Below are 576,716 nucleotides of genomic sequence, written 5' to 3' on the forward strand. Positions count from 1 at the left end.
TGTTAGGTTTCAGACATGGTCTTAGACTTTCTTGAAATATCTATGGGAAAGCAAAAATCAGGAGAAAAACAGCTCAGTTGTAAAACAGGCATCACCAGGTTATCTCAGTTTTCTCTATCTTAGTGTCTTCTCTATCTCATATTAACTTCCCTTGATTACTTGTTCTGTTCCTGCTTTCCCTAAGCTTCCCAAGGATTGCTTTGAACCTTAAGGAATTACTGTGCAGGCTGGGCACGATCCCGCCCTCGTCGCCATGCGCAGCGGTGAATCTGATCCCATTCTGGCCGCCATGGGCAAGCCGGGGGCAAACTGGGGTCGTACCGGACCCGTCTCCGGTGCATGCGGGCTGTGGCCGTCAGCCCAGGCACGCGGGGTGGGCGAAAACCGTGAAGCGGATTGCGCACGTGAGTTAGAATTAGTCACGGAGGCGTAACGGTTGATTGTTTACTTACACCTAAAGATGGTATTGGTGTAGGCTGGATAAGTTTCCAGGCACAGCTCCTGCTTGAACCCTTGTTGGAGGACTCTGACAAAACGATTGCTCCCACGGAGTTTGCTAGGCTCCGCGGGTCCGGTTAAGTTGGGTTTGAAAAGTTTCCCCGGAGTTATTCAGGCTCCGCGGGTCCGATAAGTTTTCCCCGGAGTTTGTTAGGCTCCGTGGGGTCCAAAATTAAAGGAAAGGGATACATCTAGGATTGCGCTCGGCGACGGGGAGAGGCGAGAAGCGAAAGCTCCGTAGGCTCGGTTCTATTGCCTCTCTTGCCTGCTTAGGGGAGGCGCGTCGGGTCCGCGAGGGTCCACAGTGCTTGGAGATCTTCACACAGAATCTCTCTCTCTCTCCTCCCTCCTCCGGCTTGGGTGGAAACTACCCAAGCCTTTTGTACAGCTAGCAAGCCAATCGCTAGCTGCCACGTGTGCCTAAATTAGGAGTCGGCCAATAACATGGCGCGGACCCTAATACAAATGGCGGGAACTTCTTTACAGTGTGTATCACTACGAAGCAAAAGAGATGCACACTGCAAAGAAGCTGCAATTCAGCGGGAAATCCCCTGTTGCATCAGAGCTCTCTCTGGCAGCAGAGAGCTCTACCGTGCAAAGAAAGCGACAAATTTGGCAGGAAATAATTTAGCAGTGCCGAAGCGCACACACAAACAAAAAATCACAACTTTGGGTTGTGACAATTACAAGGGCATAGGTTCAATGAGTAGAAAGCAATTGTAAAATAAGGTAATCCTTACAGGAAGTGGTAGGTCCAGTTCTCCAGGTTTTCATAGTTCTAACCCAGTGAATTAAAAAAGACAGCCATGGAAAGCATGATGGCATTATTTATCATCACCGTGTGCCCTGGAATCTTCTTGCTTTATCTGAGCAGTATGTAACATGAGCCAGTATTGTATTATTCTACCTACATCTGTTTTCTTCCAAAATTTGCAATGATGTATCATTTTGGTAATACAGTATAAATGCAAATCAGAATAGTCTTTATTTACACTTAGACATACTCTATGTATTGTGGATTTTTTCCTGGGGTCCTGTATGTCACAGATGATGTACCTAATATTTAAGGAATCCTAATTCTATTGCATCGTGCCCCAGGCTTGGAGACTTCACTCAGGCAAAACTGATACTAATTTCACCAAGAGTTTTGCCCAAATGAAGATTGCTGGATCAGACCCATATTTTTGTTGCAGTTATTTATATGTGGTGTGTTTAGCAATTTGGGAAGCAGAGATAGGCCGGAGCCATACAATTTGATTTTAAATCCAAACTGAACCAAATTTAGATTATTTACAAACAAGACTTTGCTCAGGCTAATCCTTGGAGTGAACAAAATTATGCTGTGGAGGTAGGGTGTATTTCAGAGATGCTCAGTACACAAGACAACTTCAGTTCAAGTTGTGGCTGCTAAGCACTTTTGAAAATCTAGTTCATGTTCTTTTAAGTTAGGTCTGTATTTTTAAAAATGTAAGCCCATGTATTTTTTCACTTTTTTAGATGAGAAAACATAAGAAAGTAGCTTTGACAAAGCAAAGTTAACAGCAGTGTAGGTTAGAAACAGGATGGACTTGAGAGTAGTCTCGTCAACAATAGAGTCTTGAATGAGACGGTCTTCAAAATGCTCCTTCCAACAGGCACTGATGACTTCCCTCCCTATCCTCGATCATACCTCCTTCATCCTTAAGTCTCAGTGAGGTTGGTCCTGAGTGCTCGGACTGTAGATGGTTTTGGTGGCATTGAAAAAACTGTGCATATCATGGATATCAGTGAATTTCCTTCACCTTCTCTTCCCATCATCTGTTCTTCATATCACAGGTCCTCCTTTGGACCTCTCAGAGGTCCTTGGTTGGAGATTCAGTTTCTTGGCTGAGAGCCTTGGCTTGCTGGAAATGCAATTTCTTTTGCTTGGAGTTGATGTCATTTTGTACTGCCAAGTACAAATGGCCTCAATCAACTCTTGGATCTCCTGGTCTTTCTCATCAAACCCGTCTTCATGTTTTCTGGGAAAGAATCCAAGTGTCTCGTTGCAGGTGTTGATGATGGTAGGCTTGAAGGCATCCTAAGCACTGCTGACATTCTCTCATTGTTGTTGATTGGAATTTGCCAGCTTTTCATTTGAGGCACTGATGGAACAGGTCATTCTTTGATTAAGTTTTTGAATCCTTCGACGCTGATCTTCCATTGGCATTACTTCTGCTGCAGCCGTTGTTTGGGAGCCAGTTTAAGTGACATAAATAAGTGGATGAGTCAATGATTCATCCAGCTATCATCAGCTCCTAGCACAGCTTGGGTGATGTGGACATTTTTGCAATCCCAGGCACAAAAAATAGTCAATCAGGTGCCAGTGCTTAGATCACGGGTGTTACCATGATGTCTTCTGCCTATTTTTTTGGTGGAACAAGGTGTTGGTGGTGGGGAGTCCATATTATGTGCATTTGGTCAAGAGGAGGATGCTGTTGGACTTGACCTTTTCTACTCCTTCTTTGCCAATGATTCCATTCCAGAGATTCAAGTTCCTTCCAACTCTGGCATTCAAATCACTCAGCAAAATAAATTGGTCTCCCTCTGGAACATCAGAAAGGATTTGGTCAAGGCTGGCATAGAATTCCTCCTTGGTTTCATTGGTGGCATCAAGAATTGGGTCATACATGCTGAAGACAGTGGCTCCCTTCTAGGATTAGCTCCCACCCAATTTAAGACAGAAACCCAGTCAGCAGTTAGACTGGTACTGCAACACCCAGGCAAAGACAATCTCAGAATCCCTCCAACCCTTGATGAGGTGAGGAAAGCCATCAAGCAGATGAAGAATGGCAAGGAACCTGGAGCTGATGGAACCCCTGCTGAAATCTTCAAGCAGGGGAGAAGTGGAGCTTACATCACAGCTCTGTACCCTCATTTTAAGGATTTGGAATGGTGAGGAAATCCCAGATTACCACAGGTTACTATGATTGTGAAAATCTTCAAGAAAGTAGAAAGTCTGACTGTGGAAACTACAGAGGGATTTCCTTGCTATCCACCACAGGAAACATCATTGTGAGAACTCTCCTGAACCATCTCCTTCCATTTGCTGAAGAGCTCCTCCAAAATCTCACTGTGGGTTTAGGTCTTCAAGAGGCACAGCTGATGTGATCTTCATAGCTTATTAGCTGCAGGAAAAATGCCAGGAACATCATAATCCTCTCTATATGGCCTTCTTTGACCTCATGAAAGTCTTCAAGTCTGTAAACTGAGAAGCACTGTGGAGGTTCCTTCTGAAGTTTGGATGCCCAACAAAATTTGTTACCATTCTCTGCTTGCTCCATGATGGTATGTCAGTGGTGGTTCTCAGTGACAGAACTATTACAGATCCCTTTGAGGTTAGATGGAAGTTAAGCAAGGCTGTGTCATTGCTTCAACATTTTTCTTGATGCTCCTTACTGTCACGCTACATATGACTGCCAACAAGTTTCCAACTGGAGTGGAGCTAAGCTACCAAATGGATGGTACACTGTTTAATCTCAACTGACTCTGAGCCAAAAGTAAGACCACCCTGACCTCAGTATTCAAGATCCAGTACACTGATGATGCTGTTGTAGACCTTGGAAGTAGACCTTCAGGCAATTGTTGACGCCTTTACTGAGGCATACAAGAAAATGGGACTGACGCTTAACATTCAGAAGACTAAGGTCCTCCATCAACAAACTCTTAATGAGGAGTCCCCAGATCTGGTAATTCAGATTCACGGTAAAACTCTGGAGAACATTAAGTATTTTCTGTACCTTGGAAGTCATGTCTTGGAGAAGGCTGACATCAATGAAGAAATCTACCATCACCTCACATGTGTTAGTGCAGCCTTCGGACACCTGATGAAACAGGTGTTCAAAGATCGTGACCTTATATCTAAAACCAAGATCATGGTTTAACAAGTAGTTGTAATCCCTACCCTACTGTATGGAGCTGAGACATGGACAATGTACAAAAGACACTTCAAGTCATTCAACACTACCTTTGGAAGATCCTTTGAATCCAGTGGGAAGATAGATGCACCAACATTAGTACCCTCTAGCAAGCAAAAACCCTGAGCATCGAGGTGATGACCATCCAACATCAACTTCACTTTACTGCTATAGGTAAATTATAGATGTACCAGCAAAAATAACAGTTTGGATCACCTTACCAACACATGCTATCTTCTTTTGTCACTACAGTCTACTGCTTTCCTACCAGAGCCATTTTCAGCTGCAAAATGCAACAGCTTATTTATTTTACAAAATTTGAGAGGTTTATTTCAGAATCTGTTTTGTATAATCATCTTAGTGCTTAAACAATATAACATGCACGCACAAGAATGAAAAGAAAACAGCAGTCTGAAATAGAGTTTTATTGTCTAACTTTTACAGATGGGAGCAATACAAGCTTCCCTCACTAGAAATACAAAGCTAGAACTTTACAATGGACAAGTTTTATGTGAGCGAAAGATGCAAGGTCAACATTTATTATTTTTGTTGCCTGCTTTGTTTCTATTCAGATGTTTTATATAATTATATTGTTTCTGTCTTTCAATAATATGTGTTTTACATTTAAAGATTTGATAAAACGAACAGAGAAAATATATTTTAGTGTTTTCTGGTGTGCAGTCATAGACTGGAGAGTGGGATTGTTGTATTCTGAAATTTTAAACATAAGAAAAAAATGTAAGAATATAAGCAGTGACATACTGGGTGTTCAATGGTACATCTAGCCTAGTATCCTGCCTCTGACAATGGCAAAGATAAATGCTTTAGAGGGAGAGCATATAAACACGGTATATCTACAACAATGGTTCTCAACATTTTTTAGACTTGAGGCACACCTGGATACACTCAAAGCACCCCAGGATAGGCTGAAGGCCCTCTTCAGAAAATGCCAGCTCTTAGTTTTCACTTGGTTTTTGACTACAGAAAAATAATAGAGCAATTCTTTGGTTGCAAAGTTCTCAGAAAGACCACAATAGGGCAGAATGTTGTCAACACTATGGATTTCTATTTGAAATCTCTGAGTTTTGCATGTAAATTGTTTGCACACCCAATGGTGCTAACATTACATGGCACCCCACAGCACCCTTGAAAGGATCGCAAAGGATCACAAAGCACACCAGGGTGGTTGAAAATAACTCTAATACTCTCCCTGGCATCCACCATCACTGGTTCAGAGGATACATCCCTGACAGTTCTTTTTCACCAGTGCTGAATAGAGTGGAAGAAGCACTTCCCTTGATTGGCTGGCAACACTCCTACTAATGCTGCCCAGTATGCCATTAGACTTCTTCACAACAAAGGCACATTGCTGTCTTATATTCTGCTTATTTGGGTGGACATGCTGCCTGGAAGCCCCCATTGGAATGCATGGGGTTGACACAGTGCCTGCAAGTTCCCACAGCTTATTGTCAATCGTAATCCCATGGTCCTTTTCTGCAGAGCTGCTGCTTAGCCAGTTGGTCCCCAACCTGTATCAGTGCATGGGATTGTTCTGTCCTAAGTGCAGAACTTTGCACTTCTCCTGATTGAACATTGTGGGTGCATCCAAATGAGTACACATGTATGGTTTGTGGCACCACAGACCCAGCTGCAGTGCTGCAAACTACACACGCCTCACATGCAGGCATTCGCCGGGTCTCCCACAGTCAAAAAAACCCCATGCCAGAAAAAAGTGGGGCAACACATATGGCAGCAGCATGTGCTGCCCCAAACCAGAGCCTGGCTGGCCAGAGTTATGCTCCAGCTGCCAGCTAGCTTCCACGCCAGGCTCCCAAATGCAGGGGCTTGCGCTGGGCAAAAAGTCACAACATGAATTTGTGCCACTGTTTTTCTTCCCCAAGCAATTGGATGGCCCTGCTTGTGGGTATGTGGCCCAGGAGATTTCTTTTGGTCCAATCCTCCAATTTGTTGAGTTCTTTCTGAATTCTAGCCTTCCCTTCCAGTGTATCTAGTATTCCCTCTAGCTTTGCGTCATCTGCAAACTTGGTGAGGGTGCACTCCATCCCATCTTCCAGGATGCTGATTATCATGGCCCTCTCAGACTTTTCCCTTCTGAACTGAAGTGTCCTAGCCTCTTTAGTGTGTCCTGGTATAGCAGATGCTCCATAACCCTGATTATCTTGGATATCCCTCTCTGTACCTTTTCTATTTCTACTACATCCTATTTTAAGATGTGGAAACCAGAATTTCTTCTTTTAATGAGGAGAGTTAATGCTATTTGAACTGGAATAGTTTTTTTGATTTGTCTACTAGGCATGTGATTATCTGTAGTGTAGACTCATTTACTGAAGACATGTGGTGGTCTTGAATGGCCCATAGCAAGGCTTGTTAAAGCCACCTGAAAGACTTTCTTTGACCACAGCAGATCAATTTTCTGTTGATGAAATGTTTTCCCTAAGAAACAAAAAAGTGTTGCTCTTTCGTTATATCTCCTGTCAGATTTGTCTTTACTTTATGTCCAGCTTAAAAAGTCCATGAGAAAAGCTCAGTGTAAGGGATAGAGCAGTTGGAAAATGAAGTGTGCAGGGGGGAGCCCCTTCCATTTTTTAAATTTAATGTTTTAAAAATTCCAACCACCTCTAATGAAAATGACAGTGAACATTAGAAACAGCTGATAATGTCACTGCCTATTATGATTTAGATTGTTTATACTGGTTGGTATGTGGGTTTTTCAAACAATTGTCATGTGTATAACTCAGCAGGAAAGAAGCTTTTTTCCTTTTCAGATTGGTGGGATTGAATTCAAGGGCACTTCTATAACAATAGTCAGCACAAAATGTAGCAAGACATGACTGAGGCAGATGATGGAGATTTTCATTTCTCAGTCATGAAAGTTGTATGCCACAATTTCATAAATTCTTCTGATACATTGCAGGACAATAGATGAGAAAAAGGTATCAAATGATAATGATGACAATGGTAAGTGACTTGTTTTAGATAAGTGCTTCACATATTTAATTGGCTACATCTTTACAGGCACTGTATGCTGCTAATTCTATTCACTTTGTAGCACATTATCTCACTGTCACCTTGTGCTCTGCCTTTTGTCTCTCACCTTATACTTTAGCTAGCATCTTCAAAGCTTTCTGTGTGTGCTTAACCTGACTATTCTCCAGGTGGACAACATGTGCATGAATCTTTGTAGGATTTGACCCTTTGGTCAAAAGTTCTTCAGGGCAGGAGCTGTGGCTTTGCTACACATTTGTGCCCAGCCTAACACAGTGTGGCTGAAGCCTCTCAGTGCTGCCACACTGTTGATAATAATAATAAAAAATAATCAAACAGCTGAGGCCATCACAGTTCTTCCAACTGTGATTTATATGATGGATCTCTTGTGACTTTTTAAAAACATTTCCAAAAGTGAAAAATAATGGTATGTTCATTTTATATTCTTCCTAAGACTTGCTGAAGGACACAGTTTTGATTGAAGTCATACATATAACTGATACAATTTCCTTTCCTTTTCTTGGCCTCCCTTTGAAGCTGGATTCCTGGGCAGGCATGAGAGGAGATATGTGGGACCAAGAAGACAAACACTAGCAGAGGGTGTGGGACTCATCAAAATGGATGCTGCCTTAGAAAATACCAGAGCCTGGGTCCTAGCCTGGGCACTTGCAGCTTCAAAAGGAGGATTACAAAACACCTTCCTTTTGAAGCTGTAAGTGTCCAGGCTAGGATCCAGGTTCTGTGGTCTGAGCACTGTGCTAGTATGTTGTAGGAATACAGGGTTAGGAAACTCTAACACTTGAGTAAATTCCCTAACCTTTCACCTATTGGGATGAAAGCACAAAAGGGTCTTCATCGTCTTTTCAGGACCTACACTCAGGTTTGTGCGTACATATCCTTGTACCTGCCAGGCCAGAGAATAGACAATGAAGTACTCAGTACCTGAGTGGTTGTATGTCCACAGTGCATGGGTACTAAGACTGAAAACTGTGTAACTGCCAAAAATGCACCATGGAAAATTGCCATTTAGGCATGTAAAATGAGATAGAAATCTGACCGAGTTCTCATGTATTTTCAACGGGCATCATGTGTGCCCTCTGAAGCGAATTCTGTTTTGCCTTGCAGAGCCCCCATAGTTCTCCGTTAATTTCAATTAAAAATACTTACACACTTTCAGAGACAAATCTTTGGTTACCTAGGATGCACATGGCCCTACATTCATTTCAGTAAGGATTTTTAACAACTGCTAAAATGAACCTGGTTGGGATTCCACTTCCCCCTGATTATATAAGCAGGGCTCCTACCTAAGCAGCTATGTAGCATCAGGCCACATCACAACTGCACCAGATCACATAAAACAACAACATCTCATTGTCTGTTATGACTAGAGGACTGTTTACCACACTTGTTCCAGTGAGGGGAGACCTGGGTTTTAGGTTCCCTCTTACCCTTAAGGTTTTTTTTGTTTTTTTTTTAACTCATCTCCTATATCCCGGCTGAGTGGTCTAAACACCAGTTTACAGCACTGCGAGCCCTTCCCCTGCTCCCCTGCAGGATAGTTATGAAGGCACACAAACGAGGAAGAATCTCACTTAGTAGGCCAGGAAGTTGACCACTGCCTTGATAGGATGGGGGGCTTGGGGTTCTGGACACTGCTCCCAAGGCTGTTTACACATTTTACCCAGTGATTCCTTAACACCAAATATATCACATAGATTAATATATAGGTCTGGAGTCCTGCCACTATACTACACAGTACTATTTATGACTGCATTTCAGTAGCAAAGGGCAATGGAAATTGCATCAGTGCAAATGGAAGGTGCCTGGCCAAGTGTAAAGGGTGATTTGAAAACAAAAACTGATCACTCATTTTTAGTATGCCCACTCCATCCTCCTGAGCTAGCTGAGCGTGTGATGCAAGGTGTTACAAGAGAAGTGTAATTTCACAAGAGATGTAACAGTGGAGAGAGTCCATGGATTTTCCATTGGGTAGAGCTGGTTGGTGACATAGGAGTGGAGAATGCGGATTATGATACATATGTAAAATTTATTTTTCTGTAAGGAAAGTCAGAGCCTTTGAGGTATGGTCTCATTAATCCATCAGGGTTTTCCTCCCTTCTAACACAGGCACGCACTTCTGCCTAGGAGAGATTCTGAGGCACATTTTTGAAGAATCCTTTCCTGCATGAAGTACTGCAGTAATGACTGCCACTTGAAGGCTATCCAAATACTATGAACTTGAAGGAATTTCAAGTAGGTGTAATACCATGTGAAGACACTTGCTCACTGCTCTCACTACTATTTCTATAGTTTTTATAGTGTTTGTGCATTGCAAAGTTTATAGACAGCAGTGAAAGGAGCACTCATTCCCCCAAGTCCAGGCAGGGTCTACCTCACTAAGTCACAGTAAGAGGTTACCTCTTGCTTGCTTTCTGTGTTTCTATGGTTCTCTCTCTCCCCTTCTCTCCCTATAATGCTCAATAGAAGGATGCGCTCAGTCTTCCTTTGCCTGTGGCCTGGTGGTGTTCTGGGTGCTGTTGTGGGGAGTGGAAAGGTAGGGTTACATACTCTCAGGGAGAGGTGGGTCTTGAAGCAGAGTCTCTTGGGTCCTTGGCAGTTGCCTTAATTATTGGAAAGAAAAGTGGGTGCCCTCGCCACTGTGCTCTCAGTTTAGTATCAAACAGTTGCTAATTTAGGTTTTTTGGCCATTTATAGTTTGCAGGGTATGTGTGTGTTTTTCTCACCACTTCTGTGCTTCCATGGCAAAGCAGAATGGGAAAGGAGTGTAAATGGAGTTAGACATCACTGAGGTAGTATCAAATTGCTTTTGATAGTAGGCCACACTTACTTGTGTGTAGTGTCAATGTATCCTTCTAAGAAAGTTAGATATTTGAACATGATTTGGGTCTTTGCATGGGGTGAAGAATGTCGTTATGAGACTGAGATGTCTAAAAATACATATCCTAGCAGCAAAGTAGAACTTAGCCCTTAGGCTAGGTACAGATAGTCAAAAAGCCTGAGGCTGAATCGATTCAGTCTTTGCATGTTAGTTTAAGATGCACAGATTAAATTGAAACAGAAGTGAACAGGCATTTACCTTTGATTCAGGAAATGCAGCTACATGCCTGCAGTGGCTTAGGCCAGAAGCTGGGTCCACTAGAGCACAGCTCTCTGGCTGTGTGTTCTCTTCCTCTTCCAGCTTCCCCCAAGGTCTCTGGAATTTGCAGTCCAGAATTACAGCAGCAGGACTCTGTAGGGTTACTCATCACTTCCTCTTCCTGCTTCCAGGTGCCTCTGGGATTTGTAGTCCACAGTTGCAGCCAGCAGTAAGTTTGAGCAGGGGGAAAGGGTGGTTGTTAACACCCCCTTCTGGTTCCAGACCCTAGCATTGCCTAACAGCAAAGGTATTAGATTGACAGTCAGAAGATTTGGATTGTATTCCTGATTTTGCTGGTGATCTTTTTGTTTCATTTGTTTGTGTACCTTAGCTTGTTCTCTCGTCCCTTGTGTTGTGTTTTTAGGCTGTAAATTCTCAGATCAGGGGGTTTCTTTTACGTTATGAGTTAGAAGGATAACCTAACGGAACTCATTAAATCTGAGTTCAATTTCTGGCTAAATCATCATCTTTTAATCCAATTTATGCTTCTGTTCTCTACCTCATTATGTTTGTGAGGTTCCTGGATACTATGTAAATGAGTTCAATATTAATAAGCAGCTATATAGAATAACCTATTCTTGTAAACTCTGCTTCAGAGAAATTCTTGGACACCAGATGGACACCAGGAAGCATATCATGCTCCTGATATTTCTATTGAAAGGGATTCCTTCCCATACATGTCTACTCCTTCCTCTATGGAGGGGGACTGTCTATCTATGGTCCCTATCCAAAAAGAGCAAACACTTTAATTAAGATTTTTCTCTATGCTTTAGGATTCTTTAATTGTGTAAAATTCTTTATCTGCTAAGAACCACTTTTAAGGGTGAGTTAAGCTCTAAGCCAAGGAGTCCCTTCCCTCATACTTATTGTAACCAGTAAGAATGTAATTCCTTGGGAAGGGAATTGCAGTGTGTGTGTGTGTGCAAACATTTACATATACATGTGTTTGCATGTTTGACTTTTATTTCCTTGGATGGACATACCAGAAACAATATGTTATTCATTACTAATTTAATTCCTAATCTAATTCCAAAATTCTTCTAGCCAAAATACCTTCAGAATTACATCCTTGCATAAATATGATCCAAACTGGGTATTAATCACATTTTGTTATATCAGCATACAAATGGACAATTGATAGGTGCGCGCGCACACACACACACACACACACACACACACACACACACACACACACACACACACACACGGGGTCCACAGGATGCATTTGTTTCAACCGAGTTGATTCACGTTGATTCAATATTTTAGTTGACTGCTATAGAGAAGGCTGTAAATATACACAAAGGGCTTGCCAGGAAGGAAAATATAGGCATGCTTGTTTTCTAAGGCACTAAAGTATTCTTTATAAAATCTGAGTAATCAAAGTATAAAAACCAATGCCATAAATGTAAAGCCATGTGATTTTATTGCCGTCTTTTTGATGAAAATGCAGCTCCTATGATTTTTTTAAATAAAATATCTGCAAACCACCTGCAATGGCAGCTTCTTCTGCAGACTGAATGCCACTCAGGTTACTATGGCAACAGAAAAAGGGAGTAAAGTAAAATGAAAGAGCTGAATGCCTAAGCTTTACTAGTAATAGGGACTAAAAAAAGAGGCCTCATTTACATTCTGGTGCATAAACCGGCTAAGTGATGTTTCCTGCATAATTTCTGGCTCCTTGAGACTTTAGATTCATCTGAAGTTTATGGGTTTTTATGAGGGAAGAAGCCACTAAAATGTCTCATATCTGATTATCTTTATAAATCTGAGTTGGAGAAAGGGAGAGAGGACTACTGGGATGCACAGTTAATTGCACTCTATGTTCAAAATAAAATATAAGTAGATTTTTAGTTGTTTGTTTGCTAAGGCATGAGCATAAATTGGGAAGTTTTCTTCCATTCATGACCCAAAATATATTGTGATGAGGAAACATCCACCATGGTACGTGACATATCAGAAGCCCATGAAAGATCTTACATTAAACCAAAAAAAAGGAGACAACTTAAGCACATACATACGATATAGGATTGTAAACTCTTTGTGGTCCAGAATGTCTTTTAATATTATTCAGTAATGCTCAATTGAGTCCTGAGAGCCAGATCTGCCAAATTTCTCACAGGTATTCAGTCAGTGGGGTTGGGACCCGTGTCTCTGGATCAGGCTGTGCACACCCAGATCAGTCCTGGATCAGGCTCTGTGTCACTCTGACCCAGCATGCCTGGATCAGCTCCTGTGCTGCCTTAGACCAACCATATGCACCCAGATCAGGCTTTGCTGTCTTGTCCTGGCCCTGCATGTCAGGATCTGGCCATGAGCTGCCCTAACCCCACATGCAGGGCCATGCTATCCAGCCTTTTGAGCTCCCCATGGATCCAAAAATTTGGCACCAGAGGAGCAGCAATTAACAATGTCCCCTTTCCTCCCCACCAAATTTTTGGACCCAGGGGGAGTCTGGTAGGCCAGATGACATTCATAGATTGTAAGGCTGGAAGGGACCTTGGAGGATCATCGGGTCTATACCCTGCACCAAGCAGGAAAGTTAGCTGGGGGTCTGGTGACACCAGCAAGGTGACTGTCTAGTCTCCTCTTGAAGATTTCCAGGGTAGGCAATTGCACCACCTCTGGAGGGAGCTTATTCCACAGTCTGGACACCCTGACTGAAGTTTTTCCTAATGATGAGCCTGAATTGATCTTCCAGGAGTTTGTGGCCATTACTCCTGGTTTTCCCCTTGGGTGCCCTGGTGAACAGTACTCCAGCTGCAGTCTCACCAGTGCGGAGTAGAGCGGAAGAACCACCTCCTTGACTTTGCTGGAGATTTGCATCAATTGATGCCAGAGTGTTATTTGTCCTACTGACTATAGCATCACACTGCCAGCTCATATTCATACTGTGGTCTATTATTATCCTCAGGTCCCTTTTATTTGTGGTGCTAGTCAGTTTGGTGTCGCCAAGCCTGTAGGTGTGTTGGGGGTTGCTCATCCCAAGGTGGAGCACTTTACATTTCTCAACGTTGAACTTCATCAGGTTCCGATCCATCCAACTTGCTAGCCAGTCTAGGTCTGCCTGTAACTGTAGCCTATCTTCAAGTGTGACTATGCTTCCCCATAACTTGGTGTCATCCGTGAACTTGGCCAGTCAGCTCTTCATCCACACATCCCATAATAATTTATTATTTAATAATATTAATTATTATTTCAACATTTAATAAAAATGTTGAAAAGTACTGGACTGAGCACCAACCCCTGTGGGACACCACTCCCCACTTCTCATGAGGATGACATGATCCATTTACTACGACTCTCTGGGTCCTATCCTGCAGCCAGTTTCTTACCCACCTGACTGTCTCGGAGTTAAGCCCCAAATCCTGCAATTTCTTGTGAGGACATCATGGGATACTAGATCAAAGGCCTTTGGAAGTCTAGGTATAAAATGTTAACCTGCTCTCTCATGTCCAAGTGGTGACTTACCTGGTCATAGAAGGAGATGAGGTTGGTAAGACAAGACCTGCCTGCAATGAAGCCATGCTGGCTATCATTCAGAATCTTAGCTCCTGCAAGTTTATTGCAGATAGATTCCTTGATTAACTTTTCTATGATTTTCCCTAGGATGGAAGTTAGGCTGACTGGACTATAGTTACCTGGGTCCTGCCTTCTGCCCTTTTTGTGGATGGGCACAACATTGGCCCTCTTCTATTCCTCAGGGACTACCCTAGAGCACCACGAGTTGTGGAAGAGTTTTGCTGGGGGTTCTGCAATTACTTCAGCCAGCTTCTTCAGCACTCTCAGATGAAGATCATCCAGCCCTGCTGCCTAGTATATGTCTAATTTTATTAATTGGTCATACACCAATTCTACGTCGATAGTAAGAAGGTGATTATTCCTACTGTGTTCATCCTCTACTTTACCTGGCATTTGACCAACCTGACGGTGGGTGGTTGGACCCAGAAAGGTGCTGCGCGAACAGGCCGGGGACGAAAGGGTTACGGGACCATGTTTCTCCTTCTCTTATCTCTCTTCCCGTTGACAGAAAAACAATTAAGGAGGCGGTGTAACAAATAAATGCTTTACTCACACTTTCATATAGGTGGTTTCCTTTACAGCAGTTTCAAGATTAAACTCGCTGGTGACTCGAGAGCTCTAAACACGTTCGAATGATATACTTGGTCGTGATGGGGGTGTCCGGGGGGAAGGGATTTCGTGGACGCAGGATCCTGGAAAGGGTGATCAGGCCTCTCCAAACTGACTCGTGGATCCCCCTTGTGCTTGTGTTCTGCCCCTTCTTATAAGCTACAGAGCCAATCAAAATGCGCCCCGTGTATCTGCTGACTTTTAGGAGGCTGTGACTGCCAGCCGTGCGGTCACGCCCCTCATGTAACGCCTGATTTGCTGAGGCTATTTGATCACGCGTTCATCATGACTCCCTCACACTCCGAGCATAGTTCACCCTCGTGTTTTACATTTGATACCTTTGAGTTCTTAAGTGTGTTCAAGATACAACATCCAACACAAACACAAAGTAAAATACCAACTAAGGGTATTAATAACTGTGGTCATTCAGCAGTTCTATTGTGACAGGGGTACTCAACTCATTTGGTTATGACAGCACTGTTTTCCCCTTGGTCTGGTGAAAGACTGAGGCAAAGTAGTCATTCAGGAGTTCAGCTTTCTCCTGGGTACTGGTAACTAGCTATTCTGAGTTATTGAGCAATGGCCCCACACTCCCACTTGTTTACCTCCTATTCCCTATGTACCTAAAGAAGTACTTCTTGTTGTCCTTGATTCCAACTGCTAATCTAAGTTCGGGCGCCACTTTAGTCTGTCTTATCTGTTCCCTGCAAATGTGGGCCATCGTGGAATAGTCTTCCTTGGTGTTTGCCTCAAGCTTCCATTGTTTATAAGCCTCTTTCTTCTCTCTTATGAGGACCATGATTTCCCTGTTTAGCCAAGAGGGCTTCCCAGCCTTTTCTGTTACCTTTTCTCACATGGGAATGCACTTCCTTTCATAGATTTCATAGACATTAGGGCTGGAAGGGACCTCGGAAGATCATCGAGTCCAGCCCCCTGCCCAAAGGGCAGGACGTCATCTGGGGTCAGAGGATCCCAGCAAGATAAGCATCCAGTTTGCTCTTGAAGGTGTTCAATGTAGGTGCTTGAACCACCTCCAGTGGCAGGCTGTTCCAGACCTTGGGGGCTCGGACAGTAAAGAAATTCTTCCTTATGTCCAGCCTGAAACGGTCTTGTAGTAGTTTATGACTGTTCGACCTAGTCGTCATCCCTTGGGGCGCTCTGGTGAACAAATGTTTCCCCAGATACTGGTGGTCACCCCTGATAAACTTATAGGTGGCCATCAGATCACCCCTGAGCCTGCGCTTTTCCAGGCTAAAGAGCCCCAGGGCTCTCAGCCTGTCATCGTAGGGTCTGCTTCCCTGACCTCTGATCATGTGCGTGGCTCTTCTCTGAACTCTCTCAAGCTTCTCCATATCCTTTTTGAATTGTGGAGCCCAAAACTGGACGCAGTACTCCAGCTGCGGCCTCACTAAGGCCGAGTACAAGGGGAGAATGACGTCCCGGGATTTGCTTGAGAAGCATCTATGGATGCAAGCCAGTGTTTTGGTTGCTTTACTAGCCACAGCATTGCATTGCAGGCTCATGTTCATCTTGTGATCAATGATGACCCCCAAGTCTCTTTCTTCCTTAGTGCTAGCCAACATAGCACTGCCGAGCCTATAAGGATGCTGCGGGTTTTTCTTCCCAAGGTGGAGAACCTTGCATTATTGGCGTTGAACACCATCAGATTCTCATCCACCCACTTGCTGAGCCTGTCCAGGTCAGCCTGGATCACCTGCTTGTCTTCTGGTGTGGATGCTTTGCCCCAAAGTTTGGTGTCATCGGTGAACTTGGCCAGTCCGCTTCTGACTCCAGTGTCCACATCGTTAATGAAGATGTTGAACAGTATGGGTCCAAGGACAGAGCCTTGGGGGACCCCACTGGTCACAGGACACCACGATGAGTGACTTCCATCAATTACTACCCTCTGGGTCCGACCACAGAGACAATTTTCCAGCCAGTGGATCATGGAGGACCCGAGGCGACAATTGGCCAGTTTCTCCAAGAGGTGATCATGGGAAACCAGATCGAAGGCTTTTTTGAAGTCAAGATACATGACATCAATCTCTTCTCCCTTGTGCAGGTGATAGTTCACCTGATCGTAGAAGGGAATGAGATTGGTCAAGCAAGACCTACCCGCAACAAACCCGTGCTGGCTATCCCTTAAGATGTTGGTGTCGGCCAGTCCAATAAGGATGGCCTCTTTAATAAACTTTTCTAAGATCTTCCCCGGGATAGAAGTCAGGCTAATGGCCCTATAGTTAGCCGGATCCACTTTTCTCCCTTTCTTGAAGATAGGCACCACGTTGGCCTTCTTCCAGTCTTCGGGCACTACACCAGAGCGCCAAGTGTTTTCAAAGATCCGCGCTAGAGGCTGGGCTATGATGCTCGCCAGCTCCTTGAGTACCCTGGGGTGAAGATTGTCAGGGCCGGCTGACTTGAAGGTATCCAGCTTCTCAAGATGTTCCTTCACGAAGTCAGCATCAATGGAGGGCAGGAGATCACCCTCACCTGGACTTCCCTGTCCCGTAGCGGGCATGGGCGTCCCATGGGACTGATGAAAGACCGATGCAAAGTACCTATTTAATAGGTTGGCTTTTTCCTTTGTGCTTCAAGGATTGTGTCCTTAAGGAACAACCACTCTTCATGGACGCCTTTTGCCTTCAGTCCCTGGTCCTGCAGCACTTGCCCTACTAGTGACCTAAGTTTGTTGAAATTTACATTTTTGAAGTCCAAGACTTCAATCCTGCTATCCGATTTCTCTGCCTTATGTCAGACAGTGAATATGATGGTTTCATGGTTGCCATCGCCCAGACTTCCCTCTATATTTAAGTTGGTCACCAGGTCATCTCCTTTGGCCAGGACCAAGTCTAGCAAAGTGTCACCTCTGGTTGGCTCATGTACCTCCTGAGTCAGGAAGAGCTCTTCAACACAGGTCAGGAAGGATCGCAACCATTGCAACTTGACCGCGTGTTCCTCTCAGGAGATGTCTGGAAAATTAAAATCACCCGTCATGACCATGTCACGTGCACATGCAGCCTCAGTCAATTCTCAGTTGAACTCCAGATTGGGTTCCTTCTCCTGGTTTGGTGGTCTGTAGTATACACCTACAGTTAGGTCTCTCTCACCACGCCTTCCCCTATCTCCCCACAACTTGACCCAGAGGGTTTCAAGTTGTCCATTTTTGGACCTGATGTCAGCCCCCAAGGAGGTGTACTGCTCTTTCCCATAGAGAGCAATGCCTCTACCTTTCTTCCCCACCTGGTCCCTTCTATGCAGGGTGTAGCCCTCTATAGCTACACTCCAGTCATGTGAGGAGTTCTACCAGATCTCCATAATCCCTACTAGATCATAATGTACACTGGAGAGTAGGAGGGCTTGCTCCTCCTGCTTGTTTCCCATGCTCCTGGAGTTAGTATATAGGCACCTGAGTCCTTCTACTGAGGCCCTTGTCTTCCTGTCCTGCTGATGGAGACATGGTTCTGCTGGCCAGGTATGACCTGAGGGCCAGGGTTTGGGGCCTTGATTCTGAAGCTTCTCAGTGGTACTATGATAGAACTGGAAAAAATGAATACAAATGAACTGCAATGAATACTAATATTATAAAACTTCTTTTCTGAGAGATCCAAAAAAATCTGTTTCTGAAATGATGTGGGGAAGAATTGTGCTTTTATGGTAGGGAAAATATCCTAATATTAAAAGAATTGGTTTTCCTACACCTCTGCTCACTGCAGTGATGAAGACCAGTGGCTGTGCTCAAATTGACAGTCCCCTGGTTGAACTGTGAAGGAGCTTCTGACAGGGCGCTCTTAGCCTTTGGCTCTTGGTTCTGGAGCTCACTTCTTTTTTATAGTAACAGAACCAGAGTCTTCTCAATTCTACCAGAGCACATTTCATGTCCTAGTTTATGATATTAACATTTTTATTTTATTTTGGTCTCATGAAATTCAGTATTTTTCTTAAACCCACATTTCATAAAGTCTTGAGATTTTGTAAGAATATTAACTTTCATTTTTAGACATAATTTTCTAGCCCTCATAGTCTGAAAATATGAAACACATAGGCTCAAAAACACAGGGTGAATTTATAAATCATGATTTTCAAGATACTCTCAGGATTTGGAACCCTGGACTCATCATTTTTGAGTGCTTGGATTTGCTAATCCTGCTTCTCTTTCATCATGCTTGGCCAAAGAGGAGACTTAAAAGGGTGTATCTTCATAGAGTGTTATACACTTTTTAATTAACTGGTTATGGAAGTGTGACTTCTTGGGTAGGAGATTGGGGTGGGGTTATTTATATTCTTTTGTTTTTTTTTATCTAGTCACAACATCTTTTGAATAGGTTCATTTAAAAGATCAGGCTGAATAGATAAATGACTAACGTATTGCTGAATTTAAACCACAGTGATTTATTTGCAAATATATATCCAATCTTAAAAATAGAAACACTCTGATAGATATTTGCTAAAAAGCAAGTGGTTTCACAAAGATATTTAAGGTAACCAAATTTAGTGACAAACGCCTTCCAAGAAAATAGATAATTCATGGCAATCAGAAATGTCTTATTTCAAATAATTTTGGGTGAAGCTATATTCTTGCAAGATCTACAATGTGCAAGATCTACAAGAACAATACAAGCATGAGATTTTTTTTTGGCTGCAAAATTCTGGCATTCCAAAAGCAGACTGGATGATGGCAGAGGCTATCAATCTTTTTAGTTTGCCTTCCTTCAAACAATGCAAAACTCTTGGGCCTCAGTTCACAGTTAGAGACTCACATGCCCAGAATAAACATAACCTTAGGAACCAGAGGAAAATCTAGACTTGGAATTCTTGAAGCAGCTCTCAGAGGCCGTACAGTCTAGGGACGTGGTTGTCATGGGGGACCTAAACTACCCTGACATCTGCTGGGAGAAGCAGTCAGCCAAATCCAACCATTCACGTAGGTTCTTAACCTGCATGCAGGACCTTCATCTAATGGAGGAGGTATATAGTCCCACTAGGGGGAATGCCTTACTGGACTTGGTGTTGGCTATGGGGGAAGACTGGGTAGGGGAGCTGCAGATTCATAGTCACTTTGGGGACAGTGACCACCAATCAATTGAATTCACCATACAGCATAGGGTGGGTAAGATAACGGGTAGGGTGGAAGTGCTTGACTTCAGGAAGGCTAACTTCAGTGTGCTTAGGAGTCTAGTCAATGACGCAATGCAGGAGAATAGTATTGGCAAGATGGGAGTCCAGGAAGGTGGTCGTGACTAAAGGAAGCGATCCTTTGGGCACAGAGGGAGACTATCCCGGTATGAGGGAAAAGGGGGAAAGGAACCAAAAATCTTCCTTGGCTAAAAAGAGAAACCCAGGGGAGCCTAAGGGCAAAAAAGAAGTTATATAGGTGGTGGAAGCAGGGGGAAGCTGCCAAGGAGGAGTATACCTACTTGGCCCACACTTGTAGGGAGGCAGTTAGAAAGGCCAAAGCAACTACAGACCTGAGGCTGGCAACCCAAATTAAAGACAACAAAAAGTCTTTTTTTAGGTATGTAGGGAGTAAAAGGAAGGCCTGCGCCTAGGCAGCATAGGACTCCTACTGAACAAGGAGGAGCAATTAGTGACAGAGAGGGGGGATAAGGCTGAGCTATTCAATGCGTTTTTTACCTCAGTGTTCCTGAACAGGGGTCAAGATAAGTTTCTTAGTGGGTTCTTAGATGGGCATCAGAGGAACAGAAGGAAAATACCCATCCAATTTCCAGAGCAGCATCTTGCTCAGGATTGGCGGAGGGAGGCTGCTTAAAGGTATTTCCGGCCCTGGAGACAGGCAGAGGGGGGTCAGTTCCTTGCAGGCTGCAGGGAGAGAGGAGTGTCTGGGCATCTCGGCAGGCAGAAACTGCAGAACGTGCCTGAGGAACGCTAGGGGAGTGACTCTGAGGCAGGCGGAGGCCTGCAAATAAGCGACTAGTGCTAATCTCCAGAGTGGAACTGCAGCTGAGGATCTGGAGCAAGGGAGTTCACAAGGCCTGAGAGAATCTCCAGACTGGAGTTTTCCAACAGAGGATCTGGAGGAATGCCTGAAGGAAAAAGTTTACAGTCATAGGTAGAGCCTTCCTGCACAGGGAAGAAACTCCAAAGAGACTGTGAACATTCATAGGGGTGCAGGGCAGGCTAGCACACAGCAAAGAATGGACTAAGGGACTGTTTGCCTGAATTATGGTGACTGGGAGGTTGAGCATCTGATCACGAGAAAAGAGGACATTGCCAGAGCCTGAGAAGAAGGCTGAGAAGCAGCCGGGGTTTTCTGTGATTTCTTTTTGCTGTTTATTTTGATTTTTTGAGCACAGGCCAAGCCCGGCCCCAGGAAGGGTATACCCAAAAGAGGCACTAGGACATCCTGAGGTAGGGGCAAATAAGGTTACAACAGGTAGCACTGCAACCTGGCTGTGGAAGAATATCATAAAACACCTTTTAGAGAAGCTAGGCTGGGGTAAAGGGGAGGTTTGGAGCTCCACAGAAGACACAGGGATCAAGACCAGGCAGGATTACCATGGGCATTGCCTCTCGGGAATATATAGGGCATCAAAGTCATGGCAGGAGAGAAAACATAAGCTCCACTTCCTGGCAGACCTGGTGATCCAGAGCCAAGGTCTACCCTGTCACCACCTGTAGGCAGACGAACGCAGGGCAGTACTGGCAAGCCCTATTATATCTATAGACATCACAGTAGGGAACGATTACAGGCAGACCTGGACAGGTTAGAAAAGTGGACAGTACCCAATAGGATGCAGTACAATAAGGAAAAGTGCAGAGTACTGCACCTAGGTTGCAAAAATATCCAGCACACCTACTGACTGGGAAGTGACCCTCTCAGCAGCTTAGACACAGAAAGGGATCTCAGAGTCATAGTGGACTCCAAGATGAACATGAGTCATCAGCGCGATGAAATCATCAGCAAAGCTAACCACACGTTATCATGCACCAGCAGATGCATGACAAATAGAGCCAAGGAGGTGATACTTCCCCTCTATGTGGCATTGGTCAGACCGCAGTTGGAGTACTCTGTCCAGTTCTAGGTGCCGTAGTTCAAGAAAGATGTTGATAGACTTGAGAGGGTCCAGAGGTTGGCCACTTGTATGGTTGAGGGCTTACAGGACAAATCCTATGAGAGACTGAGGGACCTCAGATACCCCCATGGCTCAGCAAGGGCATTCAGGAATGCCTGAGGACTAAAAGGGTGGCATACAATCAGTGAAAGGGAGGGGCTATCACCAAGGAGGAGTACTCCTCCTTGGCCCGGGAGTGTAGGAGGGCTATTAGGAAGGCCAAGACAGAGATGGAACTCAGGCTAGCATCCAGGATTAAGGACAACAAAAAGTCCTTTTTCAAGTACATTGGGAGCAAGAAGAGGGCACCAGGCAATGTAGGGCCCCTGCAAGACTCAGATGGTAACCTTGTGGCTACGCCAGATGAGAAAGCCGATATTTTTAACAGTCTCCTTGCCTCTGTTTTCTTGAACAGGGACTGGGACATCCCTCCTACCAGAGGTAGGGACAATCTCGGGGATAGCTCTGTCAGACCTTGGGTCAGCGCAGATGTAGGTAGGGATCTTCTGGAAGAGCTGGACATTTTTAAATCTGCAGGTCCAGATGCCCTCCACCCAAGGGTGTTGAGGGAGCTGGCAGGGGTCATCGCGAAGCCCTTGGCCCGGCTGTATGAGCATTTGTGGTCATCTGGCCAGGTGCCGGGGGATTGGAAACCGGCCAATGTGGTCCCCATTTTCAAGAAAGGAAGGAAGGAGGACCCAAGTAACGATAGGCCCATAAGCCTTACTTCAGTCCTCGGGAAGATCTTGGAGAAAATCATCAAGGAGCATATCTGTGGGGGGCCAGCAGGGGAGAGCATGCTCAGGGGCAACCAGCATGGGTTCATCAAAGGCAGGTCCTGCCTGACCAACCTGATTGCCTTTTATGACCAAGTAACTAAATCCTTCGATGATGGTGTCACTGTGGATGTAGTCTTTCTAGACTTTGAGAAGGCCTTTGACACTGTCTCTCACCCCATTCTCATTAATAATTTAAGCGACTGTGGCACTGATGCCTGCACAGTTGGATGGGTAAAAAACTGGCTGATGGGGCGCACCCAGAGAGTAGTGGTGGATGGGTCATACTCAACCTGGCGAGGTGTGAGCAGTGGGGTCCCCCAGGGCTCAGTCCTCAGACCCGCACTGTTTAACATCTTCATCAGCGACTTGGATGAGGGGGTTGAAAGCACATTGTCCAAGTTTGCTGATGACACTAAGATGTGGGGTGAGGTGGGCACATGTGAAAGGAGAGTGAAGCTGCAACTAGATTTTAGACAGACTACAAAAGTGGGCAGATGAGAATAGGATGGGGTTCAACGTAGATAAATGCAGGGTGCTGCACCTTGGGAGAATAAATCCACAGCATACATACAGGCTGGGGAGTTCCCTTCTTGAAAGCACAGAGGCGGAAAGGGATCTTGGAGTCATTATTGACTCCAAGATGAACATGAGCCACCAATGCCAGACCGCAACCAGCAAGGCCAGCCATACCTTGTCATGCATCCAAAGATGCATCTCAAGCTGGTCCAGAGAGATGATACTCCCCCTCTATGTGACATTGGTCAGGCCACAATTGGAGTACTGCATCCAGTACTGTGGACCGCACTTTAAAAAGGCCAGCCTGGAGAGCCTGGAGAGAGTTCAGAGGAGGGCCACCCTCTTGGTGAGAGGGCAGCTGGACAGGCCCTATGAGGAGAGACTGAGGGACCTGAACCTGTTCAGCCTCGGCAAGAGGAAGCTGAGCGGGGACCTGGTGGCTGCCTACAAACTCATCAGGGGAGATCATCAGCAAATAGGAAGAGCCCTATTCTCCCCAGCACCACCTGGGGTGACAAGGAACAATGGTAATAAGCTGATGGAGAATAGGTTTAGGTTAGAGATCAGGAGGCAATATTTTACAGTTAGGGTGGTCAGAATCTGGAACCAACTTCCTAGGGAAGTGGTCTTCACCCCTACCTTGAGTAAATTCAAAAAGAGGTTAGATGATTACCTGTCTGGGGTCTTGTGAACCCAGCATTCATTCCTGCCTGTGGCAGGGGGTCAGGCTAGATGATCTGTTCAGGTCCCTCCTGACCCTAGTTACTATGAGACTATGAAACTGTGACCTGGACCTCTTCAGCCTCCGCAAGAGAAGACATTCATTAGGGGGATGCAGCAAGGGATTTGAGATGCTGTGTTCACCATGGCACCTCTTGGGATAACAACGAATAATGGTCACAAACTGACAGAGAGCAGATTTAGGCTAGATATCAGGGAAAACTTTGTCACAGTAGGGGTGGCCAAAATTTGAAATGGGCTTCCAAGGGAGGTGGTGCTCTCCCCTACCTTGGGGGTCTTTAAGAGAAGGCTGGATAGGCATCTGGCTGGGGTCATCTGACCCCAGCACTCTTTCCTGCCTAGGCAGGGGGTCAGACTCAATGACCTGTTGAGGTCCCTTCCAACCCTGGCATGTATGAATCTTACCAGAGACAGATAGTTAGCTGTGTTAGGCTGAAGTCAAGTGCCTGGTGAAGTAGGCTATCTCCTATGAAAGCTCATGCCTCTCAACCATTTAGTTTTTATGGTGTTACCTTGCCCTGCTTCCTGCCTTACTGCAGACAGAAGACAGCTTCCCTACTTTTAACTGTCAGTACTCTTATAAATTACTTTAACAAATCAGACACTAAAGAAGTTATCAACTACCTGAAGGGTGGTTTCAGAGGATAGAGCTGGATTGTTTTCAGTGGTGGCAGATGACAGAACAAGGAGCAATGTTTTCAAATAGCAGTAAGGGAAGTTTAAGTTAGATATTAGATAAAGCTTTCTCACTAGGAGGGTAGTAAAACATTGGAACAGGTTACCCAGAGGGGTTGTGAAGCCTCCATCCTTGGAGGTTTTTAAGACCCAGTTAGACAGTAATAGCTGAGATGATGTAGTTTGGGATAACCAACTTTGAGCAGGGGGTTGGACTAGATGATGTTCTGAGGTCCCTTCTAATGCTAATTTTCTATGATTCTATGATTCATCACCTACACTGTTATTGTGAGTACCATCCTCTATCCAACATTCATTTTGATAGGACACCATGCATACCTTTAGATCTAGCTTCCCTCCCCTATAATTCTACCCAATAGAAATGTGCTCTGTGGGCTACCTTAACAACAGAAACATGGGAAGGAATTCTACTATTCATACAATTTAGTTTCACATGATACACAGTCCCAGCTCACATTCCCTCTTTTTTTCAGGCATGCTTCTCGGGAAAAGTTTCTTACAAAGGGGTTGTGTCTACATGAAACACTGACTGCGCAGTCATTACTGTGCAGTCATTTAGTACTTGTTTTTAATGCAGTGCTAAATTACTGTGTAGTCATTTAGTACTGGTTAAACAAATACTAAATGACTGCACAGTAAATGGAATTACTGCACCAAGGGGCAGCTTTTTCATGATGCTGACTGCAGTTAGTTGTGACTATCATGCTTCCTGCCATGCAATGCTACTGCACAGTAATCATGGGCTACTGCACAGTCAGCATCTCATGTAGACACAGCCAGGGAATAGTCTTTTCCCTAATTGTACCCACTAGAACCAATAACTTCTCCTGAGAGGAAGATGTTTTTGTTTCAGGTACTTTATTTCTCCCTCACAAATATAAATGAAGATCCATGTTGAATATTAGATAGCTATTTGACTTCATTTGCTGTTTAATATTTCATAGATTTCATAGATTTCATAGACATTAGGGCTGGAAGGGACCTCGGAAGATCATCGAGTCCAGCCCCCCGCCCAAAGGGCAGGACGTCAGCTGGGGTCATAGGATCCCAGCAAGATAAGCATCCAGTTTCATCTTGAAGGTGTTCAATGAAGGCGCTTGAACAACCTCCGGCGGCAGGCTGTTCCAGACCTTGGGGGCTTGGACAGTAAAGAAATTCTTCCTTATGTCCAGCCTGAAACGATCTTGTAGTAGTTTGTGACCATTCGTCCTCGTCATCCCTTGGGGCGCTCTGGTGAACAAACGTTCCCGTAGATACTGGTGATCACCCCTGATAAACTTGTAGGTGGCCATCAGATCACCCCTGAGCCTGCGCTTTTCCAGGCTAAAGAGCCCCAGGGCTCTCAGCCTGTCATCGTAGGGTCTGCTTCCCTGACCCCTGATCATGCGCGTGGCTCTTCTCTGGACTCTCTCAAGCTTCTCCACATCCTTTTTGAATTGTGGAGCCCAAAACTGGACGCAGTACTCCAGCTGTGGCCTCACTAAGGCCGAGTACAGGGGGAGAATGACATCCCGGGATTTGCTTGAGAAGCATCTATGGATGCAAGCCAGCGTTTTGGTCGCTTTACTAGCCGCAGCATCGCATTGCAGGCTCATGTTCATCTTGTGGTCAATGATGACCCCCAAGTCTCTTTCTTCCATAGTGCTAACCAACATAGCACTGCCGAGCCTATAAGGATGCTGCGGGTTTTTTTTCCCAAGGTGGAGAACCTTGCATTTATCGGCGTTGAACACCATCAGATTCTCATCCGCCCACTTGCTGAGCCTGTCCAGGTCAGCCTGGATCACCCGCCTGTCTTCTGGCGTGGATGCTTTGCCCCAAAGTTTGGTGTCATCGGCAAACTTGGCCAGTCCGCTTCTGACTCCAGTGTCCACATCGTTAATGAAGATGTTGAACAGTATGGGTCCAAGGACAGAGCCCTGGGGGACCCCACTGGTCATAGGACACCACGATGAGTGACTTCCATCAATTACTACCCTCTGGGTCCGACCCCGGAGCCAATTTTCCAGCCAGTGGATCGTGGGGGACCCAAGGCGACAATTGGCCAGTTTCTCCAAGAGATGATCATGGGACACCAGATCGAAGGCTTTTTTGAAGTCAAGATATATGACATCAATCTCATCTCCCTTGTCCAGGTGATAGGTCACCTGGTCGTAGAAGGAAATGAGATTGGTCAAGCAAGACCTACCCGCAACAAACCCGTGCTGGCTATCCCTTAAGATGTTGGCGTCGGCCAGTCCATTAAGGATGGCCTCCTTAATAAACTTTTCTAAGATCTTCCCCGGGATAGAAGTCAGGCTGATGGGCCTATAGTTAGCCGGATCCACTTTCCCCCCTTTCTTGAAGATAGGCACCACATTGGCCTTCTTCCAGTCTTCGGGCACTACACCAGAGCGCCAAGAGTTTTCAAAGATCCGCGCTAGAGGCTGGGCTATGATGCTCGCCAGCTCCTTGAGTACCCTGGGGTGAAGATTGTCAGGGCCGGCTGACTTGAAGGTATCCAGCTTCTCAAGATGTTCCTTCACAAAGTCAGCATTAATGGAGGGCAGGGGATCACCCTCACCCGGACTTCCCGGCCCTGTAGCAGGCACAGGCATCCCATGGGGCTGATGAAAGACCGACGCAAAGTACCTATTTAATAGGTTGGCTTTTTCCTGGGCGTCAGTTGTCAGTTGCCCCATCTGGTTCAGCAGGGGTCCAACGTTGCCCCTGCTTTTCCTCCGGCTCCCCACATATCTGAAAAAGGACTTTTTATTGTCCTTGATGCTCAAAGCTTGCTGGAGTTCAGTTGCAGCCTTGGCTTTCCTGGTCTGCTCCCTACAGGACCGGACCAGTGCAGAATAATCCTCCTTGGAGGTGACTCCCATCCTCCATCCTTTGTAGGCCTACCTTACTTAGAAGGACATCATTCTTTTGCTAGATCATAGATACTGGTTTGCAACTCTCAACATTAAAAGCATACATTTTTACAGAGATACGTATCTGCTGCAAAAAAGGATTTCTGAGTTTTGTTATTGGTGCTAAACAGTACATGTACCAAGCAGTGCCCTCTGACTTTTCAACAGCACCATGAGTATTTATGTAGATTTTAGCGTCAGTCGTAGGTTAGGTTATGTGAAAGCATAGTGATGTTTTTGTATCTAGATAATAGGCTAGTCAAAGGAAAATTTTACCAGGAGGGTTAAGAATCAATAAACAAACTCCATCTCAGCCACATACTTGGTCTTTGGGTAAACAAAGAAAAATCCATTTTAACATAGAGCCGGACAGTAGAGTTTATTTGAATGAAATGAACCTAGGACAGAAAATTATATTTAGCTCTCAAAAGATTCCAGATCAACTTTTGTTTATTAAACAACTTAATTTGAGTCCCTGAAGATCTGCAGGTCCTCTGGTCATCTGGCATTAAGCACTTAAGGCACTTACAAGTCAGTGGTGACAAATGCAAGACTACTTCAGTGTTTGCATAAATGACTATACCCAGGCAGATATAGTATAGAAATGATTAATTTAATCGGTTAGAATGTATTCCTGTCTTTAGACTGGTGGAAAATCAAAGTAAGTCACCTTTCTTCTCCAATCCAATTAAAAATAAAAGCCACTGACAGTTTATTAGTAGGTAGGGAAATTATGTAGAAGGATATGGGATATGTTAGATGACTTGAGGACACTTGAGCAACACAAGAGCCTTTTCTTCATATCTGTCTTTTAGAACTAAAAGCCATGTAGAAAACATGTGAGTTTTTCCTGCCACTGATTCCAAACCAAACCATATAAATGATAGTCACTGGCAGCAGTATCCTACCTAAATAAGCAAAAGGACACCACTGTATCTGTAGATTTTTCATGGAGGCAAAATCTTCTGCATTTTGGGTATATACCAGGAGATCACAATATCAGTAGAGCACTTTCTGGGATTTCAGAAGCATTGGTTCTCTAGGGATCTTGAATGGGAATGATAAGAATTAGAGATGGAATCTAGTTTCCAGCAGTGAGGGTCACCCCACCATACCTGTTTGCAATTTTCCATGTATGGAATCTAATTATTGGAGGATCACCTTAAATTTGTCCCCTCCACTACTGCAGGCAGTGAGGGGTGAGGTAATGACGGGGACAGTAATGGGGCAGGCAGTGGGGGACAGACTCTTCCCTCCTCCATGCCACTTCTGCTCTCCACAGCCTTGTGTCTCTGCCCCCATCTCCCCTCTCATCTCCCCCTGGAAAGTCTCTATCTCCTTTATGCCCCTCCAACCCCCCATATGTCTGCTTTACGTTAGCAGGGTCCACTTCTGCTGTAGCCTGGGGCACTGAGCATGACTCCATCCTGCCCCACGGCAGCAGGGCAGAGCTGGCTCTGCAGCTTGGGGACCGGGCTGGAGCATGTGCTCTCTTCCATGGACTCCAGGCTGCAGCAAGAACAGAGCCTGCTGGTGCAGTGCAGAGGTAATGGGGAGTGTAGCAGGGGGAGAGATGGGGAGAAGTGGTGTGGCAGGGAGAGACTGGGGGCAGCAAGAGCTTGAGGCTATTGGGAAGGAGTGGCAGGGGCAGCAGGGGCCAGGCAGCAGCTGCAGCTGCAGCTGCAGCTCCATCTCCAACCCAGTTGTATATTCCCTGCCACCTTGTACTAGATTGTCAAGTGAGGTGCTTTCCCCCCATGTTAAACAGGGAAAAAACCCCCTGTCTTCTAATCTAGTAAATAAGGTATTACTCCAGAGAGTTCTAAAAAAATTAAGGAAGAGAAAGCAGCAGTTATTCTAGTAACTCCTTGGTGGACAAAATAGGTTTGTTGCTCACACCTCATACAATTTTCAGCTCTTCATATATTTTTTCTCAGGTTGGACCTCCTTATACAGTAAGTAGCATGAATTTATCACCCCAAGTTTCTATGCCTAATGAGTTATGCAGAAGCGTTACGTTGACTAAAGTTCAGTGAATTTTAAAAAGTAGCAGGAAGGAATTTACAAAGAAACTTATATATCAATTTAGGGAAGATTTCAGAGGGTACATGAATCGAATCATTTTGACTTCTCTTGCAGTTCAATAGGGAAAGCAGCATATTTGCTAACTATTAATTTATTCAACCCTCTAACAAATCAACTGTGCTCTGTTCCTGTACTCAGGCCTCGTCTATATTACAAAGTTCTGTTGGCACAGTTATGTCAGCCACTAGCAGGAAAAGACGGCAAACACCACCACTGGAACTGATATAGCTTTGCCAGCAAACCCCCTAGTGACACAGCATTGCTGGAAGAGCTTCTTCCATTCACGAACTGGAGTAATTGTGGCAACAGAAAAACTCCCTTTGCTGGCAGAGCTGTATCTATTCTAAGAGGCCTGACTATAGAGCTGCTGATATTTAAAAGACTAGCAGCCCTTTAGTCCTAATGAGATTTTTGAAAGGGCCTATGACAGGCTTCCCACCTGATCCCATGAGGTCTCAGTTTAGTTCTCGCAACTGTGATGAAACCTCCATTGTATGATTTGGTCTCCAGTTCATTCTTAGACTTTTGTATGAACGTTGCTGTCCTTACAGACCTGGATAGAATCTCCTAGATTGTCCCCTCATGCATTCCCATCAATGTTGCTACACAAGAGAGTTCTGAGAAAAATCAAGACAGACAAAGTAAAGGTTATGTTAGTAGCTCCTTGGCAGTCTTTACAGTTGATATGCAAAGACCTTAACATCACTGGATATATAGTATAGCGTGCTATTAGTTTTCTAAGATTCCAAGATGACCACACTGATCAGGCTTCCTGCAACTTAGAATCATAGAAAATTAGGGCTGGAAGAGACCTCAGGAGGTTATCTAGTCCAACCCCCTGCTCAAAGCAGGACCAGCCCCAACTAGATCACCCAACCAAGCTGAGGACTAGCCTGGAGACAGGGAAAAAAAGCTTCCCACAGACATGTTCCAATGGATGAAAATATGTTTCCCAGGGAATAATTAAATTATGGATTCTCAAAAGACTTAAGCTAAACTAACTGCCAAAATCTTCCGCTATTATTTTTACATTGACATCTGCAATATGAAATTGTATAAATGTGACTCAGGTGCTAGTAGCCTCAGTTGGTATGGTTCACTGTATGGAGAAGAAGAGAAGCCCAGAAAATAAGATCTCTAGAGGTTCAGTTAGGAGTACTCTTTGTTCAGTGTTTTATATCACAACAGAGTATTTCTGCAGTGTTTCCATGTTTTTCTAGCTTGCTGTTTACTACTCAGAATAGTAAAAGCTCAGCATAAGCTGATCTGCCCCTTTCCTCTTTTACCTGTGAAGGATGCAGCAACCTGTGATAAAAAATAACTTGTGTGTTTCTGACAGTATTCAAGCACCAAATTCATTCCTAATGATGAAACTTCACTAAAACAATGGAATTACACTAGGGATGAATTTGGCCCCCCCAGATTATTGTGTTTCAGTCCTAAGTATTCCTGATATCGCTGTTCACCTCAGGAGGTGAACTAACTTTAGATCAGGTGCACCATTTTCTGGGTGATTTAAGCCCTGTGAACACCTGTACCTTGGTTAGGTTGATCTAAATGCAATGCTTGTACATACCTTCAGAGGGTAAGAGTCTTTCTTTTACACTGTAGTGGTGAAGGAATGTATAAGATGGGATCTTAACCTCAATAAAATCTGTTCACTACTACTCTAACAAGGTAAATAAATAACAACACTGATTTACTCCTACTTTATGTCAGTATGTACATTTAATATAAATATAAAGATATAGTGCCATCCTCAGAGGATTTCTGAGGATTTCTGAAATTACATTTCAGTGTATTACTGAAATATATCCATTAAAAGTAATACCTCCATAAAGGTGTAACATTTCCAATAAGAAGTGGTGGTAGGTGAATAAGACTTTTAAAATGAAGTGTGAATGGTATTTTGAATGCTTGGTGAAATGGGCAGATGAGAACATTCTGGCCAGATGAGAAATTGATTGGTGGATAGGTTATGGATGTGTATGTAATTATGTTGGGAAATAAAGTATTGGAAGAAAAATGGAAGTGTATCTGTTTTCTTCTACACTTGACTACATTATGTAGTATATCTCTTTTTAGCATGTCTCTGTTGGATGAAATATTTTTCCATTTTGGAAGTGGGTGGCTTGGTAACTCGGAACCTGTCAATAGTATACATTGGGTTCCACATGTTTTTGTAATTTAAAACAGCATTTCCTATCATCCAGAAACCATATTCTGCTTCTCATATTGGACACATTCTGCAACTTCCTCCTCATTATGTTGTAATTAATGTTGAGATGATGGATACAATCCCACTTGAATGCCTTTATTTCTAAGCAAAGTGACTACAAGTGACAGTAGATAAAATGCCTAAACAAATATTTAGAAATTAATTGTGAAGACACTGCACTGGAAAAGAGCTTCCTGGAAACAATCTGGTCACCCTGATTAAAGATATTGTTTCAGAACTACAACATAAAGTTAGCTTGTCATATTGTACTGCAAAAGGTCAGTTGGAAACTGCATCACTTGTTTTGGGCTTCAAATATGCAAGCGATGGAGCTCCCTGATTTTCCTGCCAGTTCTCTTACACCACAAAAAATAAAAAGGACGGAGAAAATGTTTTGTTAATAACAGTATTTCCACTGAGAACACTATCAACAGTACTCAGTGCCAACAACTTAGAAGTATAACCTTCCCCTTTCTCTGCCCCTGCACAGAAAGAATGCATTTCTCTCCCACGCTCTGTCCAGATGCTCATTATAACACAACAAGCACTCTACAAGCGTTCATTGTACTTTAATGAGCATCACAAACCTCCTGCAGAGAAAAATGTATCAGATGCAGGAGTAGGAGGACTCTGGATGGCACTGCATCCATGTTTCTTTGTGTTAGGTGCACAGTATAACTTTGGAGGTATTTTACAATATAAAGGAAAAGTTGTTGAACAGCGTGTCTTATATCATGGACTCTTGAACTTCCAAAGCTTGACCTGTTTCATAAGATTATTGAAGGGCCCATATCTGAGAATGTCTTTAGAAGCTGGTGTGGAATGTTATTCAATAAATGGTGGACAGACGGAACATTTGCCTTCTCTACGTGAAAATGTTGGGCTGTATTTTCAGTGAGTTTACTCTTAGCACAGCTGAAGAAAACTATAAGCCCCAGGTTATCTTAGGGCTAAAACATCCGCCAAAATAATTTAGAACAGTTTAATTGCTGCTCTCAACTATTCTAGTTTCAAGAATTCATGTACTTCATCTCACAAGTGAAGGTAAGTTTCATTTAATAACCTTCTTCCTGTAGCAGTCTTCCTTCATGTTACTTTTGTTTGCTTGGCTTTCAGTTTATATTAGCTCTGCTATATGATATGCTGGCCTGGAGGACAGAGAATAAAGGCAAAGATCACTTCCTAAATCCATATTTAGAGAGTTGTGGTGAGTTCTTGGCACCTTTGAAAATGGGATCATTCCTATTTAGATACCTGAACATGAAACTGAGTGCCTCATTACTTGATCCCAGGTAGCCTTGCCCCTTCTATTTGACAGGTTACCATAATTTAAATATATTACATATAAACTATAAGTGTTTTGAGATTAAGAAAGATATTATGGACACAACACTGGAGATAAATCTACCTGAGGTGGCGAGCATGAAGCACTTTATTAGATTATGGAACTTGAAGCTGTGGTTCCTGTTGTCCAGCCCCTGCCATCCCTTTCAAGCTAGGGACAGACATTACACATAAAGTGGTTTAAGTGATCAGAAACTGGTTTTAACCTGTAACAGAACAGATGTTAAGTGCATAGAAACCAGTTTGAAAATGGATGAAACCAGTTTGAGATAAACCTGGTTGAATGTAGTATTACACTTAACTGATTTGGCTCCAACCGGTTTATGCAATGCCTATCCCAGACCCCTTGCTGGTTTAATATAAACCAGACTTTCCCAGCATCCTAGCATGCTCTCTGGGCTGGGCAGGGCTCTCTGCTCCACAGCAGGGCTGGTCCCTCACCTCTGCTCCCTGGCTGCAGCTCTGGCAGAGATTTGCAGGCTGCTCCTCTGCTCCCTCTCACCACTCCCTGCTAAGCAGGAATTCCCCCCTGCCCTCTGCCTTGCTGAGAGGTATCTGTGTATCAGCTAGCTGACTACATGCTGGCTCCGGTCCATGGTGTGACAAAGGCAGAATCACCAGGTAGCTGGTAATGTCCCTCTCTTGTTTTCTTAATGGGGTGATAAACAGTGAGTTAGGGGTGAGAAACACTGTTATTAATTCCCTGCTGAGCTACTCAGAGCATCCTGCCAGGGCCTAGCTACACCCCCCACACCTCAGCTCAGTACTGTGCAAGGGAAGGGAGGGTTGCTCTAGCACCTCCCCCCCAGCTTCTCACCTGAGCCACTGCAGGCATGTGCCTGAATTTCTGTAATGAAAAAGGAATGTCTATCCACCTCCAAATCAGGTCAAGCTTTGCAGGTTAGGCAATTCATACTCAAATATTTTGAATGTCTGTCCCTAGCCTTAGAGGCTAACTCAACATGTCCTCAACAATTAAACCTATTAAACAACAAATCAAACCAAACAAAAAATAAATTAAGCTTTAAACCAAAAAGTACAACATTACTTTAACAATACAAAACTAAACATTCTGGCTTGTTAAAGCCTTGCTTTGACCAATTTAGAAACCAGGAACTCTGCTCAGCGACTAGACAGAAAACATGTTCTAAAGAGCCCAAGATCCCATCAGTAGCTCCTCACATCCACACTTCCTAACCTCCTCCTTCCCCCTTCCTTCTCACCTTTCAGAGAGAAAAAAAAGTTTTGCAGCAACTATAATTAATTCCATTTAGGGTGAAAGGAATATAGAGACAGCAGTTTAACAATGGTTATGGCGGACTTTTCTGGACTTTAAGGCATGACCTGGGATTTATTATTTAATTATTAGTTTTATAAACCACACTTTCCAACAGAGGCTTAGAGTGGCTTAGAGACAGAAACAACATATAAAAGCAAATGGAATAGAATATGAAATTAAATATCCTTATACAGTATCCCAGAAAAATAAAAGCCAAAAGATAGCCTTGATAGAATTCTGCTGCCTGCCTATGTCTGCCAAGATAGCTCACCAGCTTACAGCCTTGTTTCATAGATACTACAACTGTTCTCCTTCCAGAAGACTTCTTTGGCTCTAGAGAGTGAGTAGTAAGTGCTGTTTAATCAGGATATTGGTCTCAGATTTCCCCATTTTCAGGTCTATTTTGTCATCACTAGCCAACATTGGATAAGTATAATGTTAGGCTTGATTAGTTTAAGAGTTATTGATGGATCTATTAGTGTATTGTAAAAAGAGTGCAGAGAGCAATGAATGTACATTATTTTATTGAAGACAAAGGGAAAAAATCTGTCTGAAGAGAAATTCTAAATCACTTACCCAAGGAAAAAAGAGCCTATTCCCCCTCCCCCGAACCAGAACAGTAGCTACTTTGAGTAGTTTCTTCAGGGACTAATGTATAATGAAAATGTATGGAAATGAAAAAGTTAACACTGATGGCATAGGATGTTCTACCTTGTTGAAACAGTACTCATGTGCTTCACTGTCAGCCATAATAGCTGACAGACAGACAATGGGACAGATCTTATTCCACTTATTGGGTGCCTTCATGGACTTAGGCACCTAAGTGTGATTGTATCCCACCCTCCTCACATCCCTGGAACTCATGAATACCTCTTCTGTTGTACCATGCTGTTACCTTACTCTTAAGACTAAGTCACAAATAAGCAGCAAAGAGCATCCCCCTTTTGTTTTACCAGTTTTTCAAGGAATGGATGAGGGTGGAATAGGATCACACTTAGGTGCTGAAGTCTAGCACCTAATGGATGGAACAGAATCTGGCTCAGAGCAGTTGATGCTATTTTGTTGTAAAAGCACTGAAATATGGCAGTGTGTTTACACTCCTGTTTGTGCTTTCTCCTATGGAAAACTCTTTAAGACAAGCACCAATGATGGGCAAATAATAAAAAGAAATCATTTATGTATATTGATTTTAAAATGTATATCAATTTAATTCAGCACTTTTATGTACATTGGCAACAAAAATGCAAGCCTGCAAATTGTACCAGTGGGCATACTTATGGAAAGCAAATTATAAGTATTTGGTGAAAATAAACACCAGGTCTTATATTTCTGATGTGTTCTTTGTTGATGAGTTATGAAGTCCATAGGGCATTGTGTAGTTTAGTGATTAGGGAAATGAGCCTGGTTTTTAACATGTTTCTGCAGCTAAGACAATGGGGATAACCTTGACAGGCCACTTCACTTCATTCCCACATTTATTTGAGATGTAAGCTCTCCAGGGGAGGGAATATGAACTACAATGCAATAGCGGCACATTGCATTTGGGCACCTGAAAGTTAAGTGCTGTAACATAACTTATAGCCACCTGACCCAGGAGTGAAATCTAGAACTCTGTGTGAGGCATCCAGGCTCTTCAGGACGATAAGAGATACCAGTAATATGCATTCTTCCAGACTGAGCAAGGAATTTAATCCAAGGCTCCCATTTCTCTGGGTGAGTGTTCTCTCATTAAGCTGCTGTATTAAAGGTAAATATGTATTAAAGGTAGCCAGTTTTCAGAGAGAAGAGTGAAGGCTACTTAATTTTTTAAACAAAAAAGATGCATGGCCAGAACTCAGATTGTATCCATAAGCATCTAAATTAGACAAACGTAAGCGTCTGCATTTGAAAGAGTGATTTAAATTGGCCCTGTTGCAGCATCCACAGAACTCATTAGGTACCTGAATGCTTTAGGAAGCGCTCCATTTTGGACTGCACATTTCCATAGGTATCTCTGCTAAGCATACTAGTCCTGCATTTTGATCCTCTTACCGCTGAGAGACATGCAAAACACCTCTTAAGTTGTCAGAGAGACCTTTACCTGTAGGTGAAAAGAGCTCAGATGTAACTTGTATCAACAGCCTTGAATTCAGTGGTGCTCACCTTCAGTGGTGCCACACAGAATTATGTTGAGAGTCCTTGTGGGAAATCTGGGTCCTGAGCTTTCCTGATTGTGAGGGGACTTGAATCAATATCTTCCACTTCCTTTCACCCTTTCTCTGCTAGTTGGGCCACTGGATAGCAAGACGGAGTCTAACTATAGCACTTTTCTGGCAGAGTAGAATCCCGCATTCCAGTTTCTACTGGCACGATATTTTTGTTTCTTAACCAATGACAAGGTGCAAAAAACAGTTCAGGAGACAAGACAGAGAGGCCCTGCCTCTGTTGCTTAGGGGAGGGGAGAGAGGGAATAGTGGGCTCTGGTTCCTGCTCCCAGGATTATTTGAGTTTTTCAAGCAGTGACTAATAGAAAATGCATAAAATATAAATGCTGAAACATAAATAATAAATATCACTAATTGAGACTATACAAGCAAAGTTATGTATCCTACATAGCTAGCAGGGCATGACTTGACTAAGTAAATAATCTCCATTCTAATCTAAGAAGAGGGGTAAAACTAAAATAATCCTAATGAAAGACACGACTGAAGCATCGCTTTGCATTAAATGAAATATTTGATAAAAGACAATTTGTTCTGACAATATTTCATTACTCACCATTTTAATGAAGTACATAATCTATCAAATGCTGCTCACTCTCTATGGAAAAGGAAATCTGTAAATGCAGAAATAAGTGGTGTTGTGAATACACACACTGAATGTGAAATGTACAGCCCAGAACTGATCAAATTCCATTGTGAATAATTTGAACTTGTTTGCAAGAGTGTAAGAAGCTTAAAAAAGGTGGTTAAAATATGTATATATATATATATATAAAGATATGCTGATTATATGGATTTAAGATAATTATAGAGAATTGAACAATGAACGCTTAAAAAAAATCTAAAAGGAGAATAGTTGCTAACAATGGAATATTACCTTTGCTCGACCTTCAATCAATTTTTGTTTGTTCCTTAAATTCCCAATCTTTTCAGTAATGGCATAGAAAGATTTTATTCATAACTAGTTACATCTCTTTATTGGTTAAAATATCCCAGGCCTAAAATATTGGTATTTGTACCTGATGAAAACTTGTATGGTAAAATTCTCCTGTAGTGCTTCTACTCAGATGGTAATTAGGCATTAAAATATCAACCCTCACAAAGTATGCAGAGAAAAAAAATCTATGCTTGCTTTACATTAACACTTGATGATAATAATAATATCTGTAGGGTATTTGTTTGTGAGTAGTTAAGAAACCATGGGAAATTATTACAGTGTCATTATTCGATGACTATAATAGTCAGCATGGAAAATTCCCTGTTTGATTCAATAACAATTGAAACACTATAACACATATTTTTTACGCTCCTGATCCCTGGGAGGAGGGCCTGGAAGCTGGTGTTCCTTGCCCACTTTAAAACAGTGCCCTAACCACTTGCTTACAGAGGCAGTCTCCTTTTTTGCTTACTCTCCCCCCAGCCTCCTGCCCTGCACTCCTGGTTTCCCAGTGGCCTAGCAGGGTTGGGGAATGCCTTAACTTAGCTTGTCCTATAGCATGGTGGTTAGATCACTTGCCTGATAGCTGGCAGGTCTTGATTCCAATTCCTTCAGGGTAAAAAATACAGATCTCCCACTTCTTGAATCTTGAATCATTATGTTAATGTCCAAAAGATGGTCATCACTACCATCATTGGTCATGACCTGAATAAACTCCTTGTGAGGTGAGTTAGTCTGCACACTGATATTTATCAATAGCAGGCTCCAAAAATCCTTTGCCATACTTACCTATTAGTGGGAGATTAGGTAACCAAGATGGAAATATCTCTGAGTTTCTCCCCACATTTCCCCTCAGTTCTCACAGAGGGGTTAGAAAGCCTGTTGAATTTGTAAGGCTATATACCCTTTCCATATACAAGGACTTTATACTCCATTCTCTCCTGCTAATATTCCTCCCCAACTCCTTCCCCACAGTGAAAGAGTGAGGGATGGTGCACAAAAGTAATAGCAGCTGAGTGACAATATTTCAAACCCATATGCTTCTGAGCCAGTACAGCACAGGCTACTCCACGTCCAGAAAGATGGCGAAGGCCAGCTGGGTGTCCGTGGGGAGGGGCGGCTGCATGTCAGTGTCCTGCCACTGCAGGTGGGGCTAGAGCTGCTCCAGGAGGTCCCTGCAGGTGGTCTGAATCATGCAGAATGCCTCTAGCCGTCGCTTATCATCCCAGGTCTGCCAGATGATGTGCAGCCATGAGTCCTGGCTGGCCCTGCGGGCCCAGAGGTGGTAGGGCTGGAGGCCTAAGAGGGTGAGGGTGGCCCCAGTGGTGGTGTCCAGCAGCCTGTCGTCAGTGTTCCTGTTGGGGTCTGGCCAGCTGGAAGAGGTCCAGCTGACAGCTGAGTGGCGGCAGTGGCCCTGGGAACTGCGTGCTGTAGCCAGGCAGACAGTCACTGTGTGTGGGGGAGCCAGGAGGGCCCAGACAGCCATGGGCTAGCTGGCAGTCAACCCAGTGGGCCAGCAGGGCCAGTGCAGTGGCCAGTAGGATCCTGGAGCTCTTGTCATTGCTGCCAGGGACAGCCATGGCATGGGATGCCAGAGGCAGTGAAGAGAGAGCTGCTACATGCTGCCCTTGTGCTGTGCATGCTGCTTCTGGCCAGGGAAGTGGCTAGCCAGGGAGTAGAGAGTGGGGCTGGCTTTTCAAAAGGGCTGCTGGCTGCTATCTTTGCAAAATCTTCTCCCACATCTCTGCATGTGTAGACACCTGCCCAGGAGCATTTACTTGCTAGTGGTTTACTCATGAGTAAACTGATCTTGGATCAAATGAATGTGTAGATGTGCCCTTGACACCAGAAATCAATCAACTAAGGGTGGTATTTTTTCCAGGGTTATCTACCTGTCACACCACACTCTGGGTCACAGAGCAAAAAAGAATGAGAGAAAAACTCTAGCTCTTCAGACTTGAGTAGACCATTTCTATACTCAACGGAACTCTCAGGCTGAAGTAAAATCCCCATCAAAAGTAAGACCTTGTTGCCCTTGGCTAAGACTTGCTTGTGCAAGGGGGAGAAGGGGAAGAATCAGAGCTAAATTTTTGCTAGCTTCCAGAGATAAAAATATATATGCATTGTCTTAGCACAGTGTGACGACTCGGAGAACCAGGTGCAGCTCTCCAGTTTGCCCCTTGCTGTAGCACCCACCCCTGTGCAGACAGTACCAGCAGTTCTACTGCCTACCTCTGAAGAGAATGAACCAGAGAGTGGAAACCATTCTCTGCTGGGTCTTCTCTGGTATGGGATGCTTGCAATGATCCTGCTGGCATAGGCAATGCATAGGGAGAGCATGGGGGGGGCATGTGCCCCCCAACAGGGCTGTTGCCACTGGCGGCACCCACAGGGGCTTGCCAGCTCCGCCCCCGCCACTGCCGGCAGCACCTGTGGGTGCTCACCAGCTCCACTGCCACTGCCAGTGCCTGTGGGTTCCCCCCACAGTCAGGAGGCACCATTTGCCCATGCCTGTTGGGACTCAGTTCTGTCCTGGTGTGAGTACTAACTCCCCACCCCAACTCAATCCCAATTCAGTGAAACACACACAAGATTTTAGTCCTTTATTTATTTATTTCCCCCCACTCCTTTCTCTTTACTTCTCCCCTCCTTCCCATCCACTTCAAACAGTTGTTTTTGCATGACTTTTCCCCTTTCACCTGTAACTCTGTCTGGCTCCTGGTGCAGAGGGAGGGAAATAACAGTGTCCATACTGGTTTCTCCACCTCCAAGCTACAAGTCCCCTCTCCCCTCCTTTTCCACCCTAAGGGAGGGATGAAGTCCTGGCTCCTGTTCTTGCCAGGCCCTCTAGTGGCAAGTCATAGTTGTGCATGTCTGAGACAGCATAGCGCCTTAACCTGTGGCTACTCTTAAACTTCTCTAACTTTATAATATTCCACATTGTTGCAGAGCACTTAGGTGCCCTGCTCCTAAGGAGGAGAAACTGCTAGGGAAGGGACCCTAGCAGTGAGGGAATAAGGAGCCCAGCTGTGGGTTGCCGGGGCAACCAGGGAAGGTCAGCTGACCAGAAGGGGCAGGGCCTGATCCTTATAAAGCCCAGGGGCTGAGGCCAGGCTAGCAGTTCCCTGCCAGCAGCCAGAGAAGAAGGAGCTCTCTGCCATGGGAGAGAAGAGAAGCCTGACCCAGGAGCAGTATCTAACTGCTGAGAGATAAAGAGTCTCCAGTAGGAGTGAATGTTGTTATGGCCGGATGGCTTCAGTTTGAGTTATAGCTGGAGGGCTAGTATTTTGTATTGCTGTTCATTTATCACTGGTGGTTTGGGTGAGGCTATTATGGGTTGGAGGAGGCCTCATAGGAGACTCACAGTGGAGTGGGGACCCCAGCACCAGTAAGGGCGCAGCATCCTCATAGGGGACTCACAGTAGAGTGGGGACCTCAGCACCAGTAAGGGCATAGCATCCTCATAGGGGACTCACAGTAGAGTGGGGACCTCAGCACCAGTAAGGGCACAGCATCCTCATAGGGGACTCACAGTGGAGTGTGAGGACCCCAGCGCCAGTGAGGGTGCAGCATTCGGGGTACATAGACCCCAGCCCCAGAGAGGGGCAGCTGAGAAGCTCCAGAGAAGGGGGCATTGCTGAGAAGCCCAGTGCGGGCGTGGTGAGCCCCGGAGAAAGGGGTAGCAGTGTGGTGAGCCCAGGAGAAGGGGGTAGCAGTGCGGTGAGTCCCAGAGAAGCGGGTAGCAGTGCGGTGAGCCCTAGAGAGGGGGTAGCAGTGCGGTGAGCCCTGAGGAAGGAGGTAGCATTGCAGTGAAGAGCCCTGAGAGATGGCGGCATTGTGGAAGAGCCCCAGAGACAGGGCGGCACTGCAGAGAAGGCCCTAAGAGAGGGCGGCACTATAGAAGAGCCCCAGAGGAGGGCAGCGTTCCAGAGAAGAACACCGGAGAGAGGGACAGAATAATGTCCAGTACATCTGCGAGGCTTGGGGCATGGTATTGGGCTGGTAGGAGCCACGCATAGCCCCTAAGGCTAGGGTGCTCCCACAGGCAGAGACCACAATGAGAAGTGACCAAGAGGGCATAAAAGGCAGCCTCCCTAACGTATTTTAACATCAAAGACGTGGCGGGTGAGAAACCAAGGATGCCCTTGGGCCAGCTTGGCACGGGAAGGGGCCTTAAGGAGATCACGGCCCTCCTGTAGGACCCTGCCTGTGACACACATGTTTAAAATGCTCTAAAGATAACCTGTAACAGCATCTTTAATGAATTAAGGAATTGGTATGAGCATTAATCATCACCAACATTGAATGGGAATATTGTCATTGTAGAACATCTGGGAAATAGTTTTTAAGAGCCCACTAATGATTATGAATATACAGAGCCCCTGTTTCACTTTACAGGGGCTTTGTAAGAAGATCTGGGAAGTAGCGAGCCAAAACTATTATAAAACCGTAGCAGGCTTGGGACTAATTCTGTCTGGCCCAGTTACCTAATTAGTTGTTTAGTCATTTGTAATTAAAAGTCTTCCCTGTTATGCAAAAACTCGGGCTATTTAAATATAGCTGTGTCAGTTGCTATTTCTTCTGCCAGTGCTAAATAGCACCACAAAAAAGTTTGTTCTGCAAAAATGAGTTCTGCCTACATTCTCTATACATCTGTTTATTGTAATACTATCTCCAACACAAAGGGTTTGCCATTAGGTGAAGAAATTTATCTATGCCCAGTCTTACTATTGATTTTAGCTTTTAGAAAATTTAATTCCTGTTCTTTCTTGACAATATTTTCCCTACTGAATTCAAGCCTTATTTCTGCCCTTTCTAATTCAACCTAAAGTTTTCAGTACTCTTATTCTCCTTGATTTGCCCAATTTATTGCTTTTGTTTCTTTCTACTATATGTTGTTTAAATTTGATACTTCAGTATAGCTTCAATTTTCTACTACTACAGAATACTTGAATATTTTTTTACAAAAAACCTGAACTCTTGGTTCCAAAATGCTACCTAACATTTTGGAACCAAGAGTTCTAGTTTTTTGTACATCTTTTTGTCTCAGACCAACATGGTACCAAGTACACCCCTGGAAATTTTCTTCAATTTTGTACGCAGCCACACAAAGTTTACCTCTTGTTTTAGGATCAACATTTTCCAGGGAGAGAGGTTCCCATCATTTTGGCGGGAACCATTGGTGAGGCCCATTGTTTTTGTAAAGAAGCATTGGCCATTAAGCTCATTGTTGTCAAGCTTTGATTTATTTCATTGTGCTGAGGAAGTTGCTTTTTTTCTTGATAATAGCATAAGGAAAGGAAAGTGTGTAGCATGGTGGTAGTGGGCTTTTAAAGGTACAACTTCTTTGTGTGAATGGTATATTGAATGCTTGGTGAAATGGGCAGATGAGAACATCCTGACCAGATGAGAAATTGATTGGTGGATAGGCTATGGATGATTCAAATATATTTTCCAGAGACTTAGTTGATCTTTTTAGGGCTTCAATTGAGATCATCATGGCTGATTGTACCAAAGAAGATTTAATTTTTTTCATCTTAGGTGCTTCCTTGGAACTGCCAGTTCTATGATTTTGCTAAACTTGTTTGCTTGAAGATATGCTGGAAAAGGAGGGAGAAAGAGAAGCCATTTCAGGAAATCAACATCTCAGGATTGGGGCCCTAGAATATGTATGTTTTCCTAAAATAGTCACAGTCGATAGAACACATCACAGCATTAATTGCAGGCTTTAATGGACAACAAATACATGTAAAAGTTCAGTATGAACTTAAGTACTTTGCTGGATGGGGGCCAATGTGATCAGAAGCTTGCAGAACTGTGGGTTAAATCTCTAAGACTGATTTATCAGGGTTGACTGTCTGGAGCTAAATTAAAAAAAGAAAGAAAAATAAATATCCTCATCTATGTAGAGTCTGTTTGAGACATTTGTTAGTTAACCAGGTCACTGTACTACATGATACGAGTGAGAAAGAAATCTACTTTTCCACCTGCAGTCCAAATTTAACACTTGAACAACCACTTTTTCAAATGGAGCTGCAGAGAATCACAAAGGTTTATACTTAGAATGGAATAATGCCTTAGCAGGTTTTTTCTAAATTAACAGTGAATATATTCACCATAACAACTAAAAGTTACACTCTGAGCAATGTTATTTGAGGCTTCATGAAGAGCTAATATTGTGTATCACCAGTTACACAAAGTCTACTTCCCTTAAGATCAATATTTCTTCAGCATGTTTCTCAGTGTGCGTACAGTTGCAAACTTCATACATACTGCAGTTGCATTACCACGGTATCCCTTTTTCTAAGTATAATAAACTTTCTGATAACCGGCACCTTATAAGCTGGCACTAGCACCTTATAAGCTGGCATGCTTGAAAAGTGAAATCGGAAGTGCCCACCATGGCCCCCATGGCCCGGGGGCATAACAGGCTGTGTGGGACTGTGCAGGCCCTGCGGGAGGGGTGGCAATGCGGTGCAAGGGGCGGCGATGCAAAGGGAAGGGTGGAGGGACACCCCAGACATGGCCAGATTAGTGGTGGCCTGGTTCCGCTCAATTAACCAGCATATTTTGTTATCCGGCATCCCCCATTCCTGGGAGATGCTGGATAACAGAGCTTTTACTGTATACTGGTAGCTAGATACTACAAACATTTTTTGTTGCTGGATTTTTAATGGCACTCACAGGAAAGATATTTCTAGGGGCATCTACACAAGACACTTACTAAAGAGTCCACTCCTTGGACTGTAACCTTGTTGTGGTGGAGAAGCTTGTGTGTTCCAATGACCCTCAGAGCTATGTTGTCTAAGTCTTGTCCTCCTGGTACTCTGCAACTGTGAAGGCGGATGAGGGTTGCAGCAGAATGGAGATCTTCGGTTGTCTTGCATATCCTTGTCAGTGGCTTCAGGTCTCCTTCCTGTCAAGTTTGTGTGCACCAGCTTCCCCACATTAAAAGATGTCATAGGCAGTCCTCTGTCAGGGACGTTAACATCTCCCATGAATCAAGTCCTGCAGTGACAGATGAATGATGGTGGGGTTAGGAACAGTGATCTCTGGGAGTCCCTAGTCAAAAATCTGCATGTAGGTGGTGGTCATGTGATGGTAGTTTTACTCCCCCTGGGAGACATAATCCTCATATTGAGGGATAGGCAAAGACTATGGAATTGCTTAATTAATTCTTCAGGAAAGCATCACCAGTCTACAAGTGCAGAGTGATTAGACTGGAGTAAACTAATTAAGTTTGCTGTAGGTTAGTACTGCCAGATACAAGTACTATCCTATGGTGGAGTTATATACTCCTCAGTAACCCACATGTACATGCTGATGGAGATGGCTGGGGCATGAAGTTGCTTCAGTGTGGGGCTGCCCGCTGGCTAGTCTGACACTAAAACACCCTTGTACCCCAGCCAGCCCCTCCATAGCATGTTGAGTCAAGTTGGAGCTGCCCCAGGCTGGTAGGCTGACCTCTAGGAACTCCTGCCAGCTGGGGCCATGTCACCCTGGTTCAACATGCTTCAGTCCCAGGTGTACATGTAAATGTTGTGCCTGTGACCATGCTTCATGATCCATGCCAGAGTTTATTGCATTGCATTAATATTCACATGTAGACACACCTAATGTTTCCTCTAAGGTGATCCGTGAGCATGCCGCTTTGGCCCATGAGTGCACCAATTCGGTCTGTCCTGAATTGGTCCCTGAGGAACAGCCATTGGAAGTCTACAGGAAATGTTGCCAATTCTTTCTAATTTTCTATGGTCAACATAGTAAACATAATCATGTACCATATTTGCTTGCATACAACACACCACGGAATAAAATATGCACCTTGCTTTTGAAAGGAAGAGAAAAGAAGAAAAAGATCTTTCCTTGTAGTAAATAACTGAGTGCATCTACATGAGATGCTTACTGCAGTTGCCTGATTAGCTCCACCAGTGGCGATGCATAGTGGGTGCATGTGTACCCCCTGCGAGTGCTGGTGCACCCCCCGACAGCCAGCATTTCCTGCTTAGGTAATAGGCGGGGGGCAGGTGAGAGCACTGGTGCCCCCCTGAGAGTGCCGACTGGGGAGCGAGGGCACCAGGAGAAGCAATCCCTGTGGTCCCCCTGCGGCTGATCACGCTGACTGGGGGAGGGCTGCAGGGGGACCCCTCCCCCTGGTTGGTGGATTGGCCACAGGGGGGCCACCGCAGTTGCTGACTGGCTGCTGGGGGGGCAAGTGCCCCCCCCCCCGACTCAGGAGACACCAGTTGCCCATGAGCTCCACAGTAAAGAGTCACTGTCTACATATCTGCTCCTATTAGGCTGGAGTAAACTAATTAACTCCACTGTAGGATAGTACTGTCTGACACAAGATGTGCTCACTGAGTAGCAGCAGCCATTGAGCAGAGCTGCCCACTGTTCTGTTCCCTAAGTCACATGCAAATTTCACTCCTGCCCCCGTAAGCAGCAGAAACTGTTCTTGCCATAATTCTCAACTTCTAGCAGCAGGCTTTGGGGGGAAAGGGGGTCAAACACATATTGTATGGTGAGGAAATATAGTAATTACAAGTATTGATAACTGATGAAAATAAAACAAGTAAACCTTTTGCTTCAAGGCCAGCATTGTTTTTCAAAGATTCTGCTATTTCCCCACTCACTATTAATTGGGCAGTCCATATCCTGTGTATCTGGTGGTTTCACTAACAATGCTTTTATAGGTGATACAGCTGGAAATGTAGGGGTGTGCAGCAGAAGATAATTTAACAAATCTGGTCATAGCAGCTGCACCATTGGCAGTAGAGGCCCACAGTCTTCATTATCTCTCCTTAAAAAGCTAAAATAGCATAAGAAATTAATCTCTCAAAGTAATGAAATATGTTAAAAATTGAGATTAATAATGTAAATAAGGCCAACAGCATGAAAGCAGAAGGATAGGCATTGTGACCCATGTTAATTGTAAAACTGAAGCTAGCCAAGATGACTCTAGGGTTTAATATGAAAACATTCTGCTCACTAGAAGAGATGATGAATTTTCTTTATTGCTGTAATAACTGGTACTCACAAACATTTAGAACAAAAACACATTTAGTAAGAAGCAGCTTATAAATAGTGAAGGCTGCTATTTTAAAGCTACATTTGAAACTTCTGCACAATGTAGCCAAGTATGTTGCAGCTAGCATTAAGTATTTTGTTCTTTTAATAGATGACTTTTATCATAATCGCATGAGTGATAGTTTAAATGAAAAACCCAACCTATTTGTAGCAGAATGGCATTTTCATATTGAATGTGTGTACCAGACACCTAGTAAATTAACACATTCCATTTCTAGCCTTTGCAACTTTCTTACCTTAAAACATGACAGGACCACTAAAAGAACAAATGGGGTAGACGATGAAATGTCACAGTTTTCTTTAAAATCAGTGCAATTATAAAATTATAATCACATGTTGTACTTGAGGGTTTCACTGCAATGGCAAATGATGCTCCATATCACTCAGAGCATCTCAGAGAAAAAATATCTTTGGTGTTTTCTTGCTCTGCTTATGAATAATATATTTCCCTGTTTAGGTATGTAGTCGTTATAGCCCTACCTGAAAAATGGGCAGATGAATAAATGTTTAGTGGTGACTTATAAACAATGAGCACTAATGCTAAATAAAATAATCTATCTAGAATATTTATAAAAAAGTAAGCTGCTATGTGTATTGAAACTATGAAAAAACTTACTAAGGTGTTACTGAAATATACAGAAAGGAACACTGAGGTCGTAACTTAAAGCATAAAGCATATTTTTAACTTTATTTTAAAGCCTAGTTTCCATTCACATTAATGAAATTTAGGCATATGCCTAAAATTTAGCATGTGTTCAAGTGTTTTGTTGATCTAGTATGGGCTATTGAAAAGGGGCCTTGAGGGATGAAGCTTTATTGTCCTAAATGATCATGTCATTAGCAGGTTTGATTTAGTCTTCTTCCTATTGACTTTTCAGCTGACTCCTTGCAAGGAAGTGGGAATCTGCATTTTTCAGCTAATTAATTGGGAAGTGACTGCTACCAGAGCTAAATTAAAGAAGGCTCCCACTAAAGATCCAGAATACTGCTTGTCCAAGATATAGGCTTAAGAAAGGAAGAGGGAACAAAGGGTGTATCTACACAAGATGCTAAATGCACAGTAGCCTAATAATACTGTGCAGTAGCGTGCCATAGCAGACACAGTGCTAATATGCTACTGCACTGTATTATTAGGCTACTGCATAGTAATGTCACTAAAAACAATTAGGGCTGTGCAAAATTTTGATGGGTGTTTCATTTCAAAGTGGTTTTGATGCCTATCAAGCTTGAAACAGTGAAATTGAAATGAAATGAAAGGCTTCAAAATGAAATGAGGGCACTCAAAACAGTTCAAAAGTTTTGAGTCTCAGAGTTGGGCTTGCTTGCAGCTAAACAAAAACTAAGAAGTGGGAGGGGCGAAGAGTGGGGAAGGACTGCTCTGATATTGACATCTAGCTCCCAGTTTGATTCCCCAGCTCCCCAATCTTTCCCCCACCTCTTCTCAGGGGGCACAGGCCCCTGGATGATGTGGGATGACAGCAGGCTGCCACTTCCAGCTGGGGATGGTGGCAGCTCTGAGCTATTTCCCCAGCTGGCAGTAGCAGCCTGCTGAAACCCCACGTGCAGATCTGGAGGCTGTGCCCCCCTGGAAGAGCTGGGGGAATGATTAGAGAGCTGGAGAATTGAACTGGGAGCTCCAGCTTACAGGTGGATCTGCCCCAGCTCTGGGACAATGCATGGCACCCTGCTGAGCCATGGTGCACCTGCATCATGGGGCAGGTGCCACACAGGTGCCACATGGGGTTGGAGGGGTCCCCACTGCTCTCTGCTGCCCTGCGCTGCACAGGGGCGCTCTGCCACAAGTGCCGAGAGGCCCCAGTCACTGCTGCCAGAGTCGGTGAATGTGGGTTTTTTGTTTTTTTTTAAAGCTCCATACTTGCTGGCTGTGGAGCATGTGGATGACAGTATGCTGCTATTGCTAGCTGGGGCCAGGCCAGCACCAGCACCCGAGTCTGCCTGGTGCACCCCGTGCCAAGCTCCAGGAAGAACCAAATGCTGGTGCTGGCCCCAGCCGTCAGTGGCAGCCTGCTGTCATTCCGCTCAGAGATCCAGAAGCTCATGCCCCACAGGAGGGCTGTGGAGCTGTGCCAGACTCCTCCCAGGGGGAGCGGTTCCCCAGATCTGCATGCAGGATGACAGCAGGCTGCCACTGCCGGCAAGTGATACTGGTTTTGCTTTGAACAGTTTCAGGTACAGTTTCACAAAAACCCCTGCATGTATCTCCTTCAAACTAGACAGATGTCATGCTCTCAGAAGCGGCTACCATCCCTGCAATTTTCATCAGGCAAGAAATGACAAATTTATAGGCATTTTTGTGATTCCCCATTACAGCCTACGGGTGAAATGTCAAAATGCATCAAAACAGTGTTGAAACAGAGAAACAGTGTTGACAAAACGAAACAGAACAGTGCTTTGAAACAGTGAAATGAAACACTGTCTCTTCAAAATGGTGAAACAGAAGTCAAAATTAAATGGTGCTGTTTCCAACAGACCTAAAAACAAGTAGTAAACTTAATGTGCCATAACTATGATGCATTAATTAATGTGTAGGTGTACCCAAGGAATCAGTTTAAAAAATATTTAGGTACCAATCAATGCAAAATACAAGTAGGCATATATCTAGCTCTTCTGAGGCCTACATACTTTCAGAAAACTGTCCATTACATCATATTAGAAAGATTTATTGGATGAGATTGCTCATTACTTTGAGAGATCATCCAGGTGGCAGGCAGATATATTCCAGAAACTAAAAATTAATTCAAACCAAAAGAACATGTCCCATGGTGGAATCTACACAGTAATCAAGGAAGAAAAAGAAATGTTTGCCAATTACCTTAATTTAATTGATCAGATGGAAAGGATGATCCTGTGCAATTCACCTGTACACAGAACCATGAAAGATAGTGCCAATCAAATAATCACTAAGTGAAAAGTAGAACTGGCTAAATTATTGCAAGTAAATTTATTTATTATTAAATTATTGAGGAATGTATTCTTGCTTTTCCTGCTGGTGAAGCATTTGCAAACCAATACTGATTCCCCAAACTGCATTTCTTTTTTATATGTAGTCACCAAATACAATTTATAAAATCATGTCACCCTCTTGTGTTCACCATCTCTTTGTTGTGGTATTTTTTTATTTGTGCTTAAGTATTTATGCTCACATTTGGGGTAGAGGTAGAATAATGAAAATAGCAAAAAATGTAAGGTGCAATCAATTCCTGGGTAGTGCATTACTAGTTATTCACTAGTTACGTGTGTGGATACATGACAATGAAAAAAAGTGACACTGCACCTTGTATTTAATATTCATTGAATAAAAAGAAAAGGGAGCAGCTGGGAGGTTTCTGCACAACTGCAGGCAATGGTTTAGACTAGAACAAGGTCCCCCTCCTTTGTAGGGCAGCAGCCATGTCACTGAGCCGTCACACATTCTCTTACTTGTTGGCTTCCTCTTGGTCCTAAATGGCATTCCTGAAGTGCTGAAGGCCTGAAAGATGTTGAGTGCCCCTTGGGATGTTCTGAAGTCTGTAGAAATTGCAGGTGTTCAAGACCTTCTGGGAAGTCCTTTTGCACTTTACAGATAGAGGTTCAAAATGGTACAGTTTTACATCAGTTGTCTGCTTCTAAGTTATCTCTAACTTTATTTGTCTTAATTGCACTGAACAATCCTTTTATTATTTGAAACATCAGTGGTTCAGACTCCTTCGGTTCTGTGAAGACTATCACTGAGATCAGTGGCCATATTTTTTTCCCCTTAATGCATGAAACAGTTATTTTGGGGAGATTAGAAGGCCTGGTTTATGTCATTGCTAATGGCATTTGGGGATAATGGTATCAGTTTTATACCATATATAGTAAAACCTAGTCTTAGTCACGCACCAACTTTTTGGAGTGGAAAAGAGTAGTTTTGTTCAGGTTGCATACATTGCATTAAATATTTTCACCTTGATTAAATGATCAGCCATCCTTTAAAAGGTACATAAATTGGACTTAAATTGCAAAGGGAATCTGATACATAATTCAAAGGAAAAATATTCTTAGATATGTAACATATATGTGACTATTCATCAAAGAAAAAATATCCAAAAGCATGATGTCTTGAGGTAGGATTTGTTATAACTGCCTTGAAATTGCCTTAAATAATGTCCCTGTGCATTTTATCTTGACTGTTAGGAAAAAAATTGGTTATCACAGAGAGCCAGAAGTCAGATCACACAGAACAGGTGCTAGTGTGAAACTCTGGGAAGAATGCAAGTTATAAAAAGCAGGTTTTGTTAAAGGGAGGCTCAGGCATGGAACAAGGGCATTTTAGGACAGCCCTGAAATTTAATTGCAGTATTACAGGGGAGCAGTTGAAGAGTGACTTATCTTTTGAAAACTACTGCTTCCATTTTCTAACTTTCTTGACCACCAAAATGGTCAAAGTTCCTTCTGTCCTGGGGACAAGGACTGTGCTTTTATCTAGTTTCTTAATGCTGAGACCATTGCTCAGTCCTCTGACCTATAAATAAAAGACATGGGGGGTTTCCCTCCTTTTTTGGGTAAGTTTCAGCATATCCACAGCTGCACAGTCAGTTTTAAAATAAACTAACTTCTTGGTTTAGGAGTGATTTCATCCTTTGTTGTTGTATCTTTAATGCAGTAAATGCTAGCAACCATTCTTAGGTAAGAGAGCAGTTTCCCCTCAGCTGATCACAGGTCCAACTGCAGCAAACTCTTAGCCCTTACACATACGTACAGCTTTTTTGTGGCATGGACACAGGGGGCATTTACAGAAGTGTCCTGTGAAAATTTTACAGTGCTGTAATTTACAGCATTTTTTCTAGCAGTATAAAGTTACAGTGCTCTTAAACATGACAGAAGTGCAGTGTTTGGTGGGGGGAAGGAGGTCTGAGCCCCCTTGAATTTTCCAGGATAGGAGGCACAGGGCACTCCACAGACTCCTGGGGCTTCTTCACTGGTCAGAAATTTGACCAGAGTACAGAAGTTATTTAAAACTTCTGTGCTGTAGGTTGCTAAAGTGCTGTAAAATACAGTGCTTCAAATTTAATTCCTCATTTAACAACGGTTAATTTAGAGTGCTTTACCCATTTTTAAAGTGCTGTAAAGTCAAACACTTCTGTTGTCATAGCAATAAAGCACTTTAAAATGGTGATAAAAAGTAACTTCTGTACATACCCATGGTTCCTTTCAGAGACATGTGAACCATTCCTGGGGTCCTTATTTGGGATTTGTATTTAGTCACAAGTGCACCCATTAATGGGGCACCCCTTTCTTCAGTTGTGTCAAAAATGGTTTGGACCAGCAAGGCATACCTACGCCGTAGTATATGGAGTGAACAGAAGATAAAGTCAGTGTGCCTAAACAACAATAAAACGGTTAATATATTTGTGAAACCTTCTTTATCATATTGGCCATATGAGCAGCTAATTCCATATCCTGTAGCTTCTCTCCTAATGAATGGCAACAACTGTTGTATAGCTGATGATTCAAATCTTTCAGAATCTCAATACCCATCTTTTCATTTTAACTGCAGATGTTTTTTCCAATAAAGTAATCCTTTTATTAATGAAATCTAGCATTATTGCACTATAAAATTGGAACACATACCATTATGTCTCATTCACTGCGATTGCAGTAGTCATTTAAAAAAAATTACACTGAATGATGTGAGTTTCAATTATAAAAGCATTTCACTAAAAATAGAATTTGTGGCTAAATGCAGCTCAGTTAGTGATAGGAAATGAATGTGATTTGAAAATAAAAAAGAATACTTCCTTTGATATATAATTTTTCTGACATTTAAACATGGCTTCAGATAATATTTCATACAATGTGTGAGTTCTTTGTGCCATACGCTCTGTTCTTTTGATCGCTACCAAGGGTGTGCAGTCTTTGCACATGATATGTCTATTTTCTATCATGGGTATTTCCCATGCTTCTGAGATTTGCTGGTTGCTTCTTCTCCCCGCCCTCCCTGGCCTTTTTCTGCTATATGTGTCCGGGGGCACATTAATGCACAGTACTTACTGTGCGTTTATTTTAGTACTTGCTTAATGAGGTACTAACTAAATGTTCAGTAACTAGTTACTGTGCAGTAGCGCTGGTGCATAGTTTTTAGTGATGCTTACTGCACAGTAGTCTAATACTATGGCTCAGTAGTGTATTAGCACGTTTTTTGCCCAGCACACTACTGCACAGTGTTGTTAGGCCACTGTTTATTAACTGTCTAGTATAAACATGCCCAGCGTGTTTTTAAGCCTCCCAGAAGCATTGGGTGTTGGCTACAGCTAAAGTTGGGGACTTACATGGGAGCATGCTGATTCTCTTGTTAGGAGCAAAACTGGAGGTTTCTGGCTAACGGGTCTTGGCCCTCCTGTCAGGGTCAGACTGATTGCCACATTTGGGGTCAGAAAGAAATGTTACCCCATGGTCAGATTGGTACAGACTATGCGGGTTTTTGACTTCCTCTGTAGTGGGGAGTGTGGCCCCTCTAACCGGGACCTCTTGAGCATATATTGACAACATTTTATAGCAGGACATTGGCTGCCATAGTTCCCCTGCTTTACTTGTGGCAGGTTAGGGTGTTAGGTCCATGTTGTGTCAGGATTGAGGGTAATTTTATGTAGAGTTTAAATTATACTTGCATGGCATAGTTTGGCTAGGGATGATTCTGCCTCAGGCAGGGGGTTGGACTAAATGACTTCTGGAGGTCCCTTCCAACCCTGCTTCTCTGTGACTTTCTGACTTCTTTATCTGGCATTAAGATAGTCCTTGGTGTTGTTGCTGCCGGTTCTGCTATGAGTTTCTCTAAACAATGCAGATGAGTTTTTTGGCTATGAGTTTCTCTAAACAACTGAAAGAAAACTATAAAAAGTTAATCAAAGCATTTTTGTAAATCTACAGGCATTTTCAGTATGAATATTGATTTTAAGAAAGCAAAGGAATTTATTAAGCCATGAAATAGGCCGTCTCTTTATGATTATACAGACAGCTGGTGGAAACTAGTGTGCCTTGCTATAGAACCAGAACACCTCCTTGAGCTGTCAGGAACACATGAAAATAACTTGGTTTTTGGGGGAAAGCATCTTATGATCATCTCTGCCGTTGACTAATTTTATTGGCTAGTGTAGGGCATGTAAGATCTGGCCCTTTCTGTCCTTGCCGTGCTATCCAGTACAGTAGAACTAGTATGAACCCTGGGTTCAAGGAATTCAAGAACTTTAAGAGCAGATAAGTTATGTAAGAAGCACAGAGGTCCCACTCAGTGCCCTCCCACACTTGGATGTTGTGTAGGACTCAATTACAGCCTAGCACAGCGTCATCACTATATCAGACTTAAACCCCTACAGTGAAGCTGGTGAATACTTCAGTTAGATAATTCCATTAGACCCGCATTTATTTTTGTTTGCCTACTTTCATATAATTCTTTGTGCTTATGTCTCTTTCCATCATCCTCATTTATTCCTTCTTCCCTTGTATCTGTTCTATCCTGAGGAACGGATTCTGATATCAGTTTAACTCTATGGAATTATTCAAGATTTATACTGGTGCAATGGTGATGCCTCATTGCAGCAAGATTTTCTTTCCTATACCCTTGTATTGTGCACTAATAAATTGTGCTCTGTTTTACACTTCAGCACAGAGCACATTTAACCCCATCTTAAAGCAATATATAGATTTAAAGCATTATTCAGGGCCTATAGGCCAAGTTCTGACAGCAATATACCCCTGTAGACTGTAACTCAGAGCAAGCTTTGGCTCTAAGTACCATCTGTAGATGAGCACAAAAAGTAGATTAAAACCCTAGAGCTCCATCCTTATTCCCTCAAATCTTATCACTTGGCACATCAAGAAATGAGAACAGAAAAGATAAAGTCAAAGATCTGCCTCTCCTTAAAAGCACAACTGATTATTTACAGTTACAACAATAATAATAATGATCTGAAACCACCTTTTGAATAACCTCACTATTCATGGTGTGATTTGGGGTTCTGTTTTTAAGAAAGTAAAAGTAGGGTTATAATAGGGATGGGTTAAAAAGAATATTTTGGACCATGGGACCAATTAAGGATAACTCTGCATCCCTTTCTTTTTTGATCTTTGCACCTCAGTGAAAGAGCATATTGCTTAATTCCTGAAATAGTCTGGATTCAATGAAAAGTGAGCAGAAAAAATATATCTATATCTTGGATAAAAAACAAGTTAGCCACTTATTTTCCAGTTCTATAAAAGGCTGCTTTTCCATCTGCGTCTATTCCAAATTTGCCTTCAAAGATCCAGTAATCAAGGTCTTTAGGGATTGGACAAATTTTACCCCAGATACTTTTCTTTTGGTGTGCTACTGACCTCACTGATTAGATGGTCAAAACTTTTTCGAAAGGTCAAAATGAATAAATAGTAAGCAGTGAATAGCAAATAATGTACTTCTTGTTTCTATAGGAGCTGGACTATGTGTGTGTAAATTCTACTAATATCTGTGTGAAGAAAAATTGTGAACCCAAATGTTTGAAAACAACAAATAAAAAAGGGGACAGCATCATGCCCAAACAACACGGCTGCTCAAATGTCAGTTGAAAGTTTGCTAACACTTTCAACCAGCAGAGTTTCACACAAAAGCATCTGTGGGTTTTCATTATACTCTCATACACTAAATTCTTGTCCCAGATACTGAAGATGTGTCGTTAGTTAGCTGAAGAGAGTGAGTTCATGCCATGTTACTAATGAAGGGAAAGGACGTAAGCAGATGATTCTCTTCGCAAACCTTCTCTGTACATTAAAATGTCCAGATTGTCTTACTGAGACAGATTCTGCTCTTGTTTTCTTCAGATTCCCACCAGTGTGAAAGAAAACAGAATTTGATTTTGAATTTTTAATAAGGGATGATTCTAAAAAATCAGAACTACAAAGTAAGAAACAACGAACTATGGTAATAGTGAGAGAGAGAGTAGATCTGAGAATTGCTGCTGTTCTGTTTTTCCCCAGAACTTTATTAAAAAAAACAAAAAGACCTACTATAGAAATACTCCTTAACTTTGAATACTTATTGAATCAGAAAATGCTTTTCTAACTAATAACCAAATTTTTTGCACATATTTCCAACCCAACCAAAACCAGATTTTTTGGGAAAGCTCACACAAATGTTGGCTTTCCTATTTATAAACCAGAGATTAGAATAAATTCAGATAACTGGTCAGACTTCTGGATGCTTGCCCAGACCATTGAACCTTTTGCCATTTTCACAATGCTAATTAACAGTGATAGTGTGGCTTGCCTACTGGCACAGTTAATCCAAGGAAGCTCTATAAATAATAGTAGGATAAGTGACTTTTCTACTAAAATACTAAAGAAAGGGGAAATTTCCTTAAGAATATGGAAGCTAGCAATATTCCCTGGAGCCCCAGTCTGATACATATATTTTAAACATTTTTAAATCATATTATTTATCTATAATGGACAGCCAAAATATAAACCCTGTTTTAAATTGGGTCCTTCAACACACATTTATTCTCTGAGTGTGTACAGAAGTTAGATTTTTCATGTAATGAGGCCCCTAAAAGCTCTTTGAAGCCATAACACAACAAACATTCATGGCTGCAGAGTGCTTTTAAAATGGCTGATTGTGCAAAAAAGTTAACCCTCATCTGATGTAGTATCAGATTGGGGTGCTGTAGGGCAGAAAGCCTGAGTGGGACAATTTCAGGTGATGCTGCCCATATACCTGGCCCACTGGCCCAGCCCTGACCTTGGGGCTGTCACAGAGGGGAGACAGAAAAACTCTTTCTCTTTTCTGTGTAGCTGGGTAATGGGGGGAAGAGAGCCCTCCACCCCTCACCTCCTATTCATGCCCCCGCAGCTACCTCTGGTGGGGTCTTGGGGGGGAGTTGGGCTGGGCCCGCATGGCAGATGGGAGAATCCCTTCCCCCTTCCCACTGTGTGAGCCTCCTGGGAGGCTGCTGGAGTGTCCCGACCTCCAGGCTGGTGCAGCCAGGCTCCCAGCTCCCCTATTGGGCTTGTCCACCCATGGAAGCACATGCACTTGCAGCAGCTCAAATACAAGCAGTGCAAATTTGAGCCTGGGCTTTTTGCTTCAGCACATGTGCTTGGACATGCACTTTGGTGTGGAGCAAATTGTGCCACTTGGAGCAAAATAACCCTGCCTGGCTCCTTCCGGATCTGCAGCCTGAGGGACCTAGAGCCCGGGGCCAGTACCTGTGCTGTCCCCAGCAGTATAAAAAGCTGCCCTGCCCTGGCCACAGCAGTATAAAAAGCCACCCTGGCAAGTAGCTCAGGGCTACTAGCTCTCAGGAGCTTCTGGGGCCCAGCCAATTGGTACCTGGGGACACTACCCCTTGTGCCAGCCAGACTGGTGAAGCAGCCCTGAGAGTTCCCTGAACCCTCTACCCACTGCAGCAGTCTAGCAGTGGGGGCTGCTGCCTGGCTGTGACCTGCTGCACACCTGCCAGACCTGGATGGGGACTGCAGAGCCAGTAGAGTCATCTGCCCCTCTGGGCCAGCTGCCAGTGGACTGCGATTGCAGGTTTGGCCTCTGTGCGGCACTACTGCCATGTGTGCCCCCTGCCCGGCCACCTGAGCAGCTATTGCCTGGAAGATGTTCCGGGTATGGTGGCCTGCTTTGAACTGTCAAAGCATGTCCTTCTGCCCTCATTTGGCCAGGAGGTCAGCCACAGCCAGCTGGGTGCAAGGTGCCAGCTCTGAGCAGGCAGGGTCCTGCCACTGGCCTCCCTAGCAGGAATTCTGGTGTTCCCTATTGGAAAACTGAAAAATCCCTGATAAAAAAATCCCAAAGTCACTCTGTAAAATACCCCCAAATCCATGTTCCTCCACAAGTAAAACAAAAGACCACTATAAAGAGAGAGAGAGAGTGAGACAGAAACAGCGAGCAGTTGGACAACGGTTTATTGATATATCTTACAGTGTTAAAGCAAGTCTCTTATCATAATAATAAAGTGAACTCTAAATACATTTCATGAATTCATGAATACATATTTTGCTGTCCTCCCACAGGATGATGGCCCTCACACAAGGGGTTTGGCCCCCCAACACAGGGTTCATCCCCCACACAAGGGCACCGTCCAGGACTGTGCCCTGCCCCGCTTTTTTAAACTTCAGTTTTTTTAGGCCCCTGGATATCCAGGGTTCTAATTTTCTCCCTGTGCTGCAAGTTTGCAGTGTGGGGAATGTTTTTTTGTTCCCGCATGTGCCTCTTGCCCCTCCTCAAAGGCATTTGAGGCAGGCCAAGAGGCACATGCACGCTTTTCTGGACGCGCCCCTTGAGTCAGGTTCTATGGTACTCTAACTCATGGTACTTTGTGTAAAGTGTCATGAGTTAAAATGCCTTCCCCCTGAACTTGTGTATACACCCTCAGCTAGGCAGGGCTATACAGACTACGTAGAAAAGAGGAGTATATCAGAAACAATGAAGGACATGCCTTTTGATGTCCACCATAATCTTTGTCTAGTTCTAGTACACATGAAAGAAATAACCATAAAAAAGAAGATTGATGCTAATGTTAAACTAATTAGCATTGCAATTTGTAAGGAATAACTTGGATTTCTTCCAGACCCACATTAAGATAAAAACAAGCACTCAAAGTCAGGCCTCTGTAAACAAAAGAAACCATTCCCAACCATTACCAGCATACTTTACAGAGAAGATTAAATGTGTATGAGCGCTCACACAATCACAGGCTTCAAAGCTAAACAATCATATTGTCATACATGAATTCATCTGCTAATTATGTTATATTGAAGTCAGAAAATGTGCAGATGCCATTACATGAAAACAAATATATACAAGGAATGAATCATTTCAGAAGCAACTCCACTATGTAACTTCTGATTTGTCTAGATATGAAAGCAGTGGGCCTGGTTTCCCTCCAACTTAAAAGTACACCAGTGGCTGTTCACACCAGTGGAGTTGTAACAGTGGAAAATCAGCAGAAATAAGATTAGAATTGGGCTTGATAGGTGGAAAGGAATCAGGGAGGTGTAACTTTCATGGAGTTGAAATTCATTCAGCATGAGTGAACTACGTTCCAGAATGATGTAAATATTGATGGGATTTATCAAAAGGGTTAACTTCTGCTTTCAGTGACATCCATGAAACTCTTTTAAAATGAAGTTTGAATATGATCCACTCTGTTTACATGAAGTATAATGAAAGTTTCAAATTTATTCAGACCCAGCAAAAGCTCTCTGATCATCTCTTGTTATTTCCTCCTTTAGCTTAACCCCTTCCTTATCTAGATAATCCTTAATTAGGTGTCTGGCTGCAGCTTAACTTCTTTGTGTGGACTGAGGCAAAGTAGCTGTTGAGTAACTCTGCCTTCTTTGTATCTTCAGTTAGGAGTTCCCACGGGTTTGTTAATAAAGGACTGACAGCTTCCTTGGTCCTTTCCTGGCCAACATGCTTACAGAACCTCTCTTTGCTGTCCTTAGCCTTCTTTACTAGGTGCAGCTTATCCTCTATCTTTGCCTTCCAGATACTGTCACTGCATGTTCTTGCTATTTCCTGGTATGCTTCCTTGGTGATGTGCCCAATCTTTCATTTCCTGTATGCATTCCTTTTCCATTTGAGGCATTTTAGAAGCATCTTGTGCAGCCATGTTGGTCTCTTGCCATTCTTCTTGTCCTTCCATCATGTCAGGACAGTTTCTTGTTAGGCTTCCGATGCTATGCCCCTTAGAAACTCCCAGCCCCCCTGGGCACCTTTATTCTTCAAAATATCCTCTCATGACACCATGCCTATCAGCTCCTTGAGTTGGATGAAATTTGTCTTTTTGAAATCTAGCATCCTGGGATCCAGTTGAGCCCTGTGGCCCAGACACTTCCTGTTATTGCTCAACAGCTTAAATGGGGGAAATGGGGTAACCCTGACTAAAGGTAGCAGAAGGCTGAGGCTAAGAGTCCTTAGTTTCCCCAAATGCAGGCAGCCTGGGCATGGTCTCTGGGTGGCTATAGCGGATGCAGGGGCACACACAGACAGAGATAAGCAGCCAGAGCCTGCAGGCAGTTGGGGACTTAGCGCAGCCTGGCTGTGTGTGGAGAAGCGCCCAGCTAAGCAAGTAAATGTGTGGACAGGAAAGGGCATGGGGGAGGGAAGGGGCATGGGCAGCAGATCAAGGCTCCCACAGAGGGGGTATGGGTGGGGCCCCCGGGGTGGGTCATGGGATGTTTGCTGCCTGGGCAGCTTGTCCAGGGTTGGAGGGGTAGAGGGGTTCCTGATGCTGCCTGTGCCCCTGGGGCAGACACAGGGGATACATGCCCCCGATCCATGCTGTGTGCAGGGCAGAGGTGGCTGCCACTGTGGGCTGTGCTCTGCACCCTATTGCCAGTGCCCTGGCAGCTGTGATGCCATGTGCCTCCTACTTCTGGGCAGCCACCACAGCAAGCAAATAGTAGTCACATGGCATTATGCAGCTGCCAGAGCATCAGCAGTGGGGTGCAGAGCACAGCCCACAGCAGCAGCCACCTCTGTCCCACACACAGATTGCGGGGGCACATGCCCCCTGTGCCTGACCCGGGGGTACGTGCAGCAGTGGGAGTCGTCCATCCCCCTCACACCCCTGGATGAGCCATGCGGGCTCCACGTGTCCTACAACCCGCCCTGGCCCTGGGGCTCCTTTCACCCCAGCCCCTGACCCTGTTTCTGCCCCTCTCCTTCCTTCATTGTGGGGGGTCTCGATCTGCCCCCCATGCCCCTTCCCCATGACAGACTTACTTGCTGGGGGAGGGTTGTGCACTCAGTCCCACAAATCATATTTTCTTCCTCTGCCTATGACCCTGACTGACATAGTGTAGGTGGAGGACTAGGCCCCGATGGAGGCTTCAGGCCAGCCTTGCCCAGTCTGTCTGGTCAGCTGTCGGAGGGCAGGCTGGGTTAAGCAGCCTTGCTGGTCAGGCCAAGGCTCCAAATTCAAGACCATGTCCTAGCAGCCTACATGGCACCATGTGGTAGGAAGAGCTGAGTTGTGTGTGTTGTGGGGAAGAGAGACAAGCTGCCCGGTCTGCCTGGGCAGTGTGTGCACTGGGAGGAGCTGGGCTCTGTGCAAAACTAGGGGGGCTGCTGCCCTAGCCATACAGTGTTGGGGGGAGCACAGGCAGTCCCCATGATGTGCAGCCTGATGTCTTGCGGCTCATGTGGTCAACACTGCTATAGTATGTGTTTTCTCATGTACTTTGTGCTAGGTAAAAATATCAGAGACTCCTTGTTTCTAAGATTGCAGTGGCTTTTTATTAGAGCTGTTTTCAGAAGTGCTACTACCAAAATTTGTGTTCTATAGCTAAGTCCATGTGGCCTACCTTCCTGTTGCCCCTTTCTCTCCTGCGGCCTGTGTTTTTCTCTCCAAGTTCTATATAGGCAGCTCCACCTTTTCTTTCAACAATTGTTCTTGTTGTATCAGCTCCTATAAACACTAAATCATAGCATCTCTTGTTACATAGGATTTCTTATCAGTTTTTGTACAGGTGGTTACTGTGCCATGTGCACAGTGAATGGTTAGATTTTGCCACTACATTACTGTAGGAGCATGCTATACCTGGGGAGCATGCCACTATGGCGACATAGCTGGTGATCATATGTAGACACATGTGATTGCTGTGTCACTGTATTGTGCCATATGGTGATGTAGTGCATTGCTATGTCACCATAGGACAACATGTAGATGAGCCCTATGTCCCTGTTCACTATCTATACCAGAGGTAGGCAAAGTCAGGTTTGTGGGCTGGCCTAGCCAAATGGCACACTTAATTTCTCAGCAACTCCTGTGGCAGCATCTTCTTCTGGCTGTCATTGCCAGACCTAGCCCTGCTGCCCTGCACCCAAGGTGCACAGCTGGGCACCTGCAATGGGGTCAAGGCTAGAAGCAAGAAGGAGAGCGAGGTTGGAGAGACCCTGGGATCCTGTGGGGGGCTGGGGCTGGGGCTGAGCTGCAATCTGCTGCCTGCATGGCCCTGCAATGAGCACAGGTCCTGTGGTCAGGGGCGCGGAGGGAGCAGATTGCAGCTCTGCTGCAGACCCACGCTATCACCGGCCCAATATTCTGGCACCAGAGTAGCACCCCACCCAGCCATGTGCCCTACCCTTAAAACTTCTGCCAGGACCCGTGCAGGCAGGGGCACCAGATTAGCTCCCCGCTGAGCCACATGCTCTACCCATACAGTTTCTGCCAGGACCATTGCAGGCAGGGGCTTCTGGGAAGTGGGATGTCAGCCAGATCCACCAGGTTGCCCACCCCTTGTCTATACTCTTCTGATTCCGGAGGTAGCTGCCACATTAGGATTAGAGGTGGTTCTTTTCCCCACCCTCTTCACCATTGCCTAGAGGCTGCAATTTTTTCCTTCTGCCCATCAAATTGACTTTCAAGGCATGGGCATTGGACTTACATTCACAGCTGATCTGTCTCTGCCTTGTGTTGTGGGTTTCTTTTACTTTAACTTTTTTCACTTGTTCTGTGCTAGTGACTGTTCTTTTTATCCTTTCTATTCATAATTAAACTAGAAGCTGTCAAAACCTGGTGAAAAACTATATTTTGGGATTATTGCCTTCATTTTATAAAATGGAAGCATTCTTATAGCATGCAAGTCCTATATCATTTACATATTAATTTTCCTAAAATTACAGAAGGTAATCAAATAAGTCATAGTTGATGCTTAGAGACTGATTTTTGAGAAATTTCATATATGGTAGGCCCACTTGATAATTTACTTGATGGATTTTTCCTCTTGTGGCAGGATGAGTTTTTCAATAACTTCATCATTTCCTTCAACCCTGCATTGTGAAGATATCCACTTTACATGGACTGTCCCACAGCTGACTATAAGGTAAATCTTACAGCTGGCTAGGGCTGAGAGTACAGGTACCGTAAAATATACATTTTTCCTACCAATCCCAATTTTGTATATTTGCTCCCATCTAATTTTTTTCTTTTGGAAACCTTTATATTGCCAAACCCCCCATAGAAGGAAAAGCACCTGAAGTATTCACAACCTGAGAAGGATTTCCTAACAGAATGGCTGCATAAGCCACACTGCCAGGGGCCTAAGGTGGTAGGCAAAGGTTTTGGGTTTATGATGTTGGTGTGGAGACCCTGCTTCCAGCTTTTCAATATATCAAACTCACTGCAGCTTAGGAAGAGGAAGAATTGAGAGAATATTATCCTCTGCCTACAGAGGTTTGCCAGTGAATAGACAGCAGGGTTTGCTCCGCAATCATAGTGAACTGCAGTAGTAGGGCAGTCCCAAGTTGAAGTATTATTTGTCAGAGAAAAGATCCAGGAGGTCCCCTAAGCAGAAGTAATATCTGCTGTTGGTGAGAGCTAGAAAATGGGTTCTTTTCTACAACATGTATTGCTTTTTAATAAACATTGAGGTATTGGCTTTATTTGAGATGAATAAAATTATGTACTGTGACAGTAACGTGGAACTGTGGTTAGTTTCTTGCATTATAATTGCAGCTAGGATCATGAAGAAATCAATGGTTTGATGGTTCTTATGTATTGTAATTAAATTGGGTATGTTGGTGACATCAATGGCTATGAATAAGCCTTCAGTAGTTACCATAGAAACAAAATTTCCTTGAGTAGCACTGTAGAGTGGTGTGATGTTGAACTGGGAGTTCTAACATTTCATTTTCAAATTACACTGCAAAGATAACCAGGCAGAAAGGGCGAAGTAGTCAAGTCAGAATGCACTCCAACTTTTCTATAAAGGTTATTACACTGATCCTTCATTTTTCCTTGATATAGATGATACCTGAGTTAGCACCTGATATGCTATGTATCGTGGACTTTCAGCATTTAGATGTTCATAATAAAAAATATTTTACAGTTGAAAAATCTAATTATAAACCCCTCACAAATGCTTGCAATATAGCAATCTGATTCTTTTGTAATAATTTCATAAACTAATTTCACATATTTTAACATGTTGCTTTACAATATAAAATAAATGTTTATTATGTTAACACCTGGGACATTACTAACTGTCAATAAAATATAATATATCATTCACTGTAAAGCATATCGGACAATTTATGTTAAGGAATATGTAATCTGAATGATAATGACTATGAGGAAGATATTTATTTGATTACCATGGTAGCTGTCATTAAAGCACCATTGGTTTTCTAAAATTCTGATATAATAACCATTTTGTAGAATTGTGGCATATTTATTTATTTATTCAAAAAGGCAAGCAAATTAGTGATTACCCTCTCCACTTGTCTGAACCCAAGAATTTCCTGAAAGTGCAAAATAAACATCACTGTGATTTTTTTTCTGTCTGAGTTTAACTGGCAACTCTATGCCCCCTCTAATCAAGTTACTATTGGGTATGGTTAATGCTAGGTCACATTGTGAGGAAACTACAATATAGCATTCACCTCTGCACAAGTTTCTAAATTATGTGTAAAAAAATATTTCTAGCTTCATCATAAAATCCTTGTGGTAAGACTGTCATCGCAGAAGCAACAGAATCAGTCCTGCAATTCTTGAGTAAAGAATGCAGAAGCTATCAATATTTGATCATATGTAAAACTTGAAAATAAATTTGCAATGTACTCTGGAGTAAGCAAACACTGATTTGTGTCTGAAAGAGGATCCTGATTCCACTTTCATTCTTGTGAGAAGTGCCAATTTCTTTCCTGAGGTAGCTTCACTTCTGTTTACAAAAATAGTAGACTTGGGGTTCAGCACCCAGGATATGGACAAATGTACATTTAAGCCACCTTAGGTAGGAAGCTCCAGAAGCTGGTGCTCTGGAGCACACATCAAATCTTACACTTCAAGTTCATAGTACCCAGCAGCCAAAGAAGCAAGCTAAATCACCCTATCTTTAACCCTGAATGAAGCAGGGTTATAGCTGGGATAGCTTTGCTAGACTCGTATCCCTGCAGAATCCTGCAGATGTTACAGTTCCTTTGTTACCGCTTATATCAGTATCCTTTGATCCTCCTCCTTGGATCTTGTGAGAGTATTTTAACAAACTGCTTCCTTTTCTTGTAGTGGCAAGACATTGTCTGTCCCCTTGCCTCCTGGCTTTACCTGTGGCAAGTTAAAGGGTATTTTTTCTGTTTCTGTATTATTCCTGGTAGTAATGTATGAGGGTTGTTCCTGAAATTTTTAATAATAGGCTGGACAACCACTTGTCTAAGATGGTTAGACGGGGATGATCTGGACTTGAATAGGTGATTAACTTCCTGAGATCCTTTCCAGCCCCACTTTTCTATAATATAATTGTGACATCTGTCTATACTCACAGAATAATATAAAATGTTATGCACAGTCATGAAGTCAATGTAAAAACAGGACAAGTTTTTAATTAAATAAAGGTAGTTCTAGCAGCCAAATGGCTTGGCATTTGTGACTCACAAAGCTGGTAAGTCACAAAAAGAGGAACTATTGATTACAGTTTAAAGAAAAAATGAGGTCTGTCATGCAAACATTTACACATGCTCATAGCCCTTTTCACTTCAGTTGTACTCCTAGTAGGTCTATGCATGTGAGTAAGGTTATGCAGGGCTGGACTACTAGAAAAGACACTCTCCCCTGCTGTCATATAAATATGCATTATTTTAATTGAACATTTGCATACATACCAGTAGCTCAGTAGTATAACTGCACAGGAGGAGGAGGAAAGGGGGCATAAATAACTGTCACTGCACCTTGTAGCAAGCTGTACTGCCACCACTGGCAGCACAACAGTCAGCACTGCTCTGTATGCTACCCTTGCCCAGGGCACAGAGCTGCCTTATTATGCCTCTGCAGTAGCTGTACCTGCATCTCTCCCACTGAGGGCAAATAACATTTTCTCCATGCCCCTATTAGATGTTTATACATGGCTGCATATTCACCTGCAGGGCATATTCCCAGAAATGGTGTGTGATGTCAGAAAAAGTCAGACCACTCATGCTGAACTGGACACCTCAGCTCATACATAATCACTCTCTCCATGTAGAAATCACAGAGGAAGCAGCAAGCAGCTGCACACATTGTAATTGTATTGTGGTTACCTGACTTTATGCATGTATCACACAGAGATCTCCCATTGCTCCCTAGAGAATAGGATAAATACCTTAGTTAGTATGTACATAGTACTTCTCATTTTATAAGCACTTTAAAAACATTAGCTAATTAATTATTGCTCAGAACATCTGCATAAGGTAGGCATATTATCCTCACTTAGGTACAAGTAAGTGCAGTGACAATGATGGCAAGTTATTTTTTTCAGTGGGATCTGTGGGTGCCCTGGACTTCTGGGAAGAGCTACATTGGGAGAATCAATATTATAATGCAGGAGTTCTTGACAGTTTGACCCAGATCTCAGAATTATCTCAAGCAAAGCAATGTAAAGCCTTGTCAGGACTAACTTTTTGAAACCATTTATGGGTGTACGTTGTAGCCATGTTGGTCTAAGGACATAGGCAGACAAGGTTCTTTGGGTGATATTTTTTATTAGACCAACTTAAACAGTTGGAAAAAATATTTTTTGAAACCATTTATGTATTTAAGAATAATTTAATAAAGGACTGGGAGCAGGAACAAGACTCCAAGACCCCCTGCTGACCAAGATAAGATAATGGGCTCATTGGGCAATAGTCATGTTCCATTTGACTTATTTTTTCCTGTAGCCGTATGAACCTGGCATACTGGATGCACCATGGCCCGGCTCCCACAGGAGGGGTAGAAAGTGAATTCAGCCTAGTTTAGCTAACAGCCTGGTGCTCAGGACTCTGTCTTGGAAGATAAGAGAAATGGGTTGGAACCTTTCAGGCTGACAAGGGAGTATAATCCAGATATCCTACTCCCTGGCTGAGTCATTTAACCAGTAATAGTTATTATATAAAAGAGGGTTATTATAGCACCTTTTCTTCCTCTCCCGGCTCCATTTTAAAGAGTAAGTCCTGCTTAATTTGTTCAAAGAATATTTCTAGACAGTGACACTCAGAAATAGGTCCTGGATTCTGGATTCTTGGTACATGGAGGCTTTTCCCTTACAGCCTTTATGCCAGGGCAAGGTGGAAATGAGGCACAATGTGGTAGTTAACATTTTCTTAGTTCTAAGAGGTAAAAGGGTGGGATCTGGATCACCATTCTGAGACACCCAATTGTTCTTATCCATTATAGAGGAATCCTAGGCTACTAACCTGCAGCTCTGGAATCCACTCCAGTTATGAGAGGTCCAAATTTAGGTCTTGTGGGCCATGTGTTCTGTGGCACCTCAGAGGCTTTTGAGGAGCTGCAAATTGCACCCTGCATATTTGATTTGGTTTGCTGCACTGCATATATGCAGCATGGAGCCAAATTTAGATACTGGAAAATCTTGGTATCAAAAATGTGTGCAGAAAAAAGAGGCGGTGCATGTGGCCGCAGCATGTGCCACCTGAAACCAGAGCTTGGCTCACTGAAGCCATGCTCTGGCTTCTGGCCAGGTTCCACATGCCTGGATTGCTGCTGCTGAGGAGGCCCCCTGGATCCCTGGTAAGGCTGCTGGGGCCAGGTGCTGGCCCTAGCCTCCTTTACCCCACCTGAAGCATTTTTCCTTGTGCTAACCCCACATGCAGGGGCACAAACATATGCTGCTGTTTTTTTTCCCCATGGCAAGTGCTTGTCCCTGCTCATAGGGATGCAGCTGTGGTGCCTAACTTAGAGGTGCTATGATGTCAAGAGGTTTGAACATGTATCCCAACATTTTTGGCTGTCCATCCAGACAAAACCTCATTATTAGGCACGTCCACACATGCAAGCACGTACGCTTGCAGCAGCTCAAATAGAAGTGGTGCAAATGTGAGCCAGGGCTTTTTGCTTCAGCACACGTGGTTGGACATGAACTTTGGTGTGGAACAAATTGTGCCACTGGGGCCCAGCCAATTGGTACCTGAGGACACTACCCCTTGTGCCAGCTAGACAGCTGAAGCAGCCCTGAGAGTTCCCTGCATCCTCTACCCACTGCAGCAGTCTGACAGTGGGGTCTGCTGCCTGGCTGTGACCTGCTGCACACCTACCAGACCTGGATGGAGACTGCACAGCCAGTAGAGGCATCTGCCCCTCTGGGCCAGCTGCCAGTGGACTACGGTTGCAGGTTTGGCCTCTGCGCGGCACTACTGCCATATATGCCCCCTGCCCGGCCATCTGGGCAGCTATCGCCCAGAACATGTTCTGGGTATGGTGGCCTGCTTTGAAGTGTCAAAGCATGTCCTTCTGGCCTCATTTGGCCAGGAGGTCAGCCACAGCCAGCTGGGTGCAAGGTGCCAGCTCTGAGCAGGCAGGGTCCTGCCACTGGCCTCCCTAGCAGGAATTCTGGTGTTCCCTATAGGAAAACTGAAAAACCCCTGATAAAAAAAATCCCAAAGTCACTCTGTAAAATACCCCCAAATCCATGTTCCTCCACAAGTAAACAAAAGACCGCTATAAAGAGAGAGAGAGAGTGAGACAGAAACAGTGATCAGTTGGACAATGTTTTATTGAGATAATAAAGTGAAGTCTAAATACATGTTTCATGAATACATATTTTGCTGCCCTCCCACAGGGTGATGGCCCCCACACAAGGAGTTTGGCCCCCCAACAGAGGGTTCAGCCCCCACACAAGGGCTATGGCCTCCCAACAGGGGTTTCGTCCCCCACACAGGGGATTCAGTCCCCCAACAGGGGATTCGGCCCCCAGACAAGGGGTACAGCTCCCCAGTGGGGTTCAAATGGCCCCTGCAGGGTCTACCACCCCCCCTGAAAGGCCCACATGCCCCACACCAGCCCCCTGATTGCTGCCCCACCTGGCCCCATCCCCCACCAGCTGCTGCAGTCCCTGCAATAGCTGCCCCTCCCAGCCCCACCCCCCGCTTCCCCAGACCGCCAAATGGATGCCCCACTCAGCCTCACTCCCAGGCCCCCAAGGCTACCCCTACAACCCCAGGCACCATCACTTAAAAAAAGACCCAGAAAAAAACAGAAAGAAAAAGGAAAAAAAAGGCCTCTGCTTACCTGAGAAGCAGGGGTGGGGGGGCTCCAGGGCCTGCTGGCAGAGCCCCTGGGGCAGCACAGGACAGCGGGGTGGGGGCAGGAGGGCCCACTGGGGCTGCTGGGACTGTTACCCTCTTCCACAGTTTGTGGGAGGGGCTCCAGTCAGCCATAGGCAGCTCCAACTGCTGGTAAGTGCCAGGTTTTTTTTTTTGTTTTAGTAAAGTATGGGGTGCGGGGCAGGGATCAGGGGGGCTTGGGGGCATGGGGCTGGCCCCAGCAGGGGTTGAGGACCTTGAGGGGGCTGGTGGGGGGAGGGGCCAGCCCCAGCAGGGGTCAGGAGCCTCAGGGGCGCTGGCGGGGGTCGGAGGGCCGGGGGAGTAGGCAGTGCTGTTGGGGGTCCCTCCCATGGTCCCCTCCCCCCTCCTCTTGCCCCCCCCATCCCTTACTCACCAGCCCTGGAGCCCTGGTGCTGAGACATGTGGCCTGGCTGGCTGCGTGTTTCAGCACTATGGCAAAGGCCAACCATAGAGACGCTCTGGCAGCTCTGTGGAGGACCCAGCCTCCAGTTGCCTCAGGGTACAGTCAGGGACCATGCCCTGCCCGCTTTTTTAAACACCAATTTTTTTTAGACCCCTGGATATCCAGGGGTCTAATTTTCTCCCTGTGCTGCAAGTTTGCAGCATGGGGAACATTTTTTTGTTCCTGCACGTGCCTGTTGCCCTGCCTCCAAGGGGTTTGAGGCAGGGCAAGAGGCATGTGTGCGCTTGTGTGGACACACCCATTGAGATTAAAGTCTTGAGATATCAATAACAATGAAAGATTTAAAGAACGGAGGTAAGGTAGAATTAAGTGGCAGAATACAATGCTACAGCTTTGGAAATAGTGTGAGAACTTAAATTTTTATAAGTCTCTCCAAAAGTTTTAAGAAAAAAAATCTGTTTTGAAGCAAGTTTAACTCTGCTACCTATGGCTACTTCAATGATATTTAAAAGTATTGAAAATCCTGGAACAACTAATTGGGTCTTCTGATCAAGTCTGAAATATAAAAGTATATCAAAGGTATAATAAATCCAGGGAAAACCAACATAAATCTTAGTTCTTGGGCAAGGAACAAAGAATCTAATTTTATTAATGTATCAATAATCCCCATTATGTGCGGCAGCTGTTTAAAATGTCAAGTTTATATGAATGGCTCTCTTTATATCCAGGGGTTCATCTATTTTAATCCTTCAAAATATGCTTAAAACAAGTTTTCAGGACAACAAATAGCTCTTTATTTCTTTACTCTCTGCTACGTTGAATTCTATCATCCTTAATTAAAAGTTTCACTTGATGGTGAAATGCAGGAGTGGTCACTTTCAGTATTAGATTGAAAAAAAATCACTCAGCAGTGTTCTTTCTCTACAAAAGCGCATAAAGTCATTGTCATCTTGATTTCCATTCTTTTAGAGCTGTAGGTGCTGCTATTTGTGTACTGTCTGAATGAAAACTTGCCCTGGTCCTCAAGGTGTGTATTATTTACATGGGGAAACATCGACATTTGTCCTTTTGGCAGCTCCGCCTTAGGCAGATCATCTAAAATTTAGGTGCCTCGTCTCAGAAGAGTTATACAGGGAGATGGGGATGGGTGCCTAGGTTCTCTGGAGAGCAATGATGAAGGATGATTCAGAGACTGAGCAGAGAAATATCTAAAACCAGCCAACAGGAAACATTATTTTTAGGAATGTCTCTGAATTCCTGCCCTTCTCCATGGCATAGACACTTGACTCAGAGCTGTACAGTAGATGCCTCCATCCATTTAGCATCTTAAATGGGTCCTCTTTTGAAGTTGGATGGACTCTAAGGAGGGCTCTTTCTGCAAGAAAAGGAGCTTCTGTATCATGGCCCAGTAATCAAGACACTTCCTCAACACATCTCCCACTTCCAGGAAAGTACCCTAAACACCAGGCTTTTGAATGTTCTGGGTTAGAGCACCTTCCATTTCTTCTGGGGAGACAGAAGGAATTCAAAGGACAGCCAAACTCTGTAGCCCAGTGATGAAGACGTTCCTGCCAGGTTTTTGAGTTCTGGTTCCTGTTTCCAGGGTTATTTCTAGGTTTTTTTTCAATCTAATAACTGTCAAATGTAGAATTCATAGATTGTTTCTGGATCAGGGATTGGAACGCAGAACCCTTTTCTTCTAGAGAGCTGCCTTCATCACTGAGCTACAAAGGCGTCCCCTTTGTCTGGTTCTATGCATCTTGCATTCCTTGTTGTGGAGCACTGGTTCAACAAGAGGATGAAAGGAGTGCTATCACCAACTTTTCTATAGTCTAGTGATCAGGATACTCTCCTGGGATGTGGAAGATGTATATTTGAATCCTCTCAGGCTGAGGAGAGCCTACAACCCAGTTCTCCCACTTCAAATCACTAAACAAAATGTGGGTGGCAGCATCATCTCCTGTTATTGTCTGACGTATCCACAGCTGTTGTACTTCATACTGCAATCAATACTGTCAGCCTGTGTTAAATAAGCTGTGAGCATGTGTAAGATCAAATTTCTCCAAGGATGTAGGTGGCATTTAGGTGCCAGCCTAATGCCCAACAGAGCTGATGAGGGAGCTAGATGCTTGGACAGGGGTGTTTCTGTTTATGCATGTTTCTGTTCATGCATTGAGACAGTAGGATCTTTGCACTCGAAAATTTAGGCACCAAAGGGGGTTTGTGGCTTATGAATCAGAGTTATCCTGGATCTCTTGTGATATAAGCACCTAAATTTTGCACATGTCCCATTTAGTCACTACAATTATCCATCTACATCCATCTGGGCCCATACTTTTTTTTTCTTTCTTTGGTTCTTCATGTTAAATGCCATTCTTATGAGAACAGAAGGAACATTCTCCAGTGTGCCTTGTCTCAACTACGTTCAAATTAAGACAGATACTACTGAGGTAATTTTATTTTTGATAGCTTTTTATCCTGGAATATCATTATATACCTTATGACTACTTTAATTTGGTACTTGGCATATTATAACATCTGTTATTAGTATGCAGATATATCCAATTTGATACAGCGATGACTTGCTCTCTTGTCTTATGTTTAAACATATTGTTTTAAGTGATTTATTTTTGTAAGCAGTATGGAAGAGTATTGTTAAGTTAGTTCTGTAACCCTTATTTATGAGTCCAGTTATTCATAAATTTGAAGCCCTCGTACCTTTAACTGATTAGTAACTATTGCTCTTAAGATCTCATCATATGTTCTCATTTTTAAAAACATATAACCATAATTGAGTATTCATTTGGAGTTTTAAATAAATTCATTTTGATTTTGCACTTGAACCATTTCTGTCCACTTTTCACAAATATTCCAGATAATGAGCTGATTATCATGAATATTATTTGTTAAAGCGATTGTAAAATAAATACTGAGAAACATTAATCGACAGATAGAATTCAAGTAATAAGACTATATGTGATTCTCAGAGCTACAATCTTCAAGCCAGGTACAACTAGTACCATTCAAAATAGCTTTGATAGAAACTTTTGAATAGTAACAATGAAGCTACACACTAAGGATTATTTGCAACATGCATCAGCAAAAATCTTTTAAAAAGTGCACATAATTGGGGTGGGGGGAGGCGGTACCCTGATGACTTTGTGGGCAATTGAAGAAGAATTTAAAGTTATTGTGAATAATTATGAATTATGCAAGAGGCAAGGATTTATTGGGGTGATATCTTTTATTGAACCAACTGTATGGTTGGGATAAAGTTAGGCAAGGTTTCAAATGCAAAGCATTCTTCATCAGTTGGTCCAATAAAAGATGTCACCCCCCCAAAATCCTTGCCTCCCTTGTGATTCTTGGACTATCATAGCTACAACCTCACTCCAACACTACCTGATGATGAATCATTCACTCAGATGTTCTTTTTCACTTTCTGAAATTCTTACCTTTAGTGTTTAATTTTCCATGCTTGCTTTCAGGCCAGAAGTTAATTTTTGAAAGCCAGAACAAGACCAACTGATCAGTTTTGGAAGTATAAAATAATTATAGGCCTCCATACTTCCCTAATTTCTTAGGTTAATCTTGTGAATCCATTTTTTTTCCTCAAAAGCTTTTACCTACTGAGAAAGTGTATACAAGACACACTGGCCGCATCTACATGAGATGCTGACTGTGCAGTGGCTTTTTACTACTGTGCAGTACCGTTGCATAGCACAAAGTGTGATACAATGCTATGGCACAGTAGTAACGAGCTACTGCACAGTCAGCATCACCAAAAAGCCGTTTGGGGATGCTACTGCACAGTCATTTAGTACTCGTATACGCAAGTACTAAATGACTGCGCAGTAACAACTGCGGAGTCAGCATCTCATGTAGATGTGACCACTGAAGCAAAGTGACATTGACATGCCCATGCAAAGGTGCAATGATAAAACATAGTTATTCAATTAAAAGAAGAAATTTGAAATCCAGCAATAATTAAAGAAAAGACAACTAATTAGATATGAGTTTGCAATAAAATATGGTGGCAAACAGCCAGTGCGCCTTTTGGTTATATGCAAAAAAGGTGGGTGCTGTCATGAAACGGGGACATGATTGCTTCTGTTCACATATGACACTGTTCAAATCACACATTTTTGTTTCTGTGTGCCTTCTAACTAAAATATATTTAAGATACTGGACAGAGTCTAGGGTAAAGTAACAAATATGATTAAGAAAAGGGGAAGGTTGGATTGAAACTAAAAGTAGAACTGTGGAAATAGGCCAAGAAAAGGTATTTCTGAGCAAACACCAATCCCACTTATGTCAATGATGCTTAAATTGCTCAGTGCTTTTCAAAATCAAGCACTTTTATTTAAATGTCTAAATAAGGATTTAGACAGCCAGCTTTGAGAAATCTGATGGGTGGTACTATCAGAATTTGCTATTTGTACACTACAGTTGGCTGCTTAAGGTAAAGTCAGTTCTTCCTTGGTTATGTAAGTTGTCATATTTTGGCTGCTACAAGGCATTTTTGGCACTTACATGACCAGGGGAATTCTATATAGTAGCACAGACTGGCAGCAATAAAAAAGGAGGAAGAGAAACACTCCCTTTTTTTCCTTGTAACTGAGTGGTTGGAACACTTATCTAGGAAGCCAGCAGCCCTGGGTTCTAGGCTCCACCCTCATACTCCAAGTGGATTTGAAATTTGGTTTCTCTCATTTCCCAGCAAAGTACCCTAATCACCAATATTCCTTTTGAAGTTGGCTTTCTGGGTATCCATGAGCAGGAGATATAGGGGGCCAGGATGAAGGGAGCAATCAAGGGGACTTAGGGCTCAGCAGGATGGCTGCTGGCCTGGAAGGTAGTGGGGCCTAAGTGCTTGTCCCCAGTGGGGAAAAAGTTTCCCACCTGCACTGCCATTCATCCTTCTTCCCAATGACTGTATTAGTGACTGATTCAAAAGGAGTGCTGTCGAAGGGTATAGTGGTTGACTTGTGGTAGGGTGATTTAAGTGTTGGGTTGGGGAAATTACAGAGGACCTGGTTCAAGTCTGTAGGGGGAGCTAGAACCTGTTTGGCTAGCCACTGAGAAAGGGGGGGAAGAGGGGCACAGGAGGCCATTTCATGTACCTGAGTCCAAATTTAGTACTTGCGTGTTTTGTTTAACTCCACTTTCAGTCATTCAAGGCTCATACATGTCCAAAGGGAAACTATGGCTGCAACTGCTCATAGCTGCACATAACTGTCCATGTACACATGTGGCTACGCATCTAGGAATCAAATTCCCCTGTGTATGTAAGTGCCAAAAGTACCCTGTTGATGACCAAAAAATGTTCACTTAGGTGACCAGGAAAGACTATAACTCATATGTTATTGGTCTGCCTTGTCATTGGATGATTCACGGAGGCATCAAGGAGTACTAAGAGGGTCTTGCTCATAATTCCATTGCAAATATTCATATAAACCTTTATTTGCACAAATATTGCCAACACTTTTGTTCTACCCAAGCTTGTGAACTCCACTTCTCAGGTATGAAGGCTCATGGAAAGTGAATACAAGAGACTGGATGATGGATACTGCTATAGCAAACTTGTGGTTTTTATTCTAAAGAATGTTATTCTAAAGAATGTTTGTAAACATTTTACTTAGTGAATCTGTTAGGATTGAAGGACCTGTAATGGAGCATTGACATATCTGGGTTCTACAGACTAGTTTAGCTGGCTGATTCATTGACTGAATTATCTTTTAATACAACTGTATAGGATACTTACGCGCCAGTTTTAAAGTTATTGTGAACTTTAGCTCTAAAAAAATGAAATCTTTTACCTTTGCAGACCTGTTTGCTATGATTCTATGAGACATAAAATGTTTGTAGTTACAAAGACAGGTATAGTAATTCAATGTGACTGAGATGATTATTAATAGTTCATTAACCAGAGGTCAAAGCATACCAGTTACCTAAACAATGTTAGATATAGATTCATAGATTGTAAGGGGCTGGAAGGGACCTCACAAGATCATCGGGTCTAGGCCCCCTGCACTAGGCAGGAAAGACAACAGAGGTCATGTGACCCCAGCGAGGTGGCCATGCAGTCTCTTGAAGATTTCCACATGGTCTGGACTCCCTAACTGTGAAGAAGTTTTTCCTTGTGTTAAGCCTGAAATGGTCTTCCAGGAGTTTGTGGCCATTTCTCCTGGTTTTCCCCAAGGGTGCCCTGGTAAACAGATGTTTGATGAGCCCTTGATGTATTCCTCTGATGTAGCAGTAAGCTTCTACCAAGTCCCTTCTCAGCCTCCTCTTTTTTTAGACTGAAGAGGCCCAAGTCCCTCAGCTTTTCCTTGTATGGCTTGCCTTGAAAGTCTCTGATCATTTGGGTGGCTCTTCTCTGGACTCTCTCAAGCTTTTCCATGTCCTTGTTGAAGTGCGGCACCCAGAACTGGATGAAGTATTCCAGTTGTGGTCTCACCAATGCTGAGTAAAGTGGAAGAATCATTTCCTTGGTTTTGCTTGAGATGCATCGGTTGATGCATGCCAGAAGATTGTTTGCCCTGCTGGCCACAGCATTGCACTGATGGCTTATGTTCATATTATGGTCCATTATTACCCCCAGGTCCCTTTCAGTCATGGTGCTAGTCAGTTTGGCACCACTAAGCCTGTAAGTATGTTGGGGATTGTTCATCCTCAGATGAAACACTTTACTCTTCTCAATGTTGAGCTTCATCTGGTTCCAATCTGCTCAACTTGCCAGCCTGTCTAGGTCTGCCTGTATCTGCAGCCTATCTTCCAGCATGACCACACTGTCCCATAACTTGGTGTCATCTGTGAACTTGGCCAGTGAGCTCTTTATCCTGACATCCAAATCATTGATAAAGATGTTCAAAAGCACTGGACCAAGCACAGACCCCTGAAGGGTACCACTGGCCACTTCTCATCAGGACGACACAGATCCATTCATTAGAATTCTCTTGGTTCTACCCCACAGCCAACATCCTATCCACCTGACCGTTGAGCAGTTAAGCTCACAATCCTCCAGTTTTCCCATAAGAACATCATGGGATACCAGATCAAAGGCCATTTGGAAGTCTAGGTATACAAAGTTGATCTCCTCTCTCTTATCCAGGTGGTGAGCTACCTGGTAATGAAGGAGATGAGATTGGTAAGAGAATATATGCCTGCAAGGAAGCCATGCTGGCTGTCATTCAGAATCCTACCTTCTGCAAGCGTATCATGCATAGAATCCTTGATTATTTTTTCCAGGATTTTCCCTGGAATAGAAGTTAGGATAATTGGCCTCTAGTTGCCCAGGTCCTCTATCCTCCCCTTCTTGAAGATGGGCACAACATTGGCCATTTTTCAGTCTTCAGCAACCTCCCCTGAGCACCATGAGTTTTGAAAGAGTTTCACCAGAGGTCCTGTGATGACTTCAGCCAGCTTCTTCAGCACTATCGAATGAAGTTCATCCAGTACTGCTGACTTATGAACCTCTAACTTTCCTAACTGATCATGCACCAGCTCAATGTCAACAGGAGGAAGGTGGTCGTTCCCGCCATGCCCATTCTGAACCTTATCCAGTATGATTTTCCCCTTAATCTGGTAAAATACTGAAGCAAAGTAGTCATTCAGGAGTTCAGTTTTCTCTTGAATGTCGGTAACCAGCTGCCCTGAATTGTTAAGCAGTGGCCCCATGCTTCCATTTGTTTTCCTCTTGTCCCCTACATACCTGAAGAAGGACTTTTTATTGTGCTTGATTTCTGTTGCTAGTTTAAATTCAGTAGCCACCTTAGCCTTTCTAATCTGCTCCCTACAAGTGCAGGCCATTGTTGTACAGTCCTCCTTGGGGGCTGTCCCAAGCTTCCATTGTTTGTATGCCACTGTCTTCTTTTTCAAGAGGACCATGGTATCCCTATTAAGTCAAGAGGACTTACCAGCCCTTCTGTTACCTTTTCTCCACATGGAAATGGACTTCTTTTCTGCTTCGAGGATTGTGTCCTTGAGGAGCAACCACTCTTCATGCACTCCTTTCATCTTCGGTCCCTGGTCCCACAGTGCTTCTCCTACTATTGCCCTAAGCCTGTTGAAATTTGCTTTTTGAAGTCCAAAACGTCATCTCTGCTAGCTGATTTGTCTGTCTTGCAATGGACAGTGAAGGTGATGGTTTTGTGGTCACTGTCACCCAGGCTACCCACTATATTCAAGTTGCTCACCAGATCGTCTCCTTTGGCCAAGACCAAGGCTAGGAGAACATTACCTTTGGTTGGCCTGTGTAATTCCTGAATCAGGTAGAGCTCTTCAATACAGGTCAGGAAGCAATGCTACTCCAGATCGAGCTCCTCTGCCTGATTTGGTGGTCTGTAGTATACATTGACAAAAGTCCTAAGACATTTAGTAGGCATCGTGATAGAGATTAGATGTAATGATTAGGGCCGTGTGAATCTTTGTTCGCTGATTCGATTCAGTGGTGATTCGGTCCAATTTGGTGGCTAAATCTCCAAATCCAAATCAAATCAGGAGACCCTTTAATCTCTCCAAATTGAATTGGAACCCCCTGAATTGATTCAGAGAGATTTGAAAAGATTTGGTGACTTGGACACAGACACAGCTTTAAATGTTTTTTCTGCATACCTCAAGATAGCAGGCAGCTCATGAATGTTGAGATGCTGGGGTGAATGGAGCATCCCACAGGAATGTGGGGGGCTCCCCAGTGTGCTCAGCAGTAGACCTGGAAGTGGACCAGAAGCACTTCCAGTCCATTTCTGGGTCTGCCAGGGAGTGGGCAGGGGGTCCCCCCCATTCCTCTCTGGATCAGTGACTTGTGCCTCTTGGGTCTGGGGGGCACCCCAGCACACACCCTGATGGATGTGGAAGTGGACTGGACATACTTCTGGTCCACTTCCAGATCTTCTGCTGAGCATGCTGGGGAGCCTCCCATGCTCCTGTGGGATGCTCCATCTGCCCCAGCATCTCAGCATTCATGACCTGCCTGCTACTAACATCAGAAATCAAGGTCAATAAGAAGTCCTTTTTCAGGTCTATAGGGAACAAGAGGAAAACAAATGGAAGCATGGGGCCATTGCTTAATAACTCAGGACAGCTGGTTACTGACACTCAAGAGAAAACTGAACTGAATGACTACTCTGCTTCGGTATTTCACCAGACTAAGGGGTAAATCATACCAGATAAGGTTTATTGCAGCATTCACAAGCCATGCCTGGTATCTCAAGGTATGTAGAAAAAACATTTAAAACTGTGTCTATGTTCAAATCACTGATTCTCTGAATCAGCATCAAATCTTCATATTTGAATTCAGCCAAATCAAATTGGGAACAGTGATTCGAATCAATTAATTGAATCACTGTCCCTGATTTGGGCTGAATCCAAATCAAATAGGGCCTGTTTTGCACACCCCTAGTAATAATGTATTTGTTGCCCAAGTAGCTTGTGTCAGTTTCTCCAGTACAGAAATACGTGAGCATATTTGCTAATGGAACGTTCTTGTCATTAGCATTTAACGTGTAATAAAATAGTTCCTGATAATCATTACTTCATATTAAAATAAAGAACGAGAAAAATCAGTTCATATTTTCATAGAAGTTGTACATACTAATTGACAATCGCAGCTTAGCCAGTACTTCCAGTTGATCTCTTTAAAGGCATTTTGTGAGAGTGTGTCCTTTCGATATATTTAAAGCCAATGATATTTCTGGTTCTTTGCTCACAACAGAACTGATTTGTCATTACTCTCCGCTGTCTTCATATGACTTCATATGAGCTAGAAACAAGAATCCAAAAATGAAATCATCGTAATGATGACAACAGATGGCAGAGATTGGATAACAGCTCTGAACTGCAGCTGGCATAGAACCCAAAGCAACTAGTCTATTTAATTTTTCATTATAACAGATACATGAAAAAAAATGGCTATAAACTAAAGGATGCCTTAAAAGAATCACTGTGTAACAGCATTGTGAAATTTGACATTGTGACATAAGTTACTGGAAATGTGTGTGGTGGCCAGAACCAGAGGGGTTACTTTCATGAGCAATAAATATATGCTCTTGGAGACATCCAGGCAATTGTTTAGCAGTTAAGATTAGCTAATACAAAGCTTGCAGGTTTGCAACCTGCAAGTGGAATTTGTCTGTCACAACTTAACCAAAGTGTTGAATCTAACTGTTTGCACTGATCATGGGCCCCCAAAATAAGCAAACTACAATATTAGCTGATCTAACAGGTTTTTTAAAGGTCAAGCCATAACAAGATCTGACCACCTAATATAATTAGCACATTCCTAGGAATCCAAGGAATAAAAAACCAAGGTGTTGAGCTTGGGCAGAGTAATGCTAATTTCAAACCTCAAAGTAATGTAGTGTAATTTGCTTATTGGGTGAACCCAAGTTTGGGTGGTAACCTTTCATGTTAATTTCTAACACCTTTTGATCCCATAGGGTAACAGGTATAGGGCAAGATTGTGAGTGGCTCTAAAGCCAACAGATTAGCATAAGATAAGGCATAAAGGAACATGCATGTCAAGTGACCAGTTAGAAGGATGGGACAGAAGGAACACCGCTGTACCAAGCCTGGACCCCGGACTCCCAGTGTGAGTGAGGACTGGATCCTGACCAAGGGATCTTCCCGGTGACCCCTTGGACAGCATTGATCAGGGACGCCTGACTTCGCTGGAAGAACTTGGCGCGCACCTGGCGTAGAGGGACTGCCCATAAGTTGCCAACCCCATGTGGGCACTTTTTGTCATTCTGGCTAACTGTTGTTATCATTCACTATTAGCTCTTTATTACTGTACTATCTGTTTGTCACATTAAACTTTCTGTTAACTGTTGTATGCTAAGCTATAAGTAAATTTGCCTTTACTTCACTCCTGACTCGCCTCCTTGATCCCGAACCCAGCAACCTAATGGCTGGTACACTCAAAGCACCTAGCCAGCCTGTGACAAATGTGATTGCAGGACATTTCTTTTTTCACTAGTCATATGTCATCTAATTTTGAGAATGTGGCAGCTGGACCAGACGTGACTACACTATTATGCATGGACTTCATTATCTCACAGTAATGTTAAGATAGTGTTGCATTATTTCTTTTGAGATATCAATGTAGATATATATACTTTATTTTATATGTTTCTGCATAGCTTTTATGTGACAAAACAGTGTCTGGATCTCCATAGTTTTGTGCAATATAGTCACCAGTCAGCATTCCAAAACAAATGGTAGGAGGCTATCAAACAACTCATCTGAGCCTTCCATCTGTCCACTTGCAGTTAGCAGAACATGCAGATTTTATCCTCAATCATTATAATGTTTCCATATCTGAAAGGTTGATGTTCATTTTCCTAAGTAATGCTGTTGTGTAAGTTTAGTATTATTTTGAGTAGGATAATATTATGTCAGATTTCAACTGGGGGAAAAAGTAAACATGATAAGAAATCTCATTTAAAATTAATGGCAATGATGTACTGTTGATATAAAAATGGTGCTATATAAACAATAACTCTTTGGCATCGATCATTAAAAATGCTTGGATCAAATGCTTTGTAGCCTAAGTTTGATTGGCCTGCATTAAAAAAAAAAATCAAATAAAAGAATCATTTAGCAGTCTTTTCAGAAAAAAAATTCTCATTTTGGGAGAAGTACATTTCAACTGACCACTAACTAGTGATTCAAGATTTGGCATCTGTTACTAAGCCCCCTGCCAGACATGCAGGGAGTAGTGTAATGGAATCTGATGTGTGGTACTTACCATCACTTGAATGATGAATCCATACTTGAATGGCAGGAAGCACGATGGTGTGGATGACACATCAGATCCCATTACACCTTATTGCTGGTGTTGGGGATTAAGATCCCAGGTTCACCCTATGCTGACAAGTAGTAAACTCCCATGATTGGGAGCCCTGCCAGTTGTTTCATGTTCCCAGCCACAGGGGTGTACCATTGAATCACAGAAAATTAAAATTAGGGTTAGAAGGGAATTTAGGAGGTTATCTAGTCCAACCCCTTGGCTCAAAGCAGGACCATTCCCAACTAGATCATCCCAACCATAGCTCTCTCTACTAGAGCTGTGTGAAGCTTCGGTTGCTGATTCAATTTTGAGGACATTCTGCCTGATTCAGTGGCTAAATCTCTGAATCCAAATCAAATTGGGAGACCAATTAAAAGGTTTGAATTGATTTGAAGCCTCCGAATTGATTAGGAAAAGATTCGGAGATTTGGGCAGTTCCCACTTGCCACACAGGGAGCTGGACCCAGGCTCCGTGCTGGTAAGTAGGGGATGGCAGGGGTGGGGGCTGGAGGATGGGGGAGGGAACCATGGGGGGACCCCTGCCAGGACCAATGCCCTGCCTGGTCCTCCATCCCCCCAGAGCACTTCCCAACCCCCTCCTGCTCTCCCAGCTCCCACCTCCATGGCTGCCTCACCTGGCCCCAGCATTCTGGCACTTAAAAAAAAAATGCCTTGCAGTCACTGGCTGCTGCAGCAGCCATTGAGGCCTCTGGGGGTTCAGGACAGAGACTCTGCCAGTCAGTGCAGGCGAGTGGGAGGCAGTGGGGATTGCCCCCCCCCCCCACCTGGCAGGAGCCGGTGAGCATGGGGTTTTATTATTAGTTTTTTTAAGTGCCAGGACACTGGGGCTGGGTGGGGCAACCATTGACAGGACTGGGAGAGTGGGCAGGGGATAAGGTCTGTTCGATTTGGAGGTTGAAGGGATTCAGCAGTGGCCAAATCTCCAAATCAGATTTGACCGAATTGATTCAGAACAGTGATTTGAAACACAGAATCTAATCACTGTCCCCCGAATTGGCTGAATCCAAAGTGAATACTAGCCACTTTCCACAGGCCTAGTCTCTACCCAGGTATGAAAAACCTTCAATGGTGGAGAAACCTCTTTGGACAACCTGTTCTACTGCTTTACTACTTTCCTAGGACTCCTAGTAAGAACCTTCTTCCTAATATCTAACTTAAACTTCTCTTGCTGAAGCTTGAAATGATTACTTGTGGTCCTTTCATCTGCCACCAGTGAGAACAATCTAGGTCCATCCTCTTTGGAACCACCCTCCAGGTAGTTGAAGGCTGCTATTAAAGCCTCCCCCAGTCTTCTTTTCTCCGGACTAAATAAGCCCAGTTCCCTCAGCTGCTCCTCAGAAGTCATGTGCCCCAGACATCTAAAAAAATGTGTTGCCTTCTGTTGGAATCCCTCCAACTTGTCTACATCCTTTCTATAGTGGGGGGCCTAAAACTGGACACAGTACTGCAGGTGTGGCCTCACCGGTGCTGAGTAGAGGGGAAGAATTACTTCCTTTGATCTGCTGGCAGTGTTCCTACTAATGCAGCCCAGTATGCCATTAGACTTCTTCACAATAACAGCACACTGTTGCCTCATATTCTGCATATTGTCTGCTGGAACCTCCCAGTTCCTTTTCTACAGAGCTGCTGCTTAGTCAGTCAGTTCCCAGCCCATACCAGTGCATGGGATTGTTCTATCCTGAATGCAGGACTTTGCACTTGTCCTTATTGAACTTCATGAGTTCTTTTGGTTCAATCCTCACATTTCTCCATGTATCTCTGAATCCTAGCCCTACCCTCCAGCATATCTACTGCTCTCCCCAGCTTGGTGTCATCCAGAAACTTGCTGAGGGTGCACCTCCAGATCATTGATAAAGATATTGAACAAACTGGCTCTAGGACTGGCCCCTGGGGCACTCCACATGATACCAGCTGCCAACTAGACTTCAAGCCATTGATTCCTACCCTCTGAGTCTGATGATTCAGCCAATTTTCTGTCCACCTTCCAGTCCATTCATTTAACTGGTACTTTCTTTGCTTAAGTGAAGGTATATCATGTCCACTGCTCACCCTGCATCCACAGAGTCAGTCGTCTCATCAAAGAAGTCAATCAGGTTGGTCAGGCAATACTTCTCTTTGGTGAATCCATGATGACTGTTGCTAATCACCTTCTCCTCCTCCAAGTGCTTAGGAATGGATTCCTTGAGAGCATGCTTCATGATCTTTCTAGGGACTGTGGTGAAGCTGTTCTGTCTGTAGTTCCCAAGATTCTCCTTCTTCCCTTTTTTAAAGATGGGCACTATGGAAACAGGCAGAAGTGACATTTTTCACATAATCTGGCCTCTGAAATGCTGTAGAGCATGTAATAACACATATGCATGGCTGCAGAGCACTTTTAAAATGGCCAATCTCGCAAAAAGTTACCCTCATTCAATCAGGTAACAAATGAAGGCACTCAAAATTAGAGTGCCTTTGGGAACTTGTATACAATTCCTTCCAAGGGTTACCTGCCATGCCCCTGTTCTGCCACAGGGTTGAGGCAAAGAGTCTCTCCTCCCTGTGCAGCCAGGGAGGGAGGGGACCCAGCCAGCTAGTCATCTGGCTGCCTGCATCTGTTTGGGTAGGGGGGAGGGGGTGATCAAGTTAGCAGTTGGTGTTGGGGGCTCTGGCTGAGTCCCCCCAGTAAGGAAACCCAGACTGCCCCTGCACACACTGACCACTGGCCAGGAACTTCCAGAGCCCTGGTGGGCTTACAAAGCAGGTGACAGCACCCCCTGCCACCTGGCTTCTGTCAATGAGTGGAGGCACTGAGCCCCATCTGGGCACATGTATTTCATTTTAATCAGTGTTCCCTCTAAGCTGCATGTGTGCGTGGCTGCGCACAAGAAAAAATCTTTCCATGCACAAACTTTTTAAGGCTGTGCACCTGCCCGGAAAGGAGTTGGGCGCGGAGTGTGGTGGAGGCACTGGGGCTGGCATGGGACACTTACTGAAGGTAAGCTCCTCACTCCTTATGCAGGGCAAGCAGCGGATCCTCCCTGAGGTGAGGTGGGGGTGGGCACAGGGATGGGGGATGGAGCTGGGGCTGGGGCTAGGACTAGGGCTGGGGGCTGGCGCAGGCTCCGCCGGCTCTGGAGAACTGCTCCGTGGGCTCCAAGGGCTCCGGGGAACTGCTCTGCTCCTCCGCATCACCTTGGGGAGTGAGAAGGCACATGGTGTCAGGGCTGGGGAGTGGAGCAGTTCCCTGAAGCCAGCAGAGCCCACAGAGCAGTTCCCTGGAGCTGGTAGAGCCTCATGTAGGGCAGGCAGCAGTTCCTCCCTGAGGTGAGGCAAGGCAGAAATGATCTCTCCTGGCTCTGGGGAACTGCTCCACTCCCCAGCCCTGATGCCATGAGCCTCCTTACTCCCTGAGGTGATGCCAGGGAACGGAGCAGTTCTCCGTAGCCAGCGGAACCTGTGGAGCAGTTCCCTGGAGCCAGCAGAGCCCGCACCAGCCCCCCATCCCCAGCCTCCAACCCTGCCTTGCCTCACCTTGGGGAGGAGCCGCTGCCTGCCCCATGTGAGGCCCCAGCCCCTGTCCCCATCCCCGTCCCCGTCCCTCTCCCCGTCCCCACCTCTCTTCATCTCGGGGAGGAGCCACTGCCTGCCCTTACCTTCCATAAGCGTGAGGAGTGAGGAGCTGACCTTTGGTAAGTGTCCCACACTGGACCTGGTGCCTCCCTTTCAGTTCTATTTATTGACTGTGTTTGGCCCATGGCTGCCCCACAGCATCCACTGTGCTGCTGCTCTGGGCAGCAGTTAGCGTGGAGAAGGTTGGTGGCCGAACCCTGCCCGCTCCCACCTGGACACTTACTTTGGGACACTTACCGGTGGACCTTGCTGCGCTGAAAGGGGGAGGCAGGACCAAAGCAGTGCACTCATGGACTGAAGTGGTGTGCTCACAGACTGCTACTCCTTAGAGGGAACATTGGTTTCAATGATGCTGTAACTTTAAGCGCTTCATGTAAAGTGTTTAAAATTACAGTGTGATCAATTTCTGTAAGTGTCCTATATTCACTCTTTTCTAGTCATCCAGGACCGCTTCTGATCAGCAAAAACTTTCAAAGATAATGGCCAGTGGCTCTGGAATCTCATTGACCAACCTCCACAGCACCCTTGGGTGTAATGCATCTGGCCCCATGGACTTGTACATGTTCAGCTTCCCTAAATAGTCCCTAACCTGTTCTTTTGCCACTGTTGTCTGTTCACCTCCTCCCCAAACTGTGCTGTCAGGGGCAGTAGTCTGGGAGCTGACCTTGCCTGTGAAGACTGAGGTGAAAAAGGCACTGAGCACTTCAGCCTTTTCCTTATCATCTGTCACTAGGTGTCCCATGCCCTCCAGTCAGAAGGGACCTACACTTTCCCTGACATACTTATTGCTGACATACTTGTAGAAACACTTCTTGTTACCTTTCACGTCCCTTCCTAGCTGCAACTCCAGTTCTGCTTTGGCCTTCCTGATTTCATTCTTGCATGCCCTCTTATACTCCTCCCTAGTTGTTTGTCCAAGTTTCTACTTCTTGTAAGATTTTTTTTTGTGTTTCAGTTCACTGAAGAGTTCTCTGCTAAGCCAAGTTGGTCTGCTATACTTGCTAGTCTTTCTGTGCATCAGGATGGTCGCTTCCTGCACCCTCATTAAGGATTGTTTAAAATACAGCCAGTTCTTCTGAATTCCTTTGCCCCTTAGACTGGTCTCCAGGGGATCCTGCTCATCAGTTCCCTGAGTGAGTTGAAGTCTTCTTTTCTGAAGTCCAGGGTCCTTCCTCTGCTGCTCTCTTTCCTTCCTTTTCTCAGGATCCTGAACTCAATCATCTTGTGGTCACTGTTGCCCAAGTTGCCATCCACTTTTACTTTTCCCACCAATTTATCCCGTTTGTGAGCAGCAGGTCAAGAAGGTTGGCCTTTCCAACACTTGCATCAGGAAGTTGCCCCCAACACTCTCCAAAAACTTTCTGGATTGCCTGTGCACTCCTGTGTTGCCATCCCAGCAGATGTCAGGGTGATTGAAGTCCCCCCATGAGAACCAGGGCCTGTGACTGGGAAACTTCTGCTAGCTGTTTGAAGAAAGTGTCATCCACCTTGCCCTCCTGATCCAGTGGTCTATAGCAGACACCCACCACAACATCACCGTTGTTGCTCTACCCTCTGATACCAACCCAGAGACTTTCAGAAGACCTATCTCCAGATTCTGCTTGTTTCCCAGACTCTGTCCATTCATGTACAAGCATCTGAGGTAACTAGCTGATTGACATCCTTTTTCAGGAAGAATGAGAAAGCTTTCCCTGCTTGTGCTTCCTCCAGGTCACCCACTTCCCCACTTACTTCAGGGATTTGATCTCCATCCCACAGTGAATCTAATTTAAAGTCCTCCTCACTAGCTTAGTATGCCTGTCTGAGAAGGTACTCTTCCCTCTGTTCATCAGGTGGATTCTGTCTCTTCCTAGCAGTCCTTGGAACAACATCCTGTTGTCAAAGACAATAGAGCCCTGCTGGTGACACCATCTGTGCAGTCATGCATTGATCTGCAGGATATATCTACTCATGCCCAGGCCCTTCCTCTTGACCAGAAGGATGAAGGAGAATACCACCTGCTACCCTTCACCCTTGTACCCTTCACCCTGGAGTCACTTTTGATCTTCTCAGCCGTGTCCCTCCCCCGCCCCCCCACCCTCCCAGCAGTATCATTGGTGTGCATATGGATGAGCAGCATGGTGCAATAGTCAGGGGGCTGGATGAGTCCTAGTAATCCTTCTGTGACATCTTGGGTTCAGACTCTGGCAAGCAGCAGACCTCTTAAGACAACAGGTCAGGCTGGCAGAAGGATGCCTCCGACTCCCTCAGAAGGTAGTTTCCAACTGCCACAATGCATTGTTTCCTTTTCATGGCAATGGTCTCAATCCAACCTTGGGAATGCCTGACCTAGCTTTATAGATGATATGTAAATGCTGACAGTGACAGGGGAACAACTTCATGGCGCTACCCCTGCCCCTGCTGCCTGGCCCTGGCTCTGGCTAGGTTTTAGCCCTATGCTCCATCCCCCACCATTGGGAGAGAAATCTGGGGGGACATGTTCCCTCTGTCCACCCCTCATGCATTGCGTATGCCTGGCCACTTCCAACAATGGAACATGCTCCTCCTCTGTTGCTAAGGCTGCATATCTTTTTTCCAAGAAAACTACTGCAGGTAAAGATGAAGACTTCTGCTTGCTGCCAGAGGTCACACACTTCCAGCTTCCACTTTCCTGAGAGTCCCTATCCTCTTCCTTCTCTAGTCCTTCCTTCAGCAGCCCTTTCTGTACAGTCCTGAAGGTCTCCTCTGTCACAACCCAGTGATTTTGGTGCCTCGGCATGGTGGAATTTTCCTGCCACATGAGAGCCTCTTGCAAAGTAAAGGTTTTCTGTTGCAGCAGAAAACCCCCGGTGCAAGAGAGTTCCCGCCATTCGAATGCAAATTTGTGTCCCGCTATTGGCCAGTTCTAAATTATTCCTACGTGGCGGCTGGTAATTGGCTTGCTAGCCGTTTAAAAATTAGTGCGACTTCCGCCCAAGTCGGAGAACTTTGAGCACGCTGCAGAGTGCCTCTGAAGAGATGTGACTCATGGCTGAGCTGATCGATAGACTGATCACCTATTGATTCTTTTCCCTGTCGCCGAGCGCAATCCCAGACGTATCCTTTTCCCTGCTGGCTTGATTTGTGGATGGACGTGCTGGCCTGAGCCCTGCCAGCTGGAACAACTAACGTAGTTGTTCAGATGACCGGACCGTTTTCGTCGCAACCACAAGCGACGTAAGTAAAGTTTTACAACCATAAAGCTTTCTCGGCCTCTCTAGTCACCAGCCCACCCAACGAATGAGCAATTATTAAATCACCTCGAGTCGGCTTTGGCCATCTGAGACATCCTCCAGTATTGAATCAATGAACTCCTCATTATGAAGGATGTGTTGGAGCTTTGCCACCTCCTGCTGTAGCTGTCATTCCTGCTGCCTGAGGGACACCAGGAGGCACTGCTCATATCCCAGGCACTCCTCCACCTGGAAGGAACCAGCAAGTTGAAGTCTCCATAGTGTCAAGCCAGGACCTGGGTGGAAGCCTCAACAGTGAGTGGCCAGGCCTAGACAGATACCTCATAGGTACAAGCAGAGGAAATGCTGGTAGTGGCAGTGGCTCTGGAATTGTGACATCCTCTAGCCATTTCTCTGGGTCTCTTAATCTGCTGCCTCTTTCTTTCTGCCCTTCTTTCCAAACAGACTGTTCCCCTGTAAGCTGGCCCGTTCACTGCTCCTTGGTCTCAAAAGGTTTCTTTTTCCCTGCTAAGCTGGTTCTATTCACCAAGCTTACAGTGAAGGAAGGTGAGAGAGTGTTTCCAGGAAAACTCCCTAGCAAACTCCCCCTCTCTCTGGACTCTAGTTAAATAAGGGGCTTAAGTATTAGCTACTTATGTTGAATATATATAAATGAATTACCCTTAATTAAAGAAAGGGTATTACCTTAAAGGTTCCTCTTTAAAGAGGGAGGAAGCAAACTGATCTGCAAACTGACTTGCAAACTGCCCTGTTTTCTGCCTCCATTTTTTTTCTCCCTTGGAGAGTCTCCTTTTATACCCATCTGGGCCGGGACTGACTCCACCCCCCGTTAAGGTTTTTGTCAGATGCAGGCAACAATCACCCTGCTAGATCAGAGCAGACACCTAAACACACAGTGCACCAAGCAAACATCAGGCAGCTTTGACTCAACTTCCCAGTGCCTGGTGCCTGGCACCTCTTCTCCTTCCTCCTCTTGCTCTTAGTGAACTTCTTGCAAACTTCCCTTTTGCTGCCCCTGTTTGCTCACTCCCTGGTCACTGGGGAGTCCACTTTTATACCTTCTTCCAGATCATTGGTGAAGATACTTAACAAGACTGACCCTTGGAACATTCCACTTGATACCAGCTGTCAACTAGACATTAAGCCATCGATTACTACCCTTTGACCCTGATGATCCAGCTAGTAGGGGTGCACAAAGCAGGCAGTATTTGATTTGGATTCAGCCCAATTCAGGGGACAGTGATTCGATTTGCTGATTCAGATCACTGTCCTGATTCAATTCAGCTGAATCGGAATGTGAAGATTCAATTTTGATTCAGAGAATCCGTGATTCAGCCATAGACACAGCTTTATGCTTTTTCTGCATACCTCAAGGTACCAGGCATGGCTTGTGAAGGCTGAGATGGTGAGGCGGATGGAGCATCTCACAGGAGTATGGCAGGGGAGGGTCCCCTGCATGCTCAGTGGTGGACCCCCCCCCGGTGCCTCCCTGGCTCAACAATTGGCCACAGGGGGACCCTGGGTGCCTTCCCCAGACCTATGAGGCACCAGTCACCAAGCTGGGGGATGGGGAGGGTGTCCCATGCACTCCGTGGCAGATCTGGAAGTGGAACGGAAGTGCTTCTGGTCCCGGATCCACTTCCAGGTCCACCACTGAGCATGCAGGGGACCCACCCTGCACTCCTATCCATCCCACCATCTCATATTCACAAGCTGCACCTGGTACCTTGAGGTACATAGAAAAAACATAAAAAGCTGTATCTATGGCTGAATCACTGAATCTCTCTGAATTGATTCAGAGGCTTCCGATTCAATTCAGAGAGATTAATGGGTCTCCTGATTTGATTCAGATTTGGAGATTCGACCACCGAATTGGGCCAAATCTCCTCTGAATTGAGTCAGTGACCAAAGCTTTTCACAGCCCTACCAGCCAGTTTCCTATCCACCAATCCATTCATCCAAACTGTACTTCCTTATCTTGCTTGAGATTGTTGTGGGAGACTGTGTCAAAAGCCTTGCTAAAATCAAGGTATATTGCATCCTCTGGTCTCCACCCATGCATCATGTGCCTCTGATGCTGGGAGCCTGGATCAGCTGCATGCTCCCCGCATTGGGAATACATGGTGCTCCCTGCTGGCTAGGTGTCCAATCAACTGACAGGGCTTTCAGCCACAGGGGCCACGTGTCCAATTAATGGTGTGATGGGAACCAACCACAAAGTTATTCCATATTTTTGTGGAATGATTTAATGGCTTGTTACTTGTTTTATGAGCAATAATTGCTTTAATTTGTGTCTGGGTCACAACTTAAGACATGATTAGATGGTTAATGACACCTTAAGTTTAACCTGTAGCAGGGGCCTAAAGTAGATGTACAATGTTAGATTTGCCCTACTGAAAAATCAGTAGGTATGTAACTATATTAAAATGGAGTTATGTCAGGGCCCTCTTTGGTATATCTTTTATTTTGTGTGAAGATCACTTTTTTGCCATGAAAAAAAATGATACAAATATTCAATGGATGTTTCAAACACTTCTATTCAATTAGGGTTGGATCTTGACTACGTTGAAGTCAATGAGGAGTTATTTCCTTCTATGGGTCTTGGATTTCATCTGAGAGCTACAAATGTGACTTCTAGCTATAGTCCATGGAAGTGGCAATACTTGAGCAGCTGCTTCTGAATGCACTGTATCTGAAGCAGGTGCAGTATCTCTGATAATTTTATGCCATATCCTTTTGACCAGTATATCATTAACTCTGCTCCAGGCAATTCAAGGGCCACTATAGATGCTAGCCTGGAGAACTGCTGGTGCTCTCTGAGTATGCCCAACCCCTGTGCAGAGTCTCATGGTCGTTTTTGCTCATTTCCTTATCCTTTTGGGGACAAAGGGAGGGCTGGGATAATCTGAACCTGGACCTTCACTTTCATTCCTTCATTTCTCCAACTAATTTTTTATCATGTACTGGCCCAGGCTTTTAGGATTTATACGTACAAAATGAGATCTGTAGCCAGATTTTTTTGAATGTATATAATAATATATTATTATTATTATACTATAAGCTGCTTGGCACAAATCACGTCTCAGCACATAAATGTTTGATCCATGATTGGAGCTCATAGGCACTACTTCAGTACAAATAAGTGAATGAACAATACCATTGCTGTATTATCTTTATGTACAAAGCTACAATGCATGCAACAAATAGTAGTTATTGAAACAAAACATCTCCCACAGAGCATAGACAGGATAACAGAGGACCCAGATGTCTTGATTTTATTCTATAAAAGAATAAGAATAACATTTTCTTTTTCTTTTTTTAATGCCTATGTTTACTTTTGATTGCATTGCATTTATAGAGTGGAAACTCTACAGAGGAAGGGTTTTTCAATTAACCAGCTGTGTGACATTACAAACCTGATGAAGGATGTCTTACATTTGAAATCTTGTCTAACTTTATTCTAACCATGTAGTTAGTCCAATAAAAGATATCTCTCCCCCCAAATCCTTGCCATAGATCATTCCTGATCCATCATGGTTACAACATCACTCTAACACTACCATTTAAAAATAATGCATACAAGTTCTGCAGTCCTTATTCAAGTCTTATTTCTTCTTACATATTATTATAATACAGTCTGATAGAAGGGGATACGTCTCTATACAAATAATTGAGAAATATAACTTCATCATTTCAGTTCATATCAGTGAAGGAAAAATTGTTCATTCAATAGTAAGTTCCCTTATTTAATAAACTGTGCACTCTGAGCTTCTGTACCCCATAGAGGCAGTGTATCATGCACCTGAGATGCCTGACATTCTGTGATAAATATAGAATCCATGGATCCCTTCTAGTTGTCACATATCATCCCATACTGGAACCTATAAGAAATGTTATCAAACAATTTCAGCTTATAATCAAAGGTGATTAGCTCTTGAGAGAAATACTCCCAACAACTCCCCTATTTGTTTTCAAACAATCTCCAAACCTCACCTAACTCATTATTAGCAGCAAACTCCCCACTGATCAACAAACACCAGGTCGTACACAACCCTGCCTTAAAATAGATGCAAAACCTGTCAACACATCTTCACTGGCAACACAATCAACACTTCCCACAAAAAAACAAACAATCAAAAAACCCCAACCTGAATCCACGTGTATCAAGTGGAATGATTCAGGGATCTGTCCTGAGGCCAGTTTTGTTCAATAGCTTCATCAATGCCTTGGAAGATGGGATGGAGTTCACTCTCAGCAAGCTTGCAGGTGACACCAAGCTGGGGAGGAGTACTCGATATGCTAGTGAGTAGGGCTGGGATTCAGAGATACCAAGACAAATTGGAGGATTGGACTAAAAGAAATCTCATGAAGTTCAATAAGAACAAGTGCCGAGCCGTGCACTTAGGATGGAACTATCTCATGTGCTGATATAGGCTGGGGACCGTCTGACTAAGCAGCAGCTCTGCAGAAAAGCACCTGGGGGTTCTAGTAGACAATGATCTGGATATGAATCAACAGTGTGCCTTTGGTGTGAAGAAGGCTAATGGCATACTGGGCTGCATTAGTAGGAGTAGATCAAAGGAGGTGTTTTGTCTCCTCTGCTCAGCATTGGTGAGGCCTCATCTGCAGTACTGTGTCCAGTTTTGGGCCCCTCACAACAGAAAGGATGTGGACAAATTGGAGAGAGCCCAGTGAAGGGCAACAAAAGTGGTTAGCTATCTAGGGCACATGACTTCTGAGGAGAGGCTCAAGGAACTGGGCTTATTTAGTTTGAAGAAGAGAAGACTGAGGGGGTGGGGATTTAATAGCAGCCTTCAATTAGGGAATTGGCTGAGGCCACAAGCTCCCGATGTATGGTTGTCATGGGAGACTTTAACTACCCAGACATCTCGTGGAGGGGTGCTCAGCCAAATCTGAGCAGTCGCAAAGCTTTCTCTCTAGTGTGGATGAACTCTATCTGACGCAGGAAGTCTACGGGCCGACGAGAGGTAAAGTGCTGCTTGATCTTGTACTGGCAACCAGGGATGACCTAATCAGCTACCTCATGATTGAAGGGAAACTGGGTGACAGTAACCATGAGCTAATCACTAATGATCACTAATGATCCTACTAATGCACCTTCACCATCTGCCATAAAGCTGGCAAGTCAGTCAGTTATACAGAAGTGCTTGAGTTCAGGAATGCTGACTTGACATGTTTGGAGGCTTGTCAGAGAGGCCCTAAAGGGCCACAACCCAAAGGAGAGGGGAGTTCAGAATGAGTGGTTGCTCCTCAAGGGAGCAATCCTGGACGCGCAAGCAAAGTCCATCCCACCTTGAGGAAAGGCAACAAAAGGGCACACCGGCCCCTTTGGCTCTGCAGGGAACTGGCAGACCTCCTGCATCTTAAAAGGAAGACTTACAAAGGATGGAGGACTGGAACCACTACCAGGGAGGAATACTCTGCTCTAGTCCGGACCTGCAGAGAGCAAACCAGGAAAGCGAAGGCTGCGATGGAACTCCAGCTAGCTACAAATATCAAGGACAAGAAAATGTCCTTTTTTAGATATGTGGGGAGCCAGAGGAAAAGCAAGGGCAGCATTGGACCCCTGATAAACCAGATGGGGCAACTGACAATGGATGCCCAGGAAAAAGTGAACTTGCTAAATGGGTACTTTGCGTCAGTTTTTCACCAGTCCCACAGGATGCCCCTGCCCACTGTGGGTCAGGGAGGCCCAAGTGAGGGAGATTCCTTGCCCTCCATTGAAGCTGACCTTGTGAAGGAACACCTTGACAGGCTGGACACCTTCAAGTCAGCCAGCCCTGATGGGTTACATCCAAGGGTACTCAAGGAGTTGGCAAGCATCATAGCTTAGCCCCTGGCACAGATCTTTGAGAGCTCTTGGCACTCTGGTGAAGTGCCGGAAGATTGGAAGAGGGGCAATGTCATGCCTATCTTCAAGAAAAGGAGGAAAGTAGATCTGGCAAACTACAGGCCCATCAGCCTGACCTCTATCCTGGGGAAGGTCTTGGAAAAGATTATCAAAGAGGCCATCCTTAACAGACTAGCTGAAGGCAATATCCTGAGCCGGCAGGGTAACTAGGCCATCAACAAGGCCAATCACACCTTGTCGTGCATTAGCAGGTGCATGACTAATAGAACAAAGGAGGTGATGCTCCCCCTCTGTGCAGCACTGGTCAGGCAACAGTTGGAGTACTGTGTCCAGTTTTGGATGCAGCACTTCAAGAGGGACGTGGGGAATCTCGAGAGGGTCCAGAGGAGGGCCGCTTGCATGATTAGTGGCCTTCGTGATAGACCCTATGGGGAGAGGTTGAGAGAGCTGAATCTCTTCAGCCTTCACAAGAGACAGCTGAGGGGAGATCTTGTGGCCACCTATAAATTTATTAGGGGAGGTCAATGGGGAATAGGGGAAGCACTGTTTACTAAGGTGCCCCAGGGAGTGACTAGGAATAATGGGTCTAAACTAGTTGAGAGTGGATTTAGGTTAGATATTAGGAAGACATTTTTCACAGTAAGGGTGGCCAGGATCTGGAATGGGCTTCCAAGAGAGGTGGTGCCATCACCTAGCTTGGAGGTCTTCAAGAGGAGGCTAGATAGTCACCTGGCTGGGGTCATCGGACCTCGGTCCTCTTTCCTGCCAGGGGCAGGGGGTCGGACACAATAATCCATTGTGGTCCCTTCCGACTCTACAATTTATGAATTTATGAATCCTGAGGGATACCCAACATGGGTTTGTTGCGGGTAGGTCTTGCCTGACCAATCTCATTTCCTTTTATGACCAGGTGACCTATTACCTGGACAAGGGGGAAGAGATTAATGTTGTATATCTTGACTTTAAAAAAAGCCTTCGATCTGGTATCCCATGATCACCTCTTGGCTAAACTGGCTAACTGCGGCCTCGACCTCACCATAATCCCCTGGCTGGGGAATTGGCTCCATGGTCGGACTCAGAGGATAGTGGTTGATGGGAGCCAATCATCTTGGTGCATGGTCACCAGTGGGGTCCCTCAAGGATCTATACTATTTAACATCTTCATCAATGATGTGGACATTGGTGTCAGAAGTGGACTGGCCAAGTTTGCCGATGACACCAAACTCTGGGGTAAAACATCCACACCTGAGGGCAGGACGGTGATCCAGGCAGATCTTGACAGGCTCATGAAATGGGTGAATGAGAACATGATGGTGTTCAACACTGAAAAATGCAAGGTTCTCCACCTTGGGAGGAAAAACCTGCAGCATGCTTATAGGCTCAGCAGTGCTATGCTGGCTAGCACCACAGATGAAAGGGACTTGGGGGTCATACTTGACCACAAGATGAACATGAAACTTCAGTGTGATGCTGCGGCTAGTAAAGTGAGCAAAACACTGCCTTTCATCCATAGATGCTTCTCAAGCAAATCCTGGGACGTCATTCTCCCCTTGTACTCGGCCTTGGTGAGGCCGCAGCTGGAGTACTGTGTCTAGTTTTGGGCTGCACAATTCAAAATGGATGTGGAGGAGCTTGAGAGGGTGCAGAGGAGGGCCACGTGCATGATCATAGGTCAGGAAAACAGACCTTATGATGAGAGGCTGAGAGCCATGGGACTCCTCAGACTGGAAAAGCGCAGGCTCAGGGGTGATCTGGTGGCCACCTATAATTTATCAGGGGTGCTCATCAGGATCTGGGGGAATGTCTGTTCACCAGAGCTCCCCAAGGGATGACGAGGTCGAATAGTCACAAACTCTGCTGTGACCGATTCAGGCAAGACATAAGAAAGAACTTCTTCACTGTCTGAGCCCCCAAGGTTTGGTACAGACTGCCACTGGAGGTGGTTCAAGGACACACTTTGAATGCCTTCAAGACACATTTGGATGCTTATCTTGCTGGGATCCTATGATCCCTGCTGACTTCCCGCCCCTGGAGTGGGGGGGTGGACTCGATGATCCTCCAGGGTCCCTTCCAGCCCAAATGTCTATGAAATCTATGAAATTACCCATAGGGTGGTTCCAAAGAGGATGGAGCTAGACTGTTGTCAGTGGTGGCAGATGACAGAGCAAGGAGCAATGGTTTCAAGTTGCAGCAAGGGAAGCTTAAGTTAGATATCAGGAAAAAAATTATCACGAGGCGGGTAGTAAAGCACTGGACCAGGTTACCCAGAGAGGTTGTGGAATCTCCACACTTGGACGATTTTCAGACCTGGGTAGACAAAACCTTGGCTGGGATGATCTAGTTGGGGATGGTCCTACTTTGAGCAGGGGGTTGGACTAAATGACCTCCTGAGGTCCCTTCTAAACCTGTTTTTCTGTGATTCTATATCTTACACCTATTACAGGATGTGATATACCTCATCCAATATTTTCAATGCAATCATGAAAACTGTGTGGGTAAAACTAATTGACCTCTATACTCTAGAGTGAAGAGTTACAGAAAGAAAGATAAAAGATAGAAGCACTCTAACAACTGCAAAGGACACTTTTTACACAACACATCACTCCATTTCTGAGCTCATGGTCCTAATACTCAAGGGAAATTTAGAAAACAACTTCACAAGATAGGCCTGGGGACAAAAAGTACAAAACTTTACTGACGGCTAAAAATCATGGACTAAACATAGACGATAATTTCATGACTCATTATAACTGATGTCTCTTCTAACCTCTTAGTTCTCAGTTCAGTAATACTGATCCTTTCTGAATGAGCCTCTTTTATATAATTAGGCCATCTATTCAACTAAATTTCTCTTGCTTTTAAGCTACTTTGATAACTTCTCTTTGGTTCTATTCTGCAGGCCTCCTCCACTTTCTTAAATGACTGTTTTGTTTTCTGTGGAGTTAACATGAGACATTTGTTTTGTCTGGTATTTAGTAGGGGTGTCAAAGTGGGCCCTAATCGATTCGGATTCAGATTCGGCCCATATCAGGGACAGTGATTCGATTAGTTGATTCAGATCACTGTCCCTGATTCGATTCAGCCAAATCTGAATCTGAAAATTTGATGCCAATTCAGAGAATCAGGAATTCAGACATAGACACAACTTTAAAAGTTTTTTTCTACATACCTCGAGGTATCAGTGTGTTTTGTGAACGATGATATGCTGGGGAAGATGGAGTGTCTCACAGGAGCATGGAGGGCCCTCCATGTGCTCAGCAGCAAGCCCGGAAGTGGACCAGAAGTACTTTTGGTCCACTTCCGGGCCTGTTGCCAAGCGTGATGGGGAGTCCCCCATGCTCCTGTGGGACACTCCATGTGCCTCAGCATTCAGAAACCCCTGCTACCTAGAGGTATGTAAAAAAACATTTAAAGCTGTGTCTATGTCCAAATCTCTGAATCTTTCCAGATCTCTCTGAACAGATTCAGAGGGTTCCAATTTGATTCAGAGAGATTAAAGGGTCCTCTGATTTGATTCAGATTTGGAGATTCAGCCACTGAATTGGTCCGAGTCTCTGCTGAACCGAATCATGAACTGAAGCTTCATACAGCCCTAGTATTTAGCATAGGCAGCACTTGCTTCATTCCTTGAAGAATGGCACTTTGTGCCCAAAAGCTTGTCTAACCTCTCTTCCAGCTATACAGCTGGTCCAATAAAAGATATAACCCTTCCACTCCCATGCAAATAAACACCACCAAGAAACATCATCACCACTACTTGTTTATCTTCTCTGTGCCATCTCCACCATCACCACTGTCCATACTCAAAAGTATGTTTGATCTGCCGTTTATATGTAAGTCAATTAGGTCTCTTCATTCACTCTGTAGGATGCCTAGTTACCTCTCACCTTGTGAACTTGACTTGCACTCCTGAAGCTAGAAGCCTAAATATTAGGCATCATTTCACCTAAGTGTACAAAACTTACAAAGTTAATTTAGATCTGGTCTATATTTGTGATTTTCCTGATAACCTTCATCTGAAAGGCTAGATCTTCATAGATTCCAAATAACATTGCTGCAGGCTTTCTGAATTTAGATCCATTCTAATAGCAAGAGGAATCACTTTGCTTGATACAGTCCACTTCAATTTTGCAGTCACTATGCATAATTACAGTCCACTTCAATTTTTCATTACATATTTTATGACCAGTGTTTTTGATATTCAATACAGTTATAGCTGATGCACAGATTTAGGCTTTATGTTGAATCCATAAAATTTGTAATGAACATAGGCTACTCATGAATAATGCATTCTACATCAAATAAATCAATATAGCAAGCATTGCTTCGGCTTTCTTTCAGTGAGGTTAGATTTTTTGGGGATTTGAAGACTCTTTGTCTTGATCAACATTTCTATAAGAGAAATCATTTAGTGAATTAAGTTACTTAAAAGGAAACATCCATTTCCCATGCAGATCACTTTTTAAGTAATGAACTTAGTGCTTGAGCAAAATCAGGTTTACTTACAGGTGCTTTGAAATAAAATTTTGCAATTGCATTGGAAAAAACAAGTTATATATTGTTACGCCTCAGCTCTGTGTTCTTGGGCAACCCTGGCACAGGATGCAGTCTGTCTGACTCACAAAGGACTCACCCCCCCCCTCCCTCCCTCCTCTCCTCTACCTAAATGAAACTGATTAAGATGCAGTGAGAGACGCACCTAAGACCCTCACCAGATAAGGGTGACAAGAGTGAATCAACTGCCCTAGGTCTCATTTGCATCCGAGATGGAACCAGATGACCATTCATTTACATGAGAGATGGAGAACAGAAAGCCTGAAGCAGAGACTGCAGTGAATTCTGGGACCAGAGAAGCAGGAGAGCACTGCATGATGGAGAATCTGTGCTTCAAATGTTAATCAACCCATGTTCACACACACCCAGCTCAGCATTTATCAGACCAGTTCTAATCTGGATTTGCTAAGGACTTTCCCCCCCGACACACGCACACAGCTCTAAGTTTAATAGGCACCTCGGGCCGTACATTCGCTGGTCCCACTATGGGAGGCCTATTTAAACTTGATTGACTAAAACTCGGTTGCCGGGTTAGGGAATGCTGAGGCAAGAGACCGAGTCAGAGGGGGTATGGGCAACACAATGGTTAAGGGTTCATCACAGCATCCAGCCTGCTGGAGCCCTAATTACAGGTGTTGTCATATCTTTCCCGAGACGACTGGTGGGAGTCCTCTCCACAAAAGTTTATGAGCACCCCAATAATTGCTTTAAGTCTGTTAAAAGACTATAGTAAGATCTGGAAAAGTCATGCTAAGCTGAGGCTTGTGCACAACAAGTAAAAATCCAAAATCCTGATGCTGCAAGCTATCTATTGTTCCTGAAGAAACCATGAGATATCCCATCAGTATATCTGCCATCCATAGGAATTTCAAGCTGGCTCCCAAGTATTTGGGTTACTCCCTAATCTTAAGTGTTTCCTGATTATCAGTCAGTTTCCTGAGATGGTCCAAACCAGATAACCCCTTGTCAATAGAAAAGACAATGATTTACACTACTGAGGGTGCTTCAAAGCAGCTGAACTGAGGGTATAAAAATCTGTAAGTGTGTGTGCTGAAAAAAAGAAGAAGCAGGAGGAAAGAAGGAAAAGGAAAGAAGAAGAAAACTCCTGTGCTGACACCATCCCCTGTCATTCTTGGGATGCTGGAAGAACAGATCATCTCTCTCTTCAAGGATTGTGCTACGGACTATGCCTGTCAGCTTTGCAGCCTGAGTACCGTGGACTCGGTGAGATTCCCAGCGTTCTCTCTCTTCTGTCTAGGCATAAACTTCTGAACCTGAACTGTATCAGTTAAGCTTGAGCTAAGTTTCCCCAAATACTTAGTGAAACCAGGGTAGTATTGTCATTGTTTGTGTTTGTTTTTCTTTTGCATGTCTATTACTACTAGTACTATTATATATTTCATATGCTTAGCAATAAATAACTTTTATAGTCAAACTGGTAGTAATTGGGTATATTTTTCCTTCTCTGCTTCTTTTTCCTCCCATGCTCTGCAGCAATGCTTGTTTTACCTATGCTAAAGATCCCTGTGAAGCCCAAATTATTGTGGGGTCTGCTCATCAAGAGGCCAAAGATTGGGATGTGCTGAGTTTGAAACACATAAGGGGATAAGCTTGTACAGGCTGATTGACCCAGTTTGACTCAGACGTGCCCTTATGAACTGAATGCTGGCCCATGAGGGTGTCAGCTGGACACCCAGCCGGATTCAGAGGGATTCTGTTTACCCGTGTGCTTGTGTTTGACTGCATTTTATTGTTGCTCTAATGAACTGATTCTTGGCATATGAGGGTGTCAGCCTGTCCATGCTGATCAGCCTGGCCAGGTCAGGCGTGTCATGTTAATTTGTGTGTGTTTGTGTGTATGACTGATTTGGTGACTGGAGGAACCCAGTCCCATTGAGATTGAGTCCTGCAAGATAGCTCCACTGGGGGTGAGGGTTTGCAGAAGGGAGAGATACAGCTCCGTATAGTAACACAAGCAGCACATTGACAGAATCACCAAGACCCTAGAAACTATCCTTTAATAAATGAGCACACCCCAAAGTAATGGGCAAAATTGGTAACAATATTGCATATTGATTAACAAATCAATAGGAAAAAATAGATTATATTTTCACTTCATTTTTTTCTCAAAGTGACAGCAGTTCATTTGCAAGATAATATGAAGTTAAAAATGTAAAGAATTGAATTTTTAGAGTTAAACCAGTTCTTATGTAGTCACATAGCTGCCCAGCTAGTGCATAATTTACTGTGTGTTCTTAGTATATATGCACATACTTACATCTTCACACTCAAGCAGTAACAAAATCTCTGTGTTTAACTGTCCCCTGTAGCACTTAAGTGACAGGGTAAGTGACATTTATTTATTTATTAGATGTATATGTTGCTTCCCCATTGCTGTGCCTACTCTTCTGTCCCCTTCCTCCTACCTCTGCCCCCTTGCCTCTTTCCCTTATGCCTGGGCCCTCCAGCCTTTGCTCCATCACGGTTTACTGTTGTGGCTCTGGCCTCATTGTGGCCTGGAGCATGGAACACATGGTAGCTCTGGCCTCAGCCAGGTCACTAGGGCTGTGCAAAGCTTTGGGTGCTGATTTGATTTGGAGGAGATTTGGCCTGATTTAGTAGCCAAATCTCTGAATCCAAATCGATTCGGGAGACCAATAAAAAAGTCCAAATTGATTCAAAGCCTCTGAATTGATTTGGAAAAGAGTTAGAGAAAGATTCAGAGATTCGGTGATTCAGGCAGTCTCCGCTCACCACTGCAGGGAGCTGGACCTGGGCTCCATGCTGGTAAGTAGTGGGTTGGGGCAGAGAGCTGGAGGAGGGTACTATGGGGGGACTTCCACCAGGCCTCATCCTCTGCTTGCTCCCCCAGCCCTCCTGAGTGCCCTCCAACCTCTGCCTGCTCTCCTAGTCCCGTCAATGGCTGCCCCACCTGGCCACAGCATCACAGCTCTTTAAAAAAAAAGACTTGCACTCACCAGCTGCTTCTGTGGCCGTTGGGGCTTCTGGGGGCTTGTGGCAGAGCCCCCCACACAGCGAGGGGAAGTGGGGTGCAGCAGGGATCATCCTGCACTTCCTAGGAACTGGTGAGTGCAGGGCTTTTTTTTTGCTCCCTTAAAGAGCCAGGATGCTGGGGCTGGATGGGGCAGCCAGTGAAAGGGCTGGGAGAGTGGGCAGGGGATGGAGCCTGTTTTATTTGGAGATCCAGCCGATTTGGCAGTGGCCGAATCTCTGAATCAGATTTGGCCGAATCAATTCGGGACAGTGATTTGTATCACTGAATTGAATCACTGTCACACAAATCAGCTGAATCCAAATCCGAAGCAAATACTAGCCACTCAGCACAGGTCTACAGGTCACACACCAGCAATTACAACAGCAACTCTAGCCCCAGGATGCCAAAGCAGCTGCCACAGCTGCTGCTGCTGCTGGATTAAAACACTTGTTTACTTTCTGTTTTCATTCCTTTAGAGAAAGGTAATTGGGCTTCCATGAACCATAGAATCAATAAAAGTAGGCCTGGAAGGGACTTCAGGAGGTCTCCTAGTCAAGGCCCTTGCTCAATCTTTGGTCATACCAGCCCAGCCAAGTGTCAGTTTAACTTGCTATTGAAGATTTTCAAGGATGGTGATTCTATAACCTCTCTAGATACTTAACTAATTGCATGGCAGGAAAGTTCTTCCTAATCTCTAATGTAAATTTCCTGTGCTGTTGTGTCAGATCATTGCTCTGAGCCCTGTCCCCTACAGCAACAGAGAAGATAGCCTATCTTCATTCTCTTTATAAACTTCCTTCAGGTATTTTATAGCTGTTGCCAAATTCCTCCTCAGTCTACTCTTTTCCAGACCAAATAATCCTAGATTTTTTTCAGTCTCATAAATCAGGTTTCCCAGGCCTTTAATCTTGTTTGGTTTTTTTCTCTCTGCTACATTTTTGTTCTCCACCTCTTTCTTGAATACCCAAAACTGTGGTCCCAAACTGGTGGCCCATACTGAAAACAGTACTCCAGGTAAGATCTTATGTAATAGGCTGGCCTTTCAGGGCTGGGTCTCTGTACCGGCTGCCCACTTGTTCATGGCTAAATGCCTGCCTCACTCTCCTGCCACACCTCGATGAAAATAATATGAATGTTATTTCTAAGGTGGGAGGCTGCCCATTGCTTGACCTCCTAATAACAAGGGCCTAAGTACACGCTCTGACCTTCCCTTACATGTGTCCCATGCCTCACAGCTGTTTCTATGTCACATCCAGTATTTCCATATTGTCAGTTCCAGTATTTCTGTCACATCCAGTATTTTCATATTATCCCATCTGATATATCTGTTTCCCCAAGTCAGAGGTTCTGCCTTCACTAGGGTCACTCATCTTTACCACTCTCAACTGGGCCACTCTATACACTTGGCCCCTATGGGCCTTCTGTCCCTCACTGGGGCCACACTCAACCCCTCACTGGGCCTTCACTCTTGCTTGGCCCCTCACTGGGCTGCTTCACACTCCCAGCTCCTCACTAGACCACTTCACACTCCCAGCCCCTCACTGGGCCACTGGGGTCTTTCACCCAGTGGGGCTCAGGTGGCTGCTACTGTGCCTGGCCCCTAACACTGGGGTCTCTCACCCTGTAGACTTAGGTGGCTGCTGCCATGCCTGGCCCCACTACACTGGGCTCAGGTGTCCCACTCTGGGCTTGCCTGGCCCAGGTCTCATCCCTTGTCAGTAACCCCCCATGGGCAGGGGCTGGGGTTTTCAGGTGCCCCTCCTTGCCTTTCACTGAGGTGGTAACTGGCCTGGCATTTCTGGGGGACTGTTCCAGCATGAATAGCTCCACCAGGACACCCATCCCTGACAGGGTGCAGTTTTAGGTCATATCCAGAACCAGGAGCCTCTAAACCATCCCCATAGCTCCTGCCCTTACCTCCAAGATGTTTCAGGAGCAGCTCAGCCTGATATTGTCTCCTGGTCTGCTCAGCTTAGACTGCTGCTTCTCTCTCTGAGGGCCTGGGTTAAAATGGAGGATGCTTCACCCCCTCAACCAGTCCCCAGGTCCTCCTAGGGTCTTGTGCTTGCCTTGATGAGGCTAGCAATCACCTGCTGGCTGCTCCATTGCCAACTAGAAACCTTAAAGTGGCAGGAACTGCATGTACCCTGCCACACCTTACAATTGCAGAAGGATTCATACCCTTGATTTGCAAATGGCATTCTTGTTAATACAACCCAGTATGCTGTTGGCCTTCATTTGGTTGTTTTTTTTTTTCCTAACAAGAGCAAAATATTGGCTCACATTCAGTTTATGGTGCACCATAACCTCCAGATCCTTTTCTGCAGCACAGCCAGTCATCTCACAGTCTATATTTGTGCATGCAATTTTTCTATCTTAAGTACAGAACTTTTCATTTATTTTTGATTGATTAACTTAATACCATTTCTCCAGTTTACCCAGTGCATTCTGGATCCTAGTTCTACCCTCTAGAGTGTCTGCAGCTTTAATGAACTTGATGTCATCCACAAATGTACTAAGTGTGCACTCAATCCCATCCTTCAAATCATTATTGAAGCTATTAAACAATACTGGACCCAGGACAGATCCCCTAGTGAACCTCACTCAATACCTCCGAGAGCCTCGCTAATTAAAAGCACCCGGAGCATCATGTGTATCAGCATCACTGCACTGAAAAATGGCAGCAGGGTGCTTTGAACTAAAGCTCGTTGAATGAGCTTAAGTTTAAAGCACCCTTCTGCCATTTTTCAACGTGGGGATGCTGATACACATGATGCTGGAGGCTGCTGGAGCACATTAATTTCCATGCTCCAGCAGACTTGATTCATCGAGTCTGCTCTGATGCACTGGAATTACTGCACATTGGAGCACGCTCCCTGCACGTGTATAGGAGCCCTAAATGTCTAAAAAATCTAGTTTAAAAGATAAAAAATTATTTCATTCTGATAATGGCAGTTGGAAAACATTAACAAATTGCCATTTTGTATTGCACTATCAGACTCCTCATCTTCCCCCTAAAAGTATGATCCTTATATAGGTCAGTCCAGAAAGCCACAAGATAGAGTATAAGGCCAGAATAAAAGATATACCACAGATACAACCTACACAGAACAAATGGCCTCAATATATTGTGTACCTAATACATTCCTGTGTGAAGGGTTTATCACATTCTTGGTGGGGGCCTAAGAGGTTTTGGCATCCCAGATCGCCCAACCAACCAGTGGCCCAGAGCTCTATTAACTGAGTCTTATACAGATAGAGTTAATATTACCATTTAACACAGTTTGGAAACAGAAGCCCTTTGAGACACCTGACACCAAAAACTTATAGTTCATAAAAGAAGACCAGTGTTTGCACCAGAATGAAGACTTAAATGAGAAAAAGTTATGAAGAGCATCTGGCTCTGTGTTGAATGCTCCAGTTCATGGAGCTTCTGCTGAGTGACTGTGGATGCATTCCATGTCCTGGGCTGTGAAATGTAGTATTTTTCACCATTCATCCCTGCTCACATTTCCCCACAGGTTTCTTACTATAGCATAAATGTTGAAAGTTTTTTATTATTAGTGGTATTTTTAGCATCAACCTTTCCAGACGTTAGATTGTGCCAAGGGTGAATATATCTTGTTATTTTATTGTGTTAGCTCTCTGAAAAGCTTTCAGGTTAATTATTTGCTTATTCATTTCTTTGGAGTTTTTTTCTTGCATAGAAGAATGTGTGGATTGATTCTTAGAGAAATGAGTAAAAATATTCTCCATGGGTCTGGAGCTTTTGGTAACATAAAAAACAATTGCTTTTTGTGTGTGTGTGAGCAAAACTGGATTACTTGGGGTTACAGAACAATAATACAGGCCTTTAATTAACAGATGATTAAAATTATTATGCCCTTAAGATTAGTACAAGTTCTAATTGAATCTCATTCGTAATCTAGTTATTTGGGGAGAAGTTCTGGGGGAACTATAAAAATGAACCTAGTTTTATAGCATCAGTCCTAATATTCCCATTAAATAGTTTTCTCACTTTCAAGTATCCCTCAGCTTTTAACTTGAGAGAGTCAGAAACCCCAATTTAGATTTTAGTTCATAAAAGGGCACACCATCAGCTAATTAACTGAGTAAATTAAATGAAACAATTTAAAAACCAAAAAAAAATAAAATTGAATGTTATCTTTCTGCATTACTGTTGTATTCAGTAGAAGAGACATTTTATCATTGGCTGGTTTAGAAACGTGAACAAATTAATTGTACATAATACTTTGACCATTCCACTGTTACTTACAATTTAAGACTCCAATTTACTGGGTTTTGAACAATGTTTAATATAATAAATTTCTTTCACTCTGGTAGCCAAGATTAACCTGATCAGAGGATTAGATCTATTAAATGACTTTGTGCCTTTTGGGTGTGAGTAAAATATGAAAAGCATCCCTGAAACCACTGCTCAGCTCCCACCTACACTTAGACATACTAACAACATGGGCAGATGTTACATTTCTAGTAAGAAATATGCTCTTGTATGGCTACAAAAAGTACATGTACAGGATCAAGAGGTTTTTCACATTAAAAACATGGAGGTTCCATGTAGAAATGCTAGTTCGTTACAGCAGTTATGTCCTAGCAGTGTGACAATTTCCAGCATTGCATAACATTATATAATTACACAGAACATCACAAGGCTTTCCTAGGTCCTCCAGCATGCTAGGAGGCTGTAGCTCACAGATTACCACATGGTCACACTTTCTTTGTGGACAAGATAAAATCCTTCCTGCCTAAATAACAGCTCAGGAATCCACCTCCCAGATCTTCCATATGAACCAAAAACATTTGATCCTATTGCACCAGCGTCAATGGCATAACCCATAAGACAGGCTGCAGGAGGGCCACTGAGTAGGGCATTATTTGTGCCTGGTTTTCATCCCAAGTCCTTTGTGAGGCACCTATGATAACTGAAATACTACAGAAACCAAAGTTACTATAGAAAATAAAGTAATAAGAAACACATGGGTGGTTGATCTCAAGTTTAGGCCTTTCAAAAGCTGGCTCAAATCTTCTACAAGTGGAAAATAACATGGCTGGGACAAAGGGGAGACTAGTCCCCTGGAGGGGCAGTAGTGTAGGAGGAATGTCCACGTGCAGACTGGCAGCTATAATTTGTAAAGGCTGTGTTTAGAATGAAGTCTAATCCATGAATCCCCACTTCCCCTTAAGTGGAACCAGCACTGGAGACCTCCCTTCACCACTGACCTCTCACATGTTGATGAGGCATGCAGATCACAGTTCCAGTATCCACTCCACTCCATAGCCAGGAACAGCTCTTGCACTTGCTTTCCCACAGTGTGAACTTGTTTGCATTGAACTGGTTGATGGACTGAAGACTGTGTGGCCAGAGCTTCAGTTGGGTCCACATGGTTTTACATGACTCTGTACACCAGCCTGCACAGGTAGTGAAAAGCTCTTTGAAGAAACAGTGTCGGGCTTTGACTCTATGCTCATAGGAATATGGCATGCACTGGACATACTGCACTGGGATTAAAGAAATTCCAGGTATTCTCTGTATTCCTTTCCATGAATTCCCCTTTCCACATGACTTCATTAAGTAGCTCCTTTCATTCATTAATATTTGTGCTTAAAAAAAAAAAAGCCTTAACTATAGACCTACTATATGTGTCCCTCCATGTATATGAAAGTGAATCAACGCATGACCAAAATTATTTTATTGTGTCCTCATGACTTTCCAAAACTAACTAAATAATTTGGATCAGGGTGTGCAGATGGCAAGGATCTATTACAGTCTGGAAATGAATCTGACAAAACTTTTTCAGGAGTGGAAACTTTGAAGAGGTCATATTTATTAAGAGGTCGGAGCACAGTGGTTGTGCACTCCCAGAATGAGGTGGGGGTGGTGAGGCAAGGAAAGATTTGCTTGTGGGTGTGGTTCTTTGAGTTGGCAGCCAATAGATACTTCTCTTTTTACATGGCTGTTTTCAGGAACCTCTGGAGATAGGGCCCTCCCCACAAAGAATGCTGAAATATTTGCATACCAGGTCCCTGTACACAGGGCACCAGTAGTACAGTTCTCACCATGCTCTGAGGCACTCCAGGATATCAGGCACTTGAATGCCCGCATGTGCATTTCTTGCTACATTTCACTGGTTCTCCAGATTTCCTGGAAATTCCTTCTTCCTGGAAATGAACACTTGTCTTTAACCTTAATCTCATTAGGTGAGTTCCTATTTGATGTTAAAGTTCCTCAGGAGCCTAAAATTAGTCCTGTATGGAGCCAGTACTTTCCCAGCTTAAGCAGCTTGGTACTTACCTCCTAGCTAACACCAATAGGGATCGAGGAACTAGGATACAGAAACTAGCTCTCTCCGTAAATCTTATAGGGGGGTGTGATCTGGTTGGCCTTCTCAGAGCATGTTCACCATACATTAGAGAAGGGGTTTTCAACCTTATTTAAAGTTGTAACTTCTGGGTACACTTCTGGCAGAGTGGGGGGCAAGGGTTGGCGGTGATAGGATGTGGGGTGGGAGAGGGTGGCCACAACCGGACTGGAGCAGGGGGGGCTTGTGTGTGGTGGCAGCAGCTGCCACATGCGAACCTCCCCCCCACCTCATGTCCAGGCGGTGCCTGTGTGGGCCACAGAGGGGAGCTGCTTCCCTTGCCCCCTCCAGCCCGGCTCCTGGAAGGTGGCAGTGCGGGGTGGTGGGTGGCAGTGCTCTGTTCCTGCCTGCCTATACATATCCCCAGCCCCTTTCCAAGTACCCCCGGGGGTACCCATACCCCTGGTTGACAGCCCCTGCACAAAGAAATTAGGCTCCCTTACAAAATAAAATAGCAACTGCTTTGTTTTAAGATACAGCCGCTGAAGCTGGTACTGTCACCTGGTTTTATAGAATATTTAAGTGCTTAAGTAGCGGTTCCCAAACATTTCCACTGGATATCCCACTTCTGTTATTCTTTACATCACTTCTGTTATAAAACCTGTTCATAACTGCTCACCCCCCTTTGAGTTGCAATCCCCACTTGTTCAGTCAAATTTCTCTTAGGATCAGAACCTCACTCCTAAGTGCTGTCACTCCACTTGGTGTTAATAGGTTAAAGCACCCAGACAGTGTGAAACTATAGTTCTCTTCCCTTGTAAACTGAAGGGGTTCAAATTTATGTTTTCCCCAGCATAACTATCAGGCTAGCAGATACTTTGGGAGTTACCACCCTTCAGCCTTTCTGTTGAAGCTGGACATCTATGGAACAAAAACATTTTGATAAAATTCATGCAGAATGGTGGGATCATGGACTGGAACCCCAGACTTCTCCCTGGTCCACAAATGAGAATGCATTAAAAACATTGTCTTATAAAGTTATATTCCTTTTTCACTTTTTTTTTCTACTCTAAAGTGGTTTACAGTCTTCCAACTTTTGTCAGGTCTCTTGGTCTGGAGCTTTTTTCAGTATTGTGTTGTTCTTGCTTTCTCCAATGAGAGAAAGGAACCAGAATAATTTGTTTTGCAAATATCAGATCTCTAGACCACTCCATATGTCTATCATTCTGGGTTACATCCCATAGAATGCCTGGGACTGAATCTTGTACATTTTTCTACTCAGTAGATAAATTTCAGTGGGAGGGCTGGAGGGGATTAGGGCACTCTGAGATGCAGGAGTGGTGGTTTTGAATAGCCTCAGGATTAGGAAGGTCTCTTACTTCCATGGTATTTTCTCTTCCCAGTGGACTTTTAACAAAAAATGGATATTGCCACCAGCTATACTCAGGACTGAACAGAGAGGATGTGATGCTTTAACCTGAACTTAATGTAGTTATCACTGGAAATGAGGGGAGCCTTAAGTTCTAGCCCAGGTCCTCACTCTCAGGGGCGAGAAACTACGCACTACTCTCAGTAGCGATCACCAGGTTCAATAAACACATTCATACATGAATGAGAAGAGCTAAACAACAAACTTTAATTGTGGAGCAGTAGGCAATCTCTGCAAACCCTTAGGGGATTTATACATGTGCTCCAAGAGCTGCTCTAATTAAAGCACTTAGAGCTTTAATGGTCTTGTGTTTCAGCATCCCCGTGCTGAAAAATGGCAGTGGGAGCCCTTTAAAGCTTGATGAACATTTTCCAGCTTAGGGATGCTGATAAATAAGGTGCTGGAGTCTGCTGGAGCATGGTAATTACCATGTTCCAGAACACTTGATTAACCAAATCTGCTCCAATGTGTTATAATTACAGCAGCACCTCAGAGCTGCCTTGCTGCTCATGTATATTCCCCTTAGTTATCTAGCTAGCTAGCTAACTGCTTCCTAACTGAGGGACTGTCTCCTATTTCTCAGCTCCTTCAGTCTCCTCTTAGGCAGCACTATAACTTCTACCAATATACTCTCTATCCATTTTATCCAACAAATGTTAAAAACAAGATGCAGTGGCTCACACTCAAGAGGTGGGCTGGAAAATGCCTGATCTATGGCCTGGTGGTTCAAGGCTTGTGCTAGGAAGCTACAGAGGTCAACATTTAAAACCCCTATGGGGAGGGAGGTTCTAGAACCTGGGTTTCCTGCAAGTTCCCTAAGCACTGAACTGTGGTGTTAAAACATTGGAGTGGCCTCTTCCTTTGACACCCACCCCCTGCAAGACATGGTTTCTTGCCTTACTACATTTTCAGGACTCATACACACATAGAGCCACACAGTTGCCTGACCAATGTGCAGCCTACTGTGCACATTCAGTTGTTATATGGATGCTTGTGGAATAAAATTAGAAATTTGTGTAAGTGCCAAAACCAGCAATTAAACTGCTTGGTAACTGCCATGTAGGCTCATAATGTAAACCAAGATTCTCTTTTCACTGCATGCAGCTATCCCCAGATAGTTGCACATCTGCCTACTCCAGCTCCCTGTATAATTTATACTAGTGTACAAAAGGGATGTAAGGTACACTGTTGTTTGAGGGCCAAATAAAACCTACAGAGGAGGTACAGCAATAGTCCCAGGGTGTTTTTCCACTGTCTAGTTTTGCACAGGGAAGATGCATGCTGCACTCTCTCAAAGCACTGTCCCCTTTGGAGTTCTCTTTGGGACAGTGTTTACCAGTAGTTTAAAGCCACAGTGGATCCTTCTGCCTGAAATGAAATACCATGATATAGAAGCTGTGCTTCCCATGGATGAGATCAAACCAAGGCTTTGTGTAAATGTATAGCATTTAATACACATTTTTACAAGTGGCAGATAGAATAAAATGACACTCCCTTTTCCCAGTGTCAGTGAGATTACCTGAACTATTCCCAAGTCAGTCAGAGAATTAATAACCAGGTGAACTGGAAGTAAAATAAAACAATATAGCCCTTCATACTTCTAATTGTACAAGAAAGAGAGAGAGAAAACTTTGCATCATATTCTAGGTCAAGGCTGTGCATTTTCTAAGTGGCAAGGGGCCACACCAGCAGAGGCCATTGGCCATATACCATGTGAACATGCCTTTCCAGCAGCACCACAAATGCAGACACCTTGGCTTCACTCTCAGCTACCCTAGCTTCTGCACCATGGGCATCCTGGTCTGTGGGCTCCCCTGGTACCACAGGCTGTACCACCCTAACCTCCGGATAGACAAGAAGCAGAAACCAGGGGAGGGACAGGGAGTCCAGAGACCCTGGCTGCTACTGCAGATAGATTGATAAGGGAAGTGGTGGCTGGTGGCAGCCTGGGGGCTGCAAATTAACCCCTTGCAGGCCACATGCAGCCCACAGGCCACCAACTGGATGGCTTCATGTGTAACTATCAGCTATTTCCACCCTGCCTTTAGTAGAGTTGAATGTTTATAAATGAGGGCAGAATTGCTGTCTGGTTGGGGATTTGCTTTTGCAGAACATTCTCAGCCTCCTTCAAAAGGCAAAAATATCGATTTTGGGAGGTACTTACAATGGAGTCTAACAGGATGCTGTCTACTAATTGATTTTTGTGTAAAGAAACTGATTGATCTTGTGACAAAATGTATGTAAAATTGAATGAAAACGTAAATTTCTCCCTATGGTTTTACATAGCACATACACCTATGAGACCTAGATCATTGCATATTTTTCTTTTGGGATCTGGTAGGATTATTATCAGAAAGCTTTGCTTTTGAACACACATAAATCGAGGTTTTCTGCTTATGATAATTAGCAGTTTTCAGCATCTACTATACTAACTTATGATCCCCAACTGTTTGAAAAATATATACATATTCATCAGCAAAACTCTTTCAACTCTACTGTAACTTTGAGCTGATTTTCACTCAGTTTGTAGTGGAAATCACCAGATGGAACTTTGCTTTCATTAATTAGCATAAATAGGTATATATCTTTCCAAGATGAGAGGTGTTTTCCTTGTTTATTTGTCAATTAGAAATGCTTGTTTTTTGTTCAATGAATAAACATTTTCAAAATAATGAGATAGATATCCCAGGTTGCTGAAATGTGCTATTCCTTTGCACTCAAAAACTCTCTCTCTCTGTCTCTCTTTCACACACAGACACAATTTACCCAAGCATACAGACACTGTTTTAAATGTTTTGCCAAAAATTACAAATGTTACTGATAAGAATTTTATCAAGCAATTCAACAGCACGTTGCTTTCAAATTATAATTTCTGGAGTACATGGACACAAATAACAAGAATCTCAAACTGTAACCTAATTTGCATTTGTAATTTGCAAACTTTGAAAGAGCAAGGCTTGCAAACATCTAACTCAAGTGGCAAATATGTTAGAGTAATGGTAGACACCAGAAAACCACTATTAGCCTGAATATTAAATTTCTGAAGGTATCCCATGGTTCGCTTCTTTCTATTTTTATAATTAATATGTGTGTGTGCTGTTTTATAGGAATCTGGAGGCAGCAGATGCTATACGAGGTCATAGACTGTATGGGGATTTTCAGAATTTGGAGAGTAATTCATGTGAGCTTCCTGACTTAACTGGTTCACCCAAAGAAAGAAGCACCACAATGTTCATCCAGTATTCTAAACGAACCAAAAGCTTCTCAAACGTTATCTACTTTTAAAGATAAAATGCTTTCCTCAGTTTGGTTCTTTCGCGTAAGTACTAACATTCCACAACTGAATGAGATTTTTATTGCAGCATATTTGGCCGAACCAGAATTGGTTGGTCCTATGAGAAAATCTGATTTTGGAAGTTTTCCAGCTAAACATCAAAAACAAATGGAATCAAAAGAGCATGGGATCAAATATTACATGCTTTCCTGAACAAGACCAAGGTTTTGTTCTAAGTTTGTGCCTTCTGAAATATGTCTGCGCTAGTTTGTATCAGAGACTGAAGCAACTCTCAATTGTTCACCAAAGACTGAGACTTTTTTTTCCCATTCAGAGCTCTGCTGAGTGCAGCTTGGGTGCAGCATAAGACCTCAATCATTAATTGATCAAGGGGCAGATTTACAGGTTATCAGCCACACATCACTTTTTTCTCCCTAAGAGCCTTTCAGAGACTGCTATGGTGACCATATATGGAAGACAGGGTGCACTGGCAATGATATTATTCCAACCAACACTTAGACATGGACAAGAGGCTGTTCCTTATGGTAGGTCTTTCTACTAGCCTACTACGTATGACAGAAATCATAAAACACAAGAGTTCAGACTAGCTCTTCCTTTACCCACATTATCCTGTGTATTTGATACTTATACAAGTAGTTTGGAAGTCCTTTATGTTTCATTTTTTTCATTAGGTCCTTAAAATCACTCAAGGCAGTTTCACATTTACTAAAGTGAACTTCACTCCCGTTGTCCAACTGAATGAAGTGAGAATAGTGGTAATCCATTATTAAGTGGGAATAGTTCTAATGCACTAAAATGCATTTCTATAGTATTTCTGCTCATATTTGCTTAATGACAAAAAGGAATATAACTGTATTGGAGATACAGTCTCCTGTGTGGATCTGTGCTTCTCACTCGTTGTCTGTGATGCGTGTTTCTGTAGTTGCCATCCCCACATTCACCACCACCCTGTGCTTGTGCATACTTTCCACTGGTGTGTACTGTCTGGTGAGTACCAGAATTGTCTTGTAAAAGTGGTAGAAATAGGTCAGGGTGACGGTCAGTACACCTGAGATCTTAGAATGTAGCCCTATTTTTTATGTTGTAAAGTAGGTTCCCTTTAAGCAAATTCAAGTTATGTGCCATTTTCCAGGAACACATGTACTGCTAAAAGTGAGGGAAACCTGTATAAATAAAATGATAATTTAGATTATGGAGACATGATAAATTTAGAAGGATCTTCCTTTTGGTAGAATCTTTGTGCTGACAGAAAGGGAGAAATCTCATATTCTGCTACCTTTGTTTAAACTGCATGCAAGAAACTTCCCTTGCTCTATCAAATTAGATTGCAAGAATGACTACCAAAATGATTTAAATCCTTGTTTGACATATAAGAGCCATACAAAAAGCTTTACTGAGGTTTTTAAAACCCTTCCCCAAACTATAAAGCTGTAATGTATAATTAAGCTGTGCAGTAAAACAGTACATACATTTCTAACTCCTACTGATCTATATAGATGAAATGAAACTGTAAAAACGGGCATGAAAATAAATGATTGATAATAGATCCTTTCCTCTATTTTAGTATGACTTTCAATAGGTATTTCTTCTGATTAGTATCACAGACCTATTGTGCAATATAGTAACTAGGAAGCTGATTATCATTTTGAAAATTCAGTTTAAGAGATATATTTCCATTTTAAGGTCTGTACAGGGTTGTGCAATAGGTTCTTGGTGTAAATGAGATTCAAGCCCTGTGCCTATAGAAAAATTGTTCCATCGGTTCTATGGAGGTGGAGATGCACTGGACGTTTGCCTGAATGGATGAGAAGGGTCCTGGTCCCCATTCCTGAGGCCACTAGGGACAGAGGGCACACCACCACTCCATCTCATCCACCCCACTGGGGGGAGGGGGGAATGTCAGCACCTTCAGGCTGCTGACATCTGACACATAAGAGAGAGCCTCAGAGTGAAAATTGCATCCTGGCCAGATGTACTGTGACTTTGACGACAGCCCTAGGATTTGGTAGATATACAGAATTGCTTGATTCTTGTATTGTTTCTTGTCTGTTATCACTGTGTATCAGTAAAATTGCCTATTATCAAATGGAAGGGTTGTGGTTGCTCTGAAGGGTGGGTCCCCCTAACCCTGGAACAAGGCCTCTGGGTCCTACATCCAGAGCCAACAGGGTGATGTCACTTAATTATAGCTAATTGCCTACCCCATTAAGCAGGAGAGAGGTTCTTAAGAGTATAGCTCAGCTGATTGGCTGTGTTAATTAAAAATATGAGTTCTCTGTAACACCATGACTGACCATAATCGCTGGTTAGGGAGTGTCTGCAAGTCCATGCCCTTTATTCAGCAACTGCTAGCCATCTTTGAGCCTCAAACCCAGGTCACAATTGTGCTGTGTACAGCAGCATGGGCACCCTGCCTAAGCCCCTGCACCAGCCTGGTACCCACAGTGCCATGTCACTGGAGGAGGGCCCCTCAAGCCTGCAGCAGACAGTCCTGCCCAGCCTCCACCAAAAGCTCGGGGAGCCTGGGCCAGTGCCTGCCCGCTTCACAGCATCATCCCCAGCCATGAGGCATGACTGAACACAATACTGATGGCTGCCAGTAGCACCAGCTCTTCCCTGAGCGGGGCCTCCAGCCAGGCACCCACACAAAGCTCCCTGCCTTCCAAGGATACCGCCCAGAGCTGCACACTGTCACTGCTAGCTGGGACTGAGTGGAACTGCCAACCATGCCAGCCCCAGTCATGTGGTAAGCCCCACACTGGGAGAAGGGCCCTCCCCACCCCAGCCCCCCACCCCTGCCTGGCCTCCCCTGGTCTTGGGTTCCACCCCCCACAGCATGCAGGGAGGTGGGAGACAGTGCAAAACTTTATTGAGCAGCCCACACCCCCACAGCTAGGTGGGCACAGGCCTCTCATACATTGAGGAATGTGTCAATGCCAGTGGCGATGTCCTCTTCAACTGCAGGGGGAAAGGATGTGTAGTGCAGCCACAGGTAGCCCTCCAGGTGGTAGCCAAGGTTGTGGGGCAGCCTGGGCTTGGCCCCTGATTTGTCAAAGCTCAGGGTCTCCTGCCAGGAGTGCAGGTGCACCAGGGTGATCAGCAGCAGTAGGGCCTAGTTGGTCGGGCACCCCTCAGTACATGCAAACAGCTCCTTGCACAGCACCTGGGACACATGCAGCAGGGGCACACTTGGGGCACAGCACTAGCTTGCCGGGGGGGTTGGCCCTGGGGTGCCTCCCCAGAGATGCCTCCTGCAGGGAGGGCAGGGGCGTGGGCAGCTCCTTGTCCCAGTCATCTGGAAACCCCATGCCCCGGCCTGAGCCTGGGCACCGTGGGCTTGGCAGCAGCACAGGAGACAGGCTAGCCTGCAGAAAGAGAATGGGAACACCTTGACAAAACACTCATACACAGACAACTACAGTGACCAAGAGACAACACAGAGGAACAACAGTAGAATGCTTAATGGCATTGGCTATTAGTAGATAGGCAAATAGGGAGAATGAAACAAGCCAATAATACTTCTTGTGTCATGCTTTTTTTCTGATTACTTGATTGCATTTAATTTGCTTTGATTTTTAACCTTGCTTAACTTAATTTGTGATGATTGGGTTTACAGTGGTTAGTTATGACTCTGGCTTGCTGTGTTCTTCTTTCTCTGGGTATTTTTTTTTTTTTTAATTTGATAATCTTTTTTTGTGTTCCTCATCTCACTCAGGCTATTGGCAGGTGCTAGAGTATTTGCATGATTGGGATCTGAGGAACTTTATACCGCATTCCCCAAATCGTGCAGCATACATTCCTCAAACCCCAATAGTGTAACTGCCAGCTGCTAGCATGGGTGAAGGAACAGGGGCAGGGGGACAGGGGACAGCAGTGGGAGAGCTGCATCTGCCATCCTCATGGAAGTGGCAGCTGGGGAGCCAGACGCTTACCAATCCCCAGGTGTCACTTCCACAGGCCCTTGGGTATGCAACAAAACGGATATGCATATGAAGTGCCCAGCTGAATGCCTACTTCTTAAAGGTCTGAGGTGCCACAAGCCCAACATCAGGAAACACTGATGTTGGGCGCACAGTGCCTTAGTATTTTAAAAAGCAAGCATGAAACAGCTTCTCTGCTTTTTAAAGTAATTGGGTGCCATAAGCCTGACATCAGGACCAGGGCAGCCCTTGGCCAGGTTCCAGACTTGGAGCTGCCCAGGCCCCAGAGCTGACAATCAGTTGATTGTTGGCATCAGGATGATGGGGCATACTGTATGTTCAATATATTATGCCATATAAACCAGCTGCAAAGTTGTTACACATTTCTGAACAATATCTTTGTGACTTGTTTGCCATTTTATGGCACTATAAAAAAATCAGAGAAGATCTTGTTTGTGGAAAAATTAACACATTAATTGCACTAGAAATAAAACATGTGCCATTGGCCTTAATTGCCCTGAAAAATGTGATATATTTTTAGTAACATGATCTTTGATCTTTTCAATTTGGTGTTTCTCAACTACCATTTTTCTCCATCCAATTTTTTTAAAACAAAAATATTCCAATTCTTGGTGTCTGCTATTTTCATAATACTCAAGAGTTCCTGACACTGTTAGTTTCCTCATTTTAAATATGTAATTTAACTTCATTATATCTAGCTAACTTGGAAAAAAAGAAGGGCATAATCTAATATCAAACTTGCCTGAAGTTTCTAGGTGTTCATAATCAGAATTTTGTTTGGGTTGAAGTTTGATAAACTAATTAATGGACTATTCACACTTATCCGTACATAAATTACAATGAAAAACAGAATAAAGCCTTCAAGATTTCTATTGTCTTCAAGATATTAGAATGCTATTATTACTTATAAATAGTATTTCATTCTCTCATGCAGGAAACCTAAGACAAACTTCCATCTGTAAGCCTGTGGCAATAGCTTTCTCTGTTTTTATCACCACTTTGTGCTAACACTAGAAGAACAGTACGCTGTTGGACAACGATCTGATTTGGTAGCTGTCTGACAGGTATTTGGAAATAGTGCTTTGATACGTGGCCAGAAGGAGAAATTATTTTCCTAAACATTACAAATGGAAAGTGACAGTGTAGTCAAAACTATGATTTAATTTCTTTATAGAAGAAACAAAGTTGGATCCATCACATATTTCCACCTTTTGGCTTTTACCAGAATGGAGGAAAAAGCTGAGCATGAGATTTTGGTTTTTCTATCTTCTTTTGTCAATGAAAGACATGAAATATGCTTTGAGAAGAACCAACACAACAGTAGGAAGTACATCAAATATTTAGAAATCAGAACTACGCTGATGGAATAGCCTTTTTGGGGGGTAGAAAAAGCAGTGCATTTGTCTTTGAAAGAAAATTATTTTTTACAGAGGATGAAGGGCTAGAAGTTCTTTGAAAACAGTTATCTGAAATATCTTGATACTATATTTAAAACTACCTTGAGAAACCTTAAATAGCAAACACCAGAGAGTTTAAAAAAAAAATCTTTTAAATTTTTTTTTTTTAGTGAAGTTTTTCCTGCATCCTTGTTGATGGTTTTATGGGAATTGGAGAGGACGGGGGATGAAAAAACCTCCTTTCACACCATCAGGCCCAGTTCTCCTCCCCCTGTGCACACCCTTGGTCTTTGTACACACCACAAAATTGACACTTACAGTGGCTTAAATGTCCTTTTGCACTGCTTTAATGGCATTGCTGTTTGCACATTCGGCAGCATATTCTGCTTTAACGGCATTGCTGTATGCATGCTTGGTGGCATATTCTGCTTTAAATGACTTTGGTACATAGCAAGATAAAACACCTCTGAGGTGTTTTAGTCTGCTACCTAACAAAGTGCAGCAGTTCATGGGGTGCTGGGAGCCAACATGCTTGGGGCTTGGTGCGCCCCGCACAGCTCACTGGCTGTGGGACCTGGTGGCAGCCTATGCAGACAGTCTCCAGAAGAAAAAAATGTGGTGAGATCAATCTTTTTTTTTCCTCCCTTGAGCCTGCCTGCCTGAGCTGTGTGGGGGCCTGGTGCTTCGCTCCATGGTTGTGAGGTGGGGATGGTGCTTCCCTCCATGTCTGTGGCACGCCCCCAGGACTGCCCAGGCCAGGTGCCAGCAGATGGGTGTTGCCTGGGGGGTTCCCACACAGCTCAGGGAACACTTGGCCCACCAGTAGCTTACTCCACCCCTGCTGCCACAGAGGCAAGTAAAGATCAGGCCCCTACCCTTGTGTACACACCATGGGGATGTAGTTTGGTTTAATTCTCCCTAAATTGAAGCAGTGTTTTTAAAAACCCGCTGTTTCAATTTAAGGCAAACTAAACCAAATTAAACCCTCATGTTGTATACAAGCAGTCCTGACTTCTGCCTTTTCAGTGTAATTTTCTTCCATGCTGTGCTGTATGATAAACACCCTCTTGCAAAACCCTCAGAACAGCTGGGTAAGAGCAACAAAATGGCAAGACCGATTATATGCAAAGCATTGTCAAGTGCAAACAGTAAACAAAATGGAATGCAATAGAAAAAAATATGACGTGCCTAATCTCCTTCAGTTATAGTAGCCTTAGGGGTTAAACTCTAAGCAGATTTACAATTTCAACAAGGAAATGTTATTTTATGATTGAATTGTCCCTTTAAATAAAACCTCTTTAAAAGTCACTTTCACTGTGGCTTGTTGTTTCACAGTGTGAAACTGGCTGACACTGAATTGTTGCATTAGACCTATTGCTTCAGGTCAATTATTGTATCATAATTGATGTGGAATAGCATAACAGGGTTCATTTTCAGCACAGCTTGCAGGGGAATTAGGGAATTTAGATCATTGTTAATGGGAGTTTTGCCCCTAATCCCATCCAGTGTAGGTTGAAAATTTACCCCACTGTCAGGACACATTTGCAGAATTGGCTAGTGCCCTAGAGAAAAGAGCATCAATTGCTGTTGCTCTGTTTTGGGGAAGGATGGGGGGGGGGGGGGGGTAGAAAGAGACCTGTATTTTTAAAGGCCAGTTACATAGTGTTTTTTAACAAGAATTTTGTGTGGATAGCAGACTTCCAAAGGTCTGCATGAATTATTACATTGTTTCCATTGTGGATCAGCCTACCAATTTTTCTTTTTTTGCTTGATGTGTAATTTGGTTTGTGTGCATCTATTGGTTTTATTTTTGAACAGTGGCCTAAATGAACACTTCATGAAGTCACAAGAATCAATTTTACTACAGTAAGTCAGTGTGTGGAATTTAACTCTCTCATGACATAACACACAAATCAGGCTTTGAAAAGAGCCCCATATGTGAGGGGAATTAGGCATACTAAGGTCTAGTGATTAGACAAATGCGGGGGGGGGGGGGGGGAGGAAATCAAACAACTGAAGACACATTGGGAATCAAACAACTGAAGAGGATATAGGATAGAAGTTTTGGAAGAAATATCCATATAAAATTGTAAGAATTACTGTCCCCATAGATAATGGAGCATTCTATGATCCAAAATTGGATGCAATATAAACCATAGCACCATGCTGCAGAAGACTCACCAAAGGAAAAAAAAAAAAAAAGGAGGTAGGTATCTTGCAAGAAGATGAAGAAGGTGCATTTTTCTTTAAATTCTGGGCCAAATTATGCTTGTCATTATTGCCATTCATTTCTACCGAATATCTATGACATTAAAAACCAATGATCAAAGTGATCATGGGTAGACCTAGGATTTGGAAAAGAGAGATATGGTAGATGCCTCTGGCACTGCCCCTCACAACATGGGGAGGGGGCAAGGTGAGGCAGGTCAGCAGGGGACACCAGGGAAAGGTGGGGTGAACAGGGAGCGTAGGCAGGCAAGAGAGACACCTCCACCACCACTGCTGCTGCCATTGCTTTCCCTAGTTGAGCCTGGCACCCATGCAGACACTCCTGCCCTGGTCCAGCTGCAGGCTGGAGCAGGGCACGAGCGTCTCTCGGGGTCCCCCCACGCCCAGGACAGTGAGGGGCAGTGGCAGGCAGATTCACCCTTCCCATGCCTGTTCTCTGCCTGCTGGCCCTCCTGGTTGTCTCCAGCAGCACCTCCAGACTCTGACCTTAGTTACAGAAGGGTTACCTGAAATGACTTGAACTCCTTGCATTCCAGCTGCTGCTTTAGCACCAGGGTGGATTTGAGCTCTGGCTTTGTGACTCAGGGCTGGGAGAGCTCACACCTTGCTTTATACCCCTACTACCACAGCCACAGCAGCTGGAGTTCAGGATACCCCAGCTGTGTCAGGTACTGCTGTGACTGCTGTTGCTCTCAGGTGGTCCACATAATATCCCAGCCAAACCCTTCTCTTCCCAAAGAGCAGAAGTAGCTCTGTATAGACAGTGCTGCATCAAAGAATGCCTTGGGAATCCTGCTAATTCCTGCACAGCCAACCCCTGCTGACTTCCCTGATGAGGGGCTGGGATCCTGCTCCCTACAGTGACAGCAGAAAACAAAGGGGGATGATACTGCATCATGGCACCCCACCTAAATCTTCCCCCAGGAAAGATAGCCTCGTATATAATTGTGCTTTCAATGTACAAAAAGAGAAACAAAGTAGACTCATCTTTTTTTCTTCCTGCTCGTTTTGTTACTTGGATGACTTATCCTGTCTTTTGCAATTCATGCTCTAAACTGGAGAAGTAAATTAAGAAAATGCATCCCATCACCAAGCTGTTTTTTCTCTGTACTGATTATCCATAGCTCCTTTGATTATCATTTCTGCTCCAGTCCCCTGCAAGGACCAGGTGTTGGTATGTGCTCAAGTGGAGGCATTAGATCAAAGAACACATATGGATACAAGAGGTTTATTACTAGAAGGGAGTGTTCATACATTATAACCCCTAGAGAGAAATCAGGCTGTTGTAAGGACAATGATTGTGTTAGTGCATTATGTGGAGGAATTATAATAATGCTGAACATATTTGCAACAGAATGATTAAAGCATCTAATGGTTCCTGGTGGCCTTTATTTTGAAGATTGGCATGGAAGAATCTGATGGTAGAATCTGGTCCATCCATATCACTACGAATCAAACAAGTTTGGTATACCCGGGCCACTAAATGGACCTTACTATGAATCACTGAAATGTAATTTAATTCCATCTTCTGTCTCAGATGGTTATATTAACCATGTAATATAAACAATTGGGAAAATGACATAATTTTCATTTTATCACATAAATGTGTGATGGATAGGTTGTCATCTGTTGATGTCCTTATTGGTTTGGGGATTACCTCACTGAAAACTCTGACCTAAACCCACATAAAATTGGAACAGTTAATCCTTATAATTATTAATTCGCTCCATTGCACTAATTACTTCAGTGGAAGATCAAATATTACTTTGGGATCTTTGTACTCTCCCTGTTGTTTAGTTTGAGAGGTTCTGAAAAATGCAGCAACATCAAATCAAGTAGTCTTTCCACTGCTATGCTTGCATGCCAATGTCACCTTCTTGACTCTGAATTTCCCTCTTGGCATTAAGTCTTTCTTACTCTCCTCCTCCAAGTTTCCAGACTCTTTCCAGAATCCTAGCCAGGACTGATTTAGACCATCAGCTGCTTGTCTAACTCCCTGACAAGTCTTGCTTTTATTCCAGCCTTTCCTGTGATATGAAATGAAGCTACATATATTCCTGCTTCTCACTCAGCAACTAGAAATTAATTCAGTGAATAGTCCATTTCTCAAAAAAAAGAGTTCCAGATACATTATTTTTTCCCCAATTCAAGTCAAATTGGGCACATAGGTTCAATGGAGGGAAGAGCTTGATAATATTGAAACATTACATTATTGCTGTTTTCACAACAAACAATTTTGCTTGGGAAATGTTGAAGACAATCTCAAAATTATATTTTTGGTTAAGTGATGTTTTTTTGTTTAAATTTGACCAAAATTTGAAGAAAAAGAGTTAGCATTGGTTAAACAACAAAAGTTTAGTAACCTAAATGTGAAACAAAGGATTTTGTTTTGGGGGGAACAAAAAAAGCCACCACTTCTTTCGGTTAAGGCAAAAATGCAAATGTTTTATTTTTAGAATATCCCTGACCAAAAGCGTTTCTATTTCATTCCAATTCAAACTCATTTCATTATGTCAGATTTTGACTTAGCCTTTGACATGGAAAATCCATTGTTCCTCAGGCTCTCCCTGCATGGTCTAAACCTCCCATTAGCCCCTGGAACCTGAGCTCTCAAAATCCCACTCATTTACTGCAGAAATCAGAAAGAGGGCTATATACTAGCAGATCGCCTGCCTTAAAAGGCCAGAACATCTGTTAGACAAATTTAACTCTTCCGTCAAATTAAATACTTGAATTGCTTTGAGTTGAGTTCTTATCTGCTTATTGTTTTCAATTTTTTTCTGCAGTCATATTAGGAAAAGTGGCCCCAATTTTGCTGTCAAGTTAAGTTAATGCAACTTGACTGGTTTCTGTGTGGCTGTCCAGGTTTACTAATGGCACTGATTGACCCTCTGCTGGAAAAAATCCTGCATTGTCCTGGGGCACCTGTGCAAGGGAATAAGCTTGTTAGTGGGTCATATGCCTGCCACAGCAGTGCAAGTTGACTCAAACTGGGGCACTACTTTATAATATGGTGCAAACTGACTACTTTAGCGAGCTGCAGCAGTTTGCTTACTATGCCTCCTATTGGCATGTCTGTACTGCTTTGCTGATGATATGAAGTCACTGGCAAGAGATACCCCTAAAACATTTGGGCCCAAGCTAAACTCTGGCTTATGGGTATAGTGCAAACCCCTAGATCCCAATGTGAAGAGTTCAGTCCAAATCAGAACTTTTCCAAAATTGGGGCTAGGACAAAGGTGGCCACAAACTACTAGTTCAGGATCCTGGTTATCATGACAGGTTTTGCTTCATTAGTCATAGAATAAACATAGTACAGGGTGCCAGGAGGCAGGCAGGAGGGCCTAGCTCTGCACGTGCTTTTGCCCCCAGAGTAGAGCTCCTAACTTCCTCAGAGCAAACAGAAGGAAGCACTCCTTATCTCTATGTTCTCCTTGGCCCTCCTTGCTAATGACACATGAATAATACAGAATAAAAGTCTTAGAAACTAGAAACTTTCTACAACAGCATGTCCGATCCATTTTATTGATCATAGAGCAAAAGCTTTAAAAAGCCCAGGGGTGGATCCAGAGAGGGAGAAGTGGCATGGGTGATCCCTGTCAGATTGGACCACGCTGTAGAAGCTTCTGGGGACATTTTCTAAGTCCCCAAAGAAATGATGAGTAAGAATCCCCACCTTCTGGTCTGTGCTTAAAGACATAGCCCTCCCTCACCTATGACTGCTGCTTTCTCCATGGTCTGAGCGTAAGGGAAGCTTCAAAGCTACTCATAGATTTCATAGATGTTAGGGCTGGAAGGGACCTTGGAAGATGTTCGAGTCCAGCCCCCTGCCCCAGGGGCAGGAGTCAGCTGGGGTCATAGGATCCCAGCAAGATAAGCAGCCACATTTCTCTTGAAGGCATTCAAAGTAGGTGCTTGAACCACCTCCAGAGGCAGTCTATTTCAGACCTTGTGAGCTCGGACAGTAAAGAAGTTCTTCCTTATGTCCAGTCTGAATTGGTCATGGACGGGCTTGTGACTGTTTGACCTTGTCATCCTGTGGGGCGCTCTAGTGAACATATTCCCCCAGATCCTGGTGAGCACCCCTTATAAACGTATAGGTAACCACCAGATCACCCCTGAGCCTGCACTTTTCCAGGCTGAAGAGTCCCATAGCTTTCAGCCTCTCATTGTAAGGTCTGTTCTCCTGACCTCTGATCAGGTGTGTGGCTCTCCTCTGGACTCTCTCAAGCTTCTCCACATCTTTTTTGAATTGTGGAGCCCGAAACTGGATGCAGTATTCCAGCTGTGGCCTCACCAAGGCCGAGTACAATGGGAGAATGGCTCATGTTCCTTAGCGCCTCATCAATCATGACCCACAAGTCCCTTTCGTCCATAGTGCTAGCCAGCATAGTTCAGCACTGCTGAGCCTACAAGCATGCTGTAGGTTTTTCTTCCCAAGATGGAGAACTTTGCATTTTTCAGTGTTGAACACCATCAGGTTCTCACCTGCCCATTTGCTGAGCCTGTCCTGGTCAGCCTAGATTGCCCTCCTGTCCTCAGGTGTGGACACTTTACCCCAAAGTTTGGTGTTGTCAACAAACTTGGCCATTTTGCTTCTGACACCAATGTCCACATCATTATGAAGATGTTGAATAGTATAGGCCCAAGGATAGAGCCTTGAGGGACCCCACTGGTCACAGGGCACCATGACAATTGACTTCCAACAGTCACCACCCTCTGGGTCCAACCATGGAGCCAATTCTCCAGCCAGCAGATCGTGGTGAAGCCAAGGCCACAGTTGGCCAGTTTTGCTAGGAGGTGATCATGGGATGCCAGATTGAAGGAGTTTTTAAAGTCAAGATATATGACATCAATCCCCTCTCCCTTGTCCAGGGGATAGGTCACCTGGTCGTAAAAGGAAATAAGATTGATCAAGCAAGACCTACCCGCAACAAACCAGACCACAGCCAGCAAGGCCAGCCATACTTTGTCATTCATCCAAAGGTGCATCTCAAGCTGTTCCAGAGAGGTGATACTCCCCCTCTATGCAACTTTGCTCAGGCCGCAGTTGGATTACTGCATCCAGTACTGGGCGCCGCACTTCAAAAGGGATGTGGCCAGACTGGAGAGGGTTCAGAGGAGGGCCACCTGCTTGGTGAGAGGGCACCAGGACAGGCCCTATGAGGAGAGACTGAAAGACCTGAACCTGTTCAGCCTCAGCAAGAGGAGGCTGAGGGGGGACCTGGTGGCTGCCTACAAGCTCATCAAGGGGGATCAACAGCTAATAGGTAGAGCCCTTTTCTCCCCAGTACCACCTGGAGTGACGAGGAACAATGGACATAAGCTGATGGAGAATAGGTTTAGGATGGAGATCAGAAGGCAATATTTTACAGTTAGGGTGGCCAAAATCTGGAACCAACTTCCCAGGAAAGTGGTCCTCGCCCCTACCTTTGGCATATTCAAGAGGAGGTTGGATAATCACCTGTCTGGGGTCTTGTGAACCCAGCATTCATTCCTGCCTGTGGCAGGGGGTCAGGCTAGATGATCTATTCAGGTCCCTCCTGACCCTAGCTAGTATGAAACTATGAAACTATGAAACCCATGCTGGCTATCCCTCAGGATGTTGCCATCAGCCAGTCTGTTAAGAATGGGCTCTTTGATAATCTTTTCTAAGACCTTCCCCGGGATAGAGGTCAGGCTGATGGGTCTGTAGTTTGCTGGATCCACTTTCCTCCCTTTCTTGAAGATAGGCACCACATTGGCCTTCTTCCAATCTTCAGGCACTTTACCAGAGTGCCAGGAGTACTCGAAGATCCATGCCAGGGGCTGAGCTATGATGCTTGCCAGCTCCTTGAGTACCCGGGGGTGTAAACTGTCAGGAGCAGATGACTTGAAGGTATCCAGCCTCCCAAGGTGTTCCTTCACAAGGTCAGCATTGATGGAGGGTAAGGAATCTTCCTCACCCAGGCCTTCCTGCCCATAATGGGCAGGGATGTTCCTTGGGACTGGTGAAAAACCAATAAAAAGAACCCACTTAGCAAGTTGGCTTTTTTCTGGGCATCAGTTGTCAGTTGTCCCATCTGGTTTAGCCGGGGTCTAATGTTACCCTTGCTTTTCCTCAAGCTCCCCACATATCTAAAAAAGGACTTTTTATTGTCCTTGATACTTGTAGCTAGTTGGAGTTCAGTTGCAGCCTTAGCTTTCCTGGTTTGCTCCCTGTAGGTCCAGACCAGTGCAGAATATTCTTCCTTGGAGGTGGATCCAGTCCTTCATCCTTTGTAGGTCTTTCTTTTTAGATGCAGGAGGTTCACTAGTTCTCTGCAGAGATAAGGGGGCTGCTGTGCCCTTTTGCTGCCTTTCCTCCGAGATGGAATAGACTTTGCTTGTGCATCCAGAATCACTCCATTGAGGAGCAACCATTTGTCCTGAACTCCCCTCCCCTTTGGGTCATGGTCTCTGAGGGCCTCACTGACAAGCCTCCTGAGCTTGTCAAAGTCAGCTTTCCTGAAGTCAAGGACTTCTGTATTACTGACAGACTTGCCAGCTTTATGGTGCATGGTGAAGGTGATCAGCTCATTGTCACTGTCACCCAGCTTCCCTTCAATCATTAGTTCACTGATTAGGTTGTCCCCCATTGCCAGTACCAGGTCAAGCAGCGCTTTACCTGTCATCAGCCTGTAGACTTCCTGAGTCAGCTGGAGCTCATCCACACATGTGAGAAAGCTTTGCAACCATTCAGATTTGGATGAGTGCTCTTCCCATGAGATGTCTGGGTAGTTGAAGTCTCTCAAGACAACTATGCATTGGGAGCATGCAGCCTCAGCCAATTCCATGGCAAACTCCTGGTCAAGCACTTGATCCTGGGTAGGAGGTCTGTAGTAAACTCCCACCATTGTGTCTCCTGTGCCATGCTCCCCAAGGATTTTAACCCAGAGGGTCTCCAGTTCTCCACCCTGGGTGCCAATGTCAGCTTGCAGGGACACGTAGATTTCCTTGACATAGGAAGCTACCACCCCACCCCTTTTGTCCACTTGATCTCTCCTGTACAAGGTATAGCTGTCTATATCTGTGGCCCAGTCATGGGTGGAGTCCCACCAGGTCTCCATTATCCCTATGATATCATAATTATTTGTGTTAAGCAGGAGGACAAGTTCCTCCTGCTTATTCCCCAAGTTCCTGGCATTTGTGTACAGGCACACAGGTATCCCTTTGGGGACACTTGCATTGCCTACAGATTGTTCTAAGGCTGAGGTAGGGGTGGGCTCCCTTAAATGCCTTGGCCTGCTGGCTTTGCAAAGTTTGCTCAGTGGGCCAGCAGTGCCAGTAGTCCCCCTAAGCCCTGGCGGGCTTAGTTTAAAGCCCGGTGGAGCAGGTCAGCCAGTCTGGCTGAGAAGAGCCTCCTCCCTAGTGGAGAGAGGTGGAGGCTGTCCCTTCCCAGCAGCTCACTGCATCTTTCGCCAAAGGGCGGACTGTGGTCATGAAAGCCGAAGCCTTCACAATGACACCAGTGCTGCAGTCTTTGGTTTACTCCTGTCTGCATCAGCCAGGCTGTGTCAGGGCTGGACTCAGCTAGGTTTCCCTCTTCCTGTGCTTCCTCCGGGGGAACCAGGCAGGGTGGGGAACCCAACACCCTGCCCATTGCTGCTGCTGTTCCCAGATGAGCTCACCCTCACAGATTCATAGGTTAACAGAAGTTTAGGGTTGGAAGAGACCATGTGAGATCATCAGATCCAGCCCCTCTGCTTTGTGCAGGAAAGACTGCTGGGGTCAAATAACCCCAACGAGGTGTGCATCCAGTCTCCTTTTGAAGATCTCCAGGGTAGGTGCCTGCACCACCCCCAGTGGGAGTCTATTTCAGAGTCTGGTCACATGAATTGTGAAGAAATTTTTCCTTGTATCCAGTCTGCAACCTTCTTCAAGGAGTTTATGACTCTTGCTCCTGGTTTTCCCCTGTAGCACTTTGGTGAATAGTTGTTCACCTAGCCACTGATGCTCTCCCCTGATATATTTGTAAGCTGCCACCAAATTCCCCCAAATTCTTCTCTTTTCTAGGCCTCCATGGGCAGGAGCAGCTTTGGAACTTCTCCATCTTGGGACAGCAGCAGGCAGAGGACGGCGGAGATGATGCGCCTTTGAGGGGAAGGTAGGGGGATTCTTACATGCTTTGTAAGATGTTCCCAGGGTACCGTCTTTTTGCGCCAGTGGGTGGGTTGGTGGGGCAGTGAAGGAGGCCAGGAATGGGGGACGCAGCCACCCCTATAGCAAAGGTTAGAGTTCCTGCACTCCCCCACTCCTTTGCCAAATCCTGGATCTGCCCCTGAAAGAACCCCAAAGTTAAACAGATTTTAGGGAAAAACTATAAGTAGAGAAAAAATGCCAATACAGAACCTTTTGAACATGAGGAGTTCTTACTCAGTAATTAGAATAGTGGCTATTAAAAAGCATTCATTATACCATTTTCATTGTTATATAGCTAGTGTGCCTATGTATTTGTTGTGTTATCTGCTTAAAACTTATTTTAATTTTTTTAACAAAAGGATATATATATTCTAGACCACTGTGAACAATTGGAAACTCACAGTGTAAACCATGGTCCTTTGATCTGGCCCCAAACACCTATCTAAAGGTACCTGTAATCTTGAGCTGTGTTTATATATTCATTTCGTTTAATTTCTACAATGATAAGAAAGGCTTCTAATCAGAGTGCCAGGCACCTCTGACATAAATTACAAAAGCAAATCAAAATAAAATGGCAGCTTACCCACCAATGCACCAAAGCCTTTTCAAAGCAAAACATGGAATATTTGTTCTACATGTTGATCTAACTCGTTTGTTCTTCTGCTGCAGCGTTGCGTAGCTTTATGCTGTAACATCATGTACTGTATAAGTTAAAACATTGCTGTGATTGAACACTGAGAAGCTGTTACCTACTGGCTGTCTCAGCCCCTGACTAGAGCTCATAGGGTCTACAACAGCAGGAGCAGCAGCAGCAACTACAACAATGATAATAACAAGGATAATTGATAATATCATATTCAGTTTATATCAGTAGCAATTCAATCTCAGAATTTCAGTAAATTAAGACAGTGATGGGATGAATTTTCAACTATTGTGAATCTGTTGCCATACATATCTTGTCCATTAATTCAATAAGCAAATCAGTCTCTTTATGAACTATCCATATGTTGCATGTAATAATATAAAAAGGGGACTTTTAAGGAATGCAAAAAGGCTTGAACTCTGATTTTTTTTCTGTTATCATCTGACTTAAAACTGTCAAGTTTGATTTATTACAAAATGTGTTAAGTTTGCTGTTGGCCTGAGAAATGTTAGCTTTCATAATGTCAGCATAAAAGCTGTTGATAAAATTGGCTTAAACTGATCTAATTTGCAAAATAAGCTTCAGCAAAGAATATTATAGCACACAGTCCACTTTTAAATTCAATAGGCCCTCTTTAGGGAGGTTATGAGCACCACTTAGCATTGGTGTTGTAGTTATTAACAGACGGGGTAGTAATCACTCATACAAATCTTATTAAAATAGGTGTGAAATTTATACAGGCAAAATTACTTGTCATTGTGAACAAAATGCAAAATATTTTAAATAGAGATAATAATACCTGATAAATGCTTTATGACATTCTACATTAAAACATCATAATAATTTAATTCAGTCAAATTAGACTAGAACTGAAAGGTTTCTTTGGCTTATCTGTGTCACTAAATACTGAACATATTATCAGCACAGCTAGGAGCAGCCTTTATGAATAGCAATAATACAGTTCTTGTTATGTTAATGATACAGTTGTCTGACTGCATGAAAAAAGATGGTAATTATGACCCTTTAATTTATTTTCCCTAACTTTGTAAATTTAAAGAGCAGAAGTCAGTGTAATATGAGAACCATCTCAGTACAGTGATATAGTAGTGATGAGAGAATCACTAGTCTTGGCATTTGAACTAAACTTGGATCTTTTGTGAACTGTTTGAAATTCATCCAAATTATCCCTAAGCCATGAAGTGGCAGTAGAGCAACACCACAATCATTACTGTAGTTACTTTATCCTATATGACCACATTGTAAATGTAGTTGTGTTGACTGGAAAATGTATCTGTTCACTAGGTATCTTTACACCTGCTTGGGGGGTGGGAGGGGGGCACTTTAATTAGACCAGCTCTCAGAACCCACACAGCCTGTGTATTCACCATCTTGCATGCACAGCATCTTGCATATTCAGAGTCCCATGCTTCAAAATGGTGGGGAGGGAGGCACTTTAACCAAAGCTCATTCTATGTTAAAGTGCCCCTGCTGCCATATTGAAGCAGAGGGGCACTGAATACATATGCTGCCGAGGATGCTGGAGCACCCTAGTTGACTTGATTAACTGAGTCTGCTCTGACATGGTTTAATTGGAATGAGTTGGAGCAGGCATCAGGCACGTATAGGGGGTGAGACCCAGATCACTCTCATAGAAGTTACTTAGATAGAATATAGGCACTTGAGTCATAAAAGACTGACCCCACTCCAGTGGCCTCAAAACTATGTAAGTGCTTAAAAGCATTGGCTGCCTCCATTTTAGCCCCAAAAGTTCCCCAGGATCCTAGACTTAGCCATGGGTTTATGTTCAGAAGCTATCCAGATGAAACACCTGGGGCAACTCAGTTCTGCTGTGATCTAGATCAGAGCTGGGAAGTATCTAAAGCCCACCTATGTCCTGGACAGTCTAATGCCTGCTTGAGAGCGTTGAGACCGAGAACTGGAAGACAGGTTTCCTCCTCCCAGAAGAGTACTCTCCTCAATAGCCCACAGTCTTGCTACCTTTTGTTTGTGCTACTTCTGGCTCCACAAATATTGCAGTCCTGGTTGCACAGTGGCTCATCTTCAACAGGTGGGGCTTGCTGGTTTAGGGCACTGACACGGGAAATGGCTGATGTGGATTTGATTCCCCCCAGGCTGGGCAGTATTTGAAAAGCAGATTACCCCTTTCCACACCCACCTCTTTCCTGGTTTTCTAACTACTGCGCTATTTTGCAAGTGGTGGGTGCCATCATCAGCCTTGTTCATGAGTGAAAGTCATAGTGCGTTCTGTGTTTCGCACTGTATTGAATGCTGCCGTCAGTGTAAGTTAAGTGCTCCCTTTGGAGAGCTCTGGAATCTGCTGTGACAGAACTGCTTAATTGGGATCCCCGAGTCAGGCATCTTGGCTCCAAGAATGGAGAGGTTCTTGTGCTTAACATTTCCTATCAGCTCCAGTGCACACTAGAAAATGTTGTCAGCTCTCAATGTGTTTTTTCTAAGAATATGAAAGTGAAGAAATGCTGGAAAGCGTTAGAGGGATCTTAGCGACAACCTGTTTCACAATTGGCTTAGGTACCTTAATTATCCTTTATCACCAGCCACATTCTAAAATTAGTGCACAGGGTGGCAACACTGTCCTGCACTTTGACTTCCTAATTCTCCTAGCATAACTGGGATTTGCTGTTTGTCCATTTCCTTTCCCTCATGTCTTCCTATTGGCATATCTGATATCTCTAGAACACTTGCTTCCTTTTCTGTGTTGTCTGCTTTCTCACCCTGCCCTATGCAAGGCTCTTCCCTTTCCACAGTGCCTTTATTGAAGCCCTGTTTCATAACCAGGTGGACAGTGAGTTTCTGCTGAAGACAGGGAAAGGCTTCTATGACATGCGTGTGACATGCCTAGTACATTAGGATATTCATCCCTGATTAGGGCCTCTAGGTGCTACTGCAATACAGATAATAAACATTAATTCCCATGGGATATATCAATTGTTACTGGACTCAATAGTACGTTAGAACATCAGAGAATATATAGTATTGTAGGGAACATATTTGTTGCCATAGGGAAGCAGAAAAAGATCACGTATAATAGATTCATAGATTCTAGAATCAGAAGGGACCCAATGGATCATTGTGTCTGACCCCCGGCCCCTGGTAGGAAAGAGGACCGAGGTCAGACGACCCCAGCCAGGTGATTGTCAAGCCTCCTCTTGAAGACCTCCAAGTTAGGTGACAGCACCACCTCTCTTGGAAGCCCGTTCCAGACTCTGGCCACCCTTACTGTGAAAAATCTCTTCCTACTGTCTAACCTAAATCTACTCTCCGCTAGTTTGCACCCATTATTCCTATTTACTCCCTGGAGCACTCTGGTAAACAGTGCATCCCCAATTCCCTGCTGTCCTCCCCTGATAAATTTATAGGCGACCACAAGGTTACCCCTCAGCTCTCTTTTGTATAGGCTGAAGAGATCCAGATCTCTCAACCTTTCCTCGTAGGGTGTTTCACGGAGACCACTAATCATGCGGGTGGCCCTCCTCTGAACCCTTTCCAGATCCTCCATGTCCCTCTTGAAGTGCAGCGCCCAAAACTGGACACAGTAGTCCAACTGCGACCTGACTAGTGCTGCATAGAGGGGGAGCATCACCTCCCTTGATCTGTTGGTTATGCATCTGCTAATACACAACAAGGTGCAATTGGCTTTGTTGATGGCCTCGTTGCGCTGCTGGCTCGTGTTCATCTTGGAGTCAACTATGACTCCAATATCTCTCTCAGCCTCTGAGCTGCTGAGGAGGACATCCCCCAACCTGTCAGTGTGTTGGGGATTCCTCCTTCCTAGGTGGAGTAACTTACATTATCTTTGTTGAATTGCATCCTATTACGTTCCGTCCATTGATATAACCTGTCCAGGTCAGCCTGTAACTGCTCCCTGCCCTCTGGTGTATTAACTTTGCCCCATAATTTGCTATCATCTGCAAACTTGGAGAGGGTGCTCAACACACCCTCATCCAAATCACTGATGAAGATATTAAATAATCCCAGCCCAAGGACCGAACCCTGTGGGACCCCACTGCCCACCTCCTTCCAGGTTAAAAAGGACCTGTCAACCACCACTCTCTGGGTGCAGTCCCTAAGCCAGTTAGCCACCCACCTGACTGTGTAGGTGTCCACTCCACAGCCCTTTAGCTTCCCTATGAGAATAGGATGTGAAACTGTGTCCAAGGCCTTCCTAAAATCCAAGTAGATGACATCGGCCTCCGCTCCTATGTCAAGGCAGTGTGTGACCTGGTCATAAAAGGCTATAAGGTTTGTCAGGCAGGATCTACCTGCGATGAACCCAGGCTGGTTTCCATTCAGCATCGTTTCCCCTGCTGGGAGCATCGTTTCCATTTTTGTATTAATTTCGGCCATCTCTGTATTTAGAAGGTCCAAAGATGTGGTTCTTACAAGTTCAAATATATAGAGGTTAATGGAAATATATTATAATAATAGCAGCTGCTGTTGTTGTTTGGGGTGATCTTTTGGACTTTTGAAGTAAAATATATGACAGGTAACTGTATTGCCTAATCTCGGGTGGTTACTGTCTTTTCTCCAATAGGGAAATGATGACTGATGAAAAATGAGTTGTTATTTAAGAAGAACCTGATACCTTGTGACTGATTCTGCTACCATTTATGTGAATATATTTATTTGGTAGCTTTGTTAAAGGGTTAACCTCACAAGCATTAATTATTTATAATACCATACCTGTGATGTGGTGAAATATTTTTCTCATTTACGATTAAGGATTTAAGGCACATAGAAATTAAATAACTTGCCCACAGTCACAAAGAAAGTCTATGGCAGCAGAGGGAATGACACTGACAGGCTATCCATCTTCCTTTATGAAAAGTGATAACAGTGAAGAAAACTGAAGAAAACAAGTATAGGTGCAGTATAAGTGAGGGGAAAATTAGGGTCAGAGAATTTTTGGATTTACAGATTCATAGATTATAAACCTGGGAGGGACCATTTAGCTTATTGTGACCTTCTGCAAAGCACTAGCCACAGGCTTTCTTTTAATTGTCTCCTATTTGACTGAGTCCAGGCAAACTCATGGTAAAATGTATTGGTAATACAGAATCTACTACTGTTCTGACAGTTGACTTTTCCCACTGTTAAAAATGTGGTCCTGGTCTGAATTTCCCTAACATCAACTTTCAGACCCAGGATTTTGTTATACCTTTTCCTGCTAAACCAAAGAGCTTTTTTGACCTAAATTTCAATTCCCTATGCTGGTCTTTTTAGGTTGTGATCAAGCCATCACCTTGCTTTTGGTTAACTCTTGGAAATCTCCATCAGTTCATCTTGCTCTCCACTTACAAGCAGAGTTTCAAATGTTACTTAGGGCACTGAAGGTATATCTTGGCCACAGCAGCAATGTGATGATGAGCCATGCCAGGGAGGAAATAAACCCTGCCAACACGCTCCTGCTCTGCCAATGACAACCCTGGAAATGAGGATTCCCTGAAGACACCCCAAGCTACTGCTTGTGAGGACATGAGGAAGTCAGGTTCTGAGTACGGTGATAGAAGCATCTTTCAGTTTGTATTTACCGCTTCAGTTCAGGTGAGCAGAGTAAGACTAGGTGGCAGGGCTTACTTCCTCAGTGGTATGACTTAGCAGTCTGCTTTCTCAGTACAGGCATGCCCTAAATCTTCTATGTTCAGTAGTTAAAACTCAAGTGAGCCTTTTTTACTTTCTCATCCTAACTGTTTGCTGTTGGAAACAGGCAACGGGTCAGCTGAACATCACTTTAAAGATAATTTATTTTATGCAGATAATTATTCTGCAAATATACTTCAGTCACATTATTGTTAACTGAATCCAGTGCCTTGGATCTGTTTCCTTTTCTGAATCGTACTCCGCCTTCTACTTATAAATTTTGAAAAAAAATAAAATTTAGACCTCAAGTATTTTTGTAATTTATTCCCAACATATGTAGTGTCCATTTAAATACACAATATTATTTAGAAATGAATGTAATAGTTTTAATATATTTTAAAATCTGTTTTAAAGGTTATCTCACTTTAGTTATCTGACTTTTTAAGAGCGTGTTTATTTTTTCATACTGAAATTCCAAAAGTTAGCATGTATTTCATCTTGAATGGTTTAGGCTCCATCTGCTCTGCAGCCTTATTGATCTGAATCTGGCTGCAGTTTTGCCAAGAGACCTTGTCTGCGCTGCATAGATGTTAGAGGCTAATTGAAGTTTCACTTAGATTAGAAATTCACATGTGGTGAATTGTAATAATAAAATCAGCAGGGAAGGTTAATAGGTTTCACATTTCCTGCTTGTTGGTGGTTGGGTTAGGGTAATGGTTAGAAAGAGGCACTACAGTATGTCAAAAATATATCAGAGGTTGCATGGCTACTTAAACTGCCTCTTTGGTAGGAGTCATATGTCCTTTTCTGCAGTCTGGAACATATTAAAGAAATAAAAGCAGATATGAAGTCTTTCTTCGACATATGGAAGCATTTTTCTGTAAACCACATTCCAGGGTAGAAGCTGTCAATGTGCACAGCATTTATGTATCTCTTCTTACTACAGGCGCATCTGTCTTTTAACCCCATGGGGTATTAAATAAAAAATCCCCTTTAGTGAAAGGTTAAAGGTGAGCTTTTGTTGTATAAAAGTCAGGAAATTCAGAGTTAAGAGCCTATTGCAACTTTATAATACATTCTTTCATTACAGCTTTAGTTCAGCAAGGTATTTAAGCATGTGCCTATCTTTCATCTTAAAGTTAGACATACTCATAAATACCTTGCTGTACTGAGGCCTGTATGATCAGGGATCAGCTTGGATAGCTCTGAAAAAAAATTCGAAGATAACACTTTGTGGAAAATACACTTAGCAGTGACTTGTTAAACAAAGCCTGTGAACGTGCATTCCTACCAACTGCACATTAAGATCTAGTGAGTATATTAATACCTACTTTGTGAGATATGCAATTACAGTCATAGTCTAGAGGTCTACATTCAGAGGAGCAGTGAGAAGTGACTGAGGAGAAAAGCAGCCAAATAGAAAGCTTGGAGAATAATTTTGTCTTTTGACTAAGCTTACCAACTGTGGATATAAATGGCAAAAACCTTACTGCTAGCATCTAAAAAACCCATTTGAGCCAAAGACAATTAACCTTGAAAAAGACACTGAAGAGCTATACAGCAAAAGTTAGAATAAATACTGCAGTGATGTAAAAAATGATCCCTGTCAGACTCTAAAATGAAACATGACTGGCAGACCACCAAAATAATATCGTGTCACTGTCACCAAGATCATGTCATAAGTCTAGATTTTTCTTTTACTTTGAGGTGACATATTTGATTAATTTTTTTAAAGGAAAAACATTTTGTTTTAGAGAGAAAAATCCCTTTTCTTATTTCTCTTTCTTTTTTCCAATGGAAAAAGCTAAAGAAAAAAAAGTCTTGTTGCTACTGTGGCTAATATGACAGATCTTGGTAAATTGTTTCTTTGAAGGGGACAAAATTGATTATGTAGGCCAGGAATTTCTTTGGTATAATCCCAATTATTTACAAAGATTCTAAGCAAGCTCCTGTTTCCCTAAACACTGTAGGAACAAGCAACAGGATGCAGTTTTCTTGTCCAGAATGAATGAATGGAAAGCAACACGTCTCCTGTGTACCTGTGTATTCATTTCTGGTGGCATCTTAGTGGGGCCTTTGAAACAAATGGGAAAGTTTTGTACTCCTTTAGGATGAAATAGAATTCACCTCTGGAGCAAGGGTGTGCACCAGCTGCTTACAAACTTCCCACTGAAAGTACAGAGCTACACATCTACACAGGTGAGCTAGAATTTATTTCTGATTCTGATAGGACTTTTTATTAGTAGCTATGTATTAAATGGCTAATGGGTAAAAATAGGTTTGAGCTCATCAACACCTCAGTGAATATACAGAATGCCAACATCAAGAAATAGCTATAGATGAAAACACTGTTAAGAGTCTCCCAAAGTACCAGTGCTAGCACTGGTCTTTGGCTTTTATCTATTGTCAGCTAAGCCTTTCATAAACTGGCCTGCACATAATTAAGAGGAAATTACTTCTTTTATTTATATCCATTGTTCTTTTTCCTTTGAACAAAATAATGTGTTCCTGCTCCTTTAGTAAGAAACCATCAAGAGAAATAGGGAGAGAGAGGGAGAAACACAGAAAAGAGAGATGTTATGAACTACTGTCAACATCACCCAAATGACAGGCTACTATACCTCCTTATTGACTGGTGCAACCACTGTCAGAACATAACACAACATCATCTCCTGAATGAAAAGAAGCTGGATCAAGCCTACCTCAGGCAGTTCTAAAGTGATGCAGGACAGCAAAGGGAAAGCCTGTACAAGAATTAGCTGTGATGTTGATCCCTATGCTCCACCTTCCATTTACAGTATATAGTCCTCATTTGTCAAATTGGGGCAACGAGTCTGAGTCCAAATTAAATTAAATGATATTAAAATATCAGATAGCATTAGTAACTGAATAGCTTTCTTTCTCAGCTTGCTGGGGAACTTGAGTCTTCTCCCTGGACCAGAACCTGATCCATGCATTGGTCAGCTCCAGACTAAATTATTGTATCGCATGCTATCTGAAGATGAATGTGAAAACAAAAGAGAGGCTCTAGTTAGTGTAATATGTTGATGCCTGCCTCTTCATTGGTTAGGGTTCATCAGACTCATACTCCAATCCCTTCAGTTCTCTTCCAGGTAATTTCAATTGCAAAATTCAAAGTTTCATTTCTAATCTTTTAATCAACTAATTAGTCAAGTCCCATTAGAGCCCATATTTAAAGTTATACAAAACCTAGGCAGCTACAATCCACTGAGATAATGCAGACCACTGAGCCAGAACAAATGCTTGAGAGCTACTTACAAGGCATTTTCAGCTGATATGATCCAGTTGTACAATGAAATTTCTAAAGAAAAGAGATGAGCCCATGGTCTAACCATTTAGAAAAAAATATTGCACAACCTTTATACAATTTTCCCACCATAAACCAAAAAAAAAAAAAGAAATATATATATGGCTCTCCATCACCATCTTTGTATAGTCTAAAAAAAGAAGAACAACTTGAGTCTATAAAATCTAGCTGGAAATTTTGCTAACCTACCTGGAATATGCTAAAAAGATAATAATGATAGATGAAAATACCAATCCCATGGATAGATAACTTAAATGCAAGTATATGACTATGGTTTACAAGCGCTGTAAATTTAAACCTACACAGAACAAAGGAATAAGAAATCCACCCTGGATTTGAATATTAATTGCTTGTAACTAGATAAAAGAGAAGTGTGGAACTTTAAAAACCTTGGCCAGTTAAGCCAGTACACTTCTCCAGCAGTTTGTCTCAGTAGAATTTATGGATTTTGTAAACTCACTATATTTTATTGTCAGACTACAGACTCTATTTTGTTTGTAAAGCTGGTCTCTGCCTCCCTATTCTCTTTCACTCTACATCTTGGACCAAAATGGTCTTAGGTGCTCTGCCACTTAAATATAATTGTTCTATGTAATTGTTCAGTAAGCTAATTCAATAAGCGATGTCAAGGAAGCCACCTTGACAACAAAGTCAGTTGATTGTGAACATCTAATGAAAATTAGCAGGACTGGAAGATTTGAAAGGTCAGGGTCTGGGACTTTTAGTCTTCTGGCCCATTTTCAGCATCCCGAGGTGAGGAAAACTGCTGTCCCTAGGATCCTGATGCGGCAGAGAAAACACATGATTTTCAAGGGAAAGTAAGGAACCTCTCACTTAGGAAGTTCATGCTTTTATAATGATCTGCAACTTCTGTGATTTATTCTATGGTATGCATATAAACTTTGTGCAAAACTTACTTTGTGGGTGTTTGAGGAGCAACAACTGGACACGAGGACTCCATTTGAATGATGCTTTTCACCTGTTAGAAGGAAATGCCAGACAAAAGATTTCAGGGGTGTACTTGGTAGCCGTGTTGGTCTGAGACAAAAAGACATACAAAAAACTAGAACTCTTGTTTCCAAAATGATACGTTTTATTAGACCAACTGGAAAATGGCAAGAAAATTGTCCTTTTCTGCATGCTTTCAGGATCAAAGTCCCTTCGTCAGGCTCTGGGAAAAGTGTAGCTGGTACAAAATGGTAAAAAGTCCCCATAGGTAGGAAATAAAAGTTTATTTCCTACCTATGGGGACTTTTTACCATCTTCTACCAGTACACTTTTCCCAGAGCCTGACAAAGGGACTTTGATCCTGAAAGCTTGCAGAAAAGGACAATTTTCTTGCCATTTTCCAGTTGGTCTAATAAAAGGTATCATTTTGGAGACAAAAGATTGACATCTCTGGTATCCATTTAAAGGCTCCCAGATTAAAGAGTCTCATCAAGGCTCAGTTTAGACTCTGGGGGCACTTGTACATGTGACAGGGGTTTAGTCCCACAAATTGAAAGGGTGGGTTTTAATTGTGATGATTAAGAACCCACCATTTCAATTTAGGGGCTTCCATCACTGTTATGGTGAGCGGCCTGATTTTTTTTTTTTTTTTTTTGGTGAAGTCTGCCCGTGTCTGCCTGCAGCTCCCCCAGCTCAGAGGCAACTTGGGGTTGAGGAACAGTTGGATCGGGCTGGGGGCTGCCTTCGAGCTGCGGCAGCCCCCAGCTCACTAACTGTCCACTTGGGTGGCCCTGGGGGTACTGCCACTGTGGAGAGAAGGACAAGGGCCCCCTGGAGCTCAGGGCCCACTGTCAGGCTCCATGGGGAAAAAAAAAGGAATGGGCCCCTCGCTGCTTTTTTTTTTCCTCTGGCAGCGCATGCCTGCGCAAGCTGCCAGTGGGTCAAGCGGCCCCTGAGTTGTGGAAGGCCCCAGTCCTTCCCTCCACAGTGGCAGAGCCCCTTGGGTCTACCCAGGTGGGCAGCTAGCAGGCTGGGGGCTGTCTCAGTTCAGAGACAGCTCCTGCCAGATCCTACTCTCCCCCAAGCCCACCAGGGCTTCCGGTGCTGCATGCACTGTCTCTGCCACCTTCCCACAGTCTGGGACTGCCCAGGAATGGGCTGGCTTGCCCCTGGGGCAGCTCAGGGAAGTGGCAGGAGGGCAGCCAGGTGTGTTGGAAGCCCTGGCAGGTCTGGGGAAGAGTTGCATCTGGTGGGTGTTGCCTCTGAGCTGTGGCAGCCCCTGGCCTGCTAGCTGCCCACACGGATGGTCCTGGGGGATACAACCACTGTGGAAGGAAGGACTGGGGACCCCACAGCTCAGAGGCTGCTTGGCCTTCTGGGAGCTTGCATGGGCAGGCTCTGCTGGGAAAAAAAAATAGCAGTGCGGGGGGCAAACCTTTTTTTTTTTTTCCCCCGCAGAGCCTGCCTGCAACCAGGGGGCAAGCTGCCAGTGGGCCCTGAGCTGTGGGGGGCCCCTGTCCTTCCCCCTGAAGTGGTGGCACCCCCCGGGGCTGCCCAAATGGGCTGTTAGTGGGGTAGGGGCAGTCCCAGCTCAGAGGTAGCACCCAATCTGATCCAACTGTTTCCCAAGCTGGAGTTGGAGCCACCCCCCGCCTACTAGCAGCCTGCCTGGGTGGCCCCAGGGGGCGCTGCCACTGTGGAAGGAAGGAACAGGGCCTCCCACAAGCCAGAGGCTGCTCTGCTCACCAGCAGCTCACCCCTCAGCTGTAGGAGATGCAGACAGGCTCCACAGGAAAAAAAAAGGGTTGGACCCCTCAGCACTTCTCCCTTCAGCCCACCTTTCCTACAGCCAGGGATGTAGGTGGTGGGGGTGGGCAAACTGTCAGGTAAGGCTGCAGCATTACAGGTAGCTATGTTGCAAAATAAACTACATGGGGATATGGTTTAGTTTGCAACATGACAAACTCATTTAAATCTAAAAAAAACACAATTAAACCGTATGACACAATTAAACCATAAAAACGGGCTATTTTTGTCACATGTACAAGTACCCCAGAGGGTTAAAACATCTATGGATTGACTAGATGCATAGCTTGACAGCATTCTGGTTAGTAGATCATAGGGGATGTTAAGACAGATGCCACGCATTGCTGTCTAGAGAATATTTGGGTCTAATGAAATATTGATTTTAAAAAAGCTGCTGACCCTTTCCAGCCTCTAGGACTAATGATAAACTTTATTATGAATTTAGTAGAGGAAAACAACAGCTTTGTTTTCTGATAACTGACCTGTCTGAGCTAACAATATGGTGTTTTTAACACTCCAATTTCTGTTTATCACCTTAAAAGGGATTGAGAGCCCCTGAGATGCCTATTGAGATAAACGGAACCCATTTGATTATTACTGAAAGCTGTAGAGTTCATCAAGTACAGGCCAGGAGGATTCATGTGCATCTACCTAAAGAGGTATGGAATTTGTTCTTCATGATTATTTCTAGTAATCTTATTGTAAAAGGAATCTTGCCAACTCAAGTGAAGGATGGACCAAAGGACATTGTTTTGTTTAATTTCCTGATGTTGGAAAAATGTGAATTGTTGCATGACTGAAGAAACTGTGTAGAAGGAATATCTTAGCTTTCCATTTTTTGCCCTAACTTGAGGGTTCAAGGAAGTGATTAATTCCCCTCCCACCACCACCACCACCTCACACTGCTGACTATGAGGAAGAAGAATAGTTTTTTTTTATCATGCACTTCACTAGGAATAAGCCATTATGGCTGTGTGTCGATGAAACGTGGGGCATGTGTACACGACACTTTATAGCAGGCTAAATGCTTTTGCAGTGCTTTAATGGTGTCAATGTTTGCATGCATCGGTAGCATATTATGTATTAATTAGAGCCTTTGTAGGAAATTCGGCAGCATAATGCACCTCAAATGACTTGGGGCACAGCAAACTAAAACTCCTCCAAGGAGTTTTCGTTTTCTACCCCTAGAGCTGTGGAGCAAAGCACTGGACTTCGTGCAGCTCAGGGGCTCTGCAGGAAACCCTACAGGCAGCCTGGCAGCAGCCCAGGAAGGCAGGCTCTGCCCAAGAAAAGTAGATCTATTCTGCCCCCCTCCGGAGCCTGCCTGCATACATGAGCTGCGTGGGGACCCAGTCCTTCCCTCTGAGGCTGCAGTGACCCCCCGGAACTACGTGAGCTGGGTGCCTGTGGGCAGGTACCACTGTGGGGAGGGGGGGACCGCCACTGCCACCAGTGGCAACACATAGGGGGTGCAAAGGGGTGCACCGTCTGAGAGCACCAGTGCACTCCCTGACTGGCTGTGCTTGCTGCTTAGGTAATGGGCAGGGGGGCAAGTGGGAGCACTGGTGCCCCCTCTGCAGGTGCCAGCCAATAGCTGCAGCTGCTCCCAGAAGTGGCTGCAGCCACTCCCAGAAGCAGCTGCAGTGATTGGCCACAGCGATTGACTGTTGCGTGATTGGCCGTGGGGGAAACCCCACCAGGCAGTGAGATCAGCTGCAGGGGACTCTCCCTTTCCCTGGTCTGCAGGATCACCACTGGAGAGGCAGGTAAGTGCAAGGTGTGTGCACGACACAGGGGTTTAAAGAGTCCTAAATTGAAGCGGTGGGTTTAAAAACCCACCGCTTCAATTTAGGGCCCCCGTTTCATCTATATATGCCCTATGAACAGAAGCTTTCTCCGCTGTCCTTAATATTCAGTAGGGGTATCAAGAGCACTAGAAATGTTGCAAACCATTGAACCAGTTTTCATACTTGTGGAGATCTCAGGTTCTGAGAGCAACAAGTGTATTTAATTTAGGTGGCATGTTTATGAGAATGGATTGATTTCTCTTTCATGTTGGGGAATACATTGTAAAATTGAACTTTTTGTTTTCATCCCTCCCACCCCCTGAGTTGCTTTTATGTGAATTTCAATACTTTATTGCCAAAGGTATTATAAAAAAGTTATTTTACGTTCTGCTATATCTTGCCTGCGACTAACCATAGGGAATGAATTAAAGAGGCACAAGTTTTATGAGTGGGTGTTATAGCACTGTCAATCCAGGTTAGCAACAAGGTCTTAAGTTGGGTAGAGCCATAAGATTAGCAATAAAGTGATTTAGAGTGTCTCAAAATCAGCTATGAGGTGACCTAAAATACAAATGTGACATATTATATTGCAAGTTTTGACTTGTGATATCATTTAAGTATAAAGATGACAACCCATAGGAGATTTCTATGTAGGATGGCTCTTGTTCTATTTGCCACTTGGCCACATGGAATATAACCATATTGGGCTTTATCAGCTCTGAATAAAATGGCTTAATATTTCACTGAGTAATGAAAAGCATCGATCTTTTTGTATACTTGCAGTTAAAAAAATGGATGAATCCACTTGATCACTTGGCTTAGGGGATGGGGGTTCCAGTCCTGTTTCTACCCTACTTATTCTCTTTCTGCTTTCATTTCCATCTCGTGGTTTGTGTCTTTTGTCTATTCAGATGTTAAACTAATGTAAGTATGATTTGGGGGTGGAGGGAAGGGGTGATGATTGGGATTCTTTCTTACTTTGCTTGTAAAGCACCTAATGCAACCTGATCTTAGTACCTTTATGTGCCACCATAAAAAAATTATAACCAATAAGAACTTCAACACAAAATTAACTTGATGAAACAACTGTTTCCCAGCTCTACTTTTTGTGTGATCAATATGTATGTTTGTATATATTTACCAGTGAAAAATAACTGTTGATACTGTAAGTGCTTATGGATACGTTGGTCATCTGTTCTCCTTTTTTGCCCCAGAATGGCAATTTTCTATTCAGTACCTAGGTGATTTTGGCCCTGTGGCTATGCTGTGGATGCTTAAGTATGTTTGTGTAGACTAATCATGAACAGTAGGGCTATGAACTGGCCTGATACACACATGGCTATGTACGTAAGTGTAAATCCTGGAAAAATCAATGGGGGCTGAGCCACAGCTCTTTGCATTTAATAGTCATTTTGTAAAGTGGTTGTAGAACAATTCCTGCCCTTTGGGAGCAACAGTCCACACTAGAATCCAGGGACTATTCTCTTCTTCAGCAACATCTGTCTTACTGTGCCACATAACCTCTAGCTTGCTCTTCCCTCTTGGCCCTTGCCCTCTGCCACCATGCCGCATCTGGCCCCATACCCCCTCACCCCCTCTATCTCTTCCTTTCCCCCTCTCTCTCCAGCTTCAAAGGAGCCCTTGACAAGAGACTGGCTAATGCCTAATCTGTGTCATAGTAGTTAGGACACTGTGCTAAGAGGTCAGAAAAATTAAAATGTGGGTAGGGCAGTCTGAAACCTAGGCCTCCAGCTTCCTTGGTAGCAACTCACTTGTTAACTACCTTTCTCATTCTCCACAGTCTAACACTTACTAATTTTGAGTTTCTGACTGGCTATCTTTCCAAGATTTAACATGTTCACATGCATCCAAAAGGGGTGAGAATCTGTGGCTGCGTAGCGATCCTCTATGTTTAGGCAAATTCAGGTAATCTTGAAATATAACTTATTACCAACTTTTGATACAAAATAAAATAAAGATAAGGCTTACAGCAAAGATTTAACTTAGACAGGGGTTTTTAATAACCAACACAAATTTTGTGCTGTGTATGGCTTAAATCCCCTGGCTTCAATAACCAATCCCGCTGTATATTTGTTACCTTCTATAATGTATGGGAATCATTTACTATACGAAAGATTGTATATGATTGTTTGGTGAGGACAAAACAATTTTTACAATGATGTAACTCATTGGAAAAGTTTGATGGTCCTATCAAAATGTACTATATTAAAATATATGACCAAAATTTATTTGTCATTTCAGACCTCTGTCACTCCCTGTTCTGTTCTTTTCCTAAAGGAAACGAAATGGGCTAGTTGACCTAATAGATAGTTTATCTCTCACATTTTAAGTGATGCTTTAGGTTAGAATATAGATTATAGCTGACCACCTCCCCCTAACTGTTATACGTGATAGCAAATAAAATTATTAATTAATTACTGTTATATAGCAGAGAGTTCATAATATTCTGAGTAGCATAGATTCATAGTTGTTAGGGGCTGGAAGGGACCTCGCAGATCATTGGGTCCAGCCCCCCTGCTCTAGGCAGGAAGACAACTGGGGTCAAGTGACTCCAGGGAGGTGACTGTCCAGTCTTCTCCTGAAAACCTCCAGGGTAGGTGATTTCACCACTTCTGGAGGGAGTTTATTCCACAGTCTGAACACCCTGACTGTGAAGGGGTGGATACAGAAGGGTTGCAGTCAAACAGACATATCCTCCTTTCCAGCCACATGGCAGGAGCAGCAACCAGGAACATTTTTACCTCCCCAATAAGGTAAGAATTAACCCTGTCCATTCCTCTCCCCTCATCTCACTGTCCCCTCCACTCTGCCCCTTCTGCCACTGCTGGTGTCCCTGCTGTACCAGGGGCAAAGAATGCCCACGTCCCATTCCTGTTGGGCTATGCAGGGGCTGGGCTCAGCCTGGGACAGAAGCAGTAGTAACAATGGGATCTTCCTCCCTGTACCTGCTGGGAGTGAACACCTTGGGGGGGAACATGAAAAGAGGGAGAACCCACCCACTAATGCTGCTGCTATCCCAGGCTGAGCCCAGCCCCTTTGCAATCTGACTGGTGTGGGAAATGTGTTCCCCTTGGAAGGAGAGGGGAAGGGACAAGCTTCTGAGTGGGGAGCAAAGAGGAGGAAAGTGGAGGGGACAGGACTACACATACTTCTGAGCAGGGAGAGGAAGGAAGAGGAGAATTCACCTGCTTCAGGATTTTAAAAAGTCCTCTGCTACTGCTCCCATGGCACAGTCTACTTGTCTCAGTGTGAGGGGGACAGGGGTGGAGCCTGGGAGTGGGGTGAGTAGCCATCCCTGCAGTGCCAGTCACTGCTTCTGCATCTCCATGTGTAAAATCCTGGATCAGCAATTGTCTCATGTTGCATCTTACAGCAAATACATATCTAGTTACGGGATTTACAAAGTACAGGAAGGTGTTTATAAAACATTAATTTAAAATGTGTTACCACCTATGTGACCAAAAATAAAACAGTTCTGTTTAGGCCTTTGAAGATCTAAAAGGCAAAGTCTTTTAGCCCAGTAGGTGGCTGTTCTTAAACTAGGTACTCCTTTAGTCATGGCATATGAAGTAATGAATGAGCTCCATAAAGGATCAATAATGTACTCAGTGTTGGCCCTAAAATATTGTTCAATACTTCAAAAAGTCTGCAAACTCAGGTTGCCTGTACATGTGCTTGGAGGTGGTGGGCAGAGGGTGTTTTAATTAGAACAGTTCTCAGACAGCCTCTCTAATTAAAACAGCTCACCATCATGTTTTCCAGCTAATGTAATAAACCCCCAGCCCCTCCCCACCCCATTTCAAAATAGCAATGGGGTAGCTTAACTAAAGCTCATTCAACAAGGAATGAGCACATCTATAGGCAGCCTTAGGGTCCCTTTATAGCACTCCACCTTTTACCCAACATAAAAGTGCATATAAAAGATCCATGATCTTACCTTTTGCTGTCTCTGGTTCCTCTGTCCTCTGGGTGAATATCTTTACATTATCTGTAAGGCTCTACATAAGGTGAGGCTACCAATTTGTTTTGATTCCGTCAGTCTCTTCCAAGTGCAAAACAATTTGGCCATATTTTCCCCATTCACTAAACTAGAAAAAATCTGCCTATCTCAGCATTGCATGTTGTCCTCTGTGTTAAGACACATTGTTGATAAAGCCATGGTGGTCTAGGAATGTGAGAGAAACAAGGTTTGTGAGGGAACAATACTTCTTGTGTTGTTGTCGCATGTTGAGTCACCCATTTTTTTTTTTTTTATATTTAAGGTGAAATAAACATCTTCATATCTCACCTCTCTGAAACTTTAAGTCCTGCCTCTAACATCCTATTCTCAGCCCCTAAAATACCTTCTTTAATTTGGCTGATTATTTCTAGCTGGAAAACATGACCGAAATTCTTTATTTTCTGCAAGCTGTGAATATGAAATAACTGACAGGTCAGAGTGATTTCTTAGTCTGTAATTTATTCTATAAAATCTCATGCTGCCACTCATATTGGCCAAATTGCTGAGGTAAATTGCAGCTTTTTATTTAATCAGGAAATAATATATTATTTTCAAAACAATAGTGATTTTACTCGCCTTCTCATGAGACCCTTACCCCTGTGGCTTGCTTGTTTAATGTCGGAGATCTGTTACACATGAGAAAAGTCTGCCATAAATTGACCTCTGTAACAGAGGAAAACATTCATATTTTGTTCGTTTTCCTGTTTAGAATTCTTTGCTTGACTTTGCCCTTTTATTGACAAGAGTATTCCTTTATGCACAATGGTACAACTTTCTCAGTTCTTGAGTTCAGACACTGCATATCCCATAAGGGTGGAGTACTTCTAACTGTAACAATGCAAGGGTGCCTATACTCTTAGGGTCAATATTTTCTTTTTAGACAGATGGTTATTGTAGTTTCCGATATAATGATAGATTTTCTCACTGAACAGTATGCCCTTGATTGCTATAAATGTAATACTAGCACAATACAAAGAAAGAGATGGAATTATCCAAAAAAGGGTGTGTAGGGAGGGGGCGTGGGGGTGGGGGGTATTTACACCTCTCAGAGACGGTGTAACAAAATTGCAAGTTGGCAGAAATTAGAAAGACCAGTCCAGTAAACTGTAGTTTTCACTCTTCAAAAGCTTCAGAGCCTAGAAACACTTGCAAATTGGACACTTATCTGAAATGTATTTAATTTATTCACACCTCTTGAATTTTCACTAGGAAATTTGGGGAAGAGATTACTGGTACTTTCTATGGCAATTAGACAGTACAGTAAAAGTATCACGTAATTCTGCCCGAAAGCTGGAGAAATGTGGAAGAAACATATGTAAACACTTTTTAAATTGATTTTTTTAATTAAAAAAAGCTTCAATTGAGACTTTGCTTGAAAGAATCTCTCTCTCTCCTCTGAACTCCTTCACCCATATTTGCTCTGCATGTAATAAGCAGGAAAGTATATTGAAAAAGAAAAAATAAAATAATTTAATTGAAATGGTCTGTGAAAAAGAAGCAAATCTTCCCAGCAATGTTCTTGAAATCCCTTGCCAAACAACTTCAAGTATTAGTATGTATTTTTTTTAAGTGAATTGGCTAGTGTGTGTATGTGGAATCCTACAATTACTGATTGGAAACAGAGCACATCTGTGCATCTGTGTTGTAGTTGACTCTTGAGAAATACCACTCCTGTGTGGGAGGAGCCTGTGTTTCTGGAATAGAGCTTTGGATTTCTGATCTATTCTGTTGTCACCATGAAATTCCTAGTGGCTACATAAAATGGTGCCATGACTATCAAGATATTCTTTGTGTCCACAGATCTGACAGCAGTACAATGCCAGCTGTAATAGTCTCTTACAAACCACAACAAGGTAATGACCAAGTAGAACATAACTCTGAGATCAATTAAATGTATTTCAACGTTATCATTACAGAGTGTGATACCCTTGTGTGTTCATTATGAACAATGCAGAGGCTTTAAAAGCATATGTCTCATTGCTGCTAAATGATGATGATATATCATGGTAATCATTACTCAGTTGAGCATGTTCCAAGGTTACCTTGAGTAAGCATGAGTAGTAATTACTTAATTCAAATTATATAGAAGCACATGGGAATTAATATTTCCCACCAGTCTTATTTGTCACTTCAAAATAAAATGGCCAGCAGTCCTGTTTTTCCCAGAAGAGTCTTAAGTTGGTCTTTCAGCTTTGTGGAATAAAATATCCCTGTCAGGGCTGCTGGATAGCATTTAATGGGTGTTAAATGGAGCAGATATCTGCTGTGGCTTATATTACTGTGGTAGAAGTTTGCAAATATTTCTTGCAATTGGCTGGGCAATACGAACTCACTTGCTTCCTTTGCAGAGTAGGTGTACTTGTAATTATTAATGAACAAACAGTTCTGGCATGTTTTATGTTAGCCAAGCAACATTCTAAAGGGGAGAAAATAGCACCTCCTACCCACAACTACAGTACAGAGAGAAATTAGGCACAGTAGAGATATTTCACTATTTCAGAAGATTAGGGTGGCTATCTTGGTCATCAGTTCTATGATCAGTCAAGCCTTTGGTGTCTGACACATGAGAGATTCTGTGAAAGATATGGTGGTTGGTCAGTAGAAGTCATGTTCCATTCTTGTGCTCTTTCAGCATGGAGAAAGGAGGAATCCGGAATCAAATTCTCTATTTTTTCAAATGTATGTAAATGTAAAGCCCACTTTTATCTCTAAGACAAAATGGTTGGAGGAAACTGGAAAGTCTCTGCTTATGAGTAAGGAAAAAACAGACAGGCGGATGACAATCCCATGTCCTCCTCGTATGATTACCATGCCCTTCCCAACGGTTAGTAGGATGTCTAACACCTAGGTATCCTTTATCTGTTACAACGAAGGGTTTCACTTGGCCTAGTATATGGTTTGTGTACAATGGTGGATAGGCAAAGTTTAAAATAGGACTCTAGAGCCTTGCAGCTGGAGGACCTGAGCTCTACGTAAAGGGCTGGAGGAGCTAGGTGAATGCAGAGGAAGCATTAGTTTGGACCTTGAACACTGAGCAGGGGTAAGCACTTGTCTGGCCTTCACAAATGTGAATGGGGAGGAATAAAACTGCCTTCCTTCTGTTCAGGGCCCCGAGACTTTTGCTTTGGTAAAACTTAGAATGTGGTTCTGTTCTGAGATCAGTGTTGAAGTCAGTGGATATGGCTGATAGAGTCTTTCTGCCCCCTAGCCATGTCCTACATTAGTCCAAGATAGCCACACCCACAGCCAGGCCATGAAACTTTTTCTTGGGACAGCATGTTCTGCTGCTGGGAGCCCTGGAAGCCTGACTGCAGACATGGAGCACTACAGATGGTGGGAGGAGGGCAGCATTTCTTCTTTGAACTGACTGAAATTACCTTCACTGTTTTGCCAAGAAAATGTAAAAAGCTTTTGCATCCTTGGGTAGTACACATGCAGCTGACATGCAAATTGATGTAATATTTAGAGGAGCTTCTTTGTCCCATTAATATAAAAATGCTAGATAACATGATGGAAGACTGAGTGGTTTGCCAGCACTCTTGGCTCAAACTAAAAGTATCTGCTAGAGTGTATTGAGAATAGAGCTCAGGGAAGGCTTTTCCACCGGGTTCAATTAGTTGATTCCCATCAAATGTTTTATTCCAGCTCTTTCAGAGAAATCACGTATTAGAGCTTTTTAAAAAAATCATTTGATTTTGGCTTAGAATGTGCCATTATCTAACCCAGCGTGCTGTTGAACAGCCCCAGAGCAGCCTGGGATGGAAACTGCTCATTCTGGGAGCCATCATGTCCCTTGCAAGCTCTTCTTTGCTTTCAGAGGAGGAAAGTACTATGATGCTCTGAACCTCATGCAGTATGCATTTCTTAATGTTCCTGTTGTGCTGCTAGGTGCATGTTTAGAGTGGGAGGAAAGCACTCTTCTGTTGTTGGCACCCATGTGCTTGAGGCCGCGTAGCAGAATGTAGCATGCTTGTAGAGCTCCCTGCACCAGAAGGGTGAGACAGTGTCCCAGGGATCAGGGCAGGAAAGGAGGTGTGTGTGTTTGATGTTCTTCTGCAGTCCTGAGATTCTTTGGTCCTTTAACCACAGGTTGTGACATTATGTACTGGATTTGAAGGTTGCTGGAACTGGTATCAAATAATTTTGTTAATAATGCAGAGCTGTTAACATTAGCATATAAAAAAATCATAAGTGTAGAGGCCAATGTATGGCCTTACTACTTAGCCCAAGCATACTGCTTTGAAAAAATAATAGAAGTCATCTGTTGTTTCTCAGAAGTGTACACAATCCAAATCACAGACTGTTTTATCATTTAAGAAGAGATATTGAGAGGGGGAAGGTTAACTACATTCTTTTAAAACTCCCTTCCCCCACAGACCCCTCATCTCACCCCAAGGCATCTCATAATTATTTTGCATTTTATTAAAAAGATATGCAAAATAGGGTGTCATCCACCCTAGCTGCCCAAACTTAGATTATAACCTTACACATTTACTCCACTTTTTGTTTGATACATGCAGTGTCCTGTTTCTAAACTGTTTTTACTGAAAAAATATGTCAAAAGATATCCTACAACTTTTAGCACAATTGAGAAAGAATAGGGAACCCTTTCCACAGGGTTGTAGAAGCAATTAGTGCTTTTTGTGCTGGTCAAAAATATGGCATTCAAATTAGAGTGTAAGGATATACATTTTAAATGAAGCATTGTTTATATGAATTTGGTTTTTTGGATTAAAAATGGTTGACATTGTTAAAATGCTAAATTTTCAGTAAGAAATATTGTGAGAATTATTCTTCTATTTTTGCAATGTTGATGAGACACTTTATCTACAATGTTTTGGAAATGGATACTAAAATATTTTGTTGACAAAACTGGAATGAACAATCTCAATAACCATTTATAAACAAGAATGGATGAATTCTGAATCCTTTGAAATGAAAAGAACTTTGGAATTTAAATTTCCCCCCACCACACTCATTTTTCCTTTTTCAAACAACTCTTTGTTTGATTTTATAAATAGGTGGAAATTCATTTTTTTTCCTACAGCATAAGTTGTCTTGCTATTGTGGATAAGGGAAATGAAGTCTGATTTTCTTATCTGGTATCTTTTTCACATAGCCACAAAGACAATCAAAATGAGTGCCTTGCACTCAGACAGCAAGTGCCCTAACTAATTAGGGAGTGACATTGACAACCTCCTAAAAGCCTCTTTAGTGAAATGGATGGTGGCTTTGACTTTGGTTCCTCAAGAGTCAGAGGTTAAAGCATGGAAAAATGAGATCATCCTTAGGGACATGGATGACACCCCAGGGTAAAGTAAATAGCATAAGCTGTATGTAGGACTTTTGTACATGACCCTTCTTTTTGATAGAGCATTTACTGCATGAAAGACTTCCCCCTCCCCCTTTGTCTCTGTGTACATGGGTTAATTACACTGATTGGAGAGAGCAAATCCCTCATTTCATGTGCACTTCTGGAACCAAACGCTAAGACCTGCAAATTATTTATAGGCAACTGAAAAGATTGCTCAGATGACTGAAGTGCAACAGCCAGCAATTGTCTGATTCACCGGTCAAATATCTTGTGCATAGAAATATTAACAGAAGGAAACTACTAAAGTAATGTTGGAAGAAAGCATTACCTCACTTTCTGTAGTGGACATGTTGGTAAATGTTATTTTAAGGCTCTGGTTTGACTTTATTTTTCATGTGCTAGCTTGCCCATTACTTTGCAACATATGGCTCATATTCCTTTGGAGGAGGTGGGGGGGGGGGGAGGGTGCATAGCATTTGTATATATTTTTCCTTGATCAGACCCTCGGTTGCACATCTATGTTGATTCACACTAGCTAAAGATCACTTGTACATATTTTTAGCAAATATATAGTGTTTCTAGTCCAATGTATCTTAAGGAATTCTGGGGGAAAGTGGAGTTGTTTTGTTTTTTCAGATTTTTTAAACCAATAGGGAAACTGTGACAAAGAGGATAAGGTCATAGGAAACTAGGGCTAGAAGGGACATCACATGCTCAGTAACTTACTGTGCAGGAAATTTAAGCCAGTGTGAATGCACGTGTAGATACACCCTTAGAGTTGCAAAGCTACTTAAGTATATTGTCATCTGCAGTCCCTCATGGCCAGGGATGACTACTGCCACAGGTCAAGTAAAAGGTTGTAAATGAATCCACTGGTATCTAAGAAGGCCAATCCTAGACTTGTAGAGTCTCTGACAGATGCTACAGGTACTGGTTAAAGGGAGGTTGGACCACAGATTTCTTGGTTTTGTTTCCTTTCCTTCCATTTCCATCATTTTTCTGCCTCTAGGGTGAGACAGTTTTCCTTAAAGTAAGATGTACTTTCTTTCACAAGGTGCTGCCATGTAGTCCTGTCCCAGGCTAATTTTTTCAAATTTGTGATGTTAATGTCATGCTTCTTAATGTTTGCTTTGAGGGCGTCCTTGAAATGTTTCCTTTGGCCCCCATGTGTCCTTTGTCCTTGGATGAGTTGGGAGTATGTATACCAAAGCAACTGCTGGTGGCATTAACATTGGTAAGATATTAGCATTTGTGTGATGATCCTCCCACTTTATGCCAGGAGGTAGCACTGGTGAAGGCATTCCAGGCTTTTCAGGTGGTCCCTGTAGGCCAACCAAGCTTCATAGCTATAGAGAAAGGTTGGAATTACCACAGCCTTATATAGTAGGAGCTTTGTTCGTGTCCTGATGTTGTGATCATTGAACATATGAGCTGGCACATTGGATCCTGTACTGGATCTTCTCATTGACGTTTGCCTTCTTTGACAGATGGCTGCCAAGGTATACAGTGTTCAACATTCTCATAGAATCACAGAAAATTAGGGTTGGAAGGGACCTCAGGAGGTCATCTAGTACAACCCCCTGCTCAAAGCAGGACCATCCCTAACTAAATCATTCCACCCAGGGCTTTTTTGAGCCGGCCCTTAGTGAGAAAGTGAGAAAGCTTTTCCTAATATCCAATCTAAAATTCCCTTGCTGCAACATGAGACCACTGCTCCTTGTTCTGTCAACTGCCACCACTGAGAACAGTCAATCTCCATCTTCTTTGGAACCACCCTTCAGATAGTTAAAGGCTTCTATCAAATCCCCCTCGGTCTTCCCTTCTACAGACTAAATTAGCCCAGTTCCCTCAGCCCCTCCTCAAGTCATGTGCTCCAGCCCACTAACCATTTTCATTGTCCTCTGCTGCACTATCTCTAACTTGTCCACATTCTTTCTGTAGTGGGGGGGCAGTACTCTAGAAGAATCACTTCCCTCAATCTGCTGGCAATGCTCCTGCTAATGCTGCCTTAGTGTTTCAGATTTTAGGAAACAGTGTGTGGAGCTTGTTGGTCATAGTCCCCCCCTCCCCCCACCGTAATTTTGAAGACCTCAGCTGGTATACCATCAGGGCTACATGCTTTGTTGTTCTTCATCTGTCTTATAACCTGGTGGACATCTTCAGAGGTTGGTGGACTGGCAAGTGCTTTCTTTACTGGATGCTGCAGGATGAATTTGATGGTTTCATCAGTCACTGTTGATTCTTGGTGCATGAGCTTTTTGTACTGCTCCTTCTAGCAGTTTTTGATGGACTCATCTTTTGAGGAGTGTACTTCTGTCTTCAGATCTAAGAGGGGTTAGGCCACAAGAATTTGGCCTGTATAGAACCTTGCGCTGAAGAAGCTCCATGTCATGATTGTCAACAATTGGCTGGATTTCTTTTGCCTTCTCTTCCTACCATTAGTTCTTGATGTTTTGAATCTTTCTCTGGGCTTCAGCTTTAAACTTTTGAAAAGTTCCCTGCTTTTAAATGATAAAGAATGGTTTTGCCAGTCACAGAAAACTTTTCTTTTTTCATTAAAAAGGGTTTTGATCTCAGCATTGCATTCATCAAACCAGTCCTGATGGCATTGAGTGATAAAGCCAGTTGATTCCATGCAAGCTTCATGGATGGTCTCTTTTAGAGCTTGCCAATCTCCGTCAACCCGAGTGTTACCATTTTCAATCCAAAAAAATTGGCAAGTTTCTTACTGAGATGTGTTTGGAGGGCTTCACAAAGTCTATGCGTTTGAAGGCATTTGATGTTGTACTGTCTTTGGACTAAGTTGTGTTGCTTTTGATGTTTCAACACAACCGTGATGGATGTGACTGATTTCACTGAAGTATATATGGCTCAGCCTAACATCTTATATGTTGTTAAATTTAAAAGAGTGTTGCATCTGACTGAAATACCCTGAGCACTATATTTTGGCAAATCTTCCAACCTAAGCTGGAACTCCCTAGGTTGTGGGACTTAAAACATTTAGAGCAGAATTCTAGTTCTCCTAGTGGATGACCAAAATGAAGATTGAATTAGCAGTGCTCCTACACAATAGTTGGATATCTCAAACTGTGCTTTGGTTATGCACAAGGTGAAGTAGGATTCTGCCCCTAGTTTTCCAAAAACTGTCAAGCTTCATAGCATCTTTATTCACTTTAAGTGGCTAACACTTTGTTTATATACCTATCAAAAGATAGCATCTCCTGAATGCAATGCCCTTAAATTTATGTAGATGCATCTTGCTACATTTGATTTAGAGGAAAGGTTCTTACTTCTTGAATCACCAGAATATTTTGTGCTTAATCCATCCAAGTACGTGTACTTTCATTTGATAAAATCACTGCATTTGCTATTATGAAAAAAGATTTTTTTTTTTAATTAAAAATGCTGGATTTTAAAAAGGAGCAGCCCCATGTTCTATTGAGGCCTGAATTGGACCTGTTGATCAGTCAGAAATACCCATATAAATTGGAACTTCTGAGTGCTTTGTCTTTTAGGAAAGTCAGTACACTTTTTTAGTGTTTAACTTTAGGCAACCATTTTTGAAAACTTTGGTTTAAAATTCATATTTGGGTTCACGTGAAACCAAACTCATCTTTGGTTTCTTCTTACAGCGTGGTTGTTTCAGTGGCTAGATCTTCAAACATCTACTTCTGTGGCTACTCAGGCTGTTGTTCCAGTCCTCCTAGGCTTCACCCTAATTCCTTTGCAATTTCCTAACATAATTTCTATGGAATTTGCTTTGAAAGTATGGTTTGAACTGATTAAAAGCTCATACTTTATGTAAGAACAGCTGAGAGACATGATCTACTGGATTTTCTTGTATAATTTTTATATTTCATGAGATGCATAAAAATCTGACAATAATATCACTCTAAAGGAGAGATGGGCAATTATTTTGCCTGGAGGGCCACATAATGAGTTTTGATGAGCTGTCGAGGGTTCCATGGGTAGCCCTGCCCCTTGATGGGTGCCCTGCCCACTGCTTGGTTGCCATCTGGGGACTGGAAATCCCATCTCTAATCCCTGATCTTGCCACCAGAAGTCCCTCCTGCCTCCCTCCTGTCCTGTCCCATCCCCCTGGAAGTACTCCTTTTGGGAGGAGAGGTTGCCATCTTGGAACTTGAAAAAAACCAAATCATCTACCAAAGTCAAATATGTACTATAACATATTTTAATTTTATTTCATAAAATATTTTTGTCCTGATTTATGTATGTTTGTATATAGAGGTGATTGCATAATAGCTCAAAATAAAGTCTTATTCCTGCATATTGTGTGTTTTGAGGAGTGTATGGGGGAGTGTGTGGGGTGTGGTTCAGTGTGTGTGTGTGTGGGAGGGTGGTGGGGGTGTGATTGTGTGTGGGGGTGTGTGTAGGTTATGCTGAGGGTGTGCGTGTTTGTATATGTTTGGGGTTGAAGTGTGTGTGGGCAGGGTGTGATTGTGGGTGTGTGGTTTGTGGGGTGTGAGGGAGGGTGGGTGGGTGTGGGACCCATATGTTCCCCCATGGTGCACAATCCCCACCACTGGTGTCAGCAGCGGCAGGTGGCAGGCTCTCGGGGTGCTCCTGGCCTGCGCAGCACAGCTGTCCGGCAGCATGCAGATCTAACCTGTTCTGGGAGCTGCACATGGCAGCAAGGAGCAGAGCCCAGCTGGCTTACCTCTATTGTGTGGCAGTCCCCACAGCAAACTTGTAGTTTCTGGGACTTGCATGCCACTGGGAGGAAGCCCTGCATGATGGAGTATGTGGCCTGGCCCCACTCTTTGCCACCATGTGCAGCTCCTGGGACTCCTCTGTGAAGGAGGGAGCAGGGCTCCTTGCCACTTCTGTCAGAGTCCTGGGAGCTGCATGTGGAAGGCAGGGAAGGCAGCTGACTCCAATGCACAGGGCTCCCATCCAGTGATGCATGAGTCCCAGGAGCTGCACGTGAGCTGTAGGGAGCTATGTGTGATGGAACTGAGCTAACCCTAGCTCCATGCTCCAGGTGCTCCCATGGGCATGGGCCCCAGGCCTCAGGCCCCAGGCTCCAACCAGCTCCAGCCCCACACTCTTTGCTTTCACCCAGCTGTGGCTTCCCCTGCCCTCCTCCTCCCCTGCTGCTGCTTCCCTAACTGCTGCCCAGAATGAATGTTGCAGCAGGGGCATGAAGTGGAAGTGCTGGAGGCCAGGGAAGCCAAGCAAGCCTTGGTGGCTGCAGCAGTAGCAGTAGCAGCAGTGGCCCCATCTGGAAGCTGTGCATGCTGGCTGAGGTGGCGCTAGAGCCAGGGTGGGGGTGGAGCTGGGGTGGGGGCTCTCCCATGTGCAAGGGTGGGAGCGAAGTGCATGGTCTTGGTAGGGTACAGTTAGTTGTTGGGCACTCATGGGTCAGATGAAATCACCTGGCAGGCTGAATCTGGACCATGGGTCATATTTTGCCTGACCCTGCTTTAAAGTTTCAGAAACAGAAACCCCGCACCCTGCTAAAAGCAACAGCTATTAGAAGATTTCCTTTATCGAGTTTCAAATAATGGTAGCTATATGGATTGCTGCTTGCCTCAATTATAAACAAATTAACGCTGGCAACTGAGAAACATCTTTGTCTTCTGAACTCTCTTAAGGTCCAATCCTACAACTGACCCTATACAGTACAATAACAAGTCTGGGGACTTATGTAAAGATCCATGTCTTACATTGCTGGACAGCCTATTGTTTCAAAGTTGTTTTCTTATGCAAAAACAAAAAATAAATAAAGAGAGAGATTAAAATTTACCCTATGCAGAGATTTTTAATAGTAAAGAAAATAATTTTGCATCTGCCTTGTATCCTTGCTTCAAACATACATGGCTTCTCATGAAACATGTATTAATGGAATACTTGAACTGGTATATCATAACTCATTTTTTTCAGGGGACAGATTGTCTTTTTATATTTAAAACACAACCTTCCCCCTGACCAACACCCAAGAGGAATGATTTGTATCCCTGATCAGCTAGGAAAAATTATGGTCAACTATGCATTAGATGATGAATTTAGGATGTTTTGAACCAGTTATTTGCAGAGCTATATTTTTGGGCTTTTTACATTCTTTAATTTTGTGATCATATTTTATTGCCACTTACATCCTGTAGTAATATTTTTTTATGGCCCTAATATATTCCTAACTAATTTTTATTTTTTAATAGAAAACTTTTTCTTGCCCATAGACGGAGACTCTAATCTCTCAAATTTCCTTTTCATTGAAGTATTTAAAATGTTCTCTTTTCACATTATTACAACTGGAAGGTAGGATTCCATTGTTTGATAACTCTTGCTGGGCACATCTACACATGAAATAGTGCACAGGAGTTTATTGCTCCTAGACACAGAGTTTAAATCTTTACCTGGGACCTCAATACATTGAGCCAGGACAGCGGAGCCCCAGCTGGCAGAACACCTGGGGATTCAGCATGCCAGCTTGGAGCTGTTCCCCTCCAGCAAAATGTGTTGGAGGGGTGGCTGGCTGGCCCCAGCAAACAGCCCTGCACTGTAGCACCCTTTTGCCTCAGCCAGACTCAGTCACCCTCTACACAATTTGGATCAATCCAAAATACTTTTTGTTTGGTTGGTTGTTTTTTATTTATTTGTACCCCACCAACACAAAACAATCAATCAAGTCATTGTCCCAGTGAAGCAAAACATTTCATTCAAGATGGGTGGGAAAAGTTTTGGTTTTGGGCCATTTCAATTAAAGCCAAAGTGGGCCATGGCACACCCCAGGACTGTGCATCACTGCCTGAGCCTCACGGAGAATAGGCCTAACCTGGCCTGGTCCACCCAGATAGCGTATGCCCTTGGGCAGGAGCCATAGGTCCTGGAGCTGCATGTCCTGGTCCTGTCCAAAGGTGCACTAGCAGGCCATACAATGCTGCGTCGGGCTCGGCCCATTCTTTCTGCAGAGGCATGCTGCAGCAGGAATGGCTCAGCTGGCTGCTGCTGCCAGCACTGGGGGCTGTGTGCCGTATGGGGTGGGGGAGCGGGTGTATGGTTCCCCCCACAAACCTCCCCACAAACCCCACATCCCCCACCCCCCACATAACCCTGCCACTCCCCACACAACCACCCATACACCCCACACCCACAACCCCCCCCCCCTAGAAACCACACAGCCCCCTCACCCCCAGTCCCTGCTTACCTGGGACAGCTCCTGGGGCCAGGTCACACCGCAGTCTTGCCCCACTTCTGTTTGCAGGTATCCATTTTAGAGCCCACATTGCAAATATACAGTGTGGGGAACATTTTTTCATTCTCAGTGTGCCTCTTGTGGCATCTCAAACTGGTTTGAGGTGCTGCAACAGGTACATGCGTGCACATCTGGATGTGCCTATTATGGCCAAAACTAGTTGGTAAAGACTTGCCAGACTAGAGCTGCATGTTTTGATAAATGGTAAGCCAAAATATTTTAGCTTACCAAAACTGCTAATTGAATGATTGATTAGCAGTTGGAGGGTTTATTTTCTTTTACATTTTTCACATTGCTGCACTTCCTGGTGTCATTTAGGACCAGAAGTGAAAATAATAATATAACAATAAAAAAGTAGCTTGTCTGACTTTTCTAACCCTTTAGAAATGCTAATAGAATCGAAGTCTTTGAAAGTACTCAAGGGCAGTAGGGTCAGATTTGATCCACCTATCAAGTTAATTTAGGTGCCTTAGTATGATTCTATTCCATAAAGCTTGAGTCTGTACAAAATGATTAATATATAAAAAAAAGGGGTCTATGTCACTTTGCTGCTTTTCTGTAATCCAGTCTTAGGTTAGGTACAGAGATTCAGGAAGGTTAGGGAGAGGTCAGATTGCATTAAAAATGGTCACCTGATCTAACTTTGTTTGCCCAGGTGTGAGCCTTACACTTAGATCCCTAGTTAGGTTGATCTAAGTGCAAACTGTACAGAAGTTCAGGACAGTTATATCCATCTAAAAATGGCCGGCCTGATCTAAGTTAACTGTAGCTTGGAGGTAGTCTAATTTAGATTGGGTCTGGAGAGACTGATCTAACTGAACTTCTGTACATTTGCCAGTGCAGTCCCAGGATTGGGAAAGCCCAGCTGCCAGCCCTGGTGTCAGGGCTGCACTTTTCCTACACCCTGTAGCAAAGTCCTGGCCCCAAGGGTGGCTGTGATGCCCCCGAGGGCCCAGTGAATCCTCTCTCACCCTGGCTTCTTGGGGTACCCTCCCTTTTTAACCAAAAGTGAGCCCAAGTCCTCAACCAGCCAGTCTTAGTCTTGCCCCTCAGGCCTCAAACCTTTCCAGCTTTGGCCCCATTTCTCTGGCTGCACCCCTATCATCCTAAGTCCATTACCTCAGCTTCTGGGCCCCAGTCTCATTTTACCCTTCTCGGGCTCTGGGCTCCTGGCTTTAGGCCCGTCCTTCTTGGGCACTTCAGTCCCCTGGGGTGCTGGACTTAGGCAAGGCTGCTCTCTTACTTCCTATCCTCCTGGGATCCCTTACTCAAGCAAGACTGTTTATGTAGCACTCAGCTTCCTGGATCCCTGACCCAGGCCTCATGCTGCTCATCCCCCTTACAGTACCTGACCCATACAGGGCTCTATGCAGGTTGTCACTCAGGCAACCTATGATATCCATGACTCCCTTATAGCCATAATCCGTTCCTCTGGTATCAACTTAAACACAATGCAAATATAAGCAGTTGTTTTCAAACAAAAAGGACACCCCCAGTCTGGGTTTATGCCATCCCATAAACCCTACCTCCCTTTGGGCTTCCACCTGCAAGCTCTCATGGGTGACTTGCCAGGCTGTCTCTTTCAGCCCCACTCTCTCTGGAGCTCCACTTCCTGAAGCATGCAGAGCCAAACTGTCTGCCTTGCTTCAGGCCCCAGACATATATGCCTCTAAGCCCCAACCCTTCTGATCATGTGGCTCCCATCACACACACAGGCCAGCCTGTGCTCCTCTGCTGCAGCCCCACAGCCAGCTTGGCATCCTGTACTCTCTACTTAGAGTGACAGGGACCTCTGGCTATTATTAGACCCCTGGCCCCTGCTCCCAGCACCAAATGGACAACTCCCCTCTGCAAACCAACCAGTCCCCAGTCCACCCTGAGCCTGCCACACCCTGCCTGCCCAATCCTCAAGCTGTCCTTGGTGGCAGATTTACTGGCATTTACTGGTGCCAGGAGCCAGTGGAAGTAAGTTGGTGTGGGGGAGAGGTGGGTGGAGTTGGAAATGAGTTGGTTCACTGGGGAGTTGTTTAGCTGGGAGTGGGGTGGGTCATGGAGCTAAAAATAGCCTCTTGCATGGGGTGGGGGGGAGGAGAGAGAGCACCCCATCCTGCCAAAACCCCACCATGGAGCTGCCGGCTCTGCTGATCTGCCCACCTCTCTTCCAACACCAGTGTACTTCAGTCAGGCTCCTGGGACCAGTGAACCAAGTAAAACTGGCCCCAGGAGTGGTTTTTGGGATTGGAGGCAGTTCAGCATCATGACAGTCATAGAATCATAGAAAATTAGGATTGGAAGGGACATCAGGAGATCATTTGGTCCAACTCCCTGCTTAAAGCAGGACCACCCCCAACTAACTCATTGTAGCCAGGGCTTTGTCCAGCCGGGCCTTAAAAACCTTCAAAGATGGAGATTCCATCACCTCTCTAGGGAACTCATTCCAGTGCTTCACCACACTCTTAGTAAGGAAGTTTTTCCTGATATCTAACCTAAACTTCCCTGCTACAACTTGATACCATTGCTCCTTGTTCTGCCATTTGCCACCACAGAGAGTCTAGTTCTATCCTGTTTGGAAACACACTTCAGGTAGTTGAAGACTGCTATTAAATCCCAGGCCTCCCTGATCCCTTCCATGCCTGACCCCACCCCCTGTCTGCCCCTGAGCCCCAGATCCCTTCCCTGCCTGGCCCCATCCCTCCCCTGCCTCCCCAAGTCCCTCTGATCCCTTCCCTGCTTGGCTCCACCCCTTGACTGCCCGCCAGGCTCCCCCATTCCTTCCCTGCCGGCCCCAACCACCACCTCCACCCCCAGCCCCTGATCCCTTCCCTGACTGGCCCCACCCCCTGCCTGCCCCCCAGACCTCCGAATTCCTTCCCTGCCTGGCCCCATCCCCCCCAGCCTCCTGAGGCCCCTGAGACCTGTACCTCCACCCCAGCATCCCGACAACAAAAAAAACCAAACAACCCCCACAGCACTTACTGGCAGTTTCAGCTGCCGTCTGTGTCACTGGGACCCTGCCTGCACAGTGTGGGGCAGGGGGACACTCTATATATTTATATTCAGGGATACTATACTAGTGTAATCCAGGAATGTAACCAGAATCTCTCTCAGGAAGGTGCAAACCATTCTTAGACTTAACAACAACTATCACAGGTGAGGAGAATCAACAGGGATCTGTTATCTGATTTGATTTGTTACTATAAAGTAAATTTCCATGGACTACATGGCAGGCAGTTTATAAATATTTATTTGATTTACACAGTATCTATCATGAGGCATATAAAATTAAGGCTGAAACATGAGGTTCTAATTCCCAAGTGCCCTGCACACTGTAGGTTCTTTTATGCCCATAATGTAATATTTTATACCCCTTTTATACTACTATAAATGTCTAATCAATGTTCAAGATGACAGAGAATCAGGCTCTGAAAATCTAGAAAACAATACAAAGTTCAATGACTGAAAAATGATTGTGTGTTGGGTGCTTTCCATTTGCCTTCTCATACCTGGGGGCTCATTTGGGACATGTTTAGCAAGCTTTACTTGGTAAACAGGACCCCAAGACTTTTAATTCCTTTTAAAATAAAAGACAAGAACCTTAATTCATCAACATCTATTTGCCTCCAGAAATTGGAGCATTAACAAAAACACTGAATATTATATGATTTAAGAATAAAACAATAAGTGTTGGGAAACATGGGAAAGGGCTGGTTAAGAGAGAGAAAAATTTTGACTGAGGAAGTTTTTGTAAGCCTCAGTTTTTACTAGGTTGCATAATCACAGAAGGTTTTTACAGTTCTCTTGTAAATTTAGTCTTGAAGTGTGATGTGGATAACAATTAAATGCATGACATGTAATACAGGTTTCCTTCACTTTATGCAGGTTCTGTATGAGTGAATTCAATCTTATGCAATAACACTTTTTATTTAAAAAATTCGTTATATGAGAGGTAAATTCACTCTTATGTGATTGGTGTGGTAGAAGCCTGGAGTCAGCTGCTTTGTGCAGTGCATTGTGGGAGTGACGCGCACCAAAATATAGGCTCCTGTGTAGATCTGTGCTTCTTGTTCATTGTCTGAAACATGGATTTCTGTAGCTGCCATCCCCAGTATGATAGTGCCCTATGCTTGTGTGTACTGTCTGCTGCCGGTGAGTACCAAAATTGTCTTGTAAAAGTGATAGAAATTGGTCTGGGAATGTATTCCTATTTGTTACATTTTAAAATGGGTTCCCTTCATGCAAATTTGAGTTATGCACCATTTTCCAGAAATACCTGTACAGCATAAAGCAAGGGAAACCTGTACTTGCATTATAATTCAGGATTTAATCATTTGGGTATACATGAGAAAATGTTGTGTGTGAAACTTAGATACATGAGTTAGACTTCTATCAGTTATGGGAGTTGTGTAGGAAGTATTCACTGAAAATTTACCTAAAAAGACTTAAACCCTAAACAGTTTGTGCCCTGCTTCCTCATTAGCTCAAATGTCAAATATTGTATAAACATAGATAACGTACCACTACAAGCTCCATATAGCATTGATAAGTGGACATTTAGAGGTGTTATTGACAGATGTTCTGTTATTTAGCAGCATATCTTTCATAAACAACTTAAATAAAAAAATATTGTGCTAATATATACTGTTGCATTCACAAGCAAACAATATCAGTTCTAAACTTAAAGGTCACATCACATTTACCCTTCGCTAAATATGTAGGCTCTTTTTAATTGAACAGCTGCATTGCTCTCTATAGTCACAATGATTTCTATTGCCAAGAGCCAGCATATTAATGATTGTGTATATGTCTTCAGTAAATAGCACTGGTTTGCAATTTGAATGCCATATGGAAAAGATTCTAAAATATTAACCAAAGTCCTAGTGTCCTTTGATTTGGACACTGTTTGAAATATCAAACACACTTAGGACATCTATTGGGTATTTAAATGGCCTTTGCCTTGGCTCTGTTCAAGTCCCTGAAAATCCATATTAGATCTGCTTTTCTAACACAACATCACGAGACCCTTTAAGGTATGTACAGACATTTGGGGACGTTAGGGGGAGGTTCGATCAGATTAAAAATGGCCACCTGAGCTAAGATAAGGTAAATTGGAATGAGGAGACAGAGATCAGGTTGGGGGCAAGCAGGGTCTGCAGCAGGGGCTGGCAGAATGGAGGGAATTGCAGAGTGTACAGGGGGGTTGGTGGGGTCAGGCTGGATGGGGGTGGGGGGAAGAAGGGCCTGTAGAGCCCTTGTGGGCACTTGTGGGGAGAATCAGGGGAGCTGACAGAATCAGAAAGGCACTCCAATTCCACCAAACACCCCTGCAACCTCCTGCAGATCAATGCATGGCTTCACAGATGGTGTCGCCAGAAGGGCTTTGACTCCATTGACCTCTGGATATTGTTCCAAGAAGAAGGATTGTTAGAAAGAGATGAGATCCACCTGATGAAAAGAGGGAAGATCATCTTCATAGATAGGCTCAGTAGCCTAGTGAAGGAGGGCTTTAAACTAGGGATGGAAACCAAAGCCCTGAGATAAGTGGTGAAGTGGGTGACCTGGAGGAAATACAAGAAAGAGAAGACAACAGGGGAGGCCTTCTCGTGCTTACTGAGAAAGTAGGGCAATTGGCTAGTTACCTTAGGTGTCTGTACATGAATGCACAGAACCTAGGAAACAAGCAGGAAGAATTGGAAGTCCTCACACAGTCACAGAACTATGATGTGATTGGAATAAGAGAGACTTGGTGGGATAGCTCACATGACTGGAGTATTATCATGGATGGGTACAAACTGTTAAGGAAGGACAGGCAGGGCAGAATAGGAGGAGGAGGAGTTGCTCTTTTTGTAAAAGAGCTGCATGATTGCTCAGAGATCCAATACGAAGCTGGAGATAGACCTGTTGAAAGTCTCCAGGTTAGAATCAGAGGGGAGAGCAACAAGAATGATGTTACTGTGGGTGTTTTCTCTAGACCACCAGACTAGGAGGATGAGGTGGATAAGACTTTATTCAGAAAACTAATGGAAGTTCCCAAATCATAGGCCCTGGTTGTCATGGGGGACTTTAATCACATTGACATCTGCTGGAAGGGTAACACAGCAGTGGTCTGAAAATCCAGGACATTTTTGAAGTGTGTTGGGAACAACTGCCTTTTGCAAGCGTTGAAGAAGCCAACTAGGAGCCATGCTCATCTTGATCTGCTGCTCACGAACAGGGAAGACTTGGCAGGGAATGTAGTAGTGGATGGCAACTTGGGCAGCAGTAACCATGATATCATTGACATTAGAAGAGCTATCTATATTTTAAAGAAACCTTACTGAAGGCACAGGAACAAACCATCCTGATATGCAGGAAGACTAGTAAATATGAAAGAAGACCAGCTTGATTTTTCAGGGAACTTGTGAGTGAGCTACAACACAAAAAGGAAGTTTACAAGAAGTGGAAACTTGGACAAACATCGGAGGAGTATAAGAGTACATGCGTATTCTACCTGATCAACACATCAAAGAACTACTCAACACAGCTCACAAAGACACTCTCATGGACCCAGAGGGACAACCTTCCATCTTCAGCTCCCTCTGTGCAAAAATGAAGTTTGTTTCCTATCTATGGGGACTTATTACCATCTTGTACCATCTACACTTTTCCCAGAGGCTGACGGAGGGACTTTGATCCCGAAAGCTTGAAGAAAAGGACAATTTTCTTGCCATTTTCCAGTTGGTCTAATAAAAGGTATCATTTTGGAAACAAGAGTTCTAGTTTTTTGTATGTGTTTTAGAGTATTGCTTGGGCATTCAAGGATGAAATCAGGAGAGCCAATGTGTAACTGGAGTAGCAGCTAGCAAGAGACGTGAAGGGTAACAAAAAGGGCTTAAGGGCAAGTTAGTGACAGATGATGCAGTAAAGGCTCAAGTACTCGAAGTCTTTTTTACCTGTCTTCATAAGCGAGGTCAGCTCCCAGACTACTGCATCTGGCAGCATAGTTTGGGGAGAAGGCAAGCAGCCATCTCTGGTGAAAGAACAGGTTAGGGATTATTTGAAAAAGCTGGGCTTGTATATGTCTATGGGGCTGGATATGATGCACCTGAGGGTGCTGAGGGAGTTGGCTGATATGATTTCAGAGTCACTGACCATTATCTTTGAAAACTCATGGGGATTGAGAGAAGTCCTGGATGACTGAAAAGGGCAAATATAGTGCCCATATTTTAGAAAAAGAAGAAGGAGGATCCAGGGAACTACAGACTGGTTAACCTCAACTCAGTTCCTAGAATAATCATGGAGCCGGTCCTCAAGGAACCCATTTCTAAGTACCTGGTGGTGATAAGGTGGTGACTAGAAACAATCAGCATGGATTCACCAGAGGCAAGTCATGCCTGACCAACCTAATTTCTTTCTATGATGAGATGCCTGGCTTTGTGGATTCAAGGAGAACAGTAGACATGATATATCTTGACTTCAGCAAGGTTTTTGATAGGTCTCCCACAACATTCTCCCAAGCAAGCTAAGGAAGTATGGGTTGAATGAATGAACTGTAAGGTGGGTAGAAAACTGGGGATATATATATAGACAGAGAGTATCCCTCAATATACTCTACTATATATATATGTTTCTGGAATCATCAGTAGTTCTAAAATCTGTTCCAAGTAGGTACAATTTGGCACCTACAATAATGATGTAATAACATTCTCTCTACCATTCTCTCTATGTAATAACATCTTCTGCTTTTTTTCACTGGTACAGGTAGGTCTTTACTTTCTGTCCCAAATTGCGGTATTGTTTGTTGCCAGATGGAGGGCCTCCTCCTCTGTCCCTGTGCTTTGGACAAAACAAAGTTATTCTGAGCAGGGACTAAAAGGCACAGACCTTGCAGTGTGATGGCACCACATAAATAACACCCTGTTTCAGACTCCTTTTTGTAAAAAATAGTGGTGGTAGAACATTTTTACCCCTCAAAGTAGGACTATATCCTCACACCCTCTCTGTTCCTTTTCTTCCTGTCTGAAAGAACAACAGAACAAAGGGTCAGGCAGTCTGAGGTGTGTCCCTTTCATCAGAGGGGTCTTAGGGTACTGTTAGTATAAATGACACCTTACCATGTTTCCTTGTTGCATGCATCTGGGGCATTCTTGCGGGTATCAGTATATCCGTCGCATGTTCTGCCCTCTAGGGATCTTTTGACTGTGTTGCTATCAGTTGGGGTATGTGTAGCTGTTCATTGCAGTCTATGATCATGTGTCTTACTTTAAGTCATGTAATGATAGATTGGGATTGGCATGTACAGACATTTGCCGGCACTGGGAGCCATGTCAACAAACTGATGAAAGTAACTCAAGATGGGGATGGGGTTTGGCAAGATTGTGCGGAGCTAGTTGGTCTGTGGGGTGGGATGTTGGTGGTCTGTGGAAGGGTTGTCCATCTGGGGAGAGATAGTCAGAGTGGGTAAAAATAGCCCATTTGGGGAACGGGGGGTGCAGCTCTGGGGCTGGGGTGAGCAGCTGGGCTTCCCAGCCCTAGGGCTGCACTCCTAACATGCACATGTTCACTAAATCAGGCTAACCCACCAGTGATTCATGTTAGTTCACCTCCTTAGGCAAATTAATTTAGATTGGGTCCATTTTTATTTTTTGCCCGATTTAACTTCCTTGAACATCTGCATAGATCAGCATTCAGATCCACCTGGTTAGGTTGATCTAAAAGTAACATCTGCACATACCCTTGTAATTTGGCTGGTCTAATTAAAAGCAGCCCTAAAGTCCTTTAAATTATGCCAGAGACTTATTCTGGCTTCAGTCAGGCTGAAGATCAGAAAAAAAGAAAAGTGATTTAGATGCATTTTTTTAATTGACAAATACCAATTTGTTGAAATTGAAATTATCTGTGAAAATCTTGTTGGATGGTTTCTCAGATACAGGATGAAATTTCTGGTCTAAACCAGAGAGCGAGCCCTGATTTAACTAGTCCTTTGGTTATTAGAACATTAATTTGAGCCGTGGGGCATCCAGATTTAATCATCTGCTTCAAATTAGGCAGAGTAGGGAAAGAAGAGGTGGTCAGTGCCCTAACCATTGATTTATTGACTATTCTGTGGTTTTAATGTTTTTTTCTCTCTCTCTCTCTTTCTCTCTCTTCCCTCTCCCCTCCACACTTTTTAATGAAAAACAGGGGGTAAAGTCTCTGTTTCATGCCAATGGAGAGAATAACTTTTGATATCCCCAACTTTTTTAAGGGACAGGAACATTCTTTCCCCTTTGTTTCTCCTTCCGGTGCATATTCCTTCTGGCTATCCCAGGGCCTTGATTAAATACAACTCAAATTGACCTAGGAGTCTGACCCATGATCTTCAGTGTGGATGCCAGGAAGTACTTCCCTTTGACCAACTACAAAAGTAAAGGGCTTCAGAGCCTGACTTAATGAGGAGAGAACCCACCTAACTCTGGAGATTTAATGTGAACCTAAATTCCTCCTTTCTGAGGACACAGTAGTTATAGAGTAGAAACTCATTATATTTCACAAGAATGTGGCAAGTAGTCAATCTTTTAAAAATCTTTTATGGATGGTGCACTTTAGAGAACTCTTAACAGTCACTGAAAAGTCCCTAATTGCACTAGAACAGGGGTTGACAAAATGCGGCCTGGGGGCCGGATGCGGCCTGCCATGCCATTCTATCTGGCCCGTGGGGCCCCTAAACAATTTAGAAAATTAGTATTTATCATCCCCTGGCTGCCGGTCATGCAGCCCTCAATGGCTTGCCAAAACTTAGTAAGTGGCCCTCCGCCCAAAATAATTGCCTGCCCCTGCACTAGAACCATTGATGGATGAGAGGAAGGAGAGTTATGAGGATGAACACCTCCAGAAAACAGTCAATTGAATTACACACCAGGATCATTGCATGAATAAAATAGTGAGCTTCAGAGCTTCCTCCCAGATAGGAGACATGTGGAACCTTGAGAAAATTGAGGCAAATATTTCCTTAAGCGAACTAGGTGCTTGCTCAGCCTGGTCATGCTTAAAATGAGATATACATGAGATGCTTACTGCGCATTAGCCTAATAAAACTGCACAGTAGTGTTTCATGGCAAAAACCATGCTAATAGCCTAATGCAGTGTTATTAAGTTAATGCACAGTAAGCATTACTAAATATCCGTGTGCCGGTGATACTTTGCAGTAACTCTACATACTGTACATTTAGTTAATACTTTATTAAGGAAGTACTAAACTAAATGCACAGCATCTAAGGCGCATTAAGGAGCATGTAGATGCACTCACTGGCAATGACTTTAAACTCTGCTTTTCTTTTAAAATATTAAACAGTGGGTATGTTGCTGTAGAGAAAAGGCTGTGACGATAGAAAGCCTGTAGGGTACTATCATTCTTCAGCTAAGATATTTTTTCTCTTCTCCCTTTCCCTTTTCTCCCTCCAGCTCCCTCCACACACACACACACACACACACACACACACACACACAAACATTACAGTAGCTATGAGCAAATGAACCAGAACTAATTTGCATCTGTGATAACAATATGTCAACAAGCCTGAAGAAAAGTACAATGCAATGGCCACGTGGTGGTGTTACAGCTAGAGATTGGTGGAGAAAGGCATATTCTGCAGGAGTTCAACTGGCAAGTGTAAGTGGAGAAGCACACATGTAGGACTGAAAGTGAAGCCAGCAGAAAGGGGAGCTGGAACATAGAGAGCTGTGGCTTATGAACAAATAATAGAAACAATCCATTTACAGATGAGACTAGTCAGGTATCTGGTGCTCTGTATTCTGAGGGCTTTGACAGTGTATCACCATGACTGTTAAGAGTGCTATGTGTTGTCATTTGGGAAGTGACAGGAGTTGTGCTATTAGAGCCTCAAAGTGACTGAGGCATTGTGGTAATAGATACAGATCCCAGCTGTACTCAGGATCAAATAGAAGATAAATGAGCTTCTGTTATGCTTAACCCATTTTCCAGGAAGCATGCTCCGCTCAAGTTTGATCTGCTCTCTTTGATGAAAGGAAAGCTGTGTTTCTTCATCACATTATGCCTGTATGCACCATATGTCTGCCTCTGACTCCCAAGGAGAAGAAAACATCTAATACAAGTCTGCCAGGCAGCCCAGACCTGGTGTCCCCAAGGGGGATTTACAATGTATTAGCTTTGCACTTTCTGAAGGGCTGACAGCAGAGTAATGTCTTCAATAAATATGCTTTATGTGAGCGTGTATAAACAGCCAAATGTGTTGTTAACATTTAATAGCTTGTAAAAAAATTCCATTATTTCTCAGAACCAAATATGACTTGTTAATTTTATAATTAGGGTTGAACAAAGTGTCTAGAGTTGATCTTGTCTTGATCCTCAGCAGGATATTAGTGAGTAACAGGAATAAAAATGCTCTTCAAACAGGGAGACCATTTCTTCATTAACTATCTCTTTTACAATCATATGCCATGTTTGAAATTAGTTCTCTGAGTACTGTGAAATCTTGTCAACAAACAGTTAGCAGGACAGGGCAGATGATTAGATTTTATTTTTATTGTAATATTTGGATTATTCCAAGCAAGATTAATAAAATCTCGAATCCAGGCTTTCAAATCCTATGGTCACATTCCCATAAGCAGGGGTGAGTTGCTGTGGGGAAAAAAGCAGTGGTACAAATTCAGGCTGCTGTTTTTTTTCCCTGGTGTGTGCCACTGAACATAGGGTTAGCATGGGGAAAAATGATCCAGATGGGGTTGGGGAGACTGGGACCAGCACCTGTGCTGGCCCCAGTAGCCTTACCTGGGGTCCTGGGGGCCTCCTGGGGCAGCAGTGGTGGTGAACCAGCAGCCAGAAGCCTGGCTAGAACCTAGAGCATGGCTCCAGCATATGCTCCTGCTACATGCGCCATTTTTTGGGGGGGGAGGGTTAGGCTTTTTTTTTTTGACACTAGGATTTCCCAATGTAAAAAAAAGATGCCATGTTGCAAATTTGCAGCATGGTGAATGGGGGGACGTGCTGTGCGCAGTTTGAGGCACCACAAACTGCACATCCATGCTTGTCTGGGTGTGCCCTATGGCTAGAGACAAACATTCAAAAAGCCAGAGCCTGAATTGATTAAATCTTTGCAGATTAGTCTAACCTGTCTAGATTGAAACAATTTGCAAGTGAATGGACATTCACTTTTAAATCAGAAAATGCAGGCACATGCCTGTAGTGGCTCAGGCCAAAGCTAGGGGGTGCTAGAGTGAGCCCTTGGCTACAGGGAAACTATGCTGGGAGGGGCGGGGGGGCATGGCCAGCCCTAGTAGTAACCTCAAGTACACTGGGGAGGGAGGGGATTTAATTCCCCATTTGCTGTTCCACCACGGACCTGAGCCAGGATCCATCTAGTGCTCCCCTCTCACAGCTGCGGCCAGAGGCTGGCCATCATGGCCCGCTAAGGCAGAGGGGGCAGGGAGGGGATTCATTCCCCGCTCTGCCCCCTGTATCCCTGGGGGACTGTAACTAGGGTCTGCCAGCCCTGATCGCTGCCACTGCTAATCACTCCCTGCATGGGGCAAGCAGCAGAATAAGCTCCCTCCCCGCTCCCTTCACCAGATGCCAGAGGGAGAGGGGAATAACCCCCCTCCCTGCCTCTAACCTAAGGGGTCATGCCAGCCAGTCTCTGCCTGCACCCTCACCCCTGCCACTGGAGTGGTGAAGGGGCAGGGACCATGATGGGGACAGCAGCCCCATATCATGGTTTCCTAGGGATTGCAAGCTTGCACCAAGCGCAGGGGTGGGAGCGGGCTGGGCAAAGCTGCCACAGACAGCATGGGGTGAGTGGCAGCACTGGGGCTTGGAAGGGTGGCCATAGCCCCCCCAAACCTGTGCAGTCTGTGGCAGCTCTGTCCACCTTGCTCCCACCCCCACTCACAGCGCAGCCCCCTCACTGAGAAGAGGCTTGCACTCCCAAGGAAACCATGACAGGGGAGGGTGCCCCCATCAGGGGTTGGGGTGCAGCCAGAGGTGAGCTGGCATGGCCCCCTTAGGCAAGGGGGCAGGGAGCAGAGTTATTTCCTCCCTCTCTCTGCCATCTGGGGAAGGGAGCAGGGAGATAAATTATTCCACTGCTCACCCTGTGCAGGGAATGATTGACAGCAGTGGCGGTGGTGGTCAGGACTGGTGGACCCCGGCTGCAAAAGGGGTGGAGGGGTGAATAAACCCTCTCCCTCCCCCCTCTGCCTCAGGGGGCCATGCCAGCCAGATCTGGCCATGCCCCTAACCCTGCTGCTGCAGAAGCAAGTGGGGAGCTCCAGGATGACCCCAGCTTGGGTCTATGCCGGTGAGACAGGGAGCAGGGTTTGAACACCCTACTTGGCCAGTTCACTTGAGGTTACTGCTGGGGCTGGCCACACTCCCACCACTGGAGCAGTGAGTGGAGAAATGCTTGGAAGGGGTTGCCGCTCCTTGCCTGGCAGACTGACGCTGGGATCCATGATGCTGGGACAGGGGAGGGAGGTGGGGAGTAAACCTTTTCCTTGCCCCCTTCACTTTAAGGGGGATGGTGTCTGGTCACACCTCTGCTCATGCCTGCCCCTGCTCTGGCTATGGAGTAGAGGGGTGGGGCCAGCCCTGCTCCACTGGAGCAGAGAGCACAGCCCATCACAGGGCTGCAGAGCATGCTGGGATGCTGGGGGACTCTGGTTTAACTTAAACCAGGAAGGTATCTGGGACAGAAGTTCAGTTTGAGCTCAATCAGTTAAGTCTGATACTACATTCAACTAGGTTTATCTTAAACCAGTTTTGGCCATTTTGAAACTGGTTTATGTGCACTGAACTTATATTCTGTTACACATTTAAACCAGTTTCTGATCACTTCAAACAATTTATGTGTAACTTCTGTCCCTAGCCTATGAGTCTTATGAGGGTATTACAGTTGATGCTTTCATTAAGACACACTGAAGGAAGTTGTACAAGACCATTTTGAAAGTTTATGTCTCTTTGGCCTACAATAGTACTTAAAAGAGAACTAAAATGATTTCAGGAGTTCAGAATTTCCTTCAGTCTTCCCCAAAGCACAAAATGAATTCCTAAAGGCTGTTAAAAATGAGAAAGGCTTTTGCATGCAGCATACGGGGAAAGTTCAGCTCAAAACTATTATGCATAATTTACATGAATGTTCTCCAGAGCGTGCCTGGGAATGGCAAAGGAAAAAAATAATTAGACACTTTTAATATTCATTGAACTTTTCCTCCCCTGAGTCTGAGTTGTGACTTCAGCATTGTATTTCTAAAGGTTATAGAAAAACAACAACAGGAATGTGCTATCAGAGTTCATGGAAAGCAAAACAGCCCTGCTTCCCTGACATGCCTACCTTTTAGCCTGGATGTTTCACAGAGAGAGGAATGCAGTATGTACCACCTATGTGCCTGTGCAGATGAATCGTATTTGGGATAAATATGGGGGACTCCTTTTGCTTACCAGAGAATAGAGGGAACCTTATTTTTTTGTGAAAGGAAAGCAAAGAACCTGCTATTGCCTTTGCTCCTCTGGAAGTGAAGGCAGGTCCTTGTTGTTATTAGTCCAGGATGAGTGCAGTGATACACTGATGTTTGTAGTGAAAGCCCCAGACAACTTTAATGTAGTCCTCAGCCACCTGAAATAAAACTCTATGTAAAATGGGTATGTTTGGCTCTCTTGTGAAAAAAGATTACCAACCACCACATACAGTGGAATGTGATCTAGGGTAATTTGTAAAGATGTCCTTCACAAGATGGTGTGTGTGTTTCTCCCTGGTGTCTGATTAAACAAGGAAATATATACCATTGTAACCCCCACATCAAATGACTCACTGGAAACATAAGCACTGATATTGCATTCACTAGTACTTTTGCATAGCTTTATATGCATGAATACTCCCAGTGATTTTGATTCTTGAAATTGTAAATGAAGCACAGTATTTGGGGAAAATAAACCTTTTTCAATTTTTTTTTAAGATAAACGTAATATTGCTAAAAGACAATGGGTTAGAGAGGTATGGTGGAAGCATGGCCATGAGCTTAATTTTCCTTTTAGGTGTTGGCTCTACCAGAAGTTCCCTGTGGAAATTTAGGTAAGTTATTTAATCTTTGTGGTCTTCAGTTCTTTATCCTCACTGCCGATACAGCAGTATTTCCTTTCTTCTAAACTTTATCTTGTCTATTAAGACTGAAACTTTTCAAGAGTGAAAGCTTTTAAAGCTTCTTTCTCTGTGCCAGATATTGTCTAATGGCTTTGTGGGAAATGAAGAAGTAAGAACTGGGTTCTGTGCCCCCATTACCCTGTGGGAATTCAAGCCCATATATCCATCCTCCCAGTCTAGTAGAGTGCCTTATCTATCAGGCTAACCCTACAAGGGAAGAAGCTGACCCACTGTGCAGCCAGGAGTACAAGAACTATGAGAGGTAGAGAGAAACAGAGAGCATAAGCAAGAAGGACCTTGAGTTTAATAGTCAGCTTGGGGTTTGCTTTGAGTAACAGATCACAGGAGTTCAGTGGCACTTCCTCATTTTCTGATTTGACAGATCAAATTATGCAAACAAAGTCTTGAATATAAATTGGTAATTCAGAGGATTTTTATATGCATATCTTCAGTTACATTCTAACAGAGCTAGATTCCTTAAATCAGGGCTGACCAAATGGCAAGGTTAACTCACAGCTTCCTAGTTGCAGCACTGCTCTCCCCATTGCTCTCCTATTCTGGACAATGGAGTCTTTGAGTTTCCCCCTCCCTTCTTCAGTTTTTTGTTTTTCCCGGGGACAGGTTAGGGTGGTCCAAGGGATCCAGGAAGCCTATGGCCCACAGGTCCTGTGTGGCATGGGGGTGTCCATGTGGTACAGTGCAGAGCTGCACAGCAGACAGGCCTGCATAGAGGTGGAGTGCCCATGCAGTGCACTGTATTGCTGCACAGCGGGCAAAGGCAACATGTAAGGTGGGGGCGGGGGGCACACACCTGCTAGATTTATGCGCCAACAGTGGGGTACAGGCCTGGGGTTGCAGCCTAGCTTGGAGCCAGCACCTGGCAGCAGTGGGGGCAGTGGTGGTGGCGGCGGTGTGGAGTTGTGGCCCCCACTCTTAATGTATATGAATCGTTTATGACAGCAGGGGTGCACTGTACTGCACGGTGCAGAGTGTGCAATGTAGTGTGTAGCCTAGGGATGTATATGGTCCAAAGGGCATGCAGCCCAGTCATTCAGAAGTTGGGCAGTCCTGTCTTAACTAATGACATTGACCTATGCTAACATATCGGCTTAATACGTTAAAAATGTATTAGACTTATTTATTGAGCCATAACCTTCTGAGCAGAAATTGTGACCTGCAGCAATTAACTTAGTTACTAAGCATTTGCCACACACAATTCACCCAGTAAATTCCCAGCTCTAGTAAATGTGCAACATGTACAGCTCCGGGAAGAAACCCTTGCCTCTTTACAGGCTTATTGCGTGGTAGCCTAATAACACTGTACAGTAGTGTACTGGTCAAAAACCTTGCTAATAAGCTACTGCTCAGTTATTAGGGTACTGCACAGTAACTGTCATTAAAAACTGTGTGCTGGCACTACTGTGCAGTAACTGGAAGTACTAACTAAATGCGCAGTAACTACTGCACATTAATGAACATGTAGATACGCCCTACCTCTACTAGCTGAAATGACTGTCACTCCTAAATGAGCCCTGATTCAGAGGACTGAAGAGTGTGGACGGCTAATCAATGCTTATCTTAATTATACTAAACATTTGGATCCAGGGCACACAATCCTTCAGCTATATTCACGGCGAATATTATTTTTTGCTGATAGCAATAGACAATATCATATCAAGTCTAAAGAAGAACTGTAAAGATTTTTTTCCCCCAGAAGAGTGGAACACTAGTAGATTTAAAGAACAGGTGTGGTAGAGAGATGCATGCAAAAAAATCAGACTCTGTAAGTACTCAAGCTTCTTTGCCTGGAAAAAGAAGTGGAATTCTCTTATAGCATTACTATTTCCTGTTCCCATTTAGTCCAGAGATATCTCAAGAACAGCATTTGAACTTTTTTAGGCACTCGTGTATCTCATAGGAACCAGGAAATAATGTAACAGAAGTTTTGGGAACCTAAAAAGCCCTGAGGTAAACTGAAATTTTAGGGTCTGAAGAAGGGTTGGTGCCTAAGCTGCAATACCTCAAACAGCTCTGAGAGGCATCATGAGTCACAGGCACACTTCAAAGTCACTAGTCCTCCTTAGTTTCCTCCTTGCTTCTTTGGGCAGGCCCTTTACTGCTGGCTTCTGTTAACATGTTCCCTCATCACAGTCTCTTCCATTCAGTTTTAGGCATTCATATGTCAGAGCATTTTTGAGTATTTAACCACATAAGTTTGCCCTTCTCTAATAGACCTTTCTCACATCTCAAATAATTTCCCCCTTGACCTTGCTTACAAGACACAGAAGGAAGGTCAGCAAAGATTAAATATAGCATTTTAGAATGGCATGACAAGCCCAAAAGGAAAAATGACAGATGAATAACATCTAGGATCTATACAACCACTGTGCTGGGTTTTTTTCCCCTCCATGAACTAAAGTAAAAATACCACATTTGAATTGTATTTAAATATAAGTTGTCAACATGTACAGATAGATACTACCAAGAATGCAATAAGCATGATAAATTCAATGCATACAGCTAATATCTCATCAAATAATGTTGCTAGTGGAGGAGACAAAGTGATTCTCTTAGCAAATGATTTAATACACGAGACACACTCTTTGCCAGATGGCAGAGTCACTGGAGCTATTATATCAGCTGAGGATCTGCCCCGCTAAGTCTGAAGTGAGAATACTATTGACATAGCAGACTGAGTAACAGAACTGAAGGAAAAGGAATGGTGTGAAGAAAAGCTGTCAGATGACTTCTCAAAACCCACATCTTCAGGTTTTTGTAGCAGTGTATTCCCCCCGACATTGTGTAAGAAATAGTTTATATAGAAAATGAAAGAAAAAGATTACAGTGGCTGGGACAATCCCCAAAACCTTCTGTGACCTGTGCTATATGGAGTGATAGCAGCTTCAGGTGCATCTGCAATACCTGCTTGAAACACATCGGGGAGTGGGAGACTCCCTAGACTTCTGTTTAAAACCTGTGCATGGATCAGCTTCATGGTTTCTTTCAGGAACATTTTGAGACTGAAATTTGAAACACATACAACTCTCAAATTAGAGGAGCAATGAATAATAGAGCTTTGTGAGTAAGGCATCAAAGACAGAATATCAGGAGATTAGTAAATATGGTAGCTCCAAATGGCATTCAGATCTTGCCAAAAAGACAGATGCTGCCTGAGAGGAAAATGTATGCCTTAAGTTGACAGTTGGGCTTTGTGATTGCCTGTCAAACAAAAAGAGGAGCCATAAGGAAGAGCTGTAAGAAGCACTAGGTGGAATTACAGCTTGAGCATGTGTTTTCCAAAGAGCTATGGAGAAAGATATTTTTTAAAATGGCATCTAAATTAATATTTAGATACCCAAATTAGTGGCCTAATTTTTCAAAAGTGCTGTGCACCCAACAGCTCAGTAGGATGTTTCAGTGCCTAGGACAGTGGCACAATACTGACTGAGACGTTTGAGGAATATCACAATCCAAATGTTTTAGTCCAGGGGCCGACTGCTGACTTGAGTGTGACATGTGGCATGCAGTCTGTGTGTGTGGCATGTCACAGAGTGGGGAGGTGGCAGGCAACATGGTGGCAGGTGGGGTATGGAACAGAAAGCAGAGCGGTAGCTTGGGCAGGGAGCATAGTGCAGGGAGCAAAAAACAGAACAGCAGATCAGGGAGAGAGTACAGGGCAAGGAACAGAAAGCAGAGCAGCATATTGGGCAGGGGTAGGGGACCAGACTGACACCAGGGTATCGAGTGGGGCTTAATTTGTGACATACTTGCCTAAAAGTTTTATCCTCACTGTTTTAGTCAGTGCAGGCAATAACCAACTGTTTTGCCTGGGCTGGCCATTTTTCAGGAAGTGCACCTTTAATGCAGTTTGTCTCTCAGTAATGAAATTTGTTTTTTTCTTTTTAAGAAAGAATCTATATAGTGTCTGATTCTGCATCTTATCTGCCTAATCAACACCAAAGGGAATGATGCTGAATGCTGAGTCCCTGTAAAAGGTTATTCATCTCCAAATATGTTTTTCGATAGTCAGCAGTTGGTATGAAGAAATGGGTAGCTGTGTATTTGTGTTGCTGGTGATCTGTGTGCAAAATTTTCATATGACAAATGTCACAAGTAGTTGACATAGCAATATGCACAGGGAATTAAGATGGAAAGAACCAGTAGTCAATCTAGTCATGATCTGGAGGCATCCATTAGAGTAAATCACTGCAGGAGGTTTAGGGGGAGAGAGGGTAATTCTTATTAATATAAATAGTAAGGAATGAAAAGAAATGCTTTAAGCTATGCAGAATTAATCTCTTGAATTCAGTGATGCAAAATATTAGCTAAGTAGAAATTACTGGGGTTGCCAGTCTTTTATGCTTCAGGGCAAAAGCCGAAAAATAGATGAGAGAAGAAACAAACCTCCCTACGCAACCCACTTGTTCACAATTGCCTATGTGCATTATTGAACGTTGTTGCCTTCCTCTGAGCCAGGCATTATTGGTTCTAGGATACAACATCATAGGATATTAGTTATGTGGTCTTTTGTTCTGTTCTTTTGTGACAGATCTTGTGTTCCTGTACTGCAAATAGGAAACTTTTAATATATTTCTGTTTTTTCCTTTCCTTTCATGCTACATCAGCGGTAGGTACTACAGCTATAGGGCCAAATTCTCCAGTATACTACACTTGAGTAGCACAAAGGGACTATCAATATCCAGGTAGGAATCCCCAGGTCGGAATCTGCAAAGGGAAACACTGATAGCATAAGCCTGCCAAAGACTGCTATTTTGCCAGTTCCTATCTCCCTGGGGATAGAGAGCCTGTCAGAGGCATGGTGGACCAGAACACTGCAATGTAGATCTTCCATTGACACCGGGCCCTTTAGGGATCACTTGTTGGTTATGTGAATTAGAGTCTTCCCTTGGCTGACACAACTGATGCTGGGACCTGGCCAGTGACCTGGCTTCTCAACGCCTCGTGTTTCCCTCCCAGTGCCAGTTCATACTGAGGCAGTGTCCTGGATACAGATAGCAAACTAGGTATTCCATTAATTAGGCACCTGTAATTTCACTCCACTACATATGACAAAGAAAATACCATATAATTATGAATGCCCATGTGTTAATAAAACTGCAGCTCTTCTTGGGTCTTCAAAACATTGAACCATGAGTCTTCCATGTGCTGTATGTAACATTTTCTGTACTTCAATTTTTTTTCTATCCTTACATTTATCTAAACCATAGATTGAGGGTCTCACCCAGAGCCAGTCTTGAAAATACACACATTTTAGTACTTAGATACTCAGCTGGTAGTAGTCAGAGTCAAAGCCTCAGCCTGAGATTATAACTTTACACTTCAGCAAACATATAGCAGTAATGCCTTAGCTAATAAGCATGTACCTTTCCCCCTTGTAATTAAAATGAACAGGAACTGCACAGACCAGTGGCTTGACCAAGATGTTCTTTCCATGATACGACTGTTCTCACTTTTATGTGAGTGAAGTTTGCAAAAAAAAATCAAGGACCTCTGCATGCTCCCAGGAATAGTAATTTGTGCAAATAGACCTTATCCAATTAAAAGTAGTGGCATGAGCTATCAGAGGCCAGTTTCTAGTACTGAATCATCCTTGACACAGCAATATGTGTTGGCAGGTCAGAGGACCATTAATATAGTACAGGGCCGTCTAACTGATGGCCAGTGGGCCACACATGGCTCATAAGGGGTTAAATTGCAATGTGGGGGGTTTAGCCATGTGGTGCAGTGGGAGGCACCCATGTGGGTGCATGGTGTAATGTTGATGGGGAGGGGTGTCACTGGCACATAATGCAGCAATGGGGGTCACTGGTGGAAGGGTCATAAATATGCAGTGCAGCAGTGAAGGTCATAGGTCATGGGCATGCAGTGCAGCGGTGCAGAGGGGTTGTGTCTGTGGGATGCGTGGCCCTAGGGGCTGTGGCTCACCATGGAGTGACCTAAGTGGTGTGCAGCCCCTGCTGGTGCAGCTGCCTGAAAGTTGAGCAGCCCTGCTATAGGACTCCACTGAGGCAAAATGCTATCTAACACAATTAAAATGTCCACAGAATAAGTGCATGTGGCCAAAGGATGAGTAAGCAAATCATTCTTTTCAAAAGGAGTCCCTCTTATTCAAAGATGCTTCAGCTGCGTGTCATAGTTTCCCTCATTTTATGCATCTTTTAAATACACTGAACAGTAATTTGTATCCCAGGAATACAGTAGAGATGTGGTAACAATGAAGTGTGGAAATTTTAGCTAAGTCAAACTGCATATAGAATAAATGATAATGAAAATGTGGGTGATTAGTTCAATTCCTATGGGGGGAAAAGCATTAATTTAATGTGATTGTGGCAAACCCATTTAATACTAATATTTAAACATTCTTGGTTCCATTTATTTCTACCGATTTTTATTGGACATTGGACACCAACTGAAATAAATATTTAATACTATAGTGGATACATTCATCATAAAACAGCCAATACTTCCTGTTCCAATTATAGGAAATAACATAAATATTGCACTGAAATCAAATTCACTGTTCACTTTTAATATCATTCATTGTAAGAAACTAATTAGGATACTGCACCATACAGGTTTTTTGTTTTTGTTTGGTTTGGCTTGGTTTTTTGGCTATATTTTGCCAGAAACATTGACTTAGCTGAGTTTTTTTAAAAGATTATTTATGGTTTATTTTTATTGTCTCTTCAGCTCATTTTCTTCTGGACTGTTGTCTACAACATAAAAATGGCCAGCAGTGTTGGCATTCCTGTTGGTATCTTAGCTTAAAGTGTCAATGGGTACATGGTCATTTGAGAGTAAATCAGGCTCTCATCAGTAAATAGCCTGATGAGTGGGCCATTTGGAGGATCTTACTGTTACTGATCCTAGAGCAGAGAGAGTTAGCTGTGTTAGTCTAAGTCAGGCAGAAGGCAGGGTAGAAGCACACCTGATAGAGTATCTGAATAAGAGATGTTTTATGACCAACGGTTTACTTCATCAGACACTAACATATAACATTTGCTAAAAGTCTATGGAGTGAGCCATTGCTCACAAAAGCTTATGTAGCTGTGATTCATTTACTCGGTAAGGTGCACCTCTATCTGCCTGTTACCGACTCTACTCTAGTTGTTCTAGTAGATATTTTGTAGTTGCTGCATCTGGTACTGGCCATTTTTGAAAATACAAAGTTGAACTAAAGAGACTATAGGTCTAATCCAGTATGGTTACTCCTATATTCTGAACTAGAGCTGTGCAAAGCTTTGGTCACTGATTCAGTTCAGCAGAGATTCAGTCCGATTCAGCAGCCAAATCTCCGAATCTGAATCAAATCAGGAGACCCATTAATCTCTCCAAATCAAATCAGAACCCTCCAAATTGATTCAAGAGGTTCAGAAAGATTTGATGATTTGGACATAGACACAGCTTTAAATGTTTTTTCTGCATACTGCAAGGTACCAAGCGGCTTGTGAATGCTGAGATGCTGGGGCAGATGGAGCATCCCATAGGAGTGTGGGGGGGTCCCCAGCACACGGCAGTGGACCTGGAAGTAGACCAGAAGCACTTCCACCAGGGATCGCGTGAGGGACCTCCCCCACCCCCCAGCTCGGCGACTGGTACTTCCTGGGTCTGGGGGAGCATCTGGGGTCCCCCTGTGGTCAATCTCCGAGCTGGGGTGTATGTGTGGGGGGTCCCCTGTGTGCTCCTGTGGGACGCTCCATCTACCCCACCATCGTAGCATTCACGAGCTGCACCTAGTACCTTGAGGTATGTAGAAAAAACATTTAAAGCTGTGTCTATGTCCAAATCGCTGAATATCTAAATCAGCTTCAAATCTTCAGATCTGGATTTGGCTGAATCGAATCAGGACAGTGATCCTAATCAATTAATTAAATCACTGTCCCTGATTTGGGCTAAATCTGAATCCGAATGTTATATGGCCCATTTTGCACACCCCTATTCTGAGCTATAAGAACTTCATTTTTCATTGTTACACTAGCAGCTTTCACAGAATTTTTACATTCACTGAAAAAATAAGGAATTGGCCCAGTTAATAAAAAGACATAATACATTGGTTTCCAGAAATAATTCTTATTAATTGAACATCACCGTTTGAAATGCTATTATAACAGTATTAAGGCCTGGGTTCAACTGAGTTAAAAAATCAAGGATGGTATAAAATATTATGTTTTAAAGACTAGCTTTACATTTTAAACTATGCAATGTTTTTTGCATCTTTGGGAGTAGCAGGCCAGCGATATAGCTTCTTAAAGAATTATAGTATAATGTATAAAAATAATGAATGAATATGCACAGACTTAACATCACAGATAAAAGAGAAAGTCTATATTTCTACAGTACTTATTTCCCTTATTCAGTTTTATTTTATCCTAATTGTTGTTTCCTAAGCCCTGGTCACTTCTATTTGAATTTTGACACTTTACAAATCATTTTAAATATGAAGTATATTACCTTGGTCTCCTTAAGGCAAAGTTGCATGTAATTAAGTTCTGATCTTCTAGTCTGATGCATCAAGTTTATAATAATGTTATTCACATGAAGCTAACAGAATTACCCCAATATAGACCCAGTACAATAGATTACTATACTAGATTATAGAATCCAATCTTTAATTTGTATAATGCTTTATCATAAACAAGTGTTTAAAAACCTGTTGGTCCAACAAAGAATTCATAGGCCAGGAATCAATGGCACCATAACTTTGGTATGGCGAACGGATAATTTGCAAATTGAGGTTAAAAAAAAGAACATCCAGAGTTTGGGGATGAGGACAAAGCTTAGATTTAAATGAGTTTGTTTTGGTTAATAGCCAAGGTAGCTTTGCCATGATGAGGAAGATTAGCCTTTAAGAACTGAAGTATGTTCTTTGATTCCTACCAACTCCCATTCATGTTTTGAATTTGGACAGATTGGGCGCATCCATATAAGAGCACAAGTGCAATTCGTGGCATTGCAAACCCATCTGCGGCACTGCAAACTGCACATACCACACATGCAGGAGATCCCAGTGTCAAAAAAACCTGCGCCAGAAAGAAAGCAGGGTGGCGCACGGGGCAGCAGTGTGTGCTGCCCATGGGCTAAGCTCCATGTACCTGGATTGTTGCTGCTGCAGCCCTGGGAGGCACGCAGAACCCCAGGTAAGACTGCTGGGGCCAACTAAGGTGCTGGCTCCAGCCTTCCCTACCCCACCTGGGGCATTTTTTCCCCATGCTAACCCCATGTGCAGGGGCAAAAAGTAGTGGCACAAATTTGTCCCACTGCTTTTTTCCCCATGGCAACCACATGCCTCTGCTCATGGGGATATGGCTATTTCATTTATGATTACACTGGCGTAAACAGGGAGTAAGTATCAGCGCAGTCTCTCTCTCTATTTACATCTGTGAAAATGAAATGTGATTCTGTCCCAAAGACTTCATTAGTATATTCTGAATGGTGCTAGGTAGAAATGTGACCTCACCAGTGAGCGGCAAAACAACAGTATCCTTCCCCCATGGCAGCCTAATCACTCTAACAGCTGGGCAGAGAGGCAGGCAGATGCTATGAAGTCCAAGAAACTATACATAATACAAAACTGCAAGAATTGCTTCTTTTTGAGACACATCTCCCAACATCAAAATAATTTAGTAACTGACAGCAAAGAGGAATCAGGCTTCAGATACTTCTCTGTGACATAATTTTGTGTGATGGTTTTCTTTGATCTCAGTATCAAAGGTCTTAGCTTCATATATTGTATCTTGCAAGACTCCAACATGTTTAATTAGCACTGATTTCTACCTACCTGAGCAGTTTAACTGCCTAGTCAAATTGTACTGGCTTATCGTAAATGGTTTTGCTTTAGCTTTTGAAGATTTAGAAGATTTCTATTTTGCTTTATTCTGGGTGTGTCTACACGAGATCTACTGCACAGTAATTACCGTGCATTTATTTAGTACTTGTATAAGCAAGTTCACCAGTATCATCAGTGAACGTCTTTTTTGTGACATTACTTTGCGGTGGTGTCATGGCATGGTTTTTGCCATGTAACATTACTGTGCAGTAGAATCAGGCTATTGAGCAGTCAGTGTCTCATGTAGATGTATACTCCTGGTATTAAATTCCTCCTACCCAGAATGTTTTTTAAAAAACATACTCTGACTCAATGTTTTAAGTGTCTTTTTTCTGTATTTGGATCCCAAAGACTTGTGCAACTGTGATTTTAACTTTTTGACCCTTTACTACGAGGAGCTATCACCAAGTAGTACTCCTCTTCGGCCGGGAGTGTAGGAGGGCTATTAGGAAGGCCAAGGTAGAGATGGAACTCAGGCTAGCGTCCAGGATTAAGGACAACAAAAAGTCCTTTTTCAAGTACATTGGGAGCAAGAAGAGGGCACCAGGCAATGTAGGGCCCCTGCAAGACACAAACGGTAATCTTGTGGCCACGCCAGACAAGAAAGCTGATATTTTTAACAGTTTCTTTGCCTCTGTTTTCTTGAACAGGGACCGGGCTATCCCACCTACCAGAGGTAGGGACAATCTTGAGGATAGCTCTGTCAGGCCTTCAGTCAGCGCAGATGTAGTTAGGGATCTTCTAGAAGGGCTAGACATTTTTAAATCTGTAGGTCCAGATGCCCTCCACCCAAGGGTGTTAAGGGAGCTGGCAGGGGTCATTGCGGAGCCCTTGGCCCGGCTGTATGAGCATTCGTGGTCATCTGGCCAGGTGCCGGGGGATTGGAAACTAGCTAATGTGGTCACAATTTTCAAGAAAGGGAGGAAAGAGGACCCAAGTAATTATAGGCCTGTAAGCCTCACCTCGGTGCTCAGGAAGATATTGGAGAGGATCATCAAGGAGCACATCTGTGGGGGGCCAGCAGGGGAGATCATGCTCAGGGGCAATCAGCATGGCTTCACCAAAGGCAGGTCCTGCCAGACCAACCTGATTGCCTTTTATGACCAAGTAACTAAATCCCTGGATGATTGTGTCGCTGTGGACGTAGTCTTTCTAGACTTTAAGAAGACCTTTGACACTGTCTCTCACCCCATCCTCATCAATAAATTAAGCGACTGCAGCATTGATGCCTGCACAGTTGGATGGGTAAAAAATTGGCTGATGGGTCGCACCCAGAGAGTAGTGGTGGATGGGTTGTACTCAACCTGGAGAGAGGTGAGCAGTGAGGTACCCCAGGGCTCGGTCCTCAGGCTCACACTGTTTAACATCTTTATCAGCGACTTGGACGAGGGGAAAGTACACTGTCCAAATTTGCTGATGACACTAGAATGTGAGGCGAGGTGGACACACTTGAAGGGAGAGAGAGGCTGCAACTAGATTTAGACAGACTACAAAAGTGGGCAGACGAGAATAGGATGGGTTAAAATGTAGACAAATTCAGGGTGCTGCACCTTGGGAGAAGGAATCCACAGCATACATACAGGCTGGGGAGTTCCCTTCTTGAAAGCACAGAGGCGGAAAGGGATCTTGGAGTCATTATTGACTCCAAGATGAACATAAGCCGCCAATGCCAGACCGCAGCCAGCAAGACCAGCCATACCTTGTCGTGCATCCAAAGGTGAATCTCAAGCTGGTTCAGAGAGGTGATACCCCACCTCTATGCAACTTTGGTCAGGCCGTAGTTGAAGTACTGTGTCCAGTACTGGGCACCGCACTTCAAAAGGGATGTGGCCAGCTTGGAGAGGGTTCAGAGGAGGGCCACCCACTTAGTGAGAGGGCAGCAGGACAGGCCCTATGAGGAGAAACTGAAGGACCTGAACCTCTTCAGCCTCAGCAAGAGGAGGCTGAGGGGGGACCTGGTGGCTGCCTACAAGCTCATCAGGGGAGATGAACAGCAAATATGCAGAGCCCTTTTCTCCCCAGCACCACCAGGGGTGACGAGGAACAATGGTATTAAGCTGATGGAGAATAGGTTTAGGTTAGAGATCAGAAGGCAATATTTTACAGTTAGGGTGGCCAAAATCTGGAACCAACTTCCCAGGGAAGTGGTCCTTGTCCCTACCTTGGGCAAATTCAAGAGGAGGTTGGATGATCACCTGTCTGGGGTCTTGTGAACCCAGCATTCATTCCTGCCTGTAGCAGGGGTCAGGCTAGATGATCTGTTCAGGTCCCTCCTGACCCTAGATACTATGAAACTAAGTTGTAGCAAGGGAAGTTTAGGTTAATTATTAGGAAAATCTTTCTCATGAGGAGCAGTGGAACAGGTTATGCAGAGAGGCTGTGGAATCTCCATCCTTGGAGGTTTTCAAGAACTAAATAGACAACACTTTGGCTACGATGATTTAGCTGGGGATGGTCCTGCTTTTAGCAGGGGGTTGAACTAAATGATCTCCTGAAGTCCTTTCCAACCCTAATTTTCTATGATTCTTTGATGGGTGGGCATTACAATCATCTCTGTTTCTTCCTGTTGCATCTGTACTTAAACACAACCTTTAAACTTTATTCCATTCTTTAAAAAAAGAATTGTAGATTCCTACCCTCAGGGCTGGACTTTGGATTCTAAGTGTATGTACACACTTTCCTGCAGCTCTGACTCAAACACCTGTGCTTTGTAAGGGGCAAGAATTCACCATTAAAGCAGTGCAAAAGGGCATTAAGTCACTTTAAAGGCCATTTTTGTGGCATGTACAAATGGCCTAAGCTTCTAACTTTGGGGGGCTAACTTACAATAGTCTAATTCTTGTATTTGATCTGACTATAAATTGCTTTGTGTTTCTAGACCTACTATTTTTATAGATTGAGCAATATGGCCAAACACCACAGGTAGAGCTTTAACTTACATCCTCTTTGAAACAGGCTCAAAATTTGACACCTAATGCACACTGTCCAGGCCCTGATATCACCATTGTTCCTTCAGTTTTACACTGGCATAACTCCACTGAGATTAGAGTTACATTGGCATAAAACCAGGATAGAAAACAAGGTGAATTAGAACCTCTGTTTGCTAGATAGTGAAAGGCAAAAACGAACACTTCTCAAGGAAAAGAAACAGTGGAAGAATTGAGTTCTGCTAATTTGCACTGGCTAAAAATCTGTCCCAAACATTGCTATTTTTTATAGATTCTCATGCTTGGGGGAAAAAATTGACTATGTTAAACAGAATCTGCATGAGGTGTTAGTGACAGAAACAGCTTTGGAGCTGCAACACCACACCCTTAAGTGTATTGAATTTTAAAATCTGTTATGTGTTAGGTAGTGTAATATTTTTAGATAGGTTGTGCTAGTATGTGTGTGTGTTTTAGTAAGTATTGCATCTATTGCATTTGGTAATGGATGCCACAGGCAGAGTTTTCTGAGTTAAGAGGAATGTTCTTTCATAGTGTCACACCAATATAGAATGAAATTACATTCCAAATAAGTCTCTTTTTAACTGCAAAATAGGTACAAAAAAGGTTTCTACTCATCTATTGATTTAAATCTTAATGTTCCTGTCTTTCAAGCTCACCTCCCATTTCATCCTTATATTGTTCCATTTCTGCTAAAGCCATGAGTCCTATTTCAGTCCATTAAGAGACTTTTGGCAAATGAGGACATTACCCTTTATTCAGTTTTAGTAAGAATGACTTTGTTGTTTGTAATTTGGCTAGTTTATGTGAACACTTTCTGACATCTTTTCAGATTACTTTCAGTGACAGTAATATCTGTTGGTGAGGTCAGAACTGATTAACTGAGAGGCAGCTGTTGCTCCAATTAACCTATTCCTTATATCAAGATTTTTTTTTTCTTATTAAGGCAACTAAAAAGTTGAGGCACAAGCCTCCGTTAGCTGAATTGCTTCTTCCTTTTCGCTCCAAGGAGAAAAAGGCAATCTACTAAACAAAGAGCAATCATTCTTAGACATCTGTGGCTAATAACTGGGACATGGTATAAACTAGAGGGATGTATGCTTAATAATTCATTGGAGCCTTCATTTACATGGACAAACCTCCTTTCAAACTGAATATGGAAAATGTTTCTTACCTGGTTGTAGTGGAAATTGCTTGTTTTATATACTGCAAATGAAAACACTAAATAATTCATAACTGAGATTTCAGGTGCTCTATGTAAACATCAGTTGTAGGATTGTAAGATTTAAGAAGCTCTGCAGATGCTTTTAATTTATACAGCCTACTCAGCTGGACTGCCACTGGCCTCTGTGGAAGTGTTCACAAAGGAAGGCTCTAACAAGCCTTTTGCCCTTGCACTCTCCTGACATGAGTCAGTGACCAGTTATAATCCCTGTAATCTAAGTGCAGAGACTTGTCTCTTGCCTTGCGGAAGATGAGAGACCTACATCATCCCAAAGGAGCAAGAGTGAAGCAAGGCCATGGCATTTCTTTCCTGCAGTGGCCAGCAGAATTATTAAATCATCGGGATGGTAGGGACCTCAAAAGTCATCTAGTTTAGGCTTCTGCACAAACACAAATGTGCTCTACCTGTACTATCCTGGAGTCTTAAAAAGAACTCCAATGGAGGAGATTCCACAGCTTTCCTCATTCCACTGTCCTACTGTAAGGAAGGTTTTATTAATTTGTTTGTTTAGTAGGAGATTTAATCTACATCTGTTTTGTTGCAGTTTAAACTTATTGCTTTGTGCCCTGTCCTCTGCAGCAAGGGAGAACAGCTGTTCGGGCAGCTTTTCAAATACTTGAAAGCTGCTATTTTGTCCCTACTCTCCTTTCTCCAAACTGAATGTGCCTAGTTCTTTTAGTGTTTCCTCATAGAGTTTGCATTCAGAGTTGGTTGTGTGCGCAGGAAGAGAAGGGGTCTGTCCCATTTAAGAGTCTGGTACAGTGGGGTTACTTCCTCTCCCTCCATCTCTTGTACACTGGAGAGAGCTTTCCCCATAAACCTTTATTTGGCTTCTGGGGGAGTTTACCTCCCTCTGAAGCACTAGACACTGACAAACGAGGCTGGCTGGTGTTCACTTATTCTCCTGCCAGCATTTATAAATCTCTCAGTGCAGCATCTTGCTCATATCCTCTGGGTTATTCTGATTTCCAGATTTGGAGCCAGGAAGGAATTGTCCATCTGATAAAACTGGCAAAGACTATGGGACTTTTCATCTTCTGCATGGGGCATGGTTCTCTCAAGTGCCTGTGTCACTTGTTCTCCACTTGTGGCATGTAGTAAGGTATTTTTTTCCCATAAGGTGATTTGTGGTTGTGATCTGGTGGGTGTTGTGTCTTATTGTATTTTCCTTGTACTGTCCCTTTAAGGCCGAAGCCCTCCTATTCAGCGCTGCAGGATTCAGTTTGCTTGTGGCAGTTTTGCAGCACTGGGGACTCCATTTTCTCTGCCATGAGAAGCCAGAGGCATTCTTGGTTCCTCTCTCTCCAGAGGACTGGGCTGGGTCAAGTCAGAGGCAGAGCAAGTTCTGCATACCTATACTGAGGGCAATTGTTAAGATCCACCCTGGATATGATTCCAGAGAATTATAATAATAAATAACTGTTAGTTCAACCAAGGAGTGTCCAGAGTGTTGTTGCTAAACTCACAACATATCAGGAGAGGGCTCAGGTAGACAGTTTTATAGATTTCTTGGCCAAATGCAGGGGACTGGACTCAATAGCTTAAAAGGTCTCTTTCAGTTCTCTGTTTTTATGATTTTGCCTCTCATAGGTATGCAATACTTTCCCTGGGGGATGGGGTTTCCCTTTGCTCTGTATTCTTGGATGTGGTTAAAAGGCATGTTTCAGGCTGCAGTTGAGTATGATAGAGATATCACTGATCTTTGTCAGTCCAACTGTAGAAATAATACTGGATTTGGCCTTCATAATAAGGAATCCCTTCTCCTCTTACTAGGAAAACCTGAAAGGATAGAAAACCCAGGGCCAGCAAGTAGCAGCCCAGGTGGACTAAAAAAAATAATTTTTTTTTTAGATATATAGGGAGTAAAAGGAAGGCCCAGGGTGGAATAGGACCCCTACTAAATGGGCAGAAGCAATTGGTGATGGACAGGGGGGACAAGGCTGAACTCCTCAATGAGTACTTTGCCTCTATGTTCCTCAGTGAGGGGCAGGACAAGGCTCTCACTGGGATTGTAGAGAGGCAGCAGCAAGGCACCAGACTGCCATGCGTAGACTTTGAGATGGTGCAGAGTCACTTGGAGGAACTGGATGCCTTTAAGTTGGCAGGCCCGGATGAGCTCCATCCGAGGGTACTGAAGGCATTGGCTGACGTCATTGCACAGCCACTGGCGGTAATATTTGAACACTCGTGGCGCACGGGCTAGGTCCCGGAGGACTGGAAAAGGGCCAATGTGGTCCCCATTTTCAAGAAGGGGAGGAAGGAGGACCCAGGCAACTATAGGCCAGTCAGTCTCACCTCCATTGTAGGCAAAGTCTTTGAAAAAATTAGCAAGGCTTACATTTGCGAGAGCCCGGCAGGACAAATTATGCTGAGGGGAAACCAGCATGGGTTTGTAGCAGGTAGATCATGCCTGACCAATCTAGTCTCTTTTTATGATCAGGTTACAAAATGCCTGGACGCAGGAGTAGGGGTTGATGTCGTATACTTAGACTTCAGGAAGGCCTTCAATACGGTATCCCACACCATACTGGTAAACAAGTTAAGAGGCTGTGACTTGGATGACTACACAGTCTGGTGGGTGGCGAATTGGCTAGAGGGTTGCACCCAGAGAGTCGTAATGGATGGGTCGGTATCGACCTGGAAGGGTGTGGGCAGTGGGTCCCGCAGGGCTCGGTCCTTGGACCGATACTCTTCAATATCTTCATCAGTGACTTGGACGAGGGAGTGAAGTGTACTCTGTCCAAGTTTGCGGATGACACAAAACTGTGGGGAGAAGTGGACACGCCGGAGGGCAGGGAACAACTACAAGCAGACCTGGACAGGCTGGACATATAGCCAGAAAACAAGAGAATGCAATTCAACAAGGAGAAATGCAAAATGCTGCACCTAGGGAGGAAAAATGTCCAGCATACCTACTGCCTAGGGAATGACCTGCTTGGTGGAACGGAAGCGGAAAGGGATCTTGGAGTCCTAGTGGACTCCAAGATGAACATGAGTCGGCAGTGTGACAAAGCCATCAGAAAAGCTAATGGCACTTTATCGTGCATCAGCAGATGCATGATGAACAGATCCAAGGAGGTGATACTTCCCCTCCATCGGGCACTGGTCAGACCGCAGTTGGAATACTGCGTGCAATTTTGGGCGCCACACTTCAAGAGGGATGTGGATAACCTGGAGAGGGTCCAGAGAAGGGCCACTCGTATGGTTAAGGGCTTGCAGGGCAAGCCCTGTGAGGAGAGACTGGGGCACCTGGACCTCTTCAGCCTCCGCAAGATAAGGTTGAGAGGCGACCTTGTGGCTGCCTATAAGTTCATCACAGGGGCACAGAAGGGAATTGGTGAGTATTTATTCACCAAGGCGCCCCCGGGGGTTACAAGAAATAATGGCCACAAGCTAGCAGAGAGCAGATTTAGATTGGACATTAGGAAGAACTTCTTCACAGTTAGGGTGGCCAAGGTCTGGAATGGGCTCCCAAGGGAGGTGGTGCTCTCCCCTATCCTGGGGGGGTCTTCAAGAGGAGGTTAGATAAGCATCTAGCTGGGGTCATCTAGACCCAGCACTCTTTTCTGCCTATGCAGGGGGTCAGACTCGATGATCTATTGAGGTCCCTTCTGACCCTAGGATCTATGAATCTATGAAAAAGGCCAGGCAGCTAATGAAGCAATTGGTTCAGAAGACCTGGTCATATGGCTAGGTTTGGGGGATATAAGCCCAGATGCTGACCATTCAAGGGGTAGCCCCTGCTTGAAGCAAGGAGAGGATATCCTGGGAGAGAGGCTGCTAGAGACAGACAGGCTAGCACCCAAGACATCAGGGGAGCTGGGGTGATATGAGGTAGCACCTGTGGGCAACATTAACCCAGGGGGAGGGAGCCTAACCATTTTGTGAAGCAGCTGGCTTGTATTTTTGTTCCATTTTGAACTTGAGACTGGAGGTTTGGATTGTGGCTACAGGGGTAGAGAAGGTCATGAACAAGGATGCCTGGATGGCACTCTCCTGCTATACGTGCCAGAAACTAGTAAAAAACAAAGGAGTGGAGACTGGTATGGGGAGAAAAACAGGGCCAAGGCTGCAACAAATGAAGCCACATCAGGTGCTCAGAAGCCTACAGGGGCACTTCTTTAAATGGGAAGCACTCAAGGGAGAGCACAAGGCCCCAGGTGTGGAGTGGCCTGGTTGGACAGGCAAGACAACCAGCAAGGTTACTCCCAGCTCCAGGGACTGACATCAACAAGAAAACTAACATCAAAGTCATGCAGGTGAGAGACTGGAGGTGAAGTGTGGCTGGGAGAGACATGGCAGATGTTATATCATGGGGGAACCAGGTACCAGGATGGCAGCCCCTCCCTCTCCCCCTTCCCCCCCCCCCCTCGCCCCCAAAGGTACCACCATCTTATGGTATTCTTAGACTTATGCTACTATCTCTACATGGTAGAAGGGACATTAGAAAAGAGGTAGTAAAAACAATAACTTTGCTTCCTCTACAAATGTATCAATATTTTAGAGATATTTGAAATTCATGGGACATTTTAAGACACTAACATTTCATTTTGCTGTGATTTGGAATATAATTATCTTTTAATTTTTCACAAACTGGAAATTTATTTGAAATATCAACACATGGCACTTCTTAAACAAACTGTTTCCTATGCTGGGACCTAGGCAGCTGCTAATTAAAACCATGGTTCTGCCAGTGTGTATGAGCATTAGCAGAACTGGCAAGACTGCCAGTTTCAATCAGCAGCTGCCAGGGCTTCCTGGGCTTGTGGCTTGAGGACAGTTCTGCCACATGGACTGCTGCAGAGCTGGGGACTCCAAGGGCTAGTCACTTTTCAAGATGACTTGCCTTCCTGTGATATATTGAGAGTTTACTAAAACTGAAATTTTTGTCCAAGTAGGATTTCAGACATGAATCAGCATTGTCAGTTGATTCTCTGATTCACTGGAACATTTCCAGCTAGCTCATTTTATTTTATGAGTGTAGTGATATTGTATCTCCAAATGTGGTGACAAACATCAAATACTGAATGCCAGTTTTCTGAAAATATCCAGATTTGTGTGTTACAGAAATCAAATACCAAGGGTTATCCTACATCTTGGTCCCTAATGATTGGAGGTTATTAGCTTGGGTGAAATTCAGAAAGGAATTTAAGCACCTGAAATGGATTTAGGTAGAATGTTTTAGCCCCAGTACCTGAGCAGTTAGGGCACTCTCACGGAAAGCCAGATGTTGATGTTCTAGACTAGGAGAACATTGTGGGTCAGACTCGATGATCTATTGAGGTCCCTTCCGACCCTAACATCTATGAATCTAGGACCATCCAGTTTTAAGTAGCTGTGGCCCATGTACCTAGTTTGTTAAACTAACAGTAACTACACACCATGCAGGGTGTGTAAGTGTGGCATAAGATTACAGGCCCATCTTACTTATGGATCTGTCCTGTGGCAACTGGAGTAGGGAGGGAAGCTTAGAGATCCTGGCTGACGCTGCACCTGGAGCAATGGTGGGAGCCTGAAGCCTGAAAACTGGGGGAAAGGGGCAGGTCTTGGACACTCTATGAGGCCTATGGGTCACCAGTCAGATAGTCCTGTTCTAGGCCCCCTCACCCAGAGGAGGCTTGAACTGGTGTCTCTCTGATTTCCTATCCAGCAGAGTGATCTCTCTGCCAGGACACAGTTCAGGCATTACCTAAGGCTAAAGGTGGCAAAATACAGCCTGAGGATCAGATCTGGCCCATGGAGGGACTTTGTCCAGCCTGTGGCATGCCTCACTGCCCCCAGGGCCCTCAGCAGCTCACAGCTCAACTGCCTTTCTAGGCAGCCCGGGTGGCAGTGACAGTGGCTTTGCACTGTTGGTGGCAGGGAGGAGCCACGGGGCAACAGGCTGTTGCAGGCTGGTATACGAACTGTTTTTAGTGTTAGGTTACACACTAAATCAGGAGATCCACTATTCTGAGTCTGAGTTCTTTCAGGATGCTTTGGGTAAAGACAGTGTGGTCCTGGTGATTTGGTATGGTTTAGTGTATCAGTTTCCTTTATAGTTTTTCTCAGATAAATATGAAGTGTGTGTGTGTCGGGGAGGAGGTATTTTTCTGAAGCCCAGTGGAATAGACATACCTCCTGGGAGGATGAAAGCCTAGGTTCTGGGTTTTGGTCCCTGTTTCAGGAGCTGTCTGTGCATTTTGTTTCAGGTAATCAATGAGTAAAATACATAAACAACCTTAGGAGATGAGACTGCAACCCAGACTCTTCACGTTATCTGCATCTCAAATGATATCCCTAATCACTGGGTTACAGAGTCCTCTTGTTTCTTCTCTCTCTGGCCCCATGACTCTTGCATTCATGACTGCCTAGTGACAATTTCAACCAATGTCTTACACCAGGGTTATCCAACTTCTGAGTGTTAGGGGTCAGTAGCAGTATGGCTGAATGCGTCCTGGGCTGGATGCTGTGCAACAGCCCGCAACTGGGAGGAGAGGGCTGCTGATTAGCTCAGGAGGGTGAGTGTGCTCCCATGCCCACCGCAGCATACCCTCCGCCCCACAACAACGCCCCCACAAACACCACACCCACCCACATGCAGCCACACTCACCCACAGCCCCCCACCCACCCACATGGCACACAGTTCCCCCCCATACCCCACCACATACACATCCAGGCCCCCAGTCAAGGACTGCCTGTGGGGATGCCAATTAACTAATTAATCCAGAGGGTTGTTAATCCTCTATGATCCACATGTAGTCAGGTTCGGGGCATTAAAGTAAGTTAATTTGCCTGAGCATTGATCTACTTCCTGACCCCACTCAGAGTTAGAAAGAGTAGCTACATACTATAACACAGGTAGGTTGAGCAATAGAAGCTGTATTACACAACAAAACCCGTGCAACAAGTACCCGATGCAATGTTCCTGTAACACCCAAGCCTCAACACAATAAAAAACACCTGACAGGACAATAACCCAATGCACATCCTAAACCCAATGTCCCTGGTCACACAACCAATCAACTACACATTACAATGAGCTTCGATCTCTACACAGTTAACTGCTATGCAACTTCACAGACAAACCCAGAAACCACAGGTGGCAGCAAGAACACCCTGGGCCTAGTCAGCAGGAGAAACCGTCTGACAGTCTCTGAGGATTTCTAGCTTTTCCCTGCTTAGGTACTCAGCACCTCAAATAGGGAAAGGGTGATACTTTACCCAACTGTAGCTTCCCAATGACCAAGTCACATCAAGAAACCTGCACTCGACGAGCTTTGACACCTCGAGAGCCCAAAGCCAGAACTGTCCAGCTAGAGGGTGAGCAAAACTGAGCCTGAGCCCCTGCTGGCTGCTCCGGACAGGATTTATAACTTTCTAATCTCGCCACCTGTCACTCACCCAATGGTCCAATCATCGCCCCTTTCACAATATCCAATCAAATTTGAACCTGGGCAATACTTAAAAGGACCAATCAATTTGAACTATTTCAACTCAATACAAACAATATTATCACAACTGCCTTATTAAATAACTACCAACATTGATAAGCAATTGCATTACCATTATGCACTGTGCATGCCCAGACCTTAAAAGTAGGTCATGACTTCATCAAGGTTGAGAGTTCAAACCCTCTAGAAACTTCTCACCTTGAATCATATGGCGCATGCATGGACTTTCACTGTTCTACACCACCCACACTATGCACACAATATACAAGAGTAAGACTTTATTTTGAGCTATTATGCAATCACCTCTATATAGACTATGCAAACACATGTAAATAAGGACAAAAATATTTTTTTAAATAAAATATGTTATAATAGATGTTTGATTTTTAGTATATGATTTGGGTATTTTTCACTTCCAAGATGGCAAACGCCTCTTCCCAAATGGAGTATGTCCTGTGGCAAAGGTCAGGGGCTAGGGGTGGGTGGGACAGTCCCTGGGTGGCATCTGCCCACAGCCACCCCCTTGGGTGGTCCCAGGGGGCACCGCACCAGCAGAGGGAAGGACCAGGCCCCCACACAGCTCAGGCAGGCAGGCTCCAGGAGGGAAAAAAAGTAAAGATCAGGCTCGCTGCTTTTCTTGGGCAAAGCTGCTTTCCCAGGCTGCTGTCTGGCTGCCTGCAGGGCTTCCTACAGAGCTGTGGAGCTGCACAGAGCCCGGTGCTTCGCTTCGTGGCTGTAGGGGCAGCAAACTAAAACTCCTTTGAGGAGTTTGTTGCCCCCAAAGTCATTTAAGGTGCATTACACTGCTGAATTTCCTACAGCAGCTGGAATTAATGAGCAATACGGCCACCGAGGCATGCAAACAATGACACCATTAAAGCAGTTTAAAAACATTTAGCCTGCTTTAAAGTGTTGTGCACACACGCCTCTTGTTTCATCTAAACATGGCCTAAGATGAAGAGTCCTGGCCTATTTAGTCTCTTTTTGCATGGAAGCCTCTCTGCCTCTGTTACATAATGACATTGTCTGGTTTTTTTTTTCACTTCTTTCCTGAATACTTCCTAGCATTCCATTTGCTTTTTTGATTACTGCTGAGCACTGGGCTGATATTTCCAGACAACTATTCACAATAGTCCAGAGAGATTTTTCTTGAGTAGTAACAGTTAATGTAGAGTCCATCACCACATCTGTGCATGTTAGGTTGTCTTCCCCCTCCCCCCCGCATCATTTTGCACTTACTAGCATTGAACACCTGCTATTTTGTTACCTATTAACTCAATTTTATGCGCTCTTTTTACAGTTTGACACAGTCAGCTTTTTTTTCCCTACCATCTTGAATAATTTGGTGTCATCTGCATTCTTAGCCTCCTCATTATTCACCTTTCTAAATTATAAATATGTTAAACAGCACATACCCTTGGGAGACCACACTGCTTACCTTCCCCTGTTGTAAGAATGACCATCTATGACCACTCTCCTTTTATCCTGTCCTTTAGCCGGTTCCTGTTCCATGAGTGGACCTTGTCTAATGCTGTGACAGCCTAATTTCATTAAGAGCCTTTGATGCAAAAAATTTCCATAAGCTTTTGTATATTGAGATATGCTATATCAACTGAATCACTCTGATCTGCCTGTTTTTTGCAACCTCAAAGAATACTAGTAGATTGGTGAGACATGACTTCCCTTTACAAAAGTCAAGTTGTCTGTTCCCAGCAAGCCCATATGAAGAAGAATCCTACTGTTTAATTATATGTTCTACCAAATTCATAGGAACAGAAATTAAGCTCACTGCTCTGCATTTCCATGGATCTCTTCCTGAGCATTTTAAAAAGTGACATTTCATTGGCTACTTTCCAGTCCTCTGGTATAGGAGCTGTTTTTAGTGTTAGGTTACACACTGAATCAGGAGATCCACAATTCTGAGTCTGAGTTCTTTCAGGACTCTTGGGTAAATACAGTCTGGTCTTGGTGATTTGGTATGGTTTAGTGTATCAGTTTCCTTTACAGTCTTTCTCAGATAAATATGAAGTGCGTGTATGTTGGGGAGGAGGTATTTTTCTGAAGCCCGGTGGAATAGACATACCTCCTGGGAGGATGAAAGCCTGGGTTCTGGTTTTGGTCCCTGCTTTAAGAGCTGTTTGTACATTTTGTTTCAGGTAATCAATGGGTAAAATGCATAAACAACCATAGGAGATGAGACTGCAACCTAGACTCTTCATTCTATCTGCCTTTCAGATGATATCCCTAATCACTGGGTTACAGAGTCCTCTTGTTTCTTCTCTCTCTGGCCCCATGACTCTTGCATTCATGACTGCCTAGTGACAATTTCAACCAATGTCTTACACCAGGGTTATCCAACTTCTGAGTGTTGGGGGTCTGCAGGGGTGTGGGCTGAATGCGTCCTGGGCTGGATGCTGCGTGGGCCACATGCACTGTCACACCATACTGTGTGGGAATCTCTGCTACACCTCATGGCAGACACCCTACCCACTACTCTGTGCCAGTACCCCCAACCCCACACACTGCACTGTGTGCCCCCCTGCCATGTGGCAAACACCCCCCTGCTGCAGCATGCCAGCATTCCTGCACCATGCAGAGTCCCCCAAATCCCTGAGTCCTCCATCTGCAGGATCCCTCACCCATGCTACCACCCCATCCCCAGGGGTGGGGGCAAGAAGCAGAAGATAGAGGAGGGTGGGAGAACCCAGAGATTCTTAGCACTAGTGGTGGCAGCAGCAGCCAATAGGTACTGCGTTATCATGTGTTACATCATGCGTTAAAGAATTGGTAGTGTAGAGAAGGACTGGGAACTGGGGCCACAGCTTAACTCCTTTGGGAGTTGCCTGTGGCCCGCAGCCCACCAGTTGGACAGCCCTGCCCTATGCAGTCTGTTCTTCAGTCTCATATTTAGGGCACTCATATGAGTGAGTGATGTGGATCTGAATTGCTTCAGTCTGAGGAGGAAACTGAACCCTGGATTTCTAATTCATGGGCAAGTTCTCTGCTATGCCACCATCAACTGAAGTGTCTTAAGTGTAGGGATGTGGGGTGGAGAGGCAGACCAACAAGAGCTGTGAAATAGGAAGCCCTAGCAGGCAGAAAAATTGCCTTAAGAAGTTAGCTTGATTTGTGCAGTGATCATTAAAAAGGGGGAGAGAAGAAGTGAAGAAAACAACGGGTCATTAATAGGTAAAGAAAACAATGGGTCACCTGTGAAGAAAACAATGGGTCATTAACAGGCCATTGACTCCTTAGCTGCCTGAAGAGTAATACTAGTTCTGCCCTGGTAGGAGGGCGGTATTCTAGATTTCACCTTGTTCTATATGGTCACCCCACCTAACTCTAGAGCAAAGTTTTGAACTGTGAGTCTCAGTTTCACATGAGTTTTCAAGAAACAACTAATCTATCCAGGAGAGACATGGGATCTCAGGCATATACTCCTCTTGAGCATCTTATACCTGCTATTCTAGAAGTCCCCCTGCAGAGTGTGCTGGCTGTTGTGAATCCCAATCCTAGGTTCCTACCTATCCCTATTTAAATTTTGTGGGACTTGGATGTCTAATTTGAAATTGTGAATTCTATTCCTAGGGCTCGCTGCCTCATTTTTAAGGTCAGAGATGCCCAGCATCCATATGCTGAAATCCCTTTCTGAATCTTGCCTTTAATTTCTCTTGCCCACAATAGTCAGAACTGTGCTTCCTGTAGTTGGTCAGTCACACTTCTTAACACCTACATTTATTCTGAGTATGAGAGTTTTTCATAGAATTTCCTGTTTGTAGACAGCTATTTATACATAGTTAAGTCAAATCTGGAATATAGTTTCTGATAAAAAAGGAAATGTTGAAACTAATCATTTTGGCAGGGTTATTGTATCATATTACATATATTTCCCTCGTCATTCTTCTACTGCACTGTTAGTTATATCCAATGGCACTCATATGCCAACTTCATTGCATCATGCCTGACATTACACTGAAACCTCTCCACAATGGGGGTCATGTATTCTTATCTGTATTGTGAGCGTGAGGTACTTAGCAGAAACCTGAACAATTTGAAATTATAACTGAAGTTATGTCCCTTACTTTGATGCTGACCTTTCAGGACAAAATATGCATGCACAAAATTTGTAAGGGAAGAGCCCCTGACTACTGCTACTTTTGTTCAGCCTTACAACAGTCCAGAATATCAATAAAATCAGACCTTGTAGCTTTCCCTAAGATTTGTTTTACTTTCTTTTCTGTACAGCAACCCATGATGATAACAATAGTTAAAACACGACTCTTTCCCTCCCTACTCCAAATGGCTCAGGCATTAATGAACGTGGTCAATGAGGTACTAAAAGGCACTTTTATTGTACCATAATATTAAAACCTCAGGGATAGGAGGAAATGAAAGGCTGCTGCCTCTATCAGCAATACAGATCTGTGGGTCCCTGAAGACCAGCTGGTTTGAAGTGCAGCCTGTGCTTAGAGTCAGTGTATGCTGCTGCTAGCCCATCTCTGTCATATCCCCAGGAGACATCACTAAGTTGAAACAGTGGGGTTATCCATCATTAAAAAGTAGGGCATAATGCCTTGGCATGCCCTTTTAATGGCAGAGAAATAGGGAAGAGGAGGTTCAAATTTCACAAAGGCAGGAGCTGTGTAAGTGGAGATTTAATCAGATGGTGGGCTTTACTGATTATATATTCCAATGTCAACGCTGAGGTGAAGACAAGCTGATATTCAAGTCTCTCCCTGAGGTTAGAGTAGAGTCACTAAAAACATAAAACACAAATACAGAAAGCTTCAGTCTTTACTTACCAGATCGGAAACATTTAAAATCACATGCCCCACTTCAGGTGCTTTGAACATGAGGCTATTTATGCCTTATGCTTGCAGCACTCCTATGTATCCATATTTCCTTTCTACAAATATGTAATCAAACCTATTTCTCTGCTCAGAATTCAGAAAAGTGTGTTGGGTCATGCGATTGCCTATAAGAGTTAAGCTAATAAAAATGAGAAGGACTAACCCTAACATAGAATAGATGGCAATACAGTGAACTGGCGAAGCAAAACCTCTTGGAAACCACAGGAGACTGGCTATTAAATGAAATGGTAGTCTGTGTGTGAAATAAACTAGCTTTCCAGATTCATGAAACAACTCCCAAATGGAAGATCTTTCACCAACATATTTAAGAGGCAAGAAATGAAATTCTGCTCTATTATATGGCTCTGGTCCAGAACACACTGTTCTATACTGGCCATGTATACACAAGATGTAGACTGTGCAGTAGCATCATGGCACAGTGCTGTGCAGTAGTAACAAGTTGCTGCACAGTCAGTGTCGCCAAAAAGCTGTTTGGGGACACTACTTTGTATACAAGTACTAAGTGGCTGTGCAGTAACAACTGTGCAGTCAGCATCCTGTTTAGACGTGGCTGCTGTGTTGAGAAAAGGCTAGTAATGTGAAAAAAACCTTACACTTGCATTTCATAGATTCATAGATTCATAGATGTTAGGATCGGAAGGGACCTCAATAGATCATCGAGTCCGACCCCCTGCATAAGCAGGAAAGAATGCTGGGTCTAGATGACCCCAGCTAGATTTATTCCATTTCAAAATTGGAAGTGAAGTAATATTAGTATTTTTTGGTTTTGATTGTTCTTTTCTGAACTCATAGTTGATTTGGGCCTGATTCTGACCTCACTTATTCTAGTTTGAATCAGGAGCAACTTCAATGCAGTTAATGGAGCTTTATAACAGGGAAATCAATTTGAGATCAGAAGTCTGACCCAGTGATGTCATTCTTTCCCCAAAGAATCCTTGTCTGTTGAAGTCTGCTTTGCCTTGCATACAGTGTGGCTTTCCAGTGGTGTAAATGAAATTAGGGACGTAATGTTTGGTGCTGCATTTTTTGTTTACATTTGAACTTCAGGTTTAGGAGATACTCTACACTCATTCAATACTTAGGATGCAAACAGAACTGACATTTTTCACAGGATCAGGCTCCTGAAAGTGCTCTACAGCTATGATGTAACATTCTTGCAGAGCTGCAGAGCACTTTTAAAATGGCTGATCACGAGAAAAAAAATACCATTGTCAAATACGGTATTAGATTAAGACACTCTTCTTTAGATGGTTATTTTTTCATACAAGGGCAGAGCTGGGCTGGTGCAAACACCAGCCCAGCCCTGCCCTGGGGATGTCAGCTGGGAGGTTGGAGGAAGAGAGCAGCATGGAGCTATTGGTTTCCCCAGCCTGAGCTGGAAGGGGATGGTAGAATGCAGCCCCCTCATCTCATGCCGTAACCCCCAGCTACCCCAGTTGTGATATTGGGGAGAGCCAAGCTAGGCCCATGAGGTGAGGGGTCTCCATTCCACCCTGCCCTCCGCCCCAGCTCTTGAGTGGAAGCAGAAGCTGCCAGCTACTTTGCCTAGCCTGAGCTGGAACGGGGGGGTGGGGGGGTGGGGAGGGTGGAATGGAGCCCCCTTGCCTCACAGGCCTGGTCTGGCTCCCCCCAATACCCCAGCTGGGGTAGCTGGGGGGGGGGCACAAAGCAAGGGTGCTCCATAGGCAAGCTGGAAGTTCTGTTGCTGCTCCCTTCCCCCGCCCTCCCAGCTGACAGCCCCAGAGCTGGGAGCAGGGTGGCAGGGTTGGAGAGATGGTTGGCTCAGCAGCCTCATTTGAGGCTGTTGGAAAGCCGCCACCTGCTGACCTGGCCCGATGCAGGTGCACGTCTGTTGGGTAGGGGCAGGAGTCTAATAATGGCACTTTATGTAAAGCGCCATGAGTTAAAGCGGGGGCCTGAATGTTTGTAGGCACCCTTGGACTAGAAGTAACCCATTCATTAGATAATACACAGAATTGAAGCACTATTTGAACCATCACCCAGTAGTTTCAAATGTCATGGACTCGAAATAAGTACAGCGCACAGAAACATTTCAAGCATTGTATATTGTGCAGTAAGAGGTAGATAAGCTGAAGCACTATGAAAATTTGCAAGTATGAGCCCCTGTACTGCACTATCAGGCTGCTGGGCCGACAAGGAGCCCCACTATTAGATCTTTGTAGTAACAAACATAGTACCAATAGGTGCTCCCTTTTTAATGTAATAAATATATAAATCATGGAACTAAAGAAAAGACGGCTGGCAAGTATCATGAGGGGTCTTGCTCTCCACTAGAAATGTAGTATAATTGTTTTCTTTAATCCACGCAAGAAACAAATTACCCAAACACTAGCAGATTTCCCCAGGGGCCTGATAGATCTGAAAACACTGTATATAAAGCTCACCATTTGTTCTCAAAGCCTATGAGACATTTCTGTAAACTGCTGCTAGGACTGGGGCCGCTGGGAGTCATTCTGGACATGTGGGAAAATGAGCAAAATAACCGCATCCTTTGTCCCCCCTGCCACCTCCCTGCCAACAGGATCTCAGCAAGAAATCTGTTTGGGAATGACAGGGCGAGTAACAATGTCACCCAAAGTAAAAAAGTTCATTTAATTGATTCAGTTGTTCAATATGAAATTTACTTTAGCCCACAGAAACCTGCTTTCCAAAACTTCGCTAAACAAAATAAAGTGGTCTTTAACTAATTTCAAAGCACTTCAGTTTAAATCTGAAGTAGGAAGCTGCATTACTCAAGTATGTCTTTTTTCCATTAAATTCAAGCAGTGTGCATAATAAGTGAACTTGAAATAGAGAAATTGGCTCAGTTCAAGTCATACTCAGGAAATGTGTTTGGGGGAAACCTGCCTTTGTTTTTGTTTCTAAAAATGATGGATTTATATCTGGAGCAGTTCTGCAAAACAGTAAAAGAGGTCTCAATTGTTTTTGACATTTTCTAACTCTAGTAAGTGTAAATTACATAAATCAAGCCAAATATTCCGTAGCAAATTTTGATATAATATTCCTATACTTTATATAAATTAAATTACATTTATTTCAGTTAAACTCCACAGATTTATCTAAAAAGAGAGCTAGCATACAGCATGCTTGGAGATAAATTTAGAATGCATTAGCTGCATATAGTGCCCTAGAGATGGCATTCTATTTCCTTTTAGTCCTCTGAGTGGCATTTTTGGTACTCATGCACTGGTAGCAATTCTATTCTTGGACATGTAACTCTGCATGAATAAACAACTACATAAGTGTGTACTTAAGAACAATTCTGGGAAACAGCATGGTGGAGGAGGGCCCTGCAATCTTTCAGCCCCAGGAGCTGTATATTTAACAGACTTCTATACAAGGCTGCAGCTGGAAGTTCTGGGATTCCCCCTTACCCAAGAAGCCTCTCTCTGACTTCTAGTACTGCATGCTAACTACCACTCCACAGGTCAGGCATTATCCATATATTTCTCCAGTGCTCCTTTTGAAGCTGAGCCACAGCTCTTTTTATTCAATAGTCATTGGAAAAAATGGAGGGAAGGGACTATGGTTTCTGCTCTAATGGGGGAAGCTAGGCTCCAGGCTAGAATCCAGCATCTCACTCCCCTCTCCCCGCACCAGGTCTTCTAAATCAGCAGGTCACACTGATAATTTTTGGGTTGCTCACTTCTTCCTGGTCACATATACTTCCCTCTCTTGGCTGTCCAGGTGGTCAGCTTCAAGGTTTAGGTAACACCTGACCTGTGGGAAGCTGATGAGAATATTGTGCTCGTAAGTCAGAGAAACCCAGCCTCAAATCCCCTCTGGCAAGTGGGAAGCTTAGAACCTGGGTCTTTGCCCCCTTGGGGAATGGCCTAACTATTCAGGTATGGGGGCTAAAATATGTGAGAGCCTTTCTGCTTCTTTGAAATCTAACACCTAATATCTACATGTTTTAAGTTGCCTACATTTTCAGGCCTTGGGCACAGATACTTCTCCAGGTACCTACTGAATTCATAGTGGAAGTAGAGTGCATGGTGGCTCTTTAATCTTACATGTTGCCCTGCACATACCTTGCCTCTTGCCCCCTACCTTATTTCTGATTTAGTGAAGGAGCCCCACTGCTCCCTCCTGATTATCAGGGATGCTAAAACTGTGTTTTTAAACATGGCACCATTTTGCCTCCTTCCCTCCCCCCGCAGTCAGCAGCAAACAGTAGGGTAATCCGGGGCCCCTTAGCCAATCACTGGTGGGAGGCAAAAATGGCGCCATATGTAAAACCACAGTTTTTGCCTCCCTGCTGATTGGAAGCAAGCCACAAGTGGGGCTTTTTGGCATGCAATAACTTCATATAAACGTAAAAAATAGAATACGCAACAAATGTAAAATCCAGAGCTGTTAGTTCATGGTGGGCACATCTGCACGTGCAGTTTAATGGGCAGTAGCTTATTGTACTACAGCAAGTAAAAATCTCATACCATCACACTAATGTACAGTAGAATAGGCTACTCAGCATTAAGCATCACCTAAAAAATGTGTGTTTGCACTACTGCACATTAGGACAGCCTAATGCACATTCATTTAGTACGTTATGTTGGAGGTACTAGAGCTAATGTGGATTAGGAAAAGCATATTAATGCATGTATAGACACATTCATTGAGAGGGTTTGTGAGAGAGAGTTTACTCTACTTGGAAGCTGGAGTTAGTAAAGACTAAAGGTATTGGCAAATGATCAAATTTAAGTGAGTTAGTAGGGTCTAACCAATTGATGAGTTGTAACCATCTATCTGCTTGCTTTTACCCTAATGTAAAAGTGAATGTAAGGCAACCTTGACCTGTTTTATTCATGGGTAAGGTGGCCAAATTTACCTTTCATTTACCGTAGGTTAATTGTGGGCCTATGAACAGGTAACCACATCAGCTCCTTCAGCTCCTGCTTTCTTATTAACTCACTGTAATTTGATGGCTTATCCACACCTTAAGGCCACATGTAAATTGGAAACTTATCATGCATGGAACTGATGCCTTCAAACATGACGTGCTGTGCTGTGTATGCTTTCTCCCTGCCTAAAAGCAGTGTAGCTACCACATCCACAAGAAACCAGGAGCAAATTCAAATGGACTCTTAGTGATACAGATTAACATGAGGTACAAATGCATACAGAGCAGTGCAGCATATTTAAGGGCATTACTTTTGGACATGGTGAATTTGCAGTCTAGATACGGTTTAGAGATGCCCCTATGAAGAATTACTATGTAGTAGCCAGGGGTCTGCAAGTTCACATCCTGGCTTACCGTGCATTAACTTCCTCATGCAAACAAGTCCTTAGGTATGAAATGATTGTGTGCATGTAATGCAATATTTTAAGGATTCCTAAAGCTAAACCAGCAAAAACATAGTTTCAATGTCTTGTTTTAGGAGTCTGTCTAGTATGCAGGTAGCAGCAGTGCTTCTCTATAGGGAATTTAGAAACAGACTCCAGGGCTTAGTGAGCCTGTGAACAGATTGATAACATCTCAGCACTTTCTATTACCATGTGTTTTAACAAGAAGTGGATTTTTTTTGTTCCCTCCTGAAATAATATTAGGTTAGGGTCATTAACAGAGCTAAGACAACTTTGATAAACCTTCTGGAAAACATTGGTGGTTGTGTGGTTTGTTTCATGAAAAAGGTTATGCCACATTCAGCCCCTTTTTCTCAGCCCATCAGCATTTACGATAAATCAAACAACTATAAAATCCTGAATTGGTCTGAAGTGAAAATTTAAGCAGTGGCTCCTCAGAACACAAGGAGGTCAAGGTAACAGCAGGGAGGTCAGTTTATTTGATTACCTGACCCATTTTTCAAACAATGAACGCATAATTTTCTTTCTTGCTCTTATTTTTTTCTCTTTGAAGTGATCAGTGTATCACTCCAGGAAGCAACATGGTTCTCTTGACAAAGAAGAGGCCAGGATGCAAAGCAGTGGTTTTAAATTGCAGCAAATCAGATTTAGATTAGACCTCAGGAGAAACTTCCTTACTATTAGTACAGAAAGGCAGCAGAATAGACTGTGCAAGGAAATTATAGAATCTTCTTCATTGGAGGTTTTCAAGAGGAGGTTGGATAAGTACTTTATAGGAATACTGCGGGAAACCAAACTACTGCATTTGTGTTGGACCAGAGGACATGCTGGGCAGTGAACCCGGAAAGTGGACTGGAAGTACTTCTGGTCCACTTCCGGGTCTGCCACTGAGCACATGGGGGGTGGGGGGGAGGACCCTGCACTTCCCCAGTTTGGCGATTGGGACCAGAAGCACTTCTAGTCCACTTCTGGGTCTGCCACGGAGGCCCGCTGCGCCCCTCAACTGGTGGCTCCTAGGTATGGGGAAGCACCCAGCTCAGCAACTGGTGCCTCCTGGGTATGAGGGAGCACCCGGGATCCCCCTGTGGTCAAACTGCTGGGTCTGCTGCTGAACGCACTGTGGATGCCTCAACACTCCTGTGGGATGCTCTATCTGCCCCACCATCTCAGCATTCATGAGCCACCTGGTACCTTGAGGTATGTAGAGAAAACATTTAAAGCTGTGTCTATGTGTGAATCATCAAATCTCTCTGAATCAGTTTGGAGGGTTCTGATTCAGTTTGGAGAGATTAAAGGGTTTCTTGATTCGATTTGGATTGGGAGAGTCAGCCACCGAATTGGGCTGAATCTCTGCCGAATTGAATCAGCGACTGAAGCTTCGCACAGCCCTACCTTGCAGTGAGATTGGGAAAAAGATTTCCAACTTTTCAGTTAGGGAACAAATACCTACTGAAACTTACTGGGAATTGGGGGGGGCAAATTCAATAGGGGGATTTGGTGCTTCAAGTGTTTAGTTGGAATTTGGGCACATAAACCCCAAGTTATAATCCTGAAAACCTCCACTTTCATGACCTGAAAGTTCCTGAGGTGGCTTCAATTTTTCCCTTGGATGCCAGAAATTTTTACTTATATATAAGCACAAATATACCTTAGGTTTGAAGGGGATGAACAGCTAAACATCTGCAAAGGGACTTAAGTACAGGACACTCAGCATTGCAATTAGAGGTGGACCCGGGGGCAGTGAAGTGCTACAGTTGTATAGCCACCTTTGATTCCTGATCTTCCCCAACTTTAAAACCAACTGCCTCAGAGAGGCAGCAGCATTTCTATTCAGACAATGCTGAGGTAGTCAATTGACTTCATGGCCCATACACTACCTGATTCCTGCATCTCTCTTTTAACTCCACATGTGTTAATGACCTTTTCTCCTTTTTAATGTTTTTGATGTTGCATTAATCAAGCTTTCCTTTCTTTTGCAATTTTGCTGCCTGTAAGCTATTTGTGGTAATATCTCTCTCTTTTCAAGGCCATGCAGATCATTTTTAATTCTACCTAAAAACCTTAATTCAGGTGTTGTAATGTAATGATAACTCAGGAGAACATTACCTTAGGTATGGAAATAATTAACAGTGAAATATTGGATGTACTGTCAAGATACTCAAGAAGGCTTGACTGTGTTTTAAAAATATGAATGAGGTATACACTTAATTATAATGACTACAGGACGAATAAAACAATATCTTTGAATTATTTTTGCCTCGTTTGTTGTTTCTTAAACTTACCATATTTACTTGTGTCCAAGACAAGGATTTTTTCCCCATTTAACATGGGGGAGAACCCTCTTCTTGGATTCAAGTACAAGGCAGCAGGAGAAAAGACAGGGGTAGGTGGCTGCTGTGGCTCCCACTCCAGCTTCAGTCCAGGGTCGGGGCCAGAGCCACAGTTGATGCCTAATCCCCTGCCACCTCTTCCCACCTGCCGTTTTGCCTTCTTCCATCCTTTTCTCCCTGAACTGCCCTCCCCTACAGGCATGAGGGGCGAGTAGCAGGTAGGGAAGAGGGGCAGGTGCTGGGGAGAAAGGCAGTGGGGAGAAAGGCAAGTAACAGTGGGGAGGAGAGATGGCAGTGGACAAGGTGGGAAGGGGAAAGGGGCAGGGGCAGGCTGCTTGATCCCTTCCCCACTGCCTGCTACCCCACTTCTTCCCCCACTGCCTACCCTCTAACCTTGAGGCATTTTGGCTGCTCCACAGTAGAAACCACCACCCTGACTGTTAGACACTGAGACTCCATATTCTTTAATATATTGGATGTGGTAGGTACCTCAAACAGGGGGAAAGTAAGCACAATAAGTATGCATTGGAGGACAGGTAGTCTAAATTAACCAACAGGAAATGCTAAGGACAGGACTATGCCTTAAATCCTCCACCTCTTAAGAATTTAAATCCCTCACCTCTGTGCTTTCAAGAGCCATTTCCCTCCATTCAGGACTACCAGCCTTAAATCATCTCTTGAAGGTAGGAGCCTATGCGCTTGAGGCAATGCTCACTCCTTTCTTTCAAGACACAGTAGGAGGTGTTATTTTTACCCTTGTTTTCTAGCTGCTTAGCAGTCACTGCACTCTCCCAGGATATACCAGGGGAGCACTTCTGGCTGAACCCAGAAGTAGAACTTTGGGAATGGTGAAAAGTTTTAATACTGAAAATGTCGGTACCTAGAACCTTGTTAGACACTCCAGGGTAAGCAGCAACTGAGACTCTTCACTTTGGTCTTACATGCCTCAGTCCCACAGAATTCCCATTTAAGGTGCATGCAGTTCTAGGCCTTAATATATTTATTTTTCAAAGAGATCGTTAAAGAGACCCTCTTGATTGAATTGAAAATTATTCGTTTTTGATTGTTGGTAGAAAATATGTTTTGCATGTTGGAATGGAACTGAAAGGCAACCTCAGATTTTTGTCTTCTAGAGATTATTTGTTGTCTTTGGGGAGAATGGATGTATTGAAAGACAAAAGCAAGAAAGTTAAAAATATTGTCAAATCCTCACAGTCATTCAGAACAAAAACGAAGGGCATGATGTTTAAATATAAGATTAGGTTAAACATCAAGAAAATACCTTAACAGCTAGATCTACTGGCATGGGCAATGATCCTCAAAGGGAAGTAGGGAAAAGGCCTTCCCTTAGGACTTTTGAAAGCAAACCGTATAAAAGTTCAGGCAGTATAATATTAGCCAGTGCAGTTTTAAACCTACAGAGGTGGATAGACTAGATGACCTAATTAAACAATAAGATGACAAGGTGTATGTTATTGTTTCATAATGACATGCCTTAAATTAACAAGTGGCTGATAAAAACTGAAGTGTGTCACCACTAGATTTCCCTACCCTCTTATGCCCTCAGATTTAGATTATAAAATATTAATTTCTAAAGTAAAAGCACCAAGTATTAGAAAAATACTTTAAAGATTAATTTTTTTTTTTCATATGATGGTAAGGTCACATTAAGGGGAAAAGTCTAGACTGAGCCTTTTGTTAATTCTCAGTGACAATGATTGATGTTAACAGAAACATACTAAATTGCAAAGAATTCATTTTTGAGGTTGAAATTGAAATTAATGTGGGACAGGGAATGACCTAGGGTTGGTGGTTAGGACCCTATTAACTCCTGATGCTATTCTAGTCTCTGACAGCACATCCTTCCACAGACACAAAGGATCAGCGAGCTTTATAAACTTCGTTCCTTTTATAAACTGACAAATCATTTGAGCTCACTGTTCACTTAATGACATGCAGGGGTTGTTTGTTCATATTTTTATTCTTTAATGCTCCCCTCAGCTGCTAGAATTTATGGCTACTAGCTGCTTGAAACAGGAAAAAGAAAGGTGTATGAGGAGCATTATCATACAAAAATAGAACTAGAAAAATATATAAAAATAAGAATAGTGGCACCCAGCTGTGACTACCACCACCTCTACTATTATTAATAATTCATAGTAGCACTTCCATATGTTTTACATTTCAAAATATTGTACACGCAGTCATTATTGATATAATTAGGCCAAACCTGGGCCTCTGAGTATCCAGGACAAAACTTACACCAAATACCTTGGTGGCAGAAGCTAATTCATTATTACTTCTAAAGACCATGAGCCAACCCCTTGTGAAGTAAAAAGAAGGCTTTCTATGGGTGTCAGGTCAAGACACAGGGCCTGCAACTATAAGTTGATTATTTGCCAACAGTCTCACTGTAGTTAATGGGAGTCAGAGCCATTTGGGACTAAACTATTCCTCTGCTTATAAGATTGGGCCTGAAAGGCATGGTCTTTAAAAGGGTTCCTTTTGCAGGTAAACTTAACCATATGCCCTTGTCTCTGCAGGATTTGGCTGGCCTTAATTATATTTTTAAATCACAAAAATATTTTGAGTAAAGCAGTTTCTTATCCCCCAGATTTTCAAGATTCTGTATCTTTTACGAGCTACTTTTACATTTTTGTTATAAAAATTAGTTAGGACATTTCCATTCATGGTGAAATGTTTCCAGTTACATGGAAGCCAATTATTTTACCTTCCAGAAATGTCAGTCAGCCAAGCCAGTACCAAAAGTCTATTAGCAATCTGCACAATTTCAAACTTTTCTTGCTGAACAATCAGTTACCAATATACTCTTGACATTTTGCAAGTATAACACCCTTAAGTATATATTTTTTTAGGTGAGGGGAAATCAGATTAAATTTTCAATTTTAAGATTTGAAGACATGAATACAAATATTTTTTGTTTTATGAAAAGCATGATTTCTAATCCTGTTTTACTTTATCCATGTAATTACAGTAATAGTAACATACAACATTCAAGGACAGAGTTTGAAAGGTCAGTTATTTATTATGAGATATGGACCATTGCTCAGTGGTGATGCACAGAATTACAGGATGGTTTGTCCAGTCATGACCTAGGAATCTCAATCCAACTTAATAACAGTTTTGTCTAACTTCAGTGCCTACGGTCCTTCCCTGCTATGCCCCTCAATCTATCTCTTTGCTCAAAATAGGTTACATTTCCTTCCATGAACTCACCATTTGTCCACCCAAAAACTAAATTCAATTTCTGAATGAGTCCATGGTCCAGTAACATTATTGTGAACTCATTTATCAACATTTATGTTGGCCACTGCATTTTGCAAAAATCTGGAAATAACAGTCCTCTCAGGTTTCTGACTTCAGTCTTACAGTCTTTATAGTTGGATTTCCCTGTTTTCCTGAGCTCATTCTCTGTAGTCTGAACAATTTCTCCATGGAAGAAGAATCTACCTTAGCTTCATAAGAAAATTAATTCATCTGGAAATTATACTCTAGTTAGAAATGTCTAACTTACTAGAAATGTCTAACATTTTAAGCTTGCAAAGTGAATTTGTCACAGACTTCAAGATAATTTTGACAGCAGATCAAATTATGTAGTATTTAAAGTGCCTCTGTGGATCTTAGACAACACAACAGAAGACTTTATTCAAAATATATTGGACATCAGATTTTATCCATTTGTTGGTGCTCTATATGCCACAGCTATGGAAAGAAGTATACACAAGAGTTAAAATGGTATTTGACTTCAACAGCCAAGCTAGATTTAATGGTATAACAAAGACTTTGGCTTTTGAGGGACAGAAGTGATCACTGAGTGCATGACTTTACAAGAATGAAAGAGTAAGCTTAATGCCCAGGATAAAGCAGAAGAATTTGGATCTTTCTGAATTAGCAGCCAAAGAAATAATAATTATTGAGGTATACCTTGCTTGAATGAATTTGAAGAAATTTGAGTCCTGTTTCTGTATAAATCTGGATTAAAAATTGAGTCTTGTCAAAGAAAGCCTAGGAGGACTAACATCCATTCTACCCCACTTTCTCATTTTCTCTTCCCTTTGGGTATTCCTCCTCTTCCTATTCTGCATATTTCCTCCAAGTGTATTACTCAAACACCCATCCTAATACTTCCTGTCTTTGTAATATTTTCTGGTCTTGCAAATTTGACAAATAGTAACATTTCATCTCTCTGTGATTCTCTCAGAGATCCTGTGATACATAACATACTTGGGACCACATATAAGCTGTAAGCCATTTACCTTTTAGTATTTTAGTGTTTTTCTGTATGGAAATCAATATAAAACTAATAAATCAATATAAAAAGAAAACCCTAACATATTTTAGTGACTTAATATTGGGGCTTCCTTTGTACTTTCCTAGCAAATAAGACTCACAATTTTGATTTCCTTCTCTGAAGTGAGAAACGGATGGCAGTGATAAAAGGCAAAATAAAGTAATTGTGCTTTAAATAATAACTCTAGCTGTAGGTGTCATAACAAAGCTGTTACAATTGTATTATACAATGTTATTAGTCAGGATGGCTATAGGGTACTGTACTTGTACTGAACTCAATGCTCTTGGTTTCAATCAGGTATTAGAAGTATTCTGTGAATGACAGAGACTAAGTACATGTGTTCAAGAAGCCTGTGGTGGAAGTGCTCTTAACTTTTGAGCTTTACTTTACTCACCTATGATTATGTTGGGAGGAAACAGAACACACATTAGCCCTTGTGGAGGGGAAGGTAGGGGGCCCAGAATCTGCCTGCATGGGCAGAGCCCAGGAGGTAGGGGGGTCTCTCACATGCCCTGCAGGTTCCCCAGGGTGCCAAACAGAGCTGAATGGCTCAGCCTCCTATGACTGTCTGGCAGGGACATCATTGCTGCCCACCTGGACCTGATGCAACAGCTGCTCATCATGGCCATGAGCCTTCAGTCATCCATCTTGTGCATGCCCAACCAGCACACCCACTATGTCTGTGTGTACACACATGTACATACCAGACACATGGGTTCTGTGGGGGGGGGGGGGGGGCTGTGCATGTGCCCGAGACAGCTGGGTTCTGTATGTGCATGTGTGTGATTGTCTGTGCCCTAGATGCCTGGGTTCTGTGTGTGTGTATGTGTCCCAGACACCTGTATTTTGTGTGTGTGTGGGGGTGGTGTACATGCACATATGTATCCTGAATGCATGTTTTTATCCTCCCCCAACTGATGCTGGTGGCCCTGGCCCGCACAGCAGCAGGCTGTCCAGCTCTATAAAGCCCTGGCTGAGTAACTCCTCATCCATGTGGACTGAGATCCCTACTCAGATGAATAGAGCCAGAGGGCTTCAAGTGCCCCTATCATGGCACTGGTCAATGGGTCTCCAGCCCCGGGCTGCTCTGGCCCTACATCATGGGCACCTCTGCCCACAAAATTATCAAAAATTTCAAAAATATGGTGATGTCACCACCATGTCAGGTAGTGGCATTTCTAAAGCTAGGGAAAGATCCATGTGGTCCAAAGATCCATGTGGTCCTTTAGACCTATTTATCTGCTATGCCACATATATAGACTATGCAGATGTCTGATACTGTACCGGCTTGTCCCATATGTGGATAAATACTTAATCCCTGAGCCAGGGTGGCTTTCACCCTGGAAAATCAACAGTGAGTCAGCTGCTCAATGTAAGTCAACATATTGAGGATGGTTTTGAAAGAGGCCAAATCACAAGAGCTCTGTTCATTGACCTAATAGTCACCTACAATACAATTAATCACTGATGACTTCTCCACAAGACCCTGAAAATGACCAACTTCTACACCTTACAGAGATGATAGGAACTGTGCTTGAAAACAGATTTTTTTTGTCAAACTGGATGAGAAGCAAAGCAGATGGAGGCAGCAGATTAATAGCCTCCTCTAAGGAAGTATACTTGCACTGCTGCTATATAACAGCTATGTGACTGACCAACCAATCAATTTGGAAACAAATGTTTTGTCATGTAGACAACCTGTGCATAACAACCCAAACTCTGGCTTTGACCATATTGAAAAATACCTAAGCACGACACTAATTGGCTTAACCTCATACTACACCAAAAAACAATTACATGCCAACCCAGCAAAACACAAGTACAGCAAAAGCTCTGTTAACTGGCACTTTATTAGCTGGAAAACTCTATTAACTGGTATCTGAGGGATCACTTCTGGGTTTCACTGCCACCACGAGAAGAGTTCTTGCCACTTCTTCAGCCCATGGCCCGTGGCAAAGCAGCCTATGCGGGGCAAAGCAACCTGCGCAGGGCCCCCCACTCTGTCCCCCAGCACACTGACACTGGGGAGTGCACCAGATGGTACACATTTGATTAAACAGAATATTTGATTAGCTGGCATCCCCCATTCCCAGGGGATGCCAGATAACAGAGCTTTTACCGTATATGCCTTTCACCTGAAAAACTACCAGCTCAATATGACATGGTCTGGGACCCCGCTATTACACTGTCCAAATCCAATTTACCTTAGAGTCACCCTGGATCAAACCCTCTTATACAAAGAACACATCATGAAGACAAAAGCAAAGGTGAGCACTCGTAACCTTCAATATAAGGTCACCAGCTTAAAATGGGGAACTAGCCCCTAAACCATCTGAACCACTGCTCTGGCTCTCAGCTTCTCCTCTGCTGAGTATGCATGCCCTGTACGGGAGAGATCTATACATGATAAGTCCCTTAGCCCCATTCTGAATGATAGCTGCCAATGAATCACAGGTTGTCTGAAGCCTACCAGCCCAAACAGTGTATTCCTGCTGTCTGGCATTGCTCTGTCTGATATCAGAAGAGGAGTGGCCAGCAGGATAGAATGCTTGAGGCAAATTGAATATGTCAGACACCCACTGTAGGACCATCCCACAGGATACAAATGTCTGAAGTCACTCAGGAGCTTCCTCTCTAACACTCAACCTCTTGAGGACACAACCAAGGAGTAATGACTACAGAATGAGAGGTTGAAGAAAATACCTGACAGTGAAAAAATGGACATTCCAGTGGTTGCATCCTTTGCACCAGGGGCTGATGAAACATGGCAAAGGTGCCGATGTCTCAACTGCCTATGTACCAGAGTTAGATGCTCTAAGGAACTAATGAATAAAATGGAGATATACCATTTATTCAACCACCTGTGACTGTGGCACAGAGCCTCAGGCTGTGCAACGCCTGCTGCAGTGCCTGCTGTTTAAAGGCACATGTACAGTGAAAGATCTTACAAAGTAAAATAAATGAGCACAGGTGTGTGTAACAAAAAGATCAAATGTGATATAAAGACAAGAGAAGAAGAAGACCACTGCCTGCAGAGGTGCTGATAAGTAGCTATTCTGCCAAACAGCTATTCTGCCAAACAGAGCCATGCCAGCAAAACCTGTTTTAACACCTTGGCTGTAGGGCTTGAAAAAAGTTTTCAGTATCTTTTGAAGTGTGTTTGGGTTGTAGTTTGCATTAGGTGGGTCCATGTAAACACTCTGGCCTCTCTCAGGAAAGCAACGTGACCTTCAGGTATGGGGTGGTCAGTTGTTAATTGTCAATGTAACAGAGACTGATAAGTCCCCAACAGTAGGAGGGGGTACTGATCCTGGTGCCCCTGCTTCATTCCAGGCCAATGGCCTCTGGGGGCGATTGAAAGGCACAAGGTCAGATGGAAGCATCAATAAATCAATATCATCAGTCTTCCATGTGGACAGTCATGGAGCCAACAGCACACTGAATATCAGAGTTGGCAACTACAGCTTTCCTCATGAGCATACCCCAACTTACCAAAGAGCCACATGAGACCTTTCCCTCACCTATAAACATCACGTTCAGAAGATCAGCAGTAAAATCTCTTCCCGGGTAGCTGCCTTAAGACATTTAGCCAGCATGACATGGGATGCCAACTTCAAAGGGTTCAGAACCACCATACTGTGCTCCTGTATGGTTCAGAAGTTGTCACACTAAGAACTTAACAGTGTACTTAATAGTGTGCAGAGACTCGTAAAAAGCTGCACAACTTACAAACACACAGATGTATTCCCTGTACTCTAGGGCATTACACCAAGTGACATAAGAAGACAGACCCTAATTGCTCTCCCGCTGCCAGGTTTCTGGCTTGTGGAGAGCCTGGCAGACTGGGAACTGTGGCCTTGTGTGTAGCACAAAATTTAGATAATGGGTGGGGTGAATAGAAATTAAATGATAGTTCACAGTAATTTGGTCTAAAATCTATTCCTACACCATTTTATATCAACACTGAACAAGTCTCCCATTGGCCATGACCTTGACAGAGAAGCATGGGTCAAGCTGAACAGATTGAAATCTGGATACGGACATTTCAAAACAATACTGTGCAAGATGAGCATCTTGGACAGCCCCTGCTGTGAATGCAGTGTCCACAGTATGTCCATAGAGCGCTTTCTGCACGCTTACCACACAATAAGTCTAACTTCTGTACCTGGCCTAACAGAATGGGGACCTAGACAGAGTTTAGGCAGTTCCCAGATCTGAATAGTAATAGAGTTTATGTGTGACAGCATGGAAAAACATACACTGGAAGCTGTTTCAAAAAGGGGGAAGGGGAGCTACTGCTCAGGAGCACACAGAAGCTGTTACATCCTAGCAGTTACATGTGCATAAGCCAGGAACAATACAAATGTAGCAAAATTACACTTTTCCGCTCTATGAAGCAGGGCTTAAGTTGAAGCTGTTTGGCTACATTTGTATTGCTCCTGGCTTGTGCCCAGGAACGTGTTAGAATGCAGCAACTGGTGCCCTACTCTCCAGAGCAACAGCCGCCTCACCTCTTCCGAAACTGCTGGGAAACATATGTTTGTCTATACCCTTAGACTTCTTGGTACTGGATCTGGATCACTTCTGAGCATTTTTCCAAACCCAACCCAGGGTTTGGGACACTGAGGGAACTTTTCAGGCCAAAAAATGGGGTTGCCTACTGGGGATGCCTATTGATTCTAGATGTCTAAACCTACATTTTTTTTGTAGTGCAGTCAATCCGGATCACTCTTAGGGATTTAGGAACCTACGGTGCACTTTAAATGTTTATGTTAATGACTTGGGTTCGGCTGTATGTCTAATGCTATGGTTTGGACATGCTCATTAAAATTCTCCGTACCACTTCTCACATATCGGTAGAATGGAAGACAGTTCTTCACTTTTTACTAATGTCTTCTCCATTTTTCTAGCTGGGCTATGTAACTGAAAGTAATACTTGGAACTTTAGGGCATTTGTACACATGCTTCGGGGATGGGAGGAGGGGCACTTTAATTAGAGTGGCTCCAAGAGTCACTCTAGTTAAAGTGCCTACAGCATCTCATATATCAGCATCAGCCGCTTCAAAATGGTTCTGGGGGCATTTTAACTAAAGCTTATTTGACGGGCTTTTAATTAAAGTGCCCACACCACCATTTTGAGGTGTGGGGATGCTGATATAAGAGATGCAGAGGCTCGCTGGAGCACACTAATTAGCATGCTCCAGCAGACTCAATTAATTGAGTCTTCTGGAATGCACTATAATTACAGCACATCTGAACAGCTTCCTGGCACATCTGCACACACCCTTAGGTGGCAAGCTCTGTAGAGCAGTGACTGACTCCCTGTTCAATTTCAGAACTAAGCACTTGTCATTAAAAATATATTTATTTATTTATTGGATTTATATGTGACCCTTCCCAACAGAGGCTTAGGGCAGCTTATAGTAAGAGACAGAAAACACATATAAGCAAATGTGAAACAAAAGGTCTTTAAGTAATACCCTAACCTAGCCTGGCTTGGGAAATGCCTGCCCAAATAGTAAGGTCTTACAGCATTTCCAGAAGATGTCCAGGCCCAGGCTGTGGCAGCCTTCAAGGGGGTGGAGTTCCAAAGCTAAGAGAAACTATTGAAAACAGTCTTGCACTATGGATTCATCACACTTCGCAAAATTAGAGGGAGAGAGAGAGAAACTATCTATTTCATGTTTTGACAATGAAGAAAAGCTCTTTGCAGTTAAAAACCAATCTCTAGATGGTATAAATGGGGGCAACCCCACTGAAATTCAGACTGTAACTTGAAATTTTGGTGCCCTAGGGTAGGGATGATGCTGAGAACTTACCTTTTTGTGCAAGGGCTGCTGTAGCTGTGGTGGCAGTGCAGACTACTGCTGCATTGGCACAATCTCCCAGAACACGGACTACTTTGAGAGCGATAACATAGGCTCCCTGACAGCTGCTGTGCCAGCACTCCTTCTGAACTGGTGCACCAAGCTGGTGTCCTGCTCACTCACTCCTAGTTATGATACTACTGAAGTTAATCAGATCATGCTTATTTACAGCTTCTGTGACTGGCTCCCAGGTCTTGAGACTATAAACACTTATACACATGAGTAACTTTATGCCATCAAGTACTCCTGAAGAAGTCAACAGAGCTGGGATGATCTAGACAGAACTGGGATGTTATAGACGGGGATGGTCCTGCTTTGAGCAGGGGGTTGGACTAGATGACCTCCTGAGATCCCTTCCAACCTTAATTTTCTCTGATTAGTGTGTGTAAATATGTGTAGTGCATGTTCACAGGATCAGGGTTTAATTCTAAAAGTGTCTTCATTTTAATATGTTTAATGGTACAGAGGCCACTAATAGAAAACCCTACACATTTCAGGTTCTAAGTTTGGGGTAAAAGTGTGTCATAGGTGTCTACATACCAAATATAAATTCTTTTATCCCAAGTAGTAATAGTAGGAGTAAGTTTTACCTAAGAAAACAAAAATGAGATGGGCAATAGCCATCAATTTTACCAAATGAAAACTGAAACTGAAATTGCTATAATGAAAGATGAGGTAGGAAAAAAATCTGTGACCTTGCCAGATCCAAACATGCTCTCAGCCAAAGTGGTATTTTTAGTTCAAGCTGTAAATCTGGAGCAGAATCCTACTCTCGTTAGCAGTGATTTTAGCAAGCGTTGTAGATAATTCACCACTTGAGTTACCCTGCTGGAACTCAAGTAGGTTGCCAATTAACACAACAAACCATGCTTCTTTTAAGGGAGAATTACCTGAAGATAGATTGACAACTCTTATCTGTTCCAAGTTAGTTTAATTTATTATTAGCCTGTTCAACTATTGTTTCTTCCCTGCTGCTGGTTTTCATTACAACTTGTACACTTTCCCAGAGCCTGAGCAAATCTTGTACCATTTCTAATAAAATAGAAGTCTGTGAGCAATATTAGAAATCATTCTAAGGGGGAGGAGAGGGAGGAGCAAATCGAAAATGTGGTTGTTTCACTTTGAAGGTGGACAGCCAGACATTATAAATCATCGCTTCCTTCCTTACATATACAATTCTAACTTAGACAAATTCAACACACCCTGCAACTTTTGTAAAAAGGGTCTGTTAAAAGATTAAAGCTGACTTTCTCATAGAAGGAGAGAAGCATTGTTATTGTTAGTTCTATTTTTAAATGCTTGGGATGTGCTGAAATACTGCAGTGATGGTGGGCCATATTAGTACCTAACTAGATACTGAAGGGAAAGCCCCTCCAAGTCCTTTAGTTAAAGCAGTATGTTCCTCAATGGCTTCGTGTTAGCCAGTGCTTCCTTTGTCTTGTGTTACCTGAACAAAATCTACTTTTTGTGTATGTGTATACGGTGGGGAGGAGATTCCCTTCTCCTGGCACATATACAGTCTATATATTTATGAATTTCACCAATGTGGCAAATGGCTTTGATGCCACATTAGCCAAACCAGAGAGCCATTTGGGACTCTGAGAATCACAGTGCCCTTCTTGCTCTAGCGAGGAGCTTGTATCATCATTCTTTGTCACAAGGAACAATCTATCTGTCCCTGTGGACCCAGCTAACTACTCTGGCTAATGCATATTTGGAGGAGACAAGGTGCAAAGCCAGAGACCCTGCTATTCCCCACATCTCTCAGCTCCCTCCTTGTTCTATTGCTCTTAGGGATCATATAACAAATTTTGTTTTGCTACAGCTGGGGCCTAATTTGAACAGGCCATAATTGGCTAAAATGGATGTAAAGGGTGTGCAAGGAGGCTTACCCTTCTGTATAACTCTGCACATCTGCGTAAGAACTGTGGTATTCTAGTCCCCTATGATTTTGTTGCATAAATAAATAGATGTAGACTTTTATATTTCATGTAGGGAATCTGGGATTAAAAACCCAGGTTTCGGCTGTTCAGGAAAACTGGGAGACCTGTGTGATGTCTATGGCAAAGCTCAAATCCAGTCTGAATGAGATCCTAGTGTGTAACTGAAGATTTCTTTAAGTCATCCTCCCTCATGCTCTTTTTTTAAAAATAAGGACACAAGACATAACTGAAATCTGTTCTGACCATTGACTGGTATTAGTAGTTTTATAAATATCAGACCTGAAAACCCATTTAAAAGGACACAGTTTCACTTTAAGTCCCAATGTGAAAATTTGGCTGCTGTTCTTGCAGTCTATTTAACAGTTCTCTTCTCCTGCTACAGGCTACTCAGACAGTTATAAGACCTCACTAAAAGCAAGAGACATATGGGTCTCGAGAATCCAAAATAAAGGCAAAGTTGTGGCATTCAAGTTTACTTGCTATTTTTTTACCTCTATTTCCAAATATTATCCACATTTCCCTTTAGCTAATGGAAACACGTACTGTGACCAAATTTGGATCTATATGTACAGCTGAGATCCAAGATCCCTTTTAATACATCACAAGGTTGTAGACCTTGCCCTGTTTTGAAAGGGAGAAGTGCTTCTGCCTAGCAATGATGGTAGCTCAGCCATCCACAGAGAGGCAGGGCAAGCTAAGGAGAGTTTTACTATGGTGAATAACAACTGACTTGGAAAGGGAGCTCATGTTGCTCTCCCTGAGGGGGTGTAACTTCCCTTCTGTGTAGGTGGGATCTGGAGATCCCAGGTTTCAGGGCCTCTGACTGTAGGGCCCAGCAGGAAATTGATTAATCGAGTCTGCTGGAGTGTGGAAATGGATGTGCTCTGGCAGCCTCCAGTACCACGTGTATCAGCATCTCCACACTGAAAAAACAGCAGCGGGTTGCTTTAAACTAAAGCTTATTTGACAAGCTCAAGCAGCCAGGCAGGCAGGCTCCAGGGAGAAAAAAAACAAAGAGCAGGCTCACCGCTTTTACGTGGGCAGAGCTGCTTTCCCAGGCTGCTGCCAGGATGCCTGCAGGGCTTCCTACAGAGCCGTGGAGCTGCACGGAGCCCAGTACTGCACTCCGTGGCTGTAGGGCCAACAAACTAAAACTCTTCGAAAGAGTTTTAGTTCGCTGTGACCCAAGTCATTTAAGGTGCATTACACTGCTGAATTTCCTACAGCAGCTGGAATTAATGTGCAATACACTGCCAAGGCGTGCAAACACTGACACCATTAAAGCAGTGCAAAAGCATTTAGCCTGCTTTAAAGTGACATGCACACACACCTCTTGTTTCATGTACACACGGCCTTAAAAGACAACTTAAGTGCCCCACCGCCATTTTTCAGTGCAGGAACTAGCATATGCATGACGCTCCGGGTGCTTTTAATTAGCATGGCTCTTGGAGCTGTGCTAATTAAAGTGCCCTTCCCCACCATGCCTCCCGGACCATGTGTATAAACATCCTGAGGCACTGGAGAGCCCCTAGTGCAGGAACGTAATGACTGGAAAGATGCTGTAAGATGCATATCAAACCATATTCTCATTTGTTTCTCTTTATTTTCACTGATGTCACACCATCAACATCTTTAGACTTTGGATTTCCACTGGAACTGGACAAAGAATTTGTCACTTAAGTTTTTAAAATGGAAAATGGCAGTGGGGTTATACATACAAAGTGAATTTAAATAAGATGAGAATGAGACATATTTTTAGCTTAGAGTTGTAATTTTTGGAACATATATAAAATAGCCTTTTCAGTAAAAATAAAATTAATTTTAATTGAATTAAATAAACACAGTTTTAGTACAATTAAAAATATATTTTATTAAAAAAATTGCGAAGATATGGTTACCTATAGGTAAAGCAAAGAAATGTAGATATTTGGCGCTTACATCAACTATAAATCCTTCATAACATCTGTGGAGTTTTGAATAAAGTGATGTCACTTTTTGCTTATACATATTTGTATGATGAACCTTTCACTAGTTGTAAGTACCCATGCTGAATATGCTATTTTTGCTAGTTTACAAGTTTATTTTTCAACTTTTTTTTTACTCAAGCACCACATATATTCTTCACTAGGGACTAAACATGTGCCAAAATGAAATATATGTAAAATAAAGCCACATCTGAGTTTTCCAAGCTCTGAAAAGGGCTTGGAAAAATATTGAAAAGTAAAACATTTTCAGCCCACAAAGTCAAGAATGTGACTCTCAATATGTTTAGTGGGGAAATTGCTTGCCAATCTCCCTAACCTGCAGTTGACCACTCATAGTACTTACACCTTGAGTGCTTCTCTGATGCTATCATGCTCCCTGGCCTGTTTTAAAATAGTCTGCCAAAGGCAGCAAATGGTCAGAAACATTTTAAATAAAACATGATGGATTTCATGCACCCTTTTCCTATACTTTACTATGTTTCCCTGGATCCTGTTAAAGAAAGCAAAAAGATGGAACACCTACTAATACATGTTATATCTAAGCTGATAATGAATGGTGTTGAAGAGATTTAAAAAACCCACACACTTTCCACTCAGAGTTTAAATTTAATTCTGGTAGGCTATCTTCATAGTAACCTAATTTCAAATTCTTCATCTACTGTTTGTATTACTGATCCTACTCCCAGATAGATTCTTTTGCTATTCAATATTCAGGGTGTGCTCATCCTTTTGGGGAGAGTGTTTTAATGATGTTGTAGCCACAACGGTCAAGGAATTAAGAGGCAGGGATTCTGGGGGCTGATATCTTTTATTGGACCAACTACCTTGTTGGGATAAAGCTAGACAAGCTTTTGAATGCAAGGCTTTCTTCATATTAACAACCTTTTACAGGAGAAGGGTGTTGGATGTGGTGCTTACCTCTGGCAAGCTAGGGTGTTACAGCTTGTATTGCATCAGGTTTAATGGTAGTTTTACTAAGAGGTTAGAATATGGATTTGTGTGGGATGGTTTGGATAGGGATGATCCTGCCTCAGACAAAGACTAGATAACCTATGGGCTAGATGACCTACAGAGGTCCTATCCAGCCCTACTGCTTTATGATTGTATGATTCACTGAGAGGAGCATGCACAGTGATATTTAAGTACAGTGCATACAGCTATGAATCTGGGGAGGGGTAGCAGCAGAACAATTAGCAATAGAAAGAAGCTTGATTACTGGGAGATAAAGACTTATGAAAAAGGAGGAAGGTCATCATTACCCATAGTGTGAAGGAAGAATTTCAGGAATCAGGTAGGTCAGGGCTGTCCAAATTCTAAGCCCCCAGGGGCCACACATCCTGGGGGCCACACCAGTGGTGACACATGCAACATAGGCTATACCAGGTGAGTGATGGGCCACAGGGGCCATGGATTGTGCAGATACTCCCTCTCACTGCTTCACAGCCCTGGCAAATGGAGTGGATGTTCCATGAAAAATGTGTTCCTACTGACATTTACATTTGTCCTTTTTCTCTCTTTTGAAGACTATAATATTGATAACCTCTTCATAAAATGCTGACGTCCGATATATGCTGATTCTTCCTCTTCATACAACTACCCAAGACTTAGAGCCACGAAGAGTATGAAAAAATATATTATAACCATGTCATGATACCATTAGTTACATAACCTTAGATTCCTTCTAAAAGTGATAGAATTCTTAAGCATGCTGGATCTTTTCAAACTAGTCTAATTCTAAAGAATAGCCTTTAAAGAACATTTCTATATCTACATAGGCACAGAATGATGAACTATGAACTAAGGGACTTAATTTGTCTTTTAAATCCCTGGAGTATGCATCATATTGCAAAAAGCCTCCAAATGTGTAGCCTTTTCCTCTCTAGCAAGGATGAGATCAACTGCATAGCAGAGTGCTCATATCACCCATGTTAATTAATGTTTTTTTAGTTGAAGTATAGAGATTCTGTGATTTTTTTTAGATAGATGAGTTCAGAGGACCAATTTGCTTTGTCATGCACTGATTCTGTGAATGCTTAATGTGTTCTGTTGTTGAGACAGGTGAAAATTTTGGATATGTCTGTCTTGCACTCCATATAGTATTATCCATGAATGAGTTGACACTAGGGTCATGTCCCAGATAAAAGAGACAAAGAACTAAATTTTGTTCTCAGTTACTAATGCAAAACTGAAAAAAAGAAATTGAGAAGCTAGTTTATTTAGTTGTGGGGTTCCAAGGACATAGCCTTCATAAATCAAGGCACAGTAAATGAACACACAGGTGGCATCCACACGAGCATGGCCATGCAGTATGTGGTGCCGCAGACAGGATGCCACATATTGCACATTCAGTTGTTCTCCATGCTGTGCGGCAGTAGTGTGGGGGACATTTTTTGACCCCGGGATAGCCACGCATGTGTGGACATGGTCACAAAGGGCAACCAGGTTCAACCTGGCTGATGCTAGAATAGGCTGTAGCATTTTGAAACATGCCAGCCAGAGAAGGACACAGAGGCCCTATGTGTGGCTCCCAGCTGAAATGTTCCTTTTTAAATTGTTTTCAAGTGAAATGTACTTAGAAACATTTAGATTGTTATTGCTATCTGTGTGCTCCATTTCATGTGAGATTCGTGTGAATCTCAAATTCAGGTTTCTCATAAATAAATGAAATAAAGTTTGGCAAAGTTCGTTTCTTTGTGCCATTTGTGAGAGTTGGAACTGACCGTGTACAAAATGTAGTTCAAATATTAAGGTGCCTACACATGTGCTCCGACACATTCTTGCTTAATCGAGTCTGCTCCACATTCTAATTAGAATGCTCTAGCACCACCGCAGAGTCACATGTATAAGTCCTCGCAAGTTTAAAACTGACTACTGGGGTGCTTTAACTAAAGTTACTTGAATGAGCTTTAGTTAAAGCATCTTGCAGCCATTTTTAAACACTCAGGGGCTTAATACACATGATACTGTGGCATTTTAATTAGAGTGGCTCTTTGGGAACCGCTCTAACTAACTCCCCCCCCGAGCATGTGCATAGGCAGCCTCAGTTTCCAAGTCTCAGGATATCAGTTGTACTAAGGATATCTAAGTTTCCACTGGGACATAGATTTCATAGATTTCATAGACAGTAGGGCTGGAAGGGACCTTGCAAGATGATCGGGTCTAGCCCCCTGCCCAAAGGCCAGGAAGTCAGCTGGGGTCAGATCGTCCCAGCAAGATAAGTATCCAAGCATTACTTAAAGGTATCCAGAGTAGGTGCTTGAACCACTCCTGGAGGGAATCTATTCCATACTTCGGAGACTTGGACGGTAAAGAAGTTTTTCCTTATGTCCAGTCTAAATTGGTCTTCCAGCAGTTTGTGACCGCTTTGGAAGAAAATGATTGACTAATTAACAAAAATAATGAAAAAATAAAATTGCATGAATATTTTTCTTAAACACTTCAGATTTGGGGTTCACAACAAATTCAAAACTCATATTACATTTTTTTTTCTTCTTTAGTGATTCTTTGGTTCCCCTCTAATACAAGGGTAACTGCAATACAACATGTCCATGAAAGGTAATAAGAAAAAGCATAATGGTAGAAATATACAGCAGTTTTGTGCCCATGGCATTAAAGTGGAGGTCCAGGCTAATCAACATGCACAGGATAGATGATTCTTTTCTTGCTAGGTCTTGTAATTCTTCTGAAAAGAGAGATTGATTCAGACCATATGGGTTAAATTCATCCTCACTTTTAGCCTGTTAACATTAATGGAGTCATACCAGAGTTGCAGTTTTTATTGTATAATTTTTATTTTGGTTAAGCATAACCTTTCTTCCTTAACTTGGAGGTATAGCTGGGATTCATTAACCTTTCTGCCCAGCTTTTATACAAAACAATCATTTAATCTTAAAGGCAGGTTTAATTTAATAATATCTCTAGAAAACAAAACAATAGTTTATTTTAAAGGAAAATCAGATCATTTCAGAATGAATCACTTATATGTGGTTAACTAGCAAACAGCAAAGGAAAGAATAAACTAAACCAAGATATCAACAAATAAATAACAGAAGTGTTAGTAGGAACATTGCTGCATTAGTAGAAGCATTCCCAACAGATTGAGGGAAGTGACTCTTCCCCTCTATTCTGTACTGGTGAGGCTGCATCTGGAGTATTGTCCAGTTTTAGGCCCCCCATAACAGAAAAGAGTGTACAAGATGGAGAGCGGCCAGTGGAGGTCAATGAAAATGGTTCAGGGGCTGGGGCACATGACGTCGGAGGAGAGGCTGAGGGAACTGGGCTTTTTTAGTATAGAGAAGAGAAGACCCAGCAGGGATTTGATAGCAGCCTTTAACTAGCTGAAGAGTGGTTCCAAAGAAGATTGAGACAGGTTCTTATCAGTGGTGCCAGAACAAGGAGCAATGGTCTCAAGTTGTGGCAAGAGAAATTTATATTAGATATTAGGAAAAACCTTTTCACTAGGAGGGTTGTGAAGCATTGGAAGGGGTTACCAAGAGAGGTGGTGGAATTTCAATCATTGGAGGTTTTTAAGGCCTGGCTTGACAAACCCTGGCTGCAATGATCTAGCTGGGACTAGTCCTGCTTTGAGCAGGGGGGTTGGACTCAATGACCTCTGGAGGTCTCTTTCAACCCTAATTTTCTATGATTCTATGAAATAAGAAATCCCACCCCCCAATTTTGAATTTAAAGGAAAGGGACAGATAAATGAAGCAAATCAGTGTGATCAAAGTGATAGTATTGGGCCTGGCAGACTGTTTTGTTACACTGGTTTTCTATGAGAGTGATTCAAATGTTTGAATGGAGTCACATTGGGTTAAATGGTATCTGGGAGCTGCATGTCGGACTCAATATTTCCTTTGGTGAACAAAAAGAATGGCGTTCCTTAGTCTGCCCCAATATCTGTAGCTGTTTATTGAAGTTAGTTTTCTTCAAGCTTTTAAATGACATTCAAATAATGTGCGTATTTTTCTAAAATAGTCACTTATAATAGTGTTTTCTCCTCTGTGCATGTGTACAAGCATTCAAATGACCCAACTCACATTAGGCAGCTTACTGTTAGCTGCCTAAACATAAGTCAGGTTTTGCCATGTGCAGACATTAGTAAGAGCAAATAGAAGTAAGTTGGGAGGTGGGGGCTGATGGATTGGTGGGGTGATGCCCAATCCAGGGGAGTATTGTAGGGGTGTGCAAAGCAGGTTGTATTCAATTCAGATTTGGATTACACCTGATTCAGGGAACACTGATTCAATTAGTTGATTCAGATCACTGTCTTGATTCGATTAATTGGAATCTGAATCTGAAGACTCAGTTCTGATTTGGAGAATCATCAATTCGGCCATAGACACAGCTTTTTGCGGTTTTTTCCTGCATACCTTGAGGTACCAGACACATATTATTTTTGTAGCATTACAAAATGCCTCAGCACACTGACAATGGCACAGAGACCTCCAGTGATACCACAGCCTTTGCCAGAACCCTAGCAAGTCCTAGAGCTCTGGCAGTTGAATTGTTAATAGTGGGATCCTGCAGAGCTCCCTGCCAGCTCCCTGGCTGGTCATGCTATCAGAAACCAGCAGCAATCCTTCTCTTCCTCCTCATTTGTAGATGAAGGGAGAAAAGGCAGAGAACTGTGGGATAAAGGACGATAAAATAACTTATGCATCATTAAATCTGGTACAGAAAAAAATGGGTGAAAAAGTTGCTGTTTGAGACAGCAATGTTTTTATTGGGGATCCACCATTTTTTAGATGGATCTGCTTTTTCTTAGCTTGACAAATCATGTGAACATGCAGATACTTGGTTACTGTTGTGCTAAAATTGTGCACATAGCATGAAAAAAGTAATATGTATCAAAGACCTAAATAACTCTGAGTGTGCTTTATGACTTTCTGTAACCTGTAGGAATATGAGTTGGTTTTATATTGTTCTGTGAGATTTGTTAGTGAATACGCAAGTTTTTTTTATCCCCAGCGGATGGTTAGAAGTCATTATATTAATAATTGAAGGATAAAAAGAAGGATGCTGTAATTATGCCTCAATAAAATATTACTTGTATTAAGTATTGGTTTCCTTTCATATCTTATTCACTATGCAGCTTATCGATCCTTCTGGCTGGGTTGGAGAACTCATTTATTTTTTTCCCTTTTCCCTTTTTTTCAGGGAATTCTGTAAACTGTTAAATCCTTCAGTGTCATTTGTAAAACCATGAAAAGATTAGCGAGACCCAGGACACTGTGTTTGGGGTGAAGGCTAGATTCCCTTAATTTCCTGTTTACACACTCTTATCTCCTTGCTCTTAAACCCCTGATAGCCACCTGGAACAGTGGGTCTATTCATAATTAATACTACTACTATTGTGAGGGGCTATCAAAAAAATGTTCCTTGAGCCTTTCCTTTACCTTCCAGGCTGAAGTAAACAATCCTCCTTAGAATAAGCTTTGCTGAATGACTGGGGAGTATTTCCAGTTACACCTGAAGTTGTTTGGTACTTTCCAGTATTTTTTGGAGCTTCACAGCTACATGGGAAAGACTCCAATAAATATAAACTGGTATAAGAATAAATATAGAGAGTAAAAGTCAAACAATAGCAACTATCAAAAATAGCAGTATGTGAGTACTCAGTATAGTGTTTTTTATGTTAAGTGAATGCACACTGTTGTGGTTAATAAGTGAACACATGCAATATTCAAGAGATCTCATCCTAATTATGCTATTTATTTAAATCTCTAAATATCTCTTTCAGGTGGTGATAGTTTGGAATGTATCTAGCAATCTGCAAAGATTATATTTTAACATTTTAACAGATGCATCCATTTGCAAGGGTATTTTTGACTAAATGTTAGGTGGTTATTGAAATATATTAGTTTGTTCATTACTGAGGAGTTCTCAAATATTTGAGTGATAAACTTCAATTAAAATCTTTTATGAGTACTCAAACAGCACATAAATCTTGTCCTGTTAAACCAAATCAAAAGACAGTGTATTTAAATACAGTCCTGTTTATACTCCGAAGGATGGTAGCAAGGATTTCTCAAAATAGATTTGTTTTTTCTGTCTTCAGTGATGGGAGAATCAAAAGCACAGACATTGATTTTTAGAATGCACCAGCTACTCACAGCAAAATCTGAAATGCTATAATAATAAGGATTTTGTTTTCCTTTTCATAGCTTCTGTGACATGATTTTACTAGAAGTCCATAATAACATGCCACAAGGAATTTTAGATGAGAAAACAAAAAAGCCAAAAGAATATTCCCAGTAACCAACTGCCAGTTTCATGTAGTTGTTTTAATGTTCATAAGGAATCTGGAGACAAAGCTCTGAGATGTTTTGAGATATTAAATCTGGAGACAAAGGCCTGAGATGTTTGGGGATATGAAATAAGAAATGCATTTTTCATTTGCTTTTTCTTTGTGCTGCGCTGATGGAAAGACATAATGCAGTAAGAGTGTTCAGTTGTACCACCCATGACCTCAGTGGAGAGAGAGAAAATGGGTTTTTGCTGTCAGCTTCTTGTCCTGTTACAGATTTGAGTTTTACTCCAATATTACTTCCAGCCTAATTGCATTTGACCTAGCGCTCTTGCTGTGTTAGTGTCAGTCAACATAACTGGAGGCCCATTTACAGTTAGTATTTATAGAGTAAATATAATTGCTCGCTAAGCCCTAAAAGCTTAATCCTTATGTGTTTCCTCATTTTCATTAAAATACAGGTTTCTTTCAACTTGCCTACAGAGGCGATATAGACATGGGCATTTACATGCCTTCAGTGTAAGTTGCCTGCAATGAGAAATACCGCTGGGAAAGTAAATAAGCTTTTTTTCTGCTAATGCAATTTTAAATGAAAAACAGCAATTTCTGATCAGGTATGAACACCAGCACTTACATTTACCAGAATAAGAGAGAGATGTAGCTAATGCCAGTATGATTATACCTTGAAATTGCAAAGCTGTTTATATGTTTGCATAGCTTAGAGAATGATCTTTTAATTCCCTCTCCCTTTGATGGGGATAAGTGCAATATTCAAAATATGAAGTAGAGTTTTAGTGCAATTATAAACCAGTATACCATATTTTTTCACATACAACAGGCATCCTTTCCACCAAAATCAGCCCCTTAAAATTATGTGCATCTTCAGTGGAGAAGCTGCTTTCATCACTGGAAAGAAGCACACTTGGAGACACTGCATGTTATGCAGCTGTAAAGAAGGCTATAATTTGAGTCTGGTTCAGAAAGCTAATGGGACTGTGTTAACCATCTCACAACTGTAGCAATTGGCTGACCACTATAGCTTCTGCCTGAACCAGAAAGCGAGCTTCTGGTATCTTGGTGAGGCTTGTGGTACGAAAACGGCACTTTATTATAGGCACTTGTTTAAAGAAATATTCACTGTAAAGAACTAAATCTTGCTACTGCCCTTGCAAGTATCTGGGGCCTAGGCTTGAGTAACAGAGTGAGTCCTCCTGAAAACACAACATTTCTAGGAAGTATGACCTGACGGGAGATAGTTTGCCACACTGCTGCCTGATGCCTTACCATGACTCTGGGAAAATCTTTTTTTGTACATTCTAACTTCCAAAAATAAGGTTAGTGTCTTATTTGGACGCATGCTGTATGGGAGAAAATAAGGGACATGTATCTACTCTTTGTATCTACTCTTTACATACACAAAGAAGGTGGAATTCTGTATCCATGTGTATGCCTAAAAGGCAGCTTTTCCGCTGTGAAAGTGGCACTTGTGTATAGGTTGTGACACTATAACCCCTTCACCTGGGATGTGTAAGCATGGATGAGTGAGTAAGCATGTACAATAGTACAGGGAAATAAGTGACTCTGTCCTTGTGCCCTTTGTGAATGGATAAATCTGTGTAAGTCATAAAAATGGAGATGGAACCCACCCCCCAAATAATGTGTAGTAAATTGAGAAGGAGGGCAGTACTCCTGCATTTTAACCCTGATGGATAAACAGAAACTGGAGACTCAGCTTCTAGGCTGATATCTCCCAAAGAGGATTTGAGCCTCTCTCTGACTTCCTAACCTAGGGCTTTATGCGTGTGTATATGAAATGAGAGGCCTGTGTGCATGACACTTTAAAGTGAGCTAAATGCTTTTGCACCACTTTAATGATGTCGGTGTTTGCACTCCTCTGTGGCATATTGCATATTAATTACAGCCAGTAGGAAATTCGGCTACGTAATGTGCCTTAAATTACTTGGGGCATAGCAAACTAAAACTTCAAGGAGTGAGGCACTGGGTTCCGGGCAGCTCCGCGACTCCGCAGGAAGCCCTGCAGGCAGTCTGGCAGCAGCCCCGGGAAAGCAGGCTCTACCCAAGAAAAGTGGTGAGTCTGATCTTTCTCCCCACCCTCCAGAGCCTGCCTGCCTGCCTGCCTGAGCTGCGTTGGGGCCCAGTGCTTCCTTCCACAGCTGCAGTGCCCCCTGGGATCGCCCAAGTGGGGTGCCTGCAGGTGGGTGCTGCCAGGGGGTGAGGCAGCTGTCACAGAGGGTAGTACCAGCCCTCTCCCTCTCCCCCCCCCCGCAGCCCAGCAACCTCTTCACCTGCTGGCAGCTTGACCTCCCCTCCCCATCGGAGAGGCAGGTAAGGTGTGTGCATGACATGGGGGTATAATAAGCCCTAAATTGAAGCGGTGTTTTTTAAAACCCACCGCTTCAATTTAGGGCCCCCATTTCATCTACACATGCCCTTAGTCATCACACTACAACATAAGCTGTATCCATGCTATTCTTTAGTGCTCTTTCTGAAGATGTGCCACTGTACTTTGAATTTAAGTTATCAGATGAAATAGAGAGCAGTTAGGAAGCTTCCAGACTGGGAGCAAGAATCCAGACTATCACTCAGGGCTCCCTTCTAGAGTGACATGCATCTCATTCAACCATATATCCATCAGCTGTACTTTTCTTCCTGGCCCCACATATCTTTCTTTCTTGGATGACCAGTAAGCCAGCTTCTGAAGGAGCTCTGGAAAGGGCATTGGCTTAAACTGTGGCATGTTGGCTGGAGCACTAGCCTGAGAAATCAGAGATTATTCACAGGCTCAGACCCCTGTGACCTGGTGGAGTCCAGAACTGAGTGCTCCTGTTTCCTGGGTGAGTGCCATAGCCACTTAGCCATTGGGGATAAAAGAGAGGATAAAAACTTGTTAGTCACGAGTTTTGGTCTGACTACATTTTCGACACTCGCATAAGTCCAAAATGGGTGCACGTACATAGCTGTGTACATGCCTAGCTGAGTATGTAGCCTTCTGTGCATGCTCAGTCTATATGAACATGCTTATGCATCTATAAAGCAGGGATAGCAGAATTGCAAAATGTGCACAAATGCCAAAAATGCCTCTTATATGAATAGGAAACTGCCATTTCCTCCTCTCCTCAGTAATTGCAAAATCAGAAATGCTGCAAGGAGCTAAGTGTCTCCTGAAGGATGTTCAGCAGCCTTGCTTTCATTGGAATTCCAGTGGGAGCTGAAAGCGTTCAGTATCTTGGAGGTTCAAGCTTTCCATTGCGTATATCCATTACTCTCCCAAACAGATGAAGGATGCTTGTTTGTAAGATGACCTAGTTAGTTCTAGGTACTGCTCAAGTAACAGACCAAATTAAACTAGGTATTGGGTATGGAAAATGTTATGTTTTTGCAAAGCAACCTCCCTCCTCTTCTTGTGCACTGTCCTCCCACCCCTGAAATGTAGAAACAAGCTCAGACCAGCAGAACATAATATTTGTGTCCAGTATCCAAAAGTAAGAGTTCACTTTTGATTTATTTCTATTTCTAATTAAATTAAATAAAAAAGTTAGGGTGTTTGGTTTTATGAAGCTGCCATTCAGTATTTCATTTTTGAGAACAAGATATAATTCAAACTAAGATCACATTTATCAGACGTCTTGTACCCCATAAAGTTGGAGAGAGAATTTTGAATAAATAAAACTATTTATAAAACTGCAACATATATGCCTTGGCAACAAATTATACCTCCTGACCTGTGTGCTGAGACAGAGGAGTTAAATGATCAACAGAGTATGCAGATTCCTATGCAAGTGAAATAGTACAAATGGGACATATCTACATGAAACGTTTACTGTGCAGTTGACCAGTTAACTGGCCAGTAAATGTCTCACTGCCTACATGTGCTGCCCTATTCGGGTGCACAACACTAATAAACTTGGCAGCAGGGTAGTCTTGTAAAATACAAGTGCTACCATGTGATGGAGTTTTTTTTGTGCACAGCAGCACACATGTAGATGCTGCGCCAGCTGTCTGTGGCACAGGATGCCTCAGTGCATGGGTAGCTGGCAGGCAGCTCCCAGCACTGAAGCACCCTTGTGCCCCAGCTAGCTACTTCATGTGGAAACAGGGAAGCAACCAGCCCTGGGCTGGCTGCTCCCCTATCTCCACGTGCTGCTCCGTGGCTAGGTGGGGTATAGCGTGCCTCAGCATGGGGGCTGCCTTCTGGATAGACTTGCATTGAAACACCCTGTGACTTAGCCAGCCCCACCCTCCCCCACAGCTCCACCCTCTCCCCCTGCACCCTGGGTGCTTTGCACATTGAGCCTGGTTGGAGCAGCTCTGTGCTGGCAGGCTGACCCTCGGGGTCCCCTGCCAGCCCAGACTACTTTAACTGGGCTCCATGTGGTGCACGTGAATAAACATCGGAGCAATTTGCTTTGCAGTTTTTGCCCTGAGGAGCATGTTCAAATGGTGTGCCCAGGAGCAGAAAACTCCAGAGCAATCAACTCTGCAGTTTATTTGTCAGCATTAGCTGCATGTGTAGACATGCCCATGTATTATTTCCTTTCTCTAACTTTCTCATATATCAAGCCTTTTCTTTGCCTTGGCATTTTTCAGTTCTCTGGGACAAGGGCTATGTTTATGTTTGTGCCTTGTACAACATTTAGCTCACTGCTAGTGCATAATGCAAAATCTATCAGAAACAATGTTAATTGAAACTAGTTCAATTTAAGCTGCTATTGTATACACTTCTGTACTCAAGCACAGTACTGTGCTCGTTTCTCTGCCAGTTGAATCCCACCTACAATGGGAGCTGTGTGGTTCTACTGCATAGAAGGGAATGGGGCAGGGACATTTAGGGGCTCAAGATACATCCAAAAGGACCCTCTCCACACTGCTTTTGTGACTTTCAAGGGAGTCATAAAATACATGGAGGGATTTCGGTTTTTCTGTATGGGCAGGGGTGAAGCGTGAGGGGGGAGGAGGATCTTCACAAACTTGAAGTCCTCATGCTTAGTGCTTACTTATCTTACTAGATAAGTAAGAGAGCTTGCTCCTTATTTTACAAACACTATTTCCCAACAGATATGGATGGGAACAGAACAATTCCATCTGAGTGTCAATATTTGATTCCTCATCCATGAATCATAGGTATTATGAAAACTTGTAGTTTTATAATTTTCATGTGCATCACATCTGCACATTTCAGAGATACCCATCTATATGAACAACACCTGAAACACCTCATTCTGTACTGCTGCCAACAGACTTTATGTACATCACATTAGTCAACACAGAAGGAATAAATTATTTTAATAAGGAAAATGTCACTGAATCCTTCTTCAAATATCTAATATTTTGGCTAATCATATTTTTATAATCCTTACACAGCTGTTTCATTCTGATGTAAAATATAATATAGCACGTGTTCGCTGTCCCAGAATTTCCCCTCTGAGTTTATTGGCTTCTCTTCATAGAGATCTGAGACCTAGCAAAAGAAGATTCTTGTCCAAAGAAGATTGTACAAGCCCTGACTTTAGTATGGGTGTTTTGCATCACATTGAGGGCTTAAGCAGACCAAAGCTTGGGCCACCCAAGGGAGAACGGCTACAGTGTATAGCACAGAGGCCCTCAGACCTTCCTTTCAACTATATCTAGTAGAGAGGATATAGTGGGGAAAAGGGGTGTGGCCGGGTCATCCTCACATCTTCCAAATGCTTGACTGAACTTGGTTTAAATAAGACGAACCCTTATCCTGCTCTTAATTATGCTGTTGAACTCATAGTGCAGAGCCAGCACAAGACCAAGAGAGTGAAAATATCTTACAGTCATTTCTGCCAACATGACTAATGTATTGCTGTGAACACGTTGAACAAAATTGAAGATCTGGGTCCCTATATAACCTTAATAATACTATAGTCCTACTGTAAAATTTGCCTAATGTGGTTGTTTAGCTAAAATGGGGATAGTCCAAATGTGTGAACTCTTTTTGGATATATACAAATGTCCCACAGTGAAAAGGGACCTTAAAGTCTACTATTATAGTATCTGATGAAGTAGGAAGCTAGGCCTATGGAAGTTCATGCCTCTCTGAATTAGTCTAAAAGGTGACACTGTGTCCTACCTTATACACGTTTTAAAGCTGGCAGCATAAAACCACTATTTTAAAATTTAATTCAAACAGCTATTCAGATGAATTAGAAATATAATTGCCTTTAAAATAGGATGTGAAATACAGTACCACTGCTCATTTTTTTAAACTGTACTGAAAACATCTGTATTTCTTTTAATACTTATTCACACCATATCAGCGTTACTGATAACCACTGATGTTTGTTTATGCCTTAACTAAGCTTTAAATTTTAATCAGTTTGAGCAGGACCAGGTTTGACAGGATGTATACAATGATTTGGAAAAGGTATTTGTACAGTGTTCTGTAAACTATCCCATAGATTGTGACACAACTTATTATTAAAGTTGTCAAGTCAAGAACTCAAAAGTTAGGAAATGCTATTAGAACGAGTGTTGCCTGCATAACTTTAATTTAGCCCCCCCTTATGCTTGCTGCAGAATCACATACTCTACAATGCCAAAGGAGCTCTGTTAGTCAAACTGAACAATTTTTCACAAAAATGGCAAAAGTCACAAATTCTAATATAAGGGCTTAAGCAGACCAAAACTTGGGCCCTGCCACTACAAATTTCAGGTACTGTTTCAAAGCACAGGGAAAGATGAATTTTGTCAAAAGTTATCAGAAATTGTCATCTATATATTTTTAACACATGTTAAACAACTTAATGCAACCTAACCTTGTTCTTGAAAATATGTTAAGCCAATGTAAAACACTAAGCATGGGAAATGGCAACCTGAAGGTTTAAAGTTTGATAAACTGTAACCTGTGTCTTCATTGGGAAATGTCAGGTAGTTCTACCTGTAACATTTATAAAATAATTGTACCAGCGGTTTAACATTGTCTATATTCAAAGCATTTATTAAAACAGTCCTGTGAAGTAGAAAAGTATTGGACTGCACTTGGGGACTCAGCATTTCTCTCCAGTTCAAAATCTAGCCAGGAAAGTATTCAATAATACCAGGGTAATAGGATAAGAAAATATAACTGAAAGTCAGGGGTGGATGGGCTGCCTGAGAACAGGATATGCAGATGAAATGCCACAGCCTGCAAACTGACTAAGGAGGGAAAGAAGGCACCTAGTTTCTGGGAGCATGCCAACAGTCACCACAGCCACAGGATGCTTCTGGATGGGCTGTAAGGTGGAGGGCTGCAGGAGTGCCCGAACTGTACTGCTATTAAGCAATAATAGGGGAGCTGTTGCATTCAAACTATTTGTAGCTGTTAAGCGGCTGTGCGAAGGGTGTTTGCACCTTTTGTTTTCTTGGGCCCCATATACAATAATTGTATGGCATGCAACATGTATAGTTTTAGCAGAGCCCACTGGAACAATAAGCGGCAGAAAGGTTGGTGCGTTGAATGCTTACAGAGCTTGGCTCCAAGCTTGTGGTTCATAGACCGTGCCACCATAGAAGGGATGGCTGCATCAGTGCATTCATAGTAACATCCTGAAGAACAATTGGTGGCAATCTAATTCTTCACAGATAAGGATACTGAAGCACAGAACTGAGATGCAGGTCACACAATCCCCCAAAAAGCCCATAGGGGAGAGGTATGGGAAGGAAAACTCTGTAGGGATTTCCACAGAGCTCTTTTAAATTGTTCTTGTATACTCCTAGCACATTGTGCAAAAGGAAATAACTTTAGACCCCAAAGATATTATGGCATGGTGGTTTTGGCCATAGAGGACCTCCCTTCTGATTTACTTTGTGACAGTCACCCCTGGGTGTTTCTGGGAGAGTTTTAATTTTAAAATAATACAGTTGTAGACTAATTTATCTTTTATCCTAAGTATCTTCAGCAAGAGGCAGATAAAACATATATTCCCTCCCTGACCTGTTCATTCCTCCCTTCCACTCTGTACATATCCCAAGATAGAGGAAGAACTTTTGTGTGGCACAGAGAAAGTGCAGGGTGGGGGGAGTTCTGCAGAAGCATCTGAGCTGTTCTTTCTCATGGGAGCAGGAAGACCCACAAGCTATGAATTTGCTGTTTAATCAAAGTATGTATTTCTTCCTCATGAAGGCATTATTTGCACTTTGGGCTGTGGAAATGAAGAACCATCAACAATCATTTAAGTCTTTAATCTGTGTTAATGAATATTCTACTCAGGTTCTGCTTTTTTCTGCCTTTAGAGAAAATCCTAAGTAATACTGTAGACATTATTCTCTTTCTTCTAATTCTAAGGGTCTGGCTTGAGCCTCTCATGGAAAAAGATGAAGCTTCCCAGGGAGACCAGTCATGAGGTTTGATGTACACAGTTGTAAACTGAATTCATTAGGCCATGCAAATCCCTATTATGTATGAAGAATCTGAGACTTTTCTGTGCAAGTCTCATTGACTGCAGTGGTAGAAAAGCTAAACTAGTATTCCCTATTTCTGTCATATTTGCAAGTCTCACAATATCTTACTGCATGTACCCTCTCAATGCCCTTGAAAATGCTATTGAGCTGAATCCAAAAATATATTTAGACATGTCACTCCTATTTAGGTGCCTAAACTTCTAGGGATTTTACAAATGAGGATCTTAAGCCTAGAAGAGCTAAGAATCACAAGGTTGCTTAGGAAGACCAGATGACTGCACCTGAATCCCAAAGTATTTCCTCAGTATGTAGACCAGTGGTACTTAATCTACAGCCCATGGCCCAGACCTGACCCACAGAGCCATGTTGTTCACTGCATCAAGCTCCCCAGGCTCCAGAAACTTGGCAGTTAGCAGTGGCAGGATCCCACATGTAGCAGTTATGGAACAGTAGCAACATTAATTGCTGCAGCTCCCAGAACCACAGTAATTAATACTGCCGGCAGTCCCCTGTTACCAAATTTCTGAATCTGTGGGGAGCCTCACAGGTCATGTGATGTGGCCCTATGTGCTAGATTGTGCTGGCTGTGTGGCTGGTCTTGCACCCATAGACTGAACCCATGCACTGACCCTAGGCTGGATCAAGCTTGCAGACCAACCCTGCTCCTGGAATCCAGCCCATGGACCAGCCCAGGCCACTTATCTAGCCTATGTGATTGGATAGGTTGAACAATACTGATCTAGACAAGGGGTGCTCAACCTCTAGCCTGTGGGCCAAAACCCATGAGACTGCCCAGGGGTTGGAAAAATTGACAGCAGGGGAGCAGTGTTCATTAATACTGCTACCCTCCCCCACTGCCAAATTCCTAAGCCCCATGCTGTGGGTTGGAGCTAGCCCATGCCCCTTCTCACTGCACAGCCAGATTAGGGCTGGCCTTGCCCCCTTCCCTCCATGCAGCCAGGTTGGGGCTGGGCTACACCCCTTCCTCCTGAATGGCCAGATCAGGGCCATGCCATGCCTCTTCCTCCTGTGTAGCTGGATCAGGGCTGGCCCATACTCCCTCCCCTTGTGTGGGTGCATTGGGCTGAGTCAGCCCCCCCTCCCACAAGCTAGGTTAGGGCCAGCCCAAGACCCCTACCCCATGCAGCTGGATTGGAGTCAGGCTGCCCCCTGCCTGCCTATGTGTAACAGAATGGAGGTCATTCATACTCACCCTAAATGCCAGACTGGGACCACTGGCTGGATCTAGCCTGCAGATGGACAGGGCACAGGTCATCCAGCCTGCTAGATAAAAAGATTTGTCTAGACCACTGGTCTAGACCATTCTTCCTCACTAAATGCTGACTGATTTTACAGAATTCATCCCTGATTCTCTGACTAAACCATAATAATATTTGCATTTATGTCAGTGTTATTTAGTATTGCCATGATGCAGTCAAGCAAAGACTTGACCGATCTTACTGTGTGGTCTGCCTCCCTTTTATATGTCCTTAGATTATGACTTTTCCCTATTACCTAAGTAAATGGACTTAATTATTGATGGTTAATTAATTCATTAACTTAATTAAAAGTAGGGATGACTGGAAAACAGAAAATATTGTTTCATGAAAGAATACTGACATTTTGGAATATATTTCTATTATTCATGGGAAGAAACAAGGTTTTCTGAAAAAATTCAAGACAGTGGGGAAAGAGGCCTTCTCAGAATAGCTAGGGAGTTAGAGTACACACTCGGAATACAGAAGATATCACATGGTTCAAGTTCCTACTCTACATGAGGCTGAGGAAGGACTTGAACCTACTTCCCTAGTGAATGCTTAGTGATTACCATGTTATTAGATATTCTGGGGTATGCTCCTTTTTCTCTTTAGTTTTGGCTATCCTTAACCTGAGACAGCTCTGTCAAAATTGATACGTTTTTCACCAAAGATTTGTATGTTGATGAATTGGAATTTTCTTTTGAAAAACTCCCAACAACTTACGCTACACAAGATAAATTGATTATTTGGGATACTAATTTTTATTTATTTTCTATCTGAAATATACAGTTGTACTAGCACAGTTTTGGTTGTTAGCTCCCCAGCCTGTTTCCTGCCCAGATCTTTGCTTACGGAGCTGGGTGAGGAACAGGTTCCCCAGCCCTTGCCAGCAGGGAGCTCCCAGCACAATAAACACTGCTGGAATTGCTAGTGCTGAAAGACCCTTATATCCCAGTCTGAGCTCTGCAGTCATGGGGCTTGGGCAGGGAGACCCTTATCTCCCAGTGCCAGCTCTGCCACTGTGGGGCCAGAGCTGGGAGATCCTTATCTCCCAGCACCAGCTCTGTGACTGCAGGGCGGGCACTGGGAGTCCCTTATGTATCGCTTCTAAGGATCTCTCACCCCCCACCCCCTGATTATGATGGTAGAGCAGGGACTAGGAGATAAGGATCTCCCAGCCCCCACTCCCCAATCACAATCTTGGAGCAGGGGGCTTAGAGCTCTCTGCTGCCAGGGCAGGGGACATAGTCCCCACCCTGGCAACAGGCAGCTCCCGGGAGCAGAGAGTAATCTTTCACCTCCTGGTGAATGGCTGACCAGGCACAGATTTGTTCCCAGCCAGTCATCTACATGAGCACTACTGCACCACTACTAATTGAATGTGAATTTCCTGCTTGCATTAACAGGTAGCAAATTTATTCATGATTAGTGAGGTTTACTTTGTAGTAAGCATGTGTTGACGCACATACTTACTTTGCAATAAAACTATGCTCCTGTGTAGTTAAGCTTCTTATTTAGATGTGCCCAGTATCTTGCAAAAGGATGGTCAAGGTTTTGCCACAGCATACAGTTCCCTAAAAGCCCAGAAGGAAATCTAGCTGCCATCCAACATTCTTTCTATATCTCTCACTGCAACATGACTCTTCACACACATTCCTCCTTTCTGCCGTGCTGTGTCCTAATAAAATAATCTAGCCCTAGAGACCTAGACCTAATAGGTCTATTAGGTAATCTAATCCATCTCCTTGCTGTTTCCTACAATATATATTGTCCAGTGCTTTGTCCAGTCAAGTTTGGACTTATGTTATTACTTTTTTTGGGACATGGTTCCCCAATAGATGTCACTGTTTAATAAATGTCACAGCTAAAAAATACTTTAATAGATATCAATGTTAAAGGGGGGGAGGGGGAACTTGTTGCCTGTTCAATTTAATATCAGTTTATATATGCAGTAGCTCATATATATAAGAATTTACATATCACATAATTGCTTTGGGAATCCCATTCTGAAACTTTGAGATGACCAATTTCCTTAGAAAGGAATCTTCTAATTTCAGCATTAGTCTTTTTCTTGCTCACTGGACAATATTTTTATTTGAAAATCAATTATGCATAATAATCTAATACAGTCCTAATATGCCAATGGAAGATCATTCTGTTCATAAGGGTCATTAATAAAATTTATGCCACATCTCACATTAGCTCTTTGCCAATGTATTGCCCCTCTAACAGGAAATGTATTAATGCCAATGTCTTCTTAAACAAATGTTGCAGATCCTAGTCAGAGCTCCCCACAATACATATGAAACATCCATATAAGGATAGTGCTAATAGATTTGAAAATATGTGGAGTTAGTCATTGTAATATGCTCAATTTAGGGCTCAGGGCCCAGTAGGCCCCAGTTGAATTATGTGGGCAGTCCATCCCTGACGTTGCAGGGAAACAGGCCCTCACCTGCAGCAAGCTCAGATAAGTGCCTTGGGTCCAGATGGTCCTAACTGAGAAGCCAGAGAAACTAGTCACCAGGCATCTTTACACATGCGCTAGGGTTCAGGTGGGGCTTTACTTAGAGCAGCTCTTGGGAGCTGCTCTAATTAAAGCACCCACAGAGTCTTGTGTATTCAGCACGTTTAATAAAAGTTTGTTTGACAAATTTCTTTATTTGCCCCAGCCACTCCAGCCTTTAAAAACTGGCCCAAGCCAGTAGTAGAGTGTCTGGGCAAAGACCCTGGTGCTTGTTCGTGACTTGCTTATCAGAAGCTTTGCCTATGATTCCTGGTGCACACTGACTTTGGCTCTGATTCTTGGCTTCCTGTGGACCAGTTTCTGGACTTCACCCCATTACCAGTTAGCTTTCCTGACCACTGATGCACTGGTCCATAACACTCATCAGGCACCCATCTTCTATCGACCTATTTCCAAGAAGCCCTGGATGAACTCTTTATTGAACTGCCTGGTTGCACCATATGTTTAAGCCAAGATTTGAGAGGAAAAAATAAAGTTTCCTTACTGAGCTAACATAATGTACTGTAACATAATGTCTACATATATTTTAGACTATTTTAAATATAATCTGGGACACTTTGTGTATATAATGTGTGAAGAATATAGCCTGTCCAAAATATGGTGGAAGGAGTTGATATCAGCCAGTATACCATTCCATTTATCTCATGGAGGGTTGCATCATTCCTGTTTATTGTAAACAAAGTACATTTTTATTGTCTTCTATGGATGAAGAAGAACCTTGGGGGAGTTAAAAAAGTCTATACAGAGAAGCTTTAGCATAGACAAGCATAAGGAATAAATTATTTTAAGTAGCATTTTTTTTGGCTCAAAACCACTGTGCCTGGTATTCTTACAAAGGCACCCATAGCATGCTCTAGTTAAGAGTCTGTCAGTGTTTCCACTGTAAAACCTAATTTTTTTCCAGAGGTTTATATATAATTCTAATATAAAAATTCAATACAGGAAAAAATCTTGGCATTAGTCTTAGCCTGGGAGTGATGTTTTCTTTAATGCCTGAGATTTGGTTGATATTAATTAATAAGAATGCTTTCATCTTCTCATATAAGTATTATGAGTAAAGTGGTACCCCATCAAGGCATTCTGACCATGTCTTACTCTTGCATAACTTAATCTTTTAAAGCTGTGCTTTAAAGTGAAATTTTGTAAGTCATTAATTCATTTTATGTAACAGGCCTTTCTAATATTTAAGAACTAATATTTTATTTTAAAGAATTAAGCTCACTACCTGTCACCACAGAATTTGTACTTGTCATTTCATGTTTTGCACCTATACCAATACATATTATTCATGTCTTCCTTAAAGGTGGTCTGTATATTTATTGTGAATGCACACTGGATGAACTTCATTTCATCAGCCTAACATCTGACTAGTGTTATGATGGATGGGGGGAGAGACCATTACACATTTGAAAATAATCACTTTCTAATGTGTGCACACATGCCCACACAACCTCCAAATAAATTAAACTCATCAATGGGATATTCACCTTTTATTTAACATTGGCTTTAAATCAAAACACTCTAACTAGCTTTAAAGAGTGAAACTTACTCAGAAAAGCCAAAAAAAATCCACTTTTAGGCTTCAACTTTATCATTAGCCTGTCTTTTCTTTTTTTTTTTTTTTGCCTGTAGCCTTTGTAAGGGTCGCCAAATGCTGGGTAGTGTTTCATGCCATATGTGCTGCCTGCAATAGCTCAGCACAACAGGGCAGATTAAGGACAGAGTTTCTGCCTCTCCTTTGAAGATTTATACCAGACCTTTTAACCTTCTGTGAAAACAGTTTGGTGATTTAATTCTTTTTATGATACTCAACAACAGATTTTATACTTCCACAAACACTGTGTAGTTCTCATGCTGTAAACAGTTGTAAAGTCAACCAGCCCTCTCCCACATTAGAACAAGGGGTGACTGAAAGCAAGGGAGTTCAAGGCTTTTTGTGAACTTTCCAAGTACTGTTTGGGTTCACAAAACTGGTTTGAGTCCATAAATTGCTTTTTCTCCTCAAATTTAAGACCTTTTTTCCAGTTAAACAAACAAATATATTTTTTTCTTACTAACCAGAACCTTATACTACTTATTATGAGGGGGAAAACATGCCACAAAAGTGAGTCTGGCACATATGGGTATCATGTATATTGATATAACTGTGACCCATGAAAACTTCATGTTTATCAGTGAGCTGCATAATATGGCAATTCAGAATTTAATGATAAATCTTCACATCATTTGGACCATCCTGTTTGAAAAGTGATGTAAAATTAGAGATCTCATCATAATTGATCTCATCAGATTGCATCTGGTAAGGAGGGTCTATTTAACTATGCTTTGGGCCTCCTATTGTTGTAACCTGTGTGTATGGCTTACAAATACCAAAGATCGGTATGCTACTGTGAAGAAGGTAAATATTAATTTTACAGGTGGGGAACTGAGATCCAGAGATATTAAATGTCTTGCTCAGGGTCATTCAGGAAATCTGTGACACAGCCAGGAACTGAACCCAGATTTCCTGAGTCCCAGCTCAGTGTGTTTAATTATTATTATTGGAGTTATGTAACTTAACAGCAATGCCTAAAGGCTCCAACTGAGACCAGGCCTGCATGTTTGTATATGCACATGATAAGAGAAAGTCTGTCTCTAAAGAGCTTTCAATCTAAATAAACAGGATAGACAATGAATTGGACAAAGGCGTTATTATTATCCCTGAAACAAGCACAGGAAGGGTGACATGATTGCTCATGGTCAACCAAGAAATCTGCAGCAAAGCTAAGAATTTAACCTAGATATCCTAAAAAGTCTAGTCTCCTGCCTTAACCATTTACATGGTGTGTAGTCCATAAAATGTTTGCACAACATTTGTACTACAAGTATCTTTTCTTGTCTTTTCTTTTCTTTCTCTGTGAAATAACCCAGTAACATTTGAACTGAACTTTTTGAACCTATAATGTTTGAGGGGGTTCAAAATTAGGCAAAACGTGTTTTTCCCATTGTTAATTAGAATCATTCTGCCTGGATCTTTCAGCAGCTTCTGCCTGGTTAACATCAAATTGTCATGTCAGCCTTAAAATCAGCTTCTATAAAATGTGTTAAGACTTTTAACTGTACAAAATGGGAAGCTAGGCCAATCCTTTCAAAAAATGAATAAGGACAGCCACAGGCATCTGTGCACACTTCCTCCTGGCTGGGTTGAAGGTCATTATTTTGAACTAAAAGCTGACCTCTTTGCCCTCTTAGAGACCATTATGCTTAATGTCTTGAGTTAATTTGCTATACTACAGGGTTGGCTGCTCTTTATTCTTAACTTCTGCCCCTTTGCCTCCTCCTTGTGGGGAAAGCAACTGCTCCGATATAATCCAGTTGGCACAAAATTACCTAGGGGATAAAATAGGCATGCTACTATGGGACAGGCCTATACAGTAATTCACTGAGACTTGATTTGCCAGGAAAAGAAAAGAAATACATAGACAGATGCAGACACACAGACTGTGTCTATGTGTGTCTATGTGAGACAGAAAAAAAAAAACTGGAGGGACAGACTAAGTGTCAGGGTGGGGAGGAAGGGATGTGTGGAAAGAGAAGGAAGTGAAGTGAGAAAAATGGACATGCTCTCGCTACTAAAATCAACATTTTTAAAGCTAGTTCTCCTTCTTTAAAGCCACTCTGCAAGAATAATGCCCTAGCAATTTGCTGTCAGAAAATAGCTTTCTATAATACCTTTCTTCACAAAATCAAATCAATATTTGAAAGCTGGAAGTCATTTGCCTGTCATTACCCAGTGAGTTTGGTGCCTCGGCACTATGGAATTTTCTTGACACCTGAGAGCCTCTTGCACAGCGAGGGCTTTTGTTGCATAAAGAACCCGCGTGCAGGAGAGTGTTCCCGCCACTTTTGCAGCTGCTTTTGCAGGATGCATTTTCTCTTTGCAGCACGGAGGTGCACGGTGCAAAGAGTTCCCACCATTCGGATGTAAATTCGTGCCCCGCAATTGGCTAGTGCTAAATTATTCACACGTGGCGGCTGGTAATTGGCTTGCTGGCCGTTTAAAAACTAGCGCGACTTCCGCCCAAGTCGAAGAACTTTGAGCATGCTGCAGAGTGCCTCTTAGAGATCCGACTTGCGGCTAGCTGATCGATAGACTGATCACCTATCGATCCTTCTTCCCGTCGCCGAACGCAGTCCCAGACGTACCCTTTTCCCGCCAGCTTGAATTACGGACGAGTTTACTGGCATTGGCCTCGCCAGCTGGAGCAACTCACATTGTTGTCCAGATGACCGAACCGTTTCCGTCGCAGCCACCTGCGACGTAAGTAAAGTTTTTTGCAACCATTAAGCTTGTCAGCCTCTCTATTCACCAGCCCGCCCTGACGAACGGGTAAATTCTGAATCACCTCGAGTCGGTTCAGCCCGGCCGAGTCATGGCGACGAGGATGGGATCGGGATCACCACGGCACATGCTGATGGGATCAAAGGGCACGGTGATGGAGAAGAACTTAATTGGGTGCTGCCCCTGGCGCACCGGGAACCGCCACGTAGAGAACGCTAATGATCTATGGGCGCATATCGCTTACCACCAGGCGGTAGAAGGGGAGGAAAGAAGTATTGATGGTTACTTCTCCGTAAAAAGAGAAGAGACCGTAATAAAAGAATGGAGAACAAAACTATCCCTAGGGGAGTTCGGATGCATAATGGGGAGCGACCGGGTTTACTATCGGCCCCTGGAAGAAACATCAACAATATCCCTAGCCGGGGTGAAAGCGCGGAAGGCAGAAAAGCTGACCCCCGCTCAGGAGTTCGCCCAATGCACCCGATACTTGAAGGAGGGGGGGGAACCCACCCCTGCGGACTGGTTCAACTGTCCGGATTTGGTGCCTGAGTCGCGGGGCCATGAGCTCCTCGTTCAGCTGCGGGAGGATTTAGAAACTAAGGGCCGTCACAAGCCGAAGTGGGGTCTAATTAAATGGAAAAAGGGAAAGATGATGAATGTGCTGTTCCGTGCAGTAACGGGCCTATTGAGGGAATACGCGAATCTGGAGGCTCAGATGTATACTGCGGGTAAAGAATTGCTGGAGCGGACAGCAAAGGGCTCCGGAGCAGCATTTCTTAACAGAGCCAGCCGCATGATGTTGCTAGCAGAAAATGGCGGCGAAAGAAGCACGAGCTACCCGGGGAACCCGGAAAGGAGGGGCGGAGTTTTGGAAGACCCGGCGGGGATTCCCTTGGTGACTCCACCCCCTGAGGTGACATCATTCCCTGCAACCACGGCTCTTTACCACAGGGAGGGGGCAATGGGAGAAGGGATGTACCCAATGCTCCCAGACACAGAATTTAACCCTCTCTCTGCCACAGCTTACCCGATAGCAGTGACAAAGCATGTTGAGGATGAAGAAGGTACCACTATCTCTCGTACACGCACCAGACCAGAGATTCAAGAGCTTTGCAAAGACTCTAAAATCAGGCCGGAAGAAACCTTGGCCATATGGTTAGGAAGACTGATAGTGGAATTTGGATCCGACAGTCTAGATAAAGAAGAAGCGAGTGCCCTGACACGGCAAGCAGTGTGGAGCGGAGGAAGCGCTACTGATTTGAATGTGGTCACAGACAGTGCCCACTGGCCCATCCCGCTCCCGGCGCTTGTGGTAGGACAGGTGACCCACAAATTTCACACCTGGCATGAGGGTTGCCCGAAGAAGACTACAGCAGAACAACTTCTCCTGGCTATAGTTGGAGTGTCGTATCTCTCATGGAGCCCAAGAACAAATCCAATGGGACTAACAGCAGTCCAGCGTAAAGAGAGATGGGCTCATCGTCACCTATCGGATCCCGGGGCAATTCCAACGCCCTTGGAAGCTATAGATGCCTGCGTGGAGGTGTACGGAGGAGCGAATGCTGTTACACTCTGACTCTTCTTGAACCCGATAGCAGGACAAATAGTGGGAAGTCTTTTAGGCCATCTCCCACGATTACAGGCACTTATGAAGCAAGGTGAGGAAGCTTCTAATGACATAAGGGATCGACCTTCAGCGTACCTGGCTGCAACATTGAGGCCTAGGCGTCCAGGGTATACCCCTCAGCGAGAGCCATGGGGGTCACCTCCAAGGACCCCAAAAGAAAGAATCTCAAAGGAAAGGACTCTGAAGGAAAGGACTATGTTCGGATTTCTTCTTGCTCACTCCGGACTAACAAAGACCCAATTGAGACTTTTGGGAGACAAGGCCCAGGCTCGTATGGCTGAAGCAATGGGATTTAATTTTGAGGATCCGTCAAAAAATGAGTAATGGCCGTCGGCTCTGCCGGCGGCCTTCCTCAACTCAGACCTGATCCTACTGATTCTCGACCATATGCTGAACTCACTGTTTACAACCCTACCGATCCGGATGACAAACAACAGGTATCCTTCCTTCTTGACACTGGAGCTCAGACCAATGTGATTACCTCGATGATACCTCATCAAAAGACAACCAAGACCATCAAGGTACAAGGGCTTAATGCTATCGCTGTCACAACGAAGGTCAAGTTTTGGGTTCAGGACCACCGATATCCCCTAGAAGCTGTTCTAGGGGGCATCAACATTTTAGGAATCCCGGGGATAAAGATGCTTGACCTCAGGGAACAAGTGCTACAGGCATTACCCGTAATTATCCCAGAGCAGGACTGGCATCGACCAACGCTTTGTGACACTTCCACCTGGTGATATCGGCCAATCCCAACTAAGGATTCTCTGAAACAGTCCCTTACTAATCTTCTGCAATGACTTGAGCAACGAGGCTGTATTAAGACCGTAACAGCCAGCACCTACCTATCATCAGGATGGGGAGTGGCGAAACCTGGAAAGCCTAATGAAGCTCGGTTGGTCGTGGACTATCGAGAAGTCAATAAAAGATGCCAAGTACTTCAACAACCTAATCCGTCCACTCTGCCACAGTGTATGCTTGAAATGGCACAGTTCCAGCAAAGTCCGTGGGTCGGAGTTACATTAGATCTGAAAAACATGTTCTTTTCTATCCCAATAACTGACCCGGAAGGAATACTGAATATGTGTATTGATGGCATCATGTACAGGTGGACAGTTTGTCCGCAAGGATATCGCAACGCTCCATCGTTAGCCACTGGTGCCATGAATAACACCCTGAAGAATTTTCGAGCCTTGCATTCTCTTCCCCCAGAAAAAGAATTAAAAATTTGGAGTTATGTTGATGATATTGCCATCATGGGTTGTGATAGCTCTGTAGTTGCCGGTGTAGTAAATCAACTGGTTGCTCACCTTCAAAGTGAGGGATGGACCATCAACGAGGAAAAGTCAAGCCTACATCCTGTAGATGACATTACGTTCCTTGGCACTCGATACACTGGTTCCATCCGCCACGGAGTTTCGCATGAGGGTCCTAACATCGATCCGCTAAAAACATTCCACCCTGTCACTAAGAGGCATTTTCAACAGCTTTTGGGTCATTTAAATTGGTATCGACATTATATTGGACCTAGTGATTTGGCACTCCTTACTAAATTGCAGCAACAGATTCGTGACAAGTTCCGAAAGTCCACGCCTTGGACGGAAAAGGATCAGCAGAATCTGCTTCGCCTGCTAACCACGGTTAAAGGTACACAACTCCATGCCATCGATCTGGGTGAGTCACTGACCGTAACCCTTGGATTCACCACCAATCACGTGTGGGCTGTTGTGCATAACCCCCGCGATGAGTTAGTATACACGGCCCATAAGACGCTTCAAGCGGTGCAACATCGATATGGAGATATGGGAAAGATTCTCCTAGCCGAACAACTGGTGGAGCCGTTAGCAAGGGGGCATGGAACGTTACGCGCTCCTGGTGCCACATTGTTACCCTTGCTGGACGCGGGAAGAATCGACCCACATTTTCAAGGGGAATCTAAGACCTGGAATACGCTAGTACTAACCCACCATTATAATTGGCATTGTTGGAGGTTGGAAGACACGGTACCTGATCCAAGCCCAGAAGATGAGGAAAAGGTTCCTACGCTGTATGGAACTTCTGCCCCAGCGTGGATGGCCTCGGACGGATCCTCCCGACATGAAGGAGCCTATGGGTACTACTGTAAAGCTTGTCATGATAAGGAAATTTTCCAAGCCGACCCAGATGATAATTCATCCCAAAAATGTGAATTATTAGGATTCCTGAAGGTACTGGAACATTGTTTGATGTATCATAACGATACACTCCCAGTTCCGATCATCGCGATTGATTCGCAGTATATCTACAAAATTCTTACGGGCACAGCTTTTCCCACCGAGAACTTGGATGATTGGCGAGACATCTGGAGGATGTTAATTAGATTTGTACGCCTTCCATTGATTAAGCACACTAAGTCCCATTGTTCAGATACTGATCCAGTGCATGAGGTAATTGATAAGCTCTTGAAGGATCCACTCCAGACCGACATAGCTTTGCCTGTCACATCTACCACTGATCCTGAAGCAAATCCATTCCTCGTGTGGCTTCACGAAAATTGGGGTCACCCGGGACCACGGGCTTGTCATCAACGTTGGTGCCGAACCATTACAGAACCGACCTCATATGGAGCCAGGCGGGATTGGGAAAAGGTAGCTCAGGCCTGTGAAACGTGTGCTAAAGAAAAGTGTCATAAAACCAAGTATCAGATCGGAGCTTTCGATCCTTCTCAGTTTCAGGCAGGAAAAGTTTGGCAGGTAGATTTACTGGGGCCCCTCCCAGGGTCTAAACCGCCAAATAAAGGACTAGTTGTGGTTGATTTGGGGACCAGACAGTTGCAGGTTATTCCCTTGCGAAAAAGCAATGCCACTGCTGTTATAGCTGCCTTGGCTGCTGTGTTTGCCACCTGGCAGCCTCCTCATGAAATTCAGTCTGATGGAGGACCTCCGTTCAACTCTAATGCTCTGGATAAGTTTGCTCGTCTTCACAATGTGGCACGGCATCTTCATCTGCTGTACCATCCGCAGTCCAACGGCGTTGTGGAGAGACACATAGGTCTATACAAGGAGCAGCTTCGCCTTAGAGGAGGAGGGATGTTTAAAAATTGGACTAAATTTAATCACAATGTCCTTATTTCACTAAACACTACTAAGCCATTATGGGACGAAGCTAATGTCCAGAAACCCTCACCTTGGGAGCCCAAGTTCCAACCTGACGAGTTGGTGTGGATTTCAATACCTCACCCTCATCAGTCTCACTCACAAGTTCACAAAGGGACAGTTCAACAGCTGGGACAATATCCCAATACCTATTCTGTCCAACTGGAAGAGAAGCCTGATTGTCCCCCTATTATTGTTCATCACAACTGGATGACTCGCCGTTCCGATGTTCACCCAGTATCCTTACAGTGAAACCAATTATGATTCTTTCTATTTGTGTTTTGTCTTGTTATTCTGTTTTCTTCACAGGTTTGACCCCAGCAAAAGCGGTAATCCACAACCACCTGATTGTGAGACCAAACTGCAATCCATTCGAAGCTAAAAAGTGATAATTGTGAGGGAGGCACTGAGACGACAAAAAACCCATCTACTCAGGACTTGTTATGGCATTATTTTATTTTGTTAAGTGTTTACTGACATTGTCTGTTATAGGAGAAGACGGACCGAAGCGGAATGTTCTCCAATCAGACGATGATCAGCAGTTGTTGTTATGTGTTCAAAGTTATTTGTTTATGTATTTATATATATATATATTGGTTGCGAAGGCTTTGCCAAGTCAGTAAATTCCGTATAATGTGCTCATGTGTCGAAAGTTCCAGTTGTGCCGTTGGCAAGGGGGCATGTCATAACCCAGTGAGTTTGGTGCCTCGGCACTATGGAATTTTCTTGACACCTGAGAGCCTCTTGCACAGCGAAGGCTTTTGTTGCATAAAGAACCCGCGTGCAGGAGAGTGTTCCCGCCACTTTTGCAGCTGCTTTTGCAGGATGCATTTTCTCTTTGCAGCACGGAGGTGCACGGTGCAAAGAGTTCCCGCCATTCGGATGTAAATTCGTGCCCCGCAATTGGCTAGTGCTAAATTATTCACACGTGGCGGCTGGTAATTGGCTTGCTGGCCGTTTAAAAACTAGCGCGACTTCCACCCAAGTCGAAGAACTTTGAGCACGCTGCAGAGTGCGTCTTAGAGATCCGACTTGCGGCTAGCTGATCGATAGACTGATCACCTATCGATCCTTCTTCCCGTCGCCAAACGCAGTCCCAGACCTACCCTTTTCCCGCCGGCTTGAATTACGGACGAGTTTACTGGCATTGGCCTCGCCAGCTGGAGCAACTCACATTGTTGTCCAGACTACCGAACCATTTCCGTCGCAGCCACCCGCGACGTAAGTAAAGTTTTTTGCAACCATTAAGCTTGTCAGCCTCTCTATTCACCAACCCGCCCTGACGAACGGGTAAATTCTGAATCACCTCGAGTCGGTTCAGCCCGGCCGAGTCACCTATGTCTCTTCCCACAATGCTGAAGCAACTATGCTAGGGATTTCTTTAGAAATCAGTTCAAAAAAGAAAGCAAGCAACAACAGTTACCATAAACAGAGAGGAGATCATATGAGGCAGGATATGCTAGGTTGCTGCTTTTGTAAGCAATATTGAAGCAGTCCACTGGTAGAGTCATCTTCCTTACTCCCTGAAACCTCCTCTCAGATACCACACTATGGAATGGAGCACAAGTAGGCTTTGGAGGGAGGAAGAAAGAGAGCTGATGGCACTGATAGCCAAGACCTAGCTTGAGCTACTTGCACAAAGATACTTGAGAAAAAAGGGAAACAGTCTCTAATCCCCTTAGCAGTTTAGCTTCATTTCCACCTGCTCTAACTGGCAGCAGTTTGCAAAGGATTGCCATCTCTGTCCAGTGCCAATTCTATATATTCTCTCCTATCCTTTAGCAGCTCCTGGCCCTGTTCCTGTTCTCAAAGACAGGGGGAGAAGGGAGAAGAGACCATGAACCAAGTGCTGAACTGCCAGAGGTAGGGGAAACCTAACAGGTAAAAGAGCCAGGCTGCTTAGAGCAGCTTTGCATGAAAGTAGTGTAGGAATAAGGTATCATGAAATCTGTCCAGAAGTAAGCAAGCCTTATTATAAACTGCAGGATATCATTTCCATAAAGTTACCCTTCCTTCTCCAGTATGTCCCAGTGTTTGTTGTTCCTACTGATACTCCGTATAAAATGTAGACTGTAGATACCGGGTGGCAGGAACAATGTCTATTTGTTATTTGTATTATGAGGTGCCAAGCACACTTTTGGAAGTTGTAGAAATTTATAAAATTAACCAGAATTTGGAGCCATGTGTCCGTGATTTGCTCTATACTTCTCCAGCTGCTTACGGCTGTCAGCAACTTATTTAACTAGGATCTCTAGCCAGTCCCCTGTTGATTTTGCTTCTGTTTCTCTCCCCTCTCCTTTCCCCTCTTCCCTGGGTTTTTTTCCTCTGATACCCAGTTTTGGAACCTTATAATATGGAGAAACAGAGCAGGGAAGCCTCTTTTAAAAACCTGAGTCCTTTATAGGAGCTTTCTCTAGGGACCTGCCATGGACTGCATTAAAATAAATGAAAGTTGCCCATTTGATTCATGGAGCAGGGGTCAGGCTCTGGGACTCTGCCTCATTGAGTCCTACAGTATACACCAGCATTATATTTAGATCAACCTAACCAATGTTAGGTCAATCTAAATGCCCCGGTGTACAGGCATTCACAGGCTTAGGACACCCTAAAAATGATGTGCCTGATCTAAAATTAGTTCACCTTACAGGTAAACTAACTTGAGATTGCTAAAGAGTTAATCTTGTCTAGTGAGAGCTAACCTATCATAGTGAATGCCCACACGCAGTCACAGCACAGCCTCAGGACTAGGAAAGCCCAGCCACTTACTTCAGTTCCAGGGACAGACTGCTTTTACCCCCACTCCCAACTGTGACCAGGTTATTTTAACCTCCCTGACTATGCATCCCTCCAAAACCCCTGGAACTGCCAACCTCTCTGACTCTGCCATCCCCTTCTTCCCCACCACCCCCATCTGAGTTATCCACCTCTGGCTGTCTCTGCCACACCCAGTAAGTGGTGATTGCCTGTGCATGCCATGCCCAGTTTAGATTTAGGTGGCTTAACCTAAGTCACTTAAACCTAAATTGGATCCTGTGAGTATTTGTTTGCATCCGTAATTATAATAGAGCAGCATTTAGGAGCCCCACTGTGTTAGCCACTATATAATCACATCGGGTAAGAGAGATCTCTGATTAGGTATCTTACTGTTTAAAGATATTATCAGAATACCACACAAACAAACCAGGTTGTTGAAGAAGAATCTCGCATAATTCTTTCATCAGATTTTTTTTAAATTGTTTTTCAGTGTGTGGGTATGTATGCATCCGTGTACAAGACACCAAACAAGGGGGGGCCCTGCCACAAAGAGATTATAATAATCTGTAAATGCTGAATTCAACGAACCTAAAATCAAGGGTGAAAGTATAGGCAACGTGAGTGTATAAATATCCAAATTCTATGGTATATTCAAGTTACACTCTGTGCACAGGAAGAAATGGGAGTAAGGGTAACATTCTGTCACATTTCTGACCTTGTCCACCAGGATGCTATACTATCATCACAGCATCAGCAGATCATGGGATGTTTCAACCATTCGCTCTCACACTTCCAACCTGCCTAGGAATGCTTGTGGGCTGCAGGACTGGAAACTAGTGGGAAGAATTGGCTAACTTGTTTTGATGTCCCCTGAGAACTCCCCCATGCTAAGTAAATCCAGAACTGTCATTTTAGGACAGAATTCCATTCACTTTGGGCTGCCAAAGAAGTCCAGACTTATACTCTTTAATGTTCTGCAAAATGTGTTATGCTTCAGACATGTTGAATCCCTACACTTGCTAAGACTTTGTTTGATTCTTTTTCCACTTAGGTCCTCATTTCTGTGTTTCACTCTATTAAAATGTAGTTTTCTCCTCCTCTTTCTAATCAATATTTTAAAATCGATTTCTGTTGTAAAGGTGGGCAGAGAAAGATGCTGTATTAATAATCAAGAGCCTAGGTTTTTCTGAAACCTCACAGATCTTATATGGTGTATGCTGTATATACTGTGGACTTACAGTGATTTCCTCTGTATTGACTCTTTCTTTCCCTGGCCCATTGTGATGTTTCTCCAAAGCCTTGCCTGGGGCATCATATAGTGATATCCTAGCAAACAAAAGGCCTCCTGCAGGTGGTGCTATAATGCTGCAAGTATTTCTAATTAACACAGTCCACCGAAGTGCCCCCATTATGGTTTTTCTTCACACCCATCCATACCCTTCAAGAAATGAGAAGCTGTATGAGGAAGAAGCTTATGATAAGAAGCAGAGAAGTCCAACTAACTTCAGAGTAAGAGATCAGCTTAAGTATTTGGGAACCCTTAGGTTAAATCTTCGAAAACCTGAGGTTAGTGCAAGCACACTTTCTTACTATAGATGAAGTTTAGAAACATATTAAAACAGCATGTTCATGTCTTCTATCCACCAGGCAAATGTAGATTTTATTCATAGGATTTGTTTCCCTGAATCTTGTGTAGTCAATTGCTACAGTGTGAAGTGAGTGCAATATTGAGGTAAATGCTATACTTCTGATGTGATAGCATCAGTGTAAATGACTATACAGAATGCAAGACAATAGAGATTCAGGCCATATTTTCTCCTCTCTGCTCTGGAGAGACTTGGTAGTTTAGAAAACAAATAGGGTTTAATAGAGTTCTCAGTTTTATCAGAGCTGCAATGCTTTGTTCCAATTCAGTTAAAGATGCATGTAGAGAAAGTCTTCATTTTTGGTGACACTGGGGAGGGATCTAGAGCTATGTTTTGACATTTTTGAAGACAAATATAAAACTTATGCTGCTGGATCTTCCACCAAAATCAACACAGTACCTAGTAAACAAAATTAACCAACAGAGCTAGTTAAGGTATTTCATTTGGAACACTGAATTCAAAATGGCCTTTTGTGCTAAAAATTAAACTAATTACTTAAAATTATTAAAAATAATTATTTTGCAGAATTTTTTTTCATTTCCATATTTTTTTCAGTATGCTTTCTTTTCTTTCCTTTTTTTCTACCTCTCTTTCCTCTTCTTTTCTTATTCTTTTTTTCTTTTATACTATTGACAGTTTATTCTATTATGCCATTAAGGGCTAAAGCAGAAAAAGGGGAGGAAGAATAAAAAATCTAAAATATGAAAAACTTTTTTTTGTTATTCTGAAATGTCACTCTTTCATTATTGATGTTATTACATTTTGTTTCTGTTCTTGCAACTCGCTTGTCATTTATGTGAAATGGTCTATCTTGAAATTACAGAATCTTTTCCTGCTTAAGTCTGTTAGGAAAATGAAACAGATAAATTATGAGTGGAAATAAGCCAACCCAGTGCTGGCTGTCAGCTCCAAAAACAAATGAAGGTTAAATGCTAGTGTAGTAGCAATCCTACCATAAGATACAAGTAAAATTTAATTTAAAAAAATGCAGTCTCAAGAATTAAAAAATGTATGAGGCATGGCTTCTGAGCACACATGACTAAACATGAGTTCCCATTTGATTTCACATTCTGCCTTTCTGAGAAACACACTGAGTGAAATATCAGAAGCAGACAGCAGGGAGAGATACTGTTCTGGAAGTTAGATTCTTCTTTATCATTACCTTTTTTATTTGTTTTTTCTTGCTTTATGTATTTGTGGATGTGTCTGCACATGATTTATGCGTGCCTAAACTTAATGCGCATTAGCCTAATGTGCATGAGGTGATTTAGGCACGCATCTACACGTGCACATGCTAAGGCACATTAAAGTGGTGTGTGGACCAACTTGGGACTAAAGTTAGTCCCAAGTCAGTCGATTTGCATCACATTAATGCGCGTTAGTGCATCTACATGTGCATTATGGTGCTGTAGCTATTTGCGCCTAAATTTCATAGTTCCATAGTTGGTAGAGTTGGAAGGGACCTGAGTAGATCATGAAATCGGACCCCTGCCATGGCAGGAAAAAGTACTGGGGTCAAATGACCCCAGCAAGGTGTTCATCTAAATTCCTCTTAAAGACCCCCAGGGTAGGAGCCACCACCACTTCGCTTGGAAGTTGGTTCCAGGTCCTAGCCGCCCTAACTGTGAAGTAGCGCCTCCTGATGTGAAGTCTGAACCTACCCTCTGCCAGCTTGTGACCATTATTTCTAGTCACTCCTGGTAGTGCTCGGGGGAACAGGGACTCCCCCAAAGCCTGCTGGTCCCCTCTGACTAGTTTGTAACAGACCACTAGGTCCCCCCTCAGCCTTCTCTTGTGGAGGTTCAGGTCCCTTAGCCTCTCCTCTTAGGGCCTGCCCTGCTGCCCCCTGATCATGCGGGTGGCCCTCCTCTGAACCCTCTCAATGCTGTCCACATCGCTCCTGAAGTGTGGCACCCAGAACTGGACGCAGTACACCAACTGCAGCCTGACCAGTGCTGCATAGAGGGGGAGGATCACCTTCTTGGACCTGCTTGAGATGCATCTGTGGATATTTGACAAGGTGTGGTTGGCCTTCCTGACCATGTCCTCACCCTGTCGGCCCATGTTCATTTTGGCATCAATAATGATTCCAAGATCCTTTTCTGCCTCTGCACTGACAAAAAGGGAGTTCCCCAGCCTGTAGGTCTGCTGCTGGTTCTTCCTCCCCAGATGCAGCACCTTGCACTTGTCAGTGTTGAAACCCATCCTGTTCTCATCTGCCCACCACTGTAACCTGTCTAGGTCCAATTGAAGCTAATTCCTCCCTTCTAGTGTGCCCACATCCCCCCACATCTTCGTGTTGTCAGCAAATTTGAATAGGGTGCTTTTTACCCCCTCATCCAAGTCACTGATGAAGATGTTGAACAGCGCGGGTCTGAGGACCGAGTCCTGGGGGACCCCACTGCCCACATCCCTCCAGGTCAAAAATGACCCATCCACCACCATTCTCTCGGTGTGGCCTTCCAGCCAGTTAGCGACCCATTTGACTGTGTAGGTGTCGACACCTCAGTCCCCTAGTTTTTTAATGAGAATGGGGTGAGAGACAGCGTCAAAGGCCTTCCTGAAGTCCAGAAAAATACGTCTACTGCTACCCCTGTGTCTAAGGATTTTGTGACCTGGTCATAGAAGGCCACCAGGTTGGTCTGACAGGACCTGCCTCTAATGAACCCATGTTGGTTGCCCCTAAGCATAATCTCCCCTGCTGGCCCCTCACGGACATGCGCCAGGATAATTCTCTCAAAAAGCTTACCCAGGATCATGGTAAGACTGACTGGCCTATAGTTTCCTGGGTCCTCCTTCCTCCCTTTTTTGAAAATGGGAACCACATTGGCCCTTTTCCAGTCCTCTGGCACCACACCAGAGCACCATGAGTGCTCGTAAAACCGTGCCAGGGATTCTGCAATGACCTCTGCTAATTCCTTCAGCACTCTGGGGTGGAAGTCGTCAAGACCAGCTGATTTAAATACGTCCAGTCCCTCCAGAAGTTCCCTGATTAGATCCCCACTGACCCTAGGCCTGGGTGCACCTCCCCCGGTGCCTGAGGGGGTCCCGGTGGATGGGCTGATCTGGTCCCTGTTCAGGAAAATGGGGGCAAAGAAATCGTGAAATAGGTTAGCCTTGTCGTCTGGTGTGACAACCAGATTTCCTAGCATGTCTTGCAGAGGCCCCACATTACCCGGTACCTTCTTTTTGCCCCTTATTTATTTAAAAAAGGACTTCTTGTCCTTGATCCGGGTAGCTAGTCCCAGTTCCATCTCTGCCTTGGCCTTCCTGACCGCCCCCCTGCAGCCCTGAGCAACCGAGTTATAGTCCTCCCTGGTGATGGCCCCTCCCTTCCATTGGGTGTACGCCTCCCTTTTAGCTAGGAGATGTTCCCATATGCTTTTGGTGAGCCATGGGGCTCTTTGCACTCTCTTGCCCACTTTGATCCTTGTTGGGATTACCTCCCTTTGGGCTTGGAGGATCATCTCCCTAAGGAACGACCACTCTTCTTGGATACCCGACTCCCCTCCCCTCCGGGACCTCATTACTTCCCCAACTATTCTTCTTACCTCATTGAAATCTGCAGGTAACAAATTTAGGTGTGAATAGCCTAAAATCTCCATTTTTAAAGCACATTAGGGGTGTGGACGTATAGGTCCACAGCCTTAATGTACCATAATAATGGCTAATGTGCCTTAAATCAGCACGTGTAGACATGCCCTGTGATTACATTATTTTCTCCATCATTATTTTTATCAAAGTCAATGCAGGATAGAATAAGACTTGAACAGCATAGATTAAGATTACATTATGATCCTAAATCCATGTAAATGCTTAATAGGTGGAATACACCTGGGGTACATAGGAGCTGGTGCTTGAGCTACTTATCACTCTAATTGTTGATCTGCTTCCATATGAATTACATCTATTTAATTAATGTTTTACTATAATTAGCATTATACCTTTTCTTAGTAGGTGATAAGCCATAGCAATTATAAGAATATAAGAATTGCCACTTAATTGGGTCAGACCATACATTCATCTTGCCCACTATCCTGTGTCACACACTGGTAGACAGTAGAAGCTGAAAGGGAGAGTGAACTGAGTATGACCAGGATTTTTTCCTCGCTGTTCCTCTCAATTGCAGCCTTCAGCATTTAAGGTTTAGGAAGTTCTAATTCAGAGGTTGTATCCTAAACTCCCAAGCTCAATAGCTACTTTCCTCCAAGAAAGAGGCATTTGAATCTAGCTAAACTGTCAGCTTCTACAATAGGGGCGGGTAATTATTTCGGGTGGAGGGCCACTTACCGAGTTTTAGCAAACCATCCAGGACTGCATGGGTGGCTCCGCCCATTGACAGATGCCCCAGCCCCTGGTCACCATCTTGGGACTAGAAGTCCTGCTTCTAACCCCTGACCTTTGCCACCAGAAGTCCTTCCCCTTGCCCTGCTCCCCCAGAATTATGCCTTTCAGCAAGGGGTTTTGCCATCCCTGAACCAGAAAAATACCAAATTATAGTCTAAAGATCAAACATGTAGTACAACATTAATTAATTTCATTTAAAAAAAATATTTCTGTCCCGATTTACATGTTTTTGTGTAGTGTACATAGAGGTGATAGTATAATAGCTTAAAATGAAGTATTGCTCTTGTATATTGTGGGGGCTGGGGTTGGAAGGGAGGTTGGGTATAGGTTTGTAGGTGTGTGGGGTATATGGGGTGCGGGGCAGAATGTGTGTGTGTGTGGGATTTGTTGGGGGGTGGATAGGTGTGGCAGGTGTGGGGTGGGGATAGGTTGGGGGAAGGGGCAGTGAGTAAGCCTGTGGAGCAGAGCAACAGCTGGGCGGGAGCACGGGGCCTGTGTTGGTGCACCAGGGTCAGCGCCAGTGGGGTGCAGAGCAGGGTGGCAGGAGCACAAAGTCCAGGTTCTCAGGGGCTCTATGGAGCCAGGCTGTACTGCTCAAGCATGGAGAGGATGGAGCCAGCTCAGCTCTGTAGAGCCCCTGGCAGACCCAGCAGTCCTGCCAACCTCCTCTGGGCCAATGCTGGCCCTGGTGCACTGATGGTGGCCCTGTGCTCCCACCTGGCTGTTGCTGTGCTCCATAGGCCTGCTCGCTGCCTCTTCCCCCCACCTGCCACAGCCATTTTCCTGCCTGCTGGCACCATGTGGTTCCAGGTTGCAGTGCTGGGATCACAAGAACTGGCCTTGAGGACTGGGGCAATCACCCATAGTCCTCCCCTGTCCCCCACCCCATCCTTCTTATCTGTATTTCCCTCAGTGAGGGGAGGCAGGAACAGCCCCAGGCCAGAAGCCTCCAGTAGCTCCTGCTAGGCAGAAGCTTCCAGCTGGGGCTCAGAGTGGGGGAGGGAGGTGGAGTGGGGGTGTATCTGGGCTGGACTTTCTGCAGCAGCTGTTTAGTTCTGTTGCCAACTCCTCCTGGGTCCTACTGCTCATCTCTCCTGTCATCTTTGACAGGCAGCATGGGGCAGATAAATATTAATTTTATAATTTTTTTAGGGGCCCTGCAGGCCAGATAGAATGGCCTGGTGGGACGGATCTAGCCCATAGGCTATATTTTCCCACCCCTGTTCTACAACATCTGGTGGCAATGAGTTCCAAACTTTCATTACACACTGTGTGAAAAAAAAACAAAACGTTCTTTTGTTAGTTTTAATTTTGCTACCTACTGAGTCCATCCACAGATGCTGTTAGCATGTGCCGGAGTTTATTGCTGCATATTGCCTGGGCCCACAGCCCATTGAACATGTGACAGCAGCATGTTGAGCCAGGTTGGAGCAGCCCCAGCTAGCAGGGGGCCCTGGAGGGCAGCTTGCCAGCCCAGGGCTGCTCCAACCCAGCTCAGTGTACTGCAGAGGGTATGACTAAGGTGAAAGGGTGCTCCAGTGCACAGCTACCTGGCAGGCAGCCCCGTCACTGAAGCATCCTCATGCACTAGCCAGATGGGTCAGAATCTACACATGTACTGCTGTGCATGAAAAACTCCACAGCAAGGTAGTACTTGTTATTTAGTTTCCTGTGGCCTAATGGGACCATATGTGTAGACTTGAGATGTTTATTGCAGAGCTAATTAGTCTACTCCAGGGGTTTTCAATCTTTTTTAACAAGTGTACCCCTTCTGGTGGTGTTGGCTGGGGTACAGTTACAGTATTACACAATTTCAATTGGGTATTTTGGGAAATCTAGCTCAAGTCTAATCAACAAAAGTCAGGTTTATAAACTAATGCCTGGAGTAAGAGAGAAGGAGATGTCAGTCTCACCTCCATCCTTGGTAAAGTCTTTGAAAAAATTATCAAGGCTCACATTTGTGAGAGCCCAGCAGGACAAATTATGCTGAGGGGAAACCAGCACGGGTTCGTGGCAGGCAGATCGTGCCTGACCAATCTAGTCTCTTTTTATGACCAGGTTACAAAACGCCTGGACACAGGAGGAGGGGTGGATGTCGTATACTTGGACTTCAGGAAGGCCTTTGATACGGTATCCCACCCCATACTGGTGAACAAGTTAAGAGGCTGTGACTTGGATGACTACACAGTCCGGTGGGTGGCGAATTGGCTGGAGGGTCGCACCCAGAGATTCGTGGTAGATGGGCCGGTTTCGACCTGGAAGGGTGTGGGCAGTGGGGTCCCGCAGGGCTCGGTCCTTGGACCGATACTCTTTAATGTCTTCATCAGTGACTTGGACGAGGGAGTGAAATGTACTCTGTCCAAGTTTGCAGATGAAACAAAGCTATGGGGAGAAGTGGACACGCCGGGGGGCAGGGAACAGCTGCAAGCAGACCTGGACAGGTTGGACAAATGGACAGAAAACAACAGATTGCAGTTCAACAAGGAGAAATGCAAAGTGCTGCACCTAGGGAGGAAAAATGTCCAGCACACCTACAGCCTAGGGAATGACCTGCTGGGTGGAACGGAAGTGGAAAGGGATCTTGGAGTCCTAGTGGACTCCAAGATGAACATGAGTCGGCAGTGTGATGAAGCCATCAGAAAAGCCAATGGCACTTTATCGTGCATCAGCAGATGCATGACAAATAGGTCCAAGGAGGTGATACTTCCCCTCTATTGGGCGCTGGTCAGACCGCAGTTGGAGTACTGCGTGCAATTCTGGGCACCACACTTCAAGAAGGATGCGGATAACCTGGAGAGGGTCCAGAGAAGGGCCACTTGTATGGTTAAGGGCCTGAAGACCAAGCCCTACGAGGAGAGACTAGAGAAACTGGACCTTTTCAGCCTCCACAAGAGAAGGTTGAGAGGCAATCTTGTGGCTGCCTATAAGTTCATCATGGGGGCACAGAAGGGAATTGGTGAGGTTTTATTTACCAAGGCGCCCCCGGGGGTTACAAGAAATAATGGCCACAAGCTAGCAGAGAGCAGATTTAGATTGGACATTAGGAAGAACTTCTTCACAGTTCGAGTGGCCAAGGTCTGGAACGGGCTCCCAAGGGAGGTGGTGCTCTCCCCTACCCTGGGGGTCTTCAAGAGGAGGTTAGATGAGTATCTAGCTGGGGTCATCTAGACCCAGCACTCTTTCCTGCTTATGCAGGGGGTCGGGCTCGATGATCTATTGAGGTCCCTTCCGACCCTAGCATCTATGAATCTATGAGAGAGAGATAGATTAAATCAAGTCTGAGGCTTAGAAAGTGGGCTTAAACAGAGAGAGAGAGAGAGAGAGAGAGTTGGGGTCTCACCACTCCATGAAGCTTGAACCAGTTGAGGTTCCAGGTGTTGGTTGGAGCCTGAAGAAAAGCGGTCGAGTTTCAGGTCCAGAGTGCTTGAGAGAGGCAGATCCCCCAGCATGATCAGAAGAAGGTATTTCAGGCACAAAAGGAGAAGGTGAAGTGGATGCAGAGGTTAGGGGAGGGCTCACTCGCAGCGGCCACCACCCACCACTCTGCACCACCTCTGCTGCCACCGCCGGCACATCTTGTTTTCCCACAGCTGGATGTAGGTGTGGCTCCACAGCCTCATGCCCAGCCAATTCCATGCCACCCATCAGCAACACATGGAGCCACCAGCTGGGCGGCACCTGTGCGGCTGACAGAGGGGCACTGCTGTCCTCACCCCCAACCCCAGCCCTGCTTTTTGGAGGTGGCAGCATGGGGTGGTGATTGGCGGCTGCTGTGTGTGAACCCCCCCGCCCCACCTCTGTCCACAGAGGGGCGCTGCTGCCTTTGCCCCCTACCTTGCTCTGTGTCCGCCCACCCATGTGTACCCCCAGTTGACAGCCCCTAGTCTACTCGACAGTAAATGTCTTGTGTAGATGCACCCACTAATTTCATTTTGTGACCCCTACTTCTTGAATTATGAGAGTGTAAATAATAAATTCCTATTTACTTTCATTTTACCATTTTGTATTTTGCAAAGCCTTATCATTTCCCCCCTCAGGTGTCTCTTTTCTGAATTGAATGGGTACTTTTAAATGTGCTCGGGGTGGAGGAGGATAGTGCTTTAATTTGAGTGTCTCTGAAAGCCATTCTAATTAAACAGCTGCAGTGTCTTGTGTATCAGCATCTCTGCGCTTAGAAATGGTGGCAGGAGTGCTTGAACTAAAGCTCGTTTGACAAGCTTTAGTTCAAGCTCCCCTGCCACCATTTTGAAGTGTGGGGACGCTGATACATGAAATTCAGGAGGCTGCTAGAGCACAGTCATTACCATGCTCCAGCAGATGCTATTAATCAAGTCTGCTCCAACACACAGTAATTACATCATGTTGAAGCAGCCTCCATGCGATAGTACAGGCACACAATAAGCCTAGTGTCTTTAGTCTCTTTTCAAATGGAAGCTCTTCTGTACCACTAGTCACCCATACTGCCCTTCTCTGTATCTTCTATGGTTCTTCTATATCCTTTTTGAGGTGTGGGAGTCAAAACTGGGTGCAGTATTCAAGTTGTGGATGGACCATGGATATATAAATGGTATGGTAATAACTTCAGTTGTGTTCACAATTCCCTTCTTAATAATCTTTAATATTTTGTTTGCCTTTCTGATGGATGCTGAGCACTGAGCAGATGTTTCTAGAGAACTGGGCATATCTATATGAGATGCTTACTGCAAAATCGACTCATTAACTGCATAGTAAATGTCTTAATGTCTATACATGTACCCATATTAGGATGCATAAAATTAATAAACTCTGCAGCAGGGTAGGATGCCCCTGGATGAGCATCCCAGGCTCCGATTGTCCCACCATCCAGCCAAGTCAGGGCCCCATTTGTAGCAAAACCCCTAGTTTTTCTTTTATTTATTTATTTTAAAATGCATTCCCTCCCCTTCCCCAACCATTTTGGACTTTTTCCTCTCCCTCTCTATTCCCTATAGATAAGGTATAAGTGAGCTCAGACTTAGGATAAGCTTTAACATTTTTATTTTGGTAGCAAGTTTTTGGTTTTGGATATCCGCTGTTTTATATTGTATTATTATTAGGTTCGTATTGATTCTTACAGTTGCATATTGTATTATTATCATTTTTGTATTGATTTTGTTTCATATGGATATTGTATGGTTTAGGCATGTGTTTGTAAGTGAACCAAAGTCATGTCAAGTTTCCATTTTATATGTCAAGCCTCCATCTTCTGTCGTCTGTCTGGGCATCCCATGTTGCAACTGTATGAGTCACGTACCCCTCCCATATAAATTGGTTCCCGGATGAATGACAATGATTGGGAATGATTGAAATACAATGGTAGCAGGCCTCTACTGAATGGCCTGTAATGACTGGGCCATCACCTCGCATTGATTCATCCAGGAACCACGGACCTCACCCAGGAACAGAGACAAGAACCCAGCATTGAAAGACAAAAGACCCTGCAGAACCAGCAACTCTATCATTGTACCCCACCATTACAGACACCTGAAACTGCACATCCCTGCACGCATGTTCAGTACGCCAGGGGCTGATCCTAGCCTGGGCATGCCTCCTGTCACTAGGGTCACACAAGTTCTGTCCCTATAAAAAGGGACAGTGAAGACAGACCCAGTGGGACGCCCTCTCCATCTGGACCAGCACCATGCCACACCACCTATCCACCCATAGGCCCTGCCAGCGACCCCTCTCTGGACAACACCTACAGGACAAGGACCCCTTTCCCAGCCCGGATAGGGTAGATATTACCTGCACACCTCCTCCTCCAATTTGGACTCTCTCTCTCTCTCTCCTCCTGGACTTCAGTGGACTTCAGCCCCTGCACCAAGCCTCTCTAACCCGTGCTGCCATCTTGTGTGTGTGTGTGTGTGTGTGTGTGTGTGTGTGTGTTGGGGGGGGTGTCTGTTTATATGGGTGCAAAGGAACCAATAAGACATTGTGTCATCATCTCCCTGTTCAATAAAATCACTGTCATTTGCAACCCCGAGTTGGGTTTTACTGAATCCCAGTCCCCTCCTTATCTTAAATTCCAGCCTCATTCTCTCTCTCTCTCTCTCTCTCAGCTCCAGCCCCCACCCCTCTCCACTAGTTTCCCGATCTCCTCTCAATTTCTACTGCCTTTTCACTGTGACTTTCTGCTGCCTTTCTGTACTTTTCTGCTGCCCTGCCACCGTTCAGTCTCTCCTGCTGCTTTTCCTGTGATTTTCTGCTGTCCGTCTCTTGTTTTCAGGCTTCCCCCACACCTTCTGTAGTCATCCCCACCCCCCCCCAAGCTTCCCAGCTCTTCATGGCTGTCCTGCAATTTTATCCTGCAGCTGGAGCCTTTCTCCAGCTCCCAGCACCTACTGCCACTCCCTACAACTTCTCTAGCTGCCCCAGAGCCATCCTCTGGCTCCCCACACCCAGAGCCCCTCTTTAACACCCACACTATCCCTTAGTCCAATTTTCTCTCTCCCCACCTACCTTTTCAGCTCCCCCGTACCTCTGGCTCCAGTCCCAGCCTCTGTGCCAGCATCACTCCCCTGTTCTGTAAGCTTTGGGCTTGTCTTTTAATCAATTAAGATCAATTAACCTAAAGTTACCCCTGAGCCTCAGTTCTTCAGCCCAGGTCTCTCTAGTCTACCAGTTCTAATCCCAGTTCTGGCAACTTTCACTCCCTACACTTTAACTCTCTCTCTCTCACCTGAACCTTCCCCCAAGTATCCCAGGTACCCCAAGCACACACATTCATATTGTACCATCTAAGTTAGGAACTCACCTGTGTGTATATGTAGGCGGGTGGTATGTGTGTGAATTAGTGAATACACACATATATATATACACACATATATAGATATCATTGTGTGGGTGTGAGTGGTATATGAATTAGTAATCCATGTATGTGTATTGGGTGTGAAGGTGTAGGTAACTGGTAAATGATTCCATCTACATTTGGTGTGTGTAGCGTATATAGGCTTAAACTGGTGATAGATGTACATGAACCTAAGCTAGTTATTTTGAACGTATGTGAATCTGAGTTGCTAGTGTGAGTGTGTGTGTGTGTGTGTGTGTGTGTGTATATATATATATATATATATGGCATTGTATGCATGATATATGAATTAATGATCTGTGTCTAACTTTTGGGGTGTATAGTGTATGTGCTTGAATTGGTAATAGGTATGCATGTGCCTAGGCTGGTTTGAATGTGTACATGCCTGAGCTGGTACTGTGCGTGTGTATGCACCTAACTGATTTATGTGTTTGTATATGTGCAATTGTGTCACACCCTCCTGTCTAACAGCGCAATATTGAGATCCTGAGAGTTGGCCTCACCCTGGTCCCTGCCCCTGCCTGTGCCCCGCTTCCTCCCTGTTACCAGATTTGCCCGTCCCTTTGGGCTGCGCTCAATTATTAGAGTTATGTTTCTCTACAATTCTATCAAATCTCTACAATTCTATTAATTACTGCTTGTGTCACTTGTGTTTCTATACGGAGCTCTATCTCTCCCTTCTGCAAGTCCTCACCGCCAATGGAGCTACCTTGCAGGGCTTAGTTTCAATGTGGCTGGGTTCCTCCAGCTACCGAAGTAGTTGAACACATACACACACAGATTAACAGAGCATGTCTGAGCAGGCAGAGTTACTCATTACTCGGCATTTCCAGGATGATACCCTCATGTGCTCCAGACTCATCACAGGAATAGAGCATGTCTGAGCCAGCTGGGTCAATCAGCATTTACAGGCTGACACCCTCATATGCCACAGACTCAGCACAGAACTTAGTTCAGAAGGGCAACTATAAAATACAGTCAGACACATGAACACAGGTTAACAGAACTCATCTGAGCAGGCAGAGTTACTCAGCATTTACAGGCTGACACACTCATATGTCATGGCTCAGCACTTCCCAATCTCTTGTCCCAATTGTCCTGATAGTAACTGCCTTGATGAGCAGACCCCACAGGATTTTTGGGCTTAACAGGGATTTTTGATTTACGTAAAAGTTGCTACACAGTAAATGTGGGGGGTGGGGGGGTGTTGAAGAGAAGAGAAAATAAATGACATTTGGAGAGAGAGTATGGCAACCAGCTTGACCGTAAAGGTTATTATATTTCTAGGTATATGAAACTTACGATGATACTCGTAGTAGCAGCCATACAAGGCAAAACACAAAACAGTTACAGTATTACATAACTTCAATTGGATATTTTAGGAAATCTAGCTCAAGTCTGATCAACAAAAGTCAGGTTTATAAAGTAATGCCTAGAGTAAGAGAGGAGAGAGAGACAGATTAAATCAGGTCTGAGGTTTAGAAAGTGGGCTTAAACAGAGAGAGCGAAAGAGAGAGAGAGAGAGAGAGAGAGAGTTGGGGTCTCGCCACTCTAGGAAGCTTGAACCGGTCGAGGTTCCAGGTGTTTGTTGGAGCTTGCAGACAAGCTTCTCAGTTTCAGGTCCAGAGTGCTTGAGACAGGCACATTCCCCAGCACACTCAGTGTAGGTATTCCAGGCATGAAAGGGGGAGCTGAAGTTCTGGTGGATTCAAGCACCAGAACACCAACTTGAGTTTGAATAGGGGTTTTTGTAAGGAAACAACAAGGTTTCAAGGGAGAACACTAGATTTGTTTATGGGTAAATGATGGCTCAAGAGAGTACACCAGAGCTATTTTGTTATGCTGGACAATAGGAGCTGATCATTAGGCCTGTGCAAAGCAGCTAATATTCGCTTTGGATTCAGATTCGGCCGATTCAGGGGACAGTGATTCAATCTGGTGATTCGAATCACTGCCCCGAATTGATTCAGCCGAATCTCCCAATTAGCCAGTCCCCCTGCCCAGCCTGGCAATGTCTGCCCTGCCTGCCCCAGGTCCCAGCTCTTTGGAAAAAAAAAGCTCCGGTTCACAAGGTGCTGCTGGGCAGGGGGTGGATCCCTACTGCCCCCCCCACTGTTCCACGCTGTATGGGATCTCTGCACAATCCCCCTGACCTCCTCTCATTCCCCCAGTCCCCACACGGGTGCCCCACCCGGGCCAGCTCTGGGATAGTGGGGGGGGGATCACCCCCCTGCCTGGCAGCACGTGGTGAGTACCAGAGCTTTTTTTTAAGGGCTGGTAGCTGGGGCAGGTGGGGTAACTGTGGGGGTGCTGAAGGAGCAAGGGGGTCGGGGGAACTGGCAAGAGTCCTCCCATGGTTCTCTCCCCTGCCCCTGGTACCTATCAGCTCAGAATCTGGCTTCAGCTCCCTGCTGTAGCCATTGGGGACTGTCTGAACCATCAAACCTCTCCAAATCTTTTCCAGAGATTCAGAGAGCTTTGAATTGATTTGTACCTTTTAATTGGTCCCCTGATTTGATTTGGATTCAGAGATTCAGCCACCGAATCAGGCCAAATCTCCTCCTAATTGAATCACCACCCAAAACTTTGCACAGCCCTAGTGATCATTCCTGGCTATGGGCTACTGTTACTCCAAGGGAGCTCACAATGGAAACAGGCAAATTCAGTGTTTTGGGTACCACTAAAGGAGTAATTACTAGAATTGGTCTGATAAATGCTGAGCTGGGTGTGTGCAGATGGGCTTGATTAGCATTTGGAACAGAGATTCCACCATCATGCAGTGCTCCCCTGCTTCTCTGGTCCCAGAGTTCAGTGCGGTCCTTGCCTTGGAATCTCTGTTCTTCACTCTGAATGCCAATGGAGGTGCCTCCTTGTCCCATCTTTGATGTAAATGAGACTAGGGGAGTTGCCATACTCCTATCGCTCTTGTCCAGAAGGGTTTAGGAGTGTCTCCCACTGCACCTTCATTGCCTTTTGTAAGTCCTTCCTCTGAACAGTTCCAGTTCAGGCAGAGGTGTGAGAGGGAGTGGGGGAGTCCTTCATGAGTCAGACAGGATGGGTACTGTGCCAGGGTTCCCCCAAAACACAGAGATGATAGGTAGCAACCCTCACTGCAGGGGCCTTGATCTACTCGCCCCCTACCCTCCCGGCCCCTTCCCCTTCACAGAATTGACTAGTTTTGCCTGCTGTGCTGTGCAGCCAGTGATCCAGCTACGATCCTGGCTCTGTGCGTGCCTCTCCCTGCCTGCTGCAGCCGCCCAGAGCCTGTGGCTGGGGTGCCTTGTGGCCCTACCAGCTGCCCCATGTTTGTGGGGGCTGAGCCCTGTTAGCCCTGGCCTTCTGCCACTTATAGACCTTGGCCAGTGCAGAGAGCCTACTTGCACACCACACCAAAGGGCAAATGTGTGTACTGTTCACTACTGATCAAACCTAGGCCACTTACATAAACACATTACTTAGATTGATTCTACCTCAGGCTTTTTGAAAATCTGTACTTAGCCTTTATGTATGTGATTTAAAAGCCATTTTATACACTTCAAGTGGTCCATGGATGTGGGAGAGGGAATAGTGCAGAACTTTAGAGCTCCTGAACATAATTGTAGGTGATGCAAATATTTCTCCAATGCATGTAGTGGGCAGAGCACTTACTTTCTTTAGTTCCCTGCTAACAGGCTGAGAGCAGTCTTGTGAACATGTCCAAGAATGGTTGGAGGAAATCTGGATAGCTTCAAAATGGTAAGATAGAGGGCTACAAAGATGGTGGTCATATGTGTCTTCAGTGCATCAAGTACAGCAAAGATATAGCTGAGAATTTGTTCCAGATTCTTGCTTCTAGTACAGAAATGGTCTTTGGGAAGTGTGATTACCAGGTTTCAAGAGCAATTTCAAGTGTATAGGTTTCCTGCTCAGCATACCTTTGGATTGAAACTTTTTCTTCATAATATTGTCTGCTTCTCTTCTCAATCACCCAACACTAGGTTAAGTGGGCATATTTTCTTTGCTCTCACTGACATTCTTAAGGTTGTTTTGTTGCTAGGTTATTTGTAGCTTGGATTTTTCTCCCCGGTGTTGTAGACACACAGGAAGCTTATAGGCAGGGTTTTATAGGCTGACGTTACTGGATGTTTTTTAGCTGTGCAAAAACAACTTGAAACTATGTTTCTGTAAATCTTATTGTTTACTATTGAAGGAAGAATTGTCTGATCTGTAGTCTTTGGGCTACATAGGATACATTGTTACTATGGTGTGTGGACTTCTTAGGTGCTTAGAGGAATTAGTTTGCGGACTGTTGGGCAGAGAGGGATTCGGGACCCAACCAAATGAGCAGGTTTTTTGAGGATCTCAATTTTGGACTTAGGTGCTTAATGTGATAATTAGGCAGATTTGTGGACCCAGTCCCTAGCCTTGAGTGAAAATATTTTTCCTTAATTTTTCAAAATTGGAAAATTTCTGCCCCAGTGAAGAATAAGATGTATTATTATCATGTGTATGCTGTCACAGAATTGTTGTGAAGTTTAATTAGATATTATTTGTAAAGTATTTGGAACAGGATTATTCCTCTTAGGTCATTGTAGCAGAGTAGCACTTTTGTAAAATACCATCTCTACTTTTATATGTCTTAGGGCGCATCTACATGTTGCTGTATGGGTGCAGTATGGGTGCTAAAGCACGGCACAGTATGGACAGTTACTGCACTGTGCATGTGGTGCATGGGTAGATTTTGCTGTTACATTGCTGTAGCGGTACGCTATACTGGGGGAGCGCGCCGCTACAATGATGTAGCTGACTATCACATGTAGACATGTGAGATCACTACATCACTGTAGTGTGCTGTATGGTGATGTGTAGATGCGCTCTTAATGTATTTGAATCATGGAGTAAATGTTCTTCCTCTTAAATTGACAGACAAGAGAATAACTCCAAGTATCTTTGAATATGAAGGAAAACAGTCATGCTGTCAAACTAGAACCTTTTTTAGGATACTGTTACCTTTCTGGAGTTTACCATTCAGTGACTGTTACCCTCTTAAACAGGAAACTTTACAATGTTGAAATGGCTGACAGCCACTTAAAATCATCTGAACAAAACAAGATGTTTAGTATTGCTGAAAGAATTATGCAATAATTATCTCAGAGAAGTACTGGCTTTCTGTATATACTGTTGATGTCCCTTAGACTGAGTCAACATAAAACTGGTGGATAAGCCACTTTAAATTGGTCATATAAATTCTAACTAAATCCTGACTTTATATGCAAAAGTCAATGGACCAAATTAGGAGATTTTTATTCATAACCAGTTTGCCTCTTTTTTGGTCACAGAAGGAAATGTCATCAGGGAACTTCTTACAGCATTCCTCCATAGCGTTTCCTCCCTGGCATTTATCAAATGAGCAACAATGCCATCTATGCAGAGCATTGTGTCTCTATACTGCTGTAACATCAAAAACTGTCCTCGTTGATGCTGATTTTTCAGAATGCTGCATCTACATAGGGAAAAGTCTTATGGATAATAATTGGAAAAATGTATTTTCTGGGATGCTGTAGGGATTCCCCTCATCTTCCTTAGCCCTACCAAACACGGAGCCACAGGAGGACTTGTGCACATCACCTGTCTTGGTTGGGAGGTGTCCCCAAGGAATACCCAGGTAAGTGACAGGGATCCAGATAGTCCTGGAAATCAGGGGCTGGCACATGCACCAATTCAAAGCCTTAAATGCCTCTACACCAATGCTCATAGTTTGGGGAATAAGCAGGCAGAAGTCGTATACAGGCAGGATAGAGTGGGAAGAAAAGGTGGGGGTGTGGTGCTCTATGTCAAAGAGCAATACACATCCTCAACTAGCAGGATAGGGTCAGAGAAGGGGCAGGCTGAAGTGCTCTGGGTCAGAATACAGCAGGGTCATGGGGAAAGGGACTTAACGGTGGGGGTCTACTACAGACCTCCCAACCAAGGGGAAGATCTGGACCTTGAATTCTTGGGTCAGCTTGCGGAGGCACTCAAGGCAAGGGATGTAGTTGTCATGGGTGATGTAAATTACCCAGACACCTGCTGGGAGGAGCAGTCAGCCAGGTTGGAATACTCACAAAGGTTCCTTGCCAAGATACAGGGCTTCCACCTAACCCAGGAGGTGCACAGTCCCACCAGGGGAAATGCCTTGCTGGACCTGGTCCTGGCTACAGGCGATGACCTGGTGAGAAGACTCCAGGTTCTTGACCACCTGGGTGACAGTGATCATCACCTGCTGGAATTCACCATCCAGGGCAGGGTATCAAGCACCTGCAGCAAAGCAGTAGCCCTTGACTTCAAGAGGGCCAGCTTCAATGAGTTGAAGAGATTGGTAGGAGAGTAACTGGGGTCCTGGAGAGTAGGGGAACTGGGTGCCCAAGATGAGTGGTCATTCCTTAAGGAGACGATACTCAGAGCCCAAGGGGGGACAATCCCAATAAAAATCAAAGGGGCAAGAGTGCTCAAAAGCCCCCCTGGCTCACCAAGGGCATTCAGGAATGCCTGATTGCCAAAAAGGAGGTTTACACCCAGTGAAAGGGAGGGGCTATCACCAAAGAGAAGTATACCCCATTGCTTGGGTCTGTAGGGGGGCTGTTAGGAAAGCTAAGGCAGATACAAAACTAGGACAACAAAAAGTCCTTTTTTAAATACGTAGGGAGTATGAAGAAGGCACCAGGTAATGTGGGGCCCCTGCAGGATACGGTAGGCAATCTGGTGGTTGCACCAGAGGAAAAAGCAGACCTTTTTAACAATTTCTTTGCCTCCATTTTTTTGTGCAGGGACTGGGACTCCCCCACCGAGATTTGGAATAGACTCAGGAGAGACTCTGTCAGGCCTAGGGTCAGGGAAGAGAGAGTTAGAGAACTTCTGGAGGGGCTGGACGTGTTCAAATCAGCAGGTCCAGATGCTCTCCACACCAGGGTGTTGAGGGAATTGGCAGGGGTTATCTTGGGGCCCCTGGCACGGCTTTTCGAGCACTCATGGCACTCTTGCCAGGTGCCAGATGACTGGAAGAAGGCCAATGTGGTCCCCATTTTCTAAAAAGGGAGGAGTGAGGACACGGGCAACTATAGGCCAGTTAGACTTACTTCAATCCTGGGGAAGCTCTTTGAGAAGATTTCGAGGAGCACATCTGTGAAGGGCCAGCAGCAGGGATGATGCTCAGGGGCTACAAGCATGGTTTCATTAGGGGCAGGTCCTGTCAGACCAACCTGATTGCCTTCTATGATCAGGTCACAAAATCATTGGACACAGGTGTCGTGGTGGATGTAGTCTTTCTGGACTTCAGGACAGCCTTTGACACTGTCTCCCACCCCATTCTCATTAAAAACCTAGGTGACTGTGGCATTGATGCCTACACAGTCAGATGGATTGCAAATTAACTGAGGGGCTGCACTCAGAGAGTAGTGGCAGACAGGTCATATTCGACCTGGAGGGATGTGAGCAGTGGAGTCCCCCAGGGCTCGGTCCTTGGGCCCGCACTGTTCAATTTCTTTATTAGCGACTTGGACAAGGGGGTGAAAAGCACCCTGTTTAAATTTGCAGATGACACCAAGATTTAGGGTGAGGTGAGCATGCTAGAAGGGAGGGACAAGATACAGCTGGACCTGGACAGGTTACAGGGGTGGGCAAATGAGAATAGAATGGGATTCAATATTGACAAGTGCAGGTTGCTGCACTTGGGCAGTAAGAACCAGCAGCATACCTATAGGTTGGGGAACTCTCTTCTCAAAAGCACAGTGGCAGAAAGAAATGCTGGAGTCATTATCGATTCCAAGATGAACATGGACCGCCAATGTCAGGACACAGTCAGTAGGACTCATTAGAGCCCAGTAGGGTCATTAGAGCCCAGTTTTCTCTCCTGCCCAGGGCAGGGGGTCAGACTAGAAGATCTGCAGGTCCCTTCCAACCCTGCATCTATGAATCAATGAATCTATGAACGTGCTTATTACCCATCCCTACCTTGTACAGTCCGCTTGGAGAGCCCTCCAAAGGGTCCCAGGAATGCCATGGAGAATTCTAAAGATATAAATATGGATTAGAATTCTCTCAGTCTTTAGTGAATTCCAAGTCCCACAGCTATCTTTTATTGGTACCTGTAAGGTGTCAGAGCAGAAGTGTGCTGCAGAAAGCTGAAAATCTGTAGGCAGGATGAAAACGTTTATCATAGTGACAGTGATGATAGGAGACAAAGTCAGAGAAGACCAGTTTCTAGATATTTGCCTATTACTGTCACCAGTAACAGTTCAGGAATATTGTCAGTCCTAGATAGAACACAAATGCCAACAGAACTGAGTTTTGCTAATGATTTTTTGCCCCAAAGTTATGACTGGCTGAAAAACCCAAACTTGAAAATGGTTGGTTCATTTGTGATAGTAGGTGTCTCCTCATTTTCAAACACTTGCCAACTTGTGTGTAACTTCTTTTCTGTTAGAAAACAAGAAATGTATGAGCATGTTCCTGACCCCCACCTCCCCATACACACACCCAACTTCCCCATTCTTTTTATTTAACTTCTATCCTTTTTCAGGCAGAGAAAGGTATGCGTGGAGGGGGAGGGAGGAGAGAAAAGGAGATATGATAACAGGCGAAAAGCTATTAGAAGATCCCAAACTAAAAAATGTGATATATAATTATATTTTTGGCCAAACATAAAATGTCATATTAATTTTGTTTCTAAAGGCTGACCATTTTTTTCATTTAGAATTTTTTTTTGTCAAAAGGTTTTTAAAAATAGAAAACATTGACATTTTCCATTGGAAAAACCTGAATTTTCTGATGGAGAAACCATTTTGATAATAAAAATGACCCCCATTCATTGTTCAATCTGTGCAGAGCTAAGACATGTGTGTCCACAACAAATTTTAAAATCTTCTTCAATGACATGGAATAGATAGTATATAATACAGGAAGTAAGTAACTAAATGAATTGTATAATGAGACGTTTTATGCATTTCTTAATATGTACAACTTTTAGAGGATCCCCTTCAGTAGCATTCTACCGTACAATACTACTTACTCCAAAACTGGAATAGTGTAGAACAGTGGTTGGTAACTTTTCAGACCTGTGGACCTGAACAACCCAGATCTGATCTACCGTGAGCAAGTATTTTGACTCAGTCATACTGTAGCCTACTGGGAAGCCTACTAGGAAGGTACAGCTCTCAGCCACCTTGTATTAATACAGCTCCTTGGTGACTGACTCTGACATGGGTACAAGCAGACATGGGTGCAGCTCCTGCCACTAAGATAACACTGAAGCATCCCCCGCTCCCCCTCCCCCCTTGTCAAAGCCCTATGGCTCCATGGGATGGACCCCTAGAGTTTTTGTGGGCCAGATCTAGCCTGCAGTCCATATATTGTTGATCCGTGGAGCTAAATGGGTGGAATTCAGAAAGCAGAAGCCAAAATAGGTAAGTAGTTTGAAGGAAAGATTTGGGAAGGACTACACAGCTTCACCTCTGTTAAACACTATACACCTGGAAGACATGTCTATTGATAGGTGGTGAAGATATATAAAGAAATTGCTTATGATAGCTATATTTACTTGAAAAGCACATAGAGAGGAAAAAGGTATTAGCTGAGCACAATGAAATTTGCCAAAATCATATATTCATGCCATACTTTCCACTCATATCTGAATAGAAGTACTGAAGTAAAATTGACTGAAAGAATATTTAAGATGAGTATCAGGATATTTTTATAATGGTGAGGCTTATGGAATCATCGTCTAGGGGATAAGATGATATTCCTGTCAGAGCAATTCAAATTTTAAATAGATGACATATTTTAAAATATACAGTAGCAAAGAAAGCTGTTAGACACTGAAACAGGCATAGAAAGATGGTTTAATACTGCACTAATTTCTGGTGCTGATTTCCCTGGCTGTGAATGTGCAGCTTTCATACAGCTGCCTGCACATTCATTTACAGTCATTCCTATACATGAGATGCAGAGGGAGTTGGGGGAGAGGTGGGAAGAAAGCAGGAATTAGCAAGATTTTCTACAGACAACTTCATAGTAGCTAGGGTCAGGAGGGACCTGAACAGATCATCTAGCCTGACCCCCTGCCACAGGCAGGAATGAATGATGGGTTCACAAGACCCCAGACAAGTGATCATCCAACTTTCTCTTGAATTTGCCCAAGGCAGGGGCGAGGACCACTTCCCTGGGAAGTTGGTTCCAGATTTTGGCCACCCTAACTGTAAAATATTGCCTTCTGATCTCTAACCTAAACCTATTCTCCATCAGCTTATTACCATTGTTCCTTGTCACCCCAAGTGGTGCTGGGGAGAAAAGGGCTCTACCTATTTACTGTTGATCCCCCCTGATGAGCTTGTAGGCAGCCACCAGGTCCCCCCTCAGCCTCCTCTTGCTGAGGCTGAACAGGTTCAGGTCCTTCAGTCTTTCTTTGAAGGAGATGGCAGTCTGTCCTGCTGCCATCTCACCAAGCGGGCGGCCCTCCTCTGAACTCTCTCCAGGCAGGCCACATCCCTTTTGAAGTGTGGGACCCAGTACTGGATGCAGTACTCCAACTGCGGCCTGACCAAAGTCGCAGAGGGGGGTGGTATCACCTCTCTGGACCAGCTTGAGATGCAGCTTTAGATGCACGACAAGGTATGGCTGGCCTTGCTGGCTGTGGTCTGGCATTGGAGGCTCATGTTCATCTTGGAGTCAATAATGACTCCAAGATCCCTTTCCTCCTCTGTGCTTTCAGAGGAGGTTTCATAGGCACTTCCTTGTAGGAGGTTTCATAGGCACTTGGCTAGCAATCATTACATCTGCATCTTGTATGGCACTGAGCCTGATGTTCCTGCCAGACCTCTAGTATGTGTCAAGTCCCAAACTTAACACATAGAATCTCACTTTTCTGCTCTTAACTGGTAGTATCTCAATCTTCAGATCCCATCCCCACTGTGATCCTGAAAGGATGTTTTCAGTGTCTTATTAACCAATATTTTAATACTTGTTAGATTAGCAGTTATTTTTATTGTACAATTGTCTTTTTAATTACATTTGACCTAAACATAATTATAATGGGCTGATAACCATCCAAAATATAATAGGAACAGATATCTCATATCTACACTGTGTATAAACAGTATATCAAGTAGAACACAAATTGATGAATGTGGAGACTCACACAGAAACAAATACAGGTACTCCTCACTTAACGACCTACCTGTTTAACGACCGCGCGGACTTACGACCAGCTCTCTGAGCAGTCGGTATTGTATGAAACGTATTGTGGAAACGGCAGCGCGGCGTCTCAAGCTAAGGCACGCAGTATCAAGGGGCTGCTCCTCGCTTATCGACCAATTCGCTTAACGACCTAGTCGCAGGAACGGAACTCGGTCGTTAAGTGAGGCGTGCCTGTCTCTTTCTTACTGGAATGAATTATACAATTATTAGTCTCAAAAACAAAACAAAATAAAACAAACCCTTACTTTCATTCACCTTAACTTTTTGCTCCTATTCCTTGAGCGTGTTATACTTGCTTTTTTCAAGGGCGCATCTACACATCCGTTAATGCACCGTAATTATTACCAATTATTAGAGTTACTAAACTTAATACCCCATAACTGGCACTACTGTATAGTAGCTCCAGTGCACACTTTTTTGCTGTGCACACAGGAATCCTGTGGCTACAGGGCTTTCATGAAGAACTTATTTAGTCAGCAACTTGGGAGACCATTGGGTTGTAGTCCAGCCAGGGAGACCACCCCAGAGAGAAGAAATGGAGCACCCAAATAGCAACTTCCCTGAAATACCAGATTTTATTTCCAAATAGCAATTTTCAGTTTTAACAGAAAAGTTTTTGGCTTTTAGCTTCTAATTAAAATGTCTAAATTTTCAAATGTGTGTATACATGAGGAAATTTCCAATCATTTCTCTACATTATACATGTTCTAGGGGCATGTCTACATGAGATGTTTACTGCGGAGCTGACTAATTAGCTCCTTAATAAATGTCTCAGCATCTACATATTTGCCCCTATTAGGGTGCAGGAAACTAATACATTCCACAGCAGGGAGGACTGGTAAATGCATGTCTTACCTTGCTGTGGATATTTTTCATGTGCAGCAGTGTACCTGTAGATACTGACCCAGCTGGCTGGGGCACAAAGGTGCTTAACTGCTGGGGCTGCCTGCTGGCTAGATTCACAGTGAAGCTCCCTTAGGTCCCAGCCATCCCTTGTGTAACACATGGATGGAGCTGGGGAGAGCAGCCCTGGGCTGGCATGCTGACCCCTGGGACCCCCTGCCAGCTGGGGCTGCTCTGATCAGGCTCCATGTGTTGCACATGAATAAACTTCAGAGTTAATTGCTCCCAGGCAGACATTCAAATGGTGTGCCTGGGAGCAAAAAACTCCAGAGTAATAATCTCTGGAGTTTATTCATGTGCACTAATTGCACATGTTGATGCAATCCAGGAAAAATATAATGTTCAAGTTAAAAATGGCATTGATAAACCAAGTCATCTATAACAACTAATTGTACTACTGGTTTCCGGTTTCTGCAATTACAATTGTCATTCATAAAATGCCCAATTTGTTTATTTTAAGCAAAAGGAAACAATGTCTTTTCAGGTATCCTTGTTACTAAAAGTCAGCAAATGGTAAATTTTTAACAGGAAACATGCATATTTTTACCTATGGGATATAGAAAAGTGGTCTTGCTGCTGCTGCCACAGAAATGGTGCTGCTACAAAAATTGTTTTCATGAAGGCTGAAAACATAATAAATCTGGGTCTTTTCAATCTTGGTTTACTGATGAACAAAGGAGTACACGTGCATAAATGTGCAAAACTTCATTTTGACTGTCATGTGTCAAGTCTCCCTTTATCCCTTTTTTTTTAAATCTGTCATCTTCTGGGGAATGTGTTCCACAGGCATAATCTGCTTTACTAATTGTGACCCAATAGGCAGAAAGCAAGAATATGATTGTAACCCTGGGCACGACACTACATGCGCCCTCACCTGAATGGGAACCTGGGGTACCCGGTAGCCAGTAGCCCTGCCCAGCCCCCCTGGGAAGCTGCTGCAGTGCCCCAAGCAGAGAGCCTCCCCTTACAATCAAGCACCTTTGCAGACAGTTCTCAAACTATTTACAAGATTTAATTATTTACATCATAATAAATAATCATTAAATAAGCACATGGATATACTGTTTAATAAACCCTCAAGAACTTATTTACAGTCTCTCACTTGCACACAGTGTACTGGGGATCCCATGTGCTCTGCCCCTGGTGGGGTATCTCAGGGAGTGGGACTGTCTGTGTCCCTGCATGTGGTCTGTGGACATTCCCTGGCACTGGTGTCCGTCTCCGTGCTCCTGGGGTCTCTGAGCAGCAAGCATCGGCTCTTCTGCAGTTCCTGCAAGACAGCCTTCCCCTGCCTTTGCCCCCCTTCCCTGGTTCTGCTGGGAGCAGTGTCTGGGCTGCAGGCTATAGCAACCCTTCTGCCCCACACAGCCTCACAGCCCCACTCTGGGCTTTGCCTGCCCCTGGGGCCCCTCACCCCTCAGGGAAACTAGGGCAGACTCCGGCAGTCCCCACCCCGGCTCTTTTGTGCTCACCCAGCCACACCGGCTGCAGTCAGGTCTCTTCAGGCTTGGGTTCTCCACACCAGCAGTCCCTGCCTACTCCTGCTCCTGCCACGCAGCTTCTCCACTGCTGCTCCTGCAGGCCTCTCTCAGGGGCTCTCTGAGGGACCACTGCGCTGAGCCCCTCAATCCGGTCTCCAGCCTGTCCCTCAGCCCACTCTCTCTCTCTTGCCCCCCCGCGGAAAAAACTGCTCCCCCTTTTATCCAAGTCTCTCAACCAATCCCAGCTCAGGGCCCTTCCCAGGCTTTTGCTAATGGCTCTCTTTCAAAACTGTTCTGGGGTTACATCACCCCTCCCACTTCCAACAGGGCTGCTCCCAAACAGCTTCACTTGCCCTCAGAGCCTACAGTGTCCCCTCGGGGACAAACTCTGTCTCTGCCAGGCAGCCCTTCCCATTCTGTTCAGGTGGGTCCATTTTTTAAAGGCTGCTACATGATTTTAGCCAGTGGTGTGTGGGATGGTCATCCAGGCCCATAACAAAACCTTAAGGATGATAGTTTAATCCTTTTGACCTCTTTGACTAACATTTGGTTCCAGTCCTCTTAAGAACTCTATCAGTAGGGTGACCTAACTAAAATACTCTGAAATTTTGATTCAACCATTGATAATAAACATGATGCTTTGCTCTTCTAGAGTACCTTTCATTGTAGCTATTAATATGCTTTGCGAGTGTTAATATAAATCTATTTTCTATGCTGGAAAGCTGTAGTAAAACGTCGAGAATAAAAAACTAGAAAAGGCAAAATTTCAAAATGTGTTTTTTTTTTAATCTTTCTTGAAAACATTTCTTACCTCAATGGTCATTCCATAAATTAATTCACAGAATGGAAAAGGCTGTTTCTTCATTGTTCTAACAGCCATTCCCTAATTCTGGAAGTGAAATTTATAAGGATGACAATGAAGTCTTTAGTAATCCTCTAGCAACATTATGTGAGTTACTATTGGAAAACTATTCAGATAATATAGGAACTGCTTTGAAACATTGCCCAATATCAGCCTGAACTTGAGTCAAAGTTTGGACAGAGTTCAGTTAATTTTAGTTAACTTTTTTCCTATATATTATTATTTTTGTGTGTCTCTGCATTTTTATTTGCCAGCCCAGATTCAAAAAGGAAATTCATTCAGAAAGGCCAAATGAATGGTATTTTTTGCTTAGTGAAGGAAAAGAGTTCAATAAAGGTTATAAGAGAGAATAAGTTTATAAGAGTTCCAGCTCAATTCAACAGATTTAACAGGTTCAGATACAGAGTGTACATATTCAAAAAGTACTTGAATTCTGGGGACCCATCCCCACCTATTATAAGTTATTGAGATTTGTACTTCTGTACATCATATCTGGGCATGTCAGAGTTTCAAGAACAAAAGGTACATACCAGAAAATATTTTATGCCTATATTATCTTCCTTTAGATTAAATAAACACCTATGTTTGGATGCCTACAAAACACATAACAGTTTGCAAGTGGATGTGCTATGATTGCTCCTTATAAAGTTCACAGCTATGTCACTGGTACCTTGTACTTCCCTTAGGTTGTTTTTCACGTTTGCCTTTTGTCATTCATTTTACAGTGGATGCATCTACATGAGATGCTGTATCATCATAGCAACGAGCTATGGTGACATAGCCCATCACTACGGCAACATAACATTGGCAGGCATAAACCATGACAATAGAGTCAGAAACAACCTGTGAGCCACCAGGACTGTGCAGTAATGGCTGTTACTGCATAGTCATTTAGTACTTGCTTTAGGAGTAACAACTGTACAGTCGGGGGCATATGTACATGCGCCCAGTGAGAGCTAAATCCTATTTCACCTTTATGGGCAGGTCCCCATGAGCATGCACATGAAGGGGCCTGCATTTCCCAGGACAAATAGCAGTGGCATATATTTGTGCTGCTGCTGTTTTTCCCTGGTTATGCCCCTGCATGCACACTCCGGCACATGGCAAATAGAGCCGGGTGGGATAGGGGTGCTGGGGCCAGCACCTGGGCTGGCTCCAGCAGCCTCACCTGGGGTCCTGGGGATGTAGCCATAGCAGGAATCCTGGCCATCAGCCAGAGCATGGCTCCAGCTGGCCAGGCTCTGGTTTTGCTTGGCACATGTTGCTGCTCTGTGAGCCCCCCACTTTTTTTTTTTACCTGTTTTTTTTTTTTACCCCAGGATCTCCCTGATTCAAGAAAACCCCCTACACTGCAAAGTAGCAGTGCAGGAAATGCCTACATGTGCAGTCTATAGTGCTGCAGATGGGTCTGCATCGCCATATACTGCACGTCCACGTTAGTCTGGATGTGGCCTATATGGCTAAAGGGACTTATGTGGCTATCCACCTGCAATTCACTGGCACTTTTGTTTCTATTTGTACTATGATAGGATTTCCTGGCATAGGTGTCTACCTGCTGGAAATAAAATGTAAGAGGAGGTGGTTCTCTGATATTTCAGCCCAATATCTTAGTATTCAGGCACTTGCCTAGACTAATTGACTTAGTAGTCAGGCACTTGTCTAGACAGTGGGAAGCCAAGAATCTTTTCCTACTTTGCGCAGAGGGGTCCTGTACCTGAATCTCCTGCTTCCCAGCAAAATGCACTAACCACCAGGACATAGCTGAGGCATGGCACAAACTACTCTCTAGCCCTTCTCTTGAATTCTCTAGGCAGCTGGAAATGCAGAGCCAGGAGAAGGCAAGAAAGCTGGAGGGAGTAGAAATCTGTGAGATAGATGATATCCTGGAGAAGATATCCCAGATTCCTAGTCTTTCCTAGTCCCCTGCCCCTGATTGGGGAGCTGGGGCCAGAAGCTCCCTGGTGCTGGGGCAGAGGGACATTGTCCCTGTCCCAGCAGCAGGCAGCCCCCTGGAGGCAGGGTGCAATGTCCCAGCCCCAGCCAGGAGACAGCCTAGAGCTCCCCCTGGCAGCATCAGGGGTCCAGTGCAGGGCCCCAGGAAGTGCAGCAAATATGCTCCTGCTTCCCTTCATGTGTGGGCACCCGCCTGAGCGTATTTACTTGTGAGTAGTTTACCCACAAGTAAACTGCTTCCAAATTTAATGCACGTGTGGACACACCTACTGTGTGGTAAAATAGAATATTATGAACCCTGGAAAAATGTTAAGACCAAAGATGTGTAGTTCTTTCTTCTCCTTACTGCTTTTTATGACTCAGTGGACACATCTATATGAGACGCTAACTGTGCAGTAGCCTAATAACACTGTGCAGTAGCATGTTGGGAAAAAAACATGCTAATATTCTACTGTGCAGTAGGATTAGGCTACTGCGCAGTAAACATCACTAAAAGTCCATGCACTGGCACTACTGCGCAGTAGCACAAGTTACTGTGCATTGATTTAGTACTTGGTTAGCCAAATACTAAACTTAATGTGCAGTAACTATGGCACATTAATGAACATGTAGACATGCCCAGTGTTAAGGGTCAGATAATGGTGTGTAACAAAAGTGGATTTTCAGGGACTTGTCCAAGATGGAAGAAAATTATACATAAGCTCCTATCTATTTAGATGCCCAAAGAGTAGAATAGAATCTGGCCCTATGCATACAAAGGATAGATTCTGGGTAGTAAGCATTTTTTGAAACCAAAATAGAAATGGAAAATGTTCTGTAAACTTCCCCTGTCCCAAACAGAAAGAGATATAAGAAATGTAATTTGTGAAAAGGTTCAGGGATTTGTAGACCATGACACTGAACTCATGATTACATATTCTGCGCTTTTTGATTTAAGTAGATATAAGTCTTGTGGTTTGAATCAGTTTGAAAAGACCTGAAATTCAAAATCAGACTTTTTTTTTTGATGGGGTATTCCCACCTTCGTTGTGATGTGGTCTTATCATGTCACTCAGGAACAAGGCACTTGCCATTAATTTAAACACAAAAATAACACAGGAAATGGATTTATGTTGGCACTGTTTTCCCATTTCAGATTATTTACCTAATATGCAAACCAGAACTGCAGTCAAGGTATAGTTTAAGGCTCATATTTCTCAGACTCATGTTTGAGTACTGCATTTGTCCCTCCTGTAAAGCTGTTTTCTGATAAATAAAATGAAGAGGTTACTAGCATGCACTGCCATTCTGGAAACAGATACAGTACAATCATTTGAGAGGTTTCTAAAATAAATGAATAAAAGTAGCCAAATAGTAAGAACAAACATGAAAACAGAAATAATTTATTTTCAGCACAGATATTTAATAGACACTTTTACCTTATAGCTGTTGTCCTGGATAAATGTTGCACAGAAGTCATTGTTGTATGTAAAGGGTGAGAAAATATAACTTTTCACCTGGACTTGTTTTGCCAGTATTGTCTGAAGTGATAGATGCTTTTCCCTGATTAAGTGTGCCTTCAGTTAGAGAAATGGAAAAGAGACACCTGAAGGTCAAAGTACAAATTAACTTTAACTCTGAAGGTGTCAAAATAGGGAACATGTTAGGGATGAACCACTGACTTGGATAAAAATCACTTCCTTACTGAAAGCCTGCCAGCATTCAAAGCAAATCTGAGTGGCTGCTTTCTGAGGAAGGATTTGGTTAATTTTGTGGTTGTCGTTAGTTTTATTTTTACATGCTTTTGCTCTCCTGGGCTCTGGTCAGGCTCTGAAAAGGAAATATCCCCATAGCAAGACAGAAACTGTGAAGTTTTTCTGACTTGACCTTAAAACAGGAATTATTTAAAATCATAGAGGTGATTTTGTGCAAGATTTCCAGCCCTGTTTTGGTGAATTCAAGATGTTCAGAAGGTTTGTATAATTATTAAATATCTTTTGAATGTGTATCAGTGGCGCTTCGAAGCATTTGAGGTTTGGGCAATTATGAAGAGTAGAGAGGTGCTTACATAAGATGAGGGAGCAGTTTCAGTAACTCATGAAAAACAATGACTTCCAGTTTACAGACTGGCTTAAAAGAGTGTGTAATCAATAATAACTGCTGGCAGTTACTGCACTGTATTGCATCTCACTAACCCCATTTGAAATGCTTATTTTGGCCACACAGTGCTACTGTAGCTCTAGTGTGACATAGACAAAAGATGGTTGGCTGAAGGTAAATATGTGGATGTTATTTTTCTGGTAATATAATCTGCCTACCTTGATTTCCAATTTGGCCCAGTGTCTCCCAATACTCATGCTTACATCCACACTTTATAGGAAGGGAATGATTATTTATCAGCCTGTTCAGAAAGAACATAATTATAAGCAGGTAAACAACATTATAAGACAGGATTCCTTGACCCTTTTTTATTGGTCATTCAGCAGATAAAATGTAGCAGTAAGCAAACAAGAGACAATGAAAGATTCTTTTCAGATTTGTCATCTGAAAGTGCTATAATTTAAGTGGCAATTCTCTTTAATTATCTTGACCTTAAAAGAACTTTTGGAATACTGTGATCTGTCTCCACTTGAAACTTCATGCTTGTTAGGAAGTTTCTGAAGCATTAACATGTCCATATGGCTGTGGCCTCCTGTTGTATTGCCTGTAGCACTGCTCTTTGTTGCTGTATATTTATACAGCAAAGGACATCACCCTTTGGTTGACTTTTCTGATAGAGGCTAGAGCCTACACCATAAGAAGACACACTGGCCAAAGCTTTGTTGACATTTACTGCCATTCAATTGATCTATAAGGACATATTTTATTGTAACATTTACATAAATGAATTATGGAACAGTTTATTTTTCCTAGCCTCCTGCTATGACTACATCCTCTTCATCTCCCATCCACAGCTTCCCCATTTTCCCTACGTTGTGACTACTGTTATTTACAGTAGTATGTTATTATAGAAGCACTTACCATTGCTAGACTTTATGTACTCACAAAGGAAAGCAAAGTCTTTGCCTCAAAGACTTCACACTCTAAGAAATACAAAGTCCAACAAGGCAATGTTATTGCCATTTATGTAACTAAATGGCACTTACCAGCCACACGAATGGTGTTATTTATAGTTATACGCAGTTTGCCATTATATTGTCCCTACAGTGTGGATATGTCAAGATAGGTGTATATATACTGCACATGCTCAGTAGGCTATGCACTTGCTGGGCAGGTATGTGGTTACATACACACGTACACCTGGATAAGTCATGGAACGCTCCAACATGTTCTAATCAAAACACTTTGGAGCACATGCATAGGCATCCACTATGCCTTGTGCAGGCTAGGTGGTCTCACCTCTTTAAAAAAATCTGTTGATCTTAAGCATCAGCTTTCCCCATGGGTTTAGCATCTGGCTGAACAATGCAGGCCTGTTTTTTCCATGTGGTAGCATCCATTCACTCCTGACATTTTCTCCAGGTGCCCTCAGGATTCTCAAGCCCATTGTTCCTCCTGAATCTTGTTCTCGTTTTCTTTTATCTTTTGCAGTAATAGTGTCCTGCAGTCCAGGCTCAGGCAAACTGATTATTTTTTTCTTCAGTGAGTACTCTCTCTACCACAAAGAGCTCGTCTTTTGTGGGGGGAGGTTATTTTTTAGCATTTTTGCTTTGTTTTGCTTTTGAGTTTTATTGTGCATGTGTGTATGTCTGTGTGTGCATGCATGGGAATATACATACGTGTGTGTTGTTTGTTTATGAAATTATTATAACCTGACAACACATTAGAGGCATACTACATTGTAGGCAACAGAGGGCTTACTTGCTTTAGTAATGTACAGACCTATTATACAGGAAACAAAAGTTATTCCAGAGATTTGTTTAACATAGCATCTTAACCAGCTACAAATTGGAGCAAATTATTTTCAACTTTTATTGACATTAACACAGGTTACTAATGTATATCTAACAGTGGAATCTGAAACAATTGTTACAGTGCTCAACTGTGCTTTTATTTCATTGCAAAACTGACATTCTTAGAAATGAAGGAAAATCCATTTGTCTACACTTGCTAAGTTCCTAAACCATCCACAAAAAAAAAAATTAAAGATAATATCTCTTTTTCCTTCATTGTGCAGTGCCATGCCTGCCCACACAAGCTGGAAATAATGTCCAATTTTACAAAATTAGTATGATGAAGTTAATCTCCTGAGGGCATATTAGGCTTCTAAATAAGTGGCCTAATTTTCAAAAATGCGTTTCACTCTGACTTCAAAAGCAGTTTTTTGATATGCATCATTTTTGAAAATCAGGCCATTTCTTTTAGAGCCTGAAATTGAATTAGAAGCCTGAGTTCAGGGCATTGTTTTAGGAAAGCTTGACTTATTTGTTCTTTTCTTTTATTGTATCTTTTATCAACCCCTTCCATATCTTTGAAGGTATCTCTGCATCAAAATGATGGTTAGATGTCTCCCATTACGTTGTTTGCCTGTCAAAAGAAAGCTTTTTTCTCTTTTGATTGTTTTCTGTCTTCTATAACATGAAAGTGGCATTTTTACAAGGCATAACACATCAAATCCAGCATTGATAAGAAGCTTGGATTCAGACAAGTGAATGACCATTTAATACTACAGCAATGAATGTATCTCCATGCCTTATTTTCTGAAGAGTGACAATGATTAGAAAAAAAGTAAGTTGAGCTTAATATTCTAAAAAAAGCACTTAAAAATCTTTTGGAAACATCTTGGGCAAAATTATATTTCACTGTATGCATACACGTGGCACATACTCAATGGCTTAAGTGCTGTTTTGGGGACCTATGCACAGTTTGTGACCCTATTTAATCTTTAGCGTAGACCCACAAGCATCTACGCAGTATTTAGAATGCACCCCAGGCTCTACCCTGGCTAGGAAGGTATGTGGTTCTGTATTCAATTACCTGGGTATAAATCCCAAAATTCCAGCCTTGTAAAAAGCAAGAAAGAGGCACCCTTCCATTGAAAGTAGCATCCATCTCACTGAACATACAAACTGTAGCTGGTTCTTGTCTTTGTCACCCTACAAATCTCCCATGTTTGGCTGCCCATCAGGCCAGCTTCAAAAGGAAGCCTGGAGATGAGACTGGCATGTGCCTACTTGTGACCTGGTGCTTAGGACACTCTGCTGCCAAATCAGAGTGCGGTAGGCTCAAGCTTCCTTTGGATGAGAGAGGCCTTGGTCTCCTGTTTGCTGGGCAAGGGGTCTGAGCAACAGGTCATTGGCCTAAAACACAAGGTAGTCCTTCATCTTGGGGGTCTTATATCTGCTAATCATGGGTTTTTGCCTGGCTATAATTTCATGACCTGCACTCAACCAAGAACATACACATGAAGCAGTGTACATGCCAAGCCATGGTAAAGCCTATTGAGCATGTTTAGTAACTATGTTGACTATTGCATGTCTACACTGCATGTGGAATATGATCACAAACTGTGAGAAGGGCCCAAAATGGTACTTACACAGATGGAAAAGTGCCATTTGAATGCTGAAATTGAACCACGATTCTAACCTTTATCTTTTAAGGTTGCATGTGACCTTCAGTAGTAGACCAGACAACCATAAATTTGATTAATATTTGGAGCTGGAAGGTTTGAAACTAGGGCTGTGCGAAGCTTTGGGTGCTGATTTGATTTGGAGAAGATATGGCCTGATTCAGCAGCCAAATCTCTGAATCCAAATCAAATTAGGAGACCGTTAAAAAGGTCAGAATTGATTCAAAGCTCTCCAAATTGATTCGGGAAAGATTCGGAGAGCTTCAGAGATTCGGGCAGTCCCCTGCTTACTGCCGCAGGGAGCTGGACCTGAAATCCATGCCGGTAAGTAGGGGGTTGAGGGGGAGGCTGGAGAAGGGGGGAGGGGAACATGGAGGGACCCTTGCTAGGCTCCATCCCCTGCCTGCTCCCCCAGCCCCCCTGAGCACCCCCTGCCTGCTCTCCTAGCCCCCCACCATAGCTGCCCCACCCGGCCCCAGCAGCCTGGCTCTTTAAAAAAAATAAAAAAGCCCCACATTCATTGGCTGCTGTCAGGGGGACAGGGGCTGGGGAAGGTGGGTGGGGGTGATCTCTGCTGCCCCCCACTGGCTTTTTTACTTCTATTGGAGTTAAAAACACATGCCACCTGGTTCATAAAAGTATATGTAGGTTATCAGTATGAATAAATATTCTGTTCTTGTTTTTAAATTCTGCTTTTTGTTACCTTAAAAAGTTCATGAATATCAAATAAATGTCTCCTGATTTTGCTGAAGAACATAGGAAAGCCTTGCCTTAATTGAAAATATTGCATGTTGACTTCTTAGCAAAGATGGTTCCCCCCCAAAAATGTTCATTTGATACACAAGTTAAATAAACACTAATGAAAAATAACAGATTAAATTGAAACAGTCAAAGCAAGGTCGTTTTTCCCTTTACAAGCTCACATTTGTTTCTTGTGAGGTCATAATATTACTAGCTCTCCAATTGTCATTTAAATTGCCAGAGTTGTCAAGACTTGAATTTTCAACATAATAAAATAATTGGAGAAGTAGAATACTGCTTTCACTTGGCAAAATCATTTCATCTTCTCCTCGTACAACATACAAAAATACACAGATAGATACATAGAAATAATAGCCAGAGCATCTCTTGTTCATCATCTTTAAATAGTTCAGTTGAATTGAATATAAAATGGGGTTTTATCAGAATCTGATATCACAATAAAGCATTAAGTCAAAATGAGTTCTCCCAACACATCTGTGAACCTTAATAAATCTTTGCTGAATCTGGTCTCATTTTCAAGTTTGTAACAAATGGTGAAGCCAGGCATGTTTCACTTGGCTTCAGATTTCTATGCAGACATTTTACACAGATTTAGACAAAATATGCTCCATTTTTTGAGGTAGGAGTTGCTACACTAAAGGAAAATGTATCTATCTTTCCTAATACCTTAAAGCAGCGTGGACCTTAAAGCAGTACTTTAATGCTGTATCTATTATTAATAAATATTAGTAAACTACTAATATATATTATTAGCATAATGTAAAATCAGCCAATAACTTAACTAAATGTACATGAATTGGATAGGGTATGATTTTTTTTCATCTGTTCAGGTCTGTATGGGTTATGTTCTTATTCATCCTGCATAAGTAGCTGTATGCAACATTTTGTAACTGGGGGAATTTCCCATTCCAGGTAGGTGATAGTCATATTTCTTTTTTCCTTCCCCTAGCTGTAAGCCATCTTATAGACAATGGAGGAAGGTCAGTCCTAGAAGCAAAAGCTCTCTGATCACTGAATGCACCTTTTTCAGAGTGTCATCTAACAGCTGTTGAACTCAGTCTGACAGTAGTGGCTGTGTACACACTTCCAAATAATCTGGGAGAATTTTCCCAGGCTTGTTCTTGTAGTAGAAAACCTTATCAAGAAGCATGTATACAGACATTTGAATACTGAGTCCCTGAAAAATGGAGAGCTTGCAAGCTGGGCGTGGTGGGGGGTCAGAGGTGTGGAGTTGTGCATACATCTCATCATGAACACATCTGAGGTGTGCATACATCTCAGCATGCTCTGCTGACTCCCTTTGTCTGATCAGCATCAGTGCAGAGGGCATCCCTGAATGGCAAACCCAGACTGGCTATGGTCAGCCTGTGGTGTCAGCATGCACAGGCAGTGTCAGCATGCACAGGCACTCTCTCAGAAGTGATTTAATTCTAATTGTTGCCTGGTTATTTTTCTCTTGAAGTGGACATTTTTACTTTGGGAGAAAAAGCCTGAACATCTATGCACTCATGATTTGTCTTAGACAAGAAGCGACTCTCCCAGGAGAAACTGAATGACTGTATGAGGCCAGTCACACTTGGACCTAGTGTAAGGACTAGAGTATAGGAGGGAGCTTCCTTTTGCTATGCCATAAACCTGCATTATGTAGGAAAGTCAGTAAGAAGAGTGTGTGTAAATTTGTGGAGACCCAGACATAAATGAGAAGCAGAAAGGAACTTCTTTTGGGTAAGAGAATAAGGATCCTTCACTGAGGACTAGCAAATTCTTGGGATTGGGGAGAATAGAGGCACAGACCTCCTTGGGATGATGAGTACTGGCAAGGGTGCAGAAACCTTGGTAGATGGGAGGAAAAGAGGGTGACACAGAACAGGGATATGAAGGCAGCTGTCAGACCTGCTTGTATGGGATGGGAACAGGAACAACAACAGCTTCAAGCACAGGTGAGGTACATATGTGATTATATGATTTATTTTATTAAACACACACACCATTTTATTGCACAGTGAATATAAATGACCGGTCTTTGTTACACTGTTGAGGGCAGCCCATTGAAAGGGAGGGGCCCCTGTTTCTCTCAGGCCAGCTTCTGGCTGCTCTCCTAGCTTAATGTTTGAATAAAAATTGCTCCACTGTTTTATATCACAATGCCACTTCATGCAGAACTACTCTACAGCTTCCAACCAGAGCAGAATGCTACACTACATCTGCTGACTGAACTGAATAGCAGTGATCACATTACACTCAGTTTACAATCTCAACACTGGCATCTTATTAAGTGGTAGATTGAATTTATGCTTGTCTGGATGGTATTTAAAGCCATGAACACTACAGGTTTTGACTTAAATCAGTTAAGTCTGATACTACATTCAGGCAGGTTTATCTTAAACCAATTTCAATCATTTTGAAACTGGTTTATGTGCACTGGACATCTGTTCTATTACAGGTTTAAACCAGCTTAAGTTACAAATGGTTTTTTCATCATGTAGGTGTTTAAATGTATATATAATAACCACACACATACCTATGTGCATACATATACAGGCGAGTTAAGGAAATATAATGCGCTAATTAAATTTATTATGCAGAGGTCTCAAAATACACACCCACACTGTGTATACTAGATTTTCATATGATCAAATACAGATCATCATCCTTGGGTTTCAGATACACACAGCTAATTTTATTTCCTTCCTTTTCCCTTGTTGGACTCTGCAATCTTGTCCCACTTGCTGCTGAAGCCATCCAGTATTTTCTTAAAAGAATGCTTTCCCCCATGACTGATCCATTGTTATGAAATTTAACCATCTTGGGTATGCAGGGAAAATATCTCAGTTTTCTAGACCAAAGGTATGTACTTTTGTGCCAGAGTCAACAGGAAAAGATGACTTAGAGTATCCAGCTGATTTAGTTTCATATTTCCCATATGCCCAAATAACCGGAAAGCAGCAGGACCAAACTGTTTCATAAATTTCTTCCTAGGTGGTACAGCCACTAAAGCAGGATGTTTGGATCCTTAACCAATTCCTCCAGGAATCTTATAATACTGGGATATCTTGTGAACATTTCTTATACAACTGGGAAACATTTAAACCTGGGCTGGGCAATGCAGTAGAGACTGTAACAAAGAGAGTAATTCTACTCTAGTATGGAACTGTGATAGATGATCTTGGTGACCCAAACAATGTAAAAGTTGGAAGGTTCCTCAGTGACCGGTATTGGTCACATAAATTAGATTATTGCTATGCATTATTAATTTAATTTTTACATAATAATTTTTAATTATTACACTAAGGACCCTAACAAAAATCCCTGTTTATAGTCACTGTATAAACACACAGTAAAGAAATCCTATTCTGAAGGGAATAGATCTAGTTAGACAAGATGAAAGAAAAGAACAGGTATAATAATCTGTCCAATGGGTCCTTACCAGTTCAGATTAGGAATGAACCAGTCTTTTTAGTTTTCAGTCAAATTCCCAGCAACTGGACACTATGTTGCTCTCGTCATTTTGCTCTGGCACATCATTGCTTTTGAACCGAACAGAAAATGAGTGCCAGTCTGAAGTCAGGCAAAGGTAGGGGGCAAGGAGAGGACATCTTTGCATGAGCTCCAGGAGTGGGGGGCGTTAATTCGAGTGGCTCTTGGGAGCTGCAATAATTAAAGCACCTGCAGCGTCTCATGTATTCAAAATGGCAGCAGGGATGGTTTAACTAATGCTTGTTTGACAAGCGTTAAAGTGCCTTGCCACCATTTTGAAGCATGAATACATGAGATGCCAAGGCTGCTGGAGCTTGCTAATTAGCATGCTCCAGCAGACTTGATTAACTGAGTCCAGTCCGATGTGCTGTAGTTACAGCACATTGAAGCAGGTGTCCCACGTATCTATAGGCATCTCGTATGACTGGCTAATTCAGAAATGCATAAGCTTTTGTAGGTGGCAGCCAATTTTGTCAGATGTTTTGAATTGAAGAGATGTCACAGCTTATTTTACGTTCTTTTTGGGCTGGGTTTATTAGTCAGTGTGAACATACATATCAGTATTTTGTTTCTCTTACAAAAAGATCTGGATATTTTGAGAGCAACACCCCCATCCCTGCCTACTATTTCTCCAATGAATAGCACCCCGATGTTTTAAACATTACTTTGATTAGCCCAGCTGGCATCTGTTGAGCACTAGACTTGTGCATCTCTTGGTTGCTCTGAGGTTAGAGGGAGCTCTTCCTAGCTTTGTAGTATTTTGGGCCCATGGAAAAAGCTGCCCTGAAAACAGGGCTGCTTTAAGTCTATGGAAATGAAGCTTCTCTTGTTTAACTGACTTAGTGAAGAGGACCCCTGCACCAGCAAAAAATCAAAAGTGAGGACATTTATGTTCATATACAACAGATTACAGATTTGTGACCAAAAACTGTTACCCATGAAGAGTCCCCCCGCCTCCATCTTAGTCCAAAAGACAAGTCAATAGAAGAAATAGTCAAAGATTTCCATCAAAAGAGTTTTAACTGAGGGGGAGGTGTGGGAAACCAAATTTTGCCAAACAATTTTTTTCATTTGTGAAAAACATTTTTTTAATTTAAAATTTTAGATTGTCAACAAGTGCCACTCCCCTCTCCCCCCAATTTATTTATAGTTAAAACCCAAAGTTTTGGGGTGGAATTCTATTATTCTTTGTGCATCTAAATGACAGTTATCCAGTTGCATAAGTGACTTAGGGTACTCATACATAAGTTCTGATTCTATCATCTTCTATTACACATTTAGTGTAGATATGTAAATGTATGTAGATTGTAATTCCACGCCATGGGCAGTCAGGTTTGAGGATCACCTCTGGGTTAGTAGAAACAGCCAAGATCTTAGGGGAGTGTACAGAGCCCAAATGTGGAGAAACCAGAAAATCCATCTGGAGAACTGAAGGTGCGGATAGAAGTGCAGCTCCTAACTGTAACTCAGAACTTTTTATGAAAGTTGTTGCTGGTATACATGCCCAGGGACATGCATACATAGTTGTCTATAAACACAGGCTTATACGCCCCAGAACAGAATTCCTACCTCTGCATAACAGCCCAAAATAGTCACTTTGATGACCAGGAACTAATATAATGTTACCCTAGGCTAGGTACAGCCATTAAAAAAGCCCAAGATAGATTGTTCTAAGTTACATGGTTTCCTATAAGAAGTGTAGTTTAGATCAGTAGCAAACAGAAGACACATTCGCCCTTTGGTGGGAGAGAAATCTTAGACTGGGTTCTGCCATTTTTAAACCTTTTTATGTGTGCTAAACTTCTGTTCTGTTATGGGTATAGACCTGTTTCTGATCACTTGTACTGATAGAAGTGTAATGTCTGTACTTGGCCCTAGAATCTCTAGACAGGATTTGCATCTCACTTTTTTATATAGTGCCAAGACACAGAGGGCATGTCCAGATGTGCATGGATATTTGATTCCCCGGGAACAAGTAGCAGTGGTGCACCTTGCCCTGTGCACAGACTGGGGGGCCATGTCCCCCCCACTTGGCAGTCCGGCTGAGCCTCTGGAAGAGCTGCTGGCCTCTGATTGTCACACAGCCTGGCTTGGCCAGGGCCCCTTTCACCATGACTAGGGCTCTGGTTGGGCTGGGCTGGGGTGTGGAGCAATCAGAGCCCAGCGGGTCATCCAGGGGCATGGCATGGGGAAGTCAAGGGGGGCGGAGGAATGGCCCCCTCCCCAGGCTCCCCTGTGGTATGCACAGCAGTGGGAGCTTCTTGCCCATACCCCTGGAGGAGATGCTGGGCTCTGATTGTCCAGCAACTTGGCCTGGCTGGGGCCCCATTCACCATGAATGGAACCCCAGCCCCACCGGGTCCTGGGGCAATCCCCACAGTGCAGGAGGGAGCAGGGCAGGGGTCAATAATTCACCCCTGCACCACTCCCTTCTGCACTGTGGGGGGTTTTGATCTGCCCCCTCAGCCCAGGCAGTCAGAGGTGGGTGGGTGGAGTGGGGTGAAGAAGGGCTGGACCCAGAGCAGCAGAGGGGGAGTGGGGCATGGCAGGCAGAGGGGGTCTGGGCCCAGTTCAGCTCAGGGAGTGGGGTTGGGCTTGGTGTGTCAGAGGGTGTGGGGAGAACAGGGCTGGTCCTGGAGTGTTGGGGGGAGTGGAGCTGGACCCAGAGCAACAGCGGGAGAAGGGAGAGTGGGCCAAAATCTGGAGCAGTGGGGGGGGGGGGCGGACATGGGGCTCTGTCCTCATCCGACCCCCCTCATCTCCCGTCATTTGCTAGCTATAGCACCTGAAAGGTTACTGCTATCTAGAGAAATAACTAGATGACTTCCATGAGTACTCAATGGATAGAATTAGACACATGCTTAAGTATCTTGCTCGGGGGCGGGCAATTATTTTGGGGGGAAGGATACTTGCTGAGTTTTGGGAAGCCATCAAGGGCTGCATAACAAGTAGCCGGGGGAGAAAAAATGCTGTGAAAAATGTTTGTTTTCATTAGACATGTATAAACTAAGGAAAGCTTACATAAAAGGGTACACAAAGTAGACTGTAGTCTGAAAAAAAGTCTTTCTGTGATCAGAATGATAAAGAAGCTCTTTTGTTCATAGTGTGACAATTCAGCAAAATTGAAAATAGAGCAGTCTGCATAAAGTGAAGTAATATAGTTTAGATAATTTCAGTCAAGTTGGTGATCTTCAAGGCTTCAAAATTTTGTTACAGTTGTATTACTGAACTGAACTCTTATTTTAGCATTATTGGTTTTCTGCCAATATTACATTTGGCATTTTCCAGACATATAGGAAGGTAATGAGTTTATAACTTAAATATTTTTGGTAGGAGTAAAAATGGCAGGTACATTTGTTCATTATCACTAGTGAGGCAATAGGAATAAAAACAGAGTTAGCAAAATGATAATATATGAGTAGTTTAGTTAAAATATAAAAACACTACATATCATAAGATTTATGCTAACAGTACAAGAGTTAGAACATTAATCTAAATTGTCCCATGTTTATAAATGTGAAAAAGCAACTATGATTTTATTTCTCCTCAGTTCTAATCACCTAGTTAATACATACACATGGTAGTTGCATCTATACATGCAATTAAGGTAAAGCAAAAAACTCCAGAGCACTTTGAGCCAGAGTAAACTGCTCCTGGGTGCAGTGTCTACATGTGTGCCTGGGATAGCAATGATTTGAGCTGAAGTGGAACAGCCCAAGACTGGCAGCCCCAGGCTTTGGGTGGTGGGACTGGCAGAGGGGTTGGCTGGGGTATGAGAGTCAGGAAGGAGTCTAACCCCGAGCTGGCCGGGCTGACTGAGCCCTATTTATGCCCATGGTCATCATCTACACGTGTTTAATCGCACATAATTCTTCTGCCGTAAGATAGTAATTAATTTACTGCACCCTAATACTAGTGCACGTGCAGATGGTGATGCTTTACTGCAGAACTAATTAGTCTACTCTGCAGTAAAACTCATGTATAGATGCACTCAATAATAACAGCTTCTCTGTGTTCTTTCTATGAAATTGAGTGGGAGAGTGGTGTTGCCTTGAATCAGTCAATCTAGTACAACAATATAGCTAAAATCCTGAATGTTGCTACATTTTTTCCCATTAATTTTCATTTCTTGTTTGTGATGATCTTCTTCAAAAGCTATTTTCCCTCTGAATTGGGGAAATTATATATGAATAATGTGATGGCTTAATGTACCACATACTAATTTGCATTGGTTTTAGACTACTGGTACCCCATCACGTATACCACAAGGAGTTTTGCTTTACTTCTGGAATGTGGATGAATCAAAAAAATATTTCTGATTTCTGATGAAAGCAAATCAAGCCAATCCAAAACTCTGGCTTCGCAATCTAATGCAAACGTTTTCATAGTTCTAGAAGTTAGACAGAGCACATTTATTAGGTTACCTAATCCATTCCTCTCATAATGCAGTCTTGTTCTGTATGTTGTCTGCTGCTACAGTAGGTTTCACCAGTTTATGAGTTATATTAGAAAGAGATGAGAGCAAAGCCTTCAGGTTATACTACAGTACTATTTTTTTCAGGGTAGCAATTCACTTCCCCTAGGGCTTTTCTTTGATTCTCCTGATCATGTTATTTTTATATGAATAAAATGTTGCTGACGGCACATGGCAGCAGCAATATATCCCTCTAGGTAAGCTATGTTAGAGTCTTTAGCAATAAGTAGGGACCTACCTAAGTCATGGCAAAACAAAGGGTTTTTTGTGGTCTGCTCACAATGCACAGAGCTGATTTTGTGGGCATTTTGCTGCAGCCCCACCTCTTCCTGCTGATTGGTGGAGGGGCCCTGGTAGTCCCAGTCCTCATTGCTGATTGCAGAGGATGTCTTCACTCAGTCTATGTCACCACCACTTTTTTTCCCCTGCCTCTCATTGCTGATTGATGGAGGGTACATTCCCTCAGTCTGCGTCACCACCACTTTTTTTTGGGTGGATTTCATGGGACATTATGGACAATGCCAGAATTCTTGGTGATCATGGCAATCATGGACAACAGTTTATGAAACCATGATTTAAGTAGGTCCTTAGCAGTAATGTCTGCAGTTCCTTGTAAATAAATGCACACACACAGACACACACACTCACAGATGAAGAGGATTAATAATATTTTCATGGGCAGAGTTTCTGCTACCTCTTCTATGATTTAACAGCTGCCATACGAGACCAATTTCCAGCAGTGCAGAGGTTCTTATGTTGTATTATCACTACAGCTATAGAAGCAAGACATCCATGTAATGGTAGCTGCCATTATTTTTCTATCTTATCATGTGTCTTTTTAAAAGTTGGAAAGCTCCCCAACCACCAACTCCCCCAACTAACAACACATAAGACCTAGCTTGAAAGAGAGGTTGAAGGTAAGGGACCTGTATCAAAGCCAGCACAGATGTGTATGAAAAGTACAGTATAGAACTGTGATAACTCAATATATAAAAAACAGAACTCCTTGTCAAGAATAAATAATTTTGTCCCCGTGTTATAAAGAGAAATATGCATCCTTGGTAAATTGAGAGCGGGGGGGGGGGGGGGGGGGGCAGGATATTTTCCCAGCTAAAAGCTTATTATTGTCAGAGCTGTATGAATAAATAACTGGTTCACTCTCAAAGCAACAAATAAATAACTAAATAAATAACTCATCTGGAGTCAATCTGACACCTGGGCGCAACAATTTATTTTCATTTTTCTTGGTGAAATAAGACATTGGGCGCAGAGAAGAAGTTATGTCTATCCTCTTTATAACAACTTTTGTTTCATATTTGACGGTTGCAATCAAAGTTTTCTTCAGACTAAATAACCCGGCTCTTCCAGCCTATCCTTATATGTTAGGTTCTTCAGATCTTTAAAAGCTTTTTTTTTGGTACTCTTCTGAACTCTCTCCAGTTTGCACTGTTGACTCAATGTTTTGGTTCACTTTAATACTCAGGTCCTTTTTTTGTCATACTGTAGTCTAGCAAGTCATTTGCCATGTATACTTATGCATTTAGATTTTCTTTCCTGAGTTAAGGTCTTTACACTTGTCCTCACTGGATTTCATCTGATTTATTTGAAACTATTTCCCAGTTTATCAACGTCATTTTGAACCCTAATCCAATTCCTAATGTTTGCTGCCTTGTTAAAGATGGAAATCAGGTTGGTTAGGCTTTTTTTCCCTTTTAATAAATCCATGTAGATTATTTGATTATATGCTTCACTAAATTTCTAGTTAGTGAAGTTAGACTGACTAGTGTCATAACCCTCGGTCACCCTTTCTCCCTTTTTTAAAGATAGGTACTATTTTTGCTAGATTTTTTACAGTATTCTGAGAGCTGACCTGATCTCCATGAGTTCCAGAGATAATAGCTGATGATTTTGAAATTCCTTGAAGCAAGTTCTTGAGTACCTTAGGATGCATTTCCTCAGGCCTTTGCTGGTTTGAACACATCTAAATAGTATAAGTAATCTCTCATCTGATTTTTCTCTATTCTAGCCTGATTATATTATCACTAATTGACACTGATTATAGTAGGCCTTATTTGTGAAGAGTGAAGTAAATAGTGAATTGAACACTTGAGCTTTTTTCAAATTGTCCATTATTAACTTCCTTTCCCCATTCGGTAAACTATCCACATTTTTGCCTAGTCCTAGTTTCTACATTCTTGATTTCTAAATAAATTAACTCCTAACTATCAATCCTTTAAGTACATGAGAGAAATTCTATACATTGATAATGGATGCTGGAAAAGGATAATCGCTCAAGATGTTATTTTTGAGAGTAATAAGAAAACAAAAAAGCCTTTAATCATTAGATGTTATAAAGGATTTGTATTAAAACTAGGAAAAGAATGAATGAACCTTTCTGGTTCAGCCTTTCTTATCAATTTTCTGTTTAACTTCTGGTATCAAACAGATCTATATCCATATCTACATGATATGATATATCTATCATAGAGAGACAGATATATTTGAGACCAGAAGATAATCTAAATTAAACCATGTTATTGTTAAATCAATGTTTACTACATGCTTTGAACATAAACTTGATCTCAAGTTTGTATACATCATTATAAAATAGTTAAGCAGGAGAAGGTAGAAGCTACCACGGTTACAGTGAATACTATGGATACCTTTGTATCATCCTCTTGAAATTAATGGGCCTGTATCTGGGGTAAAATATTATTGAACAGAGCAAGAGCTGCACAATCCACTCCTGCAGTTGATAAATCACCTGGGACAGTGCCATAGGGCACTCATTGAGCACGTGGGTGAAGAAGGGAAAAAAATAATCTGCTCACCCCATGCGCCCCTCCACGCTATCCTCAGTTCTGCCCCCCAGAAATGCTGTTTTCTCCCATAGCCAGGCAGGGTCAGTGCAGATTCCCAGGCAGTGGCAAAGGTTCTTGTGGGAGCAAGATTCTGGTGCCCTCTCATATTCAGTGCCGGAGGTGAGTGTCCCCCTCACCCCACACTAGTTACACTGCTGATCTGGGATTAAATCATTTTATTGCCATTGACTTAAATGGGGTAATAATTTCCACCCAAATCTCAGGCTACGTAGGTGTTTACGTTACAATTCAGAATGCATGGTGCCTGACTCTTATAAACCCCATATAAAACTATTTCAGATGCCACAATACTGTATTATTTATATCAGAAAGTGTGTGGGGGGGAGATTAAAAAATAAATCCCACGTGAAAACTTTCACTTTTAAAAATAAATTCCTTGAAAAAAAATTGAAAAATATTGGAAGTACTGTATGTGTTGACTAAGTCAGCTAAGAACAGGAGGTGTTTTAGAACAATTTAAAAATGATTATGATATAATGACCATTTAAAAATAGGTCCAGTTTAAACCTATATCATAATATACAAATCTTAATTAATGGCATATTTTGGGGAGGTTCTTAGATAAAAGTTGACATATCAATGCAAGATATTGTTATTTTAGTAAAGGTAGCATACAAAGCATGAACTCCGTGGCTGTGTGCAGATGAGTACAGCCATGTGGTATGTGGCACCACACACGTCTGCGGTGCCACATACCGCATATTCAAGTGTTATTCAGGTGTTACTGGGAGTCAAAAAAAACAACTAAAAAAAAAGGGGGGTTACGCACGTGAGGACAGCATATGCCACCCAAAACTGGAGCCTGGCCAGCTGGAGCCACGCTCAAGCTGCTGGCTAGGCTCTGAGTAGCAGGATCAACACTGCTGCAGGCCCAGAAGGCCCCCAGGACTCCAGGTAAGGCTTCTGGGGCCATCCCAGTGCTGGTCTCAGCCTCCTCTGCCCCACGTGGGGTAACCTGCTGTGTGCAAGATGGCACGTGGCACAGGCGTTCCCAGGGACAAGTAGCAGTGGCACAAGGTGTCTCCGGGGAAACAAATGTCCACACTCATATGGATGCAGCCCCTGAGGCTATAGCAGACAATGATCAGACAGTAGCTGTATTCTCAACTTTTTCCTGAAATGCAAAGCATGGGGATTTTTGAGGAATTTAAGAGCCACTGTTCAGAGTAATAAAATTCCAGGGCTTTGCACACTGCCAGTTTTATTTAACCAGTAGAAGACAGTTAGGTTAGCCATGGAGCTTTCCCATGAGAACAACTGGATGTGTCTTTTCTTTTTGTTACACTTTTCATACATTCCAAATCTATAATGAATGTTGTTCTCATTTTACAGGTATGCAGAAAATCTTGAGTCATTTCCAGGCATTTAGCATTTTGGAAAGAATGGTAGTGTTAAGTACTTTGTCAACAAACTCTGGAAAGTCATATAGGACAAGACTGAAAGTTGTTCCCATTTGAAGATAATTCATTATCTTAAATTACTTTTCTTTTTTGTCTTGGCATAGGCTGCTCGAATGATGCCATTTTATATTTTATTTAGTTCTGAAAAAGTTTTCTGTAATATTGTCCCAAAGTCAAGGGCATCCAGTCAAGGGCATATAGAAACAGTCAAAAAATAACATAAAATTGATTTTATGAGAGAAACTACTCACTGCTATCTACAAAGGCTATTAAGGTGAAGCAATAAACTCCAGACCATATTGTACTGCAGTTTATTGCTCCCAGGTGCCGCATTTACACATGTGCCTGGAACTGCTGGACATTGAGCTGGGTCAGAGCAGTCACAGCCAACAAGGGGCCTCAGGGGTCAGCCTACTAGCTCAGGGCTGCTCTGACCTGGTTTAATGTGATGTGGAGGGGCTGGCTGTGCATAAGGGTACTTTAGTTCAGGTCTAGCACACAAAAAAGTCCACAACAGGATACTAATTGTATGTACAAGTACAACCTTGCTTTAGAGTTAATTAGTTTCCAGCAGCCTAATAGAGCCACATGTGTAGAAAATTGGAGATATTTACTGTGAAATGAATTAGTTTATTCCACAGTAAAGGTCTCATGTAGACACACCCACATAGCATTAATATTACTATTCTTATTATTTTTTACCTGCATTCAATGCTTCAGGAATGAATTGCTCGTAACTTAAACAAGTATTATTTTGTTCCCTAGGTCAATTTTCAAATTGTCCTAATGCACAGTTATTCTTTTAAAACTGAGTCACAGGGTCCTTGCAGGGAAGAAATCAGCTTAACCCATTAGATCAGTTTCATTTGTATACTGAGTTCATGCTTTAGTCATCTTTCCACCTTCCAAGTCTTGGCATTTTGAGTGTAGTCCTTAGGAAAGTAGCCAATGTACACTAATGTCTCACAGTAGACCGACCATTTTTTTCTCACACTATATAACAAAATAAAGCTTGTCAGTAGTAACACTTGTGTAGTAACTACTGAAAATTAGATTTTTTCTGATATCAAAACCTAGATTTTCAGAAAATTGTGGCTGTATCTGCTTGATCTCCTTATTAAAATAATACATTAATTTGCATGCCTAATTTGCAAACACAATTACAGCAAATGTGCATGACATAGACACAAATTACCAGCTGGATACGTGTCTGGTAAACCATATGAACAATTTCACATGCAATTGTGTGAGACTCTGGGCTGAACTGATGCCAGAAACTGATTGGTTGATGTGATAGACATTTGAGTACATTTTCTTTATCGATTGAAGGCCCTCCAATTTAGGCTTCATCATGCCTAAAAATTAAGTAACTACACACAAGATGGGATAGGAGGAAAGGCCTGTCTAGACAAGAGTCATAAGGAGAGAAAGTAAGAGTAAATATGACTTTATATACTCATGGTTGCAACATGCAGATGGGACAGAGATTTAATATATATATTTAATCCAATGATTGTATACTGTAAAATACATTAAAAAATCTGAAATAGAAGAACTGGAACTACCACTGGCCATGTTTTGGAGTGAAAGTTTCCAAACTGATGTGTTTATACTGCAATCAATGGTATCATTGTGCATTAGATATGCTTGGACATGTCTAATGTTTTCGGGTGTTTTGAGGTCTAGGGTAGAATTTAGGTGCTGAATCACCTCATATCTGGATCCCAAGAGAGCTTAGGCTGGAGTTAGGCATCTAGCTACTCAGATAAGAGTGCTATAGCTTTTTCATATGCATAGAAACGTAGAAGTCTAAGTTTATGTCCTTTGGGATCCATTCAGTATAAAACGTAGGCACTGAGTGAACTGACACACCCAATGTGTTTCGTGGCTGCTGTAGAGAAAGTCTTTTTGTGTTCCCCAAATTCTATCTAATTCAGATCTGGACCTGAGCCAGAATGAAAGCTCATATGCATAAACTTAATTGTGGTTTGAAGGTGTTTAAATGTAGGGTTTGGTTTGGACATGAGTTCCACAGATAATATATTAGCCTGATCACAGCAGCATCTCATTTATCTAATGGGGGGAAAAGATACTAAAATCTTCCCTGCCTTCTCTGTCTTAAGTTTCTCTATATTAACTAACTGTTGTAAAAGGCTGAGTGGTGATACACAAAACCCCCCCAAACTTTCTGAATGTGAGAGCCTCTAAGGGCCCCTGAAATCACTCTACAGCCATGCCATGACATGTGCATGGTTTCAGAGTGCTTTTAAAGTGGCTGATCATCACACAAAAAAGGAACCCTCCTCAAATGAGGTATCAGATGAAGACATTCTGCTGTAGAGCACCTTAGGGAACTTGTGTTCCCTAGGATTAATTTTTCACATGTTCAGGGCTGGGTTGATGTAGCCCACTTAAAGTATCCCGCTGACCCAACACAACAGTCAAATGTCTGCTGGCTCGGGGTGGGGGGGGGGGGGAATGGAAATTAAGCCTGCCTATGCCAGCCTTCCTGGACATCAGGATCAAGCCTGCCTGATGTCCCTCTTTCCAGCCACCCTTCTTTCCAACCCAGCCTCCACTCCCACCTCCCCAGCTCCAGGGCTGTCAGCAGGGAGGGAAGGGAGAAGAGAGAGAGGGAAGCTAGCAACAGCCTGCTGCTGGCTGTGCTTTGCTTGGCCGGAGCTGGACAGGGAGGTGGATCAAAGCCCCCCCCCCGCCTCACAGGCCTCCCCTAGCCCACATGGCTGGGGTACTGGGGGGAGCCAGGCCAGGCCCATGAGATGAAGGGGCTCCAATCTACCCCTCCAACCTCCAGCTCAGGCCAGGCAAGTCAACAGCTCACAGTGCTCCTTTCCCCCTCTCTGCTTTGCCAGGGGGCCTGGCAATCCTGCTGGCCAGGAGGGCTGGTTCAGGCAGGCTCAATTCACCCGTGACCCAACAGGTGAACATCTGTTGGGTCAGGGGGGAGGGGGCACCAATTCATGATGCTTTATGTAAAGCACCATGAATTAGAGTAGAGCCTGAACATCTGTCTGCACCCTAAGGGGCTACCCTATCCTGCCTTCTGCCTGACTTCAGACTAACACAGCTAACTACTTCTCTCTCCAAATACTCCAAATACAAGCCCATGCAGGCCCATCAGCCTGACCTTTATCCTGGGGAAGATCTTAGAAAAGATTATCAAAGAGGCCATTCTTAACAGACTGGCCAATAGCAACATCCTGAGGGATAGCCAGCACAGGTTTGTTGCGGGTAGGTCTCGCTTGACCAATCTTATTCCCTTTTACAACCAGGTGACCTATCACCTGGACAAGGGCGAGGAGATTGATGTCATATATCTTAACTTTAAAAAAGCCTTCAGTCTGGTATCCCATGATCACCTCTTGGCAAAACCGGCCAACTGCAGCCTTGGGTCCACCACAATCCTCTGGCTGGGGAACTGGCTCCATGGTCGGACACAGAGGGTGGTGGTTGACTGAAGTTAATCATTGTGGTGCACTGTGACCAGTGGGGTCCCTCAAGGCTCTGTCCTTGGACCTGTATTATTCAACATCTTCATTAATGATGTGGACATTGGAGTCAGAAGTGGACTGGCCAAGTTTGACGATGACACCAAATTTCAGGGTAAAGCATCTACACCTGAGGACAGGAGGGCAATCCAGGCTGACCTTGAAAGGCTCAGGAAATGGATGAACGAGAACATGATGGTGTTTAACACTGAAAAATGCAAGGTTTTCTACCTTGGGAAGACAAACCCGCAGCATGCTTATAGGCTTGGCAGTGCTACACTGGCTAGCACTAGGGATGAAAGGGACTTGGGGATCATGATTGACCACAAGATGAACATAAGCCTTCAATATGATGCTGGTGCTAGTAAAGTGAGCAAAACGCTGGCTTGTATCCATAGATGCTTCTCAAGCAAATCCCAGGACATCATTCTCCCGTTGTACTCAGCCTTGGTGAGGCCACAGCTGGAGTACTGTGTCCAGTTTTGGGCTCCACAATTCAAAAAGGATGTGGAGAAGCTTGAAAGAGTCCAGAGAAGAGCCATGTACATGATCAGAGGTCAGGAAAACAGACCCTATGATGACAGGCTGAGAGCTATGGGACTCTTCAGCCTGGAAAACTGCAGGCTCAGGGGTGATCTGACGGCTTCCTATAAGTTTATAAGGGGTGTTCACCAGGATCTGGGGGAACATTTGTTCACCAGAGCGCCCCAAGGGATGACAAGTTCGAACGGTCACATACTCCTCCATGACCATTTCAGGCTGGGCATAAGGAAGAACTTTTTTCGCCCTCAGCCCCCAAGGTTTGGAACAGCCTACTGTGCGGGCCGGGCCCCGATCCTGCCGCGAAGTGCGAGTCGGGGGGGGTGATCCGCGGCCTGTCTTTGCGCACGTGGGCTGTGGCCAGCAGCCCAGGCACACGGGGTCAGAGAAAACTGGTGGCGAGCTAGAATTAGTCACAAACGCATAGTGGTTGATTAAAAGATTATTTACTTACACCCAAAGATGGTAGTGGTGTAGGCTGGACAGCTTTCCAGGTGCAGCTCCGCTTAAATCCTCGTTGGAGGATTACGACAAGATCATTCCCACGGAGTTGTTTAGGCTCTGCGGGTTCAGCAATTCTTTCCCACGGAGTTGTCAAAGCTCCATGGGCCGTCCAGTTCCCTGGTCCCCTGGAGTTGTTAAGACTCCGTGGGTTCGAAAATTGGGTTTGGTTCCCTGGTCCCCCGGAGTTATTAAGCTCTGTGGGTTCAAAAATTGGGTTTACAGGAAAGGGATATGTCTAGGATTGCGCTCGGCGACGGGGAGAGGCTAGAAGCGGTTTGTTCTTTTGTTCCCCCTCCGGAGTTGTTAAAGCTCCGTGGGTTCGGTTGTTAAGCCTCTATTGCCTGCTTAAGAGAGGCACGTCGGTTCCACAAGGGTCCACATCGCTTAGAGATCTTCACACAGCGCGAAGTCTCCTCCTCCTGGGGTTAGTAAAGTCCTCCAGTTTTCCTCTCTCTCCGACTTGGGCGGAAACTACCCAAGCCTTTTGTACGGCTAGCAAGCCAATAGCTAGCCGCCACGTGTGCCTACATTCAGAGCCGGCCAATAATGTCGCGCAAATCTGAATACAAATGGCGGGAACTCCTTTGCAACGTGCATCACTAGTATGCAGCAAAGAAATGCACCCTGCAAAGAAGCTACAAAACGGCGGGAAAGCCTTCTGCACCCAGGGTTCTCCTCCACAGCAGAGAACTCCACCATGCAAAGAAACTGTAATTTAGGCGGGAACATAATTTAGCAGTGCCGAAGCATACACAAACAAAAAATCACAACTTTGGGTTGTGACATCCCCCCTTGCTGAGAGCAGAGCTAAATTATGCTATACTCTCCTAATGATTTAGAACCTTGTCGTAAATCGTCAAACGAACACAAACAAATAAACAAACATAAAATTCGCTGCCCTGGGATTAAGTTACATAACAATCAAGAAGTAATAATCAACACAAATACATAATCTGATTTATAACAAACAAAATTGCACGATCAGGGTTTCAGTGGGCGTTGTGGCAAAGTCGTGCGTCAGGCCCTCACTTCTCTCAGTGATGTCATCCCTCTCAGGGCTCCTCTTTGCCACGCACTCTGAATCCCGGATCTGTAAACAGAAAACTCTCAAAAAACAGATTAATGATCTTATTCAACAAACTTAAACAATTTTTATGGTTCAATTAGATGAAATCGTTGAGGATTCATCATCTGGCTCTTCTAAATAATGGAAACCTAACTCATAAGCTAACTGCCATTGGCCTGCATCCCCTAAAATCCGAAGCTGCCGCTTGTTAAGTCCGGAACGCTGTAGGAGAAATCCAAACATTTATCGCTCCTCTAGGGTTCTTGGTGGCAGTGGTGGAAGATCGGATCCACGACGTCTGGTGCCTTGAGGTCCGGTCGGGTGTCGACAGTCCTGATCAAGAGACAACCTTGGCTCCATCAGGATACGCAGTCGTGGCAACTGACAAAGAAGATTACTCACGGGTTGATTTACCATTGAACTGAGCAGAATCTGAAGGACGACAATGTTCTTTTGCCCATAAATCTCGAGGCAACTATCTAAACTGTGAGTGGTTAGTGGTACGGTTCCAGGATCTCGCAAGTGACGGTGAGGCCATGGTCTTATTCGCTGGAGTGATATCAGTCCCAGCGCACATGCTCTCGGGTTCCAAGCACAATACGAGATGCCGATGATTGCTAGCATAAGATGCTCTGCGCCGGTACATTCTGGCCATCCTGCATGCCGTACGTGGGCTTTTTGACTAATCAGTCCTGCAACAAGCGCTGGCAGTGGAATAGGCCAGTGAGTATTACATGTTATCATGTCGATGTCGGTGACATGTCTTCTACTCCACGAAGCTTGTCTGACTAATCATGTTTAAATTCCATGGCCATAAGATCTAGCCATGAAATTATAGCTTCATCAGATTCCATCTCAGATTCTTTGTATAGCTGTTGTAATTCTGTCCAAGCACGAATGCGACTGGTGACGACATCTCGCTCATCAGTTGCTTGGTTGACTGTGGCTGTAGGGCAAGCTGCTTTTTCGGGAGTTGATGTTGTTATAGGCTGAACTGCTGCCGCGGGAGTCACTGCTGCTGTTGCTGCTTCAGGCAGGAGGGGCGGATGCACTCCTCCGCTTGACTCTCTCCTTCGTCGGCAGGAAAGCGTGGTCGGCAGGGACGTTGCTGCGTCGCTAGGCGGGGTTGCCGGCGACGACGCTGCATCGATGGGCAGAGTCGCTGACCGAACTCTCGCGGGTTCTTCAGAAGCTCCACCCTTCTTTTCCGGTTCTTCCACGCAGTCTCCCTCTTGCTCGGCGCCATCTTGGACTGGCGTTTCAGGCTCCTTTTTCTCAGCCGCTTCTTTGACCGCTTGGATCGCCATCTGAGCTGGGTTTTCAAACTTAAGTTCTTTTGCATTAAATTCATCACAGTACGAAAAGTTGTACCACATTCTCCCCCCTTGTCGTACCGCAAGGCCACTCTTTCATCCGCGGCGCGTTCCTCCATCTCCAGATCTTCGCGGAGCTCGGATGGAAGCTCGCAACCCCGTAATCTAGGCATTACCATACAAGGGGAGAACCGGCCGATTGGCTCCAGTCCTTCACTCTCCCGAGCACATCGTAGGCATCGGGCACACTCCCAGGTGAAAGTCGGGTTCGTTTCGCCCGCTGGGTTGGGTCCGGCGAGGGACACAGTATCGAGGGGCCTGAACAGGACCCGCTCATCTCTCATTATACACCCGAACGCCGTGGGGAGCAAGTACACTTCCCTCTTTCTCGGGGCTCTGTCTTCGGAGATTCCCTCTTCTCCCTTTAGCGACAGATGTCCGCTCACAAATCTCTCACCCGTTCTGCCTGCCTGGTGGTAAGCGATATGCACCTCCAATTCCTCAAAGCTTTTCACTTGGCGTTAGTTATCGCGCCAAGGGCAGTTCTGAACCAACTCTAGCTCTAGCGTGTTCTCTCCTGATCCCATCCTCGTTGCCATGTGCGGGCCGGGCCCCGATCCCGCCGCCAAGTGTGAGTCGGGGGGGGGGGGGCGATCCGCGGCCTGTCTTTGTGCACGCGGGCTGTGGCCAGCAGCCCGGGCACGCGGGGTTGGAGAAAACCGGTGGCGAGCTAGAATTAGTCACAAACGCGTAGTGGTTGGTTAAAAGATTATTTACTTACACCCAAAGATGGTAGTGGTGTAGGCTGGACAGCTTTCCAGGTGCAGCTCCGCTTAAATCCTCATTGGAGGATTATGACAAGTTCTTTCCCACAGAGTTGCTTAGGCTCTGCGGGTTCAGCAATTCTTTCCCACGGAGTTGTCGAAGCTCTGTGGGCCATCCGGTTTGCTGGTCCCCCGGAGTTGTTAAGACTCTGTGGGTTCGAAAATTGGGTTCGGTTCCCTGGTCCCCCGGAGTTGTTAAGCTCCGTGGGTTCGAAAATTGGGTTTACAGGAAAGGGATACGTCTAGGATTGCGCTCGGCGACAGGGAGAGGCTAGAAGAGGTTTGTTCTTTTGTTCCCCCTCCGGAGTTGTTAAAGCTCCGTGGGTTCGGTTGTTAAGCCTCTATTGCCTGCTTGAGAGAGGCGCGTCGGGTCCGCAAGGGTCCACATCGCTTAGAAATCTTCACACAGCGCGAAGTCTCCTCCTCCTGGGGTTAGTAAAGTCCTCCAGTGTTCCTCTCTCTCTGACTTGGGCGGAAACTACCCAAGCCTTTTGTATGGCTAGCAAGCCAATAGCTAACCGCCACGTGTGCCTACATTCAGAGCCGGCCAATAATGTCGCGCGAATCTGAATAAAAAATTGGCGGGAACTCCTTTGCAACGTGCATCACTAGTATGCAGCAAAGAAATGCACCCTGCAAAGAAGCTACAAAACGGCGGGAAAGCCTTCTGCACCCAGGGTTCTCCTCCACAGCAGAGAACTCCACCATGCAAAGAAACTGTAATTTAGGCGGGAACATAATTTAGCATTGCCGAAGCATACACAAACAAAAAATCACAACTTTGGGTTGTGACACCTACCAGCAGAGGTGGTTGAAGCATCTACTTTGAATGCCTTCAAGAGAAATTTGGATGTTTATCTTGCTGGGATCCTATGACCCCAGCTGACTTCCTGCCCCTGGGGCAGGGGGCTGGACTTGGTGATGTTCTGAGGCCCCTTCCAGCCCTAATGTCTATAAAATCTATCTACTATTTTATTATGATTGAGTAAAACCTTGAAGAAGTTGGTGGGTACAAAAACTCCCATTTTTTTAGGAGAATTGGGAAGAAAAGTTAAGCTACTTTATGGATTAAGCAACTGAAACTACTGCCTAACATACTCAGCATACAGTAGGCAAGTTAGACATCTGAGGTGTGTACCTAAAAAAGATATGACTGCGGTTTGAGTGTAAGTGAAGAAGATTGAGTGTTGTCTGAGGGCACCATGAGTAAGCAATAAGCAGCAGAAACACTACACAAGAACATAGAAATTCCTTGTTGCCTTTTCTATCTGGACACAGCCTAAGAAGTACATGTCTTGTAACTAAGAATAAGCTACAAGGGAGAGCATGCTTAGGAAGAGTACTGGCTGGGAAGAAGCTTGCAATTTTGAGAAAAGGAACTATTTCTTGCCATTTGATTCCTACTGGGTGTGTCTACATGTACAATTAATGTGAAGCAATATGGTCTGGAATGTATTGCTTCTGGGCACGCCATTTGAACATTCTCCTGGGACTGCAGCATGTTGAGCTGGGTTAGAGCAGCCCCAGCTGGCGTGGTCCTGGGGGGTCAGTCTGCCAGCCCAGGGCTTCTCTGACCCAGTCCAATGTGCTGTGGAGGGTCTGGCTGGCGCACAAAGGTGTTCCAGTGCTGGACTCACTGGCAGGCAGACCTGCACTGGAGTAATATCATGTTCCAGTCAGCTGGGGCAGCACCTACACATGCACTGCTGTGGAGTAAAAAACTGCACAATAGCATAGTACTATCCTGTTGCTGAGTTAATTAGTTTACTCCAGCCTAATGGGGGTGCATGTGTAGACACACAACATTTACTGCAGAATCAAATAGTATACTCCATATTAAATGTCTCATGTAGACTGTGTTAAAAAACCCAGGACTTTATGATTGTTCTTTGTATATATCTCAGTTGATCAAAAGGACATAGAAAAAACTAGAACTCTTGGTTCCAGAATGATACCTTTTATTAGACCAATTGGAAAATGGCAAGGAAATTGTCCTTTTCTGCAAGCTTTTGGGATTGAAATCCCTTCGTCAGGCTCTGGGAAAAGTGTAGATGGTACAAGATGGTAAAAAGTCCCCATAGGTAGGAAATAAACGTTATTTTTGCACAGAGGGAGCTGAAGATGGAAGTCTATCCCTCTGGGTTCATGAGGTTGTCTTTGTGATCTGTGTTGAGTAGCTCTCTGATGTGTTGATCAGGTAGAATTCCTTTCCTGGAGGTGTCAGATGGCAGGCAGAGAGGCAAAAAAACTAAAAAAAAAAAGTATGTCTTTTTGTCTCAGACCAACATGGCTACCAAGTACACCCCTGAAACATGGAAGATGCTGAATTTCAGCTAATTTTGGATTTTAAACTTCATTGCAGGACAACAAGGAAGTTTTTTTGCCTCCCTGCCTGCCATCTGACAGCTCCACGGAAGGAATTCTACCTGATCAACACATCAAATTGCTACTCAACACAGCTCACAAAGACATGCATGGACCCAGAGTGTCAGACTTCCATCTTCAGCTCCCTCAGTGCAAAAATGAAGTTTATTTCCTACTTACGGGGAATTTTTACCATCTTGTACCATCTACACTTTTCCCAGAGCCTGATGAAGGGACTTTGATTCCAAAAGCTTGCAGAAAAGGATAATTTTCTTGACATTTTCCAGTTGGTCTAATAAAAGGTATCATTTTGGAACCACGAGTTCTAGTTTTTTGTGTGTCTTTTTGTCTCAGACCAACACAGCTACCAAGTACACCTCAGTTGAGCAAAGAAATTTCTCCCTAGATCATAATTTTTTTAAATGAAAAACTATAAAATCTATAAAACACAAATTTTGGTACCATTCAGGTCAAAAGTGGTATCTCTTGAAATATTTCATGCAATTTTGAAAAATTGTTAGCAGTTTGTCCTCAGTAACAAGAGAAAAAAAAACTGCCAGGGAAGAGCTGGAAAGACAGATACTTTATGATTAACTATCAAATTCAAGCCACATTTCTCACTTTCAAGAACAATGATTATAAATGGAAATCTATCAAGAGAGAATTAGCCCTTGTTTATTTTTTCACAAAAAGCGTTGTCAGAATAGCAACATCGGGTATCCTAAAAGAACCTAAACTACAAATATTTTGTTCTGTATTAAAAGAAAAAAAAATGAATATATAGCCTTACTGAAGTTGGACCTAGAAAGGTCCTCTTTTCTCCCTTGGGAAGCAAGTATAATTATTCCAATAGAAGCTTTTTCTTCTTTCCTCAGAAAGCTTGCTAAATGGAATGTTTTGATAGGAATTATAATAGTCTCTGCAGCTGTACAGTTGGGGTGCTCAAAGGAAAGCCTGGAGGCTAGGATCAGATTTGATCTCCCTCTCTCATATACTTTTAATGCTTAAAACTATGAAAATAGAACAAGAGAGAGAGGGGCTTGAGTCAAACTTCTAAAGTAAGTGCCCTTGAACTTGAGATCCTGATCCAAAGAAATGAGATGAGGAGGGAAGCCACAAAGAGTACTGCTTCCTGGATAATAACATTGTCTATAAGTTGTCTATAACAGGACCCGATGAAATTTTGCTCTTTTCAGCTACTACAGGCTTACTCAATAGTTCAGAAATACTGTCAGGTCAAATGATAGCACTTTTTAGCCAGTTATTCTGTTTTGGTCAGTCTGAGGGGTTTTTTTTATACAAACACTCATACACAGAGAGGAAACCATGGAAGATCAATTTTATTTGCAAGTGCTGTGATAATATATTGATAATGTATTTCATGGTCAACACAAACAGAGTAAAGTTCTTAGCATACAGGTTTCAATACAGGACCTTATGATGACCTTCTTTTTGGGGTTGATAACTGTTTTGAGTTAGAGGATCAGAACATGGTCAGATGAATCTTCCACAGCTGTTGGTGTAGGTTACCTACTGGATTAGCACCAACACCCTCATTCTTACACTCTGAATTGTTTTGCTTCACTGCTTCAGCATACTGTCTGTCAGAAAATATCTTAGGACCAGAGTCTATACCTGTTACCTGCATTGAGGATTACCAGTAGTTCCCATTGAAAAAGATGCCAGAATCTAACCCTAAAAATTTCCCTGAATGTCTTCTCTCTTACATGACTCATACCATTTCATTAAGTGGCCCTTATAGTAAGCGCTCATTCCTATAGTAACATTTTTGTAAACTGTAGTATTTTGTACTTATTGTTGTAGTATTTTATAAGATTAGGCCCATGACAAAAGTAAAAGAAGTGACTTTTCAAAATATGTGTACCACTTCATTTAAGAGGAATTAATGGTAATCCACATGAAAATTCTTTAAACCAGATTTTGATCTCAGTTCAATATGGATCTGGAGTTTGTTTATATTAGTGGTATTCTCTCTATATAAAGAGTTTAGTCTGTCTTTGGGTCTGTCTGTCTGTCCATAATGCTCTTGGGGGTGTGGGGTGTGGTTCCAGCCAGTGCTGTGTGTGGGGCGAATTGCCCATCAAGGATGATGGCGGGGATGGAGCAGAGTGCGGGGAGGCGGTGAGGCCAGTGCTGCTGGCCCTCACCCCTTCCCCCCTGGCCCTGCTCCTTGGAGTCTGCAGTGGCATGGGGTGGCAATGGCATGGCTCGGGCCTCACCACCCCCCCTCTGTCCCCTCCATCATTCTTGATGGGTAAGTCACTAATTATTCTATATTCACAATATTATCAACTCTATCAGAATCTAGTGGAATTATGGTTGTACATATTTTTATCAACAGAATAATAAAATGTACAATGTCATTTTTGGGGGGGCCATAGACAGTTAGACACCATTAAAATATTCCTAATCTATTACACAAGTTAAAGGCAAGCTTCTGTTGCTTTTAGTCATGTTGAGCTTACTCCGTGAAGGGCCTCATTGATTTCAATATGGGTAAGGGCCTGAGTATTTACTCCAAATTCATCCTTTGATGCAGAAGCTGAAGATGTCCTGACAACTCATTTTCAAAAGTTCAAACTTTTTGTTATGACCAGTAGGGGATGCTAATACAGATGTTAAGGCCAAGCAGTGAAAAACATTTGACCATCTCCAGATGTTTCAATCTTGCCTGTGAGAACACATCAGCTAACCTAGACTGTCATGGCAACCTAATAAGTAAAGGTAATATTTGAGGCAGGAAGGACTATAAAAAATATAGGGAATTTATATATTAATGTCAACATCTTACATTGCCATCAAATGTTTGTAGGAAGTCTGGAGAATATGAGTTTGTTCTCAGTGGCTAACATTGTTGAACAAATTAGGTATCCATTAAGTATGTGTTAATTTAGGTCTAAATGTTAATTTTGTATTAAAGAGAAACACAAACCCTGTTTTGAACTGTCTGACAATCTGCTTTTAGCAGAGGTGTAACACAGCAGTTGCATGTCATAGCACTAGTTACTGTGTTGCTGGCAGTAATGGTGTATCTAGTCACCAGCTATTTTTACACCCTCCACAAACAGGGCAATCTCGATCACCACTCCTCAGTTACATTACTGGCCAATAAAAAAAGGAAAGGACCAGACATCCGTCTCCTTCTGCAGTCTTTCCTTCTTTATGCCATCTCCTTTGAGTACCTCTGCCTCCAGTAGATCAGCCTGGAGCACATCTAAGCACAAAAGTCCTTTTCAGTTGATCAGTTGATCTTCCTTTTTATTCTCCATTTGTCTCTGGGATTGCCGCCTCGCGCCCCAAGATTGGCTTTCTGGGGGTGAAGTTACACGTTATACGTAGACCATACTAAATTTGTGGAATGTTAAGCAGTGTTAAAGTTAGAAAGTTCTGTGAGCAGTCATATGTTAAGGGTTAATACCATTTATTGCTTGCACAGCTCTGACTTGCCTCTAGATGGCTGGTGAGAGGAGTGTGGGCTCTATCCCTACTCTGGGCTGCTAACATGAACTGAGTTGCATGGTCCAGAATTAACCTTTGGCTTAAGTGACACTTAGCATGAGTTAACAATTTTGAATATGTGGACGCTCACATTTTAAGTGCCCTTAGTATGATATAAGTGTAATGTGTCACCCTGAGCTGATAGAGTAGATTCTGGGGCTTGACATTCCTTGGATTCTTGTCTAACCCCTTCTTTGTTGCACTGGGCCAAAAGATCCTGTTAAACCCTGCCTATCATTCATTTCTATGGTGATATTCTAATTCTTCTACTGGCCACAGAATCTGCCAGCATAGAAAAGACTGAAGTTTCTTATATAAAAAACTAAGGATTATTGTTCCCCACCCATCTTCAGGTTTTCTTTCTATACCACAAATACACAAATTAGAGGGCAAAAAAATCTATTTTTCTCTTTTGCAAGTCAGATTGAAAAGCACTATATTTTATAGCACAGTACTTAAATGGGAACAGAAAGTACTTCATAAAGCTCTCTCAAGTGCTTGGGGAATCAAAGCAGATAATCTAAGTAAAGGTTTCAGGCCAGTTTAACAGATTTGTAGGCAGATATAATGGAATTAAAGTAATTATTATAACCTTTTCACATCATACATCATTAGGATCATGCATAAAAACATGTGCGTATTCGTTTTGGAAGGGAGAATAAGTAGGATGAAATCCTGCTCCTCAAAATCAATAGCAAAAAGTGAGAAGCCCACCATGACATCAGAACCATGTTCCTAAGTATCCTAAAACCAATTAATAAATGTTAAAATATGGGTTATGGCCAGATTTTGATCTGGATTAAATATCATAAATACTGGGATTGTAATGCAGCTTTGCAAAGCACAGTTAAGCCAGAAGGTTTAGTATGCTAGTAAAATGTTAGCCCAGTTTGATGAAAAGAATTGAGGACATATATTAGAAAAATACGGCTTTAAGATCATAATGCATTTTAAAGAGGTAGATTTCTAGATAGAAAGACTATGATATGTTCCTACAATCTATTATAAATTATTTGTAACACATCTTTATTTTGTAAGAATTTTTGTAGCAACAAAAATCAATAATGAATCTGAAATGTACATGATTGTTTAAAATACCATTAGTAAATATACAAATTTGAACTCCTCCCTCAATACATGTTAATATACCCCATCTATTGTAGATTCACTATAAACAACCAGCAGAATACAATAAAAACAGTTAAATGTCTGCTCTCTCCCAGAAAATCTGGTGAGAGGAGAAAACTCTAGACTTTTTGATGTGTGCATCTTGCTTTCAGTGTTACTTGGTATGGCTTACATGCAGAAAGAAGTGAAACTGGAGGTTTCAAGAGATGTTGACTGAAAGTTCTGGCTTCATGTGAACTCACATTTAAACTGAGACTTGGGAATTGGAGCACTATAATAATTAATTACAGACAGAAAGCATGTCCTTCTCCCCCTCCAAGGTATGAACTGCTGACTTTCACAGAACTCTAGAAAGAAAGACTGTTATATGCTGGTCAATGTGAAGAAATTAAGTCAAGGTTGGAGAAAGCCAGACAGAAGTTACACTGAAAATGGAGAGGTGATAGGAGCAGCTCAGATTAGTAATAATAACTGGGCACATCTACATGAGATGTTTACTGTGGAGCTGATTAACTAGTTACAGTAAAGTCTCAGTGTCTACACATGTGGCCCTATTAGGCTGCAGTAAACTAATAAATGCAGCTGTAGGATAGTACTTGTAAACACACAAGTACTATCTTGCAATGGAGTTATTTAGTGTGCCAGAATGCATGTGTAAACACTGACAGGCCTGGCGGGGGAACGAAGGTGCTTCAATGATGGTCTGCCTGCCAGGGAGTCCAATGCTGAAGCATCCTTGCACCCTAGCCAGCCCCTCTGCATCATGCTGAACTGGGTTGGCAGACTGACTATCCCCCGCCCTCCCCTTCCAGACCCCTGCCAGCTGGGACTGCTCAGACCTGGTTCAACATGTTGCGGTCCCAGGTGCACATGTAAATGCAGCCCAGGAGTAATAAACTCTGGTACAAACTGCACCAGAGTTTATTCAGGTGCATTAATTTAATGTGTGGTACATGCCCACTGTGTGTTTCTGCCAAAAATATCAACAAATTTACAGTTAATATCTGCATCTCAGATATTATTATGTAGATTTGGGGATTAACATGTCACTGACATGGAATGGTTCAAATTTCTTGTCCTTTTCCATCAGCAGACTTGATAGGAATGTGAGACTAGAGCGTAAGCCCTGAGCCATTGAGTCTGGTCCCTTGATTTCACAGGCCAAGATAGTCCAGTGTTATTTCTCATGTGCACTGGAGACATGTAGCAGGTGCACTCAGTGCATGTTCACCCCCTGAGATTGGTCATGCACCCCCTGGAAGCACCAGCCACAAAACCAGAAGTGCAGTCCTGGTTTCACTGCTGGCTGCTGTGGGACCCCACCCTGTGGTCAGTGTGGCAGCTAGGGCACCCCCCACTGTTGGCAATTTGGTGCCCCCTCCCCAGTCTCAGGATGTATCAATCACCCACGCTCATGTGCGAGACATTTTTGGCAGCTATCAGGCCAAACAGTCAGAGTTAGGACTTGCCAAATTCACTTTGTTTTAGAGATTACTTAAGACAGAACAGAGACAGGTGAGCTCTGACTTATTTTGGAAGTCCCGTAGGCTATGTACAGACATTTTGGGAAGCTAGATTGAATTTAAAAAAAAATGCCATCCAATCTCACTTAGTTTGCCCAGGTGCAGACCTTATACTTAGATCAACCTAACTAGGGATCTAAGGCTGAACTGTATAGAAATTTAGGAAGTTTATTAGTCTAAAAATGGCTGACCCAATCTAAAATTAACCCTACATCAGAGAGAGTTTAACTTGGGTCTAGTTTGGCAAAACGAATATAACTGAACTTCTGTACAGTTCCCAGAACAGCCCAGGGCAAGCCCAGCCACTGTCCCCAGCCCTGGGGCTATGGTTTTCCTACCCGTTCCCTGGCATCTGGATATTTTAGTCCCCCAGACCCCTGCTCTTCCCTCAAACAACACGCCCCCCCACAGACCAGTGAGCCCTCCCTGGAGCCCACCAAATCCCCATCCTGCAGGGTACTCCTGGTCCCAGGAGCTGATTGAAGTAAGTTGGGGTAGGAGAAAGGGTGGATGGGATCAGAGGGGTGGGCTCGCTAGGCAGGATTGTTCATCTGGGGATGGGGGGTGGGTGGGTTAGGGAGCTACAAATAGCTCCTGGTCCCGGGGGGGGGCCTCATTCCCTCAAGCCCCACCACAGACCCTGCTTCTCCTCCTGATCCTCCCTGAAGACTCTGCTCCCACCCCTTAGATCAGCTGGTCATTTTAAACTCAATCTAACTTCTCCAAATATCTGTACATACCTTAAATTTTTTAATATATAAATGTTGTAGACATTGACAGATTTGCAGAGAAGTGGTGATGGAATGCAGAAACAAGCACAGCCTCAGCTCCATTTCTGTCATCTCAACTTACTCTTGAAATCATGTTAAAAACATTTATCCTGTTAGCAGCCTAATAATGTCAGCAAATTGGTTAACATTTGACCCAAGTGATTTTTAGTCAAGGTTTGGGGGCTTTAATAAATTAATAAATTTGTGCACAGCTGTCTGTCTGTTTAGATATTTGTTGTTGTTTATCAGAGAATTGTTAAGAGTGGCTTTGATATAGAAGTTTTAGCAATAGTGGTTCCTGGCTAATTGTCTCTTTTCTGTGTTTTATATCACTTCATTAGTGATTAATTATAATTGCAAGTAAATCCATTTAAAAACACACCCATTTTCAAATTAAAACATCTATCTTCCATTGATGCTGCACTTTTCTAGGTCTATGATTAACCACAGGCCAGAGGTAGCAAAAAAATGATCAATAGATTTGGATGAATGGTGGAAGTTGTTTACCACTTATTTTTATTCACTTTTAAAAATCAAGTTTCTTTCCTCAGTGTTGCAGTTTTTGCATAGCTGTTCCTTCAGCACTTCTGTGGCCTGTTGCATTTATGCAAATATTTGTAGGAAAATAAGGACCTGTAAGCACATTCACATTAACCTGTCAAAGCACAGAAATAATACCAATCACACCAATAATAGTAATGTTTTATCCACAGGTTTCATAGAACTTTACAAAAGGAAGTAATTACTAAGATTATCTGCATTAAATAGGAAAATTGAAGAAGAGAGAATTAACCCTGGGATTTTCAAAGGAGTCTAAAGTTCCTTTTTAAAATCTCTGTATAAATGATTTACCAGAGGATGGAGAGAAACAGTGACAGAATGGGGAAAAAGAAATGTATCCTGACTCAATCTGTTCAGGGTTTTTCCTTCAAGGAGGTTTCCTTTCAAATAAAATTATATTTGTCATTAAGAAGACTTTTTTCAGGAACGTAATAGTTTTGAAAAAGGGTTGTTCAGGCCCAGTATCCAATGTCTAGTCAAAGTCAGATACAGAGAACAAATGAAATAAACACCTTTCTCTCTCTCAGTTTAGAATAGCTAGAACTCCAATGGTTAGCCATGAATCTGGATGTACAAACACTGAGGTTCAAGTGTCTGACTTGAACGAAGCAGACAGCACCCTCTGTTTAAAACAAAAAAATCAACTTGAATGTGACTCTTTGTAGGAACCTAATCTCTTTCCAGACAATGACCAGAATTATTTGAAGCCACATGATAACAGTTAGACATTCCTTTAACCTGCCCCGCAAAACCCCCCCCAACAAAACCTGATACATATGACATTCCTTATATCTGAACTCTTATATTCCCAAACTGAAGTGTTCCACAGACGTCCAAACCTTCACCTTCATTCAGTTCTACGTAGTGTCACAACCCAAAGTTGTGGTTTTTGTTTGTGTGTGCGCTTCGGCACCGCTAAATTATTTTCCCGCTATTTTTTCGCTTTCTTTGCATGGTAGAGTTCTCTGCTGCAAGAGAGAACTCTGGTGCAACGGGGGATTTCCCGCCAAATTATAGCTTCTTTGCAGGGTGCATTTCTTTTGCATACGAGTGATACACGCTGCAAAGGAGTTCCCGCCATTTGTATTCGGATTTGCGCCACATTATTGGCCAATTTCTAATATAGGCACACGTGGCGGCTAGTGATTGGCTTGCTAGCCATACAAAAAGCTTGTGTGGTTTCTGCCCAAGTTGGAGGACTCCACGAACATCCGGAGGAGGGAGGACAAGAGAGATTCTGTGTGAAGATCTCCAAGCACTGCGGACCCTCGCGGACCCAACGCGCCTCCCCTAAGCAGGCAATAGAGGCAATAGAACCGAACCTACGGAGCTTTCGCTTCTAGCCTTTCCCCGTCACCGATCGCAATCCCAGACGTATCCCTTTCCTGTAACTTCGGACCTGCGGAGCCTAAGCAACTCCGGGGAACCTTTCGAACCTCGAACCGGACCCGCGGAGTCTGAACAACTCCATGGGAGCAATCGATTTGTCGTGTTCCTCTAGCGAGGATCTAAGCGGGAGCTGTGCCTGGAAACCTGTCCAGCCTACACCAATACCATCTTTGGGTGTAAGTAAACAATCTTTTCAATCAACCATTACGCCTCTGTAACTAATTCTAGCTCATGCGTAGCAAACCGCGCCGCCAGTTCTCTCCAACCCCACGTGCCCGGGCTGCTGGCCACAGCCCGCGTGTGCGAAGACGGGCCCGGCTCGCCCCCGGCCCGTGCATGGCGGCAGGATCGGGGCCCGGCCCGCACACATAGATACACATAAATAAGATGGATTTGTGGGTAAATCATACGAAAGGGATTGAGGACACTTGTAGGGTGGTCATCATAGAGGACAGTCCGGTTGTCCTCTATTGATATGAAACAGGATGCCTTTATATCCTCTATTTTTCTCTTCAAGAGAACCCAATGCCTTTATGTCATAAAGGCATTGGGTTCCATATCAAGAGAGTACAGAGGACAGAGTAGTAACAAACCAGAATGTCCTCTATGATGGGCACCTAGACACTTGGGTACTGAATTATACTGACATTTTTAACACTTCCAATATGAGAGGAAAGAAGTTAAGTAAAAATGATTTCTTTGCCTGCTTAGAACGATACAGTATTATTATATAAATTAAATTCAGAACATGCAATATTTCCCACTTTGTCTCCAATAAAATATTTCAGGTTGTTTTGAATTTGTACACTTTCCCATGATAATCTTATTCTGATTTGGAGTGTGGTCTGTAGGCCCACTGTTTTTTTCATTTCAAGCACTTGATTGGTACTGGCTAGCTAAAATCAGTTTAGATTTCAGCTGCAGAAGAGTAACTGGAGACTATCACCACTCCTCCACAAATCAATGGGAAGTCAGCAAAGGGCTCTTACTGGATAAGTAAAGGAATGATTCTACATAGAGCGTGCCTCAGCTGTATAACTGGATAGCTGTATAACATTGCTTTCATGAATTTCCCTCAAGCTGCTGAAATCATTTGAGTGAATGACTTTGGTGTTTATGATCCTCATAAATGTTTCTTCATCTGAAAACAGGAGTGATTTGGTTCATTTCAGCTGGGCTTCTATTCAGTCTTTAGCCTTGCCACATGCATGTGGGGCAGCATTTTTGTGACAGTTACCCAGGGCAATAGGAAAAGCTTTCAGAGCATTTCTTGGAAATTGCTGCGTGTGGTTAGGAACTAACTTTGACCAAGTGTCACTTGCAACTTTTCATCTGAGAGGAGAAAAAACAGACTCAACCTGTGCTGTCGGTGTGTATGCATGGTTGGAGTCTTTGGAGCTCCTCATTACCCTAGGTTTTGCCATGTTTCTGTTTGGAAGCCATATGTCCTCTGTGCTGAATGGCTTAAGGCATATTCTGCTTTCCTATGTCTCCCCCTCTATTCTCTGCCTACCATATTCACTCAAATATAAGACAACCTGAATATAAGGCAGCCCCCAATAATTAGATTCTATATGTGGAAATTTATAATTTTTTTATGATTTTCCAGGTATAAATATATATGTATTGGAGAGTTGTCTTGAATCCTCCCCCACCCCCTCCTCACACACACACATACATCCCCCAACTGCTACTGCAAAGAAAGTAGTGACTGGGTGGGGAGGTCAGGTGGCCCCACCTACTTCTTCCCCCTGCAGCGTTCCTGCCCCCCACCCCAGTCCCCTGCCTCTTCCCCTCCCAACTCTCCTGTACCGTCAGATTCTGCTTTGGCTGCTCTGTCCCAGGGCACAACACATGGAAGCTCAGCCTTTGTTTGGCTATGGAGCAGTGTCAGTGGTGCTAATTGGCTAGGTAGGCAATGAAGCAGTGTCACTACTGTTGACTGGCCAGCAGGGGAAGGAGTTTCCATGTGCTCTGTACCCAGGAAACACCCCCAACCTGAGCTGAAGTCAAGCTGTGCCTGATAGTAAGAGGGTGGGAAGAGAGAGCGGGGGGTGGGGGGTGGGGGGGGAGAAGCTGCAGGAAAAGCAGGGTGGAGCAGGAGGCTGCTATGGGTCTGACTCTGGCCCCAACCCAAACTCAGAGTCTGAGCCACAGCAGCTGTCTGCTCCCCGCTCCACTTCATATGTGAATATAAGATGAGAGTCTTTTTCCCCCTGAGGTGATTGAAAGAGCCAGCTTACATTCAAGTAAATACAGTATTATTCCATCACCTCCTTTGTCTATTTCTGTCCATGTCAGTCAGGTACCGCCTTGCTCTTTGTCAGCCCTAGACTCTGTGGGAATTCACATGCTACCCTCTCCTGCTCTTATCAAAGAAAAATCAAGATGATGGGGATGTTCTACTGGCTGAATGTCTTCAAAGCATATGCATTACTGTATTTTCTCACTTACAACATACCCCCAAGTAAAACACCCACCTTGTTTTTGGAAGGCAGAATAGGGGAAAAAAGATGTTTTCCAGAGTCATGGCCTACTGCGTGACATACAGTGTCCAGGAAGTGTGCCCTCAGAAACTTCCTGGCATGGTTGACTGTCTCCTGTGATATCACACCTCCTGAACAATCTGTCATCCCAATACAATTGTGTCACATATGGCTAGAATCATAAAAAAAAAATTGGGGTTGGAAGGGACCTCAGGAGATCACCTAGTCCATCCTACTGCTCAAAAGCAGGACCATCCCCAACTTGATCATCCCAGCCAGGGATTTATCAAACCAGGTCTTAAAAACCTCCAAGGACAGAGAGTTTGCAGCCTCTCTGGGTAATATGTCCTAGTGTTTTACTACCATCCTAGTGAGAAAATTCTTCCTAATATCTAACCTTAACTTCTCTTGCTGCAACTTGAGACCATTGCTCCTTGTTCTATCATCTGCCATCACTGAGAACAGCCTAGCTCCATTCTCTTTGGAACCACCCTTCAGTTAGCTAAAGGCCACTATTAAATCCCACCTCAGTCTTCTCTTTTCCACACTAAATAAGCATAGTTCACTCAGTCTCTCAGAAGTCATGTGCCCCAGCCCCCTAAACACTTTTATTGCCCCCACTAGACTCTCTCCAACTTGTTCACATCCTTTCTATAGTGGGGGACCCAAAGCTGGACACAGTACTTGAGATGTGATCTGACCAGTGCAGAATAAAGAAGAATAATTACTTCTTTGATCTGCTGGCAATGGTTCTACTAATGCAGCCCAGTATGCTGTTAGCCTTTTTTTGTACCAAGGCACATTTTTGGCTCATAGTTAGCTTATTGCCCACTGTAACCCCCAGGTCCTTTTCTGAAGACCTGCTGCTTAGCCAATTGGTCCCAAACCTGTAGTGTTGCATAGGATGGAACAATCCCAAATGTAGGACATTGCATTTGTCTTTGATGAACCTCATGAGGTTTTTTTTTCCTCCAATTTGTCTAGGTCACTCTGAATCCTATCCTTACACTCCAGCATATCTACTACACTTCCCATCCATCTTGGTGTCATGTGAAAACTTGTTTAGGGTGTAATCTATCCCATCTTTTAGATTGTTAATGAAGACATTGAACAAAGGACCCAGAGCCTTGCAAAAGGCAGTGGCAAGACTGTTAGTTCTTTACTGTAAGTAGGTTTTTAAACAAGTTCCTGTAAATAAAATGTTTCCACTTCACAAGCTTCATCAAGATACTACCAACTGCTCAACTGCTGTTTTGAGTACAAGGTACAGTGCTCAGCCAATAGCTATGACTGCAATAGGGTTAATACACAACTCCACCCCTCCAGTTTTCTGAACATGCACAGTGTCTTGAGGCTTGCTTCTTTTTTAGTAAAAGAAATGGCATTCAATTTTGGGTGGCTAATTTTTTGGGAAAAGATGCATGTTATATGTGAGAAAATATTACATATGCTTTAGTCTGAGTAGTGAATAGCAGGTTATCAGGTGAATTAACCCCAACACTTCTGGGTTGATCAGACTCTCCTTTGTATATTTGTCCCTAAATGTGTTCACTTTGTTCATAGTGCTGCTTTATTTATAGCTAGCAGCAGCAGCCTAAAAAAGGTAAGCAGTTTGGACAGGGTAGCATATGAACTTCGTGCTCTTGTTCTGAGCAGGGAAGACATATTCTTTTTATCCATTGTCACCTCAAGGTTTGGGAAGCAGGTGGAGCATTGTGATCCTTTTACTTCAAGTGTTATGCTTTTTTTCCCCAAGGGTCAGTCTACTGTAGAACTTGTGTTCATGATTAGACATCTGGTTTGCTAGACTATGGTAGAGCTACATTTCACTGTTCAATGTCTGATTTATTCTTACATTTCCTTGTGTGAGCTATGAAGTTGAATATGGACACATTTTGTAATGAGCAGCTTTGTACAAAGCAGGACAGCAATGATCTTCTGGATTTTGGAAGTCATAATGAGTTTGATGCATCAGTTAAATATGAATCAAGCAATGACCTGCTTGCACTGTTCAGGTAGAGGAAACAGGTGTAAAGCACCCTACTTGGAAATCTGAAATGTTGTCTGATATAGAAGAGATGTAAGAACATTGTGAATGTTTTGCAATCCATCAACCACCAGTTCCCTGGAGATTGTTAATGGTAAGGGTCTGAATGATTCAGTTCAGTTAGTGATATCAGCTGGTGGCTGTTCCTAAACTGATATATCTGTTGCAAATGAAGTACACTGTCAAATTCTTAATAGATGGGTATCAGAAGCCACATTAGACAGCCCTGCCAATTGTATCCTTATAGGAAACTATCCTCTTGGTCCTTGAGAGGGTTTTTTCCTGCTCAGGATTAAAGTAAAATTGTGGGATCATTTTGGGGATTGCATTGTTGCTTCCTTTCTGTTCCTTTTTGGATGAACAGGTTGCATTCATCAGGGCTGTCAATCCCACACCATTTAAGGGGGCAAGAAATCAAAATTAAAAAAAAAACTTGATAGACAAGGAAAACATCATTGCCAACTACAGTATGAACAGAAAACAACTTAGTACTGAACTGAAAGCCTAAAGAGACACCAAAAGGGTGGAAATAAAGCTTAAAGCAGGATAGAGATATATGGATATTAGATCATTTAGACTATGAAAAATGGTATACTATAGCTAACTATATACAAAGCAAGAGATGTGAAAGACAGATGGTACTTGAAGCTGAATAGTAATCCATGGGATGGGCAACCTGGGCAACTAATGCATTATGGAAATCAAGTCATTGCAAAGTATGCCGATTAGCTGTATTACATTTGATCAGGGATAAATATGCCTAGTGAAACTAAAGTAAGGCTTTAGTTTTGTAAAATGAATGCTTCCTTGTTACTGCTGTAAAAGGTCCCCTGTAAAATTAATGAAATGGGAAATAAAGATATGGGCTCAGCTAAACATTTTTTTAATATAGCACAACTCTCATGGCCTCACAAAAAAAGGATACTGAAGAGCAAGCAGTTGCAAACAATTACATTTTTCCAGAATCCATAAACAAACTGACTAATTAATGTACAACATAAGTGTAACACTGGAGCAATGGAAGTTTATTTAGCTTACCATCCATCCATGCTCACAAGTATGTAAAAATCCATAACAGACCTATGTGGGGAGCGAATAACTCTAAAATATAAAATTAAAGGAAAATTAAGTCAGTAATAATCACACACTGTGTAATATACTTCTTCTGTACATAGTATTTAAAATATGTTGCATTTTCATAAGACTTACAGTGATAATTGATTAAATAAACAATCAGCGATCATGCTCACCATACACAGTTATGTGAACACTTGTATTCTGAAATCCTCTTCTTTATCAAACTATCAAGCTATAAAGCTATAAAGGGTTTAGGAAATTCTGGAACATCTCTCTTACATAGTTATTTCCAAACATTTGTAATCCATTGCATTTTATAGCCAGTCTATTTTACTTTATATTGAAAAAAAATCCCCTGTACATTAAAAATTTTTATTAAGATTGCAAAGCCAAGCATACCAAGTTGGGAAAAAGCTAGAAGTAATGTTGGTTACCTATGTATGCAACTGGATCACAGGGAAATTCAGGTCAAAAGTATCCAGCTACATTTTTGTTCTCAATTGGAGGTACATCTGACATGGTTTTTGAGAGTACATAACATGACGTTATTTCATGTGAACAAAGCACAGTTCTCATTGACTTTATTTATACCTGTGAATGCTCAGTACTTCTCTAAATCAGACGCAGTGTCTCAAGCAAGGTGTCCAGATAACGAGGAACATGCAGTGCAGTTGCAGAAAGAAAAAAAAAACCCATGGGGATTTCAATATACATCATCAAATTGACACCCACATAGAACATTAGTAGGGATGCAACCTTAGATTCACTACACAGATGTTTGCCACCTGAGCTAACAGGGTAGCTATGAGCAGGAACAATTTGGAATCCTGTATATGGACCAACAGTAGAGGAATGTGAGACATTTTGGGCAAAATCCAATACTTTACATGCCCAAATGTTGCAACTTAGGTGAAATTTTTAGCACTTATGCAGACTTTAGATTCTATTCCACATGTGTCACTATACCTGTTTTTTTGAGCATGCTCAGAAGCCCCCATTATGACTATATATACTCTTGTGGTGGAATAGCATCACCCAGGCAGGTGCAGAAATTCCTGGAGGTGTGAATGCAGAAAAAACATATTTATCTGCTTGTGCTAAGGGCAAGCAAACAAATTCTTCTAGCTTTTAGTTCAATTGTTGTTCAGGGCACTTGGTCAGGGATTAGGAAACTCAGGTTCAAGGCCCAACTTCACTCAGAAAGGGATTTAAACTCACATCTTCCCAGAACATGTACATAAAAAAGAATTTTTAAATCTACCAAACATAGATAAATGCATCTGCTTTATTTGGGATCAAATCCAAAGAGATATGGAAAGCTTGAACACAATATCCTTCACTGCTGAAGCTCTGCAGTAAAGCTGAATAGGGAACAGAGGAAAAAGTGCTAACAGGTGGTTGGGGGTGGTTTGAGAGTGATATCTGACCTTTCAGTGGTCCAGATGTTCTCTCAATGCCAGCCCTAAGTAGACCACTTATGCAGAACCCAAATAAAGGGCACAGAAATGTGTCAACAGCTACTCTAGTACAACAGTCCCAGAGGTATTGCTAGTTAGCGTGGAAAAGTGATTTCTGTCATCAACCTTTTTAGTTTCTACAAAGATCAAAAACTGGAAATTAAAAGGCAGTGGTGGGAATACAGGAATATTTGCTTGGAAAAAGGGGTGGGGAGGAAGTGTGAATTTCAAGATGAACTTTTTTGGGATCCCTCAGAATCTGAGGATACCTATTTCAAGACTTTACTTCCTGTCCAAAGTGCTTTGATCAGAAAATCTACAAAAAATATATCCTGGTAGCCATCAGAAATGCAATATTATTTCCAGAATATCTCATCTCAACTCCAAGAAAATCATTGTGTAGATGATGATCTAGGCCTACTTATGAAATGAAATATAAAACTGTATCTTGCTGCACCACCTTTTACATGGAAAGGCAGTTCCCATTATTGTACACAGTACATGAGTGTATGTGGTTATTTACCACTTACTGGGTGCATCTATACAAGACATTTACTTTGCAGTTGACTAATTAACTGTGCAGTAGACATCTGAGTGTCTACACGTGTGTCCCTACTAGGGAGCATGATACAAACTGCAGCAGGGTAGGGCTTGTAAAATACAAGTATTTTTTGTGCGCAGCAGCACTGCCCCAGCTGGTTGTTGCACAAGTTGCTTCATTATGGGCTTGCTGGCAGGCCGACCCCCTGGGTCTCCTGCCAGCCCCAGCTGTTCAGACTGGGCTCCATGTGCTGGGCACAAACAAACTCTGGTGCAATATGCTCTGGAGTTTATTTGTTCTCATTAATTGTACATGTAGATGCATCCACTTTGCTATACATTACAGGAGGACTTTTTCAGTGGGGGCATAGCCATTACGTTGATAGTAATAGCATCCTCTCATAGCCAAACTATAGTGAGGACTACATTTATATTCCTAACATAGCCTAGTTTACAATCTATAAGAAGTCTCTCAAAAAAATTCCATGGTCATTCACAGTAAAAATTGTTCATTTTGAAATTTAGAGCAAACTCTGCCTATTCACCTTTGAAATAAGGCTAGGTGACAAAAAAGTTATTTTGCAGAGCTACAGGCCTGCCATGAATTAATCTTATTTTCATGATAAGATCTTGGGCAACTGATGAAGCAATTTTTAAACTTTCATTTGCTGAAATGTTTCTTCCAAGAAAAGTCTTACATCTTGCCTATATCATTTGGGTCTTTGGGGAACTAATGCATTAATGGGTTTCATTTGTAATTTAGTTTGTTAACGTAATGTTCGAAAATGACTTGAAAGATGAAATGTACTCCAAGTGCTAGGTATTGTTTTCATCTGTATAAATAGCTCAAAGGTAAAATGATCTTCTATTTTTGCTACTCTGAGAAAATGTATACATATAAATCTCTAAGCACTGATACATAAGGGGAAAAGATTTAAAGGAAAATGAACATATTTTCAATAGAAATATTTCTACAACCGCAAAAATCAATCCTTTCACTAAAAAAATATCAACCGCTTCTCAAATATGCCCTGAGGCAAATCAGCTCTTTATCTGATAAAAAAGATCTTAATAAATAGTACATGCATAGCTACATTGTGCCCTTAGTGTCAACAGATGTGTTGAAGTAAGAGAGGAAGCAAATTCCAGACAAGAGACCACCACCTACAATGCTTTGTGCCTCTAGAGCTCTGATGTCCAAATTTGTGGATGTTTGTCTAACTACTACACCTTGTCTCAGTTTATCAGGGTAGAAGTTAAGGAGAAAATGGCCTCTGATATAACTGGGCATCTAGCTGTTTAGACCTCTGTAGGTTATGAGTGAAAAATTAACTGGAAACTATTGCAATTGATAGACTACATCGTCTCAAGTAGTTAGTAAATGTGCAAACATATTTCTTGAGGGGTGACATTTTTGGTGGTGCTCACATCTACCCCACATTGAGCACACTTGTTATCTAATCCTAAAATGACAAAGGCAGTGATGGTTCTGGTGAAATCTTCATCTGAGAGAAAAGGTTACAGAAAACTTCTGGACAAATGCAAGTCAATAAGTACCCTGCTTTCTAATGTTACTACTAGCATAGCTACAGGAATTGAATGAGAGAAGAGTGTCTTGGCAGGAAGCTCTTCCTAATCAGATCCCTGTTATTACTGAGTTGGGAATCCTGTGAACAGGAGTGAGCCATGGAGACCCTATTCCAAGGTTAAGTGGAAGATTTGAACCATGGGGCTAGGTAGAGATTACAGTCTGAGTGAGCTTTTCCACAGAGGGGTAGAGTTGGAGAAAAGACAGCCTGGGGGCCAGAATCGACCACGGAGCACAGTCTTGTAAAGGAGGCTGTGGTCACCCGCTAGAATTTTTTACTCTAGAATTGAAGGCAAAGATGAATTCTTGCCGAGACTCTATAGAAAAGTGGAGAAGGGGCAGAGTGGGGAAAGAGGACTTCTGAGGGAGACTCTAGGAAGAGACGTCCTGGTAGTGTAACCTATAAAATCGCAGTGAGACAGGTCAAGAGCATCTGTGGCATAGGCAGAAACTTTGTTAAGGAGATGCAGACAAAGTTGTATTTTGCATGGGCAAGCTGGCTGATTCCCAAGACTAAAAAGCCATAATTAGAGGGCTTGATTTCTCCCTATTCTCCTAACCTGTGAGGAAGTACAGAGACCTCTTGTTTACAAGAAAAGAACTGGAGTGACAGAGAAGCCCAGGAATTGGAGGGAGAGAAAAAACACACCTTCAGGAAAGAAGGGCTTTGCTATGTCAGGCTGGAACAGAAGACAAGTTGCATTTTATAGAGTCTGATATCTCAAAAGTGGCAGCCTTTTTAATTTGGTCAGAAATTAAAACACCTCAGCAACTGCAACATATTAAAGGCTAAGAGAGCCATTGGGTGAACCAGGAGGGAAACTGAGGCATGGTGATGGCAGTGCTGTGAAAGGCCATGAGGACAATTGCTTTGAGACTGCCCACTCCCATGCAGCATGAAAGTCAGCAGAACAGAACTCTGGGGGAGCTGTCTGGGTAATGTTAGTACAGATAATCAGTGTGATTAACTGATTACCAATTGTATGAAAAGCAATCTCATGTATGTGTCCCCTCTACTGATTAGCAAAAGGATCTTTTCAACTACAGAGAAAACTTCCTACTCTACCAAACCCTGAAGTATGATCATAAGAGGACTTAAAGAAATCTGAGAGCTCCAGACTTGTTGTAAATATCTTGAAAAAAAAAAAAAAGTATGGTGGCTATAAAAAGCCCCTGGTAGCACAACAGCTGGTACTTTGCCCTAGTGAATGGAGACATTGATTATAGCCACACAAAACAGACCTGCTATCTTTGCTCAGAAATGTGGTGTACAGGTGCTCCTTGAAGGTCACAGCTCAAATATTTCCAACATGCTGAGAACCTCAGTGAGTGAGGCTGGCTGAAATTCAGGGGGAAAAAAAAAGAAATTGCAGTTGTAAAACAAGGTGTAAATTATACTGTGTCATTTTAAAGGAAAAATAAAAGACTATTACATATTCCTTCAGCAGCTTGCATTTCCTCTTGCCTTCATTCTTCAAAATCTGCCACTTGCTATATACAAAGAGAATTTCAAGTTAAGGAGCAGGAGGACAAAAACACATACAATGGTTATGTATTTTCCCAGTGCACAAATCAGTTGGTGACATGTTTGTAAAAAGGCATGTGGAGCTGTAGACAGAAAACAGTAGTGCTAATTCATATCATCCTGACTTTGCCTGACTTCCTTGCAGAGATAAGAGAGGCAGTGTGCAGCCCGTCTCCTTTCTGTTCCTCCGAGACATAGACCATGACTTCCTGTCCCATTTACTACCCACCCCAGCCAGCTGCTGGTAAAAATTCCACTCCTTACTCCTTTCTGTAGCAAAAGCTCTTACTCAAAGCTAAATCACAGCCCAAAAGAGGAAGAGTTGAAACATCCACATCTCAGCATTTCAGGCAGCCAAAGGAATGCAAAATGTCCCATGTGGGATTACTTTCATGCAAGACGGAGAGAGAGTCAATTTCCCTTAACGTTTATTTTTTAAAGAATATGTAAGCCTGTAATTTAGAATGAGAAATGTATATTTCCAATATATCTCATGTTCTGTTTTGTGTCTATTATTTCCCTATACTCTTCAATGGAGGCCTTTTTTTTTCATTTTTAGTTCCATGCTTGTTATGTCAATTGTTAGTCTCCTGCAGAGGGATACAGAGTTATTATTTATTTAGTTAACCTACTTTGGTATCACTCCAGCTCACCTCCAAATCAGGAGTAGAAGCAGGTTTGCCCTTCTGTCTGGTACAGAGAAGTAGGTTAGGGACAAAGTACTCCAACAAGAAAAACAAATAGTTACAATTAAGCTTGAGAGGACTATTACACTTAGGTTTGTTGCTTTGTTGTTATCTGTAGTAACATTATAGGGTAAACTCGAGGAATAAAGTATGTCCTGCTGTAGATCCCAAATGATGTGTGATAGAAACAGGATCAAAATACCAACTTCTTAAACTCTAATATGTGCATCTATTTTCCATGCAAAGACGTACACCCAGCTTTATCTCTTTATCCTCAATGGTATATTAATACCTTGCTATCTTTTTTCTGTGCAGGTGATCAGTGGTCAGTGAAATTTCTAAGGATCTCTTCAATAAACAAGAGCTTTCAGCTATTCATGCCAATGGGGTTTTTACTAAAAATCATGTGAGTGCAAATTATACTCATTCTAGTGTAAATCTGCAGTTGTTCATTCATTTTAATGGAATCATTTCAATACAAGGGGCCAGTCAGGTTTTGATTCTATCTATCTATCTATCTATCTATCTATCTATCCATCTATCTATCTATCTATCTATCTATCTATCTATCTATCTATCTATCTATCTATCTATCTATCTATCTATCTATCTATCTATCTATCTATCTATCTATCATTAGGGATGATCATTTAGTTCTAGTGAGTATGTTTTCTAAATAAACAATCTTACTAGAACCTATTTTGAGAAATCTGAGCCGAATTAAAAAAAACAGATTGTAGGCACCCAAGATAAAACTTCAGTGAAATGTAGGTTCCTGAGTTCAACTGAGTGTTTTATGAATACCTTGCCAAGAAGTGCATCTGAAAGTTCATACGCAACTAAGTTTTTCCCAGTAGCTTTGGTGCCTAAAAATTTGCAAACGCACATTCCTTGGAGCAGTGGTATCTTGGCTAGATTGAGCGTCTCAGTGCCTGAGCACATTCTGGATCCACACACAAAGTGTCCTCGCATCTGCAAGTTCTGAGGGACGCTGTCTGGTAGACGTGCTCTACTCCCCTACTCAGTATGGTGACTGTTGTGAACCCCATTGTTAGGCAATTACTTCTCTCTATTCACTGTACAAGGAACTTGTATGCGTAGCTCAGGCTTGTCCACTCTACTTTCACCATAAGATGAACATGTCAATGCTCTGCATTTTTGTCCCCAGGTATCTTAGTAGACACCAACTCAAATGATTTCTATCTCTGAGCAGAATACGATAGAAGTGTCATTTCACACAATGAGCATGATATCTTCATTCATCCAAGATAGAATGAATGTTTAGGAAATTTAGGTTATTGTCCAAGAGCACATGGCCTAGGATTCCAGGTCTGATGCTATAAGCCCAGCTTTTCTGTCCAAATGAAGGTGCAAATGGTAATTGTAGCATGCATCCCTCAGAGGTATAAGTGAACACAAGAAGTCCAACTGTATCCCTTTGCAGAGGTAGCTTATGTAGGGGGAAAGTATGGGAAGAGAAAAACTAGTCTTAGTTGTGTCTCAGAGATGACAGCCTCCTGTTAGGGACTTGAATCTGCCTCTCCATCTCTGAAGAGTTGACACACAATGAGGAGGAAAAAAGAGAGGGGGAGACCTGAATAATATATACAGCTGACATTACTTGCTTCCTATTTGGAGCAAGAGGGAAGGTCAGGGACTAGAACATAACTTTCTGGGTGATTGCTTGAAGACCCTGTGGTCAGCTTTCTTTTTATAGAAATTCCTTGATTCATCACTGCTTGTCAACATCCTTTTCCTGCCCTTAAACCTGCTTTTAAACTGGAATAAAAATCACTATTCAAACAAAATAAATTACAAGAAGAATTAATTCAGAACAAGGGGTACACATGTCCTAAGTACAGGTTGAAGATGGCATAGCTGGAGTTTGCAATCACCAGGAAGGAGGATCACTCTTTAAAATGATGGTATTGTCTTCAGTTAAACTTGTCCTATTTACTTGTCCTAAATCCATACCCCTTTTTAATTGTAGTTCACAGAATATAATTAAAATTGTGTATAAAGCAAACCTACAGTCTACACTGATGCTTAAATTGTATAGAAATTCTGAACCATTATTAATTTGTACAAAAATCTCAAAGTGATTTTATAGTGTGGAGAACTTTTAAATATATTTATCACAGGCAATTTTCTCTGTTAATGTGAACCTACTGTGAATCTTTAAGGCCAAATACAATGCAACTTTCATGAACTTTCCTGAACAAGTAAGATTCATGTATGTACATACAGGACTCAGAATGTGCCTTGTTGAAATTTTTTCATGTTTATTGCAACCAGAAAGTACCCATTATTATACTGAAAATGCAAAAGCTATAGATAATAAAAAATAACATCTTGAAGTGTGTTGTGCCAGCTTAAACTCAGAGAGTGAATTTACTAGATTTGGAGTTAGCTTTGGATCTGATTAAAATTAAATATGATTTGCAACATAGTGAGGTAGATCAAAACTGAGGAAGTATTGCAAATTCAAATCCAAATTTTGAGGTCTGGGTCATTGAATCTCTTTGAAATAGAGAAACACCCAGACCTTCTCTGAGTTTATCAGTGAAGGTTTATATTAGACAAAAAACATGCTAGTAAAATAAAAAAGCTACAAGTAAAGTATCTCTCTATTCAGTTATAGGTGAGATTTTGGGGCTCAGAATGAAAGCTGCTTCAGGCAATTTAGCTGTAAATGATTATTTGGTTATTCTAGCTAGGAAGGCAAAGATGCCCAGATGGGATGCTAGTTACATTGTGTGCCACTGGCTACAGAAACTAATGCATTAAGTATGGTAGCCCAAGGGTTTTCTAGGTTTGGGTAAATCTTTGACCCCTAAACAATTAATGATTATTAGTACTTGCTAATTTAGACATCTTTTGAGGTTTTCTGACCTTTGGTCTCTTGAAGAAAAAAGCAGCTACTGGTTAATGTTAAGATTATCTACATATCTGATCAAGTATATGTGATATTAGACACTACTCATTTCTGTATCTTCTCATTAAGCAAACACAAGTTACCCTCTGCAAGTGTGGTACAGTAACAAACAGAAATAAATAGTGACACACACTGTTTGAGGTCTGTAAGAATGCACCAGTGTTCAACTAAATACATAGGATAATGAAGGGATAATTCATTTGAAGCCTTTCAGATGGCATTTCCAGGTATCAGAGGAATTTTAATATCTTGTTTACTTTGACAAATACAGATGAAGATATTGAACAAAATGTGTAGAAGGTAATCAGTTAGCTCAGAACAGTAACATAAAAATGTGTTATGTGTTTTCAGAAAGGATAATGAGTAGGAGGATTATTCATTCCCAACATAATGCTATATGTTTTGCTTATAACATACTGCACGTATGAGGTCTGGTATAATTTAAGCAACTTATTACCTAAATACTCAGAAAGACTGGTCACTGCTTAGCTGATATTGCTATCCGATAGCTATAATCTCTTTTCTCTCACACAATTATTTTCTATAAAGTTCCTATCATTTTCCAAAGTCAGTCTGCAGCATGGGTTCTTCTGTACCAAAATGGTGAAATTCCTGCTATCCTGGCCTCATAAACTTCTTCCCTTCAGAAACATTTTATTGAGAGCTTTAATATGATTTAGATATTCTTACAATCCTAATCTGTCTTGAAAAGCATGTAAGCTTTATCCAAAACTCTTAATGGTGTGAAGGAGCCTCACTTGCACATCCTCCTTTTAGCCTAATGGCCAGGGAACTTGCCTATGAGACTTAGGATCAACATGATTTTCAACCAGGGTGCCATGAGATCCTTTTAAAGATGTTACACAGTATTAACACTGTCAGGTATGTAAACACCTACATGTGATTCACAAGATAAGCCCAGAAATTTCAAATAGGAATCCATAGTGTCAAAAACATTCTGACCCGTTGTGATCTTTCTGAGTTCTTTGCAACATACAAATCGCGTTATTCTTCTCTGGTGTTAAAAAAAAGAGTGAAAATTAAGAGCTGGAATTTTCTGAGGGGTGTCTTGAATCTAGAGAGGTTAAGAACCAATAGTCTAGTTCAGGGGTGGGCAAAGTGCAGCCCACAGGCTGAATTGAGCCCATAGCGACTCCATTTCCCAGCAGCCCCTGCCCACATTTCTGTGGCCAGTTTCCATGGAGACCCCAGCAGCAGCAGTGCCGTGACAGCATGGGGCCAGGGTTTCCATGGAGATCGGCCCCAGCAGTGATGGCAGGGCACGTGGCTGGGTGGGGAGGTGCTCTGGGGCTGGGATCTTGCAGCTGTGACAGTATGGTCTGGAGGTGGGGCAAAGCTGTAATCCACTGCCCGCACATCCCAGGCAGGGGAATGCAGGCAGCACATCCTGGCTCTGCCCCGGCTCTGGACTATGCTGTCACCACTGCAAGATCCCAGCCCCAGCCATGGAGCAGTTCCTCACTCAGCTGTGCACTCTGCCAGGGCTGCTGGGGCCGGTCTTCATGGAAACTGGCTCCATGCTGTCACAGCAACATTGCTGCTGGGGTCTCCATGGAAGCAACACCTGCAGCAACACAGGCAGTGGCTGCTGGGAAACGGAGTCCAGCTACCAGCCAGATCTACTATTTTACCCACCCCGGTCTAGTTCCTCCCCATTCCCCAGAGGAAGCTTAAACCTGCATTCTTATCTCCTGCTACTGAAAATAGTGTCCGAAGCACCAAGCTAAGTAGGGCAGAAAATATCCTTTCTATTGCCACTGGGCAGTCAAGAGTGGAAGTACATGGAGCCAGAAAGGGGATACATAAGTGGGAGTGGCACTGTGTTCCAGTAAGCTTTGGTATCATCTTGGGAAGGAAGGAGCCCTGGTTTCTAGGCTCTATAGCTAATGTTCTCTGTGAATTTTATCCAGTGACTATTTAATGAAAAATACCTTAAATAGTATCAGGAGCAGGGGTCACTTCATATCCTAGGCATATTGTAATAAAATAACATGATCACAATAAGTTTCTTCTTAGTCAAAATATACAAAGCCAACCAAATGCCACCACCATCTTTGCCTGTAAATGCTGCAAATTTGCCTTAGCAGAATATTTCGGTTTAAAATTATGAATGGCCATCAAACACCATAGTGATAGGGACTGTATAAGAGCAGAGAGAGAGCGAGAGAGAGAGAGAGAGAGCATGCTCCACCCCTCTTACTGAAGCCAACAGATTGAGCAGCCAGTGGGGAAAACATCCTGGATTTGAATAGCAAGCAAGAAGCAGAATATTCCATGACCCAGTGAGATGGCTATGGCCCTATCTGGAAAATGCTCCTCTGTTAAACTAATGAAAAACCATTTAAGTAATGAAGATGAACAAGTTTCATCGAGGGCATACTTTGAATACAGTGGTGTGACTGATGTACTTGTGGTCTAATTAGCCTTCATACTTTTTACTACTAGTGATGATGTGTGAGAGGAAAAGGAGTATCCTCTATGCTTAAAGCTCAGACTGAATTTTCAGCACTGACAGGGATGAAAACATGTTTGTATTGCTTATAAACTAAGCATATATTCTATTAAGTCACACTAATCGGTACAAGGTACAATATGATGCAATATTAAAAAAACCCAAACAAGTTAGCAAGTCAAAGAAAAATGGTTAAGCCATATATAGAGATGTGATCTATAAAATAGCCCAAAGTAAAATAGTCAGCTGTTTAAACAGTTATTTAAACAAGAAACAATTAAGACTAACTTGGTCACCACCTGAGGATAATAAACACATAAATGGAAGCTCTGATCCAGAGAGAAGGGGTTGAGTTAGCTATAACTGCAGCTTTTACACTTGATTATTTAAAGTGTTAAAGTTTTTCTAATGTGATTCTAAAGTTATGATATCTTTATATGAAAAAATAGAAAGTGCATTTACATTTTAACAGCTACAAAATGAACATAAGGTTTTAACAAGGCAATTTAAGGATCTAACTTCACAGTGGCTTACTGGTAGCTATAATACTTACGCTGTAGGACATCATTTTGAATTACTAATATTATACTATGTCCATCAGAGACATTTACAGGGTCAGGCCCTATAATAGAAATTTTAGTCACTGGGTTACACATTCTTGGCTGAATAGCCATCTATATTCATTAATGCCACATAAACACATGAAGAATGACTAATGTAAGTGTTATTAAGTTCATATTAAGTTCATTCCTTATTTCATACCAAGATCAACATCTCCAGTTGATATAAATCTTATAGAAACGTGATTAAGGGTCTTGTCTAACAAAGCTGGGAAGGCATGATAAAGTGAGATTTTTTTCTACTTTTTAGCCTGTGTTTCTTCATAAATATGGCACCTACCTAAAACATGTTGCATGTAATTTTAGACTAGTTAGAACTGTATAAAAATGCAAAGCGCTGTCATGTTTTAACATTTCTGCCATGCATACAGTACATCTCTCAGTTAACTATGGAGCTGTGGTCATAAGAAATTGCCTGATAGGCAGGAGCACTTGTTCCTTATTTCCTCTCTCGCTCTTCCTTATTTCCTCTCTTGCTCTTGGAGAGCAGTAACCAGCTACTGGCCCTGACAATGACAATTAGCAGATTACTAGCCATTTTATGTCAGGATGGGAGTCCTGGGTACTCAACCTCTGCTGCTCTGACTCAGCAGCAGATGTTAAAGAAGCTACTCAAGGGAGTGCATGTATGTGTCTTACTTAAGCCTCTGTGCAGCTGTGTAGGGCTGGTCTGTGCTCTGACCCAAAATACTTAAGTTACAGTGCTTGGGATTGCCAACATAACTCAGATCTCATACATTTGTCAAAATTCCCAGATGCCTTACCTAATCGAGCGTAATTACTTTACCTCTGTGTGGGGGACCTGGCTGAAAAAGCTCAGACACAGGCAATGTGTTTGAGGCAATTCTGGATTAGTGCCTTCTCTGCTGTTAATAAGGACATTAGCCTTCTGTTTGAGTAATTACAAAGGGATCATTTTCTATCAAGTTCCCTACCTATTATGTAATTGAACCCTATATGTAATTGAAACCACCAGGCCTCTTTGTAATTAAAACATAAAGACATTTTTTTCATGTGTTTCAAAAATAATATGGATTTTAAACTATTATATAAGCAAATCTTTCTGCATCTTATGAAATGTGGAACTTTAACAGTTATATCAAGACAACATTATTTCTTTCCTTTCTTTTTTGTTTTAAAGGAAATGGCATATTTTTCCTTCTGTTATTTATAATTGCATTGAACACACATATTTATACTAAGAATTAAAAAAGAGAAAATCTCTTTGTAATTACTTGAACATCATACCACTTTTATAATTAACAACAAAAAGTCATTTTCTCATAATTACCCCATTTCACTAATGCGTAAGTTGCACCCAAAGAGAAATCCAGATGATATAATTGCTTCTAATACATATTATGCTATTGTAAATGAATGCTTTTTCCATTTAATAAAAAAAAGTATCTACATAATTCCAAAACAGTTTATTCCTCCATTTCTTATTTGTGCAATTAGAAAACATAAAAGAATATATTTGTGTGAAAGTAGAAGATAATAAATGTTACATAATCCCTGCATTTATATAGTCACTTAGAGCATTTTTGCCTCCACTTAGCTGAGATGCCCCAAATCACAAGTCAATTTTTTATACCTTGTCTTGGATCTTATAGTACTACTAAGGATTTTATTACAGTTAATGCTGGAGACATTTTTATAATCAACACATTTTTTAGTGTTTTGGGTGTGTGTGTCTTCCTTGGAAAACTGAGAAATTAATTTTCTGATTTTCATCTTTTAGACTTCACAATGAAACTACATTTTTGAAGAAAAGTAATTCAATTTTTCATTTCAGCATTTTTTCAGAAAATGTATTTCCAACCACAATTGTATTTCCTACACACAAGGAAACAGAAATAAATTTGCATATATAAGCTCATACTTTACACGGCTATCCTAAACTACATCAGGAAGTGTTCCTGGTAACTGAAATTTAGTATCTTCTAGCATCACAACTATATATGAATGTGACCCACCATCTTGAATCAAGGTAGGTCACATTCCACCAGCATCCCAAGGGCCCCTTTTTTGGGTGGTTTGCTAGTCTCAGCTGGTGCTCATCTGCTTTGGGTGAGCACTAGCCCAGCCCCACTGCCAGGGTGTAACAGAGAGGAGACAGAAAAGGCTTTGTCTCCTCCTTATGTGGCCAGGCAAAGGGGTGGGGAAATGGAGTCATCCTCTCATGCAGATCCCCCTGCAGATTGCTTGCTTGGGTCTTGGTAGGGGGTTGGGCCAGGTCTGTGCAGCAGAAAGGCTCCATTGCCCCTGCTGTAGCCAGGAATTGCAGCTCAGGGCTGTGCCACTTTTCACCACACTGGGAACTGTGGCTGGGGCAGCGGGGGAAGGACAGAGTCTCTCTGCCATGTAGATTCCCACTCCCCACCCCCAACTTGCAGACTCAGGTTTTGGTGGGGGCTGTGCTAGGTTTGTGTGACAGGGGAGCTCCTTTTCACCCTCCCCCAGCCACAGTTTCCAGTGCAGCAAAAAGTGGTGCGGCCCCCAGCTGCAGTTCCTGGCTGCAGGTGGGGGAACAGAGCCTCTCTGCCATGTGGACCTGGCCCAGCCCCACCAAGACCCAAGCCCTCAAGCTTGTGGGGAGGTGATGACAGCAGCCAACTGTCAGAAGGGTGGGGTTGGGGAGATGAGCCTGCTGGTTAATCAAGGGTACCCAGCAGCTTGGCTGGCCTTGGTATTCTCCCTCAGCTTCCTGGGAAGTATCGAGGAGTGCCCACAGTCTGTTGGCCTTAACCACTAGGGCTGCTTAGCTACTAGGGTGAAGCTTCGGTCACTGATTTGATGTAGTGGAGATTCGGCCCAATTCGGTGGCCGAATCTCTGAATCTGAATCAAATCAGGAGACCCTTTAATTTCTCTGAATCAAATTGGAATCCTCCAATTTGAGGGCATGTAGAAAAAACATTTAAAGCTGTGTCTATGGCCGAATCGCTGATTCTCCGAATCTTCAGATTTGGCTGAATTGAATCAGGGACAGTGATCTGAATCAATAAATCAAAGCAGAGTCCCTGATTCGGGCCTAACCCAAATCCGAATCCAAATTGAATAGGGCCCGTTTTGCACACCCCTATTAGCCACTGCAGGCAGAATCTGAGCCCCATCCACCAAACAGTGCACCTGTGTTCTGTTCAATCCTGACCTAATATAGAGGTCTTTGAGAAGAGTGCTGCACTTAGATTGCTTCTGCTTTAGGCTTTTTGAATATCTGTACTTAGCCTATGATGCTAACTCTCTTTCTTCCACTTCAATCCTCCTTTGTCCTCCCTGGGCTGACATTTTACTATAAAAATCATCACTGTGGAAGAGAATATATCTGATGAGGATGAATCATTGGCTCCATTGTCTCAGGTGATGTCACAGAGAAGAGGGCCCTTGTGTATAACCTTGATGAAGATTATCCAATTTGTTGCTTTAAAGATGCTTTAAGGTAATAATTTGTACTCTATAGTCTAAATTTAGCCATAACTCCTATTGATTGGAATGAGCCTTCACTTAGATGTCTACCCTAAATTGAATTATGTTATATCTGGGGTCCATTTGCATAGCAAAAAATTAGGATCTCACATCAGTTAATTAATTGAAGACATGGTAAAAATCTTGGGTACGTTGCATCAGTAATTCTCAAGAGGATTCATTGATATTTTAAAAGTAAAATATAGAGTGTAGACCCTTCCTAACTGAACTGATTCAGAATAAATAGTCCTTAGGTGTTTTATTATGGAGTTCATCAGACTGAGGTAGAGGTAAACATCAGCAGCGTTTACTCACACACAAGAAACCCCCCCGGGAGAGTTTTCTCTTTCCTGTGAAGAGCAACAGTAAAAGCTAAAGAAAGGGATATAACTTGCTCTCTTCTTTGTAGGAGGCTTGACCAGTAGTACCTATAGGAGTCCTCTATAGGTATTATTGAACTCCTTTACTGGATGCTCAGCACAATAAGTCTTGTGTAACTTAAAGTGAAGGAGCAACACCTTGAAGCTATTTAGATCCAATCTGAAAGATGCGGACTTTCTTACAGGCTTACACACAATGAAATGTGCTATGGAAAGCAAGCACTACCTATGATTATTAATATGAAACTTCTTTCCTTCTGTTTGCATCACAGCCAGCAATATTTCTAAGAAAAAAGATGCCAGGATACAGGACAGTTCTGTGAAAGGTGGAAGCAGCATTTTACTTGATGTTTGAATATAATATCCTTGGAATATTATATGACTCTTGGTCATATTTGATGATTAGGTACTTTGGTGTTGCAATGGCCTACGGGCTAGAATGAGTCTTTGAATTCAGCCAACAGTAAGGCATATGTGTTGTCGTTCTACCTTAGGAGCAGCCTCAGAATGGAACTGGGGTTCTGACTAAGAGCCACTGTTTCTCCCTTGATTTACTTTTTCTCCAAGTGGAAATACATCATTGGAATCCTTGAAAGGGTCCAGTTTACATATCTTAAGCCCACTGTGTCTTGTCAGCTATCTTGGTCAGTGAATAGGAGGGCAGGAAATGGAATCAAGGCTTTTCTCCCTTTGCTACACTTGTTTTGTGGGGTTAGTATCCAGAAAGCAGTGACTTTTCTGTAGACCAAACCTTCACCTAATATTTAAGAAGGCCAAGCAAGAAGCTGGGGTGGCTGGAGAGGTGGAATTCTTCATCTTAATAAGAAAAAATCACTTTTAACTCTAAGGCAGCTAGATAGAACTATGATAAATGATTTGGTTCTTGACAGAATGCCAGACCTCAATTTTCTTGTTTCATGTGTGACCCAACAGCCAAATATCTTCAGAGGAACTTGTTTGAATAGTTCATGTTTGTCCACAGTGAATTTTTTATATCAAGAGTTGGATTTCTCTGCTGTGACCAGGCTATTTCATTAAGCATCAAAGCAAGAGCTCTTCCTGCCATATATGGTTTATACTTTTTCAATTTCTACCTTAGAGCCCTTCTTTCATCTAGAATACTCATTTTACTGCCTCCTGTTATTGACTACTATTCTGAGTGGGGAGGACATTCTAAATTCTAATCATCACCACGTCACGTTGGCTGTCTCCCACTAATACATGAATTCATTTTAAAAGCAAGGGAAAAATGACTTAATTAGGGAAAAAGCTTAAAAGTCTAAGAAACTATTGTTGAAGCTAAAAACACTTTGAAATGAGAACAGTTACAATATTTTAAACTGTGAATAACAATGACCCTTTTCTCAACTGAGACCCCAAGTTCCCATGCCAGAAGTGCCTCAGCCAAGGGCTGTACAAGAGAAAGGGCCTGCATCTCTTCCACTGAGTAACATGAGTCCTTCATACAGTATTCTCTTACATTCCTTGGGCTTGTTAATGCATCATGAGAGCAACATCACAGGGACAGAGATGTTTCTATTCCCAGAAGAAAAATCTGACAGCTGTTGCTTACCCTTGCCAACACCTCTGCACCTCAGGCATCTTTAGGGGATCTTGAGGCATTACTTCTGCAAATGAAACAAAAGCATTTCTGCAGTAATTCTATGTAGTTCAGTAGTTCAATTTTTTCATCTTGTGCAGGTGGAAAGTGTTTTTTTTCCTTCCATAAATGGGGACTGAGTCACAGAGAGATGACTTACCTAGGGAGGAATAGGACCCCTGCTAAATGGGCAGAAACAATTGGTGACAGACAGGGGGGACAAGGCTGAACTCCTCAATGAGTTCTTTGCCTCAGTGTTCCTAAGTGAGGGACACGACAAGTCTCTCACTGGGGTTGTAGAGAGGCAGCAGCAAGGTGCCAGACTTCCATACATAGATCCTGAGGTGGTGCAAAGTCACTTGGAAGAACTGGATGCCTTTAAGTCAGCAGGCCCGGATGAGCTCCTTCCGAGGGTGCTGAAGGCACTGGCTGATATCATTGAAGAGCCACTGGCGGGAATATTCTAACGCTCGTGGCTCACGGGCCAAGTCCCGGAGGACTGGAAAAGGGCTAACGTGGTCTCCATTTTCAAAAAGGGGAGGAAGGAGGACCTGGGCAACTATAGGCCAGTTAGTCTCACCTCCATCCTTGGCAAAGTCTTTGAAAAAATTATTAAGGCTCACATTTGTGAGAGCCCAGCAGGGCAAATTATGCTGAGGGGAAACCAGCACGGGTTTGTGGCGGGCAGATCGTGCCTGACCAATCTAGTCTCTTTCTATGACCAGGTTACGAAACACCTGGACACAGGAGGAGGGGTGGATGTCATATACTTAGACTTCAGGAAGGCCTTCGATATGGTATCCCACCCCATACTGGTGAACAAGTTAAGAGGCTGTGACTTGGATGACTACACAGTCTGGTGGGTGGCAAATTGGCTAGAGGGCCGCACCCAGAGAGTTGTGGTGGATGGGTCGGTCTCGACCTGGAAGGGTGTGGGCAGCGGGGTCCCGCAGGGCTCTGTCCTTGGACCGATACTCTTTAATGTCTTCATCACTGACTTGGACGAGGGAGTCAAATGTACTCTGTCCAAGTTTGCAAACGACACAAAGCTATGGGGAGAAGTGGACACGCCGGAGGGCAGGGAACAGCTGCAGGCAGACCTGGATAGGTTGGACAAGTGGGCAGAAAACAACAGAATGCAGTTCAACAAGGAGAAATGCAAAGTGCTGCACCTAGGGAGGAAAAATGTCCAGCACACCTACAACCTAGGGAATGACCTGCTGGGTGGCACAGAGGTGGAAAGGGATCTTGGAGTCCTAGTGGACTCCAAGATGAACATGAGCCGGCAGTGTGATGAAGCCATCAAAAAAGCCAATGGCACTTTATCGTGCATCAGCAGATGCATGACGAATAGGTCCAAGGAGGTAATACTTCCCTTCTATCGGGCGCTGGTCAGACCGCAGTTGGAGTACTGCGTGCAATTCTGGGCGCCACACTTCAAGAAGGATGCGGATAACCTGGAGAGGGTCCAGAGAAGGGAAACTCGTATGGTCAAGGGCCTGCAGACCAAGCCCTATGAGGAGAGACTAGAAAAACTGGACCTCTTCGGCCTCCGCAAGAGAAGGTTGAGAGGCGACCTTGTGGCTGCCTTTAAGTTCATCACGGGGGCACAGAAGGGAATTGGTGAGTATTTATTCACCAAGGCGCCCCCGGGGGTTACAAGAAACAATGGCCACAAGCTAGCAGAGAGCAGATTTAGATTGGACATTAGGAAGAACTTCTTCACAGTTTGAGTGGCCAAGGTCTGGAATGGGCTCCCAAGGGAGGTGGTGCTCTCCCCTACCCTGGGGGTCTTCAAGAGGAGGTTAGATGAGTATCTAGCTGGGGTCATCTAGACCCAGCACTCTTTCCTGCTTATGCAGGGGGTTGGACTCGATGATCTGTTGAGGTCCCTTCCGACCCTAACATCTATGAATCTATGAATCTATGAAAGGGTCATAAAGGAAGCTAGGAACAGAATAGGGAATTGAATTCAACTCTCTAGAGTTTGATAGTATTGCCTTAGCTAGGTCTCCCCCACCAAAATTGCACAGGTACTTGGTCTTTCATTTCAGCCTGGGGCTGGGCTGCTGGATTCCCAGTAGAAAATCAAAACCTGTTTTAGCTTCCTTGTTGACCATGTTTAGTATGGAAACACGGAACACCAAAAGGGCTCCAGGCTTGGAACAGTCTCTTCTCTCTAACAAGATTGATAACAGTCCTCTTATTGTGTATATTTGTGTGTGCGCGTGTGTGTGTGCATGTGTGTGTGTGTGTGTGTATGTATGTGTATGTGAAACAGTTCTGTGTACTGTCTTTTCCTGTCTTCTACCAATAGCCCACATTTCTCAGTACACAGTATATCTATGTTAAATTATCATGGCACACAGATTGACAGCATGACATTCCAAGTTAGAAATGGGTTTTGCCCAAATTTGGGGGACAGGAAAACAGGACAAAGCAAATTGGCAAGAAATTGTGTATTAGATTTCACAAACTATTTCATCACTTCCTCAAACCATCAATCATAAAGGACTAAAACTGTTACCTTGTTCAGTTCTGGTGCTTCTATTAGTAATCAAACAAGTACAACAACTTTAATAAAGTAATTTTTTTTCAGTTTCATGCTTCATTAGTAAAATTAATTAACCCTACACCTTTGTGTCCATTTAGTTTCTACCATGCCCTACTGGCTAAATGTACATCTGCATGGCTCTTGTGTAATTACAAAATTACTGACTGAGTTGTGTTCAGATATCATTCTCCTGCCTTAATCACTCAGCCCCTGGTGACTGATGTGTCTTTTCACATAATAATCCAAAGTACCCAATGCCTTTTTCACCTCAGTCTTTATGGGCAAGGTCAGCTTCCAGACTACTGCACTTGGCAGCACAGTTTGGGGAAGAGGGGAGCAGCCAGCTGTGGTAAAAGAAAAGGTTAAGGACTATTTAAAAAAAGCTGGATATGTACAAGTCCATGAGGCCAGAACTGACACATACAAGGGTGTTGAAGGAGTTGGCTGATGTGATTGCAGACCTTCTGGCCATTATCTGTGAGAACTGATGGCAATCAGAGAACACCCTGGATGACTGGAAAAGGGCAAATGTAGTGCCCATCTTTAAGAAGGGGAAGGAGGAGGATCCAGGGAACTAGAGATTGGTCAGCTTCACCTCAGCCCCTGGAAAAACCATTGAGCAGGTCCTCAAGGAATCCATTTCTAAGTACTTGGAGGAGAAGAAAATGATTAGGAACAGTCAGCATGGTTTCACCAATGGCAAGTCATGCCTGACCGACCTGATTGTTTAATATGATAAGATGGCTGGCTGCGTGGATTTGGAGAGCAGTGGACATGATATACCTTGACTTCTGATACAGTCTCCCACAACATTCTTGCAGGAAATCTAAGGAATTGCAGGTTGGATGAATGGACTGTAAGATGGATAGAAAACTAGCTGGATCATTGGGCTCAGAGGGTAGTAATCAATGTTTTGATGTCTAGTTGGCAGCAGGTCTCCAGTGGAGTGTCCCAGAGGTTAGTTCTGGGGTGGGTTTTGTTCAATATCTTTATCAATGACCTGGAAGATAGGATAAAGTGCACCCTCAGCAAATTTGCAGAGGGCTACAAGCTGTGGGGAGTAGTGGATACACTGGATGATCAGGCTAGGATTGAGAGAGACCTTGACAAAATCGAGGACTGAACCAAAAGAAATCTTATGAGGTTCAATAACAAGTGCAAAGTCCTGGACTTAGGATGGAACAATCCATCCACTGCTACAGGCTGGGGAACAACTGGCTAAACACCAGTTCTTTAGAAAAGGACCTGGAGGGTTTATAGTGGACAATAGAGATGTGCAAAGCAGACCATATTCAATTTAGATTCAGATTCAGCCTGATTCAGGGGACAGTGATTCAATTTGTTGATTTGGATCACTGTCCTGATTCGATTCAGCCAAATCTGAATCTGAAGATTCAATGCTGATTTGGAGAATCAGCAATTTGGTCATAGACACAGCTTTAAATGTTATTTCTACATACCTCGAGGTACCAGGTGTGGCTTGTGAATGCTGAGAATTTGGGGCAGATGGAGCATCCCACAGGAGTTTGGGGGCCCCCCCACGTGCTCCACGGTGGACCTGGAAGTGGACCAGAAGTACTTCTGGTCTACTTCTGGGTCCCCTGCCAAGCCTGCTAACCCCCCCCCCCCCCCCCCGTGCTCCCATGGGACACTTCATCTGCACCACCATATCAGCATTCACAAGCCTGTAGAAAAAACATTTAATACTGTGTCTATGTCTAAAACATCGAAACTCTCCGAATTGATTCACAGGGTTCTGATTCAATTCAGAGAGATTAAAGGGTCTCCTGATTTGATTTGGATTCGGAGATTCGGCCACCAAACTGGGCTGAATCTCTACTGAATCAAATCAGTGACTGAAGCTTCGCACAGCCCTAGTGGACAATAAGCTGAATATGAGCCAACAATGTGCCCTTGTTGCGAAGAAGGCTAATGGCATACAGAGCTCCATTAATAGGAGCAGTGCTAGCAGATTGAGGAAAATAATTATTCCCCTCTGTTCTATACTGGTGAGGCCACACCTGGAGGATGGTGTCCAGTTTTGGGCCCCCCCCACTACAGAAAGGATGTGGACAAATTGGAGAGTCCAGTGGAGGGCAACAAAAATGGTTGGAGGGCTGGGGCACATGACTTCTGAGGAGAGGCTGAGGGAAATGGGTTTATTTAGTTTAGAGAAAAGAAGACTGAGAGAGAATTTAATAGGAGCCTTCAACTACCTGAAGCGGGGTTACAAAGAGGATGCATCTAGACTGTTCTCAGTGGTAGCAGATGACAGAACAAGGAGAAACAGTCTCAAGCTGCAGCAAGGGAAGTTTAGGTTAGATATTAGGGAAAACTCTCTCACTAGGATGGTAGTAAAACACTGGAACAGGTTACCCAGAGAGGTGGTGGACTCTCTATCCTCAGAGGTTTTCAAGACCTGGCTAGAAAAAAAACTTTAGGTGGGATGATATAGTTGGGGATGGTCCTACTTTGAGCAGGGAATTGGACTAGATGACCTCCTGAGGTTCCTTCCAACCCTAATTTTCTAGGATTCTAGGATTCTAATTTAAGTATACATATATAATAAAGTCCAAGTTACTATAGAAGTGTCATGTTGCTGAGAGTGGCTAATGCTCTGTCACTCAGATATGCTGACTCAGGTTGCAGTTATTTTTCAGTTGGTAGTAAGGAGGACTTTCTTTTTCCAGGGTGAATGAAGCACAGTGAGTTGCATGCTTAACAAAATGAAAAAAAGATGTTTAGCATAAGTGGGCTACAAGTTGCAAAAGCTGTAAAGCAGGAGTACAGATAGGTCAAAATACAACAATTGGAAATAATTCAAATATTCAGCTACAGATTGTTTTCCATTTACTTTCTGCAGGCACTGCAGTTTTTTCATTGAAATCTCTTAGAGGAACTCAGATGTGACCTATCAGACAAAAAAGCTCTCTACAGGGGTGGTGTGTGTGCTCAGAAACAAAATTGGTTTATTCTCTTTCCAAATATATAATACATTAGAGATGCAAAAGGAATGAAATGTAATGTCTGTGTAGTCTTTCTGTTTACCTCGGTTAATGGTTGAAAGTTCCCACAAGTCAGAGGTATTATGCTCAGAGATTAATATTAAAAATAATTCAGATATAAAGCTGTTCAGTTTTGAGCATTCAAAGGAACAACTGCTATAACACAGAGCATGGGAAAATAGTTGTTTTTTAAAGTGTCATCAACATTTGATGCATATTTTTTCTTAATTTTTTTCATATGACTTTGAAACCTGCTTTTGTAAGCCAGATTTTTCTCTTCTTTTTCTCTTCTTCTTTTGTTGAGACCAGCGCATAGTTGTTCTACTGAACAGGAAGGATATTAAATAGCATTGTGCAGTGTCTCACCTACATTTGGGCTGTACAGTTATAAATCAAAGGTATTTTATAGTAGGCAGATTTCCTTTTCCATCTCTATACTGTTTGTCACCATAACTTGTTACCTTCTATGCTTCCCACCTCATCTCACATACATTTTTTTCAGAGTACAAAAACCACAGGATTTCTGTTAAGGAAGGAAAGCTTTAGAAGTGCTGGTAAGTTTTGGCTGGTAAGGTTTTGGCAGCAGTGAAGGAGAGAGTAAAAGGGTAGAAATAAATGTCGCCAAACAGAAGTGTATCAGCTATGGAAAGACATGTCTCACCACTGTTGAACAGCCTTATTGGGTGACATGTTTCCCTTGTACAAGGATTCCCAACATTTCTCACTTCCTCCTTTCCAGGACCTGTGCCAACTCATACCTCACACAGAGGCACAGGTCAGTGCAGAACCCACTACAGAGGTGTGCAGGTGTGCAGATGTGCAGGAGCTGGGACACCACCAGTGCCCTGTGCCTCCACACTGGGACCTGTGCTGACACGTGCTTCATGTGGAGGTATGGGTCACCATGGGGCTTCGTGGGAACCAGAAATTCCTGGTGCCTAGTGTCTCTACATGAAGACCTGTGCAGATGTGTGCTTCCATGTGCCTCTGTGTGATGCACTGGTCAGCGCAGGACCCGGCACAGGTCCCATAGTGGAAGTATGGGGTGCCAGGAATTTTATGTCAAGATCACTGAATGAACCATAATATTGTAATAGTGCAGCTCATATTGAGTCAAGATTCTCGGTATATACTGGACAAAACCCACAAGGGTCAGGACCTGTTTAAATATGGTACCTCTGAACACTTTTCATCCTGCCTAGAAGGTCAGAAGATGACCATCCTCAGATAATTTCTATTCTCTTTTGTCTCTTCGAGAAGGCCCTAAGGAGATGATCGTGGCTTCTATTACTATTTATTATTTCTAAACTATTAGAAATAAACTGGGATTCCAAGGACTTTATAATCTATTTAATATCTCTTCAGTTTTCCAAGGTAATCATGATATCGGATGATTATTTAGAAGACAACAATTATGGGCACATGAAGATCTAGGATCTACTTTAGTAGCTACCCAATGTTTGCTAGAAGTTGTAAACTGTAGTCTCTCTAGGGTCTGGCACTTACTGAAAAATCTTCATGATGAGTAGTCTGAGACTTTATTGTTCCTGTCCATAAACGTTTTGTTGATATGACACAGTTCACTCCCCATGTCCTCCCCCTAAAATCCCAAATATTTTCTCTCTATATGTGAATAAAACAAGACAAAATGCAAGTGATAATGGAAGAATATGTTTCCGCAAGTGTTTTATTTGTTCTGAATGATCAATGGATGCCTCAGCTATCCATAATAAAGAAATGATCGCTGCTTCTAGAATCTAAGGTGAATGCTTCTATTTTTCCCCCCAAGAATATTTAAAAATACAGCCAAGTTCTAAGACAAATTTAATTACCAATGACATGAGTCTAGTGAAATACTGTTGAGGCCAGCATAACAGGTCTGCTGTTAGACTGTCAAGGCCAATTAGGCAGAGGGCCTTTTTTCTGACAATTCCCAGTGGAGGAAGAGAAGACTTAACTTCATTTGACAACCCCTAGTAACTACTGGGAATAGTTATACAGCAATGTTTGTAATTGTAGTTAAGCTAAGCACTGTCTGGAAACAAAATTAAGAGTGTTTCACCATGTAAGCTGTAAATTAAAAGTGGGAGGTGGATGTAGGTTATAAATCACTTCTTTTAGCAAGAAAATAAAATCAATTTTATCAAGGCCTGTTTTATAACTGGAAAGTATAAACCATATGTAAGAGAGAAATACAACATAAGAAAAGATGATCCTCATTTACATTACCTCTCCCATCTGAGCATGGGAATTATAAACCATGTTAATGCTCTCAGAGCAATGTAAAGATGTAAGTCTTGATTGCTCTAGGAAGTTATATGCTAGTAAAGAGGAGTGTGAGGGTGTAACATCTCCCTCCCACCTCACCATGCCTTCTGTTCCATGTTAGGACTATTTCAGTCATGACTGTAGTGGTCAGCAGAGTTCACAGACTGTTGGCTGAATGCTCCCAGAAGGGAGGGATAGAGACCTAGAAAAGCTATGATCTCTACCCAGCAGTGGATCTGACTGGACAAATTGCGATAATGGATTCTATGTTGCAAAATATTCCATCCAAAGAGTCTTATGAGGTATTGCGGTTCTCTGAGATATGATGCCTCCTAGAAAAGGGCCTCTGCTATGGACCTTGTTCTGAATTGTTGGAAAATGTTGCAATGCAGCCCAAGCTATTAAGCATAATTTTTTGCCAATATATAATGTAAAGTATGAAACAGACTGGATGGAAACGAATAATTTAAAAAATATGCATATCAGGGATTAAATATGATAGCCATTCAGTTATTAAACTAGCTAAGTGATTGACGTTTCCCTGCTGAGGTCAATAGGAATTTTCAACTGACTTCAAGGGCAGCAGAGTTAAGACCATAGCCTGTGAATTTTTACTACAGAATTTAAAACATTTACTCTAAGAATTTATTCTAATGATTAATAGCATGTCTTTATAAATATTTCTGTCTTGTACTCTGCTTGTTATCTGAGGTACAATGAAACCTGTGTTAAATATCTACTCCAAGGATCAAGAACAGCTTTGTAAGGAAGACTGTCTTTTATAAGAGAGAGTTAACACTTTTATCTGGAGAAAAGGAAGTGGATCCCATAAAAATTAACCATTGCAAATTAACAAGTTTCTGTCAGTAGATACTGGAGAATAACATTTTTAGATGGACATGTGGAACACAGCATTAATAGATATAGACTGCAAACCATCTTAACAAAAGTAATTTGCCCCACAAATGGTGAGGGTCTCCTGTACTGTTTTGGCAAAATAAAAAAACAAAACAAATTCCAACCAATATAGGCCTATAATGATTTTTTTTTTTGTACAATAAGGAGCAGGAACTGCCAAAGTCCATGTGCAATAATTTTGTGTGAATTAATAAAAAGACGTCACTTTGTACTCCCAAACTAATGAAGAATCAAAATATTTAGGAATACACTCAGTAAAGATGGATAGAGGAAGGCCAACATCACTGTAATACAGTGCCTAAAGTAAGCCTGTAAATGTGTATTATATACTGTAACCTTTATTATCTGTAGAGTGCAGGTTCTGCTGTCCTTTATTAGCCTTTTGGCCACTTAACGTTTTAGGCCAGTGGTGGCAACCTTTTTTCTCTGATGGGCTGAATGGACAGTGCCTGGTTCCATCACAGGCCAGATGGTGGTTCCAAACTAGTACCAGGGGCTATCATAGTGACCACCATCTGGCCACACAAAGGGGTGTGGAGCCACCAGTAAAACTGGTATAATTTGAAATCAGATTGGAGAAAACCCGTGACATTACTTGCATCAAGACAGAAAAATAGGTATCTCAAGCAGAACCTCATTTACATGGAAAGGACAAAGAACAGAAAATATTTAACTGGGTCAGATTTTTAGTTAAAATAAATTGCCATAGCTCCACTGACATTCACTGGATTTGTGGTGTTTTATACCAGCTGAGGATCTGGTCAAGAAGCTGGCTGGGGACATCACCCTGCAGATCTAATAGATTTGGGAAACATCTAGGACCTATGACTTAAAATATGCTAAGATAATACACAGATAGTGAAATTAATAATAAACTAGATATTCAACATGTGATAACCGGTCTATTGCATAAGTTAGAAGGATGAAAATTAAAGAAAATTACAAAACACTTAACACATTTTATTGCCTCAGGCTATTTCCTTTTTTTAAATTTTATATGATATTCAGTGTGGCTCAGCAAACTAGTTGACTTAATCATCAGTTACAACAAATAACTTAGTCCTTTAGTGGATGTGGGTTGGACATAATTTTATTCTTGCATGACTTAGATCTTTTTTTTCATTTCAGTATTTGATTATTTGGGAGGAAAAGAGGAGTGTCAGGTTAGATCAAAATAGTCTGGCCTTCCCAGATGCTTTATCATATTGTTATGATAGATTAGCAACTTATTGCTTTTCTTGATTTTTTTATTTGCTCTTCCTTTGTCCTGTATTGAACAGAAATGATTGAATTATGAATTCATTCACATACACCACTTCAGTGCTAATGTTTTAACTAAACCATTAATCTTTTTCATAATTAATTTTTTTTTTTATCTTGGGAGGCATACTTTTGTTTGCTAAATGAAAATCCTTGAGCAACAAAGGGACTACAGATAGGCTGCAACAATATATTCAATTCTGTGTCTCATTTTCACAGTTTCCATGGATTAACCAGCTCCATCACAGCCAATGCTGAGCTTTATAGGATCATAGGAAAGTAGGGCTTTAAGGAACCTTACAAGGTCATCTAACCTAGTCCCTTGCTCAAGGCAGGATCTTCCCAGCCAGCTAAACCATCCCAGCCAAGTGCCTGTCTAACCTGCTTTTGAAAACTTCTGAGGATGGAGATTCCACAACTTCTGTAGGCAGCCTGTTCCAATGCTTATGGGAACCTGAAATCTAAGCAAGACAGTTAAGTAGTATAACTACCTATTAGTTTTTCTAACAGTCTTTATAGCAGATTTGATGATAAATTCTAGTACATAGTCATAGGCTATAAAAATAAAACACGACAACTTGAATATCGTCTCCTATATTCAGTACCAAACATCTAAATAACAGTTAATCGGATTTATTTTTATAAATATCTTCTAAAATTTAGTGTTACAAACTAAATATATGTCAGCATGTTCTATCCTTATGGACAATTCAGGTTACCTTCAGTGCTGCAGTAGATATTACATTTATAGAAGCTGTAACCATCCCAGTGTTATTATCTCTGTAGACATGCACGTACTTTATTTCCTTCAACATTCTTTTTGACTGTGCACACAACAGGGTTATTTTTGCTTTGTCACTGGTTGGATAATGGTGACAAGGTGGCATGCTTCCTTGATATTTTTGTTCCTCTCTTAATCCGTCTTGAAGTTTGAGAGCTAAGAAAACATAGTTTCTTTAGAGACCAGCAACAAAAATGGAAGGGTGGCCTTATTCTGATAAAATGCAAATAAAGAGCCAGGGGTGTAAGTAGGGTGGGGTGACTTGGGCAACTCCCCAGGCATCAAGTTAGGGAAGAGGGAGAGGCAAAATAACTGGCTGCCACTACAGGTGTGTGATCACAGCAGCAGCAACAAGAAATTACTACTGCCCTGGGGAGTGGCAGCTGCCTTTGGTGCCTGCCCACATTGTTATGCCTCTGGAAACAGCCAAAAGACGAATAGTAAAATGTACCAAAACAGTATCTACCCATGATAAATCATCCTCAAAGGAAATCTATATTTCGTTTTGTGGTCATATTATACTGACTAATGCAATGACTGTATTTTTAACATGGGAAATGTTTCCTGGCATTTCACACCTTGGTCTTCCTCCTTTTCACACCCACTTGAAAGCTTTTTATAGTGTCTTTCCTGGAAAGTATTGGAGCAGCAGAAACAGAGCCAAGGTCACTGAACATGAAACGTGCATTCAGGATTTGCAGTTTTGAATTTGCAAGTGTTTGATAAAGTATTAAAAGCTTTAAAAAAATCCCTACTCTGAGGTGTTTGAATGTGGGCCTGCTCTGTGTACAGCATGTAATTACCACCATTTTACTTAGGAGGTCACATTCATCAATCTGTTTAAATCAACAGTGCCAACTGTGTCATGTAAAACTGTGGGCAGCTGGCATTGGTGCAGGCGTCTCAGCATGCAACCAAAACATTCTAATACCAATTACTTCTCTCCTTACAACACATTTGCTTTCTACTCTCAGACTGACACTATTTCTCTCTTTTCCTCACATTGGCCCTTTCTGTCCCTTACACTTTCCTCTTTTTGTCTCAGAGCAATTACACATACAGAGATAGAATTTCATTTTCTACTACAATCAATTAAGAGTTCATGAACAAATTGGAAAGAGTTCATTGGAGAAATAAAGAGGACTTTACTGGATAAACAAACACTTTATTTGGAAACAGCCAGACATTATCTAAATAGATGACATGCTCTGGGTTCATTAAATGGATGTGGATCAGTGAGGCAGCTCCAACTGGGACTTAGACTGGGATGGTTTTGGGCATGTTCCACATCTAAAACAGGAAATAAATTAAATTTGAAGCCCCAGTGTTGGGGAATCTTGATTAGAGATGATTGCTGAGCCAAGGCTATGATTTCACTGGGAACTTTATCTTGTTGATTCAACTGTTAGTAACAGGCAATGGGAACAACAAAACAAATGTGGGATGAGGCAATTATTTGCTATTTATTTTTATGTCCCCAAATGCATACATGTATCTATACTTTAACCTCTAAAGTCATTATAATTGTATGTGTCTTTACACTGGTGATGATTTCCACAGAAAAAGCAAATTCTGAAGACTTTACAGAATAAGGGCCTGTAATGGGGATCTCCTAACCCCATTATGATAAGAAAAGTGTGTGAGAGAAAAGGGGGTTGCTGTGCCTTTAAGGCAGGGGTGGGTAATTATTTCAGCTGGAGGCCTCCTTAATGACTTTTAGTGCATGGTCAAGGGCCAAAAGGCCCCACCCCTTGACAGATGCCCTGCCCCCTGATCCCCATCTTTGGACCAGAAGTCTTGCCCCTAGCCCCTGACCTTTAACAATAGAATTCCCTCCCCTTGTCCCCAGAAGTATTCCTTTTTGGAGGGGCGTTTGCCATCTTGGAACCAGGAAAACCCCCCAACAAATCATATTCTAAAAATCAAACATCTACTATAACATATTTTACTTATATTTTATTTAATATTTTGTCCTGATTTACATGCATTTGCATAGTTTATATAAAGGTGATTGCATAATATCTCAAAATAGAGACTTATTTTTGTATGTTGTGTGTGTGGGGGGGTTGTGGTTGGGGCATGGGTGTGGGGTGTGTGTGTGTGATTTGTGGATGTATGTATGGGGGTCATGAAGAGGTGTGGGGTGCTGTGAGTGTATGTGTGGGTGGGCATGACATTTGTGGAGGGGTGTATGGGGGTTGTGAAGGGGTGTGCAGGGTGTTGCTGTGTGTGTGTGTGGGTGGGTGGGTTTGTGGGGGGATGTAGGGGTGTGTGGGGGTGTGGTTGTGTGTGAGTGGATGGGGTTTGTGGGGGGTCAATGCAGAGGTGTGGGTGTAAGATTGTATGTGAATGGGTGTGGGAGGGTGTGGGGGGCTTTGTGACACTGTGTGTGTATGTGTGGGTGGGCATGGGGTTTGTGGTGTGGTGTGGGTCCCCGTACCACTTGCCCCCCGCATCATGCACGGCCCCCACCACTGGTAGCAGCAGCAGGCAGCAGGCTCTCAAGGTGCTCACAGCCCATGGCAGGCAAAGTTCCCCCGACAGTGTGAAGCTCTGATTTGTAATTCAAATCTGAATCCAGCTGATTTCCAGGAGCTGCACATGGCATCACAGAACTGGCTCAGCCCAGCCCACTGGCGTATGCCTTCAAACCAGACCAGGCTGGCTTTGTGTCACCATGTGTGGCTCTCAGCACTCCTTCCAGGAGCCGTGCACTATTGGGCCAGCCAGTTTGGCTCTGTGCTAGCACATGGGGCTCCCAGCACTGCAGCTAGGAGCACATGCTACCAGGCCAGGCCAGGTTAGCTCTGTACCTCCATGTGGAGCTCCCAGCACTTCAGGCAGGAGCTCCCCTCCCCACTCACCAGCTGATGAATGCCACCATACTCCATGCCTCTACATGGGGCTCCCAGCTGGAATGCCAGGATCTCCATGGAGGTAGACGCACAAAGCCATCCTGGTCCAATAGCGCACAACCTCTGAAATCCTCCGCCTTCCTCTGGCTTTCAGACAGGCAGCTGAAAATGTTTTTTTGGAGGGGCCCCATGGCCTGAATAGAATGGACTGGAAGACCAAATCCAGCCCATGGGTTTTATTTTGCTCACCCCTGCTTTAAGGCCAGGTTGTACTGGCCAGACAGAGTGAGCCCTTGGGTTATGTAAGCCTTCCTCTGGGGAGAGCTTGGCAGATAAGACCCTGACAGTGCTGGGAAGAGAAGCTCCCTCAGGATAGGGCTGCAGATGCTAGACTTTGGATTAACTTTGAGTAGGCCCAGGAGAAGTCTGGAACTGGGAAAAACCCTGTCAGGACTGGGAAAATGCTGGAGAAAGCTTAGGGAGAAGATGCCCAAGAGGGAGTTAAGATTGGTTGTGGTCTGATTTTGGTGAAAAAGACTCTTGGTCACAGGAGCCTATCTTGCTGAAGGCTCTTGGGAGAATCCACTAAGTGTTCTTTATTTGTGGGGTATTTGGGCAAATAAGCTCTGAGAGACCAGTTGGAAGTGACCAAGCTCCATGGACTGATTGGGATGAACAAGGTGAAGACCTTTTGAACTGTTTGAACAATGATTTGACCCTATGAACAACTTGAAACAGAACACCTATGGAGTGCTTGGGGAATGAATAAGACCTAGGGTAAAATAGTCTTGTGAGCTGCCAATGGGCTAGCTTGGGCCCTAAGAATTGCTGCTGGGTGGAACAGCTTTAGAGAAGCCAGTTATGGACTGATGAGCCTGAAGGGTTGATTGAGGTGGGGAGGCTTGCAAAGCTGTAGGTAGACAGATTAGGGTTCACTGAAACAAAATATTGTATGGGCATGAGTAGGTGCAGCCCTATGATATAAAGAGCAAAACTGAGGCAAAACTGAGGTTGCCCTCCAAAAGTACTGAGGGCCTAATCCTTTAATCTGTAACATCAAAACTGTGGCATGCAAGTGGGTTACATTGGGATGTTGGGTGGGCAAGCAGGCAAGGATTGACTGCCAGGGGGCAGCAGACATGCATTGGGATGTCTGCAATGGGAAGTGGCTTGCACTGGGATGTTGGGTGGCCAGTAGGCCTGTGAGAAACGGCAAGTATTCACTTTGGATTCAGATTTGGTGATTTGGAGGCACAGTGATTCGATTAGTTGATTTGAATCACTGTCCCAATTCGATTTGGCAAAATCCAAATCCAAAGATATTCAGTGCCGAATCTTATTTGGCCCCACAGACAATATGTACCTGTGGGAGCAGCCAGATGAGCCCTGGCTTGAGCCAGCAACCCCGGGAGAAGCCGTAGTTCATCCAGCTGCTTCCCCAGCTGTTTCCCTGCTGGGGCAAGGCAGGCAGTGCTGGCAGCCCCAGAAGAAGCCAAAGGGGTTCGGGGAATGATTGGGGCACTCGGGGATTGAACCAGGAGCTGGGGGGAAATGAATAGGGGCTTCCCCCCACCTTCCAGTTCAATACCCCAGCTCCCAATCATTTCCCCAGATCCCCAATCATTCCCCCCAGGCCTTGCCGAATCAGGCTGAATCTCCTCCATATTGAATTGGCTACCAAAGCTTCGCACAGCCTTAGTGGGCAGGCAGGCAAGGATTGACTGCCAGGGGATAGCAGACAACTCCAGAACAATCCTGGCCTGCTACAGGTAATACATATTTCTCTGTTGAAGAAGTACTGTTTGACATGAATAATACTAATGGAGTGTAGGTACTGAATCCTTATGAATGCAGAACTCTTGTTGCTTCAGAGGACATTTTTTTTCCTGAATAAGACTTTCAGGATATATGTGTATTTAAGTTATATTTGAAACTAGCTTTGTGACTTTAGCATTATTATGCCTGCTGCAATAATGACATAGTCAAAATAAGAAGCAACAGGCTTTTTGGAAATCTTGTCTTGGAATTAAACACCTGTATAATCACAACAAAAAGCCATTTTTTTTAGCATCTCAGACTGAATACCTACTGGATGTTCAGATGATCAGATATGACTCACAACTTGCTGATAAACACTTCTTCTCATTGTTTTTTTGCACCGTAGAAGCAAAACCATCTAACCCTTTGATATTTAAAAGTGTTAAGAAAATAGAGTTGTTTTTTGAAACTTACCATGGTTAAATGTTACGTTGGAGTTGCCCGAATGGTTGCATCCCTCATTGAATTTCTCTCTGAATAACCTCTTGCTTACCAATGCATTCATACATGCATTCATCCTGATGTAAATACACTGTAAGGACAAGTGAAGGAATAATAAGTGCAGGTGAACATGGAGTTCGGTGAGGCATCACACCTACTTTTTATCCACCAAAATCAACAAGAAACTGAGCGAGCAAGAATTTGTGACCCCTGCTGTTACCATTATTAAAAGTAACATAGCATTGTCAATGCTTTTAAAGCGTAACCCTCTGTTTTTGGTAATGTTTTCTCTCTCATCTTTTGGAACCAATTTTGAAAAACACAAAACAAAACAAAAAGACCAGGGAGAAAAAACAAACAAACATTTTTTTTAACAAGGCAAGCTGACCGCCCATCTGCACTCCCAGCTGCTGCTCGGTGACCCTGGCCCAACTTCTGACATCATCCCAGCTGCATCTCTAATTCATTCCTTCATGTCCAGCCATTTTGTGTCTGCATCAGCTTTGACAGTTAGTTAATTTTAGACCATTAATGCTTTAAAGGTCCTGACGTGTAACTTGCATGGCACACTAATTGTTCACTAAATTTACACTTATTTTGTTTGTTAAGATGAGGAAGTAGAGAGGTCATGGGCACTGTTTCTGAAAGGTATGTAACAGTAGCCAAATGTAGCCAAATGTAGCCAGTGCTGAATCCCATCCTAGAGTTAACATTGTAAGAAATTTGGTTTTGTTCCTTAAACTCCAGCATGGCCTTACCTTCAATGGGACAAATGCCCAGGAATCACATCCAGGGTGAATATTATGACTTCCAAGCTCCTGACAGGTCCTTCAGCCTGTTGCCATGGTATTAGCTTAAATTCTAGGCCAATGCTGAATTGCAGACTGCAACTCTCCCCGCATCCAGCTGTCACTATGATGCTGAATCTTTGCCTTTGACATCAAAACACTGAGGGCTTTTAAGTAAAACTCTGCACTTCTGGGAGCGCAGGAAGGGGATCCTAGCACATATATTTCTCCAAAATATTTGTCTGATTTGTAATTTTAGCATCTATGCAAATATGTAGAAATTCAGAGTTGAAGAAGCAATTTTCACAAAATGAAGCTGAATGATTGATATTTCCTATACTGTAGCAAATACTTCCCCTTTTTATCCCATCCCAACTGCATTTGCAGTTTTCTCATGGGCCCTTCATGCTGCCTAACAGCACAGAACAAAACATTGTTTGTCACATTACAGCCAGGGAATTACAAAAGTGCAACTTTCCCCCAGTAAGCAGAAGGCACTAAATAGAGTGCAATACCCAGGCTATCTGTAAGTGCCATGAAATTTCTTGCAAATGTAAGCCACATGCTCATAATAAAACATTTTTTATTGTCCAAAGAGGAAAGAAATAGTGGAAAGGAAAATGCATTTTTGTTGAAGTCTTTATGTCTGTGCATTTACAAAGATTGGAGATGTAGAAGGATCCAGAGGCATCTAGTAAGAGGTGGTAGTTACTAAGCATACTTAGTAGCATTCTTTGAAGCCATGGGAAGGATTTTTGTCGACTAGCCTCTCTGCATTCAGCAACTGTGAGCTAACCTAGTCAGAACTCATTGGGGGAAAGGTTGAAAATAGATTCACGATAGCTAGATGAACTTGGTGATGGAACAGTTCTGGAGTAAGATAGGGCTGCTGTGAGATTTGTGTCCTAGAGCCTGTGCCATTTTGCATCCAGGCTAAAAACTCTCTGGGTATGTCTACATGTGGTAATGATTCAAAGTAGGCTTATTTTACAGTAAAAAATACTGTGCAGTAAGCCTACCAGGGGAGTGGGTTTACACATGTTCCCTCTTGGGAGCAGATTTGCTCCCAGTCTGCTTTGTCCTCCTGGAGCAGCCAGGGGGAGCTCCAGGCTCCCCTTGGGTGCTAGCCCAGGGTCTGGCAGGGAGCACAGGGCCAAGAGGCAGTTGTCTCCTGGCCCCATACACATCAGGAGGGGGCCCGATGTGCACGGGGTGCAAGAGCTCCTGCTGCAGACCTCTCCCACTCCATACCCTGTGCCCAGTGGGGCTTCTCTGCACAGCTCAGTACTGGCCGTGACCTGTCCTATCTGGGGCAGGTTCCATCCAGCTCTGGGCTGGGCAGGAACTCTCCTCATGCAGGGAGCTCCTAGCCCCAGATCCCTGATTAGAGCAGGGCCTGGGCCATTGCTCCCAGTGCCTGGCAGCTGCCTGATGCCAGGACGGATTTTGAGATGGGACAGTACCCTCCTGCCTCAGAAGCAGGCAGCAGAGCCAGGGTTGGGAGCTGCCTGCTGCTGGCACATGGGGACTTTGTTCCCATCAGGCTCCCAGTTCAGAACTTGCCCCCAAAACAGGCAGCTCCCCAGGGCAGGGAGCAATCACCCAGCCCTGACTCTGGTTGCAGAGCCAGGATCGGGAGCTGCCTGCTGTTGGGGTAGAGGGACATTGTCCTGGCCCAGGCGCTGTACTGGGAGCCTGCCTCAGCAGCAGGCAGCCCCTGGGGGAGAGAATAATTCTCTCACCCTGCGCTGCCCAGGCTGACTGGAAGCAAATTTAGCTGTCTACACATAGGCTACTGTGCAGTTATTTACATATGGTTAATTTGCTACTTGCATTTGCAGGTAGCAAATTAACCCCCCAGTTAACTAACTGACTGTGCACATATAGACAGTGACATTTTACTGCACAGTCAATTAGTCAACTGCATGGGAAAGCATCTTGTGTAGACATGCCCCTTATCCTGCTTGTAACTAAGGGGATAGCCAGCTATTGACTCTGGGACTGGAACTGATGCTAGCCAGGGACATCTTTGGATTGTTTTTGCTGAAGCAATTGTGAGGAGTCTGCAGTGGAATTAAGAAAAGAGACTTATTCTTCTTTGGTCTTCAGAACTCCAGGTGATGTGCATGCATTTCTGATATTAGGCTGCGGGAACTCAGAAGTTTCCTCTGTGTAAAGCTCGAAGGGAAATTATATATTATATTACATTATATGCACATGTGTTTGTGCATTGATGTATACTTTGCACCAAAACTTATGTAACAGTAGCTAAATGAGGTATTCAGTGTGAGAAAACACCAACAGAGCTAGAACATAACTGTTGTTTTGGAAAAGTTTTTACAAGTATTCCAAATGCTGGCTGCAGATGTTTATATGTATTAAATGTTATTCCTTAAGAAATGTCATGGCTCTCTCTCTCTCTTGGTGGTCTAATTTTGTGCAATACATTTTATTTTTTTCCAGCCTTGGAAAGACTGAGTTTTGGCAGGTGTTTCGGCCAAAAAATGAGCTGAAGTACACAAAAGGAGTGAATTAGTATTGTATATAACATAGAATCCCCTACCCTGTTTCACCATCATTAAAGACTCGATAGGGCTTTTTGTAAGACTACCTTTTTTCCTCCATTGTCTTTAGCCAGGATTTCCCCTTCCCTTCCAGTGTGCAGTGTGCTGTGAGCCAGATGCCTTCCTGCCTGCTTGCTGTTCTCCACCTAGTCATAAGTGCCATTAGTGGTGTTTGTTGTCTTCAGAGTACTCCAGCATGAAAGGCAGTACATAGGTAAATTGCAGCTAATATTTTACATGTTGTAAAATACGGCTTTCAAGCCTATGGTAGTCTCAGGAAGAGGAGTCAGGACTTTTGAATCCCAGTCCTGTCCTTTAATTGTTTGACCACAACCAGAAACAACAGAATATATTCTGGCATCAAACAATGAGTTGTGCTGACAAGTAACATAAATCTCATTCTTTTTGTATTCACTAAAGCCTAAACTAATGGTTTCCCTGAGCTTTGTTACCCTCCTGGAGGGGTCACAGGGGAGGGGGGGTATGCACAAGCCAAAAAGGAGGGAGAGGAGATAGCTATAAATACTTGGCTACAACATATGCATTACATTTGTTCACAAGGGAAACGGAGAAAAATGTTTGAGAAATGCAAATGTACATTTCATGCTGGCCAAAGGTAAAGTAACGTTCTCAAAATCTCCTTTTGTAATACTCTATCATGAGCTCTTTGGGCAAATGTAGACTAGCCCATTAGTGTATATGAGCAACAGGATGAAGAATAATAAAAAAAAGTATTAGTAACATATGCCAAATTCATTCCTGATAGGGATCAACGGCAGTCAGTAGAGTTATGCCTGGGATGAATATAACCCTACAAGTCAACACCAAGTGAACAGTCCTTCCCTCCTTGCCCCCAGATTGATCTTTATACTAGTAGTCTTATGTTTGAGAAGAATAGTGGCCAGAGCAGTGCCTCTTTGAGGTTGCAGTGTCCCCCTGAAACTTCAAACACTGGAATCTTTCTTACGTCCTGCCCTGGTGGTGTACAACCTGCCTAGGTTTTGGTTCCCTGATATCAGAAAAGCTGCTCTAGGAGGGCTAATCCACAGCAGGTGATAGTTCAGGGAAGCTTTGAAGTGGCTCAATGGTGTTCCATTCTTTCCCTGAATTAAAGAAGAGAAAAGTTTGCCATTTTATGGAAACATTAAGAATATAACTTACAGAGACAAACATCACAGCAGACTTACTGACCCTTACTATGGAGTACATTTACTCAAAACTGTAATAGCTCTCTGAACCTTTGTGTTTAAAAGATGTGCTGTTACAGTGTCTGGACTCTAGGTGGCAGAAAAAATGGTTTGCATTAAGGAAACAAATATCACTGAACCTAGGTACAGACATTCAAGGAGGTTAGGGAGAGGTTAGGTGGTGATAAAAAGGGTCATCTGATCTAACTTAGTTTGCCCAGCTGCAGACCTTATAATTAGATCCATACTTAGGTATACCTAAAATATGGTATACTTTAGGTACATCCATGCTAAGTGCAAACTGTACAGAAGTTCTGAATGGTTAGATTGATTTAAAAATGGCTGACCCAAACCAAGTTAACTGTACCTTGGAGGTAGTCTAACATATCAGGTTTGGCGAGACTATTCTAACTGAACTACTTTACAGTTACAAGTGCAGCTCTAGGCTTGGCAAATCCCAGCTACTGGCCCCAGCCCCAGGGCTGATCTTTTCTTACCCCCTCCCCCCCTGGCACAGAGCTATTTTAGCCCCACCAGACCCTCCCCTACCCCCAGATGGGCAAACCTTCCCACAGACCAGCCAGTGCCCGCTGAGCCTGCCAACCCCTCTGATCCCACAGGCTGATCCCAGTGCTGGTTTCACCAGCATTCGCAGGTGCCAAAAGCTGATGGAAGGAAGTTGGGGGGGGCATTCAAGATTGGGGGTTGTGTGTTGTTCATTTGGGGGGTGGAGGGAGTCAGGGGGATAAAAATAGCCCCTGTTCTCAGGTGGGAAGACAGCCCCCTAATCCCTCCAACCCCACTGCAGAATCTCCAGCTCCCTCAGTCCACCTGCCCCTCCCTCACCCCGACCTATTTCAATCAGGTTCTGGGACCAGGGAATCCCAGTAAAATGGGCCCTGAGAGAGGTTTGTGGAATCAGGGGGAGTTAAGCAGCATCGGGGGGGGGGTGAAGGGAGGTTCAAGGGGGTTGGATCCCACCAGCTCCCATCCCACCAGCCTCCCTTGCAGACCCCACCAGCCCACCAGACCCTCCTATACCCCACCAACACCACCATGGACCCTGCTTACCCCTAATTCTGCCCCCCCACAACCCACCTATAGTACCTGCTAGCTGCCCCATGCTGACTTACCTGAGATTAGTTAGCCATGTTTAACTTGATTTAAACTGAGTGAAAATGACAGTGATAGTGGACATACAAAACATACACTGGAGCAATTTATTTTCCAATATAAATTTACTTTTAACTGCTTGAGAATTTTTGCTACTACTTCAACAAAACCTTTGCCCACAAGGCCTCAACTTTCCCCTCCTCCTGAGCCACACCTCCCTCCTTAGTTTAATGAGGTCTTTTTCTAACCAAGTTAATCCTTTCTCTCTACCTTCCCAAAAGATAATACCAGGCTTGGTTGGTCTACCAAAAATATAATGAGCAAGGATGTTCAAGGCCCCTGCAGATCATACCTGGAACATGATAAACTAAGTGAGACATCTTCTGGGTAGATGCGAGAGTTCTGAAGGAAGGTTGAACAGTAAAGGGATAACTAACTGTTATTGGTATGCATACCAAATTAGTAAAATAGGTTATGCCTGCTTAGATATCTGCCTAGGAACAGGAGACTGTATTTTTCTTATGCAATCATTAACATCTGATTGGTTTCTATAGTCATTGAATGGATAGCAAAGGTATGAAGATGTAACTTTTTTCTCACCCTTCAAATGTATAACCGCCGGTCACTTCCAGTTTTCCAACATGTCTGATTAGCTAGCCAGTAGAGATTAAAAATCCTCTGGTTATACTTACTGGATGCATCTACACAAGATGTTTACTGAGGGGCTAATTAGCTCTACAGTAAATTCTCAGCATCTACACATGTGGTGCTATTAGGACAGGGTAAACTAATTAATTCCACTGTAGGTTGGTACTTGTAAAAACAAGTATTATCCTATTGTGGATTTATTTTTCTCCACCGCAATGCTTATATAGACACTGATGGCAAGGCATGAGGGTGCCTGCTGGCTAGCCCTGTGCTAGAGCACCCTTGTGCCCCAGCCAGTCCCTCTGCAGCATGTTGAGCTGAGTCAGAGCAGCCCTGGGTAGGCAGACTGACCCCACAAGCTTCCTGATAGATGGGGCTTCTCTGACCCAGCTCAACGTGCTGCGGTCCCGGGTCCATGTGTAAACACGGTGCCCCAGGAGCAATAAACTCTGGTGTTGCACATGTAGACATACCGACTGGGTTGTTTCCTTAAGCTTAGTAACTACTACATGCAATAAACCAGGAACAAAAATGAACCATATGGAACTGGCACCTGGTTAATGTAGCTACTACTAACCAGCAACAAGGTGGGGAAGAAATAAAAACCCATCTATCTCTCCTTCTCAGGGTGGTGGGGAGGGAACACATTTTTAGAGATGTTTTGTGTTTTGTAAAATAAAACCTGTAAAGGGGAAATCCTGAAAAATAACATTCAAGTAGAATTTCTCTGGATGCTTCCCTTCATGTTTCTGCATCCACACTGAGAAGTGTGAAGAGAGACAGGGCCATGACCTCACATGCAAGACATCTCTTCTTTGAAGCAGTGCTTTGCATTTAAATCAATACATTTCACAAATGCCCAGCCTCTGGATGAAGTGGAACCAAATTTTCCTCTAATGTTCCAATCATCCATTGATTATGTTGTATATGAGCTTTCACACACAAAACAGATATGGAAGTTGGTCTCTAAGGCCGTTGATTGAATCTATCAAAACATAAAGAGAAATTAAAAAAATCTGATGGTGATGGTAGATAACGTCATATGTAAATGTCAAATAAGGTCATGTATACCCTGCTTCTCTCTGCAATGCAGGATCACTCTAACTACATATGGTGACTTGATATGATATAAAAATTGTGAGATACCCCTTCTCCAACTTCAATTTAAATTCAGGAAAATCTAGAAAGTACACACAGACAATCTAGAAAGTATACCGTCTATCTCCTCCTTTCATAGGTCACTATGTCAGCTCATTTCCTATATTAATTGTCTAGGCAGGGGCAAAGAACTAGAAGTTGGGTCTCATTACACAAAAAAAGAGAAAAAATGTGTTTGAATGGAGACTTTAGTTGGCATCAGTAATATTGTATATCAGCATAGACTGTGGGCCAAAATGACACATTTTGGGTCAGAGGCAAGTAAATCAGAAGGCGTTAGGACCCAGCCACTACTGTTCCTTTTTCCCAGTTGGTGTGACAGGGAAAACACCCACTGACAACCACTGCTGAAGAACCCTGTTGCTGAATACCCACAGCTGCAGCCCAGATCAAATGGCTCCATAAGAGGAATCCAGCCTGCAGGTCGAAGGTTGCTAGTCCCTGTTGTATATACAGGTAAAGAATAGTCAGTAGGCACGTCTACATGAGACATTTACTGAGCGGCAGGCTAATTATCTGTGGAGTAAACATCATGTGTCTACACACGCACCCCAATTAGGCAGGAGTAAACTAATTTGCTGTGCAGAAGGATAGTAGTTGTAAATACAAATACATACTATCCTGCTGCAGAGTTTTCTACTTTGCAGCAGCACATACATAGGCTGTTTCCTACTGGCAGTTCAGACAGTATGCATGTGCAAATGGAACACCTGGAGCAATAAACTCCAGAACAATAAGCTCTGAAGTTTACTGTTTCGCATTAATATGCATGTGTAGATGTGCCTAGTGTGTAGAACTTTGCAGAGTGTCAGACTGAACTGCATGGGTAAGTGAATGTATGTGGAAAATGCATTATCTTCCAAAATATGACTACTTTAACCTGTTTCTTTTAAGCAGCATGGCACCCTTGTTGCACACAAAGTTTGCACGTAGAGGATACTTCCATCGTGTTTACATGAAAAAAATATGTAAGGATTGATTCATTGTATTTCCTCCTCAGTCAGCATTCAAAACTCATTTAGAATTTTATATTGTTGCTGAAAGATGCTACTGAGTTTAAAAATAAATCAGATTAGTGGAAAGTATTTAGGTATAGTAACTAATGGAAAGACAAAAGCATTGAAAGAGTACTTGTGTGGATGTCTAGAGGATGAAACTGGCTCAGCATGTTCTAAAGGACTTGTCAATTCTAGTTAGAGCTGTGACAATGTGGGAAGAATTAGAATTTCCCCTGTAGAACAACATCATCTCTTCCCATGACAGAATTATTACTGTCCTGTTTGCTATTGGTTGTTCTTCTTCCTTAACATGTTCAGTGTTGGCTCTGATTCAGATGTGAGAGTAGAGAAAGAGGATGATGAATGTTGAACTTCACATGAAATTGTAACAGATCCAGCGGTGTAGCTGCTTTTTTTTGCCGGAGCAATCTGATGCTGCAAAGCCACATTCCATACATCTGAACAGTAAAAAAAAAATCAATAATAAACTGACGTTTATTGATGTGTCTTGTAAGAAAGAATGGTATTTTGTTTTCAGGAGATGATTACAAGTTAAACAGGACCTCAGAGTTATTAACAGCACCCACAACAGAGAAGTACATACAAAGGTAGGCATATCACAATAGAACTAGTCATTTTCTTGTGAAAAATAGCCTGTTTTTGACATATTTACTTTTTACAGTTTTCATTAGTGGATAATACAATGCCATCGCACTAGTGATGTATAATATTGTAAATGTACTGCAATCATTTTCACGTGTGGAGATATGCACACTAAGAATAACTAGGAGACAGGAGAACATTTTGTGATCCGGTCTGCAGTCTCTTTACTCAGCTTTTGGGCCAAAGAAAATGTCCAAAAATGAAGAAAAATGCATTCAAATAACCCATAGTTTTCCACTATCTCATAAAACAACTGTACTGATGCTGAAACTTTTTTTGCATTCATTCACCCACCAGGCTGTGGTGACAATCATATCCATGAGTGCATCTGAAGCTAAAGTCTAAAGACATCAGCATCTGAATCTTTCTGGTGAGCAACTATTCATAAGCCTCCCAAACCCTTTCTTGGCTTTTTGCTCTTTTATGTTATTCTCTCATAATTTACTGTGTAACTCAAAATTTTAAAATTCCTCCGTTTCCGCTCTTTGTGCTCATGTAGAGTAAGAGCCTCTGAGTATTTGTGATTCTTTGAAAGACAACAGCAATTCACTTCAGTGCAGGAATGTTCCCAAGGAAGTGGGGAGCTTCTGGGACCCATGGAGATAGGGAACTGAACAGGAAGCCTTGCAACATACAAAGGAAAGTCTTTCTAGTAAAGACGATGCTACCTCCAGAGGAATGATGGGACGGATGTGAATAATGCACAGGAAGTGATGCTAGTAGGAAACATGAAAATCAACTAAAGAGATTTACAAAGTAAAACAGGAAAACATTTGAAAGAGAAGAGAACAAAACTGACCTGAAAATGATTTCTCTCTCTTTCATTTGGCATAACAGTAAGAGAGAACAAATGATGTGAATTTGCTAAACTGATCCAGCTGGAGCTTTTTCAGCTTAGTTGTGAGGTCTTGGACTGGTCTTGAGAAAAAGCCTTGTAAACTGTAAATGGCCCATGTTCGTTTGTATACAGTGTGTTACAGCTGTGCACAAAGCATATAACAAGGCCTATACATGCTTCAAAAGGATAATTTTTACTAGACAGTAATCTCAGATTTCCTTGACATGCCATAGAAACCCTTCCATGACAAATTATGGACATAAAAGCTAGATTCTGATCTAACACCAATTACTTCACTGGAACTAAATCCAATTTACATTGGTCCACGTGAGATCAGAATCAGGTTCAGTCTACATTTCTTGGCTACACTTCATTTTAGCCAGGATGTTGACTGATCAGGCAAGGTATTATATTGCATTTATAAAGCTTGAATAAAAGTGGCTTCTGAGTCTATTCCTTTCAATGTATTACCAATAAAACTAACATGCTCCAGTAATTATACAGTTATTTTTTACCTCATAAGGAAGACAAAAATATATCCAATATATTTTTAGAGTTGTATGATATTGTATTATCCAGGAAATTGCATCCACTAGTTAATAGCATTCACTAGTACATTTATTACCTTAAAATAATTACACCATCTTTTGATTTAATTTTACTTTGCACCTATTTTGCAAAAACACATTATAGTGACACCATGAAATTATTAACCTCTCAAACTTCTTTGAATATTCACATCTGAATATTTCAAAGTGATGAATGCTTAATTTTTATTGTTATTGCTATGATTAAAAGCATAATGCTATTGATGTTCACAATACTTCAGAAAACAGGCCTAGGTCTTGTCTTTAGTTCAGCTGATACAAATACAGGACTAATATATTTCTAGGGTGTCCTTTGGTTCCCAAGACATTTTTTCTGGCATGGAGGTGTGTATACAAAATGACCACACTGACCCATTTCTGGCAAACAAAACTTTTTTATTCTTAAAAATCAATGTTTTCAAAGATAGCACCATGGAAGTGGAGTCTGAAATGGGTATGTGATGGCTCTAATACCAGTACATCACAAGATGGAGCCAAAGAGATTGCCTAAGAGATTAAACTTGAATTAAAAGTGTTAAGTTAAAAAGTGCTTGGGTTTTGTTTTATTTTGTGCATCGTGGGGAACTCTTACCATCTTCAAAGCAGATATTTTCCAGTACTGCTATAATTCAGAGGCCCACTCACTGAGGCAACGTAAGTAAAAAATAAGGAAAAAGAAAGCACTTACACATCAGAAACAGAGAAGGAATAGTAATTCAAGGGACCACCTCCTGAAAAATAGAGGGTTAACATAGCAGAAAGCATGGTAAAGTTGAGTGGGATGAAGGGAAGCATGGGCAGATTCAGGATCACAGAGATGGGGGTGTGGCCATACCCCCTTCAGCTTTGTGGCCCACAATCACTAAAGGGAGCCTGAATTCAGCATCAGGAGAAAGGGGACAACTGATGCTACTGCACAGCCCTAAGTGACAAGAAAACAGGGGCTGAATGTCACTGCTGCTTTTTAAAAGGGCATAGAGAAGTTTTTAAAAGGGCATAGAGAGGGCCCAGAAGTGGGTGATAAAATTATAAAGGGTTTAGAAGGTCAGTAATGTGAGGACAGGGGGAAGGAGCTAGGCAAGTTCAGCTTCTGAAATAGGTGCTTAAGAGTGGATGTAATAGCAGTCTTCAATTACATGAAGAGCTGGCATAACAAAATAGGGAATACACTTTTTTCCTCTTGCTGCAGAGAGCATGACATGGACCAATGGCTTGAATTTGCAGAAAAGTAGGTTTAGATTTGATATAAAACTTACTGTTAAAACAGTGAGGCAACAGAATAGACTGCCTATGGAAGTTGTGGACTTCCCATCACTGGTGTGCTCAAGAAGGGGTTGTATAGCCACTGGATGGAGATGATTTAAGTGTAGCTATGCCTATGTTCTACTGTAGCAATTTTCCTTGCTTCTTCGATTTTCTGGTTGCAGTACAGGGCTGGGAAGACATTTCTGCATCCCTCCCCTACCTGCTGTTACATGTCAGGGGTTGGGTTTTTTTTAAAAGCCTTCCTCAGAAGCATTGAGTGTTGCTGGGGATCTTGACTGGGATATGCCAGTTCTTCTGTTGGGATTTAGAGCTGGAGGTTCCTGGCTAGAAGGTCTTGCCCCTCTTCTCAGGGTCAAACCAATTGCCATATTTGGGGTCAGAAAGGATTTTTACCCCATGGTCAGATTGGTATTTTAGGCACTGCACTTTAGAAAGGATGTGGAGAAGCTTGAGAGTCCAGAGGAGAGCCACATGCATGATTAGAGGACAAGAAAACAGGCCTTATGAGGAAAGGCTGAGAGGCAAGGCACTCTTCAGCCTGGAGAAGTGAAGGCTCAGGGGGGACTTAGTGGTAACCTATAAGTATATAAAGGGTGTGACATCAGGAACTGGGAAAATGTCTGTTCACCAGGACAGCCCAAGGGAAAACAAAGTTTAACAGACACAAATTGCTGGAAGACTATTTTAGACTGGGCATAAGGAAAAACTTCTTCACCATCCAAGTCTCCAGAGTCTGGAATAGACTCCCCCAGAAGTGGTACAACCACCTATTCTGGATACCTTTAAGAAATGCTTGGATGTCTATCTTGCTGGGGTGATCTGACCCCAGTTGACTTTCTGCCCCTTGGACAGGGGGCTGGACCTGATGATCTCACAAGGTCCCTTCCAGCCCTAATGTCTATGAAATCTATAAAATCTATTTGGTTATATAAATACTAAAAGACTGTGCAGTAATAACTGCTCAGTGTAGATGTAGATCATATAGATGTGCTCATGTAGATGCACCCACTGTATAATTTTGCTAAAAATACAAAGTGACTGGATGACCTCTGAAGGTTGCTTCTGGCCCTACTTATCTATGATTCTATGATTTATATATCATTCTATGAGGGACAGGAACAGCAAATAGCAGCAGATTCTGGAGGGTTAAAGCAGGACTCCAGGTACGAACGCCAGGCAGACCAGCTGGTGTGCTTGTAGGGCTCCCATCACATGTGTGCCAATGAGCTCTGAGAGGTCAGTACACATGAACCATATAACCATAACAGCTAGGGACAGAAATTACACACAAACTGATATAAGTAATCAGAAACCAGTTCAAATCTGTAACACAACAGAAGTTCAGTGTGCCTAAACTGCTTTCAAAATGGCCGAAACTGGTTTAAAATAAACCTGGATGGATGTAGTATCAGACTTAACTGATTTAGGTTAAACTGGTTTATTGAACATTTGTCCCACATCCCCTCCAGATTCAATTTGACTCATAGTACCCTAGCATTCCAGGATGCTTTGTACCTCTCTTGCAAACTGCCCCTCCCCCCGCAGGGTGGGTGAGTTAGCTTTGGCTCAAGCTGTCTCTTCCTTTGGAGCAGGGAGGCATGTGCTAGCACCCCCTGGCTTCTAGCATGGGCCACTGCAGGCATGTGGCTGCATTTCTGGAATCAAAAGTGAATGTCTGTTCACTTGCTTATCAGTTCAATCTATGCAGATTAAACTAACCTGCAAAGATTGAATTGATTTGGCCTTGGGCTTTATGATTGTCTGTACTTAGCCAATAGGGTGTGACCACACCACCACACTCCTTTTGGATCTGCCCCTGAAGAGAAGGGTTCCTTAGCTCAATATATGCCTTAGAATCATTTAGCTTACATGGAAAATTCACTCCTCAGGATATGAAGTGTGAACTGAATGCACTCTGTTCCTATCACATAATGGATTTTGGCTTTGTGAATTCCTGATTCAGGGATATATTGGAGGTTTTCTGCAGGCTAACCCACCCCTGGAGATAAATGTATTTATGATTTATGTGACCTATTCCTGATAAGGGACAATAACACTAATGTAACACAGAGCACATCATCACATTTCTGTTATTTAAAATAGCACCTCATTGCATTGTAAAATTGTTGTTTCAGGTCTTGAAAAACAGAGAATGCTTTTTGCGCAGAAACAAATGAGAACATGGCAACTTGTGCATCCCACATTTTGTTCTACAAGTTCTATTTGAAATTTACAAGTTTTGTTTGTTACTCATATAAAGCCTTGAACCAAGGACAGACTTCTTTGTATCAACATTTAATAATGATACAATAATGGATGCACATGAGAAAAATAAATTATTACCTCTTTTCACTGGTTATAATATTGATTTGTTTTAATGCCCAAATCAATCAGGATAGTATAAATCTGCAACAACCTGCTGAATGTCATGTTAGTTATATGCTTTAATACCAGTCATTTTGCCTACATGTCCAGGTTTATAATGATCAAAAGTAGTCACTGTCTGATGGCTGTGTGAAATAAGTTTAGTTTCTTTCTAGCTCCTAGTTAGGTATCTATATAGATTACAAAATACTATAGATTTCACACTCCATGTCTGTCAAGTCATTTCTCTTAACTCTTTCTAATACAAAAACATTATTTCCTTTCCTTTTTCCCAAGTATGGGATGTTATAGCATGCTTGTTTATGTATCCTTTATACACATTAAAAATAAAGTTAATTATAATTCTCTGAGCAGCAAGCTTATCAGAAATCAAAGCAGCTAACTGTGATTTGCAAAATATTCATGTAGTCAGGTTTAAAGTACTTGTGAATCACAGTGCTGTTCCCTCAGAAATCAGTTTAACTAAAGGTCATATCAGGTTGGGACTGGAGACTGTCCTCTGAGGGAAGAGTGCTTCTGAAAATCTGAGCAGGAGCTTTCGAGCCATGCCACAAAGGCTACTTCAGCCTGACACATCTGTCCCAGTTCCTATCTGGCCTCCCACATGGTCCCTGTTGTGAAAGGATAGTCTAGTTTTTCTGGGCAGAAGTTAACATAATGGTGCATACTCCCTAAGCACAGTCAAGCCACAGGGCCAGCCCTCTCTTTAGATAGCAGAAATTGTGCTTCAGGGCTGTGTAGGTGAGTTTAGAAACTTTAGACTTAATCTTGATTTAGCATCATCAAATATTCACTTCATAGCTTTTAACTGCTACATTGTTGTTATTTTGTTTCTTTTAACAAGCACTAAGAGTGAAGAAATACGTGGAAGCATATGATCTCTATCTTGGGCTCAATGATAGGACAAAATGATTCAAGGAAGAGTTGTATCACTTGTACTGTATTTCAAACGCTCCCATGTGGGCACTAGATTGGATACAAAGTTATTTTTATTTTCACATATCCATCTGGCACAATTTATGTTTTATCAAAGCAGTGTACATCATTCCAGGCTAGGCTGTTAAAGAACATTGGTTTCTGAGGTTGCTATGGATACTGAGCAATGTGTTTTCATTTTATGATGTGAGAATTTTTTACACTTGAGTGTTAATTTGCTTTTTTATAATGACACCAGCTTCTTTAACTAGACCTTCACCTGAAATCGTGATAAAACCTAAACAAAGAGAACATAGTAGGCTAAACAACAAGATACAAATATCTAAGTTTCCATGAACCACAAATTTAAGGAATTGCACATAAGCACAGCTAATCTGAGTTAAATTGGCACCATGCAGTATCTAATGTGATAGTCTTTGGATGAATCCTTGAAAACTGTGATCACTAAAGATCCCCTGATACCCTTTTGTAAGAATAATGGAGGGTGGATTTTTTTGGCCTTGTTTAAAAAACAAACAAACAAAAACCACTTATCCCATGTGATGTAGGCCAGTTGTCTGCCTGGGTAACACCTGCCATTCCAGAGGGGATTTTAATCAGTGATATTAAAACAGTTTCTCAGCTGGTGTAAATTAGGCCCCTGACAGAAGTTAATTTAATTGCATAATGGGATCTGAGGATTTTTTGCTGGATCACAAAAATCACATGCCCTGCCATGCCACATGTCTAATATCTAGGTTGGCAGGATGAAAGATTGTTAGGATCTGAGATAAAATTTCTCAGATCCAAATGCACATGGGCATGGGCACCTAGAGACCTTTAAATGGCATATATGTATCTGGGGATTTGGGAACTCTATGCCACACATTCAAATTAAAGCACAGTGCAATCCAGCCACAAAGGGGAAACATCTTTGTGTATGGCTTGCCATTTTTTTATCACATGGTAAACTGGTTGAACCTGAGACACCTTATAATTTATCACATGATTAGCACATAAATTGTGTGTTAAATGTAGTATCTGTCAGTGGCCTTAAAGTAACTCTATCTAAGGCGCTGGATCTATCTGATATAATATATTTCAACTTTACAGTCATCTGGTTTTGAATGTAGCATTGTGTACAAGAAAAGCTACTCTTTTCTTCATCCCAAGACAAAGTTTTCTTCATTTTTTTTGATGCTGTGCATATAGTAGCTAAAGTCTATAGAGCATTTTGGGATCCTTCATGATAAAAAAATCTTATATAAATGTAATCTTTTATTAACTGTCAGGAGAAGCATGGTCCTTCTAAAATTCCATATGCTTCTATCTTAGCCAGCTGTAAATGTTTTCTGAGAATACCCTTTTCCCCAGACCAGATCTGTGATCTGTGATTTATTTGCATTGATATTTAGTTGATGTACAGCAATATGTCTTAAAATATGTTTTTCCAAAATGTGTTTTAAATGGAGATGTGATAAATCTAATGAAAGCTGAAGCCAAGTAGGTTCCCTCTGCAGAACCCGACTTTAATATCTGGTGAAACCCTTGTACTCAATAAAATATAGTCAGAACATGGAACAGAATTGAAAGCAGGATCTCATTTACACTGGAAGTGTAAACCTTAAAATGGCCCGTATAACTAGTTATCAATTTAATATATATTTTTTTAAAGTAGTGATTATTAACACATTGTTTTTATGCTCATGAAAAGTTGCCAGAGTCAATGTCAGATTTTAAGGTATAGAAAATACTTAGGTCCACACAGCTACAGCTTCTGGTGTCAGCAGATGAAAACAAACAGATTTCCCTCTCTCTTCTTTTGGAGAAAAACATCTCTAACTGTTGTAGATGAAGGAAGCATTGGATATAAGCCTTCCATATAAGCAAAATCTTTCTGAGGGTACTGCTCCTCCTTCATTGCTGGGACTGCAGCCTGTTTAAATATGCCTAAACTTGCTTTAAACAAGCCAGCATAGGATCAACTAACAGTGTAACCAGTAACCACAGCAACACAGAACTTGGAGTGAGCTGAAAACCTCATATTACCCCTCCTCTTTGAACCTACTTAAGTAGCTGGACAGTTGTCTTGCACCTATTTTTGTGCTGCCATGGATATACTGTTAGCAGTACATGAATGTAAGACTAGTTTAGGTATGTGTAAACAAGCTATAATGACTCCAGTGTAGATTTATGCTCAATCTTTAGACAACCCAAATCATTGTTTTCATCGGGTGCCTGATTTAGCTTGAAGTGCGTTGAGTTTGCCCAGGCCAAAGTGAAAGCAAAATCCTCTTTTTGTCAGCGTAGGTAGTGTTAGTTCACAATTATTCCCACTGCCCAATGTAAATAATACAGTTTTGACCTGGAGGGACTAGGCCTGCATTGAGAAGAAGCTTTACATGCTGCTTAACGCTTGGCATTTCTACTCCCATTTCCACAAGTGCTCTAGACATGAGGTGGACAACAAATTTTAGGGATTGGCCAAAAAATCATTTCCAATACTTTAATGTACAACAAAGCTACGTATAGGCAAGATTTATTTTAATTACTATTGGCCTGGCTTGTATTCCAAAGAAACATTTAAAAAAAGATTTTCACTATGAGGATGTCTTGTGTTGCAGATCGTGTCTCAGCCAAACTTTTAACCTGCTTGTTTATAAAACAAAATTTGAACATGATCTCCTTTCAAATAGATGAGTTCCAACTTAGCTCTGGACTCATGCCAAAAGCTGTCCCTGGTCTGTTTGGTTGTAAATGAGTATGTGGTCATTTGGGCTGTGGAGCCACAGGCTGTGTTCAGATGAGCAGGGGCATGGCACCACAAACCGTTGTGACACCACATACTGCACATGGTGAACACTAAAACGTGTGCCACAGTGTCAAATATTTATATTTCCTGGTAGCAAAAAAACCCACCAGAATAAAAAGTGGTGTATCAGCACAAACAGAGGCTGGGCCATCTAGAGTAATGCTCTGTTTGCTGGCACAGCCTCTGGATAATTTGTCCTGCAATGAAGCATACGTGCAGGGGTATGCAGTGAGGCAATTTGTTCTGCTGCAAGCATATATCCCTGCTCATTTCAACATGGCCATAGAAGGCAAGATATGAAGCTAGTCACATCATATTCCTGCATGCTGTTACTACTGACACAGGTGTGGTTTAACCAGGTTAGCTTGATGAGTTGCTAGGCCCAGAAGGATCTTTGACCTACTCTACACTTCCTAAATTTCTGTACAAGTTTCCTTCTAGTGCCTCTTCTGAAATACATTCACATGGATCTAGTCTTTTACGACAGACTGCATAAACACTGCCTGAACATGGGCACATCCAGTGCATGGAGGCTGAATATTTCGCCAGTTTCATGCATTTCTGATGCATTTTCCCCCCTCTACACTAAATGTGGCAAGTTGATTATAATATAATTACCAACCCACTAGATAGCAAGATGTTTCTTATACATGTCTCTGCCTTCAAGTGAAGCATAGGCTGGCTGATTGCCAGTGTATAATTAACAATAATTTTCTGCCTCTTAATATAAATATTTGACACTGTAGAATCACAGCAGAGATTGCTAAAAGGAGCTCAAAACAAAATCAGTTCAACCTAAAGGTTTGTTTACACAAGAGAGACATCATCATAATACCATCCCTTGCGTGAACACTCATTTTGGTTTCACAATCCATAGTGTAAATCAGGATGAAATGTGTTGCTAAACCATGTGAGTTAAACCGGTACAATAGTCTGATAGAGGAAAAAAAGTCTATGGTTCTTCGGTGCTTTTTTCTATGGTTCAGTGGGAGACAGTTTTGATGCTGTCTCTGTTTGCAGATACAACTAGTAAAACAGAATTGTTTAGAACTTGAGCTACTTTATCACTGGAGAAACAAACCCATGCATTGAACGAGAGACAATGAGACAGCCCTGCATTTACTTTGGGCTGCAGTAGCAAAAAAAATCCTCAACAAATTCTCACTGATTTATTTCAGTTATAACAAACTGCTACAAACTGATACTTTTTCTCCTGGGCAACGATAGTTCCAAAGTAATTACCATTAACTCATGCATAATACCAGGAGTAATGGGTGTGATTACTAGTTTAGGTAGGCAATAAAGCCCCTTGAAACCTTCTCTTGACCATGACCACTTGGGCGGTGAATTTTGCAAACTGCTTGATGCTGTGGTTAGTGGCATAGATTTTTCAGTTTATCAGTAACTATGTTGTTAATTCTGTAATAGGTAATTTTTTGGACTGGTTAAAAGTAGCAGAATTTCACAGTGTTAATTTGATGCCAGACAGCTATTCTGATTGCCAAACAACATTACAAGTTTTTTAATTATTAAAAATAGGTTATATAATTCCTTGTATTTATATAAAGTGTTGTAATTCATTTATTGCTGTTTAAAGGTATCAGTCCTTGAAACTGAAATTCTCCATTCACACTCAAGTTAGAGAACCAGTGCCAGCATTTTCATATACTTCTACCAATATCTTTCTATCCTGACCTGCCATGATTATTTCTGGGGGTATCAATAGCTCATTATTGATGCCTATTAAGGTACTGAAGCATATATTAATTTTATTCATGTGGCTAGTACCCTTCGAAACAGTGGGGCTCCTTATCTGATTTTTCTTTACGCCTGTGATCAAGCATCTTCTTGGAGCTGAGGATCTGTCTTCTTCACTGAGGATCCAAATGTATGTAGAAGCTGATGGCTTGCTTCCTTCCTTTTTTCCTGCTAGATATTCTAAATCCATTTATTAGGTGATAATTTCATCTGAGTGTGCTTTTCTAGGTTTAAATGGATTAGTCCTAAGGTTGGCTAGAAAATGAGGAAAACCATTATTAACAACTTCTTAATAATTGTGATGAGCATTTTTTCCCAAATGTTTAGTTTGGGAGTAAGTGATTCCAACTAAGTTTTATTCTGGGTATATTATTGTATGCAATATTTCCCTATTCCAACAAAGATCCTGATTACCGTTCTCTGTTTTCTAGAGTACCATTTTCACAGTGTGAATAACCTCTTGTTAGTTCACTTGATTGGGCTTCATTTAATAAACTTTCTTTCTTTATTCCAGACCATTATTTGTAAAAATTAGTCAGGGGTTGTATATGTTGGATATGTGCTTTTCAAATAAAGAATCATTGTTTCAGTAAATCCAATCTTGTAGAAGTGTGGTCCATATGCAAGTCAACTGCTATTAAATATGTGGCTTTAATTTGAAAAGTACAATCTTCCCTTCGAAGCTGAGCCATCACTCTTGGTTAGGGTACCCTCCTTGGAAGTTTGTGACCTGATTTCAATCCTGTAAAAGTGAAGAAATCTTAGAATGCATATTTCCCATGTTTTTGGTAAATGGTAAATCCTGTCAATCCTTTTATAACCACTAGGTTATTGAACAAAAGGTGATCTGAATTCAATTAAAGTTAGTCATGGATTTTGCCCACATAATGGCGGGGGCCTCTTGTCAGCTGTACATGGAATTTGGGCACTTTTGGTGAACAATTAGAACCATGAAGAAGGTGGTAACAGTGCACATTGAAGGCTATCCTGTGCTGGTTTTGAAAGCACATGTGAGCCTAAGTGGACATTATTTAGGAACTCTGAATTGCCAAATGGAGGTGTGTATTGCTCTTAAACACGTAATAAATTTTGTGGTTGCTGACATGTGGCCACTTTGAATTTCTGTTTGGGATTTAGATGGATAAAGTCCACTGAGAATGCCTAATGAGGTGATTTAAATCCAGCCCTATATTTACATTCTGTCTTCATAGTGTTCAAGCTTATAAGAAATACCTCTGGCTCTCCAGATGTACCTTGTGTATACAACATTCCTGATGTCATTTTGTAAAGAATGACAAACTCCATTCTTTTAAAAATTATACAGCCCAGAACCATTTGACTCAAGAAGAGAAATGCATCAATGTATAAAGATGAAATGTACCTCTTTGCCTTTGGCTATCCCCCTGGTGACATCTTGATGAGGATTTGAAATTTGAAATACTCTTCTTGCGTCACCAGGAAACTGCTCAGTACTTCCCAGAATTCACTAGACTTTAAATGCTGGAGGCTGTAAGATAGAAAGAGCGGAACAGTCCAAAAAAACCTGGTCTTACCCAGTCCATTCTTCCTTTTAAGCATCCACTCTTTGCCACTGTGTGACTCAGGACACAGGGCAAGATGCACCCAGTAAATGACCCAGTAAATGACAATTCTTATATTCTTATGATCTTATGATTTTATATTAGTAGAGACAGGAAGGGTCATATAAACCTGTGCACTTGTGCTTCTCTCTTATGTTCTGTGGGTGTCAATAAGCGGAACTTGCTTCAGTCAATGGTGGCTGAGCATCACTAAGTGCACCTGAGAAAGAAACCATTTGGTGTGTACCCAGAGTTACATTAAAGGCATCATTCTAGGGTGTAGGTGGGTAAAGCTGTCATGCCTTACATTTGTATGGCACTACCTAGCATGGTTCTCTACCAGTGAGAGAGGCCCTTTGAGACTTTTCTAGTTGTTACTCTTTCCTGGAGTCTGACTTGAGACTCATTTTCCATAAGCCACTAAGCAATAAGAAGATTGCAATAATTTGCTCGGGATAGACTTAGACAAGCTTTCAAATGTGAAGCATACTTCAACAGTTCTGAGGAAAGAAGGAAGCACAGCTAGACCAGCCATGCAGATGGCCTATTAAAATATATCACCCACAGAAATCCTCATCTCTCACAGAATTTTTGGATCATTATGGCTACAATATCAATTCAACACTACCAAAACCTTATTACTTATCTTGGATTGTGTGTACAGTTATGAGGTGTAGGTGAAAGGTGCCCTGCCTCCTTCTTTGATGCCTCATAATGTTAAATGTCTTAATATTTTTAAAAACTAATATCTTCTTAGGGTAGTTTTATCTACTGAATATAAAACAATGAGAGTAAAATTCCTAAAAAATTAACATTAGAAATAACAGAGTAAAGATATCATGAAAAACTGTAAAAATGTAGGGGGTCTCCAGTACTTACAATGTTCAACATAATGTAGCAAAGATAGCAAAAAAGTGCCTGATTACTACAGTGGTTAGTAGGGCTGTGCGAACCAGAAGCACTTCCAGTCCACTTCCAGGTCTGCTGAGAAGTGCGCTAGGGGCCCCCCCAAACCCCACATTTTGGTGACTGGTGCCTCCTGGGTCTGGGGGGGCACCCGGGGTCCCCCCGCAGCTGATTGCCAAGCTGAGGGGGACACAGGGGGGCCCCCCTGTACACTTGGTGGCAGACCCGGAAGTGGACCAGAAGTACTTCCAGTCCACTTCTGGGTTCGCTGCCGAGCATGCAGGAGGCCCCCTCTCACACTCCTGTGCGATACTCCATCCACTCCAGCTTCACAGCATTCATGAGCCATGCCTGGTACCTCGAGGTATGTAGAAAAAACATTTAAAGCTGTGTTTATTGGCCGAATCGCTGATTTTCTGAATCAGCATCAAATCTTCAGATTCAGATTTGGCCGAATCAAATCGGGGACAGTTATCTGAATCAACAAATCAAATCACTGTCCCCGATTTGGGCCAGATCTGAATCTGAAATGAATACGGCCCATTTCACACATCCCTAGTGGTTAGATATCTTGTTCTCTGACTATTGTAATCTCTTGGTTGCATTTAATTGTTCCAGCTCTGTCCCCTGCTTGAGTCCATTTCAAATGGAGCCTTTATCTTCCTTTCCTGGCCTATTGCTATAACTGGCTCACCTTCTTTTTGCATTCTTTATGTGTCTCTTTGTGCTCCCCACCACCAGCCACTTGCATCTTCCACTCCTACTCTAAATGCTGCTTTAGATAATCACTCTTTCCTTTCCTCTGTCAATAATGCCAGTCTCACTTTTTGGCTTCTATGGGTTTTTTTCCCACAGGCACTTGTTTACTTTCTCTATGTCACTCAGAATGTATGAGGAGAGCATCCCTTTAATATTTGCAAAGCCATCACACTTGCCACTTTCAATCCCTTTATACCAAGCCCTTACATACCAAGCCTGCTAGAAATATTCCAAATCATCAGTTTAAAAAGTTAAAAATAATTAAGCATCTTACATCAAAAAAGTTTACTCTACCATTATTTGTTCCCAATAACACCAGTCCCTCATAGTCAAGGATGATTGTTTTCCCTGATTGCCTTATCTGTGAGTCCAAAGATGGCTGACAAGGTCAATCTGGGATTGACTGGTTCTACTGCAATTCGAGCATGTGTTTCCATGTAGAGTGGGTGGGATTGGATTCTTCGTTTGGTCTATGACACGTTGTTTCTGCTGCTCCCACAGTTTTTGTCTCCTGTTGTCATTATAAGGTTTCAAAGTACTGAGATCCCTGTAGCAGAGACTTCCTCCATTTAGGGTAGTTCTGAGTGATAGCCTCCCAAAAGTTGCATTTTTTCACGTTGGTCTTGAGGAAGTCCTTGAAACACTTTATCTGCCCTCCTCTTGAGAATACACCTTGACTGAGCTGGGAGAATAAAATTTCTAGAGCTGGATATCCAGATGATGTGGCCAACCCAGTAAAGTTGATGCTGGATGATAATCATCTTGATGCCCATAGTGTTTGCTTGAGAAAGGACACTAAAGTTGGTATAGCTGTCTTCCCACTGGATTCAAAGGATTTTCTGCAGGCGCTGTTGATGATACTTCTCCAGTGACTTGAGGTGTTTTCTGTACATTGTCGAGGTCTCAGCTCTGTACAGTAAGGTATCACAACTGCTTGATACACTATGAGCTTAATTTCCAATATGATGTTACTATCTTGGTAGCTACATCCATTTGGTAGCTATCCAGTACATCTACAAGTGACAGATAGTGGATGGACCTTCAGGGAAGGTTAGCTGTAAAATAACCAGGGGTAACTCTGATGGATAAGCAGTTGTGAATCAAGCAGTGGAAGCATCATCAGAATGTAGTGGGGATAGCAGATGGTAATGCGCTCCATTCTGAAAGGCCACATATATCCTCTGGGAATGCTGTGGCGTGGCAAGTAAAAGTCACCACTAGAATAAGTCTGTCCAGCCCCCAGCCATGGGTCCACAAGTCCTCAATAGCAGAGCTGGCAGAAGAAGATGTTAACATCTCAACAGCTGTGAAGACAGACAAAGGCTGCAGTAGAATGAGATCTCCAATTGTCTTGGCTTCCTTGCCATTGGATCATCGTCCCATTTTGTCAAGGACCATGTGGAAGCTAATGTGCAGCAGCTTCTTCACGATAAAAGAATTATGTGCTGGCATCTTCCCTGGAAATAGCTTTAGCATATTTTTCAAGCTCTTTGTTGACCAGCTAGTGACAACAGGAGCAAGATTGTGAGGCCTGGAGGCTACTAGTCTAGAACTGGCATGAAGACAGCAGCTATAAGAAGGTTGTCCAGCACTTGGATGAGGCAGCAGTGGGATATGGCAGCTGTAACTGTGATTGAGTTAGGATCCACTCTGCTCACCTCACCTGGAGAGGGTCTAGAAAAGATACCTTAAACATAGGCTACCTGATTTTTTCCTGACTAGATAACCATGGCCAGTGGGATCACCATAACTGTAGTTGAAATCAACAAAGACACAGGATCAATTTTGGGACCTGGAACTTCAGACCCTCATGAACAATCCTAATAGTGAATGCCCAGAGCACCACATTTCAATCATGGCTTGAGAACTCAGGTGACACAACATTGATAATACTGCACTGAACAAGACCTGGTGAGTGGGAGATGGGCAGCTCAAGCAGTAAGGAGGAAGCTATATCCTCTTCTGGAAGGGTAAACAGGAAGAAGAACACTGACTTAGCAGAGTTTGCTTTGTCATTTAGAATGATCTTATAAACCAACTCAACAAGTTCCCTACCAGAATTAATGAGTGCCTCATGACTTCCGTCTCAAATTTGCAGGGACCTAATATGCCACTGTCATCAGCATGTATGCCCCGAATCTTAATGTCACCAACAAAACCAAGGAGGAATTCTATGTCAACCCTGACCAAGTAATTTCTGACATTCTGGAGGGAGACAGGCTTATTCTGCTCAGCAGCTTCAATGCCAGTCAGAAGGGGCTCAAACCTCTGCAATGGGACCATTGCAATGAAGGAGTGGAAAAGATAAACTCGAACAGTATCCTGCTCTTCACCAACTGCACAGAACATGGACTCACCATCACCAACATCCTATTCTGCCAAAGGTACAAGACAGTGTTAGCACTTGATTGTCTATGTAATTGTTCATGCCTGGGATCACAAAGATATCTGCATCACTCAAACTGTGCTAGGAGCTGTTGATTACTGGACCAATTACAGATCTATCCTCTCAGTTATATCACTCAAGCTGGCTCCCAAACGATGGCTGCTGCAGAAGGAATTCTGACACAAGGGCTGTGTTGAAGGACTCAAGGACCCAATCAAGCAAGACCACTTCTACCTGCACCTCAATGTAAAACTAGTAAATTCCAATCAACAACAATGGGAGAATGTCAGAAGTATTTTGGGTGCCCTCAATTCCATCGTCATCAGATCCTGCAAAAAGATACTTGGATTCTCTACTAAGAAACACCAAGACTGGTTTGATAAGAATGACCAGTATATCCACAAGTTGATTGACCACAAGTGAGAGGCCTTTTGTGCTTGGCAGAATGCCACAACTCGAAGCAAAAGAAATCAGATCACCAACAATCCAAGGCAGAAGTCCAAAGGAGGACTCACAATGTGGAGAACAGGTGGTGGGAAGAAAAGGTGAAGGAGATTCAACATCTTGCTGATATCTGGGATATGCATAGTTTCCTAAGTGCCACCAAAGCCATCTACAGTCTGAGCATTCAGGGACCAACCCCATGAGACCTAACGATGGAGGAGTCCTGATCAAAGAAATGGGAGCCATAAATGCCTGTTGGAAGGAGCATTTTGAAGACCTCCACAATCAAGACCCTTTTGTTGATGAAAGTGTTCTCAGTTCCATGCCACAACACCCAGTTAGAGATCATCTCAGAATCCCTCCAACCCTTGATGTGTTGAGGATAGCCATCAAGCAAATGAAGAATGGCAAGGCATTTCAAGCAGGTGGAGTCCCTGCTGGAATCTTCAAGAAGTGGGGAAGGAGCTTACATCTGAGGATCTGGAATAATTAAGAAATCTCAGATGACCTCAGGGACACCATACTGGTGACAATCTTCAAGAAGGGAGACAAGTCCAACTGTGAAAATTACAGAGGGATCACCTTGCTGTCCACCACAGGAAAACTCCTGATCTGTTTCCTTCCACTTGCTGAAGACCTCCTCCTAGAATCTCAGTGTGGTTTTAAGGCATTAAGAGGAACAAGTGATTTGACCTTCACTGCTTGCCAGCTGCAAGAAAAACACCAAGAACAACATAAACCTCTCTTCATGGCCTTTCTTGACCTTACAAAAGCATTCGACTCTGTCAACTGAGAAGTGCTGTAGAGGATCTTTCTGCAGTATGGATGTTCACCAAAATTCATCACCATTATTCGCTTGTTCCATGATGGTATGTGAGTGGTGGTTCTGAGTAATGGATCTATCACAGATCTCTTTGAGTTTATTAGTGAAGTTAAGCAATTCTGTGTCATCACTCCAACACTCTTCTCAATATTCCTTATTGAGATGCTACATTTGACCACCAACAAGTTTCCAGTAGGAGTGGAGCTAAACTACTGAATGGATGGTATTGGTTCTATACCACTACTTAAAAAGTAAATTGTTATTGGATTCAACACAGTAATGTGCAAGAATCCTTTTATCTGTCTTTGGAGGCTGTAGGTTGCATATAACTATGAAGATAATTGGCACCTAATAGGATCTTGTAGTCGTATATCTGCCAACAAGATCCAAGAGGAAGCATCTTGAAAAGTCTTGCGTCCTTTTGTAAACATGAGATGCAAAGTAAGTGCTCTGATTTTAAGTTAGCTGTTTAGGGTCTGAAAAAAATAAACTTGTTTGTTTTCAGTTCCACTCCTAAGTATAGCCATTCATGTTTCATAGATTTCATAGATTTCATAGACATTAGGGCTGGAAGGGACCTCGGAAGATCATCGAGTCCAGCCCCCCGCCCAAAGGGCAGGAAGTCAGCTGGGGTCATAGGATCCCAGCAAGATGAGCATCCAGTTTCATCTTGAAGGTGTTCAATGAAGGCGCTTGAACATCCTCCGGTGGCAGGCTGTTCCAGACCTTGGGGGCTCGGACAGTAAAGAAATTCTTCCTTATGTCCAGCCTGAAACAATCTTGTAGTAGTTTGTGACCATTCGACCTCGTCATCCCTTGGGGCGCTCTGGTGAACAAACGTTCCCCCAGATACTGGTGGTCACCCCTGATAAACTTGTAGGTGGCCATCAGATCACCCCTGAGCCTGCGCTTTTCCAGGCTAAAGAGCCCCAGGGCTCTCAGCCTGTCATCGTAGGGTCTGCTTCCCTGACCTCTGATCATGCGCGTGGCTTGTCTCTGGACTCTCTCAAGCTTCTCCACATCCTTTTTGAATTGTGGAGCTCAAAACTGGATGCAGTACTCCAGCTGCGGCCTCACTAAGGCCGAGTACAAGGGGAGAATGACGTCCCGGGATTTGCTTGAGAAGCATCTATGGATGCAAGCCAGCGTTTTGGTCGCTTTACTAGCCGCAGCATTGCATTGCAGGCTCATGTTCATCTTGTGGTCAATGATGACCCCCAAGTCTCTTTCTTGCATAGTGCTAGCCAACATAGCACTGCCGAGCCTATAAGGATGCTGCGGGTTTTTTTTCCCAAGGTGGAGAACCTTGCATTTATCGGCGTTGAACACCATCAGATTCTCGTCCGCCCACTTGCTGAGCCTGTCCAGGTCAGCCTGGATCACCCGCCTGTCTTCTGGTATGTATGCTTTCCCCCAAAGTTTGGTGTCATCGGCGAACTTGGCCAGTCCGCTTCTGACTCCAATGTCCACATCATTACTCCAGATGTAATACAGCAAATTCAGTAGAGTTGATTAGGATCATACTTCAGCTAGGCTGCTGACTAGATAAACAAACTAGGGAGAAGATGCAAGAAATTTTTGCAATTTGAACTCAGGGTTTACAAGGTCAGGGTATTTCTAGTGTTGACTTCTCCCACTGAGTGGGGCCATGTCCCCACTGCACCTGACATGAGCCAACAAAGAGTGTCTGATGCAGCTATATAATTCCTGTGTAGAGTTCAATGAGGCACTGAGTATTATGCTGCTCTTGTGCATGACTGAGTAGTAATTATAAAAATCTTTCATCTTTCTATTTATGTCATCTTTCTATTTACACACAAAAATTGTTCTACCTTTATATATCTATCTATCTATATATATCTATCTATCTATCTATATATATATATATATCAAAAGCACAGTGATAGCTATTGAAGGCAGGTCCTTAGCTGGTGTAAATTATCATAGCTCCCTTAAGCTATGATAATGGAGCTATGATAATTAATCTTCATTGAGGCTCAGCCCCTGTATTTCCAAGCTTATTGTCAGTGACTTCATTAGGCTATTGACAATTACACTGAGATGATGTACATTTGCAAATCCTTTATTGGTTGTTAAAGACTAACAGGCATAAAAATCAGCAGCAGCCTTATACTGTAATGTATGCTGGTTGACCATTATTTGCAAATAATTTTATTCACTGGGTTTTTTAAACAATTGTCAAATTTACCTATGAGTCATATTTTTTCCAATAAAAAATATGCCTTGTTTTTTGGTTTGTATTACTTCCACTTTCCTATGTTTCAAGTATTTAGGCATCAGGGATTTTCATCCCTGCGCCAGTTGTAGTCTATGGTAAAGCCCATTTGCTTTCACTGACATCTGAATTTCACTCAGATCTATCTTCTTAGAGAGTGACTTTCATAAATGATACCCCCATTATGTTTTCAGAGTTATCAAATAGCTGATTTGAGAAAGTGTGACACTACTATCATGCATATGGGAAAACTGACTATTTGACTATGTTCCAAATTTTCTCACAGTTTTTAGCTTTATAAATGTTACAATGGATGTTTCCTGTCAAGCAGGCCTGTTACCAAAAAAATAAAAGAAAAAAAAAAATCCTCACAGCAGAGAACCAAAGCCTGCAATTTTAGAAAACTGAAGTCTACAGTTGTTTTTAAAGTATGCTCATGCTCATTTTTACAGGCTGGCAAATGCTTTCTTTTTTTCTCTCCTAAAAATATAGAAGAAGAAAAGTCTGTTGCACGACTAAGGATAATTCCCAGTGGGCTTGACTTTTTTCCAGAAGAAATTAAGAGCAGAATTCATCAAGCATTAATGTTAAGAAGTCAGAAACTCTGGAATGTTTGTCCAAAGTCCCCAGACCCAGAGCAAACTCTGTCATCCTGCCGGGCTCCAGTCAAAAATCAGAGCCAAAATAAACAGAGGCAGAAACTCCATCTGACTGATCCTGTGGAAACAGCTGTAACCACTTAGGTGGAAAACCACCTCAAATTCTTCTCCCAGAAAACACTGATGACATGGGAGATGGCAAGCAGGAAAGCTCTGTCAGGGTCTCTCTTCAGCTGTGGTTAGGAAAATATTTTCTTTCTCCAGAACTGCAAATAGATGGGTTCAACCACGGGCACAATAAAATGCAAACCACATAAATGCTAAGGGTCTTCTCTCTCCTGTTCTTTTTCCTCCATGTTTCTTAATTTCTGGTCTTAGCCTCCTTTCCACATAGATTTTATATGCAAGAAAGCCTCACGTTTAATAGGTAACCAGTATATGCATTCTAAACATGTAATAAGATGAAATTCAAGATTATGTTTTACAAATCTGCCAGAAACATACATACTTCTTGCAAGTTCTCCATCTGCTGAAATGAATCCAGCATTCAAACTAATCACCTTCTGCTCAGGCCTTTTTATTATTGTTCTCCATAGAAGGATTTTGTCAAGTACTATTCAGCAAGGATGTAGAAAGCATCGAAGAAATAACAAACATAAACAAAGCTGAAAGAAAAAAAGATCTAAAATAGGTTATTCAAGCTGCAAATCACTTCCCTAAGGAATCTTACAGGTAGAGGAACAAGGAAGGAAGGAAGCAATGGAAATCATCAAGGAATAAAGAGAAAGGAAATCTGGATCACAGACACCAGTTTGGAGCCTTCCTCTTGATGTAAAGTAATTCTTGCAGGCATTAGATGTTGCATATTACAGCATTAAGAAATATATTCTGTTTTTACCTGTTATTCACTGAGAAAAGTAATAGTTCCGAATTCCCTATTTTTATATGAAGGCCAAGTTCATCATCTTAGGATTTTTACTATTGTATTTGGGTTTTATTTAATTATCAGCAAGATAATGATAGTATGTATATGTAGACAGAAAAATGGCATTTTTTTTCTAATCAGGAAACAGTCGTTATCATTTCTTGTCCTTTGATTTGTCCCTTTATTCATGCAGACTCTTAGCTGTCTTGAAAGACTGATATTCTTATCTGCAATTTTCCCAATGGTGGAGTTCAGCTGAGAGCTTCTTGCTTTTGTTCTTTTTAATATAACTTAAAATACAACTGTGGCTTTGGTTTACATGCCTCCAAGTTATATTTTCAGTGAAGTAGTTTCCATGCAAGACTTTTCCACAAATGTAACTTAATTGAAGGGACATGCATGTTTTGGTTTCTGTGGATGGAGAGCTCAACTGAAACTTGTATATGTTCTTGATTGCATTTTTCAAAGGCATAGATGAATTCTGTACCCATACAAATATGGACAAATGGAAGTTTTACTTGCTGTGCATTTTCAAAGGAGAATGAAACAGCCAAAAATTGTACCCATCATGAGAGTATGTCTAGAAAAATGCAGATGACAGCAATTGTTGAGGGAACCTCTGAATGGAAGTGTTCATAAATAAGCTTCATATCAAACTGTGTTCAGATGTGAACAGCCCAACCCTACATTGACCAAAGAGAGAAGCCTTTTTCAAGCTAAAATGGTTTATGTTTTGCTACATAGGTTTGTAAACATTTTTAATATCCTGAACTTGTGAGATAGTAATACAATAATACAGGTCTACGGTAGCTGGCTAAGGTCCTTTTACTTATTCATCTTGAACAAAACAATATTTTGTTTTCATATGTATTTGTTTTACTTGCTTCATAACACCATGAAAACTATCTCTTACACATCACAGTATGTGATTACATACCCTGCATATACATATACAACAGTGACCAGCTATTCTGAATGCAAACAACATGTTGCAGTCCAGGAGCTTCCCCAACCTTCTGCAAAAGTTAAACAGTAGGTACTTTACTTAAGTCTCAAGTTTCTACAGCTTCACTACATTTACACTACATATGACATAGTAAATACATTGTGGATTAGCAAACAAAAGAAAAAAGAAAAAATAGGCATAGCTGAAGCCATAACTTTACTTCATCTATCCTGGAGTGCCTTTGCATCAGCTACCAACAGACTCAAGGGTCTCTTTGGGGAGAGGAATCACTAGAGTGTCATGATGAAGGGGAGGCCTTTTCCTGACCCATAGGTCGAAGGCCACAACAGTCTATGGTCACAGCTCTGTATCAGCCAAAGATTCTTCTCCCCTATGCAGGAAGAAGCCTGAGGGATCAGATATATCTACTTTAAATCACCTTTGCAGCAGGAGAGCAGTCCAAAGCAGTCAGAGATGTCCCAGGCTTAAAGACAATGAACAGAATCCTCTGTGCCCAAAGGGCAGTTACCCAGCTGCGTCAATGCCATTTTTGGCACTGATGCACAGTTTGATGCTGCTGCCTATTGTATACTGTGGACACAACGGCTGAGTATTCAGATTCTAGGTGCTTCTTACCCTTACTCTTGCAGCTACTGCCCTGGGTAATGCACTCTGGGTAATACAAGAGAGGGAAATCGGTGGGGCGAAGAGAAAGATAGTAACTATAGAGTATATGTGGTTCCATAATATGGATGCTACCCTGGAAGGGAAAGGGGCCTGGATCCTCTTTCTCAATGTGAGTGGACTCTTTCCTGTTGCTCTTCATTTGTTTTAAACAGTAAATGGGAAATGCAAGGTAAAGCACCTCAGCTTTAAGAGGTTGTCTGCAGAGGTGTCTGGTCAGTGGTGTCACTGTCACCTGATAGTTAAATCCCCTCTGAGTAGGGGGAGAGGGCAGGGCTAGAATCTGGATCTCCTGCTTCTGGTGGGGAGTATCATTACATAAGCTACTGGTGCTGAAAAATGGGAGGGTTGCTCTCCTTCTGAGCATGTGCTGCTCAATCTTTGTTTTTAATTGCATGTATTAACCTGCTGGTTCACATATCTGGAAATTAGGAATTGGCTTCCTATCACTGGGAAAAAAAGTTATGAGTCTGCTATAGATATAGGATATAAAAATGTAGAAACAACTGATCTGGCTCACAGATCCATGTCATCTGGCCTGCAGAGCTCCCCATGGGTCTGAAAATTTGGCTGCAGGGGTGCAGTGGCAGATAATTGCCACTCCTCTGCTGCCAAACTGCTGGACCTGCAGCGTGCCCACTGGGTCAGACAGCATGGCCCTGTGTATAGATTGGGTATGCGGGGCCAATTAGAGCACACAGGCCAGGGGGAGGTGGTGATCTAAAGGATGGAAAGTTGCTGCTTGGATCAGGCTGCGGACCGATCCTGTACTACTCACTTGATCTGTAGGGCCGAAAGATTGAGCACCACTGATTTAAGCAATAGTAAGAGGACTAGAATAGATATTTGCTGGGGTGGGGTATAGCAGAAGAGTAGTTAAGGCAGGGCTGTCCAACTTTCAAGTGGCTGGAGACCAAATAGCAGGAGCCATGAGCCCCTTAGACTGCACCCCACATGCCCTGCCTCCTATACTCTACTGCATGCCTAGTGCCCCGCACTACGCTGTGCATCCCCCCTCCGCACTGTGTGCCTGACATTCCCCATTACACTGCACAGCCCTCTGTGAGGCATTGGTTAGACTGCAGTTGGAGTACTGCGTCCAGTTCTGGGCGCCATACTTCAAGAAGGATGTGGATGACCTCAAGAGGGTCCAGAGAAGGGCCACTCATATGGTTAAGGGTTTACAGGCCAAGCCGTATGAGGAGAAACTAAGGGACCTGGACCTCTTCAGCCTCCACAAGAGAAGGCTGAGATATGATCTTGTGGCTGCCTACAAATTCATTAGGGAGGCACAGCAAGGAACCAGAGATGCTCTGTTCACCAGGGCACCTCTTGGAGTAACAAAGAGGAAGTCACGAACTGACAGAGGGCAGACTTAGGCCAGACATGAGGAAAAACTTCTTCATGGTAAGGGTGGCCAAAACTTGGAATGGGCTTCCAAGGGAGGTGGTGCTCTCCCCTACCTTGGGGGTCTTTAACAGAAAGCTGGATAGGCATCTGGCTGGGGTCATCTGACCTCAGCACTCTTTCCTTCCCAGGGCAGAGGATTGGACTTGATCTGTTGAGGTTCCTTCTGACCCTAGCATCTATGAATCTATGAATCCCCCACTGCACCATGCACTCAGCAGCCCCACACTGCACCTGTGCCCTCCCACTGAAGTATGTATCCCCCTGCTGCAAGGCATTCCCCAGTGCCCCTCTGCTGCACCACCTGTTCTCATGGCGCACTGTGCATCCACCCAAACTGCTGCATTGCATGCCCAGGTGCCCCACCTCACCTTAAACTCCTCAGCTACAGACTACATTGTGCCTCTCAGAAGCCCTGGGCTACAGATTCCTACAGGACTGCAGGCTGTTCCATGCTATACTGCCTAACCCGGCCCCATGTGACAGGGAACAGGAACTCAGGGGAAGCAGGAGCCTGGAGCACCTGGTTGCTTCTGCAGTCTGAGTGATGTGGGGAACAACAGCCATGTGGAAGCCCTGAAGTTGCAATTTAACCTCTCATGGGCTGCCAGTTAGACAGCCCCAGGTTAAGACATTTCACATGAAGCCAGAGGTGCAGGCTGATCCTTGCTTTGAACTCATGCCTAAGACCATTCCCGATGAGCCATTTGAAAAAAGGGGCACTTGGCTATTCTGGCTTTCAGATCAAAGGCATCCAAATGATACTAGCCTCAACATTTCCTTATGTGCTCTTGACTATAGAAACTGGCGTGTCTCAACCCCACTAGTCCATTAGGACAGACCTTCAACTCGCCATTGTTACATTACAGCATTTCTTGTATAACATAGATACAAAGATTGAACTAAAACACATCTCTTCCTGCAATTAGCTGGTGCCACACTTACTGTACCCAGGAAAGATTAGCAGAAAACATCTTAACATGAGCAACAGAGCCCCAGCAAAATCTTTCCTGAGTCTGAAATCATGCCATGTGGGAGGAAATGAAGAACAGCAGAGAGAGGGTGATGAAAACAAAAGGGTTTGAACTGGAGAAGAAATGCAAAGAAGCCCAGAAACAGAGTGAGTGACTGCTGCATTGGTAATCAATGCCAGGGTGATGCAAAGCTGCAATGGGAACAAGAAGATTCTATAATTGTTATATGTATCCTTTTTTTCCACAGCTGCATCTGGACCAGAGCCCAGGAGTCCAGAGAAGCCAACAGGTCTCCTTCCTCAGAATAACAACATAATAGGAACATCTGCTATTGCTGCAGAGGGAGAAAAAACAATGGGACAGTGGGGGTTATTGCAGATGACAGCTCTCCTCTGTAGAGATGGCCCCCTGGTTCCAATGGTGGAGATGATGTATATTCCTTCTTGCGAGCAACAAGAGGAACAGGTGTGATATCCTAAGTCCTGGATCTCTAACCAGGTGAACTTCTGGCATTGTTAGTAATATGGGAATGGGAAAACATATTGCTTGTAGACTCTCCTTGTGTAGGTCTGTTAGGATTCCCAATAGCTACAGTAGTAGATCAGGCCAGCCAGGAGATGAGAGTGGGGCCACTATGAATGCTAAAGAATTGCTCTTTAATAGGAGTTAGAGGAAATGCAACAGCCAAGTCAGCTGCAGCAGATCCAACAAGCCAGTGACTATGGAGAATAGTGACAGCCCTCTTCTAAACCTGGTGGCCATATCTTTTGACACTCCAGGCAAGCCTGAGTTACCAAACTGAGGGAGAGGAAATTTTGACAGAAAAGCCACTGACCCTCTGTTCACTCTGTCGTAATCTAATCAACTCTATGTACAGGCTCCAGAAAGTTTGTTTTTCTTATTTCTGAGCCCAGCCATATTTTCTGTAGGAATGTGACCCAGTACAAGTACATCACTTCCTAAGAGCTTGGCATCATGGCACGTGAACACGAAGAGCAACTCTCTAGTGACAGATATGACCAGAGGAGCAGCTGTGCAGTTCCATTTCTTAAGTATTTAATGACCTACCAGAGTACAAGATTTAAAAGTGCTGGCAGATTGAGACCTGGGCTTTAAAAAAGGCTTAAAGAGGATTATTAGAGCTGGCCAAATAGTATTAATCAAATATGGTTTTTGTAATTTTTGATCAAATAATTTATTAAACAGATTATTTGGAGGCATTTTACTAGGTCATAAAAAATAATTCCACAAAGAGCCAGAGAAATTTTCTACTCTTATGCACCAGTGTGATTTCTTGGGATATTGGTAGGTCAGGTTATGAGATAAAACACTTCACAACTCTAGTGCTTCAGGTCCAGTCCAACCTGCTCATGGTGGAAAAACATTGCTGTCAATTACTGCTCAGGCAGATGGCTGCGCTAGATGAAAGAGTTGATGATCTCAGGCCAGCATGTAGTAGATTACTGCCCACATGATGGAAACAAACAGATAAATCCACAAACACATAGTGAATGGTGTCCCTCTTGAAAATCGCTGCCAGAGACTGAAGTGAGATGACATGCAAACTGATCACTGACAACCCACGTGTAGGCAACTGGAGTGAATAGCAGAGGGATGCTTGAATAGCCCATCTCTGTACAGTGGATAACACAAAGCACTTCATTCTAGAAGGTTGTCAGTTCAGCATGTTACATCAGCGGGGCATTTGAAGAAACATCAAATCATCTTTAAAAAGCAGTTCCTTCACGGTTGCATATAGTACATTGCATTGAACTTAGGTAGCTTGGAGGCAGTATCATCTGCTCCAGTCCTCTGTGCCAGTGATTATGTTGTTTTCACTCAACTCCAACAGTATGATTTCAATCAAAAAAATAAAAGGGGTGGGGGGTGGGAAGGGGTGCCCAGAGTCTTTTAAAATGACTCTTGACATTCTGTATACTGAACTCCTCAAGTTATACTCTTTCACCTTGTGTGACTGGGCATCATATCACCATAATGGATAGGCTGAGGTAAAGATTTCCCAGAGAACTTACAAGGGCCATCATGTCTTCATAAAAAGGGCTATTTTCCCAACAGGAATCTTGACTTAATGGTTTGTGAAGTCTCCACACTAGTGGTTCTTAAACTTTTTCCACTTGAGGCACCTCTCATTAAACTTGAGGGACCCTTTGTTAGATTTCAAGCACCCCTCATAAAATACCGCCCCCCCGCCTTCATTTTCGTTCATTTTTTACTATGAAAAAATTAGAGTATTTTTTTCTGTTCAAAAGGACTCAGAAAGATCATGACAAGTCAGAATATTTTTAATACTATGGACTACTATTTGAAAAGCAGCATCCTCCAGCCTTCCCAGTTGCTACAGAATTGCTTTATTTGTCCAGTGACTGGAAAGGCAAGGGACTGGTCCACAATTCCTCTGTCAGCTATGAGAGAACAGGACAACAAATTTTAGTGACATCACATCAACTTTTTTCTAACATCCTAGAAACCTCAAACAGTTTTTGAGTCAAGTCCTGGTACTAAGACACTGCTAGGTGCCTGGGTGAATGAACTGGGTGAATGAAGGGGCCATCACCAAGGAGGATTATACCTCCATTGCTCGAGACTGTAGGGGGGCTGTTAGGAAGGCTAAGGCGGAGACAGAACTAGGACTAGTGACCGGGATCAAAGATAACAAGAAGTCCTTTTTTAAATATATAGGAAGTGAAAAGAAGGCACTGGGTAATGTGGGACTCCTGCAGGACATGCTTGGCAATCTGATGGTTGCACCAGATGATAAATTTGACCTCTTTCACAAATTCTTTGCCTCCAGTTTTCTGAGCAGGGACCGGGACATCCCCCCCACTGTGATTCTGGATGGACTCAGGAGAGGCACAGCCAGGCCTAGGGTCAGAGAGGACCTAGTTAGAGAACTTCTGGTGGTGCTGGACATGTTCAAATCAGCAGGTCCAGATGATCTCCATCCCAGGGTGCTGAGGGAATTGGCAGAGCTCATTATGAGACCCATGGCATGGCTTTACAAGCACTTGTGGTGCTCTGGCCAGGTGCCAGAGGACTGGAAAAGGGCCAATGTGGTCCCCATTTTCAAAAAAGGGCAGAAGGAGGACCCAGGAAACTATAGGCCCGTTAGTTTTAACTCTGTCCTGAGGAAGCTGTTTGAGAAAATTATCCAGGAGCACATCTGTGAGGGACCAGCAGGGGAGATTATGCTTACGGGCAACCAACATGGGTTCATTAGGGGCAGATCTTGTCAGACCAACCTGATGGCCTTCTATGACCAGGTCACAAAATCATTAGACACAGGTGTTGCAGTGGACGTAGTCTTTCTAGACTTTAGGAAGGCCTTTGACACTGTTTCTCACCCCATTCACATTAAAAAATTAGGCGAGTGTGGCGTCAATGCCTACACAGTCAGATGGGCCGCAAATTGGCTGGAGAGCTGCACCCACAGAGTGGTGGTGGACGGGTCATTTTCAACCTGGAGGGGTGTGGGCAGTGGGGTCCCCCAGGGCTTGGTCCTCGGGCCCGCACTGTTCAACATCTTCTTTAGCGACTTGGACGAGGGGGTGAAAAGCACCTTGTTCAAATTCGCGGATGACACTAACATGTGGGGAGAAGTGGTCATGATAGAAGGGAGGGACAGGCTACAACTAGATCCGGACAAGTTACAGGGGTGGGTGCACGAGAATAGGATGGGATTCAATACTGACAAGTGCAAGGTACTGCACCTAGGGAGGAAGAACCAGCAACATACTTACAGGCTGGGGAATTCTGTCCTCGTCAGCACAGAGGCAGAAAAGGATCTTGGAGTCATTATTGATTCCAAGGTAAACATGGGCTGCCAATGTGAGGACACAGTCAGTAAGGCTAACCGCACCTTGTCATGCATCCACAGATGCATCACAAGCAGGTCCAAGGAGGTGATCTTCACCCTCTATGAGACATTGGTCAGGCTGTAGTTGGTCAGTTCTGGGTGCCGCACTTCAGGGGGAATGTGGCCAGCATTGAAAGGGTCCAAAAGAGGGCCACTTGCATGGTCAGGGGGCAGCAGGGCAGGTCCTATGAGGAAAGGCTAAGGGACCTGAACCTGTTCAGCTTCCACAAGAGAAGGCTGAGAGGGGATCTGGTGGCCATCTATAAACTTACTAAGGGGGATCACTGGGGAATGGGAGAGTCCCTGTTCCCCTGAGCACCACCAGCTGTAATTGGAATAACGGCCACAAGTTGACTGACAGTAAGTTCAGGCTAGACATCAGGAAGCACTACGTCACAGTCAGGGAGGCTAGGAACTGAAACCAACTTCCAAGGGAAGTGGTGCTGGCTCCTACCCTGGGGGTCTTCAAAAGGATGTTAGATAATCATCTAGCCAGGGTCATTTGACCCCAGCATTCTTACCTGTCCATGGGAGGGGGTTGGACTTGAAGATCTGCTCAGGTCCCTTATGACCCTACCAACTATGAAACTATGAAACTAAGAAACCATGAAGCTCCATTTAGCTATGGACAAGGGATGAGCATACATATTCATGTTGCTATATGTATGCTATATCTCTTAAAGGCTGATACTTTAAGAGAAGGCAGTCTGTGTGAGAAGCAGCCTGCAGGTGTGGCAGGAGACAGATAGGAACCACATCACATAAAGGGGCTGGGCCAACAGGATGTAAGTCCAGGACTTGAGCTGAGCAGGCAGTCTAGCCCTGAGAGCCATGGAGGGAAGAGCTCCTGAGCTGCAGAAGGGCTCCTGACTGATACTGAGCTTAGGTAAGCAAAACCGGTGGTTTAGAAATTGAGACAGTAGGGGTGGTCGAGGTCTCAACTGGCAGAGGGGCCAAGGCTGAAGAGCCGGGCTACAGCCAGGGTAAGGGACTCATAGCCTAGGAGGGGTGAGACCCAGAATCAGGGGCTTGTAGCCCAAGAGGGGTGAGAACTGGACTCAGGGACCCATAGCTCAGGAGGCCGCAAGTGTCCTGGAAGAAGAGCCAGGGCCTGTGCGAGAGGGTCCAAGCCCAAGGAGTTGGGCCTCAGGTGGGGGAAGGGGTCTGTAACCCAGGACGGGAGAAAACAAGCAGAGCCAAGGAGCCTGTAGCCTGCAAGAGGTGAGAACTTCTGTGTTGCTTGGGCATGGCTAAAAGGGGAGATGACAAAGCCACATAGTTAGCTTTTAAGTAATGAGTAGGGAATTTTGTACTCATGAGCATGCAACCTGGGTTGGGGAGCCCTGGGGCACTTTCCCTTATCAAAAAAGATAAGTACAGCAAGGTGTAGCAGGAAAGTTGAAGGGGAGATAGCCCCAAAGCAAGCACAGGTGACAAGAGCTAAGGGGATTCTGGGGACTTTATGGCCACCCCTGGCCATAAATTACACTATACACTACATTACACTATACCATAGGTCTGACAAAAGAATTTAACACAACTAGCCATGAGATGGTGACTGAAACATGCTCGTAGAATTACTCCATGCTGTCTCTGACCCTTTCTCTGAGACAGATATAAGAGGACTGTGATGAACATATGCTTCTCCACTAGCCTTCAATTTTGCTAAATATTGGGCTTCTTTCTCTATCTTATTCATCAGACATTAAACCCTTAAGGAGGACTGCAAAATGCTATTGCCAGCATTAAAAAAAAAGACATTCTTCAGGGAAAACAAGAAAGGAGCATGTGCTCCATGCTGCAAGGATCCTGCCATCAGCAGTTCCTAGAATAGGAGATACAAATGTGTGGAGAGTGATATAAAGGTCAGAAAAGGATGAGGGAGAGAGATGAAGACCTTCAGAAAGGGGGGCTTCAAGGAAACTCATTTAATTTTATATATTTTAGCCACCAAGCCTTGTAAAATACTCCCTTAAGAGCTACTATTTTAATGTAAGTAATGCAGAATACAGAAAGGTGAACTTTTTATAATGTCAGGATTCTCATCATGAAAATGCCCTTAGCTATAAATATTGGTAGAGGAAAAAATAATATTTTCCTCTGCTTGAGAAGCAGAATGGCATTGAAATCTAATGTTTGTTTCAAAGTTTTCCATGAGGTATCAGTAGCATATTAATGGCTCATTGCTAGCAGCTATTGTCTTTTCCTTAAATACACCTGCAAATTTGAGCATGCCTTCTTCACACTTAAAAAATAAATAGTTTTAATGAAGTAATTATGTCCACTTATTTCTATCTCCAAACCTTGACAGGCACAGCAGAAATGGAATGGCCTGCAAACTTCCATTTTATAAAGAATCAAGTGTACCAAAATGCTTCTTACAAACCATGACTTCTCTTTATTTCAGTTTTAATCCCCAAAGGTGATGGGTTTTTGTAAGAACAATTTTCAGTGGCATACTTTCCCAACCTGATGACTTGTAGATTAAAATACTGTGCAAAGAAAATGGTCATCCAGTTATATCCTCTCCACCTCTGAAATAATGTTTTCTAATAGAAAGCATGACAGCCCTATTCTATTGTGTCATAAATTGAATACTACAATATTCTAATGATCTCTTCCAAGGTATGTCATGTAAATATGTCAAAATAATTGTTATCTTGCAATACAAATAATAAATGGAGCAAATAAGTACATTCTAGAAAAAAGGATCCAAGTGAAAACAGCCAACAAGAATTCTCCTTAGCAAAGGAAAAGAAGTTGATGAAATCCAGAAAATTATCCTTAGGCTCAATATGTTTGTTGCCGGGCTGCAGGCTTCCCACTGTACCAGACATGCCCTATGGTACATAATAAAGATGGTTAAGTAGGTATGGCTAGAAAAAAAACACACCCTATTTCAAACTTTTTTCCTAAACGTCAGCTGACTTTCATAAACATCTTTTACTAGCTTCTGAAAACTGGTCTTCCTTTTTAAAATAGAATTCATACCTCAGCATCTGTAGTAGGAGATGAGTCTGAAAACAAACTCAGTACATTTGTTCATATGCAAATCAAAGCAAATTTCAGTCTAAAGGAATTAGTTGTAATGAATCACATTTTAACAAAGACTGACCATGCTACAGAGCAGTCTCTGCTCCACGTGCTTTATATATGATAATTGGTTGTCTCTTTGCTTGGCAGATGATACCTGTGATAATGCCCCCTGCTGTGTATACCATATTTACTCAAATATAAGATGATTCTGAATATAAGATGAATAATTAGATTCTAGATATGGGAAAATTATAAATTTGTTAGAATTTTTCAGGTATAAAATCTAATTATTTGGAAGTTTGCCTTGAATTTGTTCCTCTCCCACTGCTACAGCAGGGTAAATAAGTCTGGAGGGAGTCAGGTAGTCCCCTTGTCCACTTTCCCCCAAAATTCTTTCTCCTACCTCCTCTTTTCCTCCTCCCTCCACCCCTCTTTCTATCAGATCCTGCTCTTCCTGAGTACATGGCAGTGAGGAGCAAACCTGAAAACACTGAGTGCATCTATGTGTGCAATTAGTGTGGCTGAATAAACTCCAGCACAGTTTATTGCCAAAGTTTATTGCTCCTGGACACAGTGTTTACATGTGCTCCCAGGATTGCAGCATGTTGAGCTGAGGCAGTGAAGCCCCAGCTGATACAGGGTCTGGAGGGTCAGCCTGCCGGCCCAAGGCTGCTCCAATCTGGCTCAATGTGATATGGAGGGCACAAGGGTGCTACAATGTGGGGCTAACTGGTAGGCTAATGGGCACCCTTGTGCCCCAGCCAGCCCTGATCACCATCTGCATGTGCATTGCAACAGAGTAAGTAACCCTGGTGTAGGATAGTACTTGTGTTGGGCAATACTGTCCTACCGTGGATTTATTTAGTTTTGTCTAGCCTAATAGAGCTGCATGTGTAGATTATGATGCTTTATTGCTGAACTAATTAGTCAACTCTGCAGTAAAGCACACATGGTGATGCCCCCACTGACTTTGAAAGAAACATGCCTGTAGTAATTTCTACATTGGCAAATTACTATAGGTACTCATAGACTTAGTTTATCCAGAACTGATGCTTTTTACATTTTTTGAAACTGCTGCAAGTTTTAGTACAGCTACACCATAAACACACTTTTAAGCCGATCATTGTACCTACTTATATTTAACCCAGCAGAGGCAACAGTGTTTCAAGCCATAGTGACCCCATTGCTCAACATTGCTCAGTGTGTGTTTGTGTGTGTACTCAAGATACCCCCCACAAAGGTTCTATGTGCTAATTAGCCCCACATTCATTACTGAAACCAGGTGTCCTTGTCATGAGTCCTTGAAAATGTATATTCAGATGAGGCATAGGTCAACCTGGTCTAGCTCCAACGCATGGAGGGTGCAGCCACACTAATTACATGCAATACTCCGAAAGAGGAAGCAACAGAGACATCCTGGGTGAACTGTTTGGGACCCCATTTGGTGATGTTTGCTAGACATTTAATTCTAGTGAAGAAACAGGAATAATTGAAAATGGGAAATGAAGGTACAGCTCAGCTGTGGGAGTAAAGAGGAAGTCAAAATGTAATATAGTGGCTCACCATGACTTTAAAAAGAGTGGGCACTGAGTGAGACTAAGTACAATGGGCACTACTATATATTTTATTCAGATGTGCTGCACAAATCTATCCTTGTGGTAGGTTCCTATCAGTATGTTTACCCAGTATGGGCATGTGCTTTATAGTCATGCTCAGTGTTGGCTGCATTTAATCAACTTTATAGTTGGTTTCTATTATTGAGCACATGCTGCTTTTGGAAGCAGTTTAATGATAGACAATTTATTTAATGAGGTTTCAGAGAGTCCTCAACAAATTTGAGGATTCGACCAAAATAAATCTCATAAGGTTCAATAAGGACAAGTGTAAAGTTCTGCACTCAGGATGGAACAATCCCATGTGCTGCTATAGGCTGGTGACTGACTGGCTGAAAAGCAGCTCTGCAGAAAAGGAGCTGGGGTCTACAGTGGACATTTAGCTGAATATGAGCCAACAGCTGCAAAGAAGGCTAACAGTATACTGGCCTGCATTAGTAGGAACATTGCCAGATATTCAAGGGAAATAATTCTTCCCCTCTATTCTGCACTGGTAAGGACACATCTGGAGTACTGTGTCCAGTTTTAAACCCTGCCTCTACAAAAAGGATGTAGACAAATTGGAGAGAGTTCAGCAGAAGGCAACAAAAATGGTTAAGGGCCTGAGGCGCATGATTTATGAGGAGAGAAGAGACTGAGGGAACTGGCCTTATTTAAATTGGATAAAAGAAGACTCAGGGAGGATTTAATAGCAGCCGTCAACTACCTGAAGTGTGGTCCCAAAGAGGATGGAGCTAGGCTGTTCTGTCATCTGCCACCACTGAGAACAAGGAGCAATGGTCTCAAGTTGCAGCAAGAGAAGTTTAGGTTGGATATTAGGAAAAACTTTCTCACTAGGAGGGTACTAAAGTACTGGAAGAAGCTACCCAGACAGCCTGTGGATTCTTCATCCTTGGACGTTTTTAAGACCTGGCTAGACAAAGCCTTGGATGGGATCTAGTTTTGGATAGTCCTGCTTTGAGCAGGTGGTTGGACTAGATGAGCTCCTGAGGTCCCTTCCAACCCTAATTTTCTATGATTCTATATTCTCTTGTTTGTGAATATACAATAAGGAGCTTTTCCCCCTTCCTGATAGGAAGAAAAAAACCTCCTGTTATATTTCAGTAAATACAGTAAATGTCGTGCTCTGGTGAGTATAACACATTTGGTTATGTATAGTGTCGCACCATACAAAATCTGAATTCTCTGGGCACATTCATCATAGCTGCAAAACCCATCTAGTTCTATAATGATATTCTCTGAGGTAAGGAGAAGTTATAAGGAAAGAAGACCTTTGAAGGTATATGCAGATAAAAGGAAGGAGGGCATTAAAGTATCTAGTAAAGACTGAATGAGAAAAGAGAAAGTTTAGGTGAATATAGGAGAATGCATAGAGGAATTGGAAAATGCCAAAAATTCCACAGTAGTTTGACATGGACCTACCTAGTCTGCACTTTTAAAATCCTCCATCACTAATTAAAACCTCATGGAAAGGAAAAATGAATCCATATGTTGGGTTTTTTTCTCTACACTTTCCGAAGTGCAATGTGGCATCTTGAAACCATACTTTGAAAACTGTTCTTAGTTATTTTCTGGTACATATAACAGAAGAAAAATGGGGAGGAGTGGCAGGAGTTTTATGTTACAAAATCCTACAAGTAGATAAAGAGATTTTCTCTTTAGAGAAGACCTTTCATACTATAAAACTTTCTTGTTTGGATCTTCAGCATTTACTATCACTGCTGCTGACCAAATGAAGGAAACAACTAAAAAATAACCCAGCCATGTGCTATAGCCTGAATTGCTGATTAATTAATAATACTTGCACACACTTTAAATGATTCAATTAGTTAGGATGAAGTGTTGCCATTAAAATTTCTCTGCCTACTTTTGAGACAGTTAAAGACCCTTCTGCTAAACCTAATGCATATGATTTAATTCTGGATCATTAAAATGAGCCTATTTTTTTCCTTCCTCATTTTGAGGCATTAAGTCATGTATGGCATGTGTATATAGTATTAGTTTTCTTAACTTCCAAACAATCTAAAGGCAAGCTTTTTTAAAATGGGAAAATCCTTCTGACAACAGTGCTCTGAAATGTGAAACCCTGATCACCACAGGAATATAGGAAGGCAGCAACCGTTTTAAAAAAAATGTCCAAATTTTAATTCACGTTGAATTTAGATGTTTCCAGACCAGAGACTGCTTTATTGCAAATCAGATTATACCACTGGCCTGCTCCCTTTTATTAATTTAAGCTGTCTCTGGCTGTACAGAATGGAAAAGTTTCCCTGCCACCAGCGGTTAGGAGTTATTATTAACAGGACAGCGAGGAAAGCTCACATGCCTCAGCAATTTTATTCAAAGATTCCATTTAAAAACTGAAGTTTTCCAGGGCAGTATAAATTCAACTCTTTCATTTAAAACTCTCATTTACTTCTGTCCCACACAGGTGGGTGCTACCCCGCCTATGTTTTTGACATCCAAAATGTTTGATCGTGGCACTGCAGCTATAGAGAAGTTCATTTACCAGAAAAAAAAATCCCAGATTACATCTAGCTTTTCCTCTGCAGCAGTCTATTCTGTCCTAAATGTACTGGGTGTTGTGCTGGGGACCTTAGCTGGCTGAGAGTGAAGGTGTGAAGATTACTACCCTAGTACTTTAATGCTTTGATTTAGAAAAAGCTGTTTTCTGCAATTATTTTTTTAAAGGATTCTGTCTGGAGACATTCCAAGTGCTAAACCCCTTTTCCAAATCACTTCTTGCTCTTGCAATGTAATAAAAAGCAGATTTGAAAATGAAAACTATTGCTTCCCAGCACACACAGCTGAAAGTGAATGATATTATTATTTTCTGTATGCCACTCAGGATCTCTAGCAAAAAAAATTATATTCCTGATCAGGGATGTTTTTTACCATGTAATCTCAAATTCCACATGCAAATTAAGGAGTAGAGTTGTAATGTTTTACCAGGAAAACAGCTAACCAGTGACCTCAGAGTTATAGGAAGAGAAAGATGGTACTTCCACTTGACAAACAGATTAAAATAATAAAGGAAAAATATATGTTTGCCTCCAGTTTTTCTCCCTGCAATAATCACCTGGCTCTAGCATTAGGAAAGGGAGGGAGACCTAATGTCAGAACTCTATTGCCCTTTTTCCAGCCCTCCTTTTGAAGCTGGCGCAATCAGCAACCAAGAATGGGAGATAGGTGGGACCAAGAGGAAAACAACAGGCTAGTGGTGTGCATCTCAGTGGCCACATCTGCACAAGTGGCAGACTGTGCAGTTGTTACTGTGCAGTCATTTAGTACTTGCATAATCAAGCACTAAATGACTGTGTAATTGTATTGACCTGTCCCTGCAGGTTTTTTTTTTTCTGATGGTATTGCATAGTAGCATTGTGGGGCACTAACCATGATGTGATGCTACTGTGCAGAAGTAACAAGCTACTGCACAGTAGCTCATGATCACCTATATAATCACTTTGAGATATACAGATCATCTATATAATTGTATATCCATTATTTGCAATCTGTCATATTTAGTCAAATTAATTCACGGTAGCTTGCTACTATTGTGCATTAGTGTTGCATCATGGTTAGTGTCCCACAACTCTACTGTGCAGTAGCATCTTGTGTAGATGCAATTAGTGAAATGGATGCTTCTCTGGGAGGGATGGGATCCCAGCTTCCAGAATGTACTCTAGCATGGTCACTGCATGCTTGCTTCCAGTGTGGCAGAAACTTCTCCACTGACCTCTGTCCATTTAATCCAATCAGTGTAAGATGCAAAGTACAGTACTGGGATTAAAATGGGAGAGGGCCTTCCCTCTCCTTAATTTTCTAGGACTTTCATCAATATATATGCCCACATGCCTGCACAGCTCCTCAACCAGTGTGTAGCCTACTATGCCTGTATGGTATATGAGCATATGTGTGTGTAATAGACTTGCAACTTATGCATAAATGCCAAAAAAGGACACTTACATGACTGGAAAGCTTCTAGTTGGGTGCCAGAAAGGTAAATGAATATTCAGGCTATCATTTTACTTGACTTGGCAAGATTTACTGTGTTTTCAAGTCTGAAGAATAATTATTAAAATCAAGTGTTATTTAATAAAAGATATCAGATTCAGAGGTTATTTGGAATATATTTCTGGATCCATAGGATTGTGGGACTGACATTTTTCTGATGGCTCATATCTTTCTGATAAGTTCAATTCAACTTTTGTGGTAGCACATATAGGCTGTACTCGGAGATGATGGTTATACTGTGCTAGGCTAATTACATTAAAAAAGAGGATCCCTGTTTCAGGGTTATATTTACAGCATGTCACTAGTGTTTCTGGGAAGGATACTGCCAAGGATGTCTAATCTATCTGCTCCTGCTTACATGCGCTGAACCTGGAAATGAGGTAAGGGAGGTGCTCCAGGGGCATGCCTTACAACTGCTCCTTTGTCTCCAGTATGCTTGACTGAGGCTGTGGGAGCATCTCTGCAGCTGTCTCACCATCTCATTTTTTGGTTTGGCAAGTACAATGGGGATGGAGTTGAGAGCATCCCTTCTTGAGAGACCTGTCAATGTGGTCTAGACATATCCGAAGTGTTTGGAGGAGATCAAGTAGGTAAGTGCTCCCTGTTTGTGTTATGGATGGATATCCAAGTCAGGAGTTTCTGCCTCTGGGGTCAACTCCCTCTTCTGGATCAGGCTGCACCTCTGCTTAACTAATTAAGTCTACTTCCTGACAACACATAGAGCTGAAATGATACTCGGTAAAAAAAAAAAAAAAGGATCATCAGAATCTTTTAGGATCGAGAGCATCAAATCATGCCTGGAATTCCTGCTATCTCAATATGGCTTTATTCCTTTTGACTATTTATGGGTATCCTTTACCAAACAAAGAGCCAAATTCTACTTTTAGCTCTGGCACAAAACTTAACAATGGAAGCTGTTCATGCAGATGCCAGGGCAGACATTGGTTCTTAGCAATTTAAGTCACTGTTTTTGCTCACACTGTTCTATGTCCACAGATTCTACAACAGTAAATTCATTATTATCCCAGTGCTTTTATTTTCATCAAAACAGAAAAGGTCTTGTTGCAACAGTATGACTATCTTGGAAGGGTTTGTGATTAAAATGTAAGTCTCCAGCCCCTGGAGGTCAGGAGTAGAACATTTGCTTGTAAAAACCCAATCTCTGGATTTCAGTTCCACTCCCCCCTCCTTTTAAATGACTACACTCTCCACAGGGTGTGTGGCTTTAGCCAGAGCACAACAGACTCCTTTAATATATGGTAGAAGATGAAGCAAGGCAAGTTTCTCTGTCTTAATCTCCCCCACCCCCAACATTTTTCTCCCTTTACATTGCTATTTTGTGTTGGCCATGTCTGTGTAGAGTAGTTTTGCATGGAGAAGCAACTGCTAGACTGTTATTACTGCTGATTTACATAAGCTCTCTGAAATCCATGCTTTTTGGCAAGCCAGAAAATGGGGTATGTCTTTAATGCCAAGTGAAGCTCTCTGAGCTTTACACTTCCCTATATATTGGCTCAAACCAATTAAAAGCTTTGGTTCAATGTATGCTTTTCATAAAATACTGTTAATAGATTCCAGATAAAACATTGCGACAGGAATGTGATTGTAGAATACAAGTCTGTTATTAAGTTTATATGTTATTAAGTGTTATCTTAGGCACTGTAGTTTAGGGGCCCTAAGATATGGGGTCCTGTCATCAAAGTGTCTTAGCACCTATGTGCTCCATAATAAATAACTGTGTTATTACAGAAGTCACAGAAGAGGGAGGATGAGAGCAACCTGAATTTTGTACTTTTCTAATTTGAGCACATCATGCTGCAGCCTTTACAATTATTTTGATGTTGTTGCCTGGGTTTCTCTCATCCACGTGAATCAAATCCTAGAAATCAGGTATTGTAGCCGCCTTTATAAAGGTCCCTCGTGTGTGACTCAGCACCACTGTCAGTCTTTCTGTCTTGAGTGTGTAATCAAGGCTGCCTTAAGCCACCAGAGAGGATCATTTATGGGATTTGATGTATGCTGGGCAGGGACAAGTGGACAGCATGTGCTTCTCAGCTGTGGTCCTGGATGTAACCCTGAAACAGTGTAGACATCATCTTAAAGAAAAAAGCTTTATGGACTATAACAGGTCAAAAAGATTTTGACTGAAACTTCATTTGTTATCACATCTCTTTGAGTTCAACTGTAAGGGTAACACGCCTTAGGAAGATGACAGAAAACTTCCTTTTTTCTGCAAATGATTGCAACAGCACAACTTTTATCTTGTAGGCTACACAGTAAATAATAGAAGTCCTCTTAGGTGCTTGCCTTGATCACTACACACTTACCTTCAACATATGTGTTCAGGATGGGATTTCTTACCTACTCCCTTTATAACCAATAATCCATCAAAGTCAATGAAAATCTTTGACTTTAAGGAGCTGTTTTTTAGGGCCTGCTCAAGAAAAAAACCATGAAATCCATATTATGCATACAAATAAAATGGTTACGTAGCCTAGTATATAGTACTTGAGAGACTTGGCTTCTATTATAGGATCATAGGGAAGTATGGCTGGAAGGGACCTCACAAGATCATCTAGCTCAGCCCCTGCTCAAGGCAGGATCATCCTTGACTAAGCCATTCCAGCCAAGTGTGTTTCTAACCTGCTCTTGAAAATTTCCAGGCATAGAGATTACACAACTTCTTGAGGTAGCCTGTTCCAATGCCTGACTACTCTTATAGTCAGAAAATTCCTCCTAATCTCCAGTCTAACATTTCCCTGCTGCAGCTTCAGGACATTGCTCCTAGTCCTGTCCCCTACAGCAAGAGAGAAAAGACCATCTCTATCCTCTCTAAAATCACCCTTGAGGTATTTGAAGACTGTTATCAAATCCCCCTCCAATCTTCCAGTCTTCTTTTCTCCAGGTTAAATAACCCTAATTTTTTCAGCTTTTGTCACAACTCTTGACTCTGAAACCCCTAATCATTTTTGTTGCCTTGCACTGGACTCTTTCCAAACTGTCCACATCCCTCTTGAAATGTGGGACCCAAAACTGGACACAGTACTTCAAATGATGCCTCATCAGTGCGGTACAGAAAGGAAGAATCACTTCCCTTCATTCATGGATCTGCCACTAATATTCTGTATGACCTTGGAAAATGCCCTTCACTCTCTAGGTCTCAGTCACTCATTTGTCAAATGGGAATAATGACATTTGGAAATCGCTTTGAGAGATACAGATCTTTTATATAATCATATATCTGTTATTCCCAATCTGTCATATTTAGTCAAAACTTATTTCCACCAGAGCACTTAGAAGCACTTATCCTCAGTGGTTACAATATTTACGTATGGAATTTCAGATTTGCATCTTTTAGCCATTATGACAGATTTTCACAAATTATTTAATAATAATGAAAGTGGAGTTTTTTATTCTTTTTTTTTGCAAAATTCTCAACTACTTTTCCCACAGACTTTCCAAAAAAAAAAAAAAACCAGGGAGAAATCCCAGTGTCCTTTTGTACTGTTTCAGGTAGAGAATAAGATGATGAGATTTCATTCCAAAGGTGAAAAGTGCAAAATATAAGGACCATGCAGAGGTGAGGTTTGAATGGGCCTGAAGACGCCATTCAAGAAACAGTAGTCACTAGGCTAAGTCAATAAATTGTATGCAGTATTAACATGCTAGTTCTACAATCTGCTATCCTATACTACAGGGGTGTTCAACCTTTTTTCATAAGTGTACCCCCAGTGGTAAGATGAAGAGCTGGGGGGCAGGGAGGATGGCGTGCAGCTGGACGTGGAGAGGCAGCAGTGCGGGCTGGTGGGTGGCAGTGGCGGCCGCTGTGTGCGAGCTTCCTCCCCATGTCCAGCCAGCTGGGCAGCGCCTGTGTGGCCTACAGAAGAGCACCGCTTTTCTTATTCTGTGCCAGCCCTGATTCTGGGAGGTGATGGTGCAGGGTGGTGGGTGGCAGTGCTCCATCCCCATTCATCCGCACGTATACCCTAGGGCCTTCCCAAGTATCCCCAGGGATGCTCATACCCCTAGTTGACAACCCCTGCTAAACTATGAACTGCCATGGTATGATCTTAAAGTGACATGATGCCAAAATGGTGTAGAAGGTAAAGGTTCATATGAAGTAATTGCTCAACCAACAGTTGTTGCATTAGATTTTCTGCTGGTTAGCAACAGTCTTGAAAGTCAGAGACTGAACTGTTGATCTATCTTTTTGGATGTATGTATAGAAAACTAGAGGAGCTTTAAAGGATGTATTGATTTTGGATCTGATCCTGATTTTGAAGGGTTTGATTTGACCCACTTGTAACCAAATGCTAGGCAACTGAGAGAAGCAATCTGCCCACCCATTCTCAGGCAGAAGCAGCTGCAATACTATACATTGTGGTTTATTTTTTTTTACTTCAAACTGTGTAGAGAATGAGATTTTAATCACTTATTTTACTTTATGGATAATTTTTGCATGGTTGTTTTTTCTGAAAACTAATCAGTTGGGGAGAGAGGTTCCAAGAATTGCATTATTAAAAAAAAAAATACAACTTCAGGAAACTGATATAGCTTCAATACTCTATTCATTAGGGAGTCACATTATGAAAAATTAACTTCTATGGAAGTACTTTTTCATTTTTGTGACTTGTAAATGATCTATGATACCAGAACTGGGCAAAGATATCTCCATTTTGCAAATAGTAAATTTACCAAAATATGTGGTTTGGATGGTTCAGAAACTATTCATAAACTTAAACAAAATTTGCCCGGTGGTTCTCCAAAAAAAGAAAAGAAATAAAAATAAAATAAAATAAAATAAAATAAAATAAGGGTAGATCAGTGATGGTGTTGATGTCATCTCCATCCTAACAGTAGTTAGCATGTGCACAGGATATGGAATATCCATGTTCTGCCCGAGAAGATTTTCTATGACACCAATTACCAGCTCTTAGGAAAACAGTATAATCACCAGATTATTCTAGAATGGGGTAGTTTCAATTATATTGAATAATTCACTGGAGCTGGGACTGCAAATGGTGTCCCACTGGTGTCCTAACCACCAGGCTGGAGAGCTATCTTATTTTCTGTCTCAATAGCGATTTAAGTACTTTAAACAAAGTAGAACAGGGAAAACCAAAGGGAGTGAAGTTGGAAAACTCTAACCTAGGAAAACCCTACAGTTGGGGCATTCTTCTAGGGCACAGGGGTACACAGGAGGCAGTTGACCCAGTAAGGTCTGATACAATGGAAACAACTTCATATCAAACTAAGAAACTTCCAAAGGGATCCTAGAAAATAGATGTGTTAATAGGCTCTGGGCTTATCACCATTTGATAGAAAACCAGTTATTCATATTCAGCTATTATTTTAAGGACTCATTGTTTTACCAGTCAGGGAAAGAAAAGAGAGGGAGAGAGAGAATGGTAACGTAAAATGGAAAAGTATAGTTAACTGGTAACTTTTGTTTGGAATGTAGTTGTTTTATTTCTCTTTTTTGATCCACATACTTCCAAAGACTAAAAACTCACTTATTATTATCACCAAGGAGGTGCTTCCAAGCTTTCTGAGCTCAACCAAATGCTATTTATTTCATTTAATCCTAAAACTACAAATTAAATCAGCATGCACAGTTGGTAGTGACACCTTGTTAACAGCAGTGAGATAAAATGGTTGGTGCTATGACAAAAATATCTTTTTAATTGTCCAGTCTGGGCAACAACCCAAGGTAAAAACCAACAGGATAAATGGCCTGTTGCCATATCTCTCAAGAAAAGATTATAATACTGTTCTTCTATTCTGCTGGCTGGATTCCCATTTTTAATCTATCTGCAAGAGCTGGCACTAATTTCTTTTTATTTGCTTTATTGTTGGTATTTCCTAAAGTTTTCTTCTTTCATCTCTCTCTTTCTCTCTTTCTTTCTCATGTGTTTCTTTTCAGCAGTTCCCTGCTTTGTTGCTTAATTTTCCTATCCATATCATTTCCCTCTTTTCTGGTATTTGTTGCTGAGGTTTTTATTTCTGATGCTATTTGCTGATGTGTCATGTATGCCTAATTGCTTTTTATTATTTTACTCTGAAACTGCCTGCAGAATGAGGTGATAAAAATAAAATAAAATCAGTTGAGCCTTATGGAATTCATTAGTTGGTGATAAAGACAATGGGTTAAAAAGGAGTTCCAGACAAACTTTTTCTCTTTGAAAATTTTGGAGAGTAAAGAAGGGCCAGTCATAGATGCAATTTGTTGCTCTGGACCAAAGCTTGCTAAAGTCAGTGGGAATCTCTTCATTGACTTCAGAGTATTTTCTGTAAGGAAATATATGGAATAAATTAAATAGTCAGGGATGTAAAAAGCTGGTAAACTTTATTGGAGCAAATACAAATATTGTACTTACCTACCATGGTATAGATGTTATACACTTATTTATTAGTCATTTCTGAATTACACAGTATCTGTAGATTGCTTCATGACCTGCTGTCCCGTACCCATTAGTACCTTATTTATCTATTTGGGGGAATTTTTGTGGAAAATATTCATTTGCTGTTCTGAACAGAATATATATCTAGACATATTTCAAGTATTTATCACTAAGATTAATACATTTTAAGATCAGAAAAGACCATTTAGTCTTCCAGCATAATCAAAGATAATTTCACCCAACATTGTTGGGTGTTAAGCAGTGAATCAATGGCAGGACCAGGAATGTAAATTAAGAGGCCTGACTTATAGTTATGGCCTGTCTATAATTATACTCTAAAATGGTGTCCTTTGAATAAGAAGAGTTAGCAGTTCCAAAATATCAAATGCACTCATTGCTTTCAAAGTAATGGTTAATTTTGCAAACAGAAATCCAGAAAACTGTAAGAATCATTTGCTCAGGCAAACAACCATCAATTCTGTTAAAATTCAGCAGATAATTTTATATTTCATAGTTTTCATAGACATTAGGGCTGGAAGGGACCTTGGAAGATCATCGAGTCCAGCCCCCCTGCCATAGGCAGGAAGTCTGCTGGTAATGACAGCAACGATGTCAAAGTGGGACTTGTTTAGGCACTTTTTAAATGTTTATTTCTCTGAGCGTTTGTGGTAAAGGGCAAGAAATAGTTTAATTCAGATACCCTTCTATCCAATATCCCAGTGATGTGGACACTGCTCACTTTTGTTTGAAGGGATTTTAACTCAGAATTTCCAGGAGAGTTTCCTAGCCAACATTATTCAGGACGCTGAGTTGAGCTACTGTGGGTCATCTAATACTATAAAAGCCTTAGTCTGTCTGTCTGCCCATAATGGTTTATTCACACTATGATTGGTTGTCTGAAACAACCAATCAGAGTTCTCCATGAGTGTTTGGGACAGGAGGCAGGGGCAGCACACCGCCATGATGGCAGTGATGGAGTGGACAGAGTGGATGGTGAGGCCAGTGGTGCTGGCCTGGCCCTCCCTCTGGCCTTGCTTCCTGGTGGTGGTGGCGGGGAGTGGATGGAATTGGGGGCAGGGCGACAAGCCCCGACCCAGCCCTGCTCTCTGGAGGCAGCGCTGCTGGCTTCACCCTTCCCCACTCGCTCCCTGGAGGTGGTGGCAGCATGGGGTGTTGGCCAAGGGGGGTGGAGGGGATGGCAGGGCAAAATCCCTCACCCCCACTCCTGGGAGACGGCAGCCACATGAGATGGCGGGTGGTGGAACTCCATCCCTGCCTGCTCCCCCTGCCCATCATTCATGGGGAGGAGAAGCAGGTGGACCAGGCAGACACAGAGAAATTGTGGGGACAGCGGTGGACCCAAAGGCGGGGGGACAAGCCCAGCCCTGAAGCAGCGGGAGGGGGGGGAGGGGGAAAGTGGGCTCAGTTCTGAAGTGGAGGGGGGTGGGCCAGACACAGGCCTCTGTCCCCCCCTGCCCCTCCCCCATCATTCTTGATGGGCAGTTTGCTAGTAGTGTTCATATTGCTCAGTTTTACATGGATTACTTAAGCATTCATTTTGAGGGAGGGGAAAATGACTCTGTAGCCCAATATGTAGGTAATTTTCTTACCTTCATATTCTGGTAAATACAGGATATTCAGGTAGAGGAACCTTGTTCTCTCATAGCTTGGGAGTGTTCTCTAATCACTGAGCTATGGAGCAAAAGTGTGTGGTTCTTAATCACAGTTGTATTACTCTAGGGTTGAGACAGATGATATATTTGGAGCAGGATCAGCTCTGCTGAGATGTGTTGTGGCACAGCTGATCTGCTTCACTGATGTCTACACAGGTCATTGGGGCTTCTGTTCTTCTGGTTTAAGCCTCTGATGCTCCTGGCACTGTTATAAAAATTGGGCATTTGTGGCACAACAAAGAGTTAAGTTCATTTGGGTTTTGTGCCACCATAAAAATATTTATGGCAACACAAAGTTTGCAGTCTAGCTCTTTGTTACTATAAATGACTGAAGGACTCCATTGCAGATCAAACACTATTGCTCCTCCAGATATTTTTTCTTTTCCCAATATACATATTTTACTTTTTATTTTGCATTTTTTTTAGTTTAAACATTTTTTGTTGACTTTTTCATTTGACTGCTCAACCAAGAAATCAATTAGTTGCACCTGCCTAGTCATATCACTAACCCTCCTCCTCCGTGAATCTTAGGTTCCTTTTAGAAGCGTGGTGTCCAGAGTTGGTGCCTCAAGATAAGTAGTAAAATGTGCTTCCATAATATCAGTATAATGTGCATCACCACATTAAAACTGATGAAATAGCTAAGCATGTTGGAATTATTTTAGGTGCCTAGGTTCAAATCTGTATTTTTCTTTCTCCAGATGCCACATAATAATTGCAATACAGTACTGACAGTTACAGACCATTATAACTGCATCTTATATAACTCTTTAGGCCTATGCATAGATGAATTAAATGTCATAGAGCTGATGTCTCAATTTGAGCCTTTCAATTAAGAAAGAAACAACTTGACTTTTAGTAAAGGTTGTATTCTATTCATTGCTAAGAATCAAATTACTAGAGAATGGCATGTTTATGCACACATTATTTTTTAGAGATACTCGGACCCTGGACAGACATTCATTTGTAGCACTACAAATGCTGCAATACTGTGAAGTGCTACAATATCATAATGCTTTGAGGCATGAACAGATTTGCAGAGCCCCCTTCCCCCCACCTCCCCACTGGACTGCTATGTAGTCTCGATGAAGGTATTTGGCAGTATGTTCTCCTGCCAGGGATGGTAGGGGGTTGCTCATTTCTTCAGCTGTGTCCCCCACCCTGATGGGGGAGGGAGCCTGCCAATGAGCCAGGGAGCTACAAGTCTGCTTCCCAAACTTGAGTTCCATTGAGAACAGAGGATTCAGGCAGCACTCATTAACTGCCAACTCTGCTTGCTCTTCCTCCCCCACTTGGAAGAACAGAGTACTCTGATACTGGGAGAGTAAGAGACCCCCACCCCATGTTGTGCTATGGTGCATTGTACATGCAGTAGATGTGGTCTTACAAAACACAGTGCTACAGAGAAATTCCTGTTTCATCCACATTAGTGTGGGGATGCAGTTGGGTGCTGGGACACGGGCGGCTGTGACTTCTGGTTGCTGCACAAACATGGTTGTGATTGTGTGGCTGCTAGCAGCAACCGCTTTTTCTCTCACCACCTCCACCCTCAAGTTGGTGGTTGGGGCAGTTTCCACATTCACCCATCCCTAGTTACACCACTGTTCATCCAGGAACATTTTTGTAGCACTTCTGCCATTTTTGTAGTGCTACAGGGACATGAATTCATACCTTCTCCCTTTGCATCAGTACAAAGGTAACATCTGTCTACAGCCTAGGACCTCCTTTTTCCTTACCTGCTTTATTGTTTACAAATCACTTAAAGCCAAGGAGTCTGACAAAAGTCTGCTGCTTTCAGTGCCTAAACATAAGGCTCATCACATACAACAACTAGTTCCTGTTACAAGTGTCTTTGGAACTTGAAATGGCAGCATGAAGACTGTTTGACACAATCTAAGAGCTATCTTGGCTGCTGCTAGAATTTCAGAGGAATCGATAGCAGGCTGATCAATAGAAGTCTATCGGCATTTATTAAAGGGAAGATATGATCTGAGAATGAAAACAAAAACATTATTAAATTACAAAAATTTGACATGAACTTGCCAGATTTGGGGAATCTCATGTTTTAAGAGTAAAGTGGTGATAAAATACACACCTATCTGATTTTTGTCCATTGGTTTTTCAAATTTGGATTTTTTTTAAGTAGAGTCTTTAGATTTGTATTGAAACAGTCTCCAACATTTTTTATATTCATATTTTTATTTCTTTATGATTACTATGGTCCAATTTTCAAAGTAATTCCTACAGTTCCTCCACAAACAAGCTAAGGAGCTACATATATTTATCAAAGCTATAATTATAGTTAAATGTACTACATATATCACAGCATTGTTGGGTTTACTGTTGTAAAATATGTATTACTCCTGCAACAGAGAGAGATCACTTGGAGAAAACACAGGTATCTTCCCCTACGGAACCATTACAGTTTCTAAGATTGTGACTCTCCTAGATAACACTTTATAAAAGGATGGAATTACTAGTGGAGCCACTCTCAGGTAGGTATGTAGAGTGTAGTAATGCTGTCTTGTCAGAAATGGGGCCAATAACACCAAAACAGAACTTTTTGTCCTAATGGAAAGATGAAGAAAGTGAAGGTGAAATTACATGTTACATTTAGACCAGGGGTGGGCAAAGTCTGGCCCTGCAGTGGACTCCATTACCCAGCAGTCCTGGCCCACATCACTGTGGCAGATTTTCATGAGGACCCCAGTAGTGGTGGCACCCTGACAGTGCTGGGACAGAGTTTCCATGGAGAATGGCCCCAGCAGCCCTAGCAGGGCACGCAGCTGGATGGGGAGCTGCTCTGGGGCTGGGATCTTGCAGCCATTGGTAAAGCATAGGGGGTCCATGGGGATGCACATGCAAACCTGAGAGCACTGTTGCATCCCCTGACTGGCTACACTCCCCGCTTAGGCGATGGGTGGGAGCCCCAGTCGACGAGATTGGCTGTGGGGGGACCCCCCCCCCAGTTGCTGACTAAGGTGGCACCAGTCGCCCATGCTTGCAGCGATGACAGCATGGTTCAGAGCCAGGGCAGAGCCATGATCCACTGCCTGCATGTCCTTGCTTTGGACCACGCTGTCATTGCTGCAAGATCCCAGCCCCAGCCCTGGAGCAGCTCCCAACCCAGCCATGTGTCCTGCCAGTACTGCTGGGGCTGTTCTCCATGGAAACCCTAGCCCTGTCCTGTCACAGCACTGCTGCTGCTAGGGTCTTCATGGAAACTGGCTGCAGAAGCACAAGCAGGGGCTGCTGGGACATGAATTCCAGCCACTGGCCAGATCTGCCATTTTGACCACCCTTGACTTAGTCCTTATTAAACCTGGGGAATGTTAAGCAGTGTTCAAATGAGAATGTGCTGTGAGCAGTCACATATTAAGGGTTAATACCATTTCTTGTTTGCACAGCTCTGACTTGCCTCTACAGGGCTGGCAAGAGGGGTATAGGCTCTATCCTTACTCTGGGCTCAGCAGAGTAGGGTTGAAAGCTGTGCATCCTGGGATGCTAGAAGACTGCAAATTGCTCATTTTATCTTTGTGGAGCAGACTGAAGTTACTCTAACATAAACTGAAAAAGAAGTGACCATATCAGATGTTGATTCAAGAGGAAAAGGCCCAATGTGGTACTGGAAGAGCAGTAACTACCTTTCTAATATTAAAGCTCTTGTCAGAGGAGCACATTGTATGAATGATATGTTACTGATTACATCATCATAGGAAGGCTGAGAGGACTTGGAACTATATCAGAGAATAACTGTTCCCTTTTTTATAGATTAATAAAGCCCTCCTTTGGCCTAGAAACCCACCTGTCTGGGGTTTAGATCTAAAAACAATGGGAGGCCATTACTAGATTGAGCTTCCCTTTAATGTGATCTGTAGTTGTCATGGATAGGTAGGGTGATTATACATGAGCAGGGAGGCTGCTCCAATGCACTATGTAATTCCAGCACATCAGAGCAGGCTCAATTAATTGAGTCTGCTGAACTGTGGCAATTACCACACTCCAGCAGTGTCCTGCCTCTCCTGTATTGGTGTCCCCGCACTTCAAAATGGTGGTTGGAGTGCTTTAAAGCTCATTCAGGGAGCTTCAGATGAAGTGCCCTCAACACCATTTTGAAGTGTGGGGACGCTGATACATGAGATGTTCTGGGCTCTTCAATTAGAGTGACTGTCAGAGCCACTCTAATTAAAGTGCCCTCCACCCCCTCCGGAGCATCTGTATAAATGCCCGTGGTGTCTGACACTGTACTTGGACACAGTATGTGCTTGTGGGAAGAATGAGATAGATGACTAAAACAACCAGGCCTAGTTCTTTGAAATAAGAGGAAAATGGATCTCTCCATTTATGGGTGAAACATGTGAATGCCTGTACCTCTTTAGATTGAAGACTGTGGCTGGGAAAGCCCAGCCACTTGCTCCAGCCCCAGGGCTAGGTTCTTCCTACCCTCCTGACCCCAACTGGGTTATTTTTATCTCTCTGGCCTTCTTACCACCAGACAACCACCCCCTCTCATTTTATAGTGCAGGATGTGATCGTAGGTCAACAAGTTGGCAGCAAACTTACATTTTGAAAAAAAAGGCATTTTAGCCTAAAAGGATTAACTTTACCTACATTGAGCTTTGTAAAGTGCTGTCAGTGTAGTGATTCCAAGAAAAGCCCATGATGGATCTGTGAGGAAAAGATGCGTTAGTGGAAGGATGAAACTACAAGGACCAGAAGAACAGATAACAAAAGTTCTTGCTGGGAAAACTGACCTGTGAAAGTTCATTAGGAGAGCACTGATTAAAAGATAAAGCCCAGCAATTCAAAGGCATAACAAAAATCATTTAAAGTCAGATTGGCTTTGTCCCACAAAGTCATGTTTCTCTCTCCCCACCGCCCCTTAACATCAGTGCCATGTAAGTGTCTTCAACCCCTATTGGACATTACAGTAAGGATTACCTTCTATGGGTATGTACAGGTGGTACATTTGGATCAACCTAACTAGGCTTAGGCTGATCTAAATGCTCATCTATGCAGACATTCATGGGGATTTAAATCACCCCAAAAATGGCAGCTCTGATCTAAGTTAGGACACCAGAGGAGGTGAACTAACTTAGAATGGGATCAGATTAACCTGATCTATTGAATGCCTGATTGGAGTGGAGCCCTGGGTTTAGTCTTGGGGCTGGGCTCCCCTTACCCTTCTGACCCTGACTGGTTTATTTTTGTCCCCCTGATTCCCAAACTGCTGGATAGACAATCCCATTCCCCCCCACCCTACCAACCCCCTGTGCTGGCCAAATGCCCTCATAGACCCCTCCCCACCCCAGGTTACTTATGCCAGCTTCCTTAATGTGGCTCCTGAGAGTGGGGAATGCCTGTGCACACTGCTTGCAGTCCATGTTAAGACAGCTGAAAGGAAGCCGGGATGGACATAGACTGTTTGCGGAGAAAGGCTGCATGTGCCCTATGACCACTATCGGTAGCCTTTTAAGGCTGTGGGCTGGATTGATCCAGTTTGGGTCAGAGACAGGCAGGCAGGCACTGGGACACAGCCACTGCCACTGCTTTTCCTTGAGATAGTATGGGCAGAGCACCCACAGCTGGTGCTTGTCTCCATGGCAGAAAAAGAAAGCAGTTGCTAAAGAAATCTCTTGCTGCTGAAGCTGCATGTCTATGGGCCAGATTGATTGACTCTGTGTGTCTGATGTGACAGACAGGCTGCACTTTGCTGACCCTATGAGTATGTCCTATGAGTATGGCTTTCTGTTAATATAGGTAAAAATATGGTACCTTTTAATCTATGTTAGCAGCTGACTTTATTCATATTGTACTTTCTTCAGAGCCCTTTAAATATATGACTGGGTCAAGTAACTGCTTGCATTTTAAATGATGTCTCTAGCCTCTGTCCTTCTGAGACCTCAATTCCTGATAGTACTTAATCTTTATTTACTCATATTTTTTCACAGATTTCTTACTTCTGAAAGACTCAAATAGTCAAAACTTCTCCTTTTTCATACCTGTAGTTATTTGCTCATTTATTTTCTGTTAGCCTCCTTATTTTCTTCTAATACCTCTTGTAATCTATGTTCCCTTTTATTAATTGATTTCTAATTTTCGAAGGACCCATGTTTGGCTTGAACAACCTCTGGTTCCTGCCAGTTCACCTCAGCAGTTTGTATTTTGCCTCCCTGCTTTCCTGCTTGTTCAAAGGGCGTGCATGCCTCTTGAGACTCTGTTCTTGTTTCCCTGGCTTGTTACACCACACAGTTTTGGCTGCTATAGCTCTGGTGGCATAACTGTCTCAGTAAAGTCCATTAGTGAAGACACATTACATGCAGAACAGTCAGGGATGTATCTTCTGGCATCTCTAAACCAATGATGGTGGGTACCAGGAAAGGTATACCAAAGATAGATCACTCTAGATATACCCTGTTCATATGGTCTCCATCTAAAACAACTACTGCTGCCACTGTCAGAGACAGTATACTGGACTAAATGGACCATTGGTCTGGCCTGATATGGCACCTCTTATATTATTCTGTTCTTATGCTGATAGAAGGTTTTTGTTTGTTTCTGCTGGCGTAGCTAAACCAAATGATACCAGCTAAGCAGAAAAGGCCCTCTTCTGTTGGCATACCTACATCCATGCCAGGTACAATCTTTACACACCCTTAGCTAGCACAGCAGTACTGGCAAAACTCTGTAATGTAGACCAGGCCATTAACTAGAATGAACAGGAAATCTAAATAGTGTCCTTTATTTACTATTGATTTTTGATTATTTTTGTATTTGTTTGAAGGTTCCTATAAATCCCTCCATTTTCCAGTGTCATACGAGTTCTTGGTGCTTTTCTTTCTATTCCCAAGGATATTCAAGTGAATTATAGTGCTTACTGATAGGGTTGGAATGATGTGACAATACAGTGGCTTAATGAGAGATTACTTCTTTAACTAACTATAGCAGACCCTTTCCTCTTAGGGCAACTAGCTGTTCTAAGTAGTGATTGTTTCAGTATCAGGTTTCTTGATCATGTGGCAATTTTATATACTTTAGAACAATGAGGACCCTTCCCTTATGCTATTACGAACTGAACTTTTCATTACAAATGCAAATTCTTTCAAAAATCTAGTTTGTGATATGTGCTATTGGTGCAGTAAATGAGAACTTTTCTTATAATATCTTTATTATTTTGAAGACTTTTCTTTTGTTTGTTTATATAAAATGCACTTATACAACTTGCTAAGTATAATGCCCACCCCCCCCCTTGGCAACCAGCCCAGGAGAGCTACTATAAACACGTATTTAGGTTTCAAGCTGCATTATACTTCAGATAATTTATCATTTCCCAATTGCAGCCATTTCATTTGAAGACTTTAGTTAGACCTGTGTAAATAAATCACAACCTACAAAATGTTAACGGTCTGTAAAGCAGAAGCTGAATTGCCATCTTTTCTGTATTTGCAAAGAAAACTTGCAAGGAGAATTTAATAGAGATGTAAAATGCTTACTTTGCTTTCTACCATATTAAATTATATTTCTTGTTATTTTGTTTCACTGGAGGATTCTGTCTTTTGATAGCCCTAGTCCTACTCCTCTATTTTCAAGTATATATTTCCTTGTGTTTTCGTTGGCTGGGGAATCAAGTCCCTCAGAAGTGTAGTCCATAGGTTACTCAACATATTTCACCAGATCACTTTTCAACCGCAGTGTGTCTCTTTCAGGGTTAGGTAACGCATTCTACAATGTTAAGATAGTGTAAGTAGTTAAAGAGTCTACTGTCAATTGATAGTTCATTGTTTACCAGAAAATGATGGATAGTTTCAAGTGTAATTCACCTGCATTTTGAAGATGGTATATAAGGAAAAGGAGCTTTTGAATACGGTTCTCTGCTAATTACCTTCTGCTGGGAAATATTGATTAACTACATTTTAGTGTGTGACCACAGTAGCTGTGGGCAAAGTAAACATTTCATTTAAGACTTAAGAAGAAGAAGATTTAATGACCACAGCCCTAATTTCTAATGGTGCCTCGGCCAACCTGATATTCTGGTTGGTTTTTTTTAAATGGAAGTATTGCTAAGTGTTCTTCATTAAGAGAAGTGTTTCTACAAGATTGCAGCTTACTGCATTAGTTGTACATCTTTTCTTATACCTCTAAAGCTCTTTCAGTGCCAAAAAACAGAATCAAGAGTACAGAGGTACAACTCGAGAAATGTTAAATTTGATCGTTTGTACCATGGTTGGCAGCCAGTTTACAACGGCACTTGCATTTCACACATTCCAAACAAAACCAAGACAAGCAAGATTTATCAGCCCTAATCCTTTTACTTTGCCTCTGCTGTTGATATGGGGGGAGGGGGAGGATTTGCCCTTTTGCTTGATCCTTAGCATATTTAATTTCATGAGCCTCCTAGAGTAGGTAAATATGTTTATAATTGTGACAGCATTGCTATAATAAAGTTATGCTAAGGACCTTTTTACAAGAGGACAGCAACTATTTACATGCTACTTCTAAAAGTTTGGATCTTTTCTTCTCTTACACTTTTTTCAGTTGTCAGATATACAGATAAGTTTTGATTGGCTCCCAACCTGTCAGTCTGACGAAGTCCATTTAAGGATCATTGAAACACAAATATGCTGTAAAGGGCTAATTATTTTAAACTGAACTGAACAAAATTCCTGGCATTGTCCCTTCCCTCAGATCCCTCACCAGCTTCCTCTTCTCCCTTGGGATCCAAATGGAGCTATGTTTCATGCTTTAAGTCACATATGCTCCTGGATTCTGAGCCATAATACTGTAGCAAGCCCCTCTCTTGATTCTTGGAAGGAGAAGGCCAGTCTGCCTGTCTGTCTGTCAAGTGTGTGAACTCCCACTGTTCCCCAGAGTGCAGGAGGAAAGAAAATCTCATTGAGTCTGCCATTTCCTAGCCAACACTTACACAATGGAGAGCATGTAAACAGTTGGCTGGGCTGATTGTTACAATGATTGAAGCAAATCAAGGGCAGCTTTTCCTCAAACAATGAAATCTGCACTCTGTATGCAGATTTTTCCCTGCTTTCACTTCTGTTTTTCATCTGTGCCAACGTGGTCTTAGCAAACCTCCTATGTACAACAAAACAAGTTACGAAACCTTGCAGATCACTGGGCTTTTATTATGAGCTTTCAGTTTCACTTACTTTGCACAAAACGTGCCTGAAAGCAGAACCAAGGCTTCACAGCTGGGCTTTTTCAAGCAGCTGTTGTCTCTTTTTCCTTGTTTAAAAATAGTGGGCTTTGTCCTTTCATTTGCAATGTGATTAAATAGAGTGATAGAAAAAGAGTCAAAGAATCTGTGATTTAATTTTGTGCATACCACTTTTTTCTTTTCTTCTGGAAATGCTGATGGCTTCTAGCTTCTCCATCTCTGCTATAGTTCGTTGTGGAGTTTATCCTGGTTGTCATCACTAGGCTCCAAGCACAGGGCTTGCGCCAATCTCAGTATGAATAGCCAGAGCACAATGTCAGAGTTGAGTTGCATTCAGAGGTGCTACACTGATTCACATGAAGAACTAGGATTTCTGGGGGCATATGCTGTATTGTGGGTTCTTAGTGATGCAATATACTGCACAATTTTGTGTGTTGTTTTACAACAAATTGTGGGAAAATGCCTAGGCCCCTGTACAAAAGCCATTTCTACTTCCGTGTGAAATAGCCTTTTGCCTACAGCTTCATTTCAAACTGAGGCAAAGTGTGGCACCTCTCTCTGACAAAGACCTATTCTAGTTGTTAGCATTCCTGAAACTCTTGTTTCAGCAACTTCTGTTTCAGGAAATAGATGCACAGCTTTGAGATTTTTGATAGGAGCTTAATACACTGACAAGAAGATAGTGGGCCTAGGTAAGAAGATCCATGCAGACTGAAATCTGTTGAGGGATGGGAGGCAATAGAGTCAGCTGATGGGATTTTAATACCTATAGCATTCCCCTTTTCTAATAGGTGCTTCTGGAGCACGACCAGAACACTATGGTAGGACTATCTCATTATGCAGAGTAGACATGACCAGCAGTGACTTCTGAATTTCTGCAAGAGAGACAAGCTTCTTGGACCTGCACATGGAGCTTGCCCTTCTCTTCAGTGCCAAGGAACATGAGGGAGCTTTTTCCTATCCTGAAGCAGGGGGCATTTCTCTGCTGCTACATATCAATGGCTACTTAGTTTAGTAGCCACTGATATGTAGCTTTGGCAAATCAGCGGTTAAGTTCTGTGGTGACTGAGGTATGACCAATTATCCCAGGTGATAAACCTTGATAATGTCCCTGAGATAACAGTGCTGCTTTAAGTTAGGGGAATTCCAAAGTGTGCCAGGGCTACAGGTGTACTTTGCATGTCTCCCTTTCACAAAGCGTACGTATTTTTTTTTCATCAAAAGGATAGATACTACTTGCTGATTTCCAGCCCTACTTTCCTGTGATCCTTTGATCCTACTGTGCAGGTCTTTGTCAATGACAGAAATGTTTAGAGACACTAATGGCAATAAGGACTCGTAGTAGAGATGATATCTTTTATTAGGCAAACAAGATTGTGGCCAAAAAAAAATCTTTAATTGCAAGCTTTTGGGCACAAACACCCTTCATCAGGCATTGGAGAAAAGATTGTAAAAATTCTCCTGGGTAGAAATGAAAGTTCATATTTCATAGGATTTCACAGAGGTGTCAATAGATGGAAAACTTCACTGGGCAGTCAGTTCATAGCTGGTATGAAGCCTCTCACCTCCTGTGAGGATCTGTGATGATGCAAATTACTTTGAAACAAAGGCAGGAGCAGGGTCTCAGGTTTCAGGTGGTCACAGTTAGAGACACCAAGGTACACTTTCATTACTATATCATTACACTTTGAATTTATTTGTCTGTTGTGCATGTCTAGCAGAAATTTAACCAGTATAGTAGCATACATATAATCCATATAAAACGATATTTTTTGGTGAAGAAAGGGGTAGGTGGCAAAGTGGCTTTGAAAATTGTGTGGCCTAACAGCTTAGGTGTATGTTACATTTGGGGGTTAGGCTACAGTATCAGATGAAAACACCACAAGTAATGGATGAGAGGCCTTCGTGTGCAGGTTGGGTAACACCAATTTAAATGTTGCTTGGGTTAAGACAGTGAAGATGTATCTTAGCATTAAATGTTTTCAGTGTAAACAAAACAGAACAAGAACAAGAACAAAAGCAGTGATATGAGATATCAAGGTGTTTTGGCAGTAAAAAGGTTCCTTTTCACAAAGAATCTGATAGTCTCTGGCCATCTTCGCAGTTTCCAGTCTTCAAATATGATGGCCCTGATTACATTTCTAAAAATAGTTTTCAGTGCTATTATTGGAAAACAATGCGTAGCATAATGGCATGGAAATATCACCATCTTTCACTGTTTGATGATGAAGCTACACATCTGGCTGGGCTTTAACAATAGCTGAGTGACACTAAAAACTCTTTGCATTGTTGTTTGCACAAACAGAATCTGTAAATTATAATGAAAGCTACTTTGGAAAGCTTCAGAGCCAGTCTTTGTTAAAAATAGATTGTGTGTTGTGCTTAAATATTTCCCATTTCTCCTAATCTATGCTTACTAAACTTGGCAGTTAATCATTACATTTTATGTTATTTTTTAATAGTTGATTGGCTACCTAGCCTGTGAAAGATTTGCTTTTCAGCAAGTTTGATGTAGCAGTTAGCAAAATTTCAGACTGTATTCATTCAATATAAAAAACAAACAAGAGAAGGAAGCAAAGTAAAAACCTTTTGGCAGACTTTTCCTGACGACATTCTGCTTTGCTTTCCTTCCTTTCTTCCCTGCCTTCAGTTCAGACATTTGATCCTTATAAAATATACTTTCCAACAAAAGAAAATACTGTGTACTTATCCCAGGAAAGCATTCAGAATTGTAATTACTTAATCAGTTATGAAAGCAACATCTTGAAAAAAGCTGGATTATTTAGGAGAACTATATATGTTATCGTTTAGGCATTCTTTTCCAAATCTTCCAAAGTGAACTTTGTATTGTCAGAGAACACCTCCATTGCAAATAAAGGTTTATTTGGACTGGAATTGCAATTTGTCAATGCATTGAAAAAAAAATGTAAAAAGGAGTTTCATAATAAATCAGTCTACTAACTTAACTGAGGTTCCTTGCATATGATTTCATTGGACACTGGCCTGAAGGCAGAACTTTATTTCATAGGGGACTTCAAATGTATGTAAAAAGATGAGTAGCCATTATCTGGAGCAAGCAGGTTAGCAACCATTGAAGTTTAGACTTTTCTATCAACTCAATGCTTTAGTAAGAGAATTCATGTTATGACCTCCACTCACATAACTGAGCTGGAGCCAAACTTAATTTGGCTTCAGAAACATAATGGACTTTTTTCCTAGTATTCATTACATTGTATTTCTAAGGATGGAATTTAGACATATGTCAAAAACAATTTCCTCTTTTGAAAGAATCAGAATTTAATTTAATTTACTTCTTTTTCCTGGTTCTTCAGGAAGACATTTTGCTGTAAATTGGTCTGTCCTCTTGATTGGTGGTATATAGTGTGCAATATTATCCTTAAAAGTGTGTCTGTTTTTATGCCTGTCACTCTTAACATTCTTGCATTCAGTCAGAAGAGTGTTTCAGGAATATTTAAGATAATACACATTACTGAATCATAGAAGCATAGAAAGTGAGGGTTGGAAGGGACCTCAGGAGGTCATCTAGTCTAATGCCCTGCTCAAAGTAGGACCAGCCCCAACTAGATCATCCCAGCCAAAGCTTTGTCTAGCCAGGTCTTGAAAACCTCCAAGGATGGAGTTTCCACCACTTCTCTAAGTAACCTGTTCCAGCGTTTTACTACCCTCCTAGTCAGAAAATTCTTCCTAATATCTAACCTAAACTTCCCTTGCTGCAACTTGAGACCATTGCTCTTTGTTCTGTCATCTGCCAACACTGAGAACAGTCTAGCTCCATCCTCTTTCAAACCTTCCGTCAGGTAGCTGAAGGCTGCTATTAAATCCCCTCTCAGTCTCCTCTTCTCTAGACTAAATAAGCCCAGTTCCTTCAGTCATTCCTCACAAGTCATATGCCCAAGCTCCCTTACCATTTTTGTCGCCCTCCACTGGACTCCTTCCAATTTGTCCATATCCTTTCTGTAATGGGGGTCCCAAAACTGAACACAGTACTCCAGATGTGGCCTCACCAGTGCTGAATAGAGGGGAAGAATCACTTCCCTTGACCTCCTGGCAACACATCTACCAATGTAGCCCAGTATGACCTTCTTCACCTTCTTGGCATCAAGGGCACACTGCTGGCTCATATTCAGCTCATTGTCCACTGTAATCCCCAAGCCCTTTTCTGCAGAGCTGCTGCCCAGCCAGTCAGCCCCCAGCCAGTACTGGTGCATGGGATTGTGTTATAGTGCAGGGCTTTGCACTTGTTTGTGTTGAACCTCATGAGATTACTTTTGGCCCAGTCCTCCAATTTGTCTAGATGACTCTGAATCCTAGCCCTACCTTACAGCATATGTATTACTCCCCCTAACTTGGTGTCATCTGCAGACTTGCTGAAGGTACACTCTATGCCATCCTCCAGGTTGTTGATGAAGCCATTGAACAAAACTGGCTCCAGGATTGATCCGTGGGGCACTTCACTTGATAACAGCTGGCAACTAGACATCAAGCCATTGATCACCGCTCTCTGAGCCCAATGCTCCAGCCAGTTTTCTATCCATCTTACAGTTCATGCATTAGGCTTTGGACCATTTCAAATGCATTCTCTGTTTATTTTATAACAGCCAAAACTCCTAAAAGTAAATGAAAATGGAGTATTAGAATAAAGATAGATACAATCATGTGCATAACCTCTCAACACAGTTATAAAATGATTGATGTCTGAATCTCTGAAAACACCCACTACGCTGCAGCTGGCTCAAAAAATGTCAAATGCAGACTAGGCACTAACCACTCTCCCTTTCCAGTCTTCCTTTTCAAACTGGGCTTGGTAAGCCAAGAGAGGAATATATATAGGATCAAGGGGAAGAAAGGAAGCTGTAGTGTGGAGTTTAGTGAGATGGATGCTTCGCTGGATTAGGGGATGCCCCAATGGGGCAGAAACATCTCTTGTGCTATTTATCTATTTTAACCACTGAATATTGATTTCAAGGTATAGGAGCTCATCTTCCAAAATGTTGACATTATATACCTAGACTTCCAAAAGGCTTTTGATCTACTATTCCACAGTATCCTTGTGGAAAAATTGGAAGATCATGGGCTTAACTGCTCAACAGTTCAGTGGGTGGAAGCTAGCTGCATGGTAGGACCCAGAGAGTTCTCATGAATGGATCTATGTCATCCTGGTGAGAAGTGGTCAGTGGTGTCCCTTAGGGGACTGTGCTTGGACTAGTGCTTTTCAACACCTTTATCAATGATTTGGATGTGGGAGTGAAAAGCTCACTGGCCAAGGTTGCAGATGACACCAAGTTATGGGGGAGTGTGGTCATGTCAGAAGATAGGTTGCAGATACAGGCAGACCTGGACAGGCTGGAGAACTGGATGGATCAGAACCAGATGAAGTTTAACACTTAGATGTGTAAGGTGTTCCATCTGGGAGCAAATAATCCCCAACATACCTACAGGCTCAGTGGTGACAATTTCACTTGCACCACGGCCGAAAGGGACCTAGGGGTAGTGACTGACCATCATATGAACGTGAGCCGGCAGTGTGATGCTGTTGCCAGCAGGGCAAAAAATACACTGGCATGCATTAACCATTGCATCTCATGCAAAACTAAGGAAGTGATACTCCCACTCTACGCTGCACTGGTGAGATCGTAGCTGGAGTACTGCATCCAGTTCTGGATGCCACACTTCAACAAGGACATGGAAAAACTTGAGAGGGTCCAGAGAAGAGCTACCTGTATGATCAAGGACTTGCAAGACAAGCCATATGAGGAGAGGCTGAGGGACTTGGATCTCTTCAGCGTACAGAAGAGAAGACTGAGAGTGGACTTGGTAGTGGCTTACCACTACATCAGGGGAGTACGTCAGGAACTCAGGGAACAGCTGTTTGCCAGGGCACCCCTGGGGAAGACCAGGAGCAATGGATACAAACTCCTGGAAGGTTGCTTCAGACTAAATTCCAGGAAAAACTCCTTCACAGTCAGGGTGTCCAGACTGTGGATCAGTGGTGGTGTAGTCACCTACCCTGGAAATCTTCAAAAGGAGACTGGACAGTCAGCTCGCTGGGGTCACTTGACCCCAGTTGTCTTTTCCTGCCTACTACAGGGGGACTGGACCCGACGATCTACAAGGTCCCTTCCATTCCCTAACAATCTATGAATCTATGAATCTTCAACAGGAGACCTGGATTTTACATAATACTTCATCCATGGCCTGATGGCTAGAGCACTGGCTGGAAAGCGGGAAACACATCCTCAAACCTGCTCTGAGTGAGGGTAGCATAGGTTCTCACTGGGTTTCCTGCTTTCTGGGAAAATACCCTAACCACTATTGAGCTCCGCCTCCATTTTGCATGCAAGTAAGTACATATAGGGCACATTTACACATTACTGTGCTTTAGTACTTTGTGGTAGGGAAAATGATCCCGTCACGAGACAAGATTTACCAAAGAGGCTGGAATGAAGATTATGCAGGCAGTCAGCTGCAGGAGTGGCATGGGCTGAATAACATCTGGCACCAACATGGGAACACTTAGTAAGCGTGTGCTGATGCCAGTTCACCAGGAGGAACCTGAATGACGGGTTAAAGCCAACCCGGGACGGCATATCCGTGGAACCGGAAGTGAGTTCCCCTCACCCACAAATGCCGCAAGGTGAGATGGAGTGCCCTGGCAGGGGTGACTGGTGGAAGCCAGAGACAATACAGCTATACACTAGAGCTGGCTTGGAGGAATCAGTGTGCTCACCAGAGCAGCAGACATGGATGCCAGATCCAGATGACTAGAGTTGGAATAACGATGACACTGGAAGAAAGCAAACAGAAAAGTGGAAAAGACCATGAGTAAAAGGGGTTGTTTAGGACCCTTGTTAGGGTTCCCACACCCTTTTTACTGTGAGAAGGGAGATTTAAGTTGTAGTAAGTGCAGTTAAGGGCAGAAGGGTAGTACCTCTGCCTGAACCAAAACTGATCAGAAGAAGGATTTACAAAAGGCAATGAAGAAGCAGTGGAAGATATACCTAACCCCCTCAGGACAAAATAACAACATCCTTGGCCTCATTTACATCAGAGATGGGGACAGGATGGCAAAAATCCTGGTCTCATTTACATTGGTGATGAGACAGGAAAGCACCTTCATTAGCATTCAGAATGGGGAACAGTGATTCCAAGGCAAGGACTGCACTGAACTCTGGGACCAGAGAAGCAGGGGAGCATGGCATGATGGGGGATCCCTGCTTCAAATGTTAATCAACCCACATCTGCACACACCCAACCCAGCATTTATCAGACCAATTTTAGTAATGACTCCTTTACCCAAAACACAGAATGTTTGCATTGTAAGCTTCCTCAGAATAATGCCACGCATAGCCTGGGGTGATCAGTTTTTATTATCCAGCATATAAGCCAGCAAATTGTTTACCCATATACAAACCTAGCATTCTTCCTTGAGCCCCTACAAAATCCTCTACCTCAGTTCTAGTCCCTGTCCTGGTGCTTGGATCCAAAAGCTGCACAAGTTCCACTCCTTTTTCTGCCTGGAATACCAATGATCATGTTGGGGGCTCTGCCTGTCAACAAACACCTGGGAACCTTGGAGTGCTAAGACCCCAACTTTTTCCCTCTCTCTCTTTCTCTCTCTCTCTCTCTATATATATGTATCTCTCTTTTGCTTAAGCCCACTTTCTAAACCTCAGGCTTGGTTCAATCCCTCTCTCTCATTCTCTCTCTTACTCCAGGCACGGCTTTCTAAACCTGACTTTTTCTGATCAAACTTGAGCTAGACTTCCCCAAATACCTAACTGACTTCCCCAAATACCTAACTGAAACTGTATAATATTGTAACCATTTTGTTTGTTTTTCCTTGTATAGCTATTACTACTAGTATCATCATAAGTTTCATATACGTGGCAATAAAATAATGTTTATAGTCAAGCTGGTTGCTATACTCTGTCTCTGAATCTCATTTACTCTTTCTTCTCCTCTACCTCCCCACCTGCTCTGTAGCAATACATTTTTTACCTAAGCAAAAGATCCCTGTAAAGCCCAAAGATCCTGTGGGTTTGGCTCATCAAGGGAGTTAGTACTAGGACACTTATGACAAGAGATTGGGACGTGCTGAGTTTTGAGGCGCATGAGGGTATCAGCTGAAAGTTCTGATCAGATCCAGCCTGCTCAGACATACTCAGTTAGCATGTGTGTATGTGTGTCTAACCGCATTTATTATTGTCCTGCTGAAATAAGGGGTGTGCTGAGCTGGGGCCCATGAGAGTGCCAGCTTGGAAGTGCTGAGTAACCCTGCCCACTCAGAGGCAGTCTATTAACCTATGTGCATGTGTCTGACTGCGTTTTATTGATTGTCCTGCTGTGCTGAGCTGTGGCATATGAGAGGGTAAGCCTGTAAATGCTGATTGACCCAGCCGGCTCAGACATACTCTATTCTTGTGCTGAGGTTGGAGTGCATGAGGGTATCAGCCTGGAAATGCTGAGTGACCCAGCCTGACTCAGATGTGCTCTGTTAATCTGTATGTGTGTATGTTTTTGATTGATTCGGTAGCTGGAGGAGCCCAGCACCATCAAAACTAAACCCTGCAAGGTAGCTCTGTTGGGGGTGAGGACTTGCAGAAGGGAGGGATACAGCTCCATATACAAACACAAGTGACACAAGCAGCACATTGACAGAATTACAGTGACCCCAAAAATGTAACTCTAATAAATGAATGTACCCAAAAGGGATGGGAAAATCTGGTAACAAGGTCTGTATATAGACATTGTAATAAACCACAGGTACTTTACGCCCTGTTGGCCACTATTGTGGTAAGAGATAATTGAGAAGAGCTGGTTGGGACCATACTTATGAGAAGCAACCTTGGAACATCAGGTTGATGCAGGGTGTAGGGGAGGTGGATCCCCAGGTCCAACAGCACTATGTGTGACACCAAAAGACACTGAGGAAGATAGGGACAGCATCTTCCTCCCTTACCTTCTGACATCAAAGATGTGGCAGATGAGAACCCTCAGTATCTTTAAGAGTGGATGTAACAGTCCAGACTATTGGTTCACAAGGGAGCAGAAGTTGCAGGCCAGTCAGGAAAAAGTAAGCGCCTGACCAGAGACTGGTATGACAAATTACATACTTCTTTTTGGAAGTATTAAAGCATGTTGCATGATTAGATTTTGCCACTACATTGCCATAGCAGCATTCTATAACCAAGGAACATGCTGCTATGGCAACATAGCTGGCAATCTCATGTAGACCTGCATGATCACTATATCACCATATGGCGATGTGTAAACTCACTCATACAATGTGATTCTATTGCATGCAGAGTTAACTTAGATCAGCCTACTTGTTCTCTGCTTAGCAGAATCTTTCCTTTGGGCCATCCTCTGCCCTGGTTTTATACATGCATGCAGGTGTACACATGCACATGTTGAAGTTACTAAGAGGTTCACTCACATATTACAAGCTGTAATTTTGCTGTTAGTCCTGATTATGATTTTGATAATGTTAGAACAACACTGGTACAACTACTACTACTCCTACTCCTAAAGCTACAGCACTTTAGTACCCTAGTAATGGACCATTTTTTTAGGAGCTGTTTGAATACATAATCAAAGTCCCTCTCAGAGAGCTTGCTAATTATAAATAAGATAGGAGACAAAAGAGAGATAAAGGCAGATGGAAAATTAGGTGTCAGAACAGTAGCTTTAAGCTCCGTTGAGAATATCACAAGAAAGACTGCTGTCATTGTGTTTCCTTGGGCCAGGAGCCATCTTTATTGTGTTGTTTCTGTAAAGTGCAGAGCACCAGGCCTACTGAAGTATAAACAATAAAATGATGTCATGGCTTCCACATAATCATAAAGAAGTTTAAATTACAAAGGATAATCTGTTCTTATGTGGTTTGCAAGGAATAGGACAGCAGAAAGGCCTCTTTCTCATCACCACCAATTAGAATCATAGAATCACAGAAAAATAGGGTTGGAAGGGACCTCAGGAGGTCACCTATTCCAAACCACTGTTCAAAGCACAACCATCCCCAACTAGATTATCCCAGGCAAGGCTTTGTCTAGCGGGGTCTTAAAAACCTCCAGGATAGAGATTCCATAATGTCACTTGGTAATCTCTTCCGGTTTTTACTATGTTCCTCATGATAAAGTTTTTCTTAATAGCTAACCTAAACTTTCCTTGCTTGCAGCTTAAGACCATTGCTCCTTGTTCTGTCATCTGTCAAAAACAGTCTAGCTCCTTCCTCTTTGGAACCCCCCTTCAGGTAGTTGAAAGCTGCTATTAGTCTTTTCATATCCAGACTCAATAAGCCCAGGTCCCTCTCCTCAGAAGTCATTTTTCCCTAGCCATTGCTGTTGCCCTATGCTGGATTCTCTTCAACTTGTCCACATCCTTTCTGTAGTGGGGAGTTCAAAACTGGACACAGTACTCTAGATGTGGCCTCACCAGTGCCAAATAGAGGGGTATAATCACTTCCCTCAATATGCTATCAATGCTCTTACTAATGCAGCCCAGTATTTCATTAGCCTTCTTCACAACAAGGGCACATTTTTTGCTCATATTCAGCTTATTGTCCACTGTAACCCTCAGATCCTTTCCTGTACAGCTGCTGCTTAGCCAGTCAATCCCCAGCCTGTATTAGTGCATGGGGTTGTTCCATCCTAAGTGTAGAACTTTGCACTTGTCCTTATTGAACTTCATGAGATTTCTTTTGGTCCAATCGTCCAATTTCTCTAGGTCTCTCTGAATCTTAGCCCTACCTTCCAGTGTATCTACTACTCCCTTCAGCTTGGTTTAATCTCAAAACTTGCTGAGGATGCACCCCATCCCATTTTCCAGATTGTTGATGAAGATATTGAACAAAACTGGCCTCAGGAACAACCTCTGTGGCACCACTTGAGACCAGCTGCCAGCTAGACATCAAGCCTCTGATTACTACCCTCTGAGCCCAACAATTTAGTCAATTTTCTATCCATCTTACAGTCCATTCATCCAAACTAGACTTCCTTAGCTTGCCTGTAAGAGTGTTGTGGGACACCATATCAAAAGCCTTGCTAAAATCAATATAGCATCCACTAATCTCCCTGTATCCATGCAGCCAGTCTTCTGATCATAGAAAGCAATCAGGTTGGTCAGGCATGAATTTCCCCTGGTGAATACATGCTGACTGTTTCTAATCACCTTCTTCTCCTCCCAAGTGCTTAGGAATGAACTGAGGTGAGGCTGACTGGTCTGTAGTTTCCTGGATCCTCCTTCTTCCTTTTCTTAAAGATGGGCACTATATTTACCCTTTTCTAATCATCCAGGACTTCTCCCAGTCACCACAGGCACATCTACATGTGCATTGATGCACATTCAATCTAGTACCTTCTGGCATTTTTACATGTGCTCTAGGATGTGGCACCAGGTGCTTTAATTAGCAAGCCACGCTAATTAAAAGCACCCATGCATCATGTGTATCAGTGTTCCTGCGCATTCCCATGCTGAAAAAAAATGGCAGTGGGCCACTTTGAAGTTTCATTTCAAAGCTTCCCGCCACCATTTTTTCAGCACAGAGATACATGGGGATGCTGATACATGTAATGGAGAAGGCTGTGGGAGCAAGTCAATTTCCACGGTCCAGAAGATTCAATTAATCAATTTAAACTGACACATTGGAACAGGCTCCCCGCATGTGTATAGGAGCCCTCTTTTGTGAGGTACTAAGAAAATACACATTAGCCTGTTTTAATGCACAATAATTATAGAGCATGGTTTCTAAGTGAGGCTTAATGCACGTTTGCCTATTTTAATGCACATTAACTAAATAGCATGGGGTGCCTCTACATGAGCGCAGAGGCTTCTCCAACTGTAGTTACAGCATGTTGGAGCAGACTCAGTTAACTGAGTCTTCTGGAACATGGTAATTACTGTGCTCCAGCAGCCTACTGCGTCTCGTGTATCAGCATCCTCACATTTCAAAATGGTGGCAGGAGCACTTGAACTAAAGCTCATCAAATGAGCTTCAGTTGAAGTGCCTCTACTGCCATTTTGAAGTACAGGGACACTGATACATGAAATGCTGTGGCACTTTAATTAGAGCCAACTTTGGAGCTGCTCTAATTAAAGCGCCGCTCCCCTCCCCACCCACAGCACATGTAAAAGTGCCCATGGTTTTTTAGTGATGCTTTAATGTGCATTAAAATAAGCGAATGCATATTAAACTGCATGTGTAGACATTCCTCATGAGTTTTGAAAGATAATGTCCAGCAGCTCTGCATTCAAATCAGCCAACTCCCAGCACCCTCAGATGCATTGTATCTGGCCCCATGCACTTGTACATGTCCAGCTTTTCTAAATAGTCCCTAACCTGTTTTTTGCAACTGTTGGCTGTTCACCTCCTCCCCGAACTGTGCTGCCAGGTGCAGTAGTCTGGGAGCTGATCTTGCCCATGAAGACAGAGGTGAAAAAGGCACTGAGTATTTCAGGCTTTTCTGAATCCTCTGTCACTGGTCACCTCCCCCATTTGGTAAAGAACTCACACTTTCCCCAATCTGCTTCCTGTTGATGACATACTTATAGAAAACCTTCTTGTTACTCTTCATATCCCTTGCTAGCTGCAACTCCAATTGCACTTTGGCCATCCTGATTTAATCCCTGCATACCTGAGCAGTACTCTTATACTCCTCCCTAGGTTTTGTCCAAATTTCCACTTCTCATAACCTTCCTTTTTGTGTTTAAGCACACTGAAAAGTTCCCTGCTAAGCCAGGCTAGGCTTCTGCCATACTTTCTAGTCTTCCTGCATATCAGGAAGGTTTGTTCCTGCACCCTCAGTAAGGTTTCTTTAAAGTACAGCCATCTCTCCTGGAATCCTCTCTCCCTCCTCTCCCTTCTATTTTCCTCCTTAGACCTGCCTGTGTGTTCCTTGAGGGAGTCAAAGTCTGCTTTCTGAAGTCCAGGGTTCATACTCTGCTGCTCTCTTTCCTTTGTTTCCTCAGGGTCCTGAACTCAATCATCTCAAGGGCACTGCTGCCCAAGTTGCCATCCACTATACTACATTCCCCACCAATTCTTCCCTATTTGTAAGCAACAGGCTAAGAAAAGCATGGCCTCTAGATGGCCTTTGCAGCACTTGCACCAGGAAGCTGTCCCCAGCACTCTCCAAAATCTTCCTGGATTGCTTGTGCACTGCTGTATAGTCCTCCCAGCAGATGCCAGGGTTATTGAAATCTGTCATGAGAACCAGGGCTTGTGATTGGGAAGCTTCTGCTAGCTGTTTGAAGAAAAGTCTCATCCACCCCTCCTGGCCTGGTGGCTCATAGCAGACCCCCACTATGACATCACCCCTATTGCTCTCCCCTCTGACCCTAACCCAGAGACTTTCAGCGGGCATATCTCCAGTTTCATACTGGAACTCTAAGCAATCATAAAGATCTTTTACATAAAGTGCAACTTCTCCTGCTCCTCTTCTCCCTAACCTGTCTTTCCTGAACCATTTATACTCAGTTCTGCATGCCCTGTAATGGAGCCAGTCAAAATCACATAGTGAAGGACTGTACCTTCTGCTCCCTTCAAGACCACATGTGACTCCATATACAGAAGGGAGGAAGTAAAACACTGACATTTCACTACTTCTCCAGTGGAACAGGTGAAACATACCTTATGCACAATCCTTCCCTTAGCCGCCACCACCTGTCTTTGGGAAATTTGGCCTTGCAGTTCCCTTTCCTAGAGGTATACCTTAAAGAAGAAATCTGGTTTATTTATTTTAAAAGAGGCAACAGGACTGATTTGAATTTTCCAAGAGGTTATGGTTTGATTTGAAGGATGGACACAGAAATTAGGGAATGGAGAGTAGTCTTTTTATTCAGCACATTTTGCCTATTATTATTGAAAACTTGCCAGATCTAGAGATCACTTTATCAGAGAGGTAGAAAACCCTGAAGATACAGATTAATAATTAAAGTGCTGACATATTTTAACTATACAATTGTGAATGCAACCATAATATATCAGTAGAGGATCTATTTTGTAATGATTGCTGCAAAAAGGTACCTATGAAATTTCCATGACTGTTTTATATCATGGACAGAAGGAATAATTCACTACTTAAAGTAATTTAATTATAGCATTAAAAATAATTTTCTTAGATGGCAATCTGTGTAGCCAAATATATGTGCAATACATTTGCTGCTTCAGTCTCCTGTCTGAAAAAAAAATCCTCTTCATGGTTACAAATTCTTATTTTTATACAATTTAGAGCTTACATATACAGATGTATATATATATGCAGCTCGTGAATGTATATTAACTCCCTGCCTCATTGAATTCTCCATTTCCCCTCAAACTCTATACAATGTGCAGGATATTGAAAATGAATACATTTTGGCAGTCTTGCCACCATCGTTATTTTAATTGCAGTTCCAAGAATCTTATAATAAGTAGCCACATTTAGAAATAATAATTAAGGGGGCAAATTATTTCAGAAGAAAAAGGCTAATATGACCCATAACCTTGTTTATGGTTTATGAGAAATACACCTGGGAGACCTGATAAAAAGGAGGAACCTACCAGCCGCCTCTGTTGGTGTCCCGCTGAGCCTGGGGATGAAGCAGCTCTGGAGCCTCACCCCATCAGCCTGGGCCACTGCCAATGGCAGGTGGAGGTGGGGAAGGGACATGTGACTGGGTGCATCTACATGAGATGCTTAATTGCACAGTAGCATAGTTTACTGAGCAGTAAGTCTGCATCTACACATGCACACGCTTACTGTGCACTAAAACCATTTAATCATGAGTAAATTTGCTACCTGTATTTGCAGGTAGCATGATTAGTTTTACGCATGATTTGTACACATGCTTTTACACATGAAATTTACACATGATTAGTTACTGCACAGTTATGCACATGTAGACATGATTCAGGAGCAAATTTGTTCCTAGGTTAGCCCTGCAACTAGGGGGCTGGCCTAAGGCTAGCCCCAGGGCTCCAGGCTGGGAGCCTCTCTCGCCTCAGGGCTGGGCTGCTTCTATGGCAGCCCCTGCCTCAGGCCTTTAAAAACTTGCAGGCACTCAGAGCCCTGGAGGACACCAGCAGGGAGCCTGAGGCCACTCTAGGTTCCTGTGTCCCCCTGGACAGGCTGCAGGCCAGCTGCCCTAGCCTGCCTGCACCCCAATGCCACTGCCTAACACCGCAGAGCCATGTGGTTACCAGGCCTACACTGTCCAGGCCTGCAGGCTGCTTCAGGCTACTTCTGGCTCCAGCCCGGCCTGCCAGCCCCCAAGCCTAGCTGCAGGCAGCTTATGGCTGCCAAGGCCAGCTCCATCTGCCCACAGCCCACCCCCAGCAGCCTTCCCCGAGCTTATAGTTGTTGTGGAGCATTGCCTCTGATGTGCGGCTGCCAGTCCCATGCCAGCTCTCTATGCTGGGCACTGCAGGCAGCTGTCCAGGGCCCTCAACACCAGGGGGCCATGCACAGGGACCACAGTATCCCCCAGCACCTCCTGGAGGTCACTGGACACCTGCAGGTTGGCCTCCTTTGCAATGGTTTTGCCCACAACAAACAAATGGCCATCAAAGCACAGACTGGAGGGCATGGCCAGCTTGAGCAGGGTGACAGCCTGCCAGGTATCCACAGGGAGAGGTGGCTGCATGCCGGTGTCCTACTGTTTCAGGTTTAGCTGGAGTTGCTCCAGGAGCTCCCAGAAGGTAGCCCAGGTCTTGCAGAAGGCTTTCAGCCATTGCTCATTATTTCAGGTGTGCTGAACAATGCACTGCTACCAGTCCTGGCTGGCCCAGTGTTTTGACTTGACACATACCAGATCAACATTTGGGATCCCAATATTGTGCTGTTAGACAGGAGGGCATGATACAAAATTATATATACACACACACAAACTACACAAACACCACTATGAGTTCACACACAAATGTACACATACACAAACACATAAACATGTACTGGGGTTACTCGTGGCTGTATGTTAACACTAGAGGGCATTTGGGGTAACTTGGTGCTTGGGGTTACTTGGGGTCAACATGCCCTGGGGTTACTCGGGGTCACTTGGGGTTGGGGTTACTTAAGGTAAGTGTGGTCCCTGGGGTTACTCAAGGTCACTGGGACTTGGGGTTACTTAGGTTTAATCTGCCCTGGGGTTACTCAAGGTCATCTGGTGTCAGAGTGGAAATGAAGGAAAAAGCCTGGTGGCAAGGAGGAGACAGCCAGGAAACAGAGAGACAAAAAGCTGGGAGACTGGGGCTGAAAGGAGGGACAGAACACTGGGAGATCAGGGCTGAAAATGAGGCAGAAAGAACCCAGGGAGAAAGCTGGGAAATCAAGGAGGAGGGTTGGGATGTCAATAAGACAAAAACCCAACTCGGGGTTTCAAAATAACAGGTTTATTAAACAGACAACACACTACACAGCCCCACAAATGTATTGGTTCCTACACACACACACACATACAAGCACTCACATACACACCCACACAATGATAGCAGGAGAGAAAAAGGCTCGGTGGAGGGATTGAATTCAAGGTGTATAGGGACAGAGTCCAGGTCTTTTGCTTGGGGAAGGAAGGTGGGTGATAGCTACCTATCCTGGGCTGTGAGTTGATCCTCAATGGTCAGTTGAGGCCTTCTCCAGCAAGGTGTTGTCCAGAGGGGATTGCCAGCAGGGCCTCTAGCTGGATAGGCAGTGTGGTGTAGTGCTGGTTCAGATGGAGAGGGCGTCCCAGGAGGTCACACTCTACCACCCCTTTTATAGGGGTGGGCTACCTGTGTTTCCTAGGGGAAGGGCATGCCCAGGCAAGGGCCAGTCCTGCTCAGATGCATATGTGCAGATCCAGGCATCCTCATTTTCTGGTGGGATACAATGGTGGGGTTGCTGGTTTCTGTACGGTCTTTTTCTTCCAAATGTTGGGTTCCTGTAGATTCTTTATCTTTCAAATGATGGGTTTTGTCTCTGTTCCTGGGTGAGGTCTGTGGTTCCTGGGTGAGTCAATGCAAGGCAATGGTAAGGTTGTTGAGTTGATGGTCCGGTCGTTACTGGTCATTCAGTAGAGGCCTGCTACCATTATGGCTCAAGCACCCTCATTCATTCCCATTCATTCAGGAACCAATTTACATAGGGGGGTCACAGTTGCAACATACTGTATAGGGCAGGGGACACAAGATGGAGGCTTGACATTACAAAATGAAATGAAAACTTTACATTACTTGACATTACTTTGTTTAACTTTACAGACACAGGCGTAAACCATACATTAATAATATGAAACAATAAAAATCAATGCAAAAATGATAGGAATACAATATAATACAATATAAAACAGTAAAAATCAATACAAACATAACAGAACACTATTTACAATATAAAAAGGGGCTTATTACAATAATAGCATAGAAGAACTTATCTTAGCTTATCTAGTACTACGTGCAATCACTTATAAGGGATAAAGAGGGCAGATAGAAAGTCAGAAATGGTTGCGGAAGGGGAAGGAATGTATTTTAAAATGATAAACAAAAGAAAAACTGGGGGGTTGGCTACAAGTGGTCCCAGAAGTGGCGGGGCTAGAGGCCCATGAGGGCGACAGCAGCCCAAGCACTGACATCCTGGAGCCTTTTGTCAGTGTCCCTGATGGGGTCTGGTCAGGCGGATGGGGTGGAGGTGGCAGGTACACAGCAGCAGCCATTGGATGGAGGACAGTGGGTGGGCAGGTGGTTGCTGTGTTTGGGGGAGCCGGGAGGAGCAAGCCAGCCATGGGTTGGTGTGGCAGGCCACCAGTGCCAGTGAAGTGGCTAGCAGGAGGGCAGGGCACTGGTTGTCAATGCCAAGGGCAGGGGCTGGAACAGCCATGGCATGGGGAGGCAGAGACAATGAGGAGAGTGCTACCGCATACTGTCCATGCACATGGCATGCTGTTACTGGCCAGTGAAGTGGCTGACCAGAGAGCAACAAGTGGGGCTGGCTTTTGAAGAAGGCCGCCAGCTGCTGGCAGCTGTAGCCGAAGCCTGGAGCTCCCCCCAGTGGTGTAAGGGGCCCAAGAAGTGGAAGCAGATTGGCAACAAATCTGCTTCTTCTTTCCTGCAGGTGTAGATGTGTACCTGACATCATTTACTTGTGAGTAATTTACAAATAGGCCACTGCGTTTGGTGGCTGGGGGGGCACGGCTCTGGTGGTGAAAGCAGGAGTCCAGAAGCGGCAGCGGAAGCCTGGAAGCAGCAAGCAAGGAGTTCTTGGGGAGCTCTGGTAAGTGTTTAAAGTGTATTTAAAATGCGGGTTCAGCATTCACAAACATTTGGAACTGCGAATGCTGAACCCATGAATACCGCGGGTTTCCTGTATGTGGTTTCTGGACATTTTCCTGCTAGTAATTGATATTCTTTATTCAGAATTGATTGTGTGTTTGTTTACTGGATCACACATGTAAAAACAGGAACGGGCAATTATTTGAGCTGGAGGGCCACTTAAGGAGTTTTGGGGTAGGGACAGAAATTACACATAAACTCGTATAAGTGATCAGAAACCGGTTCAAATCTGTAACGCAACAGAAGTTTAGTGCACATATACTGCTCTAAAAATGGCTCAAACTTGTTTACGATAAGAGATAGATGTAGTATCAGACTTAACTGATTTCTATTAAATTGAAATTCTGTCCCAGATCCCTTTCAGATTCAAGTTAACTCACAGTTCTTTAGCATCCCCGGAGGCTTTGTACCTCTTCTGCAACCCCCCCCCCCACCTTGTAGGGTGTGTGGGCTAGCCTTGGCCCAAGCTGTCTGCTTCAACCGAGCAGAGGCTCATGCTCTAGTGCCCCTTGGCTTCTGGCCTGGGCTACTGCAGGCATGTGGCTGCATTTTGGAACCAAAAGTGAATGTCTGTTCACTTGCTTATTGGTTCAATCTGCACAGCTTAGACTAACCTGCAAAAATTGAATTGATTCAGCCTTCGGCTTTTTGACTATTTGTATTTAACTTTGGTGAGATGTTGTGGGCTGGGAGAGGGCTGACCTGGCCCATTGGGGCAGGCAGGAGGGGGAGGCGGGGCAAATGATCCTATCTGCCCCATACCCATTACTGGGGGTGCCAGATGGAGTGGGTGGGTGGGCAGGGTCCCCATGGAGACTGGTTCAGGACCCCCATAGGCAGGGTGCACTTGGTCAGGTGGATGGGATAGGGCTGTGGGCAGGCCGGGAGTGGTGTTCAGGAGTAGGACTGGTGGGCAGGGCCAGGATAACAGTGTGGTGACTGGGTAGAGACAGGGTCTGGGGCAGAGACATGATCCATGGCCATACGTTGCTGCAATGGGCACTGGTTCCACAGGCAAGGACATACCAGAAGTAGATTAATAGATTCATAGACATTAGGGTTGGAAGGGACCTTGGAAGATCATCAAGTCCAGCCCCTTGCCCCAGGGGCAGAAAGTCAACTGGGGTCACAGGATCCCAGCAAGATAAACATCCAATTGACTCTTAAAGGAGTTGAGAGTAGGTAGTTGCACCACCTCTGGCGGCAGTCTGTTCCGTGTTTTGGGAGCTCAGACTGTAAAGAAGTTCTTCCTTATGTCCAACCTGAAACAGTGTTGGAGAAATTTGTGACCATTTGGCCTTGTCATCCAATGGGGCACTCTGGTGAACAGGTGTTCCCCTAGATCCTGATGTACACCCCTTATATACTTATAGGCAGCCACCAGGTCACCCCTAAGCTTGTGCTTTTCCAGGCTGAAGAGTCCCATAGCTCTCAGCCTCTCATTATACGGCCTGTTTTCCTGCCCTCTGATGATGCATGTGGCTGTCCTCTGGACTCTCTCAAGCTTCTCCAATTCCTTTTTAAATTGTGGAGCTGAATTGGATGCAGTACTCCAGCTGTGGCCTCACCAAGGCAGAGTACAGCCGGAGGATGACATCCTGGGATTTGCTAGAGAAGCATCTGTGGATGCAAGCCAGAATTTTGCTCACTTTACTGGCTACAACATCACATTGGTGGCTCATATTCATCTTGTGGTCAATCATGACCCTCAAGTCCCTTTTGGCTGTGGTGCTAGCAAGCATAGCACTGCCAAGTCTATAAACATTCTGTGGGTTTGTCTTCCCAAGGTGGAGTACCATGCATTTTTCAGAGTTGAACGCCATCAGGTTTTTGTCTACCCCTTTTCTGAGCTTATCTAGGTCAGCCTGTATCATCATCCTGTCCTTGGATGTGGACGCTTTACTCCAAAGTTTGGTGTCATCAGTGAACTTGGCCAGATTGTGGGATTACGAATCAGATCCCATCACACCTTGTTGACGGTTCAAGAGGAGCCTGATCCTGCAACTGCACCTCCCCCTGTACTAGCAAGAAGCAAGTTCCCAGCTGTTTAGGCACCCCATTTACCTCCATGGCTGGGAAACCAGATGCTGAGGTCTCCCAGCTATGGAGGCACACCACATACCATACACCCCTGTGGCTAGGAGATCACAGCATCTGTTCTCCCAGCCACAGAGTTATATGATACTCCCCTACAGCTCAAAGATGGCAGCAGATGCAGTCTCCGAGGCTCAAGGGTGCACATGCCTCCCACCCCAGCTGGGAGCTCCATTTAGCTTATGGGCCTCCCAGCTGCAGGGGCCCCTGGCCACAAGTTCAATTAATGGCATGATAGGAAGCAGCTACAAAGTTATTCCACATATTTTGTAGAATAACTTTGTCGCTTATTCCTCTTTTTATCACACCATTAATTGATTGAACATGTGGCTAGGTGACCACTTAAGGCTTGATTAACTGGTTAATCACACCTTAAGCATAATGCACAGATGGAGCCTAGAAAAGAAAAACAAATCACAAGACATAGAGCAATATGTGATCTTGTGTGAATTTCCCAAATGAGGTTACATTTTTTTGTACACATTTACATAAGGAAAGCAGCATTTAACAATATATGTGTATAATAAAAATATTGCTGTTTTTACACTGTGAAGTCAGGCAAAAATTAATTGTAAAGAACATGCACAAGTTCAAGCGCTGCTTAAATACCATTTTCACCTTAAAATGGTGTAAGTTTTCTGCAAATGGGTGACCTTTCTGGCCATTCTGATCCCATTGCAATCAAGAGGTATTCTATTCTAACTGCCAACAATTATTTCAGGCTATCCGGGGCCTGTTGTCAAATATAAAATCCCAAGACGTGATATTACACAAATCACTCCTGACCCCAGAAAATACTAGTTTATCAAATTCAATTACTGGCAAAAGTCTATGGTTCTGAAATGATATTTTAATGCACTAGCCCCATTGGAGATACAGATAGCACAACTATGATAAGAGTTTTGAAATTACAGTAATCATAATGGTTTGATTTATTTGGATTAAAGTATCAGTGGCTGGGCATTTTTTTAAAACGAACTAACTGCTTAATGGTGAAAATGGAATGAATTTGCTTTGTCTGTCCACAAAAACTAAGTCCATTAGAGTTTTCAGAGATTTACCCCCTAAACTATTTCTTACACAAAATATTAATATAAAATTATTTTTTATATTTCTATTTTGTAGGCTTTAACTGTTTTATAAGATCTGTTAAAGAATAGTAGGAAGCACTTTCTACTTAGCATATATGATACAATTAGGTTATTGTTTCAGACCCACAATTACAGTCCAAGATAAGTTATTAAGTCCACAGTAAAATCACTTCCCTCATGGAGAAGCTATGAAGAATTTAATAAACACAAGACCAATAGCATTCTGTAGAAAGTAAAAAGGACTAACATCTGCTTCTTCGGCAAGCATCTCTTCTAATCCAAAATCATCTATTTATGTGTCTTCAAAAAAAATGGTAGGAGGAAGAGAGATAGATGAGAAATAGATTGAAAGATTTTACTTTTTAACCCTTACCCCCATGAGTTAATATCTATCTAAAGTTTCCAGGACAGTATCATCAAAGGCACAGAAATGAAATCATAGTTGATTAATTGTAAAAACAAAAAACTGCTTTACAAGACTCAGTACATTATAAATACCATATCAGATAAAGAAATTGGACCTCTACTCATTATCTACTCCACTTTTCAATAGTCCTCCATGAAATACAAAAGACCACTGTGGTCCTACAAAGCCCCTGTGTTTATCATCTCTGAATTCCAGAAATGTGCCCTTGCTAAAAGTTAGCTGTATTATTCCATATTTCTTGGTCATCTCTCCGTATCTGAGGATTCTTTGAAATCAAGGACCATGTTACTAAGTAGCTAGACATAGAATGGGAAGGTAAAATACTATGTTCAGTTGATTTTTGTATTGTCTGTTACCACACAATCTTTTCTTGACCACAGTGATATAATTGATTTTGCATCACTTCCCAGTGTGTTAAAGAGCAGCAATTAATCTTCTTACAGTTGTGTTAAATGCTAATCCTATAACGCTGTCTAATATGCTTATATGACAGCCAAATCACCAGGCAAGTAACTAAGGATCTGAATCTTTCTACTAGCATGTTACTTTGTTTAAATTTTATGAGCTACACTATGGATGTGAATGATGAGATGGAAAGAAAAGACTTTTATGGTCTAATTATAATGCCTTCCAGGTACAAGTATCCATGGTAATTTTCCCTGACAGACTGTAGAACAAGTAAAATGAATGAAAACAGAGATGTTGTGAAATGTAGGTATACTTGGAAAATATTTTAACATTGGCATGTGCTCAGAAATGACAGTGCCTGATTTAGGAGGATGAATTTGAGGATAATAGAGATTTCCTTTGACCCAGGGGACTTTCAGGAATGTTGGACCCAGTATTAAAGTGCATATAGTAAAAGAATAGTAGGAATTTTTCCATTCTGGATGATAAAGACATTTGTTCATATCTCAACTCGCCTCCCCCCAACTTTATTAATGAAGTACAGGCAGATATAACCTTCATGTACATTCTGAAGACAAAGAGTAGATAAAATAAGCCAGATAAATGTCACTGAATATATGGGGGAGGTCAAATCGCAAATATTCAGAAGTGAGAGAGAAAGCTCATGGTAAAAACTATGAAACTATGATTCCTTTTGCTTCATTACAGAGTGCAGTTTCAAAGTGGGGTAATTTTTGCTCTTGTTCTTAAACCTTGATGTCCTTGTCTATTTGGATAACATACCAATTTCCTTAATGAAGAAAACCTCCTTATCCACAGGTGTATAGCATGAGTAGAAGCAGTAGCATAGATGTTTGTGACAGTGACACTATAGAATGAACTCAATCAATCAATCAATCAATCAATCAATCTCTCACTCTCTCGCTATATGTATATCAATATTGTATATGTATCAATATAAATATATCAATATATATCTATATCTTTATAGATATATATTAGTTTTCTTCTGCAGACTCTTTAAATAGCTTCAGCAAAAGAATAAAGGGAACAACCTGATATGAGTATAGCACTGTCACAAACTTGAATATAGATTTGGCTCTCTCAAATGTGGATTCAAGTGAACTTGAAATAAAAACCCGAGTCTCAGAAGTTTAAAGCTAAAGGGAAGTCATCCATCATAGTGAAGGAATGTTTGATCTGACATTCAGCAGTTTAGCTCACAAGCTTCATCACTAACAATACTTATCTCTACTGTCTCTGTAAAATCTAATAATAGAAGACACATCCTAGAAAAATTCAATATACCCAATAATTGTGAGCATCAGTCTAGGTGGAATGTGTAAAATAGACAGTGGACATCTAAAGCCAGGACACGCATTCATTTTGTTCATGTTTGTCACCAGTCAGGCTGCACCAGGTCCTGCCTCCATGTGCCCCACGTGCCATTGGGCTGGGCTTGCTCTGTGCAGGCAGGACTGGGCCTGGCCTGATAGCACGTGGCTTCTGCATGCAGTGCCAGGAGCCCTGTGTGACAGCAAGAGAGACCTAGTCCTGCCAAAGAGTGTGCTGACAGGCTGGGCTAGTGCCCTGCACAATGTGCAGCCCCCAGTTTCAGGAGGTGCTGCACATTGCTAGGGGACTGTGCCTACAGTGGGCTACAAGTACCCCGGTAGCCGCTGTTGCTGCTGCGAGGGTGGGGGCAGGGGCAGGGGCTGTGTGCAGTGTGGGGGGCAGATGGGAGACCCACCCCTCCTAAGCAGTACCCCCCACCCCCGCAGTCCCCCCATACCCACAAACCACCCCCCAAGCCATCCCCACAACCCCCAAATGCACATACCCACCCACAAACCCCACACCACTCCAAGCCCCTGCAGAAGCCCCATATCCTCCCACAAACCTCTGGCCCTAGCCTGGTGTGGGGGGCTTCTGGTCCCGGGAACCACTTGGGGTGTGTGATGGGCTGGGGGGATGGGTTGGGATGGCAGCAGGGTTGTGTGTGTGAGAGAGAAATGAGGGTCAGGGATGGGGGAGTGCTGTGGGTAGGAGAGACTGCCAGAGCCAGACTTAGAGTCCTTCTGTTCCCTTAGAGAAGTCTGTGCAGGGGGAGCCTAGCTTAGAAGGGAAGGGGCTTGCCCAGCCCAGTGCATGAGCAGAGTCGAGGGCTTTCCAGGAACAGCAGGGGGATTGCTGGAGCCTGGGCACAGGTGCAGGGAGCAGAACAATAAGGGCTGGCACTGCACAGAACAGGGGTGGGCAATTATTTCAGGTGGAGAGCTGCTTAATGGTGCCCCACTCCCTGGTCACCATCTTGGGACCCTCTAACACCTAACCTTTGCCACCAGAAATCCCACAAGTCCCTCCTCTTGGCCTCATAAGTACTCCTTTTGTGAATGCAGTTTGCCATCTTGGAACCAGAAAAAAAACCAAAACAAATTGTACACTAAAAATCAAACATTGGCAATAACATATTTTAAATGTATTTAAAAAAATATTTTTGTCCTGATTTGTGTTTGTTTGTGTGGTGTATATAGAGGTATTACTTTTGTATATTGTGGAGATGTGTGGAGGGGTGAGGGGCATGGGTGGGGGGTGTGTAGTTAGGTGAGGATGTGTGGGTAAGGAGTTTGTGGGAGGTTGTGGATGTGTGTATGTGGGTTGTGGGGAAGGGTGTGAGGATGTGGGTGGATGGGTATGGGGGTTTCTGTGGGGGTGTGTTTTGGGGGATGTGTGGGTGGATATAGGGTTTGGGGGGAATGTGGGGTGTGTGGAGAGGGAGGGTGGCTGTGTGTGTGAGGGGTGCATGTGGGATACGTATGGGGGTTGTGGGTGTGCATGTATGGTGGGGGGTGTGCATGCAGCGTACGTGGGGCCCCCCAGAGGCACATGGGTGTGTTTGTGTGTGTGGGGGGGTGTATGTAGGGTTTGTGGGGGTGAAGAGTGTGTGTGAATGTGGTGCTTGTGGGCTGTGATTGTGTGTGGAGGAGGGTGTGGTTGTGGAGTTTGGGGGGAGGGCTTGTGAATATGGTGGGGTGTGCATGTGGGAGCCCCTATGCATGCCCCCCTAAGTGAGTCAGCACCCACCTCTACCCCCACCCCACAACAACCTGGAGCCTGCACGCACTGCGATGCCTCCCCACCACTGCCTGCTCCAGCCTGCTCCAGCCTCACCCCCATGGGAGCAGATCAGTGGGAACGTGGACATGGTCCTGACCTGGCATGCTCTGCTCTGCTCCCCGCCCCATGCATGCTTTGTTCCACCCACCCATGATGTGTCCTGCTGCCCCCTGGGCATGAAGCAGGGCTGGGGCAGCTCCACAGCTGGACTGCCTTTCTAGGCAGCACAGGTGGTGGTGGCTTCTCCTGCCTGCCACAGCACTGGCCCCAGCCCTGCAGTACCAGTGGGGACCCATGCTGCCGACCCTGCGTGCCCTGACCCTGCATGCCTTGTGCCTGCTCTGGGCTCACCTGACAAGGCTCAGCAGCAGCAGTATGGGACAGAAGCTCAGCACAGGGGGAAAAGCAGCCCCTCCCCCTCACCACTGCCAGGTAGTTCCTGCTGCAGCTGTCCAGAGCCTGTGACATGCTGGGCTGCCCTGCATTGGGCTGCCCAGCAGGGCAGCAGTGGCAGTGCAGAGCAGACACAGGGCAGCCCAGCATGGCATGGGCTCTGGGTGGCTACAGCAGGAACTACCTGGTAGTGTTGAGGGTGGGGGGGGGGTCTGCTTTTCCCTCCACACAGAACAACAGCTTTTGTCCCATGCCAATGCTGCTAAGCCTGGATGTGTTAGCCCAGAGCAGGTGTAGGGTGCGTGGGATCAGGACTTTGCAACACAGGTCCCCGCTGGTATCACAGGCAGTGACCACAGCAGCAATAGCCAGAAGGAACCACCACTACCTGGGCTGCCTAGAAAGACAGTCCAGCTGCAGAGCAACCCCAGCCCTGCTGTGTGCCCAGGGCGTGGCAGGACGTACCACAGCTGAACTGTGCCTGGGCCAGGTGGGACTGAGGGACACACCGTGGGCCAGACAAAGACCCGCCATGGGTTAGATCTGGCCCATGGGCCATATTTTGCCCACCCCTGGCTTAGAGCCACAAAGCAGTGGGTAGAACAGCTTCAGCTGGACTCCTGTCTGGGATGGAGCTGCTGCCAGGAGAGAGCTAGTAGCAGGCAGGCAGGTGCTGTAGGTCAGAAATGAGAGGCACTGGTGGGGCTGAGGGTTGGGAGTGAGGGACAAAGGCAGGGGCAGGGCACCAGCGTATCAGTGCTATTCATTGCGCCACATCCTAGTGTGTGAAGGGTGCACGAGCAGCTCTGATGTTTTCTATGATAAAAGAAACCAAAAGCAAACACCAAAGTTTATAGATATTTAGAATTCATTTTATTATGATGATAGAAGCTCTGGTAGGCTTCCAAATTGCTTTAATATTTTAAATATATCAATAAAACATTGCTGAACTGATCTGTCTATATATAGCACAGTTTCATTTTAATCATGGAAAAACACAGATTTTGAGTATTTTAATGAGAGAATTTGGGGTTTTTATTACAGAATTTGCAATTTTTAAACAGGGAACACCAGGATCTCTTTTAGTGAGGCAAATGGCAGGCCCCACACCACCCTACACCAGCCCCTGCACCCTCTGCCCCCCATACCTAAAAGTAGCACAGCAAGTATCTTTTACTTGTTAACTTCATAAGAGTTATAGAATTTAGAATTTAAGTTTTACTTAGCACCCCAAAACAATACTTTATTTTGGCACTTATGACCCTCCCCTGCATGATCCCTGGGACAGACAGCATGGATAGCCACGAGTAAGCAGAAGGCAGGCGGGAGGTGGAGAGGCAGTGAGTGGGGATCTGGGGTGCTGCAGTGGGGAGGGGAGCAGTGGGGCCAGTCTGGGTCTACAGGGGAGGATGGTGGGTGAGGTGTTTTCACTAAGGTGTAGCTAAGGTGTAGGTGTAGCATGTTACACCTTAGTGCAGGGGTTCTCAAACTGTGGGTCATGATGCCCTGTGGGGGTTGCAAGCAACTTTAAAGGGGGCCACAAACTTCCTAGGGGGTACTGCGGCAGTGCAGGGAAGTGGCATGCAGCGGTGGCACTGAGTGGTGAATGGCGGCAGCGGCTGCCGTGTGTGAGCTCCCCATCCCCCGCTGTCACCATCCAGCACCTGGGGTCATGGTAGGACTAAGTTTGAGAACCCCTACCTTAGTGTAACATGATTTGGGTGACACAGATCAGAGATAATCCTAGATTTTAATAGATTTCATAGACATTAGGGCTGGATGGGACCTCACGAGATCATCAGGTCCAGCCCCCTGCCCTAAGGGCAGGAAGTCAGCTGGGGTCAGAGGACCCCTGCAAGATAAGCATCCAATCCTGCCCTGAAGTAGCATATCTTTGAGCTGAATTATGAGTGCTTAAAACTAGTTTCAGGTGTTAATACGAAGACAATCCAGGAGTTAGGAACTCCAGCAGCCACCCAAAATCACCATGTAACAAGGCCCTAAGAGTTATCTACGGTTAGAGAATGTAGAGATGTAAGTTATGCAGCCTGATAAAGTGCACTCTGCTGGTGTTTCCCTTCTTGCCCCCTGAATAATCAGAACAATTCTATTTGGCATCTATGCAAGCATTACACTGCATTAACTGAAGAAGTTCTGTGCCATCAAACACTGGGGGATCCTGGAATGCCCCAGTGGCTTTCACTGAAAGAAGTGTGTTGCCAGAACACCTTTCATTGGGGAAAGTTTGAAGTTAAGGATAGATGAAGGATGTCACTATGTAAGAAACTGCAGCAAAAAAGAATCTCTACATGAAGGAGCCAGCAAGGTTGGAAAGCCAGGGACACAAGCACAGGCTAAAAAAAGGAACCTGAATAAGGGTTTAAATAGATAAATAAACACATACCTTGAATATATGCCTATAAGCAACCACCTGGGAGAGGGGGAAGGGATGGGACACACAAAAGGAGAAGTGCAGCTGTATCCCTTGGACTCTTTGCACACCTACAAAAAGAAGTGAGGGACCTATCTCCATAGCAAACAAGAAACATCTGCAGCACTAGTTTCTGTATTAAAGAGGCAGTAAATGGCACAATTTAAAAAGAAAGGACTCCTATATGCATGCTCCAATGCATTTTGATTATGTTGAATCTGCTGGAGTGTTTTAATCAGAATGCTCCTGCATGCTGCAGTATTTCATGTATTCAGCATTCCTGCATTTCAAAATGGTGGTAGGGATATTTTAACTAAAACACATTGAACAAGCTTTAAAGTGCCCCTGCCACCGTTTTGAAATGTGGGGTGCTGAATACACGAGACACTGCAGGTGTTTTAGAGTGGTTCTTGAGAACTGTTTTAATTAAAACATGTCCTCCCCCCCCTCCCACCCCAAACCCCATAGCACATGTAAAAATGACCCAAATCTGCTTCTGTCTGAAAAAAACCCCCAAATTTTCTTTTGGGGGAGCCAAAAACCAAAAGGAGAACAAACAAAAACCTGACCAAGAAAATACACAAGATTTGCCAAGATTTGATAGTCATTGTTACTGATAAAACGTAACATTTTAAAGGAATTTCCCCTATGCGTAGCACAGTGGTTACAACTTCAGTTGGGGTAGCTATTGAAGCAGGTCTTAGTAGAAGTATTCCCCAAAAGGAATACAAGGAAAACATGTAAAAAAACATATAGAATTGGGAATGGGTCTACATTATGTATTTATGGTCTAGTTATACAGACACTAAAGAAAATAGGTCAAACTGATCAAGTAGTAATCTATGATGGGAGAGACTGATGGAATTCCTGTCAATTGTATTTTTGCCTTGTGGAGAAGTTAAGAGCATTCATAGTAAAAAGCCTGAACAAGAAGACTTCACATGAATAGAAAAGTTAACTGAGAATAAAAAGTTATTTCCATCAGCTACTTCTATTCCTCTACGGACATGCACGGCTGCTGTGGAAAGTCATGGAAAAATACAAAGAGTGGAAGATATGGGAATAATTTTCTAGTGAGAGGAGTCTAAACTATAATACAATCAAGCTGGTCTCTTTTCCTCCCCCACAACCTCGTGCCAACTGGTGTGCAGACCTAACAGTACTCAGTCTACTTCTAAAGTTCATCTCTGCATGGACCTCTCAGTATTTAATAAAAGTTTATGTAAAGAAATGTATTCCAGAAGCTGAGCTGATACTTGTTCTTTTATCAGAGATCTATTTTCAGAACTATTTCAAGTCATAATAGACTTCTGGTAACCCCCCTGCAAAAGATTCTATAACTCTTATGGAATTAATCACTCCAGCTGGAAGGTGTTGTTTTAACTGCCTTCCATTTCACATATCCTCAACATCAGAGCCTTTTTCAAAAGAAAAACCCACAGATCATGACAGGATTGCCTGACATTTGTTATCATGACAATTTTTTTGAATATGCAAGAAACAAGATGAACAAGATGGAACATGACAAGTAATGCAGTTCTGAGGCATACCAACAAACTGGTTTCATATTTAACAATATTGGAATTTGAAGAAGACCAGAACAAAAAAAATACGTTGGGCACAGAACAAACAAAAGTGAAATGTAATTTGATCCAGACAAAACTGGTCCTGCCTGAACCTTAAGTGAATTTCAGTGTAAGAAGGTTCTCAGAAAAGTTCAATTAGGTCTTCAAGAGATCTTCTGAATATGTACAACACACAAATCTGGGAGAGTCAATAACAATTAAAACAAACCAGAGACAAATGACATGGCCCACTTGGCACAATATTTGGTACAAATTAAGCTCCCCTGTTAGATGGATAAGTGGCATGTTGGGCCATTTATGCAACCTTTAGATTCTACTCCCCCTTGTATAACTTGCCTTTCCTGTCTTACTGGGCTTAGAAGCACTGAACAGCTCTATAGTGATCTGGGAAGCGGCATAGCACTGGGAAAATCCTATAGATGTTAGCCAAAAGAAAACAAACAAACAAGCAAACCCCCCCACCCCCAACGTAGTGACCAGTGCCACCATAGGTAGCCAGAAGCACAGCAAAATGGAAGGAGTGTGATCCAGTGAAAAGAGCACAGCAGTGGAAGGGACGATGTACTTGGTTGTGACTCCTTCTTTTAATGGGAGGTACCCCTTTCACTAAGGCGTGTGTCCTTCTGGGTTGTATGCTTTCTGCACAAACATATCTTCTCTTCTGGCTGCCTGTGGGCTAACTCCAACAAGAGGCCTGGAAGGTGCTCTTGGCGCAACCTTGTAAATGGCCTTACAAATAAGGCACTTTGCAGGAAATGGAAAATGCAGTTCCAAGCCTGCTTTGAGTAAGGGCAGACCTAAAACCTGGCTACCAATCTCCCTAGGAAAGTGTCCTTAACCATTATGTTACTGAGATTAGAAGAAAGAGGGTCCTCCTTCTCCTCTATTTTGAGGTCTTGCATGGTGTCCTATGACTTCCTGGGAGAAGCAGGATTGAGAATCTGTGAGTGCAGCTAAAAGCGAGAGTTTTCATGCAATCTGGCCCCTGAAAGCACTCTACAGCCATGATCTAACCCCTGTGCACAGCTGTAGAGCACTTCTAAAATGGCTGATCGCATGAAAAATTGACATCTGAACATCTAATAAGGTAACAGATTAAAGCAATCCACTTTAGAGTGCCTTAGAGAAATTCTGTTGCCTCAAGAGTTAATCTTTCACTCAGGGGCAGCGCTGGGCTGGTGTTTGCCCTGTCCCTGGGACTGTCAGCTGAGAGGGAGTGAAGGGAGCAGCTATGGCTGTCCCGACCTGGAGGAGGAGCATGGAACGGAGCCCCTCGCCTCACAGACCCCACCAGGTATACTGGCAGAATCTGGGCTGGGCCCACAAGGTAAGCCAAGGGGCTCCATTGCACCCTGCGCCTCATCCCCCAGCTTTGAAGAGGCCTCTTGAGAGCAGCAGCTGCCAGGCAAGTGCGGCCTGAGCTGGAGGGGGAGGAGGGGTTGAATGCAGCCCTCTCACCTTGGGGCCCAGCTCCCACCAAGACCCCAGCTGGGGTGATTGGTGGGGGTCACAGGGTGAGGGGCTCCATTATATACCCCCTGTACAGCTCAGGCTAGGCATAGCATCCCTGAATGACAGCTGGTGGGGAGTGGAGGGACAGGGCTGGGGAGAAGGGCGGTCCTGGCTAGCACCCCTGCCTGCTGGCCAGGAAGGCCAGTGCAGGCAGGCTTGATTCCTGCCCTCCCAACCCAACAGGTGAATGTCTGTTATTTCAGGGGTTGCTCTAACTGGATGCTTTTTGTAAAGTGTCATGAGTTAAAGGGGGGCCCTGAACATCTGTCAGCACCCTGCATGAATGGCTCACAATGCCACTTAACAACTAATCTTAGCATTGCAAGTACTGCTTACGCATCTAATGGTGGAATTGGTTTGGGCCATATAGACCCACAATAGCTAAGTTTAACTGCTGTATAGAAATTCAAATGCAGGACATGACGACATGCCAACACAAGAAATTTTCCTACTTAAGAACTCAACTCCCAGTCAAGTATGATATCTGGAAACATAAAACACCCTGCCTGTCAAGAAACATCCTTGTGAAAACTTACATACAAATTGGTTTAATGATAAAATGACTTCTGCAATTGTATCAAGCCTGAAGGCTACTCACAAGGCACAGAGGGTAGTTAACACCTTTAATGTATGTTATAAATGGCATAAGGATCCTCTCCCTCCCTTGCAAGTTTGATGTTTTCACCACAGTATATTTAAAAAATGTAAAAATGAATAACTGTAGACACTTTTTGTGCTCATTATTGGAATCCTTTTAAAGCTACAGCATGCTCATAGCTTAAAAGAAAGAAGCACAGGTCATTGCTGTGGACATATAGCATGCATTATGCAGGATGTCAGATGAGATAATTTTAATGGGCCCTCCTAACCTTTAAAATCTATGAATCATGTTTTAAATGTATGTAGAATGGAGGTAGTGCCATTTAAATTAGTGACCTTATATTGCTCCTAATAATGATTTTTTTTTAAAGCAAAAAATGGAATAGTCAAATGACACTTGCATTACTGAGAATCACTGCTAATTAGTCCACTCTCAGAACCCCTGAGACTTGGTTTCATTGCTTCAAGCCTGAAAGGTCTTTCCTATGTATAGAGTTAGGTACATGCTAAAATTATGTCTGCAGTGGAGACATGGCCATAATCCTCCCACTGGTTCAAAGATTGGTCTATCTCCCACTTCTGTTTTGTGTTGTTCCTAGGTGGTGTGGGGACTGTTTCCATCCTGTTCCTGCATTCATTCAGTTGCTTATCACCCTGTTGGGGCTCTGTGCTTCTACATTGCTCATATGGTTTTTCATTATTCTATCCCTGGTCAGTCAAAGGTGGAGGCTCGTTATTGGCGCTTCTTCTCCTTTCTGTTTCAGTTTTCAAATTGCCATTGCTTTTGACCCCACCCCCCTCCCCCCCACTGTCTAGAGTCTATAGCTACCTCATATTAAGCATATCCCACTACTACTTGGGCTGTTGCCTCTTGGTCCTGGCTAAATAGTATATAATTTATATCAGTATATAATATTGAAGTAAATTATGTTAACATTTGCAGTTCAGGACTTGGGTTAGTTGTTGCAGTAGGCATTATTATGGCACCTGGCTACCAGGTGGTAAAGGAGCAGATACCCACTAAAAAATGAACAAAATGGCTATCTTGGGATAGGCAGACATATAACATCTATACTGGTGTAACTAACACCAGTATCATTTTTACCATGTTTTTTTCCCCCAAGTACCATATTTCCCAGTATAGCTGTCGAGGTTTGAAGCCAAAATTTTTACCTTTAAATTTCCACCTTGACGGATACACTGTATCAATACTTTTGACCCCCCCCACCCGAGTGCTGCCCCTGTCTGTGGGCCTTGCCATCATCATCCCTAGGCCCATCCCCTGTGAGCAGTGCTGCCTGGGCTGCATCAGCCAAGTGCTGAGCCCAGCCCCATTCCCTGTGAGTGGCGCTGCCTGGGTCATGCCAGTCGATACTATGCCCATCCCCTGCAAGTGATGCTGCCTATGATACACCAGCCGAGCACCAAACCCAGCCCGGTCCCCTGTGAGTGGTAAGCCTGGCCCTGGCCCTGGCCTTGCTCCCTACAAGTGGCACTGTGCCACATGTCCACCCCACAGGTGCCAACCCTACAGGGGGCACGCAGGGACTGGTATAAGTTGACTGCATATTTCTGATCCAAATAGTTAGGTCAACTCATACACCAGATCTATGAAAATCCTAACATTTTGGATCAGAAAAACAGGGTCGACTTGTATACTGTGTTGACTTGTACACAATGAAATGTGGTAACTTTTATATATAGTTGGGTCCCACCAGTGCTGAAGAAGTTACACCAATGTGTGTCATTTGTTCAGGCCCTTTTTCCATTATTTGTATGGCTATTTGATGGTTAGACTCAGACCTGTCCATCTGTGTGTAGTTGCCTTAAGACCTTGGCTCTTCTGTTGCTGTCTGGTTGGATTGACCTTCTCTTAACTGCTTCCAGGTACTGTCTGCTTTCATTCTGCCAGCATGCAGCAAACTGCCTGTCATGGGAGGAAGAATCTTGCTCTCCAATCCATGAGTTCCTGTGCTGGCTACTAGCTAGCCCCTGGAGCGATAGACTGCACTGATCCAACATCCCTGCTGGTCTGTTTTGCTTTTGCCATATATATCTTGACTATTTTTATTGCTGACTCTGGCTTATCATTACGTATTAGTACACCAGAAAAAGGACTCTCATATTCAAATTCCCATTTGGCACTGAATTCTACTACTGTGTATTGAGGTCCATTGTCTAAGCAGAACACGTCAGGGATGCAATACTTTGCAAAATGCCCTTTCAGTTTCCTGATCTCAGTCCTTGCTGGAACCTCTTTACCAAAAAATGAAATACTAATTTACTGTGGCCATAGTGTTCCTGTCATTAGAAATGAACATTTCTGTTCAGCCCTTTTTTTGGGTTGGGCTGGGAATTCATAAGGCCCTAGAGTCTTCTTCTTTTGTTGATCACTATATGTTTAGCACATGTTACACTATCTTTGTTTTACACTATCCTTACATTCTCTCAGCTGGGCATTCATACCTTACTAGTAAATATCCTCTGACTCAGCTCAGGCATATCTTTATCCCCTGCTTATGAGTGTAGCTGGAATTATATTGCATCGGACTCCATAATCCAATTGTAATCAAATTACTCATTGATCTAAATTCATAGTTGCCAATATGGTAATTGGATTACTAGCTTTAGGATCTCTTAAAGTTGCAATTTAGACACTCTCCTTTTGGCTGGAAGTTACTGTGTTATCAAGCACTGTGCATGCTGCTTTTTCTTTCAGTTCCAGGGGTAGCTGTAATGTCAGGACATTAATTAGTGTTTTGATTCTTTTTCTTTTCCTCACCCACTTGGACCAATGTCCATAGTATTGCTTCTGCTTTTTTGTGTTGCTTTCTGCAGTATATAGACTGGACCATAAAGCATCAACTTTCTGTCTTGTTATTTTGACCTTTTCCCTCAGCAGTTCAGCTGTTCTTGCTATTTGGTAACATTTCTCTGGGTTAGATATGATTGTTTCAATAGTCAAGATTCAAGTATCTCACAAAGAACCCTGTCTTAACAGTAATTTATTTTATCCATAGAGTTACATGTGATTCTAGAGTTCTGAGCTCGACAATGTAAATATGTTTCTTCTTTTGTGTCTTGGCTTTGGATTAAAAACAAAACCCTCCAAAATTAAAACATTTTTTTCTGCAGTCTCATTCTATCAGATCAGAGTATGCAAACACATTTATCAGTTGTTCCAGTGTTTTAAGCATGATTCCATGCCACAATCTTTCACTCGCTTCTTGATATTTCCTCCCGTGGAAAAATAACTATTTTTTATTATTCTCCATGCTTACAAAATTAAACTGGCTCTTAATTAAGAAATGTATTTACAGAGATGTTGCAATGGTAGCTAACACTCAAGCAGAAGGCAGGGTAGATTTGCATTTTATAGCCTAACTAAATCAGAGTCTCTTCATAGCAACCAATGAAGTAAGTTTCTGCTTACGAAAGCTTATGCATCCATCTCTAAGCTTCTGCTTTGCAGAAGGTATAAATGTACTCTATCTTCTGTTTGAATTCAGATTAAGCCCGGGTACAGAAATGACACTTTTATCAGTCTAAGTGATTGGAAAATGGTCTAAACCCATAACAGAATGGAAGTTCAGCATATATAGGCTGTTTTAAAAATGGTGGAATGAGGTCTAAGATAGACCTGGATCAAAGTGTACTCAAACTTAATCTATTTAGTTTAGATCAGTGTATCAAATTTCAGTATATGTTCCCCTATTGATTCAAGTTAGGTTGCTGTCTGCTGGCATCCCAGGACCCTTTGTGGTCCTCTGCTAAGCCCCATTCACAGGGAGGTTCACTAGCACTCACACCCTGCTGGCAGTTTTGGCCAAGCATCCAGTGGGCCCTGCCCCTGAGCTGTTACAGAGCTGAGTCAGCACAGACCCTTTCCAGCACAGACCCTTTCTGCAGCCCTGTCTCCTGCCTCCTGCCAAATGTCAGCTGCAGGCAGGCAGCATGGGGAGGAAGGGAGGCATCTGTGTCCCTTCTTGAATGCCATCAGAATGTACACACAGACCTGACACTTAAACCTTGGAGACCGCCCCCCCTCCCCATGCAAGTGGGCACAGCACCACAGGGTTCAACCAGACTGCTGTGCACAGGCAAGCATTCCTCCTTTCTCCTGCCACTTTGTCTGTCAGCCGCAGGCATCTGTCACCTGCAGGCAGGCAGTGCAGAGGGAGGAATGATTGCTTCTGCCCAGCAGCCGGAACGGGCTCCATGTGTCAGGTCTGTGTGTACATTGTGGGATGCTTCATGAAGGGGTTTGAGCAGGGACACACATGCCTCCCTTTCCCCCCCAGCACTGCTTGCCTACAGCTGACAGTTGTCAGTAGTTGACAGACAATGTGGCAGGGGGAGCGGGGACTGCTTGCCCATACCTGGAAGTCAATCAGGAATGGCCCGGGTGCTCGGCAGTTTCCAGCAGCTGAGGGAGCCCATAGGGCATGATGGGAGGCATACAGGAGCACCCTCAACCTGCTGGCCTCAGCCACAGCAGGCAGTCTGCATGCTCTCCTTCCCCACCACCCAAAGAGTGAATGCTACTGATCTGTTTGCTACTGATCAAATCTACACCGCTTAGAGAAGAGCACATAACAGATCTATTCTTGGGCTTTTTAAGTATCTGTACTTAGCCTAACATGGCAAAGCACCTCTTTCAGCTATCTCTCAAGCCATTTGTATAAAAACTAACTTCTGGTGCCTTCTCAAAATTCTTTCAGGAACCTGTATACCTTCCAGCTTTCATGAAGAATGGAAGTCAATGGACTGAAGTCAATAGGAGCTGGACACATTGGCTCACTGGGAAATAAATAAATAAATAAATACATATGTATATATTTAGCGATCTCTGTCTCTCTATCTCCTTCTCTCTGGTTAGTTTTTATGTTGCTAACCTTGGACCAGAACAGTCCTTCTCAGTTTTTTCTGGTTGGCTTCCTCTTATTCCATGTAAAAAATTCTCAGGGCCCCTTTAGATTTACTTTAAAAGAAAGAGTAAAAAATGCAGCTACAAAGTCAGTGACAAGCCCATGTAATTTATTTATGTGTTTGTTTAAAAAGGCTGACAGAGAATACCTGCTCTTGATGGCAAAAGGTGTAGCAGATGTAAAGGGGAGACACTTTTCTTTAACTTGCAATAAAATGTTCAGCGCATCACAAATCCCTGATATTCACTTGCAACCCCTTAAGATGACATGCTCATGACATTATGTTGCCTCCCAAAGATTCACACATTGTCATGATACCCCTGGAGCAGACCAGAAGTCACTATCTCTACTCCCCTCTCCCCTTTTCCCCACTGCCAGGTCTTGCACTGCTCCAGGGGGAGAATTAATTGTGTCAAGTCAATAACTGGTTAAATGTATGTTTTTTGATATACTGGTTTTGCTATGCTGTTGGAAATGGCACTGGGCATGGCATCAGGGCTCTCCCTCCTTTTCAACAGATCTCATCCACCCACACAAAGCAAGCATAATTTAATTAAATATGATTTTATAGTACAGGAAACCCTCACGGATTTAAAATTGGTGGGTTCAAATATTTGCGGTGCGCCACACCAACCCACGCTCTCTCCCCGCACAGCGTGATGACACTTTGTTACTGTGCTCCGCAAGTAAGGGGTGGTTCGAGAAATTTAAAAAGAGGCACAGCCTACATAATGTGAAGTTGATAGGGGAACTGGCATCCTCAGACCATGAAGCAGCGCGGGATTATCTCCCACAAGTCTAAACAAGTTTTCAACACAGAAGACGCAGTACAGTATTCACGGATTTTCCCATTCGCAGGGATCTCTAGAACGTATCCTCTGCAAATGGCAAGGGTCTTCTGTATTTCTGCTACAGCAAATAACTGACTATTAAAAAAGTGGCTTGTTTTCTTACCTGGATTTGCATATTTGATAGATAGAACCAAAAATGGGAAAAATAAATGGCTTTGACAGATCTCTAGATATAGTACAGAAATGGAAATGGCATTCTATAGCTTGCCTAAGATGTAGAAACCCATACAAACTAAACTGACTAGATGAAGACTAAAAAAGCAAACTAACTATGTATCTTATGTTTTATTATTTTGGTGCAGTGCTTCACACACATGACAGTTCAGGTTAGACTAGGAGGCAAATATCAGTCAAAGCCGTCGCCTACAGCAATGATGGCTCATCTCATACAAAATTCAGTTCATTAAACAAATTCTTAATTTGACCAATATCATCATGTTCAGCCGTGTCACTAAGGCACAGCCCGGGGGTAAGAAATGATCACAAAGATCGTTCTAGAACTGGAACTGCAGGGGTAAACAGCCAGAGGAAAGCACAATCTAATAGTGAAGTTTGGGCTTTGACTATGGAGTGGAAAGAAATGCAGCTACTAGACTTGCTGACTTTTGCTTCTACTGCCCTAGTAAATACATTTTAAATGAACATGGCATAGCTTTTGATCCTTTAGAGATCTATACTTTTCTCCTATTTCTCCACTTGTAAGATGCTGCTTCTTAGTGTTCTGCAATGAAGGCTACTGAATGTTTTCTTTTTTCAATGCAAATGCATTTCTAACTTTCTTTTTCTTTAATTTGGCGATCCATCTTCTAAGTGGCCAGGGACCAACATGCCCAACAGGCTTCAAGGGCCAAGTACCACATGCATGCCTTCTGGTGACTTCACATGGGTGCCTCCTCCCTCCCCTCCCCTCCCCCCCCCCCACATCACTGCACTGTGTGCCTTTGTGGGCATCCTCATCAGATTGCTGCATCATGTGCCCATGTGTCCCAGCCTCACACTCAGCTCCCTCTGCTTTGGGCACAGAAAGCACATGCCAGAAGAGGGGTTGGGGAACCTGGTGACTCTAGCTGCCAGTGGCCAGGCCTTGGGGGCAACAATTTAACCCCTCATGAGCTGCATGAGGCTCTTGGGTCACCAGTTGGACAGCCCTACTTTAACCAAGTGGTCTGCTCATCTTTCATTCTTCTGTATTTTTTCATCTTTTCTTTAGTTTATCACCCAAATACTTAAACACTCCTCTTCATGACAAGCATGTGTAAGCTGGTTTAACTGTCAATATTGTTAAATTTAAGTTAAAAGATAGGTTAAAATAATGTAATATAGTGGTGCTCAACCTACCTGGTCCTATGGGCTGTATGAGTATTGTCGGGCCAGTCTCTAGGCTGGATCCTACAGGCAGAGTCATTCTGAAGGCCTGATACAGCATGAGGTCAGTCCATAGATATGATCCAGTGGTTTGGCTTGGCCCAAGCACTGGGCCAACCCCATGTTCTGGACCCTGCTGTGGACCAACCATGTGCACCGGTGCAATCTTAGTGCATGAGGCCATATCACTTGGCCAATGAGCAGGGCTCTATTGAATTCACAATTTTGAGATTTTCATGGAAACTGCAAATTTGGTTGGCCCCCACAAAAAGTGTGGGAACCACAAAAAAGTACAAAGTTGGCAATGATCCAGGGATGGGGAAGGGGAGGGAGAGGAGGAAGAGAAGAGAGAGCTTTAAAAACAGAAAATGGCAGAAAGCCCTGGCATCCTGAAGCATGGAAGGAGGGGTGGGGGAGAGGAGGGAGACATTTTAGTGGCAGAGGGCAGTGATCACCCCTGCCCTGTGCCTTTGATAGGCTAAGGGACCCCAGAACTTGCACCCCTCCCCAAAGACTGACAGATGACCATCTGTTGATATTCAAGGAGGGGCAGGACTTCCAGGGGCCTTTGGCCAATCAGAGGCCTGCCACACTCCGCTGAAAAAAAATGGCACCTGGCACCACAATCAAACCATGAAATTGGGGGGGGGGGAACTCTCCCAAATTTGGTAGGTCCCTACCTATATGGCTTCCCATCAGTCTAGAAATTTGGCAGCAGAGGAGTGGTGGCAACATTAATTTCTGTGGCTCTGGTAGCCATGGCAGTTAATGCTACCATTACATTCCCACCACCATAGGTGGGATCCTGCTATTTCTACCCCACGGCCAATTTTCCAGACCCTTGGGGACCCCACCGAGCAAGCGACAATTCCACAGACTTGAGCACCACTGATATAACACAGGAAATTATATTTACTATAGCAGTTGGCAGTTTCTTCCTGTGATGCATAAATAAGACAACTTCTATATGTAAGGTTTGTTCAGTTTTGCAGGCTCTGACCTGTATGTTATAAAACATTTATTCTTGCAACCTCCACTCTTCATATTCTAATAAACTTTTCAAAACATTCACTCAGGGGACTGAAATTTTCCATGCTTTGTATGCCTTTAAAAGGTGGATTTATTTTTAAGAAAGTTTAAGAAAAATCCCTTCAGCTGTTTTTAAGTTATACCATATGAGAGAGTGAAAAAAAAAAATCCAAACTATTTCCATTGTTTTAAAGCAAGGGATTTTCTTAGACAGAAAGCTGATCTGAAAAAAGCTTGTATTTGGCACATAGATGGACAGGGTCTTCATGCAGAAGACATATGCCTTAGTTTAATTGGGGAAAAAAATGTAAAGCTAGCGAAACACTCCAGAACCTGCTTATTGATCATGTTCCTATTATTAACAGTGTGTAGTGAAGCCCACATTCCTTTATGATATTACTGGAAAGCCTGGGAACAGTACAGAAAATAATGAGAAGTGGGCTGTGGTCTCAGAGTGTTTTGGAAGCAATTTTTATTAGACAAAATGTAAATGTCTCATTGAAATATAACAGATATATTTTGCATCATGGGCAAGTGAAAATTGTGATTCCAACCTTAGAGTTTCTCCATACAATTGACAGAATGCATTGTAAAACTTCTATGTCTTCAGGTAAAAGGTTTCTCTCATGTTCTTTACAAAGGTACTGCTTGTTGATAATCAGCAGTTTTTTAAAGAACCAAGAAATTAATTAGCAAATCTTTCTTAATTTTAAGTTGATCTTCTGTACAAACAAGAGATACGGGACCAAATCCTAGTTCACTTTACATGCATAAATGGCACTTAGCTGGCTTTCATTTATTCATTTATAGATATGATCTGAATCCTATTTCACATTGAGTGTGGATGTATAAGTATGCACACTGCTACTGAGCATGTTGAGTAGACTGACTTTTGGTCAGACAAGTATATTGCCATACGTGCATATGTGAGCACCAGCCTCAAAATTCTGGCACAACAAAAAGCAAGAGGGCCTCTTAGGTTTTAACTTAATATCTATAGTGATTAAGAGGCACTCCTAGGAACTAGGAGAACAACTCAGACAGGTGCCTGGATCATCCAGACAAGCTTTGAACATGCAACTGTCTGACTTCTTAGCATCATACTCTAACCACTATGCCCAAAGGTTGGTGTTTTCTAGTTTTCTACTTGAAGCTGAGCCACTAAATCTTGCACTTCATAGTCATGGAACAGTGGAGAAGTGTCTGCCCATTTAGAGAAGAGTCCAGGTTAGATCATAGGTCATCTCAAACAACAGCCCTATCACTGTGCCACATAACCTCCAACTTGCTTTCTTCTTCCTGCCCCACATTTCTCTCTCTATTGACTGCCCAGAGGGTTAGAGGAGAGCTGGTGAGGGTTATGTTAGGGACTTCTAAGAAATTTAAAGGGTTAATTAAAAAAAAAGGCACACGTGCAAAATTCTCAAAGTCACTTAGCCTTAGTCCTATTGATTAACAGAAAGATCATACTGGTTCCTCAGGCTACATCTACACATTACACTTAAGGCATGATTTAATCACACATTGGGTGGTTACCCAGCCAATGTTCAACTGATTGAGTAATAAAAAGAGGAATAAGCTAAAAAGTTATTCCAGAAAATATATGTAATAACGTTGTAGCTGCTTCCTATCACACTATTAGTTAAATGCATATCCAGGGACCCCTGCATCTGGGAGCCCCATCAGCTGATCAGAGCTCCTAGCTGGTGTGGGGCAACAAGGCAAGTAAACCTTTGAGCCTGGGATCTCCCCGCTGACTGAACTTCCAGCTGTGGTGCAGGGTGGCAGGGCATACTCCATGCACCTTCATGGAGCAGCACTGCATCTGCTGTGGTCTCTCAGCATGGGTGTTGCCCCATGCACCACCATGACTGGGAGACCAGCTGTTGCAGTCTTCCAGCTGCATGGGTGTGTGGGGTACCCCCACAACTGGGAGTCCTGTCAGTTGAGAGGGCTCCCAGACATGAAAACTTGCTTCTAGCTGGTCCAGGGGAAGCCTGGGATTAGGCTCACCCTGTACCAGCAATAAGATATAATGGGGTCTGATTCATGATTCTAAAATCAAGCCTCCTTTCATACATGTGTGGAATGGCAGGAGGTGTGATTGTGTGGCTCATGCATTAGATTTCATCGCACCTTTACCTGCAAGTGTAGAAGGGTCCTCAGGCATTTCCAATTTAGGCAGAAGCATTCCTAAAGATTAGATTCCTTCCTAAAGTAGGGTGAATAAAATAAATAGGATTACGTGTCTCATCTGTTCCCCTTAATAGATAGAGATAGGGCTTCTGAAAGGCAACGCAGAGACGCCTAAAGGCAAGTGATCCAGTAGGAAATGCTGAGCACCAGGATGCATCTGAACTCCAGTTAGCTCTGGAGCTTTGGAGTTTGACTGGGTGGCACACTAGGGAGCTCTGTCCAGCCATAGTCACAATGGGCTTTTATAGATGTGCTCTGGGAGGTAGGGGTGAGGGGAGCTTGAATTAGAGAGGCTCTGAAAGCTGTTCTAGTTAAAGTGCCCAGAGTGTCATGTGTATCAACATCTCCATGCTGAAAAGTGGTGGTGGGGGTACTTTAAATAAAGCTTGTTTAATGAGCTTTAGTTAAAGTGCCCCCACCACCATTTTTCAGTGTGGGAATGCTGATACATGTAATGCTGGAGTCTGCTGGAGTGTGGTACTTACCATGCTCTAGCAGACTTGATTAATGAAATCTGCTTCGACATATTGTAATTACAGTGCATCAGAGTAGCCTCTCTGCATGTGTGTAGGTGCTCATTATGGTAGTACTGATAGTAACTCTTTCCACTTTTTGCATAATGGTGGTTGGGGAGTTCACTCAGAAAATTGGAGACCTGGCTTTTAGAACTCCCTCACTACAGTACCATTCAAATTCATGTCTCTCATTTCCCAGGATACCTCCATAACCCTCAAGAGAGGGAATAGTTGGAGGAGGTAGCACCTTTCATCCTGCCTCTTTAGCAAAGTGCTTACATAGGAGGAAGTAGTCCTAAGATCTGGTCTCTGCTCCCAGATCTAGTTTTGTGTTTTATATTAGAAAGTCACTGGATAAAAAATAGAAATAAACTAGGTCTACGTTCCGATCTAGAAAACACATGGGTGCTTAACTTCATATACGTGTGTAGTCTCATTGAATTCAATTTTTATATTATCTATATACATAAAGTTTAACATGTACATAAATGCTTGCAGGAATTCATGCTTATCAGGAATTCATGCTAAAAATATAAGTAGGGAAGAACTGAAGATGTAATGAAAGGGAAAATTTACTGAAATATCATTGCATAGTTACTGCTTATTTTTACATAGAGCCAATCACATGGCAGAATTCCAGTTGTGCTGGACATTCTAATATTTTATAATTTGTTTTCATTTCTATTCAGTATGAAAAGTCAAAATATCCTACATTTATATAAATATTTTGATTTTGAAATATTTTGATTCAGGCTGACTTGTAAAATATTTCATGCATATTTTCTTTAGCAACAATTTAAAAATGGCAAATTTGGTATTTTTTTTCTACCAAAAAAAAAAAAAAAAAAAGATCCTGCAGAGACCTCATTAAAATATTGTGATGGAACATTTCTAAGTCTTTCTGGTCTTAGGAATGACCCTACTATGTATTTATCTCTTCATCAATTATGTAAAATTAATATGTACAAAGAAATAAGATAGTTCTGACTTACTCATGTTAGGCATTGGAGAATTCAGAATTTATTTCCAATTAAATCATGATTGTTTTTCAGAAAATGGGGCAAATTAAGACTTCAAATGTCAGATTGCAACTGTATGCCTGTCTTTTGATCCATTATGCCCTTCATTTCACAATAACTTCTGGCATTTCATTCATACCCCATGCAACTCTTGAACCAATGCTAAACCCATAGTCCTTAGACCTTCTCACTCATGAAATTGCTTTTCAGAGGCAGGAGCAAATAGCTCTTTGGTAACAAGTAGCCAAACACGTACCTGATTATTTGTAAATATTACAACCATTAGATGAATGCCCAGGCAGGATATTACAGTTGTATACAGCCTTAATAGACAAACATTTTGGCAAGTTAACCTAACTAATAATGCTTCAGTGATTTGGCTTTCATATTCCTAAAGAATGAATACTGAAAAAAATGAGGAAAGAGTCAAATGAATCTGAAAATGTGTCTATGAATTTCATGTAGCATAGGAGAACAGATTCTGGATACAGGCAGGCCTCGAGTGTGTTGAAAACGAAACCAAAAATCTAAAGTAGTAGTTATACTTGCTTTCCAGCTTTTGTAGCCTCTCTATAACTTATTCTTAATCAGAGAGTTGTTAGCCAGGTTAGTCTGAAGTCAAGTGAAAAGCAGGGTTGATTTGCACTTTGTTGGCTAACCAAAGTATGTATATATATATATATATATATATATATATATATATATATGCAACAGACTGTAACAGAAGGGATTTTTACCCGTAGAGGATGTCCCACGGTGACCTGAAACCAGGCTGAGCCTGAGAGATTTTTGTCTCTCTGAGGACCAGAATGAAAAGTCTGCACCAATTCTGCCTTCAGGCCCTGGAAACAGGGTCCCTGACAGAGCCCAAGACTTTTGCAGCCAGGATGGTTTGGTCACTGAGCTCTAGTGCAGGAAGATGCCTGTTGGGGATAGTTGGGGAGTGGAGGGAGGGACAAACCACTGTGGAGAGATTGCAGGGATCTCACTGGGGGACTTGAGTGGCAAGGTGGAAGGCTGTAGGAGCCGAGCCACCTATTGCATGAGTGAGGGAAGCGAGCAGAGCTCAGAGGCAAGCCCTGGGTCTGATTAAAGGGGAAGCATGCAGGGCTGGGAGTTGGTGAGTGGGCATAGTCCTCTCCCCTTGGAGTAGACCCTGGTGTGGGTTGGCCTTGAGGGGAGACCAGCCTCAGCCAGCGAGAGTGTAGCTGAGGACAACAGCCGGCGGGGGGAGAAGGACAACTAGAGAAGCCCTAACCCCGAGTGTCAAAGAGGGCCGTTGGAGTGAGAAACTAGAAAAGTAGACCACCTTCCCTGTCTGAGGGGCAGAAAGGAGTGTTATGGGGAATAGGTTGTTTATGTTTTACAGGAGGCTGAGCAAGGTCACCAGCTGTTGTCAGGAGTAGGGCCCTGGGGCCATGGAGGGAGTTCCCATTGCACTCACACCTGACTGATCATGCTTGCTTGAACTAAGACATCTTCAAGGCAACAGTAGTCAACTGAAAGACTGTTATTCTGTGTGTCTGTGACAGACCTACCAGGACTGCATCATTTTTTTTACAAAAAAGGGGATGTCCATGTTTTGTTTCTTTTGGGTTTTGGATGCGCATAAGGTTGCCTTACTGTATGGGGAATAGACCTACTGTTGCTTTAGCACAGGTGTGATCACCTACCTATATGTGTATATATGTTGTTACAAAGTTATATATATTTATAAGCGTTGAGTTCATTAGTACTATTCCATAGGTTAATAGAGTTATGAATTAAACCTTTGAATAGGTACCAGTGTATGTATATGAATATAAATACATATATAATATATATCCTTCTTATGTTCCCATGGGGTAATTTCCTACCCCAGACACATATTTTGTGCAGTATCTTAAAGTTAATTAATCCTAATTTTTTTTTCTTTTTAGGACATTGTCACTGGCACTGCAGTGCACCATATCCCCAAAGAACAGACAGCTTACATGAATGGTTTTCTCTCCATGGATGAAAAACTGCCCAGGCGTGAATGTGTTTTTCCATATGGGGTAACAACTTACCCCGAGCCTATGTTAACGCATTGGAGTAACTTGTTACAGTAGTGCAATTTCTGTATAAATGAAAGGCCTAAACCTGTTTGGCCACTTTGGATAGATGCATCTGAAAGGTCAGTATTCATTCACACCTCATTCATGTCCACTTCAGGTATCCATGGTATCTAATGGAGGGCCATCTTCCACTTTGCTTTTGCAGAAGATGTGGTAATCCCTTTTGCTAACCACTTTGTTTGCAGGCTGCAAGGTCATCAAAATACCCTGCCCTTTGCCAAAAAGAGCAAATCCTTTGTCACACCCAAATCCACCTCTACTCTCTTTTCTCATGGCAAAACTGTTTTACATTGCCCCTTTCATAAAATACAAGCTAGTTTTCCCTGACACTGTTGGAAGTGAGGACAAGGAACAAAGGGACAGCAGAGTGTGGCGGTCGAGTGGTAGGCTGGGCTGTGGCCAGTAGCCCCGAAATGGCAGGCGGGTACTTTTGACCAATGGAGCGGAATTAGGCACTGAAGCATATTGGTTGAACAAAGAGATTATTTACTTACGCCGTCGGTGTACACAGCGCAGGAAGAAGAACTGACTTAGGTTACAGTTGCAAATGTGAGCTCTCCGAGTTAGACAAAATGACATGAACGGCTTATCGGGCCGGCAGGGCACGGGGGGTACGTCAGGATGGTCGGTGACGGGGAGTCGTTGGTGGGTGATCAGTCCACCAAGTTCACTCCAAGATGTGCGCGGAGTTCTCCGACTTGGGCGGAAACTGCTTTAACTTTTATATGACTAACAAGCCAATCGCTAGTCACCAAATATGAATAATTATAACCGGCCAATGGTGGTGCGTGTATTTGCATAAAGTTGGTGGGAACTTTTACTGCACTGGGGTTTTCTACCGTAGCAGAAATTCCACTGTGGCGAGAAATTCCACTGTGTTATAGTCAAATCAATTAAACATTCCACTGTGACATGGGCACTCAACTACTGGGTTCTGACACAGAGAAGAAATAGAACAACATCAGACTGCAATACAGCGTACAGTATAGAGTTGCCTTCAATGGTAAAGGCTTGACACCCACCATGCCTCTTTTACCTGCTGTCAATAAGCCCCTGCATGTCTGGTTTCCAAACAGCATCCACCTACATTTGGCTTGCCTGCAAAGGGTGGATGCTGGTCTCTGGCTTCTGTGCCCAGCAGGAGAGGGTGCTACCTGCCCTGCCATAGGGCAGGGCAGAATTGCTTCTGTGACAGCATAGGTGGACAGGCTTGTCTTTGATTGTTATTTACATCAAAAGCTCTGTTATACAGAACCCATGGGGAATGGGGGGTGCCAGATAACCAAATATGCCAGTTACCTGGGCGGCATCTTTGCTTGGTTGGACAAAGATGCCCCTCCCATCATGTCTGCTGCATCAGTGTGCCGGGGAACTGTGCCGCTCCTCCCACCCCTCCCCTGGTGTCAGTGTGCTGGGGGACAGGGAGGAGGCTCGCACAGGCAGCTTTGCCCCAAGCCGTGGCCTGAAGTGGAACTTGGCAAAACCAAACCAGAAGTCCCACTTCTGGTTTTGCTTTTGTCACATCGACTGGCATTGACCGGTATGCCGGTTAATAGAGAATGCTGGTTAATGAAGTTCCAGATAACATGGCTTTTACTGTATATGTAATCAGCAGTAATCAATTTTTTCTTTTTTTCTGCAGTCCAGGATGAGAAGGCAGCACATATTCAGTGCTGAAGCCTGTCTTGCACAGGTAACCAGGGATAACAGCAACACATCCATTGATGAATTCTTATCTCAAGAGCAAGAAGACTGTGTGTCTATGGAAGCTTCATCCAGCTCAGTTGAGGAGGAGTTGGTGCCACAAGCAGCAGTGATGCCAACACTTCCAGTGGGAAAGGGAAGAGGACCAGCCTGAGGCCACCTTGAAAGACCAAGGAGAGCTACAGCAGGATGTGGAGCAGAACCACTGCCACCACCCCCAGAAAATATTGCAGATAATGACATCTTTAGAGGAAGAAATGGCAGAGTGTAGGAAAAAAACTCCACAGCTAATACATCATTGGAAGACAGCCAAGGACATAGTCCATGAAAGTGCTGAGCCAACAAGAGAAAGTAATAAAGGCATAGCGGTGGAAACATTCCCCCTGTTTCTCTTACAAGATATCCTGACTGTTATCATAAGAGAAACAAACAGAGAGGCAGAAAGAAGATTCAGGGAGTGGAATGATAGCCATCCTGAAAATAGAAAGGAATGGAGAAAGCGGAACGAAACAGAGCTGAAAGCCTACATTTGCCTCCTGCTGCTGAGTGGTCTATACCACGGTGGTCACGAGGCGCTGAAGGAGGTTTGGGAGTAATGCACCGGATGTCCTTGCTTCCATGCCACCATGCGTTTAAAACAATTCCATCAAATCACCAACTACCTGAGATTTGACAACAAACTGATGTGAGGAAAGCAGAGTTGTGGACAAGCTTCCTATCTTCAAAGATATTTCGACACAATTTGTGGAGCAGCTCAGGAAATGGTATATTTCAGGAATATACCTGAAGGTCGATGAGCAGCTCATTGCCTTCAGGGGTCGCTGTCCTTCCAGACAATATATGCCCAGCAAGCCTGCCAAATATGGCTTGAAAATTTGGTGGTGCTGTGATGCAGCAACATCATTCCTCCTGTCTGAAGACATCTACCTGGGCAACCAGAAGCTCCATGCCAAGGTAATCTTGGTACCCAGGTTGTTGAAAAACTGGTTCATCCCTGGTACAAGACAGGAAGGAATATTTCAAATAACAATTTCTTTACAAGTGCTGACCTGGCAAAAGACTGCTACAGCAGGACTTGTCCTATGTGGATATGGTTCGGAAAAGCAAGGATGATATCCCAAACAAAATGAAAGCATATGGAAGAAGGGAAACTTTTTCATCCATTTTTGCTTTTGATGGAGAACTCACCCTAGTTTCCTATGTTACAAAGAAATCCAAAGTTGTGCTGTTGCTGTCAAGCATGCACCATGACCTGTCAGTGGGTGGAGAGCAAAGAAAGCCAGGTATCATCTATGACTACAATAAAAACAAGGGTGGGGTGGATAACTTTGAACACTTAGTCCATATGACCACCTACAGATGGAAAATCAACAGGTGACCAATGACAAAATGTGTCAATATGCTGGATGTGGCTGCCATTGCCAGCCTCATCATTTGGCTAGGCCACAAAGAAAACTAGAAACAAAGATCACATTTAAGAAGACAGCGCTTTTTTTTTGCAGGAGCTTGAAAAACAGTTGATCATTGGACAAATAAAATGAAGAATGATGGATACACGTAAGCTGTCTACGTCCATCAAGTCTGGTATGACAGCCCTAAATTACAAATTGCCACAACACACCCCAGTAGAACCTTCTGCAAGCATGAGTGGATGTTGTGCTTTTTGTCCAATGACAGATGACCGGACAACCTGGAAACAGCATGAAGATTGTAAGTGGTTTGCTTGTGTGCACCACAGTATATCATTACTGCTCTGTGAGGAATTCAAAATTTAGTTAAAACAGTTAGGAAATGTTTTTGGAAGTAATTGTTAGTTTGAAACAGTCTGAACTGCAGACTTAGCAAATTGTTCATTCGTGTTTTGAAACTCTAAAAGAAGTTTAAATTTTGTTCCTAGTTCTAGTTAAATTATATTTTGGTTTGAAATCATCATAAATACTCTTTCAAACAATCTGTATTTTTAATAAATAGTTTTTTGTATATTTATACTGTTGTCACTGGTTCCATTTTCTTCATGCGGGTGGAGAAACAAGTTACCCCATGAGACCAACAATGTCAAATTGCAGGGTAACAAGTTACCCCATGAGAACAGCAACAGTTATGGTTTCATGAGAACAGATGAGGGCTATATATGTATGTGTGTGTGTGTGTGTGTACATATATGTATGTGTGTGTGTAGATAGATAGATAGATAGATAGATAGATAGATAGATAGATAGGAATCCTATCTATCTATCTATCTATCTATCTATCTATCTATCTATCTATCTATCTATCTATCTAATATGTATGGATGTATGCATATATATATGTACATATGTATGCATGTAAATATCTGAATATAAATGCATACATATCTATATATGTATTGCAAGTAATAAATATTGTAAATAGTTATCCATTCTTTCAGAGTGCTGTTACAGAAGGTATCCCCGTACTGAAATCCTGAAGTTCATTATTAGCCCAAATGAACCAAAAGAACAAGCCTAGGTGGTGCCCCAGGGTTCCACAAATTGCCACTGGCAGCAGTTAGAACCCCCCCAGTGCTGTGTTTCCTATATATATAAGTGCCTTCAACATGGTATCCCATCCTATTCTCATAAACAAATTGAATGGCTGTACCATAGATGATTACACAGTCATGTGGGTGGCAAACTGGCTTAAGGGTTGTACCCAGAGAGTGATGGTGGGTGGGTTAGTATTGACCTGGAAAGATGTGGGCAGTGGCATCCCCCAAGGCTCAGTCCTTGGGCCGTTGCTGTTCAGGATCTTTATCAGCGATCTGGATGAGGGTGTGGGAAGCTCTCTGTCCAAATTCACAGATGTCATGAAACTATGGGGCAAAGTAAATACACTAATGGGAAGAAACCAAATGCAGGTGGACCTGGATAGGTTAAAGAAGTGGGCAGAGAACAATAGGATGCAGCTCAACAGGGAGAAGTGCAATGTGCTTCACCTAGGGCGAGGGAATCACCAGCAAACCTATAGGCTGGGGGATGACCCTCTCACCAGCACAGTGGTGAAAAGAGATCTTAGAGTCATTCTCAACTCCAAGATGAATAAGAGTCATCAGTGTGATGAAATAATTAGTAGAGCTAAACGCACTTTGTCATGCATTAGCAGGTGCATCACGAATGGGTCCAGGGAGGTGATGCTTCCCCTCTATGCAGCACAGGTCAGGCCACAGATGGAGTACTGCATCTGATTCTGGACACCACAATTCAAGGGGATGTGGACAACCTTGAGAGGGTCCAAAGGAGGGTCACTCAAATGGTTAGAGGCCTTAAGGGAGGCCCTATGAGGAAAGGCTGAGGGACCTCGACCTTTTCAGCCTCCACAAGAGAAGGCTGAGGGGGAATCTTGTGGCAGTATACAAATTCACTGGGTGGTGGGGGCAACAGGGAATAGGAGATGCTCTGTTTACCAGAGCATCCCTTGGAATAACCAGGAACAAAGGCCACAATCTGATAGAGAGTAGATTTAGGTTGGAGATCAGAAATAACTTCATGGTTAGGTTTGCAAGAATCTGGAAGGGGTTTCCAAGGGAGGTGGTGCTCTCCTCTACCTTGGGGGTCTTCAAAAGGAGACTGGACAAGCACCTGGCTGGGGCCACATGACCCCAGCACTTTTTTCTGCCATGGGCAGTGGGTTGGACTCAATGATCCATTGAGGTCCCTTCCAACCCTAGCATCTATGAATCTATAAGCATAATTAGATCAAACTGGATTTTGAGAAGCATTTGTCTGGTAATATAACAGAAGACAACTAATATACAACCTGTAGCATCTCACAAAGGACGATTATCTCTTATCAGTGCAAAGGAACTCTGTAATAGGCTATCTGATTTCACTGCTGCATTTTATGACATGTCAGAAAAGCTCTCTTTTTCATACTAGGTTGTTACTTGGATTTTTCTGCAAGTGATTTAGATAGATACAAAACAGCTTCCATCCTTTAAGCCATGCAAAAACGATAGTTTTAGGGCAGTCAGTAGAAACCATCAATCACTAAAGCTGAAATGAAAAGGATACTTTTTTACAGATGTGATGTCAGCCTGCCCACCTCCTGGCTCAGAAACAATTCCACAGCAGAAGTTTAGAGCTTTGGTTTCATTCTTTTTGTTTCTCCATGCTATCTCCAAGCTTTTTTTTTCTGGACTTGCTGTTTCATTCCACCCTAATTGTACAGTGCTGTACATAGGTATTTTAAAGCAAACTACAGAACAGATATTTTGTTTTCACAGTATTGTATTTTAAGCCATGTGCAAAATAATGTTTTTCTTTCTACTAATTGTGTTATTTTGTCTCACACCTGTCCAAGAATTGAAAAAGCAATGTACTGCAATGATCCCAAGGGTGGTACACAATTTGCGTACAAATTTACAAATTTTAGACATTAAAAGCTGCTCACAATAATATTTCTTTATTTTTATGGTTCCAGATGAGAAATTACTTGATTTTGCTAGCAATAAAATAAGAGAACTAAAACATTCAAAGACCCATTTGTGGTAAAGAAATAAGAAAAGATATGACCAAATACCAACGTGAGAGCAAGTCGTGCTCATAGCATGGGGAGGAGGCGTGATGGGCATGGTTAGCAGTGTTCCCGCTCGGGCTGATTGGCAGGGGGCGGGCAGACGCTGCCCGGTTAAAAGGGGAGCGTGCCAAAACAACGGGGGGGACCCACGTAATATCAGAGAGGACTGATCACCCTTGCCGGAGGTCCTGCATCCGCGAAAACCTGGACGGCCCCATCACAGTCTGGTATACCACCTGAGTATGCTTGAGAGCTCCCGAGGAATTGGCAAATTAGATTCCAAACACAGCTGTACGAGATTGTTGTCTGAATAGCGAGTAAAAGCGATTTTTTCTTATCTCACTGCCTCCCCGGTGTGTTTCTGTTGACGGAGGGAGGGACAGAAGAAGGAGGAAAGGCCTGAACCCTTTTGTCCCTGGCCTACTTGAATAGATTGGGCTCAACCAACCATAGTTAGGTTGCACATGGCGACGAGGATGGGATGTTTGGGGCAAAGGGAAAATGAGGAGCGAATTGACCAATTAGTCTGGCATTGTCCGTGGCGAAATCATCACCGACCTCCGACCACGGACGCCGATGATTTAGGGGCCCACGTGACGTACCATCACACCCGGTGAGGTGGGAAGATCGGGGGCTATGTCTCCATTCGCCCGACTGAGGGTAGCGAGGAGCCGCTTAAGGAACGGGTTGTGTTTGGCCTTAGCCCCGTAGCCCTAGGATGTCTCCTCGCTAGCCCCGCGGTCCTATACCGACTACCTGATACAGCCACGGAGGTACAACTTAGCCACGTTAAGCCCGCCAGCATAAATGATTGCACCCTTGAGACCGATGGGCGAGAGGCTATAGAAATGCAATTGCAAACGGCGAGCGTGGAGTCACTGGAGCAGGCAGTGTGGGGCTCCGAGCCAACGCTCCAAAATGGCGCCGGCCGCATGGCACTACAGCTAGAAAATGGCGCCGGCCACGTGGAACTGCTGCCGGAGGATGGTGCCGGGGAGCATGAGGAGGGCCCATGGATTCCCCTAGGAGGCAGGCCCATCGTGTCATCGTCCTCGGCCCCGCCCCCCGGAGTGATGCTGAAAGAAAACCTGCCTCCCTGTGAGGGAGAGAGATTGTATCCAGCGCTCCCAGCAGAGAGAGAGGAATTGTACCGGGTGCTTCCACCCAACGCAGTTAACCCTCTTCTGGCCGCAATTCACCCGATAGTGCCTGTCAAGCAGGTCACTAATGCACAGGGGGCAACCCGCACCACCGCCACACATGCTCGGCGCGGAGAGGCGGTGACGGAGGCGGCGGGTGCCTGCCGGGGTGAAGCTCGCTCTGATGCTGCTACTCTTCTGTTTCTGCTGCAGTGCCTTAACTGGACCGATTGTTGATCCACACATAACAGCAGTTTGGGGAAAAAATGTCACGTTAAAATGCATAATTGATATAAATGGAACAATAACACAAATCCCATGGGAGAAGATACATGGTAAAAGTGCACAAACTGTTGTTGTATATCATCCTGAATATGGGTTTTCTGTTCAAAGAGAATACCATGGAAGAGTGTCATTTAAAAACTCTTCGCTTATCAATGCAACAATCAACTTAAACAATGTCAGCTTCTCTGATGCAGGAGAGTATGTATGCAAAGTAGTTACATTCCCACTAGGAAATGCACAGTCGTCAACAACTGTAACTGTATTTGTTGAACCCACTGAGAGTCTTATAAAGGGACCAAACTGTTTAATAGATGGTAAAAATCAGACAGTAGCAGCAATCTGTAGCAGCCACTGGGAAACCTGCTGCAGATGTTGGTTGGGAAGGAGGCCTTGGTGAAATGGAATTTATAGATTCATAGAAGTTAGGGTTGGAAGAGACCTCAATAGATCATCGAGTCCGACCCCCTGCATAGGCAGGAAAGAGTGCTGGGTCTAGATGACCCCAGCTAGATGCTTATCTAACCTCCTCTTGAAGACCCCCAGGGTAGGGGAGAGCACCACCTCCCTTGGGAGCCTGTTCCAGACCTTGGCCACTCTAACTGTGAAGAAGTTCTTCCTAATGTCCAGTCTAAATCTGCTCTCTGCTAGCTTGTGGCTGTTATTTCTTGTAATCCCCGGGGGCACCTTGTTGAATAAATCCTCACCAATTCCCTTCTGTGCCCCCGTGATGAACTTATAGGCAGCCACAAGGTCGCTTCTCAACCTTCTCTTGTGGAGGCTGAAAAGGTCCAGTTTCTCTAGTCTCTCCTCGTAGGGCTTGGTCTGCAGGCCCTTAACCATATGAGTGGCCCTTCTCTGGACCCTCTCCAGGTTATCCGCATCCCTCTTGAATTACGGCGCCCAGAATTGCACGCAGTACTCCAACTGCGGTCTGACCAGTGCCCGATAGAGGGGAAGTATTACCTCCTTGGACCTATTCATCATGGATCTGCTGATGGACGATAAAGTGCCATTGGCTTTTCTGATGGCTTCATCACACTTCCAACTCATGTTCACCTTGGAGTCCACTAGGACTCCAAGATCCCTTTCCACTTCCGTGCCACCCAGCAGGTCATTCCCTAGGCTGTAGGTGTGCTGGACATTTTTCCTCCCTAGGTGCAGCACTTTGCATTTCTCCTTGTTGAACTGCATTCTGTTGTTTTCTGCCCACTTGTCCAACCTGTCCAGGTCTGCTTGTAGCTGTTCCCTGCCCTCCGGCGTGTCCACTTCTCCCTATAGCTTTGTGTCAACTGCAAACTTAGAGTACATTTCACTCCCTCGTCCAAATTGCTGATGAAGACATTAAAGAGTATCGGTCCAAGGACTGAGCCCTGCGGGACCCCACTGCCTACACCCTTTCAGGTCAAAGCTGACCCATCCACCACGACTCTCTGGGTGCAACCCTCCAGCCAATTCACCACCCACCGGACTGTGTAGTCATCCAAGTCACAGCCTCTTAACTTGTTCACCAGTATGGGGTGGGATACCGTATCGAAGGCCTTCCTGAAGTCTAAGTATACGACATCCACCCCTCCTCCTGTGTCCAGGCATTTCATAACCTGGTCATAAAAAGAGACTAGATTGGTCAGGCACAATCTGCCTGCCACGAACCCGTGCTGGTTTCCCCTCAGCATAATTTGTCCTGCTGGCCTCTCACAAATGTGAGCCTTGATAATTTTTTCAAAGACTTCGCCAAGGATGGAGGTGAGACTGACTGGCCTATAGTTGCCCGGGTCCTCCTTCCTCCCCTTCTTGAAAATGGGGACCACATTGGCCCTTTTCCAGTCCTCCGGGACTTGGCCCGTGCGCCACGAGCATTCAAATATTCCCGCCAGTGGCTCTGCAATGATGTTGGCCAGTGCCTTCAGCACCCTTGGATGGAGCTCATCCTGGCCTGCCGACTTAAAGGCATCCAGTTCTTCCAAGTGACTCTGCACCATCTCAGGGTCTACGCATGGAAGTCCGGTGCCTTGCTGCTGCCTCTCTACAACTCCAGTGAGAGACTTGTTGTGCCCCTCGCTTAGGAACACTGAGACAAAGAACTCATTGAGGAGTTCAGCCTTGTCCCCCCTGTCCATCACCAATTGTTTCTGCCCATTTAGCAGGAGTCCTATTCCTCCCTGGGCCTTCCTTTTACTTCCTATATAACTAAAAGCAATTTCTTGTTGTCCTTTACTTGGGATGCCATCCTCAGCTCCATGATAGCTTTGGCCCGTCTAACTGCCTCCCTACAAGCACGAGCAGAGGAGGTATATTTGTCTTTGGTGATCTCTCCCTGTTTCCACTTTTTATGTGCTCCCCTTTTGGCCCTTAGGCTGCCCTGGATGCAGTTTAGTTCAACTTCCTTTCCAAATGAAACAGTGACAGTTGTAAGTCAATATAAAATCATTCCTACCAGATTTGCAAGAGGAAGACGTATAACTTGTGTTGTAAAGCATCCAGCTTTAAAAAAGGAAATAAGATATTCTTACGTACTAGACATCCAATATGCTCCTGAAGTTTCAGTAACCAGCTATGACAAAAATTGGTTCATTGGAAGAAAGAATGTTCAGCTTAGGTGCAATGCTGATTCTAATCCACTACCTATGGAATTTACCTGGACCAGGCAGGATGGGCAATGGCCTGAAGGCTTACTGTCTGTAAACAATACTCTGCATTTCAACAGCCCACTAACCTATAATCATGCTGGGACTTACATCTGTAGGGTGACAAATTCCCTTGGTCAAAAAAGCGATCAAAAAACTATCCACATATTAGATTCTCCTACTACTACCATATGACCACCCAGGGTTCCATGGCATCCCTCAACTGATGACATCACAGGTTTAGCAACAGAACTTCCAGCATCAACCTTGCCAGCAATGCAGGAAGACAATGGGGGTACCATCATCGGTAGTACAATGGGTGGAGTTCTATTTGTAAGCATTTTGGTTGGAGTTGTCTGCTATAGGAAAAGATGGACGTTCCGTGGTGATTACTTTGCTAAGAACCACATTCCGCCAACTAATATGCAATAACGACTGAAAAAGGAGATGGTCGATTACCAACCTCGGCTTGCCATGGATGACTGACTTATCGCCTTGTTGTTTTCCCAGTTTTGTGGCGAGTTCAATTGTTGCCACTTTTCCTGTTTATTTGTGTGTGTGTTTATTTGTTTCTCTCTTAAAGCAGTCACACCCACACGCACAATCTTAGTTCATCATAATTGGCTAAGTCAACACAGTTACAGGTTAGTACATGTTATTAATGAACCCCGAGTTTTGTTTTCCAGCCCGAAGCGGCATGAAGTCGTCGATGCATAACACGATGTGAGGTTTGTCGCCGTGAGTGAACCCATTGGCGATGACCTCCCGGCAGAAACGTCATGCTGGATCTAGACAGACTTGATTAGACTTAGTCATTGTTTAGTATTTTATTATATACCTGTATCAGCTGTCTGTATTTGAAGGGAGTTCTTGAGCCCAACCATGCTCGAATTTGGCATTTGGTCAAGGGGGCATGTGGTAAAGAAATAAGAAAAGATATGACCAAATACCAACGTGAGAGCAAGCCGTGCTCATAGCATGGGGAGGAGGCGTGATGGGCATGGTTAGCAGCGTTCCCGCTTGGGCTGATTGGCAGGGGGCGGGCAGACACTGCACGGTTAAAAGGGGAGAGCACCAAAACAATGGGGGGGACCCGCGTAATATCGGAGAGGACTGATCACCCTCGCCGGAGGTCCTGCGTCCGTGAAAACCTGGACGGCCCCATCACAGTCTGGTATACCACCTGAGTATGCTCAAGAGCTCCCGAGGAATCGGCAAATTAGATTCCGTCAAGCGAGCTGTAGTTAAATTGCCCCCACCACCATTTTGAAGCATGTGGACACTGCTATAAGACACCCAGAGGCTGGCTGGATTGCACTAATTAGCGTGCTTTAGAAGACTATTAATCGAGTCTGTTCCAATGCACTATAATTAAAGTGCATAGGAGCAGCCTCCCTCCATGTCTACAGGCACCCCAAATGTCTGAGATCCATTAATGATTGCTTCAAACATGTACTAAATCATCCTGTACTATTAATGACCCATGGCTATCTGAGAACTTCTAAAGAAAATAGAAGTATAGAGACATATTTATTTAAGCATAAAGCATGTAATACAATACAGTACAATACAATACAATACAATACAATATTTTACTAAGTCTTTCACACTCTTCAATAGTACATAATTATGTGTTCTGAAATATTAATGAGATGATAACATACAAATGACTTAAAAAACCAAAATGTCACTATCAGGTAGAAAGGCATTAGGTGAAAACATCTGGGACCTCTTCCAGTTATTATTTGCCAATGTGGATTTAGGTTCTCTTGTGCAGTCCTATTCCATCCTTTAAGAATGCCTGAAAAAACAATTAATGCAAAAGGTGGATGGGTCCTCTTCCTCCTCATTACTTTTCATCACTTAGTAGTCTTAAGGCTAAGATAATGGTTCATTACAAATATGGAAATGTCAGCTATTTTTTAAAGAGTCGAACAGGGTGTAAGATGACTGTTTTTAGGTACCTAAGTCCACTCAATTACTAAGGGTGGAAGAGCATCTAGCCCCTAGATTATTTGAGTGGGCAAGAACAAGAACAGGAATAAATGTAAACACTATGAACATCAGAACTGCCATTCTTGGTCAAACAAAGGTCCCTCTAGCCCAGTATCCTGTCTCTAACAGCTGCATGTAGCAAAGTCTTTACTGAAGCAAATAAGAAAAGAATTTGTAGACTGTAATAGCTTCTTAAATTAAATTTAGGACTGTCAGAATCCTGATCTAGCTCAGAATTTTATATCTTGAACCCATCTCTGAATATGTGTAGAACACATAGAAAACACAGTGGAATTATAAGCAGAAGCGCATCTGATTTTCTCTTTGGGATCCAATTATTTTACATTATTAACATGTATTAGACATATTATATCAGAGATCTCTCTATTCTCTAATGCCTTCCTTGCTGGGGCTTCTTCAACTGCTTGAATCTGCTATCAATTTTGCTTTGACCGCAGTAAATGTTGAAACTCTCAGTTATCATAGGTCAGGAACAGGCATTCATTTCTAATAGTAGAGATATCTTGAGAAAATTCCCTCACTAGAAATGTTTCTGGGAGAGGGAGCAGTACAGCCATTAAGCCTGCAGCTGTCTTCTCTCCACTTCTCTTCACGTCTTCCCTAGACTAGGACCTAGGGAAGGTGTGGGGAGCAAAGTTAGTCCACTCCTCCCATTCTGAGGGTGGGGATGAGAGAGTGGATTGGCAGAGAAAGTCTCCCAGTACTTCCCCAGACTGGGAACACCCAGGTCTGGGGAATGGGTGTGGTGCCTTTCCCTGCTACTTCACTCCTTTCCCATGGACCAGGAGGGGACTTGGTCTGCAGAAACATGGAGACCAAGTCCTGAGGACAGCTTTCCCAGTCTTCAGACTTTTCAAACACATGGGGACAACCTCACCAAGCCCAGACCCTGGCCCCTCCCTTGCCAATCCCAATGTCTTCTTGGCAGTCCCCAGTTCGAAGACGAATTGGGGAGTGGCTGCTGTTCTCCTTTCTGGACCAGTCCAAGAGGGGAAAAAAGCATTAGGGCAAAGCCCGAGTCCATTCCTCAAAACAGACATTCCTTGGCCTAAGGAAGAGGCAGGGAGCATTGCCCTGCTGCTCCCCTCCTCTCCTGGGCCAGACCAGTAACAGAGCATACATCCAGGTGAGCTATTTTCTCTTGCAATGGAAGTTGACACCTGGAAGATCTTTGTCCTAAAAGGGCATGTTTTCCCCAGGAGAAACTGAATAAACACTTTTCCACTTGTTATTTCTACCACGAGAATGGTGATTCTCCTAATAGAAATGTAAATGCCTTTACGTGGCCAAAGCCAGATACTTTACCTTGCAGAAAACACCGATTTGCTCTAGTTCAGTTCTATGACTGCTTAGTGCACATGCCTAATCAACTTTTCCTTTCGCTGTTGCTACACACTGACAACACTGCAATTCTGTAAACAAATGGGAAGTCACAGAACATATCAACAAAAACAAAATGAATGTGTGACTTCACATTCCTGAAAACGGGAAGGAGAACAGTTGCAAAATCATGAGCTGATTTGAAAGGATGGTTCACAATTCACAGTGAATTTTACTGATAGGCATAAGAGAATCAATTTTGGATGGATTTTTAGAGCTCATATGTTCTAGTCCTGTCCTCAGATTTTACACATCTCAAGACTGTATATCACACAATATTTGATTTCTTGAATTAACATGACCAACACATTCTATATCTACACATACCTACAGAAAAATCATCTTTGGATAATCTGTTTCTAGAGATGATGTGGATGGCCTCAGGGCTCCTTGGTATATGTACTAAATAAACACTGTATGTCTCCTTACCATGTTACTTTTTAAATAAAGGTCATTCATTTATTATCATAATTCCTGTTCAATGATCTTCTGTGTTTACATGATAAATCTGTTGATGCTACTTAAATCTTTTTGTAAATTATATTTTGAGTGTTTCTCACTAGTTTTGTTTTTAAGGGAAGATTCAAACAAAACCTTGTAAATCTGATGCATGTAGATTTGAAATGGAAAAGCCAGTGTTACTGAGATGCTTCTGTTTCAGGTTTGCCACCAATGTTCTTTTATATTTCCCCTAGTTGCAGTTTCCTCTGGGCCCTGCTCTGGCCCCATCTTGCTCTCTCTTCCCTTTCCCCCACCTTTGACCCCATTTGTGCCTTTCTCCTCCTTTTTTTCTTTATAAGATAATCAAAAGCTTTGCACCAATTTCTAGATATAATGCAGGAAGATCTCTGACTCAGATGATTCATTTTGTTCATTTTGATCAATTTATTTACTTTTGTGGTAATGGGATAAACACATCTATTACAGAGAATTGCCTGGTGAAGGAGACAGTGGTTTAGTTGCTTGTAGAACAATGCTGGATGGATTTTTTTGGTTTGTTTGTTTATTTTGCTTAGTGGCTACCATACGGAAGAACTATAAAAACAGTAAGCCTAGAAATGAAGTGCTATAATTCAGCCAGTGGATTAATAAACTATGACTGAATACTTGTTCCCTGTAGAAAGCTTCAGGAAACAAAAAAGAGGGTACAGCCTAGATATTTGTATAGGACTCATTGTATATGAATGTCTTCTAAATTAATAAAGGACAAAAGTACTTGGAAGGGGAAAAGGTGATTAGGAACAGTTATCATGGATTCACCAGGAGCAAGTCATGTCAGATGTACCTGATTGCCTTCTATGGTGAGATGACTGGCCTTGTGGATGAGGGGAGACCGGTAGATATGGTGTATGGAGATTTTATTTCATAGATTTCATAGAAATTAGGGCTGGAAGGGACCTCGGAAGATCATCGAGTCCAGCCCCCTGCCCAAAGGGCAGGAAGTCAGCTGGGGTCATAGGATCCAAGCAAGATAAGCATCCAGTTTCATCTTGAAGGTGTTCAATGAAGGTACTTGAACCACCTCCGGTGGCAGGCTGTTCCAGACCTTGGGGGCTCGAACAGTAAAGAAATTCTTCCTTATGTCCAGCCTGAAACGATCTTGAAGTAGTTTGTGACCATTCGACCTCGTCATCCTTTGGGGCGCTCTGGTGAACAAACGTTCCCCCAGATACTGGTGGTCACCCCTGATAAACTTGTAGGTGGCCATCAGATCACCCCTGAGCCTGCGCTTTTTCAGGCTAAAGAGCCCCAGGGCTCTCAACCTGTCATCGTAGGGTCTGCTTCTCTGACCTCTGATCATGCGCGTGGCTCTTCTCTGGACTCTCTCAAGCTTCTCCACATCCTTTTTGAATTGTGGAGCCCAAAACTGGACGCAGTACTCCAGCTGCGGCCTCACTAAGGCAGAGTACAGGGGGAGAATGACGTCCCGGGATTTTCTTGAGAAGCATCTATGGATGCAAGCCAGCGTTTTGGTCGCTTTACTAGCCGCAGCATCGCATTGCAGGCTCATGTTCATCTTGTGGTCAATAATGACCCCCAAGTCTCTTTCTTCCATAGTGCTAGCCAACATAGCACTGCCGAGCCTATAAGGATGCTGCAGGTTTTTTTCCCCAAGGTGGAGAACCTTGCATTTATCGGCGTTGAACACCATCAGATTCTCATCCGCCCACTTGCTGATCCTGTCCAGGTCAGCCTGCATCACCCGCCTGTCTTCTGGTGTGGATGCTTTGCCCCAAAGTTTGGTGTCATCGGCGAACTTGGCCAGTCCGCTTCTGACTCCAGTGTCCACATCATTAATGAAGATGTTGAACAGTATGGGTCCAAGGACAGAGCCTTGGGGGACCCCACTGGTCACAGGACACCACGATGAGTGACTTCCATCAATTACTACCCTTTGGGTCTGACCCCGGAGTCAATTTTCCAGCCAGTGGATCGTGGAGGACCCAAGGCAACAATTGGCCAGTTTCTCCAAGAGGCAATCATGGGACACCAGATCGAAGGCTTTTTTGAAGTCAAGATATATGACATCAATCTCTTCTCCCTTGTCCAGGTGATAGGTCACCTGGTCATAGAAGGAAATGAGATTGGTCAAGCAAGACCTACCCGCAATAAACCCGTGCTGGCTATCCCTTAAGATGTCGACGTTGGCCAGTCCATTAAGGATGGCCTCTTTAATAAACTTTTCTAAGTTCTTCCCCGGGATAGAAGTCAGGCTGATGGGCCTATAGTTAGCTGGATCCACTTTCCTCCCTTTCTTGAAGATAGGCACCACATTGGCCTTTTTCCAGTCTTCGGGCACTACACCAGAGCACCAAGAGTTTTCAAAGATCTGCGCTAGAGGCTGGGCTATGATGCTCGCCAGCTCCTTGAGTACCCTGGGGTGAAGATTGTCAGGGCCGGCTGACTTGAAGGTATCCAGCTTCTCAAGATATTCCTTCAGAAAGTCAGCATTTATGGAGGGCAGGGGATCACCCTCACCTGGACTTCCTGGCCCTGTAGCAGGCATGGGCGTCCCATGGGGCTGATGAAAGACTGACGCAAAGTACCTATTTAATAGGTTGGCTTTTTCCCGGGTGTCAGTTGTCAGTTGCCCCATCTGGTTCAGCAGGGGTCCAATGTTGCCCCTGCTTTTCCTCCGGCTCCCCACATATCTGAAAAAGGACTTTTTATTGTCCTTGATGCTCAAAGCTAGCTGGAGTTCAGTTGCAGCCTTGGCTTTCCTGGTCTGCTCCCTACAGGACCGGACCAGTGCAGAATAATCCTCCTTGGTGGTGACTCCCATCCTCCATCCTTTGTAGGCCTTTCTTTTTAGCCTCAGGAGGTCTGCTAGGTCCCTGGAGAGCCAGGGGGGCTGCTGTGCCCTCTTGCTGCCTTTCCTCCGAGATGGAATAGACTTAGTTTGTGCATTGAGGATTGCTTTAGCAAGGCTTTTGATACAGTTTCCCACAACATTCTTCCAGGCAAACTAAAGAAGTATGGGCTGGATGAATGGGATGTAAAGTGGATAGAAAACTGGCTGGAACACTGGGCTCAGAGTGTTGTAATCAATGGCTCAATGTCTAGTTGGCAGCAGGTATGAAGTGGAGCGCTCCAGGGGTTGGTCCTGGGGCTGGATTTGTTCAATGTCTTCATCAACGACCTGGAAGATGGCACAGAGTGCACCCTCAGCAAGTTTGCAGATGACACCAAGGTGCAGGGAGAGGTAGATATGCCAGAGGTTAGGGCTAGGATTTAGAGTGACCTCTACAAATTGGAGGATTGGGTCACAAGGAATCTCATGAGATTCAACAAGGATGAGAGCAAAGTCTTACACTTAGGACAGAACAATCCCATGCACAGGCTGGGGGCTGACTGGGTGGGCAGCAGCTCTGCAGAAAAGGACCTGGGGGCCACAGTGGACAATAAGCTGAATATGAGCCAGTAGTGTGCCCTCACTGCCAAGAAGGCTAACGGAACACTGGGCTGCATTGGTAGGTGTATTGCCAGTAGGTCAAGGGAAGTGATTATTCCCCTCTAATCAGTACTGGTGAGGCCACACTGTGTTCATTTTTGTGCCCCCCACAACAGAAAGGATTTGGACAAATTGGAGAGCGTTCAGCAGAGGGCGATAAAAATGGTGAGGAGGCTGAGGCACATGATTTATGAGGAAAGACTGAGGGAACTCAGATTATTTAGGTTAGAGAAGAAGAGACTGAGAGGGAACTTAATAGCAGCCTTCAACTGCATGAAGGGGAGTTTGATAGAGGATGGAGTTAGACTGTTCTCAGTGGTGGCAGATGACAGAACAAGGAGCAATGGTCTCAAGTTGCAGCAAGGGAAGTTTAGGTTAGATATTAGGAAGAGATTTCTCACTGGAAGGGTAGTAAAGCATTGGAACAGGTTACCCAGAGAGGTGGTGGAATCTCTAGATTCATAGATTCATAGATGTTAGGGTTGGAAGGGACCTCAATAGATCATCGAGTCCGATCCCCTGCATAGGCAGGAAAGAGTGCTGGGTCTAGATGACCCCAGCTAGATATTATCTAACCTCCTCTTGAAGACCCCCAGGGTAGGGGAGAGCACCACCTCCCTTGGGAGCCTGTTCCAGACCTTGGCCCTCTAACTGTGAAGAAGATCTTCCTAATGTCCAATCTAAATCTGCCCTCTGCTAGCTTGTGGCCATTATTTCTTGTAACCCCTTCGGAGCCCCGAATCTATTTCTTCCCCTTGATGTGGAGGTCTGTAGCAGACCCCTACCACCAAATCCCTTTCTCCTTGCCCCCCAAGTAGCCTAACCAACAATCCTTCTACTTCCTCATCCTTGGATTCCGTCTTGATGAGGGTTGATGTATATTGCTCATTGACATAGAGCACAACCCCTCCCCCTTTTTCCCCCACCCTGTCTTTTCTATACAATATGTACCACCCAGTCGTGGGATGAATCCCACCAGGTTTCCGTTAGCCCTACTAAGTCATAGGTGTTTTGTTCAAGCAGGAGCGCTAGTTCATTCTGCTTGTTTCCCATGCTCCTAGCATTAGTATATAGGCACTTGAGCCCTGCGACAGGTGCCTTTGCTGCCCTCCCGCTCAGAGTCCCAAGGGGCCCCTTATTTCTTACCTTCTTGTTTCTTACCTGTGCCGTAGTGCTGGCCGCCCTGCGGCTTTCAGGTTTCCAATGTTCTCTTTCTTCAGGCTGGGCTGTCCTTGTGGGTGCCACATGGTTTGGTGGTCCACAGCTTCCCCCACCCTCATCTTCCCTTCCCCCCGGCGAGCCTAGTTTAAAGCCCACCGGATCTGCCAACCTAGAAGAAAACACACGCTTACCTTTGGGGGACAGGTGAAGCCCATCCCAACTGAGCATGTCCCTCGTCGTGATGTGCGGGTCGTTGTCCAGGAAGCCGAAGCCTGCCTCGAGACACCACTGCCGAAGCCACCAGTTGGTCTCTCGGATGCAGATCTCATGCCGTCTTCCGTATCCGTTCACTGGTAGGATGGAAGAGAATACCACCTGTGCACCGAACTCCCTCAGCACGCTGCCCAGAGCACTGTAGTCCGCCATCAGGTGATCGGGGGTTCTCCTGGCCGCATCATTAGTACCCACATGGACTAGGACCATGGGGTAGTAATCGGTGGGCTTGATCCTGGCCTGGATTACCTCTGTCACATCCCGAACCTTTGCTCTGGGCAGGCAGTATACCTCTCATGTTGAGGGGTCCTGGTGACAGATGGGCTCTTCCGTACCTCTCAGGATGGAGTCGCCTATGATGAGCACTCATTGCCTCCTCCTCTGGGTCCGCTTGGATCTCTTGACCTGTTCGGAGCGTGAAGAATGTGGTGTTTCTTCCTGCCCAAGGGTTTCCTCCTCGTTTCTACCCTTGGAGGTTTTCAAGACTTGGCTAGACAAAGCTTTGGCTGGGATGATCTAGTTCAGGATGGTCCTGGTTTGAGCAGAGGGTTGGACTAGATGACCTTCTGAGGGCCCTTCTAACCCTTACATTCTATGATCAATGATTGTATGAACAGTAAATAGTGACTAATTCACTGTTAATTGAAGTCACATTTAACATTGCTAAATATTAGGAACATAATTATCTGTAAAGTATTGCAAATGACATAGTTCATTGTAGATGCATGTTATGATCTAATCCGTGGTTTGTCATCAGCAAACAATCAATTCAAGGATGATTTCTATCATGGCTCATTGATGAGTCTTGAGGTGACTTAAAAGAGTTGAATTCCTGAGCCATAGATCCATCTGCAGAAGTTACAGGTCTTTCTACAGGGGAGAGTATGCCGTAGGCCAGGATTCCTCTCTGTTCCTTCTTCTTCTCTTGTTTGCTTCAATGACAATATGCTTTACCTCAAAATGGACTGCCACTTGGTAAGGTTGTGGCACTACTAGAGTTGGTTAGAAGCCAGATCTTCCCAGCTCTTGATGCCAATTTCTATTTTTGTGGTATGCATTCAATGTGTCCTTGTAGTATTTTGTCTGCCCACCATGAGATCTCAGGGCACAACTAAGAGGGGAAGAGAGCACTTGTTTGGGAACTTGAGAGTCTGACATACACATACCATGTCCAGCCCAGTGAAGTTGGTGCTTGAGGATCACTGACTCACTGTTGATAACATGGGCTTCAGTGAGGATGCTGGCATTTGTACGGCAATCTTCCCATTTGACGCATTTTTCAGAGGCATTTGTGACTATTTAGTTAAACAATACTACACAAATTTGTAGTGTATTTTTGTCATGGAAGAGGTTAGAAAAATGATTTCCTATAAGAAGGAAAAAGCATTTATGAAGTCATAGATTCATAGATTCATAGATGTTAGGGTCGGAAGGGACCTCAATAGATCATCAAGTCCGACCCCCTGCATAAGCAGGAAAGAGTGCTGGGTCTAGATGACCCCAGCTAGATACTCGTCTAACCTCCTCTTGAAGAACCCCAGGGTAGGGGAGAGCACCACCTCCCTTGGGAGCCCGTTCCAGACCTTGGCCACTCGAACTGTGAAGAAGTTCTTCCTAATGTCCAGTCTAAATCTGCTCTCTGCTAGCTTGTGGCCATTGTTTCTTGTAACCCCCGGGGGCGCCTTGGTGAATAAATCCTCACCAATTCCCTTCTGTGCCCCCGTGATGAACTTATAGGCAGACACAAGGTCGCCTCTCAACCTTCTCTTGCGGAGGCTGAAAAGGTCCAGTTTCTCTAGTCTCTCCTCATAGGGCTTGGTCTGCAGGCCCTTGACCATACGAGTTGCTCTTCGCTGTACCCTCTCCAGGTTATCCGCATCCTTCTTGAAGTGTGGCGCCCAGAATTGCATGCAGTACTCCAACTGCGGTCTGACCAACGGCCTATAGAGGGGAAGTATCACCTCCCTGGACCTATTTGTCATGCATCTGCTGATGCACGATAAAGTGCCATTGGCTTTTCTGATGGCTTCGTCACACTGCCGGCTCATGTTCAACTTGGAGTCCACTAGGACTCCAAGATCCCTTTCCACCTCTGTGCCACCCAGCAGGTCATTCCCTAGGCTGTAGGTGTGCTGGACATTTTTCCTCCCTAGGTGCAGCACTTTGCATTTCTCCTTGTTGAACTGCATCCTGTTGTTTTCTGCCCACTTGTCCAGCCTATCCAGGTCTGCCTGCAGCTGTTCCCTGCCCTCCGGCGTGTCCACTTCTCCCCATAGCTTTGTGTCATCTGCAAACTTGGACAGAGTACATTTCACTCCCACGCCCAAGTTGCTGATGAAGACATTAAAGAGTATCGGTCCAAGGACCGAACCCTGCGGGACCCCACTGCCCACACCCTTCCAGGTCGAGACCGACCCATCTACCACGACTCTTTGGGTGCGACCCTCTAGCCAATTCGCCACCCACCGGACTGTACAGTCATCCACATCACAGCCTCTTAACTTGTTCACCAGTATGGGGTGGGATACCGTATCGAAGGCCTTCCTGAAGTCCAAGTATACGACATCCACCCCTCCTCCTGTGTCCAGGCGTTTCGTAACCTGGTCATAGAAAGAGACTAGGTTGGTCAGGCATGATCTGCCCGCCACAAACCCATGCTGGTTTCCCCTCAGCATAATTTGTCCTGCTGGGCTCTCACAAATGTGAGCCTTGATAATTTTTTCAAATACTTTACCAAGGATGGAGGTGAGACTGACCGGCCTATAGTTGCCCGGGTCCTCCTTCCTCCCCTTTTTGAAAATGGGGACCACGTTAGCCCTTTTCCAGTCCTCCGGGACTTGGCCTGTGCACCACGAGCATTCGAATATTCCCGCCAGTGGCTCTGCAATGACGTCGGCCAGTGCCTTCAGCACCCTCAGATGGAGCCCATCCGGGCCTGCCGACTTAAAGGCATCCAGTTCTTCCAAGTGACTCTGCACCACCTCAGGATCTATGCATGGAAGTCTGGCGCCTTGCTGCTGCCTCTCCACAACCCCAGTGAGAGACTTGTCGTGCCTCTCGCTTAGGAACACTGAGGCAAAGAACTCGTTGAGGAGTTCAGCCTTGTCCCCCCTGTCTGTCACCAATTGTTTCTGCCCATTTAGCAGGGGTCCTATTCCTCCCTGGGCCTTCCTTTTACTCCCTATATATCTAAAAAACAATTTCTTGATGTCCTTTACTTGGGTTGCCATCCTCAGCTCCATGGTAGCTTTGGCCCGCCTAACTGCCTCCCTACAAGCACGAGCAGAGGAGGTATATTCATCTTTAGTGATCTCACCCTGTTTCCACTTTTTATGTGCTCCCCTTTTGGCCCTTAGGCTGCCCTGGATTTCTCTGGTCAGCCATGGAAGCCTCCTGGCCCCTTTCCCTCTTTTGCCTTGCTCGGGGATCGTCTTGCTTTGTGCCCAAAGGATCGTTTCCTTTAGGCACAGCCACCCTTCTTGGGCACCCATCCCATCAAAACTCCTACTCTGCAGTGCTTCCTTGACTAATCGCCTGAGTGCAATGAGATCAGCTTTCCTAAAGTCTAGCACTTTCACCCTACTAGTTACCTTACCCACTTGCCGTCTTATGTTGAATTCTATTATAAGGTGATCACTGTCTCCCAGATAGCTACCGATCTGGAGGTCCCCTATCATGTCATCTCCCGTTGCCAATACCAGATCCAGTATGGCATTCCCCCTAGTGGGACCATGCATCTCCTGTGTCAGGTGGAGGTCCTGTACACAAGTTAGAAACCTGCGTGAGCGATGGGACCTTGCTGTCTGCGTCTCCCAGCAGATGTCTGGGTAGTTTAGGTCCCCCATGACTACCGCCTCTTTAGCTTTTATGGTCTCCGAGAGTTGCCTCAGGAGCCCCTCATCTATTTCTTCCCCTTGGTGTGGGGGTCTGTAACAGACCCCTACCACCAAATCCCTTTGTCCTTGCCCCCCACGTAGCCTAACCCACAATCCTTCTACTTCCTTAGCCTCGGATTCTGTCTTGATGAGGGTTGATGTGTATTGCTCACTGACATAAAGTGCAACCCCCCCCCTTTCTTCCCCGACCTGTCCTTTCTATACAATCTATAGCCCTCAATATGTACCGCCCAGTCATGGGATGAATCCCACCAGGTCTCTGTTAGCCCCACTAAGTCATAGGTGTTTAGTGCAAGCAGGAGCGCTAGTTCATCCTGCTTGTTCCCCATGCTCCTAGCATTAGTATATAGGCACTTGAGCCCTGCGACTGGCGCCTTTGCTGCCCCCCCGCTCCCAGTCCCATGGGGCCCATTGTTTCTTACCTTCTTGTTCCTTACCTGTTCTGTTGTGCTGGCCTCCCCATGTCTTTCAGGTTCCCAATGTTCTCCTTCTTCAGGCTGGGCTGTCCTTGTGGGTGCCACATGGTTTGGTGGTCCACAGCTTCCCCTGCCCTCGTATTCCCCTCCCCCTGATGAGCCTAGTTTAAAGCCCGCCGGAGGAGATCCGCCAACCTAGAAGAAAACACACGCTTACCTTTGGGGGACAGGTGAAGCCCATCCCAGCTGAGCATGTCCCTCGTCGTGAAGTCTTAGATAGCACTCTGATTCTAGTCTCAGGAATGGCTGCTGGAACCATTAAAAGTTATTGATCCCTTAGTGCACATAGTGTAAAATCAAGATAAAAAATTGGGAAAAGCATATTTTTGCCTATTTATTTTTATGCATTTTTTACACTTGATAATATTTTGAAGAAAAACTGGTTCATTGTTTCTTAGTTTCCAAAACAGTCATTCAGAATTTCCATTGACAGATTTAGGAAAATCAAAGAGTTTAAGTGGTATAAAAAAGGAGCATGCTTTTAATAAAAAATGCCTTTCATTGAGGGTTAATACTGTTCAAGTTTACAAGGGTTTGGGGAAGGCTTTCAAATGTAAAGTCTTAGGCTTTCAAGTGTAAAGTGCAAGCAAAACCAGTCAAAGACCGGAGGTGGAAAGAAGCCCCCTTCTTCCCCTCTAAAAAAGACAGTTTGTTCAAAAGTTTTTTTCTCAATAAATGTTTTGCCCGCTTCTAGCATAGAATGTGCTTGCTTACTTTCCTGAGAACTAAGCAGGATCACCATAGTGCATTTGTTTTCTGACACAATATTTCTGTGAAAGATGCCACACAGAGAGCAGATTACATTCTCTTTATGAAAAAAAACTGAATTCCTGAATGCCAACTTTCCTTCAGTATTTCACTGGACTAAGGGGAAAGACAAGCGAGATAAGGATCACAGGGGTAATAGTGGGAATGATAGCCTTCCCACTGTGGATGCTGAGATGGTGCAAAGCCAATTAGAAAAGCTAGACATTTATAAGTCAGCAAGACCAGATGGACTTCACCTGAGAGTGCTGATGGAGCTGGCTGAAGTCATTGTGGAACCACTGGCAAAACTCTTTCAGAAATCATGGCACACAGGGGAGAACCCTGAGGATTGGAAGAGTTCCAACATTGTTCCTATCTTCAAGAAGGGGAAGAGTGAGGACCCAGGCAACTATAGGCCAATCAGCTTAACATCCACCCCAGGGAAAAACCTGGAAAAACTCATTAAATAATCTGTGTGCGATATGCTCATTGAGAGTAAGATTCTGAATGACAGCCAGCATGGCTCCATCATGGGTAGGTCTTGTTTTACCAATCTCATAGTCTTCTATGACAAGGTCTCTCGCCACCTGGACATGGGAGAGAAGGTTGACATTATATACCTGGACTTCCAAAAGGCTTTTGATCTAGTATCCCATGATATCCCTGTGGAAAAATTGGAAGTTCATGGGCTTAACTGCTCAACAGTTCAGTAGGTGGAAAACTGACTGCATGGTAGGACCCAGAGAGCTCTCATGAACTGTGTCATCCTGGCAAGAAGTGGCTAGTGGTGTCCCCTCAGGAGTCCATGCTTGGACTAGTGCTTTTCAACATCTTTATCAATGATTTGGATGTGGGGGTGAAAAGGTTTTCAGATAACACCAAGTTATGGGGTAGTGTGGTCATGCCAGAAGATAGTTTGTAGATACAGGCAGACCTGGACAGACTGGAGAGTTGGGCGGACCAGAACCAGATGAAGTTCAACACTCAGAAATGTAAGGTGCTCCATCTGGGGGCAAACAATCCCCAACGTACCTACAGGCTCAGTGGCAACAATTTGACATGCACCGTGGCTTAAAGGGACCTAGGGGTAGTGATCAACCATTGCATGAACATGAGCTGGCAATGTGATGCTGTGGCCAGCAGGGCAAACAACATACTAGCATGCATTAACCGTTGCATCTCATGCAAAACTAAGGAAGTGATATTCTCACTCTACTCTGCACTGGTGAGACTGTGGCTGGAGTGCTACATCCAATTCTGGGTGCTGCATTTCAACAAGGATGTGGAAAAACTTGAGAGGGTCCAGAGAAGAGCCACTCATATGATCAAGGACTTGCAAGACAAGTCACACGAGGAGAGGCTGAGGGACTTGGGCCTCTTCAGCCTACAGAAGAGAAGGCTGAGAGGGGACTTGGTAGTGGCTTACCGCTATATCAGAGGAGTACATCAAGAACTCAGTGAAGGGCACCCCTGGGGAAGACCAGGAGCAATGGACCAGGAGCAACAAACTCCTGGAAGGTTGCTTCAGACTAAATTCCAGGAAAAACTCCTTTGCAGTCAGGGTGTCCAGACTGTAGAATAAACTCCCTCCAGTGGTGGTGCAGTCACCTACCCTGGAAATCTTCAAAAGAAGACGGGACAGTCACCTCACTTGGGTCACTTGACCTCTACCAACCATTTATTTCTAATAATAATACAAAAGTTTGTAAGAATTTATGCCCTTGATAGAGATGTTTATTTAACTGGGTGAATTTACACATTCATTAATACACCTTAGATACTGTGCATTTAATTTAGTACTTGCTTAATAAAGTACTAACTAAATGTGTAGTGACTAGAATTACCATTTAGTAGTGCTGGCACATGATTATTTTGTGATGCTTATTGCATATTAGCCTAAAAGCACCGCACACTAGGCTATTAGCATAGTTTTTAACTGCCACGCTACTCTGCAGTGTTATTAGGCTAATGCACAGTAAGCATCTCATGTAGACGTGCATACTCTGTTCTTTTTTTTTTATAGTACTGTACTTTTGTGCTCTCTCGTGTTTGTACACCATCTTATAAATCTCATTGAAAGCATTTTCCACACACTGTCAAGCACTGAAGAATAAATTTGTCCGAGTGCACTTGCCCTACTTTCAAATAAAGTATTGCCAGATTTGGCCATCTCCAAATCTCTGTACAGGTTTCAGGGAACGTCACGTCTCTAATTTGTAATTTTCAGAGTAATATAATCTAAATAGCACTTTATTATTATTCATTGTCACCATGTTTTTCAAATTGCTTTTTTTTCCTCGGGAGCTTTATTGCAATTTCCCTCCCCCGCTCAGAAAACTAAATGATAACAGAACAGTATGTGTACAGAAGCCATGCTTTATAAACCTGGCAGAGACCATATTAGAAAAATAGCTGTCAGCTCACAAACAAAATTTTCTAATTTCCTCAATCTATTCTCATACAGCTAATACAAAGTACCACAGACTACGAGACTAGACATTTCAAAGCTCAGCTAGTTTAAAAATGGAGTTAATTGCCAGTAAATCTTGAGCAATAAACAACAACAACAACAAATACACAATACAGCTGCTGGCATCATTATTCCATACTGCAGCATTCAATTTGCTATTTGTAGGAATAAAATGCCATGTGTATAAGATACTTTACCAGTGAAAGAATTAAGCTAAAAAAACCAAAACACCCCTTTTTCATTTCTGAAAGCAGAAGGATATCAATTACCAAAATGAGCTTCATGGGTAAGAATTCATTTTTGCCCAAAAGGGTATTTTAAGAAGCCTTTTGAATCAGGATGGAAATAGTTAAGTAACTGTTGTCTGTACTAATACAAGTTAGGGATCTCCTAGAAGCTTTAAACTTTAACAAAGTAGAAGCTTTTCTCCTCCCCTCCCCCCCCCAAACAAAACAAAACCAACCCTGTCCCTGTATCTTCCAAAGTTGTATTTTCTGAGACTTTTAGATTATTTCATGGATATTGGCTGAATATTGGTGATTAGAATATTGTGCTAATTCCTACTTTATTAGTCACTGTACACATTTCATTTCAAGCTAAAATGCTTTACAGATATTGCACCCTAAGCAAGTTCATGGGTGACAGCAAGCTGTAGTAGACGTTCTGGAGGGTAGGACTAGGATTTAGTGTGACCTAGAAAAATTGAAGGATTGAGCCAAAAAAAAATCTCATGAGGTTTAAAAAGGAAAAGTGCAAAGTCCTTTACTTAGGTTGGAACCATCCCATGTACCTCTAAAGGCTTGGGACCAACTGGTAAAGCAGCAGCAATGTAGAATAGGGCCTGGGGGTCACAGTGGTCAATAAGATGGATATAAATCAACAGTGTGTCCTTGTTACCAAGAAGAAGAGAAGACTCAGGTGGGATTTGATTGCAGCCTTTAACTACCTGAAGGGTGGTTTCAAACAGGATGAAGCTAGACTGTTCTCAGTGGTGGCAGAAGATTGAGCAAGGAACAATGGTCTCAAGTTGCAGCAAGGGAGGTTTAGGTTGGACATTGGGGAAAACGTTCTCACTACGATGATGGTGAAACACTAACAAGTTACCTAGAGAAGTTGTTGACTCTCCATCCTTGGAGGTTTTTAATCCCTGTCTCGACAAAGCCCTGGCTGGGATGATCTATTTGGGGGTGGTCATGCTGTGACCTTCTGAGGTCCTTTCCAACCATAATTTTTTATGATTCTGTACTTCTATATAGGCCTGACTTTGAACATTCAATCAACTGCTCAAATAGAGTGTTAATGTTAATGGTAGGGAAAATACAGGAACCATATTAAACCATATTAATAGCCATCTCTAAATAGTGTCACTTTGGATAAGTACTCCAGAATATGGATTCTACTTGGAATTTTCTGTGAAGTTTCCAAGGAAAACTTTCAAAACTGAGGAGAAATCTAATGGGACCAGGCTTTTTAAAATTAATATTATAATGTCTTGATTTCAGTTGAATTAGAAGTCCTTCAGGAGCAGCAGTTTTCATGAAATGGGTTCATGTAAGTCTGCTGTCTCCCTGGACTAAAACCTGTTGTTTTTACTTGGCAGATTGAGTTGTATAAATACTTTATCAGTATAAATGTATGAAGTGTGTAATTTGGGATGATAATTATGAATTGCTCTGGTGCCTAAATCCACCCTATTTTTTTTAACTAGAAGATTTTTTCCAACTATTTGAGTTAGTCTAATAAAAGATATTAGATTTACCAAAAGAACCTTGTATGCCTAAATCCATCTAGATATCTGTGCCTAGTGTTACCCAAAGAAGGGGGTCTGCTCTTGACTAAGCAGTTAGCTAACAGTCCAACATACATTAGAGAACACTACAGACTGTTCTAACCTGTACCAATTGCTGACAATCTCAGGAGGTTGTGAAGGAATTATGGGATTATTCAGGATGAAAAGACCCTAGCTAAATCCTTTTCTCTCCATCCAGGCCCCTTGGGAAATTATTGGTAGGTTGGCATCGGAAATTTTCTACTAGAGAATCCTCCTGGTCTCATGGGGTGTCTATACATGTGCTCCAGGGTGGAAGTGGGGGGGCACTTTAATTAGAATGGCTCTCACAGAGCCGCTCTAAAGTGCCTGTAGTATCACGTGTATTCAGTGTCCCTCACATGTATAGGTTCCCAAGAGGACTATCTCTATTTACAGTTGCAGTACGATGGTATAGTGGTGTACTAGAATGGAAGACCATATCTCAAACAAACTGAGTGCAACCAGGACATAGTGTAACTAGGCCAAGTTAATGAAGTCAATAAAGAAATGCCAAACTATACCTGATGAAGATTTAGCTCCTAAACACTTAGGCTGTTATCTGAAAGTACAGATATTCTTGCTAATTGTTTATCTGTACATTGTGTTGATACTGGGGAAAGGAACTTCTAATTGTTTCAGTTGTGGATGGTTCAGGGAGCCAATCACATAAAGTTTCACACTTAACATAGAAGTAGGAATGTAAGAAAAAAAGGGAATGAAATATTTCTTTAAAAAATCCATGAGAGAAAAAAAAAACAATTATGGGAGGATTTTCCATCACAAAAATCAAAGCAATATATATTTTTTTAAAATTGGGTCAATAATAGTCTTTGCTTTCAGGATTAAAAGGACTACATTTTCCTTGATGTACCATAGTCTCTTTCTGTGGCTGAATTACCACAATACCTTACAGGCATCTTCCCATCATTTTTTAACTCTTTGTTCTACAAAAAAAATATTTTAACTTTTGTCCCAATTCAGAAAGTAAATGGATATTGCCCTAGGATGGAAATTGTATTTTTTTACCCAGCTCTGTTTGGAAGTGCTGCAGGACTAAACATGATGATAATTTGTTAAAAGCTAAAAATAGAAACTCACTGTCTCTCAAAATCATTCTTATATCGATAGCTTGCCATCAAACATGCATTAGCTGCTTCTATTGGTTTCAGCTGGTGCATAATGTATTTTAGGGAAACATTTGCCCATCAAATATATAGCAACACAGTCACCTTCATAAGTGGGAGGATGCACTTCAAGGAATGTAGACATGCATGAGAATTATTTACAGTTGTTCATGATGCTTAAATCCATTATTAATAGGAAAATTTTTAGTGAAGAAGATTCAAAATAACAAGATCTCAATCTTGACACTAAAGTCCACATTCAATACTTTTCAACTGTACTGCACATGATTATGTGATGTATTCCACTGGAATTGATGGGGTTTCTTACCTAGCACTCTGAACAGTATAGAGGACAGAACATGGTCTTTTGCTTTCAGGAAATGAAGGTATCTTTAGGTTTTGGCACTCCTGTCCCTGCTAGAGCACCCATCCTTGCTTGGCTTGAGTAGACAGCTTAGGCCGAGGCTAGCCTGATCACCCTGCAAGGGGTGGTTTTGTGGGGAGGTGCAAAGCATCCTGGGATGCTGAGGGACTGTGAGTTAACTTGAATCCGGAGGAGATCTAGGACAGAATTTTAATAAACCAATTTACTCCAAATCAGTTAAGTCTGATACAACATCCATCCAGGTTTATCTTAAACTGGTTTCAGCCATTTTGAAAGTGGTTTATGTGCACTGAACTTCTATTGTGTTACAGATTTGAACTGGTTTCTGATCACTTATACCTGTTTATGTGTAACTTCTGTCTGTAGCCCTGAGGTCTCCTCTAACCATAATTTTATATGATTCTATGAATAGTATAAGCTGCTTATATTTGGTTTTACAAGTCAAAGACTAGGATTTTAGGATGGACAACTCTCCAAGTCACCAAAGTCCATGAAGACCATTAACCCAAGTAATGAGCTGTCATTAAAAACCTGTTACAAGTGAGAAATTTGAAACAACAGAATTCTGTCATTTAAAGGAAACTTACATTCCTTTAAAACCACCTTTTGTGTGGTGGGCACATTACAGAATTACTTTGTTGAAATAGAGTACAGTTCATAATGATTACATGATTGTCATGATCCAGTGGCTACTAGGTTGTTTAAATGAAACCAGTTTAACCCAGTCCGATTTTTAGTGGCTGTTTGAAGTATAGAAATATATGGCTGTAATTAGCCATAATTGGTCCCATTAGAAGCTATTTAAGTACAGTGGCCAAATATTGTCTAATTTGAAACTGGCTTAATTGCTTCTCCTAATTTATGTTCACTAGAGAGTACCACACTATTCCCCTCACTAGTAACCACTACTTTCGCTAGCCTTAAACCCAGCACCAGCAAATCATGCCAACAATACCCTCATCTTCGATCATGTTAACCATGATCCTCTGTAACTTATTACAGATATTCATTACAGATGTTGTTACATGTTTTCTCAGAACCAGCCCCACCAGCACCCCACTTGTCCAAATCGTAATGTATGGTTGCAGTTAGAATCAGAAATGTCAGGTAAGTTGGATTCCAGATTTATAAAGCTTGAGAGTCCTTGTCTGAAGCCAAACAGATGTTTTTCATATCTAACATATGTGATTTCCATGAGATTATGCCATCTCTTCCTGATATTTCAAGCTGTTTACCAACTCTCTTGATACAATATAAATATTTATGAAGGTTCCATGCATCTCTTTATACATCCCTGCCAGCATGAAGGCTTAGTGCTGTTCTGACAACAAATATTAATTAATCATTCTTTCCCTATTTTGGATGTATGAAGTCAAATAGAATTCTGTCTTTAGGGCCTTATTTTATTCCATTCATTAGGCATTTAAGTGGACTTAGTTACCTAAGTATGATCCTATTCCATCCTGCTCCAGTCCTTGAAAAACTGTTAATGCAGAAGATGGATCTGTTCCTTTCCTCCTTGCTGCTATTTTTTGAGACTCAGGGCCTTGTTCCAAGGTAATTTTGAGCAGCTTCTGGAGCTCTTAACACTTGGACTGTTAGGCAGCTCAAAGCTACACCACTCCAGGGCAGGATTATCTTGGATCCGTGTTACCTAGCTCATGTTACACTAAGATGTAGTCATTGACTAAACCACAGTGTAAATACCACCCCCCTCCCCGCTGACCCAGGCCTACTGGCCTCCTATCCTCCACAGCACCTCAGATCCTTGCTCACTGATCCCCCTTCTCCCCCCCCGCCCACACTCCGACTCTCCCACTTGCTTGTGACTGCCTGTGCCAGTTGTCCCAGGGGAGTAGGCAGGGAGGGTTAACCTGCCTGCTTGGTTGCTGCCACTGCTGGTCTTGGAGAAGAGCAACCTGACAGTGGCAGTGGTGGGAGCTAGGCAAGCCTTCCCTGCCTGCTCCCCTGGGACAGAGAGCACAGGCAGCCACAAGTAACTGGGGGGGGGGGGAGACAGAGGTGAACCCCAAGGGGCAAGGGGCTTCTGAGCCCAGTCCCGTGGGGGGAGGGGGAGTCCAGGAGAGGGCAGTGCCAATATCCTGAGACTCCCTGGCATGTGGGAGGAGGCAGTACCAAGCCCCAAGGCCCAATCTGGCCTGCAACTGACCCTGCATCACTCATCTGGCCCACAGGGCCAAAAGGTTGAGCATCAGTGAACTAAACTGTAGAAGGGTCATCCTCCTCCATCTAACATACACTAGCCATAGGCTTTTGCTAGGTAAAATATTGTAATTTATGCTTGCTCAGCCTATATGTATACAGAGCTCTGTACTTACCTAGCTAGCTCCTAGCTTGTTGTGCAGGCTCAATAGCTGTGTGGGCAATTAGGCATCGACATTGCACTTGGAGTAGTATTGCAAACTGCGTATAGATGCCAAAAATGGCAGTTAGGCAGTTTGGTAATTATGACTGGGATACATCAAGTGAAATAGGATTCTGCCCTGAATCTTAATTTCTTAAATGCAGTATCTAGGTTGCCCATAGAGGGATAGATCAAGTTTTATCTTCTTTTGTCCATTTATTTAGTGTGCATATAGTCCAAGACATAGTCCAAAACATATAGTCCAAGACATAAATAACACTATTTTTTAAAGATACATAGGGAGAGCCACACGTCCCAAAGATGCTTGAATTAAAATAATAAGATCATTAAATACAAGCTGTCCTTTCTTAATATGAGCATTACCTAACATAAAAAGCAGAGCTACACCAATGCTTTGATCATTATGTGAATGCTTTCTGCTTTTCTTGTAGCTTTCCTTTTCCTTGTGACGTAAAGAGAAATAAATCTGAAGGCTAATTTTTTACCTTTGTTTAAAGCTGTGAATAAACAAAAGAAAATCACTAGCACCAAAGTTGTGCAACCTCCAGTAGCGTTGCTGCTTTATCAGAGAGACTCAGTGAGAAACATGGACTGGAGAGACTATAACCTCAGGCTAATGTCTTATCAACCCCAGGAAGATTATTGGTGCCCAAGCATAGCAAGAAATTAAAGGGAAAAAAAAAGACAGAGAAGGACTTATTTTAGGCTGCCTAATTTTTTAGTACATGCAGATCATCCTGAAGCAGAAGCAAGTTCCATGATCTTCCAAATAAGCTTGCACAGTGCAAGAAGCTCTGGATCAGTGGAGATAAATGTAGCCTAAGAATGCCGGCTAAGAATGACAGTGAAATAGGGCATAGATGACATATAGCAAAACAGCATTTTATTCCTTTTCAGAGAGGAAATGAGGTGTGCTGGATACTTAGCATTAAGCTGAAATCTAAGATTTGGACAGCAATTTGACACTTTGCTTTTAAAATATGGTAGTTTGTCAAATGCCTGGAAGCGGGTCCTGCTGGCTAGATATGCACATTGTTACAACCAAGGTAAGGAAGATATTTTCATCTAAATGATGAGTGCATTTGCAAGCACACAACATTTTTGTTAATAGGGGACTTCTGTTATCTATAGTTCTCAGTAGATGTGCAGTAATAGATGAAAAATATGAATACAACAAAAATATAGTTTTATTGTAGTTGATTACTTCAGTGAGTGGCGTGCTTAGCAGTGTTTCCTAGCAACACCACTCCATCACACACAGCCTGGGACTGGTTTGAAAAAAGAAGTTAGAAATGGAAGGAAGCTTTGTTTATTCACATATTAAAAGAGATGGAACTGAATTTTATCATTATAAAGGTTTTGGAGGGAAGGTGTACTTCTGCAAGGTTTTTTTCTTGCTAATTGCCTCGTTAAAATTATAGCAGTACTAAACTGGTTGGTATACAAGGGGAGTACGTGGCTTGCAACAATCCTTGGTGTCTCTATTATCTGGTATGAAGGAGAAGCATCATCAGATTCACACTGCTTCTCCTCAGCCCGGGTTAAGAGAGGAAAGGCTTAGCCCTGACGAATCCTTGAAAGGGCACATTCTGCATCCTTGGGACCTTCAAGGACTGGAAGCTGTGACCTTTCCAGTGGTGTAAAGCTGTTTTTACAACCTCTTGTTTACAATGGCAGAACAATACTGGCTTGTGGTGCTCGGGCCAGGTGCCAGATGATTGGAAGATAGGCAATGTGGTCCCTATCTTTAAGAAAGGGAGGAGGGAGGACCCGGGCAACTATAGGCCCATCAGTCTTACCTCAATCCTGGGGAAACTCTTTGAGAAGATCATCAAGGAGCGCATCTGTGATGGGCCGGCATTAGGAGTGATGCTGAAGGGCAACCAGCTTGGTTTCATTAGGGGCAGGTCATGTCAGACCAACTTGATTGCCTTTTACGATCAGGTCACAAAAGCATTGGATGCAGGTGTTGCCGTGGATGTAGTCTTTCTGGACTTCAGCAAGGCCTTTGACACTGTCGACCACCCCATCCTCGTTAAAAACCTAGGCAACTGTGGCATCGATGCCTACACGGTCAGATGGATTGCTAATTGGCTGAAGGGTCGTATTGACTCCAAGATGAACATGGGTCGACAGTGCGAGGTCACGGTCGGCAGGGCTAACTGGACCCTATCGTGCATCCACAGGTGCATCTCAAGTAGGGCCAAGGAGGTGATCCTCCCCCTCTACGCGACACTGGTCAGGCTGCAGCTGGAATACTGTGTCCAGTTCTGGGCGCCGCACTTCAAGAGGGATGTGGACAACATTGAGAGGGTCCAGAGGAGGGCCACCCACATGATCCGGGGACAGCAGGGCAAACCCTATAATGAGAGGCTATGGGACCTGAACCTGTTCAGCCTTCACAAGAGAAGGCTGGGGGGGGGACCTTGTGATCGTCTATAAAGTCACTAGGGGGGACCAGAAGGGTTTGGGGGAGACCTTGTTTCCCCCAGCACCCCCCGGGATAACAAGAAATAATGGCCACAAGTTGTTGAAGAGTAGGTTCGGATTAGACAACCGTAGGAACTACTTCACAGTCAGGGCGGCTAGGATCTGGAACCAACTTCCAAGGGAAGTGCTGCTGGCTCCTACTCTGGGGGTCATTAAGAAGCAGCTCGATGCCTACATGGCTGGGGTCACTTGAGCCCAGTTTCTCTCCTGCCCAGGCAGGGGGTCGGACTTGAAGATCTACAAGGTCCCTTCCGACCCTACTTCTATGATTCTATGATGAATACATTTTATATGGTGTTAAATGTGTTGGTGTTAACCACAGGAATACTTGTGCAAAAATGTTCTTGTCCTGTGTAACCCCAGTGTAATACTGGAAGAGTCTTTGGATACTTTGTGGTGGTAACAAGGCTTTTGTGGCCACATGTTTTCAAGCTTCAGTTCTCTCTGTCACTGCTTTAGTAGCGTACGAGCAAATACAGCACTGACACAAGTTTCCTTAGCTACATGGATGTTGTTTTCTGGCTTATAAACTACAGACCCACGGGACATTATAAAGAATAAAATTATTAAGGTATAATTTGTTAACAACCCTAATGTATGTGGAAATGCAGAAAAGGGTCTGTTGTATCAAAGACTCCTCAGATTTTTTTTTCGTTGAGTTATAAATAAGGATCAAGTAAAGGAGGCTTACTAACCACAGTAGAAAGTCAGTAATCTGAGGAGGACTGCTAAATGGAGTTTTCATTTTACTGTCTTGGACCAACTTCCTAGAACACGTCTGCTGTGAGAATGTGTTACAGTTAGTAGAAATAGCTTACGATGGAAAATATTGAATTATTCCCATTAATTCTTTGTTGGAACTTTTAAAATATCGTGTTTATGGTTTGTTCAGCACCAATAAGTACATTCCATGCACAAGGAAAAGTAGTTACCCAGCACAGACACAGTCTGAGAATTGAACTATTGCTATTTGCAAGGACACTACAAATTCCTAAAGGGAACTTTCCTGAAGGAATTCTCCTTTTTTTTTTAATTAATAAAAAAAGGGGGTGTGTGGAGGGGAGACTTGTACACAGCAGTCGCAATGGTGTGCAGACACAATGAGATTAAGGACAGGGAATGGACAGACAAAAAAACAGTTTACAATGGAAAAAAGCTGCCCAATGCCCATGGTATTCATTTGGGTTTGAAAGAAAATGCTGATTTAATCTTTTAATGATCCATTCCATGCTCTTGGAACAAAATATATTCTCTACGATTACAAATTTTCATGAAAAATGAATTGAAATTTCAATCTGTATTGCTCAAATGCTCAGAATTCTGTAGTCTATTGTAAAAATTCTCAATTAGCATTGTATATTTAATCCAATCAAGAAGCAGAAATAACTAGATGTTACTAGAATGTTACATAACTATCCATAACAATATAAATTGTGAATAGTTGGAACAAATGGTTACCAATGAATTGCAAAGCAGAATTATTAACTGGAAAATAATATTTAATAACATTTAAACACTTATATTTGAGACTTTTAAATCTCAACATTTTAAAATCAGTTTACATATCATCCACAAACAAATGACAGAGACAACAGAATTATTTGCTATAATTACTCTATAAATGTCTGTTTAATTATTTAAAAAGAAAGAAAAGAGAAAGAAACATGTTCCTTTCAAGATAAAAATTGTTTATGTGAAATCCTCTATCACTAGCACAGGATATGCCATGACAGGCCACAATAATTTCTCTAGTCTGAAATCTTGACAGTGACCAAAAACTGATACTTTACTTGGAGCTTGTGTTCCTTATGTGCTAAAACCCCACAGCAGAGCCAACTCTCTTTTCTGTTCCATCTAGGTATTTTGTACTGTGCTCATCACCACAGATCAGAGCACCTTACAGTTCTTTACAGGATATAGCCCAGATTTAAGGGGTTCCCTACTTGCAGTGACATTGTGCACTGTCACACAAAGTTCAGGTATGTGAGCTTATATGTAGAATTAAAAAGGTATCCTGAGTCTCCAGCCTTGAATGGGTATACTCAAGCATCATTTTGTCAGGATTCATTGCAGCCAGCATGCTATTCAAGGGAACACTCAGGCCAGGAAACTAGATTGTATTTGAATTATTCCCTGAAACACCAAGTTAAGCATGATTATTAATGTGGGATTCATGATCCTGAACCCCTGCCTACTCTTAATCACTAAGGGTTTCTATACATATGCTGGAGGAGGATGCTTTAATTAGAGCAGCTCTGAGAGCTGCTGTAAGTAGAGCACCAGAAGTGTCTTTGTATCAGTGTCTCCACACTTCAAAATGGCGGGGTGGTTGCTTTATCTAAAGCTCTTTGAACAAGCATTAGAGAAAACACCCCAGCCACCATTCTGAAGCATGGGGACACTGATATATGAGATGCAGGAGGCTGCTGGAGCATGGTAATTACCATGCTCGATTAATCGAGTTTGCTCTAATGCACTGGAATTACAGCTTGTCCAAGCAGCCTCTCTACTCATGTATAGGCATGTACAGTCCAGTCTCCCTCTTCCTGGTCATGTGTGGTAATCACTAGGCTGCAGGGTAAAAGGTGGGTGGTGTCTTCTTTGTAAATCATCCTCTGGATGTGATTAATGGCTTGCACTCCTCTGGGTATTCAGGTGCAAGAGCAGCAGATCTGTGAATCTCACTTTTATGTAGGATTCAGTTTCTAACATCCAAGTATGCTCCATAGCTGTGTTTTCAAAACACTACGGTCCATTATTTTCTATGCATCAAAACACAAAGATCTGCACTGAAATATCTAGGTCTTCACACGTGCACAAACAGTTACATGAGACTGCTGAATTACACTTTGGAGAACAGGCACATACATTATGACAAAAAATGACTAGCATGCATAAATCCCTAGCTGAATGTAACATGGGTACACCCAAGCATGTGCGCCCCTCTCTAAACAGAAGGGATGGTTGGCTAGTAAGGAGTGCTGTGAGAGGGACATGCAATACTGGCCTGTTCCTTCTGTTCTCTATAGTCAGGCCAGGACAAAAATAGTTTAACTATGTACAGGTATGTGTGTATACACACACACAAAATCCAAAAAGTGATATTAATAAATTTATACAATATATACACTTTACATATAAGGCTATATTCTATAATTGGCGACTGGGAAATTATACCACCACCAATGGCCTCAAACCTAGCACAGGTAAGTAACTGATCTGAAACAGATAAGCATAGGTAAATCCAAATAACCAACAAGTAAATACAGGTGAACAGCAAATAAATAGTGGCAAACCACGGAGGGCGGGTATCAACAAGGGATCCAACAACACAAGTAAATATATACAATATACAACAGTTAAATAACAACTTACATTAGAAATAACAAAACATAAGGCACAACCTACAAAATATGAGGTTCCCGCACACCCTTCAGTATATCAACATCACTGTGAGTACTGAAGACTCCACTTGGATGCTAGGAGCCTTGGCACTGCTCCAAAAAAGGAGAAGGAAGGGGCCCCAGAACCTCTCAGCCCCTCGGGGGCTTGCTGGGGATCCTTTCCCCACAGGGCCCTTTGCTAGATCTCCTTCCAGGGGCTTCCACCCCTGTGGGACCTCTTTCCCTGATAACTCACCGTGGGCTATGTGAGGTCCTTGTCATCCCAGCTGGGGTTTCTTTCAGCTGATGTAGATGCAGGCCTCTGGCTCCTCTGGGGCTTCCAATCCCCTCACAGCCCTGTGCCCCACTTTGGGCACTGAGGGTCATAGGTGACATATGGGGGTGGGGTACAGGGAAACTGGTCCTCACCAGCTGGGGTTTGGGGAGTGCCAGCTGGTGCCCCCCTGAGATGTGCCAGCGGCCCTTCTGGTTTGCTGCCGGAGCTTCCAGGGTCAGCGATTGGCTGCTGGGGGACCTCCCTCCGCAGTTGGCGTTCAGGCGCTGGTGCCCCCCCAGAGCCAGGAGACACCAGTTGCTCATGCCAAGGGCTCTGCCTGCTGCTCATGGTTGGGGGCTCAGGCCACCTTCTGTGGCTCCGAGGCCCGGGTCCTGATCTGGGACCAGCTGCACACCAAGCATGCACGTAAGTTCTGGCCACATGCCAGGAAATGGTGGACCCAAGCTGCCTCGAGCAGCTCCCAGTGTTGGGGTCCCACTGAAGCATGCCATGCTGCGCTGCCAGCTCCAAGTTCCTGGCCTCACTCTGGGGGTTGTAGACCTGAGCTGCCTCGTGCAGCTCCCAGGGTCTGAGGCTCCGTGCCCCACTGTGTACACTGAGGTTCTGGCTGCATGTCGGGGGTTGCAGACCTGAGCTACCTTATGCAGCTCACAGAGTCTGAGCTCCATGCACTGCTGCATGCACTGCTATGGATGGAGAACCGAGCTGCCTCACACAGCTCCCAGGGTCTAGCCCCATGTGCCATACTACGCGCTGACTGGGGCTGAAGCTGTTTGCTGCTCCTGTCCAGCAATAGGCATCTTCAGGGGCTCTTCAGGACTCTGCCTCTGGATTGTAAAGGGACCAATCAGGGCTAAGTGGTGCCGGTCTACAACCAGGTTCGGACTCTTCACCTCGCCCTGGGTAGGGGTGGGCCAGTCCCTCCCCAAGTGTTACCCGATCCGTGGGAACAGGCCACCAATCAGAATCAAGCTTCTCTGAGCCCAGCATGCTCGGCAATGGCCAACAAGCCTGCCACATGAATCTGGGTCTATATGCTACTGGCAAAAACGAAAAATGCTTATAAATTATACTTGTATATTTTTGTACTCTTGGGTTGCATAGCCTCAATTTTGTAATCAAGAAATGAAATATCCATATGGGTGATTTCATGATCACATTAACAGCAAATTACAAAGCCTGAACATACACTGTCTACGTAAATACTTTTATGTTTCTACTCTAACTTAGCATTTCATTTCATTGTGCTTTCTTATTCCCAGGTTATATGGCAGTATTAAAAGAAAAGGCTGGTTAATTTTGCAGTACTGTTCATATATTTGAAGACAGTAACTCAAGTTTCCAAGATCATTCCATTCACCACGTTCTAGATTTTGCAATTTTTTGTTATTTATGTTACTATTTGCCATACAACTAGCCACCTCTTTTTTGCCTTTTCTGAAATATTTAAAAGTTTACAATTTCCTTAAAGTGAAGTGAGGTCAAGCATGAAAATGCAATTGTGAGGTCATTCATTATAATACCATTTGCTTTACTAGTTCATGGTTGATGACCACACGGATGGTTTTACTAAGCTATGTAAACTGATTCAAGTAACTTACAGAGGGTCTTGCAAAATCCATCAGAATTTAGGAAAAAGCTGGCAAAAAGTAATCTATAGAGCAGAAATAACAATACATTAAGATATATCTGACCTCAGATTTCCCAGGCACATATGTATATTTCAGACCAAAACAGTGGTGATGAAACAATGGAACACTGAAATCAGGGACAAAAAATTTCCTCCTTTATTTCAGCTTTTATGATTATGTGAGTCACATATAAAATGATAATGAGACAGTTCCGAGAACTAGGAGAATTACATAAGATGATAATATACTAGGCCTGCCAGAATCAGACAGAGAACTAGAAAAAATATGATTTGCCTTAATTTTACAGCTGGATTAAAAAGATAGACCAAAACTTTCCCTTTGTCTGAAGGCTGACCCTCCTAATCTTATTGGATGGCTTCAACTAGTCCAAGACAAAATTATGCATCATATTATTTACTTGTCTTGCTTTGTGTAATTTCACTCACTATATTAGGTCACCCAATAGACTGCTATTTTTTTTGGCAGGAATATCATGTTAGCTCTGTACTGTCCTCAAGAGCCATTCCAATCCCCTTCCTCTGTTTGACCTGTTGCTCTGTTTTCTGCTTCCTGCCCATGGCTCCTTTCATGATTTCATAGATTTTATAGACATTCAGGCTGGAAGGGACCTTGGAAGATCATCGAGTCCAGCCCCCTGTACCAGGGGCAGGAAGTCAGCTGGGATTATAGGATTCCAGCAAGATAAGCATCCAATTTTCCCTTGAAGGCGTTCGAAGTAGGTGCTTGAACCACCTCCGATGTCAGGCTATTCCAGACCTTGGGGGCTTGGACAGTAAAGAAGTTCTTCCTTATGTCCAGCCTGAAATGGTCTTGCAGGAGTTTATAACCATTCGACCTTGTCATCCCTTTGGGGTGGTCTGGTGAACAGATGTTCCCTCAGATACTGGTGAACACCCCTTATAAAGTTATAGGTGGCCATCAGATCATAGACTCATAGAATCATAGAACCGTAGAAGTAGGGTCGGAAGGGACCTTGTAGATCTGCTGCTTTGCTTTCTGCTCCCTAGCGTACCTGCTCCTGTGCTGCCTCTCCCCACCCCAGTCTGCCACATGCCACACACAGAGGCTACCCATGCCACTAGGAGCACTCATGCTACAGGTTGGCCACCTCTGAATTAGATTATGGACATGGTTTCCTGACAGTTTGTGTATATCTAGGTATTGCAGAAAAGTTCACAGGAGCCTCCTAAAGAAGATGTGTGAACCTTTACAAAATTAAAATGCCTACTGCTGATTTAAAGATAGCTCTTTGTTGTCTGCAGCCATGTCTGCAAAATACTGTATTCTAATTTATGTAAATATTCTTAGTTTACCTTGATTGTGTTGCTGTTTGCTTTTCACCTCAAGCTTCCTATGAATTATATTTTGCCTGGACTTCCTTATGTGAACAAGACAGAAAGACGGTGTAAGAAGTATAGCCGACTCACTCCTTGAACTTTTGATAGGTCAGAACTCTTGAATAAGTAAAACCTTTTTGAGCCATGTCACCCTAACCCAAGCCTGGTTACTTTAGACAGAAGATCTGAGCACAGATCAGAGCACCTTCCAGTTCTTTACAGAATATAGCCCAGATTTAAGAGGTTCCCTACTTGCAGTGACATTGTGCACTGTCACACAAAGTTCAGGTATGTGAGTTTATATGTAGAATTAAAAAGGTATCCTGTATGTGTGCTAAAACAAAGACTGCATGTAAAATAATATAAATGACTGTAGCAGGCCTTGGAGTCTCTTAGGTATGTGAGGCCTTGGAGTCTCTCAGGCTGACTGGGGATCTTGGGAGCATGCTTCTCTTTCTCTGGCACCTTAGTCCACTCCCTTACCTTGCCTGCCATGACTTGCTATTGAAAATGATAGGTTTGGGAGACTGCCTTCAGGTGGCCAGATTATGAATCTGTCCCTCACTTCCTGCTGAGGGAATCCTGATTTCTCTCCCTTGTGCTCTCTCACATGTGCAGGCTTCTGTTTAAGGCTTGCAGGACCTGAAGCCTCCTCAGACTCCTCATTGGGTAACTGAGTGGCCCACTCCATTGCATATTTTCATCCTTAATTCTTTGGACTGCACTCCTTGCTACCCCTCTAAGCCTACCCTCAAATACCTTTCATATCTCTCACCAGCTGTTCTCCACTACAACTACCCATTCTTACAGTTCTGATGAGGTTTCCTTAATGTTTCCACCGAGTCCACAGAGTCTCTGGTGGGCAATAGTCTGGCTGAATTGTGGAACTGGGAAATGGACCACTCAGAATCCTGGCATCTGGCTGTGGCGCCAACAAGGTTCTGGGCCCTGACAGCCGCCCCCATAGAACAAAACCCACCTAGTCATCCCATTTCTGATAGTTCTCAACAGCCTTATTCCAACCCCCCCCAACCCCCAGCCTCCTCCCCCGCCAAAAGCATGCTTTCTACCCCTAAACAAAAGGAACCTGTCACTTTGGCACCCCTCACCATTCTTGCAGAGATATTCTCCCTTAGCCCCCAGGCAGCACAGTTTTCCAGTCCCTCTGGGTTCAGTTCCCAGACTCCACTTTGTTCCAACGTCCTCAGGAGCTCCTTTTCCCTGCAGCCTTTTGCATCTGGCAATAAACCTCTTCTTTCTACTATAAACCCTTTCTACAATAAACCCTTTCTACTATGGCAACTAGACTTAGCCACTTGAAGCTAGTATGAAAAAACAGAATCTGATTAAATGCACCATACCCATCTTCTGCCTCCCCCTCCTTAGTAACAAGGGCCCTGTTACATATCCTTTTCCTTTTTAATCCAATGTATGGTTGGACTTTGATTTCTGTGGGTCCTCCTCCTTGCTCTTTCTGGAAAAAATTGCATTACTTTGCTGCTTCCTAGCTGATGATCTAACACAAAATTATATAGTTGTAGGCTCAGGTATCATCATCTCGATAGCAGGCTGTCCACCTTCTTGTGGTGGAGCCCCTTTAAGGTTGCATATTAACCACTGTGAACTTTCTTCCCAGTAAATAGTACTGCAAGGTTTCTACCACTCAACTATAGTTGGCCACTATTGCCAACATTCCTTCTCTATCACAGTATATGCTTGCTTACAGGGTGCAACTTGCAATTAATGTTAGCCACCAGGAACTTTATGCCCCCCTCCTTCTCTGACAATACTGCCTTGATGGCTGTGTTGACTCCCCATAGGGAGCTCATGAGCCACCCCCAGCAATACCCAGTGATACCTTTTTGAGACTAGTAATCATGCAACTTCTTTCTTCTCTACAGGTCCCTTGTCCACCCAATATAATAGTCTCCTCCCTAACTCTAATCTCAGGTACTTGTTTGCCAGATTTCTTTGTTACACTGTGTGATGTTCCCTTAATAGATCCAGTGTAAATTATATTCCCATACCTGCTCCACCCATAACTGACTTCACTCCATGGTTTCGCCAACATGCATATCAGGTCCCTTCATCTTCAGGCACCTCCTCCCCTACCATGACCTCAACATCTTGCTTAGCCTTCTGTCTGGGCCAGGGGAAGTGCCTCGTCATGAAGTGGGTATTATCCTTCTCTCCCTCTCTCTCTCTCTCTCTCTCTCAGAGTCTTTGTCACCAGCTCATGGAAGCTCAACCAGTCCCATCCCAGTAATACTAGGTACCTCAGTTTAGGCACAAGATTTACCAGCAACAAGTGCATGCATCCTGTCACAGTCATGCACAGTCCTCCCCATATAAACATACTAGCATGTGGTGGTCTTCTACTTACCCTGGTGTGCCTGGTAGTAAACTTGCTCTAAACTTGAGGAGGGAACAGATGGTAATTAAGATGAGGAATACTCCCCCCCCCCCCCGAGCCCTCCAGCCCCACCATCACACAAGTAGACACTTGTGTGAGCATTGGTTTCCCCCTTCCTCCATCTCTTCTCAGGGGACACTTTCAAAACAGCCAGGGATCTTGGTTCTTCAAAGTTTTTGGGCCAAGCAATGGCCTGCTGTGCAATGGCCTCACAGCTTCCAGAACCTGGTGACAGTCCCCACAGAGTTCCAGAGCCTGGTAGTGACCTGGCAAAGTCTCACAGCATTGGAGCAACCTGTTTTGCTTCTCAATGATTAGGGGGGTTCCACTCAGTAGCCCCATTTCTGTGGATCCCAAGCAGCCTCATTCCAAGGATAAGCAATGCTTTCTTTCCCCAAACAAAAGGACCCTTCAATCTTGGCACCCTTTGCTTTTCTAGCAGCAATGTTCTCCCTTGGCCCCCAAGGCAACACAGCTGTCCCAGTCCTGCTGAGTTCAGTTCCTAGACTCTACTTCACTGTGGTCCCCTTGTGAGCTTCTTTGCTTTGTTAGTTCTGGCAACAGACACTGGTTAATATGGCAGCTAAGCTCCACCCCTTGCATCTAATATGCAAAACCAGTCTTCTTAAAGGCATCCTTCTTCTGCCTCCTCCCCCCCCCCCCTTAGCAATGGGGTAGGGGTCCTATTACACTCTGCTGCGGTGTGTCTTCCATCATTGTTCCTGGAGATTAGGAGTTTGATCCTGAAAGGTACTATGTGTTGACTGTCACTGACCTTAGTAGAAGTTAAGGGTGCTTTAAACACACAATCCATTTTTTCTTCATCAGAGACAATACCACTGGAAGTCCATTAAAATACACAGGCTCTGTTTACAAAACTCCAAATGCCATAATCTTTCCTTCTGTTTATAATTTACATCTTTCATAGTATTTCTTTTTTTCCAGTCTCTTATGTTTTCCAGGCAGGGATTCCAGTATTCTTCAAAACATATTCCTAATAAACATACATAGCTTATTATAATGGTGTACTAATAGCTTATTAAAATATAATATTAATACTAGTATTATTATATTCCTAATAAACTTGTAAATTAAAATATATTCCTAATAACCTAATTTATTTTTTCCACCTTTCTTTCTTTACTACTACAGTAATTACATGAACAAGCTATCTTTTAAACAGGAACCTTACAATAAAAAGCATCCAGGCTTCACATTGCCCTTCAGCTTGTCATTAATTTTGTCTTATGGACTATGATTGTCATTATAGGCTTTTTAAAATGTATTATTATGAGAACCATCCTGTATTACATGAGCAGTTCTAGATAAATAGTGTAGTAGTCACTAGTCCTCAACTTCTGTATTACCTGAAATTTTTTACATTACAACAAATAAAAGTTAAATTTTTAAATGTCAAATAAATTGCTCTAAAAAGAGCCATTTATCAATATATTTGTGCTTCGAATTGCATGCAAAAGTATATTTGCTATTTGATTTAATATTAACATGGTTAAAGTCGTCTATTGTTATTTTACTGATATATTTTGCAGTGTTTTACTCTTTGGACTTAAGATAACATGGTTTAATGGAAACAGAGATGAAATTCTCCAGCTTATCTTCCTTCAGCTAATTCAGGATTTTTTTCCCATAGAACATTTTTTAGTGTTTTGCCTAACTTTAGAGTCATGAATAAGTAATTTTGTATTTTATTTTTCTCTGAGGGTCAAAGTTTCTATTTCTGTTTCCTTGGATATAGAAGCAAATGGATTCCATCCTGAGAACATTTTTATATTATATGAGACTGACCTTCTGATGGTATACTTGGTGTCATCACAAAAAACAAGATATTCTACTTCATGCCTCACCTGCAACTTAAGTTACCCGTCCTTTAGAGCTTTGAGCCAAGAGACTTTATTTTCCTGAGGTTTATAGTCCTGCTGTGTTTCTTAAGCACAAGTTGTGTTGATCCCTCTTATGATGTCAAAGCAACCAGCTGATTCAGGCTTTTCATTTTATAGTGGAGCACACCGACAAATATAACTGCTTGATAGACACATTTTCTGCATGCTAGAGAGCAGCACAGTGCTTTTTCATCTGTTCTCAGTTAGTAGGTGTTAACCTTTTATATGAGAAGTGCAGAATGTGTGTTTTTCTACTGAATCAAAAAGTACCCTTATGCTCTTTACATAAAATTACTATATTTACAATACAAAAATCTCAGCTGATGCAAAAAGTGTCAGCTCCTTGATAATAGGTATTTTGTGTGGAGAACACATTTACTTGTGCAATGAAATCTGCATTGACTGTCAATTCCTATCTACAATATAAGATGTTGGTAGGAGACATTCTCTTTATCCCCTCTACTCTCAAAGCTTTTGCTTATCCTCCCTGGTTTGTGCACATTGCATGGCTACCCATGGAAAAAGTCAATCCATCTGATAACCTATACAGCCAAGCAAATGATATTTCTGGATCAGTTCTGTCTTAAGAAGATTCTGCTCATTCCTTTAGTCAGTTTAAACATGGTCCTTGATTACTCCAGCACTACTTAAGTGAGACCAAAAAATGGGTCGATTGAAAAAGTCTGAAAAGATTTTCTTCAAAGCTGTGAAATCTGGAACAGCAAGATAAGGATTAAGCTAGGTTCTCTCTAACACTACCAATGCTTAATTATAAAGCTAACTATGGAGCTAAAGATTATTTGTGCAAGTTTTACCATGCATATCTGTAAACATTGCTATTTATTTTCACCAAAGAACAATATATTTTGAAGCAATTTTATCTCCAGTGAGAGATGGGTTGAGAAAAAAAATCTTATTCAGCTACCTCCTTTGAAGTAGAGAATTAGGTGTAAAAGACGGACTTTGGATAGGTAAGTCTGGTCTCTTTTAATATTATTTATGCAAGAATTACAGTTCCAAGTACTACTTTCTACCCATTTGCCAATGTTACCCATTCCAAGAGATACAGATAAAATGTAAGTATTGGATTAAAATTAATAAATCTGCACAGTGCCTATTGCTGAGTATTAGTTTTATACCACAAATATGTCTTGTTAGAGATGACTAAAAGAATTACAGTCATGGCTTATGTTAATCTATTTATCCATCCAGTGAAGGGTAAGAACAAGGCTAGAGTCTAGGCCATGGAATTGAATGTGACTAGAAGTTAGTAAACTTTTGTGTTATTTCAACTTGAATGAACATATTACAGTCAAACTACAGAAGGCGTTAATGTTTTGGCCATCCACATTCAAGGATTGAAAGCTCAGACTAAAATTCATCCAGTGTTAGTCTCCAGATAAACCCCTAGCATGAAACCTAGGAGAAGTTGAGGCAACATTAGCAAACAACCTATAAAATATATTTCACATAGGCTTCTACATTAAATCACTCAAGTACAATTTCTGAAAGAAACTCCATTCTTCCTGCCTTGGAAAAGCAGGTCTGACAGCTGCAAGAGGGGCAAAAGATGGGTGACTTTACCACACTAAAGACTGATCTTTTCAAGTACTATAGCCAAAATGTATTTCCCAAGTAAGTTGTTTCAATCATTGGCAAATGGTACACAGTACCACTTTTGAAATATGTTTTCCATCTTTATGGAAATAATTTATGATTTCCTTATTCTTTCTGCTTCTTACTCTGTGATACTATGTGTCTGAAGTAAGCTTGTGAGAATTTTTACACTCTGCATATTAGAAGACTGGATAATTTCACTTATTGCAAGAAAGCACTTTGAGAGTTCACAAGGATTGTTGTTTCCCTGAAGTAGTGATTAAGGTTCACATATACAGAGTTCAATATGCTGCAACCTCCAAGTATGTTTAGACAAACATAAATTAAGCGTGAAACAAATGCCCTGTCAACTAATGGGGGGTTCACCATCTTAAACAAAAGATATTAAGTTGTTCAGGACTTTAATCAGGTATGCTGATTACTTGGCATGCATAGAACCATCTGAAAATAGCTGCAACATGTGACCAATGCAGTGAATGAGACCAGCAAATAATTTGAAATGAGGATCAATTGTATACAATTGAGCAAGGTATACAATACAGCATGTCCAATAAATGTGGATGGTATACCAGTAAAGGAAATGAACTACTTCAGATATTTGGAAACTTTTATAACAAGGGATGGTTCATACCATACTAATCTCAGAGCCAGAATTCAGCAGATGAAATGTGAATTTCATAATCTCAGGAGAACACTATGCTGCTACAAGATGAAACTAAATTTTAAGATCAAGACTACTAGAGCATCCCATGTGGTCGATGTGTGGACTCACTCATTTATGGGTCCGGCTGCTTGCTTCCAAAGAAGGACCCTGAGAGATGGCATAAAGCCTTTGAATTCTGATGGTACAGAAACATATTGAAAAATAGCTGGACAGCAAACATTCATAGTGTCTGGTGAACAGCTTGTCAATATGCTAGTTTAAAAGAAAAATACAGCTTTGTGGATATATCACATGATCTTTCAAGGCCCCCCTACTGCCACTGATTCTGCAACATAAGATGGAACAAAAACCATAAAATATAGAGAAAAAATGAAAGCAATGTAGACAATGTGGTGGAGTGGATTTGGTAAGCTACAAAAAACTGGAGACACTGAACATGGCACAACACAGAAAGATGCAACATGATGATCAAAAACATGGTTTGGAGACATCATCTAACCAACCAAACATAAATATGATTCAAGCTTTCAAGATTAGTTAGAGCTTCTCCAGAAACTGTCTGACTAATGAAAGTCTTAAAAACTTTTTTGTTCCTCTGGAGGAAGAGAGATGGAAGCAAATTAATGCTAGAAGCAAAAAGGATTGGTACTTAAGTTCCTGATCTGTCCATATGTTATCATTAACATGCTCACAAATGGGTAGCTGTAAGCACACGGGATCCCAACTTTGTACTTCCTCATGCCATTGTACCTCAGAAGAAACTGCACCGTCCTCAGTTTGTGTGTGGTACAATATGGTAGTATAATGTAAAACAGATATAACATGAGGAGGAGACCAGGACACCAGAACTATACCCAAGGAAGAGGTATGAAAATATCCTTGGGAATAGGGAATTTGTTGCATTTTCAGCTGGATAACTACACAGAAATAAAGAAAAAGTTTGTACAGGTTGCACTCCAATGTAAATGTTTCAAAGCACAGTGAGCTTTGCATTAGCTCTTTTATCAGTTAAAAGAACTTAGGAATGAATAATAATACTTTTGCATCACCTCTGAGGTAGGTATACTGTCATTTCCTCACTTCTTAATCATTGAGATTATTGATTATGAAGATGTACTACCAAGCAGATCAATGATTACTATGTCCCTGCTTCCATTTCATCATCTCTAAACACAGCAGCTAAGAACAAACAGACAAAAAGCATTAGGCTAAATCAATTCAATCTTCACAGATTAGTCTAAACTGTGTAGATTGAACCAATAAGCAAGTGAACAGACATTCACTTTTCATTCAGGAAATTCAGCCACATGCCTGCTATGGCCAGAAGCCAGGGGGTACTAGAGAATACCTCCACGCTTGGCTGGAGCAGACAGCTTGGGCCAAGGCTAGCCTGCCCACCTTGTAAGGTGGGGTTTGCAGGGAGGGTGCAAAGCTTCCTGAGATGCTGACAGACTGTGAGTTAAATCTGAGTTGGATCTGGAGGAGATCTGGGACAAAAAAATCAATAGATTTGACCTAAATCTATTATGTCTGATACTACATTCATCCAGGTTTATTTTAAACCAGTTGGGCTCTGGGAGCAGCAAGAGGCGCACGAGTGCAAGGCCGCCACACCCCAAAGCCCCCCAGTGACCCCCAGCAGCCATGGAGTACCACCGCCAACCCCCTACACAGCTGGAGGTAGATGGGGCCCGTGGTGGGAGGGGGCTAGCTTAGCTCAGCTGCGGGGAGGCAGCTAAGAGGAGCCAATGAGGGTCTCACCCTGCCCCAGCTCCTACTTCGCCCAGCCCCCCAGGGAGAGAGAAGGGGGGGGGAGGGCACTCACCAGTCCCTCTCCAGTGAGGCAGGGTCCTCTAAATCCCGGGTAGGGCCCCACCTTGCCCGGGAGCAGCGTTGTGCCGGTGGTGGGCTCACTGTGTATGCACATAGTGTAAAAGGGACAGCCATGGAAAAAAAGCCTCAGTTGGGCTCCAGGAGCGGTGAGGTCATCCTCCAGGACAAGGGAGGACTTGAGGATCTCCAACACTGTCCAGCCAGGGACTTGGACCAAGGTGGTCAATGGCCCCAAGGCCCCCCATGTTCCTGTGGGATGCTCCATCCACCCCAACATCTCAGCATTCATGAACCATGCCAAGTACCTCAAGGTGTGGAGAAAAAACATTTAAAGCTGTGTCTATGGCCAAATTGCTGATTCTCCGAATCAGCATTTAATCTCCAGATTCAGATTTGGCCAAATTGAATCGGGACAGTGATTTGAATCAATGAATTGAATCACTGTCCCCTGAATTGGGCCAAATTCAAATTGAATACAGCCCGCTTTGCACACCCCTAATAACTACCTTCCCCCCCCACCCCAAAAAAAAGTTTGTATCTGTTTACCAAACCAGGAGTATTTTCAGAGCTAATTATGACCAGGAGGAAATTTACATCCTTTCAGACATAAAGATTATTAATCTAATATCCTATATCTCCTCCCTGTGGAAAAAAAATACCCTTTCTCTGAATAGCTTGTATAGCCAGGTGTTATTTACCTTACATTTAAAATGTAAATTCATCATTGTCTGGAAGGGGCTGTTTCAGGTGCCTCAGATCACAATCTCAAGGCCCTGCTTTACTGGCTATTAAACATACTCATGTCAGATGCTAATTATCACCAATTATTTCTCTCAGCCTTCTCAGTTTTGATCCTCTCCCAGGTGTGAAATTCATTGTGTAGGGGGTAACACCTAAAAAATCATTATCATGTTATGCAAACCTCACCACACTATAACATATAAGAATTACATTTATGTCCAATACTACAAGTCATAAAAACATAAGAATGATAAAGGTAAACACAACTTAATTCTATATTTTCACAGAGACCTCACATGCCATATCAGTGAAAATAATTCAAGAAAACATGCATGACATTCCACAAACACCTCAAATATTATGGGGTTGTGATAACTGTACAGTCAATGAGGAGAATACAGGTGCTGCACAGGCATGATCTAGATTGTCTTGGTGGTAAGCAGAGAGGGACCTATAGCCAAGTATGATTAAAATTAGTCATAGGTAATTCTGGATAATTAATATGTTTGAAAAAAAAATATTTTTTTTTGCAAATAAATTTAAAAAATGACTCATAATCAAATACTTTTTCTTTAAGGAATTGTTTGACCCTCCTCAATACTACCCCTAATAGAAAGACTTTATTTCAGTTAATTTCCATAGATTCATCACTATTAGGAACTTCAGCAAACACTGTGGTTATCTTGTCCAAAATTCTGTATAGCACAGGCCAAAGAATCCTCTTTAACATATTGTTGTTGTTGTTGTTGTTGTGTCAAAAAGTGAGAGTAGCAAACACATACAACAGATTTGACTAGACCAAATTTAAGAGTTTATCCAATAGCTGACAATGAATTTACACGTTAATACCCAGGACATATTGATGAAACTACATTTTCCCTCTGTTCGCTCACCATTTTGGCATAGCTTTCTCTATCAAATCCATATATGACTAAGGTAAGTGTGTGAGAAGGTAAGTGTTTCCACTCATAGCATAAAGGATATAGAAATTTAACCATAAAAATTTAGCGCATGTTACAACAGAAGTTACCCAGATGCAGTCTCGTCTGTCTTATCACCCGGGAAATGCTCTGTCACTTTACCAATACAATTTCTAGTTTAGTAAGCAAAAATCATAACACCAATATGAGGTTTACGATACTTGTTAAATGGAGGTGCATATAATTTTGATTTTGCCATGAAAATGTTTTCCCCAGCCAAAATATTGTTTGAAAGAATTTAAATTTCCCTACAGAGCTCAGTCTATAGTTGCTTAGAAGAAAGTTTATTCATTGTCTTGAGTTTGCTGTGACCTAGATTTCAAATGTCTTACAATAGCAGTAAATCATATTTAATTCAGTACTATCACTTTGGTAATTTGTGTTGTCCCATTAAAATTAATGATATAATATTTGACCATTTGCCACTTAAATTTAATAAACTAAATTTAGAATCTACACAAGGAAAAGGCCACTAAATCAATACGTCTGAAAAACCTTTTACATGTTCTAGAGCACAGCATGAAGTGCCAGGAAGAATTACAGTTAGAAGGTTACTAGAAAAACTAGACAGAGAAAACTCAATCAGCTATGTTTTGGTTTTAGCAAAACCTCAATCATCATGTTTTGCTTTTTCAGTAAGATAACCAAAATCAGGGCTGCTTTTGGTTTTGGAGGGAGGACATATAGAATTATGGCTTATTTTATCCTTTTTGTTATCCCTATTTCAATGTGACATATTTCCTTTAGTTCACTTATTATAAACATTATATTGTTTTTCAATACCAGTTTAGCTTAACAGTATATCATTACAAAAACCAGCCATGTTTCATTCTTCTTTGACCTATCCAAGTTGAATTATAAATTTGTCACTAAATGGCACAGTCATCTTTTACTCCAATGGAACATTACACAATTAAATACTTATGCCTCTACATAGGGAAAACTAATCTAGAAATGGTTTTAATGTTAGTGTAGTTGATTAAATTTTTGAGTACTTTGAAAGAAATCTTCATAGTATCATAGTATTATAGTACTTAGGGTCAGAAGGGACCTAAACAGATCATCAGGTCCGACCCCCTGCCCCGGGCAGGAACAGGTGCCGGGATTATATCACTCCAGCCAAATATCTGTCCAGCCTCCTCTTGACAGATACAGTCTGTTCTTACTTAATACAGTGTGTTCAAAATATTTTTGTCTAAACTAATGTTAGGGGAGTGTGTAGATGAAATGGGGGCCCTAAAATAAAGTGGTGGGTTTTAAAAAACACCGCTTCAATTTAGGGCTGATTTAAACCCCCGTGTCATGCACACACCCTGCTGACTTACCTGCCTTTCCAGTGGGGAAGGGTGAGCTGCCAGCGGGCAGAGTGGTCCCTGGGCTGCGGGGGAGCCTGGTGCTTCCCTCTGCATCAATGGTGCCCCCCCTCAGGTGGCACCTGCCTGCAGGCACCCAGTTCAGGTGGTCCTGGGGAACACGGCATCTGTGGAGGGAAGCACCAGGCCCATACACAGCATATTCAGCCAGGCATGCTCCGGGGGTGGAGGGGCAGAGATCAGACTCATTGCTTTTCTTGGGTGTAGCCTGCCTTCCCTGGATGCTGCCAGACAGCCCGCAGGGGTTCCTGCAAAGTCATGGAGCTGCAGGGAGCTGGGTGTTTCACTCCACAGCTGTAGGGGCAACAAACTAAAACTCCTGGAAGGAGTTTTAGTTTGCTGCGTCCCAAGTCATTTAAGGTGCATTACGCCACCAAATCTCCTACAACAGCTGGAATTAATGTGCAATATGCCGCCAAGGCATGCAAACACCAACACCATTAAAGCAGTGCAAAAGCATTTAGCCTGCTTTAAAGTGTCCTGCACACAGACCTCTCATTTCGTCTGCACATGGCCTACCAGTTTAACCATTCTCAGTTCCAGCTGAATGGACCACTGAAAACTCATTTTCAGCAGTGGCTTCATTCTTAGAGCTGACAGAACTCATGCTTATAAAGAAATATTGTATGTACAAGAGGCTACACAAAACTATTTAGGGAGCAAGATCAAATAAAGAGAATTACAGTATGATTATGTAGTGCAAAAATCTAGAACTCTTGGTTCAGAGATGATACCTTTTATTAAACCAACTGAGAAATTGTAAAATATATGTATATATATTTTTCGGCAAGCTTTCAGGCTCACAAGCCCTTCATCAGGCTCAGGGAAAGTTCAAGATGGTAAAAAGTCCCCATACGTAGGAAATAAACTTCACAGAGGAATCTGAAGTTGGAAATCTGTTCCCCTGAGTCCATAAGAATGTCTTTGTGAAGTGCTCCTTCCTGTGCAGATCAGGCAGGATTCCTTCCTTGTTGGTGTCAGGTGGCAGACAGTCAGAAAGGTATAGAAATCTTTCTTGTTGTCCAACAATGAAATTTATAATCCAAAATCAGATAAAATTCGGCATCTTCCATGTTTCAGAGATGTATTTGGTAGCTGTGTTGGTCTGAGGCAAAAATAAATTTAAAAATCTAGAACTCTTGGTTCAGAGATGATGCCTTTTATTAGACCAATGGAGAAATTGCAAAAAAAAAAAAATTTTCTGCAAGCTTTCGGGGTCATATGACCTTCATCAGGCTCAGGGAAAGTTCAAGATGGTAAAAAATCTGATTATGTAAGCACCTTATAATGACTTATATAGAAATTAGGCACCTAAATTCCAAAGAGTGATCTAGATTTGCCCTTCTCTACTAGATGCTAAGTTCAGTTAACTGCAAAGTGTAATAGAATTGCACTTGGGTACCTAAGTTAATTTAGACATCTAATAGGTGGAACAGAAGCTGGCCCAGGACATATTACAAATGTAAAACTACCTGTTTGTTTATCCTTTTTCCCATACCTCACCCATTACTACTTCCCATACCTGTAGGTAGCCTATTGCTTGTGACTCAGAAAAAAGCAAAAAAAAAAGCAAAAAGAAAAAAAAGGGGGAAAAAAAGGAAAATAAAAAGATAATAAAGTAAATGCTTTTGTTGAAGGTGGTATCACTATATATAATCTTTCAAGTTTTTTTTTTCCTCCTGAGCATGTGAAGAAATATCCAGTTCTCTCTATGGTTGGATTTGGTTATTCAAGTTTTAGGTAGAGGGAGCTGTGAAAGCAACTGGAGTGTTTAATTACTACCTTATGTTAATTCTTGATACAATTGCTTTCTGAGCACCAGGCTTTGTTATGGTGGTGCAGTCCTTGCATGCGGTATCCCTGCACACTGAGCACCTCTGTTCCAGGACTGGTGCATGTATACAAATAAGGGCCTCTCTACATGTGCTGGTAAAGGTAAAATGGGATCTAATGCACAATCCACATGTTCACGGTAAGAGGCACAATAGTGGCACATTAGATCCCATTGTGCCTTATTGCCAGCTCAGGGCTCCCCCTTCACCAGTGGTGCGCGAAGCCCCCAAGTCTGGGAGATTGTGGCTGCCACAGTCTTCCAGCCTCAGGAACATATGACGTCCCCAGGCTCCATGCACCCTCAAGGCTGGGATATCAACCATGCTCCCTCGCTTCCCCCCCTGCCCCTCAGCTACTGGAACTCAGCTGGGTCCTGGAGCCAGGAGGTGTACTGCCAGGACCCAGCTTCCATAGCTGTGGGACTCTGGACCCTGGCACCTGTAGAGCACTGCCAGGACCCAGAGTTGGCAGCTGCCAAGTCTGAGAGTCCCCTCGGTGTCAGGACTTCCAGCTGCATCTGAGCATGGTGTAGCCCTGTGGCTGGGAGCCCAGTCAGTTGACAGGGCTTCCAGCCAGAGGAGACTATACATGCAAATTAAAGCTGGATAGTAACCAGCTATAAAGTTAGTACACATTTTTTAATTCTGACTTTATAGCTGGTTGGACCTTTTCTATGGTGTGATAGATACTTTGCCTGTGTAGCTGGTTTCAGTTAATTGCACAATTAAACAGCTAACTGTGCAATACCTGTAACATTTAAAGGGCGTGTAAGACACACAAAGCATTCCTATACAGTCTATTCTACAGTGCTGTAATAAGAACATGAACAATATTGCCTGGGTGCAGACCAGTACTAAAAATGAACAGGAAAGCCAGCAGTCCAAAAATGAGTTCCCTGATAAATATATATTTAACAGGGAACTCATTTTTGGACTGCTGGCTTTCCCGTGCATTTGCAGGGCTGGTCTATAACTGAAGCAGCACTTACTCACTTTCTAGGCTTTTTCCAAGTCCCTTTCCTGCATCAATGGAAACTCTCAGACAGTTGATGAACAATCAAACTGACAGGGTGGAAGAGCAAATGCCCAGTAGTTTCTCTCACATAGACATCACTACATGTTTTTTTAACTGCTAATTTCCCTTCAGCTTTTGACTTTTTGCAAGATTAATGATTTTATGTCTGAAAATATTAAAATCTCCCACCAGCCCAGTGCATTTTAAATGCCCTTGCCATAATCCACCAGGGCATAAGGACAAAGGGTAAACTAAGAATAAGGCAAAACACACCCCCACACCCTGCCCTGTGAGTTTCCTTGTATTATAAGTTAAAGTTTGCACTGCTGGTAGTTTTTTTTTAAACTTTGCCTTTAAAAGAAGAATGCATTGTCTGCCCTTCAGAATACTGGGCCAGGTCTCAAGTACTCAAGATCAGCAAAATTATATGGGCTTCAAGTAAGTTATGCCCATTTATGCTAGTAGATGATTCGATCTATAATATATTGATATATAGATTCCTATGTAATAAATTTACTTAAAATAAAACAGTTTAATCCTGGTGAATGATCACATCAGGAGCTAATATGACATCATAAACTATGCTAGGGGCTGCTAAACCATCTCAGTTCTCAAAAGGGTTCAGTAACTGCTCATTGGGATTGTCTAGCAAACAGATAGACCAGAGGTGGGCAATTATTTTGGCTGGAGGACTGCTTAATGAGTTTTGGTAAACTGTTGAGGGCTGCATGGGTAACCCCACCCCTTGACAGTTGCCCCACCCCCTGGTTACCATATTGGAACCAGAAGTCCCACTCCCTAACCACTGACCTTTGCTGCTGGAAGTCCCTCCCTTTTCCCGCCAGAAGTACTACTTTTGAGAGGGGAGGGTTGCTATCTTGGAACCAGAAAAAAATGAAATCATACACTAAAAGTCAAACACCTACTATAACATATTTTAATTTTATTACAAAAAATATTTGTCATGATTTACGCTTCCATACTGTATATAGAGGGAATTGCATCATAACTCAAAAATAAAGTCTTACTCTTGTATATTGTGTGTGTGTGTGGGGGGGTTATGGTGGGGCAAGGGTGTGTGTGTGTGTATTGTGGGGTGTATAGGGTGTGTGTGTGCATGTGTGTGTGTATGTTGAGGTGTGGGGTATATGTGTGTGGTGGATGTGGGGTGTGTATGGTGGTGAGTGTGTGTGTGTGTATGGTGGTATATGGGGGTGTGTATGGTGAGGGTGTGTGTGTGTGTGTGTGTGTGTGTGTGTGTGTATGGTGGGGTGGGGGGTTATGAGGAGGTGTGGCTGTGTGTGGGGGTACAGTGTATGTTGGGTGTGTATATGTGAGGGGAGGGTATGGGTGTGTGAGGTTTGCGGGGTGTGAGGGAGGGTGGGGGGTATGGGCCCCCCACACAATCTCCCCCACATGGTGAATTGCCCCCACTGCTGGCAGCAGTAGCAGGAGGGGGCACTCAGGGCGCTTGTGCTCTATACACATGGGGGCACTCGGTGCACTGATCTGGACAGCACTGCACATGGGGGTGAGGGGTGCAGCCTGCCTGGTCTGCCTCTATCACAGGGGCTCCATGTGGCACACAAGCAGTTCCTGTACTCATGTGACACTGGGGGCAGCCCTGTGCTGGAGCCACCTGCCTTCTCCCCCCCCCCCCCCCGCCACATGCTGCTCAGGTCCCAGGACACTGCAGGGAAGCAGGGGGCTGGACTCCCTTCCTCCATGCTGCTGCCAGCCCTAGCCCCATACTCCCTGCTCCCACCCAGATGCCACTTTCTGGCCTGCCCCAGCCTCCACTGCTTTCCTATCTGCTGCCCAGAGCAAGCAGGATGCTGGGGAAGCCAAGCAGGTCCCCCCTGGGGCAGATGCAGCAGAAGCAGCCCTGCCCAGAAGCTAGGTATTAAGGTAGGATCACAAAGGTAGGAGCAAGGCACAGTAGGGTATGTTGGGTGATGTGTGTATGCATAGGAATCTCACTCTCTCTCTCATGGGAAGAAGGGTTGGGCAGGTACAATTCATTGCTGAGTGCCTGCAGACTAGATGAAAGTGCCTGGCAGGCCAGATGTGGCCAACAGGCCATATTTTGCCTGCCCCGATATAGGCAAACAACTGTGTATGGATACCTAATTTGGTGTTGTTAGTGTCTCAGAAACCTTGATACAAGTCAATGGCATTATTGCTATACAGTTAAACAGCTGTCCAATTGTGAAAACAGAACTATGGTATAGCTAGTATGGTACTGTTAGTACAGCTTGCATGGTATTACAGCTGCTAACTGGGCAGATAAATGTCACTCATTAATTAATTAATTTTTTGAATCCCATGTTCAGATATGATATGATATGATATGATATAATATGATATGATATGATATGAATTTTTTTTTTGCAATCTGCAGATCAATTAGGGGCTGTGCTCTTCTTGATCGGCTGCTCACAAACAAGGAAGAATTGATGGGGGATGTAGAAGTGGATGGCAAGCTGGGCAGCAGGGACCATGAGATGACTTGAGTTCAGGATCCTAATGAAAGAAGGGAGAACAGCAGAGTATGGACCCTGGATTTCAGAAAAGCAGACTTTGACTCCCTTTGGGAACTGATGGGCAAGATCCCCTGGAAGGCCAATGTGAGTGGGAGAGGAGTCCAGGAGAACTGGTTGTATTTTAGAGAAACCTTAATGAGGGTACAGGAACAAACCATCCCAATGTGCAGGAAGAATAGCAAATGTGGCTAGCGACCAACTTGGCTTAGCTGAGCACTCTTCAGTGAGGTTAAAAACAACAAGGAAGTTTACAAGAAGTGGAATCTTGGGCAAACAACTTGGGAGGAGTATAAGAATATTGCTCGAGCATGCATGGATAAAGTCAGGAAGGCCAAACTGTAATTGGAGTTGCAGCTAGCAAGGGACATGAAGGGTAAAAAAAGGGTTTCTACAAGTATGAAAGCAACAAGAGGAAGGTCAGGAGAAGTGTGGGTCCCTTACTGAATGGGGAGGCAACTTAGTGACAGATGATAAGGAAATGGCTGAAGTACTCAACGCCTTTTTTACATCAGTCTTCACAGCCATTTCCTTTGAAAACTCACAATGATTGTAGGAGGTCCTGGATGGTTGGAAAAGGGCAAATATAGTGTCCATCTTTAAGAAAGGGAAGAAGGAATTTCCAGGGAACTATATACCACTCAGCCTCACTTCAGTTCCCAGAAAAATCATGGAGCAGGCGCTCAGAGAATCCATTTCTAACCATTTGGAGGAGGAGAAGAAGGTAATTAGGAACAGTCAGCATGGATTCACTGAGGGCAAGTCATGTCTGACTAACCTGATTGCCTTCTATGATGAGATAACTGGCTTTGGGAAAAGCAGTAGATGTAATATACCTTGACTTTAGCGAGGCTTTTGTTACTGTCTCCCACATCATTCTTGCAAGCAAGCTGAGGAACTATGGGTTGGATGAATCAACTGTAAAGTGGAAAGCTAAATGGATGTTCAGGCTCAGTGGGTTGTAATCAATAGCTAAATATCTAGCTGGCAGCCAATATCAAGTGGACAGCCGCAGGGGTCAGTTTTGGGGCCAGTTTTATTCAATATCTTCTTTAACAGTCTGGAAGATGGGATAGATTTCTCCTTCAGCAAGTCTGAAGATATCACCAAACTGGGGGGAGTAGTAGATCCTCTGGCTGGTAGGGCTAAGATTCAGAGTGACCTAGACAAATTGGAGAATTGGGCCAAAATAAATCTCATGAGCTTCAACAAGGACAGTTGCAAAGTCCTGCTTTTAGGACGAAAGAATCTCATGCACCGCTACAGCCTGGGGGCTGACTGGCTAAACAGTAGCTCTGAAGAAAAGGATCTGGGGGTTACAGTGGACAATAAGATGGATATTAGTCAGCCATGTGCCCTTGTCACCAAGAAGGCTAACAGCATATTGGGCTGCATTAGTAGGAGCAATGTTAGTAGATCAAGGGAAGTAATTATTCCCTTCTATTCAACCCTGGTGAGGCTGCATATGGAGTACTGTGTCTGGTTTTGGGCCTGCCACTATAGAAAGGATGTGAAGAAGTCCCGTGGAGAGCAATGAAAATTGTTTTGGGGCTGAGGCACATGAGTTCCAAGGAGAGGCTGAGGGAAGTGAGCCGGGATTTGAGAGCAGCCTTTATCTACCTCAAGAGTTATTCCAAAAGGAATGGAGCTACACTTTTCTCAGTGGTGACAGATAACAGAACAAGTATGAGTGGTCTCAAGTTGTAGCAAGTAAGGAAAAACAACGCTCACTAGGAGGATGGTGAAGCACTGAAGCAGGTTCCCCAGGGAGGTTGTGGAATCTCCATCCTTGGAGGTTTTTAAGGCCTGGCTTGAAGAAACCCTGAATGGAATGATCTAGTTGGGGATGGCCCTGCTTTTCAGTGGGGGTTGGGTTAGATGAGCTCCTGAGGTCCCTTCCAACCCTAATTTTCTATGGTTCTATGGTTTTATGATATTTTGGGGTGAAGGCCTATTTCACTTTTTTGTATCTAAGTATTATTCACAGATGCAAATGTAATCATGTAACTGTCATTGTCAACATGTACACAGATCTTAAAACTTTTTTTCCACCTTCACAGGCTATGCTTTTCTTTTTGAACATCTTTTGAATGGTCCACAGTAGGTATATATGCTTAGTGGTATAATAGGATCACTGGCTAGGCGCATAACAGTTTAGAGAACCTATACAGTTTTTCTACAGCTGTTCTCACTCAGAAATGGCTTTAACTTGTATCACTTATCCTAGCTTTCTTCCTGAGACTGTCACATTAGGATGTACGTTGCCAGGTCTGGGGCCACTTGGGGATTGATGACTAGAAACTAATATTTAGGTATTTGCTTTTGGGAATTGGCTTGTAGGTAGAGTAGATATTGCAGTACAACAATGGTTCAGGAGAATGGCATGGGTTTATTGCTTTTTAAACATCTTTTTGTTTCATGTTCTCAGCCTTTTAGCAGATACTGTATCTGAAAACAGGGAAGACAGAGTTTCTTGAAAACCCGTAACAAAAGATAAAGGACTTGAAAACTTCGCATTAGGTCACAGTAACCAGCTGCAAAGCCCCTGGGATTTCCAACTTTGGTGGACTGTCCAATGTAAAAGGCCAGAGATGCCCAAATTAAGACACTGCTAAATGACCAAAGTAAGATGTATTTATGTGAAACATTTGTGGAAACAAAGAATTATGGTGACAGGACTGAATGTAGACAATATGACTACCACAGAAAGACCAGTCAATGGCACCCAGAAATGAAAAGTCATCAGGGGAGAAAGAATATAAAAGCAGAGTTTTTTCAGAGCAGTGGTGGTGGTGGAGGGGCAGAACCTTAGGCCACCATGAGCAGAGGGCACACCACCAGCCCATCTCACGTACCCCTTGGGGGCCCTCAACCTCCAAGAATGCTGTCATCTGACATTCAAGCAAGAACCACAAGGTGGTGTTTGTGTACTGGCCAGGCACACCATTCTCCTTGTGAATCCCGGGACTGGTAGATAAGTAGGACTAGGGGGAGTATTTTGTTTCCTTTTCTGCATTACTCTTATCTGCTCTCACTGTGTATCAGTAAAATTTGCATATTATCTAATGGAAGAAGTCATGGTAGGTCTGAGGGTGTGGGTCTGCCAGAACAAGGTATCAGGACTAGGTCATAAAACCAACTGGGATCGAGGCACAAACCTGTGTCAGGATGGGTGACAATCCAAGGGACAAACTAGGTCAAGAATCTGGGATGTCAGCCAGAGTGGAGTCTGAAAGCATGCTGAGTCAAGGGTACTAGAGAAGTAGACAGAGAGTGATGTTACCAATGAGGCGAGTCAGGAATTCAGAGATCGAACCAAGAGAGGAGTCTAGGAGCAAGCCAGAGGCAGCAGTTGAGTAATTTCGGTCAAATAAAGTCCTGTTGCTCGGATATGCCCTCTTCTTATTCAGGGATTTATATGTGGAAAGTTGACTCTAGCCAGACACTCCAGTGACAGGGAATAGACAGAGGATTATGCCCTGCTAGAGGCTTCATGCTAGCTTTGACCAATCCAGGGCATCAGCCATAGGGTAGCAAGCCAAGATGTATAGTTGTGCCAGCTAGGCCAAGCCCAGTTTCAAAGCTACAGATTGACATATATTAGGTAGAACCAAAATACTTTCTCCTAGATTCCACTCTGCACTTCTTGCTGAAGGTGGTCCACTGACCAGCCAAGTGGAGAAGATATGTAGAACTTGGAAAAGTACAAGCCAGAAGTACTGTGAGATGGTCCTTAATGGAGAGGGAGCCCTAAGTTATGAAAGTGGTTCCCATTTGGGCAGAAGCTTTCTCTCTACTGTCTGTTTAATGACTATTACATGTAAGATGCAGAAAGGGTATTTTGGAGCTATGGAAGCAGTGCTGATATGGATTAATTTTTTCAACTTGGGTTATGTCTAGATCACTATGGGCAGTCTAAAGCTGAGTCAGTGCACCTTGCATTTAATAGAACTCCATCTGGCTTCACATATCAAGGATAATAAAAAGTCCTTTTTCAGATATGTAGGGAGTCAGAAAAAAGCAAGGGTAACATTGGACCCCTGCTGAACCAAATGGGACAACAGATAATCAACACCCAGGAAAAAGCCAACCTGCTTAAAGGGTACTTTGCATTGGTCTGTCATCAAATCAGCCCAAAGGGACCGTCCTGCCTACCATGATGTGGGACGACCAAGGTGAGGGCGTATTTATACCCAGAATTGGTGTAGACCTTGTAAAGGAATACCTTGAGAGGCTGGACATCTTCAAGTCAGCTTGTCCTAACAGATTACACCCTAGAGTACTCAAGGAGCTGGCAGGTGTCATAGCCCAGCCATTGGCAAAAATATTCAAAAACTCATGGCACTCAGGTGAAGTACTTGATGACTGGAAGGCCAATGTGGCACCCATCTTTAAGAAAGGGCAAAAAGTAGATCCTGGGAATTACAGTCCAATCAGCTCGACCTCAACCCCCAGTAAGATTCTGGAGAAAATTATCAAAGAGACCCTTCTTGATAGACTGGCTGATGGCAACATCCTCAGGGACAGCCAGCACGGGTTTGTCACGGGTAGGTCTTTCCTGACCAATCTCATCTCTTTCTATGACCAGGTGACATATCACCTGGACAAGGGAGAAGAGATTGACATTATATATCTGGACTTTAAAAAAGCCTTTGATCTGGTGTCCTATGATCTCCTCATGGAATAACTGGCCAACTGTGACCTCGGCTATACCACAGTCCAATGGCTGGGAAATTGGCTTCAAGTTCAGACTCAGAGAGTAGTAGTCAGTGGAAACAAATCATTATGGTGCCCCATGACCAGTGGTGTCCCCCATGGCTCTGTCCTTGGTCTGGTTCTCTTTAACATCTTTATCAACAATGTGGACATTGGTGTCAGAAGCAAACTGTCCAAGTTTGTCAATGACATTAAATTTTGGGACATGGCGTCCACACCTGAGGATAGGCTAGTGATCCAGGCAGACTTGGGCAAGCTCAGTAAGTGGGCAGATATAAAATTGATGACGTTCAATACCGAAAAATGCAAGGTACTCCACCTCAGGAAAATAACCTGCAGCACGCTTATAAGCTTGTCTGTGCTATGCTTGCTAGCACCACAGCTGAAAGAGACTTGGGGGTCATGATTGACCACCAAATGAACACGAGCCACCAGTGTGACATCGCAGCTGGTAAAGCAAACAAAACTCTGGCTTGCATCCATAGATGCTTCTCAAGTAAATCTCAGGATGTCATCCTCCTGCTGTACTTGGCCTTGGTGAAGCCGCAGCTGGAGTACTGCATCCAATTCTGGGCTCCACAATTCAAGAAGGATGTTGAGATGCTTGAGAGAGTCCAGAGGAGAACCATGTGTGTGATCAGAGGGCAAGAGAATAGGCCTTATGATGAGAGGCTGAAAGCCATGGGACTCTTCACCCTGGAAAAGTGCAGGCTCAGGGGTGAACTGGTGGCTGCCTATAAGTACGTAAGGAGTATGCATCAGGATCTGGGCGAACGTCCGTTCACCAGAGCATCCCAAGGGATAACCAGGCCCAACAGTCATAAATTCCTCCATGACCATTTTAGGTTGGGCATAAGGAAACACTTCTTTACTGTCCGAGCCCCCAAGGCCTGGAATAGACTCCCTCCAGAAGCAGTGCAGGCACCTACTCTGGATTCATTCAAGAAACGTTTGGCTACTTATCTTGCTGGGATGCTCTGACCCCTCTGGGACAGGGGGCTGGACTTGATGATCTTCAAGGTCCCTTCCAGCCTTAATGTCTATGAAATCTATAAAATAGTCATTGGATAACATTAAATGGAGATCAGTAAGGAAATTTCTGACCTCCTTGGAAGCAAGGGTTCAGTCTAGAAGCCAGAAATTCATCCATTCAGGTCAGCTGTTCTCTCTCTGAGCTACATACCCTCTAATTTGTTCTCTACCTTTTGGCCCCACATAATTTGCTCCTTAAGGGGACTAGCTTCAAAAGGAGGGCTGCAAATAGTTCTTAAAAATACCTAGTCTATTGCAGTGTTCTTAGAAGTTAGAGGAAATGTAGGGTCAAAGCTCCTGTTCATGAGGGTTTGCTGTTTCTTAGCCAAGGTATTGAGCTATTGAGCTGAAATATAGGGTTCACCTCTTCCTCCTTTAGCATTCAGGGCCCCTTCCCCTAGTCAAGGTTTTTTGTCAGGTACCAGGGTTAAACTAGGGTGTGAACATATCTAGTTGCATCAGCAAAACTGGGCATTGGTGAGTAGGGTACCAGCCCTGGGTGCAGAGAATTGTGGCTCTCTGGGGAGTCCATCTCCCAGCAGCAGTCCCAGGTGTTCAGACACCACACTGCTTCTGTAAAAGCAACAACCAGGATGGGAAAACGGCACCAAGGCAGATCAAATGGAAACTTTTTTGAGTCCCTCCCTGGAGCAGGTAAGACCTTCTCCCTCCTGCTTTCATTATCTACTCTCACCAGCATGTCCTGTCCTCCGCTCTTTCCCCTGCCTCTCAGCAGGGTTTGCCCAGGCCATAAACCCTATTAGTTGCACCTCTGAGCTGCTTATCTGCTTGGTCATATCACAGCTCACTTCACATGCTGAGTAGCTGTGCAGATGCTTCCACATTACACTGTACATGTGGACTGTAACTGCATGCCATGCATAAGTGCCAAAACTGGATAAATTCCACATTCCCAATTCTGTTCCAGTGTGTACATTTTTAATTAGAATAAAGCCTTTTGTCATTAGACTAGGACTTGGGAGTTTTGGATTCAGTTCTTAGCTTTGTCACAGTCTTTATTATAACTGATACACTGCTACAAAATGTACTGCAGGGAATAGACTTGTATTGGCAAAGAGATGGATGAGATGTCTTAAATAGGCCTTTCATGCTTATCACTCAAAAATAAGAGTGGAATACAGATATTATATGAAAAAGCATGAGTAATGAACCTGAAAATGTTTCATTTAGATAAAAGTGTGAATTTGTATTTTATAAGAATAGACAATTTGGGAAAATATGTATCCATATAGATTTTCTCTACATACTTTAAAAACAATGTATTTCAGGAATTGTTGTTTTTGTGGGTACAATAAAATACAAGCATGGTATTTGCTTTATTGGATTTTTTTTCATGGCCCTGAATGAGATTATCAGTAGGAACACACTGGAATTGCAAAACCATTCTGGTCTTGTCTATATCATGTCAGCAGTCAGATCTAGGGAGAATGGGGCTGGGTATGCCTTACCTACACCCTGTTCATTCAAGTCTGCTGAATTGCTCCAGTGTTTGCCTTTGAACCTACTCTGGATTCATGCCCCAGGCCCTCTCAGGCCCTCCAGCATGGGCAGCGCTGGCACAGGTCTCCCTCCATCTTTCATAATGAAGTTGGGAAGATAAAGTAAGCAAGCTACTAGGTAGCCAAGAAAGCAAGATTTATGAGACCAGCAGGATAGCTAGCAAGAGGAAGGGTGCCTCTATTGCCTAATCATTTTGGCACTCTGCTGAGAGAGGAATCCTGGATCCTGGCATTAAGGACCAGGGTTTAGGACTCATTGATGCAAGGGGAAAGTTCTTTTCACTCAGTGACAGGGTCAGATTCCTCCTTCCTTGATTTATTTTTGTCCCTATGAATCTTAGTTACCCAGTGGACCATATTAGGATCATCTTCCAGGGGCAAGGTGCCTTAATTTTTCATTTTACACTGTGTAAGCAGAACCTTCTGAGACATTTAATAGGATCTGACCTTTTATACCTCAGTCTCTTGTCTGACTGAAAGGAAGAAAGTACTGCTTTAATTTCCAGGGCTTTTTTGAGGGCAAAGTCATTAGTGTCTGTGATGTACTTAGATTCTATAGAAGTATGTAGAAAAAAAAAATGAAAACCTTATTACCATATAATGCCAAGTCTGTTTGGCTCCTTTGGGCACAACTGTAGCATAATAATATAATAATAATTTTTAAAAATGTCAAGATGAGTCACTGAATAAGGTAATCTACCTAGCAAATTATTTTTGGCAATACCTTCAAAGTCAAAACATAAGTCTTTTTTCAAAGAATATGTACATACATCTTCTGTGCTGTAGGAAATTGGTGATTTGGGAAGTAAGGTTGTTCCAAATGTCTAAAACAGCATCAAATTCTTGGTATGGTCTAGGCAAAATAATATTGCTTTCCCCCACCTCTGTGTACCAAATTCATGTCAGAGCTTTCTGAGGCTAGGGACAGACATTACACATAAACTGGTTTAAGTGATCAGAAACTGGTTTAAGCCTGTACCAGAACAGATGTTCTGTGCATATAAACCAGTGTGAAAATGGCTGAAATCAGCTTGAGACAAACCTGATTGAATGTAGTTGTTGACTCTGGATTTAGGATCCAGATACCTTTTTCCACGGAGAGGGGGTCGGGGATGCACATGGGGACCCTCCCTCAGACTGACCACGACCTTTCCATTCAATAATAGACACTTTTATTGATACAGAGTGATAACAGAGAAAAGCAATACAAACAATCAAACAATTCCATATATTGAACCAATCCTAGGCTGCCATCAGAGTCAAAGTACATCTGGCCAGGATGCAGTCTCCACTCTGAGGCTCTCTCTCTTAGGTTTCAGATGTCAGCAATCTGGAGGTGGGATGTTGAACCTCCCTCCCCCCGCCCTCCCCGTGGGGTGTATGAGACGGGCTGCTGGTGTACACTCTGTCTATGGTGGTCTCAGGGACCCTATCATAGAGAAAGATGGGGAGGGACAGGACAAAGGGAGGGACAAGGAGGGACGAGACAAAGGGAGGGACCAAAAAGAGAAGGAGGGACCCCAGGTGGGACCCTTTGTTAATCTCAAGTGTCTCTTTTGTTTTCACCTTCCCTCTTGATGACTTCTGATGACTGTTCATCCATGGCTATCTTTGGTTGGGTGTCTCTTTGTAGTCACGCATCCATGTAGTCTTCCAGGTTTTCTCTTAATTTGGTCTATTCCCCCCAAAACGGGGCTCAGCCACCCTGCTGCTCTGAGGCCTTGTAGCTGGTGTCACTAAATCTTGTGTTATGGAAAGTATGGTATATACTCCCTCTGTTCCCAGACTCTGTGTCCTTGTTGCCCTTGCTCTGTTAGACTTGTCTGCCTTGAAGGCTATGATCTCGGGTTATGGCATGCCCTCTCAATTCTATGTATCTATCCATTGGCCTTGTCATGTTAGACAGCCTGTCTGCTTCCAGAACTGGGAGAAATTCTGAGTGTGAGACCTGAGTTTCTTAGAAATCAATTAACCCTCTGCTCCCTGGCTTGAGCTCCAACAGAGACTGCAGGTACAGCGGCATCTGCCTGGCTCCCTCCTGCTCATCCCCTACCACCCCCCCACTCCCTGCTCTAGCAGGGATTCCCTCCTCCCCTCTGCCTTACATAGACACCTCTTAGCATTAGCTAGCATACCACATGCTGGCTATAGTCTATGCTGTGGGAGAGGGGACAAAGGCAGACAGGACAGGCTTTTTGGAGCTAATCAACAGGTAGCTGGTAATGTCCCTCCATTTCTTCCTTGGAAAAAGTTGTTTAAGAGTTTGAACTAATTAGAGAGCCTTTTGTTTTGTTTGATGGGCTGCTAAATACTAACAACTCCTTGTGTAACTCCCTGCTGTGTAACTAAATGCTCTGTTATCAACAGTGGGGGGGGGGGGACCCCTTCCTAAGCAGAGCCTACTGGGGCCTGGCCACACCCCCTCCTCCTCAGCTCAGCACTAGTATAAGGGAAGGGAGGACTGCTCTAGCTCCCTCCAGCTTCTAGCCTGAGCCACTGCAGGTATGTGGCTGCATTTCTTCAAAACAGAGAGGTTGTCGGTATGGATACAAACTAGTTCAGCCTAGCCAGGTTTGACTAATACGCATTGATTGAATAAATTGAGACTCAGGCTTTTTGAATGTCTGTCCCTAGCTTGAGTGCCTGGTCATATGGGCACAAAATTTCACCAAAAGTGTAAATAAAAGCTAATACAAATACTTTTGGACTGAAAGTATTTCATACCTCTGCATTGTTAGATACATCATTTAAATATTCCTCATGTGCCACCACTAGTATGGTAGATACACATTTAGCCTTTTGTACTGCAAACATTGGGAAAAACAGAGAATCGGCACATATGCCTTCATTACTTTACTTGTGTTGTGTCCCTTTTGTGTTCACATTACACTCTAATGAGGAGTAGTCTAATGAGGAATTCTACTCAGGAGTGAATGCTGACAACACATGCTTTAAACAAAATTGCCCTTCCCTGGCAAACACCACCTGGCTTCTTCATGCTCATTTTCTCCAGAGTATAGCTACCCTGTGTGGCACAGAACAGTGTAATTTGCATTGCTAAACCAGCAGTATGGGCTAGGGGAGAAATCATTTCCGTTAATGTACAGTGGTGTGGGAGCCATGCCAACTCCAGAAGGAATTTTTAGACATTGCACCTTAGCTTTGTAAAGTGTGTTAAGATCTATGGGGAATACAACTATATAGTAATTCTTATGACAATTAATGAAAGGTTTACTAATGTCACCAAAAGTCATTAGATTAGACCCTAACAGGCAAATTATTATTGTTCTTGTTGTTATTTCATCATCTTGTGAATTGATGTCACTGTATGAGTTGGTAACTTTTCATCTTAAGGTTTAGATCAGGTGGACACTTAGGGTGCATCCAGATGAGCCCGCCCCCAATCTCTGCCCCCCCAGGACCCTGGGGGAAGAACCCCTCCCAAAAAAAACTCTAACAACCCAGCACTTACTGGCAGTTCTAGCTGCCATCAGGGTCACTGGAGCCCCACCCACACAGTGCAGGGCAGGGTGACAGTCCCAGCAGCCCCAGCCTGGGCCCTGCTGCCCCCTGCTACCCTGTGCTGCCCAGGCGGGGCTGTGCCAGGAGGCCCCAGAGCTGCCACAGCCCCTCTTCCTGGGATGAGTACAGGCTTTTTTCTTTTTAAGTGCTGGAGGCTGGGGTGGGAGGGGCAGCCATGGAGGGTTGGGGGTGCAAGTGGGGGATGGGGCCAGGTGGGGCAGCCATTGGGGGTCTGGGAGAGCGGGCAGGGGGTGGGTGGGGCAGCCATTGGTGGGGGCTGCAGAAGCCAGAGGAGGATGGGTTCAGGCGGGGCAGCAATCCAGGAGCTGGGGGAGCAAGTGGAAGTGGGGCAGGGCATGTGGGCCCTGCAGGAGAAGTAGCCCCTGTGGGGGGCTGTAACCTGGCTGTAACCCCTGCAGAAAAACATATATTCATGTATTCATGAAACATGTATTTAGAATTCACTTTATTATTATGATAGAGACACTGGTAGGCTTCCACATTGCTTTAACACTGTAGATATAGCAACAAAACATTGCCCAACTGATCACTCTCATTCTCTCTCTCTATATATATATAGTGGTCTTTTGTTTTAATTGTGGAGGAACATGGATTTTGGGGTATTTTACAGAGTGACTTTGGGATTTTTTTATCAGGGATTTTTCAGTTTTCAAATAGGGAACACCAGAATTCCTGCTAGGGATGCCAGTGGTAGGACCCTGCCTGTTCACAGCTGGACCCAGCTGGCTGTGGCTGACCTCCTGGCCAATTGCAGCCAGGAGGACATGCTTTGACAGTCCAAAGCAGGCCACCACACCAGGAGCATCTTCCAGGTGATAGCTGCCGAGATGGCTGAGCAGGAAGCACACATGGCAGTAGTGCCACACAAAGGCCAATTCTGCAGCCAGAGCCCACTGGCAGTTGGCCCAGAGGGGCAGATGCCTCTACTGGCTGTGCAGTCTGCATCCAGGTCTGGCAGGTGGCAGCAGGTCACAGCCAGGCAACAGCCCCCACTGCCAGACTGCTGCAGTGGGTAGAGGGTGCAGAAACCTCCAGCAGGCACAAGGGGTAGTGTTCCCAGGTACCAATTGACTGTGCCCTAGAAGTTCCTGAGAGCTAGTAGCCCTGAGCTACTTGACAAGCTTTAGTTGTAAAATCAGTAATCTCTTCAATAATAGCTTTTCTGTAGATTTAGAAGAAAATTAGTATGCCTAAATTACGGAGGTGGCCTGTCAGATCTTGGAGAATGTCCCCATGGCACCTATCAGTTGGTACTATTATATGTCTGTTCTTTATAATTCCATTCGTAGCCATTGCTATTTCAAGGGTTTTTCTTTCTCCCTTCTTTTTTTTCTTTTCTGCTTCTGTGGATTTAAAGGCTGTTGCAAACCTTGGAAACAAGATTAGCAATCGCAAAATAGTTATTCTATTTCTCCTCCATGCTTAACCTTAGAATTTGGACAGAAATTTGATTTGTAATGCCTGTATAATTCTATTATTATGCAATTTCATTCTTTATTTCACTCTAATTGATTAATATAGCAATATTTCTTTAGTCTCTAGTGTTGCCCTTGTGCTTGAAAAGGACAGATAGTAGTAAATGTGACTACAAGAAACAAAATGGCCTTGTACGTCACATGTATTATTATTTACTGCATGTACTGTAGTCATTCAAAGATTGTATTGACTTTCCATTTCCAAACTCTATAAAATCATACAAATCCTGTGGAGATTACACTTTAAATTATGACAAGATAAAATAATAAATGTAACAAATAGAAGTTGAAAGTAACAGGAACAAGATTGCAGTATGTCATATGTTAGCAATGTGAGCAATAGAATACATTGGAAAAAAATTGAGATTTCCATGACAGTCATTACTGATATCTGAAATGTTGATGAAAAATGGATCTGAGAACTTTTTTCTTCCAATTTTTTGCTAATATTATTGCTCCTTTTTGGACAGCTCTAAATGCAAAACTGAAAAAATATTTGAAAAATATTTATTCACAATGAAATATTTTCTCTTATAAGCAAAGGAATTGGCTATTATAATCTATTTTTGAAATTTAATGCAAGATTGCAACATTGATTGTATCCACATTTCAGGAACTCAAATGCTTTCAAGCTGCTGTCTGACACATCAATCAGGTGAAACAATCTTGAGTTCTCTCCTGAGGCCAATGATGACATTCCTTCCCAGACAGGTTTTATGGCTTCCATTGATGTGAACCCCTTGTGCTTCTCTCTTGGTGGAGATTAGGGTGACCACCCATCCCTAACTGGGCAGGACAGTCCCAGAATGGGGCCATTAAGCCCCTGTCTTGGGCTGCATGACTCTGGGACAGCATTTCTCTTGGGTTCACAGCATGGTGCAGGGATCTGGGTTTCCCCTTGGAGGCTAGAAGCATTCCAGCCTTCAAGGGGCTGCTCAGGGCTGCCAGGAGTGAGATGCAGGGGGCACAACATGCACGTGTGCACCTGCACACATGCCCATGTCTGGCAAAGAGATGACCAGTGTGGAGAGCAGCTCCCTGTAGGTATGTCTATGGGGGATGAAGGGGGCTTGGGGGTGGCATATTGAGGCCTCCACATGGAGGAGGGAGTGGAACAGGGACCAGGGCTAGGTACACTGCCCAGCCAGGGTGGTACATGGGGCCCCAGGCTGGGATGGGGAGTGGGACAGAGTCATGGGCAGCTCATCCAGGGAGTGCAGGGGAGGGTGGCTACCCACCGCTGCTTGCACACCCCTGGGGATTTGTGTGTGGGGAGAGGGTGGATATGGGCTGCTTGCTGTGGGCTTGGGGTTCCTTGCCCTGATGCCCTTCCCCCAGGAACCATGGCGAAATGCCCCCTGCCTGCTGCTGTGCCTCCCTCTGTTGCCAGGTGAGCAGGGGGCGTGTGATAAAGTGCAGGGCTCCTGGAAGAAGGGCAGCCTGGCAGGGAGCCCACATCTGCTCCCACCCCTCTTATCTCTGTTCTTGCCATGACACTGGATTGGGAGGTAAACATGTGTCCCACCTTTACATTTTGAAAAAGGGGTCACCGTAGGCAGAAATGAATTCAGTTCTCTGAAAGTGAAGGACCAGAGGCCCATCAGGAGGTACTTATGAAATGATTAACAACAACAGTGACAACAACAATGTATGCAATTCATTTACATTTTCTACATTTTCCATGTGCTAAATTTCATGATGCGAACAACAACAATAAATGCAATTCAATTATGTGCTCTACATTTGTCATGTGCTAAATGTCCTGTAGAAATACAGGTAAAATAAGTAACAAAATTATCTTACAGTTTTTCAGCCCAGCAACACAGAAATAGTTAAATATGTGATAACAGGATGTTTCTGCTTGACTAAAATAATAACTGTAGAGCTGAAACAGTGCATGAAATGTAATCAGAAAGGAAACTCCTAGAGGGTTAGGTCTATACATGCAACACTAGCATCAGTTTATAACAGTCATAGCAGCACATTTAAAGGTCATCTATTGTATTCTTAGCAATGAATGATATACAGAAACTGAGATAACTTCTTTGGGTTTACAACAAGGGTAAATTTCTTATGCTGATTTCATATGCTTCCATGAGAATGGTCACTGTTTTGATTCCTTTCTTCTGTGTCCCATTTTGCATATGTACATCTCATTAGTCTCTATCCAAAGTAGTAGTCATCATTATCTGCCAAATGTTTGCCCCCACACATATTCTATTGCAGGATTGTGATGCAGAATTTTTCTCTTCAATCACGTAGAGATTCAAAACTTTGATTGAAAATCATTCAGCTCTGGAAAAATCTATCCACATTCACAAACAGAAAGAAAGCTTAAACTGTTGGTATTTAAAAATCATCATTGCAATTGTGGAATATGGCCAAGGCCGATAAGTTTAAACTGCACTGTTAACTTCCTGGCAGCAGCAAAATTGACTCATTCCCAGATCTTCATAAAAGAGATATAGTTCTGTCTAATATGCAGTATTATGTATAAGATTTAAGATTTCCATTTGGAACTGGTAATAAAAAGTGCCAATTTTGTATTGATTAAATTTGTTTTCCATGGCCATTCCTAGGAACAGTTATTGCTCCCAAGAATGACTTTGAAAAGTAAATGAAACTGTGATTTAGGTGAATGAACAGCAGGAAAATAGTGACTATGTTAAGCAACGGTTGCAATTTTTTCTTCAATAATCCATGTGTGCATAAATATTTCCATCAAATAATTTCCAATAACAAATTAAAAAAAAAGTCAAATCAATTTATAGATCACTTACAAACAAAATAACAAAATGTAGTATTTGTCCCAAGTAATTCAGTCAACTGTAGTCTCACCTAACCCTTTGCCTCCCTATGGAACTTTGTTCAAAGGAGGCATTGAACTCTTCTGAGTTCCAATTTATCCAACTATAAAAAGGTATAATAATCTCAAATATATAGTGTACCTCAACTGGTGACTGCAAGATCTAGCAACTGTGTTTTAAAATGCAGTACTCTAAGAGTTGTGGATGAAAGGAGCCATATAAAATACTTTATTGTTATAGTATTTCTTTAAAATAAAGGAGTATTGGTTTTTGACCTTCTTTCTACTCTGTTTTAAGCTTATCTGAAAAGTCCCAGTGAATCTCTATATTTATCCAATATGAGGTCACAATAATAAATCCTAGAATCCAACTCAATAAATTCAGCCTCTACTAGTTGAGTCTTTTCCAAGGTGACTGCCCTTGCTTGTGCCAATCCCACTAGAACAATCCAGCCTGGGACATCATCAGACTAGAGCAGTCAACAGTAATAAACACCAGACTCCACTCAGACTGATTTCAGCCAAAAAGGTGACTGGTAACAAGGTCGTTAGCTAATGTGAACATAACTAGAGAGGTATAAACTCTGGGGAATAGCTCCCTGCAGCTGTAGTTCTACTAAATGAAATCATGTTGCACTGGCTTAGGAATGTTAGTGTAATTTTAAGAAAACACAGGACTGGAGAAGATAAATGATACGCTGCATATCCCTTTAATCAGCAAAATCTGCTTGTCTTGGACAACTCTTCAATTTTTCAATTGTCTGACCGTGAAATTAAAAACCAAAAGGAAGATTCTGTGTAAGATCTATGGTTATTTTGTTAGAGTTTAGGTAATGTTTGTTCAAATACATTCTTTATCTGACTTGAATGATACTCACTTCATCCATCATAAAAATCTGTGTTCATCTACCAAAGTTGTCTTGATGCTATTTGCAAAAAAAATCAGTATCAGCCAGCAATTTATTTTCAGCCCTCTGGACTGTTAACAAGAGGGTAATAAAATATAAATAAAAACATTAAAATAAAAGCATGACGATAATTTCTTTATAACATTTATTTAAAAAATGCAAAATAAGCATTAACAAGAAGTAGGGGGGAGAATCAATAAAATGAAATAAAGTGTTTATCAAAGAGAAAATAGTCAAAATAAATTATATGCAAGTAAACATTAAACTATTTATTTTAAAATAAAAAAAATAGTTCATAATTAAAAGTAGTATAGGCATAAGCAGCTAAAATTAGCTAAAATAAAATTTACTTAAAAATAAATTATTCATAAGCTTTAGAAGGAGTAGACGGGTAGAAAGTGAGTGCGTCTACACATGTCCCTGACTGTGCATTTGATACTGAGCTGTCATTTAGTAGTTGCTTTAGTACTAAATGGCTCTGCAGTACCTGCTAGTACTGTGCAGTCCCGGTAGCTTACGGGTTTTTTTTAGACACTACGTCACCATAGTGACGAGCTACAGCAATGTAGCTCATCACTATGGTGATAGCGTCTCATGTAGATGCATCCACTGTTGAGTGAAATTGGACACATGGTGGTCCAGGAAGTATATAAGAGGCAAGGATTGCTGTGGGTGATGTCTTTTATTGGACCAACTGCACAGCTGAGATAAATATAGATAAGCTTTCAAGTGCAGTATAGGTTTCAAGACCTAAGAAGAACACATTGCATTGGAAGTCTTGTCTAGGTCTAGGCCAACCATGCAGTTGGTCCAATAAAAGATGTCATGCACAGAAACCCCGTCAAAGGAAGACAAATTGAAAAACAAAAGCTTATATCCTATTCTGATGTAAAAGTCTTTTCAGTGGCAATTTACCATTTTTAAGCATCCAAGTCACTGCAGAATCCTATTTCATCCTGAACAACAGGCAAAATTCTGCTAAATTCCTTGTCATCACCATCAAATTCCTCTCCTCTAGTGCTTCTCCCCATAATTGTTTGGGATGAAAATTAACGGAGTGTGGCATGCATGGCATGTGAGGCAGAGCCAGTGGTGCTTTGCAGAGGCAGCAGTAGGCATCTTTGGTGCTATGCAGAGAAGCAGTGGCCAGGGGGGGGGGGGCATCAGTGGCCTGTGGTGGCATTGGGTCATGAGCAGGAGCAATCTGCTCTAAATATTTGCTAATTCCTGCCTTGGGTGCCAAAATTTGGCCTACTGCACTTGCTCAGAAATGATCGAATGTAGCCACTGAGGCATCTAACTCCACCTATGCTCTGTTGTGATCCTATCCCGTTGGAAAATATGCTTAAGTATTGCAAAAGTTCCCATATCCTTAGTCACAGAACAGCAGTAACATCAAACCTGAGAGCAGTGCCAACTTTTTTTGCACAGGCCAGAGGTTAAGACACTTAACCCAAGAATTAGAATGCATGAGTTCTAAACCCACTTCAGCCAGATGAGATTTGAATCCATATTACCTACTTTTCATCAGTGTCCAAACCAGCAAGCTATGAACAAAGAGGATGGAGATTAACACCATCCCTCTGAAGCTGAGAAGACAAGAGATGTGTGAATCTGAACACCAACTACAAGGGAAAACAGTTGGAAAAGATTATTTCTAAGTTCTGGTGCCTGCTTCCAACAGTGTCTATACATTTTGGCTAAAAAGCTCATTGGATAAAATTCTGGTGTAATTATTTCTTTAAAATTAAAAAAAAAAAGAAGTGCATGGAGGGGAAAACTTCTACATTTTTAGTTCTTATAATTTTTGAGAAAATCTTGTGATCATTAACCCTAAACATTAAAAAATCAGAAGATGAATAACAACCCAATATTTATCATCACGTTTACAAAACTTGCAGTGTTTAAAGTAATATTATATATTTTGAAGCTGACATAATTTTTTAATATCCTTAAGTATTTTGATTTAGCAGTTCTGTTTTGTGCATGCCTGCTGTTCTTTGTGCTTTGAGTTTCCACTTCTTTTTTTTGTTTGTTTTTTGGGTCTGGGGCAATTGAGATACCAGGATAGTGGGGAATAACACTGGCTGTGATGAATGTGTGTTTTTTTTATGTCTTCAAAGTAGGGTAAGTGGAACTGCAAGTTAGTCTGTTCTAGGGTTAAAAAAAGCTCGGCACCAGTCAGTACTGGTAAAAATGGACAATTGGTTTGCTGTGCCCAAACACCTGATGCAGATTAGAGTTCTAAAGATATGAGTCACTATATCATTAATGAGGTGTGTCAACCACTTTTGGATGCAAAGCACACCTCATTTGACTTAAGGAATCCTTAGTTGGAAATGAGGCACCCCTTGCAAAAAGCCATCTCTTAACTTTCATTCTTTTTTGACCCCAGAAATAATAATAGAGCAATTCTTCTCTTGCAAAGAGTTTAGAAAGGTCACAACAGGTCTGAATATCGATTCCTATTTGAATTCCTATGGATTCCTATTTGAAATCCCTGTATTTTATCTTGTGAATCATGTGTGCACACCAAATGATTTTGACACTGTGGATTCTTATTTCAAATATCTGGGCTTATCTTGTGAATAATGTATAGGTACTTGTACACCTAGCAGCTCTAATATTGCATACCACCTTTAAAAGGATCTTCCATGGTACCCTAGTTCAGAATCACTGAACTAATTAGTCTTTCAAGGGTTTAGAAAAGATGTAGTCCATGTCTTGAATGTATGCTAAGTAGTAGCTCCAAAGAAATTGTATGTAAAGTACAATATGGGTCTTGCAACACTGATCTGTATACTTTAAGAGAAGTCATTTAAATACAGCATAGTAACAGCATAGAAGGCCCAGTTCAGCTCTGGTGTAAAGCCGTTTCCAATAAAGTCAGTGGAACTTCAGCGACTTATACCACGACTGCACTTTGACCATTGTTGTAATGCTTTTGATAAGTCCTTAAGTAAATATTTCTCTAACAAACATGAGCAGCTTGAAACAAAGCAAATTTGGTAGTCTTTTGAAACAGACTAATTGGCTATATGTACTTGTTATTCATACTAAGTTAATACATACAACATTTGGTATGTAAAGGTAATGGTTGCTATCAGTTTCTTGATTTGATCACTAAGGAATGTACGGGGTAATCACTTCTCAACAAAGAATTTTTTGTAATCTCGAGCAATGAACTATTTTAAAGGAAAACTAACAAGCACTGTTAATTTTTTTTTTAACTTTGTATAGAAATTAAATAAATTACCATTAGAAATGACTGGACATTTGTAAACTTGAAATTGAGAAACATTTCACTGAAATTTTAAATTTTGATTAAAAATGACACACGTACATTTTTTATAAAAGTTTGGATGTATTCTATTTGCCATCTAAGATCACAGCATGCCCTTAAATTACATTTCTACTTATAAATCAAGGAACGGAAGCTATGAGATATGACAATTAAACAACTACATGCTATGAAATTGAGAACCTCACAAGTATTCCAAACATTCAAAGAGGAAACAAAATGTGAAGAAACATGGAAATAGTTTCTAATCATGAATAGGTTGTAATTTCTTTGTGAATATTTCATGGACTGAAAAGGAGGCAAAATTTAGTGAATAAATTATTCACTGTGAATTATTCACTCATCCTTTGTGTGACAAGAGCTCTAATATTGCTTTACCATGTTGTACCATGATGGGATGACATCTAGTGTTGCAACATCGAAAACTTCATATTATGACACTACCTGAAAAAAACAAAAAACCTCATGTGTCTAGAGTCTTAACAATTGGAGTGCGGTTATATGCTTGTGTTTTAAATGAGATAATTCTTAACATTCAGTTTCACTGGATTTATTTTATCATACCTCCACACATTTTAAATACACAACTGGAATTGAAGTCAATCAGGGAAGGTTCATTAGATGTGAAAATATTTATAGCTTTTTTTTTTTTAATTTGAACTGTTTTAGAAATACTCAGCAGTAAAAGGAAAGGAAATGCAAGATAATAAGTAGTACTGGTATTTCCTGAAAGATGTCAGGCATTGCGATAAAATTCCATCTTGAAAACTGCCCAGTGATTGCCATGGGACAGAAATTAAAGGGTTTCTAAAACATGACAGGAGATAAGAAAATCCCTCTGGTGAAGCCAGAAAAAATTGAAGTAAATTTTTCAAACAACAGTACTTAAATCCATGGTTAGCCATCTAAATATTGCTCTTATGCAAATCCCAATGAAGTCAAAGGGATTCTTTTTGCTTATTTGACTGAACTTTGGATCAAGCTTTAAATGTCCTAATTTTGATATTGGCTGAGCATTCACAACTCCCGTGGCAGCCAATGGAATTGATCTATATTAGAAGTTGCACTGATTTAATTAAAGTGTTTCAATGTCAGTACTCACATGTTTAAAATAGGCATGAGTTGAAATACTTTGCTGAAATGGGCCATAGGATAAATCAATATGAGCCAGGTTTAAATCAATTCAAGAGTATCCACACAACAATTTTAATACATCAGTTTTAGAAACAGATTTTGGTTAAACTGCTGATACTTAGAGAGTGACCACAGTTATAGTTAAGGGAGTCCAGGACAGAGAAAGGGATGGGGAGCTGCCAGCACACATACACACATACCCTCCAACCTCAACAGATGCATGCACACACACTCCCTGACCCCACATGCACACATACACAGACACACATATGCACCCACCCCAACCATGCATGCACACACATGAACGCACACACATACACACACACACATGAACCCATGGCTCCCAGGAGCCCTGGTGGCAGGGCAAGGCAGGACAGCACAGAATCATATGGCCAGGATCCATCCCTGACATGCAGAGGCTGTATCTGGCTGGAAGAAGCCCATCCCCCACACCACCGCCTGCTCCCCGCTGCTGCCACATGCAGCCTGGGCCTCTGCACTGGCTGCAGCATCAGAGCACGAGGCTATTGGTAGCAGGTGGCCATCCCGGTTTTTGCTCAGCAGGTTTCTGAGCCAGAGCCCTGGCCCGGTCACCTGGCCTACCCCACCCCAGTCAATCTGCCCCTTGCCTTCAGCCAGTGGTCAGCAGGAGCTGGCTGGGGCACTGCACATGGCAGCAGCCTCTGCCTGCATCAGTCAAATCCAAGACTTTTGCCTCAATTTACACCAACCAGCAGGGACTCTGGGAGAGCCAGAGAAATCCAGGACTGTCCCAACTAATTTGGGATATATGATCACCCTACTTATAGTACAAATAGTGCCATTAACTTAATGTCAGTAATACTTAGAAATATATTTAAGAACATATTTAACTATTTTGCTGAATCAGTGCAATTCTCAGACATACTTTACTGCTTCAATCCCTTACCAAATACCAATGCTCTTTAGTATTTCACCAAAACACTAAAAAGACATTCTCAACTTGAAGCATATAAATAACTTATTGCCATAGGCAATAGGCTTGCTCCTGTGGTTAAGCTCAAGTATACACCTACATGCAATATTAATATTCACTTATCTAATCAACTTAACAAGTGTAAATAGATTTTTAAAAAGCTGTATGCTGACTAACAGCATTGTATAATCCTAAGCAAGCAGCTACCCCTATATCTGGAAAGACCCACATGACTTCCACACCATTAAATACATCTTACAATATATCAGTTTGTTTTCTCAACTTGTTTTAAATTTGGCTTATTTTTTTAATGGCTCCCTTCAACCTCTGGGCATTTGTCTGTGCTTTTAAAGGAGATATTCAAACCATTATGTTTTCCTTCTAAAAACCTCCAGTCAGAGGAGGATAGAAAGAGATTAAATTAATAACAGTTCAACTCAAGGGCACAGAATAAACCACTGGAGAAATATAATTATGAGGCTGAACTTGAGAGGAAAATCCATGGTTTTTTCAAAACGTAACAGGTACCACATGTTACAGATTTGTACAAGGCTAACACTGGTTATCAGCTGGTACCTTAGGTTAGATCCTCGGGGCAGAGACTGAATTGTTCTATTATTTTATATAGTGCTCACCATTAGAGGGACTACTGATCATCTGAGCACTGCTGTCATCATCATAACTAAAGATTGATTTCAAAGTGCAAATCCAGCATTCGTAGAAAACATTTATTTAATCAGGCTGAGATTTTCAAAGGATTCAGAATGAGTCAGATGTCTAAAACCCACTGTAATTAAGTAAGAGTCTGGGACTTGCCTTAGGCTCCCTTGAAAACATCCTAAATGTTAGAATTCTTCAGTCCTTGCAGAAGTTAAATGTTCATTGGTGGTGATGTAAGGTGCCTTACATCATAGATGTTTTACAGAATAGAACTGTCTATTCTGACTTAATGAAATCTTGGACAGTGGCAATAAAGAATAAACAACCTCTCTTATAGTTGTTTCACAGGAAACAAGAACTTCTTATGCCAGACCCATTCTGTCTAACTTTGGGATTCTGCCATTTAGACTCCAGTCTCTCATTCCACCCTTTCTGTCTCAGAACCATGATGACCTGTGGTAGCATAGGGAGAGGCTACCTATCCATCATCAGACAGCTCTGGTTTCTGGATATTATTCTGTCAGTGTCTTCAGATAGGCCTTTGGACTTATGCCTCCAAGTGTAAAACTTTGAAGGCAGAGGAGAAAGGCCATGCCTTCTCTTTGAATGACGTGGTTCCTTGACCATAAAAAGAATTAATATTTATTATACTCCTCAGTCAACACCCAGAATGCAAAATAGCTGCCTTGGGTAGATCTTGTGTGAAAACTAGGCCTAGAAACAATCTTAAACAGTTGACAGCTTTCATGGGCACCATTGTACAGAGCTTCTTTTTTGGAGATGTATTGTAGAAAATGTTGAATTCCATGAAGAGGATACTAGAGTCCCCTGAAAGGTTTTGACCCTTGTAGTGTTAATAACAAAATTAATTTTCCATTACTTTTACAAAACAAACAAACACATTACTAGATATATACCATGCAATGCAATGGATCTGGATTTGGGGTTGTACTTTGAACTCACTGAGCAGTTTAGAGATGCCTGAGATAACCAATATTTCTGATACCCGTAAGAATATTAGAATAAATAAGTTAAATAAACTGCTTCCTCATTCCCCTTGCAATATATGTAGTATATTTTATTGCTTCCTGTCAGTTACGCACAAAATTAAGAATTGGTCTCATTTGACTGAAATTTTTTGTACCGTGCACATGTCAGGAAACTATGTTTTTGTTGTGAAATTAACCATGCTAACTATCCTTTGTATGTGTGAATGTGTACGTGTGTATCTTAAGCTGCCAGTAATAGTACTTCAGTAACATAGGGTTCTTTTTGTTATTTAATTACTGTTTTAGCACATTTTGTGTTTTGACTTTGGAGGCCCCACAGATCTGGCAAGTACTTGGCAGGCTCACTTTGCCAAAAGTTAATACTTATTATTCAATATCTGCCACCTGCCAGGTTTTAATGGGAGTTGTTTGTTATGCTAATAATGAAATGTTATCTTACTGATTGGTTCAAGTCCAGTTCATTTCTGCTCTGATTTTACTGTGATAAGGTTATGCAGAAAATGTAAGTCAAACCCTTAAGGGGTTTAGCCAGATTGGTATTCCAGACGGCAATATGTTGTAAGACATTACTGTCACGTATAGTTATAACATTTATATGCTTTTTATGGCAAACAGATCTCCTAATCTTGAAAACTAGGAATGCAGGAAAGCCAGTCATACATAATGAAATCAAATGTGTTTAAACTTGCTCAAATATCAGAATTTTTTCACTTAAATTTAAACCTGTGCAAATGCACAAATCCTTGAAAATCCCCCATTGTACCACATCTCATATTGACAATAACATGTAGGTGATGAAGATGAAAAAGAGCACTTGTACTTTCTTGTTACATTTGCCACGAGAGACTTCTTAGGAACACAGGAAATCAAACAAGCTGTAGAGTCCAAGATTCTAAAATGACAAAAGACTAAATAGCAGATATAAAAGCTAAGGAAGAATTGCAGGCCCAAACTGAAGAAATCCTTCACGAGTAGCTTGTACTACTCTGTGCATGCCCATATATATAAAGATAATTTAGTTTGTTCACATAGCTGAGAATATAGCACTGTTTTTGGCATGTATCCAGAACACATTTCAGTGTCATGTAGACAGAACCAAGTTAACTATAAATGAGCTACCAGGAATACCAGAAGCAGTCAGTTAGCAGTGTCCCACTCAGGCTAATTTACCCTGCTTCTCAGCAATGCAGAAGGATTAGTGCTACCAGCACGTACTCAAGACTGGTTAATGGAATATTTGCACTTTGCAAAATTTCTTGATGAAATAAAGGCCAAAATATATGAGTCTGACATTAACTTCTCAAGGAGTTGTGTAGAGGTCTGATCATAGGACTGGACGGATCATCTGGGCCATTCAGTTTGAACTCATGGGCAGTTGTGTAATAGATGTTAAATCCAAAAGGCTTCTCAGAAACCTTCCCTCTACCTCTGCTCCATTCTTGCACCACAAACCACAACTCATCCCTTAACACCTTTAACAAGCTTTTGATTTTTAGTATGAAAGAACTCAAAGGTCTCAAAAACTGCAGTGTGACACAGAAAAAGACCAGGAGAGACCAAGAGTTGCACTGATGTCTCAGGCCCTTTCAATAACAGGCAATATTTAGTAAAATATACCTACAAAATCGTAACAAGTCAACCGTATGAGACTGAATTTTCGCTTAAGAAGTTCTGTGTTGATTTCTGTTTAGGATTTGTTAGCTTACTTAGTGCTCATAGATATCTAGTAAATTTTAGTCTCTTTTAACTCAGGAGAGCAGGAGAGTCTGAAGAATTATACTTCCACACACTGTGCAGTACGGAAAGGGGTACTGGAATAGTGGCCCTTTCCTGGGGTGTCTTTGGCCCAGGAGAAGCATGGTTGTGCAGTAGCAGCTGGGAGGGTTACACCACAGTAGGATGCCTACTGGGCAAAGTAAGAGCAACTGAGATCTTTGTATCGCTGGGGCAGCTGAGTCTGGCCATCTGCCCGCCCTGCACTCACCAGCATTCATCCCCCTCTTCCCATGATGCAGAAGATTTTGTCCAGGGCACAAAACCTGCAAGCAACACCTCTGGGGCTCAAGATCTTCCCTTGTTTTAGCCCAATGATCTTGTCATTAGGGTGTTAATTTGGACAGAAGAGGATGGGTCTAGAGCAGACAGGTAAAACTAGTGAGCCATTCATATAGAGGTGACAATTGGATTTGCATTTGTGAATGACCTTACCCAAAATAAGTTGTAAAACAAACAGAAGAGAAAGAGACAAAGGATGGAGCTGAGTGAAATCCTCATTGAAAGCTGAAGGTGAAATGAGGGTGATCTTCTGAGGATAGTTAGAGGAACCATTAGAGACATTGCAGGAGCACTAAGAGAGGACAGAGGCCCAGAAGCTGTGGTTTTTGCATAGGAATAGCACTGAAACCATACACTGATTTTATATTAATTAATAAACAAATGATTCATCAGGTGGAAATAATACTGCATGATTGGCATGGCAGCATATAGAAAGTTTGGGATGGGACACAAATTCTTTAAATTCCCATCATGTCAGTACTCTAATATCTGCCAGGGACCCATGAAAATTAAGTAAAATATTTTTTTCCTCAGACATTAACCCCTCTTCTAATGTATTTACTAGGACTCCTTTTAAATAAAATGGTTTCTTAAAAACATGGATTAAAAACATATTGAATCTATAGATTTCATTGCACCTTGAAGTTTAATAAAACATACAAGGTAATGATTTTTTCAGTATTAGTTATGCATGTAGGATTTATTGCCTTTGGACAATATGTTTTTTATTATGAACCATGTAGACTAACATAATATCATACTTTGTTAATTTTAAGCATGAAAGCAACCATAAGGCACTTGCAAAGTCTGCACTGACTTTGAGAATATGATTGCTGTCCCTTGGGATTAGCAGTCCATGCTGTGAGATGTTAAGCCATTTCTGTCTGGTGCTGAGGATTCTCAGTTCCTGTAAATTCAAAAAAGCTCAGTATGTGTGTGTATAGGCATCCATCAGCATTTCAGTACGTATCTCAAGGAAGTACTTTTCCATCTTCAGTAATGCAATCATGGAAAAACAACAGTTTACAACATTCACAAAGTAGGAACTAGAACTAGCCAGGAAACTGATATCTGATTCAATGAAAACTCTGGAATTTGAAGGAAAAAAATACTTGTTAAATTGGGATTTTTTTAAATCTTGGTTTTGTTTTTCTAATGAGGCTTCTATTTTGTTCTCAAAATTATATCTGCACTTTGTGCTCTTAGGACATCTGGAAGACATGGAGACATCGGCTGGGCAGCACCCTCTCAGATGAGTTGTTAAGCGTATAGCAGACCATCAGGTGAGCTAAAACTAGGAACCTGGAAGCCTAGTTTTCCACACAGTCTGTCAAATATACTGTAAAGGAGACAGGCAAATGGATACAAAAACAGAAACTAAGGCAGGTTTCTGCAAGAAATATATGTGACTGTAGACTGCTAGCTCTAGTGATATAGGGGTTAATGATCTGGAACTGTATTGAAACAACACATTCAATTATTGTAAACCTTCCTGGGTTCATCAAGTACTTTCCACTGAGTATTTTGATTTAAAAAATCTGATTTTTTCAAAAGAAGAATATTCCGTTGAAAAAAATTGTGACAGGAAATTATCTCTCTTTCTAAAATTGGAGCAGCAGCACTAGTAAACCAGAAAATTATTGAAGAACATGGTGTGGACATAATTCATTACCACTGCATTATGCATCAAGAACATATTGTTGCTTGAATAATCAGGATGTATTATATAATGGGGGTTGTTGCAAAGTATATGCAATTCTCAAATCTAGAAGCTTCAGTCACTGACAGTTTGGGGTCTTTGTAGAAGACCTAAGTTGCATTTGGAAATGTCATATATTTCTCAGTAATAAGATAGATAAGCATAAGTGCCACTCTGAAATACTTTATTCCTTTGAGGAAAGAGAGTTTTGAATTTCTGAATGAAAAAGGATCAGACTTCCCTGAGCTTACTGATAGTGGGTGCATCTACACAAGATGTTTACTGCACGCTTAACTAATTAGCTGCGCAGTAAATGTCACGCATCTACCCTTGCACCCCTATCAAATTGAGTAAACTAATTAACTCCACAGCAGAATAGTACTTGAAAAAATGAGTACAGGATATGAGTACTATCTTGCTGCAGAGTAAAAAAAGCTCCGCAGCAGCAAACGTGTAGGTGCTACCCTGGCTGGCTGGGGCATGGGGGTGCTTCAGTGCAGAGACTGCCTGCTGGCCCCATACTGAAGCACACTTGCACCCAGTCAGCCACCCCACAGCACACTGAGCCAGGGGGAGCAGCTCTGGGCTTAAAATTACTTTTCAAAACTTTTCAAAACTGTGGAGTTTATTGCTCCAGGGTTAATCGTTCCTGGGTGCACATTTAAACAGCATGCCCAGAAGCAAAAAACTCCAGAGCAATAAGCCCCAGAGTTTATTCATGTGCATTAATTGCATGTGTAGATGTGCCCACTGAGTATCTGTGTGATTGAGCATTCTTAGTCAACGTCAATGGTCTTCTCAACAAATTGAATCTGAAGCTTCAAAACCATGGGGAATTTGCTTTGTGGTTTTATCAGTATTAAGTCCTCTGAAAGAAAATAAAAACTACTGCATAAGCAACTGAAGGAAGGCAGTGTTGCTCATTTTGCAGCATTCAAAGCTCTTGGATCAAGAACTCAGTGCTTTAGAAATTATCCAAAAAAGGATTTCCAAATTATTCATCATTTGTTGGAAGAATTCAGCCAGTGCTTCTCCAGTACAAATCCCTACAAATATGCATTGGCTGTTTTTCAAAATCCATTTACATTTTACCCAGAAGGTAATCTGACTGACATGTAAGAGAAAGCACAAGCAAAGGCATCTTTCTTTAAACTTTGCCTGGATGAGGTTTACACAGGACTTTCCCCTGAAACCTACCTTGCCAATATATAAACCTGGACAGTGCAGGGCTTCTTTATTTGTAAGCACATATACATGTAAGAAAGCTTACAGTGAATACAAACAAGTCTAATTTAAGATTTAGGCTGGCATGTGATCATGTTCATGCAGTTCTCTGCATTGCAACACTCTGCCTTCCTTCAGTTGCTTATGCAGCAGTTTTTATTTTATTTCAGAGGACTTAAAACTGATAAAACCTTAGAGCAAACTTCCCATGGTCTTGAAGCATCAGATTCAATTTGTTGAGAATACCATTGACGTTGACTAAGAATGCTCAAACACATAGACACTCAATGGGAAAAGTTAGCTGCATAAATCGCACCCAACAAAAAAATAGGTACAATTCTTTTCCATTTGTTTCCAGTAAAAAGGACTTGTATGTCATGCCCATAATTTTTGTATTTGATTTAATTTTGAACACTTTGCAAACTAGCAAGAGTTATTTAACTTAAAGCTTCATTTGTTATTATGGTAAATCTGGTAAATTCCCATTGGTTGCTCTCAAGCAGGTCAGAAAGCAAGATCTCAGAAGCAAATACAGATGTATGATCTCAGTTTCAGAAATATGGACTTGCTTCATGGGCGTATTTCTGGTTTTGAAGTTCACAAGCAGAAGTGGAATATTTGTGCGTGACCTAGCTAGGATGTGCCAGTGATATGCCCAAAGTTATGTTTGGAACACAACCTTAACTCTACCTCTTTGTGGATCATGAATATATGATTAAATAATGTGGTATTTTTAAAAGGAACTCATCGTAGACTTAAGGTTCCTCCCATGGACATTAATGAGAGTTTCACTCTTAACTTCAATTGGGGCAGTTAGGCCACTGCTGAATGCTTTTGAAAATTTAACCTATGCATACACACACACACACACACATATATATATATATATATATATAAAACTGTGGAAATATTTATACTTTCATCAGGATCTTTCTAGATCAGCGTGGAGAGAACAGGTATATTTATCTATTTAAAATTTTAAGTGCTAGTGATATTATCTAGAGCCTCACTTGTATAGCTCCCAACTTATGTTAGGGGACTGCGGAAACAAAAATATATTGAAGGTGATGGTCTCTGCCCCAAATAGCTTACCCTCTAAAAGACAAGATTTAACAGACAGATGAGGCTAAAAAGCAAGACAGGACTAGGAAGAAAGGATAACAATAGATAACCAGACATGCAATTCTCATTCAGTCAGGAGACATAATTGGAACTACAGCTACACATTGCCACTGGCCTTCATGCTGAATTGAGGTTCCAGCACTGAAAGGAAGGAATCATTCCTATTTTCAATACTGGTTGTTGCATGTTGAAATAAGTCGGGGAGAAGCCTTCTGTTATCCTGACCAATTTTTGTGTCCCCATGTTACAAGAAAGGTCAATCAGCCTCTGCAGGGAAACTTGTAGAAGCAACCCAATGAAAACATAGATCTGTTAAACAAAATTCTTTCTGTTCACCAAGTCAAGATGCATTCCATAAAACAGTAGCTACTTTCCCTGTAAAATAAATCCTGTTAAAGCTTCTATACATAATAATATTTGTGCCTAAATATGATCATAAAGGATATTGAATATTTCAAATCACAAAGTCATGTAGGCACCATTCATTTATTAGATCTGTTCTGCATTATGCATTTGCAGCTATGTGAAGCAGAAACTCTTTGTCTTATGCATGTGCTTCATAGTATGGCCATTGTTAAATTTATTTAAATGATACTACATTTACATATTGTTTTACCTGTGGCATAGGACTGGAGAACCTCTTGATCTTTTGATACTAATTACTCCCATCATATTGCTGTAAGATGTCACTGCAGAAACAGTGTAACACAAAAACTCCATTACCCTGAAGCAGACATTTAAATAATTTAAAGGTATTTTCTGTAATTTTCTGTTTTTATTACTTTTGGATAATGATTTAAGTATATATTACTACTCCTGTCTGGAGACACTGATCTTCCTACTGAAATAGATTTATGTGTTGACACGTATTATATCTTTATAGTACTTTTAATTTTTAAAAGGAAAGGTTTGTTTCTAGTTTTATTTCTATTGTATGTCAGTGAAATAAGATGTACATTTACAAATGTTAAAAGTTGAGATGTATTAAGTTACAGCTTCAGTTTATTAAGTTAACTGAACAATTATTATTGCATGTATCATACCATTGTCTCAAGGCTCCAGATATTGGAGCTCTGTACAAATGAAGAGTAATAGTCCTTAACCCAAAGAACTCAGCTCTGGTTTCTGACTGCTGCCCCTGCCTTCAATGCTGACTTATTTTTTTAATGCAGTGACTATGACTATTTAATACAGAATTGTATTAAATAGTATAAATCTAACTCCCTTTGACTTTAGGCAAGGCATGGTACCCCACAATCATTCTTGAATAAAGCCAGGTGTAGTAGGATGCTCAACATGCACCAACCAGAAAGTGATAGACCCTTCTTACCTTGGGGGGGGGGGGGGGAAGGGGGGCTCAACCCCCCATCACCAATTTCCTAGGAGATTGCCCTGACCACTGGGTTCTTGGAGAGTCAAGAGAGGACCCCTTCATTACCTTTCTTGTTGAAACTGTGGGGCCAGAAAAAGACTAGAGATCTTATCACATGTTACACTTAACATATTAAATGCACTTAAATACAAGCATCTGCATGTTCAAGTAGGAAAACTCATGCTATGTGCACTCATATCATAGTAATGTTTTGAGGGGAGAAGTGTCTCCATATTATAGAAGAGCTTTCATTATAGCCTTTTGTGAAATAAAACATTTTAACTTTTGGTGCTGCCTTTCATCTCAAATAAATTTTTAAGTTTCATCAAACATCAGGTGTTTCAAGCTCAACAAAATAGTATTTCTGATAAAAATTTGTTTCATTGAAAATATTTGAACCAACTATAATTAAAAATCTTTCAGGAAAATGAATAGTAAGACGGATGTAATTAAATCCCACTGAGTTCTTGGCTTGCTTCCTGACTGCTCAAACCACTAGACCACATTACCACACCCTGCATCACACTGCTGCCTTGTATGTTAAGGTATGTATTTCTGCCAGTATGGCCCTGAGCATTCCTAACCCACTTGCTTCTGCTCACATCCTCCAAATCCAGTAATATGCTGGTGAAGCTGCCCTGAGGTCATCCCCAGCAGCTGCTGCTAAGTATGCTGGAGACCAAGGTCTTCAGATGACCACCAAGGGATGCCCTGGAGGGGCCTCAGTAGTGAATTTCTGCCACTGCACTGTATACATTTCCTCAGTGGCTAGACTATCTTTAGGAAGCTTTTCAACTTTAAGATTGTTTCTATCATTTTCCTTCTAAGAAGACCTCAGATAATCCCTACTATAGTTCTTCTCCCCTTTTGAAGTAGAGATAATAATATATTTACCTGACTAATAGCAAATGGGAAAAAGCAAGACAAATATTTTCCTCCCTCTCTTTATTGATGAGGATAAAATATAATAAGAATAGGTCTGATTGCTAAGTTATACCAAGGAAAACATTATTTATTTACTTGTACTCCTATAACATATACAGCAAAAATAAACTGTGGACCTTGTAGTAAATGGAAGTTGGTTATATATAAAGATCAAGAAAATCCAGGACTATTAATGACAACATATTTTTGAAGGGAGATTGAACCTTGTACTGTCTGTACTTCTTCCTCTAAAACATCTAACATAGCCCATGTTTTCATGTTCCAAAACATCTCCAAGCCAATTTTTGTAGGTTTGTTGCATGTAGAATATTATCGTACATGTTCAAATGTGGTAATTCCATCCAAAGCTATATCTTCAAGCACGTAGCTGTTTTTTCATATGTAGACCCCAGTCTTGCAAATTGTTTCACAGAGGTTCAGCTTGCCTGAGGTAGTGTGTGAAGCCTGACATATTCCTTTACAAGCTAATTTTCATTTACAGCAATGTAACTTATAATTAGTTATCAGATATCTTTATGCCATTTGAAGAATGCAAATGGTTCTAATGGTAAGTGAGAATTAGACTTTAAAATATACAAATATAAGGTGCATGTGTGCTATGACTATGAAAGCTATTAAATGTCTCCATCTCATGAGCAACAACAACAACAGAAATAATGTTCACATTCACCAGACTTGTAAGCACAGCATGAAATTTATTAAAATAAGAAAATAATTTTGAACTAGAAATACTAAGGCACCAATACCTTAAAATTAAGAAACTCCTTTACCAACAAACGTAGATCTTGAGCTACAGCGTCTACTTTATTTTCTGTTCCCTGACAGTATTTATTTCTGATTGCATTACCTATTAGTTCATTTTGCATTAAGTTCAAGAAGGACATGGCTTTGACTCTACTTAAATGACTAACAGTGGCTCTGCTACTATTGTAATCTATATGGAGATCATTTCTCCATTTTATCTGAGGTCTACTTGGAGATGAGAAGCTAGATAAGGTTGCACTTCCAGGCCTTGGTGTGAGTTCAAGACCCTCTAAAGTCCCATTCCTCCTAGTAGATTGTTTGCATTTGCTTGCAGTCTTTCTCTGATATTAAGCTTAGCCTGTCTTATTTTATACTAGCAGAGGATAAGCATAGTAGGTCTGCATTTTGCCATGGCCCCCTTGTTCCTAAAAGGCATGGTAGATATACATCTCAGGCAGAAGGCAGGGTAGATACACAACTTTATAACCTAACTAAATAAGATATATATAGAGAGAGAGAGCACAAGCTTTATTGGGGTAAAGAGCACTTCATCAGATATTTACCCTTTACTTCTGCCACTTTGCACTGATTGCTTATCCTATTGCACTACTTTTAATGGTCCCTGTTCACACCTCTCTGCTCCAATTTCACAGCCCTCCTTCATTCCCCCTAGTAGACTGTTTGCATTTACATGCAGTCTTTTCTCTGATATTTAACTCAGCCTGCCTTTGCTTCTCCTTCAGACTTGAAGGACATAGGATGCCTGAAAGCTTGTTCAACACTTTTTGCAACTATATAGTTGGTCCAAAAAAGCCTTGCCTCTCAGACTTTTCCTGGACCATGAAGAGTACAACAACCCTCCAGTCCTTCTCCTACTTCCTACTATTTTCCTTTTCTTTCTCCATGCTAAAGAGTGTGGAGAGTGCAGTGGACATAATGTGGCTATGTTGCTTTGACAACTTCACAAGGAAGGAATATAAGTAAAGTTGATTGTTAATATTGTTCTCTAAATTCATCTCTATTTCCTTCATGCAAGTGACTGCTAATAAGTCACATTTCTGTTATATTGACTTGCCATATCATTCAGTACTCTGTTCTGCACATGAGATATCTGAAAGACTGTATAACTTAAGGGAAATAAGATTTTCAGTTCAGTAAGAACAATATTTCCAGAATACTAACAAACTTCCAGGGGTATATGATCCATTTTGAAATTTGATGGCCTGTGCATTTTGGATTCCAGTGTAGTAAGGGGGTGAGGGAAGGTTGCAGGGGGGGGAAGTAAAGAAAAAATGCTCAGTCATACAAAGTACTTGAAGGAACCAGAACTTTTCAGTGGTCAGATATTTCTTTGTAGATGTACTTGTCTTTAACATCATGTATGTACCCTCTTTCCACCTACTTTTTTTTCCCTTCAAGACATATGTTCTGACCATTGGAAGAAAGGTCACACCTTTTCAGTAAGTTCTTTCTTCAGTGAGGAGATCAATACCATTACAACCAGTTTGGATAGTGAAAGACTAACTATAAAGGAAGAGTCTACAGAGTATTTGAGGACTGATTTAACAACATCATATTAGAAAATAATTTAAGTGCAATTCTCTGATGTGTACAAGGCTTATTTCAGATCGATAGCACTGTATTTCAATTTAAAATAAACCAGTTCCTTATTATCTTAATTAAATAGAGAACAGGATTTCAGTAATATAGCTACATCTAAAAACTCTGTCTCAGACTGTAGTAGAAGTGTTAAGGAACATATTTATTTCCTTCCTCCATTAATTTTTTAGTTGGTTGGGCATGTAAATATATGACCCTTCAAATATGGGCCTGTATTTCCAGATTTTATACATTAACCCCAAAAGCTGAGGACTTGCAGGTAGTTATATTTTTGACAATGACACACACAGCTTTATTTGCTTGAGTGCTCATGAGACTGTGTTAACCATGACTATATCAAGCGTTGATGGATAGACTACAAATGGCTCACCTGAATGTTAGTGCAACTATGACAGATTTAGCTATACTTAGTGGTGATGAACCAATCCCAAAAGAATCAGAGCTTAAACTCATGCTTTAGCTGAAGGGTCCCAGCACTCTTTTTTTTAAGTGCCTTGAAAAGTTAAGGCACTAGAAATTTTAGCTCTGTCATTTCTTGCAGACAATTATGTCATAGGTATTGTCAATGTTTTTTGGCCATTAGTGAATCCTAACTGGCATCAGTACTTAAACATCTTATTTTAATCACTACAAAAATGCCTACACTTCTGAAGTCTGACATGCTGTATCTAATAATCTTTGATTTTCTAGTCAAATCTTTGATTTTCTTGTCTGAAAAACTGCTACCTTAATTTATACTTCAGGCGCTTAACATTTCTTCACTTCTGAACTCCTGGGCCACATCCCCATGAGCCCTGGGAGGCCTCTAAGACATCAGGTAAGGCTGCTGCGGCTAACCCAGGTGCTGGTGCCAACCCAGGTGCTGTTCCCAATCTCCCCTACTCCACCTGAGGCAACTTGCTGCACACTACAGCATGTGTATGGGAGCATTCCCCAGAGACAAGTAGCAGCAGCCAACTATGTGTTGCTGCTATTTGTCCCCTGGGAAATGCATGTGCAGCTCATGGGGATGCACCCCTGGAGTAACTTTTGAGAAATCTGACAAATAACAATGTTATTAGACCAAAACCCAGGTTTATAAATCCCCACTCCCCCGCCCCCATTATATAATTTTTCTCCTATAATAACATACACAAAAGCAAATCATAGCTGCACAGTTTGGGTCCCCTCTGTGTTAACAAATGTGGACTACATACTTTCATTCAGCCAGCAGAGTCTCAGGAGCTATCTTCCATATGCCTGACACCTCGAAACAAATACAGTTCCCTCTCTTTCTCCTCTATATAGCCTGAGCTGGACTGGGAAAGGGGATGAGAGTTCTTCTAGCTGAGAAGCCCCCCAGGTCTGTCTGACACATTCACATTGTTTCCTGCTAATATCCTAAAAAAGAAATAGAGTCATATTTTTAATCTGAGCCAAAACATTGTTTCAGAATAACAGCTGTCCAAACCTGAACAAGAGCTTCATCTTAACTGTATATAAAGTTTCACTCTCCAGTGTACACTGTGGTTTATAAAAGGGTCTGTGGTATTGTCTGTAGTGGATCTGTCGAGATTTAATTGCTTGAAATTTAGTAAAAAAGGAATTGTTCATGTACAAGAAGGACACCAGGGTTTTCTGCTGTACTAAATGTTTTAAACAAGGATTTCAAACTTATTTCAAACTTCTTTCTTACCAACAACTTATTGTGATTTGGTCTGATATTGAATGCCAACAAAGTATAAATCTCTCAAATTAGTAGATGCTAGTTTTACAACATGCTTGTCATTGATGAAATGTCCAAATCGAGAAATCAGGAAGAGCTTAAAGGGGATGTGACCTACTTTTCTCTTAAGGGGGAAGATCTCTTCCTATTGCTTTTATACTTCCATTCCAAGAACAGTAGTGGGTCAGCTCACCATCCATTTTAACTAATGCCATGCTCATTACTTCCATTTATTAAACAAATGCTTTTTATGCATCTGCATACATGAAAAGTTGTTATAAAAGTAATGATTGAAGTTAGGGCTGATCAGAAAGTATGTTATATAAAGGCATGAGAGCTGTTTCTTTCTCTCTCTGCCTAAATGGCAGTTTTCTAGTTGCATACTTTAGCTTTTTGGTGTTTACCCCAGCACTGTGGACAAAGTAAATGTGTACATGCCGCCTGAGTTTGAACAGTAGGGTTATGCCTTGGCCACGCACACATGAGTAGATCTGGGGAGAAGTGTGAGATGAGGATTCTCCAATCTTTAACCTCAGTAGCTGAGTGATTCAGCCAGTTGGCTAGGAAGTGGGAGTCCTAGGTTTTGGGTTAGGGTAGGGGCTAGAACCCAGGTCTCTAACTTCCTGGGTAAGTGCCCTTACCAACCAGCTCTTAGCTACTGAGGCCAAAATATGGAAGGGCTTGTTTCCTCTTAAACTGACTAACACTTTCAATACCATGTTTGCAGCCAGATCACTACTACTTAGCTACACAAACAGAAATGGAATTCTGTGCTATACATTTGGAAAAGTTTCCCAAAAAGTTAGTGTATAAATTGTCCAATCTTTAATAAAAAATAAAATATTCAGCTTGAGGTTTATCCTCAAAGAGATGTGAAATTTTAAAAAGAAATTAAAGTTTTCATTTGGAGAAAAAAAAGTAATTCTTCAGCTGAAAATCTGTTTTAAATGGAAATTAAGTATAGGGTCTATCTAAGTGAGCATTTGTCTACTACATAAACAATTTGAAATCCAAATTCTACACCAACACCTTAGCGATGCAGAAGGTCTAAGTGAATGCACATTTTATTTCTTTAGGGCCTTGTGCAATGACAATTGAAATCCAGCTGGTATCTTTCTTTTCGACCTGATTAGACTTTGATAAAAGCCAATGTAAAGAAAAATATTTTCATCTTACTGCGGTACTTTCAGCAAGCAAATGCTCCCAGTCAGCATCTACACATGCTCTGCTGCGCAGTAGCTAATGCACTATTAATCTAGTACCTGTATTTGTTGGTACTAGAAAAGGGCATATTAGCCTAATTTACTGCACAGTAAATCCTGCATATGTAGATGCTGATGCTTTATTGCACATTAGGTTAGTCTAATGCACAGTAAAGCACATCATGTAGATGTGCCCACTATTTTAGCTGCTCCTTGGTAAGTGTCTTGCGGGTCTACAATAAGTGAAAGCTAACACTGGGCACTTTACTTTTTCTCAGTTTTTTTCCCCCCGCAATATAGTCATTGGCTAAAATGGATGTATTGCTGTAGGGAAAAGCATCAGATGCTTTGGAGCTGGAATGCCCACCCTTCCAAGGCAGTGTCTATCTCACTGAGTTACATTCTCTGTCTTGCCTTTTTACTGGTCCTATGAAACTTCTCCTTCTGGCTGCCCAGTGGATCAGTTTTGAGAGAAGGATTGAAAGATGCTCAAATAGTGGTCTACTCTAGTGCCAGTCCTTTAAATGGACTGGCACCTAGGGCATTTTGCTGGGAACAGAGAGATGCAGGGTGAAACCCTTGCTATATAAAAAGACTTGCTGTCCCTGAGGAATTGTCCTCCTTCAGTATCAAGAAATCACTAGAATTGTTTTTCTGTAACCATACAAAGAAGAACCCAGAAGAGGAAACAAAACCAGAGCAAGTGCCCCAAAAGCCTCTTACACAGATACATTTGGATATGTAAGTAGCACTTAGATACTTAAAGGTTCTGTAAGGGTCCCTTCCTTCTCAACTCTATAATTTTTTGTCTGCCCATGTCCTAAATTAGGCAAACTCTGTTACCACTGATAAGAACAACCCTGCCAATAAGAGCTGCATCCATGCAACAATTTGTAAAGGAAATCCTCAGATTCTGCACCAAAGCCCATCAAAGTTATTGGGAACCTTTCTAATGGGTATTATAACAGATTTTGACAGAGCAAACAACACAACCAGGCTCTCTTTATATAATTCCTCCTCCCCTTCCACTTGGCTTCTGGGCAGTTGACAACAAGTTTCCCCTGTTGATTAATTTAAAAAAAGACTGTCTTGCATCAATTCCTTTAGAGTTTGATCCAAAGCCTATTGAAGTCTCTGGGAATGTCACCATTCTACCTGAGTGAAGTATGCATCAAGCTCTTGGTCCTTAATGCAGAAAATTGTCACTATTGCAGTAGATTAAATGCCATTTATTCCTACTGGCAATTGTTACCCATTACAACAAACCTAAACACTGAACAACATGTGGTTTTCATAGATTTCATAGATTTCATAGACATTTGGGCTGGAAGGGACCCCAGAGGATCATTGAGTCCAGCCTCCTGCCCTAGGGGCAGGAAGTCAGCAGGGATCATAGGATCCCAGCAAGATAAGCATCCAAATGTGTCTTGAAGGCATTCAAAGTGGGTGCTTGAACGACTTCCAGTGGCAGTTTATTCCAAACCTTGGGGGTTCGGACAGTGAAGAAGTTCTTTCTTATGTCCAGCCTGAATTGGTCGTGGTAGAGTTTGTGACCGTTTGACCTTGTCATCCCTTGGGGTGCTCTGGTGAACAGACATTCCCCCAGATCCTGATGAGCACCCCTGATAAACTTATAGGTGGCCACCAGATCACCACTGAGCCTGCGCTTTTCCAGGCTGACTAGCCTCGTGGCTCTCAGCCTCTCATCATAAGGTCTGTTTTCCTGACCTCTGATTATGTGTGTGGCTCTCCTCTGCACTCTCTCAAGCTTCTCCACATCCTTTTTGAATTGTGGAGCCCAAAACTGGATGCAGTACTCCAGCTGTGGCCTCACCAAGGCCGAGTATAATGGGAGAATGACGTCCCAGGATTTTTTTGAGAAGCATCTATGGATGCAAGCCAGTGTTTTGCTCGCTTTACTAGCCACAGCATCACACTGAAGGCTCATGTTCATTTTGTGGTCAACCATGACCCCCAAGTCCCTTTCATCTGTAGTGCTAACCAGTGTAGCACTGCCGAGCCTACAAGGATGCTGCAGGTTTTTTCTCCCAAGATGGAGAACCTTGCATTTTTCGGTGTTCAACACCATTAGGTTTTCATCCGCCCATTTCATGAGTCTGTCCAGATCTGCCTGGATCACCCTCCTATCCTCAGGTGTGGATACTTTACCCCAGAGTTTGGTGTCATTGGTGAACTTGGCTAGTCCGCTTCTGACACCAATGTCCACATCATTGATGAAGATGTTAAATAGTATAGGCCCTAGGACAGAGCCTTGTGGGACCCCACTGGTCACAGCCTACCAAGATGATTGGCTCCCGTCGACCACCACCCTCTGGGTCCTACCGGAGAGCCAGGTCCCCAGCCAGCGGATCGTGGTGATGTCAAGGCTGCAGTTAGCCAGTTTAGCCAAGAGGCGATTGTGGGATACCAGATCGAAGGCTTTTTTAAAGTCGAGGTATACAACGTCGATTTCTTCCCCCTTGTCCAGGTGATCAGTCACCTGGTCATAAAAGGAAATGAGATTGGTCAAGCAAGACTTACCCACAACAAACCCATGCTGGGTATCCCACAGGATATTGCCTTCAGCTAGTCTGTTAAGGATGGCCTCCTTGATAATCTTTTCCAAGACCTTCCCCACGATAGAGGTCAGGCTGATGAGCCCGTAGTTTTCCGGATCTACTTTCCTTCCTTTCTTGAAGATGGGCATGACATTGTCCCTCTTCCAATCCTCGTGCACTTCACCAGAGTGCCAAGAGCTCTTGAAGATCTGTGCCAGGGGCTGAGCTATGATGCTCGCCAGCTCCCTGAGTACCCTTGGGTGTAAACCATCAGGGCCAGCTGACTTGAAGGTATCTAGCCTGTCAAGGTGTTCCTTCACGAGGTCAGCTTCGATGGAGGGCAAGGAATCTCCCTTTTTGTGGTAAGAAAATATTGTTATTCTTCTACATATCTAAAAAGGGCAACAACTGAGATGGTCAATCAGTCCAGCCATGAGAAACAGAGACGTATTGAAAACCTAGTTTTCATAATTTCTCACAATATTTCCATCGTTATAAGAAATATCCAACAAACATCACTAGGCACTAATCTACACATGTTCATAATGACTTCATGGGAAGGTGCTTATTTTACCTTAAAGTCATTCATTGTTCACTTGTTCCATAACCCTCATGATTTTATAGACCTCTCTTATATCCCTCCTCAGCCTTCTCCTTTCTAAAATGAAGAGTTTTAGTCTTTTTTAGTTTTTCCTGGTATGACAACTGCTCTAAGCCCCTGATCATTTTTGTTGCCTTTTTATGTACCTTTTATAGTTGTAGTTTTACCTTCTTTTTGAGATGTGGGGATCAGAACTGCATATGGTATTCAAGATGTGGGTGCATCAGGAATTTCTATAATGGTACGATCATGTGCCCTGTTTCATATTCAAATCTGTTCTTAATGATGCCCAGAGTTTTCATGGCTTTTTGGGTCACCACTTCACATAGAGCTGATATTTTTAAAGAACTATCTCCAATGACCCCAAGGTCTCTTTCCTGAGCTGCATTACCTTGCACTTCTTGACATTAAAGTTAATCTGAAAACTTTTTGTTTACTCACTTAAGTTGGTGAAAAATTTCCACAGCTCCTCTCCATCAGCTTAGAGACAATCACCTTGACTACTTTGGATAATTTGGTGTTATCTGCAAACTTTGCAATTTTACTGTGCATCCTCATTTCCAGGTCATTGATGAAAATTTTGAACAAATTGGGCCCAGCACAGATCCCTACTGGACCCCACTTTTGACCTCCCTCCATCCTGGAAAGTGACCATTTAGTCCTACCCTTTGCTTCTTATCTTTTAACCAGTTTTCAGTCCACAAAAGAACCTTCCTTCCAGTCTCATGGCAACCTAGTTTTTAAAAAAAGCCTTTGACAAGTCACCATATTGAATGCTTTTTGAAAGTTCAAAAATATTATGTCCCTATTGCCCAGGTACTTGTTGACACCGTCAAGGAACTCCAGCAGATTGGTGAGGCAGGATTTAATTTTTCGAACTGGTTTAAAATGTCCTGTTGTAACTTCAATGGGGTCCAATTCTTCAGGTCCATCTACTAGAAAGTATTTATCTGGCAAGGGAATTTCCCCAGTTTCTTCTGTGGTAAACACCATGGCCGTGTTCAGATGTGCAGGGGCATGTGCCTGTTTTGGCACAGAAAGCAGCAGCACAAATTTGTGCAGCTACTTTGTGCCACAGTGCACACCCCTGCACATGCACTTTGTTGTGGGACACTGTGTCCTGCTTTGGGCAAACTGCCCTTGCTCAGCTCCTCCCAGCTGCCAGCGTGCTAGAAAAGCCAGGGCACAAATGGAAGAGTGGAGACGCTCTGGTGAGCAGCCAAAGCATGTCCTTGAAGGACCAAGCCCCTGCTTGTTCTGATACATGCTCTTGTAGCATGTGCTGAACTGCTTTTTTCTGATTGGTGTTTTTGGGAAGTATTTTTGCTACCAGGAAATCCCAGTGGCTAATTTTGTCCCTGCACTGCAAATTTGTCCATGCCTGCAGTTTGCCTGCAAACTGCATGCATCTGCATGTGGGGGCATGATCCATTTGTCTAACTTCTCTGCTATGGCTTTCTCATCCCTTTATACATCTGATAAACATTAGTCATCTAATGGTCCACCAATTCTCTATCTGGCTTCCTGCTTCTGGTGTATTTTTTAAAGTAATTATTAAGTTTAGCATCTTTTGCTATGTGTATCTCTAATTCTTTGTTTTCCTGCCTTATTTCACTTCTACACTTCACTTGACAGAGTTTAGGAGGTTTCCTGTTTCCTCATTTGGGCTTTAGTTCTATTTTTTGAAGTATGTATTTTTGCCTTGAATGGCTTCCTTAACTCTGCTATTAAACAATTCAGGGGTTTTACTTGTCCACTTGGTACCCTTTTTGCTCTGTGGTATATTAGATACTTTATCTGATGATACAATTTTCTGTTATATATAAAATATATTGTATTTCATGACACAATTTAGAAAGTGGAAGAAGTAAGACTTTTGGCTTGTTGAAGTTATAGGATGACACGTTCTTTAAAACAGAGAATTTATTGGATACAAATCCTTAAAATTAGAGAAGAAACATAAGTATATTACTGGATTGGACCTTAAGAGCAAAATGAAAATAATGCAGAGCAATAGATGCAGGCTTTGAAATCATGTGTGCCTTCCCTGAGGATCCTGCCATCTTTGTGCTGATAGAGGACACCTTTACACGTGGAGGTTAGTATACAACGGGTGTGTCTACATGTGTCCAATGGTGCTGTTGTTACTGTGTCATCATTTAGTACTTCCTTTTGCAAGTGGTAAATGACAATACAGTAACAGCCCATACTGCACCATGCCAGCAGTGCATGGTTATTTTAAGCTGCTATGTGGCTGTAGCAACATGCTATAGCAAGGGAGTGTGTTGCTCCTCCAACATAACTGTAGCATCATGGTTTGTGCTCACGGATGCTACATCACCATAGCATGTTGCTTCAGTGACATAGCATCTCATGTGGATACGCCCATTTGACTTCAGCCTACATTTGTTGTGCAATAAGCTAGTGAACAGTAAGGATTTTTGGGTAGGTATCTACACATGTGGGGTTTAGGGAGCAGATTTTTCCCCAGTTCCCTGCAGCCCTGCAGTGGGTCCCTGCTGCCACTGGGGAGAGCTCCAGGCTCCTCCTGGGTGCTAGCCTAGTGCCTGGCAGGGAGCGCTGGGCCAGGAGAGAGCTGTCTCTTGGTTCCCAGGGTCTGCTGGGATGGAGACAATATCTCCCTACCCTGGCAGCAGGGAGCTCCTGGCCCTGGCTCCCTGATCAGTGGCATGGGGGGCTTGGAAAGAGCTGCAGGGGAAAGGACAGGTCCCAGCCCCTGGTCCAGATCCGCTAGTGGGGCAGCTAGCAGCCAACTCACTGCTAGCTTCCCCATTGGCAGATTGGGGCAGAGGGCTGGGACCTACCCTACCTCTGCATCTTTTTCCAAGCCCCATGCCTTGATCACCCAACTGAGTCATGGGGCTGGGACTTGCCATTGACCGGGACAGTTCCTGGCCAGCCCTAGCTGCATGGTGAAGTCTGCATGTGCAGCCTGGAGCTGGCTGGGCACTGCCTGAAACAGAACAGTCCCCAGCCACCTCCTGGCTGCACGTGCCTCCCCATGCAGCCTGGGACTGGCTGGGAACTATCCTGGTAAGGGGAAGGTCCCAGCCAGCTCCAGGTTGGGCAGAGAACTGTCCCCCTGCAGGAAACTCCCAGCCTCTGCTCCGTGATCATGGAGTGGGGGCTGGGGAGCTTGTTCCCAGCCTGTTCCCAGCTCCAGCTCTGTGATTGCAGAGCAGGGGCTGGAAACAAGTTCCCAGCCCCCTCTCTGCAATCAGGGAATGGGGACTGGAAGCTCCCTGCTGCTGGGACAGGGGAATATTGTCTCCACCCAGGCATGCAGGGCAGGGCTTGGGGAGCTTGATTCCCACCCAGCTCTGTGAGCATGGAGATGGGGGGGGAACAGGTTGGGGAGCTTCCTCCTCCCCCACCCCCGACCCCCCGACTCCTGGAGCTGGACAGGGAACAGGCTTCCTAGCCCTCACCAGCAGGGAGCTCCCAGCGCCGGCTCCACAACTGCAGGGCCACTGCTGGGAGATGCTTATCTCCCAGCCCAAGCCCCCAGAGCTCAGGCTAAGAGATAAGCATTTCCCAGAAGCTGCCCCACAGTTGTGGAGCTGGTGATGTGAGCTGGTGCTGTGAGCTTATCTCCCAGACTGAGCTCTGGTGATGGTGAGGATGGAGAGCCTGTTCCCTGCCCAACTCTGCGAGCATAGAGTTGGGGGAGAAACAAACTCCCCAGCCTATTCCACCCCCAGCTCCATGCTCATGGAGCTGGGCAGGGAACTGGCTCCCCTGCTCCCGACAGTACGTAACTCCCATTTCTGGCTCATGACTGCAGGGCTACTTCTGGGAGACCCTTACCTCTCAGCACTGGCTCATGACTGCAGGGCCGCTGCCAGGAGATACTTACCTCCCAGCCCCCCATTGCCAGATCGTGATATTGCAGTCTTAGAGCAGGGGGCTTGGAGCTCTCTGCTGCTGTGGCAGGGGGACATAATCCCCACTTGGTATCCTGTGGCGGAGCCTGCCCCAGCAGCAGGCAGCTCCCAGGGGCAGGGAGCTATCTCCTGCCCTTCTGGTAGATGGCTGACTGGGAGCAGATTTGCTCCCATTCAGGCATCTACATGAGCACTATAGACCCTGTTACTAATGCCAAGTAAATTTGCCACTTTCATTTGCAGGTAGCAAATTTACTCGATTTTAGGGAGGTTTACTGTGAAGTAAGCATGTACATGTGTAGATGCACACGCTTTCTCCTCAGTAAATTATGCTAATGTGAAGTTAAGCATCTTGTATAGATGTGCCCAGTAGTTAGGATGAATTTATATCACATGAGCTAGTCCTCACTTTGTGGACACTGTACTCAGTGGATGCATCTACACGAGACGCTAACTGCACAGTAGTCTAATAGCACTGTGCAGTACCATACTGGGCAAAGTAAGAAGAGGGGCCCAGTAAGTGTTGGGTCACTAACCTCACCTTGAGAGTGGAGTAATCTTCTTTCTACTGAGGCACTGCTAGTTTGCACTGAGGGTATTCCTACTATCTCAGCAATAAAGCTGCATCAGGGTGGAGCTCTAAGTAGTGACCTAGCTTACCTGACTGAGGGCCTTGTGCTGTGAGCTGCACAAATATTGATCAGTGTTAGTGTTAATGCTAGCTTGGAGCAGTCACACCCTTAGTTTAGAAACCTTCTCTGACTGTCCCCCACTTGCACAGCTGTGACTTGCCACTAGCGGCCTGGTGATCAGGGCAGGACTGGGAGCTGTAGTTGTAGGTTGCCACTAGAGGTTTGGTGAGCCAGGACAGGCTTCTATCCCTGCTTTATGGACAGGGGTGTGAAAGGTCCAAGGATACTGGAGGACTTCAATTTAGGTGGCACATCTATGGGGGGTGGCCACACCTTAATTGAACAAGAGCTCTGTAGTATGGATGAGAGAGAATTCAGCCCTGAATTTGAGCCGCATAAATGAGAGCTTAACACCACTTAGAGTTATTAATGTCCAGACAATCCAGGGATTAAAAGATCCAGGAGTCACCCAAAATTACCCTGTAACAAGGCCCTGAGATATACTGAGCAAATTGAGAGGTAGCTCATTAGTCTTTAATTTGTGTTGTGTAGACATGCCCCAGCAGTGTCCACACAGGGGGTTAGTGCAGAATACTAGCGTGCTGTAACTTTAACTTGTCACACACAGTTCCCAGGCAGACATGTCCTAATATAATTAAAATCAGAATATAAGGAGAGCCAAAGCCAGTTGAGGGGGTCACTTGAGGGTCAGAGCTGAAGATTCACTAGGCTGTCACAAGAAAGGACCTGTTGGAGTGATTGGTAACTTCAGGTAAATTTGGATAAGTATCTAAACGATTGGAGCCTACTGAGGTTTACCCATCACAAACACACAGATCTGAATACTTAAAAACTATCATAGGATCATAGGAAAGTAGGGCTGGAAGGGACCTTACAAGGCCATCTAGTCCAGCCCCCTTGCTCGATGCAGGATGCCTAAGCCATCCCAGTCAAGTGTCTGTCCAATCTACTCTTCAAAATTTCCAAAGATGGAGATTCCAGAACTTCTCTAGACTAGCCTCATAGTCAGAAAGTTTTCACTAATCTACAAGCTAAATTTCGTCTTCTGTAGTTTGAGGCTATTGCGTATTGTCCCCTACAGGGATTGGAACAAGCCCATCTATACCCCCTCTATAATCACCCTCCAGGCATTTGGAGACTCTTATGAAATGAGCAAAAAGCAGAACAAAGGATTCAGCACTCAAATGTGCAGAATCAAAATGAATGAATTGCAAACGCATACAACTATCAATAGTCAGGGAGGCCCCTGATCCCCTCCCATTTTTTTTTTCTGTTGATCCTCCTTGTAGTATTCTAATATGATCACAAATTAGACAAATATATGAATAACTCCTAAATTCTCCTGACCTTGCTCTGCTATCTGATGTCCAACCAAATTAATGTATTGCCCCCCAGAGATATGTATTTTTTCCCTATTTAGCTGTTCTTCCAACTCCAATAAAAATAAAATATATTCTCAGGAGAATGTAACTGGTTTAATTGACGCCTGGCATATTCACAGTACCTTTCTTTGAGATGCTATTGAAGCTGTACTTTCATCTGCCAGTTTTCATCTATTATTTGGTAGTTAGCAGAAATGCATGTGAGTATTTTTTTCCTATAAATTATTGATTTCTTATTGGGGTGAAAGTGTCATAACAGCATGTATAAGTTTGAGATAGTAAATAAGATATCTTTGTCATTCAGTGCTTTGCAGGCAGCTTTTGTAGTCCTATGCCAGGTACAGCTAAACTTTGACTTCTAAGCTGTAGCCAGCATTTTTTATTGTTTTGCTTGAAGAAAATGCAGAAAATTGTTATTTCTATTAGTGAGAGTACCGAAGGCTTGTGAAGAGTGGGGAGTTATTTTGGGGAAACCAAGCAAGAATATGTTTTAAGATTAAACCAATTAAATAGACATTTCATAAGCCTGGTTTGTATGGAGGATTGAAAAGTGGCTTGTAACAGTGTTTCTGCAATGTATGCCTTATAAACATTGTACATTTTATGTGTGAATATGTAATGTGTATTAAGGAATAATGTAAAGTCTGTTTTAGAATCTTACAAAATTAGGGTTGAAAGGGACCTCAGGCGGTGACCTAGTCCAACCCCCGGCTCAAAGCAGGACCATCCCCAACTAGATCATCATAGCCAAGGCATTGTCTAGATGGGTGTTAAAAACCTTCAAGGATGGAACCTCCACCACCTCTCTGGGTTACCTGTTCCATTGTTTTACTACCCTCTTAGTAAGAAAATTCTTCCTAATATCTAACTTAAACTTCCCTTGCTGCAACTTGAGACCATTGCTCCTTGTTCTGTCATCTGCCACCACTGAAAATAATTTAGCTAAACTGCACAGCCCTGGCTCTGGTCTGCTGTGAGACCACTCCAGACTTGCCTTGGCAGGAGTGGACCAGCTGTAGACCAGCCAGGACCCATGTGCACAATCCCTATCCTGGCCCTTGCCTGACCCCTGCATTCTCCAGCCTGGCCCACCCACAATGAGCAATATGTTGGGGGCTGGGCAGAAGTTCCTTTTAGGCATGGGATAAAAGCAGCCACATCCCGTTCCTGCTTGTTGGTCCTTCTTGTGGCTGCCTACAGCCTGCACCCAGGCTGCCCTGCAGGTCTTCTCCATTGTCATCATGACTATCACCAGTGCCACCTCCAGGTTGTCCAGCAGGGCAGTAGCAGCAGTGAAGAGGAGTTGCAGGGCAGCCTGGGTGTGGGGTCTGGGCAGCTGCACCAAGAAGGGCCCAGCAGCAATAAGAGAGAGGTGACCATTTTTCCCCAATGCCTAGAAGCAGTTTCTACCTGGCTGTTGCTATTGCCACTATAGCCGCTTATTATGGGTAGGTGTGTCTGGAGCGGGCACGGGGTGGCCCAGAGCTGGGGTTGTGCGCACAGGTCCCGGCTGGTCTGCTGTGGTTAGGGTGGGTCTGGAGATGGTGCAGGGTGGGACAGGGCTTGGGTGCCCGCCAGTCTCCATGGGGCCAAGGCTAGTGGTGGTAGCAGCCAGAAGGAGCCACTGCCAGCTGGGCTGCCTAGAAATTCCTGAGGGTAGCAGGATGTTCCCTGGACTGGATGGCACCTGGGCCAAACAAAACTGAGGGACCCACCATGGGGCCTCATTGGGCCAGATTTGGCCTGTGGGCCATATTTTGCCCACCTCTGGTCCAACTCCATCCTCTTTGGAACCCCCCTTCAGGTACTTGAAGGCTGTTATTAACCCCCCCCCCCCCCACAGTCTTCTCTTCTCCAAACTAAATAAGCCCATTTTCCTCAGCCTCTAAGTCATATGCCTCATCTACCTAACCATTTTTGTTGCCCTCCATTGGACTGTCTCCAACTTGCCCACATCTTTTATGTAGTGAGGGGGCCCAGAATTGGACACTGTGCTCCAGATGTGGCCTCACCAGTGCTATTAAAGGGGAAGAATCACTTCTTCCAATTTTCTTGAAACACACCCAGTATGCTCTTAGCCTTCTATAGAACAAGGGCACACTGTTGGCTCATATTCAGGTTATTGTCCTCTCTAACCCCCAGGTCCTTCTCTGCAGAGCTGCTGCTTGGCCAGTCAATTCCCAGCCTGTACCAATTCATGGGATTGTTCTGTCCTAAGTGCAGGACTTTGCACTCATCCTTACTGAACTACATGAAATGTATTTTGACCAACCCTCTCATTTCTATAAATCCTCCCATCTCTCTGAATCCTAGTCCTACCTTACAGTGTATCTACTACACCTCTCAGCTTGGTGTGAAATGCAAACTTGCTGAGGGTGCACTCAATCTCATATTCCAGATTGTTAATGAAGATATTGAACAAGTCAGCCCCAGAACTGATCCTTGGGGCAATCCATGTGATATGAGCTCCCAACTAGACTTTGAGCCATTGATTTCTGCCCTCTGAGCCTGATGATCCAGACAGTTTTCTATCAATCTTACAGTTCATTCATCCAACCCATATTTCCTTAGCTTGCTTGCAAGAATGTCGTGGGAGATCATATCAAAAGCTTTGCTAAAGTCAAAGTATATCATGTCCATTGCTCTCTCTGCATCCACATAGCCAGGCATCTCATCACAGAAGGCCTTCAACTTGGCTAGGTATGAGTTGCCCTCATTGAATCCATGCTGACTGTTCCTAGTCACCTTCTTCTCCTCCAGGTGCTTAAAAATGGACTCCTTGAGGAGCCACTCTATGATTTTTCCAGGGACTGAGGTGAGGCTGACTGGTCTGTAGTTCCCTGGATCCTCTTTCTCCCCTTTTTTAAAGATGGGCACTATATTTGCCCTTTTCTAATCATCTGGTGCCTCTCCCATTCACCATGAGTTTTCAAAGATAATGACCCATCAGTTTCTGCCCATCAGTTCCCTGAGGGAGTCAAAGTCTGCTTTTCTGAAGTTTTACTGTTTTCCTCTTCCCACTTATAATTTATTTCCTCCCCAACCATAAGTTATTACCACAACCCATTTATTTAAATCAGGCAAATTATTCTAGAGACCACCATGTGGAGCTTGGGAATAGGGGTGCTAAATTTACTGTTATAAAAACCAAAGAGGCACGTACAGGGACTAATATGATAGAATATACCTGGTTCCTTCTTTGCTAATCCAAAAAGCTGAAAGAAAGAGAGGGAGGGAGATACTACATCAAACAGGTAAAGAAAACCTCTGTGATTTCCTGGCATGATGTTGTGATGCTTGCATTATGACACATTGTCAGTACAAGATAAGGAAAAACCTGGCACCTGAGAAATCGAAAGCACCGTGGACATCTCATTTGATCCCCAGGAAGATTCCCCTCTCCAGTTTCTATTTTTTTGGTAAAGGCAGTGAACTTTGCCCTGTAAATAAAAGGTGCATCAAAAAAGTTCATTATCTTCCTAAGAAACAGAAAAACAAGTACTGGATGTTTTCTATAGTACAGGAGGAGGAAGATGTTCTTCTTTTTCTCTGAACACTGGTAGTTTTGGCCTTAGCATTGTTCAGGGGGCTGCAACATGATTTTTGCACCTCCTCACAACTCCCCAAAGAAAAATGACTCCTATCCACTCTTCTAGCCCTATGGGTTAGCTTGAAGTTTTTGGGAGGAACTTACTGGAAATTATTTCCTGGAAGGAAAGGATACCCCCAAACCCTGG

At 43.1% G+C, this 576,716-nt stretch overlaps 3 long non-coding RNA genes across 3 annotated transcripts; 1 reads left to right on the forward strand and 2 right to left on the reverse strand.

Moving 5' to 3' along the window:
* The first annotated feature begins 32,299 nt into the window (after positions 1–32,299).
* On the forward strand, positions 32,300–472,389 carry LOC109286248 (uncharacterized). Its single transcript, XR_009464105.1, has 7 exons — positions 32,300–32,770; positions 111,948–112,159; positions 127,737–127,827; positions 136,095–136,323; positions 140,749–140,865; positions 468,523–468,758; positions 470,342–472,389. It is a non-coding gene; the product is annotated as an uncharacterized LOC109286248 (long non-coding RNA).
* LOC109286249 (uncharacterized) lies at positions 42,603–146,412 on the reverse strand. The gene is made up of 4 exons (XR_002094232.2): positions 145,952–146,412; positions 138,370–138,431; positions 44,212–44,495; positions 42,603–43,087 (listed from the first exon to the last, which is right to left on the reverse strand). It is a non-coding gene; the product is annotated as an uncharacterized LOC109286249 (long non-coding RNA).
* On the reverse strand, positions 114,988–120,327 carry LOC132252208 (uncharacterized). The gene is made up of 2 exons (XR_009464108.1): positions 120,209–120,327; positions 114,988–115,500 (listed from the first exon to the last, which is right to left on the reverse strand). It is a non-coding gene; the product is annotated as an uncharacterized LOC132252208 (long non-coding RNA).
* Positions 472,390–576,716: the final 104,327 nt, after the last annotated feature.

The sequence above is a fragment of the Alligator mississippiensis genome, chromosome 1 (genome assembly GCF_030867095.1).
Source record: "Alligator mississippiensis isolate rAllMis1 chromosome 1, rAllMis1, whole genome shotgun sequence".
In the NCBI taxonomy this organism is placed as follows: domain Eukaryota; kingdom Metazoa; phylum Chordata; order Crocodylia; family Alligatoridae; genus Alligator; species Alligator mississippiensis.